The 576,716-nt window shown below is 43.3% G+C and overlaps 4 protein-coding genes and 1 pseudogene across 10 annotated transcripts; 3 read left to right on the top strand and 2 right to left on the bottom strand.

Moving 5' to 3' along the window:
• Positions 1-1,466: 1,466 nt before the first annotated feature.
• REPS2 (RALBP1 associated Eps domain containing 2) lies at positions 1,467-99,733 on the top strand. 3 transcript variants are annotated; one of them, XM_052674041.1, is made up of 18 exons: positions 1,467-1,706; positions 30,995-31,118; positions 32,720-32,868; positions 33,745-33,871; positions 37,180-37,277; positions 38,902-39,040; positions 41,458-41,521; positions 43,781-43,923; positions 46,980-47,074; positions 51,760-51,829; positions 53,907-53,972; positions 58,358-58,400; positions 60,529-60,665; positions 76,400-76,464; positions 89,022-89,105; positions 91,667-91,812; positions 93,849-93,954; positions 94,878-99,733. In XM_052674041.1, exons 1-18 carry the CDS (start codon positions 1,512-1,514, stop codon positions 94,944-94,946), a joined length of 1,920 nt encoding a protein of 639 aa, XP_052530001.1. In that variant the 5' UTR covers positions 1,467-1,511; the 3' UTR covers positions 94,947-99,733. The 3 variants fall into 3 exon arrangements, with proteins under 3 accessions (XP_052530001.1, XP_052530003.1, XP_052530002.1); XM_052674043.1 differs by having other exon boundaries at positions 51,763-51,829; XM_052674042.1 differs by having other exon boundaries at positions 33,748-33,871.
• A 69,064-nt stretch (positions 99,734-168,797) lies between these two features.
• On the top strand, positions 168,798-418,368 carry NHS (NHS actin remodeling regulator). 5 transcript variants are annotated; one of them, XM_052673966.1, is made up of 9 exons: positions 168,798-169,200; positions 390,774-390,926; positions 394,789-394,922; positions 403,085-403,147; positions 405,151-405,343; positions 408,502-408,633; positions 409,867-412,818; positions 413,104-413,230; positions 414,490-418,368. In XM_052673966.1, exons 1-9 carry the CDS (start codon positions 168,813-168,815, stop codon positions 415,112-415,114), a joined length of 4,767 nt encoding a protein of 1,588 aa, XP_052529926.1. In that variant the 5' UTR covers positions 168,798-168,812; the 3' UTR covers positions 415,115-418,368. The 5 variants fall into 5 exon arrangements, with proteins under 5 accessions (XP_052529926.1, XP_052529927.1, XP_052529931.1 ...); XM_052673967.1 differs by lacking the exon at positions 403,085-403,147; XM_052673971.1 differs by lacking the exons at positions 168,798-169,200; positions 390,774-390,926; positions 394,789-394,922; positions 403,085-403,147 and adding an exon at positions 403,179-403,994.
• Positions 418,369-424,893: 6,525 nt separating this feature from the next.
• Positions 424,894-448,979, top strand: BEND2 (BEN domain containing 2). The gene is made up of 11 exons (XM_052674007.1): positions 424,894-425,050; positions 433,614-433,774; positions 434,923-434,994; positions 435,177-435,251; positions 437,444-437,548; positions 439,619-440,123; positions 441,158-441,358; positions 442,337-442,458; positions 443,074-443,287; positions 443,862-444,065; positions 446,293-448,979. The coding sequence occupies exons 1-11, from the start codon at positions 425,038-425,040 to the stop codon at positions 446,427-446,429; spliced, it is 1,809 nt and encodes a 602-aa protein (XP_052529967.1). The 5' UTR covers positions 424,894-425,037; the 3' UTR covers positions 446,430-448,979.
• A 31,842-nt stretch (positions 448,980-480,821) lies between these two features.
• LOC128076405 (maestro heat-like repeat-containing protein family member 2B) lies at positions 480,822-491,463 on the bottom strand (annotated as a pseudogene).
• Positions 491,464-493,496: 2,033 nt separating this feature from the next.
• Positions 493,497-504,056, bottom strand: LOC128076406 (maestro heat-like repeat-containing protein family member 2B). The gene is made up of 31 exons (XM_052674016.1): positions 503,920-504,056; positions 503,510-503,631; positions 503,248-503,370; positions 502,947-503,112; positions 502,694-502,792; positions 502,426-502,577; positions 501,927-502,070; positions 501,304-501,396; positions 500,956-501,025; positions 500,727-500,840; positions 500,551-500,624; positions 500,099-500,218; positions 499,844-499,951; positions 499,495-499,654; positions 499,326-499,366; positions 499,008-499,149; positions 498,541-498,593; positions 498,125-498,232; positions 497,728-497,847; positions 497,434-497,556; positions 497,144-497,299; positions 496,800-496,922; positions 496,425-496,504; positions 495,883-496,018; positions 495,674-495,766; positions 495,191-495,286; positions 494,896-495,019; positions 494,584-494,693; positions 494,045-494,197; positions 493,780-493,934; positions 493,497-493,677 (listed from the first exon to the last, which is right to left on the bottom strand). The coding sequence occupies exons 1-31, from the start codon at positions 503,942-503,944 to the stop codon at positions 493,626-493,628; spliced, it is 3,435 nt and encodes a 1,144-aa protein (XP_052529976.1). The 5' UTR covers positions 503,945-504,056; the 3' UTR covers positions 493,497-493,625.
• Positions 504,057-576,716: the final 72,660 nt, after the last annotated feature.

The following is a 576,716-nucleotide window of genomic DNA, read 5'->3' on the forward strand; positions in this document are numbered from 1 at the left end:
AGCTGTTAGACAGCTGTTTTCCATCAGCTGATGTGAAGATAGGATCTAATTTCACAGGACTGCTGTAATCAGGTAAAGCCCCATGCCATCTCTATAATGCTAGTGCCTTCTCCTCTGACCAGCATCTTGTACCGGACAGAAGCTGGCAGCCCTGATGCAGCCCAGCCTTTGCTCTGCTGCACCTTCTCCTAGGGACTCACGTTGTTATTCTGAGTTTTCTAATTTGGGCTCCAGAGTTCACTTTCTGAGATACAATTGCTCTCTTTCCAAACAGTATGTTTTACAATGACAAAACACCACAGCAAAACATACACTATCCCTAAGGGAACAGAGATTTCCCCATTAACAGTCCCTTAACACTCTTATCATAATCATGAGCTATGCAGCTGGCAATAACTGTGGCAATAACCACAACCATGCAGCATTCTGAGCACTGAGAAGACTGACACATGTATTCATGGCAGAATAAAAGGTTTGCATGTCTTGTGCAGGTTAGGAGGTACAGTTGCATGGTGTGGAAAGGATAAAGTAATTTTCATAGAACAGTTTGAGTTAGAAGGAACTATTAAAGGCCATCTAGTCCAACTTCCCTGCCAATGAACAGGGACACCTACAGCCATACCAGGTGCTCAGAGCCCCATACAGCCTGACCTTGAGTGTCTACACAGACAGGGCATCCACCACCTCTCTGCACAATCTGTGCCATTGCCTCATCACCCTTACTGTAAAAACTTATTCTTTATATCCAATCTAAATATTCCCTCTTTTAGTTTGAAAGCATTTCCCCTTTGTCCCGTTATCACAGACTCTGCTAAAGAGTCTGTCCCCTAAGAAGGGGAGAAGAAAGACCTTACAGCCCCCCTTTAGATACTGAAAGGCTGCTACCAGGTGTCCCCAGGATGCTGAACAGCCCCAGCTCTCTCAGAGTTGTCCTTGTAGGAGACACGTTCCATCCCTTGGATCACTTTTGTGCTCCTCCTCTAGAAATGCTCCAACAGGTCCATATTTCTCCTGTACTGAGGACTCCACATAGGAACGCAGTACTCCAGGTGAGGCCTCATCAGTATAGAGCAGAGCAGCAGGACCACCTCCCTCACACTGCTGGGCACGTTTCTTTTGATGCAGCCCAGGATACGGTTGGCTTTCTGGGCTGCGAGGGCACATTGCTGGCTCACGTCCAGCTTCCAATCCACCAGTACCCCAGGTCCTTTTCGGCAGGGCTGCACATCACACTGCTGGGCTGTGCCCCGGCAGCACCTCCAGCAGCAGCCAGCACTTTACGAGAGACTGCCGGTGCCCTCGCCGCACAAGGAAGCACACAGCTCCCAGCCGACGGCTTTCCGCGGCGGCGCTGCCCCGCGACCCCGCACCGGGCCGGGGGCGGGAGGGGGCGCGGCCTGCACCTTCCCGTCGCGGCGCAGCCCCGCCTCCCTCCCGCCCGCCAGCCAGCCGCTGCCACACCTCCCCCGGCGGCTCGGCACCCGCTGCCCGCCGAGCGGCTCTGCCCCGCCATGGAGCAGGGGCCGGCTGGGGCGCCCGCCGCCGTGGCCGCCGCCGGCGTGCTGGTGCCTCTGAGCGAGAGCGAGCAACAGCGCTACTCGGAGCTCTTCTCGCGGTGCTGCCCGCCCCCCGAGGCGGCCGCCGGGGGCAGCAGCGTGGGGGAATTGTTCCGGGCCTCGCAGCTGCCCCCGGACACGCTGCACCAGGTGGGTCGGGGCGCCGAGGGCGTGAGGAGGGTGAGCGAGGGGCGGCGCGGAGCTCCGCGGCACCGCGGTGCGTCGGCTGCGGCGCCGAGCTCACCGAGAGCCCCGTGCCGGCGGGCTGCGGCGGAGCTCCGGAGGTCCCGCAGGGTTGAGGAGGGAAGCCCCGCTGCCGGACCGGATTTTCACGTGCTGCCGGGGATGTCGTTTCTCGGTGGCCTTTATTTGCCGAGCGGAAAGAAGCGGTGTCGGTGCAGGGTGGGAGCACGGAGGCACCTGGCTGCGGACGGAGGGATCGGAACTCCGCTGTTCTGCCGAGAGCTGTCAGCCCGTCTCTCCGTGACTCCGTGTTACGTAAATCCCTATCGCACAGGTGGAAGCGGGGATGCTTCCTGCGTGTTTTTGTCCTCGCTTCGCTATTTACCAGCCGTGCAAACTGCTGTTGCTTTTCTTTGAGTCGCACCGTGGCCTTCGTCTTCTGTGTAGAGAACAGGGGTTGCCCACAGGGCCAGCTCCAAGAGTCCAATTTCAATTAGCGAGGCTTAGTTATGGAGCGTGCTAAAGCCCTGTTAGCAGATTTGTGTGACTTTGGCGTAGAGTTGTAGAAAAACACTTCTTATTTTTGCTGTGTAGGTCCTTATCCGAACTTTGGAGTAAATCTTGCTGTGTTATCACTGTCTGCTTTGGGGGTTTCTTTGGGGGTTGTTTGGGATTTAATGTGTGACTTAAGCCTGGAAATGCCATTTTTTCAATATTCTGAGTTTTCTTTTATTTTCCCCCCACACTATTTTAGATTATTTCTTGGTATGTTTATGATGTGAAGTGAGTGTTACTGGGAAGCAGGTCTTTAATTGGCTGCAGAAATCGTCAGGGTAATAAGGCCTTTGGGACCTGGGCTGTTTCTCTCCCCTTTCCTGCCTTCCCAGTCTTGTTTGTGTGGCACCAATCGCTCCAGTCTGTGACTGGAGCTCCTGTTCCAAAGCCTGCTGCTGTCAGGTGCTCTTATTAACATTTTCTTGAACTGGAAAAAAAAAAAAAAAAAGAGAGAGAGAGAAAAAAATTAACATAATGGGGGAGAAAAAAGAGTAAAACATGAGCCTTCTGATATGAAAAAAACTTTTTTTTTTTTTTTTTTTCCCCGAAGACATTAGCTGATGTTTTGTCTTTTATTATTCTCCAAAACTGCAATTAAATGGTTTCTGTTTTAAAAAAGCCATATACTGTGCTAACAGTTATGGGTACAAGGCATAGCAGTGCATGGCATCTGTTTTTTCCACTAGCATGGGGAACGTGCATTTTAAGCAGAGGCAGCTCAGCTGGGTTAAGATAACATGATTTCTTTTAAATAATTGTTGACTGTGGAAGTTTTCTTAAAACAGAATGTGCCCTTTTAAAATCCCCATCTGCCACAACTAGTGCTTGGTGACTTGGCATCCTTACCAACCCACTGAGCTACAGTTGTGCGACTCACAGATTTTCATCCTCGTGGTTATTCATTGAGGAGTGGTTGTACTGATCCACATGCTCTCAGCTGGTCAGTGTCACAGCAGTGCTGAGGTGGTGCTGTTGCCTTCAAGGTGTTATGGTTTGGGATAGAGCAGTGAGACATGTTCAGAGAGGTGGTAGATGCCCCGTTCCTGGAGACATTCAAGGCCAGACTGGATGGGGCTCTGAGCACCCTGATGTAGCTGTGGTGTCCCTGTTCATTGCAGGGCAGTTGGACTAAATGGCCTTTAAGGGTCCCTTCCAACTCAAACCGTTCCATGATTCTGTGAAAGAAGGAGCTTATTATTATCAGTCTTGATAGAGATTTCTTGTTGACTGGGAAGGTGTTGAACTAAGTAATGGAAGTCTCCTTCTGCCATCATTAAATGCATCATCAGTTTGTAGTCTAGACACAGATCAGGTGGCTGCAGGAATGTAGCAGTTCCTGTGGAAAAAACAAGGACATGTGCTCCTAAATAGCAGTCAGTGTTCAGTTTGGTTTGAGGTTCGTTGGCATGATACAGGAGGTTATTTAGATGAAACTGGTAAGGTAGCTGAGAGCAGATAGATAATGTGAGGGAATGTGCCAGAAGAGGAAGTGCTCGAATAAATAGGAAACAATCCAAGAGCAGTCAGGTCAGAAGGAGCAGATGGTATGCACCCAAGAGCTGTGAGTCTCGCTAAGAATGAAGTGCTTGAATGTAGATTCATTAAATACAGGCTTGTTAAAATCAGCTCTTCTGCTGGGCTGTACAGTACAGCAGAGGCTGCAGCTATTGAAATGGCTTTAAATAAAAGACCAAGGAGTGAACCTAGCAAGAAATTGTTCAGTTCTAGAGAAATTATTGGAGTTACAGCTGGAATTAAAAATGTAAAGCACTTTGCGTGACTAGGGAGGGCATGGTAGCAACTGTACAGTGTGCTTTCTGCAGGCTGTCACTGCACAGGGTTGTAATGTGACTGGGGCTGGCAGGCATCTTCAGAGGATCCCAGTCCTCCCAGGTCTGTATAGCTATCCCAGCATCACAGGAGGCAACAGTGGCTGTTCTGCCTTGTCCTGTTTTGGGCACTCAAGAGTGACTCCATTTTAAAGCTGGCCTTCAGTGAGTACAGCCTCTGCTTGTTGGCTCCTTGGATTCCAGATGCATTCGTTTTGTATGCCACATGCCAATGGGCAGAGGTTTGTGTAGATTTCAGGTAAAATAGAGCTTTATGTGTAGTTATCATCTGCTGATCAGCAAAGAAGAGATGGCTTGTGCTAGTTCTGTTGTTTGCCTGTTTTACTGTGAGTCTGTGAAGATTCTGGGAAATGAGGGAGCAGGAGGATAGGACTCAAGTTTTACACTGGGCTGCTTATCTTTGTTATTAGTTTTTGACTTAATTAATTTTCATTTGGTTGGTCTGTTGGAATCTTTAATTCTAGTTTTATAAACTGTAGTCTTATTTGTGGGCTTGCAGTATCAGCACAGAGATCCAATTCTATTAAGAAAGCACATTCTTTCCTCCACAAATGAACAAACCGCGTTATTTTGAGCTTTGAGGATGACAAGTACTAATTGTATGACTTTGGAAGCTGCACAGAGATGCATTTTTTAGTTAGACCTCTCCATCCAGTTCTGTGTGAATGGAGAATTCAGACTGGGGGTCTTGCTTTTCCTCCGCACGGTCTGTGTGTTATTTTGTGTTTGTGGTAACCTGTCTCTATAGTTACACTGAATTGTTTGTCTGTCCTGTTGTGTTCAAAAAGCAGAAGTGTGGATAGATTAAAAAAGGGGTTGGGGGGGGGGAGGGGGGAGAAGTTGCTAAGCTGCTATTTGCTGTTTCATTGGAAAAATGCTAGCAAGGGTTCACTTTTCCATCATTTATTTTTCATAGGCATGAATTACTACCTGCGTGATAACTGGGGTGGCATTAACTGTATGCTTAGAATGCTTTCCCTGGGCGGAAGAGAATGGTGACAGTTAAAATAGGAGCTTTTTGAGGGAGAAAAGTCTGGACTAATTGTTACTTGACAAAAAGTAAAATTCATTCTGTTGTGCTCTCATGCGGAATTCAGCATTAAGCTGTTTTCAGCGCTGGAAGTGCGATTGAGCTGACAGAAGAACACCAGCTCTGTCAAAGAGGCGTTAGGTAGGAATGCACGTGGAGAAATTGCATCCAGTTGACATCTTTGAGTCAGAAAGAAACAAAGAGGGGGTGCAATTTTCTGTAAGTGTTACAGCAAAAAGAAGAAAGGAGAACTGACATTGTGGTGTCGGTTCTTCTGGCCGCAGTCCTCCAAACTATCATTGCATTCCTAAGGCCTCAAGCAGACCTGCGTAGGAATGTGTAAATTGGAGATGTATAAGAACATTAAAAAAAAAAAAATATATATATATATATATATATATATTTATATATATATAGTACCGAGGTAGAGGGTAGAACTTCACCTGAAACAACCTTGACCATATATTCCATTAAAAACAATTCAGTGTTCCTAGTGCATCTTAGAACTGTCTACCAGTTTAAACTATCACTTAGCAGTCAGAGGATTAGTAGTTTGGAGTGTCTCTCAGTTGTGATGTAAGAAACTGCAGAGGCTGTTCTTTCTTGTGTGTGCTTCAAGCTGTAAAACCTGAGGCTTCTGAGCCTGTTTGATGTAGACTTCTCATCAGTGGTCAGAAATAGAATCATAGAATGGTTTGGGCTGGAAGGGATCTTTAAGATCATCTATTTCCAACCCCCCTGCTATAGGCAGGGACACCTCCATCTAGACCAGGTTGCTCAGAGGCACATCCAGCCTGGCTTTGAACGCTTCCAGGGAGGTGGCATCTGCAACCTCACTGGGCAACCTGTTCCAGTGTCTCACCACCCTCCTGACCCAACCTGGTCAAGGCCTGCAGACTTTGTTGATTAACCTTCATTGCAACCAGCTATGAATTTAGCAGTTTGTTTTCCAGTAAAACAATGCTTTGCTCTGCCAGTGATTTAAGTAACTGCGCAAGAGGGATTTAGGAAGAAAGTCAATTGGGATGAAAATGAACAAATTTCATTCTTCGTGAGGGAGTGCTGCAGAGTGAAGCAATGATTAAGAATTTATTTTTTTTTTTTTAAGCAAGTGTTTTTGTTGTGGTACTTACACAAGAGCAGTAGGTTCACTGAACAGTCGGTTGCAATCTGCAGCCACGTGCTGTCAGTATTAAAGTCTTTACCTACGGGCTGACTGATGTGGTTTGCAATTTGCGTTGCAATGGAAGGGTTACAAAGAGAACCCACCTGCTTCATGGGCCATTTTAGTGCAGGTGCCTTACAAAGCAGGGTTGGCGTGTGAAATTTGCAGAGCTTAGAAACTTAGCAAAGGCAGATTCGCAAAAGCCAGAACAAGCATTTCTATGACAAGAAATCAGGATAAATAACCTACTTAAATTTAAAATATGATGATTTGGGGAATGTGTTTGATACGCTATTTGTAAAGCACGATTCTTTGATGTATTAACATCTGAACATAGCAGCAGCATAGTAAAATAAAACATTAATAAGCAATACATGCTAGTTCAAATGATTGTCTGCAAAGTTGAGTGTGTGAGTTGTGGATAATTAACTACAAAAGGCTGCTGGAGTAGAAAACCAATCATGGACAATAAAAGCCTCCCTTTCCAGTAAAGGAAATGTTTTCTTTTTTCCAGTGCTCACTGACCACTGCGTATGGTTTGAAAGCTGTTGGGGAAAAACCTGGTTGTCTTCCTGCAACTTGGAGCAATAATGAGGTGGAAGCCTGTGGGAGGATGAGATTTGTTAGTTCTGTAGTCTGTAGGATGCAGTGAGCAGAAGTAATCAGCAGAATCGCTAACTGCAAATTGTGCTTTATTTGTGAAAATATTTTAAACAGAAAGTATGTTTTTGTAAACTCCCAAGTGCTTGTATGTGTAAGAAATGGGCGCTTTTCATCTTCTAGCAGATGAAAATAGTCTGCATATTTTTAAATGAATTTCAATTTTCTTCTAGGTTTCTTTGCATCAATCACAGGTAGATGATACCTACACAGGAAGATATCTCCCATTAAAGGACATAACGCAAATTGCTTGAGAAATAAAAATTAAGACATATTGTATGCTATATAGTTACTTAAATGTCATTAAATATACTATTTGTTAATAAAACTAAAATTGTTGTACTTTATAAATTAAAAATTGTTTTTACGACTGACTGATGAGACAGACCTTTACCAATGTGGCTTGCTCCGAAAGTAATGCCACCTGTTTATTTCTGTTGAAAGTGCAGTAGATACGAAGAGCACAGTAACATTGTTTGTTAGAGCAAATCCTCAGCTGCAATACTCAACACAGTCACTGCCATGAGCTGTGCATTTTTGCCAGTGGTGAACAAGAACTTGCATGCTATGTTCATAAGTCTGCACCAGTGGAAGTGACCCGAGTGGTGTGTCAGGCAGTGAGGAGGCAGGCAGAGATGTGAGGCCCCACCAGCTGCAGTGAGATCTGCTTGGACTAACGCAAGGTTCCATGCTGCATCTTAAATGATCTCTTGTGAGTGAATCATTCACTGGCTATCCTAATGAATGTAAATTACTGAGCATGGCTACAGTTGTGCCCAGTGTGGAGCAAGGTGGCTGGCAATTGTTTTTTAAGAAACAGACTTGAGAAACTGTGAGTAGCCTGGTTACCAGAGTACATTTTCAGCCATTGTTTTCTTCTGCTTCTTTATTTTTGAACTTTTTTTTTTTTTTTTTTTCTATTTTTTCCCCTCCATCCAATGCCCCCAAGCAATCTCCTCCATCTGAAAAAGCTGCAAATGATTCTTTCACTATCTCCTGTTTGTATCTGTATAGTCGTGCAATCTGGACTTGCGTCTCAACCTCCCCTCTTCTGTAACAGGAGATGGCAAAGCACTGCTCTCTTGAACAGGGCCATACCTGAAACACTGGATCCAGAACTCAGAACTGCCATTGGCTTGGTGATGCTGAAAATTTCGAGTGTGCTAATGGCAAGCACTCAGCTGAGCTGAACGTGGCTGTAGAGTCTGTTTGCTCATTACTGTATGAATCATGAAGCTGAATTCCACCTTCAATAGCAAATGTCTGTAGTGTTAGTTTATTATTATTATATATTTCAAGTGGTTTTGGCATCAGCTTTTCAGACTATTATTATTATTTTTCCCTCTTCTTGGATTCTCTTTCTACACCAGCAAACATTAGCTCAGCTTTGGCACAGGTAGCGTTTCACATTTCATGCGTTCTTTACTTATGGCATAATTTATGCACTGATGTCCTATGGAAGCCCATACGTGGTCTTTCAGAATAAAACAATGTGTCTAATCTGCTAAATAGGATGGGAGCTCTGGGCTGACAAATACAGTCAGAATTATTTTGTTACCAATTGTAACAGCAGTGGAGCAGTAAAAGATGAAGCACTCAATAGTTTGGAAGGCCAAAATAAAAGTAAATGGGAAAGGAAGTAACAACAGCTCAGTACTGTCCTTTATATATTTATTTATTTTGCTTTCCTTCCTCTTGGAATGATCGCTGCTCTTATAAGGAACATCTTATTGTTCTAATTTTCACTTCCTTTGTTATCTAGGGAAAGAAAAGTACGAATAATGACATTAGTTGTGCTACAACATGCTTGTCCACCTGGAAAACAGAGATGATGTAATCCTTGGCTATGTCCAGTGCTGATTCTTTAAAGACCTGCATTCTTCAGCAGAAAGAGAGAATGTTTAATTTAGGCACAGACATGTAGGTTCTGACTGACTGAGATGCATTTTGACACTTAAAGTGCAAGTTGGTTGAGATGATGATCATTTTAGTCTTTGGTTTAGTGCTGTGGAACAGAAATTTTAAGCTGCTATTCCTTGTGACTTATTGATCCAAGCTATAGGAAAACGAGGTCAAGAATGGTCGGGAAGCATCCTCTGCACACACACCATATGCAGTGACGTTGTCAGCTAAAATTGAATGCTTTCAGTAAAGAGGTCTTTTGACAAGCCTTCAGTCACACAAAAATAATGCGTACATCTCAGTGAAACAAGATGTAAATTTCTGTGATATTCATTATGTTAAATGTATAACTAAAGAAGGCAATACTTGCATGCTTACTGCGTTGCTTTTAGAACTACCTGCTCAATGTGCTAGGGAAGTGGACTCAGGAAATGTGCCAAATACAATAAAATGTAGGAAATCACACTGCTGTAAATACAGTGTAAAAAGGCTTTCTTTAGGAATAGTAATAAAAAAAAAAAAAGATTACAGTAATGATAGATAACAGACTGCATGTGGTTTGTGTTTGTGACAAAAATACTGCACAGGGTGTCTGTTTTCCTCTGTATTAGCAGAGTCTCCCTTTGTCTCCAAAGCAGAAGAAAACCTGGAATTACATTTTCATAGAAAACATCAGAATTTCTTGCAGCCTCCTGAAGCAAAGTCTAACATGAACAACATTCACAAGAGAAGTTGATTTGGACAGATATAAAACCCCATAATTTATTCAACTAAATCAGAAGATTTTGTTTAGAACTGCTTAGGTGTTCAAGTGCTGGCATTTTAAATAGATAAATTTTGGAAAGGAGATTGGTTGGTTGGTTGTGCACATCATCTCTTGGTCCCGCCTGTTAGTTAGACTACTTTTGCTGTTAGATGTAGCCTTGGTGGTGGCCAGGCAGCTTGTGGTGCCCCGCAGGTGTAACGTGAGGAACTGTGAGAGCAAGGGTGTGAACTGTCAAAACTAGAGCTTCCATAAGATTCTGTGGTACCTTTGTATTAATGTGTCCTGGAGCAAAATATTTCATTTCTTAGCAGAATCTTGAAAAGCTCATTGAAATCTGAATGTTCTTTTGAGAACACTAAGAAACCCAAGATTTTTTGGTTTTTTTTTTTTTTCCCCAGTTAGTTAAGTTCAAGATGACTGGACCTGGTTGTTTCCATCTAGCTGTGGAGGATTTACCTGCTTGTTGTGGAAAATAACTGTCATGATTTTTAGCAACTTGAAGCACTTTGTACTGCTGCCCTCAGAATGTCCCATCTCCTTTCTTGTTTGGCTGGTATTGCCAAATTACCATTCACCTATGAAAGGTGGAGGACTCACAAGCGTGGAATATCAGATCTGCAGTGCAGAGTTGTCAATAACTGATTCTCATTCCCAGCAGTGAGAAGTGAAAAGCATAAACCTCTGAAGAATGAGTTGTTTTTTTTTTTTCTATTGAAGTTTCATCATTGAAGTTATGGAAGACCTGTGTAAATGTAGCTGCCAGAAATGTTCTCCATTTTTGCTGTGAAGACATATCCCATGCAGACAGCAATGTTCCTTGCTATTCTAGTATCCTCTTCTGTAAATTCCAAATTCAGCATGAATGGTAAAAGAAAAAAAAAGAGGTCCTGAACGTTTTTCTTTGGACTCAAAATGCAGTAATTCCATTCTTCAACAAAGTAAGAAAAAACTGAAAGTACTGCATTTCCAGAGCAATTGTATTTTTCTTTAAAATGAAGGTTCCTTTCTGCTGTGGTAGCTGAGATGTCTGTGCCTTCCAACAGCTTTCTGTGCTTCTGATGCTTACCTGGGATCCCTTTCATTTTTGGTAGAAAGCATAGAGAACATGTAAGGCGAAACTAGTTTTCCATTACAAGAACTTCCAAGAAGAGGAGGCGTTAGGTGAGCACGAGGGAGGAGAGGTTTTGAAGGACTGCAGTGAATCCTTCTCAAAGCTGTGGTTTGGCAGGATCAGCCAGGTGTCAGTGTGTGCTGCTGGACAATATCTGGTCTGGGAGATCAGTAGGTAAAAATAAATCCCTACATCACTGATGACTGTTGTTCTCTGTTGTGGAATAATAAAAGGCAGAAGCCAGGAAACTGCTTGTTTCTGGTTTTTATTAGAAGCTGTAAATACCATGGTGATGAGCAGGTTATAAATACAAATGTCTGCTGCAGATAGAACTTGAAACAGGGTGGAACCTGATAACCTTTAAAGAGAGGTAATATGAGATTTAAAATTATGCTCATTACTGAAGCTTCCTGCAGAGTCTTTAGCAGTGCTATGAAAAGCCTATGAATAGTATGGTTGTGGTTGTTTTTTCTTTTTCTTTTTTTTTTTTTTTTAATGCAAAACCAAGAAAGTTGCAGAGCTGAAATCTTGTTTTTAGGTTGTGGTTCTTGTGTGATGGCACCAAAGTCAGAAGTGAAGAGGCCCTTAGCTGTGCTCTACACTTTCTATTATACCACTGTAACAAATAGTATGCTTGGGGTTTTCTGATGCTTGTAACCTGCTGCTAGCCATGCCTAAGTGGGGACTTGTTTTAAAACAAACAAACAAAAAAAAAACAGTATTAAAGTATTATTCTGAATCTATATTTCACTTAGAAAATAATACAGCCATCGAGTCATACCCTTCAAGAAGTTTTTTGAATGTTTCGAGAGGAAGGAACCCAAATGGGAGCCCCTGTGTTATGGTGCTCCAGCACAGGGTACCACACGGTACAACTGCCCAGAGCAAGTGTTGTTTCAGGGAAGAAGGCAGCAGCACCAGGCAACGCTGCTCCCAGCAGGGAAATAATTCTTAATGTTATTTACATTGAGTTATCAGTCACCTGCTCTCTTTCTCTCCCTGTTCTCAGCTGTATCACGGTAATTACACCTCTTATTTGAACTAATCTACATCTGGGTCCTCCTTGAGGAGGATAATCTCCAAAGGACAATTTCTCTTATGGAAGTGCTAATCAGCTGTTTTTAAAAAGCTGCTTTTTTTTTTTTTTTTTTTTTTTTTTAACCATGTACATACTTATTTGTAGGGAATATGTGTGAAAGACTTCTAAATTCAGTCTAGCAAGATGGTTTATTTCCATATAACCCCTGAATTTAAGCCCTGCAACAAAATAGGGCACTCTGGAATTGTGGCGAATGTACTCTCTTCAGATGTTGAAGGACAGATCTTAAATATCTCTTAGTAGGTGAAATATCCAAAAGAGCAAATGTAGAAGATAAGTGTTTACAGCTTTTTTTTTTTCCTTTTTTTTTTTTGATCACTGTACAGTATAAAGTATTTGGTGCTAAGTGCAAATTTCAGTATCAACCGTATTTATACTGACATAGGCATGGTGATATTTGTGTCCTTCTAGTAACCTTCTAGTCACTCAAGTGTAAGTTAAGTTTCAAAAGAGGAGAGAGCCTGCAGTATTTTAATGAAGAGAAAGAGGAGCAGTGTGTCAAGGACTGTAGATGTGGGATGCTTCTAAATAAACGGATTAGAAGAAATTTTCCATGTTCGCGATTCACTCCTATATAGAGAATGCTGGCAAATCAAGTTTTTAAACAGGTAGTTGCAGAACCATCCTATGCTCAAGTTGGCTAAAACAACATTTTTTAGTTTCTATAGCGCTTTCTGGTTGTGTGACATAATAATGATGTGACTTTATATAGCTCAGAGATTCACTAAGTTTGTCTGAAGTGCTCAAGTCATTTGGATCAACTCTAAATATTTGAAATTTTACTTTCTTTTCTGATGTCTGTTGCAAGGCATCAGTTCTTCCCAGAAGCATTGTGCAGCAGTTTTATTTTATTTTGTTGTGAATTAAGCCATGGTCACTGTTTCTGTAAAATGGTAGCAATTTTATACTGAAAGAGCATACCAGAGTTCTGTACTTTCAAGGGAAGGAGGATTCAAATCATTAAGTAACACTCATTACCGTAGAGAACTACTTCCCTGCAGTAAAGCTTAAAGGATTTAAAACTAAAATTGCTTTTCCTTCCCATGAAATGTGAAATATAAAATGTTTATTTAGGCTTACTGCTGATGTTTCTGTTCTTTTAGATATTTGCTGGTCCATGCTGTTTTTACCTTGTTATATGTTTCACTCTTACTGATGCAGCATTTTCTTGTGGTCCACCTGGGAGAACTGCTACAAGAATCACATTGAAAATATTCACCTGCAATAGGAACATTCAGTTAATTTCTCCTGGGGAGAGTAATTCATCTATTACCAAGGTTGCAAGCAGAATAAGAAATCTATTTATATTCCTGTGTGTACATTCATCAGTCTCATTAGATACCAAGGTAGACTGTCAGCATTTCACATCTGCTATTTTTTTGAATGCTTAAATGGCTGATGATATATTTGAGTTTCTGAATGTATAATCTACTCTTTGGGGGAGGCACCTTTCCTCTCATTCTCCCTGGGGAGTTGGCTTAACGTGCCTTCCATCTCTTTATCTAACTTAGACTTTCAGCTCCTGCTAAGAATGACTTAGCAACTAAGTCTTTGGTTACCATTATATGGCTGGCCATGGGCATGTCTTCGTGAAAGATTTTGACATTTCCTACGTAACTGCATGGTTTCAGCTGAAAATTAGCATAAAAATGAGTTATAGTCTCCTTTATTACTGCTGATTCCACTTCATCTTTCTTAATGTAATCTAAAATTTCCCAATTTCCCGTGTCATAGGTTGAGGTTAATATGGCCTGGTTTTGAAATAAATGAGGCTTCTGCAATAATGCTGTTAGTTCAGCCCAGTATTAACTTTTGAATTTGTTCATTGCCAATAAAACTTCACAGAAAATTAAGAGACTTTGACGAGATGTAGTTCCCTAGTTATGTGAAAGACCCAAGAGATTTGGTAAAGGCAAACCCCAGTCATTTTCATTCTGAGGGAAATCTCCCTAGTCTTGTCGAAGAATTAATGAGAATGCCACTTCATGGCAAGAATCTAAAGGAAATTGGGATTCATTGGTTCTGCTGCTCATGGGTGGCTTTTTCTAGGAACCAGTGTTATTATTAAATAGTGGTTTGGCCATGAGGTAAAAGAAAGGTTGTAGAAGAGCACTTTAAAACTCACCATGCTTGAACGTAAGGAGGGGGGCAAAGGGGAGATGGGTCTCGGTGTCATCTCCGGGTTGCTATTTTGGTGCCTCTCTGCCCCCAGCCCTCCCTACGCTGCTCCACCTGCACTGCTCTTTGTTCCCTCGGTTCCAGCTGGCGGCCTCCATGAGCCAAGGGAGCTGCTGCTTCAGCGCTTCTCCGCATCTGCCAGGAAATAAATAAATAGTGGGGAAAGAAACGGAAGGGATGCGTTCTCGTTCTTTATGTCAGCTTTGCTTAGGGCTTTTTTTAATTGTATGTCTCGCAAAAGTGTATCACTGTGAGAAAATTTCCTTGGAACTAGAGCTGAATCCCGTTGCTGCCTTGGTTTCTTTAGTTTTCTGGCATTAAGAAAAATGCAAGGGCTTCAACACTGATGCATCAGAGCTAGATTCTCATCTTTACTGCTATTAAATACACCATTGCTGTTGAGAGGTTTGGTGCAGTGCCCTGAAGGCTTGCCAAGCGTTGTGTTCTGTCTGCATGCACTCTTGCTCATGCAGTGCTTTGTAAGGAGTCTCATGCCTGCGCACCTGCAGGTAGGCAGCCCAAATTGATCCTGGTGTTGCTTTTGCAATTTGACCCATATCCTATAAATTCTCTCTAACTCTTCTTCTGGAAAGATGAAGATTACATGGTGGCTCTATTTCCGCTCCTTTTGTACCCTTGCTTTCTCCTGATGTTTCCAGCCTCTGTGGTTGGGTCCCAGAGAAAACAGTCCCAGTCCTTTTCTTGTTGTTCTCTGGTGCCCCAAGTGATATTTTATCCCATGGATGGAATTCAGAGCAGATTACATTTCTGCTGTCTTTTTTTCCTTACCTTAGAAGGAAAGTTTGCCTTATCTTCCAGTTTCCATTACAGACATGTTTAGGTATAAGCACTGCAGGGAAATACTTCCTTGCACAAAAAATGCACAACTATTTCCAATGGAATTTAAAAAAAAAAACAATGCCATCTTGTTGCTGAAGCATTTCTGCTGATATTATGTCTTGGAAAGGAATATTTAACAAAATTAATTGAGCCGTATTTTGCCTGACTGTATACCTTCTGACTTTGTAAATGTGTTAGAGGTTTTAAAACACAAAGTGTATTTTAGCTTGTGACATTTGAAGGACTATTTGGAATGCAAGATAATTTCTGAAACAGCCTATTATTGGAATAAAAGGAAGGATAACCAGCTAGATAACCAGTGGAAGCACGTCTGAGATTTTATAGATGTTAGATATTGTTTGAAATTAGTGATATTTCAGTAGTTTGTTAATCAAACAGCACCTGAGGTGGAGGTCAGTGGGCACAGCTTTATCTTAACTAGCTCTTAAGAATGTTCCCCCAGTGTGCTTTGTGGAAGCAAGGAAGAAGGCAAGTGCATGAGTGCTGTGTAGCACTTCTCATGGCCCACAGGCAGCATGGTCATGAACTGACTCAGAAGCACACTTGTTCTGGCTAGCGACCTGGCTGCTGCGTCAGCAGGGGAAAGGGTCTGAGCTGTTTTGGCCTTCCCATGGCACTGGCAATCCCAACTGGATGTGTGAAAATCAGAGCCTGGGAAATGCGCTCCCTCTCAGCTCTTCTTTCAAGCCAAATGGAAACCAAAGCTAATGGGTTATGAAAAAAAACTGAGGAGGGGATTTGGTGCAATGTGGTCACACCAGCATCATCTGCATGGGAAGCAGGACAAAATACAGCTGTGGAAAGACCTCAGGTGATCTCTAGATCCCTTTTACAGCAAAAATCCTATTTCTTTATAATTCCTGAGCAATTTGTTAATCCCTAGCAATGAAAACTGTATTGCTTCTGTAGGCAACACGCTCTAGTGCTGCCTTCTCTTTAGTATGAGGATTTTTTTAAATGCCACGTTGTTTATAGCTGATCTATGGAGGATGTGAAGAACAGATTATCCTCTCCCTTTTAAAGCTGACTCTTCCTTTTACTTTAACATTGCAAACTGGTATTGTGCTGGGTTTCTGTGGCAAGGTTTTGGTGGCGAGGTGGCCACAGGAGGAGTCACTTTTGAAAGAGGAGGCTCAGAGCTATCCTCGTTGGATATGGCCTGTGTTAGGGAGCCACTGGTTGGGCAGTTGGCTTCCAGTCAAGGTCAGCCCACTTCAGCAGAAATGATATCATCAGGCAGAAGAGTGGAGACCCCACGGGCATAACTCCTCAGAAGCACCCCCTCACTCAAAGGGGTAATGTGTAAAGAGTTTGTGAAGACTTCATAGAATCTATTGACAGGCCTCAAGATCATTCAGCTCAACTCGCTTCCACATTCCTAAGAGCTTAATTTTACTCAGGCACACCTGATGTTGCAGTTCCTACAGACGAACTGAGACAGTGTATTGAAATTATATTGCATGGTGTGTTTGTCAGTGTTGCTCCCTTTCTCTTCTTTTAATTCTAGTTGTAAAATCAGCATTCCTGGTGCTGTGGCCTTGTCCTGTGGTCACAATTGCTCTTTGTCCCAGCAACCAACTTTGGCTGAGAACCACAAAAGACTGTTCATTTGGGACTTTTATTCTCAAAGTTTCGTTAGGGTCCTAACTTGTTCAATGTGTCTTTTTTTTATGCACTGTGCTCTCATCTGTGTGGGTCATGTTGTAGATTTGGACTTAAATGGAATATCAATAGCTTGTGCAGGAATCCCTTGTCAAGTCCTTTCCAAAGTTTTTGTAGAAAATCAATTTCCTGTGAGGAGAGTGTCAAGATTTTTATGGTTAACGTTTCCATGGAGGAAACGCCTCCAACTTTTTTAGCAAGCTGGAAAAAAATCCCGTATTGTTATGCAATACAAATTAAGTTTGTGCTCTTGAAATGTAATAAGTATAATTACGTACTTGGTTAAAATTTCTTATGTGAAAGTGTGAATGCAGAAGTATTTGTATTTTTTCAGCTTGAATTAAATCCTTTTGACGTTGAAGCGTGAGCCAAAGATTTTCAGTGTTGGGAAAATTACTGTGAAGAAAGAAATTCTGAGGGCTTTAAAAACAATGAGAGGCAATGGTATGGTGCCCAAATGATGTGACATTAAAAAGAAAGGTGAAAAACACAAATATATTGCAATGTAAGTTGTGGGTATTGTGTGACTGAAAAGGACAGGCATGGCTATTTCAAGAATCATGGATATTTTTCTGAATTTCTTTTTCAGTTGTTCAAAATGTTTCGTATTTTTTGATAGCATTTAGTTTCCTTTTTCTGCTTAATGAAGCGTTTGGAATTGTCATAATTTTTCCACAGTCACTTGCCCTGAAAAATAGAAGTAATGAAGTGAATGGATGTATTTCTCACTGTTTATTTGGGAGATAAAAGTAGCACGGTTTGTCTTCATTTGAAATAATTAAATTTATCCTGGTTTTGCGTATACCTCAAGATCTGAATACACAGGCATATGGTTCTTCAAAGTTGTGCTTTATCTGTTAGTAGTAATAAATGCTGTTTGTGTTAATAGGGGACACGCAGTGCAGAGATTCAGAATTGTTTGTGATGTTAATCGTAACTGTAGTTCTGAAATTGTAGAAGATTGTCACCTTTTTTTTAATATACACGAAGAACTTACACTAGCCATAAACTTTTCAGGAAATGAGGAAATTACTCTATTATGTATTGCTCAGTGGTATTTTTAATTTTCTTGTCTCTAGGTGCAGAGATGTTGTTTTAATTCAGGACTAACAAATTTAAAAATGTTAAAAATTTCACTTCAACATTACGTTTTCTATAAAACCTGAGAGTCTTTCAGATTGAAAAAAAACAACAAGGTTTTTAAGTGTACACAACAGTGTTTTGTTTTCAGAAGTCTTTGTGACTAAAAGCTCACAGCTGTTTTCTACTTGAAATGATTGTTCTTTCTGCTGGCTGACAATAGTTTATTTGTGTGTTATAGGACAATTTTGGTTGAAAATGAGTGTGACTAAAAGCTGGGGGAGGAAGCTGCTCCCTTCTGCAGTAATCAGCAGCGAACCCACATCTGTGCTGAGAAGTGTGGCACAGATTGATGGCTTCTTTGGTTTTACTGGGGTGGGTCATGCAGGAGGACAGATGCAAACTGGCATTCCTTCCCTACCCTGTACCAGTCCCTACCAGTGGTAAGGAAATAATAATAATAAATCAACATCTTACCTCCTCTCTCTGTCCTCTCTTTCCTGCCCTCAGCATGTGCAAGAAAACAGTGATGAAATGCATTTTAGATTCATTTTAAGTACTCACACATGTGGAGAAAATACTCCCACTTCTTGACTGAAGACCTAGTTTCAGCAGCAAAATAAAACTAAGCCACAATTGAAAGATTTCTAATGAAGGAATGAAGCAATAACATTGGTGGGTTTTTTTCTTCTTCTATTATTTTTCTGTTTCAAGATCTTTCTATATTTAAACTTACTTTCTGTAAGCTGTTAATAATCAGATTCTCACTGCAAAGTCAAGCTTGGGATGCACCAAGCTTGATTTGCTATAATAACACTTTGGCCAAGCAGTGTATGTCAGGTAGAGCACTACTTGCTAGGTAGGAGCAGAGTGGAAAGGAGTATCAGAAATAGGGCTTTCCGTGTAATCTTGCTTAACAAAGTAGCTGTTGTTAAGTCTGCTAAGCCAACAGATTCCTGTGCAAAAGCGTTGCAGGAATTAAAAGCTTAATCAGCCTGTGTGCTCTCAGGAGTTTAAATGATTTAGGCATAGAAAACAGGGGAAAGAGTATATATTTGTTAGGTACGAATGCTTTTGCTTATGCTCAGTCTGGCTCCAATCTAAGAAAGCAGTTAAGAAACAGGGTTTTCCAGCCCATGAGCATTCCTGTTGAACTCACATGGGGCTATTTCATGTGAATCTCGGAGAGAGAAATCTTTTTAATTGTACGGCTCTTGAGTAAGAAAAGAATTTCTATTCCAACCATGCAAAGAGTGTATGCTTGCTACAATACATATTTATTAATAGTCTTCCGTGGCTTTGCCTTTTTAAAGCTGCTTTGACCCCTTTCATGAATGTGTTTTGGGGGTTTAATTGCATGATAAACCTCTTGCTCCACAGGATTCCTTTCCATTTAGTGCAGAAATTGTACAGAGTAGAAGGCGGAGGTTTACAAGAAGGAAAGGAGACTGCTGCTTTTAAGATGTGGATTGGCACGTAACGCAGTTTTTGGTATCCAGATTCCATATGCTTGAAGCAATAATTCACTTAAAGGTTTCTGCCTGGATGTAAAATTTACCGATATTAAGTAACAGAAAAGAAAATAAAGCAATTGAAAGGGAAAAGTGATTGCTAAATGATATATTCACTGTCCTGGTGCGTATGCTTAATTTTCCATGCTGAAAGAAAGTAATACTAAAAATGAACAGATAGTTGGAAAAGCTGCCTGTGATAAGCTTTTACAAATCCTTTTTTTTTTTTTTTTAATACGTGCTAATGTGTACAGATGTCTTTTTGTTCTTCTAGCTCCAGAAAGTCTTGTGAAAGAGTCATAAAAACCTGACAGCTTTTTTAATACCTTGACTGCTGTGACGCTTTGCTCTAATGATGGGACTATATTAATGTAAGCAGGTTGCTGCATAAAGGACAAAGAAATGACATGCTCTGAACAGTTTAGCATTTCATGTGCATTTGTCTGGCTGGCATGGGGGGCTGGGGATCGTTCTACTGAGATCGTTAGTACCCGAGGAGATCTAAAATCCTCCTTAGAATACCAGCCACAGATCACTCACCACATCATCAGCTCTTCAGAGCTGAATAGATCATCGGTCTTTTCTCTGCCGGATGTATTAAATCCTTCTTTATTAACTTGCTACATTGAGCCACCAATGTTTGCTGAAAGCTATGTGGAGAACGTTGAAATGAAATAGAATTTGTACACCAGTTGAAGATTTTGGGCACTGGGCTTCTCCCCTCACCTGCCCAAGCAAACACAGCTTCTACTGCAGTGCAGCAATGCCTAGTGTGGGGATGGGCTGCCATAAGCTGTTTGATTAGAGTCTGAGAAGTTCAAAGAGATATTTGAAGATCTGTCTTGCAAGCACAAATTGTGCTGTTGCCATCTTTAACTGAATGTGGGAGAGAGGGGGTTGGCAGGAATAGCTGTGATGGTGACGCTTCAGCAATGGAGGATAAATAGACATAACTTAAAGTAGTCCGTAACTTTCTTCCTATACTTTTAATCTACAGAATTTCACTTATTGAGTGGATTAAAAGAAAAAAAAAAAAAAAAAAAAGAAAAAAAAAAAAAAGAGAGATAATTTTTGCTGTACAGTTTCCTGAGTCTTTAAACTCATGTTACTAAAATTCTGCATAATAATCTCTTCATGTACTGCCATGGAAGATTTTGCAATAGAGCTGCAGTTCTTAAGCGGTACGTTGTTTTTGTGGATTGTGATGCTTGGATCCCATGATTGTGCTAGGCCATTAAAGGTTAAGGAGGAAAGCCTGATGGAAATGGGCACGTGTGCATTGCTGAATGTTTAAGTGCTCATTTGTATTGCACTGGCCACAAAATGTTAATGACACAAATTATATGTTAGACATCAGTGTATGAGAAGGGCTTTATTCTTTTTTTTCATTACTGGCGCCAAGACATGCACAAAACAAATAGATTCAAAGAAATTAACTTGAGTTCTGTCCTACAGAAAAATCTTGCTGTGAAGTGAATTGTACATGTGAGATGACATCCTGCTTTGGTTCATGTGCCAGGCTTTCTTCACTGACATCCAGAAACCTGTGGTTAATCACATTACTGCTCTGGTTTTTTAGTTGGCAAACTTACCAGTCTACATATCAGACTACATATTAGTTACCCATGGGACCAGGGTAGTAATATTTCCATGAGCCAGAGTTCACAGCTGCAGAACCCAGCAAGAAGGCTGTACTGGGGGGCTGGGAGGGCACCCATGGATCTTCTGAAGCTAATGGGAACAGTGCTGCTTATCTGTGGGTGCAGAAAATTCACATTCCAGCTTGGTTTTGGGTGGACATTTCTACTTATTATTTGAGATTGCTCCTGTTTCTTTGGGAGGTTGTTGGAGGATGCTTTTTAAAAAAAAGCATTTGTCGCAGATATCATGAGAAAAACAAATCATAGAATCATAGAATGGCCTGGGTTGGAAAGACCTCAAAGATCATCTAGTTTCAACTCTCATGCTTCATGCAGGGTCACCAACCACCAGATCAAGCTGCCCAGGGCCACATCCAGCCTGGCCTTGAATGCCTCCAGGGATGTGGCATCCACAACCTCTCTAGACAACCTGTTCCAGTCATCGCCCTCTGAGTGAAAAATCAATCATTTCTTTTTTAGGAGCAACTATGAACAGCACTTGCTCTATGTCTTTGTCTAAGAATAAAAAAAAAAAGGGCAAAAATAATGTGATAAATCACCACAAAGCCAAAAGAAAAAAAGCAAACAGACTGTCCTAGAGCACTGGAATTTACGCCTGACAGATATATAATCCTCTTTGTTTGAGATGTTCCTGGAGGAAGCCTTCAGGACTGACCAGCATGCTGGAGCAATGCAGCCATGTAGTGGGTGACACTACTGCTGCTTGTGAATAAAAATTGCTTGTCCAAAATCAGGCAAAAACATGGCAGTGGCAGAGGAAGGGTTGCGCGTGCTGCCTTTCACAGAGCTGTGGGTGACTGTGACCTTTTTGTTTTCCCAACCATCTCACAGGTGTCCTGTGGGCCGCCCAATAAGGCCCGTTGTCTCAGGCCAACGCAGAGGGAATGCAGAGTGCATTGTTTTGTTGTTGTCTGAGATTGAGGACTTATTTACCTGATATTCAGCTGGGAGTTGTGCCCTGTGTGCACCAGGATGCACGCAGGTGGAGATGAGTGGTGGAGATGGAGGGCCATGGCCTGTCTGCGAGTAGGAGTGCACTTGCTTTCCAAAAGAAGTTAGGAAATGTTTTTTTGGATTTGGAAACGGATCTGTAGAGATAACAGTAATTGCCATGAGGTTTGCTGTCGGCTGCCCTTGGTACATTTTCAGTTGTGAAAAAAGCATCCAAATGGAACAGATCGTAAAGTTTTTCTGGCACAGCATCTGAGGGTGAAATATTTCCTTGCTTTAGTTGCAGAGAAATGTGGAAATAATAAGGCAGCTGTTGTGGAGGCAGTGTGCTGTGGTGCTGCCTGTGGATGGCTGTGTAGGTCTCTTGGTTGTGACAGCACGTTAAAATTAAGTCAGCTGTGTTTGCCAGGATTTGCCTGTAGTAACACTGTGTGCTCTGCTGGAGGGAAACCTTCAAGCATTGCTACCAAATGAGAAAATAAAGGAAAGTTTAATGGAGAAGGTTGATATTCTGGGTGAAGCATATTTTGGTGGTCTGCATAAAATGTTGTGTATGTCTGTAGAAGACATCTTTGTTTAAGCTCAAAGCTTCTCATTTTTCAGCAGATGCAAGTAGTGTGTGCATTAGAGGAGCTTGGCTGGCTTCTTCACTGGTGGTGCCAAGGTGTTTTCAGAAATCATGGAATCATTAAGGTTGGAAAAGACCACTAAGACCACATACTCCAACCATTAACCCACCACACCATGCCTGCTAACCATGCCCCTCAGTGCCATGTCCACACAGTTCTTGAACACGGGACGGTGACTGTACCATCTCCCTGGGCAGCCTGTGCCACTGCCTCACCATTCTTTCTGAGAAGAAATTGATCCTAACACCCAGCCTGAATCTCACCTGGTGCGACTTGAGGCCATTCCCTCTCATCCTATTGCCGTTACCAGGGAGAAGAGGCCGACCCCTACCTTGCCACAGCCTCCTTTCAGGCAGTTGCAGAGAGCGATAAGGTCTCCCTTGAGCCTCCACTGGACACAACAATCCCAGCTCCCTCAGCAACTGCCCTTATAACTTGTGCTCCAGACCCCTCACAGCTTCAGTGCCTTTCTCTGGACAAGCTCCCAGGTCTCAATTGCTTTCTTGTTTTGAGGGGCCCAAAACTGAACACAGCACTCGAGGTGCAGCGTCACAAGGGCTCAGTACTAATTGTACTGAGATGTTTTGTGGTGATATTTCATCATGACAGCGGAGTGGGTTGTACTGCTGAGCTTTGCAGGTTAGGTTATTTACTGAGAAGTAAATTGCAAAAAAAAAAATTGATTTTAGATTCTTTGGCAAATAAGGTAAATCCTGTATTAAAACACTGTTGGTGAAATGGTAAAGAAAAGGAGTGGATTTTTCACTAATACAAATTTGTATTGTAAGATTAGTACTCATGCATCTGCCTGAGTTTTGACACTAGCAAACAAAATGACTTCAAATCAGTGGGGATTTTTTTTTTTTCTGAAAGCACAATCATTGACTTCTAAGTCTATGGAAAGGTAGAATAAAAGTTGGCAGCATGAATACAGCACTGCAAGATTCAATCATAATTTTTTTTTTTTTTTTGCAAGCTTGAGGGGTCTTGCCTTATAAATGGCTCTATGTGCCGTTACCAAATTTCATTATTTTAATTTTTAAAAATTTTTATTACTTTTTTAAAGCTCAGGGTTTTTTAGGTGCTTTAATCCATATCTGAACTGCAATGATGGAGTGACCACTCTTCCTGTTTAAAAAAAAAAAAAAAAAAGACCTGGACAGCTTGCAGAAATTTATCGTATTAAAGATTTGATGATTGAAGCTGAACTTTAAGTTAAATTCACTTTCAGTTATGTATATATAGGCAGTGCTTTGAGTAGACTTTTTTTTTAGAAGATGTATTGAGATACATTGGTGTTTATAATAAATGTCATTTTACATAATGAATTCAAGCTTACAAATTATTGCTGTATTTTAGATCAGTGAAAATGTACTCTCCAGATGACAATATGCTAATGAAAATTATGTTTCTGCAAAATATCCTTTGCAGAATTAACAACTTGGTTGGTGTAGTTGTCTAAAATAATAAGAACGCAAGGATATCTTGTTACCTGCCCCCAAAAAACAGCCTTGTTGGATATAGGTGCTGTTGCTTAGCTTTCACGTGGTTGTACTGTATTTTAATGTGAAGAAGGCACTGATGCAGCTCATTTGCAAAATGTGACATTTCTACTTCAGCTGAAACACAGCTTCCCCTTCACTCTCATTGCTAGCAAAAGTTGTGTACTGTTTTTGCTTCAGCCTCCAGAAAATGGAAGAAGTTTTAGGGAGTGATTTGTATTTCAGCTGGCCCAGCGCCAGTCCTGACCAAATTCCCATTTGGGGAGTTCCATCTCATCAATGTCAAGTCGTGGTGCATTCCATTACCCTCAGGCAGGAGAGCTCTCTGCTGAGCAAATAAGAGTCAATGGGCCTAGGTTCCCCTCTCTTGTGCCCTGAGCCTTCTTGGTGTTATTTCCATAGATAAGCTCTTGGAAGAGAAGGGGTGAGTGGGAAAATGAGCAGAAGTCCTTGGAATGACTAGTTGTCTTTACACACTGCATAGAATATGAACGTGCTTCCTTAGCATTAAATGTCTGCAGGGTGCAATCTATGAATCTCACATCTTGTGTCCAAGAGAATGAAAAGCTCTTGGCAGCGTCTAGCATCACAAGAAGTTCGGATGAGCTCTATGGAAGCTCCCTGAAGTTAGTTTGTTTGGATGGATGGTGTGACAGCTCTTGTACTGTACACAAAGTGACAGTACTTGTCACTTTGATTGGGATGCTACCTTTACTCCCTTGCTTCTACAGTAAGACTTGAAAAGTGGATAAAATGTCTGTCATCAAATTCTGCATACTCTGCAGATTTCCGTGGGATTTCAAGACTTAATAGTGATGTTGGCAAGGCTATGTGTACTGCATTTTATAGAGTGTCCTGATGACTACGTACATTTCTATGGCCAAATGCTGAGGAGCTGATTGCCAAAAAAGAATGCGAAGGAGCTTAGTGAATAAATGGAATCATACTTCTACAATTGTTGGCAATTGTTGTGCTTATGACAAGTTCTTAAATTCAGAGTAACCTGTTTTCAGGTGTTTTATTTTTGTGTTGCAAGTGTAATAAGCTTATTGAAGTTTCATGTGTCCTATACAAATTTATTGGTACAAGGTGTGTTTACTGACCTGGATAGATGTTTGTAGGATTTGATACAAACTAGTGAATATGAAGCACAGCTAAAACAATTAGATGGATTAATGCAGTTTCTCAGGTACAGCATACAGTTGCCAAATAGAAATAAAAAATGCATGGAGGTTTTGAAAAGTATTTGCTTCGATCTCTTTTGCCCCTGCAGGCTTTCCACACACAAGGAAAGGCATGTGTTTAGTTACAATGACAGCAGGTTTTTCTTTTAAAGAGAAGGTAGGATGGATTATGAGCAAATGAGCATAACAGTGGCTTGATCTTATTCTGTAGGCACAGCTATTGTGACAGTTATTTTCATTATGTTGCATGGAAGCTTTCAGGTATTTCTCAGCAATGTTTGTTATTAAACCTTCTGGTAAAAAGATGGAAGTGTTCACTTTTTCCACATCACACCCTGATAAAGCAAAAAAGATTTATTAGTGTTTGTATGTTAAAGACAAAAGATTGAGTGTAGGAGACTGGATTTCTTTGAGGTGCAGTTCCATGCTTTTAAGTGTTAGGCTGCATCTGCAGCCTTTATTCCCTGGCAGTTTTTCTAGCCCACACTCCTTAATAATTGAAATCTTTTAATGAATTGTGCTGACTCACCTGTCCTGGTAGCTGCCCAGTGTTCAGACCAGTATTTTTTTGTAGCTTATCATATGCTGGCGTTGCCACTTGTCCTTTCTGACAAGAAATGATTTGCATACTCTTAATTTGTCTGGGTATCTGCAGCTGATGTACAATATGAAACAGAGGGCTACACAGACCTTTGCATTAATCAAGTTTTTATGAGACTTGCAGAGTTGTTTGAAAGTATTTTGTGTGTGCCTAAATGTGCTTTGTATCACAAACTTTGCAGTTCTTGGTGCTGGTGTAAAACATTCTGCCTGGAGCTGCTTAGCAAAGCTTCACTGTTGCCAAGGAAAGAGCTTGCCCCAGGAGTGCCCAGGCAAGCACCTGCAAACCAAGTGGTTCTGGGTTGTGTGAGCACAAGGGAGCCTGGTGAGCAATGGCAGGGCTGTCGGCACATTTTGTGTAACGTGTAATGTGGTTTCTTTCTGCTCTTTTTACCACTGTGTTAACTGATTTCTAAGCTGTGGCAGCTGATCAGTAACTTACCTTATCACTTTAGCTTGAAGAACAGAGTAAGTTTAAACTGGAGTCACACAGAGTTTAAAGTGAGGACAAGACATTTTGTGGTTAAGTCTTTAAAAAATGCCCTATGTGTGTGTTGTCTGTGTGCATGAAGTAAGCAATTTCTAATTCCTTTCTTTTTAGGTGTCAGAACCCAGTTGCCAAAATGTTAGTGAGCGTTCCAGGCGATGTTTAAAGAAGTCTGAAACAGATAAAGCATCCTTTTTTAAAAGACTGGGCAGCAGCAGGTAATGGGCTGAGGCAGAGAAGCAGCACTAACAACCTGCCCCACAGCAGAGTCCCTTCCTCTGCGTGCAAAAATGCCCCAGCACTTCCCAGGCTCTGGTCCTTTGGTATCTGGACAAGCTGTTCTGTGCTTCACTTCACTTTAATGAAGAGAGAGGAGCCCTGGGCTCCAGGCAGTGCTACAATGACCCATTCAGAAAGAAATACCTGATTAAGAATGTAGCAAAACTTGTCTGTGACAAGCAGATCTCAGAATCTGTAAACAGAATTTTATTTATTTATTTATTTTTTAAGGAGCAAAGTGGGTCAGACACATGGAACAGTTTTGTGATAAACTGTTGATAAGCTACTGCTGCAAATATGTGGCTGTGGAGCAGTGATTATAGGTCTGTGGGTCTGGAGAGCTGGGTGCAGAGGTGTGTCAGCACAGCTGGTCTTGGGTCTGGGCAGAAGCTCTTCAGCCTGTTCCTTGTACTGTGGAGGAAACAGAGGAAAGGGAAAGATCTTGTAATCACTTCGTATCATGGGTAAGAACAAGCATTAAAAACTGTGTTTTTTGGAGCTGGACTGAGGTAGAAGGTGCAGTGAGAAAATTCCCTTTAATGCGGGAGCAAGCTGTTGCTTGTTTTCTTTTTCTCACAGAGAATTTGCCATTCAGCTTACACACTTTCAGAGTGTAAGACAGAGTGCACAGAGGCTTCCTCTTTCCTGGGCTAGGTTTGCCTGCAAGTGACAGGCGGTGACCGTGACAGATCATGACAAGAGAGAAGAACAGACCCAAACTGAGTGCCAGAGGACAGCACAGCAGAGTTACTGGCTAAGTGAAAAAACAAAAGTCTAAGAATTATAGGTTGGCTTGGTTTGGAAGGGACCTCAAAGATCATCTAGATCCAACCTCCTGCTGCAGTCAGGGTTGCCAGCCATTAAGTTAGGCACCAGCTCGGGCTGCCCAGGGCCCCATCCAACCTGGCCTTGAAAGCCTCCAGGGGTGGGATATGCATAACTTCTTTGGGTAGCCTGTTCCAGTGCCTCACTGCCTTCTCAGTGAAAAATTTCCCAGCTTTACCATTGCTTGCAGCTGAAAACCTTTCCCTTGAGGCTGGAAGATGGCCATCTCAGCCAGCCCATCTGTTCTAGGGTTACCAAATGGCTCTGAGTGTACCTTGCAATCAATGTACAGTAAGTAAACTTCATTCTTAGGTTTTGGCTCCCAAAGTTTAGCTCTTGCAATCTAAATTGGACCTGCCCAGGGTATTTGAGAGGTCAGTGCTCTTGGAGACTGCAGTGGAAACTTGTTTGTAGAGAAACAGGGAGAGCTGGAACAATGTCAGATTGTGCTGGGAAAAGCAGCTTCATTGGGATATCTTCTAGGAGCAATTGCAAAAATAATACTTGCTGCCTGCTAATGGAGCAGAGCGGTGAGTGGATAATAAATAGAAAAACCTGCTTTTTGTTCCAGCATCTCAAGATGTAAGACTTTCCTAGTAGGAGTATGCACGGAGAACGGTAATTTAAAGCAGCCACTCTACAGAACAGCTCATAGATATGTCTTAAATGTTAACGTTGATAAGCCAGAGATCTCTTTTAAAATAAATAAATAAATAAAAATGGGGAGGGGGAACATTTTTTGTTAAAATAATTGTAGAAAATCTTCTGGCCCGTCAGAAGACTATACAGGCAGTCTTCCTCTCTATTTTTCGTGGCTATTTGGTTGGGAGGGCAGTGTGGTTCTTGCACAGAATGTGTTCTAAGGCTTTCTGCTGAAATGCCATTGAAGGTACAGGCATTGTTCCAGGGCTGACTTAGAGCAAGCATGAGGTTAGGCACCGCAGGTCTCCATCCTTCTCTGAAAGATGTTGCTTTTGCATGTTGTGTGAAATGAACTTTCTTTCTCAAGTGGCAGCCGACCCATGTATTTGTTCCATGTATGCAGTTATACCTAGCAGAAATTTAAACTCAGTTTTAGTCCACTCAGCACGGTGCCTCAAGAGCTGTTCAGTAGACCAGTCTTTGAGTAACTCTGTTTATTATCCCGAGGTTAGATTTGGCAAGAGGCAGCAGTAACCTGCCACCATGAAAAATTGTTTCCAACGTGTGCTGCATTAAACTTTTCTTCCATATTCAGCTATCACTAGAGGATTACATTTTTTTTGCTGAAGAATTTAAAAAAAAAAAAAAGTAATGAAATTGACTGTCAATAGTGTTGTGTTAAAATCCCCTGCGGTATCAACGTCTGCGGTTCATTTTATTTTACGTTTGTGTGAGTAGAAAAAAAATCAGTTCTCTCCTTGTATCTCACTGAAAACAAAGTAACCTAAGCTGACAACAGGAAGGGATGAAAAGAGTTTGTTTTTAATATCAGTTGAAGGAAAGCAGTATAGATGTTTCCCTTTTGCAGGGGACCTTTTAATATGTCTTAGTTCCAAAGTAGTGCTCCCTGTTTATTTTCTTAGATAGAGTCTAGTTTTCATCCTGAAAAGATGCAATTTCGCATTCAGGTACAATGCCTTTAATTCAGATGGATCTTGGAGACTACTAATAGCTTTTTGCACAACCTAGCTTAGCTGCAGCAATGCATATCACTAAATGCAATCTGCCCATCAAGAGGCTGCGTGCACTGACCCTGCAAAAGGTAAAATCAGGAAATTAAAAAGAAAAAAAAAAAAGGCAGTATTGAGTTTAAACTGCTATGGGAATTGAAGCGGGCAGCATGTTCTGAGGAACTGGTTTTGGATGAAAGTTGACCTGCCAGCTACCCGTGCTGCTGGAGGAGAAGAGGTGCTCCACCAGCAGCTCTGAGCGGGTCCTGAGGTAGGTGGGGTGAGCTGCTGGCTGCAGGGGACCCACAGCCTTTTCCTTTGGCTGTCGGGGAAACTAATGAGTGTAAATGCCTGTACCTACAATTAATCTATGTAAGTATCTACAGTTCTGTAATAAATTGAGCTTCTGTGGCAGCTTACATCTGTTTCTCCAGGCCATTAACATGAGACCAGGATTTAGTTGTTGTAATAATACAGAGGAGATAGTGCCTACAGGATATTTTGCTGTTGTTGCCGTTGAAGGGCAAAGTCACAAAGAGGTGGTTTTGGGATGGTTGTTTTAAGAGCGCTTGAGAAGCAGCACAGTGTTTCTGAAAGACCACACATCCCTGATTAATTAAATAGTAAAAAAGGGTTTAAGCTGCTTAATCAAAATAAAATGTCTGTGTTTCCGTATCAAGAGCAAGCAGATCATTTACAACATTCAGAACAGAGATGAGGAGAGTCCCTCAGGACATGCATGGCCACAGTCTTGGCTACTTGTACTCTGAGGTGCTGCTGGGAGTGATGACTGATGGACCACCACCTCCAGTCCTGGGACTGACCTTGTCCTTGCTCTTCTCCTGCGATAAATGAGGGTGGGCACCCAGGTCTGGTGTCAGCTTACTGATGCGTGCCTGTTGCCTTCCACTGGCTGTGCCTGCTGCTTCATCCTGGGGCTGACACCAGAGTTTTGTGCACCACAGCAAGGCATGTTTCCCACCCTCAGCACCACGTCCTGGCACAGGATCTGAGCACCCAGCCAGACATAAGGAGAAAAAAAAAAAAAAAAAAAGGAATGGCAGATTCCAGTGGTTAATTGGAGCTCTGCTTGTCCAGAGAATCAATCTCCCTTTTCATCGTGCAGTGAGAAAAAAGAAATCAGCTTGGTGCAGCAAGGAATGAAGCCATGCATCTCAGAAACTTACAGGAAGAGCAAAAAAACAAAGTTCAGTCAGTCAAAGCAGAAGCAGAAGCCACATCCAGAGAAGAAAAGCTTGGAGATATGTTTCATTGATTATTAATAATACTCTGAAATGTCTCAGTTTTCAGGAATTGTTTCACCAATGTTCTGCTACAGTATGCAAGTGTATGTATATATGTATCTATGTAAATAGATATATAATTAGAGAAAAATCGCTATTCATTTCTTCTGTTTGTTTCTATGCATCAGTTGAATAGTTTCTGTCATGCCAGTGTAGCTTGGGAGCACACCACTGTTGGGTGTTACCTAGAGGAGAGCCTACCTGTGGAGAAATGCCAATGAATTTGTTAGGTCAGGATGATACTATTTGCAATCATACAAGAAACAAATTAAAAACAATAGGGTTCAGAGACAACATTGAGGCCTGTAAGACAACATGGAAGCAGCAGAAGGGGGAATTTCTTGTACTGAATTTGTCATTCCAGTTACAGTGGTTGTAAGGTTCTAATTGTATTTCTGTGAACACCACAGCTCCTGCAGTGGGAACATCTGACTAAACAATGTGCAAAATAAGCAATCATTTCACCTGCTGTTAAGATCGTGCATAATATGAAAGCAAATAAATCATTTTAGGATAGCTCTGCTACCCTTCACTGTAGCTGAAAATGATAATAAATAACTACTTGTCTCTGATGTACTAAGGGGAATGTGATCAGACAGCAGTCAGAACAAATACATTTAATAGATAACTTTAAATACAGTTAAGTATTTTGAGCTTCAAAATACATATTTCTTTGCTTGTGTATGCAGAGCTGTTCATGTTCCCTGAAAGAGTGAAATGCATTTTACCAACAGTGTCTCTTCTCTCCTAGATCACAGAAGTTTGTGGAGCCAAACGCGTGGGCTATTTTGGTCCTGCTCAGTTTTACATTGCTTTGAAGTTAATTGCGGCAGCGCAGTCAGGGTTCCCAGTACGGATTGAGAGCATTAAGAATGGTGAGTAGCAAATGTTGCTTGCAGCACTGTGTGCTTGTTTTTCCCTGTCTTTAATCCTTGCAAGCTTCCAGTGGTGGTGAACTTTTCTTCTAATTTGTCTTTGAAACCAGTATATTTTGACGATCTGAGGCTGGGTAGGAGGCGATGTTACTTTCTCTAAGTGGAAAAAAATAGTAGAACATTGCACTGAATGACATGTGTGGCTGAGGTAGGATTGCAGATCTGTCTCCTAAGGGGACTGCTGTGTGACAGCCAGTCAGTGCTGTAGGTATGCTTCCCTGCCACATTTGGACGCTGGTCCCAAAGGCCTCTGAGTGGAAACCAGTACTGCTTCAGATGGAGGATCGTTTGGGAGCCATGATAAAATAACACATTGTATTGGTAGGTATGGCAATGTATGGTAGATGTAATTTAGAAGAGCTGTGTTCTTCACAAAGTAGTGGTAGTAATAGTAGGTGTACCATTTTGATGGAGATACATGTTTCTTAAGAGGCAAATCGAACTCAAGTGGTGAAGAGAGAAAGCAGGTGCCTTTCAGCTGCAGAACTGTCACAGTGACTGCACGGAGGGAGCTGGATCTTCTTGCCCTGGTTGTCCTTGTTCAGCCTTGGCAGGATTCAGGCTGAGGATCAGGAGGGTTTCCACTTATGTAACATTCTCTTGTGCTGTGCTCCTTTCTAAGGATGCAACTGCTGGTCTGAGAAGAAGCAAACTGAGTAAGAAACCTGAACTGAAGTGATATACTGTGTGTGTGTATGTGTTACGAGCACAGCAGCTGCATATCATCTACCAATTTGAGTGAACAAAGGTGCTTGCAGCCTGCCTACTGATATCCTGCTCTTAGAAATGCTTCCAGTGCTAATTGCATTTTCTCTTGAAATGTATTAGTGATTTTAGAGTGGGATGAGTAGCAAGCACCAAACCTACATTGATTTCTTTTTCTTCCTCCTAGCAGTTGTAGGTGTGTAAATGCTTATGGAAGTGATGCATGGTTTGACCTTGAACATTGTGTTCTGTTAATTTTAGTTGTATTGATCTTCAGGTCTGACTGCACAAAACTAATGGTTTCTAATAAGATTCCCCTGAACTAGTTATGAATTGTCTTAAAGATACATTTGCTTAGGTGTCACTCTTCTGCTATGCAGAGCAGAGACGAAATGGTTCCCCCCATCTCCCTCTCTGACCTGGTCACTGAACCCCACCATTTGTAATTTGCTTCCTGTATGATGGGAACACTGAGAATGCTGTCATCCCAACCTAATGAATTGATCAGTCACACAGTCTCTATGGGAAACTATTCTTCTTACTAAAGACAACATTTCAAAGTCAGAAAATGAGTTTGCCTCTTGCTGTAATAATGTGTGTAAGACTTCTTTCTTTCTCTACACGTTAAGAGATAATGCATAAATACGGCAAACGTAGCTTCGTGTAACATTCTATTAAGACAAAGTAATCACAAGAATTGCACATTTATAGACGTTACAAAATACAAGTAGCTTTCTTTTACAGATAAACTTTTCACTGGTTTTACAATATGGTACTGCTTCAAGGACTTTCGTTGTTCTGAAGTCCCAATTGAATGTTTCTCTCTTTTAATGAAGAACTGCCTCTGCCACGGTTCATGGCGCTGAAAAATGACAGCGAAGTACGCTATGGGACTCCAGCAGAGCTCCATGGGGCTAAGTTTCAGTCTCCACACGCAACTCTGGAAAAAAATTCCTTCAAAAGAACAGATGAAGGAGACAAACAGGTAATGGGCTGTCTTCTTCAGGCTAGTGTATCACTGTGCATGCTGCATTTGGGCCTGGTCCTGGAAGCCAAGACACTTGTGTGAATGTATGCAGCTTTGCAGCACTGTACTGAATGAGAGCTCCTTACGTGTTAATAATCACCATCAGGGCTGTGCTCTCGTTTTGATGATCTCTCGTATCAGGTTATCCCTGAGGGAAATTTCTTTATGTGAGCATGTGTAAAACTGTCAGCCCTGTAAGAATTTTGTGTAAGTTCTTCCAGTGTTGTTCTACTGAGTGTAGTGCTATTTCTTGGAGAGATCAAGGGGTGGAGGTGCAAACAGAAATCTCTCTGCTCACGGAGAAATAAACAGGAAAATGAGGAATTTTTCATGGCAGGCATGATCCTTAGTTGCTACAGAAACATTCAGTTGGAGAAGAGGTGGTGAAATGGGGGAGCTGGTTATTAGCCACTCTTTCTGGGTGGGATAAGCCACCGTATTTCCTTCCTTTCTAATCTCCTCCAGGGGAGGTCCAGAAAAAACTCTTTTTCTTTTGTCCTCAGTGAAACACCATCCCAGCTTCTCTTGTCCTAAACTCCAGTTGACTCATGTTAAGCCTTCTGCAGATGTTTCTTTGGGCATGTTTGGAAGTAGGTTGTTCTGAACTGTTTTAAAGCTTTGCTATGCCATTACCATTCTTTATCCTGGAAGGTTCAATACCAAATTCATCTTTTTTTTTTAAGTGAGAGTTTTCTTGGATATAGAGGGTCTGAGGAAATTGAAGTGTTTTCCTCTTCTTTGTCCATCATGCTGTATGTTTTTGGGCTACTGTGCAGAATTACTTGGTTTTGTTGTTGTCTTAGGATTCCTTTCTGTATTGATATGTTTTTGAAGCAGGAACCCAAGTCTCCACCAATGTCTCCGATCTGTTCACCTCCTGCTTCTCCGTCTACCTACCAGAGAATACCCTTAACTTACGGATATGGTAAATCAAGAAGTGGGCTAGAGCAGCAGCATGGAGGTAGGATAAAAGTAGGGATTCGCACACTGTGTTCAGTTATTCTTTTTCCTTTTCTCAGAAGCATCCAAGTTTCAAATGGAACTGACAGCGTAGAGGTTTTAAAATTTAATTATACCCCTGTTTTGGAAAATGATCCAATCATCTCATTTTATTGTGCCTAAAAGCTTTTCTTTGATTGTTCAATCCTGTCTTCTTGTTTACTTTCAGGTAGATTAGTTAGATTTATGTTTCGTAGGTCACAGATGAATGCTCATACCTAGTCCCTGGCAAGACTCCCTGTGATATATCACAGTGGATATGTTTGTAAGTATTTTCAGAGCGTGTGCCCTGGTAACGGACGACACTGAGAAGGAGGAGTTAGTGAACACTCTCCTTGCTTCAGTCTTCATTGCCAAGACTGCCTCCCAGAAATTCCAGATTCTGGAGATAAAAGAGAGGGACTAGGGAGGGGAAAACTTCCCCTTGGTTGAGGAGAATTTGTTCAGAGACTGTCTAGGCAAACTTGACATACACAGATCCATGGGCCCTGACAGGATGTGCCCATGAGTGCTGAGGGAGCTGGCAGAAGTGATTGCCAAGCTGCTCTCTATCATCATACTACTGGGTCTTGTCTTGTTCAGCATCTTTATCAGTGACCTGGATGAATGATAGAGTGCATCCTCAGCAAGTTTGCTGACTATATGAAAGTGGGAGAGCAGCCAATGCACGAGAAGGCTGAGCTGCCATTCAGTGAGACCTGGACAGATGGAGAATTGGGCAGAAAGGAGCCTTATGAAGTTCAATAAAGGGAAGTGCGGAGTCCTACACCTCGGGAGAAATAACTTCATGCATCTGTAGGGGTTAGGAGCTGACCTGCTGGGAAGGAACCACTTAGAGAAGGACCTTGGTGTCTTGGTGGACAACAGGGTGACCATGAGCCAGCAGAGCTCATGATTTCAGTAGCTACTGTATTAATATTCAGATTTACAATGGACCTTCCTTTTCAGGAAATGATAATAATCTGTCTGATTTCATAACGGAAATTACAATGGGACATGAATATAAATACAGCCCAACAGTATAATGTAGACAAAATAGACAAAAACAAGGCACTACAACGTTGTCCTTCCTTTAAACTAATTGGCAAAACTTTCTGGTTTTGGTCAGAGGATAGTGGAGCAGGAGCCAGTCTTTACAAAAGCCTGAGGTGCTCCTGTTAATAGTAGGATGTCTGTGCTCTCCTAATTGCAGCATCTGGTGACCAAGGAGGTGAAGATAGCAGACACTGGTACATAGCATTCCTTTAGTTAGGAGTCCTTCAGCAACTGTTTTTGTTTACAAATGAGTGGGAAAAAACAGAGCTAATACAACATTCAGAAACTCCTTACAGAACATGTTCAACATGTCAAATGGTCTTCACATGAAAATCATATAAGTGCTGAGTTGCAGGCATTCCATTTGTTGGTTAGGTAAACCACCATTCATTCAGAGATGGACTTTTTCCCACCCCACCCTTAGCATAACTGATCAAAACAGTGATGGATGACTTCTGAAATAAGCAGTGTTAGTAAGGTTGCCTTCTGGCAGGACATGTTTTCCACTTTGATGAATGAGACCAGTAGCAGCAGAAACCCTGAAGACCGGAGCACAAGGAAGGGGGATGCCATCAAAGCTGCCCATAGTAGTGCTCTCTGCTGTTTTCTGGGATTTTTTTCAGTCTCTGCCAACAGTATGTTTTTGGGGGAAGATGGGATGGAGTGCCTAGGAATTTGCTTACAGTAGTAACTTCAATGAAACTTCTCATGGAATCAATCAGTATTTGTGCAAAATACATAAAGAAAACAGGATCCAATCCAGGTATATCAACTTCTGAAACTAATCATTCAGCTGCTTGAGTTGGTAAAATCCTGGAGGAGTAGAGCACTAAACGTATTTTTCAGAAAGCATTTGGCATTAAAATAAGGACATAGATGTTTTCAGCTCAGCATTGGGTGCCTTACCAGAAAAAATTCTTCAGCCAAATGCGTTCTCAGTGGAAGTAACTAAATAACATGTTAGGAACTGTGCTGTACCAAAGGGCTGGGCTAGATAACGTACTGATTCCTTCTGGCCTTTTAAATTAAGAACCTTCCAGTTTCCTGTGAGCACACAAGAGGATAGACTTGAAAACAACAGCACTTGTGCATGTGTGTGAGGTAATAGCTTCACAGAAGTGATCTTAATAAATATGTTTTATATGAATGCATGATTCTGAAGTTGGGACAGTGTAACTAATAGTCAGCCTTTGCATTCATTGGTATCCAAATACTAGTGGATTTTACTTTTTTCTGGGTAATTTTGAAGTTTTTCTTGCTTGCAAACACACAGCAGTGACCTTGTGCTTAAATCTCCTCTTGAAGTGCTTCTGTACTTCTGTATATTTCCCAACTTCCTTCCTGTGTTATTTTTCTTTTTTTTTTTTTTCCTGAAGTTAGAACTTAATTGTACAGGAATAAAAATAGATGCCAATACAGGATAAGTCGCTTAGGAAACCGAGGGGGTTTGGAAATGTAGTTTTTAAGGTCTTCCTGAGCTCAAAGCCGTTAAGATTTCTTGGACTCACTTTTCATCAAGACTCTTTTAAATTTTGTCTCCCTAATGCTGACTGTCATTGTAGCGGTGTATTTTAAATGTCCCAGGAGCAAAAGTTTTCACCTCTGTAAGAGTTTGCAAGCGAGTTGCCTTTGCGTTTGCATGCTTGACCTATTTTTAAAACATTGTTCTTAAATGTGCCGTTATGTCACTGCTTACTATATTTACTGCAGTGGAATGCAAGTGACACTTATCTTGACAAAAGAAGGAGCGATTGTTACTTTTCTTGTCTAACTTTACTCCAAATAATGACAAGTGGTGAGTCACATATTTTGATTTTCAAAAGAAATCAGGGATAGGGGGAAGAATAGCACATGGAAGATTATTGTATCAGAACATTAGATTTTTACTGCTTGATAGCATTGTCAAAGCATGTTGTTTTGCACCTCAACTATTTCTTACAACTTGCAATGCTATCTTCTGCTATATAAAGGTGTAAGTAAAGACAATGTATAAATATATAAACAGAATATATAAACATATATTTACACATCATTTATAATGTTTTCTGTTATCTACTAATATATAATGACAATTTCTATCAAAAACATCTAAAAACAAGCATGTAGCTGGCATTTTGTTGTTGAACGCTCAATCTTCTTTGATACTGTGTTGCTAAGGTCACTGATACTTGCAGGATTTAGTGTTTTGCTTTTGGATTGTCCTTTCATTTATGTACTCATTTTAAATGTCTGTAGCTCCCTATGAAGTCAGACACTCTACTCACCAGCAAGATGGATCATCATCAGGGAATTATGGGGCCAAACCTGCTCTCTCATGTTCAACTCTTAGCCGGGTAATGAATTATTTGTCTTTTCTTTAGCAATGTTACTGATAAAGCAATTGAGAAAATTGAAAAAGAAATCTCTCTTTAAAAACTTAAAGTGTTCTCCGTGGTATTTTTAGACAAGAGACTGAAAGGTGCTTTTTAGTGTAAGAAAAAGGAAGTAGAAATTAAAATGAATGATCCAATTAAATTTCTGAAGCTAAGTAAAATGAGAAGCGCCAAATAACGTAGAAAGGAAAACTGGACTGAGAATCTTCAAAAGTTAAAAATAATTGTGAGGTTGTCCTAGCAGAGGCAAAACATTTTAATTTGAAATATATGAGGTTTCACTGAGATTCCTTCTTGAGTTAGGATGTCATCTGTAACACCTGCACAGGGGTCCAATACTGTGTGTGTCCCTTTTTTACCCCAGTTTATGAGATGACAGCTCAAGCAGAACAAACAGATTTATGGTCATTTATTGTTCTTATGAGGTGGGTCCTATGTTTTCCTGCTCGCTGCAAAAGCAGATTTTTCTGATGTTCCAGTAAGCCTGCTGTACATTTCTTATGCAAACAGAGTTTGCCCTGAGGAGGCACAGAGCTCTCCCAAGGGGGAGCTTTTCCTAAATAAGTGCAACTCAGGGACTTTGTAGCTTTTCCATAGTGTTTAGCATTGCATAATAAAATGTCACCAAAGCTTCAGGGAAAGATCTAGAGATAATGGTGTATAATTTGTGCAAACTGGAAATGAAATTGAATGCATTTGTGCAGTACTTTGAAATGAAAATTAATTTACAACTGTATGAAGTTGCCTGTTTCAGGGGATCTTTTGATGTATTTCAGAAACGGTATTTTGCTTTGATTCTTAAATAGAGTGATGTCTGTCAGAGAAAGGGTTTTGGAGGTGATTGGCACCTGGTTGTTCATTTTTACCCCCTCTCTATGAGTGCTGTCATCCAGACCTAAAGCGTCTTGAACCCAAAGTCATTTCAGTTCAACAAATGCCCTAATTATATTGGCAGCTCTCTTCTAGAGTCAATCAGAAAAGCGTGTAAATAAAGGACTACAACATCCTCTAGAATATTCTTTTTCTCCAAGTTGTGGTTTTTACTCAAAGTGTGGGAAATGATAGAAAATTAAGGAGATCCTTGAGGGCTTGCAAATCTGAGTGAAGTGTGTGCTGAATTACATTGGGTGAGCTGTGGATGCAGAGGAAGACCAGCTCTGTAGATATGGCATCTCTCCAAGGCCAAATAGTTTCTTAGAGCTAAAAAGTCAGGCACTGCACTGCACAGGTATAGATGTAGGTCTGTTACTAGCCCCATATTAGATATATGGTGTTCAGATTGTAAGCATGGCTGAAACCCCAAAATGAATTCAGAGGTGGTAAGGGATGACTTAGACTTTATTGTGGTCAGCACTAGTAAGATTTTGTTTTTCTTTTAGCTTTGGTAATGTAAAACTCCCTTTAATTGTCTGAATAAAGTATTAGCCTCAGTGTTAAAAGTAACGAGACAGTAATCAACGTGGCCATTTCTACTTTTCATCTCTCTGAATACCTGTCTGCTGCCAGAACAGCATGAATCCGGTCTGTTGAGGTTCCCAGAGCCCTGTCTGGCCCTCTCAGCTGGTGCCAGTGACCCTTCTCTCAGTCTCTTTCAGTGGAGCGGGAGCAGCCGGACAGCAGTGCGCATTACTCAGATGACCCTTGGAGGATAACCGAGGAGCAGCGAGACTACTATGTCAACCAGTTCAAGTCCCTGCAGCCTGATCTGAACTCTTTTATTTCAGGTAATTTTTACCAAGATATGTCTACTTTGAGTAGGGGAACCAGGTTGAGAGAGGTGAAGTGTTAAGTAGTTGAATTAATTGTTTTCTCTTTAATGAGCTTATGGACAGAAGTTCATTGTGATTTATTTTTAAAGGCAGGCAACTTACAGAACAGCCCAATACTGTGGGCATTATGTTTTTTTCCTAAATATGGATATTAATTCTTTCAGAACTGATTCTGTTCCGAAGGGTAACCGTTTGAAAAGCAGAATGCATCATACCTCCTTCAGTTTTGCAGATACTCCTCAATACTGAAGATCTCTTTCCCCTTCATTTTAGTCTCTGCAAGTTTACTCTTCCATCAGAGAATCAGGCAAGGCGTTTTTTCTTTCCCTTGTGCATCTTCCAAAGAAATCCAAGCGATGCTTTTTAATATAGATCTGCACTCCTTTTGTCCTGTTTCACAGGTGTTATTGCTGGCAGCAGTAATGGTACACATCGTGTTTTTGTCCTTGGTTAAGCTGCTTGCAGAGCTAAGGGAAAAAGACAAAAAATTTGTGACTTCACACGAAAACAAACTAGTTACCTATTTCCAGTGCATGATTTGAAACCTTTGAGAGAATATGCACACTGGCTGCTCAGACTTGAGGCAACACTAAATGTTTGGTCCTGATTTGGAGAAAATACTTCTTAGGAGAAGCGTTGCGGTTTGGCGAAAATTAAGATGAGCTAATATTCTGAGTGTGTGTATTTGTAGATCACACCTGCAGTGTTTATTGAGCTGAAAACTCTGTAGGCTTGGGCTTAACTTTCCCAACAGAAAAGCGACAGCTTCCATATGATGAAAGCTAAGCATGTGTTTAACTGACCTGCGTATCAAGCCTGAGAGTTTATGGCTCTGAGTGACTGAGATTTTGTCTTCGAGGTGGTTACAAGCAAGTGCTGGAGAGCACGTACATGGTATAATTGTAGTAACATAATGAGACTGAGTTTCCATCCTGAGTGGGAGGATCAGGGTGCCTGTGACAGGCTTCCCTGCAGGTACTGACAGTCTGTCAAAAAAGTTGCAGTGTTTACAGTGAGGACATTTTTTGAGTCTAGCTGTACTGCTGTTCTTCAGCATCATCTGGGATTCAGCATCCTTGGATGGAGCCAAAGGTTTGAATGAATAAGTTGTCTGCATGAGGTGCTACAAGATGTGGTTTAGTAGCTTAGTGGGTAGTAATGGTTATAGGAGGACTGTTGGACTAGATGATCTTGTAGGTCCTTTCCAACCTTGTGATTCTGTGATGAATTACCTGATGCTGACAGAAATTAATGCTTCTGCAATACTTTTCCTCAATTAAGTTTCTTTTTTATAATTTACTCGAGGGAGAAAATGGTTGTTCAACTACACTGCATTTCCTCACACACCTATATACATCTGTGACTGTGTGCATGTGTGTATACTCATATAGAGTTTCTCAGGGAGCTCTGCATTTTTATTTATGTTGAGCAAGACTCTCAGACAGTCTTACGCATCCAGACTTACTGCTTATAAGTGATAAATTCGAGCTTCCCACAACGTCTTAAAATAATTAAGCTGTAGAAATCTTTGCTGTGGGGTGATACTGGTGCTAGAAATTTGTTCAGGCTTAGGAATTTATTTAAGAAATCCATCATATGAAAATCCATCAGTAGTTACTGAATATTTCAGTCCTAGCCCTGGTCAGTGCTTGAGGGGATATTTTGGAGCTGTAATATTACATGGCTTTGTCATGGTCTTGTCCTCCTTTCTTGACATCTGGCTCCATAGATGACATGCTGTGCTAGCTGTATCTTGACCTGTCCTAGTTACTTCTTTCTCATGCACTGCAGTGGGTGATCTGACCTGAATGCATGAAGAAAAAAGGGGTATCGACCTAGAAGTTTGTGTTACTTTACATTCTGTAAAATATCAACTTAAGTTTTGTAAGCCTACATACTGGCAGGGCTTCCAGAACACAGGAAACTTGTGCTGCCCCAGTAGCAATATGCCCACGTGCTTATTTCACGTTTGGGCCGTTCAAGGTGACGCTGTGGTTGAAGCAGTGGTTTGGGAGAGTAGCATACATTGCAGCACTGCACTGCCATGCATGTGGCTTCTGAATGAAGCAGAGCTGTTTGTGTCTGTTATTTCATCCTTGGTGACATGGTAGTGTGTTAGTTATAATCACTATCACTGAAGCATTTTTTCTTTTATCCATTTTTCCCATGTGGAGGGAATGGGGAAATGAGGTCAACAGCTCTGTCTGGATTTCTCTGTTACAAATGGTCCAACAGCTACATTAGGATGCGGTTAATCCTGGTGCCTGCTGAACATACACTAACCAGCTGCTTCTGATGCAGCAGCCTGGACCAAATGTAAACAACTGGAGAATTAATTTCTAGCAGTTGATAAGGCCATGGTTTCCCAACAGGTTCTGTGGCAAAGAATTTCTTCACGAAATCAAAGCTGCCCATCCCAGAGCTTTCTCACATCTGGTAAGTACTGTAGTAGCATTTGGGATGTGTATCCTGTTTTTCAAAAGATACCTAATTGAAGAATTCTTTTTGAATTAAAAAAAGTGTCTTCAATTCTAATTATCACTCTTATCTCCAGATTCACTCTCAGGCCCAAGCAGCAGGGTGCTCATTGATCTTCCTGACACGCTTCTTTTCTGCAGGGATGTTTGCTTGCTCAGCGGGATGGGAAAGGCTTGAAGAGCAGTGTAACTGAGAGCTGTTCCTAAGTGTGCTGCAAGGAACATCATTAGCTCAACGAACTGACATTTTTCATAAAACGATGTAGAGGAAGGCACATTTGGAATGTTTTAGATGTGTTGTTGGCTTTATGGTCCTGGCTTTGTTCTGTCAGATGAGGCCTAATTAATGCCTAATTTTTAGTAAGTACAACTACATAATTCATCAATGCTTTTCTAATGAAGTAGCACACTTCCTTTTAATGAGTCTATTTAGAAACAATTGCAGATGGAACTGTACATGATAAAATTTGACAAGAATTCTATAATCTTTTCATAAACAATGTGGTGCTTTGTAGTTCAGTGTCTTCCTTCCATCTAGGTAGGAAAACTGTTTTAAATGTTGTTCAAAAATGCTGATGAGTTTTTACTTTATATATGCTGTTGTGAGAATGGATATGAAGAAAAGCTTGCAAGAGCTGGAACATATATTGGGATCCAAGAATGTGTCTGGAATTTTTTCAAAGCAGATTGTAAGTCAAGAAAATAAAAGGAAAATAGAAAACCAACAACACAACAAAGCTGCTTGGAGAAGAGAAGACTCTGAGGAGGCCTCATTGCAGCCTTCCAATATTTGAAGGGGGCGTATAAACAGGAGGGAGTATGACTGTTTACATAGGTGGATAGTGATGAGACAAGGGGGCATAGTTTTAAACTGAGACAGGGGAAATTTAGGTTAGATATTAGGAGGAAGTTTTACAGTCAGAGGGTGGTGACGCACTGGAACAGGTTGCCCAAGGAGGTTGTGGATGCCCCATCCCTGGAGGCATTCAAGGCCAGGCTGGATGTGGCTCTGGGCAGCCTGGTCTGGTGGTTGGCGACCCTGCACATAGCAGGGGGTTGAAACAGGATGATCTTTGAGGTCCTTTTCAACCCAGGCAATTCCATGATTCTATGACAAAAACAACAGAAACACAACCAGAAAGGCATTCTGTCAGGGCAAGTCAGTAGTTGAATTTGAAGTAAAGATTATATAAGAAGAATGGATTAAACCAATACGTTAATAAAACACATTCTATTCATATTGCTCAAGTAAGTTGTTCTCTGCACAGAATTCAAAGAAAGCATTCCTTTCTAGTAGATAATTATAATTTTGTAGTGATTTATCAAGTATACTATGTGTTAAACGTATGGGGTGTTTATTCTTTGCCACTATGACCTCAGCAGTTTGCAAAAATACTTGCTTGTTATGTGTTGTTATGTGTTTATTTTAGTCACTGTGTTAATAGTAAGATATTACTTCTGGCAGAGGAGTTAATTTATGAAATTGAATTCTTGAATATCTGAAGCCCAGTGTATTGTTTTATAAGCATTCAAGTGTTAAAGATACAAGAGATTTAATGAGCACTTAACAGTGATACTCGGACGTGCCAAGAACTTTAATTTACCTACTTTCTTGAGGCTAGTCAGCGTTACTGATTAAACACTTGCTGAAATCTATTCTTAACTTTGCTTTAACTGGCTTAAGATCCTGCATGGGTTAGTCAAAACTGCTTGCAACCATTAGAAAGTTGATTTCACCCTTAGAAATGCAAGGGCAAGGGTTGCTCCAAAAATAATGCTTCCTATTTTATTTTATTGGCCCATGATGTCAGAGGCAAATGTTGGCTTTAAAATAAATGAGGAGATATTTAGATTGGACATTATGAGGTAATTCTTTACTCAGAGGGTGGTGAGGCGCTGGCACAGCTGCCCAGAGAAGCTGTGGTGCCCCATTCCTGGAGGCACTAAAGGCCAGGTTGGATGGGGCCCTGGGCAGCTGAGCTGATGGGGGCAGCCCTGCCCACAGCAGGGGTTGGGGTGGGTGGGCTTTGAGGTCCCTTCTGATGCCACCTCTTCTGTGGTTCTAGGAGTTTTATAGTTACAGCCAAGTAGAAAAATCAGTGGTTGTCCTCTATCAAAATACCTGTTTTCAAAGCTTAATTTCTCCATCCCCTGTAATTGCATGTGTACACTTGCCTGAGGTGATGGCTTGGTAAACATGTTACTGCTGTACCTACAGGGAGCTCAGCGACGTGGATTGCGATGGGGCGTTGACACTCCCTGAGTTTTGTGCTGCTTTCCATCTGGTGGTTGCAAGGAAGAATGGTTACCAGTTGCCTGAGACACTGCCTGAGACACTGCTGCCGGACTACCTCCAAGCAGGTAACATCCCTGCAGCGGGTAACATCCCAAGCACCTCAGAAACTCACGGTAAACCTTGTAAACAAGGTTTAATTTTCCACGTGGCAGGTAGAGCTGAGTTCATTGCATAGTGGCTCCCCATTTTTTTTTTTTTAAGGCGTGTGTTTTTAATTGGGTTTATGATGCAATTGTTGAAGAGTGAATATATGAAAGCACAAAACAACAGTGTGACATGTAACAGTTACCTGCCTCTGTCTGATTGTTTGCTCCAGTGTGCTTCAAGTGCCATTATAGCTAAAGTGGCAGGTGATTATGTGTAGCTATGACAAACCAACAAAATATATATGGCTTTTAACTCTTAGTTATTTTCTCATGTATCTGTCTTTTGAAGATGTGTTGGAAACAAGACTGGACTGCTTTAGAAATTACTGTGCTAATATATGTTGTTGCATTCAGCCACCAGTTGTAGGAAAGGGTGAATTTTGTTTTAACTTATGTAATCCGCAGCTTCTGTTGTAATTAATTTTCACTAATGATGGGGATTACAACAGCTGAAAAACAAGGATTATTACAACAATGAAAAACAAGGATGAGTTATTTCAATGTATAACATACCTCAGTAACAATATGTAGTGAGAAACGTCCTCTCGTTTGCTCTCTTCAGTTACATCTCTTGTAATTATGAGTGAACATTGAAATATAGTGTTCAATCTGAAAAATGTGCATGGCTTTTTAGGGCAAGGAGGATTAATCACAGATGATAATTACAGTGCTAAGGGATAATATTTGAGACCTAATAAAATCTCCATTAAATTTGATGACACTGAATATATTAAAAGACAGGAAAAGAGCAAATCAACCTTCAGTTACAAAAATAAATCTGATATAGGGTAAACATTTAATAAGTAATTTCTGGTGGAATCGTATTCTACTGTCTTCATGTCCAATGGGAGAAGCTCCTGTGAAACCTGTGCCTCCAAACTTCATCACTTTTAGTCTCTCTAATTACATTCCCTTGTCATAATTACAACTACCGTTTTCCTTCCAGTACCACCACTTTTACTCCTGTTGTCATCATAAAATAGCTTATAGGCTCTGTCTTGCAAGCTGAGGTTGGCAAGTTCATCTGTCAGACAAGGGGAAAACCATTTTTGGCAGCAAGCTTTCCAATTTAATCAGGAGGGTTTTAAACTAGAGTTGCCGGGGGTGGAGATCCTAAGATCATTGCACTTTGAGGCTGACAGTGGTAATGGATGTCATGAACCATGAAGCAGTTGGAGCAGGTCCAGAGGAGGGCTGTGAAGATGATCAGAGGGCTGGAGCACCTCCACTATGAGGACAGGCTGAGAGAGCCGGGGCTCTTTAAGCCTGGAGAAGAGAAAGCTCCAAGGAAACCCTTATAGCTGCCTTCCAACCCTGAAGGGGGCCTCTGGGAAAGCTGGGAGGGGTCTTTTTGTAAGGGCAAGTAGCAACAGGATAAGGGGAAATAGTTTTAAACTGGAAGAGGGTAGATTTAGAGTAGATATTAGGAAGAAATTCTTCACTGTGAGGGTGATAAGACACTGGAACAGGTTGCCCAGTGAGGTTGTGAATGTGCTCTCCCTGGACGCGTTCAAGGCCAGGCTGGATGGGGCTTTGATCAACCTGGTCTAGATGGAGGTGTCCCTGCCTATAGCGGGGGGGTTGGAACAAGGTGATCTTAAAGGTCCCTTCCAACCCAAACCATTCTATGATTCTAAGTCTTCATGTAAATCTACCTACAGTGGTATCAAGTCATCACATCCATGGAAGGAAGGGCATGGTAAGCTGTGGTTGTTCTCTAGGAGTCCTTTTCCATAATTTGTCCCTTTTAGCATTGAGCATTTATCAATTTCATAGATGATTATTTCTTCATGTGTTGAACAGAGCCAAGCATTTCAAGCTGGTCTGTGTAAAAGGGTGACAGGACTAATTGTTCTAGGCACACTACATGGGTAGTGGGTAATAAGCTAATGCTGTTGATTTGAAGATCTGGAAATGTCTTGTTGCCTGGTCAGAATTCTGAAATCTCTAGGCTTGCATAATTAAAAAACACAGCATCTCAGTGCACTGTACTGCTGTGAATGACAAGAAAGAATATGGCCCTGGGGTTGCATCAAGTTCTAAAATAAAGGGTTGATAAGTAAGCAAATGGTCGTATACTTGGCTAAAACTTCAGAAGAGATTTTTAAAATAAACTTTTTAATGTTTTCGTTGTTTGATTTTATTTCTCTGAAATTTAGGTTTTATTTGTCTGATTTGGAACATGATGAATATTTCTGGAAACTGTTTTTCATTGGGTTGTATTAAGTTCAGGATGGAGTAGGTTTTTCAAGGGAAATATTTGTGTCTGATAAGACTATTAAAGCTTCAGATAAAGTGACTCAGAGCATAAGACAGAGCACTTCAGAATGAATTAATCTTGCTAGTTTTATTGCTTGTTCTATAAACTACAAGTGCAGGGCCAAACTCTATCCTGGCATGGATCTGCTGACAATTTGACCCAGCACCTTATTTTCTGAAACTTTTATTAAAACAAATTAACAAAAAATCTGTCAAGCTGTTTGCCCTGTATGTAATCCACTGTATTTTAAATTAAGACAGATTTGCAAGAGCTCAATTTCTCCAGCTGAACTATAGGCTAGCCAGAAACTAGAGACTTGACCTGAAAACTGGTTATTGTGCATTCAGTATACCAATCTTAAAGAAGAAAGATTTTCCAGCTTTTAAGGGAAATTCATGTGAGATTAAGTAATCCTGTAGTGATATCAGCAGAAGAACCTGAGCCTATGGAATAGAAGTGCAGTTCTTGTGAATATTGCCATGAAAAGTTTAGAACTGTTTTTTCTTTTTTTCTGCTCTCAGTGCTGTTTAGTTGAGGAATACTGCAGATGATAGGTACTGCAGCAGTGACTGGGTTTGTTGTCCTTATTTATTTGCTTTCCATTTTAGTGTGTAACTGGTTTTAAGAAGTGCACATTAATCACATAGCTGACATGTAACTTGTTGATTATTTTTTTTTTCTCCATCTTTTTTTATTGTTCTCCTTTCCCCTCTAGCCTCCTTGAAGCCTCTGCGTGAGTGTGCGCTGTTTGATTCTTACTCTGAAGCATTGCCTGGCGGCCAGCCGACTCGGGACTTCAGCCGGATGGAGGTGAGGAAGTGTGGTCAGGATAGTTCCTGCAGAGTGCCAAGCAATAGGACAGTCTCATGCTTTCAGAGCTCCATTTCCCTGCATGCCGATGAGATGAAAACTCTCTTGTCTTTTCCTGGTTTCTTCTACTTTGCTTCTTTGGAGTTGAAAGTATCCCTGTTTTTTTGTGCAGTGTGGATGAACATAATTGAGTTCTAGGTGACTCAGTCCTCAGTTTATTGTTGAGCTTTCTTACAGTCTAAGGAATTAGCACCTAAGGGTCTACTTAGTAATTGTAAGGAGCTGGACAGCTGTTTTGAAGGGGAACAAGGAAGGAATCTTAAGGATCTACTGTGAACAGTATCACAGTGTCAGGTAAAAGTCTGTTGCAAGTAGAAGTAAGTTAAGGAGAAGTCCTTATTACTGAGGTTAAAAAAAAATTAAACTTTAACAGTCTTTAATGCTGAACTAACAACAACCATTGAGTCGTGCTTGGATATTGCAATTCTGAATGAATTCACCGTGGGATTCAAGGCTTTAGCATTTAAGACAGAGAATCAAATGGCAGATAGACTGAAAAAATGGGCTTTCAGGTCAGAATTGTTAAGGCTCTGAAAATTGCTGCAGATTGCTGCTGCAATTGAGTAAAAGGCTCTTCTGATGCTGCTGCCAGGTTAAAAAGCGATGATGTGTCATGCCAGCCCATCAAAGTGTTTTCCTAGTTATTTCAACCCTGTGCCTTGTTCTGGGGTGTTTCTAGCTCAGAACTCAGTTCTTTTATCACCAAATTCAACTCAGGAGGGCCAGACAGACCCTCCTGAGCTACTACTTCTAACACAGCCAAGTGTAACGTTTGCTTTGGGTAATGCTGCAGTCGATGCTTTGAACATCTACTCTGTTTTCTGGAACTTTTAAAATATGTGTGGCCTCCCTAATGCACTTGCTGGGTATTGCTTTGGTACAGCAGCTTAACTAAAGCACAGCATTTCCACTGGGTTTTGAAAGCAGTGCTATTACTCCGGTATTTTGTGGTCTGGGGAGTCCTTGTTTCAGTTAGGATGCTGTCTTCACAAGTGATTGCCCAGATAAACAGAGCAGATTTTTGTTGCTGCAGAGTTGTGATAAAGTTTGTTCTTCAGTAGCACAGCCTTTGGGACTGTGAGACTACAGCATTCGTTATATATATTTCAGAAAGCCTAGAAATCTTGCTTTCTAAGTCATCTTATGTTTCTTGGTCATAAAATGTTATTCCAATAATCTAACCAGTATAATTCCATGACTTTATTAAATGTCTTATTTTTAGGCTCTGCTTGTTTATGGTCCATAAATATAGGTGCGGAGTAAGGATTAATCTAAGCAAAAAAGCTCTCAGGCTCACAAAAACCCCAAGCAGCAAATCCCCCATTTTACATTTATTTTTTCATTTGATTTCCAAAAGTTAAGCTGTTAAACCCCCTCTGCCTGCTCTCTGCTCTCTCCTTAAGATGTTCTCACCATGAAGGCAAAAAACTTACTGTGGTGTGTAATAGTCAACTACCATTCTTGGGGGAATAGCTGGATGCACTGCTACTCCATTCCTAGCTTCTGCAAGGTGGCAGGATGTTCTGTAAAACTGATTTTTTTATGACTATATTGAAAACCAGAAAACTTTTCTAGCATGATTACCTGCTGGCTGAGAAATAGTGAGAGTTACCTGATTTTATCACAATGGTTTCCCTGGCTTTGCATTTTTTCTTCACTGTCTAGGACTTAGACACATTGGGCAGAGCTCTCAATTAGTTTTTTGTAAGGCTGTGTTTTTTTTGTCCTTTGTTATCCAGGATTAATGGAGCACAAAATCTCAAAACTGGTTTGAGAACGATTTTGGCTTGATTTTTCATTGTTGTTGTTCAACTGATGTTTTTATGTTTGGAATTAACGTTCTGAATGAATTTCATTTGGAAATTCAATAATTCATCTCCCATTCATCTCACTGTGTGGGAAGTGCAGTAATTCACTGTTACAATTTAATTTGTATCATGGCTATTTGAGGAAACACAGTTTAGATACTTGGCCTTTCTGTTAGAAATACTGTATTATCAATGCAATCAGTTATGCATCATCTCCATATCTTTTGTCTCTTTCCATCTATCATCAATTCTGTCTGTTTAATTTCAGAAGACCATTTTTACTGTGACTGCTGAACTACAGCGCTACAGTAAATTAGATATGATTCTTTACTGTATTTATAAGGAAGATAATGTCAGCAGACATGTCATTTGGACACGGCTTTGTTAAACTCAAAAAGTGTACCAATACTGGTAACGATATGTTCAAGAAAGAGAAGAGTGTCTGTTTTTGCTAACCACAGTTTTGCCTTTCTTTTTGTTTTCAAGTTTTTGTCTCTTACTCTGATTGTTGTTTTTTTGATTTTTTTTTTTTTTTTTTCTTTCCACTCTTTTGGCTCCTTTCCATAAGCCTTCTCATTGCCAAAAGCTTAAAGATGAGATGAAAGATTTCTCACTGTAGGCACAAAACGACCGGCTGAGGTTGCTCTAAGCTCTCTCATACTCACAATTCATTGAATTTTGTGAGAATCATTCCATCGATTCAAGCATTCACTGAGTTAGGTCTCTAGTCTGACACTCTTAACATCTAAGAGTTGTTAAAAAAACAAGAGAGAGGCTAGCGTCAAGTCTCATCCAGTCCCATGCTATAGCAGCGCCAACAGTTGCTATTTACCATGCACTTGGATTATAAATCCTAACATCAAAAGGTAAATCTCAATCATAATAGGATCTGGCAATGCTGAAGTATTCAACTCTGAATTGCTTCTATGCCTCTTCTTCCCAATGTTGTTTGTTGGTTTGTTTTTTTTTTTATCTGCTTTGAAGCAGTCTGTGAAGATCAAGAACCACTGGTTCTCTTATATGTGACAAGCTCTGTTGCCTAGCCGGCTGGTGACCTTTTTGCTTTACTTTCTTGTAGCACTGACTATAATATTTAGAGTGTCATGGCTAGCTAGGGATGTTAAGTGTTTTGCTCAAATGTTTTCAGAGTCCTCAATCTGTATGTTTGCAGTGCTGCTTCCTCAAAATCATTAGAGAGTCACATGTGCAATTTTATAAAATAGATGGCATGACAGTTTACTCTGGAGGTGCTTCTTGTTGGTTTTTTTTTTTCGTGTCTGCAAGATCTGTGTTTCTTATTATTTTTGCACGATGGATTGTAACCTGATATGTGCTTCCTAAGAAAAAATCAAACCAGCATCATTAACGTAATATTTCGAGAAGTGTGGGATTTCTGACACTTGTTTTATAGTTGTTTTGGCCACAGAATTGTTCTTATAGATACTGGTTGCAGAATTTGTTCCTACATCCTTCTCAGTATACTAACAGCAGAAGTTAGACGAACCGCAAATGCCTACATTGTAAGTTGCTGCTGAAACAGCTAAGGAGCACCCCTTGAGAGCAGCCCTGCAGAGAAGGACCTGGGGGTCCTGGTAGATGAGAAGCTGGACATGAGCCAGCAGTGTGCACTTGCAGCCCAGAAGGCCAACTGTGTTCTGGGCTGCATTAAAAAGGGGTGGCCAGCAGGGACAGGAAGGTGATTGTCCCCCTCTACTCAGCTCTTGTGAGGCTCCATCTGCAGAACTGCGTCCAGGCCTGGGGCCCCCAGCACAGGAAGGACGTGGAGCTCTTGGAGTGGGTCCATAGGAGGACCACTAAGATGATCAGAGGGCTGGAGCACCTCTCCTATGAGGAAAGGTTGAGGAAACTGAGATTGTTTAGCTTGGAAAAGTGGAGGCTCTTAGGAGACCTCATTATGGCGTTTCAGTACTTGAAGGGAGCGTATAAACAGGAGGGGAATGGCTGTTTATGAGAGTGGATGGTGATAGGAAAAAGAGGAATGGATTTAAACTGAAACAGGAGAGGTTTAGGTTAGGTGTGAGGAGGAAGTTTTTCACTCAGAGGGTGGTGACGCACTGGAACAGGTTGCCCAAGGAGGTTGTGGATGCCCCATCCGTGGAGGCATTCAAGGCCAGGCTGGATGTGGCTCTGGGCAGCCTGGTCTGGTGGTTGGCGACCCTGCACATAGCAGGGGGTTGAAACAGGATGATCTTTGAGGTCCTTTTCAACCCAGGCCATTCTCTGATTCTATGATTCCTGTTTTCCCATTAGAGGCTATAGCAGACATGCTAATGAAATCATTTTTCCCTTCTCTGTAAGTGTGTGTTGAAGGATGGAAGTAGTCCAAGAATCAGCCACCTCATTGAGAATGGTTTAGATACAGAACTACTGGACTGTGCTGTCCACCTTGTTTTCACCAAATAGAACGTTCAGGCAGGGACTAACTATTTTGAAAGGGCTGGAAAAGATTTCTTTAGCCCTAGTGCAGGAGTTGTACCCAGAGGAAAAAGGGAAACGCAGAATGACACTGCTCTGTTTTGCGAAGTCTCTCTTTGCATATAATCCTTAGTTCCTTGTGATTCAATCATGATGAATTGCTTTTTTAACTAATTTCGGGTGTGAAACTGGTATACCTTTAAAAGCAGAGTCATAGCTATCTTTTTAAAGATCTTCCCTGCTTCTTTATCATATAAAGCCAATCTTGATGAGAGAGAGAAAATCACCTTTATTCATGTTTGTCTGCGTTCTTAAATATTTGACTGTGGAAATGTGTGTGTCTGCTCTGATTATTATTATAAGTGATCTTCTCTCTTTAAGAAGGCATCAGCTGAAGAGGTACCTGATAATTCTGCCCTGATAAAAGATACGAGCAAAGATGACAAACAAGGTATTCAAATAATATATATATATATATATATTTTTTTTTTTTCCACTTAAGTTCCACATGTTAATTAATAATTCCATGTATATGCTGACAGAAACAGTCGTATGTTTGATTTCCAGGCTGGTTATGTGTTGTTGTAGATGTAAAAAACCAAGTCATTGACAGCAGCTGATGTGAAGAAAAATAAATGAATAGGTTTGCTCCGTAATTAACTATCCCACGTGAACTGTATGGAATACGCCTTTTAGGATAGGTCTAGTCCTAAGGCAAGTAGTGTTGCACTTCTTATTTCAACGAAGTTACAATTGTCATTAACTGAGATTTCATAGAGGCTGGATTGTACCAAGTTTAGGATTTACTTTTTTTGCAGAGAATAGCAACATTTCAAAATCAGTTTTTATTCTGAATGAAACAACAACAATCTAATAAAAAAACCACAACCCTTTATTTTCTTGTAAAGCAAACATTTTAGGCAAACTGGAAAAGATTCATTAATGCCACTTGGAGTCTGGGAGTTAACCAAGTGAAATTGAAGATTTTTTTTACTTTTTACACTCAGCAGCTCAGGACTTTCAGAATCAGCCCTGTATCATAGCATGGTCATTGCCTTTTGTATTCTCTATCCCTGACCTCTCAGGTTCTGACTTGCTGTCCTTGTCCCTCAGCTGTGGAAATGAAACATCTGTGGGTATTTTCTTGCCTGATTCTCAGAGCTGCAGATAATGTATTCATTAAAAAAAAAAAAAAAAGAGAGAGAGAAAAGAGAAAAAAGAAGTAGATCTTGAGTTTGCAGCTGTCCACATCAGAGCTTTGAGACCAGGTTGTCCACATTCCTGAATGACATTCTAAAACAGGCGTGACCAAGTTTGGCAGATTTCTTATATTCCTTGGTTTAAGAGAAGTTGTCAAAATCAATGTATGTTTGTAAAACACTTGGATAAGTCAGTGAATTCCAAGAAACTCATGTTTTGTCGATGAGGTCTGTTACACTGTAAAAATCATAATGCATAAGACCAGGAATTGACCTGTGAAGGTTATTGCTTTCAAACATCTACGGAAGATCTAACTTTTACTTGATGAATTCATTTTCTTCTGTGATAGGAGAAGAAACAAAGAACTTGTTCTTTGTTCTGGGCTGGTGGTGTGTTAGGTCTGATGAGAAGCTACTCCAATTCATGTGGTCCTTTTTGGCTGGGACTTGCTGTATTTATGACAGATTCCTACCTTGTCAGCCAAAGAACAAATGCTCTCTCATTCTACCATTTATTGCTCTTCCAGCAAATGAAAGAACATATTGCTTTCCTGGCTGAGTTGTTGTTCCCACACTAGAAGAATCTGCAGTTCAGGACTGCAGGAGCAAATTTTCCTTCATTTTCAAAATGATACAAGTAGATTATCTCCACTACAGTATCAGGTTTTGATATAGTTAAGTGTGGAAATCGTGCAAATAGAACTTAATCTGAGAACCAGACTGGTCCCATGCTTTCTTTGATAAAGGCAGATGAAGATGAGAGATTTCTTTAAAAGTGGTTGTTTATAATGCAGCGTATTACATGCATTAAAATATGCTAGTGTGTGAGGAACACTTGAGAAAGCTATTAATAAAGGATGCATAGACATTGGTAAGAGAGATACAAGCACAAAAAATTGTGGTTTCTTGAATTTTAATCTTGTCTCTATCAGTGCTATTTGACTTCCCTGGGGCAAGCTGATGAGGCTTCAGTTGCCAAAAGCAGCTGTCTCTGCTGTGCCCTGGGTTTCTGGGTTTCTACCTTCAAAGAGGTGAGTCCCAGATCTGTCAGGTGTTGCTGGTGTCCTTCCTTCATTCAAACATCAAGTCCTCAAATTAGGGATTGTTTGGCAAGTTGAGCATAGGCCTTTCTAATCTTGACTTTTTGGCTCTTATGAATACTGTTAAGATATTTGGTGTTCTGAGACTGATTTGCTATTGTTGGTTTCTCTTCATGTATGTTTGGCTTTATTGAGCATTCCAATGGATACTGTTCTAGTACTGCTTTCTCCGAGCTGATACCTAAAAATATAATCTGTACATATTTAATTTTCTTTCTTTTTTAACAAGCTCTTAAAGTAAGCACTGCTGTCAAAGTGATACCAAAGGAATTTCAGCACTTGACTGTGAAAACAGGTAAGGAGAAAAAAAAAAAAAATTGCAAGTTACTTCTATTGGAATTTCAATCATATATTTTTATATCAGAGCAAACCTAAGTTAATGTAATCTGGCTATTTTTTTTTTAAGATCCCTTTTCTCTATTATTATTATTATTATACTACAGAAACTAGCGTTTACCTCATAATGTCTATTACTTCATGAGTAATGTTGATTAGTACTTCAGGATGTCAAAAGGTTCTTTTTTTTCTTCCCTTGTTTTATAGCATATGCGTGTTCTTTGTGCATCAGAAATATTTTGGACGTAGTATTCTGAAAGGCATGTGAATTCTGTTGTTTTTTTTTATATTACAAATGAAATGTAGCATCTTATTGATAAAAGCTCTTCTCCGGTGTCAAACAAGTATGTGCTGTTTCAGTAACTGTGTAACTATTCTGAAATTGACTATTTTTTTTTGCGATAAAATGCCGTTCACATTTTCCATCAGGAAGTTTAAGGGCAGATAGCCTTTTGGCACTTAGAATATCAACACAAGCTTTTGTTCCTGGGGCTTTTCTCTTGCAAAACCACCTATGATTTTTCTTTCTCCAGCTCTGATATAACCTTCTTGATGTAATGCTGGAAAATTTTAATTTTGGAATGACATAGCGAAAACTGCTTAGCTGCTCCAGAAAGTTTCTGTGCATTCAGTTCAGTTCATCAGGTCTCCCTTGCCCTCCCCTTTGTTAGCCTCTTTCCTGGAGTGGTAAGAATGTTGGACGTTTCCCAGTGAAATTAGAATCTGGACCTACTTTCTTTTTCTTCTGAATAAACATTTTTACTCATGAAGATTTCCTTGATTAAGAAAACCGACTCCAAATGTCTGTCACAGCAGTTCTGTCTCACAGCTCGATTTATTCATGGCTGCTCAACAGCTGCATGCTTCATTTCCCAACTTAACTCTTTCTTTTTATTTTCAGCTTTTTTTTTTTCCCCTGGCTTCTTCCCAAACACTTGGCAGCTACAAGCTGTCCTATCAGCTCTTTTTCTTAGAGTCACAGAATCATTAAGGTTGAAAAAGACCACTAAGGTCACCTAGTCCAACCATCTTGAACAACTGCTTCTCCTCTTATGCAGACAGACATAAGACAGACAGACATAAGCTCCCTTCTGAAGGGAAAAGGAGGTCCATTCAAAAAATCAGTTCTGATCTCCCTTGTCCCTGTCCTCCACATTTTGCCCAGAAGCATCCCAAGAAGAGGAGGCTCAGGGATGATCTTATTTCTCTCTACAGCTATCTGAGGGGAGGTTGTGGTGCAGTGGGGGTCGGCCTCTTCTCCCATGATTCAGGCTGGGCGTTAGGAAATGCTTCTGGTGGTTAGTGGTGCTGGAATGGACTGCAAGGGAGGTGGTGCAGTCACTGTCCTTGAAGGTGCTCAAGAAACATATAGATGTTGTACTGAGGGACATGGCTCAGTGGGAAATATTGGTGGTAGGTGGACAGCTGGACTGGATGATCTTACAGGTTTTTTCCAACCTTGGAGATTCTATGATTCAAGGAGTTTTATTTTCACTTCAGCAATTCCATTTTTGGTATGCTTAGGAAAAATAAAACACTGCCACCTGCACATCACCGTTGTCACCATCATTTTTCCCCCCCACTATCTTGCATCTCCTCCTGCTCCTTTTCCAGTTCTGCAGGTTTTGCTTACCAAGGGAGGCAGTGTAAAAACCATACATGCTCAGCATCTCTGAAAGTCTGTCCATTTTATTTAGACTGCCAAGTGTAAGATCATTGCTGGCCTTGGACTTCTAGAGGATTAAGGGTTCGAATTTGTAAACATTTAAATTTTTGTCTAGGCCACCAATAAGAGATGATAGATGAGTCACTGCAGATGATTTAAACTAAAAAATCTTGGTTTGTTTTCCTTATCAGTGTAGCATGGTTGCACCTTTTATAAGACAATTTTCCACTGAAGTCTCCATCCCATAAAGCATGGAGGCCCCAGTTGTCTGTTAGGTTACAGACAGAAGTTGTAGATTCTGCGTAATTAGAAACATTAAAATGAAGTTGAGTTGGGGGAGGGGCTGGAAGCAGTTAAACAGCCAAAAAGGGAACCTTCATATTTTACTGTGGTTTGAGTGAATAAGTAAGTTTACCATCAGGCACGATTTTAGTTGGTCCAGACCAGGCTGCTCAATTCATTGGGCTCTGGTAATCCAGGAATCATACAAACTTTAAAATAATAAATGTAATCAATTTACTCAACAACTTTGATTTTTGTCTTGGCTTCATGTTAGTTAAGCTTGTTTGTTCATAACAGTAGAAATATGGAAAACTCATGAACCAAGTAAATATTTTTGCATCATCTTGAATGATTGTTGTATATGTGTGCAAGCCTACACCTTACACATGAAATATGCAAAGAGGGAGTGTCCCACGATGCCAGCACACTGCAGAGAAATGCTGCCACATTGTTGTTTGCGTGCCTTAATAACGAACTACCTGTTTTACAAGAGTTTTGTGTATTGTTTTTCACCTTATGAAAGATTCACACTATGGCTAGGTCTGGATGTTGTGTAACTGCAGCCTTGAATTTCCTGATTTTCAGGAGCTTAAAAGAAAATCCTTGGCAGTAGTATTATGTTGCAATATTTTTTTTATTTGCAGTCTTTTCAGGTCTTTCTCTTCCTTTTGCATTTCTCTGTTTACCTCAACAAGATGTCCTCAAGGACAGATAAAACGTCAGTTTTACCTGTCTTTTTTATTTTTCCAGAAGAAAGTCTTTCTAAAAGAAGTATGAACAGAATTACTATCTCCATAAAAGAAAGAAAATTGGATGGTTCTTAAGCATGGCTTAGCTTGGAGAGGATTTACACTTTCTATTTCTAAATGGCATATATTTAATAATTGTGCATGTAATTTAATAATCAGCAATTGCAGTATTTTGAAAAATTGGGTCATATGGCTGTAGACAGGCAGCTTCTCCAGTTGTATTCTCAGGAAGTTTGACAGAGAGCAGGATTATCACACTGCATATTTTAATGGTAATTCTCTCTCTTTTCTTTAATTGCTTTTATAAGAGTTTGTTGCACAGAAACCTGGAATGACTGTGAGCCAGTTTGCTGGTGACGATAATCTGATAGAACTTGGTTTATAAATGTTTTTTTGTATCTCTGCCAGCTGCATTTGGGTTTATTACATCCAAAGCACCAGCTATCACTGTGTGACCCTGAAAGCCATTTTTTTTGTTAAGTAATAGTGTGTGGCTGTACATGTGGCATATGGTATTTGTTGTGCTCTGTATGCCTAAAGCCTCCTGAGTAAGGCCTATGCAGGGACACAATGCGAGCCATTAAAAGGTCTGTATTTGCCAGCTGCTACCACAGGGAGCTCCTGCCCTGTTTGAGGGAATCTGTTGTACTCTCAGGCAGTGCTGTACAGCAGCTGATGATAAATGTCTAACACCTATCTGAGGGAAGCAGAAGCTCTGAGAATTTTTTTCCCTAAACCATGACACCTATCCTCCTTGCTTCTCTGAAGTGTTGTGCCTTGATTAGCAGAACACAGCAGGAAAAAGTGAAGATTCACTTTGTGAATTTGTGGGATCACTCAACCTGTTGCAATACCTGGAGGATTGTTCTGTGGGTTGAATTTGAAAGCAATCACACGGATATATTTTCTCAAGATTGCTTTATGTTAGCGAGGAGAGCAACAGCAGAGTCTTGTAAAGAGTATGTAAACTGAGGAACAGCCTCAAGGAATTTCCCAGAGAAAGTAACTCAGCACTACTGTTTTCCTATTACATAAAATCTGGAGGTGGCAGGATGTTCAGAATTCACACAAATAAAAGAAAGAGATTTTTAATGTTTTTGTCTTAGCCTACAAAACTTTCTACTGTTCCTTAAAATGCCTTTCTTAAAATGCCATGCCTTTGCTGTGTTTAAGTAACTTCAACCTGATGTATTTAAAATTGCTGTGGGTACAAGCACACGGACTTCTATACTAATTAGTTGAAGTGTTTAGGAAGGACCTAAATGTTTGTGCTCTGGAATCTGGGACAACATATAGACATCTGGACCAGGAAAAAGATGTTTTCTGTGGGAAGTTTATATTATTCCTGTGTTGCTTGCCAACTCTCTTTTGTCATGACTGCCTCCAGAATTGCTGGCCAGTGCTGTCAGGCCCATTGCTTCCTCTGCTCTGCAACAGCCAAATCAGAAGATGAAGTTCTGACTATGCTTGGGCTTTTGAATTTTTAAAACATTGACACATTACAGAAACAAAGGAGAAGGAGAAGCAAAAACGTATTGCGTGAGATGAGCAAGCTCTCACATCCACATTTGCTAAAATCAAATGTACACTGATCTAACAGCTCTTATTTAACATATTATGTGCTAGCAGTTCTTTTTTCTCTTTCAGCTGCTCAGGAACCTCATGCACTTAAAGCCAGGCCCAGATCCAGGTACCGCTTTCATTTCTGTTTCAAGATAAGATGTGCACTGCCCTTATGTTAAACGCGAGGTGTGATGATGGGTGTTGCCATGTAAGCTGCAGCCTGGAGCACTGCATTATGCCCTGTGGTCTCTGCTTGTAAGGCCCTGGCAGTTCTACCTGGCCACTTCCTTGGGGTGATGGCTGCCCCCAGCCCTGCCTCTTGGGGCTGTGGCAGGATGGCAGGAGCCCCCTGGCTCCAGGAAAGGCTCAGTGCTGTTCTGCAGTTAAACTCTGCATGGTGGCTGTGCACAGATGCAGCGCCAGTGGCTCAGCTCTCATGTATGAATGAGTGCATCCTTTGGTAGCTATGCTTATGCGTGCCTGTGGCTGGTCAGTGTGTGACTGGTCAGCTCTTAACTGAGCACTAGAAATGGCACCCTGCTGGATTTGGATATTCTAAGGAAATAAGAGATGTGCCAGGAGCTACTGTGTATAAATGGATTATGTATTGGTTTTGGCTCTTCTGGACAGTCAGATCATGCCTTCACCTTAAAACTTCTGTTTTTCAGTTTGTCAGAGGGCTTCAATTCTTTTGTTAGTCAATTAAAATAGTCAGGAGTTCTTTCCTTATAAGCTTGTCAGAGTTTGCTAATAAGAGAAGACCAGCTCTCCACATAGTGAATGGAGATGGAAATTCCCTGTTCTTAGAGATTCCAGCCAGAAAGTTTGAACCACCTTGGGTGCCATTTTTCTGCTGACAGCCATTTTTGCTTTTATGCTGTTTTAAATTCTCTTGCTGTGTTGCTGAATCATAGAATGTAAATAAGAAAACAAAACAAAACAAAAAGCGTAAGGCTATTTTATGCAAAATTCATGTAAAAGTTCTTCAGACATAAAATGCAAATACTTAAATGAGTTTGAAAAATGCTACTTGAACGTGAGTGATGATGTGATGTATGTCTCACATCTGACTTTATGTCACTGCTTCAATGCAGAAGTTGGACTGGACATCATCAGTACATCCTTGCACCCAGCCCAGGAGCCTGGCTTTTTAGCATAAGTTGGTGAGGTCTGCCTACTGGAAGCAGAGATTCGTTGTCACAGGGTTCTGTGTTACAAGGTTTGGGTTAGGTCTTAAATGATAATGACATGGAATTCAAAGCTCTACCAAGGCAAAAACTTCATTATCAGCAGAGGTTTTTGTGTCAGATGTAAATTTTGAAGCAATTACAGCTTTCACTCTTGTATTTATTAAAGTTTACATCAAAAACAGGATCAGCATTGCCAAGTGTCTGTCCAACTAAATAGCTGTGTTCTAACAACAGCCTGTTTGACAAGAAAAGATCTGTTTCCCATTAGTGGGAGTTATTTCTGTTCTACTCAAATGTGGTTTTGGTCTTGCCAGTCATACATAATGTATTACAGTATGTATAACATCTCACATTGTCAATGCTCATTTTGAACAAAGCCCTTGATCATGCAGAAAAACTGGTAACTACAACAACTGAAAAATATTGGATGCTATTCAGCAAAATCAGAGCTCTTACCAAGTGCACTGCATTGGGATTACATGGTATGGACTTATATGGGATGACCTAGAAGGGTGTTCTGAGACGTGCAATTGACCACTCTAGAGTGCTTTGGATCCATTCAGTTTTTCTGGATTTTGTTGAATTTGGTGACTGTTTACTATGAAAAATAATATTCTGGTAGCTAAAGTACTATAAAGTCCTGTATTGCATACAGGAGTTCAGTTGAGGCTACACCTGTATAAATACCACCCTTGTAGTTGGGAAAGCAACAGAAACTGTAATGAGATTATTTTTTTTTTTAAACCCAGATTTATTCAAAATAGTCACTACAGTTATTGTTGTGGCAGTTGAAGTTTCACGAGAGGAGCCAAAAACCCATAGAAAGAATTAGCCCTCTTAGTGTGACAGGTCCATTTCCCCACATGCATAGTTTCTTCCCCCTATTGCCAAATAAATCCGCCTTGTTATAAGGGGAACTGTTAGTCAGCAGGGCAAGGGATTTCCACCATGAACTCAAGTTATTTTTAGGTACTATTCACTGTAATTGTTTAAAATGAATTTTGTAATACAATATTTTCTGCTTTTTTTTTTTTTTTTTTTTTTTTTTTAACTGTTCTTCTGTAGGTCTTATTCTAGCACATCCATAGAAGATGCCATGAAAAAGGGAGAAGAGCCCCCTACTCCACCTCCAAGGCCACAGAAGTCACATTCCAGAGCTTCCTCTTTGGATCTGAACAAAATATTTCAACAAAACACACAAGGTAATGTTTGCTTTCTTCCCTTCTTTTGAGACCATTTTGGTTAGTTGCGTATTTGGCGAATTGATCTGTTTGCACAAACGTTTGACAATATGTGCATATGGTTTTCAGTGCAATAGACAGTAATGTATAACAGAAGAGGTTGAGCTTTATGGCATTACATCACCAGTGAGGGGGGAAAAATCACTCTATTGCCATAATTAAGGTGATTATAATATTTTCTGGCACAATAATGAGAAGCTTAACATATGGTAGTCTGTCATCACTAACTGTTTATAACTAGTCTGGCTGCTTAGACCATTTTCATTAGTAAATACAGTGCATTTGATTTTTATTACTATTCGTTATTTGTAGCTCAAAATCAGGAAGAAAACCTGGAATGTTTAAGGCAGGAGAAAGTGAAATCTGTTATATGCAAATATTTTTGACGTTCAAGTCTTCCTTACATGTAGGGGCCATCAGAAACCATTCATTGGCTAAACAGGAAGGGTAATTTCTTTTGACGTGGATGCACGTTGAGGGGAGAGAAAGACGTATGATTGTGGCTGGAGGGAAATAAAAGCAAAACGTACTCCAGTGCTTTAATGTTGAAGCATTGCTTTTGCACTGCACAGCAAGTGGTGGAAAGAGGAGCTGTTTGTTCAGGAGAGCAGGCACCCAGCTCTGCTGAACTCTGGCAGTGTCCCTGAATTGGGCCAGAGGTTTATGCAGCGCACACCAATCGTCTGCCTCAAAGACTAGGTTAAACATGGTCATGTTTATGCTTCACAGGAAAGCCAAGGTCTGACTGTGTCAAGGAATGTTTTAACTGGGTTCTCTAATGTGGCTGTTGGAGTAGGAAAAAAAGAGTTTTGTCTGTTGCTGTATACGACTTCTTTGTGGAAACATCAGACAGAAATCAAGAGTCCTGTTATGTATGCCTAACCCTGAAACTCAGCAGCAGTAAACAAATTTTGTTTTGTCCTTACACAGTGAAACAATTCCTGATCTGTGACTGCAATTCCTGTTCAGGGGGCTGTTGCCCCTAATTTTGATTTCAGTATGCATAAAATATATATCGTGAGAACAAATAGAGCCAAGTATGCATTTTATAAGGCAGAAAATCTTCTCAGATTCCAGATAAAATGCATAACTGCAAGGGAGTTAACTTGGATTTAAGTTTCTTTTGGAATACAAATGAAAAGAGAATGTAAATTCTCTAAGAAATCGTTTTGTGAATGAAAAGTAACATCTTGCTTTGAAATGGATCTTCTTGAAAGTCACAGTTACTGTGTTACAAGTAAAATAATGATTTCTTCTGGGCAGCTTAACAAACTGGAAGTGTTATAGAATATGACTGAAGGAATGGTTAACTCACTGATAGATTTTTGGATGGCTTCATCACTGGAAATGGGACAAATAGCTAAAGATAGGCAATATTTTGTTTAGAAAAGAAAAAACTAAAAACAAACAAACAAACAGACTCCCCCCAGAACTACATACTTTGGTTATCCAAAAGCAATTCATTATACTTAGTTCAAATTTATAGATAAGTAAAACTGGAAAGAGAATTGGCTTTAGGTTGACAAAACCTGAAATATAGTGCTACCAAATTGCGGAAATGTGAAAGAGGTCTCCCAGAGGTTCAGCTTCCTCCTTTGCCTGCAGGGTCTTGGCCTGTAATTTTTTGCTGTCTTGAATGTGCCCTACTGGTAATGCTAAATGTTTGGGGTGGTTGTCTTTCAGTCCCTTCCAATGGAGCTCTTCTATTTTGTGTCCAAAATGTAAATACTCCCTGAGTGAGGATGTGGAGAAATCTGTAGCCTCTGTGGATTTAAAGAACAATTTGTTAAACAATATATAGCCCTACTAAGGGTTCAATTTCAAATAAATTTGCATTATCAGTAAAGAATTAAATCAAGCCATCTCAATACGCCCAGATACCACAGTGCATGTATCTTGCTTTGCTCTCATTAAAAATGTCTGTATTGGAAGTAGTGTTTTCAGTTCTTTGTTCTGTGAAGAAACGTAAGCATGCATTTTTCTGATAGTAAGCCCTGAATGTTTGTTATTCTGTAGCATCTTATTGAAAATAAGTCTTTATAAAGATGCTTTTTCTTCTCCCACTTCTCTTGTTTTGACCACTGCCCTTTCTTCCTTCTTTCCTTGTTGGATTTGCCATTCATTAGAAATTCTAGTCTCATCATTTTGTGTATTCAGACACCTTTGTCATCTAAAGACAGTTCTTCATGGAGTGGTCAATTTTTAGGAGCCAAATGCTTCAAAAAGAGAGTTTTTAAAAGAAACTGAGAACTGTCACTTTAAACCCAAAAGCTCTTGAAGGGCAAGTGGCATATGCACACAGGTCAGGTAAATTGCAGACACTTGTATAATAACAAGCTGTATTTCTATTTCTGCAGGCAGTATAAATCATGATGTCAGAATAGTTTCCATCTGCAATTGGAAGATACAATTAAAGATTTTCAATATAGATGATATGATGGCAATGTACTATTTAGGTTTCTTGGTGATTGGGATAATACAAGCTGGTATAAATATCAAACCTTATGTGGGTCTACCCGCATGCTAGTTAATTACTTTCCTGGTGTACTCTTGACTGAATGTTTGTTTTGTTTTCTCCTTGTGTTCCTTTCTGGATCTTCAGAAATAGTCTCATTGTGTCCCTCTCTACTCTGCCCTTGTAAGGTGCTGTCAAGAGTACTGTGTCCAGGTCTGGACCCTCCAGTCCAAGAAAGACAGCTGTTGGAGAGGGTCCAGGGGAGAGCCACAAAGATGATCAGGGGACTGGAGCACCTCCGCTATGAAAACAGGCTGAGCTGGGCTTGTTCAGCCTGGAGAAAAGAAGGCTGCAGGTGACCTCATTGCAGCCTTTCAGTACCTAAAGGGAGCCTATAAACAGGAGGGGAATCAACTCTTTGAAGGGGTTGATAACAGCACGACAAGGGGAAATGGTTTTAAGTTGAAGGAAGGTAAATTTAGGTTGGATGTCAGGGGGAAGTTCTTTACAGAGAGAGTGGTGAGGTGCTGGAACAGGCTGCCCGGAGAGGTTGTGGATGCCCCGTCCCTGGAGGTGTTCAAGGCCAGACTGGATGGGGTCCTGGGCAGCCTGGTCTAGTATTAAATGGGGAAGTTGGTGGCTCTGCCTGTGGTGGGGTGGGGGAGGTTGGAGATTCATGATCCTTGAGGTCCCTTCCAACCTGGGCATTCTGTGATTCTGTGGGTCTGTTATAGCTGAGCCACAAAAATTAGCAGCTAGAATTTGAATGGCTGGAAGGCCATCCCTTCTAGATCCATTGTATTGCTAGTGTCAGTGCAGAAAAACAGACACTATAATCGGCCATTTTAATAACATCCCATGTGATTAGAATAATTCCATTCTGGTGCATTAGTTTTTGTCCTACTAATTCTTGTTCAGTGATAATCCTGATTATGCGAGTCTGGTGAATAATCTGCTCCTGTATGAGTGCTCAGTAGCATTAACTTTTATTTTCAGTTCCTCACTGGTCATATTGGTCTATGGATATTGCTTCTTACATTGCAAAGCTATCAGTGGTCAGGAATGTTACTTGGTGTATTTCATTTCCAAAGGGCAGAAAAAGAAAAATCTCTTCAGGTAAATTCAACCAATGGTTATGGCAGATCCCTATTTGGTTTGATTTTCACAAAACCATAGAATGGTTTGAATGGGAAGCGTTTCCCTTATAGAACTTGTAGTCCAACCACCCCACAGTGAACAGGGACACCTATAGCTCCATCAGGGTGCTCAGAATCCCTTCTAGCCTGACACTGAATGTCTCCAGAGACAGGGCATCCATCACCACTCTAGGCAACCTGTTCCTTTATCCTGTATTTTATCATTTACTGAGCTGTTCTTCTCAGTTGTGAGAGGAAAAAAAAAAAAGCATGTGAGAATAATTCATCAGGTTATATGGCATGCTTGAGAAAATATTAATAATAATAATAAGACCATTACCATGTGGTAATATACCATATGCTGAAGAAACCTCACAAAGCTCAATGCTGGGGTTACAAAATACTGGTATTAGAGAAACATTCTGCCTAATGCAGAACTGTTGTTTTCTCTCAAAGCAGTCATAGGATGCCCCTGTTTTTTGCTTTGCTTTACAGGGTGATGTGTTTTCTCAAGCACTGCACAAACAAGTTGCTACAGTCTTAAAGAAGAAGATTTTCAAAACCCCACTGCTCCCTGAGTTTTGCCTACAGTATCTGTGTAAGGCTGTTACTGTATTTAACTAGAGGAAGGTCATTGCCAGCCAGTCAATACTGTGAGTACACATGAGAATTTCTGTTAAGACATGTTAGGAGACAGAAGACTTTTTTTTTTTTTTTTTTTTGGATGGTGAAGCCTTTGTGTTAGCATCTGACAGGAATTTAGCACAGCTAGATTCTCAGTGTATTTCTTCTTCTTGAATGTATAATCTCTGGCATTTGGCCTATGTACATATGAAGAAAATATTTGGCTGGGTTTAATACATTCCTGGAAAGACAACAGCAGGTTTTAGCACACACACACAAAAAGTCAGTTTAAAATATGTGTGACCTGGTTTACATCTTCATTTCTCTGCTAGCCTGCTGTCTAGCCAGATGCAGGCAGGAGATTCTAGCGTAAGCCTTGAGAGCCTGCAGCCAGCAAAGCTTTTCTGCACTTTGCATGGGGGTGTCTGCAGAATCAGCTCCTCTTCAGGCTCCTCATGTCCCAGCACTGGGGTGGGGGGAGCAGGCACTGGGGAGCCCAGCAGAAAGCCAGGGTTTTCCTTGGGCTGGGGAAGGTCCTGTCTTCAGGATTAGAACTGAAAAACACATCTGCTGTCTTCCAGCATTTTGTCTGATCACATTTTCAGCCTCTGAGAGCTACAATTGGGCCATTGTAGGCAGTGAGAGCAGTCAGGGGCTTGTTAGATTGATACTGATGCCTCTGAAATATAATTAAATACATCTAGTGTGGAAAACGTTTTATTTCCCACTTAGTTCCATTTCTGAAGTGCACAACTTCTTTTAATTATCAGTTCTGTAGAACAAAAGATACTTATTTGGAAAAGAGTATTTGCTTTGATGGAACAACATAGTTGTCATAGGCAATGTAGTTTCATGCTGATATGGAAGCAGATTGAATGTCTCTGTAATTCTTCAAAACAGCCCTGTAACTATTTACAAATGAATTTTAGACCGAACATTTTCAGTGCTCATTTGCTTATGAGCCTTCTCTCCTGCTGAGGCTCCCCATGTGGTGAGGAACATGAGGAGTGCAGGTGCCACTTTACTCAGACGTAAGCAAACCCTCAGTGTAACTTGGGGTCACTCTGTGGGGGATGTGGGCTTCAGCCTGTAACACAGTTTTATTTCTTTCTCTTTCAAAATGTGAAGTTTTAATCACCATGCGTAGTTAGGAAGGGAGGAATGGGCTAGTGTTTTACCAGAAGTACTGCGTGGAATATGTTTTCATAAAATCATAGAATGGCTTTAGTTGGAAGGGACCTGTAAAGACCATCTGGTGTAACTCCCCTGCAATGAACAGGGACACCTACAACCACATCAGAGTGCTCAGAGCCCCGTCCAGCCGGACCTTGGGTGTCTCCCAGGAGATGCACTTCCAGGTGGGTTTTCCTACCTACAGCCAGATCTGTAACCTCTAGCTGCATTGGCTGGGCTTGTTATGGCTGCCAAAGAAGAAAATGTCCCATCTGCTCCCAGTCTTGTGGTTACAGAAAGGAGACAAGGGAACTGATTTATTGGTGTGCATCATCATTTTTGTGCATGATCCAGATGTGTCCCCACATCACTTCTGTGCTCCTTCATATCTACCACTCTCACTCAGTGTAAAATGGTACTTTTATTGTATGGCTTGGTTGATAAGTAGTGCCAGAGGACTTGCTATCAGCATCTTTTCTTCATGCCTTTGAAGAGCAAGAATCCTCTTTTGGATGATTCTGCTACTTCCTCAAACACTCCTTACTTCGTTCAACTAGCACAACCTTTCCTCAAATGTATGGGCTTGGGAATGTTTGTTTTCTGAGTGTGGAGATTTCTGAATAGTAGAGGTCTGTTGAGATGTCTTTGTTTTTTATCATATTTGCATATCCACAGCCAAATTTTATGTATTTCTGGTTTTAGTCCAGATATCAAATAAAATACTTGTGTGTTTGTGTAGGAGAGAGGGCTTGGAGAACTGAGTGCTGGTGTCTGTCATACAATAGAAACCAAGCCGAGTAGTTACTCTGTAATACCATTTTCAGCTGTTTTCAGTTACATCGTATTTCTAGCTCAGAGAACAAGCCAGGGTAATTTTCTCCTCTGAGTAGGTGAAACTGGGTGCTAAAACACTTGCCAAAGTTAGCCAAGATATATATGGTTATTGCATTATCTTCTGTATTGTTTAAACTTATTTATATTTCCTAGGAAATACCTGTATCTATTGAGGTTAGCTATCTGCAAGTCTTAGCTACCAAAGATAAGCTTTAAAGGGATCAGGGAGTTATGTTGTTTGTGTTAACATAAATATCAGTTTTTGAATTAACATTTTGGTTCAAAATTGAAATGACAAGATGAATCTAGGATAGCTGTGCCCTTCTTTATGCTGAATTTAGATCACAGTGAGTTTCACAAAGTAATCACTTTAAATGACTCCTTCCTTTTATTGTGATTGTATTTGTCACGATTTAGTAAAATCCATCTACTTCTTGTGTAATAAATAGGGAAGAATTTTACTCGTGCTGTAGAACTGTGCTATCTTGCTTGTTACTGTCTTGTATTTGTTAAAAGATTAAGTTACAAAGGTGACAGTTCTGAGGGATCTTTTTTTTAGAATAGCAGTAATGGCAAATACTATTAGCAAAATATGCTCTTTGCACAATATTGTTTGCACAATATACAAGAGTTCTAATGCTGGCTTGATCAAAGTAGGAGGGCAGCAGTAAGTGAAGTCTTTGTAAGGATTGTAACAACAATAAATAATTTATTTATTTTCACACATAAATCAAAACACAGAGAACATAAAATTCAGCTGACATTCGTGCTACTTTTTCTCAGGCACTGAACCGCTGCAAAGAAAATATTGTGAAATGCTTTCATAACATAAATGTTGCATTTATTTTTTCTTATGGCGGGAGTAGCTTTTTTCTTTTGGGAATCAGCCCCTGATCTGTTTTTGAAGCTGCTGTTTCCTTCTAGTCCTGTTCCCTTTCATAATATATGATCACTGAACTGGGCTTATTCTGAATAAAATATGAGTGTCTTCCCTCTGATTTGCATGGGAGAGTTTTATGCCTTTCAGTCTTCTAGAATTTTTTATGAGGGATGTAAGTGTTTACAGCTATTAAGCTAATTTCTTTGCCCATCTAGAAAAGGGGTTTATTCAAGATTGGATGGACGGGAGGAAATAGTGAGGACATAAATGAATGAATTGTTATTAAATGATAGGAACCTGATGGGGTACCTTGTTTTGCTGTTTCTAGATTTTGAAATTTGTGAATATCTCTAACAGCTGAGTCAAGAGTGTACTTTTGTGTAAACTGGGGCAAATCTTGCCAGCCTTTCAAGTCTGTTTATTGGCAATTTGTCTACATTGAACTTTTAAAATGATTTTCCTCATTTTTCTAATGTTTCTAGGATTGAGGAATATAGTGTGATTTCATTCTGTTGCAAGTTGTTAAAAGTGGGAAGTATTTGGATGAAATTTTAAACACGAAAAGTAAAGTTTTTAAGGCTGAAAAGTTCTTGACTAGCTCTACCAGCCTCACAGACCTTGGCCAAGCTATTTTCAAGGTCCTGTTTGGCTCACTATAGTCTTTGAAAACAAACAAGCAAACAAACAAACCTGATCTATCATAGAATAGCTTACAGTCTAGGTTAAACAGTTTTGCAAGAAAGAATCTCATATTTATTTCTCCTGTGGCAGAAAGGGGGGCAAGTTGTCTCCCTTGTAGGAAAGCCTCAGCAGATGCAGATTTCCTCCAAAGGCTGAGGTGGGGCTCAGGGATGGCGGCCTATTGCTCTTCTCAATTTCCGAAGTTCTGAGGTGATCTCTGCTGGATGTGATCACAGGCAGCAGGAGCATGTGACATCCCTCTGGAAGCCCCCAGCAGGCCCTCTGGGATATCCTTGGGCTGAAGAACTCTGGCAGTATGGATCCGTCAGAGCTCGGTGGAGAGACTCTGCCTCCCTGTGGGTGGAGAACGCAGCTAAATGGGAGGGAAAGAACAAAGTCGTGAATGATACTGTTTGAGGGGCAGGAGGGAGGTGGTCCCCAGACAGAAACACACAGAAAAGGAACAAGTAGAGAAAACAGTAATTTGAAAGTTGAATGGTTTAGAGAAGAGGAGGGGCAGATCATTAGGATGGATCCATGGACAAAAGCAGGTATTTCACAATCACCTTATTGGAGTCCTTCAATAAATTTACTTTACTGGCTACAGCCCTTAAGTTTTTTTTTGTTTTTTTATTGTTGCAACTTTCTGAAGGCGTGTTAGTGAGAATTCATAAATCAAATCTCTTCAGGGAAAAAAACTTATTTCACAATCACTGTACTGGAGTACAGGAAGGTAAATAAGGAAGGGGTGCAGGGAAGGATATCTGTTATGTGATACCCAAGTACTCCAATTTCAATGAAAAAGAGGAAAGTTTTATAAGACATAAGTAAGCACGAACTGGGTTTCAAACTTAGACTCAGAACTTGTTTCTGTGGTCTGCTTTTGGCAACAGAAGCAGGAAAAATACCTCAAACAAGTTTCCAAACTAGCCTCAGAGTGGAAGGGCAAAAATGCCAGCTTTCAAGCTACCAGGCACCAAATCAACTGGTGAGAACTCTTTCAGTATAATAATTCATTCTGTTGGGGTTATTTCTTAGAGCTGTTTCTGTATTGTAGATCTTTCGCTTCCTGGCAAAATTAATTGAATGTTCTCCTGTTAAACCTGATCTGGGAGCTTAGCACCCTGAGGCTGCATAGACTGATGTGAATCTGCAATGCAGCCTCTCTCTTCCTTGATCCAACAAGTGGTGGTCATACTGTGCTGACCTTTGGCTTCCACCTGAAAACTATCAAACACACCAGCCAGAGGAACTCTATCAGATTGTTTTCTTTCAACTTAAGTCCCAGCCCAGCTGTAGAAGGATTGGTCTTACGAGAACAGAACAGAAACAAGAACCTGAACTTATGTCCACTTGAACGAGGGCAGTCCGGATTTAGGATTAATTTAGTTGAAGGACTGCACCATCTGACAAACACAGGGCTTTTCCTTCCTTTGGGAATGGCACCTGAGGTAAGAGGAGCAGCCAACCTATGGTGCCTTTTTATTTGTGGGATGAAGTATATGTGTAGAGCTGGGCCACTAGCAGCTGCAAGGGCCACATCAGGGTGAGCACAGGCTCCTTTGGTAGTAGTAACTAGTTTCATCTTGGCTAGAAATATGCAAAGTGGCCCTTGACTCAGGGAAACCACCCTTCATGAAAAAAAGGGCATTGCTTATGCACGCATTCAGCTCAGATGATTTGGAGTGCATTATTTCACTCGTCAGCTTTAATTTGACTGAGGTGATACCTAGAGTAAAGTGATATAAGACCAGGAAAGAATGCAGCTGCAAAGAATATGAATAAAATTAATATCTGGCATAGATATGTTTCAGGAAATATAGTTTTATATGCTGGTTTTCACTATGATTTTTTTTTTTTTTTTAAAATTTTTTAATAGCATGTGTCCAGCATTACAGTCTATTATGGCAGATTTTTTGTTTGGTTGGAAGAGGTGCAGCCAATTCTCTTACAGGTTGATCTAAGGGATCCCAAGGACCCAATTTTGTCTCACCCTAATCTTGGCATCCTTTCCTGTTGCTATACGTGGTGAGCTGAAGTCCTGTTTGCCATAAGTTTAACAGAGCTGGGATAAATCTGTTTGGACTACTTTCCTTGATCAAGTAACAGTGAAGGAACCGAGGATTTGTCTTTTGTGCTACAGAGGTTGGAGGCAGAGCAGCTTGGCTGGATAGGATGATATGCCCCATTCTCAGAATGTAGAATTACATCCTGGTGTTTGTTTTAAAATGTTAATCTAGCTTCATATTGGAAAACCTGCTTTTTTATCTAGTGTGGTAACCTGTTAGGGCTATTAAAACTTCGCGATTGCTGAAGTCGAGCAGGAAAATGGTCCTGGCTTCTTGCCATGCTGATAGTCCACTGTTATGTGTAAACACACTGAGAGATGTGGTTGTTGCCTGAAAGCCTTAACACCCCCTTTGTGGGAGTAACTAGTGCATGAAAATGCTATCATTTACAGCAACACTTGCGATGCAGACACTTGGATGTACTTAAATGTCTTTACTGGTAACTGAACAGTCCTTCTACTCTGCTATCTTTGAGACTTCATTCGCATTGCTCACTCTGGTATAACCACCACCAAGCTGCACAGCAATGACACATCTGTGGGAGTACTGGGACTGTGAACTCCCTTCCTGCAGTCTTCCTTCAGGGAGGAAATTGTGTGGGTACCTCTTGCTCTCTACACCTGCAAGGAGTGCACTCCTTTGGTGCAGTTCCTTGCTTTTTGTAATTGCTTGTTTTCTTTGATGTGGGGATGCATTTCAAAATCCTGTTAAAATGGGCTAGAAGACAGGTGGGGCCTTTGCATCTGGCTTGCAGCTCCTAGGCCATTGGATCACATCACTACCATTGGAGGTGTAATGGAGGCACAGCTCTGGCTGGGGGCGGGGGGAGAATTGGCGCTTTTAGAGCGGCTTTAGAGCACCACGTTTTTGTGGTGTATCTTGTAGGGAAATATGTAAGGATAATAGCAGACCAAGTGTTAGATAACTGTTTGAAGGGAGGTTATTCCATCTTACCCTGTGGTCCTTTTGTGAGTATCCATGTCCTCTAGTTCTCTCTGTCTTTACGCAGGATATGGAGACTTGTCTCTAAAGAGCAATAGCATACAGCTTTTTCTTTCACCCCCAAGCTCTGGGATGTGCACCTGATAATATGAATTTACCTGATGGCTGCTCTGTCCCATTGCTCTTGCTTTCTCTTTGGGACCAGACTTCTCTCTCCCTGTATTTATGTTTGCTTTCAAAGTTTGAGTGATATCATCTCTAACAGCAAGAACCTATCAGTGTGAGGCTTTCCCCCAACACAGGAGGCATTCTAGAGTAGCCTAGTAGTACAAGTCACCTGCTGATATGCATACAAATCTAGGAGTATCTCTCAATATTGCCCTCTTTTAGAGTAATGGTACTAGAGGAAGCTGAAGGATGTATCATCTGCCATTAAATTTCTTTTTCATTGCCTTCTGTGGAAAATGGTTGTGGTTTTGTTTTTTTTTTTTATAAGTTGTTATTAGTCCTCAAAATTTAACTAACTAGCAATTGTGCTCACATAAGCATGATTTCCCTCTAACAACAGGCCAAAGATGTTCTGCAACAGCAGGAATTTTATGAATATTTCATGAGTAGCTTAAGTTAGAATTTGCAGGATTAAATAGAGGAAACTGGGTCAGATGCACGTGGTGTAAGCATATAACTTCTTTAATGCTAAATTAATGTATGGCCTGTTTTGAAAGCTGAAGAAGTGTTTTGTTCTGCTTTTAATTTGACCATCTTATGGGAAAGAAATGTTTTCCCTTTGAAATTTTTGGTGGGGGCTAATCCTAGTAGTCTTTCAGGGCTTCACAGTGTATGGGGCTTTGCCACCACATCAGGATGTGCTTTTCCAGCCAGATAGTGCCTCGCTGCTTGAAACATTCCCTGCTGCTTTTCTAGGTATATCAGTGAGCTGGAAGAGTTAGAGAGCAGGACAGCAGGTGCTACATCTTTAGAGCAGTGCTCAAGCTGAGGCTGCTTTTCAGTGCTTCCATAGCACTTTTGAGGGCCTGCTGAAGCATAAGCCAGCAGATTTGAAAAGATGGGGCCTGGAGGGGCTGCATACTCTTGGCAGGGCACGAGGAGCAGCTGTGGGTATTGCCTGTAGTTTGCTTCTCAGACCATCGTGGCAGCAGTGCCCAGCATAGTGCCATGCTCATTAAGCAGCTTGCATAGTTCGTGCTCCTTGCCTGAACTGTTTGGCCTGCAGAGTTGATCTCCTCTCGGTGACAAGCAGTAGTAGTGGTGGGAAGGCAAGGTGCACTCATTGAATAACAGCTCCCACAAGATTTTCTGAAAATAAACATTGAATTTGCTGCTGTTGAAGAGTGCAGTGACCTACAGAGCATTTGTGTTTGTGTTGGATTGTGTTCGTATTCAAATATTGTTAGTGTAATAATAATAACTGCTAAAGCTCAGTATCTGCACTGCCAGTGCTCAGATAAAGGAAAGAATAATCTGAATTTGAGACTGAAAGAAGGAAGCCTTCTTACTCTGCTGTTCATTTCTGAAGACTGATTATGTGGAAGAGAGGTGGAAAGTGTGGTGGAGATGACATCATGCTGATATTGCAGTGACCTAATAGATGGAGCTACTTAACACAAGAGAAAGGATTGTAATTGCTTAATTTGTGTTGTTTGTTGTGGTGTTTTTTTGTTTGTTTGTTTGTTTGTTTGTTTGTTTCCAAATCTCTTTCACACCTGTAGGTATGTTAGTGACTCCCTTGGTTAACCTCAGCTGGGTTGTAATTGTCCTATCTCTGCCAATGTCTGCAGTGATATTAGGCTTCATTTTGATTCAAGAGAATGATGATGCAGAGGATGTAAAGGCCCAGAATACTATTCAATCATAGAACCATTGAGACTAGAAAAGACCTCCAAGGTCATCGAGTTCAAGTGTCAACCCATCACCTCCATGCACTCTAAGCCATAAAACTCTTGAGAACTGTTTATAGTCAGTGTGACTGTTCTCAATGATTTCATCTACGCATTTTTACTTTCATGTCACCAGCTTAATGGCTAATACTTTTTATCTTCGTATTTTCAACCACGTAGACATTTTTAGGTCTGGTATATAAAATATGTAAATGGCTGTGCTGTAACAAGGCTTGTAATGGTCTTTGTGGCTTTTTAAAATATACATAGAAATAAAAAGTGTATAAATGTAATTGCTTGTTTTAGCATTATTGTGGTGGGAAGCATTTCTATGTTTAATAATGCATTTTTTTTACTATTCAAGTAACAGTGCAAGATGGACTGTCTTGCCTCTTTACTGGTGCAAGTGCTGAGCACTCAGTGCAACAGGAACCTGGGGAGGGTAAACCACCATCAGTCCTTATGATTTCTCTGGCCTAGTCCTTCTCTGTGCAGCTGACTTTGGAAAACCTCATCTATCCTGCAGTATTTTCCCATGATTGATTTTATGTATTTTAAAGAAACCAAACTGCAGCTGGACCTTTGTTACCTTCCTTTGTGCTAGTTCACAATAAAAGCTGAAATTGTGTTATGCTGAAGAGGCCTAGAACCGACCATCAAGGGTTCATCTTCCTCCCCTTACTTCTCCTTCTCCCTGTAGAATTCCTCCACTGTATGCTGACAACAGCATACAGATGCAATATATTGCAGCTCCCCTCTGCCGTACACCATCATGGTGCCAGCAGTGCGCTATTAAAGGTGTGTCAGCTGAAACCAGGACACGAGGGCACTGCTGTTCAGTGCTGACTCAGGTGAAGGCAACTGGCTCAACACAGGGTTCTGAACAGCAAGGAATATGCAGCCTTGCTTTCTGGTTTGATAAAAGAATTTGAGAATTGGTTTCAAGACTGCAAAAATTTATCAATTTATGTTTGCGACACCATTTTCAGTTGATGTAATACATGAACTGCAGGTTTTCAAATGAAGTCAATGGAGTTGCAATCAGATACTCAACTCAGAAATCTGATCGTGTCTTTTTTCTGGACTCTTTTAATCCCTATCTTAGCAGAGAGAAATACCCCTCACATCACAGTCACACTTCATTCATGTCATCACTTTTTGGCACTACATACATTTGTGAGCAACTGTCTTCTGAGAGTGAAGCATGGGAGGAATAAAATGTCATCAAGAATCTCTGCGGAACCCATTGAGAGCCCATTGAGAATGGCAGCCACTGCCATCCACCCAGACTGATGTGTTTGTTTCTTAGAAACAAGGCCGCGTATCCCACTAGTTTTGTGATTTTGTTCCCTTTTTGTTAACGTTTTAACAAAAATATTAGAAATTAAAATGCTTTGTAACATATATTAACAACATTGTATATTTTACAAGTGTTTCTTCAAAAGTAATGCCTCCTGTTTTATGATGTTGTCCCATTACATCTGAGGCAGATGTTGGTTGTATGGGAGTAGAGGTTGGACGTTCCCACTGATATTTCAATATATGTTGTTGTAGTGTGATAGATGGCAGCAGAGGGGCAGTAAGTAATTAGAAATTAGAAATCACAGAACCTTATGTCTGCATTAGAAATGCGTATGAAGCTCAGGAGTGGAATTGAAGTCCTCCATACAGAAAAAATGGCACCCACTGACATTCAGTGGTGCTTACTGAACATTTCTGGAGACAAACCAGTGGATGTGAGCACAGTGAGGTGGTGGGTGGTGCTTTCCAGCAATGGTGACAGTGACAGTGGGTCACCTATGCTGGTGCAGATTGTTATGAGTGTGGCATGTAGGCTTCTGTTCATAACTGTTGACAGTGTTGAAAATCACGGTCATGTCAATGCTCATCGTGGTGACTGTATTGAAGAACAGTGTTCTGTAGCTGAGAATTTGCTCTGTCAATTAGTGTTATTGTGCTCATATCTGTTGTAGTTTTCATGGGAATAAATGGGAGGCATTACTTTTGGAGTAACTTATGTATTTGTTGCCCAGGATGATTCCTGTTCATTCAGTGTGACCTGGACAGGCCACACTGTTGAACACCTGAGGTTTAGGCTTTTAGTTTTCTAATTCTATGGCAGATGTTTTCGTTATAGGCTGTGCTCCATTGCAAAGTTTGCTCTACGTGAAGGGAACTGAGGATGAAGAAGGTGGTCAGAGGTCTGCAGCACCTCTCCTGTGAAGAAAGACTGAGGGAGATTTGCTTGTTTAGCCTGGAGAAGAGAAGGCTCCAGGGAGATCTTACTGTGGTCTTCCAGTATGCGTAGGGAGCTTTTAAGAAAGATGGGAGAGACTTTTGCTAAGATTTGTAGAATAAGTGATATTGATTTTAAAATAGAAGAGGTTAGATTTAGATCAGATATGAAATTCTTCATAAGGTGGTGGTGAGGCACTGGCACAGACTGCCCAGAGAAACTGAGAGTGCTCCATCCCCTGGAAGTGTTCAAAGCCAGGTTGGATGGGATCCTGGGTGGCCTGGCCTAGTGAAAGGTGTCCCCACTAGGAGCCTACAGTAGCAGGACTGAGCTGGATGGTCTTTAAACTCCCTTCAAACTCAGGCCATTCTATAATTCAATGAACTCTAACCCCACGTTAGATACTAAGCATCACTTTTTTAAAAGGCTGTGATGTTAAGGACAAAGAACAAAGTACCAAGGCTACATATACTCTTTTTCTGGTGTTTTTTAACTGGAATTGGACTTCTTTAGTTAAGACTCTTGTGGCTGACTGTCTTCCATCTCTGCTTTTTATCACAACATTGTGGTTTTTTACAGTAATTAAATCACTGCTCATTTTATAAGCATTGGAGAAAGTTATTTCAAACAGGTTTTCCTCAGTAAAGATCAAGTTTGGTTTCTGTTACTAACAAGTTGAATGCTGCCTCATCACTGTGAATTATGGAAATAAATTTTGGTTTTATTTGTAATTAAGTTGATGTTTGTTTTTCATTTTCTCTGTTCAGCTGTGAGGTCTGGCTGGCTGCCCCCACCACCACCCGCGCTGCCCCCTCGACCTTCTGTATCTCAGGTACGGGCAAGCTTTTAGCAGTTTTTGTTTGCTTGGTTATTTTGCTGTTGCAGTGGTTAGCACAAGTTGGCTTGGACGCTGTAGCCATTCTTGCTTCCAAGTTAATGCAACTTCACAGTTTGCTCTGCAATTCCATACATGTCCTTCTTCATTGGTCTGTGTATCCAGTGTGTTGCAGTCTCAAATTGCAGACGAATTAAATCACTTTGTAGTGGAGCTTACATGTACCCACTAGATAGAACTGTAAATTAAATGCTAGTAAGGCTACCAATAGGAGTCTGGTGCCTGATAGGCGTGGGCTTGATACCAGTTGTTTTCTTCTCAAGCTTCAAATGCTCAGAGGGCATCTGTTAAGGGAGCTGCAGCTTTTAAGAATGTCACCCATTGATTTGAAAAAGAATGCTGAAAGGAAGTAAATCCCATGCCAGTGATGTTATTCAGTTTGAAACTATCAGTAGTGCTTTTCTTTTGTTTTGCTTTTAGATGATTTTTGTGTGTTGATTTGTGTTTAGAGTATTGTGCAACCACAGCATAATGCAAAATTGATGAATTTGTGCATATCTGCATTCAAATGGTCCTTCATATTTTAGGCAGTGTTACATTGTCGGCTCTGGCAAATCTTAGACAGCAGTATGCTTCATACATAGCTCCTTTGGTGAGGTGTTTAACAGATGACATGGCCACAGGAAAGCTAATAGCCCATTACATATAAAAGCTTGGCGAGGTACCTTCATTGGGCCAGAAACTGTTATCACTTAAGTTTTGGATCTGCTCTTTGGATCTGCCTGCCTGTGAGCAACTCCTGTTGCACCTGTTGCACTGGGCTTATGGTGGAAATGATAAGGGCCTCACTGCTACTCACAACTGTACCAGCAGCTCATTCCTCTCTTTCTTGCCCCTTTTAGCTGTATCTGAGTGCAGCTAGTTTTTGCCTTGAGGACTATAGGGTACTCTGGTTTGAAGCTGCGTAATTCCCCCAAGTCACTGTTAGCAGTCCTACTGCTAATGTCCATGCACCTTAGTGTACCCATCATGTTTCTGCTTCATCTGATTCATCAGTCCCTGGAGAGCAGTCTGAACCAACTACTCTCTTCCTACACTGGGTCAGGGGGAATGGGACCTTTCTAATGCCACAAACACAACAAGAGTCCCACGTGAAATTCTCAATCCACTCCTTTCCAATACAAAAGTCTGTTTTCTGGAAAAAAAGAAAAAGAGAAGGCATGGTTTCTATGCCTTTTCAGTATTGAACATATAGCTGATACTTTGTGTACATGCATCACTTACATTTACTTATTTGATTTCTGATTATTTTTAAAAGCATTATATTAAATATCAAAATATTCTTTTGACCTAGCAAAAATATACATAAACCCAGTTCTTGAAAATGTAATAAACATAATGCTTGTCACGTTTTGCTTAATTTATCACCAAATGTGCCCTTCTGTGACAAAGGTAACAGACAGTAGGAAAGCATGTGTGATAGGGTCGTAATTCAGCTTAGCTGACCCTTGCTAATAGCACGAAGGAATAATAAACATATGGATTACATTAGTCCAACGGGGCCCTTTATTTAAAGAGCATGAAGAAAGAGGGAAGGATATCCTTTCAGAACAGAGGGAGGATCAGAATATGAAGAAAAGCCATGATGTTGAAATGATGCATTCAGCTTTTTCCTGTTCCATAATTTACCAATCTCTTCTTAAATTTCCATTTTAACTTAATTTTCAACAATGTTATTGAAAATCTTATTGTATTGCCTTAACATTGTGCTGTATGCCTGCAGGTAAGTACTGCTAATGACAAATATACCTTGGAAATGAAGTGAGCCTCACATATTTCAGGGGCTGTGCACCATGTAAGTACGCTTGTGCGTGCTTGTTTTGGCTCAGGTTGGGAAATCAGCTTATGGAGGAGGAGAGGGAAACAGTTTCTTCTGAGGACTGCATTTTTCTATGGATGGATGAGAACCAGCGTGGACCAGTTGGCTCTTCAGAGTGAGATTAGAGAACTTCTGTGATATAAAGGCTAAAGTGCATAAAAGAGAGCTACCAAGGGATAACTTAATTAATAGCAGTGTAGAAATAGTGTCTTGATCTTGGCTTATGGTTGCTGTTGTTTTTAGTAGAATTTATTTCAACCTTTAGGGAAACATTTTTCCTGACAGATCCTCCAAGGTAATCCTGCTCAGCAAGTTACTGAAATGCTGGTTAGTCACAGCATGCCAAGTATCTCCAGTCATATTGCAGACTTCTTTAATTATTTCCGTATCCAGCTCTGCCACCACAGCACGGCCAGCTGAGTAATGGGGGAGAAGGACTGGATTGCTGGATGAGAGTGGCACAAGCTGAAACTGAGAGCTACTATTGCTGTGGCCTCCACTCTGCAGCTCAGTGCAGTCTTACTGTGAGAGGCTTGGATCTTGAGACATTGAGATGAATTAGCCAGTTTATAGGGAAATAGCAGCAGGGCTGTCTTCTCTGGTGTGGGTCAGTGCTGTCAGCCCTGCCTGAAGGCCATCTAATCAAACTGCCCTGCAATGAACAGGGACACCACAGATACTTCAGGGTGCTCAGAGCTCTATCCAGCCTGACCCTGAATGTTTCCTGGGACTGGGCGGCATCCATCACGCCTCTGGGCAACCTGTTCCAGCGCCTCACCACCCTCACAGTAAAAAACTTTTTCCTTATATCTGATCTAAATCTCTTCAAGCTTGAAACCATTTCCCCTTTTTCTGTCACCACAGACCTTGTTAATGAGTCTGTCCCCTTCTTTCCTATAGCTTCCTTTTAGATATTGAAATGGGGCTGTCGGGTTGCCTCGGTAACTCCATTTCTTTTATATTTTTCTCCATTGAGGAAGTCAGTGTTTTGTCAACTTATATCTCCATCAATCCATAACCTGTACCCAGGTTTTCCTCAGAACTTTCATCAGGCATTTCTTTAATGCAGCAATGCTCTCATCTGAAATAGCTGCAAATGAGTTAAATAAAGATGGACAAAAGGCAAGTTTACGTAGTGTGGTGAGGTACTGCAATTCATTTTTCCATTATCTCTGATTTAAAATCTTTTAGTTCAAATTCCAACTCATATCTCTCTGCTCTGCAAACTGTTTTGAATTGATGTTTCCAGTAAGATGTTGTGCAATGTGCTATGAAATGCTTTATTACAACCCTCAATTCATGTTGCTTGTCTTTTGAAAGAAAAAAAGAAATCGGTTTTTGCCTAACTTCTGTGAAGGGCACTTAGAAAGAGTTTGTATGGAAACAGGCTTATATAAAGACTAGAGTTTTATTTTGGTTAATATGTTTGTTTTGAAGTGTTTTCATTTTACTACTTTGTATATGCTTATGTGCAACTTAACTGATGTCTTCTGTAATCCCAAATAGCACATCTTACACTTAGCAAATCTGTGGTAGCTGCTTGGGTTTAAGAATAATTGTGTTTGTATCAGTTTTCCTTCATCTTGTGACCATAAATGCTTAATATGTTGCAAGCTGTTGCAGTGACTTAGGGTGCTGCCCTTACCTCTTTTGCTCACTTCCCAGGACATTCTAAACCTATGGCTTTTCTGGTCTATTTTTTTTTCTTTAAGGCACAACTTGTTAGGTGTTTTGGACCCCCCCGAGTGATAATACGTAGAACAAGCAACCTACAGCTTGTTGAAATATTCAGCATGGTGTAGGAATCACAATAGGAAGGCAGCAGTGTACACTGCTGATTCTCAGTGGTACAAATTTCAAACAGGAAATAGCTATGGGTGCTGTGAATAACATTCCACTGGAACTGAGCTGGAACGAAACGTGTGTGCACATCTCACATAAGCCTCTGTTATTATTTTTTTTAAATGGAAAACAAAATGAAGTTTATTACTTTTGGCTTTTAAGCATACAGAAGCCATTTACTGCCATTGCTTACAACGAAAGATTTAGTGACATACTTATGTTAATAGGAATTATGGATGAGCACTGAAGAGCAAGTAAAACTTCAGGATTTTTTCCAACATAACTCACTGTCTGCAGCATTGCCCAATTAGATCAACATTCCTTTATTTAAATTACTCTATTTTAGTATCTTTCCGTCCTGCAGTGATGGTATCCTGCTGGTACAGCATAAGGAGATTTGAAAACTGTTGAACTGGAAGAAAACCCTGTATATCTTGGCTGAAAAAAAAACATGTTCTTGGTCTCTTTTCCCAGAGCCTAAATTTTAAGCCTGTTGCAAATTAGCTCTGATTTGTGCTGGACTTTTGTTTTCTTTAGACCTTGGAACCTGCTTTTCCCAGCAGTTCCATGCTTGCAGTTTTGATGAACACTGACAAAAATTACAGACTAAGGCAGTGTTCTAGTGAAGTTGGAGTAGGTAGGCAGTTGTTAACATAAGCAACTTGTGAAGCGTTGCGAGTACCTTGCAGCCCTAAATATTAAAATCTCACTATGTTATATGAGCTCAGAGTTAAGCTGTCAGTTGAGAGGCCATCATTAGCATTAGTTACTATTGATTTGGTGAAATAATGGAAACATAATGCTGTGAGGGATGATAGGTGGGTCACCCTTCCCAGTTACAGGCACCTGGCTGTGTTGGAAAACTAAGATATTCTTAACTTATTGAATGTTCTGCTCTCAGAACGTTACTTAATACTTCTAATTCCTCAAAGCCCTTTGGCCATTCATCATCAGGAATTGCAAGTGAAAACTGGGACCCAGTTCAAGAAATGTCTGTAACAGCAAATTAAGTGTGCCCACGCTGATCTGTGGTGCTGAGTTGAAGAGGTGGAGAAGGGCTCCCATCCATCGTGCTGAGAGCTCCCGGACTCCTGAGTGGAATGGCCACATGCTGGTTCCATGCAGGGAGCTGGTCCTGGGGATCCCATCTGCCAATAACTGCTTTGCCTAGTTAAATTCGGAGGTCCTGACGGACTGATCTTCAGAAGTCTCTTAGGTAATGTAATTTTTTCCTCACTTTGACCAAAATAACCCACACCTGGTCCTCTGGTTGCCTTGTGTAGTCTATGCCTTTGACATCTGGGTAAAGCCTGAGTCACTAAGAGGATGAGAGAGGGTTTGCTGAGTTCCATTATGGGGCTGTTTGGAGAAAATGTGCAACCAACTAAGGTGCCTTCTTACTGTGTAAAATTATGTGAGGAATATGTCCTGCTGGCAAGACATCCGGACCTTTGTGAGAGGACCTTTTTTGTTATGGAAAGAAGAAAAAAAACGATTTTGCTTTTGGCAGTCCACTACTCATATACATGATGGTTCTCTCCCAAGCAGCCATGTTAAACTGAACCAAAAGATACTTGTTCAGTTTGCAATCACTGAGCAAGAAAATGATGGCGGTTTTTGATCATCTCCACTGTTTTGGTTGCAGATTAACGTATTTTGTATAATCAGTGCATTAGGTACTGAAGAAGCCTGTGACTATAATAAAACATGAAAGACTTTGCCATCTGCCACTCTAATATAATACAAATGGATTATCCTCTTCTGTCATGAAAATTATATATTAAATCTGAAATGGCTAGGCAAAATAAATTATGGTTTGAGGAATGGTAGAAGCTAGTGCAGTTAGAATTGAGTTTGGGAAGTAGTTGATGGTTGCCATAAAATCCTTTCTAAAGAGATTTCTGGGAGAGTGGCAGAATAAAAGTGAGTATTTTAATTAAAACATGTTGTAATAACTTCTTGAATTTGGCTTCAGATTTATCATAAAATCAAGAACAAAGCAAGGCAAGAATCCAATGCCTGTATCTCATGTGGAAGGCACATACCTCTTCCTAGTTCTCATTCATCTGGTTTTGTAGAAGTGGAGTACTGAAACAGGTTGTTGTTAATGCTTCCATCTGTGTCCAATTCTTTCCTTGCGAATGGGCTGAATGTTGCAGCAATTTATTTGTATTTGCTGCCTTTTGCCTAAACCTTATCAGCAGCCCTCAGATAGCTCGGGGAAAGAAAAAGCTTATCAAAACTTCAGGGCTGCACAGTGCGGTGAGGAAGCCAACAGCACACTGAGACCCCAGGAGCTTGTTGCATTTGCATCCCTATGGGTTTTCTTTCTGTCTTATCGTTTTTCAGTTTCTGTAACAAGCAATAAAAGAAACTGATGATTCACTGTGGGGTAGACTAGACTCACAGAAACTGGAATTGAGACATCTTGACTTCTTAGAAATTGCCACTAAACACAGAAAAAAAGTGAATGTTTAGAAAGGAGAAAAATACCTCTTAAATGAAGTTACTTAGAGATGATAGAAGATTGCAATGGGCACATACTGAGCGTCAAGCATATTTAGTATCCTACTTTTTCATACAGATAAGCTGTTCTCAATGCTTCTTTTTTTTTTTTTTTTTTTTTTTTTTTTTGCAAAGCTAAGCAGTAATACTGTATAGGTAATGATTACAGACTATTCCAGTGAATGCACAGAGGTAATTTCGTTTCTGCAAGTGGTGCTATTGACTACAGTGGTGCTATTTCCATTAAAGTTAGCCTGAATGTAAGTTTGGGCTGGACTCAATTGTGGAAAAGATCAAATATATATATATTTTACCTCTTGCAAAAAGCTCTCAGTTAACAGAACAGTGAAAACTCCATGAGGACCCTCTGTTGTGGGAGACCAGTTATGAACTGGACCTGTCTTGAGAAACAGGTGTGAAGTCAATATATTATCCAGCATTGCTAAACAAACAAACAAAACAACAACAACAAAAAATACAACTGGAAATGTAAGCAAAGAACTAATTGTAAAGTAACACATTCTTGTACAGCTAAGAAAATTTTTAATCTGAGGCTTTCAAAGCCCTCAGCACTTAACTGAGTGTTGCATGATCTTTTAGAAAGGTACTGTTAAGTATTGTCCTGTGGAGCAGTGAGAAGGTTATGACTGTCTGGTCCAAGATCAGACCATGAGACAGAGAGCATTCACAGTTCCTAACGCTCTTCCTAATGATGAGGAATTGTCTGTCCTAATGCTCAGTATTGGCCATAGGTTGGTCTCAGGCTGTGATCATTTTACAGAGACTTCATTGGCCAATTTTATCTTGTGTCAGGAAGAGTGAGGAGGATAGTGCTCTTCTTAGCAAGAATGGGAGAATATATGAGTAGGGGAAAAGGTGACACCACCTCTTAATAACTGGATGTTGACCTAGGCAAAGGGAAACTCTTCAGGAGACTTGGAAGAACCATAGAATGATTAAGGTTGGAAAAGATCACTAAGAAATCTAGTCCAGATATGTCCAACCCATGGCCCAGCACAGCTCACACTGCAGCCACCACTGCCTCACATAATCATGGTGGTGGATGTGCCCCACTGAGCGGCCAGACCCAGCCCCACAGATGAAACCAGGGCACGGGGCACAGTGCAGTGCTAACTCAAGTGGTGGCAAATAATTGTATGCATTTGGATTCATTGGCTAAGCAAGGTGCTCTAAACAGTGAAAAATATGCAGCCATGCTTTCCATTCTGATACAAGAATTCAAGATCAGGTTTTAAGATTGCCAAAAAATTATCATTTTGGGGGGTAAATCTGTGACTTTGTTTTCAATCAGCATTAAATGCATGACCTGCAAATTTTCAGATGGTATCTTTAGAGTCAGGTATTCAATTCAAAAACCCGATCATATCTCTCTTCTGGACTTTTGTAATCCCTATCTTAGCAGAGAGAAATGCCACTTACTTCATAGTCACCTCCACTGTATCATTGCATTTTGGCACTACATACATTTGTGAACAACTATTTTCAAGGGTGAAGCACACGAAAAATAAAATGTCATCAAAAATCTCTGAGGGAACCCATTGAGAGGTCACTGAGAATGCCAGCCACTGCCATTGAACCAGGCTGATGTATTTGTTTCATAGAAACAAGGCCACATATCCCATTAGTTTTATGAATTTGTTGCTCTCCTTTTTTTATGATGTAGTAAAAAATATTAGAAATTAAAATGTTTTGATGCTTATACACATTAACGATAGTATATATTTTATGAGGGCAGCTCCAAGAGTAATGCCTCCTACTGTATTCTGTTGGCCCATGACATGAGAGGTGGATGTTGGTGTATGGCAGTAGAGGTTGGATGTTCTCACCAGTATTTCAGTACATGTTGTTGCCATGTGACAGATGGCAGCAGGGGGGCAGTCTGACACGATGGTGTCTGACATAGAAATGTGAATAAAGCAAAGGAATGGAAGTCCTCCATACAGAAAAAGATGGCACCTGCTGAAATTCACTGATGCTTGCTGAACATTTCTGGAGATCAACCAGTGGATGTGGGCACAGTGAGGTTGTAGGCGGCACATTTCAGCAGAGGTGGCGCTGACAGTGGGCCATATTCGCTGGTGCAGATTGTTACGAGCACCGATTGTTCATTGGTGGTGACAATGCTCATGGTGATGACTGCTGAAGAACAGTGTTCTGTAGCTGAGAATTTGCTCTATCAATTAGTGTTATTATGCTCTTTGTATCTGTTGTAATTTCCATGGAAACAAATGGGATGCATTACTTTTGGAGTGACCTACATATATGCAGCCCAAGATGATTCCACTTCATTCAGTGTGGCTCAGGCAAGCCAAAGTATTGGACACCCATAATCTAGTCCAACCATCAGCCCTTCACTGAAAGAAGAAATTGATGCTCTTTTCTGTGGTCACTTAGAACTTCTTTCCAAAATCAAGATATTTTCAGTCCTGATCTGCAAAATGTCTTTTGTACTGCTAGTAGAACACGCAAGCAGGATTTTCTTTACCCAGCTACTATAACCCTGCATGTGGAACCAGCCGTATCAGTACTTGCTGTTTCAGAAGCTTGCTCGATTCTGTGGACATGAATGAGACACTTTCATCTGAGCAATTTCACACTATTGTAACTGAATTTTCTTTTGGAAGACTATATTGCATAAGCAGTATAATCTCTCCAGATAGTCAAGACTTTATATTGTTGAGTTTTACAAAGTAAAGTATGATATAACTAAAAGATTTCCAAGATATAGGAAAAGTTTCTTATTGCTATGATGGAGGGAGGCAGTTTATTGTTGTGCATCTTGTAAACGTATTTGTAAAGCCTGTCAAGCCTTGCCTGGGGGACTTGGTAGGGTTAGTTGAATCAGCAAACCTTCTTTGCATTGATGCAAGTTGCAGTTGCACAAAAGGCTTTTGCCAGGGTTAAGTGGTGTCAGGCCCTGGATGCAATCCACTGCAGTAGCATGCAGATTCCAAGTAGCAGCTTGGACACTTGTGTCAGAAGGCCATGACTTTGAGAAGACTTGTTCATAGGTGGGAACTCAGAGCTCTGCTGGCAAGTGATTGATGCATAGACCCAGCTTCTGCATGACCAGCAAATGGCGGACTCTGAAGGGCTGAGGCTTATGGTATCAGCACCTGCTGCCTGCCCAATTTGTGGGGCAGGAGCAGTCTGCAGGTTCCGGATAATGCAGACAGCTATTAATTGTGCTCTCCTCTGAGCCAAACGCTGAGAAATGGCCTGTCCCGCGTGCCACTAGATGGCACTTTAGGGACACGGCAGTCCCTCGGTTTCGTTCATTATGCATGGTTGTGTTGCATCGCCAGAACTAGCTCCGTTTTTGTTTTTTTTTTTTCCTGATCAAATGTGGGGGTTTTATTATGGTTGGTTTTTTTTTTGTGTGTGTGTGTTTTGGTTTTGTTTTTTTGTTTTTTTTTTTTTGTTTTTTTTTTTTTTTTTACTATCCACCTGCTTCAACGAGTCCCTGCCCCAGTGCCTGCTGAGCTTTGCAGGCTGATCTGTGTGCAGCCCCTCTCACTGGCCTTGTAGCCTGGCCTCAGCCTGCAGGTACCACAGCCACACAGCTGCCACAACTGTGGGGCTGACAGCCACAGGACAGCACTAGCTGCTCAAATATATGCATATAGATATATATACATATGATGTATTATTAGGAAATATTTGATCAAACTGTTGGAAATTTGAAAATCTCATGGTTTTGGTGTTAGCCCTGCTATTTGTATTTCCTTCCACCGGGACACGAAGTTTACCTTTTTTTTCTTTTTTCTTTTTTTTTCTTTCTTCTTTTTTTTTTCTTTCCCCTTTTCGATTTTCTTCACTTTAAAATAATGTTCTCCTGCAAGGAAGGCTGTTTCTAAAAATCAGTTTTTCTGCAATTATTAGGGTTTGGGTTTTTAGTTTTATTCTAGTCTCAGTTTTCCTTCTTATTTGTAATTGACATTGTAGAGTTCAAGTCTACTTGGTTATTTCTACATTGCTTCAACACACCACATTTTATCTACACATAAACAAGAAAGAGTTGGTTTCTTTTATCCTCCATTCTGTAGAATAAATTGCTGAATGCTTGCTTGTGGTGCCAAGTTTGATGGAGATTCCAACAAGAGCATGAGCACCAGAAGCAGCCTGCCTGGCCAGATTGCTGGGGGTTCTGGTGCCCCTATCAAAGAAAGGTGTTTCAGAGCTGCCTTTCACACATCCACCATTGCACTGTGTTATGCAGCAAAGCTATACCATGAGGACTTTAGAGAGCATGCATACTACGTGACTCTCTGAAATACTAGATTTACTCTTGATGATGTCCCTAAATGAGCGATTTGTCAAAGTGATGTGATTTGATGCCAACTTTATTGCATGGCTCTGCTGGGGATTTGAGCTTTGCTATCACCAAATCATTTGTGAAAGCCCCGTAGATCTGCCAGACTGCAGCTAGCAGTGCTTTGAGCTTTGATTTCTTTCAAATGTATAAAAAGTGGTTGTAGAAGTCAGGGAGGTTATGGGCTATTCAGATTGCTGATAAAGAGATGTTATGTTGCATTAAATGCAATTTTAAAGGTCTTTGATTTTTGTAGACAGAAAAAAAGATTGCTTTTTCAATTTCACTCCTATTTGCACCAGAAATCAACAGATATAAGTGGAGCTCTTGGATCCATGAGAAAGGTTTCCAGAATTGAAATGTTGCTAACCAGTAGCTCTTTGGAATCCAGATGCTTACGGTACTAATATTCAAATAGTAGTGGAAAGTTACAGTAAGTTTATTTTTATTTTGCCATAGATAACACTACAGATGTGGCACACCTAGAGGAGGGGGGGGGAGCAATCTTGTCAGCCAAGACAAATCTCCCTCTTCTCCAGGGGAATTTCACATGCATTTTAAAAAAAGATCACAAATCTCTCTCCTCTGTGTACATGTTCAACATGTACGGTTGAAGAGCGGCAGTAACCTGACAGAACTGCTTTTCCCCTGCAGCTTTCTGCTGAGCTCTTACTGTTTTTGTTACAACAGAAAGGGAAGTGGAATGAAAAGAGAAAAGTCCTTCATTTTTAAATACACCAAATTCTGCACATTCTGTCATTTTTTTAACCTATGGTTTAACGCTGTGAAACTTCTGACCACTCCAGAACTTGATGGGTCTAAGCAGAAATCTGGCAACAGCAAATTAGGTTCTTCAGCGTGTGACAGGTTATTATTTTTTTGGCTAAAATTCCAGCCCCTTTAAAGTTTGAGGTTCGCCTTGAACTCCTTTTTTTCTAAACACAAGCTTTCACCTGGGTGGAAATGAGTCTTTCTGGAGGAGAGAGCACGATGGCAGGCTGCCTGTCCTGCCTGGGGGCTGCTGTCAGCTTGGCTCCGACTTGACAGGAGCTGGGAAAGAAGAGAAGAGGCAGCCTGCGAGTGCCAAGCGCCCTCAGCCTCCCCACTGCTGCCTGCCTTCCCGTCTTCAAAAGCCAACTGAGGCTTTCTAGACAGAAAACAGGCGTGCCCTGTTTATACCATGTTTGCTGTAGCATGCCCAGGGACAGGCAGCTCCAAATCCCGGTGCCCTCGCGTAGCAGATGTGCCGTGCCACATCCTGCTGGAGTAAATCGAACGGTGCTGGAAGATCTGAGGGCAGGCACCACCAAGGGTTAACCCTCCTTCTGATGTTCGCCTGTGTCAGACGCGCTGCTGGCAGGGAGTTGTGGTTTGCTGAAGTGTAGACCTGTGCTTTGAGGGTTCAGCTTGGTTTCTGTTTGAAACATGAGAAAGGAGGAAGGAAGAAGATTATTTGCCTTTTTCTTTTATGGCTGGTGTTTTCAGTAGCTTTACTGGAATTTTTGGTATAATTCATACTTTCTCACTCCAGCCTTACCATTTAAAGACACAGGCTTATGCCAGTGAACTTTCATCAGTTTCAGGAGATGGTAAGGTGATGGGGTGCAGCCACGATCCTTCTAGCATTTATCCATCCTCATCTTGGTTTTTAATTTGAGTACCTAGGTCTTAGGAAGAGCCCTGGAAGGAATTCTGGGAATGAGGTCATTTATATTTTAAAGATGGATATAGTTCCTAACTTTTCTCAGAAAAAAGAAAAGCCCAAAACAATTTTTCTCTTATTTCCTAGCACAGTGAAACACAAGAAAATGGTTTCATTAGAAGTCAACAAAATACATATGTCATCCATTCAGCTGTCACCCTAGGACTCTATTTCCCCTCCCATTGAATTGTTAAAGTAACTTTTCTTTTGTGTGTGATGTTTCCTTACATTGACATTGTATGTGACTGCTAGTTGTTTTGTGGGTGTAGTAAATGACTGATTTGTTGTTACAGACAGAGCAAGTATCTGAGGTTGAATTACATCCTCAGATGAATAGACCCCCATCCCAGACAGAAGAAAACAGCTCAGCAAAAAAGGTGAGACCTGCATGTTGTACCGTTGTTGAGTGATTTGCCTTCGTCAACAAACGTAGTTGTTTTAAGATTTAAAGCAATTAAACTGAGGGTGAGGGTTACGTTTTCACATGTTTACCTTCTCCGGAGGTCAAGGCGCTAGAGAGAACTGGGATAGTGTGTGACATCAGCTCCGATAAATCATTAAGAAGGCTCTTATACATACACATCAATGCACGTGCTTGAAGAAAGGCAGCTTGCCATTTGTTTCAAATCAATAGGGGGCTTGTGAAGCCTTAGGGAAGACAAAAAAGGATTTGATTCTACTTGACCCCTGTCTCACTGTAATTCTTCCAAATCGTGATGCACTTCTTGCTTCCAGTTATTAAGGATTCAGTTTTGATGTAAACGTACTTCTTTGCTGCAAGTCAGAATTTGCTACTATGTGTACATACAGTGGGGAAGATTTGCTCAAAATATTTGCTTACAGTGTGCGATTTCTAATATGCTTTTGTATGAACATGATTTGTGTGAAGTAATCGCTGAAGTTGTAGTAGCATTCTTCACAGATTCTGGCTTATGAATGGAATGGCCCCATCAGTGTCCATGAGCATTTCCCTGCTCCTGGTCATGTTCCCCGTGCCTCCTTCCATCAGTATCAGACAAAACAGATTTTTGATAGGGGGCAAAGGCAGATCCTCCCTTCTCCATCCCCTTCAGCATCCAAACAGCATCTACAAAACCTTTGCTCATCCCAGTCAAGAACTGCTGTCAGGTGATATGTCTTTTGCCAGGGAGCATCATCACACTTCCTCCCTAATGGGAGGTGCAGAAAAATGCTCTAGTGTCCATTCCTGTACATGATGAAGCTTTCCAGGCAGTGTCCTAGCTCTAACTGTACTCAACACATCCAATTTCTATCCTAGCCCCGTTTGTTTCTTGCTACTTTGCAGCCCTGTTGGGACAATGAAATTCTGGTGGTTCTTCATGCTTATCCTCTTCCCACTGGGCTCCAAAAAATACAGAGCAGCACCTGGCTGTGGGGTGCAGAAAACATGTTGTTGGCACACTGCTGACTCACCTTGTAGGGCTGGTGCAACAACAGCCAAAGAGCCCTTTTGCATTTAGGTATTGGGTATTTCTTCCAGTACTGTGCTTGAAATGGAACATAGATTAATCCTGTGGATTTCGTAGTATGTTGGAGTTTTAAGGTAGACTGCAGTTGCGTGCTTGGAATCCCAGCAGTTCATAGCTGTTGAAGGCATGCACAAGTTCCTTTCCTGCCGTACATCATAAGCTGCATGCAAGCATAGGATTTCAGAGCACAATGTTATCTGAGATCTGTGCAATGCTGATATGCCTATGTCTGGATTAAAAGGTCTCATCATATTCTGAATTGTTTTTAAAGCAATGGCAGAACTGTTTCTTTTTAAATATCTAGACCCCTTCTCTTCTTATAATTCTTCTAATGATTTTAATTACTAATGAGTTTATGTTGGGGTTTCTTTTTGATGTTGTGCCAGTCATAGTAGTCTGTTCTGCTGAGTCAGGCTGTTTACTATAGTTCTTTTTCTTAGAATTGCATTGTCACTGCATGTTTCTTTGTTTAGTTTTATTCCTATATTATTAACAAATGACCAAACCATAGTAAGGAAGATAGCCTGGCCCAGTAGCACAGACTGTGCAAGTGATAGTAAAACTTGATCTCTGCTGTTGATTGTGACACCAAATGAGTAACTTTTGTCAAATCACTTCATTTTTGTTGAGTGTTAGCTTTCTCATTTTTGAAATAGAGCAGTAAAAGTTATATTGCTTGTAGAAGCGATTTAGTAATTAAATGCTCTGAAAGACACATATTTATATTTCAGCATAAAAGCAGCTATAAAGCCACTAAACCCACTTCTCATTGCAAAAAAGAAAGGAAAAAAAAAGAAGGATGACTTAACTTAAAGGTGTGAAAACAGTTCTTACCTTTTACAGGCATAAAAATCTAAAGCTTTTTGTTTTACCTGCAGAGTGGATTTTCTCTACGATTTAATTTATCTAGAGATGTAACTGTACTTCTACACTTCTAACATGTTGATTTTGCATGCATGTGTCTTCCTAAGCTTTTTTCAATGTTATTTCATGTAAGAGAGTAGGGGAGAAGCAGGGAGAGAATGTGTGCCATGGGGTTAAGGACTGAGGTAGGAAACAGGATGGAGATGATTGATGATTGGTTTCTATTGACTGAGCACAATTAGAAATAAATCTTACTGTGGTTATGATGATTTGGGGCCAACTTAGGGCTAGTGTATACGTTCACACCCCTTCTATCCCTTTCCCAAATACAATCCAGTTCTGAAGAGCCTGTCATCCAGATGAAGATGAAACACCAGTGTTGTCATTTCACTCGTTAAAGGGTCATAGGAGTTATTGTTCCTTTGAACTAAGTCAAAAACCCAAGAGGCTATTACTGAATTTAGATTAAGCCCTGTTCCACTTTAAATTACGAAAGCTTAGGCCAGATGTCAGCAATTTCTGTCCCGACCTGGTGACAGGATACATACAACCTGACTTAATTTTGCTGTGCTTCTTCCTTGCAGGAGGTTGTTCTTGCTCAACCGCCCTCCAAACCGGCCCGCAGGAAGCTCCGGACAGAGGTGCAGGGGCTGGAGACCCCTGAACTTTCTCCTACCGTACATGTGACCTCTTCTCAGCCAGCAGCAAAGCCTCACCTTCCAGTCCAAAAGTAAACAAGCTGTACCATGCATGCCTAACTGCGTCATCAGATCTGACGTGGCAGGGTTTGCTTTTTGGGTGATTTTGTGCTTAACGTTTCTGGCTTTCAGAATTCTTCACAAGATACAGGTTTCTGAAATTGTCATCTGGCCACTCCAGTGCAGACTAAGGCTGTAATGACTCTAAGTTGGTAATCCTCTGCAAAAAGTCCTGATTTGTCCTACTTCTGTGCCTGGGAGGCACATCTGAAGAGCAAGCCTTGCCTTACTGTTCAATCAGCATCTCTAACTCAACTCCTTTTAGCTTTGTGAGTGTGTGTTTTCACTTTGCACAAATCTTATGGAATTTTGAGCTTTGCTTGGGCAGATAGAACTAATTCAGTGCCCAAGCATCTACGTTGTTAAATGCTTGATGTGTATCCTTGTGATGTTTCTTCCTCACAAGGAGGGTTAGAAATGAGCTGTAGACCATTTGTGATAATATAGTGCCAAGCCCAGCATGTGTTGTTTTCTCTCATAAAAACAGGTTGAAGCTATTAGCAACAAAACTAAGGGATTTAAATAAGTATGTATTTAATAGCAGTATAAAAGGGGAAGAAGAAATGGTAACTGAAGGCATTTGAAGCCCTTTTGCTTCTATGCATCTCCCTCAATAGGAATTGTCTAGCCTGCCTCCACCTAAGCCTTACAAAGACATCTGATTCTGCGTGAAGCTAAATGGAGCTGCCCCAATCAGTTGAGCAGTTCTTGGCAAGCTGTTTGTCAACATACCACATCTATGTTTCAGAGATGGAGATTAGAAGAAATGATAAGACTCATAGGATGCGCTGCTTTGTCCTTTGGGAGTGCAAATTCCATAGTGGTTTAAAAACAGAGAATAGCATTTGTTAATGTCTCAACTTAACCCTGTCTTGTCAATCACTTTCCTTAAAAATTCAAATAATAATGGGGCTATATCTTCCTGGGTTGGTTTTTTTTTGTTTCTGTGTGTGTGCTACTGTTTGTTTCCTGATGGTTTTACTTTATGGCTTGTGGAGAGCAGTTTGAAGCAAAATAGTGAAGCAATGGTTCACTGGAAGATAATAGCATAAAGACCAGAATGTGCTGCAAAAGAGCCTGTTGTAAAGATCAGTGCCATCAGCTGTGTTAAGAGAGTGAGCTAATGAGGACAGCATACCATTATGGACCTTATTTAAATAGGATATCTGTTTTACATAAAATTTGTCATTAAATAACTTTTGCTGCCTTATGTAAAACCTTAAAGTAACCTATCTGGAACGGGATTTGGATATTCACCTACTATTTTCTATATTTTTTTTTTCCTTTTGCCTCTCATTACCTCCATCTCTTAGAGTGGGTCGATCTTTATATATTGAGCTGTCTCTGTTTATACCTAACTGCCTGACAGCAAATCAGTCCAAATCAGTCACCATGGGTCGTAAAGTCATAATGATAATAGATGAGGAATCTTTCATTCACACAGCCAAAGAGATAAGGCAAGTCTGTAAGTCATCTACCTGTATCTGCTTGTGACATCAGGTGGTTTTGGTAGAAATAACTACTTTGAGGGAGGAGGGGGGAGAAAGATAAATTTTCTAAGTGAAGAAGCTCTAGAATCAGTAGTTCTTCAAAATAATCTGTCAGTATTTTCATGCTGATGTCCTTTTTTTTTCTGAATAGAATGGTTTTTGTGTTTTCTTTTAACCACTCCTGAATCATTAAACTGTGCAAGCGTCTGAAAACGGCTAAAATGCAGACACTGCAGGAAGTACAGCTATGCAAGGGCTTTTCTTAAGCTGAATCAAATTTTAAGATAATTGAGACAGCCTAAAATGTTTCTGTCACTTGAATTAAGGAGTGTGACCGCTTTATTTCAACCCCCATCTCACTTGGGGGTTACATTTTTCTTCATTTAAATATGTAGTTTGTACTTATCTTTGAAGCATATTCCAGTGTGTATAGTGTGTAGACGCACAGAATGGATGGCTGGTCTTCTGGCATTGTTGGGGCTGTTAATTGAAATGTTCTCTATTTATCTGTCTGGCAGACAGACTTCCAAGCAGAAAAGGGCTATTCAGACTGCTATACGAAAAAACAAAGAAGCCAATGCTGTGCTCGCCAGGTTAAACAGTGAGCTCCAGCAGCAGCTGAAGGTAAGGAATGCATTGAAAATCAGTGACAAAGCTCCCTACAATTGGTTGTGTGGCAGGGTCAGCAGAGAATCTACTTCATCCTTTCAGATGAAACCTACTGCATTACTTCCTCACTTTCTGGAGGAGAATAACTGTATTGTATGTGTGCCTAAATTAGACATTCTAGGAAAAGTTACCACCTATCTGCATGCGGCTTCATTGGCAGCTGGAATAAGTCTAAAAGACTTGTCTTTCTGAGAAGTCCAGGTAATGTGATGGTAGCACCCACCACAGGTATAACTATCTTGTCATCTGATCAGTTATGCTCCATCACTGTTTCCTGGAGTCACACATTTGGTGTACATGGACTGGCTAAACAGTGCTCTTTATGGAATCATGTAGTACTGGTTGTTCATGACACCTGTTGGCTTGTCTTTTAACGTGTTCTTAAGGGGCTACTTTCTTATAAATATCAGTTCTGTTTTTTATCGTTACCTCAATCCAAAGATATTACCAAATTCAGCTTTATATCTGCTATGGCTTTTTTTTTACTTGTATATTATGAACACATTTGCCTGGGAAAGGCAAGGGACCCCCAGTTTACATTTGTTCTCTAGTCAAGATGAAAGTCTGATTCCTTGTTCAATATTAACATAACTTCTTAACTCACTTGCTTGAGTTTATCTATAGTCCTTCTTTTCTTCCATTTGCTACCTTCAGTGAGCTTTAATTCACATAATGGGCCTATGCCGTTACCTATTTATTGCCTATATTATCTGTGGTTGAGTGGTAGTGGTGTGGTTTTGGACAGCAAGGAGAATTACTGGAACAGTGGAGCCCCGGGCCTCTTCTCAGCACCAGCAGTTTGCCAGGCTGCTCTTCATGGGTGTGGGGTTATGTGCAAGTGCTGAAAAAGTGACAGCATGTCTCTCTTCATCCTCTAGGAGGTCCATAAGGAACGAATTGCCTTGGAAACGCAGCTGGAGCAGCTACGCCCTGTAACTGTCTTGTGACCTCCAGCACACTGCACAGCAGCAGAGCGTGTGCACCAACGGCCTTGCAGCCACCAAGGTGACATGGTGGGTCCCCGGCTTGCCCTCCACACCCTGCTGCACCTGCTTGCCTCTGTAGATGGGGAAGGTACAGAAAGCAAAATACCAAACTGTCAGATGGCTCTGGGCAGGTGCTTTGCCCTCTTGTCTCCCTCTTCCTAACCTAACGTGTAAATGCAGTTTGCCACTGAAATGAATGAGAGTATTTTATTTATGCCAAGAGCCCCTGATTTATACATATTCTTGCAACGCCTCCTATCCTGAATGTTAAGAGGTACATAATTCCAGAATTGGTGTTTAAATGTAAAACCCGTCCTCTGAGATGGGTTCCTGGATGTTACCAGCTCCTGTAGGATGGTAGAGGACGTGTGGATTGAAAGCACAGCAGGAATCCAACTCATTAGATGAAAAGAGTCTCTATCCACAATCATGTGTCAGATAATTATTTTCTTAGTGCTGTTTATTATTCAATCACAGATGTATTTTAATGTTAGAGAACTTGTATTTTATAAGTTACAATTCATAAGAGAACAGTAAAAATATTAAATTTTTATTATTTTGGAAATTACAAAAAAAAAAAATCTGTTTTTTGAGCTATAACTCTTTCCTATCACCCATATTTGATCACTTGCTTGCAACTGACGGTGTCTCTGCATAAAAAAATTTCTTCAAGCCAACAGTGTATTTCTAACAAGAGGTTAAAAATGCATTCTGGGCATTTTTGTAAAAGCTGTCCTAAGTATATTTGTATTGGTCTGCTTTGTTGTTTTAACAGCTGCTAGTTTGTTTTAAGGACATGTGTAGGAACTGTATTTCCAAAAGAAGAGAGAGATCAAAACTGCTGCACATGAGATTGCAAAGTGAATGATGGAACCAATTGCTTTGTATAGCAGGCTTTCATTCAGGTTCTGTTGCACCTCATTGAAGATACCACTGATAGGATGAAGCTGCTAATGCCCATCTGGTTTTCAAATGAAGAAACAAAGATTATTATTATTGTTGTTGTTGTTTTTACCTGGTCTGCTTCAAGGCCAATTGAACTCCATGGAAAATTTTCATGGATGCAGTGGTCATTGGCTTTAATCTCAGTTCTCATGATGGAAGCTTCTAATTAATGTTGCTTTATCTCTTAAGGGGCCAATATTCTTATACTGAGTGATTTCAGAGATATTATCAACTTTGCTCCTTTCATGGATATGATGTGTGCTGTGCTGCTAGGGTATGTCACCTACTTGTTAGTCATCTTAAACACAATGCTGCTTATGTTTCATATCCAGTTGTTCATTGACTTAATATAAGTATACACTTTGCAAAAACTGTGCACCAGATCGGGGGTTTTTTTTGGACCTTTTTTGGTCTTATACATTCTCCCATTAGCTATATGATGGCTTTGGGGTAGGGAGGAAGGAGGAGCAAATTTGAAATAAGTAGGTGGCCTCCCTTTGGGGTGTGTCATAGCATGGCTGCAGTGAGATATCAGGGGGCATCAGAGCAGCCAAGAGTTTTGTTTAGAGATAAATAAGAATGGCTTCAACAGGAAAGTGTAAAGTGATGAGGAAACACATTATTTTTGCTGCAGTGGTTGCAGATGTGGGATATGGATCCAGAAGTCTAAAGGTGACTTTAGTCTAAACACTTATTGCAGAATTGTTAACAAAAATCTGTTTCTATAACACATTGCTTTTGATTCAACTAAACATCACTGTGTGAATGAGCAACAGCCTTTTCTCTGGATTTGGAACGTTTTTAGTGGGACTATTGCTTAGATGGAGTCAGATGGTCATTTCTGATCAGTGACAAACTGTGAGAGCTGCAGACTCCTGGGAAGCTGCAAAAGAGCTATTGTCCTTGTGCTATCAGTGGTGCTGTTTGAAAACTAACATTGTTTATTTGTAACATTGAATCTTTCCTGAAATTTTATTTAGGTTAAGTGCTCTTCTGTGTTTGCATTTTAGTTCTTGTGTTGCGTTTGGTTAATAAACCCCTGCTATTAAATTGGAAATAACTGTATGGCACCTTTTGTTTTTTCTTTTATATGTGATTTTTGAGAAAAGCTTTTCAATGATTCTGAAGAAAAAATATGCATGTTGCATTTTTAAGATGGTGAGTGACTATTTCATGTTTAATAGAAACTTCCTCTGCTGTCATCCTCCATTTACTTCACTTGAGTTATTCATTGAATAGGTAGTGTTTCAAAGAATCATAGAATCATAGAATAGCCTGGGTTGAAAAGGACCACAATGATCATCTAGTTTCAATCCCCCCTGCTATGTGCAGAGTTGCCAACCACCAGACCAGGCTGCCCAGAGCCACATCCAGCCTGGCCTTGAATGCCTCCAGGGATGGGGCATCCACAGCCTCCTTGGGCAACCTGTTCCAGTGCGTCACCACCCTCTGTGTGAAAAGCTTTCTCCTAATATCTAAAAGTAGAAAAGTCTGTTTTCTGTCTTTTTCCACCTGAAGTACCTGATTACCAACAAAGAAGTTGATACTTAGTTGTTAGTCTACCATGGGACTTAGTAAATTTATAACGTCACTGTCACTGAGGTTAGATTTTGAGAGGTGCAATCAGATGCCATGCTTAGCTTTAAGGCCTATAATATGAGTTTGTTCATATTCTGTATGGTGTGGTATTTGCTGTGATGATGATACAGTAGTTGACATGGAGACCAAAACAGGATATTCAAGGAGAAATGTTGGTGTGTTATGCATATGTTGCCTGAAAACATTCTTCTGTTTCTTAGTCCTTAAATATTTGTGATATCCCATACAAAATAATAAAGCTTCCCTACTTTTGGGAGGCTGTTAACATTTTGAGAGAGACAGGAGAAGGCATAATAAAGCTGTGTTTCTGACAGTTGTTTCATGCAGCTATGCCCATGGCTACTATTAACAGACCCTGACTGGTCAAAATTCACATCTAAATCCAGTACTGCAAATTTCCCGATCACAGGAAAGTGATCAGCTTTAAGCCCCTGGTGTTCCTGGACTAGAACAGAAGTTGGGACCTGCTTGTGCTTAACTGTGGAGCAAGAGCAGCTTCCCATGCACCAAATCTTGCTTTCCTTAATCCACTTTTTCTGTAAGCATTAGTACAAAGTAGAGTATCTCCAGCAAGGTAGGATAACCAAGAAGAGAAGCTAGAACATAGCTTCCTAACATCTGGGAGCATGCACTGACCATGCAAGGTGCCCCTTTTCATGTCTTTGCTTTCTTGTTAGCTATTCCAGTTTGGACAATTAAATAGTTTTGTCCACAAGGCAAGACTGGGCAAGGTCCTAACGAGGCTATTGCACATCCCAGATAAAGATCTTCCTCAGAGTGAGATTGCATGTGTAAGTGTTCACTGACATATCATAGAATCGTAGGTTGGAAGACCTTTAAGATCATCCGGTCCAACAGTCCACCAGTATTTCCCACTAAGCCATGTTCCTCAGTACAACACCTAAACGTTGTATCTAAAATGATTGTGCACTTCTTTATGGATCTGTTTGTGTTTGTTACACCTGATAATTTTCTGTGTTTGTTTCAGTATGTGGTAATTCAGTTTTGAAAGAGAAAGAATGCCGAGCTAAGTACAGTGAATGGTTACCTTCATAGATCAAGCCATCTTTATTTGAGCCTTTAAATATAAACAGTGACTTGATAATTATGCAAGGTAAACAGTTTCCATTTCAAAAGCATTCGTTTGAACAAACTGTCTGAGAAAAAAAAATTAAGTCCTTGCTGATCAATGTCCTTCTCCTATTTATTAAATTAATACTAGATAGAATGCAAAGGAAACTGTATCACCTCTTTCCCGAGTGTTCTCCATTCTCTCTTTCATAGAGTTTTGCTGATGTAGCAAAAATGTTAAAGAATTAGTAGATCAAGTCCTGTTGTTGGTAAGTTGGCAAATATTCTTCTCAACTCACAAGATTGTCTCTGAACTTCTCCTGTGTGTACAGCAGTACTGTTACTGCTAGGAACTCTGTAGCCATGCTGGAGAGAGGAACTTGCCCAGCTTTCATTGATGTGTGAAGAGCTCAGTGCTGTCAGGGCTGACCAGTGCAGGGCAATGATGACTCAGGCTGAAAATAACTCCACTGGAATGGCTGGGGTTGGAAGACTTCACAGGAGCATTCGGGGTGGACATGATAAGGAAATTGCCTTTCACTGGTATGTAAGCTGCCTTCCTCCCTCTGGGGCTCCAGGATAAGAGAAAGACAAGCTGGAAGATTCAAGCCAGGGGTTGAGGGGGTCTCTTTTTTCCAGCACCGTCAGTCCTTTGTCCTTGACAAGAAAATACATGGAGTTATGAAAGTCAGATGGGAAAGAGGCCCTAGTTAAGTCACATATTTTATTGACTGAAGAGTAAAACTATTTTTTTAGGAAAAAGATCTCCAAATGATGTAGTATCTTTGAGAAGAAATTATGTACTTTAAGGCTTTTTCCAGTTATCTTCTTGATAATGTGCTATGAACATATGCATTATGTTTTACTCTGTTACTGATTTTTTAATGCAAAAATGGTATTGCAAGCATTATCGTTATTAATCTAAAAAAATACCCTGAAGCTATTATATATTTGAATTTAAACTTATGAAGTAGATAGCCAGATTTAAGCAATTTGTTTTCACAGCTGCAGAATGTCCATGTGGTAAGCTACGAAATGTATAGCACTCTATACTATGCCCATCTAATTTTGGAAAATGTATGTGATATGGAACTGGGTGCTACATTAAAATAAAAGTGTCCAATAACTTCAAATTTCCTTGCTTTTGTGGTTTATTTAGAATGTTGACTGTGCAGATCTGACAGGAGGGTAGTAACTGTGACTCAGTATGGAAAAAATAGAGGCTTGAGATGGCTGACCTTCAACTATGAAAGATGAAATCACTTAGGCTGGGACTGTGTGGACGTGAGGGAGAGAGAAAGAGAGATTTATTTAAAGTGAAATCATATTTCCTTAGGTTTCTGCTAAGTCAAACCTTCATCTTTCCTTTGTCAGGCCTCACGCTGTCAGAGTTCAGGCTTACCTCCATGACAAGCCTGAAGAGGTATATCTTTCTCTCACCCTGGCAGCACAAACACAGGAAAAGCCCTTCCATGTGCGTCCCACACTCTTGGCCTGAAGGAGGGCAGGGAAAGGGACCAAGCTGTTCCCTGCACCCCAGCGATTGGTATTCTCTCTCCCCTAGGCTGACAGGTAGATCCCAAGGGCAGCCCATCGGCTGTGAGAGTTGAAACTAGAGAGAAGTAAAATGTCTGAAGGGCTGGCCTTTATAGGCAGCTAGCTGGAGGGGATGGTGCACTTCTACTTCAACTAGTGTGATTTTCAAGAATTATGTCCCAGCTATCCAAAGAGCAGGTCTTTAAATAGGAAATAATTAGTGATAAATTAATTCTTACAGCTTTAAGCCACGACAAGGGATGTTTTATTGGCCTGGAAATATGTCTCTAGTGCACGTGAGGCACAAGGCCAAGGTGTTAAAAACTTGTAAATATCCTGTAGGGAGCTGTTCAGCATTGGCAGCAGAATGGATTTAGATGACTTTTCCATTCTTAATTTTTACAGTTGTATGGCACTCCAGGGTGCCTTCATGCAATTCCGGGTTGCCTTTCCATGTTTGGATTCCCGTTATATTTCTTAAGAAATAAATGATGCATCTTCCTGCTCTAGAAAAGTAGTTCTTGGTGGAAAAGAGAAAGAAAAGATATGGAAGCTTCAAAAGCCCTTTCTTTATACTTGAGCAGGAGGCCTTGGGTACGTGAGATCAAATCACAGCACACTAGTGAATCCCCAGTATTCCTGCAGCATGTCTGGAAACAGTGGCATTAGCTGTGTCCCAGCTGCACCAATGCAGTAGTCTGCTAAGTGTCTCATCCGAATTCCCAGTTAGATCCCAAGTTGGTTTACATTTATTGATTGCTAATTTAAATAGTGAGAACCAGGAAAAAGGTCATTCTGAGGACATTTTGAAGATGCTTTGTGCATCAGAAACGTGATGGGCTTGACGTCAAGGATACATATTGCTTTCATGGGAGGGAGAGAGAAAGGGGGTGATTCTTTCCTTAGCTAGGCTGTTTCCGCACATCACAAGAAATGTCACGTTTTACTTCCTGTCCTTGGTTTGTTAAAGGAACTTATCACTGTGCTGTGGTTTTCAATGAAGCATGGACGTAATGGAGGAAATGTGCAGGTAACTTGTCTGCCACAGCCCTTCCTTGTCTGTGGAGAACGTCAGTAGTGGAGCAGTGGCAGTGTCTAGCCCTATGACAGCAGTTATTACGAAGGGGCAGGCAAGGGGAAAAGAGGAAATCAATCCTCTAAGGGTAGGAGCAAGATGAAGAGAAAACATCATTTGGGAGCAGATGAAGTAATCACAGTTCTGAGGTGGCAGAGGAGTTGCTGCCTCTCCACCACTTTGCTCCAGCCCTACACACCAAAGTAATATGCTTAAAAAAGCTCTGCTGAACACCTCGCTATCAGGAGGATTGTATGTAGGGCTGCCACTTGATATACAAGCTATTTCATTCCTAGGTCACTTTATTCTTTAAGTAGTTCATGCTGTCTGTCACAGAGTGAAGGTATGTTAAATAGATGATACTCGCCTTCAGCAGCTGGATACAAAGTGTTCATTGTTCGCTATAGGTTTCATGCTTTTATCTACAAGAGAAAAGCTGGCGTGTGATCTTACCTGCGCCTTGTTTCCCAGACCTGTGCTTTTCCTAAAGGTCACTAAATAGTCAACGAGAAATGATACCTTCCAATTTCATTAAGGAATTCTTGCAGTAACTTCCCTTCATAGAAGCTGCCTCAGGTCAGCGGGGTGTGCACATCCTGAAGCCATGAGCACATGGGGAGCCGTGCTGGCAGGCATTGCTCCCAGCCGGCACAAAGAGGCTCCTTGAGGGTGTCTTACTCTGGGCACTGAAGAAACCGATGCTGCTGAAGTCAGTGTTCATGTTGGACCTTGCTAAGGTGACATGCTGACCCAACCTGCCCAGCAGATCTGCCCACAAACTGACATGCTATGCTCCGTATGTGTCACATTGAGCAACATGATTTAGTGGTATGGTAGTGATGGGCCGGTGGTTAGACTAGATAATCTTAGTGGTCTTTCCAACTTTAATGATTATATGGTTGTATGATTCTGTGATAACCCAGACACCAGAGCCTGAGATATCTCTGGACAAGAAATGGCAAGCAGTGGTGGTGCAGCCAGAAGAGTGATAGCCACTGTTACTGGATCACTGGCTTTTGCGTGAGCTGGAAAGTCCGAGCAGAGCCCAAGCACTGACTGGCTCCCAGCCAGCAGTCTGGGAGGCCTGGCTGCTTTGTTTGGCTGAACTTGCGGCTTTGCTCTGGTTTGGGTGGTTTTGGGAAGCCGCCTGGGCTGCAGGTGATGGAGTAGAGGGCTCTTCACAACATGTTGGTGGGGTGCAGTTTGTTTGGTGACTTCTTGTGGCCTGTCAGCTCTGTGGGCCATTTATTGAAACCATCTGTGGAAACCTGTGCTCTGCTAAGGACATGAGTGCAGACACTCAGGAGCGCTTGACAGAGTTTGGAAGAAGTTACAGAAATAATCTCTGAGACTCAGGCACACTAATGCAGACCATGTGGAGCTGATGCTCCAGATGTCATAGAATCATAGAAATATTTGAGTTGGAAGGGACCCTTAAAAGCCATCTAGTTCAACTCCTCTGCAGTAAACAGGGATGCCTACAGCTAGATCAGGTGCTCAGAGCCCCGTTCAGCCTGACTTTGAGAGTCTCCAGGGACCGGGCATCAACCACATCTCTAGACAACTGAGATTTTTTAAATAGCACTGTACAATCCTGTAAATGGAGGTGTGAATCTCTGTCTGTCACTCTTCTCTCAATGCTTGCATTGAACTTGAGGCATCATTTGACAGCAGTAACATTTTTAAGCACTCAGAAGAGTGTGTGAGCCACCCTGTCCTGTGGAAGGCACGTTCTGTAACCAGGTGTTTTTCAGTGAACTGCATGGAAAAGTTTCTGCATGTGCTGGAAATGAAACATCAGGCCTGGGCTGACTGAGAGCCCGTATCTCTCTGAAAAGCAGTGCTTAAAAATGTGCGTCTTCAGACAGATAAAAATTGTCCTCTGACCTCACCTGTTTTGATTTCCACTTGTTCAGATAACAGCACTTCTTGTGAGCACCGCCTGAGAGGGCAAATCCCAACCTCCGAGCTGCTCTGCAGCTTATGGTAATGGTCGCACTGAGCCTGGGCACTGGAAACTTGCAGACAGAAGGAGAATTCTGCTGGCAGTTTTTACTTCTGGAGGTGTTTCATTAGTATTCTAAACTATTTAGTCTCAAGAAGAAATAGGAGCAGGATCAAAGGCAGGAGAAGATTGAAACATCAAAATTAGTTCTAATCAAATTAATAAATATCTCAATTTTTATTCTCATTAAAGGTGTATTTATTGCTTCTCTTTGAGTTCGCAAAGCCTTCTGAGACCTGCTCTCATTCCTGCACTCAGAAATCGCTATTTAACTTGCCTTACGTTGTTGTCTTGTATCATTAGGGAAGAAATAACAATTCAGGCCTCAAATTCAGCTTTTCTGAAAAGAAATCAAGTCAGTTGTTCATCGACTGCCATACAGTTGGATGGGTGCAAGTTATTTACGTCATTCCTCAGCCTAGATAGGTGTGTAACTGGCTGTTGTTTTTTTGCCAATTGTTTTAGTATGTGTATTCTACAGAATCACAGAACCGTAGGGGCTGGAAGGGACCTCTGGAGATCACCCAGCCCCTGCTAAAGCAGGTTCCCTACAGCAGATTGCGTAGAAAGTGTCCAGATGGGTCTTGAATAGCTCCAAAGGGGGAGACTCCACCACCTCAAAGGGCAGCCTGTTCCAGGGCTCTGTCACTCTCACAGCAAAGAAGTTCTTTTTTGTGGGTGTCAAACTGGGGAATGTGAATTTGTTAGCTGTATGTGTAATTTTGCTCTAAACATGTGCTGAAAGTTTAAAGCAGTAATTCTGCAGGTTGAGCTAGCTGCAGTGCTCAGGAAGACCGGTCTGTTTGCATTGTGCAAGTTGAATGAAATGTAAAAGTAGATTAAATTAGAGAAGCTCTCTGAGGACTTAAGAAACAAGCAGGAAAAACAACTTCACTTTAAAAGTTTGATGTTTACTCGCATCAAGCCATGTTGGACAAGGTGTTGAACTCCTGGTGATTCAAACCTATGAATCCAGCTTTCATATACACAAGGTGGGCTTCTAAAGAGCAAGAACAAAAAATGAAATGGGACACTTGTTTAATGTGAATTCTGGCCCTGAATCTTTACTCCTTATCTAGGGCCCCTTTCTAATGCTTGACAGCCGATTTTTCATAATTAAATCTAAGCTTACTTTTATCTAATCCCTTGCTTCCAGCAGCTGGAGCTTTCATACTGGTCAATACTCTGAGAGAACAGGCATGCAGCTGTAGAGCTCAGCTTTTGATACACATATAACAGCACTACTGCAGTCCTACAGTGTTGTATCTAATGTGTAGGTGATAGCCATATAGAAAACCTCAAATAGGTTCTATCAGTAAACCTCAAATAGGTTCCATCAGTATCACCTTTTTCTTTCCCAAGAATAAATAAGAGTTTCAGGGACTGCTTCATTATTTGGCACAGGTTTTGGTCTAAATCAAAATATTCTAACTGATGTAACTGGAAGTGGAGGCCTATGGATTTGTGTGCATTGATTTTGGCTAAGTGGCATTCTGACCAGATCCTCCTTGACCAACAGGAAGTTTTCCTTTAACCAGACTCTCTCTCTTACCTCCAGGGCTGCAATTCTTGAGGGCTATTAGCAATTAAGACTGAGGCAAAGCAGGCATTCAGAGTCTCTGCCATCTTAGTGTCCCCTGTTACCAAGGCTCTCACCTCATTTAGTAGGGGGCCCACATTTTCCCTAGTCTTCCTTTTACTGTTAGCATACTTAAAAAACCTTTTCTTGTTATCTTTTTACCTTCTTTTCAGGGTTTAATTCCAAGAGGGCCTTAGCCTTCCTCATTGCATTCCTACCGGCCTGATAACATTCCTATATTTTTCCCAGCTGGACAGGCCCTTTTTCCACATTTAGTGGACCTTCTTTTCTTTCAGTTTATCCATGACTTCCTTGCTTATCCCCACAGTCCTCTTGCCACCTTTCCCCAATTTCTTACTCTTAGGGTTTGCTCTCCTGAAGTCCAGGGTAGCATTCCTACTTATTGCTTTGCTTGTTCCACACAAGATCTTGAACTCCACCATCTCCTGCTTGCTGCATTCCAAGCTTTACCCAACCACCATATCTCTGACCAGCCTTTCCATATTAGTAAAAACAAGGTAGCACACCCCTCTTCATCACCTGCGTCAGAAAGTTACTGTCAATGCACTGAAGAAACTGCCTGGACCTTGTGTGCCTGGCCATGTTGCTTATCCAACAAATGTCAGTATGGTTGAAGTCCCCCATGAGAAACATTGCCGAGGATCATGAGGCTACTTCCAGCTGTTTGTAAAAGGCCTCATCCACTTCTTCATCCTGATCAGGTGGCCTGTAGTACACACCCGCTATAGTGTCACCTATGTTAGCCCACCCCTTAACTCTTAACCCACAAGTTCTCCACTTGTTCATCATTCTCCACCAAGTGGAGCTGAATGCATTTTAGTTACTCACTCACATAAAGAGCAACTCCATCCCCTTGTCTAACCAGCCTGTCTTTCCTAAAGAGGACATAGCCATCCAATATCCATCAATATTGTCCCATTAGAAGTGCTTGTGTACTAACCACAATATTCAGATTTGTAAAGATATTAGAAGACATTCTCTGCTGTATTTTGATGATATATTGTAGCGTGTGTGTATTTCAGATTTAGCATCAATTGCTATCCTTTTATCTAGCTTCATGTTCTTATGGGGAAAACTCATAAAGCTGGATTCTTGTTATTGTGTCCTGGGGATACTAGAGAGCAGTGGTCTTTGTTCTGAAAGCACTTTGGGGGGCAGATAAATCACAGTCAAAACCAGCCTGTTTCTTCAACAATTTTTCTTCCATCAAAATGTGCCTAACCCAGCAACACTGACCATTACCACTCGCCTTGAAGCAAACAATTCTGGCCTCAGTACATAACCCACTTCTTGAGTATGGTCATTTCAGAGAGGCTGAATTGTTTGATCAGCAGTGACCCAATAACGTGTATGTGGCAGGTGCAGTAGGGCTCAGTAAACTGATGAAGTATGGACTGCCCTGGTTCAAGAGTCTGAGAGCTGAATTGGAAAGCAAATATAGGATGAGCTAGTCAGAGAGATTATTTTTCCTCATAGGCTATAAGAGTTCCATAAAGCTGTCTGAAATCCTGCCTTGCTAGAAATCCAGTCTTGGGAACTGGATTCTTGTCCCTCCTCCTTCTCTGTAACCATCTGAGAAGAGGATTGGAAGATCTGGACTTGATCCATCGTTTGCATGAAGACAACTGGAAAACTTCCGCCAATGCCAATGGAGGCAGGTGCTGACCCTCGTAAAGCAGTAACCTATGCAGTGCATAATAGTAGAAGCCTATGACAGGCTTATAAATAAATGTATTAATGGAATGTGTTACAGTTGCATTAATAAAATATTATCCAAGGGAAATAATCTGATTAATTCTGAGAGCAAAAAGTGCTTGAGGCTGTCTTTACTTGTCACAGTTTTTGATTATTCACTACTGATGCTGCAGACGAGTCTGGCTCTCAGGCGCCTGCCCCCTGAGAGGAAAGATTGTCCCAGCATCAGGGCACAAGCCAAGGAAATCTGGATTCAAATCCTTCTCTGCCACATTCTTTTCTGTGTCCCTGGGAAGCTGTCAGGGCTGAGATTAATCTTGCTTAATTCCTCCTAAGCAAGAGTTAAAGCTTTGGTGTCATCTGGGTTCCTTCCACACAAAGAGGAAGAGATGAGCACTTCTGGAGGCCAATTTCTGCTGTGCCCTGGTGCTGGTGGGCACAGAGCTGGGTGCAGGAGGCTCTCAGCATCTCCCTATGGCCCCAGCAGCACTGGTGCTTTAAGTCATTTTGAGGCAGTGCTGTTAATCAGCTTGAGAAATAGAAATGCCTTGTCACCAGCCTGGCTAGAATTGGACCTTTTAAATCAAAGCAATCACATCCTTCGGTTTACTGTGATGCTTTTAGTGCTGGCCACCAGAGAGCACCAGATGAGAAATGCATATGGGTGGCAGTCATTTGCGGAGCAGGAGTATCAGAGGTGGAGATTTTGGGTAGCTGCCTGGTTTTTGCCTGGCTGGCAAGGGGAGGTGAACCCCATTGTCAGCTTCTGCCTTGGTTCTAGGCATGCCCCACAGTGCAGCAGTGGATGAGGCCTGAATGAGCCACAGCCTTTGGAGATCCCCTACAAGAGCAGCCCTGGGCCACAGCTGCAGACCACAGAGAGGGGCCCACGGTGGAGCAGGAGGACTGCGGAGGGAGCTGCTGCCTGCAGTGGGGACCTGTGTGGAGCAGTGAAGGAGCAGCTTGATGGAACTGAGCTGCTCAGTGTTATGAACCCACCACAGGGCACGCTGCCACAGGGCCATCCTGCCTCCAGACCCTGGCCCGAAGGGACACTGCAGGTTTTGGGGACTGTATGGTGGGAGAGGCTGCCCCCACCCCTGCCCTGCACTGTCATACTCAGCACAGCTTTAGCACGCAAGACAAGGAGCCCATAGTGTCATCTGTGCCAGGCTCAACAGCCAAATACCTTCTGCAAACAACATCATCGACAAGCCCCAGCTACTACAGGCCCCAGTCATGAAAGGAATTAAGGGCACTTGACCAAATCAGCACAGAGCCAAGCTCTCACCCACCCCCACGGAGGCTTATGGCAGCCCTTTCCTGCCATGTTCCTGCAGAGGCAGAGTACTGTGGTGTGGTGTCACCACCACATAGTCCTCTGACTCACTGCCACAGCCCATCTGGTGTGACCTGGCCTGTTCCTCATGTCGACTTGTTTTGAAAGTTTGGGAAAGTTTGTTTTACTTTTAATTTTTCATTTTCACGCAGTTCATTCCATCTGGGCCTGAAAGTCAAAGCATGCAAAGATGTCGCAATAACAGCTGTGCTTGTGAGCTCTCTGTCCCAACTGATAATTAAATGCAGAATATCTCAAGGAGAACTCATATCTAAAGAAGACAAGACCAGCTGTTTAAAAAAAAAAGAAAAAAAATATTGAAATAAACCCCTGAATCTATCAGGGTCTGTGCAAACTTGAGTCAGTTCTGCTGAAGTAAAGGATCCAGGATCCAGTTGGGTCATAGAGAATATTGCTCACTTTTTAAATCTACTGGTGCTTCACTCTTGCAGGAACTTGAGGCTGCATTAAGCAGCTATTGGCAGTGGCACCAGTGCCTGCAACCCTGGCTGTCATTCCCAGCAAGTATAGTTTGCAAAGACCAGTTCCAGATTCTAGCCACTTGATTATAGATCATGCCTCTTGTGTGTCTCTCTGGTTTGCAGTGTATGGGATGCTGGGTAAAGTGGGAGCAGAGAAGCTGAACCAAATTACTGTTTATTTTTCTTGTTTGATTCCAACTTTTGTTGGTTTTAATTTGCCTACAGGCTGCAGCACAGAGAGCAGCAGTACCTGTTCACCCCAAGTTTAACTAAGTATGGTGCAATTGATCTTGGAGCAGCAGTGAAAGACAGTCCATAGCAGTCACTTTGTTTTGGTGTGTTTCCTTAAAGATGGTACAGTTCTGTTGGATTCATGTCTCGCCTTTGATTTCCTTTGTGTTTCTGGGTTAACTCTGGAGAACCTCCGAAGGTCTCAATTGGGCTGAGACTTGTCTCTTGCAAGACTACCTGGTTTTCCTGTGGGGTACCACCTCTGTCTTTCAGCTGAAGAGCAGTGGCTTGGGTTTGGTGCAGCCATCCTGAGATCCAGGCAAGATATCAGGCTGACAGGGAGACACAGACTCCCCAGGACACGCCACCAGGTAGCAGCCACCAGAATGTCTTCTGGCAGCAGGAGGACACCAAAATGTGTTCAGTTACAGGTCTTTTCTCTCTTTCAGCCTCTCAGATCTTGACCTATTAGAATCATAACATAGTTTGAGTTGGAAAGGACACTTAAAGGCCATCTGCTCTGCAGTGAATGGGAGCACCAACAACTCGATCGGGGTGCACAGATCCCTCTCCAGAATGACCTGGCATGTCTCCAGGGATGGGGTATCCGTCAATAAAAAATTCATTTATTTCTTCAGGTTTATGAAGATGGGAAGAGGATGGGAAAGGGAGGACTGGCAAACACTTGTTGCCAGGGGTCGGGAAGGTCTTTGAAAGGAACACCACACATCAGTGCTTCAGCAGAAGGTGCAGTATTGTACCTGTACTTAAGCTCTTGGAGAAGCGTATTTCATAAATCAAGAAACAGCTTCATTAAAAAGAAAAAGGTTTGGAGGTAATGTGCAAACGTGTAGTTTGTGGCCATTTACCTTAGTATTAAAATGCTTAGCATTAGAAATAAAAGTTCCTGGCCTTTGTACTTGCGAAGCAAATTTTGAAAAATGCAGATCAAGTGTAAACCGCCACTGTGTTTTCTTCCCAGGTCTGCAGAAGTCTTGAAACCACAATTTTGAGAGAGGCAATTAACTCCTTAACCTAAAGATGTGCATTGACATGGAGCACTGTTAACAGTTCCCTTGCTAATTGCTTCTGTGGTCTTAATCAGCTGACACACACATTCCTCTACTCCAGACAGCTTCTCAGACAGCCAGAAGTAACGGCCCTCCCCTAACGCAAGCCCTACAACATGTCCTTAATACTTTCCACGTTGCACGTTTTCTTAATATACAAAGCTGTGGTGTATAGAATTTGTGGGGGCAGTACAAAAGCAATGCAAAAACAAATAATGCTGAATCTACCATGCTTACTTTATTACTCTGGTTTGTATTTTATTCCTTTTTTTTTTTTTTTTTTTTCTTTTTTTTTTGAGTAAGCTGCGGATGAATTCCCCAGCTCTTATGAGAGACCTCTGCAGAACTTAGAGGATTTGATGGAAAATTTAGTTCTAGTTAAGAACCCTCTCAAGATAGAGGGCAAAATTCCCCTTTTGTTTATAAACTGTGGGTGACAGGAGGCTTTCACAAGAGATTCAATCGGGCCTTCATTATCGCCAATAACTTCTCCTCCTCAGCAGGGCTCCATGTGGTCAGGGATCTCTAGACCTGACGTAGTTCCCCTTTCCAATGCTTAGCTTCTGGCTTCCTGGCTTCACTAAGGAAGTAGGTCCCATGGTCACAGATGATATCCTGTACCTGTGTTATCACTCCAGGAAGAAGTTTGCTCCGACAACAAGTTCTCTATGGCTTGGATGTTGCCATTAACCAACCCCTCAGGGTCTTCGCTGCTGAGGCTGGAGGATAATTGGCATTTTTCATGGTGCATAGGGATTTAATAGAGAAGTAGCTGCTGCCACAAATGCTAGCCTAGCTTTCAGCACCAATGCTGATGATTGGTGTGTAATGTCAGCTGAAAAGGAGAGGCCATAACTTTCCAGGGGAAAAAAAAAGGGCAAAGTGGGCATGAGTGAGAAATATACTGCACACTGCTTAATCCTCCTTGATTTAGTGGTGGCTGGAGGATCGGGAAAGCTATTCCCTGTATCTAAATCTAAATAAAAGATCATTGATACTGTTTCTTCTAAAAATGCAAGCCACAACTGTTTAAAAACAGTAGAAAAAAAGCCAGTTGATGAAATTATGAATAATTTCAAAGTACGATTCAAAAAATAATACATACATTTGATCTAATTGTCCCAGAAGTAACCTACAACTCCTTTGTGCTTTCCTTTTGCCTGTTCAAGTATGAGACATCTTAAAAAGACTTGAATTTGAGAGACATTAAACTTCGAAAACGAAAAGTTGAGGTTGTTTTTCTTTTGTTCACGTGGATAGATTTGGAGGTTTAAGGTTAGAAGTCAGGGCTTTCAGCTCTTCAGCAGGCTCATGGCTATTTCCTTTATTTCAGCTATTGGCACATGCCCATCTTAATCCAGCACCTGCCCTCAGCCCCTTGTTGCTCTTGATTTAGATATCCCAAAAGGTCACTAGTGATTTTAAAAAGCTGTCTTTTCCACAGTCATACATATTGAAAGGATAAGACAGGGAAGGTTTAGGTTAGATATTAGGAGGAAGTTTTTCACACAGAGGGTGGTGATGCACTGGAACAGGTTGCCCAAGGAGGTTGTGGATGCCCCATCCCTGGAGGCATTCAAGGCCAGGCTGGATGTGGCTCTGGGCAGCCTGGTCTGGTGGTTGGCGACCCTGCACATAGCAGGGGGATTGAAACTCGATGATCATCATGGTCCTTTTCAACCCAGGCCATTCTATGATTCTATAATATGATTCACTGAAGCTTGGTTGATGGTGTATTTCAGTTATATCACAACTGAGACTAAGAGGAAAAAGGTTTTCAGTAAGCACTCAGATAGCACTGTGTCTGAATTCATAGACTCATACTTGGGCAGTTTGAAATGTCAGACTGCATCCAATTTGCCTTTACTTCTATGTCCCTTGTGTCTGTTCTGCCCGGACAGAAACAAAGCTCACATCTGCATTCCTCTGCCTCCCAGTGCTGCCACACAGACCTGTGCTGCCAGCTGTGCCCTGCAGCAGAATGATGAGCCAGGATGTGTGCACATGCTTGGAGCAACACCAGGCTCTCACAGCAGGGCTGACCTTGCTGCCTATTGTGTTCTAGCAGAGCTCGAGAGAGACAGTGTGCGCAGCTTGCTGTGAGGGCAGGTGTCACCGATGCTGTGTGGTTGTCTACCAAAAGCCATCTCAGGAGCTGAATGGTACCATGGGGACCAGCTGAGTGACCTCTGACAGTGGTGCAGCCCTCTGCATTGCTGTCTTTTTGTTTGACTAACTCTTTGATCTCCCCAATTAACACTGAATTGTCTTGTTTGACTGTTTCACTTCTCACAGGCTTCATTTTTTTCCCCACCTTCCTCAGATTAGCCACCTCCTAGAAAGTTTAACTGTATTTTGGGTGCAAGGCTGGTCTGACTTCTTTCTGTCTATCTTCTTCAATAACTGCCTCTCCCACAGCAGGACGTCATTCCCAAAGAGAGACATGAGCCCTGAGATTGTGGGACCAGGTAACACAACTAACTATGCCAGCAGCAACAGTCCTCTTTAAAAACACACTCGCTTCTACAAATCTTCATTTTGTCAGGAGTCACTCAGCATCTCTGAATTCAAGTTCATGCTCTGAAACCAAGAAATTTGGCAGACTGTGAAGATCTGGGAGGGAAAGAGCAAGGAGGCCACAAGGATTAAACGCAAAGGAGATGGAGAGAGAATGTCTGAGGTAAAATTTCTTACGTGCTTATGATCCCAGTGGGCAGCTCCATTTGTGAAGGAGTATTATAGTTAACACTGTTTTGTGATTCTCTTTGGCAGCCAGGTGCCCACAAAGGGACAAGTGCCTGGGGCTTCCCACTGAGGGGTGAGGATGGTGGCCATGTCACAGGATGAAGGCTCACCAGTTTCACCACCTTGATGCTCTTGTTTCATCTGGGCAAAATGCACTTGTGGCTTTGAAGGAAACGAGAGATATTTATTCCCAGAAACAGTCTTGGCTGCATCATTTCTTGCTGGAAGATGTCATTCAGCAAGATCAACATTACCAAGATAATTGGTTCCCCTTTCTTTAAGCATGCTGCCCTGTACGATGAGAATGATGGAGGCATTCTACTGCCAGGTTGTTGAGTCACAAAGATGCAAGAAACTCAAAACAGATAAATTACAGAGGAGTTTAAGATGTCTAGTTTTGTACCTTTTTAAAACAGACCTTTAATTGGAAGAATATTCCAAACTGGGATTCTGTGGGTATCCTCCATCTCAACATTTGGCACTCAGGTAGAGTTCAGTGTTCAAAGTTCAAGGAATAGCTTTGGACTTGGGTTTATCTGTAGGCATACTGTCAGCAGTGGTTGATTTTTGTGACACCCGTAGCCTCTGCTGTTGTGTGAAGCACATGGGCCTATACTGTCCTTAAGTGAAGCTGGCAGCTCAGGCAGCCAAGTGCTGTTCACAGCGCCAGCTCCAATCAACCTCTCCTGCTTCCCTGAGGGCAGCCCCATTTTCAAAAGCCAACCTCCCCAGTATGCATGGGAGTGCAAGGCACAGACTACTGTTCTGGGGCTGATATTCTCCTCCTCTGCCTTCTGCTTCTTCTCAGCTCCTTTACCAGAGGAGAAACGTGGGGCTGGACTGTCTCAGCCAAACAACTCAGCAGTGCTTGTTGAGTGTTAGTTGAGCAAAACTTGACAGATTTATGAATATCCACAGAGATGCTCAGATTTGACTTTAAATGAGATTTCCACACTTTTACAGAGTCAGAGGTGGGGGGAGGAACTCACATCCAGCCCATCTCTCTGCCATCACTGGTTAGTTTGCACTGCATGTCCTCCAGGAACAACACAGTACAAGTTGTCCTAATTGAGATTCAAGGTGAAACTTCCTAGCGTGCACAAGGAGATGCTGCTGCTTTCACAGTACAATGGCAGTACAGAGCTAGGCTCACCAGCATCTGACATCTCATGTGCTGCACAGCCATGTCCACCTTTTCTGGTGGAAACATCAGGCTGCCCCCGGGCTTATTCCTGGATGAGAAATAGCAGTTCATAAAGTACTGCAAAGATATGGGAAATATATGCAGCCATCCCTACACGCTTGGGCCTGAAAAATGGGAAAGCACCGTGCTCGGAGCAAAGTATGGCAGCTACCTGGGAAACCTTAGCATTTTTAATGAGCGCCATGAAGAGTTTTATTATCATGCAAAGGAATAGAATCATTTTCTCAAAAAAATCTCTTTAGTCAGAAACCAAGACCTAGCACGGAGAGACAGTTCAGCTGTCTCCATCTATCATTTCATGAGACATATAGCAAGAACAAGTACAACCCCACGTTGCCTTTCATATTAGAAGAGCATTCCCATTAATAACAGGTTTGTCTTTATAATGTGTTTGCTGGCATTAAATAATTTGAGCTCAGTGGTTCTTATGAGACATTTTAGAGGCAGCAGTCAGCAGTGATCCCCACTGGCTCCTTTCTTTGCCCTCCCATCCTCAGCTGAAGAATGTTGCTGCCATCAAACTTGTTCCTGTTGCATTTTCTCCTGCGTTTCCATCCATGCTCTGCTTTTGTTTTGAAAGCTTCCTTCCTTATATACTTATTACATTATTAAACCAAGGTGGCCAATGAATGCATATTTTTTTATTTTTCCTTCACTTTTATAGCGTACCCATGAAAACATGAATCCCTTACTGCAGAATTATAATACCAATCACAATACCGGTACAGTTAGTTTTTTTCCATCTTTTTTCCTCCAGAGTTATGAGGCTTCCAAGCCGGCTCCTCTCTTGAGGCTGCTGAGTCCTCGTGATGGTGGTCTGACACAAAATACTTGCCATGAGAGCGCGCAGACACTTTCCCCTGAGAAAGCTGAGAAGCAACTTGGCTGTTGTGACACTGTTGCCATCTGAACTTCTCCTGCTAATGGTTATGAGTGAGCAGAACTAGTAACTACCTCTTCTCCATCACCACAATCTCCCTGTCTCCCTGGCTGTCCTTGCTCCAGCTCTGATTGCAGGATAAGCCAATTTGTCCCAATGAAACAGCAGAGCCAGGATTTATTCATTCTTCTCAAAGTGTTGTGTGAAACCATACCCCAAAGCTAGAAGTACAGCTGTGCAGTAAGCTATATCTGGGCACAATTCTCACTTAGCAGGGCATACACAGCCTTTCATTTCTTAAAATTAGAAGTATAGATTCCAGAGGGTATGAAAAAACATATCAGCAGTGAATCTGGAACCATCTGCATTTGGACAGCTGCTAGCTTGTGTGATCTCTAAGAACCTGTTAAAGCGTGTCCAGAGGAAGGCCTCAAAAATGATCCAAAGGATGGAACACCTCCCCTGGGAAGTCAGGCTGTGAGAGCTGGGGCTGTTCAGCCTGGAGAAGAGAAGGCTCTGAGGTTACCTGATAGCACCATTTCAGTATCTAAAGGGGGGCTATAAGAAAGAGGGGGACAGACTCTTTATCAGGGTCTGTGGTGACAGGACAAGAGGAAGTGGTTTCAAACTAAAAGAGGAGAGATTTAGATTGGATACAAGGAAGAAGTTTTTACAATAAGGGCAGTGATACACCTGCACAGGTTGGAGAGGTGGATGCCCCATCCCTGGAGATACTCAAGGTCAAGCTGGCTGGGCCTCTGAGCACCCTGATGTGGCTGTAGGTGTTCCTGTTCATTTCAGTGGAGTTGCACCAGATGATCTTTAAGGGACCTTTCCAATTCAAACCATTCTACCGTTCTTTGCCTGACTTTTGAGTCATTTCTCACCAGCGCTCTTGTTAGCCTGCATGTTAGTGGGAGAGCCTGGGCAGTTGCACCAAGATGATCATCACCTTGCCAGCTGCCTTGCCGCTCCCCTACTGGTTTGTTGTCCAGTTTTGGATAACTTAGTCCATTCAGGTCTCCTGCATCCACACCTATGAAGCTGCAACCTCCTGTGCACCAGTATGCTCCATGAGATACTTTCTATAGCAGACCGAGCATAGTGCAGATGGACAGTGTTTAAGAGGAAGATATTCCAGCCATTTTTCGGCTTGCTCCTGTTGTCTCTTACATACATCCTTAATTCTCTGCACCTCAACTTACATGGGGACCATCACCCACCGCTTGTCTGTATGGTGGCATGAGACAGCAATCATTAGTGTTCACAAAGTACTCAGACATCTGGATAAAAGAGAGATACAAATGTTCAGTTTCTTTATTTGAAGATCCAGATCAAAGACCCAAGAGCAGCCTTGTTTTACCCCTGTAGGTACACCTGAAAGAAACGTCCAAGTAGAGCTCAAATAGTAAAAACAAATGACGATAAGAACAACAAGGAAGGCATGAAGAAAATGTTCACAGCTGTTCAGCTGGAACACAATGAAACAAGGAAGACCAAAAACAACCACAGTTGGCTTTTTCTGTTGTTGTTTTTTTTTTTTTTTTTGAGAGACAGAGGGAGGCATTTTTTTCTCTGACACCCTTTACCCTCTTGTTACAGAGACTTTTAAAACAAAATAAACACCCCCCAGGATATATAACAAGGAAAGAGAAAAGAAAGCTTTTTTCCTCTCTGCAACAACTACAGCCTTAGGAAGAAGGAGGTTCTGCGTAAGAAGTCAACGACTGAATAATAAATTCCTAATAGATGAGGAAGCGTCCAGGCACAGCTCTCTGCCTCTATCTCTACTACTCTGACAGCCGTCAGAACTTATTAGGCCTAAAGCCACTGAGAAATTTCCTGCTTCCCAGCAGCATACTGTAGTCTTCATGCCACAGTGTCTCAGGTAAGCTCTTTCACATGGTATTACGCACTCACTGACATATTTTATATCTCCCTTCTGGTTAGTATGCACTTATATTCCTGCAAGGTTAAGAAGGGCATTCAGCTATTGAGAACAGAAAGGATTCAGAAAGGTAGGACGTGTTCATCCAGGGATGGGTGAGAGGCAGCATGAGCCCTTCTGGGGGGCCCAGGGTGACAGGTGAGGCTGCACCACAACTTCCGAACATAGGAGACCATCCCTCTGGGCTTGAGATGCAACCCAGACATGGGAGAAGCCCTCATTTTCTTTCTCTGGCACCATCCATCAGTGTGACACGAGTTTCATCATTGGTCTGTCTCAAGACAGATGTGGTGAGCTGCTGCCTTAAACTGGTCACCTAAGGAGAGTGGAGAAGAGATGGCAGCTTCTGGTCATGTGGGATTGGATGGGTAAGTCAGAGCTGGGTGACATAAAAAAGGGGTTTTCCATTAGAACATCAGTGGGATGGCATCTAGCCTTAGAACAAACCTATGTCAGCCTATTCCATTTCTTACAATGGAAACCCCAAAAGGCTTTTTCTGAATGGGTCTGGGAGGATGCATTAAAAAGCTTTACAGTACAGTGAAACATAAAGGCAGGCAGGTAAACAGAAGTGAAAGGGAGAGGTCAGGAAATGTAATTTAATCATTCAGCAAATGCAGAAAACTTGTTTTGATTAAGTTTATGAGGAAAGACATTAAGAAAAGGAAGAAAAGAGACCACCAACATAGAAACACAAGCCGAGCTAATGGAAAGAAATGAATCTTTATTATTTTAGCAAACATTGGTGGAGAAGGGATTGAAGCAACCATCTGAATACAAACTTCCCTGTTTAGGAAACTGATCAAGCTCCAAATTTCCCTGCCAGCCTCCGTTCTTCTGAAGGGCCAACCCAAAACCCCGGAGATTAACACTGGGAACATGAAGAAAATCAGGAGTAGATCCAGCTCTGTGTGGCTTTGGCTTTTTTCCCAGCAGACACAGTGAAAGAGGGGAGAAATCAAACCTATGGAGGCTGGAAAGGCTTGAAACACCAGTGGGGCTCCTCTCATCTGGCCGTAGCCATTTGAAAGGGAGGTGTAGAACTCAGCCTGACTGGCTAGGCTCTCTCTTTTGTGTCTGGAGCTACAAATGCCTCAAAAGGATGATTCACCCTCAACAACTTGGGGCACATTTATGCTATCAAATCACTTTCCAATTTGCTATCTGGCCTCAGTCCACACATCTCCCACACTGTCTGAACAGTAATCCATTCTGAGACCCCCCTCTGTACTATGAGTTTCGTGAGGAATGCTAGCCACGGCTGATAGGACAGTTGGCTCCAGCATCTGCAGAAACAGTCCCCTGTCCTGGTCATGAAAGACCTTAAATACCTCTGCACACTTCCTAGGCCTGCAGTATCTAGCTAGCCTTAGCATTCCATCATAAGAGCCTTGACTTGACAGCACAACATTAATCTCTCCATGTAAAAGGGGTACCTGGGCCAAGATGTCATGTGTTGCCTGGTGCAGAGGTGGCAGACTGCCCCAGAGGATCCTTGCACTGCATGCTGAGTGGCTGCACCACTTTTCCTGGAGGATACAGCTTCTTCCCTGAGCACATATGCTTTCAGCAGTATGAGCATTGCCTATGCATCCTTTATTAGCTTCTCTTGAATTGTCCTTTTACCTGACTATTTTCACAAATGACTGAGAGAGGTTGGATGGCTCCTGTAGAGCAGACCCCCTACCTACTGATGGTGAACATTAGGTGATACCATTCATACCCAAAACAAGTCATAAAACCACAGAATCATGGAATCACAGAATGGCTCAAGTTGGAAGGGACCTCAAAGCCCACCCAGCCCCAACCCCTGCCATGGGCAGGGCTACCCTCCACCAGCTCAGCTGCTCAGGGCCCCATCCAACCTGGCCTTGAATGCCTCCAGGAATGGGGCATCACAGCTTCTCCGGGCAGCTGTGCCAGCTCCTCACTGCCCTCTGGGTGAAGATTTTCCCCTTAATCTCTAATCTAATTTTCTTCTCTTTTGCTTTAAAACCACTCCCCCTTTTCCTATCACTGCGAACAGTCAGATCCCTTGTGTTTAAAAGCTTCTTTTAAATACTAGAAGGCTGCAATGAGACTCCCTGGAATATTCACTTCCCCACACTGAACAAACCCAGCTCCCTCAGCCTGTCTTCTCAGCCAGCCCTCTGATCATCTCTGTGGTCCTCCTCTGGACCTGGTCCAACATCTCCATATCTTTCCTGTGCGGGGGGCCTCAGACCTGGACACAGTACTCCAAGCAGGGCTCATCCATGAGCAGTCACACACCATTGCAGTGCTCTTTAACAATGTATTATTTCAGTAATTCTCTATATACCTTTACCTTTGAAACTAACAGCACCTGTAAGAAGTCTGTTCTTGGTACTGCAATAAGCCCACTGTTTCAACTGCAGAAATTCTCCTATAGAGGAACAAGTACTAGCTGGGATTTCAGACATTGCTGAAAGACAGGTGTGCTTTTTAAGAATTTTACCCAATTAACTCCTTTTGCAAGCAATAGCATCAATATCTACTGATGAAGAAGCATAGGGAATGAACTGGAGGGAGAATGAAAAGAGAGCTGATTGATTTGTCATTCTTCTAATTTAAAGCTGCTTTTTTATTTTTGGAATGCTGGAGTCCTACCAGAGAGTGGTAAATTGCAAGTGTATTGGCAGGAGGGAAAACACCCTCTAAGAGTTTCCTGTGCCATACAAAACTAAATAGGCCATGTCTATAGGAGGGGAAGGGTGTCCCTCGCAATGTGCACTGCTGTTGAGTCACTGAGCACCAGGCCTTGTCATGTGTGGTGCACATCAAAACTCAAGGAACTGCAGTATTTCCATTGGGGATTCCTCATACCCAGTTTGCCTGGATTTTTGAACACAGTTCAGTGGAAAGTAAGAAGAGCTCACTGAGAAAACTGTTGTAATATGAAATAAATTCCAGACACAAATATACATCTCCCCTCCCCCCCAGCAAGCCGATCCCTCTTTGCTACTTCCCCATCCTTCTGTATCAGAAAGAATGTTACATATAATGGAAAATAAGGTAGCATAATTAAGACTGTTCCCATGCTCAGCATACTATTCAAAAAGTTATGTGGGAATAATTTAATGTAAAACATGAAATACAAGTGCTCTCCATAATTACCTACATTTCTACAGTTGTCCCAGAGTAAATCTAGCAAGCATAAGGTAGCTTCCACTTCCCCAGCTGAAAATGAACTTCCTCATTTTAACTATAGGGAAAGAAGTGGGCCCCAAAAGCCATAGTTATGGCACTAATCTCCTTCTGTCATATAGCTCTGCACATAGCTTTGCTGCCATGAACTGAGGGGTGGTAATAGACATGCTCCTTTCCTGGGAGAAAGCAGGACCAGTACCAGCAAAATATTATTGGGGTCATTATCATTTTTAATATCTGTTTTCAAATGAGAGAGTTATTGAAAAAGAGCATGTTATACTAGTTAAAACTAGTTAAAAAAAAAGTAATTTTTTTACTTTAAAAAAAGGCACGTCTTTGAATTGGTATTTTTCACATATTTCTCCACATTTATTTCCCTCTCAACTTCTATGCCCTTCTAGTTGTGGTACCTTTCACTAAGGAGCATGTGAATAGTTTTTGTAGGGCACCTGCTCTATCCTTATAACAGACACCAAAAAGAGCTTACTGCCTATATGCAAGATCAAGAACAATCTCCTCTGGCTTACAAGTCCTGACAGTACTCCAATCAGTTTCTCTGCCATGCTCCCAAACTTCTGTTCTGGGTGGTAGCCAAAGATGGAAGAGACACATTTCTTCTTACACGTTTATTGTTCTCCTTCAAATGAATATGAAGGAAAATGAATAGATCATTCATGAGATCTGATAAGTTGTCTGTAAGCAGGATATAGACGATCTCTGAATGAAAAAAAACCTGATAAAATACAATAACAAATTCTCTTTTATAGTATCAATATGTTCTTCCTACCAACATTGAAGCAGATGGATTTCCTTCCCTTCCCTTCCCTTCCCTTCCCTTCCCTTCCCTTCCCTTCCCTTCCCTTCCCTTCCCTTCCCTTTTTCTTTTTTGTTTTCTTTTCTTTTTGGGAGCCAGAAGAGAGATCTCTAAAATAAAAATAATGTGAAAACACATCTGATAGTCATCACCTGGGGAGCCTTATTGGCAACTCTGGTGGGACAAAACTGAAATCTCTTTTATGGTCTTGGCACTGTTCGGTCTGAGAAAAAAATAAATATGACTGATATACCCAATTATACAGATCACATTTCAAGTAATAGCCAAAGTGTGAATAGTCCCACAGTACCTATCTAACTCATGAATGAGAAAATAACTGAACTGCAAAAATAAAACTAGGGATTTCCAGATTCTTTGCCCAAATCTGTTTGACAGTTCAGAGAAAGTGTTGGGTTCAATTGTTAATTCATGATGCAGTCTTCAAGTGCAGCACTTCTGAGGGTGGCCTGGAGTGCTGATTACTGATTTTCGTGACAGTGTTTTCACTGTTCAGTGATTTGATCTGTTATAATTTTTGGACTAATCTCTCATTCTTTATATCTTCAAGTGGTGTCTCTGAGTTAGGAATTCCTCACATACGAATATCGAAATATCGAAATATAAAAATAGAGATGGCCACGAGATAAGGAGCAGATAAAGGGCTCATGAAGATGTACTGTCAGTGGTATACACCTCTGTGATAGGGATCTAGTTAACATAAGCATCTACTTTGCATTTACCTTTTTGGCATCTAATGAAATACTCTTCTTTGAAGTAACCACCTCATTTCCCTAGCGAGATGTATATGCCTTTGAAGGCTTCCCAATAAGGTACACTCTACAGAACAGAAGAGCTCCTATTTCTCTCCATCAGGTGAATAGGAAACTTCAGCATTGAAGGTGGGAATCACCTATCTTACATTTACTCCTACAACACATCACTGTCTAGTTTGGCTGCAACCTACAGCCAGTGCAAATGGATGGGAAATTCCAGAGAATAATACTCATCTGCTCTCTGAGACGCTTTTATGACAATAGGTGGAGCCTTCCTTGGAGATGTCTCTCAATCCACACTGACCAGGAGCCTAAAACCATTTTAGCAACCACTTGAAAGGAGTCAAAATCAGGCAAAAGTCAAGAGTTTTCATCTACACAGCCTACATTTCTCCCTAGGCATTCACTGAAGTAACGGCGTGTTTGGATATTGCATGAATGTGCAGACATGCAAAACTTTGGTAAATGCAGCATTGGTTTTAAACGTGTTAAAATTCAGATGTAGAAGGGAACATACTGATACCTTAATACTCAAATGCAGTAGGATCTACTTGATTTTCTTTCACAGCCAGGAAGATTAAAATATTCAAAAGCATTAATGGAAATAAAGGGAGTGAGCATCACTGTATTTTATGAATATAGCTGTCTACTTAAATGCTTGTTTATGTATTTATAGGGCAAGGAACAGCAAAATACACACAGACTCTCATACACACTCAGTCATATATACTCATATTGCTGAAGTTACATAGCAAGTCTGGAGATTATACTAGAAATAGAACCCAGATCTCCTGACGCAAAACCTTTTGCTGTAACCATTAGAGAATAGGCGCCCCTAGCCTTAAAGGCTGTCAGATTAAAATGTAAGAGGGAAAGAATCAGAAACTTCAAATCAAAGCATGAAATTGAAAATCTGTCAGGATCCGTAAAATGAAAATTCTCTCCAAAGGAAAATTCTGATGCGGTCACATTTTCTCACAAAATTGGAGCTGGAAACAAGGCCATTCCGAGGGGGGGGGGGGGGGGGGGGGGGGGGGGGTGGAGAAGAAAGACACAGAGAGAGAGAGAAAGGAGAAAAAGGAAGAATAAAAAAACCACACTCAGCATCAGCCACTTCAGTAAGAGAGTCTGAAGGGTTTTGACAAGTACTGTGTCTAAGCCAAAAAACCCCAGGGCTAGATCTTCTGCAAAAATCAGAAATCTTAAAGGGACACTGTCAAAATGAGCAGACCAAACATTTGAGCTACTTTAAACTCAGAGTAATATAAAGTTCTCACTTTTCTTTATTAAAAAGAACAGCTGAAAGATATTTTTGAAGAGTATGGTAACAGAGTTTGCATATTTATTTTGCAGCTAAGGACAACAGGCTTTACATTTTTTTGCTGGATTTTAAACGTTATGCTATAGGTTGAATGATTAATTTCTAATTAAAAAGTATGTATTCTCTTTCCTTTGCTTGTACAAAAAAAGCTGTGGATGAAATCCAGTGGAAAAAAAAAAAAGTGAGTTAAAATGGGACAAAGAGAGGGGGCAGGGGAAAAAGTGTTTATTTTTAAGTGCAGCATGGCATCATTCTGTTATATGAATCTGGCACAAACTGATGTTCTGAAGCTAAGAGAAGATACAGCTTCTTTGAATTCAACAGGATATCTGAGCACTCTGCAAACTCCTTGGGAAATCAGGCCACATAACTTCAGCTTTCCAAAACTTAAGCCTGCAACAGTTTCTTCACAAGACTTGTTTGTCATGGGTGGTTATTCCATCTGGATTAAAAGGATTCTTCATTGTCGTTGAGGTAGCGTATGTGCAGAGATTAGCAGGTAGGTATGTACCTCAGATAGCACAGCTGTAATCCATCTCGCTTAAGATGAAGCCTAAGCCAGTCACACCTGGCTCCACTTAACGGAGAAAACAGGTGTTCTTGGGCACAGTTCATCACTCCCACACTCAGTAAACTGTAAACTAAAGCACAGCAGCTTAGGAGCGTGTGTATGCAGTATAGAGAGTGGTAGGAAGCTGTGGTGGACATCGCTGACTTGCATTAATGGAGGACTGATTCTTGAGCTTTGTCTCACACAGAAACGTTGCTTTCAGCTTTCACATTCAGACTTCTTAGCCTCTTTTCAGAGAAGTGCCCAGAGATCTTTCTACAAAGCTCAAGAAGGGTTCAGGACTTTCTATCGATAGTAGTTTGTTTGCCTGATAGATAGTTTAATCATGAAATGAGCTTATTAAGGGTGTGGGAATCTCTCCTGTGCTGGGGAGATTGGGACATAAAGGTATTATTAGGTCACTCAATGAGAAGGTAGTTCTAACAGAAGATCTCAAGCTGGAAACTGTTTCACTTTGCATGTAATCATTAAGTATTAATGGCTGAGAAAAAGAAAGTGATGAAAAAAATAACCTTCTTGCTATGGAGAGGGTAGAATGTAAAACTTGCAGATGCTTTTGGTAACAAGGCCTGAATCCTGTTTTTTCCGGTTAAATGAGCTTCAAATTTTCTGTGGTGAGAAGAGCTACTTTCCTCTTCATGGTCTATTACAAGGTAGGAATGAGTTCAGATCCTTCAGGCTGTCAGAATGCAGAACTGAATGTAGATTCCAGTATTTTGGGAGTAGTCCTCAAAAGGTGATGCTTTGCTGTAATGCTTAAACTGTGGTGAAAACACTGTCACTTTAAGCAGCACCAAGTGTCTGATCTTGGGGCAGATTGAATCCCACAAATTTTCTTAGGGCGTGTTAAAAGCATGCTTGCTAGGCTAAGGTACTTTGGTAATACAGCATGGGAAGACAGTGTGTGAGATGTTCAGTTCTGACAAGAGATGTAAGGCTGGGCATAAGTGAATGCAGATTTAAACTGAGAGAGGAATGGCAACATGTATATTTCTATAGAGTTATGTTCAAGGACTTAAGGATGTACGTATTTTTTGAGGTAAGCATGTCCCTTTGCTGGTTTGCTCCCTAGTTCCTGTAGGAATTCTTCTTAGGAATCAATTGGTACATAAGAAAGAAGGTCTGACCCAAGGTACTGTGATTCAGTGGGCTGCCTGGCAGGTCCATATGTTATTGTTTTTAATCACAGTAGTGTGGTATGAGTGATGAACAGCAGCTCAGGAAAACAGCGTTCTGCTTGTGCACAAAGACATAAACACTGACAGATCTGACATTTAATTGCATGCATTGTGTAAAACCAGGAGACAGCACTAATCTCTCATTAATCTCCTTTCTTAAAGTATGCATAAAGATCATTGTGTCTCTGCTAGAGGTTGTTTCCCCCTGCAGAACCTAATCCCGTAGCTAGCTGCCCCCATTCAAATGGACCCTCTAGCAGAACCTGAGGTTGAGCCAGCTTTTCAGGCAGCAGAAACAAATTTAGTACTTCTTGATAAGAATAATTTGGTTTCTTACCCAGTGCTGAAGATGCCTCTATCATCCATTTCTACCTCATAACTGGAAGGCAAATGTCCAGATCTCGTGCTCAAAGTAACTGTTCATATTCTTTGCCCACTCACGACCCTCAGTTAAATCTGTGGGGAAGAGCAATTCAGCTATTGTTAGCATTGCTTGCTTTTCTAAAGTCTTTAGGTCAAGAATTCTCACATATCTGTGGTATATGTTTGAACGTACTTTTAACAGCTTGTTTGTGGTGAGGATTTCTTTGCTCTGTGAGTATTTGAGGGCAGAGATGTGTCAGTCTTAGTCCATGCCACAGGTTCACTTCCCCACCTGAGTGACCTCCACATTTAGAGATAACCATGAATTCTACCTTCAGTGACTTGGTTTCCTCTGCGAGCAGTAAATGGCTTGCTATTGACCTGAATTTTCCCACATGTGACCTCATCTGTAGAGACATGGATCAAGACAGCTAGCAATCTGCATAATGTAACACAAAGATGTTTCTGAGGGAACTGGAATTGTTCAGTCTGAAGAAGAGGAGCCTTAGGGGAGATCATATTGTTCTCTACAACTACCTGAAAGGAGGTTGTGGTGAGATGAGTGTTGGCCTCTTTTCCTGGGTAACAGCAATAGGACGAGAGGGAATGGCCTCAAGTCGTACTGAGGATGTTCATATTTAACATTAAGAAAAATTACCTCTCAGAAAGAGTGGCACAGGCTGCCCAGGGAGGTGGTGGGGTCACTGCCCTGGAGGTGTTCAAGAACCGTGTAGATGTGGCAGTGAGGGGCATGGTTTAGTAGTATACTGGTGATGGGTAGGTGGTTGGACTAGGTGATCTTAGCGGTCTTTTCCATTCTTACTGATTCTATGATTTTCTGTGATTCTTTGTGATGAAAAACATCAAAAAAGGACAATAAGTATATAGCTGGGCCTAAAGCTAGTGATTGAAAAGAAACCAGGATTTCCTAAAGCTTGACGTATTAGGATATATTTTGGTTAAATTATGTTATACTTAAATGATGTTTAGAGCAATCCTTCCTATGGCATTAGTTCAGATCCATTTTCGATAAAAAGAGGCAAAATAGGCTGCAAAAGAAGTGTTTGAACTTCAAGAAGGCTTTGAATAAAGTTGATCAAAATAGTGGCCTTTCAGTACCTAAAGGGGGGCTAAGAAGGGACAGATTCTTTAGAGGAGGGTCTGTGATGATAGAACTAGGGAAAATGGTTTCAAACTAGAGCAGGGGAGATTTAGATTGGATATAAGGATGAAGTTTTTGCAGTAATGGGGTGAAGCACTGGAACAGGTTGCCCAGAGAGGTGGAAGATGGCCTGCCCCTGGAAACACTCAAGGTCAGGATGGATGGGGGCTCTGAGCACCCTGATGTAGCTGTAGGTGTTCCTCCTCATTGTAGGGGAGTTGTGCTAGATGGCCTTCAAGGGTCCCTTCCAACTCAAAAAATTCCATAATTCCTCCTCCTCATTTGTCACTGCAAACATCTGCAGGAGAAGAGAATCTCTGCTTCTTGGCAGCCTTTTGCATAGGCAGTGCATAGCCATGGTGTTGGGTGCTGTGTTATCTATGGTGCCATGGCCTCCCTGGGACTTGGCTCATGTTTTGACTCTCAGCTGATGGAATAACAGTGGCAGTGTACGTGATGTCATCCTCTTGTCTGTGAGCAGAAGACATTGTAATTATTTCTTAGTAATTAAGATCAGACCCTGGACACAAAAGAGATGAGCAAACCTATCTTAATAAGATGGCTACTAAAATACACTTAGCTTCTGGAGACTTTAGGGTTTTCGTGTGGAGGTAGTGATCTCTGCATGGGGACTGTAAGTCTGCTGACATTAGCCCTGTTTTTCTTTCAGAGGAGGGACCAAGAACCTATTTATGTGCTTTATGGCTTTGTAATTTGATTGTATTCCATTTCTTAGTAGAAATAAAAAAAATCCTCATGTTGGTTTTCACAGAATCACAGGTGCTGGAAGGGATCTCAGGATCATCCAACACCCTTTCCAGATTTTGACCTCGTAATCAATGATTAGTCTTTAATCAGTGGAGCTACTGATTGTGAATGGGAGCAGAGCTTGTTGATGCTTTAAGGAAAAAATCCTATAGTAATAGATTTACCAAAATTGACAATATAATCTTTTTTAAATGTTATGGAGAAACAGAGAGCACCTGCAAAAAACACAAATTGCTGTTTTCCTCTTGGAGGTGGGGGAGGAGGGGAGGGGAGGAAGGGAATATCTCTTTAAACATTTTCTAGGTTAAAAAGAGGTCTAGCCCGCAGCTTAACAGTAGGGTTCCTCCATCCAAAATCATGCATTGGATACTGAAGGTGAGAGTGGGGGTCCATGGAAAGTGCTTCAAGACCCCTGCTGTGGTCAGCTGACAAAATATGTCATCCAGGGAGTGTGGTTTCATTTTCTCCCTGTCCTAAAAATGTCTGCAGACTGTCAGGTTTGCAGCTACAGAAGATGCATGGCCTCGGAGCTGATCATCCTGTTCAGTACACAGGATCTGCACACAGTTCATTTGCCTATGGAAAAAACTGCAGTTCAAGTAGGAGAGTTACTTGGAACTTTGTCAGTTCCTATAAGTAAGCATGGCTGACCTGAAGAATGATAGGTTAGAATTGTAGATTCATTAACACTGGAAATGACAACATTCTGTCTGCCAATTCACCATATCATGTCCACTAACCACATCCCTTGCTGCCACATCCACTCAATTTCTTGAACACCTCCAGGGACGGTGACTCTACCATCTCCCTGGGCAGCCTGTGCCACTGCCTCACCACTCTTTATGAGCAGATATGTTTCCTAATATCCAGTCTAATCCTCCCCTGACATCTTACATGGTGCCCTCACTCACAACTCACAGCACTCCTAATAGGATGGAGATGGAGAGCTGGCCCAGCAGTTTGCAGAACCACACAGCCCACTACAACCCACGTAGGGGCTGCGTAATTGCTGCATCACCTCTTCGCGAAGACACATGGAAGGGGATGCTGTGGGCAGGAGAGAGCACACAGAGTTTTACTTCCAAGGCATTAATTTCTCTGTCCTTTGAACAGTAATTGCAGTCATTGTGAACAAAGCAAAGGCTGTCTGTGCTCCAAAATGTTAATGAATGTTAACACCATAAGCAGTCAAATGCTCCTTTCATGGACTCGGGAAAAATAAATGTGAAAGCATTTTTGACTTTCCATCTTAAATTGTCACAGATTGAGGCCAAAATTGTGCCATTTGTTTTTGTGTGGGTAGGCTTCTGCAAATGTCAGGCAGTGAGGAGGTTTCTGCACAGATGTAGGGCAGAGCTGGATGAGGCAATATGAGAGATCACAGCCTCCAATCGTACCACAGGACTTCAAGCACGGGCTCAATCTTTCTGTACAGGGAGCGGTTCCTTCAAGTTGAGGAGGTTGTTCACAGTATAGGAATTCAAATATGAGTATAGTTCTCTGCAAGCCCGGGTATGAGTGTTATCTGTGCAAATGTGGCTGGCGCAATGTAATTAGCAATTGCTGAAGAAAGAGTTTGTAGATACAATCACAGCCTTAGCACCAACGATTACGCAAGAAACCAGAGACAACAGGGGGATTCTTTTCCTTTTATTTTCCAGTGCAAGTATTATGAAAGGACTCTACATGTATTTTTTCATCATTTTCCCACAGTCATTTAGAATAATCTTTTGGAAGCATCAAACCGAAACTTCATTCCTTCAGGAAAAAATTGCCCACTCATGCATTTGTTTTGTTCTGTTCAGTTTTCCATGTGAGTGCAGACAGTGTCATGAAATGGAGTTTGTGTCTGACCTTGAAAAAGGCAAAACTTATTTGGGGAAAGCTCATACAAAGCGTTAAACAGGTTGCAGATGCCAAAAGCAAGCAGTGAGATGCCAAGTCTGGCAGCTACATCAAGTCCTCTGCAGCAGACTAAACCTGCAAGATGCATTTTCAGATCACCCAGGGAAAAATAATAATGCTCTTCTAATATGGGTCAGTAACACTAATTAGCTGGAATTGTTTCTCATGATCGGCACCTCAGCAGTTCTCCTCCAGCCTTCTCGCCAGAGAATCTGCATAAAAATAGCAACAAACAACCTCTGAATCCTTCTAAACACATGTTGGGCTTAAATTCATCTCCCATGCTGCTTCTCTGTGACAGTGGCGATGGCAGTGCCGATTAGATAGGGCTGGCACTTTGCACCGCGTGTCACTCCTCATTATCTGACAAGAGCCTCTGTGAGAGGCAGGTGCTGGGAAGCATGAGATTAGGTGCGGTGTGTGTAATCAGGCTAAATCCTTCGCTACCTCTGCAGTGATAAAGAACTGCAGGCATCTTGCTCCTCTCCACAAACTCTTCCCTGATTTTTACCAGGCTCGTCAGCCTGCGGGTTCAGTGGCATCAATGCTGGCTGTAAAACTATACAGCAGAGACCAGAGTTTCCAGGATAAAGTTGGGACTGGTCTACAGTCCTGTATTTAAGATGGTTTCTGTCTGTCTGAGGAGCACATGCAGTCCCAGTTACAAAGCTTTGAAACAACATGCAGAAGCCTCCCTCCCTTCTGTGTAGATGCTAAATCCTTTCTTCCTCAGTTTTAGTAGATCCTCTTAATTTCTCCAAATGTCTCTTACAATCTCTGCAAATAAGCAAATGAATTTAGCAAGTGGATGCACATAATGAAAAAGCAAGGTGTAAGGCTCTGTGGCATGGATTGGACTTTAACAGTTGCCACATTTGTTATAATACTTCTTCGTGTGTCAGCCAGCGCTCAACAACATGGTTGTTAGAAATGGGGCTCTGGTAATGAGATCTGGTGAGCCTCGTGGAAAAAAGACAACCATTTTTTGGTGCTGACTATGAATGGGAACTTAGTTGGACTTTCTGCACACTTTCAGAGACAAATTGCTTCACAGATCTGAAACAAGAGCACTGGTTTGTTGAGAGACACCTGGGCCATGCTGGATGAGAGGCAGACACCTGGTGATATGAAGTGACTCATGTATACTGACTACAATGGTTAAAGGTGGTGAGGGAAGAGTATAGTGGCATATGGGAAAGGCTCTCTACAATGATCTGAAGGGAGGCTGTAGCAAGATGGAGGGTCAGCCTCTTCTCCCAAGTAACATCAATAGGATGAGAGATAATTGCCTCAGGTTGTGACAGGAGAAGTTTGGGTTGGATATTTGAAAAAAATTCTTCTCAGAGAGAATGAAGATGCAGTTGTATAGGCTGACCAGGGAGGTGGTGTAGTCACTGTCTGTGGAGGTGTTCAAGAAATGTGTAGGTGTAGCACTGAGGGACATGATTAGGGGGCATGGTGTGATGGGTTGGTGGTTGTACTAGGTGATCTTAATAGTTTTTTCCAGACTTAATGATTGTATCAAAGGCAGTACTCTAATGGTGCCCATAGACAGCAACTGTGGCCACCCCTGCGCTGTCCTGCGAGCATGATCATTTGGTGCATTCCTACATTCAAAGACAGTGGAACTCTGCTGTGGTGGGATGAAGCATCTGGAGAGAAGACTCTTGCATTGCTGGGAAATGCACTCCAAGTTCTCTTTCTCTTTTGTCATACTAAATGTATATCACTAAGGCTAATATCGTTGCTGATGGATAGACCTATGTAGATTTGCCCCCTTCCCCTTGAAATAAATAAGGATGCTCCTCTCACAAAGATGAGCAATCCTGGGAGTGGCGTAGGGAGAAGGTGTGGATTCCAACCGAGGTTGCAACCTCCTTAATGTTTAAAAAAGCAGGCTTGCATTTTGTACAATCAACTACAACTACTCTCTCTGCATGCTGAATCAGTCCTGCATTTTCATAGAATCAATAAGGTTGGAAAAGACCACCGAGACAATCTAGCCCACCTGCATTCAGTATAAAACTAGGCCTGTGCAATGGTTTAGGAAGAAGAAGGGGTTTCTGCAGAGCTACAACTTGCCTCGTGTCCAATTCTGTGGATTCTGAGGAACATCTCCCCTCCCCTGCAAGAGGTTGTGGCCTTGCGCTACTGGGAGGCAGGCAAAATTTGGCAACAGCTGATGCAAACATTTCCCAGACCCGGGGGGAGAACATTTAGTCACACAAAAATCCCAGTTGGTTGCTTCATGCTTAAATTGCTACTCAGTGCAGCTGAAAAGTTAATTTGGGAAAAATGGCAGGATGACAAAGTAAAGAAAATATGGTTAAATGGCCTTAATTTTATTTTTAACAATTGATGTCTGTGGTGAATGTAGTAATACTGGACATAACTCTTGTCTGGAGCTCTACCATTTGGTCCTTGTAGTTATGGAGCATATATTCCTGCATACTGAAAACAAAGCATAAAATAATTCACTGCTGACTGTCTGCTCAGGAGGGGGGCTTGAACAGGAAGAATGCATCAAGTGAAATGTATGTTTTTATAGGTGGCAGTTTCTTCATTTTCTTTTTATAGGAATTAAATCTGGTCTTTTCTACTTTGTCCAAGTTTGCTTTTCTGTATGAAAATTTCTAACTATGCTGAGTTAACTTCTACTGTGCTAATTGCAACTGACCCACAAAAAGAATATTTCTTCTTTGGCATTTATTAAATGTCACTATTCTACCCATCTTGCAACCTGACCCATGAGCTGAATACCTTTGAGCTCCACTTGAACTCCTGCCAGGAACATTGTCAGTTATTGCATCCTTCTCAGGGTGGGAATCTGCTTCTTCTATGTGTGCAACCATTGTGACACGAAGACAGTCTGAGCTTTTGGAAACTACACTTGAGCCTAGGCTGCTGGGAAGCGAAGTGAAAGAGAAGAGCTGCTTCTGCACTAGGGAATATCTGTTACTGGTCAAGCTGAAATTTGACTGCTAAAACAATCCCCTGGGAGGTATTATTGCTTCATTTTCCTGAAATATCACATGCAAACAGGTAGATTCTTCTGATGACCAGACAAGTAGTCCTGTCTATGAAGAACAGTTCACCATCATTATAGGAAGGCAGATAGGCAGAGCAGGCATATAGGTGCTCTAATGTACCAATTGTCAAGTGAATCCCCTGCTCTACTGTTTAGTGGTGGAAAATACAGATTTTTCACTACTCAGGTGGCATTTCACTGTCATATCACAACTCTTAAGGGTGAATGTTTTTCATGGACATGTGGTAGTGATGTTCAAACGCTAAAATATAGGAAAAATAGTGATAGTTTTTCTACATAGGTAGCAAAGCATATTCACCAGATCTGAAAAATATTTCAGACAAATGTGAGTGTTTGACCATGAACAACTTGAAGTCTTTCTGCAGTTGCAGTTATGGTGTAGGCCCTTCCCTTGGTCTTTGTAGAAGTATAGAAGTGTAGAAGTATAGAAGTGTAGAAGTGTTCAAGTCTTGAAAACAAATCATGCTGTTTTCACATGAGAGTCAGCTTTAGAAGCAGACTGGATACACAAAGCCTCTTCCCACAAACAGATGTTTGGGATCTTACACAATGGACTGTGGTTCAACATTCATTCTCATTAGATGAGCACAGAAATCCCAGAAAAACTGGGATCTGTCTGCCTTCATAAGCTCCTGCTGTGGCCCATGCAAGCAGTGTCTCTGAATTTCTAGTGGCCTCTCACAAAGCTGCAGTAGATGAAAATGTAAATGACACATATGAGAGAGCAGTGGAAAGAGTACTTCTTACGGAAATTTTCTAAAAAGACCCACAAGACTAATTGTGCAAAGTGGTTAGAAAGGCGTGATAGCCATCAAGATGTGCTTACTGCTTCTCAGAGAAGACAGCATGGATTGACTACAGTCATTTTTACCTGTTAGATAAAAATGATTGATAGCACTAACATATCGTGCATCGTACACAGGACTCCTGTGCAAGAAAATGTATGGAACAGGCCTCATTTTATGTACAAAAAGAGTGAAGAGTGAACTGAAATCCAAGAACTGCAAGAACTGATTGAAGAGTTGCACTTGATGTGCTTATTGAATATTTTGGGCAGCTCCACGTGGATCTGTATGGCCCATCGATGGGTAGGATTTGGTGGTTAAACAAAGTAAAGTTCAGTGCATCAGCGAGTCTGAGAACATTTGCATATATCTGGCCTTTTCTTTGTTCTGTCTTTTATTTTAAGGCAAACAAGTGCAGACGTGCTCTGTGCATCCTTTGGAGGACTCTGACACAAGAACCACCTTCAAATCTTCCCCGCTGTCTTCAGGGAGGAAGGGGAGGGAAGAGATGGACAATACAGCATTGTTGTTTGAGTGAAAAAGTAGCTGGAAATTGCTGTCTTCAGGGATGATTCAAAGTGCTGACTCACTGTGCAAAATTACTGTACTGCGTAAGCTGACGACAGCATTGATAAATCCATGCAAAGAGAGAGCTCAAACCCATTTGCTGCAACGTTCTCTGTAACCTACCCAGCTTCCCTTCAGAGGTGGCTAAAAGGACTTCACAGTTACTGGGTGTTAATATACTTTGGGGTTTCCTATTGTTACTATGGAAATACTTTAAATTTGCATCCAGAAACTTACCTTGTTCTAACCTGCTCATTGTCTAGAAAGCCCATGCTGGAGGAGAGGAATTATACATGCTATAGAGGATGCAGCCTGAATTCCAGGCTTTTTTATAGAACCAGGCAAACAGAAAGCACTTGTCCTACTTTCTAGTCAGCAAGCTGAAATTCTGCATCTTTAATTATAAATCAAATAATTGACTACAAAGCTATTGTGGTGTGGCCTTCCATGCTGTTGATGGTTTTAATTGCAAACTGTTACATGACGTGCTTCAGTAACAAAGAATGAGCCCTGAAGTAGTGGAGAAAATGTCCTACTTTGACTCTATTTTTACAGTCGGGATGCAGGAAATTTTCTGGCATTTTTTTCCTCTCCTTTATGGACATAAATAAAGGAACCAGAGGCCACATGAGATGGAAATCAGGACCAGGGCAGTGGTTCCTTTGCCCAGTGTTCCTGGGGACAGCAAGGAACTTTCTTCAGTCCATTTCTGCTGCTCCTTTTTTGGGCCCACCCTGCTGATGGTCATGGTTCCCTCCCAATCCCCAAAGAGGAACTTGAACGGAGCTCACTCTGGTGTTGGGGATGAGGCAGACTTTGGGTGTTTGCATTGAGGGCCTTCCTCTCACCAAGCAGGACTTCTGGCTTGGTGGTCATGGAGAGGAGCAACTAGAGGGTGATGCCAAAGCTCCCAAACTCCTAATTGCTCATCGTGCCCCTCGTTGGATGAAGAGATAGGCAAAACTTTCTCCTCACACTGGTCACAATGGTCCTTTTGACCCCCAACCCCTGTAAAGCACCTTAAAATAACAACCCTGGATGACAGATGCTCTAAGGGGAGCTCCCGAAAAAGACCCTCCAGCAGTGCCAATCCTTGGGCTGGCACATTCTGACTTCTCAAGGAGATGGGGGCACCAGCTTCTGCTGGGTGAGGCCTTTGTTTCTTGTTCTCCTGCTGTGCACCTCACTGAAGTGCACTGTCTCCTCAGTAACCTCTTTGCGGGTACTGGCTATTGAATGGGAGGCTGTGGAGCCATGCTGCTGCCAGAGGAGCACAGGACAAGAGGTAAGGGGCAGGGATTGCTGCAAGAGCCTTGTGTCATCAGATACAAGGAAAAAAATGTCACAGAGAGGGGGGACTGAATTTTGGAACAGGTTTCTAGATAAGTTGTTGCTTTTCCATCCTTGGGTACAAACAAAACTGAACTCGTGAGGCCTCTTTTTATACCAATTTAGGGGGAATTACACAACCTGGAAAATTTTTATAGGGCAGAGTATGAGTGTTTTCAGTGAATGATGTCTCTTTGGTGGTGAGAAAAGAAACAACGTAACAGGCAGCAACCCCTCCATCACTTCTTCCAATGGTCCTTACTGCTCTTTTCCACTCATCCATCTATTTCTGCCCTCCCCATTCAACACTCCACCAAACTGTGAAAGATTACCTAGAGGAGGATTTTGAGAGGATGCTTGTGTGGCATCCAGAGAACACTGAAATGGGAAAGATGAAAGAGATTTTCCCTTAGTAACCTGAACCAGAAAAAATTTTAGCATGATCTGAAGCCAGCATCTACTGTGGGCTCAGAGTGGGAGGATGAGTGTTGATGGGGAAGGGGCATCAGTTCTCTGATGCCCCAGGAGGAAGGGGAGGAAGCAGGGCAGCATGAACTGCCAGAACTGTCTCTGAAGTAAAGGCAGATAAGAGCAGCTACAGCTTCAGCAGGTCAGGAGAAGTGGGGAGGGAGGACAAATCATGGGTTGTGCAGCCAGAGCTGCACAGAGACTTGTTTGCGGGAGAGAGAAACTGCAAATCTCTTAAAGTGATATCTTCTCCCTTCCTGCCCCCAATTCAGCTCATCTCTGTGAATCAGTGTTTGCCTGAAAGGCTCTCTCAGGAGAAGCTGTACGCTTATTTCTTTCTTTTCCTTAGAAAAGGAATCTTGAAACTTACTGCCAAAATGGACTGCAGAAATCTCTCTCCTTCACCCATGGACAGGAAGATCTGGGGCATTTCTTTGTTGAACGCAAAGACTGTGCAGGGCTAATTAGCTGAAGTGACCAAATAGTGCTAAAGAGAGTCTTTGGGGAGAACAAAATTCCCCCCAAATCCTCCAAGTCAGCTATGACATCTTTCAGGCATATTTAGTCATTGAAGCTGAATATCCCCAGCTGTGTTAAACTGTTAAGCTGTTGAGTTTCTGTTTGCAAGCCACTGACAAAAAGTAAGCTAAAATAGTCTTGCTGTGCCTGCTCTTGCCTAGCATTGCTGAGGGAAATGAAACCTTAAAGCCTGGACTGATTTAAGTTTCTCAGAAAAATACCCCTCTCCTTCACTCCAGTGCTGTGTTCCAGTACCTTCATGCTAGAGCAGCTTTTCTTTAGCAGTATACAAAGGCTGTGAATCCATGTACCGAATTCCTTAAACAGGAACAAGTGAGTTTATGCTGCTTTATTGTGCAATGGAACACTTCCTGAACCTTGCAACGTTAATGCTGTGTGCACAATAGCTCACCTTTGTGCGTGGGGAATTGTTCTGGTCTCTTTTAAGTAACGAAATTACTTTTCCTTTCTCAGGTGTAAAACAGCAGTTTCTGGTTAGCATTGGCAAATCATAGAATAATTTGAGTTGGAAGGAGCCTTTCAAGGCCATCTAATCCAACTCCTCTAAAATGAACGGGGACACCTACAGCTACATCAGGGTGCTCAGAGCCCCATCCAGCTTTTCATCTTGAGTATCTCCAGGGATGGGGCGCCTACCACCTCTCTGGGTAATCTGTGCCAGTGCTTCATTACCACTATGATGGCCACTGTGTTATGAGAAGAACCGTTGCTGTGATGTCTATAAACAATTACAGAAATCTTTGTTTGTAAATCTCTGATTATAATCCTAAGTAATTTAGATGCAAATGAACTGCTCCACTTACAAGCATGGCTAACATCCAGGCTGGCCCTCAGCATATCAATAGCCAGCACAGCTATTGTCTTTGGCAGCTTTGGTGCTGTCAGGCCTCCTGTAAACCTGGCACACCTTGCTAAAGATGTTAGCTGAATGATGACCCTCTGTGAGGTGCAGGACCAGTCTACACCAGGCTGGGTGAAACCCCTCCCTGCTCAGTTGGGACCAGGCATTCCTTGTCCCAGCAAAGTTTCCACAAGGGAGCTGTTGCTAGAGGCTGAGGCATACCTGTGCTGCCTGTAGAGCATCATTCCTGCTCTTTCTCACTGCAACAATTCTATTTGCTACTTTGCTATTTGAAGCAATGGCTTTCCTGCTTTTTTTTAATGCTAAATAACTACTTTTTAAATGTATGTATACAAGAAAACAACTTGAAAATGAAAACGTAGACTTCCCTATTGTTATTAAGACTATACTGTCTCTGCATATCTCACCACCAGTGTGATGATCTGCTGTGTGCAGACAAAAAGAACTGAAGACTGCTGAGGCCATGTCCTGTGCAGCTCGCCCTCAGGGGTGCAGCAGCAGAGCCAAAGTACCAAGTACCATTCTGCATTACAGATAGCAATCTCCAACAGTCTAATTCCTAATTACAGATCTATGGTACAGGCATATGAAGGTACTGTAAGTAATAGCCACCCATGAGACCACAAGCCCTGATGAAGCAGCTGCCTAAGCTGCCAACCTTTTGGTGCCTAGTAGGGTGAACCAGGGGATCAAGTGGTACAGGGCATTTGTGGCCACCCAGAGCAAAGCTTTCTTCTTTAGTGTTTAGCATTGCCAGGGTGTCTTTTGAAGCTCTGAGGCAAACCTGACTTCTGTACGGTGTATGGGAACCAGTAGGTCACAGCCTGAACCAGTAACTGAGCAGCTGGTGAAGGAGTGTGGCCAGCCCTGGGAGCACAGGTGGAAGCAATTCCCTGTGCCACCCCTCCTTAACCTCATTTAAAGGCTGGCAGCCATAAGGGAAGCATCTCTACTTGGAGGTTACCTCTTTGGAAGTTTCTAAGGAGCCCTGGCCCTGAAAAATGGGTAAGCTTTCTCTTTTTTTGTTGCTGAATTGTGACAAGTGCCTTTCTTGGGTCACCTGGAAACTGGTTGTCTGTCCTTACACACAATGATCATCATAATGAAAAAACTTCCTAAGCATTGCTGCTGGAAAGGCAGCTCTCATCAGGGCTGGTGTTCCTCAATGTCAAGCTGATACACCAATGGTTGAGGGCACTTTGACAAGTTAGACGTACTTGTTGTGTTTTATCAGAGTGTAGAAAAATAAGAATTCATTAGTTTCCAAGAGCACTGTTCTCTAATCAAAGTCAACAGGAGTTTGCAGTTGGGGCTTTATTGTGCAATGTTTTTAAAGGTCTGAGATACCCAGGGAATTGGAGGATATCACATCTAATATTTTTAGTCTAAGGTAATGTTCATGCAGGTTAAGCTTGAAGCATCAGTCCTCAGCTGGGGACAACTTCTGCTTCAGGCTTGAAGAAGAGAGTTGTGTGGACTTGCCCATTCCTCCGAAGCTGGTCAGTAGCTCTAACAAAACATATTTCTCTGCCCCAAAACTTTATGTCTTTAGAGATAGAGCAACAATCCTGTTAAAGGTTTGGTTGTTTTGCTATTCAGCGTGCAAAATTTTTTTTTTTTTTTTAGAAAATAACTTTTCTCCACTTTTTGTGAAAATGTGATGGTGGGAAGTAGTGATCAGAAACACAGGGTTCCACAAATCACACCACAAAAATCACATTAAGCCTTGTAATAAATGGACTTGACTGTTAGAAATTCTTGCATATATTGGAGCATTTTCCTCAAAGTTCCTTTACTGGCTCTTAAAAGCAAATTTACAGACTTTTAAAGTGTTTGAATTTGATCGAAATTGTGCTATTGAGATATAATGCTCAAAAAAAAAAATTCACGGCTATTTCATCTTACACTGATAATATGATCTAATTTAATATTTTTTTTTTTCCCTTAACTGCATGAAGTGAATTAGCCTGGCTAAAAAAAGGAGTTGAAAATGGATCACTGGAGCCAAGTGAAGCAGGTACCTCTTACCAAAATAAGCTCTTAATTCCCTAGGCAATTGCCAGAGCTGGAAGGAAGCATGGTAACACTTTGTGGAGGTTGAGCCAGTGAACAAAAACATGCTTTTTTTTTTCCACACATGGGTACTGAACTGATGCTTGCTTGAAGTTTGGTCACCAATCTTGGGAGCAGTGCAGAAAGGCTGTTTCCAGGTAGGAATTCCTTGATTTCCCTCTCTTAGCTCAGTGCTGTTCTTGGGAGCTATATGGCAGCTTGGAAATAGTCAAGTTACTCTGAATAAATCTTTCAGAATGCTTTTTGTGGGAATAAATGAGGAAAGGATACCTGCCCTTCTAAAATGTTTTCTTGTGCATTGAACACTTTCCACCGTCTCAGAAGAGGCTGGCAAGCACATAGACCTGTGCACATGGTCTGTCAAAGCCCCGTAAACAATTTAGTGGGTGTTCTCAGTGGCGGTATGGAGATCAGGCCAGCAACCACATTTATGCTTCAAAGTGAAATGACTCAGTCAGTCTTCATGAGAAACCCGACTTTCAGAGTGTTTTCCTCTGAAAATTTCCCTCAAAAAAAAAAAAAATTTCTCCTCTTCTTTTGCCTTCTTTCCAGACAGTCTTGCCTCCCTTGTGCATGTATGCGCTATTAGCACAGTTATCCAGGGCCTCCAGGAGTGTAACACAAAAGTGAGAAGCAGGAGAACACCTGGCAGCAAAGATATTTCCTATCCTATAGGGATTTCTCCTCTCCATTGGGCAGTTGTTGTCCATCGAGTTCTGCATCTCCTGATCAAAAATTAACAAACAAAACTTATGATTTCCTGGATGAAATAAATAAATAGATCCTTTTTGTGAAGGAAGAAAGCTCAAGCACAAAACGCACAGCTTGAAGAAACTATTCATTTTCTTCAGAGGTAGGGCACTGCATTTCTGCAAGTTTTTGGAAGAAAATTCAGACATTGTACGTGTATGTAGAGAAATCTTCTGCCCTCTTCTAATCTACTTGACAGTGTCTGCAGTGCAACTTCTTACACTGCAAGCATGCCTTTGCTTTGGTTGTTGGAAACCTGGTCCCTGTGTGGGTGCACTTTCTGAAAATCTCCCACTGGAGCCTATATTCATGTTTCTGCAGTTATTCTGTCCCTAAAGCTCCACTGGTACTAAACAGAAAGGCAGCATCTTGAAGGGGACAGACTCTTTAGCAGGGTCTGCAGTGACAAGGGGAAATTGTTTCAAAGTGAATGAGGGGAGATTTAGATGAATAGAAGGAAGAAGTGTTTTACAATAAGGATGGTGAGGCACTGTCATAATTTGCCTCAAGAGCTGATGGATGTCCCATCCCTGGAGATGAGTCCCTTTCAAATTATTCTATGATCTTTAGGGAAAGCTCCTGAGTGCATCATCTTCTTGAAGCAGGACGAGTCAGAGATGGGATAGGATTTTTTTCTGTGTTAGTTATTCTCATGGTTTGTTTCTCTGATCAGAAGTGTGTATTATGGAGCAGCATTGTAGTTAAGGGGATGAGGTGCTGGGTGCATCTTCTCCATATGTCCCATTCCCCACTGGGGTCAGCGGGAGGTAAACACTCTTGCCCTCCAAGGCAGCTTGGGCAAATCCTACTAAGTTAGCAGTAGAGGTGTGAAGGCACAAGTCCATTTGTCATGCTAGGGTCACTGAGTTGGTATTTGTGGAAGTGCTGCGTCAATGAGACCATTTAACTGGCTCCATAGCAAGCTGCAGCTGGCAGTAAGAAGGATGGGGCAAGGTCTGATGCAGTTCATGTATCACTACCTTCTGCTGGTCATCTCTTTCCTGTGCTGAGCTATCAGGTGACTGTCTGTCTGTGTCAAATTTTTCTCTCTGAGCATTACAAGGCAGAAAACTGCAAGCTAAATTTGTGCTGCACTAAAAGGGACAGAAGTGGTGTCATAAGGCTTAAATACTAAATCTTACAACATTTCTCTCACACTGTTAATAGCCCAAGTGCACATTTATACCCCAGTAACAGTGAAATAGCTTCTGTCCCATTGGCAGTATAAGCTATGTGCCAGAGACTAAAGCCATAGGCACCTGGGAAATATTCTTTATCTCCTTGTGCCTTCAGTACCCAACATGCCTGTTCCAAAACCATGCAGCAGCACCTATCCCCTCTGAAGCAGCAGGATGCTGTGGCATTCATAGCCTCTCCCTCCTACTCCACTTGAAAGGGATTTTAGATGGGTAAGACCAAAGCACTTACTGCAAATCACTTCTAGGGTTTCATTGGCTGCAGTGTCAGTCTCTCCACTTCCCTCCCTTGTCATTTCAAGCTCTCTGTGATCTGTGTGGTCTAACTCAAATCTCCAAACCACAGGAACAAATCTGGGGAGAGTACAAGTCCCTGGCTGTTCTGAATGACTCCAGAATCTCCTCTCTGTGTGCTTTTACAATTACAATTCTGTGCTGTGCTCAAGTCTCACTGGTTGTACTTCTCATCGATGTATGTAATTCTCATCGATGTATGTAACCATGTTTTCTACTTCTGTTCTCTCTTCAAGCAATCATCCTTTTTTTTTTTTTTTTAAATTTATTTTAATGAGCACTGATTATCCCACAGGTTAGTCTGGAGAAGACTGCAAAGCAGAGATGCCTTTGAATTTTCCAAGATAAGTGATTCTGGATGCCCAAGCAGAACGAGCTTTGAAAGGTCTGAAAGGCTTCCAGAGGATGGGTGCCCAGCATATTCTCAAAAAACTGCAGGAATGCACCAAACTTTGAAGCATTCAGAATTGCTTGTGACTGCTTTAAACCTCAGACCCCTGGCTGTAATACGTGTCACAGGATATATTACACTCTACATGTCATAAATCTTACAAACTAGGTTTGAAGGGACTGTGAGAGATGGTCTTGCCCTGCATTTCTCAGATTTTCTCACTCATGCTTCTGCTCAGCCCCATAGGGTTTTTGTGCCTATCAGGCGAGGGGTGGTAGTGTGATTCAGACCACCCTGATGGTGTCCTGTGGATCTGATCCCTTCCCTGCCCAAGAGCAGGATCAACGTATATCTAAGCCATCCCTAACAGATGTTCGCCTAAGCTGTCCATCAAAAACAAAAAATAATGGCGATATAACAGTCTCCCCAGTCAATCTATCTTGTGCTTAATCATTCTTACTGTTAGATTTTGTTTTCATGCTTATCCTAAATCTCTTTTGTGACCATCTAAGCTCATTATTTCTCATCCTGTCATCAGTGAACATGAAGAACAGAAATATACCTTCGTATTTGCAGATAACTTGGACATATTTAAAGGTTGTTCTTGTCTCCCTTTTGGTGTTGACTTCTGTATGCTAAACAACCTTATTTCTTTCAGTTTTTCTTCTTAAATCACATTTTCTAGATCTCTAATTGGTTTTGCAGCTTTGGTGAGCAGGATTTGGGTACTGCATTTGAAATGAAACAAAGTATTTCAGCTGAGGCCTTAATAGCCCTATGTAGACCAAGTTATGCCAAATGGCTTACAGTTGGTGCTCCTTGTGCTCTACTCCAGAGTGATGCAGCAGGATGTTGTTGGCTTTTTGCACTGCAGTCTCCCCTTTTCTGGATCCTTTTCTCCTTTCTGGCACTCTGTCCTGGTGTTATACATCAATCCACTCTTCATATATAAGCTATTTGCCACATGAGTGACAGCAAAACAAATAGAAAATGAAGGGCATTGCATCTCATCTTCTAACTACTGTAGTGGATTGAGATCACCCCCCAAGCCTGACCCCAATACTGTGATCCAGCTCAAGGATTTCAGAACTTCATGTGAATGCCTCCCTCTTCCAGCACAAAGCTCAGGTCTGTGGTACATGCTTTCATGGTCCCACTCTGCTGATTATACATTGTCTCCTCTCCATGTGCTCCCACATTATGTTGTCTCTTGCCACGGGGCTCAGCTCTTTGAAGCAAGGACCAGCCATATGTTTTCCCCCTGTGCAGTACCTGATCCATCCATTCTTGATCCATGATTAAAGATCTTGAATGTAAGGGCAATAAAAATAACGCTGTCTCTACAACTGGAAGCTCCTGTTTGTAGCAAAATGGGAAAGGAGTGGGTTTTATGGGTGTATTAAACTTTCCTTTTGTAGCTCTAAAAAGCATAAATGAAGGCAGCTTTTAAAATCAAACTGCTATTTTGTTAGGAAAATACTCTAGCTGAAGAGAATGGTGCATTCCTCTATGTAAAAATGTCACATTTTCACCTGGGGCATATTCATGGAAATTAAAACTTTGCTTCTTGTTGTAAATCTTTGTAAATTTTCATGAATTTGCCCTAGGTGAAAATGTGACATTTTTACAGACAAGAATGCTCCAGTTTTGCTGAGAGAAGCAAGAAAACCTTCCTTTTTTTTTTTCTTAAAAAAAAAAAAAAGGCAATGGCAACTTTCTGTTTGTGAAAAATATCTATCTCTTTTATTAGGGAAAAAAACCCACAGAGTTCAGATCTCCCAGGGCTGCATTCCTCACCTTCAGATCTCCTTTATTGCTAACCACTGTGCTCAAAGGTGAAGAGTGAAACTTTGCCATGTGCTGAGTTTACAAATGCACTTCAGGAAAATGACTGCTTTTGTGGTGGGAATGGGTAACTTTACCATTAAAGTGTCAGCTTTGCTGGCAGTAATATTGTTATGTATTCAGTGGTTATTGTGAGCCAGCTACTGCAACCCTAATTCTTTCAAAGTCTCCACTAAAATTGCTTCAAGAAGCAACTTATTCAAGGAAGAATCTATCAAATAAAGTAATTTTGTAATAAAAATAAAATAAAAGGATAGTTCTTTCTGTTAGCTTTTTTTTTCCAATTCAGTCATTGATTTTTCAGCCTGTCCCAGACACGGCGCAAGTTGGACTTGTATTTCCAAAGTGGCAAAAGGAGAAGATTTTCAAGGGTTGCATGGGTTTGGCTATCACTTAGAACAAAGTGTCCTTTGTCACCCCATTTTTATTGACTTGTCTCCCTATGGAAAAGAAGAGGAAAAGAAGATGGTTCCCCTGGTATGCTCTTGGACAGTTCTTCTCTGACATTCTGGTGCCATTAATTAAGACATCCTAACTCTGGGTGGACTCTCAGAGTTTTCATCAGGCTCAGCAAGTCTTTCCCACCTTTAGGAGTTAATGCTTGTAATCTTGTTCCACAGCAGACAATGTGTGGTCAGAGAGAGAGAAAAGATTTCTTCATGCAGACCCTGGAAGAGACCTGGCAGGTCTCTCCATGAGCCAGCAAGTCAAAAGGTATTGATTACTTCCATCTTCTGAGAAGCCTTTCCTGCCCAGTGGAGATGTCAGCTCTCTTTCCTGTTCATATGACTCCAAAAAAACACTTGGTTTTTCTCCAGCCTGGAAGAAGTAGGAGTGTCCCAGTTAAAGGACAGCTGCTTCAGTCCTTTGCTGCTTTTCCACCTTCCTTTCTTCTACCCCTTGGTCAAAAAAGGGAATGTCTCTTTCAGCTGCGTGGCTCCCAGAGGAGCCTGAGCTGTCCTGGGTACTGGCAATTTGGGAAGCCAGTGGATACACACCAATATCCCCCTCCTATTCTCTATGGGCTGCAGCACAGGCATTGTGTGACACTGGATTGGACTGGAAAGAAAAAGTCAAAATGGACATTACTGCTTGTTGGAAATGTCTGTTTTCATCCAGGGACACATCCCGGCAGGGAAGCTTTTACTTTGCTCTTGGATTGTACTGAAGCTGCAATAGCCAATTCTCCCCATTACTTGAGAAGCTGCAGCACCAGTCTGTTACAGATCCTGACTTTCCTAGAGTAGATGGATGAGGTCATGGAAAAAAATGCAAGATTATTTTACTTGAATAGTTTAAATTTCCCAGTACCAAATGCCCTAGGAGTCTTTGCAATTAATCTTACAACACAAGAATAGTGACCACCCAGCAGTAGTACAGATAAATCCATTAGGCTGCGTGCACACTCAGTCTGCCAACAGCAGTAAATAATGCTTGTAAGTGAACTTGTAAGTAAATCAAAGCTACGAAAAGGAACAAAAAACCCAACATCCTCTAAAACCCAACAAACCACCACCAACAAAAGACTTTTCCCCCTTGTTTCTGGAGCATATAATCAACCTTTCTCTAAAAATACTCTGTTGAGTGTCTTCTACGAGTGTTGGTAAGATTATTGAGTTCAAGTTATTTTGGGACAAGGCAGGATTTAGTGAAAGCTGCGTGTCGGCTGGCAGAAACCACAGAATCAGATCCCAAGATCCCAAACCAGCCCATGCACATGGGGAAATCTTGCCTTGAGCATTTTGTGACGCTTGCCCAGACCCATGGAGACAAGCACCAGGGCTTTCTGTCTCCCCCAGCTGCTTTCTCTTTCCACATAGGAGAAAATCATTTAACTTTGGTCTTGGCCTTAGCCTGATCTGGATTGGAAATCTGAATGGGATCCAGTGTTATCACAGTATTGCCTCTGGCAGTCCAGTATTCCCTATAAGGATTGATGGCTCTCCCTGCTGATTTGGCACCAGATCCCTCCTCTCAAGTGTCATCATATTCATCCTCTTGGGGTAAACGGGCTCAGATCCAGCAGTAAATATAAAAGAGAAACATGAGGTATGCTTAACGTTTTATATTGTCACAATTATTTAAAATATATTTATTTATCTGGAAAGGCTTAGCTCATACTCAGCATCTGGTTTTTGGTCAGCTCCTCCTTTTTCTTTTCTGTTTTCAAACCAGTTTTCCAGCTGAGTAGACAGAGGAACAAACCTAGACCAAAAGATTTGCCAAAGGTCACACAGAGAATCAGGAGATTTATAGGGAAATTTGCCCTGGCTTCAGTCAGCGATTCATGTTGTCTCTGTTTGGGTTTGCTCTGACACTAAAGGTTCCTGATTCAGCCTTGCCAGTTCATAAGCCTTTCTCATGAGTCTATTAATATTTGCTGCCTCTCAGAAAGCCAACTAATGGTTTAAGAATTTCAGACTTGTATGAATTAAGCTTCTAGCTGTGGTGACAGCAGAACAAAAATAACTTGGAGCAAAAGAAGATTGGTGTATCTTCTCAAGGCTAAGAAACCAGAGTAAAGTTGCCATTCTTTTTGAAAACACAACTTTGTAGCCTGCTTCCTGATCTTTGGAAACTAGCCTTGTGTTTTGTGACTACTTGGAGCTCTCTTGCTGTTAATTAATACCACTGAGTTTCCTTATATGTTTTATCCTGAGTGTAGTATGTAGCTTTTTTCCCCCTTGTCTTCAACTTTTAATTTAACACTATTGCTCTACTTTTCTTTTTCGAGTTTAATTCAAATTGGGATGGTATTTCTCTTGACATTTTTTCTTTCAATTGAGAAAATGTTTTGATGTTTGTATAGTTTTATTTCTACTCAAAGGGCTCCATGCATCTTCTTTGTTCGCAGATTCCAGAAAACCCTTAACCTATACAAGATGTCACGATCTCCAGGCATACTTGCTAATCCCTTGCCATATATGAGATATACAGCTGCTCAAAACTTCTGAAAGCAAGAGTGAACTTGGTGTCCAGGATCATGCTTTTGGATAATCCAGCAAGCCAGGCAGTTTCAGGTATCAGTATGATGGAGATCCCTATGCAAAGACACAAGTTTTTCACAAAGATAAGGGGATAGAGTTTAAATTCAATCTCCCAGCAACAACTATTTTTGGTTATAGTCAGGGCTGCACCAAGTTAGATATAGATTTCAGCTCAGTGTCTGTGCAAAATACACTGGCACGCTTGAAACTGCCCGTTTGCCCTGTGAACATTGCATAATAACCTTCCATCCCCCTTCCTACGCAGGCACAGACCTTAACATCCCTGCAGTGTTAACTGCCTACTATAGCATGTAATTATATACAGGGAATTATCCCTACACTATGATTAGCCAAATGCATTCATATGCATGTGAATTACTCTTTGTGCTGACACAGTGAAAGGCTGGAGGCCGCGTTTTTCTCGAGGGGATGCAGAGGAATGTGCTTGTGTGGTCCTCCAGGGGTAGGCCACTAATGGGAAACCTTCTCCTTGCATCTTGTCTGCCTGAAGCAGGTAGAGCAGCTGGAGCTAGAGATGTGCTCAGGGTGTGTGCCCTCAGCACCACCAGTTCTCAGAGTTGCACAGGCTGCATGCTACATTGCTGTTAAGGAGACAGTGAATTATTTTCTCTTCTTATGCCCAGGAATGGCCATGTAAGGGTCTTCAGTCTTGGTAATAACATGAAGCACTGATACACATGAGGGTGTCTGAACCTGCAGAGTCTGTTCAGTGGGTGGCACATCAGCTGCTGAAGACAGAAATACCAAATTGGAAAGTCCTAAAATTCACCTGATGGACCCATAAGGCTTTACATGCTGCACTGAAGAAAGATGCTCTATCTACCCCACAGCTTCAGCTTCCTGCTTATCTCTTACAGCATCTTATCCAGAGTAGGAACGGAGAGGCTTTTCCAAAAGCAATTGCATCCTTTTCCTGCCACATAGCTCTTATGGAGACATTGACACAGAGAGCTGTGATGCTGTCTTGCCCAAGAAGTAAAACAGGCTATTCTTTCTGATAGTCCATGGGACCCTAGAAAAATAAAACTCTTTCTACAGAGGGCCCAAAGCTGACTATCAGGACTGGCAGCTGCTGCTTGTGTCTCCTTGTTAGCTTGGTCTCTTTGGGACCATGGAGCTCTGGCTGGATTTCCTGCTAGCTGGCATGTGCAAGGAAGAAGATTTAAGCCTTTCAGGTCTGATCTGGGGTCTTTCTGACAGGGGAGTTAAGGAGCATGCAGCTTTTTCAGAGCACAGTTGATCTCTTTTACTTGGATTTTAAAACCTGAGGAAGGTCATTATTGAGGCAACATTCACTGCAAACTAAAAGATTGTACAGCTCAGGGCCACTGCAAGGATAGAAAGTTGTGGTGGCACTGCAGCATTGTCTTGTGGCAGAGAGGATGCCCCTGGGTGTGCAGCAGTGCTCATTCTGCTGAAGCTTCATAATTCCAGGTGGCTGTGTATGGACAAGTCCAAGGAACCAAGCCTGACTTCATTGTGGTGGTGAAAGTCTGCAATAATTTTAAGTTGCATGGCTGCTATAAATTTCCCCCATAAGTGTTTTTTCCTTGGTCGTTTCCTTAATGTGGTAGTGAGGCCAGGGGTTCACAGTTAAATGTTATTAAAATATTAAGTATAATTTTCTGCTGTATTTAACTCTTTGGAAAGAATGTGCAGGAGATGGCACGCCATGTAAATGCACGTATTCCTGGGCAAGCAGCTTCTCTTAGCATATGGTGTTCCCTGAATAGTGTGCCTGGGGGTTATGTCTTTGATTTAGAAGTGTTTTTTTGTTGCTGTTGTGTGGGGTTTTTTTGTTTCTGGTCCACCCTTACTAATTAGCAGACTAATCACCAGCAGCCAGCTACTACAGGCAGGAGCAGAAAAGAGGAAGTTTTTAAGCTACAGACGTTATCAGCCAGATCTGTGTAACTTTGTTGATCTGGAAAAATCTCAGATGTAAGCAAAGGTGCTGAGCACACAACTGCTGATCTGTATCTATCAATGCAGGCTATAGCATTGCAGGCACGTGAGAGAACTGTGCAGCCAAAGCAAACGAATGCTCACAGAATGAAAGCATTCCTTGTGTGCCTGTGTCCCCTTACGGCACACTCATCCAGCTCTGGCCAAGGACTCTTATCACAACATGGGACACAGGGCACTGGTGTACTGGAGGGTTATTTCCACCACTGATGCTGGTGTGTGACCAGCAGTGCCCACAGCTCTTAGCCACTCTCCCTGGCTACTTCTCCCTCATCCTCGGGACACCTTCTAGCTCAGACTGAAGCTTCTTGACCTTTTCTCCAAAGATAAACTGTCCACAACTTAGTACATGAAGTGCTAAAATAACTGAGCAGTTATTAAGTACTCTGGAAATATGGATAAATTAATTCAGCATGAAAAGCAGTATATTAATATGATTTACATTATTCATACGAACAGTCTTATTTTCATTAAATTTCTCTTTAAAGTGGCATGGTTACCTCTCCAGGACTTTCCAGTATATGTAGTGAGAAAAGAAACAGGTGATGTAGAAATAGTTGATTGCTGTGCTTGTCATGGTTCTTTTCAAAGACTTCACAATTACTTTGAAAATACCAGAAAAATGAGTACTTCTTACAATTTTTGATGAGTCAGTATTTCATCAGGAAGAAGATGCCATTCCTCTCAATTTTGTATGTTAAATACCGGAGGGAAATCACAAAATCACAGTATTGTAGGGGTTGGAAGGGACCTCTAGAGCTCATCTAGTTCAACCCTCCTGGCAAAGGAGGCTCCAGATGAGTGTCTACGTGACAGATACACCATACAAAGAACTTCTCCTGCAATGACAGTTGAAAGAACAAGAACTCTTCCGATCATGCTTTTACTATGAACTCCCATGGGTTCACTCTTGCATACAAAAATACTTTGGTGAGCATCCTCCTTCTGGAGGGCTTCCTGTCATGGACTTAGTTTAGCCTTCTCCTCTCTCAGGGCTTTGGTGAGACCAACATAGAAGAGCATCACAACACAGACTCTTTACCCCACACCCACTTATTTCCTGGATGTCAGAAGGGCTTTTGGAACAGTTCTGGTTTTGCACAGGTTTAATATGGATTACACAGAACTGTGGTTTTCAACATTTTTTGATTTGTAGTCCCTGGATTATGTGATATCCTGATATAAACCCCTATCTGCCAAACAGACATTTATGTAGAAACAGGCTTGTTTTTCTCTCAGTGTTCTCCAAAATCTTTCATAAGTCATGCAGGCTCAACAGAAGTGAAATCTGCTGAAGATATTTCCATTGCTATCATGTAGACAGCATGAAGTGGGCTCTTTGGTTGGGTTTTAACTCCCCTTACATGTGATCAAACACTCAGTGCTGCTACACACATTGTTGTTTGCTGTTGTTTTAATGAAAGCTTTTATTCCAGAAAAGACTGTGGGACTTGTTGTAGGAGTTTTGCTAGTAGCAGAAGTTTGCTTGTTTTTGTGGTCCATGAGAGACAGCTTTTGAGCAAAAGTGGCTCCCAGGGAACCGTTGGAGAAGTGAGCCAAGATACTGCAGGGAAGCTATTGCCTGCCTGTCCCCTGAGCAGCTGTCCTAAAGGAATGGTACTTCTGTGCACAGACAGAAACTCTGCATTACTACAGAGATCGCCAGCAATACCTCAGAGGGTTGCACATCATAGGAGTGATACTGGCACAAGAGTTGAAGCCAAGTGTCAGAGAAAAGGACAGTGACACGTGAACAGGGATCGTTTAGGAATAAGTAAGTATATCAGAAACTCAGAAAATCTGCCTGAGTACTGTTATAAGGCTTTTTCCTCCAGTTTGGTGCAGGTCTTCACCATAGTGCTGAGCTTTCACACTTCCAACAGATTGCTATCCAGGAGCTTCAGTCTGCTGGAAAAGAAGAGCTCACTAATGCCCAGGACAGCAGTTGAAAGTTGATTACCTGCCATCTGAATGTAAAACAGCCTCTAAATTTCAGATCTTAAGTTTTCTATTAGCTTCTGGCCATTTTACTCTTCTCATTAAAATAAACAGGTTGTGTCAATGACCTCAGTTAAACCTACACTGAGGTATAACCTGAGTTTATTCACACATTAAGAAAAAATGATGGCATAAGATTTCATAAGATTTCAACTGCATCTTTTATGTGAGGAAGAAATAGCCACAACATCCACAACATTTTATAAATCAGTCTTCTTGCCAGCATCTTTTCCGCCCTATTACCTCAGACAAACTGGTCAAACTAGTGACAGCAGTTACATAAGCATATGTTAAAGGCAGAAGACTGAGTAGAATGTCCTCTTCAATCCTTAATACACAAACTGTGGATACAGGGAATGTGAAGGAAAATTGGGCAGGCCTGGATGCTCTTCCTGACTGGTAATTCTAAGCATTGCTGTTGAAGATAACACAGGGAGAGGTGTGAAGAGCTAGTCAGAGCCCATTGTTTTTTTTACCTGCACTCTAATTTCTTTCCTTCTGGGATGCTCATGTCCCTAGAATAAATATATAGTTCTTATCTTTCTGTGGGCATTGTGTAGACAATAAACTTACAACTTGACCAAATGTCTGAAAGACTTCCTATGATCAAAATCAGGACAAAACTTCAGAAATAAGGAAGTGCTGCCCTGCAAAAATACAAGAAGTTTTGCGCTCATGACCCTTGTCTAACTTCACCCTGTCTGCAGCCATATTCTTCCTAATATCTTGCTTCTTGAATTGTTCAGTCAGTTCTCAGACAAATCTCTGTCCCACCAGGCCATCTTCAGCATCCTCTGACTTACCTCTCCAACTGATCAGCTGTGCTGGTAGCACTTGCAGAAGCAACAAAAGGTCTAGTTATCCAAGGCAGACTCCTCTGCAGATTAACAACCCAGTGCTGTTCAGCAGCGAGCCAACACTGAGAAATGTGAGCACTTTCATGGCCCCACTCCCCAGTGGGATCTGCTCTTCCCTGTGGATTTTGACCCTTTCTGAAGACCCACTTCCTCTTGTTATTCAATTGCACAAGCAGGCAAAAGAAGCCCCTGCCCACCTACCTAGAAGTTTCCCTTTGTGAACGCAGGTTAAAGAAAACCCTCACTTTCCAATCCTTTCTGGCATAACCCAATACAGAGTGTGACCAAAGTTGGCAGAGTTCCCACTCCTGCAATTCAATCATCATTCAAGAATTAATTAGGCAATAAAGTAGAGGAGATTCAGCTCATTAGATCTAACAGTTTGCCAAGGAATGGTGGCTATGGCTTCGTGTGATATACATACCTTATAACTCAAATAGTGATTCCGTATAGACTCCAAAAATACATTGAAACCATCTGTGAAATACAGTGGTACTATAAACTAAATTGAAGAGAAAACTCTTTTGAAACCTTAGCCTTGAAAAGCATTAAGAGATCATAAAGTCAGCTTTAAATAAGACTATTTATGTGAGTTGTCAGAAGAGTAAGCTGTATGTAATCAGAAGTCAGGAAGCTAGGACATCAGAGATCTCTGAAATGCCCACATCATGACAGGAACAGACGCAGAGATGCCCACTGCTCAGCTGCTAAATAGCTAGTTAAATTGCTAGGAGAGGAATCTTAAAAGAAGTTCAGTCAACTTACTGGAGCAATTTCCTGATCCTACTGTAATAACTTCTTGCAAAGACAACACTGTTGCAGACTAAGGGTGTTCAGAAATGTATTTTCCACTATAATAGGGCACTCTCTTAATAGGGAAAATTGTTGCTCTGTTAACCACAGAAGCTAAAAGGCTCTTTGTCTTTCCAGCACCATCCAGTTCCTTCAGTTCAAAGCCACACTGTGCCCTCCATTACCAGTACAGGAATTTCCACTGACACCAGCAGCACGGAGTCAGACTTACAAGTGTAGGCTGCCAGCCTCTGAGGAACTCTCTCCCTGCATAAGAGATAATGGACCACAATTTGAGGGCTCAGTTACAAGGGCATAATGCTACTTTAGCTCCCCCCAGAATCTCACAGATGCAGAAATGTCTACCCCTCACTGCTTCCCAAACTCCGGGTTAGCGAGCAGCTGCTGTTTCTCCCCTATTTTCTTCCATTTGACATTCCTGCCTGCTAACACTTTCCAAGAGTGGGTTTTATCACACTGTGCTTTTGGAAGGCAGGACTCTGGAGAGGACAGCCAGGCATCTTTCAATCCCTGAGCCAATAGTTTTGCAAATAATACTTCTGCAGACAAGTCAATGCACTTAAAAATCCCTCTGGAATGCAGCAAGAGCTGGGTAGGCTGGAGACTGGTTAATGGAGATGTTGTTCAATGTCGCACATCCCACAACTTCAGCAATTAACCCTGGTTGCACTGTTTTTAAGCTCTGCTTCGGTGACAGAGCTGTGGCATATTTTATTATGTTTGGAAGGACTCCACCATCTCAGTAGTGCATTCTGCATTCAGAAGATGAGACTCTGCTTTAAGATGTATGAAGGTGTTCGGTATAAACAATGGATAACATCTTAGGGTTGATCCGAATCAACAGTGTACGTTTGTTATCTGGTTTATTTTTCCATGTTGTTCAGCTTCTTTGTGAGACTACAGGGAAATGTTAACAAATTAATTGCATCCACTGTTAAAAGGGACTGCAAGAGCTGTTCTCAATCATCTGCTTTATGTAAATACTGTGTGTGGGAGGTTGTGTTGTTTACTACCAGCTATCATCTATATTACCGTAGCACCTAAGAGCCTCAGAAATGTAGAGGGCTCCATTGCAGGGATGCCACGAAGGGAGAGAGAAAAAAGACCATCACAGTCTCAAAATAATCTCTGAGGTGTTAATCCTTTCAAACAACTTAAAGTAAAAAGCCGTGCAACTCAACCATTCTCACCTCCTTAAAACTTTCACCTTTTCTTTCTAGGTGAAAGTAGGTCTTAGAAGCCTTTTGTTACTCATCGTCTGCCCTTTCAAGCCTTAGGTAAAGCTTGAAGACACTAGATAGGGTTAAGCCTAATACTGAATATGTATCTTTTTATTTGAGCTCAAACTGCATTGCTGGCACGGTGATGTTGCCCTGATAACATTGTAACATGGGGTACTTTGCATATATTGGGATCTGTAGCCTTCTAATTATCCAACAACTAGATAATCTTCAAGGGCAGGAATTTTCCAAATGGTCTGGAATGCAGGCAGCAGATAAACAGATAATATCCTAGTGAGGTATAAAGCAAACCAAATATGGTGTTCTGGAATGAGATGCAGCACTGTCAATTTGGAAAACACAGTACAATCTGTATATTAAAAAAGTAAGTTAAGCAATTTTTTCAGTTCCAAGGCAGCCTTATTGCAGATGTCCTGCTCATTTTTTTCAACCAGGTAGTTTGAGTGCAGTTTCCCTTTGTGGGTACGCAGGTTGCTGCTGTTGATAGGACCGGGTCGGTGCTTTATGCCTAGAGAGTGGTTTTCAACCTCGTAATCCATGCACCCTTGAAAGTCCTCAGGCTGCTTCCAGAGGCTCTTGGAAGAGCATTATAAATAGGCTCCTACCAACTCAACAGTGGTCCTCATAATCATTTGAAAAAGTTTTGGGGAGCTTGTTTTTCCCCTTCCCCTAGACAAAGCAAAGCAAAGCTATTCTGCATGACATGTGATTTCAATTTCTTAAGATAGCTTGTGGCTTCAAGTCAGTGTAAAGACGGCTGTATATTTACCCAGGTAGCACACTGACCACCTACAGGACAGATCCAAGTTTCACCCTCCCTGGTAGGAAACATTGTCAGGATTCAGCAAACCGTTTGCCTCGAGTTTTCTGCATCTGCTGGCAAAGGTTCATTATTTCTTTTGCTCATTTTTGTTTATAGCGGAAAAAGAAACGTGAGGCAGCAGTGCTGTCCCTTACAAGGGAAAAACTGAAAATCCAAAGTGATCTCATGACTCCAAACAGAATCAGATGATAAGCCTGGGAAGCTTACCCAGCTATGATGGTGCCTTGTACCAATCAACAGCTCAGGATTAGTAGGATTAAAGTAAATCTTATTTCTGGCCATCCATGTCTGAATTTCAGTTTGGCATTTGGTCAACAAAGCAACCGCCTTTTGCAAGGTAGTGTGACAAATTTCTTTTTCCATAAACATTATGGAAAAAAAAAAAAAAAAAAAAAGGATGTGAAAAGGATGTTCTTGAAAAGTCTCTGAAGTGCTCTGTACTATCTGTTGAGATGGTGCTAAAATTGGAGCAGAACAAAATGTTCAATTTTCATCTTATGAAAGAGCACAGCAGAAGCACATCATGTCGTCTCATGCTTACATCTGTTCAGGTGAGGTAGGAGAAGCACTCCTTATACCACACCCAAGTCCTCCAGATAAAGTATTTGTATTAGTATTCTCTTTTATACCTTGTGAAAGCAATTGTGGATGAGCATTGGCTGACACACTTCAGTTCTTAGCCAGATGAAACGGGGAAGTTCAAGGGCATGAAAAGGACGCGAGTATGCACAAAAGTGAAGGAACTGGTATTTTGCAGTTGCAAAGGTGCTGAGATTGCAAGCTTTAAACAAAGAGTGATGTCCACAGCCACGTGAGAGTGCTTAGGTTTTGAATGATCTTTGCCAGCAGTCTTCCTCTTCAACAGAGACTCCATTTCTAAGAACAACAGCTTTAAATCTGATTCTTCATAGTGTTAACTTCTCAGAACGAGGACATTTCTTAAAGATCGCTCAGTGTTTTCCAGAAACTCTGCTTTCTCTTATGCTTGTGGCTAATAGTTGACTCCTGTTCAGGTACCAGAATAAGGCATGCCCCGTGAGTGAACATGTCCAAACCAGCATGGTGAAGGTGGCAGAGCATAATCCCAGCACAGGAACAAATGAACTCCAGACTCCTCCTCTGGACTATGGAGTTGCTGAGTTTGATAAATACAAATGGCTAAAAAATACACGCAATATTTATAGTAGATAGGAAATGCCAGATCTGCATTCTGAATGTCTCCAATTCCATCCCAACTCAGTGTGGCTATCTGAGGCATCAAGTATCTATTACCTGAAACCAATAGGCCTTTTTAACCTATTCCCAATGAAGCACCACTCAGGATGATTAACAGTGGTAGGGGCTGCTCTTTGAGCATTTAATTGCTGTATTTTGAAATCCCTACAAACAGGGATTTTAATATCTTGACATCAATAACCACTCCTTGAATACCTCCTCAATTCTTTGCTCTCAGTGCTGAGTGAAGAGGGAGCTACCCACTCCGTTTTATAGCCTGAACGTTTCTGAGCTGGGATGTTAGTCATTAAAAATGACAGAGCTTGACCAGTGTCACTCCATTTTACAAGAGCATAACATCTGACCCAGTGTGTATGCTTATTTTGTTCAGTTAAAACCATGCTTTTAGGAATAGGTGACTGTATACAAGGTCTGTCTGTAACTCTATCCACCCCCTGTGGCCTGAGGGCTGCTGCTGCTGCTGTCTTCTGGAAGCAAAGAGGAACAGCAGCTTTTTAATCTGAATACAATCAGGTATAAAGATTATGCTGTCGACAAACAATGTATCGTGTAACAGCCACACTCTTATAAAAGGGGATATTTTCAGTTTTATGGGAGTTTTCAGTCCAGAATGGATGCATTAGTGCAGGTTCAGTAAGAAATATAATACCAGGAGTGAATAGCAGTAAACATCTTTTCAAGGGTGAAACTCCAGGTTTAAGTGATACTTATGAAGATACAGGCCTACATTAATGTTACCAAATAGAATGAATGGGCCAGATGGTCAGATGGTACAAAAGGAGCCTTGCTCTGTAAAAAATGGAGAGTACTGATTTTGTTTATTGTTCATCACAGTTAAACGGCTTGTCCATTACGCCACCAGGGATACATCACTTTCCCTTCAGGCTTCTAATATCAAAGGTTTAATAAGAAGGAGAATATAGGGACCTCAGACAATCGTTGGATACACTGTGCTGGGACACATGGGTGTGTGCTCCTTGTGCCCCACGTGCTCTTCTGTTCACACCAACCCAAGAGCAGGCACTCATTTCACAGCTGCAGCAAGCTCTTGCTTTCGGCAGCAAGATGTTAACCCCAGGAAGGCTGGAGAACAAGGGCAAGTGCATGCATCCAAATGCACAGCCTATTTCCCAAAACTTTCCTTCCTTCCCTTGCCACGCATTTGGGCGTGGGAGCCTCTGGGATGTGTGGAGACCTCGCCAAGCTAAACACTGGAGTTCCTCCACTTTTACATTTCTACTGCAAATGAAGGAAAAGTTGTCTGAAAAGGCTTCACAACCATGACATGTCATCACCAAGACTTGCAGGACTCTCGGCGAGAGGCTGTAGGAATCTAAATGGCATCCTAACGGGAAAAGGGGCTGCTAACTGGTAACTCATTCAATCAGTGACCAAGAGCCTCCCGCCAGTGCTTGGTCTGAGGTCAAATAAAAAAGCTCTTTCACACACCTACCACTTCTTTTTGTTTCACTTCTTTGTTGTGTATATTGAGTGTTAATGACCTGAAAATTTACTTCCTATAGCCCACACACTTTGCCTTTTCACAAGATTCACTTTGACAGCTGATGTGAACTGCTCAAATTTAACTCCAGTGCATTCACAGGAGCCGTATGGATTATTCCTGGCATTTTTAGGATGTATTCGAACGTCCATAGAAGAGAAATCAGAGGCTATTCTTCAACAGTGACCCCCGCTGGAGAGCAAGCCTTAACTTTGTTCTCCTCATCTAAGGTACTAAATTAATTATGGAGAGCAAGATAAGTAGCTCTCAAGAACAATTTGTGCTTTAGTAACTCATTTCATGTAACCTAAGACCTCATGCTTGATCATTGCTGTTGCAGTGAATTTTTAATATGCTCTGCACATGGATTTTTCTGAATTGCCACTTCAGTTTGATTTCACTTTACAATGTTCAGTGTTGTATGCTTGTCAAGGCAGACTTGCAGGAACTGAATTCTGTGTCTAGTTTTGAAATGAAAACAATATTGTTGAGACATTTTGCCTGTGGTAAGATTTTTAGTATTGTGACAAACGTTGAGATAGTAACAAATGTAGGTAAGGCTGTAGGAACAAGGGTAAAAATACTGTTATTTCCTCATGCTTCTCATTTGATTGATTGACTATCAAGGCTTTATTTTATTTTTTAATTAAGAGATTAAAGACAGTTCCAAAAGCAGCATATGTGCACATCTGAATATCCTAGGTCCCACATCACTTGTTTGAACATTATTATCTTGACACATCCTCCAGACAACAGCCTCAGTGCAACATCACTGCCTTGGCATGGAATGGAAATCCCAGTGTGGTTAGCACAGACTGTGTCATAATGAACTAGAGGGAGTGCTCGTGGTTCTTTTTTGGATACTCAGATGCCTGTACAGTTTTGCCTGCTATTAAGATAGGCACAAAATAGTAAATATTCCTAATTTATAGCAATACACACACATCATGTTAAAATTAATATCCATAACAGGTGCAATATCAGCCATGGAGAAATCCACATAAGACTTCTAACCAGTACTTTAAATGCACTGGTCAGGTTGACATCATTCTTACAGGTGGAGCATCCAATAAAACTGCCACTCTAGTTAATGAAAAGGAAGGTGTTTTCTTGTGGAACATAATGGATAATGAACAGATGCTATAGTGACTTCAGAAATAGTTTCCATGCAGCAGAAATCATACATTATGATTCAGTACCATCTCCTGGGCACTGGTTATCTTCCTCGCTCTTCCTATCTTGCTAGATTGATTAAAGACAGTAATGTCCTTTATAAGCACTGTGGCTTTTATAATTCACTATGGCTTCTGGTATAATTCTATTTTTTTTTTCTGATGTTTTCCCCCCTAAAACTTATGTTCCCTCAAAATTTTCCAGGAGTCAGTTTTTATCTGCCATTCAGATGAGAAGAGCAAGAATCTCCAGGAAGTTCGCTGGAAACCCCAATATTGCTCTCTAACACAGAAGGGGTGACAATATTGTGAGGGTATCTTGCTGCAAAAGAGAGTCTGTGTCAGGGGGGTGATTTTGCAATCCTCCCAACAACATCTTAGAGTCAGTTGCAGGGAAATAAATCCATGCAAAAGGAATAAGGGCTGCATTAATTTACACAGTTCCACTCAGCTGCCCTGCTCTCAAGACCTAGCCTTTTTATTTCCAGAAATATTTATTTCACTTACTAACTTCTGGGTTATTTTTCTTTTAGCAATAAATATTCCATAACACCCAAGTTGTTTTAAACCTCTCTTCTGGCAGGAATTTAAATCTCCTGAGCTCTCTTGTTGTCTGAACAGGATTATATTAAACTTTTCGGCAGGTCTTTTGCAACATCTCTGTGAATGTCAATAAAACTAGAGCAATAAGGACCAATGAGAGAAGGTTTTGAAAATCAAAGCACTTACGTAATGCCTCAGTGTAGACTTAGGTGCTTTTCGTGCCTGTGTTTTATTTTATTTTATTTTATTTTATTTTATTTTATTTTATTTTATTTTATTTTATTTTTTGTTTGACATACAGTTGTATAATTTTGATAATACTTGTTTACTAATGATTTTCAATTAAAAATATTTAATTGAAGATATCTAGCTATGTTACATGCTGAAGCAAAACAGACCAGCTACCCTGGCCCCAGTACTTTCTTTCTCTTTTCACCTCTGTATATGTAGTTGGCTTTCATAATGTTCACAAGTATGTTGGGTTTTCTGATATGAGGCCTCATCACTGTCTATCTGATACTGCGTATAGGGAAAAAATGCATTTCAGAGAATGGATTTGTGAGTAATAAGGTAAGCCACCTCTTACAAGCAATTGCAAGTGCCTATATAGCATATTTGAGATCTTAAAAACACTTCAAATTACTTTCTTCAGGACAAGTGCCAAGTATTTATTAAAAGGTTATCCTTCACTCTGTCCTTGTTGTGTCTTATGGGTGTCTATAAATAGTGGCAGGCTTCATGGACTAATCACCCTTGGCTTCTCTTCTACAAGTCACGAATGTTGCAGCAATAAAGGTGTTTTTTTCACAGAATCACAGAATCACAGAATTGTAGGGGTTGGAAGGGACCTCCAGAGATCATCGAGTCCAACCCCCCTGCCAAAGCAGGTTCCCTACAGCAGGTCGCACAGGTAGGCATCCAGGCAGGTCTTGAACATCTCCAGAGAAGGAGACTCCACCACCTCCCTGGGCAGCCTGTTCCAGTGCTCCGTCACCTCACTGTAAAGAAGTTCTTGCGCACATTTGTGCTGAACTTCCTATGCTGCAGTTTCCAGCCGTTTCCCCTTGTCCTGTCTCCACTCACCACTGAAAACAGTCTGGCCTCGCCATTCTGCCCCCCACACCTCAGATATTTATAGACCTGGATCAGGTCCCCTCTCAGTCTTCTTTTCTCAAGGCTGAACAGACCCAGATCACTCAGCCTTTCCTCATAGCAGAGATGCTCCAGGCCCTTCACCATCTTCGTGGCCCTCCGCTGGACTCTTTCCAAGAGATCCTTGTCTTTTTTGTACTGGGGAGCCCAGAACTGGACACAGTACTCCAGATGAGGTCTTACCAGGGCAGAGTAGAGGGGGAGGATCACCTCCTTCGATCTGCTGGACATGCTTTTTTTAATGCACCCAATGTTTCCTTTAAAACAAAAAGTGATTAATTAACGGACGGATTTTCTCAGTAAAGGAGATACTCAGCTTCATGAGGGGTAGAGTCTCCTTGAACACGACTACATTTCAGTGCATGTATGAGGAATCAGAGAGCTCACTCAGGCTGGTTTGAACAGATGGAATCCCAAGTCTAGTTGGGAGGCTTTCTGTGCATTACCAAAACTCTTTTAATAGCCTCTTGTTTCTGCACCTGCAGGAAATAACGTGTCATCTGCCAAAACCCAAATTTCAAGGATTAGCTAATAATATTTTCTTTGAAAAAGAGAACTGATTCTTAACCAGTATCATGAGTCTTTGAAGTCTCTGTAATCTATTTTCCCTGCCTGCTTTAATGAGCCTTTGAATGTTACTCTGCAATTTCTTTTTTTTTTTTTTTAATTTGGTGGGGGAAGGAGATGCACATTCTCTTTTCTCCGAAGAATTTTAAAAATTCATTACTGCAAATAACTTTCACAATGCCAGAACACTAAGTTATGCAGTATCCTCCGAGTGCATCTGCGGTAAATAAATCACGGCTTTGCTGGATTCATCATTTCAGAGGTTAATGAGATGTAGAAGAAAATCCCAATTAACTCAGATCTGAGTTCGGGTCTCTTTTCTTACCATGTAGGCCAGTTATCAGTGGAGTTTCTCAAGGTTCTATTTCCTGCACTAGCCTGTTTTTTAATGGACTGAGAACACGTATGCCCATGCTGTTGTTTCAACAATGTCAATGAAATTAGCGAATTTAACTTAAAACCAGTTAGCCTTGGAATCTGTAGTAGGTAATGAAGGATAGCATGGAGCTTGGAAGAGCCTTTTAGGGTCAGATATTGTGATGGGTTTTACAGATAGCAAGCTCCTTGATCTTATACCATGCTTCACCCCTTTCTGTGAGTGCAGACATAGACTGGACTGTCTTTCATGACCGTCCACTGATATTCCCTTATTTCATGGAATGATGGAATCACAGAATCATTGAGATTGGAAGAGACCACTAAGATGATCCAGTCCAACCACCAACCCATCACACCGTGCCCACTGACCACGTCCCTCAGTGCCACATCCACACGGTTTCTGAACACCTCCAGGGACAGTGACTGCACCACCTCCCTGGGCAGCCTGTGCCACTGCCTCGCTGCTCTTTTGGAGAAGAAAGTTTTTCTAATATCCAATCTGAACCACCCCTGGCACAACTTGAGACCATTCCCTCTTATCTTATTGCTGTTACCTGTGTGAAGAAACTTCTTTCCCCCCCCCCCCCCCCCCTTGCTATAGTCTCCTTTCAGGCAGTTGTAGAGAATGGTAAAATCTCCCCTGTGCCTCCTAATTTACACTGATATGGGTAGTTTGTTTGATTCCAGTGCATTTATTACGGAGTCTCACCCACCACTGACCAGCAGCAGCTCTTTGTCCTGCTTGCCCACCAAGTGTGTGTGCTGGCACGTGCTGTGGTTGCATCAGTGAATACATCTCACCTCCCCATGGCATGGAGGTCTCTCCACAGCCTGGTGTGGCTGCAGATGAGGAGCAGAGCTCCTGAAGCACCTAGCTAGGCTCTGCAGGCTGTTTTGCTTGGCGGCCCAGCTCTACCTCTCTCTGTATCTGCACGACCACAACCACAGACACGCTGCTGATACCTCCAGACATGGGCGAGCAGGCCCTGGCCTGTGCAACTTCTTCGTTAGTGTTGCTTGAAGCCATAATTATATAATATGAGAGGGTTTTCCTCTTGCCAGCAGACAGAGTTAATGTTCAAAATCCAAAGTAATAATTTTAAGTATATTGCAGCTCAGCTGTAAACAGGATAAGGCTGATTTTTTTTTCTATAGACAATGAACAGAGCCCATTAGCAAAGCACAGAAGGAGCAGACATAAAGGTGAGTACCTGTATAATAGCTTTGTTTATCCCTAAAATAAATGTAGACTCTAATGACATTCTATTATTTAACGTGTTTCCGTATCTCTCTCAAGCCCAAAAATGATCTTTTCAGTTCTGCTACCATATTTTTTTCTTGTTTAAGAGCAGATGATTAATTCTGCTTCTATAAACTTTGTTTGCCTTTGAAATGATAATCACCTACTCCATCAGACTTTTCCTAGTATGGTGCATTTTCAGAGCACTTAAAGTATTACTAGTTTGGTAAATGAAACAGGGAGCTGATTTGACTGGCCACAATGAGCCCATGAGTTATCTCAGATTAAAAATGGTTTACATCATCAGAAGGAGCTTCTGTGGAAAAGCCAGGGCAGTGCTGAACATTGCCACGTGCCAGATCTGCCAAAGAGCACAAGCTTGGATCAGAATTGATATTAGGAAAAATTCCTTCTCCAAAAGAGTGGTGAAGCATTGGAACCCAGGGAGGTGATAGAATCACTGTCCCTGGATGTGTTCAAGGAACGTGTGGATGTGGCACTGAGGGATATCATTTAGTGGGCAATATTGGTGGTAGGTGACAGTTGGACTGGAATATCTTAGAAGCTTTTTCCAACCTTAGTGTTTCTATGATTCATGCAGTGCTTTGCTACAGGAGTTAAAACACCAGCGCTTGGGGTGCCTTCCCGCCCAGCTGGTGGAGGGTTGGTGCCAAGCCACTGTGCATAAAGTTTCTCTTTTTGTCTCCATTGTGGACAAAGAGGTGGAAAAAGGAATTAGCCCACCTACTGTGCAATTGCTTATCTTTTGTTATTTTGATTTCTTTGAAAACCAAAGATTTACTTCTGGCACACAAGCATTTATTCGTAATGGAAACCCATGCCGATGGAAAGAATACGTGTAGAGCAGCATGAGTTTTTGCAGTGACCTACCCCAATGGTCTTCAAATCTGATTTGCTCCCTTTTTTGTTATTTTATACTGCTGGAGCATGGACTTTCTGATAAATTAAATTGTCACACAGAGCTGGAATATGGTCTGCAGGATGCAGACCAGGGTTTGTAATACCCAGACAGGCTCTTCCACACTGCTCTCTAAAGTCTAAATTGGCCTGATTCGCGCCCAGCTTTCCTCTGCTGGGATCCAAACAAACGCTTGCCCAAAAACACTGGATGATGACTGGCACAGGGCTTTGTGAGTAAATTTGTGATGTGGGCCTACCTAGCTCAAAAATACAAAGCTAGCTTACTGAGTACAGTACTCAGCACAAGCAGCATCTGGGGCTGGGTGATGTGAGGTTGTGCTACAGCACAGAAACATGCAAGTGAGCTGAACAGCCATCCCAGCAGAACTGGAGTTCCCCATTTGGGGAGAAGCAGTAGGAAGCACAGAGACACCAACACGACCTGGTCTCCTCCTCTTCTCACCTCCTCACTGTGAGCATAAAATCTGTCCTTTTACTGCTCTTGTTTTTGTGACATGAACTGTGAGCTGGTGGATTTTGATTTGGTTGATTCATCTTCTTTTTATTTTGCACATATTCTCCAGAGAAGAATCTGAAACAAGGAAGAAAGGGATAAGCACCAGAGTATAGAAACTTCAAATTACTTCCACATTTAGACTGCATGATAGAATGCTAGAGCACATTCAGCATGCAACTGGCACTTGCCAAATTATTTTGGGAAGTGTGAAAAACGCATGTTGTTAATATTGAACAAATGATCTTCTGTGGATGCTGGGGTTTTCACTTTCTGTTCCCAATAAATCTTCCTTTCTCTTCACCAGTTTTACTCCCACTGTCCCGATACAGGCAAAGTGTCAGATGAGGTCAGCCAAGTCCTGAATCAAGACTACTGCAGCACAAACGGATGTGTACAAACTGCCAGGTGCCAGCAGGAGAAATTAAAGAGAACAGTGAAAATATCCACTGTGTGCTGGTTAAACCCCCACTGCTAACAAATCAAGTGTAATTAAGGAGTCAGAGCAACAAAGAGGTGGATGAATTTCTCACTGAAAGGAAAACATCTTCTTTCTCCCTTACTCTTCCCTTCAGTGAATTACTGGTTTTTTTTTTTGTAACAAATAGATTATTTATGTTTACCACTTTTTTTTTTTTTTCTTTTTAATCATGATTTCATAAAGTAGAACTTCATTTTGATTTGGTCTTGAGATGACTGCACTTTCTTAACCATTATTATGTAGGTTGTTTCAAAGGTGACTTGTGTTTATTTCCACAGAAACAACAACAGAAACAAAGAGCACAATAATACTATTTGATAGAGCAAATTCTCAGCTACAAAAAAACTCTGTTTTTCAACACAGTCACCACCAGGAGCTGTGCATTTTCATCACTAACGAACAAGAGAATCTCATAACAATCTGCACCAGCAGACATGACCCACTGTTGCTGTCACCACTGCTGAAATGCACCAGCCACCCCTCACTGTGCTCACGTCCTCTGGTTGGTCTCCATAAACATTCAGCAGGCACTGATGAATATCAATGGCTGTCATTTTTTCTGCACGGCTGAATTCAGTGATACTCCTTTGCTTCATACACACTTCTGTGTCAGATGCCATTTTGTCAGACTGCCCCTCTGCTCTCACGTGGCAGCATGTAATGGGACACTGGTGGGAAGCTTCAGCCTCTACTGCCATGCCACCAACATCTGCCTCTGATGTCATGAGTCAACATCATAACACAGGAGGCATTTCTTTGGGAGCAGCCCTCATATTTTTAAAGGCCCAAATGATAACAGTATTAAAACACATTTCTTTTTTCCCTCTTTGTCTTATCCTTCTGCTGGAAGTCAATATGTCTTTCTGGGATGAGAAAGAATGCACAACTAATACTGGCATTGAAGGAAATTACAGCGTTTGCTGTTCAGGGGGTGCTCCAGTGAGTTTTTCCTAACTTGCAATGTCAGGTAGTAGTGATGGAAAACATTAAGTTGATATGCACTTAACATGAACTCACTAGAGAGATAAGGAAATTTCCTTATTAAAATAGACATTTCTTAGTAATAAAACTCAATTATCATGTCAGCCTTGACTTAAGGCACATTTTAAAGAAGGTGTCAATTTAATAATCACTCCTCAATTTGAAATGTCATCCCTACTCTGGTTGCAAGTAAACTTTGTAACAACTATAATTAAGAGAAAGGGAGTTAACTTTCAGTTTTTAATTGTTTTGCCTGCGCTACATGATTTGCAGCAGCATGTGGAGCCCAATTATCCATTTTGCTACAGGTACACTGCTGCGAGCCCTGCATTTTTCCTACTTAAAGCAATGACTAAAGCAGTGGGGTCATAGTTTAAGGGTGAAGAGGATTATGATAACACAAACACTAACAAATAGCAGAAAGGGCAGTAGCAGGCTGGGTTGGGATGGGAGCTGGTGACAGCACACATGTGGCAGGAGAAATCCAGAGGGAGAGGAAAGAGAAATTGACACTGAGAAACACCACAGCTTTGATTCTCATACAGCTGCTCACAGGGAAGCGGGAGGAGGGTTGGGAGATAGCTTTGCCGAGGGTCACAGAATTATTTTTCTCAAGGAAGTGTGAGGAACGAGCTGCCCAGGGAGGTGGTGGACTCATGTCCCTGGCGGTGTTTAAGAGGTGTGTGGAGGAGGTGCTACAAGATATAATTTAGTAGCTTAATGGGTAGTGATGGTGATAGGATGGTTGGACTAGATGATTTTGTAGTTCCTTTCCAACCTTGTGATTCTATAATTCTAGGAAGAAGTGTGCCCAGGTCTGGAGGACAAGCGAAAATTCCATCTGCACAGCAGTACTGTGATGGTAAACAGAGAGCAAGAGTGTATCTGTAAGTACTGAGATTGTGAGGGAGAGAATGGACGCCCACACCTAGCAGCTCCTAGAAGAGACTTATGGTCTCTTGCCTTCTTTGAAAACACTTTGGATAGCTATTGTGCTAATAAAGTCATATGGAAGTGGGAGCTAGAATGGAAAAGACGTGTGCCTCAGTACATCAGCTCTGTTGCCATCAAAGACCATATAATATTGAAGGAGGAAATCCCCTTGGTGTCCAGAACAGAAGAGTGTTTTGGCAAACATAAGACATGCTGTGTAAAGCTGAGCTGCCAGCATTTTGCCTGACTAAGCCATTCAGACCCAGCAAGCCTCTTCGGTAAAATTATTTCTCAGCTACAATTCTGTTTTGGACATGATCTTAACATGTTCAAGCTGAAACAAACAGGCAGGGCTGTGAAACCTAAATGAGCAGGTCCCGACTCACACTGGAGTGCCTGGCTGTGCTGCCTTCCTGCCTAATGGGGTTCTATTGTTAATGCGGCCTTGGTGTGATCAATGGATGTCACTCTGGTCTAAGCACAGAATGGCAGCTGAGCCTTGAGGACAGTTTCTGAATGAGGATGCTTTTTGCTAGCCTGAGCGGATACAGGTTTGGTAATGTGCTGCCTGTGACATCTTTGCTGGGAATAAATACATGATATATTAGTGGGGCTAGCATCAGTGATGACAGATACTACATTATGGTCAAAAGGCCACAATTTCATTAATATGATGCCTGAAGGCATCTTCCTGACAGTCGGGCAAACAGGGGGAAATGACAATAGCCTGAAGCACTCATCAGCCTCTCCTCTCTTTTTGGCGCTGTGGAGTGAGGCATACTGCAGCAGGCCAGAGCCAAGCTGGACAAGATTGCCCAGCCTCACCTGCCTGTCTCCTGCACTCACTGCACCAGAGAACCACAGATTCCTTGTGATCTATCAGTGGTCCTGCCGCCACCTCCATTAGCATGGAGCTGCCCTGCTAGTGTCACTGTCAAATCACGTCTCAGTAGGGATGTCAGCAGTAAATGCAAACTGGAGGAGGAGCACAGCTGTAGCATGGGGGTAAAGGCCGAGAAGCTGCACAGCGGCTGCTGCGCTGTATGACCAATGGGTGCAGGACAGCACAACAGAAGGCTTTTCCTGCAATAAATAACCGAAATGAAACATTTTCACAAGTTCATCTCTGTTCATGACTGATACTCTTACTGATGTGTCTGTCACTGGGGTCTGCAAGTGTGTCTTGAAATCTACTGGTGCAGAAGGTTGCCCTGGGCTGATATGTTCACAAAGGAGCACCTTGGGGTACAATCACAGAATTACAAAATAGTTTGGGTTGAAACGGATCTCAAAGCCCACCCAGCCCCAACCCCTGCCATGGGCAGGGCTACCCTCAGCTGCCGAGGGCCCCATCCAACCTGGCCTTGAGTGCCTTCAGGGATAGGGCACCACAGCTTCTCTGGGCAGCTGTGCCAGCTCCTCACTGCTCCCTGAGTAAAAAATTTCCTCTCAACATCTAAACTAAATCTCCCCTCTTTTAGTGTAAAGCCATCCTCCCTGTCCTGTCCCTATCAGACAGTGTAAAAGGTCAGTTACCCTTCCATTTAAAAGATCTCTTTTAGTACCAGAAGGCTACAATGAGGTCTCCAAAGAGCTTTCTCTTTTTCAGGCTGAACAATCCCTGACTTCATCTGAGAGGTGCTCCAGCCCTCTGAGCATCTTTGTGGCCCTGCTCTGGACTCTCTCCAGCAGCTCCTCATCATTCTTGTGCTGGAGCCTCAGGCCTGGAAGTAGTGCTGCAGGTGGGACCTCACAAGGGCAGATTAGAGGGGACAATCCCCTTCCTCTCCCTGCTGGCCACCCCTCTTCTGATGCAGACCAGGATGCAGTTGGCCTTCTGGGCTGCAAGCACATACTGTTAACTGAATTTTAACTTCAGCCCATGGCACTCTGGTGCCCTGCAGTCATGACAGGGGGACAGGCCTGTTGGAGAGGCTCTTCAGAGGGGAGGTAAGTAATGAAAAACTAAAAAAATAATGGCAACAAGTCATAGAGGGCAGGATGGAAATGCTACAGGACCTCCAAAATGAAAATGTACTCAGTACGATGGAGAGTCACAGCATTGGCAGGACCTGTCTTTCATACAAGTGGACCACTGACATTGGCTGTGTTTGACTGTGTGCACTGGCCCAAATCAGTGGCTCATAAGGATGTCTAAGAGAGATGCAGGGTGAGTGCCTGACAGTTGCTTCCCTAAATGCCAGGTTTTATCCTTGATGAGGGTTATTATGTTGCTTCCTGCATGTTTCACTCCCAAGTTTGTGTTTTCTGAGCCCACTCCAATTTGGGTGGCTGCTGTTCCTTCCATAGCATTAAAACTTAGCCTTCTCATTCCCTGCCCCATTAATGAAACTCACGTGAAATATTAAAACACATTTCAGTGGATAATGAATAACACACTTCGACTCTCTTGGGTGGGAAGAGCAGTACAGCTCATGCTCTGTTACTGAGGATAAAAACCACCCTACTGCAGAAGAAGCTCTGGCGTAAGGGATACAGTGACTTTAACAGCTCTGATCAGATCTGTGACGGGCTTAGGGCACACGAAGCCTCTGTGCCAAAAGCTAGCACTGGGTCCAGCCCAGTGGGTCAGCTCTGCAGAAGGAGCTGTGTAGCTGGCTGCGTGCCCCTGGAGCAGCTCCCTGCACTCAAAGAGCCCAATGTGTGCACCTGTGAACTGGCAGTGACCACAGGTCACAGGACAGCCCACATCATCACTCAGAGGCTGGTGACACATTGGAACAGGTTGTCCAAGGAGATTGTGGATGCCCCATCCCTGAGGCATTCAAGGCCAGGCTGCATGTGGCTCTGGGCAACCTGGTCTGGTGGTTGGCGACCCTGCACATAGCAGGGGGGTTGAAACTAGATGAACATTGTGGTCCTTTTCAACCCAGGACGTTCTGTGATTCTATGATTCTATCATCATGGCATGCATGTGCCAGCGTGACAAGTGGACAAGCAGGCAAGCATAATCCAATTTTTCCCAGATGTAGAATGTCAGCCCGGGGAAGGGCTGTCCTTCCACAGTAGCTTTTTCTGTGCTGTCTGCAGCTGCATGCTTACCACCAATAATTTAGAAGTCCAGACTTCATGCCAACTCGCTCCAAGGACTGCAAAGAAGTAAGCTCGGACACTGTGCAAGAAGCAGCACTCCCATCTGACTCCAGCCCACCTTCCCCATTCCTGGAGGCGCTCATGGCCAGGTTGGATGGGGCCTGGGCAGCCTGAGCTGGTGGGCGGCAGCCCTGCCCACGGCAGGAGTAGGATCTCGATGATCTTTCAGGTTCCTTCCAACCTAAGCCATTCTACAATTCTGTAATACCCAAGACAGCTTCCCAGAGGGTGGCTCCACGCGTGGGACCACGGAACACCCCGTCCTGTACGGGACTCCCGAGGATCCCCGAGTCCCATCTCCCCGCAGACCCACCCCAAACCCCAGAATTCCAGACCTGCGAGACGCCCCAGGGCACTTCCCGAGAGTCAGGGCCGCGGTGCTGCGGCCGGCTCCCACGGCTGCCCCCGGCTCCGGATCCCGGGGCGCTGCGGGCCCTCCGGCGCCTCCTGGCGGCGGCCCCGGCCCGCCCCCGCCCCCGCCCCGCCGCCTCGCTCCTCCTCGCGGCCGCGGGATTCCTCTCGCCGGGTTTTCGGGCCGCCCCTTCACACCCGCCGCCGGAGCGGGACGGCGCGGCGTGCGGGCGGGCGAGGGAAGGAGGGAGAGAAGGAGAGAGGGAGGCGGCGCGGATGCTCCCCGGCTCCCCGCGGCGGCAGCGGCGGATGCTCGGCGGCCGGCGGCAACGCAGGAGCTCGGCGCGTAGCCGGAGCCCGGCGATGGGCGGCCGCGCGTGAGGGCGGCGGGGCAAGGGAGCAGCGATCCCCGCGAGCGAGCCGCGCGCCGAGGGCTCGGCCATGCCGTTCGCCAAGCGGACGGTGGAGCCGCAGCGGCTGTGCCGGCGGCAGCCCGCCGCCTCCGTGCTGGAGGAAAGCCGGGGCGCGGAACCGCCGCCGCGGGACCCGCCGCCGGAGGAGCCGGGGGCGGCGGGCGAGGGCGCGCAAGCGGCCGGCGGCGAGAGGGAGGCGGCGGTGCTGATGGTGCTGGACCTGTGCGCCGTCAGCAACGTGGCCCTGTCGCGGATCCTCCGGCAGCTCTCCGACGTGGCTCGGCACGCCTGTACCCTCTTCCAAGAGGTCGAGGCTGACATCCAGGGCACCCACCGCCGCGTCCGGGCGCTGCACGGCCGCATCGCCGGCCTCCAGGGGGCCGTGCGCGGCCTCGACCCCAAGCAGGAGGCAGTGCGTGAGTACCGCGGCTCGGGGCGGGCGGGAGCCGGCGGGGAGCGGAGCCCGTGGGAAGGGGCCGGGGGGCGCGGGTCGGGCCGGTGGGTGCCGCCGAGCGCCGCCGCGCCGCCGGCGGGAGGGATGATGTCAGTGGTTTGCGCCTTACATAAGGAGCGGCTGCCCGGCTCTCCGGGCGCATCTTCTGCAGCCGGGGAGGGGGCCGGAGCCGCTCTGCGGGTGCCCGGGAGGAGTCTGAAGGAGCACGGAGCTCCGTCCCCAGGGTTTTCTCTCTTTGCTGCCGGTCCCCTTCCCGGGCACGTTTGCCTTTCCCTTAGACGTGTCTCTGACTTTCCGATAGAGACATGAAGCTCTGAAGTAGAAATCAAAGCGCCGCGTCTTTATCCAGTTTTCAGAGCCATATAAAATAAGGAAGTTTGGTTTATGACTTCGTTCTGTTTAAAGAGCAGCCCGACGAGCCGGGGAGGCGGGAAAAGGAGGGGAAGGAAAGGATGAGGGCAATACGCGACTTCTGTTCTGAGCAATAAGTGCTTAAATCCTGCTGCCTCTCCACCCGAGCCATAAAAGCGGTGACAGGCTGCGCAGTCCTATCCGCTGCGTTCTGCTGAACATGGCTCGTGTTTACAGCAGCGGAATGATTCTGTGCTCTCACTGACGCATACGCTTCCCAAGTGCTCCCGAGTGTTTTCTCATAGGTAGGGCTGCGGACTGGAGGTGATGAGTAGCAGGGATCGCTGCTGGTCCTGCACTCATCGTATCTGCCTTAGAAACAGCAATGGTTTCGGTGGGGAATTTGGTTCGGGTTTTGCCTACTGCTGCTCCCATCACAATCCCGTGGATCTGGTGAGAACAGGGAGATGAATTTACGCTGGAGTAAGGGAGAGTACGCCTTCCTCTCATCGTTTTCAATGAGTGTGCCATTTAAAAAAAAACGTGCACTGCACTGCCTTTTGGGAGTGGTGTGCAATAGAAGTAACTCCTTTAGGATCAGCGGAGCTGTGCCTATTAACACCGTCGAGCCTTAAGCGTTCAAAGGTATCTAAACTGGATCCTTGGCTGCTGGCACGGTGACTTTGCTGGGGAAGGGTTCCATACACCAACTCCAGCTCAGCCTGACGGAGGCTGCCTGTGGTTTCAGGACAGGGGTGCAGTCAGAGCAGAGTGCCGGACTGTTGATTGGGAACTGTGGGGAGAGGGAGGGCTGGCGGTGTGCTGAGGGAACGGACTGGGAAATGGAATTCCTCGGGTCGCTTTCTCATTTGAGCTGAGTAACTGTGCCCGTACATTTGTGTGAGAGCTGAGCCGAGCCTTTTTAATCCGCACGGCTTTTTTTTCTTTGTGAACTGTGCAAGTGCAGCTTGTTTTCAAATCACGGTGCGAAGCCTTGATATTACAGCGCAGTTATGTCATGTGCTTAATTAGAGAGTTTGGCTTTTCCCCTGTGATGATCTATGCAGGATCTGCCGCTTCATCATTCTTTTTTACTTTGAGCCCTCCTCTCCTTAGGAGGGAAGAGACTTATGGCCATGACCCCCCCCTCGGCTGCCTGCTGATCCTTCTCTCACCCTGCACACAGCATGCGTGGTGCAGTGCCGCCGGCAGGGCTGCAGATGTCCCCGGGTCTGGTGACCAAGAGCTCCGTGCAGCTCTGTCCCAAGCGCTGTTTGCCCTCCAGAGGTGTGCATCCTGCCCGCAGCCCACAGCTACTTGCAGGCACAGCACCCAGCCTTATCCTCTCCGAGCAGCCCTGGGCTGCACGTGCTTTTGACAGGAACGGCTCTGTCCCCATCCAATGGGCATGGTTAGTCTGCTTCTTTGCTTGCTTCTGGATGCTTTTATTCTCAGTCTGGTGCTGAACTGTTTGCATAATGCTACATCTGAACATCTCAGCTGGACCTGGAGCTGAGCTACACTGTTCTACTCATCTGCCTGTCATCCTCCAAATCCATACACACCCGCAGCACCTCCTGCTGGCCCACGGACTGCTCAGCATTCCCAAGGACCAGATACAAAAGCCCTACGGGAAGCTGCCGTCCTTGCTGTAGTGTATAATGCTAGCGTGCATTCTCCTTTCTGGGCTGACACCTCCTCCATTGTTACTTTCAGCAGGACTGTGCTCATGTTTGTTTTAGACATGCTGTGCCTACATAACCAATTCTTGGCAGTGTTTCACTCAAGTCATGGCACCCAGTTATAAAATCATTAAGGTTGGAAAAGCCCTCTAAGACCATCTAGTCCAATCACCAACCCATCACACCACTGACCACGTCCTTCAGTGCCACATCCACTGTCCCCTCCAGGGACAGTGACTCCACCACCTCCCTGGGCAGCCTGTGCCACTGCCTCATCACTCTTTCATAGTATATATTTTTTCCTAATATCCAAACTTAATCTGCCCTGATGAGACTTGTAAGGCCCTTCCCTCTAGTCTAATTACTATTACCTGGGAGAAGAGGCCGACGCCCACCTCACTGCAATCTCCTTTATTCTCATCAAAGCAACGGCAAGCATGGGCGCCCAGGACAACTAGGCTCACAGTCTGGTCATGTGGTCTGCATGCTACATCTAACACTAACTCAAAACCAGCTGGAGATTTGGGCTTTGCAACATGGAATAAGTTGGTGGTAGGTATGCACCTGCTGTACGTGGGATGGTCATGCTGAACTTGCTGTGCACCAGTAGTCAGGGATGCTGGGCTGCTTGATGTGTATGCTGAGGTGCTGTGTGCTGGCATGTGAGCAGAACAGCTGTGTAGCCCAGCCATGCATTTTTAAAATACTGGCTTAAAACGACCAGGCTACTTCGGCACAGCGAGACATTCTTGATGTAACACCAACTGCAGCATGGTGGTTTGAGAATAATGCTACCAGACATGCCCTAGATATGGAGCTATGACATTTGAAGGCCTTTTTCTCCATGCCTTGTGAGCAAGCTGGGTTCTCCCTTGTGATGAAGAGGTGGCCTAGGTGAGGAAAAGGAATGCTGGGCAGCCCCATCAGGGGAGCTCCTGGGGGCAGTGGTTACACCTTAGCCTGCGCCAGTCTTTGGTAGCTGCAGACATAATACCAAGGGAAGAGATCAGGAAGGTGCTCTCTTGCAAACAGTAGCATATTTTACACTGGAAGTTATTTATTGTTACATTCAATTGAGTTCAGGGACTATTAACAGCAAATTGAAATGAATTGATTACAGCATGCTTCTACTAATGCTTATCAGTATGGCTGTCATTTTCATGAGGCCTTTCCATTCTCAGCTTTGTTGCTACTGAAGTAGTGAAGATTTGCAAGCCTGGATATTCTTTGCTTTAAGAGAGCTGCCTGAACTGCTCTGCTGAGCTGATGTTCAAGGTATTTACCTATGTATCTCTTGTTTTAGCCGCTGTTCAGAAAGTGCATTTGGAAGATCTTGTTAGACACAATAAGGGATGGATTGTGGGCAGTCACGGGCAGGTCATCTTCAGAAACACCAGGTCTCTCTCTCCTGCCTTCCCAGATGCTGCTGGTCCTTTCATCTTTCTTACAAGCCTCTGGACAGCTACCACCCTGCAAATAGAAGTCGTTTCCCACCCTCTGATTGGAAGAGAAACTAGAGTGAGAAATGTTTTCCTGCTCAGCTCATGAACAAACTGCTTTGCCCTTCTGCCAGTCTAAATACTTTGTTACTTTTCGTCGCATTCAGCTCCGGGCTCTGCTTCTAAAGCAGAACCATGTGGGAGTGACATGATTGTTGTCAATCTTGCTGTTGCTTAGAGTTTTCTTATTAACAGCAAGAGAAATGAGCAGCGTGATATCAGTTTCATAATCTCGGTGGCACAAGAATGCAGGAGAAGTGCTGGATTTCGGTGTAGACATGGGGCTGAGTGCCTCTTTTTGTATTTAGAATGATGATTTCTCAGTCCAGGGGACTACAGATCTGGTGGTCTAAGTGGAAACTGATGGTGTTAGCCCTCTCATTTTTTGAATAATCAGTGTGACCAGAGAGCAGGTTCTTAAAGCCCTAGTTAACAAGATCCTGTTTGCACCCTTGGCATCCTTGAGAATTCCATGCATTCCTGGCTTTCTTTCTGTAAGCATCAATGTGTTACCAGAAGCAAATATTTCTAAAAGCAGTGGCCTTTCCAGCAGTTGTCTCATAAAGGACTTCATGGCATCACTTTTCTATTCCCAATTTTCCTACATGCTTGCATTTATTGATACAGCTGATTAGGAACATGGACATCCCCTATATTACTCTCGTCATCAGAACCTTTTTCCTCCTTATGGATGTGACGGTATTGAGGTAAAACAGACAACTGTGAACTGCTCCTTTATTATTTTAGACTGTGCATTAATTTATTCTGTTTCATTGAAACTGGTTACTGGAAACATCCTGTATAGTTTCACTTTTGCTTTTGGTCTGTTTCATTGGGCTTTCTAGATGGTTGTTTTCTTGGTGGTGGTGGTTTGGTTTTTCATTTTTTTATTTATACATGGTTATAATGCACTGCTGTTTGGGTTTTGAACACTGCAGGGAAATATTTAATCAATTGTAAGGTTTTCGTGTATCTTCTGCTGCAATTCTACCATTTTCACAAAACATACACTGGATGCAAAGCTCAGCAGCTCCTCTCCTCCTTGGCTTACAGCACTGAAACCTCAGTTGCTGCTGAACCCAGAACCCTGCCCCCCCGTGCTTCTGTTTCAGAACCCGGTTACATAGTGAGGCCATCCTAAAGTACTTGCATGTGATTGTGCTTGCAGAGATCTTCTGGAAGGTATGTAAGACTTGAAGAGAAGGTGCCCTGTTGAGAGAAAAAGCAATCACATGCAAGTTGTGTAGGTAAATGCTGTGCTCTATCCCAGCTTCACACAATCCTGAGGAATCTTTAGTGCAATTTCCATTGCATAGATTTCCTATTGTGTGGAGGCACAATTGTAGACCCCACAGATTAGATACATTTGCACTGAGAGGTCTCTGATACTGCTGGCAACAAATGAGAACGTATTTCTACCATCCCTTAACTCTGCATTATAGAGTTATATGCATATTTATGCATTATAGTGCATAAGTATTTCTGGGTGTAAGGGTGGTTACACTTAAAAATAGACACTAATGTAGTTTGGGAACATGAGGCACAAGAATGTATTCACAGCTCTCTTTGTATATTGAAATCATATTAATTGGTAAATCCTCATAGGGTGCATAACAAAACCTTCAAAAAAAAAAAAGAGTTGTATGTTAGATGCAGTGATCAATCATCTTCAGCACTGTGTCTGAGTTGAATAACACAGCCTCTTCATCTGTCCTGTTGGAAGTGGAGGAAGGCTTTTTTTTTTGTCAGGTGTGGCTTTTTTGGTTTTGTTACTTATTTGTGCTTGTTGTTACTTATTCATTTGTTTTATATAATTCCCTGGTGTACTTAACTGTACTTTTCCCATTAATGCAAGTAAAACAAGTTGTGGGTGTGTGAAAATTGGAAAATTTCCTCAGTGCTTGGCTTCTTCTCAATGCAGAGGGCTGATGTCAAGTTAGCCCAGCCTGCAGGAGCAGGAGGCCAAGCCATTAGTTTTTCTGTTTACCTTTTGCTACTGTTGGAACAACAAAGCAACATAGGAAGAAAAACCCACTCATTTAAGAATCCCATTTGCACCTTGCCCATTACATTAGAAAGAGTGCCACCATCTAGGGAGATTCCTTATCTTTGTTTACAGAGTAGTGATAGAAGGCCTTTTACATGAGAGCACAACCCTAAGGAGCCTGAGGTCAAGAGATTTTTTTTTCACCCGTTTAGTTTGTGATAGTATAGTTGTGATAGAATGTAAGGGGAAGAAGTTTGTTGGGTTGCTTTGCTTTGTTTTGCAGGGTGTTTTCAAAGTGCTGGTTGGCGCTTTCAGTCAAGTTGATTTGTGTAGAGCAGACTCTGGCCTGTTTGCAGATAAAAGCAAAGGATAAAATCTTTTGTCCTATTTAGATCAGCACAACGCTCTGAGAACTCGGTGCTCAGGGAGACTTCACTAACTAACTTAACCTGCATAACCTCGTAACAGCTGAATGGCAAGCAGATGTGGTTTTCCTCTGAAAGCGTTAAACAGATGTAAATCTTTAGGAATTTTTGCTGAATTTCATTACTTGGTCTTCCACTGGTGTAGTACTACCTGTTCTGTAGTTATTTTTCATCCCATAAACAGTACTTAAATTGATGCAACAGGTTTGAAATGATTGCTTAGTTAGAGAGCCTTCTAGACAAAGATCTGATGTCCGAATACTCCCAAAGCTGGACTCCCATCTCACTGCAGCTATATAGCTGTGCAGTATCATAGCCATTAGTGGGACTTTTTGTCTGGCTCACACTCAATAGCCAAACAAGGAGCTCCAGTGAGTTTATTAGAAATTCAGGTAGAAATAACACAACTCCTTTAAGACCCATTAGATCTCCTTTACCCAGGAGTAAGACTGCAGAGAAAATGAAATCAGGCAAGAGACTTACACTTACTGTGGATCTGATGACTGAATATCATGCAACTCTTTTAAAACTCTGTGCTTCTGTTGAAGATCTTTTATAATTCAATGTGTATGTATGGAGATGTGAGATAAGTGTTTGGTGAAACCAATGGTGTCATTCCTACTTCTGGTCAGTTCCCCTGCTGATACCTGAGAGATCTGGAGATTAAGAAATAAGTGGATCCTTACAGCTTCCTGAGGACATGAGAAGGTCATTCACCTGTTTATCCACGTACATAAAAGATAGTAGTTTCCCTTTATGAAAGATGAGGGGCCTGGAGTGTTTCCAAAAAGCTATCACATAATTCTCAAATGTCCTTGGAATGAGGGGAGGATTTGTGGTGAGGAAATACAAATAACCATGCATAACAGTACCAACCCAACTTCTCTTGTGGTTCTGCAGAAGCAGGTTTTGTTGACTTTTCTTCAACGTGTTTGCTTGTTCTCTGGCTTAAATGTCAAGGATCAGATTATGGCAGGTCTGGCACAGATGTGAAAAGGTAGGGAGAAAACATGGCACAGTCCAGCCATAGCCTCTTCTTATCCTGTTAAGAATGGCTGCTGAAAGGCAGATTGGCTCTTCCTCTCTCCAAACTGGATAGTGAAGCAGACCTGGCTGTTTGAAAAGCCCCTAATCTGACACATTTCCTTCACACATACCTAGATGTATTGTACCCAAATCAGAGGCCCACAGGGAACTCATAAAAGCAGTGTGACGATGTCCAAAGTAGAAAAAAATATGACCAGCTCATGAGAATAATGCACACTTGCATTTTGAAAGTATTGCTGCGCAGCTGTGTGGTCTTCTGAGTCAGAGAACTGGGATTTTCAAAAGCTGTTCTTTCCAATCGCTTGGCATCTCCACGTAATCAGAGTCTGACATCAGACTCTCCACTGGAACTGCTTGAGCTATTAGGATGTGAAGAGCAGAAGCCTTCTGTGTTACTGAGTGTGCGTGTGGGGGGAGTTTTTTTCACTTCCTTTGATGTATTAGCATCAAGAGAGGGAGTCTTAGCTTCATTCCTAATTGCTTCTCGTCTTTGAATTTATATACCAATATGTAACTAACTGCAAAGGGAGATAGCAGAATTTATAAAAAGTTCAAAAAGGCAGGGCTTAGAGCATGATTAAAATAAAAGATAGCATACAGTGTGTGCTGTTTTTAGCTGAAGTATCTCCCCAGAATACTTTCCATTTACATTTTCATTATATCTAACCACTTCTAATGTGCTGCTCAGTTTAACAACAGGCATGTTTTTAGGGTAGATTTTATAGTAGATATATACCCACTGTGTTCTGAACTTGAGACTTTAAATTGCAGTATCTGTTTTGGACAATCTTTTCATATACCTTCTTGGCTGAAGGCAGGAAGAAAGCAGTAGTGATGGAACCTAATTAAGCCTGTGGCTTAATTACATCAGGTCTCCTATGCTTGAAATGCTGCTAGATTCAACGGGAGCTGTGTGGCTCTGCCATGTGAAGTCCCAGCAGAGAATGGCTTTTTTTTCTTTTTTTTTAATAGGATCACTGTAATTCTTACAAAACCTCTATGGTTTTCACTTTCTTTACAGCTGGACTTTGAACTACAGCCACTCAGGCTGAGTCCCTGAGAAAGTTTGGAGGAGCTTTCTTGCTTGAGTGTACACGTGATTAAGGAGAATGAGCATAGAGTGGTGTATTTGTGCTATAAATATGTATAGCTTGCTCTGGCCTCTACAGCTTTTCCTCTGCCTTCTCTGACTTTTTTCTTTTTGCTAGCTTACTGGTGTTTGAAAAGGCCCTTAAGTGGGTCTGGAGGGAGGGCATGCTGAAGGGAAAAGGCAGTGATCCTTCAGAGCCACGTGTAATTTTCTGTGGCTGCTGAATCAGGACATTTTGAGGCATGAATTATGTGGGGTACGCTGAAAAATACCTCACTTTGCACAGGCTTTGGATTGCTATGATAAGGTGTGATTTAAGTGAAATGAGAGATTAATTAGAGATGATTAAATACTTATTACGCAAATCAGAGTGGGTCCCAAAAAAGGATATTCCCCAGCTTCATCTCCCCTTACCCTCCTAAGATTTGTTTGCTGACTTGCAGGAAGTTCTTGGCATGGCCCTTTCTTTGCTGAAGAGACCTTTGGTGAAGTGTTGTGTGAGGGAGGATAGTCAAGAGAGATACAGTGATTCCTCAAAAACAGATAAGTATCTCAAGGATTGACCATTGGCTTTCATGTGACCATATCTTACCCTGGAAGCTACTTAGCTCAGCATGGCTCAAGTTTTGAATGCAGGCATCTTCTTTTATTTTTTTTTCTCCTCCTCCACATTCTCCTGGCTTTCCTTTAGCCCAACAGTTGTAACATCATTTTATGGGCTCCTGTCCCAGCATGCTTAAGATAGCTTGTTTTCTCTCTTGGGTTCACTCTTTCCCCTAGGTCAAGTATTGCTGCAGCAATCTGAAGTCTTGGTCAGCACGGCAGATTGCCTGAAGTCTTGCACACAGTTAGCACACCAAAGCTAAACTTTCCCTATGGGATGGATTATTCTGACAACACCATTTTTAACCTGGTTTCCTATTGAAACAATAGCATACTCTGCATGTATAGCAGGGGAGTGGGTAGGCATACCTATATATCTCACACCAACCACTTTAGAAACTTTATATCTGTTATTCAACTACAATCTCAACTGCATTGCCACAGGGTAGGAATCATAAAAGATGCTGACAGGTAAGGGAAAGAACAGGCTATTACTGCTGCATTTGAAGAAAGGGCTTGTTCTTTATTAGACACTAGAAACTCCGCTGGGGAAAGAATCCCATATAAATGCTCCAAACCAATAAAAAAAAAAGCGCTCCAGTTGGAGCTCACATTTTCTTCAATGTGAAAGTCAGTCCTTTGCATGACATAAAAGCTGGAGAAAACCAGGCTTCATTAGTTCCGCTGCTTGCAGAACTGCATGTTCGTGTTTCTTGTTCCCCTCTAGAATTACTGATGATGTCTTTGCAATTTTAGGGTTTTTTTTTTTTTTTTTTTTTTTTTTAACTTATGCCTTGAATGACTTTCCTATTAGGACATCCTATACCTTGTTCCTTTTTTCGTGAGGGATGCACCTATGCCTTTACCTCTGTCTTATCACTGAAGGCAACCTCCTCTCATCGTAAGAATGAACAGTATTAATTTTTATAGCTGTGGTTTATTCTCCATTGATTATCTTTAATGTGGTACTGTCTTGTTCAGTTAATAAACTACTGATAACCTGCTAAGTTTTAATTAACCTCCCTTCCCCCAAACATAACCTGCTTTTAATAGACGTTATAAATGCATTCATTATGGCTGGCTCATTAAAATCACTATTCTAAGTTCCTTTACTTTGAAATTGCACTCTAGCTGAAGTATATTCTATGGCAATCATCTTGTAATTGCTCTCCTAGTAACCTGAAGTATGTACCATAGTTCCTGATTTCAGCAATATTTTTTGGCCTCTGTTATGACTACCACAGCCTTGAATCCACTTCAGTGCCGAGACAGAGGATGGATAAGCTGTGTTCTGGATAGCATCCTCTTAATGAATAGGCACCCACCATAGAACCCACTGAAGATATGCTGTTAGCTCTCTGTCACTGTTAGGACGTGGCTGCCCAGCTGTTATGAATCAGCACATGGAGCCTGTGAGCCATCCCTCTTGTAGCACAAGTGGCCAGAACAACAGTGATTGGGATGCAGATGTCTCCAGTTTCACTCTTGCTCACTGTTGGGCCAGCTGACATGCTGAGGGCAGGGCTGTGGGCTGCATGCGTGGGACTGCCTAAGCACCAGTGCAGATCATATGACATATCATAGAATCATAGAATATCCCAAGTTGGAAAGGTCCACAAGGATCACAGAGTCCAACCCCTGGCTCTGCACAGCATCACCTGAAATCAAACCCAATGTCTGAGAGTGTTGTCCAAATGCTTCCTGAATTCTGGCAGCTCGCGTCCATGCCCACTGACGTGGGGAGCCTCTTCTCTGAGCTGAATAAACTAAGGAACCTCAACTGCTCCGTATTCATCTTCACTTTTAGACCCTTTAGTCTCATTACCATCTTTGTAGCCCTGAACACAGCCCTAATACACCTGCTGTCTGCCAGCAGCGCCACCATCTCCATACAGCAGATCGATAGGGCGGTGATAAGATAGCTGTACTCTATGAACTGGTGTGCAGTTGCATTGCACCAGGCACTTCTTGTGCTGGAGGTGTTCCGTGCTGTGGTGCTCTAGGCCTGATCCATTCAGAGGAAGCCTGCTGCAGTACCTGGGAGGCAAGCCAGGATTGCAGCCCTGACTGGGGGTCAGCTGTGGAGAGGAGAGAGGCCAAAGCTGAGAGGCCTGGCTGAGAGGAGAGTGGGGTGGGCTAGGCATAGCAGGCTCTCATTCAAGATGTGAAACTTCAAAAGGAAGCTGTTCTTCATAGTGTAGGTGGTGGAGTGCTGGCACAGGCTGCCCACAGAGGCTGTGCAGTCTCCTCCTTGGAGATCTCTGACAGCCTTCTGGACGTGATTCTGGCACCTCGCTCTGGGTGTCCCTGCTGGACCCAGGCTACGTACCCAGCTTACACTATAGGCATTTTAAGGACCTCTGTCAATTCATGCAAAATTCACTGGGTAATTCTCTATCAGGTCCAATGATAAAATCATCTGCCTGCAATATAGAGTAGAAATAACCTCTGTTTGAAGAGCGTTGGGTCTGCAAGTGAATGAATGGGTTACAACTATCTTCCATAGCTATAATGTGGCTATTCATTTATGAAATTGTCCAAGTGGAACTTAACAGAAATTATTAATGTAGATTAGAAGAATTTTTCATTTATCTGCTTGTTCCTAAGTGCTGTGCTGAAGAACCCAGCAGAATGGAAATTTGTTAAAGGAAATGAGAGGTAAAGGCAAAATATTGCAGTACAGGGTGATTTTTTTTTTCTTCTCTTTCTGGATTGGACTTCCTGATTGGCTGTAGGTCTGACTTGATAAACAACAGTTTGGACTGCGAGATTAAAGGATTCTGCTGCCATAAAAAAGATGAGTGTGCCCACCTTCATGCAGGCCGTTCTTAACAGTAGTTGGAATAGAAGAGATTTGGACAGTATCTCCTTCCTCAAAATTCTGTGTGCCACTGGAAGAAAAACATTTTTTTTATATATCTATGTACACAGAGGTGAAAAAGAAATAAATATCAGTGAAAATGCTGGGCCAGAAAACATTGGTCATTGAGCCTAGAAAAGCTTAATAGAGGTGAGAAGAAATTCTGCAGCTATATCAGCTGCAATATGCTGAAAACAGAGGGAGATTCCATTAACACAGTTCCTATGGCAAAGTTAGCAGTTGAAGGTAACGGATGTATCTTGTTCTTTCTCCCTTTAACTTTGTGTCTTCATCCAAAGGGAGCCTGTGCTAGAGTTCACTTTCTCCTTGTCCCTCCCTCTCCCACTGGAAGTTTAGTCTTGCTTTGAGGAATTGTGGTGATACTGATAGCAACTCTTCTATTGGATGTAGGGGGTGATCATACCCCAGAAGTGGGGTACATTTTGCTTGAGTCTGTGGGAATTATATTGTTTTATTGTCCGTATTATTCTGACTTGGAGGAGTAAAGGAGTGGCTTTGCTTTTGAATTGCCTCTGCTATATTACAGGGAGGGCTGAAAAATAAAAATATAGAAAACCTTAACCTAGTTCATGAAATTAATCCTTCCAAGAGAACAGATGTGAAAGTGAAAGGTAAAGTGATGTGAGCCTACAATGTAGTTTGCAGATTCACTGAAGGAGTGTTTTATACTCATATTTATTGTTGCACAGAAATCTCTCCACTGTTTCTTTTTCCTTTTTGAAAAAGTCCAACTTTAGGCTTGTTAAATAAGTCTCAGTAGAAGTTGGCACATGCTCACCTTGTTTGCTGCAGCTTCTTGATTCTAGTGGCATGAGCCAGATGGACAGAGCCCTAGAGCTGAATTCTGAATTAAATGCTCTAGCATGGGAGACTGGAGCTGGCTGAGTCAAACTTTGGCCAACACTTCAGTACTTCTTAGTCCAAGATGCATCTGCTGTGTCAAAGTGCTTACTGTTTTTTTTTTCTTTCAGACCGTAGAACTTGGTATATAATTTAGCATTCTCATAGCCAAGAATATTAGGTGGTGGTGTGGCCCTCTCTGGTGCATCTCAGCCACCAAGGGGCTGTGTCAGTGTGGTAGCATGGGAGGGGAACAGTTGTGTGGACCCCAGAAGAGCCACCCTGGGAGGGTGTTCAGGCCAGCATCTCTTTTTTCACTGCCAGGGAAGTTTTCCATCATGGAGCAGTGATGAATTCCTGTGTATGCCTTATGTGGCATGATTACCTCTGCTAGAGCAGGTTCCATAGGCCTGGGTGAAGCTGAAACTTGCTCACAGGCAGCAATGCTTCAACAGGACAGAGCTTCTGAAACATTTTCAATACCACTGCATCCCCCGGAATAAGCCTGCTGCCCCACAGAAAGGCTGACCTCCTGACATTTCAGAAAACCACACTGAAATGACAACATTTTTTTCTACTAATGGCCTCTGTGCCTACTGCTTAATTTATGTGAACACATAGGAGGTGGCTTTTGGGTGGGCTAGTGGCTATCTGTAAGTGGCTGGGAGATGTCAGGAGGAGACCCAACTCCAACGTGGTGCTCAGTCCCTCCCCTGTTGGATTCAGCTCTGCAGGAGCTGAGCAGGAGGGCCCAGCAGCTAAGACACTGGTGCTGAGAAGACCTGGTTTCATCTCCTGGTGACCCATATAGGCTTGGGTGAAGGTTATTAGTGGGATTCAGATCACAAAGCTTTAACAATGCAAACTTGAGGCAATCCATCCCATTGTAAGGTGGGTCTTACTCCTGAACAGAGAAAGTTTCTGGACTGTATGCTTGGAAGAGTCTTTTAACTTCTGTTAAAGGGAGTGGAGTAAGTAATGCTGTCAGGTCTGCAGGCCTCTGTTGCTTGGTTCTGTGGCCTTCTCGGAGGGGATATCACACAAGCAATGAGGATGGGATGGGTTTTTCTGTGTGGTGGTGGATAATCTGCAGGTACCCCAGGCACACAGAGCTGCTTTGTAATGATAAACAATTTGCAGGGCTGAAAACTTCCCACATCAAGAGTGTTTTGGTCCTTAGTGGACAAATACTTCCAGTTTCTGGTGCTGTTCCACCTAATGAAGGTACTATTTCTAAGTGGGATATTCCATTCCTCCCTTGTAAGCAGGATTTCTTGTTGCTGAGAGCCACATTTTTTGCCCCTTGAGTACCAACCCAAAGTTTGCATTTACCAACCTTTCTTTTGAGTTCTGGATTGTAAAGGAGAGTGAGCTTTTCTGTGTTACAGACAACACGTCCTGGTTAATTACAGTCATGTAAGGATGAGGTTGTACCATGGGACTTGGTTTAATTAAAAAAAAAAACGGTGCTGGGAAGTTTAATAAATGTCTGATGTGTTCTGTCTGGATGCCGAGTGCTAATGCTGTAGTTCTCTTCAGGTGCACTCAACTTCACTCGGAAAGAACCAGCTGAGCTTGACATCTGCACTAATGAAAGGGGAGGACAGCTTTTCATTATCTGTCCAACCGGGCTGGTGCCTGGCATTGCACTTTTCACAGCTTGGGCTTTGGAAAAGGGGTTGTGTGGGTAGTGGTGTTGGAGGAAAACTTGCATTGCAGAGTCTAAGGCTTTTTCTGTATAGTGGAAAAATCATGATCGTGCATGTGAAGTGTGGACTTAGAGCAACTTTGTGTGGGTGGTCTTATTTTGATTCTTCTCCCTCCAGCCCCCTTCCCTTCCCACTCACTTATACCGAAGTCTGTCATCTATTTGTCTTGAGCTTTACTAGCAATCACAGATAATATACAACAAAAACAATAATAAAGTGTCTGCGTATGCAGTTGCTCTGAACTGTAGAAGCCACAAGATCTCCTAGACATGCTTTTTGTTAATACTAGCTCGTGAGAGACCTAGCGCTCCATGCTGCCCGTCTGTTAGCAGCATGTTTAAATGTGATTAATGTGAAAGTTGCAAGGATTGCAGATAGCTTTTGCTAGTCTACAACAGAGCCTGTCACTGTTAATCTTTCACAGTATTAAAAGCTTAATATAGTAAATCTAATGTTATGGAAAGCTGTAGCTTTGCTTTGTTACTGTCACCTTACTGTTTTATTAAGCTAATGTTCCCTTTTCCTCCATAGCTCATAAGCACAGTAGAGGCAGTATAGGTACCATTAACCTGTAAAAGAGTATTTAAATGATCATATATATATGAAGTCTCTCAGGAAAGAGATGCTACAGCATAAAAGGATTCAGGGGAACATTAAATTTGATTGGGATTCCTAAGCAGTGCTGGCCAGGGCAGGCTCGCCCTTCCCCAAAACCCTCAGAGACAGGAGTAGTCATAAGTGATGCCTTGCTGTAGTAGTTCTTTGTTGTGACCACTCTGAGATTAGAATTTATTTAGTCTTGCCCAGCCATGAAAGGAGCCCTACCTCATCACAAATGCCGATGGTACTTAATCATAACTGCTGTGTGTTTAACAGAAGTCGCAGGCAGCATAAGCGGTGCTGTGGCAGAAGCTGGGACTGCCTGCTGGAGCAGGTTGATGCTACGGGAAACAAACAGAGAAGGGCCCAGGGAAGCAAAACTGCATTCTCTGTGTGTAGCTGCTTATGTTGGAAAGGATCAAAGAAACCATAATGAGGCAGTATCTTTTTTCTTTTCTTTTTTTTTTTTTTTTTTAAAGAACATTTTAGAAGAATGATTCAGTTAAATAGTCATTTACTCAAGATCTGCAGGTGGCTTGTAAAGTGTAATTAGATCCCCCTTACCTTTTAAACCCGGATCTACAGCTTTGTTCATTTTGGTTGGGATGTGTCCGTGCGGTGTGTGTGAAGATTCCCACTCTTAAATTTACAGTGGGAGATTGGTGGAGGGGAAGGCTTATTATAAAACTTGTCATTTTGTGGCATGATTACAAGGTGCTTTTGGTTCCAACGGGGACAGCAATGGTGCTTTGGTCTGGACATGTCAAAACTGCTTTTAATCTGTAAGGTCATCAGGCACCGTAGGACAAATTGAGACCTGCTTTTTGCTAAAGCACTCCTTCAGTTCCATCACACAGAGCTTCTTCACAGCAGCCAAGTGGCTTGTCCACATCCAGCCACTGCAGAGAGTTGAAATCAGATCAGATAGGATAGTGCTGTCAAAGGGGTAGTTACAAAACGTACAGTCCGAGATCAGACCAGACTCTGTAGGATTTTCTAGTTCTTTTGTGTACCTCTCTATAATCCAGTCTTTGAAGCATTTAAGAGCTCGAGGTGCCATGATTAAAAGCTTCAAGTACTATTCTTTTTCATTGAGCCTCTAAGAGGATAGGCAGCAATTCCAGTGCTCTGAGCTGCTGTGAGGACTTATAAAGAAGACAGACCTCACTCGCCTTTAGTGAGATGTGGTAACACACACATCACTGAAAAGATGAAATTGCTCCGTTGTGATCCCTGGAGGCTCCTGTGGCACTCCCTGGACTTGCAGCTACCATTTTTGCTCCTGCCTTTCCTACAGATTGCAGAATGATGTATACTGAATAACTGACACCAGAGAGGTGGTGGGTGCCCCATCCATGGAGACACTCAAGGTCTGGATGGGGCTCTGATTACCCTGATGTGGCTTTAGGTTTCCCTGTTCATTGGAGGAGAGTTGGATTATATGACCTTTAGGGATCCCTTCTAACTTGAACAGTTCCGTGATTCTATGATCCAGTGTCTTCCCTCCATCTTCAACAGGATGTCATGCACCAAAGACTTTAGGCAGAGAGCTGAGGTGAGGAATCTACAACATAGAGTCGATCTGGGGCTGGCTTTGCTCTGCATCTCCCCTCAGCTCTCTGCAAGTGACAGATTTGGCTCACACTCCACAAGAAATCCCGAGAGTTTCCAGATTGGTGTTTCAGAGCTTTACAAAAGTGTTCATAATAGTGTAGAATATGTTTACAGGAGTCCTCATGTATCAGCTTGATCCTGTACTCGTGATGCTGGAATCTTCTTGGAAAAGAATTCCCAACTTGGGAAATGAGGGAGAAAGGGGAAGGGTCATTTAACTGCACTTTGCATGTTCACTTAGTTTTCAGCTGAATTTTTAGCTGCTGAAAAGTGGAGGAAAGAAGATTCGGTAAACAAGTGTCTATGTTTTGTCTTCAGCGGCTGCCTACTCAGGCAAGGGAAACATGATTTAGCTGTTCCTTAGTGCTGATGTATCAGAATTGGCAAACGCTGAACACTTCTGCTACTGGATCTGCCCCAGTTGCTTGATGTGCAGCGATGAATGGAGGAACATTCACCAACGCTGTTGCACAAACAACCAAGCTAATAAAAAGCAGCTGATTATGTCATTGTAGACTGTAGAAACTCTAGAGCAGCAGTGAGATTATTTGAAAACAGATGTTCTTATCTGGGAGCTCTTAGAAAGGTAGAGCAATAGTGTCTAAAGGGGAAAAAACACAGAAATACACCTGACAAATCCTAGCAGGATAGGCACAAAACAGCGAATCTATCTTGTCCTTATTGGTTCAGTACCAAGGGACATGGTTTAGTAAAGAAGTATTGGCGGTAGGTGGGTGGTTGGACTGGGTGATTTTTGGAGCTCTTTCCAACCTTGGTGCTTCTATGATTCTATGACTTCTGTAAGAATTTGTGCCTTGGATCCTTAGCCTGGGTCTGAGTTTGACTGTGAACTTAGCTTTGAATGCTGCCACTGATAACTGGAGCCATGCTGGCATTCTCCAGCGGGAGATTTAACTTAGAGGGAAAAGTTTTTTTTTTTTAAGGGGACAGTCTAGAAAGAAATAGCAGTTGGAAAAAGAAAAAAAAGAAAACCTCTGTGAGAACTGGAATTATACAAACCATCTGTCTGGCCTCCCATAAAACGATACCGGCCTTTTGTACCTCCGTGCAAGTGGTATTTAACCCTCGCTATCATTACGGCACGCTGCCGAGACAGATGAACTCGCTCAGGCGATGCCAGAGCAGGGCCTGGGAACAAAGCACGGGGTGTGTGAGGGGCTGTGGGGCTGTCAGCAAGGCCAACCGTTAGCTCATTATTCAGGCAGACAAAGCTGCACGCCCTCATGAATCACGGCCGCGCTTTTTTCTGTCTTTCTTCCCCTCTCTGAGGTAGCTCTCAAAGAGAAGTGGGCTTGTAGACAGTCCCAGAAAGCTGGGCTATTGTCTCCATCAACGTTTCTCTGCCCTCTGGAGGCAAAAGCTGTCCTGTCGCATATGGCCCGGCTTGAATCAAGGCTCCCTGCTCCCAGGTGCCAGCATGGGCAGGGTGCAGCACGTCCGCCCATCTCCTCACACAGCCTCTCTGGTAGAGACAGCTCTTGGGGGGTGTAAATGGTATTTTTCCTATGCACCTCACGGCAATCCTACACTGAAATGGGAAAAGTGTACTTGGGAAAGTAGTTTTGATCAGAAAAGCCATAGCGAGTACCAGATGGCTTGAGCAAAAAGTGCAAGAAATACAGTAGTAGAAGTAGTAACAACTGCCCACACATGGAGCTTTATCCCAGAGAAAGCAGGATCGCTTTCATCAGGTTCCCTGAATCATCAGCATTTCTAGCTCTTATGTGTTGTTTTTTTTCCAATCTGTGTGTTATTATTGCACATGCTATTATCAATTGAGCTTGCTTTTTCTGCTTTTTTTTTTTCTTTTTAATTCTTTTAAAATTCTCATAATCAATGATGAGACTTGTCCAGCAGCTCTGCAGGTTACCTGTGCATTGCCTGGGAACGCTATGGAATTGGTCTAATTTCTCTGAATACCCACTTGTTCTTGCATTACAAAGCTGGATAATTAAAGAATCCTGGAGTTCTTTCTCTGTGCTATTCATTACTTTGTGTACCTCTTTCATGTGCCCTTATATCTAAATTAAACACATCAGACCTCTTCAGTCTCTCTCCATCTGTAGATCTTTTCATGCCACTAATTATTTTTATAAGCTGTTTCTGGAACTCTTATTTCTCTACATCTCTCACCACTCAAATAAGGCTGCAGGCAGCAGTGTCGTTATGTGCGTGCATTCTGTGAGCTCATTTCTCTTCAGTTTCTCTCTTTGCCCTCCCTGTTTCTCTGGGTTCAGTGCTTCAGCCTTTCCCAATTGTACCATCTAATCCTGATGACTTCAGCCATTGTAAGTAAAGACTACAGAATCCTTCATTTATACGTATTAATCTGACAAATGACTAAAGCTACAGGCCCGAGTATCTTGGTTAGTTGCCATATTCAGTTGCTAATCGCTAACTCAGTTGAAAGACCTTCTTCTTTATTAAAAAACAAGGATGGTCTTTTAAGAACAGTATTTTGCAAGAAGAGAAAGCTGTGTTTGTTTTGAAAAGAAGATTTATTGGGATGATATAACTCAACTCGCGCTATCTCCTCACCTGTTTTTCCTCAGGGAGGCCATCAATCTTTATTAGCATTTCTAAATCAAAAGATAAAAATGATAGACAAATTCCAAAATGGATGAAAATACTAACAAGAGCTGAAAGAGAAATCCCTTCTCTTTAATACCTGTTGAAATTGAATTCAAAGAGGAGCTAGTTTGCTATAGGTGCGTGGGATCTGAGAGCAGTTTTGTGGCTCCAGTGCTTTGTAACAGGAGAACAGACAGAAAGCACAGTAATGCATGGGTTCCATTTGGAAGGATTTATCATCTGAACTTCTAATGCTGGGCTTCCTGTTGTTTGGCAGCCACATGCCTCACACAAAACAACTATGAGTGGGTCCTGGGCCTAGCAGAGTCTAGTTTCTCTCCTTATTTGACCATTGCCTTTCTTGAGCAACCTGTGCACAGCAGATGCTTACCTTACTCAGGCTATCCTTGCCCCTGGTTTTGGCACTTCTGCCTCCACAACAGCATTAATAAGCATTAATAAGATGTTCATTCTTTGTCTAGGGATGTGTGTTTGTGCTGCAGTCCCCATTCCAGCATTGGTTTGGCAGAGCTTAATTTTCTGTCCCCTCATTTGTGCCATGCTTGCACCCATGGGGGACCATGGAGTTCAATAAGAGTAGGACTCTCACAGGAAAGGATGGATGGTGAGCAAACTTTCATTTTCAGCCAAAATGGGCTGGTAGAAATGCTGCCTGGTGCACTTTGAACAAGGAGAAGAGAAGACCTTGAAATGCTTTCATGAAAAAAATGAAGCTTGCCTAGTGTTTGGAGGATGAAGGTTTCAGAGAGAAGCTGTTATGCAGACCCCCAGCTATCACTGCAGGAACATATGCTGAAAAAGCATCACTTGGACTTGTAGCATTGGAGCTTGCTCTCATTTCGGGAGAACACTGCAGCTGGAGTCATACACTGATGTTTAATAGCACTTCTGTGGCTACCTGAGCTCTCTCCTCACCCTAGAACATAGTTATGATGCCTGCCCTTTGTGGAAGAAAAATACTTCCTGCATGCATTATTGAAGAAAAAGATTATTTTCAGTCAACCATGCACTAGTGCCTCCCTTCATATCTTACAGATAGAAAAGTGGCAAATGGGATTGAAAAAAAAGATTGTTTTCAAAATTCTCCTTCCATTTTTCTTTTTCCTCTTCCATTAAAAAAAAAATAAATAGCCTTGTGACTCCAGCAAGGTGATGAGCAGGGGAGCAAGGGAAGCACTGAGCTTATGCAACCGTGATCTTTAACAGAATTTGAGCAGGGCAATCTTAGCTGAATTTCTAGCATCCATACATATATGTACATGCATATTATGTATCTATTTATCCATATGTTTGAAGTATAATATCTTCATTTATTAGACTTACTCAGGCCTTTTAATTTCATTCAAGACTCTCTGCAGCTGGTGGTATTTTATTGTGTATGGAAAAAAAGGCAAAATGCAAGCCTTTTCTATTTGCAGATAAAATGTACTACAGATCCAGTGATTGATTTTCCTGCTTGACTCACTGGCCATGAATTAGTCCACAGATCTTCAGAACTGAAGAACACTGGGTCAGGGTTGAAACTGTGGACTGTGTCAAACAATCAGGGCAAGAAAACATATTTTCTGATTTATTTTTCCTGTTTCATCTAATGCTGTACATTGTTGGAACTAAACAAAATGAGCTTTGCAACCTAGAGCACAGCATTAATTTATTTTGCAAATAGGCTTTGGTTAGCAAGGTATAGTCAGTGTTGACATTTGGTTGCTGAAAACAATGGTTTTTATAAATTACCTAATCAGTGTTGGTGTCCAACAGTACTTACTTTTAATACAGAAGTCAAAAAGTGTGTGCTCCTAGAGCAAATGAAACTGGGAGCCCTGGAAGGGCCAACCTGTGTGAGGCAATGGCAACACACCTGGAATGTGTGCTGTGTAATGTAACCCTGAGGAGGGTTGCCAGGTGAAAATGCAGCAGACTTGGGCTGCATCTCTCCTACATAAGCAATGCTTGCCTGCTGACTTGAGGGTGGGCACCTCCAAGGTATCAGGGATGTTGTTTCTTCCTGGGTTGAATTTCCAAAATGCCTTTTTTGTTGTTGTTGTCAAGGTCACACAGTATGCTTGGGAGCTTCTCTCAGTGATGTCTTTCTGGCAAAGCTCTTAACCTTACATTTTCTCAGACAGATGAGTACATATGAGAAATCAGCTGTTCTAGCGATAGGAATTTTATCTCAGGGATGTTCACCAATACTGAATTCTGGTCCAACACCTGAAGCTAGGTTGGTGTGTCCGAGTGTTCAAAGCCAAATGAGAAGTAGAGGGAGATTAGAATGGACACAGAAGTCTTCGAGAGGGCAGGTGCCTTGCTTTATCAGAGGATGCATATTTTTACAGAAGCAGTCTTGGTTGAGCCTTTCTTTCAGAGAAGTCTTAACACAGCATTGGTCTTTACATGGCACTAACTTAAAGTTTAATTAGGTTCCCATTCTAGTCTCTGGGTCTGAAGGGAGAGGGAAGGGGTATTCAAAACTCCAAAGGATGTGATTAGAAATTGGACTAGTCTGAGGAGGGAATAAAATCTGCCTTTCTCTCTTTGTCTCTCTCTGGAGTGTAACAGCTGGTTGGGCAAATTTACTTCTCATGATTGAGTGACCTGATTTTGTCTCCCACTTGCACAACGCAGCCTCTTAGAAGAAAACGGCTAGTCTTAAATTCATACATAATTGCACAGCAGGGAGACAGAGTTTAAAAATGCAGATTCCTGGGTATTGAACAGCAGCAATCTGTTTTGAACCCTTGAACTTCCTTTGTTGTTTAAATGGCCACCTACAGAACCAGGCTGTAGAGAGCAGCAGAAACACAGTAGCTTCTTTTATATGGGGAAAAAAGTATCTTCCCCCACCCCTCCTCTTTTCCCTTCCATTCTGAAATGAATGTATACTCCATCCCTATAAGAGAGGGCACTAATTATGGAACTAGACTATGTACATCTAAGCTATACAGTAGCAATAAATGGGGGTATATTCTGCTAATCAGCCCTACAGAACTTGAATACAGCGTTGTCTTTCTATTCTGGACAAACTGGGTTACTTGTTTCATTTCATTGCTTTTCTCTTTGAGTCTTAGGAGCTGGGTATGCACAAGCCTCCTCCTATCTGTATCAAAAGGGCTACTATTTGCATCTTTACCCTCAGACATTCAAAATGCATACTCTTACTACAATTTCTGCAGCTGAATAGAATATAGAATGTATGCACCCTACTGTTGTTGTCCTTCATATTAATTATATTAAGCGCTATAAATGTAAATTTATGCTGTGAATAGGGTTTTATGGAGCCTGCATTTGTATTTTATCATACTTGCCAAAGTCTTAATGTAAAGGGCAATGTTTGGTAAACATACTGTGAGGAACCTACATGAATATCAACAAGAAAATTAAAACAGTGTGAGATACTTTATTTCATGTAAATGACTTTCTAAACTTTCAGTTTTACAATTTGCATTTTTCATATTAAAAACAAAACCAAAACACCTGAGTTCAAGCAAATCACCTTAACTGTGAGTGTAGGGGGGGAGAGGATAAAATTTTGTGGCATGCATGATTTTGAGATAAAAATGCTTTACTCTTCTATATGGGAACTGTTGAGTCATGGCCTGGACCACTGATTGATCATGTGAGGCAAGGACTGAGTTAGCCATGGGAGCACAGGTGAAGGCAATTTGACCCCATTTAAGGGCTGACTGCCACAGGGAAGAACCTCTTTCTGGAGATCTCTCCTTGGTGGAGTTTTCCACTGTGAGCCCAGCTCCTTGGATATGGGCAAGCATTTCTTCTTTGATTGTTTCTTTTTCACCATGACAATCTTTCCAACTATGACACCTGTAAAGTACCATCATAACTTTGCTACTCTTCCAACTGTACACTCCTCAGTCACTTGCCTTAGGGTATACCTGTGCTGCAGTTACCTTCTTTTATCCCACTTAAGCTAAGGTAAGGAGAGGAAAAACAGTCATATTGAGAAGAGAAGCTCTTTCACAATTGTGCCATCATTGTGCAGGCTTATAGCCAGGCTAGAATTTGAGCAGAGCTTCTGTGAGGTTTGGAAGCTCTGCAGCAGCCTTTCAGCATGGGGCTGTACACATTTTTATTCAACTTATTCAAGTTGCTATCATTTTCTGGAGGCTGGCCCTTTTGGATAAGATTGCTTCTAAAAGCCTAACATTGTTACGGTTTTGTATTGGGCTGCCAAGAAAACTAGTGCTAAATTTTGTTTTTTGTGTACTGTGTGCATGGCTAAGGTCCTCTATCTTAAGGGTGAGAATGTCTAACTAATTGGCTCTGTAGCATGCCCCAGTGCTGCAAGGTGATAACACGTTACCATCTCCAAGCCTGGTGAAGGGACTGCCCTAGGGTAGTGCTGCTATATACAGAACTCCTAGCTGTAGAAGTTCTTGAAGAATACTCTGGCTTTGGAATATGTGGTTTGAGAGTGCTGTGATTGCTGCCTAGCTTGGAGCAAAGTGGTACTTATCTTACTGTTGAGACTCATGTTTGACTTTTGCCTGCTTCTGCCTAGCAGCCATGCCAGTGTGTCATATGTACTTCAGTAGCAACCTGTGGTTGACCGTATCTACCAGAAGGAGCTGAGTCTTGTGGAAGAGAGTTGCTGTGATGCAGCTGGGGTTATGCCACGTAACAGCAGATATCTAGTGGGAAGTGGATCTGCTCAATGTGAGGTTGACCAGACAGAGTTAAGGTCTGCAATCCCTCTCCTAACAAGTGATCTGGTCTCAGTGGTGCACATTCTCTTTCATGACATGACCTCTGATTGACCACCTGAGGCGAGCCATGAGTCAGCCATAGGAGCACAGGTGAAGGCAATTCACCTGTGCTGCCAGAAGGGGTGGAGCCTGGCTGCACCTCTCCTAGACCCATTTAAGAGCTGGCTACCAGTGGGGAAGGATCTCTTTTGGGGATCCGCTCTTCTGGAGATTCATAAGCAAGCCCAGGATATGGGTAAGCGTCCTATCTATTCTCTTTTTGATATTATGACTTGCTTTGCCTAACTCTCTTGTTTATTCCATAATTATAACATCTGAGTATTCATTGATTATACAGTTGTTTTCTGACCCTTTATCACTGTGCTATGTGTTGAGGAAGTGTGTAGCCTAGGCTTGAATTGTGGCCTTTGAAAGATGAGAATCAGTGAAATGTTGAAGCTGAAAGTACTCTATAAGGTCTTCATTTTTTAAGTGAAAGCTGTGCATGAGTGAAATGCTGTGCCTTCTGCAAGTCTATTGTGCAGGTGAAGCTAAAACATTTTTGTACTCATCTTATTTGTTATAATGATGTTGTCCTCAAATGCAGTTAACAGTTATTTTATTAACCTTTTTGGTTTTGTGTGTGGAATGTACTGTTTGAGAGAGGCTTTTCTGATAGCTGTTACGAAAAAAAAATGATGGAAGGGGACCTTGTAAAATGACAAATGAACTGTTGCCCTTGGTTCATGGCTTGCTGACGGCATATGGGCAGTGCTGCCAACTTTTTGTGATTTTTATTGACCATCTCAGACTGCCAAAAACTGAAGTCATATGCTCACTTGAGCATCAGCTCTTTCTGTTTATAAAGAAGAGAGTTACTAGCTTCTCTAGTTGTAAACATCAGTATTTTGAACTCTATAAGTCCACAACCTGGATTAAATGAAAAGGATAAAAGTACTCTTTAAAAAAACAACAAACCCAGCCCTTTTATCTGATTGATACGTATGCTGACTTTGTTTTAGGAGCCAAGGATATTTGACTACTAATCTTTGAATACTTGGAGTTGGCAGTAATGGATAGAGATTAGTATATGTTCTCCCTTTTAAGGTGAACTTGGAACGGATCTCAGACCTTAAAGTAAACCAAAAACATAAATAAATGGACTTTCTGATAGGCATATCACAGTGTTTTCTACAAGCACAACAAAGAAGTTTCCCATCCTACTCAAAGGATTATTACTGCTGCATTCACTGTGTATGTCCATATTTTTCCTTTTCTTTTTCTTCAGAGTAGATCTTGAAAGGTTTTTCTGTTTAATCTGGAAGTGATGGTGATAGCTGGCAGTGATGATACCTTCTATTTTTGAGAAGGAAAAAAGTGAAAAATTATAAAGGGAGTAACAGTTAGAATTGGCCAAATTCAGGTAACTTTTGTTCAAAACTGACAAATGAATATGATGGCACTTAGATATTTTTCTCATGGCATTCCTCCTGCTAACTCACTTCTAAATGAGAGGAATCTGAATTTTTTTCTTTATATTCCAAAACACTTGCCAAAATCTTTCAAACTCTTAAGCTGCTACTGAATAGGTTAACTTAAAAACACTCATTTTACTAGTCAGATGTTGATTATTTCATGACCAGCGTTTCCTATCATGTACTATTTACCTTGAAATTCTGCTATAAAGGAAGTGAGGACTATTGCCTAGTTTTGATAGATACAACTTTGCTAGAATACACAGCTCTTGATGGTTAGGTCTCCGTCTTCAGTAAGGATTTTGGGATACCACAACTACCAATACCTTTGTCCACATACAGTCTGAGTAATATAATCAATTCCTTAAGGATAAAGCCTCTCAATAGATATGCTTGGGTATATCCTTAAATCTGTCTGTTTTTGTATAAGCCATTTCCTTTGATCTAATGAATCTTAAGGCTTGTGAGCTTGGCTTCAGGCTTCAAAATACAAAAGGCTTTTAGCATATTGACTGATGGTAAAAGAATAATAACTGCTTTGGATTTAGATGGAGCCCTCTGTTTCTTGTTATTACTATCAAGAAGCTCATGGAGGGAAGGTTGAGACTGGATGTTGAGGAAGTTCTTCACAGAAAGAGTGGTGAGGTGCTGGAACAGGCTGCCCTGAGTGGCTGTGGATGCCTCATCCCTGGAGGTGTTCAAGACAAGGTTGGATGAGGCCCTGGGCAACCTGGTCTAGTACCATCAGATCTGGAGGTTGGCATAGGGGGTTGGAACTTGATGACCCTTTGGGTCCCTTTCGACCCAAGCCATTCTATGTTTAACTTCTACTCTACTTTTGTGACATACATTGTTTTTTTATTTTTTGTCCCCAGTGGAACTGAAGTTTTTAAAATGAAGTCTGTTTTGTCTGCCATCTCAAGAAGAAAGTCATGTGCTCCCTTCTAAAAAAGGGAATATGTCAGGCTTAACTGAAGATCATTAAAACCAGTACAGAAAGGCCCGGTGATTTCCAAAGTTATTGGATCAGGATGAAAGTGGAAGGCAAATAACTGGGGAGATATGAAGGAAAAGAGATCCCACTTGCCCAGGACCTCATATCACCCTGTTGCTGCCAGTGAGGTACAGCAGGGCTGGGCTCCAGCTCCCCACAGTCCCACCCAGCTATGGCCCCTGTCCAGCCATAACGCCCGCATCTTGGCCTGGCCTCAGCCAGTCTCCGTCCCCGTGGAGGTGCTTGGAGCACCAGAGCTGCCCTGTGCCTACAGCTACCTGGCTCAAGGGATCTGTGTGCCACCTGCTCCATCATGTTAAAGGAGCACAGATTTAGGTCTGTTCAGTTTTTGGGGTGTTTTATATTTGGCCTTGTGAGCAGGGGAGGCAGGATGCTATTTCTTACTGTAAGGGGCTTTTTTTTTCTTTTCCAAACTGCTAACTGCAATTGTTTATATTTTTTACAATATCATTACTCCTGTTATGAGCTGCCTAAGGCAGCCACATCAAAGTACTGCAGAGCGTGTGTGGTGCCAGCTCAAATAATAGCAACAAACCCTGGTCTCTCAAACCTTGGTTTGATTTCATTGTTTCGATAGGAAATGAGCTAGTGTGATCCCTCCGTCTGTGAGGTTCTTTGACTGCAGATCATTGTTTTGGCACTCAAATCCCTATTTTAATTAGAGAAGGAGGAAATACTTTGAGCTGACGCTTAGATAAAAACTGTGAATTATATTTATCACTCTCTTAAGGAGTTTTCTTTTAATTGAAGACCTCATAGCAAAATATGCTTTGAGGACTTTCTCTCTTTCTCCTCTATTTCAAATGTTTGTGTCTCTAAGGCAGCTGAAGTGATTGCACTGTTGCCCTGGCTTCCACCAGATGCCCTGAGTGAGGTTCTGGCCTCACAGACATCTGTCTGCCCAGGGTAGCTTTGCTATAGATTTCATTGAGGTCAGATCTGGCCATTGTCTGTGCAGACAGATTTAAGGACTGGCCCCTTAGGGGATGCTTCTGTTACCAGGTGGCTTGGGCCTCTCCTACCAGCTTTGGATGTGGTGGCTGTAGTGCTGGCTAGTGATGTTATCTTCTCTGTCCTGGGACTCCTGCAGCCACCACTAACCAGGGCTGGGAGGAAGGGCTTCAATGCACACCGCCTCCGCTGATGGATCCAACCAAACCCAAGCAATTTGCTTAATGCTTACAATGGCAGGAAGTCCCATATTTAGGTGCTGATGATGTGTAGGTTTTTGAAGTGTAGGTTTTTAAGTCTAATTCTTCATGAAGGCTGTTTGTGTCTTGGCCTGGTTGACTCTGCTGTACAAAGAATGCTTCACGTGAGAGCTGTGATTTGTGGCTTTTCCTTTCTTATTATGTGTTTTTCCCCAGTTTTCTCTTCTGAAAAGATATTTGTTGTCCTATAGCTTGGTGGCTGTCAATGACCTTCAAAACATGCTTGCATGAAAAGGATGAGTTTCTATGACAGTCTTCAATACCTTTCTTTCATAGTCTCAGCCAGCTTGAAGTCTTGAAGTCTGACTCAGCACAGGTAGTCCCAGGAAAGGGTAAACTGGGTGTGTTTTAGAGCAATCGAAGGGATTATTCCGTTTTAGAAACCTATGCTTCCATTAAGGAAAATGGATAATCTGCAACAAGACTTTTTGTCACACTTTAATATGGAAGTCCATCACAGCGTGACTTTAGCTTCTTGTATTTGTTTCAAGTATTGAAGTTTTAAAGTATGGCTTATTTGCAGTCCCCATTAGTAATGAACTGTGTTTGCATGTACTTTACCTCTTTCACTGGCTTCCTTGTTATACTAGCTGTGCCTTATTGCTTTGAAAGCTGTGAAGGCAAGGCATTTAAATAGAGTAAGCTTGAAAAAAATAATTCCCATGTAAGTAAGAAAGCTCTTAGAATGATCTTTCGACCAAACCATCAGGAACAATCAAGCAGTTTTGCATGAATGTGTTATTAAACTAACTGAAGATGATCTGGCTTCTTGCTAAGAGTTTAAGCTGTGCTGATAAGAACTGATCACCGCTCTCCTAGGAAATCCTCCAGGGACCTGTTGCTGGAAGTAGTGTGTTCTCAAGAGAGCTCATGGCACGTTCTTACATGTTCCCTCAGTCAACTGCTGTTACCATTGCTTATTTTACAGGGGATGTGTGTGGAGTGGATGGAGTAAGCTTCTAGGCTGTCTCACAGTCTCATATACTGATGTCCTTCTGATCTAGAAGTCTTATTGTGGTAAGGAATGGGCAGTTCACGTTAAAGCATCTGGAGCCTATGGCTTTGCGCGTGTGTAAGTGTATGCAAGCACGTGTGCAGGATGGGACACTCAGAGGTCCAAGCCAGGTCTGTAGCTGAAGCATGGGCATGATCCTGAAAGAAGGATAACATGGTGTTCTTTCACATCTCATCTCTCCATTCTGAGGCTTCCTCACACTCGTTTTGTTCCAAAGCTAAGTAACAAATGGATGTGTCCTTCCTGGTAAAATGTCTTTTCCATTCTTCTGTTTATCCTTTCTTCATGTCTTACTGAGAGTTTCCAGAGTTCAGTCATGTTGATGGCCTGGGAGTGTGATTAAATCATGATTTACTAAATCCTGCCAAACCTAAAGTAAAATATGTTTAACATACTCCAGCTGTTCATCATACATAATCCTTGATTTTTATTTTTTTTAAATATTGATCTGGTGTCGTGTAAAAACACTCCTGGGAAAGCTGCTCATTTGCTTCTATGCCAGCTAAAGCCTCTTTACTTGCTCAAGAAGCAGCATCATATTGATGCCTTGGTCCTGCCTGGCAAAAGGAAACATCTTTACATAACACAGAGTGCTTTCAGGATGGAATGGCAAAATCAGTCTTACATAGTAAAGCTCACATCACACTTAGAATGAGACCTGTGATGCCACTGTGATGGTGTGCAGGCTGTCTGGCTCCAGAAACAGAGGAAACAAAAGGTGTTCATTAATTGCAGTGCATGTTAGGTCATTTTATCATTTCTTAGAAGTTAGGAAATGTTTTCACTGAGACAAAGCATTAGATTTCTCTGTTATTTTCCATCATCCTCTTCTGTATTTTGAGTTGTGGGAGCTCCAGGAGCTCCAGCAAAAACTCAGGCTTCTGTTTTTCACGTTTAATTATTTACTGCATTTCTTAGCTGTGTGTATCTGGCTGTGTATTTTCAACTTACTGAATGCTAGGTGACTGATTCCTTGCTGCCCTCTAAAATCAGCTGTGCCCATCATGAAGACCACAGGACAAGGGGGCAAATATCCACACTTGTAGTATCAACTTATCACGTGGATTTGACAGAACTATGAGTTGTGATGGTGCATATGAGAGATCGTTGCTGGATTTGGAGCCAGACTCCTTAGATATTTGATGGAAGCACATCCTTGCCATTTGATGAAGGATTTCATGGATTTCCTTAGGGAGACCTTCATGAAGTTCTCCCTTTCGTAATTTTCCTCCTGAGACTGTTGCTGCCAGTAGTCTTTAAAACCAAACTTGCTATCTGTCCACTGGATCTGGATGAGAATAGCACTAACTGAGCAATCAGATGAGCAGGTCAGAGTGTTATCCAGACTCTTTCAATAGTGTGGATGTTGCTGAAAGCTGCTGGATAGACTCTGTTCTACTCTGATTCTGAAGGAGTCCTGATTTTTGTTTCTAAACATAATTTTCACATAAAGACAACCTCTGTGAAGCCAGTCACGTCTAAGGGCAACATCTGAAGAAGCTCTGTCTGGTTATTTGGGATATATGTATTAAAGAAATGAAGCTCATTTTAAAGTTGTATATTTAACATTTGGGAAAGAATCCTGTGTTGTGTGCTTAAGATTTCCAATTGAGCTTAAGTTTAATTGAAATCCCAAAGTTTGAACCAACATACCATCTACCACTGGAGCCTGTTTATGTATACTCAAGTACAGTACCTACCCAAGTGCTGCATATAGAATTCAGGTTTTTTAATAGCTGAGAGTGTGAATGATTAATTTGAGGGAGAATCTGTGCTGGGGTGAAATAAGGACCTGCTTCTTATCATAACGTGCAGTTTTAATGGGAAACAAAACCTGGGATTTGAATGACTTGACAGTCAGCAAGGCAGTTCTGCTTTCAACAGCTGGAGAATTTCAAACAGCAAGGAGAAAAGAACACAACCTGAGCACAGTATGCAAGCCTCTTGCCAGCTGATTTTAGCAACAGCAAGTACCTCATAAAAGAAACACTCTTCTTTAGCTCACGAGTCAGGGGCCTGGTGACGTGTTTCTTCAATACACATCATCAGTGCCCTTTTATGTTCACTGCCATGGGAACATTTTCATTAGATTAACCTGTGCTTAAGCTGTCTCCTCACCAGGTAGCACAAAACCAGAGTATGCCTTCACAGCTCAGCAGTAGCATAGTGTCTCAGGGCTCTGGCAAGTCAGCTTTGCTCACTGGCACTGTTCCTCTGCATCATTGTTGCAGTGCCATTGGCTGTAGGATCTCATGATGAGAGAGTGAGTGGCCCCTCATTTGGCTGTTCACTACAGCCATTGTGACTGTTTTTGCTATTAGAGTAGCAAAGAGACTTTTTTTTTTTTTTTTCCACAGTTACAGTAGAACTAGGCTTTAATGTTCTTGTTGATTACAGCTGACCCAAAAAGTCTGCCTAGCATGACTTTTATATGGAGTATATGTCAGTGAAGCTTAAAGTCTCTTCTCCTCCCTTAGGCTTCACTCTGCAGTCGTGTCTTTCAGGCAGCTGAAATGTCAGAGCTCATTCATTGGGCTTTGTAGTGAAATGCTTGATCTAATCATGTCTGAGTATTTTAAAAGGCTTTCAATAACAGGAGGTGAGAAATGTGTTTTAAAAAGCTCCGCATACCTGAAAAATGTGTGTGTAATTTAAAACTCAGTGCTATCCCAGATTTTTCCCCACCAAAATATTTCCCACTTCTCACTGTAATGATAAAATGCTATCACAGATGTACATGTTTCTGTGTTGACTATTATGACTTTATTTATATTTTTAAATGCGAGTTGCAGCATTTGAAAGCTGTGATGACAAAGACTGTACCAGTCAGTGAAACAAACTGTCCCACCATCACTCCTGCAAATAATTTCCATTAGCTCATGTGGTACAGTAATTTGGAGTGCGTGTTGTGTATCTGTCAGTTATAATGTTACTAAATAACAAGTTTGGGGAGTTTTCTCTAGAGGGCAATATAAATGGAGCTTGTTATGCTTCCGTCCTTTCTGTATTGAGTATATGAAACTAAATATGGTCTTCCTTGTATTAATGGTATACCTTCATGTGGTCTATTATTAAGGCAGACTTTCCCAGGAAAAAAAAATTCCTTATAACAGGCTAATTCCTGAGTGTAAACAGGGTAAGAAATCTAAAACTTACCCCACAGTTATTCAGCAAAACAGATCCTGCCTGAGGGAAAGGTGGGCTGGAGTTGTTCTTGGTGCCTTTTCCCCTATTTGCATATGTGCTTTCATCTATGCAAGTCACTTATGTAATGTTTCAGTAATGGGGAAAAAAACTCTTGGCAACAATAAATGATCATCTAGTTTTGTTCACCTGCATGTGCTATAATATGCAATGAAGCATTACTGCTCTAGATGAAAGGAGCCGCCTATTATTTGAGCTTAGCATGGCATGTCAAATGGCTAGCAAGGAAGAAATTAAAGAATCATTAGGGCTGGAAAAGACTTCTATGATCATCTAGTCCAACGATCCATCTACCACTGATATTTCCTCACTCAACCATGTCCCTAAGTGCTACATCTATCCTTTCCTTAAACGCCTCCAGGGTTGGTGGCTCTACTGCCTTTCTGAGCAGCCTGTTACAATCTGCTCAGATTTCTGAGAATAAATTTTTGCTAACATTCAACCTGAATCTCCTTAGTTCTACTTGAGGCCATTCCCTCTTGTCCTATTGCTGTTAAATGGGAGAAGAGGCTGACACCACGATTCACCACAACCTCTCTTCAGGCAGTTGTAGAGAGTGATAAGGTCTCCCCTGTGCCTCCTCTTCTCTGGACCAAACCTTCCTCAGCTTCTCCCCCTAAGACTTGTGCTCCAGCCCCCTTACAACTTTGTTCTCTGGACACGCTTCAGGGCCATGATATTAACATTCTTGTAGGGAGGGGCCCAAAACTGAACACAGTACTCAAGCTGCAGCCTCGCCAGAACTAAGTACAGGATCTCCCTGTTCCTGGATGTGCTATTTCTCTTTCAAGTCAGAATACTGTTGGCCTTCTTAGCCACTTGGGCACACTGCTGACTCACGTTTAACTGATGATCAATCGACACCTCAGATGCTTTTCTTCCATGCATCTTTCCAGCCACTCTCCCCCAAGCCTGTAGCACTGCTTGGGGATGTTGTAGACAAAGTGCAGGACCTGACACTTGGCCTTGTTGAGCTCCATCCCATTGGCCTCAGCTACCCAGCCTGTCCAGGTCCCTCTGTAGGGCCTTCCTACCCTTGCGCAGATGGACATCTCCAACTCGGTGTCATCTGCAAAGTTACTGAGGGTGTTCTCAGTTCTTTCATTCTAATAATCAATAAATATATTAAACAGGATGGTTCCAAATACCAACTTCTAGGAAACACTACCCATGACTGGTTGCCAGCTGAATGTGACTCCATTTACCTCCACTCTCTGGGCCCGGCCCTCCAGGTAATCCTTTACCCAGCAAAGATGTACCTGCCCAAGCCGCGATCTGCCAGCTTCTCCGGGTGAATACAGTGGGAAACAGTGTCAAAAGCTTTGCTGAAGTCTAGGCAGTCTACAACAACAGCCTTTCCCTCATCTTCCAGGCAGGTCACCCGGAGATCAGGATGGTCAAGCAGGACCATTCAAGCAGGAATTCACGATGGCTGGGCCTGATCCCCTGGTTGTCCTGCATATGCCATGTGATCTCACTCAGGGTGATCTGTGAAAGAGAAGAAGAGTGTAGTGAGGAAAAATATGAAACTTAGAGTATTCTGTGAAGGGAGAAAAAGAGGTAGATTCCTGCGCAGTCATAAATAGCACATGAACCTACAGCTGGAGCTGGGCTTTGGGAGAAATTTCATGGGTGCAGGGAACAGCTGTCCTTCAGGAAGACAGGACATCTAGAGGCCTTCTGAAATGTGCTTAGTAAAAATTAATGTCCTTGACTTTTCTGAGAAGGGCAATGATTACAAGTGTGAAAAAAGGAAACTAGCCATACTACGCACATTAGTGTCTTGGGAAAAGCAGATACTTGCTTTTTAATGCCTTTTCTTGGGAAAGGGAGTGTGTCATTATTATCTTCTTGCTCCCCTGTACAGCAGCAGTTTATGAAGGGAATTTGCAGATATAATCAGAATTAATTTTAAGAGGAAAAAGCCAAATACTTCCTGTCAATACCGTTTTCATTTAGAGAGAGAATACAACAAATAAATATATACATAGGCTGAAATGCTGTAGGCTGAAACAAGCCCTCCTCAAACTTCTATACGCATAGTTTTTCCCCTACTTTCATATCTGTTGCCTAAGCAAATAGGAGGAAGCCCAGGAGATTTTATTTTTATTTTTTGTTTCTGTTTTTTAACTTTTTTTAGTGCAGAGCATATTTTAACAGGGGGATTATTTCCTCACTTCCTTCCCTCTGTCAGAGCCTTCTTGAAGGGATAATGCTCAGTGAGAGGGAGAAGGTAATATTAAGAGAGTATTTAACATCTCTCATATGCAATGGCAGCCCTCATGCAATGAGCCAGCCTCACTGGTCAGCCTGAATCACTAGCAGTATTGGTGAAAGCTATTGCAGAGCTTGCAGCAGTGTAGCAAGATGCCACCACCTGTGTCGAGAGGCAAGATATCTGGATTATGGTCTGTGCCTGGCCAGTAGCTTGCTTTGTGGTGGCAAGCAGGTTTGTTCACCTCTTTCTATTTCTGTTTTTCACTCACATGTAGATTATAATACTGTTAGGGGAGGGATAGTCTTTTCATAGATATTGGCTAATATATAGACCAGTGAGGCCCTGGTGTTAGTGGGCTGTTTGGACGTTTAATATAAATGAAAATAAGGAGGCAGTGAAGGACATTTCAACTGCTTACCCATCAAGGAAGCACTTGTTTGAATCAGTGATGTACCTTTTCATTTTGTCTAGGCGCATTCGTGTTTATAGACAGAAATCGGAGCAGAAGGAACCAAGGATTTTAATCAATAATTGATAATGCATACTTGCTGTGGCCATGTTTTTAAAGGAAAGTGAAGGTGGAGAAAAAACACGTACAGAATATTTGAAAGAGAATAGATGAACCTAGGGTTTAAAATTTCATCTTGTATTCACATTAGTAAAGCTACTAAAACACATATGATGCTCATTTTCCTGAATGCTGGCTCTGCACATTTTCTCCTGAAAATAATAATAATAGAGAAAGGGAGGAAAAAAAGGGAATTTGATATGCTAGTTTCTGATCAAGGTTATATATGAGTTCTCTGGCTTGTTGCCATTGCAGTTCTGTACATTTATCTGGCCTGGGATGATTATGTGTCCTCCCTGGCTTGTTTCCAATGTGGGCACACACTAAAATAGTATATTCATAGAGCCTGATGCCAATGACAGCAGAGATCTGTGTAAGAGCACTCTGCCTTCTCCTCAGGAGTGTTACTTGGTTGAAGTGTTCAGGTGGTGATGACCCCATATACATATCTCATTTTTTCTTTGCACTGTAGCAGGGAGCATAATGGAGACTTAAAGCAATGTTGCAGTTTATGCAAAATCATCTTCTGTGAAAAGGTTAGCTGTGAAATTAATATCTGCAGTTCAAAAACAGGGCAGGAATGGGTTCACCAGAGCTCAGAAAGGTTTTGAACTTTTTGTCTTCTACAGTAATTAACAAAAAATATCTACAGAGAACCTGCTAAGTATTTTTGAAGAGAATAAATACAGGATCTGAGCTATGCTCAGCCTTTTGCTGGTAAAGGCATGATGGCCATGGATGTGACATGCTAAGAGAGGGAAATAGAAATGTGTGGGAGGGGAGTTAAAATCATCAAAATTCCCAGAGCATCTCCAGATGACCTTGCCTTGATAAACCTTAATACAGTTGAGTTTTAAATTGCCTTGCAGCTTCTCTCTTGAAAAAAAAAAACAAACAACTCCCCTCCTTCTCTCCCCCCTCCCCCCCCAAAAAAAACCCAAAGAACAACAACAAATAGAAAAGCACAAAAGTTACATGGAATCCTTTTGAATTATGGTTTCATTATTCATCTCTGGTGGATAAACTTCCTCTGGGCTTAATTTGAAGTGCAAATTTCTACTATGTGGAAGTCAAGGTCCTGACTAGAGTCCCTTTCCCTTCAGTTGGCCTTAAGAATTAATTCTCTTTTCTACTCTCTGGTGTCCTCCTCTGAGTTACTTCTTTCATTTCTTTTGCAAAGCTCTAGAGTCTGTTGTTGTTGTATTTGGTTTCCTGCATCTCATAACACAGATGCCGAGCTCTTCTTCTGAATGTTGAGTTAGTTGCTGTAGGCCCTTTGGTTACCATGCATGTTAATCATGGTCAGGAATGCTTGGCTTCTCTTTCCTTTGGTAACCCCACATCGCTGGCTAAAGGAGAGCAAACAGGGAGTGCGTATGGTCAAGATAGAGGAGAAGGAGCTGAACAGTCAACAGACTGCAGAAAGCAGCTTGCCATCCCCTAACAGTTTGCTAGCCCTGTGTGAGTCAAGATAAAAGAATCAGAGTCAGTGCAGGGTGCTCCAGGATCTCACCTGTGAGTAAGACATCTCTTTGATGCTTTTTATACCCCGTGACTGAAGAAAATTGGTAGTAATAGTGTGCAGGCAGCGGATGCTTATGCACCCCTCAGCCTTCTATTGAAAGATGAAGGATTCATCGTTGAGGAGTGCTGGAGAGCCTTCAGCTGATGTGCTGCCTTTTAATGAGGGATTGTTTGGAGAGCACCATCTGCGAGGACACATCAGCATGCAGTGTGTCCCGCAGCTTGTGTGTACATAAGCATGCTATGCAATATGCAGAAAATTCAAAGTGCCAGACCAATGTAACTTAGGAGTCAGCTTGGAAGATGATTTCTCTACTTTGTGCTGAAGGATGCATGAATGAACTAATAAATAAGTAAGTGCATCTGAGGAAGGAGGAGGAGGAGGGGATACATCCAGTCCACTCCTTCGTGAACTTCAGTGCCACATTTACCAGTTTCACTCCTGCAGTAGACCTACTATACTATCACATGGCTTTAATGTTTAATTCACTTTGATTTGGACTACAGAAGTATCCAATGTTTCTGCAGGCAAACAGAGGCATCTAAGGAGAACTGTTGGGAATAAAACTCTAGAAAGACCTTCAGAGAAATTAGAGAAGGGGCACTTTATTGGTTTTAATTCCAATTCTACAGTTCTGCTCTCTATTTTTCCCCCTCTGTTTAAATGGGTATGTGGGGCAGATTGGTTTTAATATCATGTCCTCATTTCTGCGCATGGCCTTTGGAGGCTGTCTGCAGCCAGACTGGAAAAACAAGCAAATGTTTAATTTTGTGCGGGGGAGGGGAAAGGACTCTAAGGCCCTGCTGCTGTCAGAGGATATAAGACATTGCTGCAAAGCAGAGATTGAAAGCTGCTCGTCAGCAAAAAGAGCCTTGATCAGCCTTTGCTTTCCCGCTTCCTTCAGACACCCACGTTATGTTCATTTCCTAAGGAACCACTAGGGACAATTAACAAACACCAAGCCTTTTATTAACACACTTGACAAATAGGTGGTCAAACAGAAATGAACCGTACAGCAGAGCCACTGCAGGCTCCCTCCAGTGCCGCTTCAGGGAGACTATTGATGGGTCTCGTCCTTTCTGTGTTCCTGTGATAGTGTGAAGGCTTTGAGCATTGCCAGACTGAGACGTCAGGGAGCTCAGCGCAATTAGCTGTGCTGTTGTTGTCCTTTGCACTGCATAAATGCTCAGTTCTCTTCTGAGGGCATGGCATGATTTGAGGGGTGAGGGCCCAGGCTGCCTCAACACCACCTCCCTTAAGGTTTCTGCAGGGGATTCTAAGCACTCTGTATGGAATTGAGAAGTATAAATTGGTATGCTAAGAAGACCATCTTGGAGCAGTCATTAAGCCCAAGATACAACATGTCCAAGAGCTTTGTTTTGTGTTTCACCACCAAAAATGTTCAGTCCACACCTAAGCTTTTGGGCCGCTGCAATGGTAGGTGGAGAGCAAGAGCCAGCAGCATGTGCTGGAAGGGTAAGACAGTGCTGTAGAAGGAACTGAAATCTGTGCCCACTGCCTTGTCACATTGCCTTCATTGTTCTGGAGCCTTCTTTCTGTTCTGCGGGCTGTGGAGAAGCAGCTCTGGGTCTCACATCATAGGGCACAATCCTCTGAAATCCTTAGGCCATGGGAACAAGATCAGAAAATCCCTGTGTGTAGGAAGTGAAATAGAGAACCAATAATGGTTGACAGAATTACTATAATTCACACTACTTTTTTTCCCAGACTCTCTACACGCTTATCGTGGTGGTGCCGGCAGACTGTGGGAGTAGATGTGCAAATAGCTAACTTGTAATTTGCAAGTGCAATTAGCTGGTTTTGTGAGTGCAATCACAGTAATTGCAGGAGCCTAACTTATGTGCTTCACTGTTTTTCATCTTCAGAGCAAAGACTAATTAAACATTAATAATAGCATTAACAGCAAAATTAACATATATATATTTGAGACCATGAATTATTTGCTTTACTGCAAGTCACAAAAATGTGAGGGAGACAAAATGCATACTGTACAAAAAGAGGCTTGCTGCCTTTTTTTTTTTTTTTTTGCTCCCCCCAACACAGCTGTTTCATCGTGATGCTGATGTTGTAGCTGTAGCAAAAAGCGGATTTAGGCATGACTGTGTGCGGATTAGGGCTCTTTGTAATGAATTCTGGAGAGCGTGTGCTGTAAGTTCTCAGATTCCTGTTATGTCCAATCTGCATAAATGAATGCAGCCCTTTACAAACACTGGAGGAAATCTGACCTTCTTCCAGTTGGTTTACCAGAACCAGGACAACAATCTGGCCATGGAATGGCACAAAGATGCTAGGCCAGATCTGGGGAAATGGGTTCTGAAGAGATATAGGTCATTAGGTAAAAAGGAAACAGAAGCTGTTCCAAGTGTAGTAGGTGGTATGAAAAAAAAGAAAGGCACAGGGCTGAGAGTAGGGGAATACTACAGCTGTAATAACTGAACTCAAATGTCTGTTTTTGTTCAGAAGCTGCTTTTACATTTCTTATCTTGCTGTAGATGCCTATAACACAGTATGAGGATATTGGCTGTTTCTGGACGTCCTCTTGCTCTTTGCTTACCTGCACTGCAGCTTTGTCATTCTGTCATTACTTTTAACAGCGTGAGGAATGAACGATTGGCTGGGAATGACATCTTGCTTTCTTCAAAAAAGCAAAGACAAAACTTGTCTCACTAATAGTGTCGGTGGTCTGTTAGCTCTTACCTAAGTCAGACATAAACCAGCTGGTTATTATAAGCTTCCATCTATTTTTTCAAACTCAAAATATAGTCTTCACCTAAGACTAGCTTTGCGGCCTTCAGGTCCTCTGTCCTCTTTAATTGCTCCTTTCTGTCCATGGTTTGTCTGCTAAACAAGTTAAATTTAACATCAACCGTACACATCACTGGGGAATTCAAGAGGTACAAATGATCCATAGTTTTTGTAATGACTTAAGAAAGAAAAGAATAATAAAGCTCTGAGTTTGAAATGTAAAATGAAACTACAAGGAGAAGAGAGAGACTGCAGGAAAACAGAATTCCTTAGTATCATGCTATCATGGTTGAAGAAACCATCATGACTCAATCACAGGCTGAGGTGGCTGCTTTATCAGGCATGAACCTCCACTTACCCTCCTTTCTGTGAAAGTCTATGAAAAATGACTCCTTGTTACTCTAAGGTGGGCTGGTGTGCTGTTGAGATCAAGCACTCTGACTTACCAAATACAGGAGCTGTTCCCTGGCTTTGGCATTTATGAGTTGCTAGAAATACTTGTCCAGATCTTATAGCTGAGCAGTTTAGGTCACCAGTGGGTACAAAGAAAGCAGGGCAGAACAGTGGAGAGAGGGTCAGTGCAGTGAGACAGCATGGGGCAATGGTTAGCTTACATCTGCTCTTATGTTTGCTTAGCCTGGCAAAACTCTGCTTCTAATGAAAAGCTCCTTGTGAGCATGTGTACCTGGTAGGCCTTAGATAAGCCAAACTGGAGAGCAAAGGGAGAAAGATGAAGCATTTTGCAGTTTCTGCAGAAGTAGATAGGGAGACAGGCTACTACCAAGCAAGGCATCACCTTTGAAACCCCTCACAAGCAGGGATTTTGTACTCGTCTTTCTGTAGTTAATTGGCAGACTCTTGCTCCCTTGCTTGGAGACATAAGCTACCAGAGGAAATGCTCTCTCACTAATTGAGCTAAAGGTGAGGTTATTTTTGTTCTGTGTTTTTTTTTTTTTTTTTTTTTTTTTTTCTTTCCTCAAGGAGAGGGGAGAGGTGGAAAGCGAGAGCCTTGTGGCTAATAGCATAACTTGGCTGAGGTCTCTGCATTATGGATAGCTGGCTACTGCAATTATAAGCATTTTGATGATAAGTTTACAGTTACTCTGTAAGTAATCCTTAGCTCTTGTTTAACAAATTCTCCAGCTGAGTTGCAATCTGATATTTGTTGGTAGCTTATGGTAGGCCTAGGGCAAAACAACTGCTAGAGGCAAAGAGGAAATCTCCTACCTTCCTTCCAGTTCTGCAGACAGCAAAGCTTCTGAAAAGGATAAGGAAGGAGCGAGACTCGCCTTGGCTTTTCCATTCTGCACAAATTGTAGCATTTTACATATCTGCATGAGGATGACATGAAAAACTGCTTGGAGAAAGCCCAGAGGGACAGTTAATGAGCTAGACCTACAGACAAGAGAGAACAGGAAAACAAGCCATAAAGCTGTATTTCTCCTTCCTGGCTGTCCCTGAAGTTACTTAGTTATGAAGTTAGTTATGAGCTTGACTGCAGCACTTCGACATTCTTCCTCCACCAATTTCCCTACAAAAATAATAAAAAAAAAAAGCTTGAAACAGCTAATCTGGCAGAGCAGTGACCTTTGTCAGTCAGTGAGTCACCAATCATAGAATGATAGAATCACCAAGGTTGGAAAAGACCTCCAAGATCATCCAGCCCAGCCATGCTGCAGATCCTGCAAATGGCCAGTAGAGGAAGGAGGTTGAGATGACAGGCTTCAGGTAAAAACACCTGAAGTTAAAGCCAAATTCCAGCTATTTCACAGAAGTAATGATTTCAACCACATGTACTTCCATTCCCTAGGGTTAATAAGGTCAATTCTGCATTTCTAAAAAGCTGTTTTTAATATTTGATGACCAGAATGCCTGCTGATCTTGCAGACAGCATTAATTGGGAAAGCTCTTCTTAGCTGCTTCTTCAGGTCAGGCATGTATGCTAATCAGAAAGCTACAATAGCATGAAAGAAAAAGAAAGGCATGAGACCTTCTTCTGGGCTCCCTAAGAGTTCTTAGAGCCAAAAGGGGCTACATGTACAAGTGGGATTTTTTGTTCTCAGTGTAGCAGGTAGATGGAAATGAAGTCAAGGAGAAGGTTCCCCTTGCAGTATAGCTGCTAAGAGGAGGAAGAGCATCTGAGGAAAGGAAGTAAGTTGTCCACAAATGATCTGAAAAACAGAAAAACAATTAGGGAAGGGGAAAGCTATTGCTTTAAGCTTTGGTTTTCATTGAAAGGAAAGCTCTGTAGGCATCTCGGCTTGCTACAGAGATGAAACCAGTGAGTAAATACTGTTGCTACAGTTTAAAGAAGGAAACCAGAAAATTCCACTCCTTTTTTGTGAAATTATTTGCAAAAAATTATTATCCCACAAAGTAACTTGCTTCCAGAAGTTATTTCATATTGTATTGCAGAGTAAAACACGGAGTTTCTAAAATGTAAGTAATTTTAGTTTAATAAACACGTAATGCATGCCATCTTAGAAAGCTCAGGCTGGAGGTAATCTCAAAGGATCTTGCCATCCACCTCCACACTTTGAGGCAGATCAACTATACCAATGTCACTCTCAGAAGGTATTTGTTTAACTTATGTTGAAAAGCCTCTGATACTGAAGACTTCATGGTCAGCCTGCTCTGGTGCTTTTGCTATTTTTAACATTGTGAAGTATCTCCCAGCATCTATCTGCAGTTCTCTTCCTTGTGATGTAAACTTGCTATTTGTTTTCCTGTTCATCGTGAATACAGAAAATGGAATTTTCTTTTTTCTGCCACAGACTTCATATATTTAAACACTGTTGTCCCACAGTCTCTGCTTCATTAGGCTAAACAGTGCTATAGTTCTTTCACTTTGTACTCTTTGGCCATTTTCTGGGCATCCCATCTTTCTTATTTCTTTCCTCTGGACTGTTCAGAAAATGTTTCTTTCAGAGTGGTCCCCTTTGTCTGGGAGTCTGTAGGCAGGGTTGATGGCAGAGCACTGCCTCTTTCCCTTTACATCAGATGGTCCACATATTGAAACTGAAAATTGTTGCAGAGTGCTCAGAAATGTCAAGCTGGAAATAAGTCCAGAGAAAGGTTCATTACCTTTGACTAGATTTGTCCATCTGAAGTGAGTTGTAACATCCAAACAGTCAAAATGTAGTCCTTAAATACTGTAAGATGATTTTTAAAAACAGCTACATGTTAACGTAGCAGTGCATTTGGATTCTGTTTATTTTCTCTACATTTTGGCTGCATCACCGCAATGATGAAGTTTGAATTTTTGATTCCTCTATTCTTTTTCTCCCACTGCGATGATAATCTTAGCTTCCACCTGGCCACCTGCCTCCAGGAACCTTGGGCTGTAAGCAAAGCACCATATGCAATTAGTAATGTTACTGGATGTCATTACTGGCAATTCTTGGAGGGCAGCCAGCCTGATTAGTAACATGGTCTCCACCATTACAAAATCTAAATCTAAACTTTTTTTTTTTTTTTTTTTTTTTTTTAAATATAATGAATATATTGGAAAAATAGTTTCTGATTAAAATCCTTCAGAAACTCCATATTTTGCTGGTCCTTTGTTTCTGTGCCAATAGCTAAAAGGCAAGGTGGAGCTAGTACTAACTGCCAGTATTTGGCCAGTTCACTTCAGCTTCCCTTTCTGTCCTTTGTGGGAAAGCTTAGGGGGTAGCTGTACCTTGAGCAAAGATATTATTCTCCACCCATATTGGAGTGTGGTGTTGCTTTCTGTACCAAGGAGTACTTTATGAAGGTGCCTTGCACTGACTGGTTGTTTTTGTTTTAAAGATTATCTTTTGCAGAAAAGTCCTCCATCCTACGTTTTTGTTTGTTTGTTTGTTTTCGTTTTTTTCCCTGCACTATCAGTCCCTTTGGTGTCTCCATTTTACTGCTGATATTTTAGATTCTTCATGTTGTTTTCTGCCCTGATAAACCTGACTACTTCAGTAGTTTTATTCTTCTTTTCCCCTTTCTGCCTTCCCCCTCATTTCTGTTTTCTGCCTATGAAATATTAGTTTCCAGCACAGTAGGACTGAGGAGGAAGGTAGCACGATTAATCAAGAGAATCTAAATTAAGAACTATAAAATGTAACAGCCAGACTGGATAGCTTAGGGTGCATAACCGTACTTTGAAAGCCACTAACATCAGCTGCAAAGCCTCCAGTGCAACGGATGGGTGGTCTTGTCTGGATAATCAGCAGAAAAATTTGTAATTTGTACGCATTCCCCACAGTCCCATCTGGCAGCTCCGTTCTGGCAGCCTTCATGGAGCTGCCAGGGTTGAGATTGCATATTAGTATCTTCTGACCCTGTTAAATGGTCCCTTCTAAGCAGCTCTTCCCAGCTGAAGCAGTCAAACCATTAGAGATACTTTGGGTGGAACAAGTACTAAAACCCAGAGGGACAGGCTTAGCTTGAATCACCAAGTTATTTAAACTGCCCCAGCTGATTTCTGCCTGGAGCAATTGAGGCAGCTGTTTTTCTTTCATGATGGAGTAGGGAAGAGGAAGAAGCCACAGTAGGGTGACAAGTGGCTGAAGGCAATGGGAGAGAGCCTCTCCCATCAGCAGACATATCCATGGGAAGATGGCTGTTCAAAGATAGAGCCATGTCAACAGGTGCTAAAAGTGAACCAAGCATTTATAGCTTGCCTTTTCTCAAGGGAACCACTGCAGTGTTTGCTGGAGGGTGTAATGCCCTTTCTTTAGCAGAATATGGGAAAATGTTCCTGTACATCATTTGTGGCCCACTCTACACAAATGAAGACCTCTCTTCTGAATCTATGCTATGACCCGAACATATACATTGATAAATAAAACCATGCATGAGCTTCTGTGAGCATTTAGGATTTTAACACAGCGAGAAGTGAATTACAGTGCAGTATATTTGGATCTTTGAAATGAATAAGGTTAGAAAGGATGGAATGCAGCTGAGGAGCATGCTTAAAATTTACATTTGCTTCTCACTCATGGAGGGGAAAAAAAAAAAAAAAAAAATCCATCATCTCTTCACCCTTTTATATTCCTTTTGCATACCAGATAGTATTCCTGATTTATTTTTATTGCTGTAGTACTGTTGTTACTGGGTTAACATCAGTATCGGTTTACGAGTGGGCCATTTCAGGAGCTTTAGTAATCTCATGCTCAGAAATAGAGGAATTGTCTTTGCAGTGTTGCTGTTCATCAGATTATCATTCTGCTCAGTCTTGAGCCAGTTGAGGAATAAGCTTTTTGGAACAAACCATACTTTTACAAGAGCTTTGGCAAGTGTTCACTGGGGTTTTTTTTATTCTGTAATTATTAGCATGGTGGCTTACCTTGATGAAGGCAGCTCCAGGCTGCAGCTGCCGATGGGACACATCCAGCTGCTGGAGTTCTTTCTTCTCCCTCCCTGAAGGTTATACTGCAGAGGATGAAGCATGCACCACCCCATCCTTTCCTCCTGCATGAACTGTGGTGATTCCTCAGCTTTGTGATAGGCAGCTCATGAGCCCGGAAGAAGTATTTCACTGTTAGGGCAAAAATTGCTTATTGAAATAGCAATTTTCCTGCCTTTTTTTTTTTTTTTTTTTTTTTTTTGAGGGGGTGGAGTGGGAGGTGGGAGAGGATGCTGGGTTTGGACTGTGCTGATCTGCGAACACCCTTCTGTAGTTAAAGCTTTATTATCCCAACTGGCAAGATGTCCTTCTTCTCAGGACAGCTGGCCATCTTGGCATAGCCAAATGAGGAGCTTATGAATAAAGAACAGTGTAACTAGAAAGTTGTATGAAAGAAACAAAGAAATTGTTCTTTGCTGATAGGTAGTACAGAGTTGGGTTGACCTGTGACTTCAGTTGCAGGAAGGAGTGAAGACCTGTCTTCTAAACATTACCTTACCTTTTTTCTGAAGACTGACCCTTCTAAATCTACAGGTTCACCTTTTATGTTGTTATGGGCTCCCAGAATAAGGGCATTAGCGTTAATGTTTGACTTAGATCTGTGGGAACGAATATTTATTTCAGAAAGCAAATCAAAGAAGCCCACTCATGTCTATCCATCCTCCCTCAGCTGTGAAACTAATCGGCAGTATCCTGAAAGGAAAACAGCTCTTTGAATATTAAAACCTTCTCCTTGTGACCTTTGAAAGGAAATAGCTGAGAAACCCAAGGCTGTTGAAAAGCAGCAGTTGTTTTTTGGTGTGTTTCTTTGGTGGTTTTTTTTTTTTTTAAATGAAGCCCTTTTGGATACTGGCACATTTTGGCAAAGTTAATGTTTGGTAGTCTGAAAAAGCTGAGTGCTTACTACTTCACCTTCTGACTTGAATGGAGAGGACCATACCACCAGGGCTGTAGAGCTTGCTGGGGTTGCGCTACTTGACTGTACAGCCAGGCTTGTAGCTGTACTGAGTCTCAATAACTGCCTGCCTGTCACAAGCCAAGTTTTGCAGCCTACAAAATGATTTGAATATCCATATACCATTACGATCAACTTCATGCACCTTAAGTACCGTGTTCAGTTTTGGGCTTCTCACTGCAAGAAAGGCATTGAGACCCTGGAGAGTGTCCAGAGAAGGGCAACGAAGTTGTGAAGGGACTGGGGCACAAGTCTTATGGGGAGTGACTGAGGGAACTGGGATTGTTCAGGCTGGAGAAGAGGAGGCACAGAGGTACCTTATCGCTCTCTACAAGTGCCTGAAGGGAAGTTGTAGTGAGGTGGGAGTTGGCCTCCCCTCCTGGGTAACAGTGACAGTACAAGAGGGAAGGGCCTTAAGTTTCCCCAGGGGAGGTTCAAATTGTATATTAGGAAAAATTTCTTCTGAGGAGGAGAGGTGATGCAATGGCACAGGCTGCCTAGGGAGACGGTGGAGTCACAGTCCCTGGAGGTGTTCAAGGAACGTGGACATGGCACTGAGGGATGTGGCCAGTGGGCATGGTGTGATGGGTTGACAGTTGGACCAGATGATCTTAGTAATCTTTCCAACCATTATGATTCTATGATTCCATGATTTTGTGGTGCTATGATTGGAGCTTGTTAGCTCAGTTAGCACAAGTCCTGCAGAGGTGTGGGTGTGAGGGAGCAGTGCCATTCGACTGCACCCACAGAGCAGTGTGTGGGTTGGTTTTCCTCAAGGCTGCAGGTGTTGGGCACAGCAGCTTTTGGTGCCACTCCAGGGAGCAGCTGGGAGCTGTAAAACTGGTACTGACCTGCTCAAGAAAACAGAGCTGCCTGCTTCTTGAGTTTCTTATACATATTCAGCTTAAAACAAGAGTGGCCTTGCTTTTCCTTGTAGCCTTTGCAATTTTAAAGCACTTTGCATGCATATCCGTATTTCTCCTTTGTCCTCCACACAATGTGTGTGCACTTTCTGGCCCTTTCTCTCTTCTTTGACATTCGTATGCACAGAGATGCATTGCTCTCCATCCATCTGTAAGGGCTCAGTTAGCTTTGTCATTGATCTCAGCATGGGATCAGGCCTCATTGGCTTCATTTGTGCTTTTGAGTGTGGAGGAATATGAGCTAGCCTGGGAGCTAATCTGTAAATTTTGCAGAAAGATAATTCAGTTTAATGCAATGCCATCTTAAAGCTGCAGGAGGAACACTGTTGAGGGGCTACATCCTGCATGAGCCAAGACATTTATGGTGCTTGGTGGGTGGAAGGCCTGGCCTGAGACCATCACCAGTTGGAAGCTTCATTCAGCTCCCATTGGACATACAGCCAGTTAGATTAGCTGTGGACAGTGGGGTTTTCTCGTAACAATATTTTGTTGGTTTATCTCAGTTACGCAGTGTCCCTGCTGTGGAAAATATTTTGGTTTAATGGGGGGAGTTGCTTTTTTCTTTTTCTGTTTCTTTTTCAAATAAGTCTCAGTTGCCATCATTTTGGTCTTTGTTTCTGAACAACCTTTTAGTGTTCCCAGCTAGGCAGTGCCATTGAACCAGGACTGTTACAGTCTTGCTCCATTAGCTATTACTATTTGCTGAGGAGTTGATGTAAATGAGGGCAGTCAGGAGGGGAAAAGGGGGAAATCTGCTGTTTCTCCTGTTACAGCTGTGCCTGGCACTGCATGTTTTATTGTAAGTCCAGCACTAAGGGAGATTGATAATATAAGATGAAAGGTCTGTGTGATCTCATGGCTGGTAATAATGACTGAAGGACCGCTTATTTCCTCCTCCTGCGCTCCGAGTTTCAGTCCCATTGTGAATTTTCTTCACTTCAGTGCGTTGTTTAAAGCCCACAGGTCTGGGCTCCTTTACAAGGCTTTTTTTGTGGCGCAATTTTGTCTGATTGAAACCACATTTTTATATGTGCCAAAACCAGTTCAGCAGTTAAAAAGAAATCATAATATCGATTGGATCGTATTTCCAAAGTGGATGTCACCAGCTAATTCTTTTGTTACACCATTTAGCTACACAGGATTAAGCGAGTGTTTACTATTAAGCAGTTACATATGGGTCCTATTAATTCACGCGTTCTGGCAGTTCTTTTGACTAATATCTTGTCAAATAGGTTAGCATTTCAGAATATCTCTAAATCACTGAACTGCAGGGACCCTTCATTTCCAAAGCAAGATCTAGTCCTCATAGGGGTCCAGAGGTTAGAGTGGTGTTGACATCTGAGGGACTTCCTTCTGCTCTTTAACAAAAAAGGTTTGGAAAACCACGTACCGTTTTTTTTCTTTCTTTCATTATTAGGCTTCCTGCAGTGCATGACAAGGAATATATATGGTTGGCAAAAAAAAAGCTGAAGATGAATAAGATGGTTTTTGCATCTCCTGGCACACATTTCCAAGAGTGAAATGCCTACCTTCTCCCCAAACTTTGTTTCACTCCTTCTAGAACAGGCTCCTTGTCTTTTTGTCATTTTAAATTAACATCATTTCACCTTTGGTGGATGCTGGGTTGATCTTTGCAGTTATAGTCTGAAATGAGCCTTTGTTCTCCTCACTCTCCCACCTCCTAAGCTCTGAGGCCTGTTTGAAAGACTGGAGTCAAGCTAGTTGGAAGGTGAGGAAGAGAGGAGATGCTGCAAGGTTTCAGAGCAGATAGGTTTGAATCATAGAATCACAGAGTCATGGAATGGCTTGGATCGGAAGGGATCATCTAGTTCCAACCTCGCTGCCATGGGAAGATTGATGACTGCTAAATCATACACCAGATCAGGCTGCCCAGAACCCTGCCCAACCTGGCCTTGAGTGCCTCTGGGGACGAGGCATCCACAGATTCTCTGGGCAGCCTGTGCCAGAACTGTAACTCCCTTTCAGTGAAAAACCTCCCCATGACATCTAATCTAAATCTCCCCTTTTAGTTTAAAACCATTTCCCTTCCCCCACTCCCTCCCCCACCCCCTTCCCTCACATTTGAAAGACTTATTCTCTCACCCTTACCACTGGGCTGTTTTCACAAACGTGCTTTCAGAGGTGTCTTTTCTTGTAGGACTTCCTGATTGGAGGATGGCGCAGCTTTGGGTAGATGAGAGCTCAGCAGGGATAGGAGCAGCTCAAGCACTACTGTCTTAGAGCTCTGGGACCTGGCATCTCCAAAAGGAGAGTCAAGTAGCCTCTTGGTAGGAACCAGGTGGAGCCATCCTGAGTAGTTTTGGAGGCAACACTCCGGAATAAATCTGGTGGCTGAAGGACTGAACAGTAAGGCACAGGTCACTGCTAGTTTGCTCAGTGGGATCTTGGCTGTAAAATATTAGGAGTCACTGCTGTAAAACCTGACATGATTTTACCAAATTCTTCCACAGAAATATCCATAAAGCCCTGCTTTGTCTGCTGGATGTTGCAACTGTATTCAATCTGGCATAAAGCAAACCAACCAGTAAAATGTGGTCTTCCTCTCACTGCTCCATCTGCCAGGCACTTGCTGACATCTCTAGGGAGAAGTGTTGCCTTCTTTGGTGCCTGTAAAACAATCAGGATGTGGCAGGTACAGCCCAAAATACTGTAGTGACAATGTCCTGCTCATGCTACAGCCTCTTCTTATTCCATCTAAGTTCTGTTGTTTTTGTGGGGCTGAGGTATGAGTGTGCCTTGCGGATACAGGATGGGGCTCATTTTCTGCTTTTGGCTAGTTCTTTAAAGCAGAGTTCACACTGGCAGAGCTGCTTTTGCCTCCTGCCCAGCTCTTCTTCAGAAGGGAGCTTTTCTTTTCTCTCTCTGTATGGATTTTTGGTAAACATGTCATGTTGCAACAGAACGAGCCAATGAAAGTCAAAACTTCCTCTTTTCCAGTCTGTAAACATTTCCTGGAACAATATTCTCAGCTTTGAAATCCTTTCCAAAGAGTATCTTACGACCTCTCTCTCTCTTTCTATGAGTCACTTGATCAGAGAAGCATTCCCTGCTCAAGTCACTTCCAGGCAACCTTGTTAAAGCAGTAAGGATTTAGTGCGCAGAAAGCCACTGCCAGCTTAGCTACCCCCCCGGGACACACAGCTGGTGAGCTGGAGCTTGTTAGCTCGAGCTTCTTGGGAGCCTGTGGGCTCTAGTCCCAAGTTGCAATCTCTTGGAGCAGGAAATTTTTCTTGGAGACTGCAAGCTAGTCAGAAGGATAAAGTTCATGGGCACGATACAGTAGGCTGCACTTTTTTTTTTTTATTGCATACTCCTAAAACAAATAAGTTAGCTATTTGCTCTGTCTGCCCTGTTGGTAATTCATTACATATTAGACCTTACTTCATTGTGTTTCAGTAGAAGATGGAATGAAGCTTAGATTTAGGAAGGAAATAAGCAATTCTTCAAGCTATCTGTTCTCCCTTGCTTGGAGGGTCTGTGGGTTGGCCCTGTGATGGGGTCATGCCAAAGGCAAGGACCTATGGAGCAAGTGGGAAGGCTGTTGTGGAGTCACTCGCTTGGAAGACCATGCAGTAGTGATGCGGCACAACCACGGCAGTGGGTGGGGAGGTCATGGGCCTGGCCACCTGCTCCATGATTGTTGGAACGTTACACATGGGCTCCCTGATGACTGCACCTTCCTACTGCTTATCAGCCTTTTAAAGTTGCCTGTCACACTATGTGACATGATCTAGAGCAGTCATAGGCATGGATTGTCTGGATGAGGAGCTACGAGATATGGTTTAGAGGCTTGTGGTAGCAGTGGTAATGGGAGGACAGTTGGACTAGATGATCTTGCAGGTCGTTTCCAACCTTGCGATTCTACAATTCTATGACTGATGCTTGAACTAGGTGATCCTAGTGGTTTTTCCAACCTTAATGATTCTATGATCCTATGATTCCATGTTTGTGTGTGGTGTTTTATCCCTGAATTATCAGCCTCTATATTTACTCTTCCTCAAGGAGAAAGGATAGTACTTTTTTTCCTCTTCCTTCTCCTTGTTGTCCCGTCAGCCTGACACATTACGTACCAGAGATGGGTGTTGGCAGGATATGCTTCTGTGGGGGCTGCTTGTCTCTGGAATTTATTTCCCTGGTTTGGTCTGAGCCCAGATTTGTGGGTATGGAGCAGAAGACATCCGTTCGAGAGCTCTGTGGCTGTGCTTCCCAGACCAATTAAGGGATAGAAAGGATCTCCTTTTTTTCAAGGTGACTGACTGCAAGATTTCCTTTCTAATGATGATTTGAAGGCTCATGGGCTTTGACTGTATGATTAATTATGTGTTAAGATGCCTAGAGCCTCCAAGAAGCATATGATTATTATTTATTTAAGTCAGAATACTACTAAATATAATGAAGTGGAGCTTTGAATAGGTTGGAGAAAAAAAATGAGGGCGTTTTCTACAGAACATAACTAATTTTGCGTTGTTCTGGGACCACGTGGAGTGAAACTGGAAAGGATGCTTCAAGAGCCCTAATTCTCCCTAGGAAATTGTTGCTCTTTGCACATATCTCTCACGCATACTTTCCTTGTTTCTGGTCTGACATAACTGAACACCTTCCCCTGAGAGCCAACCACCTGTGATGGTGCTTCCAAAAGCATTCTACAAGTAGGCAGATGGAGGAGCAAAATCACAAGGAAGGTGCTTTGGGTTACTTCTGGGGAGCTCTAATGACTACTTTAGGTTTAAAGGTGGGAAAAAAATTACAACACACAACTCATCTCCTGTTTTTGGGCTCTTTTTCTTACCATGTGTCATAATGAAAATCACTCCCTCATTTTTATAGGAATAATGTAAGGGGTGTGACTGAATTGCAACTTTGAGAAAGTAATAACACTTTGTTCTGCTTGACAATCCATCTGATATGGACTTTGCCCTCCACAAGTGTGGCTGGAATCTGTTCCAAAAGCTATAGAGTCGGGAAGGCCTAATGTAAAAACAAATAGTTGAGCTCAGGAAAGGCAGGCTGGTTGCTGTAAATGGCTTTGTCTGCCAAAAAGCTGGTAATAGCATGTTGGCCAGGCATCTTTGCTTTCCTAATTGAAACCACAGGTTTTTGATTACAAATGTTAAGAATAACAGTACCTCATCTAATTTAAACCTCCTTCTAACCTCCATGGTGTGATTTCTTGTGGGAGTACTTGCCAGTGCAGGCTCATGTGTATTTGTCTCCCCTTTCATCTCCATGCTCTCTTCTTTAATACTTCAGACCCCTGCATCCTCTTATCAGCTTTGTTATTCCCAGTAACTGAGTTCTCTATGGACTTAAATTTAGCAAGAGACTTACATTCACATGAGAGAGTTTGTGGAACTTCAGATGTGGAAAGAAGTAATTTACTGAAAAGAGAAATGAGTGAGCAACTAGGCTGGGATTGCTGCTGTTTGGCATTTGATAGCATGTTGAGTTCATGCAGTGCTCTTTTTAATAGTTTTCAAATGCTTATTGTGTCAATATAACCAAGGATGCACCAATATTGTGATGCTTTAGCATTTCTGTCTAGATAAGAGAGCCGTGCCATAAGCACAAAGCTTGGTGCTAGACCTCTGGGTGTAAATGGCTGATATATTGAAATTGGCAGTAGGTTGCAGATTCAGAAGATCACTGAGAAACATGTGGAATAGCAAGGCCTTACAGATAGCCTGCCTCAAGGCACAGTGGACACAGGGGAAATCCTTAATCATTTTATATGCAGGCATGTTAGTTTGCAATATCTTGAATCATAGAATAATATAATTGTTTGAATTGGAAGGAACTTTTAAAGGTTGGGTACTGCAACTCGCCCATGTCACGTTGCTCAGAACCCCGTCCAGCTTGACCTTGAAAGTCTCTATGGACAGGGCATCCACTACCATTCTGGGCAACCTCTTGCAGTGCCTCACCACCCTTATTGCAAGCAACTTTTTTCTTATATCCAGTCTAAATCTCCCCTCTTTTAGTTTGAAACCATTTTCCCTTGTCCTATTGCAACAGGCCCTACTACCAGGAAAGTTTCTGAGAAAATCTTGTCTGCAGTGCAGGACCTGAAACCTTCCTCATTCCCTGCCATCTGCCATAGCCAGGATTAGAAGACACTTGGGTCTGCAGCCTTGGTAGCATAGTCTTGTAGGCACCTGAGCTGTGGCTGTAGTGAGGCTCAGGTGGTAGGGTCTTGAAGCCAGCCACTGAAGATCTAGTTCCCACCTCCCTGAGCACTGTGAGTTCTTCTGCTCCCATCTGCCAGGGCTCCAGGGACCTACAGAAAGATTTTCATGAAATGCTGATACAAAATATGGATATTTCGTACCCATGCCAAGCATAGATTTCACAGACCCATTCTTGTGGCTAGGAGTGGCAAATGTTTTATTTTGGACCTACAAATGTCCATCAACACGTTTGCAGTAGATGATAGCTTTTCATATGGATTAAAATCTATGGTTTCTTATTCATCTGGGCAGTATGGTACAGAGCATGCTGTGCTTGCTTTCTTTCCTTGCCAGTGCTGTGAAAAAATTTTAGTAGTATTTCCACTTAGTAGTACCAGCCTATTGTTCTGAATATGTAGCAGTAGCAGAGTGTATAGGATGAATTCCATCTAAGATAGCAATAGTTAACACTCACATCCCTCCACACAAAAAAGAGCTGGCAGAGTAGCTTAGACAGTGCCTCTTTCAGAAAATGTAGAGGTTTCTGCCTTCAACTGAATTAGCTTTTAACTTTACCAATTCATTTTCCTAGTCTGTTTCATATCAGAGGCTCGGCTTCTTTGAGGTGGTAAATTTTAAACAGGCAAAATGGGAAGGGCAGTACAAATTTCAGATTGTGAGGGCCTTTTAGCTTTCACAGTGCTCTTTGGAAATATGTGATACCCCGAGATTAGGATATGGAAGTCACATTGCTCTGCTTAGTTGAGCCAACGCATATTTAACGAGTTGTAAATGCAGTTTCTCAATGAGTAGGAGTCTGTCAGCTGGATCACCATCCAAGTCATCCATCTGTGCTAACTTCAGTCAGTCTCTGTTCTCTACTTTCATTTCTTTAGTTGTGTGTTTGTCAGCAGAGCCAAAAATGGAATGCCTCTGCCCCAACTAAACCAATGGGAAGGAATAAAACCTCTTTGTTACTCCAGAGGCTTCCTTTCCTCAAGGAAGTCTTGCAGTTGTAGCAAACAACAGCTTTGGACTGCTGGCAGCAGCACCTAGAAGTGATGGTGTGCTGAGGTGGGACTTGACACACCAGCACTTTTTCTGCCATCTGAGCTAAAAAGCTCATTTTAACACTCTAGAACAAATAATATATTTAAATGGCTGTTAATTTTTAGCTGACACCTCTCAGTGCTTCTGACAGCCAGTGTATTTCCTTTGCAGAGTGTCATGCTGTTTCTGTTTAGAAACTAATAATACAATTTTCATACCTGTTACACAGGCTGTCTGACTCTGAGGTTTCCTTAGAATTTAAGTATGCCAGATCTTCTTATATGAAGCTATGACATGCTTTAAAAGAAAAACATTCACCAGTCACTCTGGTGATGAGGGTTGGGTTTGGAAAGAGCGTATAGAATCGCAGAACCATAGAATATCCTAAGTTGGAAGGAACCCATAAGAGTCATTGAGTCCAACTCACAAGACCATCCAAAAATCAAACCATAGGTCTTAGAGCACTGTCCAGACATTTGTAGATGGATAGAACACCTACAGAGGGTTGAGCTTTAATTAAAAATTAAAATCTAAACAGCTCAAGATTCAGTTACAATGAAGCCTTATAGCTATCGTGTGCGATATTTGCAGACGAAGTTATTGGTATCTGGCATATCATTTGATTCACTTTGAATCCAAAAAGTATGTTATAAGCCTTTGTCTGCTCATAACAGTTCCCCTTGGCAAAGGTACTGGATGAAAGATTATTTGGAGAGTGATGGGCCACTATTATTTTTTTATGATGTCTCTTGTCTGACTGACAGAGGGGAGATATACCTTCAATCTCAATAGCAATAAAAACCCAGTGCAGATGCAAGGGCAGAAAATAAATTCAGGTAAAGTTTGCATCCCTGTCTGATATAGGCTGGTTATTGTCATATCAGGGAGAATGTGAATGCCAGCCTTGCTCACATTTGGCTAGAACTAAGCCTTCTGTCCCCCTCATTGATTACCAGAGGAAAATTGAGTAGGATCTCAGAGGCATGCTCTCAAAAGTTAAATGTCCTTGTGTCTCTGCATAGTAGCAAGCTTTAATTACTAGAATAGAAGTAATTATAGCGTGGAAAATTTCAGCTTGTGCACTTTAAAGTTTGGACAGAAAGCCTTTATAAGCAACTGAAGAGCTACAGTGGGAAGGATTGCTTTCTACCTCTAATGACATACTATCGGATCCTGTGACATATTAGACCTTAACATATCTTTGTCTCCTCCATGCATTCACTAATAAAAATGTTCCCATTTCTGCTCAGTTTGTAGACTAGTAAGTTTTGAGGGCAGTTGTGCAACTTGGGCTGTGGCATGAGGATGAAATAATTGCTTTTGTATGATTTTTATATCTGAAACTGTGGGCTTGAGCAAAGGGAGGCTGCTCCTGGTGAAGCAGTACCTGATCCCTCGTACCGCCTGAGAGAAAATTACCAGTTTCACTGCAGAATACAAATGCAAGTTTAAGTCGTGTCTTGATGAAGTTATGATCAAGACCGATCCAGCTTTCATTACCAAAAAAAGTGATCAGCCAAACCTGTGTGCAAACCCAAACTACATTTGACAAAGAGAGGAGACAGCAGATGGAGACTTATCTGTGGATTTTTCCAAACACATATGTCTGATGTTTGCAGTATAGAGAGCAGAGCTGATGCTGTGCCACAGGGTACGAAGAATTCACTTGTCCTTGAGGCTGCCTTAAGGAGCTTTCTGGAATGACTGTCCGTCTCTTTTTCAGGTTTCAAAACATGCAGTCTGAAAGTTTCTAGCCCTTATGAGGCCTGAAGGAAATTGAGTGACCGTGAGCAGATCCCATGCAGCTGCAGAGCAAATGCTGACGAGTGCATCGGCAGCTTCTGCTGCTGCTGCTATTTTGAATTCTGTGGGTGGCAGGGAAACAAGCAGGAATTAGGTCAATTTAGCTCTGCTGCTGCTTGAGAAAGCGAAGAGCAGCTGCTGAGACAGCCACGGGAGCACAGAAGTGGAAGCTGGGGGATGGGTTAGGATGATGGTAAGCGGGATGCGAGGAGCCTGGATCAGCTGCTGGAGTTGCCTGGGCTGGGAGCGGGCACTGCCTCAGGTGGAGCAGGCGTGCATGGGCTGCACGCTGATGTGAATAGGTCTCGGGGTGAAGTAACAGCAACGTCTTGCATTCTGGGAAGGGAAGAGGAGGGAGATGAGTTTAATTTCTTGCCTGCAGCCGCCCTGAAAATGCTTTTTCTTCCCTTACCCACTTGTTTGTATCTGCAGTTTTGAGGCGGGGCTGAAGTCTGTATTTAGAGAGAAACACAAATACTGTGGCTTGGTAAAAGAGAAGATAGAGAGGAGCTGAATTTCCACTAGAGCCTATGCAAAATAACCAGGAGGGCGTCTTCTCTGCAGGGCATTAATTACGTGAAAGCTGCACTGTGGAGGTGAGGGTAGCTCATGGGGAAGAGACAGGTACCCCATCTCATTATTTTATTTTATTTTTCGTACATCCATCTAGATGAGTTCTCTGGGTCTGCAAAGCCATGCCTGCAAACCAGCTCTATCAGCAGGATGCAAGTGGGAGTGGGCAGTGGGCAAGGAGGGCAGAGAGCTCTGCTCTGAAACCACAAATCATAGAATTATAGAATCCCTGTAATGGCTTGGGTTGGAAGGGATCTCCAAGACCATTTGGTTCCAACCCCTGCTGTGGGCAGGGCTGCCCCCCACCAGCTCAGGCTGCCCAGGGCCCCATCCAACGTGGCCTTGAGCACCTCCAGGGATGAGGCACCACAGCTTCCCTGAGCAAATGAGGAGGAAAAGATTGCCTGCAATAGATGGAGAATTTCTCTCACTTGCCTGCTTCAGAGGTAGTGTCTGAAAAAAGATGCTGTCTAGAGCCATGCGAAACACTAACCTTCGCTTTTGTTTGCTGTGTCCATGGTGGTTGGCAAGACTCCAGCCAAGCTGCCACCATATGCACAACCCCAATGGTAGGCCTTAGTGTTCTTGCTAACAGCAGTAGCACAAAAGAAGAGGATTTGCTTTTCTGTTTCATAATCCATTGACTTTCAGACATTGTAGACTGGTTAAACAAAACATTCACATAAAGTCTAGGTTTACAGAAGGTGAAAATCTGCAACCAAGAATAGTAATACTGTTTTAATTATGCCAAGGCTTGAATGAGGGCTGCAGCCAAGCTCTGTGTGGCATTATGCATGGCACTATTATTCTCTTTGTGCATCTTGCCGGTCCCACCAGCTGCCAGGCTGCAATAGAGTTACATCTGAGTCACTGCTTCCCAAAAGGATGACAAGTTGGTTGTGTGTCACTGAATGGGACGATGCTGATCCTGCCAGCTTGGGTCTGGATTCAGGCCATCACTGCACGATAGATGTGAACAAATGCTGCTGGCTGTTTAAGCAGACTGGGAAGGGAGGTGGAGGCAGGCAGGAAGAAAGAGACTTGCATCTGAAAAGAGGACTGTCGTGCCAATGGAAGGGCTACCAGCCTTGTTTTGGCTTTCTGTAAGCAGACAGGATCACTGGAAAGGTGCAGTGGATCCTGTTTTAAGCAGAGGGATGCCTATTTCTGAGGCATAGGCACTCTTGGCAGGCTGGCAGCTGGTTGTTTGAGTCAGTGATCGCCAAGAGCTCTGCCCTGTTGATGCCCTCTTGTTTAGCCTCTGATGTCCCAGAGGGCTTTGTGTGCTGTGAGTCACTCGGTTTCTTGCCAAAATAAGGAGAAGGATAGAGGTCCTTCTCTGCTCAGGAGAGCTAACGTACATGGCAGCTCAAGGTAACTCTATGCCGTATGCAGTGAGAGGAGCCTGTGGTCTGGTTGGGCTCAGTGGCTATTGCTCTTTTGATGATGGCTTTTGACTCTCTCCTCAGCAGATGATGTACCTCACTTATCCTGAGCAGTCCTGACTTCACTCTTCCAGGTGAACTGCATAATCCTTAAGTTGCAGTCTGCTGAGTGATCTGCCTCAAGAGAAGATCAGAAGAAATCTGCCCTTCTTTTTGCTTAATACGTCCCTCTTGGCTTTCTGTTACCAACTTAGACTGAGTGCACACCAAAATATAATAAGGGAGAGTCTCCTGACCTATCTCTTTTTCTCATGGGCTGGGTTTGGTTGCACAGTGCAACTAGCTGTGACATGGCTGCTTTGGTACAGCTTACATTTATATAGAAAATGCATACAACATAAGGTGGTGATTTGTGACAAATATTTGTAGAATATTACTTGGTAATCAGCTCAGCCAACGTCTGGAATAGAATTAAAAAAAAAAAAAAAAAAGCCAGAATTTGCATAAAATGTTTGCTACTTATACATTACAAGATTCATAAGCTTGTAGCTCTGTTTTGAATTTGGCAGAGAAAAGGTGTTTTGGATCTGCAGACAAAAGCTATAGAGTTCAGTCCTGTCTGGTTATTTGTAATGACTGGCCTAGGTTATGGGAACGTGTTCATTTGCTAAGAGTGATAAAGGAGGTGAAAGACAAAGGTCACTCTATCTCTGGGATTAGTTGGGTGAATTAAAGGACATGTGCTACCTTTTACTAATATCCCTCAGCAGACTGATGCCTTGAAATACAACTCCTGCACAAAGCAAGTAAAAGAATTAAAAATGCCATGTCCACTGTGGCTGAGCACCAAGGATCAAAAGGATACAATTAAGTGTTTTTGGGTATTTGTCTCTAACCTAATTTCAAAATTCTGCACTGCAAGGAACATCTTCCTGTTCCCTGAAAGCTTTTTCTCATGTTTTATTTATTCATTTTTTTTAAAATTCCTGAAAGCAGTGTCCTTTTCTTGCTACCTGCAGTTATTAACTCCTGTCAAGTGCAGCTGGCTATGCAGGAAAAGCAAAGGTACCGCTGCAGTAAGTGTCAAGGTTAATTTATATACTGCAAAACTGGAAGCTCTTTTAAATACAGAGTGACAGGCTTACCAGCTTGAATGAATGGGTTTGCTTCAGGAGTGCTGCCAGACAGAGGCATCTCATTTGAAGAGCACCAGGGTGTATGCAGTGCCAAAATGAAGGTGGGTGGTAGGCTGAGAGGATGTCTGGCTAAGTGCGGGACTGGAAGCTGCTGGTTGGTACTAATGGAGGGAGTGAAGCCTGTCCTAGCCCCTTGCTCCTACCATCCTCACCTGATCAATCTGTGCAGCTCCACCACTTCAGCATTTGCAGTGGTAGTAAGGACCTGGATACTGACTAATGGAAGAACTTTTGGCACTCTGCGAAAAAAATCTCTGGAAGGGCCAAGGGAAACATGAGTGATGTAGCACATTTGTGATTTGTCTGCATTTGACTGATTCGTTCAGAGGAGGAATAGATGTGTTTGTTTGGGGCTTAGACTGGCTTTTCCTGGGAAAGAATGCTGCTAATACAGAGTCTATGTGTACATGGTATGTATAGACATACGCACTGTATAGAGCAGAGGACCTGGCCATATGCCTGGGCATACCAGTGTGTAAAAGTATTTCTTTTTAATTAAAAACTAAAGCAAAATGAGGTACGCTTCTGTGTTCTGGCTGCCATCAGCCCCTCCTCATCCACCATAAGATAACAACAATGCTGAGTTGTTAAACCATATGGAAGCAGTTGGGAGCAGATGAGGGTGGTCCCAAAAATCTCAGTTGTTATCAGGTGATAAGGAATATCTAAGAAAGGGGAAATTACAAGGTACTCCCACGTGCAGAGAAATTTAAGCAGTAAAAGCAGATTTGGTATAGAGGAACATAGAAGGAAACTCCCTGAGAGGTTGTGGAGTCTTCTCTGGAGACGTTCAAGGCCCACCTATATGCCTACCTGTGCAACCTGGCCTAGGGAACCTGCTTTGCAGGGGGCTGGACTCAATGATCTCTAGAGATCCCTACAGTTCTGTGAGTCTGTGAATAGAACTAGTAATAATATTGCAGTAAATCACTCTGGTCAGTAGTCTTAGTAACTGGAAAGTCAGTGCTCTGTGATAAGGAAGTGCTGGTTTAGAATGTGGTCTGAAGCAGAACTTGGCAGAATAAACAGCAGCAGAAGTAAATAATCTCAGGATCTTACATTCAAGGAAGGTTAGAAGGAACTTCTGGAGGTTGTCTGCTTAGGATTCCCAGAGGCTCACAGCAGAGCTAGTTTCAAAGTTCTTAGCTTAATAGTTCAAAATATTAGAAGCAACACTGGAAATGATTGCCAGAGCATGTTATTTGAAGAGGCTACAACACAACCAAAACTTGTGGCTGTGGAGAGCACTGTTACAATCTAAATTAAATCAGTGCCCTGACAGTTGTGATTTTTCTCTGTATGAGGCACCAAGAGCTCATACTGGGTTTATACTTCCAATGGTAATGAATTTTTTCCTTATCAAAATCACATGCACAGGTGCATAAAAGCACTGTTGTTGCTCTTGCAGAGGGCGTGTCCTGCAGAAGCTTCTTTTCCAAAGAAACTGTGGAAGAGAACTTCCCAAACATGAAGCCAGATCCATTCCAAATATGTGTCGGTACACCTGGCATTCTGATTTTTGTGCTATGGCATAAAATGAGGATGAATCAAGCCTCCAGCCTTTCCTTTGAACGATGAATGTCAGTGCTAGCCTAGAGAAATACAGTTTTCAAGCTGATGTAGTTTGACACCGCATTCTACAGCAGAGACACTGGACAGCCCCATGACTGTGTTAACTCCCTAGGGACAACGATGAGTGAAGGGTAGGCGGTCTTTTCCTTGCATAGAGGCATTTGCTGTTCAGGCTTAGTAACATGCAGAACTGATTGATCTTCATGAAGAGTTGCAGCTTGGGCTCTGTGCCACAAAAAACCCTCCCTTTGCTCTCTGCATTACTCATCTTCCTGAGGGCCTTTTGCTCTCGGAGTTCCTGCTGCTGTTTCTGGAAAGCATCCTATTGCTGAGCTTGTGAAGAGCGTGCGTCTTCCATCATGCAATGAAAAAGACCAACATGAATTCTTGTTGTCAAGTCCACAAGCAAAACAGTTTGAAAATAGAGACAAATGATACCTTTCCTAAATGCTTTTAGCGTGTTAAGGGTTTCATGTAAACTGAAATGGGTGCAGTGCTTTCGGAAGGAAAAGTGATATTCTAACTTGGCAAATAACTCTGCTCTCCCCACTGAAAGGCCCGAAGGGCTACAACCCCAGCACCTCATGTTAGGGTGTTCATGTCCATCTTAAACTGCAGTGTCTCGAGGGAGAGGTTGGGGACCATTACTTGCTACATGTTGAGTATATACTATATAGAGGGCAGTGATGAACCCTCTGGCCACCACTGCAGGCTCCACTTCAGAAGAGTTGTCCTGGGGGTGACGTTGTCACTTCTCTTGTTTCCCACCTCTCAAAACCCAAGAATGCTGAATCGCATTTTGTCTCATAGGAGCATGCAGAACAATTTCTTTGTATTTGAGCTCCCTGCTGGCTGTGCTGGGTCTAAGGTGTGATGTGGAGATACATGAACATGGCACAGGTACGTGGTACTAGGGGAACAAGCAGAGCTGTTGACTTGTTTCAGACAAGATCCTGCCAAACTTTTAAGTAATATCTTTCAGGTTCTAATGGCCACGATGTGCTATGTATAAGCTATAATGATATAGTACTCAAATTAATGAAGTTCTACTTGCAGAACTCCAGGCTTACTCTAGGCTATTCTAGGTTAGCCTAGAGTAGTGAAAGTAGGACTTAACTCTGTAGAGGTCTACTTTGGGCTTAACTGTTTTCTAGGGTTGTTATGTTTCAGATTATAAAAGCCCCACAATCTCATAGTAATGGAAAACAAAACCACCAAGTGTGATAGAGTAAATTTTTATTATGGATTCAATAATAGTTGGTAAACATTTGTCGGAAAAGCTCATAATTCCAGCCTTTTTAAACACAAGTAACAAACAAATTATAGTAATTTTCAAAAGCATTTAGAAACAACGATTGTTAGACTGTCCGAAGCTAAACAAATCCTAATGAGATTCAGTGCAAGACAGACAGAAAATCTATACAGATAATTAAGAAATTATCCATTTGGGAGAAAAAATAACTATCTTTTACATTCTCATCTGTGGAAGCCAATACACGTAACTTGCTCTTCCTTCTCAAATCTTCCCCACCTCCATTTATTTAGTGATAACACAGGAACTGCTGTAGTGTTAAAGAGGCATCTGGGAATATAGCAGGGAAGTGCAAGGATTGGTTGGTGCACTATCTAGCTGGCTCTTCTGTTGGCAGAGCTAAAGTCCTAGCACAAAATGCTAGCCCCAGGGGTAAACAAACTTAGAAAAAGGCTTTAAGAACGTTTTTCGGAAATAATGCTATGATGTGTATAACGGACAAGAAAAACAGAATAATAAGAGCCAGCAAACTCATGAGTCTTGTTCTGATTTGCTTTGTACTGTGCCTAAAATTGGTTTTACCCACTCTGTCCTTTCATTCTTTCCTGATAGTATGAAAGCCAGTAATTTTGTTATACTACTTTCACAGAGATAAGAAGTAATCAATAAAATCTCAACTACAGCTATCTGTAAAATGGAGGGATCTTCTGGTACATGGAAAAAGGTAAAAATGAAAGGTTAAATGCCCTCCTACAAGTAACAGTTTTGGTAAAACACACAGTGGCCCTTGGAAAAAATACATATGCGAGAGAGCTTCTATTAGTACATAGAATGTAATGCTGCTTCAGTGGGGGCCCATCATTCTTACAAGAAGTGCCTTTGGAACAAAAGTGACCCAAGACAAAGAGGCAATTGAAGCCCAGGAGTTGTTTGGGGCTGCTTAATCTTGAGCAGTGTGGGGACTAAAGAGAAAACAAAGGAATTTCTGACTCTGAATTTGAAAAGAAAAAGATGGAGAATTTTGTGGGAATGCTTGCCATAGTCCCTTGTCAGCCACGATGAGACCATGGTGCTTACATTTCTGAAGTTCATTGTTCCATATTTGCCCTCTGGAAGAAAAATGAAAGACTTTTTTTTTTTTTTTTTGAGGGAGTGAATCTCTTTGGGATCTCTCTTCTGTTCCTTCCACTATTTTCCACCATCTCCCTTTCTCCAGCCTCCCAAAATTAGACACTAGAAGCTGAAAGCAGTAATTTTTATGAAGATAAATTATTACATCACTGTCTTGGTGTTAGATTCCTTATTCATAGCACAGTAGGGAGATCAGAGCTGGTGGTGTGATACATATTGCTAGGATTGCAAAATGATCCTAAATTTTCATTCTAATGCAGATAAAAATATGTGAATGATGTCACTCTTGATGAATGTAAAATGGAGCCAAACAAATATGGAAATGCCAATAAAATGCCGGAGGCCTTTTTCTAGGACAATAAAAACTTGCTAATTTCTCTCCATTTTTAGGAAACAAGAATGAAAAAATACAGTGATGCAAGCATATTTTATCTGAAGTGGCTCTTTATCAAATGTAATTATGCTAAGATGCATTCTTATACAGCGGCATTTTTTAATTTGAAGGCTTTTCATTTGCCAGTGAGAAGGCCAAAGTGAAGAAGGACAGATCCTGCCTGAAATTTCAGAGCTTGAGTCCTTCTCAGATTTGTGGTCAAGTTCCTTGTGAGCAGCTGCATAGGGTTGTTTAGATGCATTCGATCACTTATACTGGGCATCTCTTGATAATAAATGTTTAAAAGAGTGAGTCTGGTATCGATGACCTGGAAAGAGTGAGAACTTTCTGGTCCATCTCTTCAAAGTTTTCTTCAAACTGTGTCAGAGTAATTAGAATAATGAAATGCTGCTGTGGAAAGCTTTTGTTTTCTGACTTTTCCATTTTTTCCTTTTTTGTGGATCATTTAAGGGGTGAGGAAGTGGGATGGTGTGATTATGTTATGCACTGTGCACTGCAGGAGTACCTAACTTTCTCTGCGTAGTGATGAAAAGTAGTGGATATAGGTTGCTGAGAGGGCTAAATTTCTGCTTCTTGTTTAATAAATGTGTTCAATCTAATGCACCTTTTTCTAGACTTATCTTTAAATGGCATGTTTGCTTTTATAATAATCAAGGAAAATTCTATCACATTCGTTTTGTATGTAAAAGCTAGAATGGGGGTGAAAGTTGTTCTTAGAATTCTACTGGACCAGATCTTGCATGCTGCATTTGTCACAACAGTTTTATTTTGAGCAGGTGCTAAGCATTCCTGCTGCTGCCTTGCTCATTGGTAATTACCCTCTCCTTAGTCCAATCGGATTTTCTTCATGTCTGCAAGAGGTCATTCAGATCATCTCAATGTCTTCAGGCCATGTCTGTGTTGTTCCTGACAACTGTTTGTCCGCCTTTGTAAAAACCTCTAGTGACTGTGATTCCAATTTGCCTAGAAAATTTATTCCACTCCTCTCCTACTCTTACTGTTTTTTTTCTCCTTTCATCTAACCTAGATGTCTGCTGCAACAACTTAATTATTCCTTAATCGCTCACATTACTTCTTAAACAATCCTCTGTATTCATGGAGAAAAGTCTCTTTCTCTTTGCAGAGATCTTGTACATACTCTTGGCTTGACATTGTGAAAGTTGCATGAAATATCCTGGCAAATTCCCAACAAATCCTTCAGCAGTATGAGGAGACTGAGCAAGCTTAAGATTTTGGAAAGGACTCTTCTGAAGTTGCAGGATGTGAAAGCCATCTTTAATTTCTGGGAGACTCTCAAGCTCTTCTCTGAATGCCAAGAAGAGGAATGTTTTGGATTAGATTGTGTCCTTGCTTATATTGGTTTTAGACTGCAAATTGTTTAGTGAAGTGTCTTCCATCAGAAGAGAGGTGGCCAGCAGGGACAGGGAGGTGATTGTCCCCCTCTGCTCTGCTCTGGAGCAGTGAGGCCCCATCTGGAGTACTGTGTCCATGTCTGGAGTACAAGAAAGACAGAGAGCTGTTGGAGAGGGTCCAGAGGAGAGCCTGGTCTAGCACTAAATGGGGAAGTTGGTGGCCCTGTCTGTGGCAGGCAGGTTAGAGATTCATGATTCTTGAGGTCCCTTCTAAACCCTGGCCATTCTGTGATTCGTTCTGTGAGGTGACACCTAATGTGAATGAAAGAGTTTAAGATGGTAATAGCCCTTGTTCCCTGCCACACTGGAGAATAAGATGGTGCCTGGGATGCAGATGCATGTCCAGTGCTGAGTAGTAACAGCAATGCTGCAACCTGTCGTGTTTTGGCTGGTGATATAATGCTCAACCTCCTCTTTTGTGATTTTATGTCTGGGGTTCTGCTTTCCAAAGTTTTGTGTTAGACTGTGGCTTTCAAAGAGACCCAGTGTGAAGCAGATGAAAGGCATGATCTCAGGATTCACTGCTCACTGCTGTGTAGTCAGGACCCAGTGTGAGACCCATCCCAAAGTAATGCGTGCTCAGGGGCCAGGGAAGGGGAACGAGAGGAGCAGAGGGGAAGGTGGGAGTCTGAAGCTGCGAGAAAATGGGGCAATTAAGCATGAACCCAAAGCTGACACCCTGCCCTGATTAATTTAACAGTAATTAAAGACTTTCAGTGGAGATCAGCGTCGTGCCAGTTCCCAGCCACTCTAAGAAGGATGAGTTGTGCAACGGTAACCGGGGCCTATTCATCACAGGCAGCACACAAAGCAATTACCACTGCTGCCTATAAACTGAAGCAGACTTTTGCATTAATTGATTTACTGGGACCTCTCATCCCCTTTCTCTTTTGTTTCCTCCCCTTGTCTCTGTTGTTGGTTGAGGCCTCATTTGCTCACAATGCACAGCAGTGCCAGGCCACAGGAGACTTATCCTTGGGATGCAGGGTGGAGCTCCCTGGATCTGAGACACTGTGCTCTGTGGCTGTCCCATCCCTCCCTGGCTGTGTTTCCCAGGGAGCTGCCCGCCAGACAGTTTTTCTTCTGAAATGCACTGTAGTAAGCAAAATGGATCAGACATCCGCCTTCTCCTTCCCTTCCCCACACCTCCTCTTGCACTCCACTGTTTTCAGCAGGGATGTCGTTTGCCTCTCATTTCATGCTGAATATGAGAGAAAAATCTCATTATTTCTGACTCAGGTATTCACATGTGTCTCTCTACAACGTGTCGTGCTAGTTGCCAGCTTGTTACAACATCACAAGAAGAATTCAAAGTGCAGATTTATCTGCTATTGGAAATGTCTCTGGGGAAAAAAGAAGATACGTGAAGGAGGAAGAGGAGAACACAGGGAAGGCAGCACAGGACTGCAACCTTACAGGACAGAACTTCAGTCTTATCTTAGTTGGATTGCTTATTTGTTGCTGCTCTGCTGACTGGACAGGCAGAATGATCAATTTGATGTGAAATAACCAAATATGGAATGGGCAGGAAACTTTTATATCTATGAAGGAAAATGGAGAAAGACTCTACTAAATCTGGTTGGTGGGTAGCTGTTGAGCAAAAAGAAAAGGGAAAAAATAAGAAAGTTAGATACTTAATCCCAATCTTTTGCTAGAGGGTGAACAGTAGTTTTATTTTGGAACTGAAAGACTTCCAAACACAGAGAACATCCATCTGCTCCTCACATACTGTATTGGAATCAGATGTCTCAGTTTGGTCCTCTGTGTTTCATGTGTCTTGCTCCATAACTTCATTGCAGAATGAGTAGTTAATGACATCTCTAGCCATGGGCATGACATTTTGAGCTGTACCTACATTAAAGTAAAAGGCAGTAAAATTCTGTGGTGTCCTCAAATAAGGGTAGTTGTTTTGCATGAGAATGTAGCAACGTAGATGAAGGATCCCAACTCTATTCAACAAAGGCACAGACTGCTGGCAGACTAGAAGGTACCTCTGGAGAGTGTCCCATTGAATTCTGCACAGAGCAGGAATGGCTCCAGCAGCTTGCTTAGTGCCAGGTCCAGTCAACTTGTGTGTATTTCCATGACTGGAGACTCTGCAAGCACTCCAGGCAACCTGTTCTGGTGTATGACCACCCTCACAGGAAAAAAAAAAAAAAAAGCTTATTTTTAGGTTAGAACAATACCCACAATTCTGTATGCTGTTCTGTAATGAGTCATATGGGTCTTAAACCATTCCTGAATAGTGCCTAATAAAATGGTTAAACTACTTAGCTCAGCACTTAAAGGGATGTTGTGAAAACAAGCTGGTATTTATGCAGTGCTTTGAAAGTTTAAAGTGTGCATTATTTATTTACTATTATCATCAGAGAAGTGATTGATAGCCTCTGCTTATGCTGGTATTGACATGAAACTGAATAATATGTATCAGGAGAATGTCAGCTTGTGTGCAAATGGGAAAAACAAATGGAGAGGATCCTTTGAAATGATAAAGAAATAAGACAACAAAGCTATGAAGCAACCTTAAGAACATATTGCAGTGTTAAAACCTGTACTAAATGTGCATTATGTATTATCAGCAGCCTTGCACACTGGCTAGCAGGGTCCAAAATGCTCACTTTTTAATAGTGAAGAGGGAGCATTTTTCATTTTGAAAGAAATTATGCTCCAAAAAAAACCATTAGTATTTTAAAATTAATGGGAGACTGGTAGTAACTCTCTGTGACATCTACTTAATAAGCTATTGAAGTGATTTAGTGATCAATGAGTGCTGACATTTCAAGAAAGAAAAGGCAAACTTTGGCACTTCTTCCCCTGCCTCCTGGCTCTGTGTGAGATAAGGACGGCATCTGTGGGAACTTTGGTCTGCTGCTTGTGCAGAGGGCTGCTGCGACAGAGCTGCTGCTTTCCTGTTGGGGAAAAAAAAAAAGAAAAAAAAGAAAAAAATATATAATCTCTTCAAAGTTGATTGAACAAAGTGTTTAGACTCAAGTACAAACACAGCTCTAATATGGGCAAATGCTTAGATGCCTTGTGTCCGATTGCCTTGTGTCCATTCCTTTTTTACATCCCAAGGACTGTTGCTCTGGGATACCGAAGCAGAGGGATGTTTGAAGTTGTTGATTGTTTTATGTAACTCGGTGGGAGGGAAGCATGTATGAACTGGCTTTCTCTTTCTCCAAGTGAATACGGTTTTGCCTATTCCAAATAATACTGCTTGTGTGATCACTCTGAGCAGGACACATGCTCTCTGGTTGGGGGAGCATGGCGAAACATTGGTGAACTGTGTTTTGTGAAGTGAATGGACTTCTGAGCATGTGCTAAAGCTTGGTTTGTATGGCTGTGAAAGCCATACATCACCAGGAGGCCCCACTGTAACTAGGCTGCCTTGCTTCTCCTCTAACAGATTTAATGACTGGGAAGAAATTCCTCAGGTGATAAACATCACTTTATTTTCAAAACTGCTGGCAGTACACAAATAAATAGTTTGCTAGGCTATCAAAAAGAGGGAGAAGGCACAAAAGAGACATTTTCTGATGTTATTTCTTCATTAGTGGAGCATTTCATCTGGGGTTCAATTCACAGCTTCCTGTGTGCCGCCAGTACCTGCTGCTGCTCATCTTCTGTCATCAGTTCTTGTTCATTTCCATTCTGGAGGGCTGTGCTAGCTGTTGTGTCAGTGGTGGCACCAGCAGCAAGGGTGGCTTGGACAACTTGCACCTGTCCACTAAGAAGCACCTGCCTACTGCATTGGATGCCCTGCTTTTGTTGCCATACTGGGAAAGCCATAAGAGACATGAGAGGGGTGAGACCTACCAGGCCATACTGAAGTAACTCTGAGAATTCATAGTTCAGGCACAGATCCTTGACATTCAGGAGCAAGTTTTTTCTTAAAAACACTGGGCCTATTTCCCATAAACCAGCAAAAGAAATTAAAACCCAAGGACAGTGTTAGCATTTAACAGATCAGATCTTCGGCAGGAATTAATTGGTGTAGCTTGACTAGTATCAATGAAGTTACACTGACCTCCTATGCCTTAGGAGCCCATTTTTTTTGATTGATTGGCCAGTTTTAATGTCCTCAGATAATTCTTACTTTATTATTGGCAGAATATGCTGTTAGGGATGAAATGCTGCTGTCAGATGTGTGTACAAAGTATTCTTCTCTGTAATGGCACATAGCTGTGGGGCATTGGCAGGGTGGTGGAGCAAGGTAAGATGCGCAGCTCAGAGAGAATAGTTTTGCCAACTGAATGTTACTATCCCTTCTGTTAGACTTATAGGTAGATAATAAGGAAAGACCATTCTACTTTGGAGGCACCTGTGTAAATATTTAGTAGGATTAACAGTGCCAATCACAACAAACCTTCATCTAACTTTGTCCACCTCTTCTTCAGGGAGTCATAGAATCATTAAGGATGGAAAAGACCACTAAGATCATCTAGTCCAATTGTCAGCCCATCACACAATGCTCACTGACCACGTCCATCAGTGCCACATGCACATGCTTCTTGAAAACCTCCAGGGACGGTGACTCCACCAGCTCCCTGGGCAGCCTCTGCCACTGCCTCACCACTCCTTCTGAGAAGAAATTTTTCCTAGTATCCAACTTGAACTTGACTTTTTTGGGGTCCCCTCCCCAGCGTCAAATATAGCACAAGTTCAAACACTAAAGCAAATGGTATAAAGGATGTGTTGTAAATTGGTAATTGTAGGTCACTTCAGTCAGCCGAACATTGCAGCAAACCCATCAAAATGTTTCAAATGTGTATAGCTAGCCTTGGAAGATCAGATGGGGCTTGAAATGTATTCTGTAGTTAGCTTTCCTTGTCAAGTTTGATTCCAGGAGATTACAGTGGGACTGGATGAGATCTGACTGGGATTTCCAGACAGCAGAAAATGTTATCGGGCAGGTCACTGTGAGCCTTCCCCATTCTGCTAGCCTCCTATTCGGATGGCTGGAGTGACATGCTGCAAGCTGACAGCCCGGGGATGTGCTAGTGAGATGCTCTCTGGAGTGCAGCTGCTCCAGTGGGCATTGCTAAGGTAAAGTTGGAATCTGCTAAGATGCCACTGGCTCTCTGTGATGCAGTGAAAAGGAACTAATGCTTGGATACTAGTGCTGTAGCTCTTGAGAGGCACCCTGGCATAACACATGCTTGGTTAGCTGCTAAAGAATTTCCATTTCTTCCCTGTCTGTTTCTTCCCTTCCTTCAGACCCTGCTAACAAAGGAGCTTCTGGTCTGCATTTTAGAAGTTGCTGCATGTGCTGCCTTTTTAGAAGATGGAAAGAACAGCGTGTCTCTTCCTTCCCATCTGCTTGAATCCTTTCTATGCTCTCCATTGCAGTCATTTCCTCATCTCCTGTTAGGTAATGTTTGTCTTTAGGAATAAATACTCTACTTTGCTGTCACCTTTGGGTTAAAATGCCACTCTTCTGTCTTTTTTAAAACTAGCCTGTATGTCTACACTTCTTGATTTGTATGTGTGTTTGAGACAAAGGAAAACCTTGTGGAACCTGTGGGACCATGTTAGCCATGCCCCATTTTGCACATGGCTTTGTCTGAAACCACACATTGACCTGATGGATGCTTCAGCCAGCACTGAGTGTTTCTTCTATATCTTGGCATGATAAGCAAGGACACACAGATGCAGAAATTTAACTTTTAGAGCTATGGTCTGCTATACTGGAAGCAATTATCTGGTTTTTTTTTGTTCGTTTGTTTTTGTTTTTCTAAGCCAAGTCAGTACTTTCCTTTAAAAAAGAAGAAAGCAGAAACCTTGTATGCGTGTGCAATGACATCTGGCACCTTGACTTCAGACAATACCACTTGCAGCTCGCAGGCAACAACTTGTGTTTGACATGACAAGGATAAGGCATGTAGAATTTTTAGTCACTAAATATAAACACTGGTCTGCAGAACTCATCACAATATCCACATTTCTTCAAGGCCTCATTGCGACTCTTCTAATGCCTGATTTCCAAGTAACTGGAGTGCTCAAATCAACAAACAAACTAAAAACTCACTGCTCCCACTGAAGCAGAGAAGTTCCCCATCAATCCAGGAGCTGTAGGAGACCCCGCCTACTGTTTGAGAAGATTTAGGTGCGTGTAACAAGTGATTACAATAAGCCATCTCTCTCATTAAAGTTGTTGTACAGAGAACATACAGTAATTAAATACCATTTAGGCCCACTATTTCTGTTTCTTCTTTGGCTCCACAGGCCTTTATTTTGGTTGGCTGCACCTACTTGCTTTGGTTTCAGCCACACTGTTAGAACAGCAGGAGCACACTGCTTTTAAGGTGATCCTAAATGAGTGTACTGGTTCTTCATTTCTCAGAGCTGTGGAGTTTCCTGTGGTCTGTAATATTACAGTGTACTTCTCAAATGACCCAAATAAGGGCTTGACCGTTCCTGCTCCTTTGACCATTCCTGCTTCTTTGGAGTAGCATTCCTATTCCAAAAATCAGTCTGCTAAGTTCAAATTCTTCTGGGCATTACAGTATCTTAGTCTATTAGATGAGATGGGCAGGTCTGAGGACATTTTGTAGACCAGGTGCAGTACCTTTTACGTGACATGGGTATGGTGGAGATGGATGAGTGTATGAATAAATACTTAGGGCACTTGTGGGCCCTTGAAGCCACCAGTGGTACCTGAGATAATGTGTAAGCCTCTCCTCTAACTTCTGAGGATGAGAAGATCGGATCTGCTTTTGTTATGCTTTCTTCATACTGTTGTTGTATTCTCTTCCTGATGTTAGGTGTTTTATTTTTTTGTTTTTTTTTTTTTTTTGGTCAAGAATGTTGATGTTTTTTTCTTCTGGTGGCATGTATTGACAGTAGATTAAGAATCCAATTCACTGATGGCTTTCATGCTGAACAGATTAAGTAAGGTACCTACCAAGCCACAGGGTTCAAGAAGCAGGTCAATGAAGCCATTTGTGTATTGTCTCAATGCAGTCTGTTCTAGGTAGGCCTTCATATTGATCTCTTTTAGACTTTGGCATTCATTGTGCTCTCCTTTATTTGTTTAACTTTTTAAAAGCATAATGGCTATGAAATGAAGCAGAGTACCAATAGCAGACAAACAAAGAAGATGGATTTGGGGTTTCTTCTCATTTTTTTATTCTCCAGCACAAGAAATCGCATGCTTTTAAACTTTATCACTCTAAAGACGAAAGTCTCTCTGGGAGATGGAGTTTGAAGTGGTTTAAGCAGAGTAATCTCCAAATTTTTCACTGTCCCTGTTATACTGCATAAAGCTGCTAATTACCTATAGAGCACTGAGTATCATGAACATCACCAGCTTTACTCAGGGAGAGGAAGTGTGATGTTTAAGAACAAATAAAACAATGCCTTTCTGCCTCCTCGGAAAACCTACAGAATAAACAACAAAAAAAACAATCTTAAGAACTGTACAACTAGCTTTTGTAAAGTAAAATATACTTTGAGTGCAAGCCAGTCATTTCGTTCACTGTGTCCCTTCTGCTGCTTGAACAGCGCCTTGACCCCTGTTACACCAGCCTGCTAATATTCACTGATGGCCTCAGGGGAAGTCGCACTGTTCTCTTCCACCTGATAACTTCACTTTGTGTCATCACTTCTGCCCCATGTCACCACTCCCCAGTGGCCAAGTCAGCTCTGCTCCAGCTAAGCTTTGAACTTTTGCATGGGGTCTGCTTTTTGTAGTGATTCAAAGTGAAGTCTCTGGGGAAGTTTCTGTACTGTTGTTGATGGGTCTGCTGAAAATCAAACTGTTCTCTAGGCTTCTCTGCCTCTCGTGATTTAGGCAGGTGGGATTATCTGGTTATGGGGTAAAAAAAAAAAAGTGCTCCATCAGTTTATTAGACTGACGTTCCTGCCTGGTGTCCATTATTAAATATCTTAAGCGTAAAACCCCCCAAAAAACCTCTGGAAAGCACAAAACTACAAATGCCTTCATTGGAAGGTTCATTGGGGGTTGGACTCAGTGATCTTTAGAGGTCTCTTCCAACCCCTATAATTCTGTGATTCTGTGAGGAATACAATTGATGTTGCAAAAATGTACATATGGGAAATGACTTTGCTTGTGCGTTACTGCCTGGACATGCCCCATGCTGCAGTCTTCCTCCACATGATCAGATGCTGCCTTCTTCAATGCAGGAGCATTAAACATGGCTAAAGGCCTTTATCAGTGGGTATTTTGGAGGAGTGAGCAGAAGTGGCAACAACCCACACAACTCTGTGTCAGGCAGCTGCTGAAAACGTCCTCCTGGATCTCTTATACAGTCATTGGAAAGATGTGGGTGCTTCCAGGTGAAGTGTGCCCTCTCCCTGGTGTTCAGGCATTGGTGTTGGGAAGGCTGGGTCGTTCACTCACTGTTCTCTTTGCTTTCCTCACTCTAAATAAAAGATTGGAGTGGAGGGCTGCAACTTCTCCTGTGCTGAAGCAGCCAAGAGAGATGACCAGCAAGGCCAGCAAATGTAAGAAGGCATTTTAATGAGGAAAGCAAACACAAGGGAAAATCCCATCTCTCCTGCTCCTGGAAGTTTGAAAAGAGAAGTTAAAGCTCTGAGGGATCATTCAGTGCATGAGCCAAACCTCCATCCAAGATTGTAATGCCTTTCAAATAATCCCAGGTTTCAAGACAGTGTCAGACCTGAACAGGGAAATGAAACATGAACATGGCTCTGTGTTAACCCTTCAGTGGGTCTGGCCAAGTTGTGAATTTGCTGGGAAGCCGAGTCACCTTTCTGTGCTTTCTGGGCTCTGTTGTACCCGTTTATATAATCCCAAGTCATACAGCCCTGCATGTTGGGAAGGCTGCTCCCGTGGTGTTGGTGCAATGCCTATCCCAGTGAGTGTGTGCATCGTGTCTGGTTAGTCTAATTGCCAACACTAAACAAACAGCAAACAGTAACAAGCAAGCTGGTTGCAGCAGTGGAGAGAGGAAGAGGGGAACACTGAGCCTTTCTTGTTCTCCAGAGATTTTCATTTTGGCTCATCAGCCTTCTCCATGAATGAATTTAATTACAGCTGAGCCTGAGCTGTACCAGACGTAACTTAACTTGGGACTCCCAGATCAGTTTGGGCTGCAGAATTGGGCTCCAGTTCTCCACATCAGCCTTTCTGTCAGTCACTCAGCAGTAACAGCTTCTGGTCTCCACTAGAGCATGGAGAGGTGAAATAGTACAACAGAAGTGTACTAACAGAGACATCTCCAAGTGGCTTTGTTGTGAAGGCCTGAATTGTGTCCTACTGTTTCTTAACTGTGTCCATGGTTTTAATGCAATTAACATAGTCTGAGGTAGTGTGAATTCATTCAGCTTATTTGCCATCAGGACTAAATTGGTTTCTCGGGTTGATGTGGAAATCCCTTCCCCGCACATGACAGTGCAATATGATATGATGCATATAAAGGGGAGCAAAACAACTGAGCTAAGGAGTGTAGGCTCAGCTACACAAAAATACTTGGATACCCAACTCCCACTAATCAGGTTTTTGTTTCCTGGGATTAAGGTGACACCATCTAGAGAGAGGGAATGGAGAAAACTTCCTTTTTTTTCCTCTTAAAGAAATAAAAGCAGTCGCCATCAGGAAAATCAGTGGGAAGAATGAGTCTGATTTAAAGCAAGGAGTGAGACCAAACAATGTCTTGTTGCAGCTGAAAGTTTATTTTAGATCAAAATGTCATAACAATATCTGTCAGTCTTTCCAAATGGAAATCTTCAATTTTTAGTTCAGAACTGAATTGTGTCATTTTCTGGGTGCCATTATATCTTTGGTGGAATTCTATGAAAATCGAAAATGTCAGCCAAAAGTAGACACGTTAGGATAAAACTCTGTTTTCCATTAAAAAAATGCAGCCTGAATAGGAGGAGAATCTTGTGCTTGTTTCTTGGCATCACAGCATCTGTACAGCACCATTGGAATGTTCATTCCATGTATGATTACAGAAATGTTCATTTTGAAAGGTTCTTTAAAATTACATCTTGGGACATACAGGAGGAGAGGATGTGCCAATGATCTGTAAAATGCTTACTGTGAAGTTGGGAAGTGAATAGCTGCAGTTGTGCTCTCGTTGCATGGGTGTTTATGCTTGTTTTACTGCTGTAGTAAAATTAAACATGCTTTTTCGTTACTCACATTAAGAGTGCTTTTCCACTCTTTTCATGAGGGACTTAGGTGCTAATCTGCTGTAGTAGATCATTCTCATCCCTTGCGACTCCCTGGGCTGCAGGACCATGTCACAGTCAAGCCATAAATAAACACTGAAGGAAGTGGGAAAGGGCAGAGCTTGAATACTGTATTACAGTGGGTTCAGCTGAGCTTCTATCTTGGGCTGCTTGTTTGCTTGTCGTTTTTGACATTTATTTATTTACTTTAATAAGACTGTCCTTAGCCAATCAGCCTGCAGATTCATCAAAGCAAAAATAGGCTTTTCTCTGTGCTTCGTTTTTATTTTCCTTCAAAGGAAGTCAGACCTTTTTATAGACACTTACTGCAAGGAAGCAAAATATTTGGTGCAGATACTTCATTATCGCCATCACTCTTCCCAACTTCTCAGAGCTCTGGTGTTTGCCAGGGTGATATTCATTCACTCAGCCTTAATTTGCTTTATGACAAAGCTGTAGAGGCTGTTTTGGAGGGAAAAAGCATCCTGCAACCTGTTTCATTGTGCTGGAACAGGGTGAAAACAAGAATGGTGGGAAAGGCCTGCCCTTTGGCCAGCTCCTCCTCTGTTCCTATTGCTATCCCAGCCAGTCAGCTCCATGAGCTTTTGCCATGTGGAGTAGATGGTGTTTCTCTGCTCGTTGCCATACCAATAGGAAACAATAAACTATGAACTTTGTTTCCCACTTTTTCAAAGTAGATTCATAGTTTGAAACTACATAAAGTTATATTTATATATATGTTATGTATATGCATTTACACTTTTATATATTTGGAAACAAGCTAAAACTAAAATTACTGCAAGGGCATATCCTAAATAAATCCAGGCTGTAAAGAGAATTTGTTGCAAACAAGGATAAAATTCAGAATACCCATCTTTGCTGGAAAATGCTTACTCCAACAAACCAAACAACATAGGTAAGCAAAAGAATGTATGGCACAGTGCATCATTCAGTTTTGTTAGCAACTGTCTCATGGCCTGAGTAGTGCCAGTTGTCTTCTGTAGAAAATCAAAGTCATATGTATTAATATGATCATCCCAGCAATGTCACTCAGATGTGAACTTTCCAATGAAAAATTGGTAAGTTTGGAAGGGACTTCCCTACATCTCTAAATAAAGTTAGTCTTTGCTGAAGTTTCCATAGTGAGTGCTGGAGCATACATGGAGGAAGCTGGTGGGGTTGGCAACATGCTACAAAAATAAGCCAAATTTTCCCTCTTCCCATAAGTGGCCAAAACTCCACTTATACCTTCAGGGAATGTGGTCTGACATTGCCTGGAATAGCATTAACTGCATTCACACCCTGCCTAATAATACTAGCTTTCCTCAGAGATTTCCATTTGTTACCCCTATTGGTAATGGTGTGAAAACTGGGGCCAACTAAAGGTCTTTTTTGAGAAGTTTGATGTGATCAGGAGGGGGAAAGAATCCTTTGCCTGCGGTCTGCAAACTAGAAGAGTTAGGTGGACTTCCATAAAGCAATTGATATGAATTGTGTGGCAGGTCTCCTGGAGAGAAAGCTTCAGAGAGAACGAGGAAAGCCAGTTGGGAAATAGAGCTCTGGTTGACAGGAGGAAGGACAACTCTGACCAGCCTTTTGGAGAAGTGACTGTGACTGTATGGGGCTGGGAGAGTCTTCAGTATGGCTGTTTGGCAGACAGAGCCACTGTTGTTTTATTGCAAATACAGTTATTGACATGAATTCCACTTCGTGCTTATGCACTTAGCAGTTGCTTCAGAGAGTTTACATCTTCCCAAAGGGGGTGAGAATCTAGTTGTCTCTCTATAAAGCAATGTCTCTATAAACTCAAACTGCAGTCTCTTAAAACAGTATGTTTTTCTCCCCACTTATTTGGCAAAGAACTGGGGCACAGAAGCATAGATAAAAGATTGAAGTTGTGCAGAATGCTTCCTGCAGGCTGGGAGCAGCCTAGCTGTGTGATTTATAGAAGTAAAAGAAAAGTAGCCTCCAGCCCATAAGAGGGCCCTTAAATCAGAGTTTGGGTCAGCATTTGCTGTAGTTGCTGAATATCCATCCAACAAGCCTTTGAAGGCAGCATCACTGGCTAAGCTATGTTTGAAAGAACAACAGTGTGTTTAGTAAAACACACCATTTTCTACCTTGTATCTTCTCAGTCCTTGTTCTGTTACTACAGGTTTGGCAAGATAACGTCTTTATCTGCAGTATTCATTCTCTTGTACACATCTCTAACTGAAATGCAATGAAGAGGCCAGGTGAGCTGACAGCTGGTAGCTGCTGCCTGCCTGCCCTGTGCTTTGCTAACCCAAACACTTACAGCCATCCCAGGGCAAAGGGTTCCTCACATTCCACTGTGAGGATACAGCTGTGGCAATTCAACGTAGGCCTGTACTTGGAAATCTCTTTGTGCACAGTGCAAGTGAGACCACACCTCAAGTATCATCTTTGATGTTGGGCCCCTCACTACGGAAGGTTATGAGTTATGTGAGCTAAAGCATCACAGAATCACAGAATGGCCAGGGTTGAAAAGGACCTCAAGGGTCATGAATCTCCAACCCCCTGCCACATGCAGGGCCACCAACCTCCACATTTAATGCTAGACCAGGCTGCCCAGGGCCCCATCCGATCTGGCCTTGAACACCTCCAGGGACGGGGCATCCACAACCTCTCTGGGCAGCCTGTTCCAGCACCTCACCACTCTCTCTGTAAAGATCTTAAGCATGTGTAGGAAAGAACAATGAAGCTGGTGAAGCTTCCTCTGCACACTTCGCCCCATCCATCTCCTGATCCTCTCTCCTTGCTGAGGTTTCGTGGCAGCTGTTTGCCATGTCCCAGTGATGTGCTCCTCAGAGTTTCAGAGAGGTTGTGTGGCAAATGCAGCAGCAGCTACAGGTTTAGGCCAGTGCTTGAGGAGCTCATTGCTGGTGGGGCTCTGTGACCCCCATCCTGCAGCTCCTTTCTGTCCTTGTTGTAGACTGCAGCGGTGTTTGGGAGAGCTGTTCTTCATTTGAATGGTTTGGCCAAAGCCAGCTGCAGGAGGGAAAGTTCATATGAGGAGCTGTTTCTTTTAACCGTAGCTCCAGGGTGAAGGTGTGATGTCAACACAGGGAATTTTGCCATGAAGTCCATGGCAGTATGCACAATTTTAAGCATCCTGAATTGGCTCAGCGTATCTACCATTATAAAGTATACCTTAATCCCAACATTCTGCTTTCTACAAAAATCCCCGAATTCTTCTCCTTCCCTTGAAACAAGTCCAGGTGTCTTTTGAGCTAATGTACAGTCTTTGTTTCAGATGCCTTTCCTAGTAACTTGTTCCACATGTTTATTGCCCTTCAGCTGAAGTAGTTCTGCCTGACAAGTTCCCTGTTTACTCCCTGTTGTTTTATTTGAAATGTTTGCAGTCTGGTTCAACATTCTTTCTCTTCCTTTCCCCCCATTTCTCCACCCTGCCTGAGTAGAGGTTACTTGATCGCTTTCTTTCATGATTTTGAAAATCCTGTCTTAGGTCACCTCAAGGTATTCTCTTTTCCAGTGAGAATAAGCGTAACATGCTCTCGGTTCATCCACCAAGCCAAGATCTGTTTTCACTTTTTGTTGCCCTGCTCTTGCACCCTACAATGCAATAATATTCTCGCTGTGATATAGCAGCTAATACAGAGCATCTGTTAAGCCTCCATCTCCAGAACAAGCCATTGATTTCTAGTTGTTATTACTGTATCTCTACTAACACAACTTTGTGTCTCATTTCTCTTTTTTGTTCTTTTCTCTGACATTCTGCCATATATTTGTGGCTTTAATTAACTTCTTTTTTTTCCACTATACTCTTAAAATCCTTTGCTTCTGCTGCATATCTTGTCCTTATTGTACTTAGCATATACAACTTCGCCAGAGTCCTTTCTTGGGGACTAATTTATTTTCTGCTTTTTGTATTGAACTACATTTGCTGAGTGAACCAAATTCTTCTATGCTGACAGTGTTCAGCCTGGATTCATTTCCTAAATTGAGAGTTAGAACACTGTGTGGAGATACTCTTTTCAGTATCTCTGTATTGACCTCAGTGTACAAGTACAAACTCAGTACCGTGAACCAAAAGGGACTCTAAAGCCACTGCTCACAGCTGCCATAAAATAGCATCCTCATCAAAGGCAGTGTAGGTCATGAGGACGTTTTTGTCTGAAAGATGCTAACATGGAAGCGTTATTTGTGAGATGGGAAAAGCATTATAAGTCTAACCCCTCCATTCAGTAACCCTTTTCCCAATACAGTTCTCCCACCAATACCTGACTTTGTCTCTTGCTTTGCAGCTACTGTTCTGTCCTTTTACTTAGCAATCCATAACTTTTTGTTTGTCTCCATTAGTCACCTCTGAGGCTGGCCCTTGTCAAAACTTTGTTTGAAAAATCTAATTTCAGAGTGCTTACAGCATCTGTCATGTTTTTCTTATCTGCCATGGCAGTATTATCTTCAAAGATATCCAGCGTGTTAGTTAAGCTTGACCTCCTGTGTCTAAATGTACGCTGGCTGTCCTTAATCAAACTGTCTTTCCAGGTGTTTTCCTGTCACATCCCTTAAAGGTTTCCTGTGCCAGATGTTAATCCTACAACTCTGTAATTTCCTGGTTTGGCTCTTGGCCTTGTTTCTGGAGCAGAAAAAAAGAAGTTAAAGTGCCACTTTAAGCTTTAAAAAATTTCTGCTGAACTCAGGGTAGTTTAATATATCTTCCTTCTCCCCTCTTTTACCACAGTTCTTGCTCTGTCCCATTAATGAGGGTTGACTGTCACTGGGTACTTGGACTACGCTCACCTTCTCAAATTACTTGGTATGACATGTTTTTATAACTGGGAGGATACATCAGTGCTTTGCCAGAAAACCAAAGGCCACAATTAATGTACTCAATATGGAGCAATGTGGTAGCTACCCTCATTCATCAAAGGGGAAAAAGCTTAAAGAAGTGACTCAGATCTCCTACACCAAGATGCAATGCCTTGAGTTTTCTTCAAAGAGGAGTGTTGGTGCATGGCTTATTTTTTTGAACTGTGGTGTTTATCATAGCAGGAACAGTGTTGTAGGTCCTTGATTCCCTTTTTTTGGCCTTGGGGAAGTAATCTCCAGTGCAGAGGCTGTATTTCTTCCTGACAAAGAAGGTAAATTGTCCTCTATGTTATGAGTTTTCCCTCTTCCATACTCCAGATTCTATTTCAGAAAGTCACGTTATTTTTTACTGTTCTCTTCTAATGTGCTTATGATCTATAGCCCACAAAGGGTATTTTTTCCCACTGGTGGAGTTTCAGGCTGATGACCTCTGTGGATGAATTAAACCAAAGATCAGCTGCATCTCCATGAATCTCCATTTCCCTCTTTAAGTAAGCAAAGGATTCCCATTTCTCAGTTTATCTCTTCGGGTGAGACATCAGGGTGGAGAAAAATAATCAGAGTGAGTAGGTGTATAGGGACCTCATTCTTCCTTGTGACTCCACAGAAGTAGAGAAAAGAAGTGAAAGAGTGTAGTGCCAGATGTAGAATAGAATAGAATAAAATGATTGGAAGGGACCTACAAAGATAATCTCATTGATAATATGTGTCATAAAACATGTAAGTAAAGACACATGCCATTCCTTGGTCAACTGGTTCCCAAATTCATGGCTGTTTCTGAAATATGAAGTTAAGCTGGTCTGGTTTTAGCCCCATTAGACAAAAGCATGCTGCTTTGTTTCTGTGCTAAAAGACAAACTCTCAAAGAGGCCGTGATAATAGTTAAGTAAACTGCTTTCCTCTTTTTTTTTTTTTTTTAATTGCCAGAGCAAAGAGTATCATGCCTTTCCAGATCAGAATATCTGTTATTACATTTATGAAGCATCCTCATTTGCTTTTTAATTAACCTTCATACCCTTAATGTTGTCATAATTGAGGGTATTCTTTAAGGTCATGGATAAGAAGAGCACATACTAAGATCAAGTATTTCTTAGGCACTTAGCTAAATCAAGATTGAACTGCAGATTCCCACATTTCAGTCTGAGAGTGAGTATGACACATATGCTGTAATCTTTGTCCACGCAAGAACAAAAGCTTGTGGTAAACTTTAGTACACAAGTAATGGAAGTTTTGCATTTAGTTTCACTGCATGAGCTGGATCTGCTTGAAGAATTTAAGCAAAAGCAAAGATAGGCTTTCTGTGACTGGTGCCATATGTAGAATGAACTTGGTAGTAAATAAACCAGAACTCTTTCCTCCCCTTCACTCCCATCCACTGCTGCTTCAGTTAGAAAGCTACTGCTATGTCTAAAAGTCTGGGAGGACTCTGCCTCCAGGTCAGGCTCTGAAAAGCCCAAGGCTGCCATTTCTAGGAGGTTCCCAAATCTCATTAGCATTTTGTTCTCTGATTTCTGGGAAGTAACTCAGAATTTTTGTTTTTCTCTTATTAGCCTTTGCACACCTTTTCCCCTCAGATTTTGCATTTTGTGTTTTCATGTATTTGTCTCCTTTAAAGATAGTGCCAAAAATAAAGAAATAAATAAGAGCATAAGCATAAGCGTGAATATGCAACTGACAAAACTCTTTCAACAAATACTTTTAACACAAACCTACATACCAGTCTGGTTTCGTTACTATAGCAGCAGCACTAGTGAGGTATGTTCTCAGGCTGTGAGACCATAAATCAAGTGCAAAACCCTTTAGTTTTGTCCGGCAGGATCTTGTCCTGTTCTTTAATTTTCCCCTACCTGGGCTTATTGTGTAGTTCTGGTTTGGGTAATGGAACATCTGAAACATAATTTATAGAGGAAATCACTTTTCTCTCCAGCCACAAGCCAGCACTGGCCAGACTAACTGCAGAAATTCCCAATTTTACATTTCCATCAGAAGAGAAGACTCCTGTGATTTAGCTTCATTCCGATTGTTTAATAGGTATCAACAAATGGAAATGCCTAAATGCATCTAACTCATTCTTTTTAAAAATGAACAAAATATGAAATTATATTCAACTTTTGTTTAAAAACAATCCAGAAGAATTTGGATTATCTTGTTGTTAGACTAACAATTGGGCAAATTGAATACTTAGTTTTGTTAGGGGGACAACTGTGGAATGAAATGACTAGCAAGACACAAACAATTGGTTTGGCCACTGGCCTGATTCAGCTGGTTAGTCAGTTTGTCTGTCTTTGTTTCTTTCTCCAACAAAAATAAATGAGCTTCCCAATTCATCTTTCATTTTCAACAGAGCAAGTCTAGGAAGTCAGTTTTTTCCCTTGACTGATCTAAAGATCCAGGACAGAAATGCAACCAAACCACAGACAGCATTTGAAGGAAAGCTGTCAAATTATTTTTATGAAATTGATTAATTGCAGGAAATTCCAGTTTATGATATATACTATATATACCAATATACTATACCACACGTGCTCTGCAGAGAAAGGGATCTTTACACTCTTTCAACAAAACTACCATATGCTGAATTTCTTTGTTTTTTGTTTTTTTTTTTTTTAATTTTTTTTCCTTTTTTCAGTGTTGATCAATGCAAGTCTGGTCTTTTTATTTTGTATTTCTTTTTACAGTAGTGGAAAATATAGGTGAGTAGAAATGTTTGTTAACATAACTCTCAGACTTGTTTGGCTCATGGGTATTTTAATACGATAAAATGTCATTGGAGCAAACCAAGTCTGTGCAGTATTTGCTGCTGGGCATGCCATATATGCTGGGGAGAACTGCTCATCTAACTGTGCTTTCTCTGTAGAATCTGAAAGTTAAGCATGATAAGAAAGGACAATGAACTTGTTATGTACAGGAAAATACCACTCAGAAAATGTACAGAATGAGCTATGAAACAGTGAAGTAAAATATCCTGTCTGAGTCCACTCCGTCTTCATTTGCTTTGGTTTTGGATAACTGTTGAAGAGTCAATAGAGATAAATGTGGTTTTTTTTTCAGGCTGGCTGCATCCTGTTAAAGCCACTGGATAAAGTAGCTGCTGGTAAATTGTTTGGTTTGTGTATAAAGAGCTGTGTAGTCTAATGCAGTACTGCCCTAGGCAGAGTTGTTGAAGAAGTTGCTCATAGAATCATTAAGGTTGGAAAAAACCTCTAAGATCATCCAGTACAAGTGCACACCAACCACCAATATTGCTCACTTAACCATGTCCCTAGGTACTACATCTACCCTTCCTTTGAACATCTCCAGGGGCAGTGACTCTACCACCTTCCTGGGCAGCCTGTTCCAATGCCTCACCACTCTTTCTGAGAAGAAATTCTTTGTAACATCCAACCTGAACCTTCCTAATGCAACTTGAGACCATTCCTCATGTCTTATCTCTGTTAAATGGGAGAAGAGGCCAACCCCCACCTCACCACAGCCTCCTTTCCAGTAGTTGCTCATACTCACTGTATCTTGCTCATACTATGCTCATTCCCGTCCTCGTTCCCTGCCCCATCTGCATCCCCTCTTTTTTCATTGCACTTCAGCAAACAAAGTTTTTGAAGAGATACCCTTTTTGCATTTTCTGTTGCCTGCACATGTAGCAGACAGAATGAGTGGGGTACCAGCTTGGAGCAGATACCAGCTGGGCGGTGGAAGCTCATCCTTTAACAAGAGTGAGATCAATCTTTTTGCAGAAATGGTTCACCCAGTTTCTGTGCATCCAAACAGCTAAAATTTCTGTTTGGCCTCATAAACTATTTTACCTGGGCAGCTTACAAATGGCTCATCTGCCCCTTTGCATTGGCTCACTGGGACAGGTTGCCCATAGAGGTTGTGGATGCCCTATCTCTAGATGCATTCAAGGCCAGGCTGGATATGGCTCTGGGCAGCCTGGTTTAGTGGTGGGCGACCCTACCCATGGCAGAGGGATTGAAACTAGATGATCTTTGAGGTCCTTTTCAACCTAGGCCATTTTATAATTCTGTGATGATTCAGTGATTCGTTAATCCCCATACCTGTTTATTTCCACTGCACTGCACTATTTCACCTACATGTGCTTGAAGTACCACCTGTTGGTTTTTTTCAAGCTGATCTCTTTCATGGGTATTACCGTGGATTCAAATGAACTTACTTAAGCATCCAAACGCATACATCTTTGAGTGCTTTCATTGTTTCAGTAAATGCTCTGTTTAAGCATATGATGAGTTCAGTCTTTTTAGCCATGTAGTTGTTGCCATCATTTGTGTTGAAACTTACCTGTTACATATGAGAGGAGTAAAAATTTGTATTTTCCAGTGTTTGTTGTCATTAGTGCCTCTCTGTATAGCTCAGGGTTTGTGTGGTGTGATGTACATCTGTGCGTGTGAGATAATTGTATCACACATGTTGATGATTACCTTGCAATACGTTCCTATGTTTCTGTACCAGTGGAATAAATTGCATTTACTTTGCAGTTCTGACCTTCTCACCTGCACTTCTCTCACTATAATCTTACTCTGCAGGAATTGCTTTGAACACCTCAATTCAATAATGCTGTTTTTATACAGCACACTATTTTCTAATAAAAATAACCTACTATAAAAATACTTTTCTTTTTTCCTCTCCACCATCTCTTGCAGCCTCCACTGAGTCACAGCAAGGAATGACTGTTATAGCGATCTAAAACTTAAGCACTACAGGCTTAGGACTGTATGTATTAAGAGCAGATTATCTCATGAATCAGGTAAGCTAGAACAGAAGATGTTTCAGCTAAGTCCTTGTAAGCTTTCTTTTACAACTGGAAGGAATAATGAAATTTTATCACACCTGAAAAAGAAAAGAATGATGTGGTTTAGGATGGAGGATGGAAATGATTTATGCTACTAGGGAAAATGAAACTAAGGCAGACAAGGAGAGTGGGAGTCAAGGAGATGAGCCAGGTTGTTTTGCATCCTTTCTCTTCTGCTTCTTCATTCATTGCTGCAAGGAGAACAGCAGAATTGCTGCTTAGGGCCCCACTCAAACTGTCTCACATCTGTGAGCATCCCCATGTGAGGCACCTACAGCTTTTATTTTCTAGAACTTCATGTTTTCTCCTAATTATCCATCAGAGATCCAATCCAAGAAGTTTGAGTACAATGTAACTGCATCTAGTAAAAAATAACTTGTGCACTGGTTGGTTCAGAAAACTTCTATTTTTACTTTGGTTACAAGCTCATACTGAAATGGTGTGTGTAGATACTGTCACACAGGCCTTAGCAGAACAGTGCATTGCGACATCTGTCTCCACGTGCAGGCTACTTTAAGCACTTGCTTGTTTTCCGTACTTGAGCTAAGTTTATGAGTTGAATTAAAGTTTCACAGTATATGGTGTTTTTAAATGGTTATCTCTGGCATGCTCAGAAAATGTTTTGGGGATATATTTTCAAACAGAGGTAGCAGCTGATGCCGATTGCTTTGGTGCTATAAAATACTAAGTACAGAACAGGAGGTGTTTCATCCCTCATTCTCCTCCCCTCAACACCCTGAATTTACTGTGCGCTGAGTTTGATGGTGTAGAAACTCAACAGTGAAGTTGCAGGTTAGATCACCTGTGTGTCGAGAGATGATCTCCTAGTGCCTTCACAGTTTCTTTTATAATCCTGAAAGCATAAGACCATTTTTTCCCTGAATGCACAAGGTTTGTTAGTGTGACTTTCCTGTGGTGCTGTGGTGCTGGAGAATTGTGGAACATGCCCTAAGGAGATTCAGCAAGGAAAGAGACAAAGCTAAGAAGATGCCACGTGGTTGTTTACACCTAACCTGTGCGGATTTAGGTCCTCCTAACTTTTATGCCAGCTTTGGATTAAGCTCTGGGATGTGATTTGACTAAGACTAAGTCTGATTACCCTGGCTTTGTAATTAAGCCAGACTTAGTCCCTCCACCTCTAAGATTAACCTCATCATAGGGGCTGCAGCCGGTTTGCACACAGGGCTGTTTCCAGGGGAGAGGTGTGGCTCTGCTGGTTCACATTTGTTCCAAAAACAGTACTGGGTTAACTTTGTACTGGCAGGCTTCATGCCGGATCAAGTGTCATCCATCCTCCCGCAGATGGCGGAATGCCAGTATAAACTCTATATCATGTGCTCCAGCTAATTCATCTTAAATGTGATTATGTGCCCTGGGTTGATCCAGATCAAATGTATACTGAGAGCAAAGAGCCAGGATTAATGACTGTGGAGGCACGACCTGAATTCAGCCATGGAGGAGAAAGCCACGCTAGCCTGCTTGCTCGCACCTCCCCTCAGTAGCGCTGAGCTGCTCAGCCTGCACTTCCTGGGAAGTAGGGAAGGACCAGGCCAGCTCACTCTGAGGTTTTTCATGGCCGTGTTGTCACTTGGTTCCTCTCCAAAGACACCTGTGTTTATTCTCTTGCTTTGAAGTGCTTAACTGCACATGTGAAGAGCGATAAGGGAATTGGGATATCCCTCTGTAAAATAAAAGCTTTTGTTTTGTTGTAGTCTCTCTGGATCTGAGGACTAAGTTAGACCATTCCCTTGCCAGGATGGATCTGAGACTCTTAAATTCTTAATTTAAGGGGCTGTGCTCCAGCAAGGCTTCCATGTGCATCTTTTTTTCTGATGGGAGGTGGCAGGCGGGCTGCCAGATGTGCTCCCGGAACAGAATGTTCTCCCTGAACCTCCTGCCCGATTCATGGTTTCTGTATGAAGGCTGCAGCGAAGCTGTCCGGCCACATGGTTCACATTTGTCATGGGCACTGCTGATGGATATGTCTTTGGGCGGGAGGGCTGGCAGGACACTGCTTCTCCTGACAGATCATTGCCAGTAAGGCAGAACGAGGAGGATTCGTAGGCCTGATCTCCATAATCCTTTTGACTGCGGATACGTTGCAAGGCAGGGAAGTTAGAATCAGGATTTCCTGAGGAGAAAGGAAAAGGTCTGGTGTTTTTTTCTAGCTTTGCAAAGGCTACAGTGGTAGGGAGCATACAGCAATGATCTCTGTCTCCTTACAATCCAAATACAGCCACTCATACATCAGCGTCGTAAACTGAAGCTCAGATGGTGTCTGAAGAGAGACCGAGGATGCTTGAGCTCAGTGTGGAAAACTGGATGTACATTTCCTTTGAGGTATCTGTTTAGAAACACAATGCTGTCCTCACCAGCCTGACCCTTATGCTAAAAGCCTCCCTCTATCCACCTTTGTTCCTCCTCCTCTCATCTCAGACCATGTGCTCTAAAAGCTCTGTTCAGTTTCCCACTAAGTCAGGCACCAGCTCAGGCTGCCCAGGGCCCCATCCAACCTGGCCTTGAACACCTTCAGGGACAGGGCATCCACAGCCTCTCTGGGCAACCTGTTCCAGTGCCTCACCACTGTCTCAGTGAAAAATTTCCATCTGATATCTAATCTAAATCTCTCCAGCTGTTTCATCAGTTCCTGTTCAAGCCCACTTGCCCCTGGCTAGTTTACTCCCATAAGTATGCTTCTCTTCCATGCTGTCTTCTGATTCAGTAGCTCCAAGTTGCCCTGCTACTCACTTTACTGGAAAGTTTTCAATTTTTTCAATTGTGTAAGCAAAGTCTTTTCCTGACCCTGAAGACATTCTTTTATCTCTGTTTTCTATGTACATAGAATTACATAGCTGAGAACCACTGGATGAGAAGAGTCAGCACTTTGTAGTAATATTTCAGATATACAAATTGGAAACATTTGCTTTCATGTTTCGTATACCATACCTTTGCATGTTGCTTTGGCAGATGATCCTGTCTGCTTTGTACCTGCTACTGGTGCTATTACCACTTGAGCTTCTCATGATGATAATTGGACCTGGAAACGGAGGGAGTTTTTCCCATACACAGTTTGTGAGTTTTGAATGAAATATTTTTTCTGGCATTTAAATATCTTGATTCTGAAACACTGCCAGGGTACTTCATGAGTTTTATAGCTAATAGATTTGTCAGGCTTCATAGAATCATAGAATTACAGAAGAGCTTGAGTTGAGGCAGGGTTCGTACCAACTAGATATTCCACCCTTCTCTTTAACTTGGTCTAACCAATGTCTTTTGGTGGGAGGGAACGTAGCTAAGCCTGGACAAACACCAAATGTGGGGTTGTGAGGAGTGCAGAATGTGGTTCAGGGTTCGCTGCAACAACCTTTAACACCTACTCTATATGGGATTTAGAATTCTGAGGTTTTTCAGTGGAAAAGAGTTGTTTAGTGGGAAATATTCTGCATAGCTGTTTTCCCATGATAAATTTCTTTCAGTCCTCATAGTAAAGACAGTTGAACTCTGAGCTGCTGTTGTATTTTAAATCTCCGGCATCTCTGTAGCCATGTTGAAGACTGTACATCATTGTACAACGTAGAAGATTGTACATCTACAGTATGTAGTGGGGTTGCAAAGCTATCTCTAGGGAAAGTAAAGGAGGTCAGAGATCCAATCTGCCTCTGTTAATTAGGGACAAAATCAAAAGACGTTTAGAAATTCATTCCATCTTCATATTTCAAACCTGCTTTTATAATGAACTGAGTAACCCCAGTCTAGCACTGTTAGAGGGGGCTGGCACAAACCACCTTTCATTCTTATCTAAAGCTGAAAGATGAGAGATGGTTTCATTTTTGAACAAACATTTAGAAAATACTGAGAATAACTGTATATGCAACTGCCAGTGGCCAGATTTAAAGTAGTTTGCTTTTCAGTATTAATTATGTTAATTTATGGCTAAATATGACTCATTTGATTACTTAGAAAAATTAAAGCTGGGTGATTTTCTTTACTATGTATAGAAAGAGGGGAGTGGAGTGCATGTATGTGCATATGTGCATGCATTATCAAAAGGGGGAGTTACCTTGCTGCCTTTTATCCTGGCAACCCATGAAACAAGAAATAATGCCAAATCACTTTTTGATGCTGTTAAATTCTTTTCTTTATGTTTTTTTTGTGTGTGTTTTTTTGGTTTTTTTTTTTTTTTTTAAAACTTAGGACTGCCTGTCCCAGCAGTTTGCTTCCTTTTTCCTGGGCATTTTTCAACTCAGAACGTCTGACTGAACAGATTCAGTGTTTTGATGATTTCTCATGTTCCATTCTTTATTTTTGGAAATTATCACAAGAATAGCTTGAGCCAGTTTGACCTGTTTGTACATCTCACAGCACAATGGGGCTCTAATTGAGGCATCTCACATTACTGAATGGATGCCATTATTGTTTGAAAGCAAGTAGGTACCTATTAGGAATATTTATTCCCTGTCTTCTATCAAGAAAGCAATTTTCTAAAGAGAGTTGTGTTTTTGTCTTATTTAGGGTATTGATTACCTACTGCTTGAAATAAAAGGAGATTTACACGCTTTGCAGCTGGGTAGTCTGCACAGAACTATTGGGTAAGATTGAGCCCCTAGGCTGGAAGCCAAGAGGAGAGGATGCTTCGCAGCTTGGCTCTACCTTTCTCACATGATTCATAGGATGCTATTTAAACCTGTGCTCAGTTCTCAATTTCACAAAACCCCGTTAAGGACTTGTAATCATTGTAATTTTCAGGATGCTGAGCTCCCTGGCTCAGGGGGCCCTCGGGAACACTTGCCATGATGTGGAGACAATGTGCAGACAGCTCTTCCACTCTGCTGCCAGCCCCAGGTACTCACAATTCATGCCCAAGTCACTTGAGATTCCTTTAAGTTTTTTCTTTTATTTAAATGTTTTTTAAAATTTTGAATAGTTTTAAAATATTTAAAGTCTTTTTATTGATCCACAGTGAAATTAGCTTGAAAAATTCTTAGTCTTCAGTCAAAACTGGGGCTTTTCAGGTCAAGTGATGCCAAGACTTGCACTTCTGGTGAAACACCAGTCATCATAGCTAAATAGCAAGGGTCAATGTACAGCTGTATGCAGTCCTGCAGGTATTGCTCTCCCTTGGGAAAGGAAACATGGAGATGCAGGAGGAGCAGCAAAGGAATCTGCTTGCTTCACAACCACAGTCATGGTTTTGTTAAGCTCCTGGCTGGAGGAAAAGGGGATTTTGATTCAGGGAGACATTTGGTGGAGTGTGTAGGCAGCAAAATGCAACAAAAAAAAGAAAAAAGAAAAAAGAGCAGTTTTTTTAAAAAAAAGTGGGGGAGAGAATTTTCATGCTCTCTAACAGATGCAGAATAAAGGGCTTTAAAGGATGCTGAAGGATTTAAAATTCCTGTCACTGTGTCAGTAGGTGTGTTTTGCTTCACTTAGATTAACTGAATCTGAGGGAAGTACTGAGTAACATGTTTCTGGTGGTAGTATTTGTAGGGAAGGAAACGAAGGAGAACAGATTCCCGAGATGTTCCTGAAGTTGCAATGCCATATTTTGTGTTGGAGTGACTCCAAGCACAGTCTGCGTTCTGCACTCCCCCAAAGATACCTACGTGGTGCTTACAGATCACCTATGCTGAAAAGACAAATCCCCAAGCTAGTGCACGTCCAGTCAGGAATTGCCAGAGAGGGCTGCTGCTGCTGAAGCAGCCTGCTGAGCACCTGTCCTGCACCACTGCATGCAAACTTGGAACTGCTGTGCATTAAAAAGCAAGGTTTGGATTATGCCCAAAGTGAGGCCACAGCAGGAGAGCGTCTCTGCTTGTGAAGGCATCCAAAGGGACCTCGTCCTGTTTCTCCTCTGAAAATTCCTTTTGGGAAATTCAGGTGGCTACACAGGCATGTCAGTAACCCTGACCTTGTTGCCTGCCCATGGTTCACTGCTGCTGATTGTGACTGGAATGTCGCGTGCTGTGGCCAGCATCTTCAGCATTTTCTTCACGAGGGAAATCACCTCTGGGGGATTGCTGGCTCTGCACAAACCTGGTCGGGGTTCTGAGAGTGGTGGGTATTTCAAATGAGATAAATAGTGATGTTGCTCAAGCTCAACCTTTTTCAGAGTTGTCAGAGATTAGTGACTTATTTCAAATTCCTTACATAGTTCTCAGTCTCAGTGCTGGCTGCGTGTGTTAATCCTCCCAGTGGTAAGAAAATGTGGGAAACAGGAGTACTAAAGTTTCAAAAGGCAGGGAGTAAATGAAGATCTCAAGACAATTTTCCAAACTTTTTAAATTGAATTAAGGTTTTAAAATTACTCCTGTCCCTGCTTGAAATGGAAGTCATGGTTTTTGCATTGCCTGGGGCAGGGGGTGCTGCATAGGCTGTGTGTTTTGACATCTCCAATCATTATTTGCTATGTATATGCATAAGTGTGTTAATTAGATTATATTATGAGTGTATAGATACTACACTGTATTTATGGAATACTGATCTAACAAACTCGAATCCCCAGAATACACCAACGTAGGAGAAAGTTGTACATTATGTGCAGCTGATAAGACTGATTTAAATGCTTTGCCCTGAAAGTGATGATAGAGTTGAAACTTGAACTGTTATTATTATCGTTCTTCAAAACCTCCTGCCAACTGGGATTAATCTTTCTCCTCTATGCCTCTTATTATGGTTTGAAGCTCCCATTTGTTTTAACTTCCTTCCTTTCCCTGTCTTCATGTATCTCCTCTTGAAAGAGCTGTCATAATCTGTTGAGTGAAAACTCAATTCTGCATGATAATGCTTATGTATGATTGTTCTTACAGGGTTTGTAATGATTTTCTCAGAATGCTGGGGTGTTTCTTGTCTGGTTTGTTTAGATTTCATGTTTACTATTATACTCAGCATTCAGAATGCACATTTCTTCCCCCCAAGTGTTTTCCAACCTGTGTGTGACCACTGGCCTGCATCGTGTCACTGTGCTTGCTCTCAGCAGATCTACAGTTTCTAAGATTTGTTTCACACCACTACTGTCTAAATAATAACAAAAAGTTACTGCTTAGTTGGGAATGTCTTTGGAGTGGAATGGATGGGGAAGGCTACAGAGGGAACCATGTGTGGCCTTCACTTTGCAAACAGTTTTTCTTTTGGGATTTGACAACACGTGCACAGGAATGCACTGCTGTTACTCTCTGTACTGCGGATTCAACCCGTGGTCATGCTGATGCTGCTTTGAGGGAGGCACCAGCAGCACCTCTAATGTGGACAGTGCATAAAGCAAGTAAAACAGCATACAAAAGTATTCTTCCCCTCCAAATTGTACAGTTCTATTCCCTCCTGAAATTTTCCACTTAGTGACTAGGAGAGTTTGGTAAGGAGAGCAGCTCCTGCGCAGTAGAAATGTTTCCTCTGCCACAGTTGCAACAGCTTAAGTGAGTTCATCATTCCTGGAGCCGTGACCCACAGTGGTCATGCAAAGAAAGAAGCTGTCTGAGGGTGAAAAAGCTTTTGCTTTTTTCAAAATATAATTTCAATTGTGTTTTTGCTTAAAGGACATTTGCCCTTTTTACATCCAGCACATTCATTATATATTTCTGTAGAGCAACTCTATCAGTCGGAATGACCTTTATTTTATGTTTAAATGCAACAGCAAAACAAGGAGGAAAAAAGAATAATGTGAGTTCTTCTTCAGAGTTCATTTGCTTTCTCTCCCTCTGCACATGAATGCAAAATGGCAGCTGCCACAGCGGTGCAGTTGAAGTCCCTGGTTCGAAATGCTGTTCTTACAGAAGAAACCCTAGCAGCTAGAAGCTACAAAACCCAACATCTGACAAATGGAAAAGGACAAAATCGGGTCATGGAGGTAGAGCCAGTACTTTGCATTTGCACTGCATCTTTTTTTGGTGGATTTCGAGTCACGGTGAAGATGTGAAGTCGTGAAGTGGGAAGGGGGCATTGAGCAGCATGAGGCTGGCAGGCTTGGGCAGCTGCCTGTTTGCACGCAGCAACGATTTTAGGAGGGGAACTGAAGGATTTCAGGTCTTGCTGAAGCTGCAAGTAGAATTTCTTTAGGCACAGGTAATTAACTGCACTGGAATTAATGCTCCTCGGTGCTACAGAAAAAGCCCTAGGAATTTAATCAAGGCTATTAGTCAGCACGCAGTTAAAGCCGCCTGGAGTTCTGCAGTCCGCCCTGTGCAGCAGTGTGAGCTGATTAGGAATGCACGGAGAGCCTGCACTTCTGCTGCACCTCCAGAAGCATGGCTGAGGGGAAGTGTCTTGCCCTGCCATGGGGGAGGCTGTGGGGCTGCTCCTGTGTGGGAATGGGAGCCCAGTGAGCCCCTTTACTGTTCCAGGGCAGGCAGCCAAGCAGCCTGTTTGTGTTCTGCCCTGTGAGAGCGAAGCCATTCAAAGAGCACTTCATGAAGCAGGGCAAGCACGTAGCTGAGGAGAAGGAATGTAAAATGGCAAGCTAGCATGCTAGAAAGCCAGCAGACATCTCTGCTGAGGGCTTTTCATCTTCCCTCTGATTTATTTGGTGCAGAAGGGAAAAATGTGCTTGCATTTGTGCAGTGCATGTTCCCAAGCACCTTCATAGATGTGAGCTGCTCATATGAAGATTGAATGGGGGGGGGAGGGGCATCTCTGCTGCAAGTGAAAGCAAACAGTCCCTGCTTGCTGCCCTTCTCGCTGTGTATCCCCACATGAAATCTGGGCGCATGCATACACATGCATATGTGCATGCACACATGCATGTGTACACACGCATGCTGAATTTTACACCAGTTTTCCACCATATATCTGAGGCATCAGCACACCCCTTCTCTTCTATTCTAAATGCTCTGAGCAGTTGGGGAGGCTCGTGCCTACCAAAGGAGAGTGCCCAATTTAAAATGGAAGAACCCCATCAACCCCAAGGTCTATTTTTCAAGCTTAGCAGGTTCCTTGAACAAGATGCAGTGATTCCAGTTGCCGTTGCATAGAATTTTTTATGTGCTTCTATCAAAGTATGTGCCTCATCTGTATGACTGGGTGGGACAGTACCTGCAGGCTTGTCTGCTAGCCAGAGTCTGGTATCAGCCCTGGGAAGGCAGTAACTGGCCTGGGCTAAACATCAATAAATGTTCTTACAGTAAAGTCACTTAATTCCTTTTGTCTCTGAAGCTTCCATTAATCTCCACTCAGATTCTCCCCATTCCTTCTATCACACCTGGCTTTTAAAAGCAAAGCACTTTGGTCCACAAAACATAAAGGAAAGAACATGAAAGAGAATCTCTAATTGCTTTCCCTAGAAGTATTCCTTCTCTCCCAGCCCTCTGCTCACTGTTTGGTCACCTTCCTTCTCTTTCTTTCCCTGAGGTACATCATTTCAGCTGCCAGCAGCACACAGCGAGCTCTCCAGAGCACAGACCTTGGGTCTGGGTTTGATCTCATCTTCCAGGATGTAAATGGAGTTACTCAGTTTCTGTTGACATAACTGAAAGCAGAATCTGACCCTCCTCTTAGGTGTCTGGTCAATACCATCCACTGGTGGCACGCTGTAAGTACTTGGTACTTCGTAGAGAGAATCATAAAACTGCTAAGGTTGGAGAAGACTTCGAAGATCATCTAGTCCAACTGCCAACCCATCACACCATACCCGCTGACCACGTCCCTCAGTGCCACATCCACACGGTTCTTGAACACCTCCAGGGCTGGTGACTCCACCACCTGCCTGGGCAGCCTGTGCCACTGCTTCACCACTCGTTTGGAGAATAAATGTTTCCTAATACCCAACCTGAACCTCCCCTGATGTCACTTGAGGCCATTAACTTTCATCCTAATGGAGCCAGCTAGTGTGTTGGCCAGGAAGCCACAAGTGTCTGCACATGTGCCCACCTTCCTAATTCTCTTTTTATTCCTTTCTTCTCTGTGGCTTTTGGTTTAGGATTAAGTATAATTTACTTTCATCACGTTGCAAACTAATTTCCAGAACCATCCTTTTTTCTAATGCTCTTCCATTCCCCCTCTTGCAGTCCTTTCTCAAGGATACTCCTTGTGGTGTTCTTAAAGGCTATTTATAAGTGTTAAAAAATTCCTGCTGCTTTTTACCTTTGGGGCTTCAATCAGGATGTGAGTGAGCTTCTTAACTGATACTCGCAGTGCTTAATTTTCAGTAGTGACCATGATGGATGCAGAAGCCCCACAGCAGTGTTAAATCATGGCTAAGCGTGCAGCTGCATCAGCACAGAGCTAACTGCGTGCATACCTACCCACTTTGTCAAGCAGGCCTTGCTGTGAGTACTGAGCTCTGGACCTTCCTGCCCCTTCTGCCAGCAGACCCCAAACTTCTGGGTCTGAGATCCCCATGTGCCCATGACTGCTGCATGGTGCTGGCCCTGATACCACTGTTTGTATCCAGCTCTTGGTGAGCCCCGGGGATGCTGCTGCCATGGGAGCATGCCTTCCCCTCACTGTAGCCACACATTCCTGCCCCTATGCTGTAATTCATTCTTGCTGAATTAGTTTCAGCCTGGATTAGTTCCCTGGGTTCAGCTCGCTGCAGTGCTGAGCAAACGCTTGTGCCAGCATGAGGCAGAGCAGCTCTGAAGGCAGGAATGGGGAGGGACAAAAAAAGCCTTGCGTACAAAGCAAGGCCAGGGGAATGCAATGGTGAGATTGTGACGTCTTGCTCTCACTTGCCTCTCCTTGTTTGATGAAGAGATATTGCTACTATGTCTGCTTGTTTGCTTTTAATTTCCTTCCTCAGGCTGATTACAGAAATGAATGAATTGCAATAGGTATTGTCTCTGTAGGCCATGTTACCTCTGGATCAACCCAGCTGCTTTTCATTGCTGCATTCTGCTTCTGGAGCTCTATATAAATTTCTATTGAAAGAGTTCCCCAACTTGGCAGAGTGCATCTCCCATACTCCCCATTCATCCCTGCTGTCCATCACTATGTGTGCACCTCCTCACTGCAGCCCCAGCCCCAGCAGCAGAGCCCGCTCAGGGCTTGGTGCTGGTCCCCATCACTGGAGGCATCCAAGGCGAGGCTGGATGAGGCTTTGAGCACCCTGACCTACCTGAAGATGTCCCTGTTCATTGCAGGGAAGTTGGACTAGATGACCTGTAATGGCCCCTTCCAACTCAAACCGTTCTATAATTCTACGGTGCAGAGCCAGAGTTGGTCTTGGTGGCCATGTGTGAGCTTTGGTGCAGCCTCATCTCACATTTATTTCCAGCCATGCTACTGCCTTGCAGGTGCTCTCAGTGGCAGAGGATAGGCAGGCAGCTCAGCCCTACAGCTTTGGTTTATGGAGTGATTTGGTTGGAGGCTCCCAGGAGGGCTCTATGCCTGTTTGCTCTGCTGCAGAACAAACTGAGGATGAGTTTTATTTTTCTGAGCACATCAGGTCTTGCAGCACTGCGTACTGTCAACTACAAGTAGTATATACTGTCAGCTACTTGGGGCTGCTTGTCAAGGAGGGATGCAATGTAAGCTGAAGTACGGCTCTAATTTTTGCGTTATCATTCCTGTTGCAAATGTCATTATTTAATTAGGCTGTGCCATACTTCCAGAGGAAATATTTAGAAGGGAAAGCATGTGTGTTCTTGCATAGCTATCAGTGCTCTTCTTGTATCTTGGGCTAGCTGAAAACAATGTGGGATAAAAAAGCAGAATCAGTGATGTGGCTCCAAAGAAAGAAATGCCTTCAAAGACTTAGTCCTGGTTCCATATTTGGCTGTGATGAGTGTTTCTTTCTGTGCAGCGCTGCCCATAAAAGTAGAGCTGACCCAAGAAAAAACACACCTTCACCTTTCCTACACTACGTGCACTAATTCCTGTAGGATCCTTATGAAAACAAGTCTAAGGCTTTTTAGTTCACTGAGTGAGTGAGACATCGCAGCATCACACAGATAGCTGCCGCTTTTCCTCCTCTTTTCCTAATGGGGCTTTTGGCAGCATCAGGAAAAGAACTGTAGTTCTTTGTGCTTTTTCAAAAATAACCCATACTTGACTCCTCCTGTTTTCCAGAGGAAAGTCCCAACCACCTGACAGATTGCTGTGGTGTTGCACAAAGGGCTGTCAAAAAATCCCCTCTGCTGCTGGTTCATGCACCAACAACTTCCATTTGTTTTTCTCATGGCCTTTTTTATCTATCAGCAACTTCCTTTGCCAGAGCCTCAGAATTATGTATGTCTTGCTCCAGTGCTGAAGATAGGAAAGCCCAGAATGCTTTGTTGTGTTGGCTTTGTAGTAAAGATTTATTTGTTTTACTTTTTAAAAGGTGACTCTCAAGTCAGTATTTTTTAAAGAATCCTGTCTCTAGTTGTTGTCTGTTTTTTTTTTTTTTTTTCTATTGCCAGACCATTTTCTTGCATTTAAAAGGACCTGTGCTTATTGGTAAAAAGTATATGACATGCAAAGTACTTCCTGGAGAAAGAACTGGGCTGTTTGTATTGGACTGTATTAAAATGACTTTTCACGAACTTGTTCCAGGGGGTAGGCAGTGCAGGGAGATGTTACAATAACCAGAATCCTGTTGTTGCAAACTTTTACGCAAGTCATACCTAATATTTACATAGATAAGATTTAATAACGATGCTCATAGTCGGCCAAGTGCTGCCGCCTTCACTCAGGCTGTGTGCAATACCTACCTGGAGAGAGCCGGTTGCTCTTGTACTTGCTGTCCTTGCCAGGACTGACTGCTCAGGCAGGTCCTTGCAGACTCAGAGCTGGTCTTCATCTGACCTGCCTTGCAATACTTTCATAAAATCGTGGAATCATAGAATGGTTTGAACTGGAAAGGACCCTAACCTTTAGGTTATCTGGTCCAACTTCCCTGCAATGAACAGGGACATCTCCAGCTCTAGCAGGGTGCTCAGAACCCCATCCAGCCTGACATTGAATGTCTCCAGGGACAGGGCATCCACAATCATTCTGGGCAATTTGTGCCAGTGCCTCACCACCCTTACTGTAAAAATCTTCTTTCTTACGTCCAATCTAAATCTCTCGTCTTTTAGTTTGAAACCTTCTTCCCTTGTCCTATCACAATAGAACCTGCTGAATAGTCTGTCCACTTCTTTCTTACAGCTCTCCTTTAGATACTGAAAGGTTGCTATCTAAGTCTCCCTGGAGCCTTTTCTTCTCCAGGCTGAACACCCCAGCTGTTTGCCTTTAGCTTTCTTTTCTTCCACGCTGTAACCCAACTAATGTAACAGTCCACCGAAGAAGTTAATTCGACCCCTTATCTCTTCCCAGGTTAGATGTCACCCTTTTAGAGACTTCCTGAGGAATCTACCTCCCATGGCAGTCAGAGCTGTTATGAGAAGGATGTTTGCAGCTCTGCACAGCCACGCATTGCCAGGGCCCAGTGCTTAACATTCAGGCATCTTACAGAGTGCCAGCTCCAGCTTGCAAATGCTCACCAAAAGGAGAAGTAAAAGGTGTTGCTTGTTGAGAGGGTGACAGTAGGCATCAGCTGTCACTCCACTATGTGACAGCTAAAGGCAGGTGAGTGCTGCAAACCACAGGGTACCAATGATCTGTGCTCAGCTGGCTGGAAAAGGGGAAAAATCATACAATCATAGAATCTTTAAGGTTAGAAAACACCTCTAAGAACTTCAAGTCCAACCAGCAGCCCATCACACCATGCCTATTAACCATGTCCCTCAGTGCCACGTCTATACAGTTCTTGAACACCTCCAGGGACAGTGACTTCACCACCTCCCTGGGCAGCCTGTGCCACTGCCTCACCGCTCTTTCTAATATGAATTTTTCCCTAATATCCAATCTGAAACAGACGAATATTGCAGCAAGAGCAAAGAGTGTCTGGAACATAGGTCTGGAATTGCTACCCAGACACTTAAGCTGCTGCTGTGTGCCCTGCAGACACTGCCTTTTTTCAGTCTGAAAAACTAAAGAGTTGCATTGTGAGAGAATGTGCTTTCCTCCCCTGTTGATTGCCCCTTCTTAGCAGTGATGTGCACATTTGTGAACTGCAGTAGTCTGGAAAGCTGTGACTGGCATCTCTGGCACACGTGTGCTTGTGTGCCAGTGAGAATGTTCTCTACTTGAGTGTAGTAACTGGAATGATTTCTGCAGTGCTCTTAGTAAAAACAGACTGGAGAAGGTCACAGAAAGGACAGTATTACAAGCTCTCATTGAGACTTTACTTTGATTTTTGCTTATAGTGAGAGATTTCTCTCCTCCCTCCAGTCTGCCCTTGTAGCACCTCCTTCCCTTCCCCAGAATCACCCCTTGCCAGTGTCTGGCACTCTTGGGGGATATTGATGTTAATGTAATGACTTGGTTTTGTTTGTCCTGGCAGCCAGAGAGGAATTCCACTCATGGTGGCATGTATTTCAGAGGCACTTAATAATCTTCAGTGCCTTGAGCTTTCAAGCAGGGACACTGTGAAGCACGATGACAGCCTCTGCCCAGTGCAATGCCAGTGTTGCTGAACCTTAGAGAGTTTCCCAGCATCTACGTCTGGGTGCATGCCACAGCCATGTCCAAACTCCACGTTGGGGCATGACTAGAGCATGCACCGTCCTTTCCCACCCTCTGCTGTGCCAGGGAGCCAGGGCACGCGGGCTGGATGGGAGCCATGAATTGCTCCAGCAGATCTCACACTTGTCCCCGGAGGCTTGCTTTGGCATGCCCTGCTGGGCAACTTCCATCGGAGCATTGTGGCACATGGGGAAGTCAGTATCACATTGATTTGTAATTCTATACCCACAGGAGCAGTGCTTTACCCTGGAGTGTAGAGGTAGAAGTCAGAGGAGGAGTAAGGGATGCTCTCACAAGTGGCTGTTTATATCCTAAAGACAGTGCAGGATCTGGGAACAGCATGCGCCGGCTCAAGTGAGTAAGCGGTTTGGCTGTGAGATGAAGAGCTGGGTGAGATGCCAGCATGCCGGTTGTAACTGATCAAGGTAGGAACTGGGAGTTTGAAATGAGGTAGGGCAAAATCCCACAGTTAGATAAAAAATGCTGTGAAACAGAGCAGCATAAATCATAATTGCTAGGAAAAGCCCTGTAGGTAAAGGATGTGGGCACAGTAAAAGTGCTACAGCAGCTAAAAAACACCATAAGGAACAATGGCTTTGAAGCTGTGGTTTCTACAAATATTCAGTAAAGCATGCAGAATGAATGCTGGGCATGACTAGCCAGCTGAATCTCAGTATGATTAGTTAGGAAGATGAGTGAGGATTTGGAGAGGGACATATGTGTTGTGCTAACCTTATCTGCTGGGAGCATCTCTTAAATGAAATAGGTGGAAAAGGCTTGCAAATTTTTTTTTTTTAGAGGAAAGGTTGGAGAATAAAAATCTCTTGCAGCACCCTGTCCATAGCATGTTTTTTTCTCTTGGGGTCTGAACTCCTGTTCTTAGGGTTTATGGTACTAGTAATGTACTACTACTGTCACATAAAAGGTTTGGAGTACAAGGATATTTATTCCTTCTAAGAAGACACTACTGAACTCACAAGCTATGTTTCTGCCTGCCACTAGCCAAACATTCTCTCAAAAGTGTGTGTGAGGTTTTTGTGCATGTCTATATTGTTATTTTCTGGTACAAATAGTTCTGCATGCATAACCACATACAAATGCATTATGATTAATTATTCAGACACCACCACCAAGTTCTGAGAGCTTTGAAAAAAAGAGGGCATGAGCACAAGGTCCTAGTTCTTAAGATTTTCTGCACAGAAAAGGGGAGTGCAGGAGGAAATGTGAAGGCCAGACTCTGATGATGTAGTCTATAAATTCAGTACGGGGAGGCTGTATCCTCCCTATAAATATATTTTGAACTCTTACTTTCTTTAGCTTGTCAAAAGAAAAATGGGATAAATGTTTGTTTTCCCAGAAAGATCTCTGTTTAGGCCCATCCTGACTATAGACTGAAAATCAAAATATAAATCATGAGCCTTTCTTATGCAAATACTCGTTGTTAACATTTGTCAGACACAGAGAGAAAACACTCAAAGTCCTCTCTCATCTTTATGTAGAATGAAAACAAATCACACGAGTAAGTAATGCTGAAAGCACTAATATTCTTTGAAGCATTTGAGCAGCATTAATGTCCCAAGAAACCTGAAGGTGAACTGTCTATAAAAATAAATAAAAAAAAATGCTTGGCATACTAATGACCCGCAGTCACCATTTTGTAGGAAGCTACATACTATGATGGCAAACATAGAGTTGGCAAAAAGATGCCAAGCAAAGCGGGGAGTGGAATCTTGGGATTTCATGTCTGCTGTGAGGCATGGTGCTCTCCAAGGGAAAGAAGACAGAAAATGGGAAAGATTACATTGGCCACATCAGGAGTAGGTCAGAGGAAAGCAAAATTTACTAATTGAGGAAATATTTCACTCTACCCTGGAGTGCTCTAAGTTTCTTTTTTGAAAGCTGTCATTTTGTGAACATGAGATATTTGGAATTCTTGTGCTCTCATTTTCACCAACTTTGAGACACTTTTGTGACTGTTATACTTGTCTGAGAAGGGTTAGTGAGCCCATGGGGGCTTTTGCAATTATTTTTTTTCTTCTAATTTGGAGAATATTACCTACCTCTCCGTTGTAGCTTCAAAAGTGCAACGGAAGTACCAGTGTCTCAATGAATATGGTGGGAGATGATGAGATCTAATGAAGCCAAACCAAGCTGTTTATGAACTTGGTAGTCTTGACCCTCACTTGTTTTGAATGTGTCTGATTTAATGAGTCTTTCTTTCTTTCTGTCTCTTTCCTTCTTTCCTTCTTCCCTTCTTTCTTTCTTTTCTTTCTTTCTTCCTTCTTTTTTCTTTTCTTTCTTTAATCTTCCCTTCCCTCCCCTTCCCTCCCCTCCCCTTCCCTTCCCCCTGTCCCTGTCCCTGTCCCTCACCCTTCCCCTGTCCCTGTCCCTATCCCTCACCCTTCCCCTTTCCCTTTCCCTTCCCCCTGTCCCTCACCCTTCCCCTTCCCCTTCCCCTTCCCCTTTCCCTTTCCCTTTCCCTTTCCCTTTCCCTTTCCCTTTCCCTTTCCCTTTCCCTTTCCCTTTCCCTTTCCCTTTCCCTTTCCCTTTCCCTTTCCCTTTCCCTTTCCCTTTCCCTTTCCCTTTCCCTTTCCCTTTCCCTTTCCCATCCACTTTCAGCAGCAAGGTGGCTATTATATGTTAGCACACAAACTGGCATATCAGGTGCTCTGTAAGTAGGCCCTTCACATCACATCACAGTGGAAATTAATCATAGAATCATGGAATGGCCTGGGTTGAAAAGGACCACAATGATCATCCAGTTTCAACCCCCTGCTATGTGCAGGGTCGCCAACCACCAGACCAGGCTGCCCACAGCCACATCCAGCCTGGCCTTGAATGCCTCCAGGGATGGGGCATCCACAACCTCTCTGGACAACCTGTTCCAGTGCATCACCACCCTCTTGAGTGAAAAACTTCCTCCTAATATCTAACCTAAACCTCCCCTGTCTCAGTTTAAAACCATTCCCCCTTGTCCTATCACTATCAGCTCATGTAAACAGTCGTTCCTCCTCCTGTTTATACACTCCCTTCAAGTACTGAATAGCCACAATGAGGTCTACCTGGAGCCTTATCCAACCAAAACAAGCCCAGTTCCCTCAACCTTTCTTCATAGGAGAGGTGCTCTACCCTTCTGATCATCTTAGTGGCCCTCTTCTGGACCTGTTCCAAGAGCTCTGCATCTTTCTTGTTCTGGGGGCCCCCAATTTAACAGAAATTCTCAGTCAAGGAGTTTTCTCAGAAGGAAAAGGGGATGTCTGTAATACAGAATAAGTCTCCCCTGTGTATGTGTTCAGTGCTTTTCCCTTCCTACTCAAGTGAAAACCAGGTCCCTATGGACAGTCAAAACTTTTAATCTTTCCCACTGCTACTTCTCTTCTCTTTTTATCCTTAAAAAGAACTGTAGTCTGCAATTGAAACCCTTATCTTCCATCACGTTTTCATATTGATTAGGAGAATGAAGGATGAGCATACTGAGGCTGCGCTTTGATCCATCATTGCAGAAAATGCAGAGATGCTGGTGCACGGAGATGCTTTAGATGAGTTATTGACTGCTGCGGCTTAAGAGCTTGCACCCTGATGTGCAGGGCACAGTAGTGAAAGTGCTTGTAAAGATAATGCTGTAGGAGTCTTCCCGCTTGGAGATGGCCTGATGCACTCAGATTGTAGCTTTAGAGAAGGTAGCATTAGAGCCTTGCCAGCATTGTTTGCCTACTTTCAAACTGAGACAGCTCAGATGGGCTCTTTAGGAGCCTCCTGATGCGTCCCCATGTGTATCTGGAGGGCTGTTTAAATGCACATTGGTGGTTCTGTGCTTTTTGACATGAGTTTGGCATTGTTCAATGAGTCCCTAAGTGCAGGCTGTGGAGCAGAGTGGAAGTCCATGTTCAGCTCCATTCACTGCTGGGCTGGTGTCAGAAGGATTTATGCAGCTCTGGGAACTTTTGTGTGGGGACAGTGCCTGGCTTAGGAATACAATAGCTGTGGCGGCATGGGGCAGGAGCAACAGTAACTGGGAATGGAGCATCTGAATGGGTCCAGCCGTGTGCAGATGGTTTGATCAGCCTAGCACACAAAGGCAGAGCTGTGGGCAGCACATTGCTGAAAGGCCAGGGCAGCACAGGGCACTGAGATGGCTGAGTCAGCACGGTTCTGCATCCACACCAGTCCCCCACAGAGGAGGCAGAGGCTTGTCTTGCCCTTGTACCTTCTGAGCTGTGGATTTAGTGTGAGCTGAGCAGGTTTATGCAGGGTACCAGGAAGGTTGTGAGGGTGTCCCCCTGCCAGTTGCACTGAAACAGTTCCTGTGCCTCTTTGGGTGAGCTTTGGCTCACAAGGGTAAAACTGTCTTTGCAAGTGACCAGGATTCACTGGAGGAAGCATCTCTTGCAGGTCAAGTGGCTGGTGTCTTGCTGCTCCAAGCCAGGGCTACTACAGCCAAGAGTTGTGGTTGGAGCTGGGGTATGTGACAGAAGCATGCCAGCAAGGAGCTAGGGCGAGCCCATGCCACCATCCCTGCTTTGCCAAATGATCTTGGAAATCTTCGGTCCTCAAAGCCATCTTCCTTTACACCAGATTGATATGAAACTTTGGAGTTTCTCTGTCTAGTAGCAAATACTTTGTTTGTGGCTGTCAGGCAACAGAGAAGAGTGAAAATGGAGAGGTAAGGCACTTCTGTATGTCCATCAGATGTTACTGTCCTGGAACCTGGAGGAATTCGTAGGTGGGTGGTCCAAGAGGCTGGGTGAGGCAGGGCTGCTCTGCAGAGGCCTGAAGGTGGGTGACTCGATCTGCCCTAGAGCACTGGATCCCTCATAGTGAAGTAGATCCACGAAAATGCCGGCCATTGCAGACACAGAATGAAGACTAATCCTGTCATACAAACCCTATAGATAACTGTCTCAAAAATACCGATCCTTTACTGGCATTAGCATTACAAAATATTTTGCTTTACTTTCCTGTCAATCAGGTTGTTCTGAGGTATTCTCTGTTTTAACATACATTTTGTTTTCTATTAATTTCTACTGAAAATTATTTTCCGTCTTCCTTATGTTAAAATTTGGCAGAGTGAGTGTCTACCATGGTGTCATCGTTGTTATTATCAGAAAACCATGTTTTGTTTTGTTTAAATGAAGGAATGATAGTGTGATGCACTGCAGAAGTGAATGCAGATCTAAAACAAACATGCCTTCCAAAGTTGGTCCTCTAATTAACCTGCCAGGTAAGATTAATTTCTGTTAAAAGTGGTGAGATTTAGGGATTATTTAGATTGGCCAGTCTGCATTCTGCAGCTGAAGGCATTTGAAAGTTCATCCAAGGGTCACCTTGGCCTCCTTGGCACCCAAAAGTCAGAGGCATAATCTCTTTCTTGCCTTTCCTTTTAGTGAGACAGCTTGATCTTGTGGTGGGCATGGCTGCTTACTTGATGCAGAAAGGTAATGAACACAGCCTAGAAAAGCTGTGCTCTCCAACCAACACAGACATTTACAAGTAGGCTTTTTCATCTTGTAACTAAGTTTTTCTCTTTGAAAACATCCAGAGAAATGATTTTGTTATGGCGATAAAATAAGTCCTGCTTGACACTGGGGTATGAACTCTGCCAGAAGAAGGGCTGGCCAGGCTTAGTGAGAGACGGCTGTAAGGAAATAGGAGCAATATAGAAAGAATTATGGAGAAAGACCTTCTGAGCTGCTATGCAGACTCTTCAGACTTTTCAGGACCTCACTGCTCCAAAACACTGTAAGTTTCAAATTCCAGCTTAAATTTATTTTGAGTGGGTTATAAATGTTAATTCTTGAGTGAGCTTCAATAGCCTGTTTTTGCCTTGACTTTTATTTCCATGATGAATTAAGAAGTGGCATCTGCATAATGCTTTACCTTCATTTTGTAAGATGGAGAGTGAAGAGTTCTGGCTTCTTGTAAGGCAGGTTCACACATCCCTGATTCCTACTGATGTTTCTATTCCAGAGCTATAGAGCATTCTTGAAAAGGTTGCCCCCAAAAGACTGGGATTTTACAGTGCTATGACCCTCCAGGTTTTGTCACTCCAACTAGGCTGGAAAATTGCTGTGTACTTATAAATGGAGGTACAAATATGTAGAGTTTATGCACATGTCCATATTTCAGATCTGATGTCTGAGAATTGTTATACGTATCACTCACTATTTGGTACAGATAGGGCCTTGCCTATATTCACTTGAACTGCTTGATTTATTTTTTACTCCTTGCTATATCAAAGAATGCAGATACCTTTGTAATTTCATAGAGGCCCAACTAAAAGTTACATAACAGTTCAGTATAGAAAAGACATCAATTGCAGTGGTGAAAAGACCTCTGATCTCCAGTGTTCATCTCTCACAAAAAAATACTTCTTGAAGTAGTTTTACTGCTGGCAGAGAAGCAAGTGAAGGGAAATGTTTTCAGGAGAGTTGGTATTTCTGAGATACAAAGTTTCAAAGGAAGTAAAGTTGGTATTTTAAAGTAGCTGATGTTGCCAACCAGGAAAACAGGCTATTTTGCCATCTAGTCTTTTAAATTTCCATTGCAAAGAGTATTGCCATCTTGAATGACAGAACATATATGAGAGGGCAGTTTTTTTTTAAAAAGTGATAGAAATTGAGAGCAGATAAAAGATATGTTCATTCTATAAGCTAAGAGTGGCAGCAAGAAAAACACCCCTTTATGCTACCCTTGTTTTGCAAGGTGTATGCTTCCTAACTGATCTACAGTGCTTGAGAGCTCGTGCCATGCAGCTCAGCACGGAAATCCATTTGGTTTGGTTTCTGTGGGTGTTAGGCATGCTCCTTCTTAATAGTTCCTCCATTTAGAAGCTGAATATCATCTCACTGAGCTCCAAAGGCCATTTACTTCCAAAGCTACCAAGTGTCACCAGGGCTACCTAATGTTATTTAGTGTGTAAAAATGCTGCATTTTTTGTCTCTCTTTTTACAATGGAATGTATTGGTGGCAAGAATGCTGAACCCTGTGAGTGGCCCGTAAAGAAATTGGAAATACCTGTGCTGAAAGAATCAGATGGTGCTGTCTGTTCTGTGAGAGCTGGACTGGTGATGCTCCTACAGCGTAGAGGGTGACAGTCGTGTTTGGATATAGAGACAGCATTTGGATGCTGGAGCTAAGTCAGCTTGTCTTTTAAGGGGTTAAAAAAGAGCATTGCAGTCTTACCAAAAAAAGAGTACTAGAAGGTGAGATCCTCCATTGTGGCCGAGCAAGGATCAGTGGGACTATATATGGTCCAAAAGTGAGCTTTAAACTCCTGTTATGTACCTAAACTTAGAGCTGACTGAGACCTGTTTTTTTCTCTTGGCACAGATTAGGTGAACCTCCAGTCTTCTTTGCCATTTGCTAACTACTCATACAAGTGTGAATGGTAGTCATGTAAAGCAGAAGGAGTTGGCCAAATGAAAGGATGCTTGAGCTGTATGCCATTTCCCCAAATATGTTTATGACAGCTTTGCACTGACAGACTCTTATCAGTGACTCTAGTCCTAAATCTTCTTATAATATAATAGCTATTTTGAGATGACTAATCTCAGCAGAAATGCAAGCTAGAGCTACTTTCTAAAGTTGTGCATCATGGGGTAGTTCTTCTGCTTCTATGCAACGTAAGTAAAGGCTTGTAACGTGGCCATAGATTTCCCCCCCGATGATCACACTGAACACGGAGCTCGCATAAGAGCCCTTTCTGCCTGCCTGTGATATGACCCCAAGAGCTCTCCAGAAGGCTTTTGAGTCTCTTCTATCTAATAGCTTTTAGATCAAGAAGTAGAAGGGCGTCACAGCTGACTGGTCCAGTGTGCTCATTTCAACAGAATGAGCCGGGTCCCGAGTCAAAGGTGTTAACATGACCTCGATGCAGGGTGGTGTTTAAGTGGTCAAGTGAGGTTTGAGAGTTGGAGCACAGAAACCTCCTCCTGCTTGGGCATATAGCCAACAATTTCCATTAAACTTTCTCATTTATAAAGAATTCACATTATCACGTAATATTCAGTTTCTGATACTATGTTGTTAATGGTTCAGCTGAAAAGGTGGGGTAGCAGCTGAAAGCATCTGAAAGGTGTTGTATGGCTAGATCTCTTTTTGCTTCTGATCTGCATTCTGTTTTGCTTCAGCTACAGTGATTTGCAAGGAAAACCCAGGCAGAGAACTTTGAATTGGCATTTAGTATGGCATTAAGGACCATCTTTTTGGAAGGCAAGTTCACAGGAGATAAGCTGGAGTAGTTACTGCTGCTTTTTTTGGAAACAGTCTATTCTTGCTGGAAAGATAAGAGAGAAAAAAGGCAAATAGAAATGATACAAAATGCTACTTCCATTTCTGCTGCTGAGTGTCTTGGCAGTCTTGGCATGGGGAAAAGGCTGAGTACAGTCTTATCAGTCACTCAAAGACTTGGTAAATTAGGACAGCATAAAGCTATTTATGTCTGGTTTTAGCTATTTTTTTCAGTTACAAGCTCACTGAAAAGTTGCCAGAGAAATGCTGTTGATGGCTGGCTGGGCTTCTTTAAACAAAACAAAAAAAGGGAGTTAGGAAGAAGTGGAAAAGCTTTTCCTTTCATTTTTGCTCAGAGCTAGGACCAGTATTCATTGCCCTGAGATCCTCTTGCTCCTGAGATGTGAAGTCATGGAATTTCTGGGGCTAATTCAGTTCCTGTGTGGACTTATCCCAATCTTTAGGTTTTACTTTAATTTTTGTTCTTGTAAACAATGGGGTGTAACAGACTCAGTTTCATGGGTTTCCGTACTGTCTGTGTATGTTAACATCAGGGAGGGAACAGGACAAAGTATATTTGGGTCTAGCCTATACACAGAGCAAATACAAGTTTTGGAAGCAACCCCAGATGTGCAATCACTTCGATGCAGGTGCAAACTCATTTACTAACTCTCCATCACTGAAGCAAAGGTCAGGCCTGAACTCAGTGTCAAACTCTGAGGAGGACACTTAGCAAAACCCATCTTGTGCCATCACTGCACAGTCCATCCATTTGTTTGACTTGATAATAGTGCTGGCAAGAGTCTCAGTCTTAGGTACTGAAGCTGAATGAGGCCTCTCATGAGGAGTTTTCTCTTGACATCTTCTGTCCTTCCATAGAATCTGTAGCCAGGAGATACGTTGCAAGATTTAATCCATTAAAGAGATGTTCATCTTAGAGGATATTTAGTCCTGTCCATATGTAGTTGTATTGATCTGACCTGTTGTCTGAAGCTGGCAAGTGAGACTTGCCTACCCAATCTGGATCAAGTGGGTTTCATGAAGGTGGACAGAGAGTTTGTCCCATTGAGCTTCTTCTGGCAGGTGGCTGCCATGTGACAAAGGAAACCTTTCAATAACCATTAGAATAGCTTTTTCCTTAGTTCCCCCTCCCCTGCTTTTATTAAATCACTGCTATTAGGAGTCAATCACCCAACATCCATTGTAATTACAGCCACAAAAATTTGACTTCATGTCCATTTTAAATTTCTGCTAATAGCTGATTTCAGACCCTCTTTGGATTTGTTTGTCTTCAGAAACTGGCTTTTAAATTGTCGTGTGTGAAAGGAAGAGAGATGTAGTTGCACACACACAATTTAATTTTATGTAAACTGTAATTTGTCAAAAGAAGAATGGATATAGACATAAACTTTGTTTAAACTCATAAGAAAAATGGAAGAAAATAAAATTCAATATGTATGCCCAACATTGCATCAGTTTTGCACCTGTACCGTATTTCTGCATATACATTTTCAGGCATAATTTGAATCTCACAGCTTGAGTCTACAAAGTCAGCTTGAATTTTAGGTTTCATTTACATGGGCTTAAGCACAGAAATTACTGTCTATCTGTCTTCTTTCTGTCTCTCACTCCGTTCACACATATTGATGGTGAAATGGATTGCAGAAATTTATGAACAAAAATATCATGAACATTGGAATGGGTTATGCAATAAACTTTTAACTGGATAAATAGAAGTTTATTGTTGCTTCATTGCGTCTTTCAGCACTGAATTTGAGATTATGAAGCATGAATAAACATTGTAATTGTGAAGTTTCTAAACAGAAGCAGTTGAAGATTGATATTGAGGCTTGAGAGAATAGCTCTTTGATTTTGTCATAGAGGTGAATGAGCCTGTCAGGAAAAAATCTAACGGGATATATTCATTTAGGACTGAGTTATTGATCATCAGAAGAAACTGGAATATTACCACATTTAAAGAGATATTTCTCAGTTTAATCTAATTGTCAGTGTACTGACTATCAAAGGAAGAAGAATCCAGATAAAGGACAAAGTGAGCGCATTCCATTTGAGTGTAAGAAGTAGTGTGATTGACTGGAACAGCGAGGTTGATAAGTCTCCATCCATGGAGATGCTCACACCCTGAGTGGACATGGCCCTGAACAGTGTGCTGCAGCTGTCCATGCTCTGAGCAGGGGTGGACTGGATGTTGATGTTCTCCCTAGGTGCCCTCGAGCCTTGGCAGCTCTAGGGGTTTCCTACCATGAGTTTCTCTTAGTGGCTACTCAACCCTGATGGATGCAAAATTAGCAAGCACCTGCAAAAATACCAACCATAAATGTGCTGTGCCTGTCATATTTTCCCATGTTCAAAGCAGGTATAGTGACACTAAGCCGGTTTGTGAAGTATGTCAAGAGCCAAGGACAGAGGAGATTCCCTGGGGCCTTTGTGCCTCAGTCTAGAGCAGCGCTGGGCAGCAGCAAAAAAACAAACAAACAATGGTGAGACATTGGCCCTACATTGTGTATGCTGCAGTGGCTTTCCAGATCTAGCCCCATGGACTAAACGGCCTGACTTGTGCTACATGTATTGCTCAAGCACATAGTGCAATGTAGTGTTTTTCTGAAAGGAATCGAATCCATGTGCTCCCCAAGCATTCTGTGATGTGAATCAAAGCATGGCAATAGGAGATGAGAGGGAGGTTCACATGTAAAGCACAGTTGGGATCATACACAAAAAAGCGGGTGTACCTAATGAACACTAGAGATCATAATTCTTAAAAAACATCAAAAATGGACAAAGTACACTGTTGTTACATTGTTACCGTAACTATCTTAAGAATGATTATACAAGAGGTATTTTTGTCAGTACATGGTTGATTCTGCCTAAAACAATTTCAGCGGCACTGAAATTGTTCCAGAGAGTGGGTTACATTTGATTAGTATGTTTGAGAGAAAAGAGGAGTGTGTGAAGCTTTAGCAAAGTCAAAACATTCCATTGCAGTATTTTTCTGAACATGGAAACATGTCATTTTCAGACTTTCTAAATGAAACTTTTCAACTTTTGATTCTGAAACAGCACGCTCATTTAGATATATGATGTGAATTTTGAAAAACGGTTGAAGAGGAAAGGCTAAGTATACCAAAACAGAAGCAAGGATTTGGTCCACACCACTTAACAATTGCCTGTGTTTGTTCAGTTCTATAAAACACAGAAGCGAGTTCTGTAGGCAAGAACACTGTTTATCTAAGTAAATTTTATCAATCATTTTCTATCTTCATTTCTGAAAAGGAAAGAAATACCAGATATAAGAATACTGCCTACCTTTGTGGCACAGATTTTTGTCCATATGCTTATAGAGGTAATTGTGGCTTCTCTGCTCTTGTGCAGGAGAGGTTTCCAGGAATGTCACTGCATTTAGTTGTGTCTTGTATATATTCTCGTAGCATAGCTTTTACAGTTGCTTTCTGGATGTTGTTTTTTTCTCAGAGGATATGTTACATTGGCAGCTACAGACCTCTCAACCTTGAATTTAGTTCCACTTTCATTTTAAATATGATAAGGCCAATTCCAAATGACGGCTTGTAACAAAACAGGATTCATTCCCTACCATCCCTTTTTCATGTGTTGCTGTTAAGCTGTTCCTGGCTGAAAACTTCACCAGTGAACAAATCCACTTCCTGCACCAGTCTGGATGCTGCATGCTGTGTGGGGCAGCTTTCCTGCAGTTCAAATGTGGCTTTTGGCCATTTTCCCCTTATCCTGTCCTGCCACCTGCTCAAAAGCTGGGTATGAGAGCTGGGTTACGGCCAGTACTGTGCCATGAATCCATCATGCTACACAGGCCCTCCTTGCAGTGAGCTGATGCCGTTACCTTTGCCCATGATGAAACCCAAAATACTCCCTGGCACTGGGTTGGATGGAGGATATGGAGGGAAGATATTTGCAGTTACATCCTTCCTGTGTAGCTACATGGGTTGCATTGCTGCAACCTCTCTTGGGCATGCTTAAGACTTTCAGAAATACATAGAAGAAGAGAGCTCCCTAAAAATGCCAACAAAATGTCAAAGAAATTCATGCCTGCATCTTGCTTATCTCATAGATCACTCAGCTTATCTGGAAATGGAGAGCCTGGGTATCCAAGCGTGGCATGTTTCCTCCTGCCATGGATGAGAAAATACTGCAGTTCACCTGATGCTCTAATATGTCATGCGTATTGCAGCAGAGCTGCTGAGCAGACATGAGCCGAATGGGTCTGGGGATGGTCCTGAGAGAAAAGAAAAAAAGAAAAAAAAAGCAGCTTGCTTTGTTTCTGCTTCCCTGTCTTCCACTTTCTTCATTCCCTACCTCCCTCTCTCCCATATCTCTGTTGCCCTTCCTCCAAATCGAGTGCGGTACAAAACAAATGCCACTGCTGACAAAAATGTACTGGTGCTGGCTCTGATTTCTGTCAACTCCTACTCACTTCAGCGTAAAGCATGTTCAAGTATAGAGTTCAGGCACTTAGAACACGCACAGAGTTCAGGGCTTTTTGTCTGTCAGAATGTGGCTCTTGGAAATGGTTCACTGTTCTGATTTCTGCCTTTCCCCATTTATATACTGGATGTATGTAAGGGGTGAGGGAGGGGGCAAAGGGAAGATTATATGCTGTCTCGGTTTCACTTGGTTCTATGCAAGACTGGGTTTTAGGTCAAAGAACTCTTGGAGCTTGCCCTGTCTGTCACTATTCACATGCGAGTGTCTGTTTGTGTGGGGAAAAGCTTTTTTGTTTGTTTGCTTTATTTTGGGATTTTGGCAGGATTTTAAGTGTGGTCAATCTTGTATCAGAACAGAACCTGAATGGTGCTGTTGCAGAGCTCTGAAAGCCTGGGGAGTCACAAAGGAAGATCTCATTTTCAGGTAGGCATTTAGGAGAAGTTTGCCTTATTGTTTAGTCAATGATATTGTGGCCATGAAGGGGCATGGCAGACAGCTTTTTAATATGCATGTGTTTCAATGACCAAATACTGTGAATTCAGTATAGCTGAATGTGGGACTCTCATGGCAGAAGACCGGGGAGCAAGACATCAGGAGCATAGAGTCATAAAATCATAGAATGGTTTGTGTTGGAAGAGATCCTAAAAGGCCATCTAATCCAACTCCCCTGCAGTTGAACACCAACAGCCCCATCAGGGTCCTCAGATCTCTGTCCAGCCTGACCTTGAATGTCTCCAGGAACGGGGCATCGGCCACCTCCCTGGGCAACCTGTACCAGTGCTTCATTACCCTTGTCTTAAAAAGGAGAAAGACATCAAGAAAAACATATAGATAGTTACAACCCAAATTCCCCATTGATACGCTGTGGGAAATAGTAAAAATGTTCATAGTGAGTGAAACTGACTCAGAAATTCCTTCCTCTGGTTGCTCAGAAGAGGCTGGAAAGATGGCCCCATAATATTATGGTCCTCCTCAGTGCTCAGTGTTGTAAGGATGTGGGAACAACACTGTGGGTCAACCTGTCACCAGGGCTTATCTGCACCGTGCATAGCTACTTCTCCCAGGCTGGAACGTAAGTGCAAGCCAATGCTGATAAGGTGGAAAAGCCCAGAAGTTAGCATCAAGTGTCCTCTTTCATTTCAACTTCTCTCCAGGTTGCCATGCACTGAATTGTCTGTTTATTTGCCCCTGGAGCACTTAGTTCCAGAGTATGTGATTACGCACTATTTTTTTGGCCCTGTTTGGAGACAGAATGTGGGTGTGTTCATTCTGGTAGCTTTAGGGTAAAAAAAAAGCAGAAGAAGTACAGTCTCTCTGTTGCTGGGAGGAAGGTGAATGCTAATTCTGTTATTACAAGAGACTCAGTTCTGGGGTTTGCTGTCTCCATGCATGGGCATGCACAATTAAGGGGAAGAACGGGGAAAGGAGTAAAGGCAAACACAGAAGTACTGAATGTGTTTAAATGTTTAATCTTATTTTTCACGGCAGTCTTCTTCATTTCATGGGAAGATTTAGGTTGAATATCAGGGGGAAGTTCTTTACAGGGAGAGAGGTGAGGTGCTGGAACAGGCTGCCCAGAGAGGTTGTGGATGCCCCGTCCCTGGAGGTGTTCAAGGCCAGATTGGATGGAGCCCTGGGCGGCCTGGTTTAGTATTAAATGTGGCCCTGCCTGTGGGAGGGGGGTTGGAGCTTCACAATCCTTGAGGTCCCTTTCAACCCAATTCATTTTATGATTCTATGATATGATTTCACAGAGGATCTAGCCAATTGTATGTTCAAGGGTAATTCATCCATAAAGAGAGCCTATCTCAGTGGCAGCTGGTAGTAATTTCTGAGCACACCACAGTGTTTTTCAAGTTGTTACATTTTTGGGGTGGAAGGGAAAGTGGTTGTGAGCGTGGTGTTTAAAACTCTCAGAAGTGTACTGACTGCAAGAGGATAATCTCCTGGCATGCAGGTAACAGCAGATGTGACACCCAGTAACGTGGTCATGATGGAACAATTTCCTTTAAAAATGTAAGACCAAAATATTTCCAGATCCTGTTGGAACCAGCATCTAGGTGAGCAGCAAAGAGGAAAGCTTAATTTTCATACTTGGCTGGAGCAGCTCTAAGTATCTGGTAGCAGTTTCCTCACTCCTTACCTCATGACTTATTCCCGTAGGAAGACCTGGAAAGCATGCAGTGGGGAAGGTGTTTATAATTCACTGCTCAGCCCACACGAATATCCATAGATTAGCAGAAGCCATAAAACCAGAGGCGCGGTCATTTTCCTCTCCTGCCTTCTTTTAGCGAAGCTTGAGTCTTTCCAGTTCTGACATCTGAGATCATATCACTTTTTCTGCTGGCTTTCCCTAGAAAGAAAGGGAGCTCTTTTCTCTGCTTTCCCAGAAGCCAAAAGAGAAAGACAAGAAAATGGGATAAATACAGCTTCTCCCTAGTTTTGCTCTCAAGGTTGAGGTAGGCCCCGTCTCCTGGCAAGTTTACAGCCCGTATTACCACTCACTGCCCCTCTCCCTCCAGCTGACTGTGTGTGCCCTGAGGACTGACAGTTTCCTCCACATTCTGTGATCTTATCCGTGGAATGGGGAATGTTTTCTCTTACTGAGTTGGGTTGCTCTGGGTTTTTGGGTTTTTTTTTGCTACCAGAGGACAGTACCTGAGAGGATCAGATTAAGTACCATCACTAATGGCATTTTTGCTTCGTCTTTATTTTCTCTGATTCTCTATTTTCTCCTTTATATACACACTTTAGAGACAGTACTCAGCAACACTGAAAGCAATTTCAGAGTGCTGGGAGAACAAGCACACCACAGGAACCTTCGTGCAAATTAGCAAAGGCTGGGGAAGGAGAGTGGAGAAGAGCAGCTGTTACCAAAACCAGAATAGGTCACAGAACACAGCTGACACTTTCTGTAAAAGAAACAGGACAGTGCACAGATAAGCTTCCATAATCATCAAGAACCAAAAAGGAAGAGATTGTGAATTCACAAGTTAAATTTTGGAGAATTGCATCATTTCCTATTGGCTTAAACCATATTTGGTTTAAGCAAGACTGGGTTGAGGGAGAAAAAATATGTCTTGGAGATATGCTATGATAATTTTCCAGTGTGACCACTTTGCAAGATCTTGAAGATTTTTCCTATCTAAGAGGAAGAGAAATCTTCAGGAGTGGGATAACAGCTACAGAATCATCAAGATGGCTGGCTGTTGTTTCATGACTTTGGCTCTAGAGAGTTCCTACATATCTGCACTTGTCTGGATGTGCATGGTATCCATCAGTATAAACCTCTCAGCCCTGCTTCAAGGTGCGTGGGATCAGCCATGGACACAGAGGTCATTCCAGTGAAATCAGTCAAACTACTAATGTACCTCAAGTTACGCATACTCTTAAATGCTTCATTGAATATGGGCCAGACTGCATATAAGAACAGTCTATTGCTCTCATCTTTTGGCCAGAAAATGCACTGAGGAAAAAAAAAGAAACCTGAAGGACTTTCCTCCATTTTTGGAAAGCAAAGAGGAAAAGCTTCTTCCCCACTCCCCTCCAATAAATATAATGCTACATCATTAGAGGAAATTTGTATTCATATGCAAATACAAGAGGAATAGCTGGAGGGCAGTAACATGCCTGCTAGCATGGTCATATATCTCAGAGAAATTCTGTGGTAAGGAGGTGATTATCCAGGTGCAGAGCAAATTATAGACTAAGATAAAAATTCTACAATTCTTTCTTTGGTGCTACAAATATCACATTTTGTGTTGTATCATAAGTCAGTGAAAAGAAGAAGTTAGGTAGTAAAGCATTCCTGTTTTTTTAATAGTTGTGAGAGATCTTGTGTTTCATATGGAAGAGGTAAGGAGACATGGTTAAGGGTTTTTTTGGTTTTATTTTGAGGTGAAACTTGATGAGCTCAACCTAAGTACTCTTGTATGGCTTTCCATGCTCAGTGGTGCACAGCAGAGACATAACATCCAAAGGGTCTTTTCAGAACTGTGAGCTTCATACATCTTCAGCCCCATTTGTCTGTTGGTAGAATCTCATTTTTCTTTGTTACCTACTCTATGATTCATCTTGAGAGCTTTTATGCTTTTGAGTCTTCATGCCCTTCCTGCTTCCCATAAAACTTCTAAGTAACTTCCATCCCTTCCAAAACTTTTGGGGTTTGTACTAAAATTGTGGGGTTTTTTTCTACTTCTCGTTTCTCAGCTTCTGTTTTGCTGCTTGCTCAGTGATCTACCTATCGGATTGCCCAGAGAGCAACTGTACTTTTAATTTCAGTCTTGAGCTGTCTGTAAATGAAGGACTAGCTTCTTACTTGTTTAATGTCTAAACTGAAGATGAAGGGATGGATATTTTGTTTTTTTGTGCTTCTTTTTTTTTAAATCGATGGAAAAGATCACTTCTTTTTGCTTGCGTTGGTAAAGCAATGCATTTGTTCCTCTCGAGTGAAGATGAGCAACAGGGGGCGTAGCAGCTAGAGGGTTAGTGGGTTACTGTAAACCTCCAGATTTTTATAGTGGAATTATTTATGGATTTATTAGGGAAAGTCTTTGCATTACAGTAGTCTTCATTTCTGAAGTGGCTGCTCCTGTCCATGTTAACACATGTCAGACACTTAATCATAAATCATAAAATGGTGCAGAGCTCTCTCTAAAGTTTTGGTTGCCCATTTTCAGCTGCCACTGCAGAGGTGTCTGCAGCAGCTACTCTGCTATGACATGGCACAGCTGCTTCTTTAAGATTCCTTTTACCTGCTAATTCTCCAGTTCTTCAGTTCAAATACAAACTTCTCACAGAAGCCCTTACTACATCACATTCTTTTCTCCATTTGTTGGTTGCTGTTGTTTTCCTTCTTCACCTTCCCTAACAAGTAAGCCTCAAATCCCTGAATGCATTGATTTGATGAAGTGACTGCCCAGTGATGTCACTAATGATATCACTGATGCAATACAGATATGAAATGCATAAAATATGTTTCTCTGGCAAATGCGAAAACTTGCCCTGAGGAATATGCTATGTTGACACAACTAAAGGATGGAGCACTTAAAGAAGCACTGAACCTAGACAACCCAGAGATAAAGCTGTGGAGTTAATATGCAGCTTGTTTAGTTTGCATTGAGCGTATTGAATTTCTTGTCTGTTTTGTTCATCCATCTTGGAGAGAGAGATGAAAATGCATAGTCTTTTGGGATACGCAATCATGAAAGAACTGAGCAAAGGAAGGACACGGTGCGACACACTGGGCTGAAGAGTTCATCTCGAGTAGGAGTGGTGATGAAGCATCCAGAGTGGAGGGAAAGAGTCAAAAAGGAAGGCAGATAGAGTTGGGAATTATGTTACAACATTGAGCAGAGGTTGTCATCTTTACTTTATTCTCATTTCTTCCCCAGTCTTTTAGTCCATCTTTGGTTGCCATTTGGATTCAAAGTTAGCCACCTCCCCACGCTGGTTTTCTCTTCTTATACTCACTTTCCTGTGTGACCAGTAGAGCATCTCCTTCCCATTTGAAATTTCCCTTCCTGTTTCACCTGTCAGACTGGGGTTAAACCAGGTAACACAAGAGCCCCTCTGTTATTCCACAACCCACAAGTTCTCCTGCTACTGATACAGTGATTTCCCACCATGCCTCAGTGTGGCTGATTCTTCCAGCTTACAGATAGTATCTTTCCCTTACCCAAACTAAATTATGTCATGTTATTTTGGTATATTGATGGACAGTCATCTGAATATAAGCCAGCAGTGTGCCCAGGTGGGCAAGAGGGCCAATGGCATCCTGGTTTGTATCGGGAATGAAGTGATGAGCAGGACTAGGGAAGTCATCCTGTCCCTGTGCTCGGCACTGGTGAGGCCTCAGCTCGAGTACTGTGTTCAGTTATGGGCACCTCAGTACGAAAAGGACATGGAGGTGCTGGAGCAGGTCCAAAGAAGGGCAACAAGGCTTGTGAAGGGCTTGGAGGAGTGACTGAAGGAACTGGGGCTGTTCAGTCTGGGGGAAGGGAGGCTGAGGGGAGACCTTATTGCTCTCTTCCAGTATCTGAAAGGTGCTTACAGCAAGAGAAGGTTGGTCTCTTCTCACTGGTGACAGGTGACAGAACGAGGGGAAATGGCTTCAAGTTGCTCCAGGGTAAGTTTAGGTTGGACATCAGGAAAAAATTCTTTACAGAAAGGGTTGTTAAGCAGTGGAATAGGCTCTCCAGGGAGGTGGTTGAGTCACCATCCCTGGATGTGTTTAAAAAACCATTTGGATGTGGTGCTCAGGGACGTGATTTAGCAGAGGGTATTTACTTAGGGTAGGATGGTTAGGTTGTGATTGGACCCGATGATCTTTAAGGTCTTTTCCAACCTGAGCAATTCTATGATTCTATGACTTTATGATTCTATGATTTTCAGACTCTTTTTCTAATAAGAACAGTAATCCTGGAGTGCAGACAGCCTTTTCCAGCATGGTGTTATGAGGAGTTCCCTTGTACCTCCTTCCATCCCTATGTGATAAGAGCATGAACAAGAATTAGGACCCATCCTTCCTGGCGTGGGACATGGACACAGGGTAATGCAGGGGTAGATTTCTAACAAGCCTTTCAGCTGGTTTTTCTCTGTGATGCAGACTGTTGATTGTTTGTTGGGCTTCCCCAACCCCTGCATGTCGTAGCCCTGCACCTTACTAAAGGACCAGGCACTTCAGTGTGCACCCCGTTTCCCTTTTTACATTGTTAGCTTTCTCCTTGGAGGAGAGAGCAGACAGAAGGCAGCTCACATCCCACTAACTGAGGTATGATCTGCCCCACAGACTGTTTATTCAGGTGGTGCCGGGTTATTATTATCAGACCTCACACTCCAACAAAACATTTCTATGCTTTGAATTAAAGGAGCAGTGACACGACAGATTAGCTTTTTCCTACTTCTCCCCCTGCGTGTACCTATGGTCTTTTCTGTAACGCCTATCTAATACCAATAATAATAATAGCAGAAAACAAAGGAAATCCAAAGCCCATACAGGAAACTGCTCAGAAGTAGCATTTGTGACTTGGTGTTATTTTTTATGTCCTGCTTGCCAAAAACAACAGGAGCCTGCCTCAGGGATGTGAAACTATCTCAGATTTAATAGAAATGACTATTTTTCATGACTCCTCCCTTTTCTTCCTCTACAGTTTTGAAGAACATCCAGCTCGTAAAATCTTTCCTTTAAACTTCACTCTGAGGGAATAAAATGCAGCAACTTTGGTTTTGCACAGAAAGGCAAAGGGGTGCCTTGGAAGCTATTGGTGATGAGTTGAGTGGCTTCTCAGGAAGAGCCTTCATGAGTGCAAACACACAAACCAGACAGTGTGCTTTCTGTGGTGGTTGTTTCCCAGCTAACTAAAATATGTGCATGTGTATATGTGTGTACGTGTGTATGTATGTGTGTATGTGTGTATGTGCCTGCCTGTCATACTTGTTTGGTTCAGGTTTGACAATTCCCAGTATTCACAATGGCAACCACTAAGTATGAAGCATGTAGAAAACCACAAAGTTTCAGTCTGCTGTACTTCTTGCTCTCTTCATCTGGGGCTTGTACATATGAAAGAATGCATTTAGTCCATGTGACAACAAATATGGCGTTGGCTTGGCACAGACAATGGAAGCACAAAGCATTGGAGCTGGCCATTGTGTTTTTTACCTGCTTGCTTGGGTTTGAGGCTGAGAGCATGGCTGGCATGTGGGTCCCCTTCTCATCTGTACCCTTCACAGACACTCTGGAATGTTTCATGAAGGTCGTCGAAATCAGAATTCTTGCCAACAAGTAGGTTGCATTGGTTTTGTCAGTACCAGTCATTAATGGATGAGAAATTTGCCATGGGCATTATGCATGTATAAGCTATTCCATGCATCTAGAGAAGTTTAAAATGTTTTATTGTCCTTCAAATAAAACACTGAATCTCACTTAATCACCTGGCTTCAGGAACTGCTGCTTTTAGAAAATCATCAGAGTTCAAGTAGGCAAGTGTTCATACTTGCAGTATACATATTTAATAGTCAAAGCCCAGAGTGTTTGGCACTTGCATGTCCATTCATCATCATGCATACAGCCAAACTAGCTGTCTGATACAGAATTAAGTGTGGCAATTAATCAAATTAAATCTCTAGGATACACATGCGCAGAGTCCTAATCCTGGCCTTTTTCATTTTACCACATCTGAGTGCAAAACAGCTGAGTGTGTTTACTTTCAGTGAGCTTTATTTAACCCCCAATTTCCTTTAGCATGATGGTTATCAAAGATTTCTTCTAACTTTTTAGACATCTAGAGATGCAAGAGAGCTATTAGAAAATACGTTCCCTGGTGCCTAAAAAAAAATGGAAGCTAAATAAAAAAAATACCCCAATGTATTATGAATTGCTCGGACCAGTCTTGTGAATGCTTGGAGTTTGATTTTTTAAATGTAAAATATCTTTTTAAAAAGTATTTAATAGAATTTCCTGTCCATTGCATTGAGATGATTAGTGAAACTAACTTGACTTTAGAAATGGATTAGTTTCAGGGTCTGAATTTATCTTAAGAGAAAGAAACAGTAGACCTAACATGATTTATTAACATGGTGGTCATCTTTTATCTAGAAAGAGAAGCAGTTGGCAAACTGTAAAAATGTGAGGTTTGCCCTTTGTCATTTATCTTTAAAATCACATTATTCGGAATAGTTTTGTCTTCCTGCTTTCCTCTTCATGGCAATCTGAGTACAGTTGCCACTCTTGAGACCCAGGAATGTGCCATGTCGTTCTGAACATTGTGGACTCAAACTGCAGAAGCATTTGTGTATATCTCTGTCAGCTTCCATTATGTGGGAATCGAAGTGGGGTGTGCAGCTGAAAGAGCTTTTCAGAGAAGCCGTCTCATCTGCCTCAGGGTCCTGATAGCGTGAAGAATCAGTCCAGTGCTCCCAGATCAGCCAGTTTTTCTAAGATCATCTTGAACTGGTGGCCAGACAAAATATGGGAGTCACCTTTAGTGACAGGCAGAATGAGCTTCAACTCAATATTTAGGAGGATACAAAGGTTAAGTGCTTACACTCTTAGTTACAGATACTTTCGGAATAACCATGTGTGTGGTGATCATCTTGACTGTAGACGTGATCTGTTTCATCTTACCACTTTTACAATGAGTAGACATTTCTGGGGAGCCATAGTCAGAACAGGTTGATGTTTTTTGCAGCCTGTGCAGGTTGGAACTGGAAAATAAAAAACCTTTTTTGTGATCACAGAATCGAGTAGATTTCTGTTACAATGATGATGCAAGCCATAGGCTCCTATAGGTCTGTGAGAGAAAGGATGAGGTGGGTTTCTGTGAAACGTGCCTCATTCCTTTGGGGCTTCAGAAAGCAGATCTCAACCATCTGAGTTTGGCCAATTGCAGTTGTGTCTACCTTAGTTGGGCGCTCTCCACTTTAGTAATGCTACCCTTGACAATTCCTCATTACTTCTAAAACACGTCTGTCTGAAACACACTCTCGGCTAACCCAATCTCAGAGATTTGGCTTTATAGGCAAAAGAGAGCCTGCTGTTTGCTAATATTAACATACTGTCCCATTCTGCAAATGGAGACAATTCCTTGACTCAGTGAGCAGACCATTGTGACTGCCAGGCCGGCTCTTTGAAGAGCTGTGGAGCCATGTGGACAAGAAGAGCTCGCCTTCCCTCTGAGCTTCTGTGTTTAGTTCCTGTGCACAACATGAAGAAATGGGTTGTAATGAGTGTCAGATGGAGATTTATGTTTAAACAAAGACACATTCTGGAGAATCAGAAACAACTGAGTGGCTGTTTGTACATTAATCCCCAACTTAGCAACAGTGCTTACTTGCTAACCTAGAAGAAACACAGTGGAGGGCTCTTTGTGTAGTCCTAACCAAATTATTACTTCTTGTCCCTGCTTCTGTGGGCTGGGTTACGTATGGAGAGGGTACGTGTAGCAGGCTCACAGATTGTGGAGAGCCTTCCTTGCCATAGGATGTGACAGTCATCTAAGCCTCAATGTCAGCTGCCCTTGTCATGCTCCTGTATTCATTTCCCCTTAGGCTGCAAGGGGGAGTTTTGTACATTTGTTCCCAGAATATAGGTGTGTATTAAACCAAACCCTTGGCAGCATGCAAATGGTTGATATACCTCCTGTCATAGAAAATAGCACGCGTTTGGTTACATCTAAGTGTCATTCCTCTCTGTTTGGGTAAATGAAGCTGACTGAAGGAAGGGAAGATCTGCTCTGTGCTACTGGGTAAATGTCTGTTGAATACAAAAATGAAACTGTCATCATCTCCAGAAGCCACAATTCTTTTGTGTATAGTGAGCATCTTGTTTGACTGTGTGTACTGATATGCTTTACAGTTTGACACATTGCATAAATTAAAAAATCATGGTAAATTCCTAAGCTTTCTGTCTTAAAAACAAAACAAGAGCGTTTAACCTTAATTCTGTCTGTTTGGATTATAGTAAAATAAACTTCCTTGCATGTTATTCTCAAATAATATTCTCAAATAATATGTTATTCTCAAATAATATGACCTGTAAGCACATGTATCAGCAAACACAGAATATTGTTTAAAAAGCCCATTCTGTCCATAGAAATTGAATGTACACATCACTTTGCAGGAGTATGTCTTCTGCTTTCACATGTGGAAGATAGTTTTTGTCTCCCCAAATGCCAAAAAAATGCCTTCCCATTACTGAAGGTGAAGTCCAAAGGAGAACAGAGTGACCCTCCCTGACATGCTGAAGGCTTGTTGAGCCCCAAGAGGAGCAAACAGCACTGGGTAGGAAGCTCCCAGCTCCTCCATGATTCCCCTTCAGCAGAGCAGTTCCCTCCAGACTAAAAGGGGCATTCCGACCCTCCAGCAGTCTGTGTTTTATTTTTGTGCATATAGCTGTGCAATGAAAATGTTTTTGCCAGCGTTGACTGTAACAGCATCCCACAGTGATCTGTTTCTTCTGCCTAACCTCACCTCTTCAGTAACTTTTTGTGTTTGTGTCAGTGGAGAGATGAACAGGCCTCCTTGATGGCACACACAACGGATGTTAACATCTGTCTTGACTGCGTTAAGTGCAGAGGTTTCTCTGTTTTCTTGGGATTACCAAGAAATGGAGGGAAGGGTGCTCCTGTGGGAGCTGCGGTCCCCAAGCAGCAGGACTCTGCATCTGCACAGCCCAGGCCAGAGGAACACGAGGGCATTCCTGTGAAATCAGCCCACTCCAAGGGAAGGAAGAGGAAAATCCTACTCATTCTGTATCCGCTAACTGCATGGGGTGAGCTATAAATAGAGAGTGGTGGTAATTAACAATGTGCTATTGTGTGCCAGGGACGGGCAAAGCAGAGAAAATATTGCAGCAGAGCTGTTAGTAGGATAATGTTCCTACAGCTAAGTTACTCAGTAAGCATGCCCCAGTAAACAGCACACTGCCATAGTGTGTCACCAAGGTGTCAGCATCTCCTGGCTGAGACTGTTCTGATTATTAAGAAAACATGTGTGTGGCTGATCCCTCCACTCCTTCTATCTGCTTGCGCATAAAGGCAATGTGCCTCAGCACCAAATGCAAAAGTTGTGCATTGCTTTGAGAGAGACACGACTGTGATACTGCTGGTTCAGCTGGAAGCAGGAGGCCTTTGTTTTCCCCTTTCCTCAACAATGGAAAGGGTTTCCGCTTTGCTTTCTCACGTGGCCTCTTGCCACCTTTTTTTTTTTTTTTTTTTTTTTGCCTGAATTATTCTCTCACTTAAGTAATTCTTCTGTAGTTACCTACTAATGAGCTAGAAATCCCATTTCTGGCATGGACTGACATCCTGGTGAGCTCAGTATTTTCAATTATGATACTGTTGCAAATCTTGCAGTATTTAATAGATTTCCTAATGCTCCAGCTGTTGCATTCATGGGATAAGGTGAGACTTTCAGCTTTTGGTGCAGAAACATGGCCCAGGTATGTTGCCACTCATCTGCATACAGATGAGACAAAGAACCTGTGGTGTTTCTTAATGCCAGGTTTTAGAGCAACTGAGTTGGAATATCAATAGGACTGCCATCCCTGCTCGCTGCTCCGTTTGCTGTCTTCATTTCATAGTCTCTTGAATGGGTGTTGACTTTGGGGGATTGCCCAGTGTGATCACTCGCTTTACTTGTCTTGAATCCATAGCAGCTGTTGGCGGTGAGCAGACTAATTTCCCGAATGCTCACCTGTCTGTGGGTCCAGAAACATGCACAAACTGCCCCAGTTATCACCGTCCTCTGTCTTATCAAGACCCTTAGACATCAGCTAATTTCCTGCATCCATGGTGTTGTTGCAGTACCGGGAGAGGAGCTTGGAACTGAACTTGAACCTGGTTCCTAGTGGTATTGCTTTTACAGCCAGTGGTAGTGCTTATAAAAGCCCCAGACCTCCCCCTGCCATTTCCGGTCCTCTGAGGACTGGATAATCAAGTGCTGAGTTTGACACTTTCCTGAAGTGGGTGGTAATCCAAGTGAGATTTTGCATGAGGCAGATAATAGGTTTGAGGGGTTGTTTCCTAACTAATCTGCCTTACTTACAGGAAACCCTTGTGATCCCAGAGCTGAAACATGGGCTATGAGCAGCCCCACGCCTTTCTCATCTTTCATATCGGCACTTGTGGCGAAACACACGAAACTGGTCCCAGCCAGGGGAAGTCTGTCTGAAACAAAATGAGACAACTTTTCAGATCGCGTATGAATTAGGATCATGTGAAAGGGGGCACTGTAATAACAGGGTAGAACGACTTGTCAGCTCTGCAATTAACATCAATACATGCTATTCAGCTCTCTTTAGAGACATACAAACACACTTCAAACAGCCATCTCATTAGGAAAATCATGACTCCTATACATACAGCATAAAGATTGCAGGCTGTTGAATGCCACTTACAATTATTTTTAGTTTACAAAAACAAAAGTCTTAATTATGTTTTCAATGACAACAGCATTGTTAGCAGCCAGATGTTTTTCACTCAAAAATAAATAAATAAATAAATAAATAAATAAATAATAAGAGGTGGGGGAGGGAAGGGAAAGATATTTGGGAGGCATATCTGAAACAAAGGTCGATGGAGTTGGCATGAAACTGTCAGGCTCTCTACAGGTCAGAGTGACATTATGAAGCCTTTGAAGAACTCTGCAAACTCCTTATCCTGACCACGTGCTGTCCATAGCTGTTTCTCAGCCTTACTTGGAATAACAGTCACAGAGTCATCTGAAAGAGAAAAATCTTTTGCAGTCTCCCACTGTACATCCACAGCAGCCAAATAGGGCCATGGCACAGGTCTGATGACTTTCACGCACTCAGTAGCGTACAGCCATGGTGGTATACTGTTGTTGGATCATCCAGATAAACACTGCTCCGCTGAACAACATCTGGCTGCAGTTCAGGTCCAGGAGCCACTCCCAGTGCCCCATATGGTCACATTGTGTTGAGATGGGCCACGATTTAACTACCCGTGAGCTGAGCTATGCCACTGTCCCAAGGCAAGGAACTGGCACTGTGCACATTTCACTTATAAGAAGACAGGGAGTGTCTTACAGCACTGGGAAAGATAAAGCAGTTCATCAGTTATGTGCGTTAAACCAGAGAAGACTTTTCGGATGGATTAAGCTCTTTACTCTGTACTTCCATTATTCCTATAGCAGCCAGCACTGTGGTGTCTTGCTCTGGCGCTGAACTGCTACACACTATTCTGGACCTCAGGGAAAAACAGTCTTGAGCAGGTGTCTGTAGCATTTCTGATTATCAGGAAATCCTAGAAAATGTCCACTGCACACACAGGAGATGCTGAGGTGATTGTGACCGTGCCTCCACATACAGGACTATTTTCACCTGGCTTTTCCAAATCTACCAGTACTGATAAGAGGATGATAGAGTCCAGAGCTACTTCCCTCTGCAGATCTGTCAGCTGAGATGCCAGAATGTGGCTTATGAACCCCAAGGAGTGCCCTATGTTGACAGGATGCTGATGCTAAGAAGATAGCTCACAGGGCTGATTTGCTGTAGAGGAGCTCTGCAGAAGAGAACTTGGGTGTCTCAGTGGACAACAGGGTGATCATGAGTCAATAGTGTGCCCTTGTGGCCAAGAAGGCCAATAGTATCTTGGGGTGCATTAAAAAGAGTGTGGCCAGCAGGTCAAAGTAAGTGATCCTTCCCCTCTACTCTGCCCTGGTGATGCCATACCTGGAGTGCTGTGTCCAGTTCTGGGCTCCTCAGTTCAAGAAAAACAGTGAACTTCTGAAGAGAGCCCAGCAGAGGGTCACAGAAATGATGAGGGGCCTGGAGCATCTCCTATATAAGGAAAGGCTGAGAGAACTGGGGCTGTTCAGCCTGGAGAAGAGAAGGCTGAGAAGGGGTCCCATAACAGTTTGTAAATATCTAAAGAGTGGGAGTCAACTCAATGAAGGTGGACTCTTGGACTCTTTTTGGTGCTAAGCAATGATAGAACAAGGGTCAGTGGGCACAAACTGCACACACGAAGATCCATACTTACAGAAGGAAGAAATTCTTTACTGTGAGGGTGACAGAGCCCTGAGAAAGGCTGCCTAGAGAGGCTGTGGAGTCTCCTTCTCTGGAGATATTCACAACCTCTCCGGATGCCTACTTGTGTGACTTGCTGCAGGGGCCTGCTTTAGCAGAGGACTAGATGGACCAGATGATTCCCAGGGTTCCCTTCCAACCCCTACGGTTCTGTGATTCTGTGAATGCAGCCTGTGCTTCACCTCCCCCATCTGATTTATCTCTGCTGGCAGAGTGGTCACAGTTGCCACGTTTTAGGAACAGATATGCTGATTAACAGAGTAGGCAAGAAGCCAAGGACAGTCCCCTGCTGCCCCTTCCCATCCCAGCTGCTTTTGATCTCTTGGAAGATTAGGGACAGTCGCACCCTCCAGCTGTGCCCTCCAGCTGTGCTCTGGGAGCCAGCACTGTCTGCTGCCTTGCTGCAAGGAGTTCCCCAGGGCAGGAGCACAGTGCTGAGTGGAGGTCATTGTGTGCCCCAGGCAGGGGTCTGTTGCCCACACTGGGCCCAATTGCACATTGCTGAGGGAACGTGAGGCAGAAACCAGATCTCATACTGTAAGTGGATGAAGATCAGAGAATTTCCAGGGGAAGGCAGGAAAGACTGATAGCCAAGTAGCCAGCTAGAGCAGACATGGACATGGGTTGAGGTGCTGGGGAAGGGATAAGGTTTGGTCCCGCACTGAGCAGCCTTCTGCTAGCTTTGATTTTCAGTAGTTTCAGGCCATAACACTCAGGCTGGCTTCACAGCAGTGCCCAGATGTCCGAACATCAAATCACTATGAAGTGGTGCCAGCCATAAAAAACACCCATGGTCATCTCAGTCCTCAGGACAACATTTTTGCGAGGCTACGCAGCACGAAGTGTTTGCTGTACTGAAGAAGAACAAGGAAGAGAAATAGGACTGGGCAAATCCAAGGGGAAAGAAAAAGCACATTGAGAAGGTAGAGCATGTCAGCTATGTGCACTGACTTTGTTCCCTCTCAGCATTTTGGTTCAGAAGCACTTCTGAGCAGTTTTCTCGTCTCCACTGGCTTCTTCTTGGCCAAAACTCTTTAAACTAAGGCTGTGAAGAGTAATCTTGTTTTGTTTCATTTTTGTAAGATCATTGTGAAATGTAAGAAATGTACAGCCATTTCTTGCTTGTCCTTAACAGCACTCTCAATTTGAAGGTTTATCTCCTTATCATTTCTGCACAAGAAGTGGAGCTCTCCCATTCTTCTCACTTAAGCCGTTTCCTAGCCCTAGCTTGTTAGACCATTTCCCACATTTCTTCTATTTTGACAGTATTTTTCTAATGTGAAAATTGTAAGTACAGCAAGAGCATCCCTTTCTGCTTCATGCTATGATGTCTTAATGCTAAGCCTCCTTTTTCATGCTGCTCTATCAAAATATTTACAACCCATCCTTTGCCATCATCAGACTGTATGCTTTTAAATTCAACTTCAAAATTAAGGGCAGGGAAAATTATGATCATTTCCACATTAGTCACTGCATCCAGTTTCTTTGGAGTGATGAGTGAATCAACTCCCATTCTGACTTACTGTAGGGGTAAATATGTGTAATTTGAGCAAATTTGGGTTGCTTGATATAATTGTTTGCTGCTGTGCTACAGTGCAAAATGCGGGGATCTGTGAGGAAGTGCTTGCATCAGGCGCAAGCTTCTTGCCTTTGGTCCCTGCCAGTTTCTATTTTGCAATGCCAAGTTTGATGACAGCCTGCCTTAGGATGCAAATGGGCTTAGGAAAAAGACCCGTCAGGCAGTTTCCAGTGCACCGTCTCTGCATCACGTATGCTGGGAGGGCTGCGTGCTGCAGACCAGGTTTGCCTTGCTCTTCCCTGTGCTGTTTGCTGAGGTGTGGCTGAGTGAGTGAGGTCAGCAGCAAATGCCACATTCATTTCTGTGGAGGAAGTGATCCTCTCCTGCATGCAGGGCAGCTGCATGTGTGCTGGCTGCTCTTGATGCAGCTGTGTCTGTGTGGCATAGTGGCACCCCCGAGATGGGTGTTTCCACCACTGTTATGCCAAGTCTGTTCAGGGTAGGCCTAGGAATGCAAAAATACTGAGTCTTGGCATACCTTAGCGCTTGTATGGCAACATGAGATAAGCTTGCTGGAGAAGATGGGCCAAAAATGAAAACAAATTTCCCTGGGTGTTGCTACGCTGTCAGGTTGGTTCACTCCCTGTTCTGCCCTGGGGCAATGCTCCACTCCTCACCCATGCTGTAGGCAGGAAGGAGCCAAGTGTTTCTCTTGGCAGGCAAGTCTGGGTTGTGCAGGACCCCACAGTGAGAGCAGTGGTGAACTAGAACTCATCATTAGGTTATCCAGAGAGGTGATGGGTGCCCATCCCTGGAGACATTCAAGGTCAGGCTGTACGGGACTCTGAGCACCTGAGCTGCAGGTGTTCCTGTTCATTGCAGGGGATTTGGACCAGATGACTTTTAAAGGTCCCTCCCAACTCAAATGATTCTCTGATTCTGTGATTTGGCTGTGCCAGAGGGACTGGTTTTGGCATGGGGAGTTGGCTAGGACTGAACCTCCTGCTGATCACAAAGGCTTCTGTGCAAGGCCGGTGCATACAGCAGCACCTCTGGGGACATTAAACACTGAGCATGACTTTGTGATTTGCAGAAGCAACTGGTTCCTTGTGCAGCCACCAGCAAAGAAGCTGTGAATTCTGCCCTGCCTGCTCATCTGCTTTCCCATAGGAAGCATATTTCAGGAGATATGGGTGCAGTCAAACAAAGCAGATGATTTTACATTTGTGTTTCAGGTAGACCAAGAGGGTGAAATCATGCCAAAGTGTCAGTCCTGTCTTTTGTGCGAGACTGCAAAAGAGATGGACTTTCATATCTGAGGGCTTTTCTAATGACTTCTTAACTAATTGACTTGACTTTGGCAGGGAGACAGCCAGCGGCTGAAAAAGGATTAAAACTGTTAGAAACGAACAGCTTTGAAGTGGCTGAAACCCTATTAAAATTTGGATGACAGATTTCTTTGAAATAGTATTTCTTAACCACTACAACCTGGTACAGTGAGCTCTTCTGCAAAACTTGAAGGGGGAAAGGGAAAGTTTGTGCAATGGAATGGACTCAGCTTGCTGCTGCCATTCAGTAATTTGAAAACTGTAGGATACATTGTGTAACTCATGTAAACTGCCTATTTCATTTCTAAGAGTGAATATTTTGTGTTAGAGGAATATTTTCCTCTTATCATTCAGATCCAACATAGCAAGCACCACGATGAAGCTAAATAATATATCTTTTTCAGTGGCCAAATGAATCTTGCTCTGAGAAACAATCTGGCACAGAAATTACCCCAATTAGGGCTTTCTGCAGGGAGCACACGGAGATCCATTTCTGTGAGGCTGAAAGTGAGATTGTATTGGATGATAGTCATTCAAATGGAGGTGATGGATTTTTTCCAAAAGAACTTTTTTAACTTAGGATGTGCTCATTTTTTCAGATGTAAAACATCATATGGAAGCGTGATCATTTCTGCTGAATTTCTGTCAATCACCCCCTTTCCCCCATGCTCCAGTGGGACCTCTCCTGTCTGATAGGCTTCAAAACTTTCCAGCCAGACAAATTTTCTCAAAAACCTTGAAGACTTTCTGCTGGCTTACCTGCCAGCAGCTTAGAAATCTGCCTGAAACACAGCATCAGAGTGGGAAGTGCAGAAGCTTTTGGGGTCTGTAGCTGCTGGACTACCTTACTAGATACAAGGAGGAAGGATGTAAGGAAGAAGTTTTTTACGATAAGGGTGGTGAGGCATTGGCACAGGTTGACAGAGACGGGTGTTGGATGCCCCATCCCTGGAGACATTCAAGATCAGGCTGGACAGGGCTCTGAGCACCTTAATCTAGCTCTAGGTGTCCCTGCTCATTGCAGGGGGTTAGTCTAGATGGCCATTAAGGGTCCTTTCCAACTCAAGCAATTCTATGATACCCCATCCCAAGGAGATGCCCCTCATGGCTTCCAGCCTCACAGCCAGCTGGCTCCTCATCTTTGCAGAGAGAGCCTTCCTGTCAGACCCAGCCCTCCACCCCAGTCTCCACCGGCTTGAAGCTTTCTGCTTGGTTTGAGTCCTCCACCCCATTCATGGTCCAGGAGTCCTGTGTTCATGGTGCTGGTGAGGTTTCTACCATGGTGCTGCCAGGGAGCTTTGACTTCCTGGGGTCCAAGCAGCTAGCTCGGCTGATTAGGGAAATCTGGAAAACACATTGTGACCTAAGGATGAAATAATTTTGGATTTTAGTCCCTTGAAAATGTCTATTACATGTCTTTTGTCCCAAATTAAAATTAAAAAATAAAACGAAGCCATTGGACATCAGAAAGTGATCCAGAATATGTCTGGTTTCTCAGTCTGATCTGCTGTTAGCTCTGTGTTTAGCAAGCATGTGCATTGAGTTTGTGAGTGGTTCTGCTGAGACAGGTCAGGGTATCCACCATGTTAACACCAGGCTCATGCTACATGCTGCCCTGAAACTGTGCCTGTGGGAGTAAAGTGTGTTTCTACAGATCATCGAGTAGGTCAGAGTTTCCTCAGGGGCATTTCAAACAAAAGCTTGATGGCTAATGAAAGGCAAAATGTAGCAGTCTAATTTACATCAGCACTCAGCTGCAAACCTATGACACCAAGTTCAAGGAGATCATGACTGGAACTACTTTTAATCAATCCTAATTCCTCTGGTGTGGATCTGTGAGATGAACAATTTAATTCAGGACAAATGAGCTTTATGGCAACCATGTAATGAGAACAGACATTATATAACTATTATATAGCTATTCTCTATAAAGCTGTTTAGCTGTTCATGTAAAAGCATTCTCATACCTACATAATGCACTAGACTCTTGTGTACAATCATAATTTCAGTCTACCAGAAAATGACAGTGTTATGGTCTATGCTTTGTGTGTGTACCTTGTTATAACATCTGCTTATTTTGCCATTTATGTCATTCTTCATCAAAGTCATAGATTAAAACCTCTTCTTATTCTAGTGCAGAAGTAGAAATTGCTCCCATAAATAACATTGTTCTTGTGGTTTCTAATCTTCTTTCACAACTCAGTGTGCTGTCAGTGTGAAAGAAGCTCGTGCAGAACTATGGAAGCCTCCTTAGGTAAGAATCTACTATTGCTACTTAGATAGGTGGAAGAGGGAGGGAGGGAGGAAGGGAGAGAGGGAGATAAGCTTGAAAAAAACAGTATAGTATGAAAATTTTGGCTGAAACTCAAAAATACCAAGATGGTAGATGGGAAACTCTTACATTTCCCTGCTGTTTGCATATGTGGGTGGGATTGGTGCTGACCAAGTTGCTTCCTGCAGTTCCCCTGCCATTAACTAACTCAGCAGGATAGAAGGGGTTAATGTAGCTTTGCTGGCAGTATCCTGCACTGATTTCTAATCTTGCTCTGTATCATCATGGTAGTAAATTTTCTCTTATGTTCCTCTTGCCTTTAGTCATAGTGCTATGAGAAGAGTCCTCCTGAACACTGGCAAAGCCATTCCTGAGTGGATCAGAACCCTCTAGTGCAAAAGCAGAGCTGCTGCCTTCTGCAATGTGGGCAAGGCAATATTCAGTTCAAACAGACAAGGAAAACAAAGGGCTGCTGCAGACCTATTCTTGTAAACCATTTCTCATGAAGAGACTCCATGCTGAAGCGTGCAGAGTGTTTGTGCTAGTAAGGGCTCCTGGCAGATTTGGCAGTGTTCTACAGGCTCCTGGTAATTACAGACACATCATTCAGTGTTCAGAACATCGTGTTAGCCCTCAGCTGTAGGAGTCTCCTTGATTTCAGGAAGTAAAACCCCATGAAAATGACTTTCAGGGTGTGTTCCAAGCATAAGGAGGGGTCCATGCTTTTCTGTGATTAATTGCCTGTTTACAGTTTTACTGAACAAAACCTGGCTTAACTTTGTGACATGAAATATGTCTAGTGAAGAGAAGCATCAAATTAATACCGCCCAATTAAAACTTTAAAAGCAATAATCTTCAGTTAACAAACACCAGATGCTCTTGTCAGGGTTATCTCACTGCTGTTATATTAATCACTTTTAAGCTCTGTTCATTTGAGCACTTACTTGGTACAGACTACTATTGCAAGATCATCTTTTTGAATATTATGCCAAAAATTATCACTTCCCTGATCCTGCAACTGTTAAGACATCAGATTAAAAAAGTGGGAGTAACTGGGAAGCAAAGCATTCTTGGTTATTTTTTAAATACAAAATGACCACTCAACCTATTAAACGGGTTGAATAAGAGACTTTTTTATTGCTTTAAAAAAAATCACTCCATAGCATGTTACTGCTTTTCAGGGAAAATTAAGTTATTAATATGTTAAAGCAGCACATGTGCAACAAGTGTAAAACTGATCTGCCAACAGAGAGGTGGAGGAATTTTCCACTAAGAAATGTAGACCATAGCCAAGAGGAATAAACTAAGAAACAACATGAGTCAGAGATAGACTGTAGACTTTTCCGCATCCTGGACATATGTGGTTTGAGTGTTGCTGCTTTACACTCCAGGACCTCCCAGTCCCTGAGCTCAAATTGAGTATTAGGAAAAATTTCTTCTCAGAAGCAGCGGAGAGGCAATAGCCAGGGAGATGGTGGAGTCACAATCCCTGAAAGTGAAGGAAACATGTAGATGTGTCACTGAAGGACGTGGTTAGTGAGCACGGTGGTGATGCCTTGATGGTTGGACGAGGTGATCTTAGAGATCTTCTCCAGCCCTAATGATTCTATGATTCTAAAGGTTCTGCTAGACAACGAGGCTTGTTTGTTAAGAACTGGACTCATCCAGCCTGACATAAAGTTCCAAAGGAGCAGTGTTGTCACCTTGTAATAATACCTGAGTTGCTTTCTGAAAATGCCTCATTCCAGCTGTAGGAGAGACCAAAGAGACTCTGCTTCTCACTGGACAGTGCTGGTAGGGTAATGGATCAAGAATGGTTAGCCAGAGAGGAGAGGAACCTTTAAAACACTATATTATGTATATGGATGTGAATGCCTTCAAAACCACAACTTGGGAGGGATAATCCTCGTGAAAACATAAGGGGCTTGAAAGGACAAAATTCTCTGGGAAGCAGGAAATTATGTGGAAAAAATGAAGATTCAAGCCTGAGTGAGGATGAGTAATTTTTTCTGGAGTGCCATTAAGAAATGAAATCTGTGGGATTTCTGTGGTCAGAGAAGACACATTCTTGTTATTCCTTATCTTCTGCCATGACAGCTTGACTGTACAAATTCAGAGCGGGTCTCTGTGTGTAATGCATCCTCATGCTTTTAGTTTGGGCTCCATGCCATTTCTAACAGTTTCTCTTGACCACCCATCAGCCTGAAATCTTCTTCGGAGATGATAAATAACAGATTATCTCACCTTCTCAGGAAATTGTTGTAAGAACAACCGAAAAAAAAAAAAAAAAAAAAAAAAAAAAAAGCTACATCAGCAACAGTCATGATTTAAAAACATAAAATAGTGAAAAACAACTCCAGTGAAGTGGGTTGTTTTTCCTGTGTATTGTCTCAGTTCCTGCCGGGTGACCCTGCCCCATTGCACCATTTCATATCCCCTTTATCCTGCTTTGCTCTGTTCCCTGCTGCCCCACCTTACTGAAATCCATACCCACCCAGTGGGGGAACAACAGCAAGTTTAGATAGGGTCAGGACAGAGATTTTTCAGCTGCAGCAGTCAGGCAGTCACTTCTGTGAGAAATGCAACACACTCTGTGTCATGTGCCTGAAAATGGAATTGTGTACTCCCAGCTCCAAAGGGTTTTGTGAAGAAACTCCACATTACGTGTCCTGGTGAGAGACACAGAAAGGTGGAAAACACAGGCAACAAATGAAAAAAGGTAATGCAATTGAAAGAGAGCATCTTCCCATTTTGTGCAGCACTTTCAGATTGCGCGTGCTGTTTTCCTCACCTCTCTCTCTCTCTTTAATTCCTTTGCCCCCCACAGTATATAGAGCACTATTTTACCTGTAAGGATATGTGCATGTGTGCCCTATAAGGGGAAGGTGTCAAGTTGCTTTTCATTATTCTGCATTTTTAAATCATGACTGTTCTTGATGCAGCAGTGTGTTTTGGGGCATTCATGCCATAATCAATTCTTTTCCCAACATCCAAAATGACATTCTCTCAAGTGGACATTTTTCTCAAGGAGAAAAGTATGTTAGCCTTTTGTATTAGTATTAATATTTGTATTGCAGTATGTATTTGTATTAATAGTCCCCAAAGGATGAGGACATCTTTCCAGGAGGCTAAAAGTACCTTGGATAACTCTTATTCTTGCATTAACCACAATGCCTTACTCAAAGGACTTAGCATTTTGAACAGTTGTCTGAATTTCGTAATTGCTTTCTGACTTTGGCAGAAATGCAGGTGCTGGAAATTTTGGTGATCTTATGGAGTAAGTTGAGAGCAAAACCTGATACAGAATCCTAGACCAAAATCAGAACCTTGGAGCTGCTGAGTGGTTGCTGAACAGAGATGGGATTTCATAGTGGGCACCCAGCTTGCCCTCATCCCAGTCCTTCCCCACTCTTGTGTATTTTGTGCTTGTGTGAAAGTACTTTTCTTGTACAAGCAGCTTATGATAATTTAACTTATTACATTATTAATTAATTGTAGCCTGTCAGTTTAAATGGCTGGTGGACTGCTTTAAGTTCATAGCGAAGAATGCTGGTCTTTACTCTCAATACTACTTATTCAAAGATTCATGGAAAAATATTGTTCCTGTTATTCCCTCCCCTCTCTCTTTTTTAATATTTGTAATTGTTTTGCTTTAACTGATTTTTTAGTAACCCGTGGCAGCAGTAGAAAGCACTTCTGCACGCATTATGGCACAGATAGAAATACATTCTTTTTCTCACTGAACTCATGCCAGTTTTAATGGAATTCATACATATGGAGACAAGGGCTTGGCAGAGGTGTGTGCAAGAGCTTTGTTGAATCTGTGGGAGTGTTTGTGTATGTAGCTGTGTGCAAAAAAAAGAGAGAGGATGTTGAAACCTGGCAACTGTATCATCTGACAGCTCTGTAGTGACACATATAGTCCTGATTTAAGAATTTGCTATAAAAAGCTCCATGGAATCCTGGTTTGGGATCCTGTGGGACCTCCAAATAAGTACCATGCAGTTTTCTATTTTCTGTCTTTTCTAATAAGCTGTAACATGCCAAAGATAGTGGTACCTGTGCTGTTGGTTTTCATATTAATTTTGAAATGAATGTAGTGTTCATACAAATTATGAAATTGACAGCCCTGAAGCTTAAGTCTTCTGTTTTTTTGGTGCAGTAGCACTGGATGTGATAGCACATACTGCCTTCTTTGCCTAAATATTGTAAGCTTATCTGGAGAAGCCACCTTTAAGTTGCTGTCATGAGCCATGAGTTAATTGACAGTATTGGAAGTCCTTCATGTATCTCACACAGCACCTGTATGGCCTGTTCCTTTGATTTGCTCACGTATTTGCTGTGCTTGAGCTGGACAAAGGCTGGTTATACCTTGTGAAACAGCTCTTGTAGGCTTCCTACAGGTGGAAGCAGACAGCTACTCTTTGAATATTTAGAAATATTTCCCTTACAACTTTGCAGGCTAGGAATACAGATTTTTTTTTTTTTTTTTTTTTTCAAAATAAAGATTAAGAAGATTCAGCAGGTGAAGAAGCTGAGACCTTTGTCATGTTCCTATGATTACCATGGCTAACACAGCATTGGTTGTCATATTCTGTTTGCTCTTCTCTTCGGAGTCCTACCAGGACAGAATTGCTAGGCATTATCTGCCCAGGGAGGTGGTGCTGTCTCTGTGCCTGGAGGTGTTCCAAGAACCATGTGGCACTTTGGAACATGGTCAGTGGGCACTGTGGGATGGGTTGGTGGTTGAACTAGGTGATCCTAGGTGGTCTTTTCTACTCTTTATGATTCTATGATTCTATGATTCTATTCTGCTGTTATGAAGGCCTATTGGAAAGTCTTGTTTTGAGAATCTATTTGGTGTAAAAGAGAGAAAGTACTTCATAGACATAATTGCTCTGTGAAAACCAAGATATAGCCAATTCCAGGGCACGTATTCTACCTCAGTACCTTCTGTTTGTTTTACAACATCCTTGCTATTTGGGAAGAAATTGAGTCTCTTGATTGACACAGAAATGAGAATAGATCTATGTACTCGTAGATACTCATTTATCATTTTTTCTCTGTTTGCTGTAACACTGCTGAGCATGAGTATTGCAGGAACATGTGTTTCAGCAGTGCCCTAGAAATCTAAAGTGTGTCTCACTAATCAAAGAGCAACAGAAAAATGGCAGGCAATATGATAAGCCGGAGCCTCGGCAAGAATGTGAAGAGTATGAAAAAAAAGTCAGCTGCTAAGCTATCCTGAACCCAAATGTAAATTTGTTTTTTCTTTTTACAGATAGTGTTTCCATAGGTTAAATGCTTTGGGTTATTACAACAGGACTTATTCAGCCCTAAGCAATAAGACAACATTAAGAAGACAAGCGAAACTAGTGAGAGACCCAACCACAGTTAGACTTCTGAAGGACAATGAAAATGCACTCCTTCTGGATAGGCATTGCAGAAGAAATTTCCAATATGATACCAGCAGATTAAAAACTTTTGGGATGATAAGGACAGTGAGAATGAGTAGTGCGTGTGATCTGCTTCCCTGCTTCTGACAACAGCTGGCACCACTGAGTTTTGAGCAGAGCACAAATCGTGAGACTGTGTGTGTTTTCATATGGTAGCAACAGCAAAGTCAGTGTCGAATCCGCATTCTGACATTAGTTTGTCTGGTTTTAATCTTGAAGTTGTACCCACTATTTTACTTCTTGTAGCGCCTATTTATTTTCTTTCTTCCCAAACCAGAAAGCCTTCCTATTCTGCAGTTGTAAAAAATCATATTGACTGCATAAAGTAAAGGAAAGCCTCTCGTAATAAAAAAAAAATATATATACACATTTTATGGAGAAATAAAATTCACACATGAAACCAATTTAAGCAGCAGAATGCTGTGTTGTGACTGTACCTCCAGTATTGCTGGTTCATGTATCTGTAAGTAACAGATTCCTTTTATTTCCCATTATAACCATAATTGTTCTGATCAGCAGAACAACTTTAACTTAAAACTAGAAAGATAAAAGGTAAAAATAAACCTTTTAATTGTGCACATAGTGAGTTATTCAAAAGACCTTTTAAAACAACTTTATATCCTGCTGTATAGCAAGAATAACAGTAAAATTGTTCATACACTTATATATACCTTTTTATAATTTCCTTTTCCCCTTTAAGTATCTTGAAAGCACAAGGCTCCTTCCTGCTCACATTTTGTTTTTCATTTGCTAAGATTGTGTTTCATTTTCTTCCTTCTCTTGGTAATGTAGTTTCTGAAGGTCGGTGCTGTTTCCACATGCTTCTAAACTTGTAATTGACTTTTCAGACAAATGGATCCAAAGGCATCTAGAAGCAAAAACAAAGGTTGGGTGTGCATTATATCAAAGAATAATCCTTAAGAAGAGTAGCCAGAGTGGGAAATATGGGTCTGTTCTGGCTCTGGCCAGATGTTATCTGTTCCCTTCATTTATTTTTCCCTTCCCACACGTAACTCCTTGATATTATACCTTATTATTCTATAGATGTGAGGGGTGAGCAGGAGGCTGCTATCTTCGGAAACCTTTCAACCTTCCTAAGAGAAGCTGTGAATGCCCCATTCCTGGAAGTGTCCATGGCCAGGCTTCATGGAGCTTTGGGTAGCCTGCTCTAGTGAGAGGTGACCTTGCCTATGGCAGAGGTTTGGAACTAGATGGGCTTTAATGCTCCGTCCATCCCAAACCACCCTGTGATTCTATGAAAATCAGACTTCACAGCAACAGTATTGCTGTCCCAGCAGAAAGTGGCTATATCAACTTGCTCCTTTTAAGTTCTCATTTTTCTTTACCATTTTAAGAGCTAGAAGCTGTTTTCTTCCTTCCTTGCTCTTAGCTTGGTTTTGTGAGAATGTTAGGATTTTAGAGGGAGTTTTCATGGCATTATAGCAGCACGGCATGATCACATTGCTGCACAATAGCATCAGGATCATTGTCTATCCATCTTGGATAATGTGAAACCAGTTTTTGAAAGGAGGATCACTATATCAAAATGATGGGAGGTTCTCTTGGATTGCAGCACGTTTCCCCAGAGGCAGGCGTGCATCCAATCTGTTGCTGCAGTCTTCTATCAACTGACAGCAGTGCTTTGTTGCACTGCACTATTAAACTTCTCCTGGCAGTGGACACGGATAGCTGCAGATTTCCCTTGAAGTCCTTCCAAGCCCCCTTTGGAGCAGGCACTGGGAAGGCAGGCTCGTGAACAACATGTGCTGGGAGTCTCTGGATTCCTTGGAAACAGAGTAAGCTTGGGGCATTCCTCCCAGATTTATTAAGTTTTTCTACAACTTCACATTTCTGTAGCAGCTTGGCCCTTGTGGATTTCATACTGTTATCTTTATTGACTATGGAGAACCTTTCTAGTTTTGTGGTTAACATTAGTAACAGAACATAAAAATATCTGCTTCATGTTTGTGGTCTATGAGTAAATCAAGACAGCACCCACAGACACTCGCCCTCCTGTATCAGCACGTTTGGCTGTTGGGGGCTCTCACCTCTCTCCCCACCTGGCCCCAACATCTTGCTGCAGACAGATGCTTCAGTGCATGCCCAACTCCAGGCCCACAGACCTTAAACATACTGTGAACTGGGAATGCTGTGAGACACATTTTCATCAGAAGCAATCAGTTTATCAGGGAATGTATCTGGCCAAATCCTTGGAGTCCAGATGATAAGAAAGTGCATAGAAATATCTCACCTCCGCATTTTCCACATCCCTGTGTTTCCCACAGCAACCCTTTTATCAGTTGATGTTCACATGAATGGTATAGGAATTACAAAGAGTGCTCTTTAGTTAGTAAAGAACCTCAGTCTTGAAATTGTTCAGCATAACTCAGATTTATGAAAATTGCAATTATAGCATTACATTCTGCCATTATAGTCCTATAGTAACTCTTCAGGATAAAAAAGGATTCTGGTCAACCTATATGAAACTGATGCAAAACTGTTCATCTCCAGTCATTTCAAAAGTAGCAGTCTGTGCTTGTATCCCATCCTGAAGAATCTCTGGTTTCTGTCATAGTTTCTCCCCATATTGATGAACCTTAATAGCACTGCTCTTTTTTTTTTTCGAATAGAGAAACAAAATTCCAACTTGGGATATTCTGTGGTTCTATGATTCTTTGCAAGAAGCTCAGGGCAAGTTGGTATTGAGTCATATATATCATGTATATGCTAAAACCACGTTTGAATCTGTCTTGTACTCCAGCTTTTGTGAACCACTCTTCTCCCCAAAATGCAATGTTTTCTTTTAATTGCTAACCAACAAGCTGAAAAGGGCAAAGGGTTCCTTGATGCCTGTGAGATAAATGAGAAGCAGCGTGCTTCAAGGGAGGTCCAGCAGTGATTTACAGTGGACAGCAATTGTTAATAGGCCAACATTATCTTTCTACTTCTCCAATAAATGTGTCAGATTGGAATGCAAGTGTGCAGTCTCCGTGTCAGCTTTATGGCCTAAGAAGCATAATCTATTGAAAGCACAACTGATCTCTTGATCCACTTGTTTTGACTGTGTAACTTTCTTGATTGATCTTTTGATGACCCTGTGGAAGTTTATTTTCTTCTGTGCCCTCTTCATCCTGATGTCCATTTATTGATGCTCACACAAGTGGGTTTGCACAGAGGGAAATATTCATAGAGGAGCCATAAACAGCTTTCACATCTGCAAGCAACTGTCAGGGATAACCACAGCTTGGATCTTTCCTCAAGTGGCTTGTGTTTGTGCAAATGCCACTGTGTGCTTAATTGAAATAAGAAATTACTAGAACTGTTTATGAAATTTTTGCCAAGCAGGCAGCATACATTATGCTGATAGCCAAACTCCTTGTTTTTCTATAATTCTCTTGAGAAGGGGGTGAGACCGTTTAAATCTTTCAGCATTGTTCTCTTCCTCATGATCAGGTGACCTGTGATGCTGTTTGCTGTAGTGTGGTATTGCTTTCAGATGGAGGATGTGAATTTGGTCTGCGTACCTAAGCCCTGGCAATGGCTGGGAGCAGGGAGTGTAGCAGGAGAGGAGAACAAGAGCAGCAGAAGTTAGCCTACGCAAAATAAACACTGAAGAAAAACTGGCCAGCAAATCAAAGTGCTGTGAAACATCAACCATTACTAATCTAAGGTTGTGGGCTGTTCCCAAGAACAATGTCACATTAGCTTTCTGGGCTGATTACTGCGTGCTGCTGCCCTTTCTACCTGCCTGTCCAAGTTCCACCCAGATGTGCTCAGGAAGCCTGTCTTGGTGTAGGGGTTGGAAACCTGGAGCAAAACCCTACTAAAACAACTGTATGCACAGCTCTATACTCTGGGAGCAGAGGGGAGGAAGGATGAAGCACACACAGCAGATGGCAGATGCATTGCTTGGTGCATTGGAGGGAGTTCAGAGATTCTGCCAGTGCAGTGGAACTGGAAGGGAGGGAATGTAGCAGAAGAGAAAGATGGCCAGTACTTTTGATGGTGGATGTTTGTCCTTCCAGTGCCAGTTATAGCTCTGTATTTGACTGTATTTAGGGTTTTGATATTTTAGGAAAGAGAGGCTTTCCTGTGGAGGAGGAGAAGCAGATTAATTATCTGCTTTAACTGCAGCATGCATTAATCTTTAAAATGTTTTATAATTTATTATTTTTAGTCTATTAAAAAAAAAAATGTGCCCACAGATATATTAGTGTAGTTGAGTTGACTGCAAATGGAGAACTAACAGAAGAATACAGTGTTTAGTATCTCTCATTTCCTGAATCACACTAATACTTGTGTCACTGGAAGTGAGGCTGGGAGAAGGGAAGGGAAAAAGGTATTAAAACATCTTCAACTTGTTAGTGAGACAGGATTTTCTGATGGGGAAAATGCATGGGGTATGGAGGATGGAAATCAAGTTTCCTTTTTACACCCCTTACCTATTCACTACATTCAATTGTTTGTAAGAAGTTAGTTTTGACAGTACAGACCTTTTCTTATACTCTTTACTGCCACGTCTCCCACTGCATTGCCACACTGTGAGCATTGTGTTCCCTTGTAGCATTCTTGAGCATTCTTGTTGCTCTCATTTTGTCATAGCCACAAAGGAGACCAGGTTTTCCCATCAGAAGAGAAACAGAGGGTCCCTACCACATGTACCCCGGAACTCAGCTCCTTCACCAGGAGCAGCCATGTCCATGTGACAGATTGCCTGTGTAGGCACGATTCATTCAGAAAGAGCATTCCAAACCCAGTTTTTTAGAAAGTTCTCACTTCTATTCTTGCTGCAGATCAGCAATGGTTACTGCTTGCAGCAGAGAAACTTGATTACACAGATCTCTTGGAAGAGGACTAATAATTGAGAAAGAGAGGGAGCCTCTCCTTTCTTCATGAGCAGGTTTCTAGGTTTCCATGTGTGCCTGCTAGCACTGGAATGCCCTGAGGACAAGCAGTATTGAGGAGTTAACGTGGAGTTGTATGGATTTAATAACTGTTCTGTTTTCTAATGTGACAATGTAGAAAAAAAACACCCAAAAAACACCACCACCTTAATGGAGATTATTGTCTTGGTTGTATAAATATGTAGTTAGCAACACTTAAAATGCACGTTATCAGCCTCTTTGGAATCATCGCATTCTCTCATGTAAATATGTATCTAGGGCATTTTTAAAATGCAGGTTTTTGCCCTGATTATGTAAATATGCTTGTACACTGAAAATGCCAATTTCTTCCTCACCCCCTACCCTTTGCTTTTTTCTTTTTTGAATACATAAGTGGATTTCATGCTTAAGAAAGTGAGGAAGTACTAGCACAGAATGACTAAGAATATTTAGGGCAGGCCTTACACAGTTATTCTTAAACAGCCTGTCATTCCATCTAATACAGTTATCTCCGTATTCCAGTCCTTGTTTTTTGCTGAGCAAATAGCCTGTTCATTAAGACTGTCAAAACTACTAGACTGGAAATTACTAGGCTGGCAGTTTGGGCACAACCAACACATGTTCTGTATTTCATGAACTGGAATACAAAGCTTTCTCTACTAAAATACAATGTTCTCCTAATGACAGGGCAGACAGGAACTATAAATTTCACTCCTTCACATCGGCGGAAAGCTTGGATTCCTTTGTCTTGTCTTGAGTCCTCTAAGTCCCTGATCTTCAAGATTGTCCTGAGTCAGTTCACTCCCCTGATTAATCTTATTAGTCAAATTGCAAGAGTGGAAGGAACCAGTTTTAATGAGTGAGAGTAATTCAATTTTTCTAGCTTTAAAAAAGTATCTAAGATGCCCTCTGGAGATAATGGAGAAAGGCAAGTACCACTGAAGACAGGTCCAGCCCATCCTAAAGGAGGTGGGAAGAGCCCTGCTGGGGAGATCTCTCTTGTCTATGGAAAGAACTTAGACCTAACTTTTTGGTAGGTAAAATGCTTCTGCTCACTCAGTTTTACAGCACCCAAACCCAGTTTAAGAGAGAGAACTCTTCATGCATCAGAAATGGTGTGGCCAGCAGGAGCAGGGAGGTGATCATCCCCTGCACTCAGCACTGGTGAGGCCGCACCTCGAGTATTGTGTTCAGTTTTGGGCCCCTCACTACAGGAAAGATGTTGAGATCCTGGAGTGTGTTCAGAGAAGGGCAACAAAACTGGTGAGGGGTCTGGAGCACAAACCTTATGAGGAGCGGCTGAGGGAGCTGGGATTGTTCAGTCTGGAGAAGAGGAGGCTCAGGGGAGACCTCATTGCACTCTACAACCTCCTGAAGGGAGATTGTGGTGAAGAGGGATCTGGCCTCTTCTCCCAGGCAACGAGCAGGACACGGGGCAATGGCCGCAAGTTGTATCCGAGGAGGTTCAGGTTGGACATAAGGAAGAACTTCTCTCAGAGAGTGGTCAGGCACTGGAATGGCTGCCCAGGTGGTGAGTCGCCATCCCAGGCAGTGTTCAAGAGGCGTCTGGATGACGTGCTGCGTGATATGGTTTAGTGCTTGTGGTGGCAATGGTGATGAGGAGACGGTTGGACTGGATGATCTTATAGGTCGTTTCCAACCTTGTGATTCTTGTGATTCTTGTGATTCTTGTGATTCTTGTGATTCTTGTGATTCTTGTGATGGCTGTTACTTAGGAAGATACCCAAAGGTCCCAGTCTTTTGGCAGACCAGACTTGGAAGGGCTCCATGTTGCAGAGTTTTCTCTGGTGTATGATGCCTACATACACTTGGGTTTCCATCCTACCCTTCAGTGAGAGAGATTTCCAAACAGCTCATCAGCTCTGTTTTGATGCTAACCAGATGATCCTCGAAGAAAAAAAATTACTCTCTGCTCTCAATTGTCCTGTAGCCTGCTTTGTGCACCTGCATACTTCTTCAATTGTACTTGGCCTGGTTGTTTTTGTGATGTCTCCCTTTTGAATGTACTGACTGGAGAGGGAGGAGAGAAATTTATGGAGAGAAGAGAAAAAGCAGAATACAGAAGAAAATGTTTATATAGAAAACATGCAACAACTATAAATTCTAGTTGTGCGGTTTTTTGTTTTTGCTTTTTTTTTTTTTTTTTTTTTTTTAAAGAAAACCTGCAATAATATGTTATTTAGAGGCAGGCTTTTTGCTGGCATGTTTATTCACTGGGGTTTTCCATCATCATTTCCATGTGATGCATGCGGATCGCTCACAGTTTTGTGGGTTTCTGTCCAAGCCTTGAATAGCAAATGTTTAATATAGGGAACTCCCCTCCTCTTCCCTCCTCTCCTCTTCCTTGTAGCATGGAGTGAATTACCATAGAAGAGATACAAAAATTTGCTTATGTGGTGAAGGGAGAAGAGGGACAACAATTGCCTGCATTTCAAGCCCTGCAGGCAGCTCTTAAATTGTCATAGCTTCAGTGTCTTCGGAAGAGAAAGCACTAACTGTATCCAGTGGCTAAGGATCTAACCCCAGATTTTGGCTTCTTCTGTTGAAGGCCTGCTGGGAAGCCCAAATTAACAGCCGAACGAAGGAGTGAAAGAGCAAGAGCAATGGCACAAAGCCTTTTTTTTTTTTTTTTTTTTTTTTTTGGGCCATTTTTAACTGAAGAGCATTGAATGTTCCCTCATTGTGGAACATCTAATTTTTCATCACAGCTGTTGCCACTAAATCAAGGTTTTATGCAAAATGGACGTACCTCATTCTGGGTGGGAAGTACTTTAACTACACACACAGGCAAGATTTCGTTAAAGATAAAAGAATGATGGCTAAAAAGAATGACGGGTAATGAAGACTTTGCCTTTTAATTTGTGTTGTTTCTGATACGATGTAGACTGGCAACTGCTTCCACAAAGTTATGAGCATTGTTTTTCATAAATGAATGCATATTTGAAAAACCCTAGAAAGAAGAAACCAGTTGGCTGACAGATGATGCTTTCTGTTGGCTTTGGTCGGCTTTGGATAAAGTTAGAAGAATATTTGTCAAGTGAAAACATTCAGGATAATGACTTCCTTGCTTTGAAGAACAAAAACTGAGGTTTCCATGGGAGCATGGACTGTTCCATTTAAGTATCAGCTCTACTAATGCCCTTGGAAATGCGCCCTTCATTCGGTACAAATCTTTGCTTTAATGCATTGATGGTCTTATTTTGGTAGCTCAAGTTAAGATTGAACCTACTTTGGAATTCAGTCATATTTCTTAGGAAAATTTGTATCTAACTACCAAAGAGATTTTCTTATCTTGAAAAAGCCCCCTATTAAAACCTTTACTGCCCAAAATAAGGAATGTAGTATCTAGTCTGGTTGGTACCTCAACTAGTTATGGGTTGGTAAATCTTGCAATTTACAACCTCAACGGTCATATCACCAACATCCACTTCTGATGTTGTGGGCCAGCATAATAAAGTAGGAGGCATTGCTTTCAGAGCAGCCCTTGTGATAATAGTCTGTGTATAGATTTAATATGTTACATTTAGATGCACTTTTTGAAATGTAGAACACTTCATTATGGGAATATGGGAATCCTTAGTTAATTTATCAGAAGATAAATTAGTAGTGTTGAGTTGAACAGAAGATCTAGACTATCTTCAGCTTTATTCTTATAAATCTTAATTAAAATGTACATCCCAACATCCATAATTCTTGGTCTGCAATAACTGTGGATGCCCTAAATCTCTAGAACCGAGGATAATAGAACCTCACTTCTTTTTTTCCAATTGGAAAAGAAAGTGTTTTATGGACAGGGAGCATCAAGACAACCTAGAGAAGAGGTTAAAATGAGTTGAATAAGTCTGTGTGTGGCAGTAGTCATTGCTCAGATTCAGGAGACATCTTGATTATCAAAAGCCTCTATTTCGTATTTGATGCCTTTATGAGGATACTTGCTGCAGTTTATAGAAATGCAAGCTGCTAGCAAATTGCCTTGCAGACATTCGTTGAAAGGGTCTGCAAACATTTGCCTGAAGAGAACTGACTTATTATTAAAGACAGTCAAAGCAAATGCAACACAACAGCCGTCATCTCACACCTTTGCTGAAGACCTTGTGGTATCAGCTTCTGGCAGGTCCCATCAAGAGACAAAGAGTGGCAACCATATGACATAGGAGTTCTCCATAGCCATAGCTTTTCTACTCCTGATTCAGATAATTACTATTCAGTCCTTACCTGTTTCTAGTGATACCTTGAATTGTATAAGAGACCATAGATACCAGTGTCCTGGTTTCTAAAAGATGGATTTGTAAAAGTCTCTGCTCTTTGTCATGTGCCTGAACATCACAGAAACCTTCTGTTACTAATGAGAATAGAGCTTTGACAGTCATAATTGATAATGTCAAGAGTATTGGCTCCATTAGGTTCAGTGGGATATTACTGGTGACTTCCAGGATGGGTAGAGAGGGGAAAAGGAATGTCAGGACTTTTCCCTGCTGCCTTTCTTGGGTGTTAAGCCCGAAAGTAATTAGTATTATTATTTATTCTTCTGACCCTTGTGTGACTCAAGTTTACAGTTTTTTTTAGGGAAATGAATATCACAGCATTTGGTGTGATTCAAAATCAGAATTCTTAGATTTTACTTGAAATTCTGCCTGTGACCCACTGCTACTCAGCTAGCAGTTACCTATGCCTCAGTCTAGGCATCTGCAAAATGGGCATCCAGCCAACGTCAGAGGTGTGGGGGTGTGGCTTACTGAACATCTGTAGAGCAGTATCAGATTGAAGAAATATTTTACACAAGTAGATAAAGTTGTTTTGTCTAGTTCCTGTATGTCATTTGATATCAACAGGATCTCAAGCTTGAGGGGATCTAGGTTTCACTGTGCTTCTGTTTACTAAGGCTACTCCAAACTCTGCATAATACCACAAAAAATGGGATTTAAGAGGACTTTAAGTCCTCTGCTTAATTCTGCTAAGACTGAAGAGCCCTGAGCACTCTTGTGTCCCTTTTATGGCTGGGATTGCAGATACTGCTCAGAGACCAGGAGGGCAGTGAGAAATGCAAGTTTTCTGCAGAAGTTTGGAGAACATTGTGTTACCTCCTCAGTGTCTAGGTGACATTCAGTTATCACCTAGATCTGGAAAGGGTTTTCTGCCATTTGAGTATCCCTGCTGTAAACAGCTCTGGTGCAGGAAATGTTAGCTGAGTGTCAGATTAACTAAATTGATATGTCAGCGAGAATATCATGTCAGATAAACATGATGAATCTTCATTTTAGCTGTTATCACACACAGTATTCACACTGATCTGGTTGGTAGGTGCTGATTGCCCATCTGTGATACCTGCTGGATAATTTTTTTATTTTTTTATTTTTTGGAATAAAGCCATTGTATTAGAAGCAAAACCCAAAGATGTGGCTAATGACTGCTAACAGGTGTCTGTAAAATCTAGGAATGGAGCCAGCCTTTACAAAATCCAGTGCCAACCTAATTTGCAGCAAACTGTTACAAGTCTTTCCTTGGACTTGAGCTGGATTATTTAATTTTTGGATTCAAGCATTGTTTTTATGATCGATCACTGCTCAATAATTTTAGCTAGAACTGAGGGAGAAGATCATCACATATTCCACAAATGTATTTCTCATTTTGATATAAAATAGCAATCCTGGGAGTACACTAGAAGGAAGCAATTCCCATGAAACCTTCAAGGATATCATGTGCTTGCAGGTGAAGAGGAGAGTGCCAGAAGGCATTAAGCAACAGCCAGAAATCTCAGGAGCTGACAGAGACTTGAACAAGAGAACTCAAAATGTTTGATCTCATTTGGACAGACTCCAAATCCCAGTGCTTACCTGAACTGATCCTCACGATTTTCCCTCATTCTTAATAGAAAATTAATTGTAAAAACCAGTTTCAAGGAGGAGCCTGTTATGAGAAATCTGGGTGTTTGTAGGCTCAGTTCCAGCCAGGCTAAGTGTAGCTGGGGCCCCAAAGCCTGGAGCCTCCAGTCAGCTAGATCCAAGCCATAGAAAATACTAACGGAATGAAAACATGGAATGCAAATTCAGAGACTACCCAGTAGTGAGATGGGAAGGAAGCACATAATTGAAAGCTGTTGAAGGCCTCTTCTCTCCAGCTTTGATAGAGGAAATAGCCCAAGGTAACACCAGAGGAGATTCAGGTTGGATATTAGGAAACATTTACCTTCTGGAAGAGTGGTTATGCTCTGGAACAGGCTGCTCAGGGAGGTGGTGCAGTCACCGTCCCAGAGGATGCTTAAGAAATGTGTAGGTGTGGCAGTGAAGGAGATGATTAGTGGATAATATTGGAGGTGAACAGTTGTACTAGATGTTCTTAGAGATCTTTTCCAATTTTGATGATTCTATGATTCTATGAAGTCCAGTCAGAGAGGGAGAGCATTTTCACTCCTGCACAAACTCAGTGAAAAAAAAAAGAAGTTTGTTTTGCAGAAACTGCGGACATTTGGCTTTCTTTAGGCCTTAGAACAATTGACAGAGCAAATGTCGTGTGTGCAGTTGGTATCTGACCAGGAATGACAAGCTTTCTCTTTCAAATTATAGCCATGAGGGTGATTGCATGCTATAATAAGGCTTGCAAACATGCTGGGTCAGACTTTGTGGCTTCCCAAATGCAGAAATAAAGATACAAACATGAAAGGCAATGTTCTCCATTGGAATTTTTTTTCCAGAAACAAAGATGTGGTTCTTTGCCAATATCCTAAAACCAATCTCATAGATGCACAACGTTTTTAGAACAGGCTGCCTAGGGAAGTGATGGAGTCACCATCCCTGGAGGTGTTCAAGAAACATGTAGATATGGCACTGAGAGACATGGGTTAATGGGCATATTGGCGGTAGATGGACAGTTGGACTAGATGATCTTAGAGGTCTTTTCCAGCCTTAATGGTTCTATGATTCTGTGACTCAGTTCTGGGCAGCATTATCTTAAATCCCATTTGAGATGTTTTGCTGATTGTTTCTTTTTCTGCGTTGCCCCAGAAAATTAACTTGTATTTGGGTCCTCAAAGATGCTTTTGTAAAGCTGCTGATTGAGGAGCTGAGGAAGATGGGTCACATGATACACTTAGCCCTTCACTAATTGATACCAAACAGTGTGCACTTGCATTGTACTGGCTGTGAGTTTGGCTCTGGCTGGCTAAGCACCAATGACAGCACCTACTGTAATAAACAGATATTAGTAGAGAAAGCGAAACAGCCTGTAAAAATCCCAAATGGGTGATGAAAGTTCTACATCACACAGACCTCTTCCTGTAATTATGTAGTGGCACAGGCCGGCACTCAGCCTACCATCCTCTAGTGAGTGAATAAAACACTCTGAAGGCCTTGGCTGTACCATGGCACACTTCTGAGTACAGCTGAAAGTTCTTGACTGTGCTCAATAAGCCTAACCAAAACTTTGTGGCTGATGGCAGCAACCATCACATGAAAACACGTGGTATGACATGCTTTACATTTGTATTTCTTCTATACGTGATTTGCTGGGTTTTTTGTTTTTTGTTTTTTTTTCATATATGTAAATTTTTACGAGACTGCTTTTGATTCATTTTGTTTTGTAACATCCACATATCAGCGTGTGACTGATAAGGAGATCTCCTTGGGCAGCTGTGCTGTTCCATAGGTCATGCAGTCCCCAAAAGAGAGCTTCTGCTGAAGGCACTGTAAAGGGGGGCCATCTGAAATGCTTCTTATGATGAGTACTGACAAAGAGAGTTGGCTGGAGGATATTTCCAGCCCCACACTTGTTACTGTGACTAGTCAAAATGATGGTTTTTCTGCAATGTTTTAGCCTGAGATTTCTTTTTGTCTTTAAAAAATGTATTTGACCTCTGTAAAATTCCTATTATGAATTCAGAAGATACTTACCCTCAAACATGGTTTTACATTGTGTTCTCCTGAACCATAGCAAAACTGTTCTGTTTTCCCATCCTCAAAAAAGCTGACCCTGAGAAAATAGATTACCATTCTTTTCTGTCTGTGATCTAATTAATCTGCATTTTTCCCTCAATCCCCCATCGTTCCTGTACTTTTGCAATACCATTTCCTGCTACGGTTCCTGTAGCTTTGGTTATAGGGAAGGTCAGTGTGTCCATCCCTGCCAGCATCCTCCCAGGCAGTGTGGTGAGAGACTTCACCCTACTCCAGACAAGGATGTAGCCCACTTGCTGTTGCCTACAGTACTTGATTCTACAATTCTGTGATTCTATCCTGTGTGAGCTGTACAGTTCAGATGTTATGATATAGTTTGAAGGAGTGGTTGTCACGAAATCACCAAATGGTTGAAGTTGGAAGAGACCTCTCAAGGTTATCTGCTCCAATTCTCTTGTTCAAGGAGAACCATCTACAACAGACTGACTAGGACCATGTCCAGATGGCTTTTGAATCTTTCCAAGGATGGAGACCGCACACACTCTCTTTCCATTAAGTCATATTTAAGGGTTATTATTTAAGAGGAAGATTCAGTATGAGGAAAGGAAGGAAGGGCCTCCTTTCAGCCTTTCATTCACACACTGGCTGCTTTGCCCCCTGCACCAGCAAAGATTGCTGCCCAACAGTAGACTAGTAGGCAGTCAGCAGGAAGTCACTAGAGAGAGTCAGAAACTTGTTACAGAGGCTGTGGCTAAGCTAGCAATTAGCACGCTGCCTCAGGAGAGGAGCAGATGGTGCTGAGGACCGATGTTCACACTATGTACATTGTGGGGTTTTACTGCAGACTAATGCTAATCTGGTAACAGGTAGCTGAATGTCCACTAGGGGCTAGAGAGCACTGAGTGAACTGTTAGACGTCTTCTAATTTTATTGCAAGGTAAAAAAAAATAATAATAATCCAGTTCAAAATCTCCAGGATCTAAACTGAAATCTGACAAGTGAGAATGATTTGTATGTTTGCTTCTAATGCTTAAGCTTGATGTGAGCTAAAACAGTACCATACAGGCCCACCACAGACATAGGACAACATCTCTTTTGAAAGTGTTAATGGTGGGATACAAGCATAGAGAGAGTAGCCACAGACATTGCCTAAGTTTTGTCTTCTGCAGATGATCATCTTTGTGGTGTGGTTTTTTTTTTTTTTTTTTTTTTGTTTTGTTTTGTTTTGTTTTTTAATTATTTTTATTGTTGTTGTTGTTCCTAAGAGGTTCTGATCATCAGAAAGAGCAGAGGTCAAAATGCTGGTTGCTTGGGAGCAATGTTCCTTGGAGTCTGACTGTAGTAAATTATAACTTTGACACCAGTGTAGAGCAAGGAATTCTCAAATAGGCTATAAAAATAGACTCAGTGAGTTAGTAAAACAACCATGAATTGAGGCCATGCTGTTGGTAGCATGCACCCTCAGATTCACCATTGTGGTGCACAGGACTTCAAGAATTGCGCTGTTAGGTAACTGCCACACACTGTGCATTGTATAGAACTGAAGTGGAAAGAAAAGGAGAGAGGCACACCCTATGTGACTTTCATCTCTTAAAAACTGTATTTTTTTAGAACTCTTGGGAATAAAAGGTCAGAAGGCTGAGATTTGGATCTCATCATTGCAGGGTTGCAGGCTTATTTTTTTTAAGAACATGTAAATAGTTTCATATGTGTATACTGTACAGTATGTATCCTTTCTATAACGTGTATGCTGCATATGTTCTTAGGGAGACAGATAGATACCAATATACTATAGAAAGGATTGGTAAAGTGGTTAATAGAAGTCAAACTGCCTCAGCTTCCCTTTGCTGACAAAGCATTTCTCAAATTTCCTCTTCTGTCTAGCTTAGATCCTTCAGTCTTCGACTCCATGATATGCAGTCAAGTAGTAGACTACATGTTATTGCTCCTTGTGACTGCTGTAAACAAGTTAGGGAAGGATCTGTCCAAATAGAATGGAACCTGGATATCCAGTCCTTCCAATGCTGAATCAATGCTTATCTTCTGGCTGAAAAAAATTGGGGGTTTAGCTTTAGCCATGAAGATAGACCCTTAATTGCTGTTTTGTGGAAGCTGATCTTCATTGCAGAGCTGAGAATGAGACAAGGGCAATATTTTTGCTTTTGAGAATTCCCATAGACTGCCCACAGACCAGGGAAAGCTCAGCTGCCTTTGTTGCCCTGCTCTTCGTTCAGGCACTTGCTTACAGGTTATCTACTTCTTCAGCTCTTCCCAAGAGAGCTGATATACCATTCCTAATAATAATCTGGCACCTTTGGTGTAGATGATTCCTCACATGAGAGAAACAGAATCTGCAAAAGCAAGAGCCCAGGAGAATAGATGCAAGGAAGAATGAACGATGAGACTTGGACACAGATTGTTAGCACTGAAGTTTGTATTGATTTAATGTCTTTAATTTTTAATTTGTCAGCGATTGCACTAACATGTGAGCTAAGAGAGGAGGAAGAAGGCAGACTGAGAAAGCAAGAGAAGCAGGAAGGACGCGGCAGCAAAGGGAAAGCTGTGTTTGTTGGTCTGTGAGAGCCTTCCTCTTGCTGCCATAGGGCAAGGATGTCAGCCACAGCATTTAGGGGAGTGCAGGAACAATGACAAAGGTTGACACAGTTTGAAGAGTCAGGCTTTTTATGTTTGTTTCTGGTTACTTTTTGTTGTTGTTGGCTTTTTTTGCAAGCTGTTTTACACTATTACAAGACACATTGGGAATATGCTTACTCAAGAGTTGACACTTCAGTATTTTAACTTGCAGGAAAAGAGCAGTTTCTTGACTATTGAATCCTATGGTACAGCAAATTGGCTCAAAATTAATTAATTAAATATGTATTTCACCATTTACATGGCAAGCTACCATTTAAAAATTGTTATTGAAGCTATCTGTCTTTAATCTTTAAGACTTCTGAGGCTTAGTGGCTGTCTTGTGATGCTGAGTGGTCTTTTCTTGGTGCTGAGTCCCTCACAGAGCATGGCACATCTTGCTGACTTCATGAATGACTAATGCCAGGGCAGGCCTCTTCTGTGGGGAGGTATGACTATTGCCCAGGGTAGCAGAATTGAAGAGATAACCTACTTAGCCGTGAGGATATATTATTCTATATAGCACTTGTATCACAGAATAAAATAAAATTTAATTCAAGAACATTTCTGCCTACTTTTAGATACTTTGCAGCACTAATGGATGCTGATTACTAACTGTGGCTTTGTTAGTGGAATCACAGAATCATAGAATGGTTTGAGTTGGAAGGGACCCTTAAAGATCATCTAGTCCAACTCCTATGTAGTGAACATCTACAGCTCAATCAGCATGATCAAAGCCCCATCCAGCCTCACCTTGAATGTCTCCAGGGACAGAGGAAAACAGGACAAATTTCACCATTGCTTTTAATAAGCAATAGGCAAATCAAGAGAAATGAAAGTGCAGCTGAGCTGAAGTGCTGTGATCAACTTAGATTGTTTTTGTATCCCTGCTCCAGTCCAGTAGTGTGTTGCCAGAACTGGTATATTATTTCAAAACTCACCAGAGTTGCTGTTTTAGGAAGAAATGCCTTTCTCAGGACTTTGAGATACCCTTAACTAAAGCAAAATCATTGCTGAATTACAGGGCTGATTCTCATGCTTGCAGCACTGTATCTCATAGTAGCATCACTAAGTGACATATATGGAACCAGAGGGGGATTCAGCCCTGTGTTGCTTTAAAGTAATTTTGCAGTTTGCTTGTCAATCTGATGGTACAGCAGTCTGCGTGTAGGGCACTCAGTTTTCTCCAGTACTTTCACAGAGCTGCACTAATTATAATAGGATCCTCTTGGGTGTGTATTAGCATTAATTAAGGGATTGCAACTTTTACCTGAATAATCTGTCTTCAGCAGACCTTGAGCAGAATGATCAGGTACGTAGAAGGTAAGAAGCAAAGGAAAAATCAGGAGATGTGGACTTTTTTTTTAATGGAGAGGGTTGCTGACCTTGTTGTTTTTTTGCTACTGTCAAATTAATAGATGACGGAAGGTGAATTACATCAACTTCATTTTTAGTATCAGATTCATATCTTTGCTTTAAAAGCTGTCAATCCTAGAAATAGTCAATTAGCCCTGCTGAAAAAGTGCACTTCTGAACAGATGTTGTTGGCAGTAATGCTCATCAGTTAAACCTGATTATTTCATCCCTGCTGATGGGTGGCAGCAGGGAGGAGGAGAAGGATGTTGAAGGGTGAAGGAGATTTTGGCATAAGGAGGACATCAAGATATGCCAAGATCTCCTGAGTCTGTCTCCTTTCACTGTGCTTCTTCTAGTATTATACCTAACAGTAAAGAACTGGGATCATTTAGTGTACCTGGCACCTAATGGTTTCACGGAGCTGGAAAATCCTGCCTGTAACTCCGTGAGAAAAGGCTGCTGCCTTCTACTGTGTCGCTTGTGAGTATCTAGGTCATCGCATCCATGCAGCAAACCTTAGTGGGATTGTTTCTAGGCATGGAGTGTGGAGTACAGCATGATTAGTGTACTCTTGGAGATCTCGGTATGTGCTTGGTACATCTGTTTAACTTGCCCAGTGGAGTCTGGGCTCAGATTCTGCCTTGGGGAAATTCTTTGACAACCTTGCCAGCTGGATGCATCGCATTTATCTTACCTTCAACCTCGGAAAAATAAAAGCTTCTTGCTTGGCCAATAGTACTGTGGTTATGAACAGGGCCTCTTCTCCTTCGTGTCATCCTTGAAGAGTATCAACCATGTCTTGAGTTCTGACCTTTCCATTTGTGTAGCAAGCTGTGTACTATATGCAATAAAAAGTGAGCTGTTTTTTGTTTCACTGGGGGTGTCTGTGTATGCTTACCCTGGTTTAACCAATGCTGACCTTGCAAAAACAGCCTCTGAAACATTGTTTATACTTTAACCATTGTATATCCTTTAGGTAGCTCTTCAGCAATGCTGCCCATGTTTTGCAACAGGGATGCAATAGCTTGTTGGGTGGTTGGTGTAAGCTGTAAGACCAGGCTGACTTTGAGATCCAACTTCAGCTTTCACCACTGATAATGTAAACCCTTTTAAAATTCAGATCTTTGAATTTCACTAGTGATTCTGACTGAATTTAAAGCTGGTGAAGAGCGTTTTAGGACATAGCGTTCAGTTCAGTGTGGACAAGATCAAATAAAAATCACAAGGTAGAATCATAAATGCTTTTCATAGTGCTCTTAATTTGTGTCAGAGGAGGTTTATATTGGATACTAGGATAAATTTATTAATAGAAAGAGATGTCAAGCATTGGAACAGGCTGTCCAGTGCAGTGGTGTAGTCCTCATCCGTAGAGATATTTAAGAGATGTGAAGAGATGGCAGGAAGGGACATGATTTAGAGATGGGGTGCAGTAGGTCAGGTTGATGGCTGAACTTGATGATCTTGAAAGTCTTTTCCAACCTGGATAATTCTATGATTCTGTTCTATGAATACTGACTTGCTGGGAACCCACTGGACAACCGTACTTCACTCTGTCCATATTATATCTTAAATTAGTATCAAATTGTGCTTTTACCGAGTGCTGAGAACATGTAAGAACAGCCATTGCTTTTGGCTGTATCACTCCTCCCACACCAAGAAGCACTCCAAATGCCTCTCATTTTCTGCAGGACATTTTTTCAGTTCTACAATTTATTGCTTTACCTTATCTCCCTTTCCTCATCCTATCCTTTCTGATCCTGTCAGTTAATTGGATTTGTTGCCAATAAAGAGTATTGCATTATTTGAATGTGTTCTGCTTACAGATAGTAGCTTCATCAATTAAGAAGCACTTGAGTGCATAAAGCTTGTCCATTTTCTTAACTCTGGTCTGTGGGAATAATTAACATTGCTGGTTCAAGCTGCTCAGCAGACAGGCAAAAATGATTTTTACTTCCTCAAATGTCAAGGCTTGTGGTGAGAAGAGGGCCAATACCAGGTGAAGAGTTGAGATGGAGGGATCTACAGATCTGGTTCTCTCATGGAGCCTGGAGGGCTGGAGGCAGCAGCTCCATTGGCAGATGCTTCCTGCTCCCTTCCTTGGACATATTTTACCTGCTTGCCCATTGCATCCTCTGAAGCAGTGGCACTCTGCTGTGCCAGAGCTGTGGCTCCAGCAAGATCAGCAGTAGGACCCGGGCCATTTCACTGCTGTGAGCAGCGTGTTGCCCTAGGACACTGTGCACTTTACCTCCACTACATATCTATGGAGAGAAAATAATCCCCGTGTTATATCTCAGCTAACTTGTAGCTGAGCTGCTACAGAAAAGAGACTGTAGAGAGCAGTTGTCAAACACAATTGATCTTACAGAAAAGCAAGAAGATTATGATTGGTACTTTAGGATTATTTGAGGCAAATTCTTTAGGTAAGTGGTTATGCCAAAGAGTTGGTTGTTCTGTCAGTGCCCTGTGTCTTGGATATACGCTGAGGACAGAAGGTTAATATTCAGGGCATAGTATAAATCACAAAACAAGACAGTTCGTTATTTTCTTGGTTTTGGAGAGATTTTTGTCTCTGGTAAAAAGAAAAGAGGAATGTCTGTGTGAGGGGGTGTATTACATGTGCTGGATGGCATGCATTCAGCGTTGTAATGATGGTTAACAATTCCTTGGCCTTAGAAAACAGCCTGAGGGATGCCATGTTCAACTTCTTACCGAACTGCAGCTTCCACATGAATGGAGTGTCTGTGTCTTGACTGCGTTATTGATTTTCTCTGGATTACTTCAGTGAGGCAAGTGAGCAAACTTAGCTGTTTTATTAGATGCTCAGCAGCAGGCAGTTCACAGAATACCACGTTTTGAAGTAGTTTGTTTATCTTAGCAATTTCTAATATGCACTGAAACAAAAGAAGAGATGGCAGTACATGCTAAACCACTCAAATCATGAGCCCTGGGCCGTGGATGAATGTCACAGGCCTTTGGAGTGGCATCTGGGGAGAGTTAGACTTAATCAGTGCTGCCCAGTACTGGCACGCCAACTGATTCAAGAGACACAATGATAAAAATGCTCTCAACTTTTAGCAGCGGAATGTTCATCCTAGCTTGATATCCTGGCAGAATTTCATCAAATTTTTAACCATAGAGCTTTTAGAAGCAGGTGAAAGATGCTCTGCACTTGGAAACCTGTCTTCTTGTCACTGACATTTTAGACTCATCTAACTCACCTAAATCTGGAGAAACTCAAAAGAGGCCCAGGGCAAGGAGGTGAAATTCAAGTGAATCTTCATTTGCAAACGCATCATGTGTCTGTAATGGTATGTTACTGTTGATCTTCTCATGGTGTTTGGGAAATATGCTTACTATGGTGCTTCATGTTCTACTTTGTTTTTCAAAGGGCTGAATACAGTAATGTTTTAGAGCTTTTTTTTTTTTTTTTTTTTCATTTCTCTCTTCTTTAGGCAGTGTGAACAAAAGTGAGAGACAAAAAGGCTCGATCTGCTGTAAACTGTGAACTGCAAACTGAGGGGGATGTGGGGATGGCTGTTGGCAGCGTGTTATAAATGTCATCTCTGGGCTGGAGCTCTTCCAGGAGTGAGGATGCTGTTTGTGCCATGCCGCTGTTAGCCAATACCCATCAGTGTTGTGTGCTAAAAAAAAACACACATGGTATCATAAGTGGGGTTCAGGACACAAGAATTAGTAAGGAGAGCTACAGCATTTAAAAGGCAATCATTTTATCTGGGTCTTGTTCCCATTTACTTCAGTTTTTATGTAAAAAAAAAAGAAAAGAAAAAGAAAAAAAAAGAAAAAAAAAAAGATGCACTTGGCCTACTTAAATGCAGGTACCAAAATGAAGTGCTCGAATATAGGGCCTCACATTAACCATGCATGTTAATGAACATGCAGTCCCTTATTTCTCCATATTATCTATTATCTTATCAGTCTGGTGCCTGGTTGCCATGTAGTTCTTCCCAGAATGATACTGCAGCACTGGTGAGACAACAGACGTTGTGAAAGGCTGAGAAACACAGAAGAGAACTTCCTCATGTTACAAAACCTGCTCTTTACAATGTGTGTATATTTTGCCTTCATCATTGCTGTCAAATCTGTTCATTGAGGAGAAAAAAGAGTATTCATGACAAGCACATTTCTCTTTCCCTCCTCAGGTTGGCCAGGCATTCAGTGGTTTCCTTAAAATTCCCTTCCAACCCAAGCCATTCTATGATTCTATGAAATAATTAGTAGATCAGAAATTAGATGAGCAAGAGAATGGGATCCATAACTATGGGATGAAGCTGGCACATCCTCAGAAATTTCCAAGTACTATTTTTTTCCACTTTAAAGTGCTGATTTGTTAAAAAACATGAAGTCTCCCCCAAATGTGTTAATTGCAGTGTAATTTTATTCTATTGAATCACTTCTGAAGAGTTCCAGTAAGAGTTTCGGGTTCACTCAGATATAAATATCCCAATTGTCCTCCTATTGGAATTTTAAGGCAACTTGTTTTCTTACAAAAAAGGAGCCTGTTCTCCTTCAACCTGGAAACAGCAGAGTCATAGACAAAATCATATTGATCTTGGGGGAGATCAACGATGAAATGCTTGCATGAGGAATTGATGTCAAAGAGCACCGAGCACATCGCATCATTCAGTCACAGAAGTTTGAGATTCCTGCTGGGATCAAGGGAAGGAAAACTTGACACCTACTGAAAGAGATTTCAGTCATTTTGAACTGCATGTAGCCTACGCCCTGTAAGCATCAGGGTAGAGGTGAGGGATGCAGTTACATCCACTGCATCATCCCCTCTGAGACCTCTTAACACCAACCTGACATTTCCCACTGGATTGCCACTGGAACCAAAGCCTCCCCCCCTTTTTCTTTTCTCCACTCTCCAATCAGATTCTACACCGGTGATGGCAAATTTTTAAATAAATAAATAAATGAAGCAGCCCAACTTTTTCAGGCTGTTCCCTCCCCGTCTGTGTGCAGAGGACTGCAGATCTGTGTGCGATATAATGAAGGCCTGGGGGAGAATATTAGCACTTCTGAAAAGAGCTCAGGGAATTCTGGTTTTTGCTCTGACAACTGAAGGCAGAGGAGAGTTTTCCCTTTCATGTTTGTTTTCAGTACATAAAGTGATTGAAAGCAGTTTCCCAAAGAGGAGGGTGGGGGGGAGAGTGATGAAAATTTTTAGCGTTTCTAATCTGCTGCATTAATTTTGCTGCAGCTGCACTCTCGCGTGTGTTGGTTAATGCTACTGGGGGGAAGCAAGGAGTCAAAGACAGGGACACATGTCTTTTGGGCTCAAGTCCCTGCAGTGCAAGTGAAACCACTGTCATAAGGATGGAAGAGGGAGAAAAGAGTGCATATTCATCAGCACAGATAGAAAGGGTAACAGAAGATTAGCTGTAGCTCCTATGGCACATCAAAACTCCCTACAGCACAATTCTTTTTCTATAATGGCTGCAAACCAACTTAATCTTGCATTTGTGTCACACACTCTTGGATGGAATAGAATCATAGAATGGCTTGGGTCGGAAGGGACCTCAAAGATCATCTAGCTCCAATCCTCCCCTGTGGGCAAGGTTTACAGTCACTAAATCAGGCACACAATCTGGCTGCCCAGGGCCCCATCCAACCTGGCCTAGAGCAGCTCCAGGAATGGAGCATCCACAGCTTCTCCGGGCAAATCATTAAAGAGGAAGGCAAGGCAGGTTTCTGCAGCTTCACTCTTCAGCTGGTAGTGGGAAGGCAACAAAAACAAAAGTGGGCTCTGCAGAGCCTGCCCAGATGCTGTTCCCATCTATAATAGCGTGCTATCTTTCACCCCTTAAGATGGCCAGCAATGCTCGCAGTATTTATTGTATAAAATGATGTTTTTTATTATTGATGTTTTTAGGATGAAGTTAACTTGAGCTGTAGGCATTCACTGCAAGAAAATGAGACCCTGGTCTGGGCACTGGCTAACTCCAGACTTCATCAAATCCTAATCCAAACAATTTTATTGGGCCAGGTTATGAAATGATTTCACAGAATCACAGAATGGCCAGAGTTGGAAGGGACCTCAAGGATCCACAACCTCTCTGGGCAGCCTGTTCCAGCATCTCACCACTCTCTCTATAAAGAACTTCCCCCCTGACATCCAACCTAAATCTTCCCTCCTTCAACTTAAAACCATTTCCCCTTGTCCTGCTGCTATCTACCCTTTCAAAGAGTTGATTCCCCTCCCCTCTGTAGGCTCCCTTTAGGTACTGAAAGGCTGCAATGAGGTCACCCCGCTGCCTTCTTTTCTCCAGGCTGAACAAGCCCAGCTCCCTCAGCCTGTATTCATAGGAGAGGTTCTCCAGCCCCCTGATCAAGTCCCTCAAGAGACCAAGCTGGATTAAGCTAGGACCTAACTCAAAAGTAATTCTGGGTAATTATGAACCTTGCATTGAGTCTTAGCTGGATGTGCATGGGGCTGTCTGCCCAGTCCAGCTGCAGAGAGGAGCTCAGTTTCCAAGGCTGCCCATCTGACACCATCCTCAACATAAACTAAGACAAGGTTGCCAAGAGACCAGAGCCATGTACCTCCTGCTCATTTTGAGCTCTGAATTGATCCACTCACTTTCCTTGATGCTGCATGGTTGCAGACTCAGAGCTGCTGTTGGAAATCCATTCTGCAAGCCTGGAACAGAAAGTTCTGCCCTGCATACTGCCTCCTGCTTTATCAAGCTCTCAACGCAGAGCACCTGGGACTGTGTGCGATAACATACACGGTGTATGTGCCTCTGTCTGCCTTGAAAACTTGGTGCACAGTGCAGTGGAAATGTATGGTGGTAGCTGTGTTTGGTAGAAGAAGGGAACAAAGTCACAGTTAGCTCACTTTTCAAATCAGGTTACTTGCTGAATATTAATTCAGAAGCAAAAATGTAGCATACTGAAATGCCTCACTGCCTCTACTTCGTTCTTAATGAAAAAGGAGGAAAGACCAGGAGTGTTGACATATATATGGCACAGAGAGGACTAACAGCAGCCAGTTAATAATCTTTGTCTCCCTTGCTGCTGGCACAGGTTTAGAACAAATGCTCAAAAATTGTCCCAGGCACGTGTGCTCACAGATGTCTATGTATGCAGGCATGGTTTAGCATGAAGAATCACATAAATTAGCAGGATTATAATTACTCCTTTTAATCCTTTGGCTTTGAACAAACAGGCTTTAATCAGCATACGGGAAGCCCGTTTAAAACTTGAAACGTAATACAGGGTCAGAAGGTATGGGTCACCGCCCTCAACTGTGGACCAAACAACCAGGTGTGAGCAAGGACTGTAGCAACAAGGGCACCTCAGCCCTGGGGAGATGAGGACTTGGACTGGAGAAGCCTTGGGGCTTTGGGGACACATCAATGCCATGCCCCTATGGAGAGGAAGAGCAGGAAGAGGGCAGGAAGCTAATAAGAGCGGGTCCCTTCTCCAGGGATAATTGCAGAGGGGTTAGAGGTAATTAGTTTATACGGGAGCAGAGGTTAATAGGGTTCTTGTTTGGGTTTTTCTCTTCTTTTGATGGAGCGTGTCAGTTGTTTAAAGCTAACAAGCTGATGAGATAAAAAGCAAATCAAGTATGTGATCCAGGTGTTGCCAAAAGTTGAGACAAAAGTGTTAAAAGGAGAAATTTTCAGAGTTAGGTACAAAAAAAAAAAAGAAAGTTTTATGTATAAATGTCAACCAAGCCAAAGTGAACCAACTCATGCCTTGCATTATTTGTACTATTTGTTAAAAAACAAAACAAAACAAAACAAAACATTGCAAAAATGAACAGTGTAGTTATTAAGAACAGCCACTCTGCTGCCCTAATGCATACTTCCTACTGACTTATCCTGAAATGCTGCCATAAGGCTTTCTGCCATTCCTCTTCGATAAGCAGGAAGAGGCTGAGAATGAACTGGCTTATTTCATGACCATACAGTCACTTATTCTGTCCAGGCAGAGTAATCCACTCCCTGATGTCCCCAGACTCCTTCACATACCTTGCAGCTGTGTTTCTGCTTGAGCAAGAACTTTCCAAGACATTGGGCAAGTACTCAAAGCCCTCGTCATCTGAATGGCACCATGGGGTTGTGAAAAGAAGCCAACATTTCCTAACCATTACAATGCTGCACTCATATAAAAAATCAGTAGGAAAAGTTAAAACATCCATGAGAATCTATTCCAGCAGGTCTGTCTTGCTGAATTGTGCAAGTATCCCCAGATCCCAGTGCCACCAACTTTTCAGAGAATATTCTTACAACATCTGTTCTTCCTATTTACCCTTCTATCTCTATTTTTATGTTTATTGACTCCTGTTTTCTGCTCCTTCAGTCAACACCTGTTTAAACTGGAAATAGGTGTGAAGATGACCAACTTTCAAGACTTTCTCCTCACAGACTTACTTATAAGGTCTCTGTGTAGGATCACCAGTTTACCTTTCAGTGCTAATGTTATCACGTGAGTATAGAAGGGAAATGTCCTTGTTAGAAAATGTTTAATAGAAAAAGAGATTCCAAACTGCATGGCTTGATTTATAGATGTAACCAGCATCCTTCCTAAGGATGCTGCAGTTCCAAGAACAGAAATTATCCTAATGAAATGTATTTCATAGCCCTGCCACTAGTGGAAGAACTGCACCCCAAGTGTTGAAGGGAAACACACCCAGTTGGCCAGGCAAAATGTCATGAAGGTGTTCTTTTCTTTGTATTGTCAGGTTCTGAGTTATTCAAGGATGCCCTGCTGGAGCTTGAAAAATGAAGGGGAGAGTGGCAACACAAAGGAACCAAAGTTACTGAAAGATATTTATAGCCATACAAAAGCACTGAGAACTGATAACAACACTGTAGGGAAACTTGCTAGAAAAATAATTCTTTCCTAAGCTACTCATACTGTTGGGTGTTTCTAGTTCCAGAATATTTTGTAGACAAGCTATTTGGATGATTTACAGGATTCATTAAGTTGGAGTTCAGCATGATCTGCTGCCACTTCTGCTTCTGCCTGGAATATAATTTCAAAATATCTCAGCCCCCTACAAAGAGCAAATGGAAGAGCATTAGTATATAGAAGGTTATTAGCAGATCTGTGTGGTTGCTTCTGCTGTAGTCACTCTGTAACTTTCTTTTACCCCATGTTCATGGGGGAACAGTCTGGCAGGTATACTCCAGAACAGAAGTAGCTGTGAGTTCAAATATCTAGACATGGGATATCCCTTGAAAATGTAGGAGGAGTGTGTTTGTCATGAAGGATAGAGGAGAATAGGTGGAGATACAATGGATAATTTGTTGCCGCCAACCTCTTACTTTTTGTGAATTATAAAGAAATTTCTGATTGCAAAAGAGCAGCAACCTAGAAAAGGAAGGAGCCAAATGTGTTAAAAAAAAAAAAAAAAAAAAAAAAAAAAGCATTGCACTGCCCTGGCAAAAAAAAAAAAAAAGAAAAAAGGGGTATTTAGTACATGTTTATGGAGCTTGTCTTGGATGCTCTAAAAATAACCTTGCTGGAGCAAGTCTTTAAGTCCCTGCAGGAAACCCTACACATTCCTCACATAGAACAGCAGCTTAATCCCAGTTTTCACAACAAGAAGAATTATTATTTTCAGCACTTTTAAAAATGGACTTCAGCTGCCTAATGCCTAGTCATCATATTCAGATGTGGAAGGTGTGTCTCTTCTTGGGAGCATGGCACAAGTTGCCAAATGCTGGATGAGCAGAACACCTGACAATAATGTGGTGGTTCAGATGTGTTAAGGAGTGTTATGATAAAGACTCCAGGCCAGGCTTACAGGAAAAGGATAAGACCAAAATAGAAGGCCTAAGGAACACCCTGACAATGACGGAGCATAAGAGAGAGGAATGGGAGCAATGTTGAGCAGGACCTTCTTGTGGCTGACACTCCAGGATGTAAACTTCTACAGGACAAGAGAAGTGGAAGTTCAGGGGACATCTTACCAATGTCTATAAATGCCTGAAGGGGAGATGATAGAGCAAGGCTCTTTTCAGCAATGCGCTGTGCCAGGACAAGAGGCAGTGGCACAAACTGAGCACAGGAGGTTCCCTCTGAACACCAGGCAGCACTTCTGTACTGTGCAGGTGACATAGCACTGGCACAGGCTGCCCAGAGGCTGTGCAGTCTCCTCCTTGGAGATCTCCAAGAGCCACCTGGCCATGGGCCTGGCATCTTCTCTGGCTGTACTGCTGGGGCAGGGGCTGCGCCTGATGGACACAAAGGTGCCTGCCAGCATCAGACATCCTATGAATCTTCAAAGGCAAATGTTGCACAGCCAGTTGAAAAGTTATAAGGAACACTGGTTAGGCCTAAGAGAAGCACAGTTAAAACCTAGTCCCAGTGAAATCAAAAGTCAACTTCATGAACTTAAATTATGCACAGTACTGTCATCTGGACTGTGACTGACAACATTCTCTTGTCGTTTGTAGATAGGTCTTGGAGCCTGCAGATTTTGTAGGCATTCTTCTTTTAAACTCTATAAATGTCCCATCTTTTCCTTCCATTTGCCACATATTGAGCAGAACTGAAGATGCCGAAGTTCTTAGAAGGATGTAAGGAGCACTGTAATGCAGTGGCACAGGCTGCCCAGGGAGGTGGTGGAGTCACCGTCCCTGGAGGTGTTCAAGAACCGTGTGGATGTGGCGTTGAGAGACGTGGGCAGTGGGCATGGTGTGATGGGTTGGAGGTTGGACTAGGTGATTTTAGAGGTCTTTTCCAACCTTAATGATTCTGTGATTCTGTGAAAACTTGGGTCAGAATGGACTTGTGTGGAATGCCTGACAGATACAACACCAGTTCCTCTGCAGAGACCCACCACAAAAATCAGTATTTGACTTTCAGAAGTCAGTAGCCCAGCAGAGAACAGCTTTAGGACATGCTCCTCCCCTGCTCCTCACCTGGAGGCATATTGCTTATTACTACTCTATTTTAACTGTCTCTCACTCAGACTCCGAGTGCAGGCTGATTCTATGGGCACTCTCTGGGCAGTGGGAAACACAGCATTACCAGAGGCTGACTTGCCTGTGTGAGATGTCAAAAAGCCAAATGCAAGCTGTTGAGAGCATGGGGGAAGAAAAGGGACAGCAAGATCTTCCTAATCTGGCTTTAATGAGACAGAAAATACAGTGTGTACTGCAATGACAGTCCAACTCTTATTTAGGTGATCTTATCATATACTTGTGGTTAGTTTTTCCTAAATATAAGTATCTATAAATACTCTTCAGACAGATACCTTACTAACATGTACTTCCTACACACCATTTTACTGATCTGCTCCAAAGAGTGCAGCTGGAAGATTTCTCTTTGTCCAATATGACTTGAAACTGATGGGTTAGTACTCATCTGTCAAACAAAGCTGGGAGAGAGAAGAGATGCTTATCTCTTACAGACAAAACACCTGGCTGTCTGGGTTTGGGAATGCTAATTTTGCAAGCGAAAGAAAGAAAGAAAGAAAGAAAGAAAGAAAGAAAGAAAGAAAGAAAGAAAGAAAGAAAGAAAGAAAGAAAGAAAGAAAGAAAGAAAGAAAGAAAGAAAGAAAGAAAGAAAGAAAGAAAGAAAGAAAGAAAGGAAGAAAGAAACTGAAATAAAATATTTATAGTACATTTCCATCAGCCTGTATTTCAATTACGTGCAATACAACCTAAAATCCATAAAAGAAGTGATGACAAATTACCTTCTTTTTCAATGCTTCTAAACATGTTTACTTAGTATTCACCTGTGGGCTTCCCTCCCTCTGCCCCCCTCCCCCAACGTTTTTAGAGCATTTGTAGTCACATCATTTAAACTAGTCTGGGTACCTAAAATCCCCTTTAATAATTTAAGTTGTCAAAGCTAAGAGCATTTTGTGAAATTCTAGAGGGGCTTTGAATTGAATAACAATGAAAATATTTAGGTTTATTTGGACTGTTGTTGCAAACATGTCTTGCATGTGACTCAGCAAATGTAAGCTTTGTTTCTCTTCCCTTCTGTTTTTCATGCCATCCTTTTCTTGGGCTTCCAAAGAAGATGAATTTTGATATGAAGTATCTGAAGTACTGTGCCTTGTAAAATTAGGAATTACTGAACTACAGTTATATGTGGATAAACAGAGCTTATGAGGGAAGCAGATCTTATGGGGAACAAATCCACCAGCTTTTAGAAATGGGACGTTGTCGTAGACCAGTTCTTTCATATTTTACCCGGTCTTCACTTAGCACGCAGAGCTGAATTCATAAGAGGAGTGATTTTTGTAGCGCTCAGTTTCATACTAGCTGATCCCTCCTTAACATCTTTGCTGGGTGCACAGAACCCAGCTGCGCTCTCCTGCCAGCTCCCTGCTCGATGCTGCAAGGCACCAGATGCCTCTTGGCACTGTGTGATGGACGAGCCCTGGCTGTAACCTGGAACTGGGACCGTGCTCTTCAAACACGACTGTTTCCTCGCATCTTCCCAAAGCAGCGCATAAACAATTACTGCCTGTGTTTTGGAGCTCAATATCAGATGTTCGTGGGTTTCAGAGCAGGCTGGAGGAGGAGGGCAGGAGGAGCATGCCAGGGTGCTCTAACAAGAGTCATTGTCAAACCCTCCGGCTTTGAAAAGGAACATTAAGGTATCATTTACTCTCTGCCCTGGCTTCCTATAGAGCGCGCTAATGAAAGACCTCTTTGTGTGTGCAGTCGCTAACTACAAGGACCAGTCAAAGCCTTTGTGGACACAACCATAAAAAAGAGCCTCTAGGCCAGAACTGATCCTACAATTAGCTCCTGTCTGTGTGAGTGGAAGCACCTGCTCCAGCAGCAGTGCCTTTCAAAAACATACTTTTAAGTTTTGCTCTGCTCCAAGGAGCCCATTTTCCCTTGAACTGCCCCGTGTGCAGGCACGTGCACTTGTTATACACCAAGAACAGTGGAAAACACAAGGACAAAATTGGACTCAGGAACAGGCATCGTATCTTTGTGTAAATATTACCCACTCACAGTGGGTGATACTTTGCAGTGGCCCTGCAAGCTTTGAATGTCATAGAATCATAGAATGGCTTGAGTTGGAAGGGACACTGAAAGGCCATCTGGTCCAGTTTCCCTACAATGAACAGGGACACATACAGCCACATCAGGCGCTCAGAGCCCCATCCAGCCTGACCTTCAGTGTCTGCAGAGACAGGGCATCCCCCACCTCTGTGGGCAACCTGTGTCAGTGCCTCATCATCCTTATTGTAAAAAAACTCAGGGAGGGGAAATCCTACAAATCCATGATCATACCTCATGAGTTTTTAAACATCTCCCCAATCTTTTCACCTACCATAGGCCGTTTGTCGCAGCATATCAGGGCTGTGCTCTCAGGCACACGACTCTGCATGGATAAGTCACAGCTTTTCGAAGATACCCTTCCCTTGGGATCCCAAGCACAGATCGTGCTGATGCTCTGCACCTCCAGGCAGCCCTGGTAGCAGTGCTTGTGCTGTGGGATAGGGGGTTGTCAACCCTCCATTATACACATAGCCTAACACACATGGGAAAATGTCTAAACAAACTCTTGTGGTTAGAGATTATACATACATTAAACGTAAGTAAAATACACAAGCCTATTTTATAATGTCCGTGTAATACAGAGAAAGGCGCGTTAAGAGAAATTATATCAAATTTGCAAAAGTTTTAGACTTTTCAGCTTTATATATTTACTTCGATATGTCTGTGTTCAGCTGAATAAGTCAGTATCATGACACACTTTTCTCATGTATCTGATTTTATTCCACTTGTTTCAGCAGTATTCCCTGGATTTTCAAATCTCTGATACTGCTCACCGAATAGCGAGCTGCGTGTTTTAAAAAGTCAACTTGGTAGGAAAATCAGACTTGCTGAAAGATATCTCCTCTGAAAATCAGAATTAATTTTGAATGTGTCATCAGCTTATGAGTTATTTCGCCGTAGACTGCCAGGAGAATTTAATTTTCCAGTTTCAAGTGAAATTCCTCTAATCAAATCAGGTCTGGGCTTTATCATCAGATAATGCTATTCATGGAAGAGATCTACCCATATTCACAAGTCAAATTGCTGCAAATGCAGCAGACAGGCTAAGTTTCAAAGTCTACATGTCTGAGGGCTCATTGCCACCAGGAATGGAATTTATGTCAGAAACCTGTTCAGGTGCATTCAGGCTCCACAGACCAGAGGTTCCCTTTTTTCAGGTTCCTGCTGAACTGGCAGGATGCCTGTGCTGGTCAAGTCCCCAAATCAGGTGTTGCAGTAGTAATGGAGCATTTCTGCTTGTTCCCTCGAAAGAAAATAGCACAGACCAATTTAATAAAAACAGTGTTTCAACACAAGCAAAAGTAGGCAGAATGCCCACTTGCTTGTGCTTCATGGCAGATCTTTTGTTTGCCACAGAGGATGCCTACGCTTGCAAAAAGCTCCACGGAGTTCAAAGCGTGAACCTGAGGGCTGCTGCTGTCAGCTGGGAGGGAGGAAGGACAAACAGCGACCACAGTGGGTGCCTGGCACCAATGGGAACAGGAGCTACATCTGCCACGTGTCTTCTGGCTGTATCCTAGCACACAGACCAGCACAGAGGTTAATACTCCAGAAAGCTCTAAAGGTTAGAAGAAGCCAAGTCATGCAGGAGATGGAATTTTAAACAGTCCCGTGGAGCCTGGGAACATGTATAATCAGCACCACGAAAGAGAAACACATCTGAACACCTTCTAAAACCATATGACAGCACAGATCTCATCATCAGCCACACTATTCTGTATTTTTGTAGTCTTCTGTCTATTTTCCCTTTGCCAGTTTACATTCTTCTAAATTGTAGGGCTGTATTTTCCTGAGGTTGGGCTTTGGTTTCTTTGTGCTGGAGAGTGGGGAAGGGAGATAGGGATACTCTGTGCTGAATTAAAAAGTCCTGAGTTGGTGTGCCTTCTGCCAAAAGTTTACATCCCCTTAAAAGCCCACCTGGTGCAGAAGTGTGAACTCCTTGAGAAATAGCATCATGCAGACAAGTGCTGATGGGATCACCATTTCTGAAAGTGTCTTTGTCTATGAGATAACATGGTGGATGCTCCACCTCTGGAGACACTCAAGGTTAGGCTGGACAAGGCTCTGAACACCCTGATGGAGCTGTAGGTGTTCTGGTACACTGAGGGGGAGTTGGACTAGATCTTCTTTAAGGGTCCCTTCGAACTCAAACCATTTCATGATTCTATGATAACTGCATCAGTTGGCATTCTAGAGTGGTGAGCAGCCATGCTGAGCACAAGACAGGCAGACCAAAATACTCACAGGTCAAGAGCAGGCTGTTTTGTTTCCCATCCTCTCTGCAGTGGGTTGTCCAACCACACCTCATTGTTTCAGCTCATTCTCAACCACAACTCATTGATCTGCTGAAGAGAAGCAGCAAACATTTCCAGAAAGGAGCATGTCAACTGCTACTGTTTGGTGAAAAGCATCCCTCTGTTCTAGAGGGAATTACAGCTTCCATCTGCTCCATAATATGAAAAACATGGGCAGGTCCCCATGTTGCAGAGCTGCCGTGTTACCAAGCTGCGTAACCTCCTGCAGATTCATGACTGTTGACATTTGATTTGAGGAAATCAGGCCGCCACTCTGCAATTACTTCATTAGGCCCACAAATAATCATACGAAGGGTGGTCTGAGATGTGAAAAGCCAGGCTGTTGAGACTCTGAAATAGATCCAATTCTTCACATTCTCTTTTGGCTTTGTTTAGATTAAGCACAGCATGTGTTTGAAGTTAAAAACTGTAGAGTTCCAGTGGGGAAATGTTTTTAATGTACATTCAAATAGGATGTATGTTATCCACATGGAAAGAGGTCTCCATGTCCTTCATCTTGTGCATACAGTGCATGGTGGAAACCCAAGCATGTGTCTGCACAGACTTTGGGAGGGAGCAGATTCCAGCCAGTTCATTGGTGGGGTGTCAGGCTTGCTTTGCTGGAGGGGAGTGTTCAGCTTCACGGTGCTCTGCAGCGCATGTTGGGCATTGACACTCCAAGACTGCAAGCTTTGCGTACCTGTGAGACCCAGCCTGATGCTGTGTCAAAGCACTGGAGAAGATAACCAGTGCCTGGAGTGCAGTCTGTCCGATGAGACCAGCCCCTTTTGGCACTGAAAACCACTTTGTTGCACAGCATCTTTGGAGCTGGATGTGACTTCTCAAAGTCTATGATTCTACAGTGATGGAACAAGGGGGAACAGATTTAAGCTAAAACAGGGGAAATTTAGGTTAGATGTTAGGCAGAAATGCTTTACTCAGAGCATAGTTAGGCACTTGGCACAGCTGCCCAGAGAAGCTGTGGTGCCCCATCTCTGGAGGCGCTCAAGGCCAGGTTGTATGAGACCCTGGGCAGCCTGAGCTGGTGGGGGGCAGCCCTGCCCATGGCAGGGGTTGGGGCTGGGTGGGCTTTGAGGTCCCCTCCAACCCCAGCCATTCTCTGATACTGTGATTCCATAAGTCCATGGGTAGTGACACTATCCAGCTCTTGGCCTCCGTGGCTCCCATCTCTGTGAAGGTGCAATCCTGGGAAAAAGACCATGTATGTCTCTGCAAAAGCTGTGTGCAAGTGCCTTCTGTGCATCCACGTCCCTCACTGTAAGGGCTTGTAAATGGGATGTATTTATTTTGCCTCATGTGCCTCTCCTTCCCCACTGGCCATATTTGCTCTGTCTCCTCTGAGCAACCTTCCTTCTTGTCATTGCGTTGACTTGTCTCCACATAGGACTGAGTGCCCACACTGCTTCAAGATTCCAGCCTGGATGTTATTTTGGTTTAGGGGTGATTTTCTGGCCAAGAAAGAAGACACTTGGAGTGAAGAGTTACAAAGAGCTGCTTCAAGCTCCATGTTCCCTCCATTCACATTTCTCCATCACTGTCACTTCCAAGTACCCCCTCCACCTCTGTCAAGTTATTCATGGCATGAGTCAGTTTTTTACTGTCTGGGGCTTTAAAACAAGAGCACTCCACAGCAAATAAAGGAATTTGTAATAATGAGGAAAGCTGCTGTTTGGCCTAATAACTGTACAATTAGTAATACTAAGACACAGATGAGAGCAAACCTCTTGTTTGGCTGTAATCTTTTGGCATATCGTATTTTAATTACAGACTGTTCAACCATCTGGAATATTAATAATCTCTTACTGTCACTCTTCTTGATTATTCTGTCCAAAGGGAGCACAGTCCATCTTTCTGTGTAGGTTTATTATTTTTTTTTTAACAGGTTACATTATTTTGAAATACACTTATTATTAATAAGTATTAAGTACTCCTTATGAGAGATTTTCCTTAAGTCAAACCCTAGTAACCTGAACTAAATGATTTGCTCTTAGTTCCGAAGCAAAAAGAAATGATTTTTTTTAAATTACATTCAACACCCATTCCTTTTTTCTAGCTTTGCTTTCACCTTCTTTGCAGTTAATCGTTTCATTACTCTCAGATAGAGCCAACTGTAAACAGGTAATTTTTAGAAAATATGTCAATGAAGCAATTTCTCTAGCAATCTGAGAAGGAAGAATGATCATAATTTTTGGTTTTGTTAATTAAGCATTTGCTAAGAACTCAGTACCAAGAGGGGGATTGTGTAACTGGAGAGCGATTAGGAAAAGAAATGAAATAGGCTGAAATAAGATGAGACACAGCAAGTGAAATCTTGTCTGTGAAACTAAACTGAGTCTGACTGTGTTTTTTCTATTACTGCTGTCATATGGGTACTAATTCTATCTGAACGTTTAGCTGAAATTCATCACACTGTAGTGCACTCTGGAGAACACTGGTTGCAGAATCTAGAATCAAACTGTATGTATCTATATATCAGATGTGGGTTTACTTTTACAGAACAAAAATCAGGACGTATCTGTGTGAATTTTTTTTCCTGTGCTGACTTGGGGAAATCCCTTTAAATCTCCATGTCTTAATTTCTCTGAAAGATCAGCGAATAATGCCAGCTATTGAGAAGAGCAGAGACATTACCTTTTTTTTTTTTTTTGAGATCTTTTACTTAATTTTTCTCTAGGCAAAAAATAATCCCTTTGTATTCATACTATTGTGTATCTGGTTGGTGCACACACAGATGGCAAGGTCTGCTACTTCAGGCTGGCTCTGCAACTTGCTTTGCTGGCTTACTTCATCTAATATTCCTCCCTTCCCTTCCCTTCCCTTCCCTTCCCTTCCCTTCCCTTCCCTTCCCTTCCCTTCCCTTCCCTTCCCTTCCCTTCCCTTCCCTTCCCTTCCCTTCCCTTCCCTTCCCTTCCCTTCCCTTCCCTTCCCTTCCCTTCCCTTCCCTTCCTTCCCTTCCCTTCCCTTCCCTTCCCTTCCCTTTCCCTTCCCTTCCCTTCCCTTCCCTTCCCTTCCCTTCCCTTCCCTTCCCTTCCCTTCCCTTCCCTTCCCTTCCCTTCCCTTCCCTTCCCTTCCCTTCCCATTTTATTTATTATGAAGACACCTCCTTTCTCAAAGCCCAGTTGTAGAATGTGAAGATGGTACTATTTTAGGAAACACCAGTGAGACCTGTGAACGACAGTGAATAAGGAGGAAGGCAGACCTTGCCAGTTTGGAATAAAGAAAAAGAGCAGAAAATAACAAAGTGAGATTTGACTTGTTAAAATACAAGTCTAAGCTCTAGGGAAAAACATGAAACATAGTTTTGATGTTTTGAAGTGAAGCACAGCTGTGCTGAAGGAGCATGTGGGAAGGTGGGCAGTGCTTCAGTGGATGGATTCAAAGTATGCTTAAAACATACGTTATTACAGAGAGGCTTCAGATCCCTGGAAGAGAGGTGATAATTCCTGTCTCCAGCATACTCAATCTGTAACTGGAATTTTGGGATTGGTCCTGGTCACTAGGTTGCTGGAAAAATTCAGATAATCTGGCTCGAACTCAAGAAAGAGCAGCAATGACAGTGCTGAAAAGATGCTAAGTTGTCTGCTGTGCTTTGCATGAAATAAATCTGATTATTTGGCTGTGCCACCTCCAAGGAGGAGGTAATTGTCTGCAGCTGCAGGATGTGTAATGACCAAGACAAGAGAAGAACTGTTCAGTAGAGCCAGTAATTCAGTAAGTGTCTGAATATCAAGAACAATATCTTAATTCTTCTTGTCCTCTGCACTAAGTTCTGAAAGAAATGGTGAACATAGGATTGCCAGAGAAGTTATGATGAAGCTGAAGGGAACCAGTGTGCAATGAGCCTCTTAAGCCATCTCTTTTTCACTCAACTGAAAATCTTAGAGCTGCTTGAGAATCAGTGGGCAGAACCTCATGTGTGCATATGTGTGTGAGTCACAGCTTGACCCATTTTCTCTGCTATTTATGGAAAAACACCCTCTCACACCTGCCATAGTCTGTGCTATTTGTGGCCACATTTTGGACAGCAGCAGCATCCATTTGTACACAACTACATTTCATGGTGAAATTTGGGAAGTAGTAGGAGCCATTTGCCTGTGAGGAGGAAGTGGTGGTGCTGCAAGAGAGATCTGTCCAGGAGGGCCAGTCCAGGAGGGTGCTCCCCAAGGCATCTTGGGTTTTGCTTCACATGGTGGAGCTGATCCTGACACAATTGGTCACGCTCAGGGTGAACCAGACTAGAAGACATGGCCCCGAAGGACACCCAGAGAATTTCTGCTGGCAAGCACCCAGTCCACAAGATATAGGGGGGCAAAAAACCCCAAATGGCAGCTCCTAGGGGTATGTTGGAACATCTCAGAGGTGTTTTGCTCTGTAGATTGACGCTGATTGACCTGCATCATCTGTTAACATGGAAGATCTCTGAGGGGTCACTTTCCCAAAGGTTGATAACCACTGCCTCACCCAGAAGTGAGGTGGGAGGGGGCACTTCTGTTATGCCTGGCCACTCAGTGATGCTTCTAAGTCATGCTGCAATAGTGCCTGTGCTGAAATAGGTGCATGGTTTTTGAGAGTTCCTGGCATTTCAGGAGTTCTGCAAGGCAACCAGAGCAAGTTATAATGATGGCCAGGCACTGCCGGCTTTGCATTTGACCTAGTGATTTAGAGGGAAAGCTTGACAGTATGCTACAATCAGCCAGGGCACCCAGCCTGCTTCCACTCCTCTTCCTTTGGGCAGCTGGGCCAGATAATGGAATGCCACAATAGGAACACTATAAATACTCCTAAATTTTTTGCTGCTTGTTTGTGTATCTGTCAGGTTATCATAACGCAGACACGGACAGCGCTGTTAGGCAAAGAGCTAATATAACAGAGAGAAGACAAAGTCAGACATACAAATTATTTCAAATAACACAGGAGCAACTCCTGTTGTAGAAAGAACATTGTAGCCTTAGGCTTGCATTTCAGCACGCTTGGCGCATATAACTCATAATAACATATGTGGGATAGCGGCAGTGATTTCTGGGGCCAGGAATAAATTTGGGATTAAAGTGAGATAAGCATTCTAGGCCAAGTCAGTTGAGCAGCCTGCCTGTTTCTTCTTGTAGACAGATACGCCAGCCAGCATCCTGAGACCTTTACAGCACTCAGTCCTTAAGTCTTTGGGAAGGGGCACACATGGGATAGCCCCCACAGTGGCTCCTCGTCTCTTTTTGGAACAGGACTTAGGTTTGGTGGTGTGTTGAGGTTGTTTTTTTTTTTGGTTGGTTTTCTTTTCTTTCTTTCTGGAAGCTGATCTGGCAGCTTCCTTTGGATTATGTTTATAGCACCCTAGCGTGCTATAGCTGATGAAATATAAATGACGGAGTTGATTCTAAGGGTTGTAAAATAGGTCTGGTGTTGGAAGTGCAAAGGCGAGCTTATTTCTGCTTGGTGAAATATTTGTTACTTTTCTAAAGGGGTCACTGTTTCAGTTTTCATCACTTAATGGCACATATTTTGCACATTTGCACAGCTTTTGAGGTAAGTGCTGGAACGTAATACTGAAATAGTTTCCTCAGTTAGTCCTGCTGGTGAGCAGCACTGCCAACCTTGCTCGCTCAGGCAAACATCGGGCCCCACCAAACAGGGAGGGAAGCAAGGATTTACAGTAACAGGGGGACTTAGAATTTCAGAAATTGCTAGTTTCTTGCACTGCTCTGAGTCTAGGTCTCTTGGAGCTTGGGGACTCACGTTTGTTTGGATTTAATGATCTGGATGATCACCTGGGGCTGGCTTTCTTGCCAAGGCTGGATGCAGGTCTCCTGGCTGTGACACGCAAGTGGGATGGCTGCAGAGAGAGCAGGTGATTCTCCCATACATCCCACCAGCATCACAGAGATGCTGGCAAGAACACAGAGCAGTAGCCAATGAGGCAAAATTACGTTTTTTTCAAGGCAAACTGCCATCAGAAGGGGAAAGCTTCTCTTTACATCCAGTTTCAGTAGCTTAGCCTGGACTTTAATTTAAGGGTAGATCATATTTGAAGGATTTACCAGCTTACACCAAACCCAGCATGGGTTAATTCCCCGAGCTGCTGATTAGAAAGCCCAAGTCAATCTTTTCCTGAGACACATGCTATATTTAGTCAGGAAATGATAAATAATGCTATTTGAAGTGCGTTCTGCTTCTTCCCTTTTCCTCCCCCCAACCCCTCTCCTCCAAAATAGACTACAAAGTATAAATAATTTGTATATTTAACCTGAATATTCCTTGTCTACTCAGGTGTACCTGTTTTCTGTCCCTACACAAAAAGTCACTAAGTGGGTTGAAAGTTCTTATTTTATTTATGTGTGGTATAAATAAGTCACACTACATGAGATGATTTGTAGTTAGCTCAAGCGTGCCTCATTCTGTGTCCTCTGCTTTCTTATCCAGCATGCCTCTATCACTTGAACTATTCACCTTAAGAAGTGAATTCACTTTCTGGTATCTGAAGGGAAACATTTGCACTGCTGGTGGAGAAAACACCGGCTGCTGTTGTGTTGTGTTTCTTGCGTTTCTTTTGCGTTACTTGTTGAAATGCATGTGGTTTCTGGTCCAACGTATGTAGATTGCTGTCTTTCTGGCAAAGAAAGGTCATTTACTTAATTAAACACTGGGTAACGATAGCATAAAAGATTTTAAAATAATTCTCATCCATGGATATTTTTAAGCAAAACCAAATGCCTCAGCTAGTAAGATTTTTTTTTTTCTCTGTGAAAGCAAAACACTTTCCCTTTTGTTTACCTACAAAGTGATAGTATTGATTTGGAAATGACATGAAAATCTTTATTCCTTTCAAAAAACATCTTTTGCTGAAGGAAGTTTTCAACAGGCTCCCATAGGCACAAACATCTTGCTCACCATCCTTTGAGAAAGCTGGGTAAAACCTAGGATTTATGATCTATGAAAATCTTTTAGGCTAGGTGTTTTTGATGGAAATCACAGGAGATAGATTGTACGAGTTATTCAGTAAGGTTGGGCTGCAGGATGTCTGCATCAGATCAGCGTAAGGAGGTTGTAAATCAAGTGAAAGCTGGGCTGTGTGTCAGCAACAAGTTAGCTGTTCTCCAAGAGCCTCACTCAAGGACCACAGCTTGAGTGGCACTGGAACTTCTGCTAAGCGCTGCTTGGATGTCAAGCAGAGGTTCATCTCGTGGAAGGAAAAAAAAACAGGCAAAGCTCCACATTTCAATTTCGTTTTTTCGGCAGATTGCCTGGCCAGTTTATTTCCTAATGCTTTTATTCGTTGTGAGGCCAAGACAAAAAAAGTCTGATGTTTATCTACATACCTTCATTATCCAGGTACTTGTTTTGGTGCTGAATTTATATGTCTGTGTGGAATTAAATGTATTTGATGGGAGGAGGTGGCTCAGAGCTAATGGTGTAGAACTGGTTATGTACTTCTAAGGCAGCTTGATTTGAAGAAAAAAGACCAGTGGTCATTTTGTGAGACGTATCATCAATATCTTTAATCATCACCATCTTCAGTGGTCACTACTGGTTTGGACATCTGCATTTACAGCACAGCACTTCTACTGAAGAAAGGCTGAATCCAGAATCATTAATTTCAATTCAACATCCCCGTCACAACCAGTAATTTAAATTAGGTATCTGGGCACGTAGTGGCAGTCACAGAAATATATTCTCCTTTACATCCAAGTCAGAGAAGGAGCTGAATGTTCACAACTCCTGTTGTAGAAAATGGAAGCTAAGAGGATTAACAGCACGTACCATATGTGTGGTATTTAGGGTAATTTCCAAAGTCGTGAGGGTTACTGTGGATTAGGACCACCTTAATGAAACAAGTGGGACTCATTTCATGTATCTGTGTGGATATGTATGTCCATAGACAGAAGATACAGTGATCCTGAATGTGCACACATGCACATGTGAGTATAGTATTTGTAAATTCCTAACACTGTCAAAACAGTGATTTCTGAAAAGGCAGCTGTGATCAGCATGTCAAGTAATAATTAATAGCCTTCAGCATGCAAAAATAATAGTAACAATAATAATAATGCAATTTTTGGTCACTTCTACTTTATTTGCACTCTTTATTGCACTTGGATTTTCATGTGCTGTTAAGGGAAAAAAACAATAAACCACCACCAACAAAAAACTGTTCTGGCACTGCAGTGCTCTCCTCATAACATCTCATGGCTCCAGTAGCTCTTTGTTCTCAGGACAAGTACTGGTGGATAGCAGGAGGCTTCAGCTTTGCATTGCACATGACGTGGCTGCATAAGCTCCTGGCTGAGCAGCACAGCGAGGTGCAGTCAGCTGCAGGAGAGCTGTGAGTTGGATATTTCTTCCCTGTTTTCCAAAACTCTTTCCGTCTCTGAAGAGATGTGAAGAAGAGTGTTAATACCAAAAGGATACAGTTAATCCCCTTGTTTTTCTCCAGTGCTGCTGAGATTGCTGTGGAATATTACCTGACTAGCAGCCAGCAAGTTTGTGCAGGAGTGTGGCAATGGAACAAGGAAGTAGCAGTGGCTCTGAATAAATCATTCATGTGTGCACTGCAGACTGTGCTTCGGGGACTGGCAGTAATGGTGACACTCTCAGACAAACAGAGGGAAAGGCTTTCACCCAACTTCTTGCTGAAACCTCATAGGAATAGAATAGGTCAGTGGTGAATATTAATTTAACTTCTGGCCATCATAAAAAGCGGTTTGGCCTAGTTAGGAAACATCAAGAAGGAAGAAAGCTTTGCTTCTTCACATTGTGATTTCTCCAGGGAGGGGAGAGAAGGAGATCTGTGCACAGCATTACAAAGGCAACCTGATTTTGTAAGTCAACACTTCCTTCATACGCACACACAGACAGCCCCATGCAGATCTGCATTACACGTGCAGGCACCTTTCCTGCAGTGCTGCAGCAGTCTTTAACTTCAATGTGTACAGTCTGATAAAGATGACTGGATCACAGGCTACGTGTTCAGTTTTGCAAGAGCAGTGTTTTATTGTTATCACATGGGGGATAATATGCCAGTCCAGCCCTTGCCTCCCTGGTGAATGGGATGGGACAGGTCCCTCACTGCACAGTGTGCACCTCCTTATCTCAGACACATGAGAGCCTAGCACGGCTGACTCCAGTGGGAGCTACTTAGCAGCCACAGACATGCTGAATGGAACCACCTCCATATTCTGCATTTTGGATGTCTGTCCAAAACACATAATTACTTTTGCAAAGTTATTTTTTGGGGGGGTATATTATCTGTACTCAGAAAAAGAGCTATGAGAAGAGGGGGTGGGAGACAGGCAAGCCCATGATGGCTCCTTTACTAAATTTGCAGTCAGTGATCCCATTCTGAGGTACTGAAAGAGAGAAATCATCAGTTAGAGCCTGGTGCATCCCCAGCACCGCCCAGGTGATGCCTGCAGGCTGCTTCAAAAGGGCACACGCTTACCATGGAACCAAAGCTAGTATGCCTGAAGAGGAATAACAACTAGCTCAGCTGGGTCTCATGCAGTAAGCAGGGCAGCTAAAGTGAGGTGCTAATGAGTCTGCACTGCCACCTTCTTTTCCCATTGCTTGGGTGCTTGCTTTCTTCCAGACAGCTTGTTCTCACTGTACTTTCTCCAAATCAGTGGCAGCAAGCTGCTGGGATTACCAAGGTGTGAGGACAGTGGCCATGTAATGCCAGCACCTTCTGTGTGGAGCAGGACTGAGGGAAACCACTCTTGTTTATTAGTATTTTTGTAGTGAGCACCGCTGTTGCTATTTCTCATAGCTTTTGATTATCTTTCTCATTTCATCTCTTCCTCATGCCCCAGGTCTGGGCAAACATTCAGCCTGATGCAGCCCCATATGTCCAGCAGCCTTTGCTGCTCAGGTAAAGGTAAGAAATGACCTTTCTGTCCAAGTGTGTAGAGGGTAAAAATGCTAAGCAAGGAATCTATGGTGGTGCCTCCTTCTTTGGAGATCTTATAAAGACATTTGGACATGATCCTGCTCTGATTGTCCCTGCTTGCATAGTGGGTTGGACCACATGACTTCGAGAGGTCCCTTCAAACCTCAGCCATGCTGTGATTCTACAAAAAAAGTGCTGGAGAATATGGGATGAGAGAAACATTGCCAGGTTTTCATTCCAGTCAGGCATCCAGCTGAGCTCAGGCCCCTTGTGCACTTGCTCTATGGTTGACACCGCAGATATTTATTGAGATGGGCTGGAAATAAATAGGGAAAGAGCTTCGAGAGTGCAGCATCCTTGTGGTTCAGTGGTCAAAAATGTGTTTAAAAGTATTTAATAGAGCTGGTCAGAAAACACGGAGGGATGGTTTTATGGTCTTCCTGCAAAATCCTACAACACAAACACAAAAGCCACAACATAAAAGTTTTCTGACACAGATCTTGTGCTAAAATTCAGAAACACCACTGTGAGGCTGTGTGGGAGTTTTATTCCTTGTGCTTTGTGAGTCAATGCCTGCCCAGGGGTTGGACTTGTGGGCACTTGCACATGTGCCCCTCAGTTGTTCACAACTGCATGGCAGTGTCAAGTTCAGGCAGCTCGGCTGAGAGGCCCAGCTCCCATGGCAGTGGCACGCATCCTGCTGGAGCCACTGCAGCATCAACATCTTCACACTGCCCAGGTGTCCAGCCATGCTGATCTGGTAAGACAAAATTTGATTGGATCAAACACAGTGTTTTCTCTTGGATGACAATTGCAGAAGTTTTTTTTTAAGGTTTCTCTGAGAAGGATACAGATGTTCCAGGACACCCAGCTCTCCCTCTAGGGCACTATCAGGGGTGTCTGTTTCAGCTCCCTTAGCCACCCTTGGTAACTGTGTGGGGCACTGATGGCCAAGGCAGCAATCAGGGGCTGACGGTGACCTTGACCAGGTTTTGCTGGTGGGCTTCCTCCCCGAGGATGAAGGGCGAGCTGCAGAGCCACCAAACCCACAGTTATTTTCCACATCTGGTTTGATTCTCTGTGTATAAACAGCAGTCTTGCCATTAACAACAAAAACTTAATTCACTGAGGTTTATTCAAGCACTGAGAGCAAATATTTTTCCTGTGCAGCTTGGGGTCATTTTTAGGGAAAAACAGGGCTGGAGGTATATCGACCCTTTAAAAATTATTATTACTTCCTAGAGAAAATAAAATGTAAAGCACCTTTTCCTTCCATTTGTGAGGTTATTTTTATGGAATAAAAAAATACTGGCTTGGGAAGGAAATGTTGTTTTGTGCCTGACTTGGCATCAGAGCAGGAGACTTGAATAAATGTATGGATTAATTTACCTTCTTTTATTTTAAAATGAAAACAATCATTTGTAAGTCATACCTCGATAAAATCCTCTGGAAATGTTCGGTTGCTTTTCTGTCTACTCCATCTCAGTGCCAGGGCTTACACACAGAGGTGGGGGGACAGAGCCGTCTGCAATGAGTACTGCAATTACAAGTACTGTCAGGGAAGTCTGTGGCTGTGTGAGCTGTTCATGCCATGCAGGGCAGGGTGGAAGGCTGCAGCCCCTATGTAGGTCACATTCTCCAAGGCTGCTGCCTCCCTAGCTCATGCTGGTGGCTTGGGCTGTCTCAGTCCATCATTGTGCCTCTGCTCTGCTTCAGTTCCTGTCGCAAACAAGATCTGCATCATTCAGTTTTTCTGGTGATCACTGAGGTGGACACCCTGACCAGGAAGCCCAGGCGCTGCTCAGTGCCTTTCTAGTTCGCTGGGAGGCAAAGAAAATCTCTCATCTTATAATCACTGTTTTATTTTATTTAAATCTCTCCCCAAGTCTCATATCCTGATGCCTTTTTCTTTTTTTCTTGTGTTTATATGTTGTAATCCAGTTACTGTTATCAGTGGTAATAGGGGCGAACCATACAGTAATGATTTTTTTTAATTTATTTTAAAAATTCTGTTAAATGAACAAATCAAATCCAACAGAAAATGAGAATAGCAGTGCTACATGAGGACATTGCTGCTGCATAGTGGTAGTAAAACTGTAGGTGCCATTATATGATGGAGAAGCTAGTGCGTTTGGAGCAGGAAATGACGGTTAGCTGAAAGTGACTGTTCCACCTTGCTCTTCTGCACAGCATCATATCTTTGTACGGGGATCAGAAATTAAGAGGCTGAAAGTATAGTGTTGGCATTTATCAGAAAGCTGAAGGAAGTACTGCAGAGAGACACTGCTCATGTATCCCTCTGTGCTGCAGTTTCTGGGCTTGGCATTTCAAGACCAGGCCTGGTGCTCAGCTTCAGCACTGCTCAACGAGGATCTGCTTCTGCCAGTCCTGATCCAAGCAGTGCCCAGGGAAATGTGCAGCACTGCACCCCCTGGAGGTGCATCTGGGGGTCAGAGAGGGGCTGCTGGGCCTCTTCCTGCCCCCCGCCCCCAGCAGCCTCTGGTTTTAGGGATGCTTCCTCCCTTACATTTTTTTTTTTCCATTTCCAGAGCCAAAGAATGCAGTAAAACTTTCAGTAACAGGTACTTCTTATCAGACCTGATTTACAGAGTGCTCAGGCTTTTCTGTGTTTGCCCTTGCTTTTTAGCAAGCTGGCAAGCCTTCCTGAGTTATTTCATTTTTATGATTTTATTTTTCCTTTGCACATGGCCGAGAGGGGTTCATGAAGTACCAGCCCAGCCCAGCAGATCACAGATGGGCTCCTTTCCTTTCTCTTTCTCTCCCTGCATGCTATCAGAGGGAGTGGGGTGGGGGTCTTTGTTGCTTTTTTAAAATCAAGGCACTGATATCACCCGATTGCTTCAGTGATAAAAATCAGTAGAGCAAGGCTGTAAAAACACTTTCTGATTTGTTCACTTCTGCTACCATGGAGAAATAGCTCCATTTGCCTGCTCCCTGAAGAAAAAAAATATATGCAGACGGGGCAGGATTTTTTGTTGTCGTCGAATGAAAGATAAAATTAAATAAAGAAATGAAGGAGACCCCAAGCAAAATGCAGATTGAGTCAAGCATTTTTGCATCAGATGCATGATCAGTTTAATAAGGGAGATCCAGCTAAATGCTTGGAGGAAGGAAGAGTGTAGGAGAGCAGGAGAGAGTGAGGGGAGCAGAACAAGGCATGATTTGTTGAACTGCACATTCAGCTCATTCAGCAGTTTTTCCCATAACTTGACGGATCGGAAGGATAGGGTTTTGTTTTGTTGTTAAACCTCGTTAGTGTCAAATCTATCGATGCCTGGTAAAGATTACACTAATGTGGAAGCCTCTGGGATTTGCCTGCGAGTGCACGCACACGTGCATGTGCAAATATATTAGTGGCAAAGCTGATCCTAACGGGATTAAAGAGAAGGTCAGTAATATATTGCTTAACACAGTGGCCAGAGTTGGTAATATTAAAATAATGTCAGTGGATGGCATCTGAGGACAAAAATGTCAGGCATCCAAGTGTTAATGACTTAATCATCTGCTTCCCCCCTTTTTATAGTCCTCCTAGAAATCATGCATGTGTTCTCTCTCGTATTCCACACAGCAACTCCGCCAGCTTCCTTCTTTGGCCTGATGCTGTTGCTATATAGTAACACCTCCCAGTGGCACTGCAGAACATTTCACTGAAATGAATGCAGAGCTCCTCTTAGACAGGTTTATGAAACCAAGTGCGAATGAAGCCTTTTAAAACATCCTTTCGGTTTATGAGTAAGTTCTTCATAGAGATTGTCCTGTTCCCTCCAGCCTCTGATTTTCTGGGCTCCCTGTTAAGTAATAGTTAGACACAAGTAGGAACTTTCTATATGGGTTCCTGAAGACTTAGCATCAATATGCATTAAAAGTTCCCCAAATATAACTATGCCTTGTGGCTCAAGAAAGTGATTTACTGTTCCAGGTCTAGTTGCTTGTAATATAGTGTGCAATGCCTGCTACCAATGTCCAGGGCCTCCACAGGTTTTGAAGTTATAACTTAAATATGTCTCAGACTTGTAAATTGGGTAAAAACAGGATTGGGGAAATTCAAGTTTTCAATCATCAATAGAGCTAACTCCCCACATCTCTGTGTTCAGTGGTCCCCATCTACCTCAGCTTAAAACTTTCCTATTTTACTGTCTTTCCCCAAGTTAGAAGTAACACTGCTTGCAGCGTGCATGAGTAGATTTTTGTGGTTTTATATGGAGCCTCTCTGCAGATAGCAATTACTGAGCCAGTTGTGTATGTGTGGATGTGCCCCTAGCTAGAAACCATCTGTGAAGCCATTTTTATTTCTTTGAATAGGGACTTTTTTGATTCAGCTGAGCCCAATTCTAATTCTCTGTGTGTATGAGAAATATATTCCAGACTAAATAAAGGTGAGAGTAAAACAATTAAATTGAAGGGATGCAAACTCTGGGATGGGCATGCAGGGCTATTTTTCTTGAGCAGCTCATTTTTGAATCAGCATGAGTTGGGTATGTTCTGTCCTCCTGGGGTATGGGGGCTGGTGTATCACAAATGTAGACATGCTGTAACAACAGCTACTCTGGAGCAGCTCTCATTGTGGACTGTCTTCCAGAATAAATAGGGATTTTAGAATTTATTAATATTCTGCTTCTTGGATAAACCTACTTTTGCTTTGGAATACGGAGTCCTCATGAGAAATTACACAAAATGGTCAGAGAGAAATACCATGTGGTGCTCAAATCCCAGGTATTAAAAATGGCCTTCGAAATCAGTTCACTCCAAGCCAAGCAAGAACTGCATCTTGATTTAACATGAAGAGTTTGTATGATAGCTACCTACAAATTAATAATTAGTTGGTGCAATTTTCAGTTAGTTGGTGCAATTTGATCTTGCCAACCCTTAATCATAACAAGGGATACCTTACTCTTCCAGTGGCGGTGCTGAAGTCATCCCCTAGGCAAAAACAATGGGACCAGTCTGGAGAAAGATAAGATAAGGAGTAAGAGAGATGTTAGAATTTGAAAAATGAAATTAGAGAAAAAGGCAGAATATGAAACACAAGGCTGCAGGCTCCTCTGTCTGGCTCAAGCCAGTGAGCGCAAAGAAATTCAGACTTGCCATCAGCTAATGCTTCAGTACAGCCCTTTGACATGTAATGCAGCAAATCTGTTTCTCGTCATCTAACGCTCCACCAAAACCTCTCACTATGCTTAGCTGAGAGCTTTGAACGTCCTTGCTTTTGTTGGCTTGTTATGAAGTCCCTCAGAACATGGTTGATTTAATATTTTGCACTGCTATTGCCAGCTATCCGGGTTGCTTTTGGATAGCAGAGTCAGTAGCAGCTGGTGTAAGAGTGAATTTTGCATTTATTTCATCATGGTAGTGGGGCAGCAGTTGTGCATCTGCTGGCGGGGCACTGGCGGGGTACAGTTAGAGCCCTTTTACTCCACTGGTGTAGCCCAGAAGTGTTCTTTAATCTAGAGCAGTTCTCCCCCACAATTATTATTAGAACCCTCTAATCCAATTATGGCACAAGTTTTCTTCTCCTTAAAATGCAGCCCCAAGATGGAGTGGGTGCAGGAGTCGTCCTGGCTTTGGGATAGACTCAGGCACAGTCCCAGTTTCTTAACAGAACAGACAGTATTAATGGCAGATGTTGATAAGGTAGAGGAAAAAAATACAGAAAATTCTGAAAAGGGGTAACTGCATGAAATGCTTCATTCCCCTTCTCATGGGATTGTATCCAAAAGTGTCAGGAGGAAGTCATGACTTACTTTTATGCATGTGGTAAATTGCTGCTACAATGCTCTGTGCTGTACATAACACTAATGGCCTCTGGTCACTGACAGCCCCAACTGCTGAAGTTTTACTTCCCGAAAGTAAAGAAGTACTCTGCCAATTTGGACTTGGGTAGTCAATTTAGAAACACGACTGTGTTTTAAAGTCTGCTGGGAATGGACTGATGCCACTAAAGCAACGAGGGCATGTTTTTTGGAAGGAGGTTGTGTGCCCAACTCTGTAAAGACACACATGGACAGACTTCACTGAACATGTTGTAGAGTTTGGATGGGAAACGGTTGCTTCGCAGTCTAACCAAGATGCAGTAAATTACTGGAATAATAGTAATTATGAAGACTGTGGGCATTCACATGTTACATCTATGGCATGGGTGTTGTTCAGAGTGGCTGCAGGAGCCCTGCCTCACAAAGCAGCAAAACTGACCAGCACATATATAGAGCATCACACTATACTTGGGCTATTTCTCCATGTAGCAACTGATCAACCTGTAGCACTGGATATATCGAGAGACTGTAATGTCACAGTTCATTGCAAACGCTGCAGAATGTCACACATCTTAGTGAAATCAGCATACAAGGTTTTCTGGTTAAAGCCTGACACTTAACAATAAAGCCTAATGTATGATGGCAGTGATAAATACAAAAAAATGGACCGTTTTGCTGCTTGAGGTGACAGCAGCATTTCATGGTCAACACAGGGGCTGTAACACTAAGCCCACAAGCCAGGTGTTAGTGGGCTAGCTGGGTGGCATAACCTGGTTGCACCGACGCTACTAAAGCAGATCCAGCTTTAAACTCTTCACTTGGAGCAAAAAAAAACCAACGAAAACAACAGACTATTGCAGACAGAGAGGAATGCAAATATTCTTTTTCAAAGTCATCTGTGTGGGCAACCTGCTTGAGCAGGGTGTTGCACCAGATGACCTTCAGAGGTCCCTTCCAAGCTCAGTCATCTTGTGGCTGTGATTCCATGACTGCTGTAGCTTATGGTTGGCAATACAAGACACCAGGGTTCAGGAAAGGTGAGTAACCAGGAGCACGAACCTAGCAGTTGCAAGGCTGGTAAAAGCTACAGGAAGATCTCCAGCACACATGCAGAAAGCAGTACAAGATGCAGTACAGGTGTCTAAATCCTTCCTTGCCTCCAGCTGCTGCCCCAGGGTCCTATTTTGGATCGGCCAGCCCTGTACAGATGTGTTGGATACCTTAAGGCATCTCAAACAGTACCATAAACCTTTATTTAAGCAACTGAGTCCTCCTCTAAGTGCTTTTCTCAAGATCATATATAAAGCCTCTGTGAAAGCTGGGACCCAAGCCCAGATCTCTTCACATGCTATCCAGCATTTTGATCACTGGAACGTGCCCTCTCACTGAAATGTATGTATCCATATGGTGGTTTTGGTTGGATTTATTTTTGCTTTTGTCATTTTGAAATAATTCACCTAGCCAGGGGCCATTAAAGGAAATTTTACAGTGGATGACAAATGCTTCTCCACACTGTATTCACGTACTGGAAAGGGGTGAAAGTCCTTTCCCTTGGTTCTGCTGTGTTTTCTGTTTTATTATATCAGTCTTCTATGTTATTACATCTTCTGTTCTGGTTTTTGGAGGGAAAAGCACATGCTATTTTAATATCTCTGTGCAAAGCCTTACGCTAACTGTGGAGATCTTTGTTCCACTGTTCAAGAAAACGTGTGTGCCTAAGGTACAAAAATCCCACCAGACAGAACAAGATAGAGAGATGCCTCAGGTTGAATGAAAATGCACATAGAAGTGGGGTTTTGGCCAGAAGCTTCACGCATGACAGAGAGCCAAATGGAAACATCAAGGAGACAGTCCAAAAGTTTACCTGGCATAGAGGACACAGGAAGGTTTTCCAAACAGCTTTTTAGTGCAGTGCATTCTAGGGTAAAAAAAAGGTGACCCTGATGCTGGATCAAGTATTGGAACAAAACTTGATGGTGGGAAAGCCTGGGGTCTCAGCTGTCCACTGGAGAACTTATTGGGCTGCTAAGAGAAGCAAGAAAATGAGAGGCCTGGGTTGGGAAGAGATGGATAAATGGAATTTGCAAACATGAGATCAGTAATTTGTAATACCTCTCTGGCTGAGGCTTATGTCAAATAAGAAAATTGCTGAAAATAATTATCCAGATTTCTGCTTCCTTAGTGCCTCTGCTGATTTAACGCTCCTCCCTGCCCATTCTGTGGTGTCCATGTCCAGTCAGACAAGGTCCCCTTCATTCTGCTGCCATGCCCACTCCTTTCCAGAAGGGCTGGACCTAGCAGGTCCTCAGGGGCTGGGGGCAGACAAATACACAGTACAGAGGAGCGGAGGCTGCTTGGGAGAGCTGATGAGAGGAAATCATCTCATTTATGGAAGTTTTCAACTGCAGACCTCACAGAAGGGTGTGAGGGGTGGAGAGCCTAGCTAGGCATGCCAGACTCACCCAGGATGGGCTCCTCTGGAAGACATTCCAGCTTGTGACAAAAAGCAAACCCAGAGCTGCATGCCCACTGTCTGTGCGGATGGCAGTGTGCTCTGCATCCCAGCTCTGGCTCATGACTTGGGCTGGCCGAGCTCAGCAGTCTGACCGTCCCCAGCAGCTTGAAGGCAGCCCAAGGGCACGAGATGGGGTTGATCCCCTCTCTCTGTGACGGGTTTTGCAGAGGGCTGAGGTGCTGATAGGCTGAAAGAGCTTCACAGCTCACCCACCACTCAGCATCCCGCGCTTCACTTAATTCCCTTGCCTTTCTCACATCAGAAATTTAAAAAGAAAGCAGTAAGCAGTCAAAAATGTATATAACTAACATGTAGTTTTTCCCAGTTTCCCAGTCTTCCTCTGAACAGCATCCCCCTCCTGTACCCCCTTCTCTTTGATCCCTAAAAAGCCAGCTGTGGCTCTAACTAAACAATAAGTGGGTACATGACTCTGCTTGATGTTTGGCCTGCAATGGAAGCAAAGTGTCATTTCTAATTTTGTGCGGGTGCAGAACAAAGCTGCCTGTGACCAATCCACTACACAGCGCACCAGGTTTGTTCAACGGGGAGCTTCGGTGAGAAGCATATTTCAAAGGGCTGGGGAAGCAGATTTCAAACACTGTCAAAGAGAAGTGATTTTGCCTTCTTTAATTCCCCTTCTTAGTATCTTGTGTGTCTGCCTCTTGGGCACTGTGCAGCGCAGCAATGCAGCAGGTGGCTGGAGCTCTGCAGCCAGAGCTAGCTCAGCTCAGCACGTATCCATGGCAGGGCAGGTATTGACCCATGTTAAATGAACCAAAGCAGCATTTGCAAATGGAGGATGGGCAGAAACAGAAAAACCATCTGGAGTGCTGCTGATTTGCAAACAGAAAAGCCTAACCAAATTTGTCTAACCAACTTCAATCACTGTTGTCAATACCAATTCAGGGAATTAGGTCTGTATGAGCTAATACTCTTGTTGGCATCATATTTTTCAAGAAGGGTGCAAGACCAAGAAAGGGCTATAATAAAATTAGCCCCAGATATACTGTGAACAAAAGTTTAGCCAGGTCTCTAAGATGCTTATGAGGAGAAAGTATTTTCTTATCAAATAGCAACGTAGTTGAGTAAGGAATTGAAATAAATTGTTGGGATGACTTCCAATTGCAACTGTAGTGACTAAGTGACAAGGTCACTCCTCCCCAGCAGCCTTGGGTTTGGCTTCACATCAGGCTCTTCCATATCTGTCTGTCTCTTCCGCACCGTTTGCTTTACGCACTCCACATACGTCCTCCCTTCTCTCCTCATAGCTTCCACCCTCCCTTGTAAATATTTAATCACAAAACCTCTCTACCTTTTTGCTTTCACGTTGCATGCGTTATCCTGGGTTCCGCTTTTGGGTACTGGTCCTTGAAGATGAAAAACGGGTCAATCAGACCATGAGGCTGTCATGCTCAGTACAAGGCATTATTATTGCCTCCTGTCAAAATTAAGTGGCATTTAGGTTTTTTCTTTGGCCTGTCAGTGTTTCCACAAAATTCAGGGCTGTCTAATGAAACTTGGGGAAAGTATTTGCACTCTGACATTCCACTGCATGTTGTCATGGTGTCATATGACTGACTGGAAACATGTTGTCTTTTGCTCTTTAAAGTTTGATCCACAAAGAAAATTACCACCAGTGCTTACTGCAGCCTTGCCACTGCTGTCACATACTTCTACCTCAGCCACCTGCCTTCCCACAGAACCCTGCATCTTCCAAGCTAAGCATTTTTAGCAGAGATTCAAACATTCAGTATATTAGAAAGTAAATGAAGTAAGAGCCCTTGCAAAATCTTTGGCCTCCCAGTCTCTGCCTAACAGTGGGCATGACACCACTGAAAGAATGAGTGAACAGCAGCTCCCAAACATTTGGGCCAGGTGGGTCGTGTTGAGGTCAATAACGAAGTCCTCTTATCAGCAGCCTCAGAAGGTGCCCTAGGGCTGCTGCTGGGACAGGATTTCACTGCTGAACTGGGTCCATCAATCTGGGAGTGACTGCAGTGGCTTCTTATGAAGAATGTTTTCCACAGGCTGTCTCCATTTCCCATGACATGTACAGCTTAAATCATATAGTCTCTAAAAAAGATGAGCTTTTATTTCCAGGGCATAAAGGCTCAAGCCTTCTTCCTTATTTTCCCTGCCCTTAACTTCTTGTGTTATGGGCTGCATATAGAATCAATTGAATTGATCTGTCCCTCCCATTTCATTATGCATGTCGCTGTCTTCATTTTCCTCATGCAGTAATGAAGAGGAGGATGAAACACAACTTTTCTCTCCTTGCAGTGTCACCAAGGCAAGTGCAGATACCTGGCTTTTAAGCTGTTTTTTTTTTTTTAGCTGAAAGCAACAGCTGTTCAAAGCTTGACAGGAGAGATACCTTGCTTGTCCCTCAATCAAAGACACGCCTTGGATGCTTTCTTCCCTTTGCTTTCAATCTGAAAGGGCAATTTTGTAATAAGTGAGTTTTCTCTAGTTTTTGGCATTCAGCTGGAATTCCACCGCACACTGTTCCCCAGATGTAATAACCAAAGGATTAAGTGTTTTAAAATAGAAGAGACTGAAATATGCAGGGTTGTATGCATCAGAGTTCACTTTTACATCCCACACTGCCTCTTGAGTCTGGGAGGTTTCATCATGTCCTGCCTCAAGTTCACTGCCCATACCTGGGAACAGCACATTTGCCATTTTTTTCCAGCAACACAACTTCTGCAGAGATATAGTTTATGAAAAGACACAGCCAACTGCAATAAATTGAGAAACTTCGGACTGTGCAAATCTTTTCTGGGCTGTTGTCCTTCTGACCATGGCCATGGCCAACATCAGTCATTCCCCCCCCCCCTTCCTGAGCTGCTGTCTGGGCAAACTCCAGATGGACAGCGCTAAGCCCCACAGTTACAGGCTGGTGTTTTCCTGATCCTACCACCAAACAGCATGCCCAGCTTGCAGATATAGTCAGGGAGAATGATAAGCAATCCCTTTTAAGCAAGCTGATGAAGAAAACGCATGTGGAGGGATAAATAAAGCATTCCCACGACCGTTTTACATTCTGTGCATGTTGACAGGAATTGGGGTGGTTCTCTTGGGGCAACAGATGGCAAACTCACTGGGGGATAATTCCGCTTCGAGTCTTGTTTTTGTGGTCACTTCTTATAGAGGTCACTAATCACGTGACTTGGCTTCTCCCTGGGGGTCATTAAACGCCTTGTTTTGAATTTTGGGAAATCAAGCACAACATGCAAGTGTGGCATGTGCTAAATGTGTTAAAAGGAAAATTGAATATCACCCTTTAATATGTTTCTCACATCTCATGCTCTGACAGAACAAGCATGTAGATGATGAATGTAATTTGTCCCTAAAATTCAGCAGAAAAATCTTCAGGGTTTAACCCTACATCAAAGCAGGAAAGCAGTGTTGAAAACATAGCACTGAACATCAGACTACTGCATCCTTTTCAATCAAACAATATTAATTATTATGTAAGTAATAGTGACACGAACCAAGGCAGTCAGTACAGAGGGATAGCTCACTACGTTGTTGTTGGGGTTTGTGGGTAGAGCATTGCTCCAAAGGGCACGATAAATAGTAAGAGATTACTGCCATTCTACCTTGCTTTAGCAGGTCAGGAGAGGGCAGTTATCCCTAGATGGTTTGCAGGCTTTTCAGATGTAAGTTGTTAGGACAACGACATGGTTACTATTTTAGGCAGTAGGTTACTTGAATGTGACTTGGATTTCCATTCATCTTAAATTTCCAGTCCTTCCAAGCTTATTAATCTGTACTAGAATGATTATATTTCTCACTATTTGAAGAGGCCCTGACAAGCAGAAACAGTCACCATGCTGGAAGAAAAATACATTAAAACAAACAATATTTATGAGAAAGTCAGTAGTTCTCTCAAAACAAACAAGAAGAAAATCTTGTGAAAAGGAATGGGCAAGGCTGGAAATACTAGTGAAAAACAGTAGATGTAATAGAATTGCAGTATGAAACTCACATTACTCAGGACTCTATTCTACAAAACCTGGCACAGTCACCTATTGCTAAGCAAAGGCTTCAGACAAACAAGGCCAGTGCTTAGGTATATGCTGGTGAGGAGGAGTGAGAGGATCTTCTTCTTCAATCCTTATTTTGTAGCTGGTACACAGATTGCCTGGGAGCTGAGATGTTGCTGGGTTATGTAGAAATCATAGAAACATAGAAACATAGAATCATTAAAGTTGAAAAATACCTCTAAGATCAACTGCCAGCCCATCACACCATGCCCACTAACCATGTCCCTCAGTGCCACATCCACACAGTTTTTGAACACCTCAAGAGACACTGACTCCATCGCCTCTCTAGGCAGCCTGTGCCACTACAGGTTCCATTTCAGATTACTTTACATACTAATTTAAAAAAAAAAGAGAGAGAGAGAGGGAAATGATCTTAACACCCTTGTGACTAAAACTTTTGCTTCTTCTTACTATTTCTTTTAAAGTCTAACACAAGACAGCACCAGTATTTCGCTCAGTCCTGTACTGCTCTCATGGACAGGAGGCACAGCATCGCAGCCCTTTGAGGAGAGAAGAGTTTGCCTCTGTGTATCTTCTGTCCCCACAGCTTGCTACAGTCTTGCACCCCTCCCAGTGTCATCTACCCTCCCACCTAGGCTGACTAGCAGGATTGAGGTGTCTGGGGAGAAGGGCAAGGCAGATGACATGATCCCATCCCACTTGTTTTTACAGGGTATGAGGCTAAAAGCCGCGTATGCAGTGTGCATTTGTGGGTGAACTGCACCCTGCCATCACAGAAGGAAGCAGAAGTACCTCCATAACACATAGCTGCCACTGCATATGGCTTATCTAGGACTCAAACTTTTCTCAACAAGGTGTGTGGTGATCTCTGCTGTGCACTGAGTACCCCTCCCTGTCCAGGTAGCCCCCGGGGAGAGAGGCTAGGCTCCTACTCTCATTTTAACATGCACTTATATATATACATATATATGTGACATTTGAAATACTGCACCTTGAAGTGATTGCATGGGTCCCCAAAATACACTGAGCAGATAAATTAATTCTAAAAACTGGGGGGCCGGAGAAGAAGAATAACCTTATGTCCTCCTGATATTTATAAATACTGTTCCAATTTTAAAAATTGTCTGCATTGGAAATAGAACAAACGGACCAAAGGAGCACAGAGCACTTTGTAAATCATTTGGTGCAGCTGTAGAAGCTTTTACCTTGTTAGCTCCAGCCTGCTTGGTTGCTACAGCTGCAGAAAAACCAATACTAGCAGCATGGGCTAACGAGAATGGTAGCTGCTGGTTCAAAGCAGCTTGCTCTGTGCTCGCTGCATGTGGGTTGTGTTTCTTACTCTTGTTTGCTTGCCAGAGACAGGACTCGCTTGTTCTACGTTTTGGGCTGCAGTGTATTCTTTCATCTAGGAGGAAGTGATGTTTGGGGATGCTTGGAGGTCTGATGACCAAGGCTGCAGGGTATATGTGCCAAGGCTCTGGGTCTGGGAGGGATACTGCAGGGCGAGAAGAGGAGCAGACAGAGAGATGTATGGCTGGGGTAGTGTTAGTGAGGCTCACACTGTTCCTGCAGGTGCTTCATCCAAAATCCAAGTTACCATCACAGTGCTCATCTGCAATGACACGCACATGTCCAGACTCATGGAGGAGCAGTGCTCATCTTTTACCAGATGCTCATTAATTTGCATTTTAGAAATTACAGCCTGAAGAACATACAATTGAATATAACAAAGCTTTGGCTTGCAGCAAGCAGAGGAGCTGTGCTTCATGAGTTGCTGTTATAAAAGGGCTCTCAGTCCGTGACCTTGTAGCCTTGAGAAATGATTTTTTATGATGTGTAAGAAAAATGCATGCTATTCTGTACAGCGTTTTAAGAAACAGAACTGTAGTGTGTGAGGAGGTGATCAACCTGATGCTGTCTGGATTTATCACAGTGTACAGTGAGGGTGAGAACAGGGGTCTGTGGCCACATGAGGGTACCCATGTATGAAGACAGCCATGGGGAATGGTTGAAAAGAAAACCTGAGAGTGGAATTTAGTTCACTAGGTGGTGATATCCTCCCAATGCCATCCTCACATGCTTTCATTTATGTCTTCATTGTATTGCATTGTTTCCTAGGTCTTAATTATTTTAATAATACAAGAGCTTTTTTGTCTCATCAAAATAATATTTGCTTGCCTCCTAAATGCCAAGCTACCGTAATGTAGTATGATGGGAGTTAAGATTTTCAAAGCAAAGCATTTTTTTTGTTCTTGATGGACATCTTGATGGGTGTAGATCAGGATGTGCAGTAACAAATGCAAAGGGCTTGTATTAAGCAGATCTGGTACGCAGAAGATAGTCCCTGTTACGACCTTCTCTTCATTACCTTCATTACTGGGGTGCAGTGAGATGCAGAGGGGTCCCTCTGGTCTGAATGTCAAGGTTGAGGTGGGGATGGGCCAGTGATGCAACAGACAGGTATGAACATAAAAAAAAGGCAGGGAATAACTAGACTAGGGCAATGCCCCTGAACGTTGTAAAAGCTTAAAATAGGAATGTTAAAATCAATATTGGGCTTTACAAGGAATCTAGTGTGAAGATTTTGAGAGAGAAATAAAGTGTATGCCTGTCATTGCGGCCACTGCCTTCTGAGGAAATGAAACTCACAGTAGTGAATAAAATGCAGCAAAGGTGACGTGATGAGCATGTGAGCTGTATCCTACCTCATAGCCTGCAATTGTGCCAGAAGAGGTTTAGATTGGAAATTAGGAAGAATTTCTTCACAGAGAGAATGATCAAGCACCGGAATGGCTTGCCCAGGGAAGTGGTGGAGTTCCCATTCCTGGAGGTATTTTAAGAGATTTGTGCACGTGACACTAAGGACATGGTTTAGCAATGGCACTCTGTAGTGTTAGGTAATGGCTAGACTTGATCTTAAAGGCCTTGTCCAACCTGAATGGTTCTCTGATTCTGTGGATCTATGTCCAGTGCATGCTTGCCATTCAACTTATGTGGCATATACACAGAAACTGGAAAATAGCTTCCCCATCCCTTTTTTATGTTTCTCCCTTCCAGATTTCTCCTTCTTCCCTCTTCCACATTTTGCCTCCATTTCTCACTTTACATCTGCACCTCACTGGGCTGTGTCTGATTACAAGGGCCTGACTAATAAGAAGCACAACTTGAGTAAGGCTCTCCAAGGAATTCAACTGCCATCGTTTGCCAGATGATGATATGATGCTCAGAGCTGCCCCTGCTGAGGACAGCCAGCTTCACTAAAAGGGGAGCAGCAAGCTCAGTGGCCTGTTTGTGGGGTACTACAGTCAAGTGGATTGTAAAGGAAACAGAAAAAACAGAATTGAGATTTTGTTTTAGAGACATGGCGCGCTATTCTGCCTCTTCATCATGCCTCAGGTCAGTGGGTCTTATTTTCTTCCCTCTTTCCTCGAGAAGGTAAAATAGAGGGGTGGGAAGAATATCCATACTACTTTTGCTTGAAAGTTAACTTTTATGTATTCTATATCAACTCTGAAATTTGAACCTCCCTGAAATAATGAAACAGGAGAGGCTGAGTTCCTATTAAGGCGGCTATTATTTGGCTGAGGAAAACCTTTACTCGAGTAATCTGGAAAAGTGACAGACAGCCATGACCTTGATTTATTTTGTAACAACTTGGGTTGAAATCGAAGAGTATTGAAATTTATATTTTTACAGAAAATTGCAGGGATGTCATTAAAGAAGAGGACGTTTCATTCTTCCTTTCAGTGCATTTTGTAGCTTTAAAAGTAGAGGAGGATTCAGACGCGTGACATTCGTCTGCTAACTCCGTGTTTGTTACCAAATTTGATTGCATTTAAAGACCAGTCAAAAAAAAAAAAGAAAAAAGGTCCTGGACTCTCAGCTCATCTCTGAATGATTCTTAAAACAGGAAACACCCATTTAAACGATACAATACATTTGCTAAACTGTGCTCGTGGGAGGCATAGTACTAGATTAAAGAGGCTATTGGAAATCCTGAATGAGTGCATTTGCTAAGGCAAGTGGAGAATTCATGCAATATGGAGTATATTCTACCCCATTTACTTTGGAGAAACCCCAAGATACACTGAAATGTATACATTAAGGCAATGCTTCTATTTGATGCTCATTTATTTGGGCACCGATCTTCAACTCAGTCACCCAAATACTTGAAGCAATCTGCATTTGCCAAGTGAAGTTGTTTGTTAATATCATTACAGTAGAATAGCAAATTATAGGAGAGATGGGCAAGCTCTACTTTCTCCTGGCTGAAAGGATTTCTTCCTCTTCGATTGGGAGTTTTGGGAGCTCTGGATATAGTTTCAGTTCTCACTTATTTATGTTGGATTTGTTCCACCCACAGTCCTGCACCTTGTTTGCCTGTATCCACTCAGGAGAATGGTTTTGTTTGCTTTCCTACAAAAATATCTCATGGTCAGGGCAAGCATGGATCTGGTTGGATCTGAGAGCCATTGTAACCAGTTGGCAGCCTGCTAACACTCCTGGCTGCAGGTTAAAAAAATATCATCTCTCAGAAGAACCAAAGTGCAGTGAGCATGGCAAGAAAGTACTTATGCAATTGAACTTCAAAGAGCTGATAAATCTGTGAGAAACCAAAATACTAAACTAATTGTCCCAGTAAACAAAGAAAGTCAAGAAGTAAGGACTGCCTGTGGATGTATCTATTTATCCTTCAGTCTATGAGATGCTTAGTGCTTTTCAGAAGAGTCATAGGATCCCCTTTCAAATCCAAGGGCAAGTAGGTTGCCACTAGCCCAGGTCCACCAAGCCGGTTTCAAGTGGAAAGTGCAATGGTTGAATTTTACCTGGTTGTCCTCAGGAGGATGGCACTAATTTCCTTTTTTTTTTTTCTTTTCTTTTTTTTCCCCACTTGAAATTTGTAGGATCTTAACTATAAATAAGTAAAATAATAAATTATTCTGGCAAATTTGGGCAGGGAGCTCAAAAATTAAGGACATGGGATGCAGGAGACAGGCAGCAGGTTTATTTTTTTCCTCAAGAAGATGAGCTAAACATTTTCTTCATTTAGAATGGGAAACAGATATATCTGATGAATTGGCACATTTTCTGCCTTTTTTTTCTTTTGATCTAGTATATGATGTATAATCGATGTTACTCCAGAGATGTTATTGATGCCGCTACATGTAAATAGCATCCCCCTTTGCTAATGACTGTGATATACCTATCACAGCAGTGAGAAAACTGAGGGTTGATTAATGAGCAGTGGCAGAGGACTCACTCTTCTGTGTTTACGTGAAATTTCATACTCAAGGAGCTTCAAAGATGGTTTCACATCCCTGTTCACCAAAACCATCTTTCCTAAGCCTGCAGCTTTTTGCAGCCTGTGCCAGAGGCCCATGCCTGCATTCCTAGAGGAGATGAGTGCAGCCTGAGCAAGCCATTTCAGGAGGGGACCTGTAGGGCCACACACTCTCTGGAAGATGGAGAGGGAGACTCTTTCCAGTGGAAATCCTGTCCCAGGGCCACAACAGTTGGTGTTCTCTGAATATGTATGCACCTTCAGTGAGTTTGCAGATGACACCAAGCTGGAAGGAAATATTTATCCTCCTGAGGCTAGGAAGGCCCTACAGAGGGATTTGGATAGGCTGGATCACTGAGCTGAAGCCAGTTATATGAGCTTTAACAAGACCAAGTGTCCAGTCCTGCCTTTGATCACAACAACCCCATGCAATGCTACAGACCTGAGGCAGTGTGGCTAGCAAGCTGCATAGGCAAAAATCTGGGAGTGTTACCTGATAGCTGTCTGAACACGAGCCATTAGTGTGCCCAGGTGGCCAAGGCCAATGGCATCCTGTCTTGTATCAGAAATAGTGCAGCCAGCAGGAGTAGTCACCCTGTACTCAGACCTGGTGAGGTCACACCTTGAGTGCTGTGTTCAGTTTTGGGCCCCTCACTACAAGAAAGATTTTGAGGCCCTGGAATGTGTCCAGAGAGCACTGAAGCTATGAGGGGTCTGGAGCACAAGTCTTACGGGGAGCGGCTGAGGGAACTGGGATTGTTCAGTCTGGAGGAGGCTCAGGGAAGACCTTATTGCTCTACAACTGCCTGAAAGGAGATTGTGACAAGGCAGGGGTCAGCCTCTTCTCCCTTACAGCGATAGGACAGGATGGAATGTCCTCAAGTTGCGCTAGGGGAGGTTCAGGTTGGGTATTAGAAAAAAGTTTGTCTCGGAAAGGGCAATGAGGTATTGGCACAGGCTGTGCAGGGGAGTGGTGGAGTCACCATGTGGCACTGAGGGGTATGGTTTAGTGGGCAATATTGGCAGTAGGTGGGTGGTTGGAGTAGATGATCTTAGTGGTCTGAATGATTTGTAATTCAAATGCTCACCTGTAATCAACATGGCAGCGAGGGTATGTTTGTGTACAGCCCACTGTGGGTGTTGATAGCACACTGATGTGTCTGAGTGTGTTTGCACAGACAGCATTACCCCCATGGTGCTGCTACTTGTTGCAGTGTTTGGTACAGCTGCAGCGCTGCTGGTATGGCAGGAGATCCAGAACACATGCCTGCATTTTTATCAGATGTACGCCTATGGCAGGTACACGAAGGCACATGCTGAACACACACACACACACACAGATGGAGTGGGGAGGTCCCTCTCTCCCCGGTTTTGACAGAAGGCAGCAGGGAGGCTGCTGCGCCAGCAGCCACCCAGGCAGCCCCGGCACAGCGCCGCGACACTCGGGCGAGGAGGAGCAGTCCCCGACCGCTCCACCTGGAGGCCGCGGTCGGAGCCTTTAGGACGGGGTCGCGCAGGCGCGGGCTGAGCCCCGGGGTCGGGGCAGCGGTGTGGGGGAGCCGGTCGTGGCGCCGGGCAGGGGGCGGCCGCGGGGGCGTTGAGTTGAGCTGAGATGGCGTCGTGCAGGGGGGGCAGCGGTGCGGTCGGGATGCTACTACGAGTGGGCTCGTCCCAGGTAGCGTTGCTCGGGGTGCTGGTTTTCGACAGAAGTAGTTGGTGTCTGATGATGTCACGTTCGGAGGGGGGAGGGAAAAAAAAAAAAAAAAAAAAAAAAAAAAAAGGAGAGATTGCAGTCCTAACGCAAGGAGGATAGAGCAAAGCAGAGCAAGGGTCCTCGATTTGAAGGAAGACGAGGCACAAGGCAGAACCCTCCGGAGGGCCTTTCTGCTCCCTTCTGCCTCACACGGGAGCCTTCCGAGAGGGGAGCCGACCGTGCTCAGCGCTGCGCCCTGCCAGGTGAGAGCCGCTCCGTGCCCGGGAGACAGGAGCCGGGCACTCCGGGGGGGCTGCAGCGCGGCCCCGTCCCGCACCGGGAGCACCGCAGGCCGAGGGTGCGGGGCTAGCAGCGGCCGCGGCTGCTTCGGTAGCGGGAGGCGGGCAGCACCAGCAGTGATGTCATTGTTAACCAGTTCCTCCCGCAGCGGTGAGGGAAGTTGGAGGAAAAACCTGCAGTCCCAGAATGGCTCTCAGCTTTGACTGGAGGGTCCTCACGACGGTAATGCGTTTTTTTTCCTTTGCAAAACTGTTCTGGTAGACTTTTGGTTTGGGTTGTGCAGAGGGCTCCTCTCTCTAAATAGATGCTCTGACTTCAGCTTTCGGCTCTGGTTTGTGAAATACCTTGCAGGTATTTGAAGTTTTGCCTGGTTAGTTTGAGGATTTTTATCCGTTGTGCAGATCCATGTCATGACAGCAGAGTTTAGCATGCAGCATTCTGCGACTCGCCTGGAAGGGGGATGCAGAGGTTGCCAAGCGCACAGCCTTCCACACGGGAAATATACTTTGAGCCTCGCAGGTGGATGGAAAAGGAATCAGTTGGCATTTGTGTCTGTAGTAGGTGGCATTTAGCGTTGCTTATAGGAGGCAGAAAGTCTTCTAGCCAACTGTAGAGATAGAAATGAATCATGCTTTCATGGCAATTTCTTCTTCTTTCATTGCCAGGTTTTTTATTACGAGCATTTTAATTCTAATGGAACTGAATAGTAAATGTCAACATGAGATGTTTGGACTGTTACAGACAGCATATGCATACATATTTCTTAATGGCAGGCATTAACCAGTTGTGTGCTGCAACCTTCGTTGCACTTGCCCTGTTGCTGTTTTTGATAGAAATTGGTGCACTGCTAGGCTGCTCTGCGGATGGTCAGCAGCACAGAGACTTATTCTGCTCACTGGATCCTGAAATGATCTGCAGCAAGCAAGCCATTTTTAGGTGCGTAAGGTTATTATGACAGGTCCATTGAGGGTGATCACCAAAATTGCGGGCAGGAAAGAGTATCTCAAGTCAGTATTTTCAGGTATTAGCTATCATTGTCACTGGTACAGTTTGTGCTTGTTATTGGTGCTGCTTGGTCCAAAGGCAGAAGCTGTGGTGCTGAGGGTCCATTTGGCTATGAAAGTAACATAATATTTCTTTCTGGGCTCCCACTTGCCCATAATAAGTCTTGCTTGTCTTCTTATCAAAGAGAGTGTGAGTGATACCTGAGGAGACCTTATTTTTGCTTATGTATGTATGTGATAACCACATACCTTCTGCTGTAGTCTGTGACAGCATTTGTGAATTTAAGGCTGGGAAATCTGGGCTTGAGAATGAGTAGGAGAAAAATGGGAACATCATGGTATCAAACCAATACAGAATGTTCCTTCAGGGGGTTCCTGCCGATGATTAAGGCTTGGGAAATCAGTTATTGTCCTTGAGAATGCTCTCAGTGAAGACCATCGAGGAACAAGGCTTTCTCCTACCAGCTGTCATGAAGATGCTGGCAGCTGATGTAGGGTTGTTTTGAGCTCCTCCCCTTTCAACATGCCTTGATGGGAGATCTGGTAATCTCTCCCTTCTGTGGGTCCTTCCAGTGTGATCCTTAGTGTTGGAACATGTAACTCAGGCCAGGCTTTCTATTTGTATCAGCCTGGTTTTCATCCAGATGTATGCTTGCCTGTCACTGATAGTGCTCATGTGGGGGCTGTGTGCCTGGCAGGTGCAGGGAATGGATATCAATACTGAAGTAGTCACCACAGCACATGGAGGCTTTCCATCTCTCCAGTGCTAAGCTGAATCTATTGCTGTAAATAGGCAACTTTATTTTCTTTGGATTTTAGTGTAGCACCCTTGGCCACAAGGAAAATAACATGTTTGAAAAGGAGAACAAAGAACTGTGCTTTTGAAGTAAGCGTCTCTTCGTCCTCCTCATTTGGAGGCTCTAGCAGTCCCCCTGCCCCTTGTCTGGAGTACGTGAGGGCACAAGATTTGGCTTGTCTGTCTCAACTCAGTTCATCTGAGGTGAGAAATTGTGAATTCCTGGCACTAGAGATGAAGCCTGCTACCCAGAGAAGAGGGGAGCTGCACATGACTGCAGCCACTGAGCCCGCTTCTGCAGCCTCTTCCCCCTTAGGAACCAGTTGACTTTGCAGCAGAGAAGATTAGTAAGACCTTTACAAGTGCAAACAGAAATAAAGCGCTGGGACAGACAGCCTGCAGAGCTTGTGTGATGCCCTTTGATGCTTTTTAAGACTGAGTGAGAATAAAGTTGGGGTGGTCTAGAAATGCTTGCTCCACTTTAGAGCAGGAAAACTACAAGTAGGATTGCATTTTGACCTTTTTAGAACAAGGTCAGCCACACTTGAGTCAAAATTCAGTTCAGGAAGTGTCCTCTGCGTCTGGGGGTGGGCGCTTCGTTTGCTATTCTTGGCAGTTTATCTGTGTTTCAGGACTCTGAAAGTGAACTTGATAGTTCTCTCATGGTTCCTTCCTGCCCTGCATTTCTGCTGCAGTACAGCATAACCACACTGAAGTCCTACCGCCAAGGGAGTGAGAATGTTTCAGTCTCTGAGCCCATTTAGCTGTAAAACTCTGCTGATATCGTCTGCAAAAGCATCACTGCCATGAGTGGACTTGATACAGGAAATGGGAACCAGTGCACAAAGTGAATGTAAAGGTTGCAGTAACCTGGATTTTGGTGAGCCTTGGGTCTTATTGGTTGGCAGCTATGTTTGCTTATGCCAGACTCTGGTTTGAACTGGTGTCTTGGGGAGCACTGAGGCAGTGGGGTATGAAAGAAGGAAATTTTGCTTGTGTGACCACTGCCCATGGGGAAGAACATTTTTTCTATCACAATTGTGACACAGTATGACTTTCTATCTGCAGGATAATCTTTCTATATGCTTGTGTGATAGAATTTATATACTGTTCCAGTTGTTCTTACCTTGTATGGTCTGCCCGAGAGAGGACAGTATAAGCTCTGTGGGAGCTCAGGTTGCCACGAATTCAAGGTAACAGGTGTATTAGGGTATTTTTTGGGAATGCAATGGTGATCAAAGCTATAAAGCTACAAAGAGGACCCAAGGCCGAGTACCCGAAGGTACCACAGGAGGTGAGGAAATCAGCTTCAAGGGATGGGATGACATTGTCCTAGGAAGAGATTTGTATCAGTACTGCAGAGAAAGTACAAATAACTGAGGCCCTGAGACTATGTGTGGGGGAGGAGGAAAGGAAGAACTTCCCAGTTCCAATTTTAATAATGAGTTCAACTCTGTGCATGTGACCAAGAAACACTGAGGTCAGGTGTCTAATTGCATTTATGCTATTGCCATCCAAGTAATTATCTTCTCCCCCCTTGGCATTTCATTAGGGTAAAACTGAAGTGATTTTGGACTGCTGTAGTCTGCTAAGTCAGAAACTAGGTAACCTCAATGGCTTGCCTGATGGGCTGTCTCTTTTGGGCTGTATGGGTAGAGCTGGCAGTGGCTACATTCCTCTGGGAGATTTTTTTCTAGGCTGAGTGTTTGATTTGGGAAAAATCTTTGTAATCACGTCAGTTCTTGATGTTACTAGAGTTACTCCCATTCAGAAGTGTATCTTTGGTAATAGTACTTAAAGTGATGGGAATTTCCAACTACATCTTCACACTGTACGCAGAGATTGATTCTGCATCTGTTGCAGATGGGAGTGGGATCAAATATAATACATCACTGTAACAGCACGTAGTAAAGATGGATGATTCTGGTCCATTGTGATACATGCATTAATCTTAATGTCTTCTGTCATTGTGAGGAATAAAGGGTGCTGGCACACACGAATGAGGAACAGCTATTTTGTGCCCTACAAAGCATGCAGACATGAGGTGTTTAGCTGGTGGCAGCCTATATGTGTAGAACTCTACCATCATTGGAAAGCAGCCCCCCTTTTCTTCAGCCTTATAGCAGCCAAGCTTTTGATGCCAGAAGATCTTGCTGGAATGAATCAGCCACAGAGGCTGTTCTTAAGAGTGCTTTTAAAAGCTGTCACTTAGGCTTGAGATGAACACTAGAACAATTTGCTGAAATCTGAAGCCATTTTGTGACCCCTGCATTTTGAGAACCCTCTGGAAATAACTGTAAAACACTGTGCTGGTTTCTGCCTCTATTTGAAGGAGGGGAAAAAGCAGTAGGAGAAAAGGCTAGTTCTGTCCAATCTCCCTATCTTTCAAGAAAGACCAGTGTTTTCTACCAGGTTTACAACAGTGCTGCATTCACCTGATAATGATAATAGTAGATAATCTTCATAATAGTGATAATCTTCATATTCAGCTACAGATTCCACCCTCCCCCCCAAGCCTCTTATAGCACAAAGTTCATTTGATGGCATCAGGCATCTTGTTTTTCATGTTTCTGCCAGTTTAGCCCTGCATAACTTCACTGCCAGCTGTTGGAGCTAACTTCTGCTCAGAGGAAAGGTGATGCACCAATGTCAGAATATGCAGATTCACATTTACCAGTTGTACCTCAACTCTCCTGTACCTGACTTTTTTTTTTTTTTTTGGCACAGCACAGGCAATCAAAATTTATCTTCCAAATTAAGACTGTAATTATATTTTGATAAAGATCTGGCAATTCAGTGAGAATGAAATTTTAAGGGTTGCCGGGATACAGATGACTCTGGGTTATGGGGAAGTGTTTGCATGAGGAATACTAATCAGCCCAGGTTGTTCGGCATCCTTATCTAGACTTATTCAATAGTGTCTGATAACACAGGCAATCAAGTGCTTGTTTCTTTGCTATTATTCTGGCAAAGTGATTAAAGATACAGGCTGTGTTTTATGAATGAAAAGGTGACATGCTCAACATGGACTGACACAGATACGTCCCTCTGTTTGACATGCAAGAAAAGTGAGGGAACGGCGTTCTGACCATGCCAACATTTCAGAGCCAGCAAAAACAAGTCTCTGCTTGCTTATCCTAAAAGAGCTAGAGGATGTACCAAGGATTAGCCCTGGCTGGATAGCTGCAGAAGGAGCAGCATTGTAGAGCAGGAGGAGGTGACAAGCTGCATGATTTGACAGAGCGCTGTGAAGGAAAGTTCCCTGCTCGCATGCAGAGACTTGCTTGTGCCAGCCCAGCAGATGCATAAAGCTCAGCCTCAGTGCTGCAATCTGACAACAGAAGAGCTATAGCGCTTTCTATCTTTAAGCTTCTGTATGTGACACTAATTAGTTATTATTGAAAGTTATTGCTATTCAATACTGGGACCTGCTGACAGGTATTATATGCTGGCTGTGCTGCAGGAGCACTTGCGGACCTCAGAGTGACTTCTATCAGGCGTTCTTTGCTGGGCAGTCAGCTTCAAAAGCCAGCACAGGAGGGGAGGCCAGTTAGGGAAAGATATACTTTCCCTTGCGCTTGGTCTGCCCCTGTTTTCTCCTGGCACCAACTCTACCAACACTCTATTCACTGGTGTTTTAGGGATTTAATTGTAGCGCATGGTTGTATTTTTACTACAGATGAGAACAATTCCGTCACTTTATAGTTTTTTCAGTTAAGCAGTGAACGTGGTAACAATAAAAAATGTGTTCTGGTGGGATGTCGGTTTCACCAAAATGGATGGATCTGAATTTCTCTGATATTTGTGGTGACTAGCTTTTATTCTCAGTTTGTTCTTTGAGGAGCCATCAGGAAAGGACTAGACTCTTGCAGCTTCAGCAGCATGGAGGGGTGGCTGGGGGTCAGGGTAAGGGTCTGCACCACAGGGCGGTGGGTGCGGAACGGGATGCACAGGGCTGTGGGCACGGCCCTGAGTGCCAGAGTTCAACACTATCAGACACTGGGATTGGTTTTGGGTGGTTCTGTATGAAGCCAGAGGTTGGACTCCATGATCCTTGTGGGTCCCTTCTCACTTGGGATATTTGATCGTTCTAGGACTTTAAGCACTGCTGCTGGAATGGCAGGGGGAATGGGTGTGATCCAGAAGTCTGGGGTTAATAAACATTTTGGGAAGACAGGATATGTTTGAGATGCTGCAGCTCTAATGAGACAAACTAGTGAACTCCTATAAAATGTTGGAAAGCCTTTGTAGCATGAGGTGTGTGCTGCTCCCATGACAGTCTCTCCAGTTCAACCTGTGCAGGTGCTGGTCACCTATCTCAGACAGCTCCAAAGCTGCAGGGCCGTTCCTCAGCCTAAATCATAGAGTTTGCTGTAAGCTTTGAGAGACGCCAGAGTGTTTATCTGAATGTATGACTGACTGGTGTTCTTTCTGTCTTGGCAGTGCTGGAAGCCTGCTCACATAAGGCAAAAATAAAGAAGAAATAAATCTCTAAGTTGTACATCACCGCATAAATGTATCAAGAAGTGTTTAGCCAATTTGGATGCATTTCCCTATTCAGTGGCTGACTGATGCGTCAAACTGTTTTACTGCAGCTCCGTGCTCTGAGCTCTCTTTGGGTCTCTACCAACTGTGCTTCTCTGTTTTCCCACAATGCAGATTTTACATTTCATTCAGTTTTTCTTCTGCTTGCTCTGTGATGCCTCTTCATCACACCTACATCTTCTTAGGAAAGCAAGCTGGGAAGGCGAATGAGAGCAAAGGAAGCCAGGCTTTCACTGCAACCTTAGCAGAAGCAGAGATACAAGCAGAAGCACTGCAGCTCTGTTATATCAAGTAGTAAGTATGGGTAGGAATAACAAAATCAGCAAGGCCAGAGCACAGTAACTATTTTATTCTGATGGTCTCTTTTGGTACATCAGGTGGCCATACAGTATCTTCTTAGCTGAACAGTGGAGGAAGGAAATTGGTGTTTCCATGGCCATGTAAGTTCACAGGTCCCTGATGTTTTCTGATGTCAGCATCACGGTGAACCTCTCTGGGATTCTTGGAAACTTTTTGGAGGCAGGCAGAGCCATCATCTTCTGGCAACTGCTGCTTTATATATCTGGGCACTATACTGTTGTCAATACTCCCAAGAGGTGCAGTAAACTTTATGTTATGAATTGTGGTCTGCAGGCTACAAGAGTAGGATTTGGTACTGTAAAAAGCCCGGGCTAGGCATGAGAAGTATTTACTGAGTATGTCAAGTGAGGAAAGATCAAGGGGAAAAATTACAATCAATGACTGGGAACAGGGGCCTAAAACCTGTAGTGCAGCATCATCCCACACTGTTCAGTCCCTTTCATATGGAACCTAAGGGGTTACTTCCCCTCACCAAGTCCATTCTCATTACTCATTTCTGCTTGCACAAATGTATTGGACAAAGCAACGTGATCCTGCACTCTCTGAATGTCCACAAGTAAACAGGCACTGAAAGAGGAGCAATATAAGTGTCTTCTAGCCAGCACTTGTCCAAATTAGTCTAAAGACAGTCTCAAGTTGACATGATATGACCACAAACTTCAGCAGACACAAAACTGGAATTTCTTGAAAACTCAGAAATTATCCCACTGTGCTGTAGAAGTATGTGCAAAATAAATTGTTCTAGCCAGTAAAGATTAGAAGGTTTCTTCTGACAGACTGGATGAAGTTTTGCTGTAACAGGTTCCATCCTAAAAGTACACATAGGAAAATAGAAAGAGTTGTATTTATTGACAGATGGCTCCGTCCCTTTGCAAAATGACGAAACAATTGTAAAATGTTACTGTTGGAAAAAATACTACGAAGAGAAAAGAGTCAGGATGCTAATAGAAGGCACAAAGGAGAACCATACAAAGAATATTGGAATGAATCTCTCTCCAACTGCCATTTTCATAGCTACCTTTTAGAAATATTTTCTTCTCTGCTGCTACATAGAATTCAATTTCTGGGATAAAATCAAAGTGTGTTAAGTATGCCAAAAACCCAAACTTCAGATGTAACTCTGCTTAACAAAGACACTGCCAAGCAGTGACCTCACCCTTGCTTCACTGAGAAGATTTACTGCATCCCACAGGAAATTGATACTTGCTAATATGAACAAACATGAAGATGGGATTACCAAACTGGCAGGTCAAGGAAATAGTCTTGATTTTCCAGAATTAGCTGTGATTTAAGTAGAGTAGTTATAAAAGCCTTGAGTGATTCTAAACCTGGCAGTTGATTAGTGAATTCGTGCATTTTCCCTATGCCATGTGTGTTTGGGTTATGGTGGAAATCAGACAGGGAGCCAGGCTGGCTCTTTTCTCTTTACTGAACATGTCAGATTAATTCTAAATAATGAACAACTTGGTATTTACCCAGGCCAGCATTTTGGAGCTGCTTGAAAATGGCAGAGATTGTTCTGCTGGGGCATCCAATAGGTTCAAAACCATGGGATAGGGAACACAAACCATAGCTTTTCTGACCAGGTTTGGAGTATGCCTTAGCAGGGAACAGTCAGACCTACTTTTGTGTGGAGAAATAAAGCACTAAAAAAAGGCCCAACAATAAAATATAATTTTAGAATGGGATCACAGAATCCTTAAGGTTGGAAAAGTCTACTAAGGTCATCTAATCCATCCATCAACCCATCATCACGGTACCCACTAACCATATAATCATTAAGGTTGTAAAAGACCTCTAAGATCATCTGGTCCAACTATCCAACCAATGTTGCTCACTAAACCATGTTCCTTAGTACCACATCAGTATAGTTCTTGAACATCTCCAGGGACAGTGACTCCTCTGCCTCCCTGGGCAGCCTGTGCCAATGCATTACATATAGCACGTGAAATGAGGAGCCTGTTATTGTATGTGTGAATTCTTGGTGCAAAGGGTGATTTCTTCCTTTAAGACACATAGTAGAAACAGGAGGTAAGGGTAGAAGATCCTGAGAATGCACAATGGTTGAGAAAGGCAGAAGGGATGTGCCCAAGATCAGAGCTGGGATCTGCCTGCACAATAAGAAGGGGGAATGGCTGTTTATGAGGGTGTTTATGAGGGTGAATAGTGATAGTACAAGGGGAAATGGTCTTAAACTGAGACAGGAGGTTTAGGTTAGATATTAGGAGGAAGTTTTACACTCAGAGGGTGGTGATACACTGGAACAGGTTGCCCAAAGAGGTTGTGGGATGCCTCATCCTTGGAGGCATTCAGGGCTACGCTGGATGTGGCTCTGGGCAGCCTGGTCTGGTGGTTGGTGACCCTGCACATAGCAGGGGGTTGAAACTGGATGATCATTGTGGTCCTTTTCAACCCAGGCCATTCTATGATTCTGTGATTAACCTGCTGAGCCAGGCTGCATCTCCAAACCACTACAGCTCAGGACACCACCATTTGAAAGTGCTGCCTCAGTTCTTTGCTTTTTACTGCTTCACAGTTCCTATATATTTTCTTCCTCTCTTCTTGTTTTTTTTTATTGTTTTGTTTGTTTTTTGTTTTTGACTTTAAGCGCAGGCAGGGATAAGAGCTTGTTTTCGTGTTCTAACACCCTAACAATACTTGAGATGCTACATACAAAATAAGCAGATGGCTGCGAACTGATCTGTATTTGTATATAAAATGTCTCCGACTTAACAAAAAATATCCACAGTATATATTCAAAAAAAAAAAAAAAAAGTTGGCTGAGGTAGCCTCCCCCTCTCTGTTAACAGATGCTCTGGGATTTTATGTGAAGCCTTATTGCCACCTCCCCCAGACAGCATCCTGCTGGATCTGGGCTGGGCTGTCTTCGTGGGTGTTGTCTGCCTTTTGCTGCTCAATGCCTAGAGCATTTCAGCCTGGGGCACAGTCTAGCACCTCTTCCAATACTTCATTTTTTTAGTGCTGCTCAGAAAATGTGCACTGAAAGAAGAATGGCAAAGAGGAGAAGGTGGTAAGGTTGGAGGGGAACAGCAAAGGCCAGATTTCATGTCCTCAGGTAGCCAGAGCATCCAGAGGCTACCTGAAAGAGGACATGAGAGAGAGAGGACATGGCAAAGACAGCAATATTTGGCAGTCGGTCAGGCTTACTGTCTCACATTTCTGAGCATGGTTTCTCCCTTCTTCACAAAATTGAGTTTATTTGTTGAGTTTCTTGGTCAGTGCTTACTGTTTGAAGTTAAGTCCCTTAATTCCTTACTAACTTGCCTGTCTGAGGCCTTTGCACCATGACAGCAATGGGAATATCCTGATAAAATCTGCAGGCTCATCATCACAGTCTATGAAAACAGCCAAGTTCTGACATGGCAATGGCATTGGTCAGTTTGTGTTGGAAGGAAGGCTGTTTGGTTCCTCATGTCTGTGTACACGGTGGTGTCTGATTGCTGACTGGATGTCACCAGGAAGCCGAGGACTGCAGGATGGCTTTTCAGCCCTGCAAGGGCTCTCTACAGGGACCTGTGGGATCCAAACACCTGAATCCAGCACTGAGCCTTGGACTGACAGCTGTCCGTCTTCTCATAGTTCTCCCTGAGTGACCAGAGCAGCACTGGCTCCTCCATAAGATTATTTGGAGCTCACCAAGGCTCACTCATACTCAGGATCAGAGGGGAGCATATCTGCAAGCTATAGAAATACTGAAGGGAGACACATCTCCCTTGGGGAAAGCTAGTTTTGTTTGTACGTTCTGTTGTCTGCTGCTTTATGCTTGGGAATGTTGTCAGCTCTGCTGTGAAAAAATCTTCACTTCCCTGGGGTGCTTTCTCCCGTGATTCACCATTCTACTCAACACGTGATACATTAAGATCAAACACAGTTTTCTACTTGACGGCCACATTTTTACTTACGCTTCCTGCATGATAATTTCAGTGACGGTGCTCTCCTTCTCCTCTCCTTACTGCCATTCCTTTTTTTTTTCTGGAAAGTATATCCTAGTTTAATTTATTTTCCTGTGGCTTCTAGAGCAAGTTATTTCTTGCAGTTTATTTTAGTTTGTCATCGCTGCTTCCAGTTTAGAGTTCAAAGGCTTCCTGTCCACTGTTGCAGGCCGATATCATTCCTCAGTAATGTAATTTATAGTTATCACTGGACATGGACCTGATGCTTCTGCACTTTTCTGGTGGCATGTATCCATGTAATTGCATTTTCTGTTTTCATTCTTCATGTGTAGTGCTCAGTACATGATCATAATAATGTGTACGACCAGGTGATGATTTTATATGTGCATTAAACAACCACTCATTTGCCACTTGGCATATTCTTTATGCTGAAACTGTAGTGTTGAAAGCTGCATTATGCTTGGTCCAGCACATACACAAACACTGATGAGGTATAAATGTGCAAGAATTTGCTGTTCGCTGTTATGCTCTGACGGGAAGCTCTTGACAGAGAATGGCCCACAGCCCTGCAGCATTTGACAAATCCTGGAGCTCTTCAGAAATTGTGGCTGTTCATAAATAAAAACATTAGAACTCAATTAGTTTTTCCTGTGTAACTATGCAGCTTAGCAATATATATGTGAGTACAGACAGTAGAGTATGGTTTTGCTCAGAAAACGGTACTAGCTATAACAGTAAAGGATGGCATATGTTATAATCTTTATTAACACTTTTTGACACTTTACAAGAAGTAAATGAAATTTGTTTTAGGCTGAATGTTCTCAAGCTGCATTTTATGTGCTATTTGCTGTCGGCTGTGACGTCTCAATTCAAGCAGGGGATTAGTAGGTTACTCTGAGCTGTAGGAGCTCCGTAGCTGGCATGGTAACAGGTCTGCATCCCCTGCAGGGTTGTGCAAGGGGTTGCAGCTGACAGTGTTCACCAGTCAGCTATCTGCAAGCTAGCATTTACCATTTGGTGCTTGTTTACCATTTTAAGTATGCAGGGACCTGAAATGCAGTAGAAAAATAGAGTAACACTACAGAAAAATATTAGTGCCTAAGGTGAGCAAGCTGAGAACATGTTACTCAAACAATAACAACAGCAGGAGAATAGCTTATCTCGATGTAAGTTACTCACTTTGAAGTCTATAGGTACAGTATCGTGACAAAATTTCCAAACGGTATCTGAACGGGCTCCTTCTGTAAAGTAATCCAGTATGTCACAGTGGCTTTGTGCATTTGTATATAGAAAATACAGTAAGTACTACAGTCCATTCCATATATCATTACGTTTGTTTTTTTCCCAGTTAAGGGCCAATTTCTAGCCTTTAAGCCTGTTGAAAAATGCTGCAGTGTTTGGGTATGATCTGGTGCCTGGGTGGTGATTTTGGGCTGTGTCTGGTGGTGCAGCTGGCCCTGATGGAAGGGGGCTAGCCACAGCCCTGGTTTTCCTGCTGTGCCTTTTGTAACTTGAGGTGCTGCTGCCTGCACAGGCGTTTGTGTATGCAGCAGCATGGTGTACCATGGATTGGAGTAAGTTTTTGATAGGAAACAAAGAGCTTGAGGAAGGAAAAGTTACTATACTCTCTCCCCATCTTGCAAGGCTAACAAGAATCCCTCTGTAAGCAGGTTTCTTGGTTAAAATCTATTGCTTTGAGAAAACATAGAAGGGGCAGAGGAAAATGTATATTTTTAGGCAGTTCTCCTTATATAATAAAGACTACATTCAGTATTATTTCAACAAGTGAAACTCTGTGAGTTAGCTGGCCATATTATTTCTTCTCGTCTGTGCTCAGAGTGGCTTTCTGAACTCTTATGGCCCTGCTTGCTGTAATGTTTTACAGAAACGTCACATCAGAAGTGGGTCTGAAGAAGGATGTTGCCAGACAGTATTGAAATCAGACCTCCCCTTCTGGCCCAGAGCTCCTTTGTGCTAGGTGCTCTGCACGCCCAGTTCAAAGTTGGTTGTACAGAACTGTACGCTCACATAAATCACTTGCGAGGTTGAGGCCAAAAGGAACATCTGAGAGGAGCAGTGATGAATGACTTAGGTATTTGCTGAGTTGAGGAAGAGTTTCATTGAACGAACACTGGAAGAGCTGCCTCATAAATTATTTGTATCTTCAGCTGCGCCTCTGTGCTAGGTCTGACCAGGACTATCATCAGGGTGGCATGAGAGTCACCTTGTAGCATTGTGTATGTGGATTGTGTTGCCTGAGCAAAGGTACAAGTTGCCTTGCTTTCCTGGGGAAGAAGCTGCATGGTGTAGTCATGACCCCAGGAACAGAGACCTGGAAGCAAGCCATGTATCTCAGTGCCACTGTAGGAAAAAAGTGATGGAACTGCAGGAGCTGTAAGGATATTTCCCTGGGGAAGAGAAAAGAGTTGCCCTCAGTCCCTTGGAGATGATTGACTTTCTGTCTTCCCCCAGATCCCTGTGAGTAATTCAGAGGAACACTATAGTAGCCTATTATTTACTATATATAATTGGAAGACACTGATGCTGCTTACCTCAGCTTGCAGTTAAGCATTGCTCAGGGCATCTAGCCAAGCATACTGAAAAAGACTGATGGAGAGGAAAAAGTGTGAAATACTAGCCATCATTTCTGCTCTTAACACATGCCTTGTTGTTCCTGACTTTTGGGAGCTTGATTTCTCAGCCTACCTGCTGTGTCAGTGGATGAGAACCAGGGCTGTGCTTGTTCATTTTCTGTGTGAAATTAGAATCAAAGAATAATAGAATACTTAGAATTGGAAGGGACCTCCAAAGATAATCTAGCCCAACTCTCCTGCAATGAACAGAGATATCCACAGCTAGATCAGGTCGTCTTCCGGCCTTACCTTGAAAGTCTCCAAGGATGGGGCATCTACCACATCGCTGGGCAACCTGTTCCAGTGTCTCACCACCCTCATTGTAAAAGACTTCTTCTGTATATCTAGCCTAAATCTACCCTCTTTAAGCTTGAAACCATTTCTCCTTGTTCTGTCACCATAGACTCTTTAACAGAGTCTGTCCCCTTCTTTCCTATAGCTCCCCTTTAGATACTGAAAGGCTGCTACTGGGTCACCTTCAGCCTTCTCTTCTCCAGGCTGAACAGCCCCAGCTCTTTCAGCCTGTCCTCATAGGAGAGGTGCTCCATCCCTTGGATCATTTTTGTAGCCCTCCTCTGGATGTGCTCCAGCAGGTCCATGTCTCTCCCCTACTTAGGACTCCACATCTGAACGCAGTACTCCAGGTGAGGTCTCATCAGCACAGAGTAGAGGGGCAGGATCCCTCCCTCACCGTGCTGGCCACACTTCTTTTGATGCAGCACAGGATGTGGTTGGCTTTCTGGGATGTGAGAGCACATTGCTGACTCACGTCCAGCTTTCCATCCACCAGTGTCCCCAGGCCTTTTTTGGCAGGGCTGCAGTCAATGCTTTCATCCCTCATCTTGTATTGGTAGTGGATGTTGACTCGACCCAGCTGCTAGATCTTGCACTTGGATACATTGAACTTCATGAGATTCACTTGGGCCCACTGCTCATGCCTGTCGAGTTCCTTTGAATGGCATCCCGTCTCTGATGTGTTGATTGCACCCTGGGCAGCTTGGTGTCATCTGCAAGCTTGTTGAGAGTGCACTCAACTCCACTGTCAGTGTCACTGATGAAGAAATTAAAGAGTATCGGTCCCAGCTCTGACTGTGGGGCATGCCGCTCATCACTGTTCTCCATCCAGACATTGAGCCATTGACCACCGCTCTCTAGACTTGATCCCACAGACAGTTCTTCATCCATTGAACAGTTTACCCTTCAAATCCATGTCTTTCCAATTTGGAGAGAAGGATGTTGTGGGGTACCGTGTAAAAGGCCTTACTGAATTCCAGATAGATGACATCAGTGGGTCTTCCCTTGTCCACTGAGACAGTGACACCATAATAAAAGGTCATTATGGTGGCCAAGCAGGATTTGCCCTTGGTGACACCTTGCTGATTCTCCCTTATCAACTCCATGTCTTCCATGTACCTTAGCATAGCTTTCAGAAGGATCTGCTCCTTTATCTTTCCTGGCACAGAGGTGAGACTGACAGGACAGTAGTTCCTAGGGCCATCACCTGCTTGCCATGACTTTTCAGATATCATTGAGAGTGCCTTGGTGACTACATCAGCTAATTCCCTCAGGACTCCGGGATGCATCTCATCCAGACCCAGAGACTTGATGAGCCTGATCTTCACTTAAAGTGGGAGAGACATTGCTTCCCCAATCCCCTCCTACCAAACCGAACATTTGAAGGCTGTGTGGTGAGCAGTTATCAGAGAAGAGCAAAGCAAAAAAATACTTCAGCCATCTCCTTGTCAGCTGATACCAGTCTTCAGTCTTAGTTTTTGCTTGGGAACAGCTTCTCGTCTTGGTTACTGGCTTCCCCATGCTATTGGCCATGAGGAAAATCTGCTCTCGTCCCTTTCAGACAAACCTTTACAGGGCAGCCCCTCTCACCTCCAACATGTGCTCAGGTATTTGTCACCCAGGGATGACCTTGTTTTCTAATTCCTTATCATAATGACCTTGCTAATGACAGTTAGCATTATTCACAAATAATAAGGGCACTTTGCTTTTGTTTTTTTACCATTATTCACAAATAATAAGGACGCTTGGTTTTGTTTTTTTCCTGGAGGACAGATAGTGAATGTTGTGAGTTCACATACAATAAATGAGGTCTCAGGAACCTTTAAAAATAGTAATAGGGAAAAACATTCACAGAAAAAATAATCCCCAGTACTTTTACAGTAGATACAAAATGTAACTCATGACAACATTCATAGAATCTTAAAAGTTGGAAGTGACTTTTATAGGCCATCTAGTCCAACTGCCCTGCAATGAACAGGTACGCTTACAGCCACATCAAGGTGCTCAGAACCCCATCCAGTCTGATTTTGAGTGTCTCCAGGAATAGGGCTCCTACCACCTCTCTGGATGACTTGTGCCAGTGCTTCACAACCCTTACTGGGGGAGTTCTTGTATAAGAGGTAAAAAAACCTCTTCCTTACATCCAGTCTAAATCTCCCCTCTTTCCATTTTAAAACTTTTCTCCTTGTCCTTTTCACAACAGGACACACATCTTCTGCTGAAGTCTTCCCCCTTCTTTCTTACAACCCCCCTTTAGATATTGAAAGGCCACTATCAGGTCTCTCCAGAGCCTTTTCTTCTCCAGGCTGAACTTGTCTTGGGTTTGGTTTTGTTGTTCGCATTTCTTTGTGTTTTTCTTCTATAGTGAGTATGTTGCCCTTCCAGACAGGTGACTTGATCATGACCTATAGGAAAGCACATCAGGAACTAGGAATATGAAACAGTGGGGCCATAGGGCTCTTTTCCTTCTAGGTTATCATCTTGAATGAAGTGTATGTCAGTAGTAAACAAAATGCTGTCAGCTGCTGATGGCCTTTTGATGCCCTGTGTAGAATAAGTTGATGTCCTTAATTGACTGTCCAAGAGACAGGTGTGTGTATCATTGCACTGTTGGTGTAATTGATGCTATATTACACTCCTGAGCCAAATGGAGAAGAGTAATGGAGACTAACTCATAGAGCTTTGATGGAGGACTGTAGTTTATGAAGATTTCAAGGAAAATGGAAATATATTTGCTGTTCTTCAAATAAGTCACCTGAATCTTATCTTCCAATATGCTGAACACAGCATATTCTATGTCAAGTGTCATCTTCCCCTGTGCTTTTTTAAGGCCCCAGTGTTTTACAGCAGGATTTGTGTTGTGGATGCTGACATGGAGACAGGAGCTCTTATGCACAAGCCTCTGCCCTCGGAAGGAGAATTCTTGGTGGGGACACAAAAGGCTAGCACGGGAAAGCTTTCTTCTTCTGATAGAAATATTCAGATAGAAGTATGCATGGGGATTGAATGTTTTGAATAGGAGAAATAGGCAAAATGCATTAAAATGACTCTGAAACGCTGTCCTATGACAAAAATGTGTGTGCAGTACCTCAGATAAAAATGTCTGGGTAGCATGAGTGTGTTTTTTCACAAGATCTTGAAGGTAAATATTAACCAAGGAAGATAGGATAATAAATGAATTTTGTAAAGCTTTGTTCTTGAGTGCATGTGGAGTCCAGGTGGCTGATCTGAGAGCAACATCACAGTGAGCTGCACTCTTCTGTGTTTTAAAGAGGAGAGCAAGATGGTGACCTGCTGGAGCAACTAGGGCAAACCTAGTAGTGATCTGAGGATGAGTCAGTGTAGGAGAAAAATAGCAGAGCTGTGAGAGAATTGGAAAGGATGTTTAAATACACTTGCTGAGCGTATTGTAGAGAACATGCGCTGCACTGCTGGAGACAAGAGACTATCTTACTGCATGTCATTGAGAGTGGGAGTAATGAGAAGGTCAGTGTGAAGAAATCTGTGTTGAAACGTGCTGAAAGAGCTCCAGACTGAAAGAAGTGCTTTCAGCTAATGAAGAATGTGGGATTGAGAGAGGTCTGGAGATGTTAGTTACATGCTGTGATGTGTGTGTACATAAACACATACATGTGTGCATGCGCATGTCTGATGTATCACCCCTACTGCCAGCATGCCAGCCTCACCATTAGATCCAGCAACCTCAAACTAGCAGGACTCAGGTGCTGTCTGCCTTATGTACCATTCTCCTGCAGGCAGCTCTGATGCTGCCTTTTGTATCATTTCAACCTTCAGCCCTCTGGTAGAACCACTAAGCTGTGGTATGAGTGACCAGCTGGGTCATGGTCTCTGAAGAAGTAGAACTCAGTTAAATGTTTAATTTCATGCATACAAGTGCACAGCTGAGAAAACTTTTATCTAGTCATAAGTCTTTAGCTGCCCTGGGAATAGAGCCAGGGCAGATTAGTAGTTTTGTTTCTCACTTACTAACCTGCTTTCCCTGATGGACTTTCTGCTGCTGTGGCAGAACAAGGACCATGGCTACGCATACATTATTGAACATTTCAGTTGTTTATTAATAGATAAGTGTGTTGCACTCCCTCCAGTGCTTGCTGTCACTCTGCATTAGATGGGATGTGCACTGGGGAGATTTTATTGGTGCAGAATCTGGTGTGAATGGGGTAGGGGCATATGCACAATTGCACATATTCATGGAGATGTCTAATAAGGAGACACGCGCACCTAGAATAAAAATGCCATTCATCTCTCCAGTCTGGCTTATGGGTGAGAAGGGCAATTCTATTAACAAAACCCCCAACAGAAACCTTCTGTCTGTGACTACATTTGCTCCTGTTTGTAGCTGAGAGCACAAAGCTGTTTCTCTCCCAGCCACTCTTGGAGGCAGTGGAAAGCACAGACTAGAGAACAGGAATAAAAAGAGAAGAAGAAACCACTGGCTAGAGAAGCTACACAGGAATTAAGCCTTAAACATAAAAAATACTGTGCATTTCTGTGAGGTTACTGTCTATCCTGCAGTGACAGCTTTGAAAGACTTTGAAATAACAAGCCCCGGTCTCTCCACTGTAACTTATTTGACAGTTAGTGAAAGCAGTTAAAAATATGTTCAAACACCGCCAACAGTGATTGAAGGCAGCAAAGCCAAGAATGGGATTAGCATGTGGCATTCTGCACATAAGTGCATATTGCTGAACAGTATAATCTTCTTACTTGTATAAGAATCGCAGACTTCCCAACCCTCTTGAATTGTGTCTGTTTGTTGTGCCAGTTAACAGAATACCAGGTAAATGCAAAATTCAGGGATCTGCACATGAAAATGACATCTAAATCATACGCTTTCCAGTGTTTTCATCTTCCCAGATAACTGAATGCTGAAGATGGATGGGGTTTTGTCCATTTGTCCTTTTTTTCCTCCTGAATAGTTGTCATTTCCATATGTATGGAATAATTGGAGGCAGAGAAATGTCACAGTGATGCACTAAGAAATTGTGGTCGAAACGTGTGGTGTTTCAAAGTACTGGCAAGAAGCAAAACAAAGAGTGTAAAAGATCATGGTCCTTCTCAGCAGTTTCTGCTGTCAGTGCCTTTCTGCCTGAGTTTGAAAAATTTGCAAACTGTCCATCCATGAGTGTAGAGCAGAATAATAATTGTGCTCCTGTTGTTGCCTGCTTGTAGCCAAAGGCTTATCTTGCGTTGTTGTGTCTCCCCTCTCTCATGGGCAGGTATGGCCCACGTAGATACAGCTGTGCCAGCTTTGAGAAGTAGTCTAGAAGCAGACTCTCTAAAAATGGGGGTCAGTCCAGTAGGTAGTGGGCACTGGGAAGACTGGAAAGGAAACACCTGCACTGAATAGTGCCCCCGGCAATGTCAGGGCACACACACCAGGAAGGCAAGAATGATGTAAGAGAGGATGAGGGGACCCTATCCTGACACTGAACAAATCCCAGAGATGCACAGGAGTCGTAAAGAAGAGGAGGCAGGGGCTCTGGCACGCGGCTTTTTGTTTCCGCGAGTTGGTTGTCTCTGATCTTCTGAGAGAAGTGTGTTTAAGAAGCCCTGTCCACGCTCTGGTGCAACCTGCCTTGGCTCCACTATGCCTTGGTGTTGCTGAACCATGCACCAGTCTGTTTGGGGACAGAAGAATAGGGCAGGGTCCTACACAGTCCCCATGGTGCCAAGCATCTGCCTCATTGCCATCACCTCATGTCACTCGCAGGACGAGGACTTCAGAAGAAAAAGCCATCACTGTCAAGCACTGCTTCACACCAACATGGACAGAAATCATTGCTTCCTTCTGGCAGGGAAAGAGGATGGCATCCTGTTCTCACTGGGGTGCACTAAGCCAAAGCTGTCAGGATACATTTCTGACTCCCGAGGTGTGAGAGGCATTGTGTGCATGCACATGCTTGTGCGTATAGATCCTGGAGTTACAGTAAGGTGGTTGCTCAGCTGGGAGGCTGAAATGCTGAAGAGTCAGGAGCCTTATCTGCAAGGAGCAGAAGCCCCTTTGCACAGGCGTTTCTGAATCCTTAATAAAGACGTGATGAGAAGGGGGCTGATCCAAATAGCTATCTGCAGCTCCATAGGATGAGGTCTGAGTTAGCAAGTAGGTGAAGACCAAGGGAGATATTTGGGTGCATGCATGGGTGTAGAAAACAGATTATCCCACTTCAGAAGTGCTCCGGTCTCTGTCCTTCCAGGCACTGGTCCCTGCCGGTAAGCCCAGGCACCCACTGCACTTCTCTACTGGTGCAGTAGACAAAGAGGGAGCCACTTGGAAAGTGCTGAGCTTGCTGGTATATCGCACGGAATGTGGGACATGTGCAGCAAAGAAGTGGTTGTAGGTTCTTGTCAGCCTTACAGGCGTAAACCCCCTGGATTTTACAGCAGAGACACATTAGTACTTAGGGGAATATGCATTCGAGACATGCAGAGCTATAAATAAAATTCACATCAGACTCAGCACTTGCCTCAATGAAACATTTATGCACTAATATGCATGATGGAGTTGGATGTGTTGCTAGATTATCTAGTATTTGAGATGAACCAGTCTTGTTCAGAATTCATTTTCTTACATGCTTTGCACACAGACTCAGAAGGCAGCAGCTCACTGACAACCTATGCAGCCAGTGTGGAAGAGTTTGATTGGGTGAACCCTACTGCCACTGCTGCAACTGTCTTAGGCCTGTTTATGCAAAGTTTTCTTCTTATAATGAATGAAAAAAACTAGTCACCTTTTTTTACCTGAAGTGGCTGGAAATTGTAGTGTTTCTAACATGGCAGGTGAACCACCTCTGTGCTGGAGAAGGGCTTCCTATCTAGCACCTGGCAAGGTGCAGCTGCCCACCTTCGAGAGCATCCTGCTGCTACTCTACTACTACTTATTCCTTGATTTGATTCGTTTTGATTGTGTTTTTTTCCTTCTGGACCTAAGGCACTTTGTTGAGAATGTGACAACCACTGGTTTGTCTTTACTTGTGTGGGGATTTGTGGTGTGGTGGCTCTGGGCAGTCTGTCCCAGAGCACATAGGACATGTCCTCATTCTCTACTGAAACCCCCTTCAGGCTCTTCCTTTTTTCACACCTATCACCAAATTGTGTTTTCTTTGAATCAGGAAATTCTCTCTCTCTTTTTTTTTTTTAATCCCCTGGCACTTAATGGCAATTATAATAAAGAAATAGTAAGTTGAGAAGCAGAAGGAGTTGAGGAGGGGGGAAGGTGGGCGTCTAGAGAAGCAGACGGAGTTGGGAGGGGAACCCCTGAATCTATGAAATAAATGGAGCAGAAATCTTTCTTGCTTGGCCTTTGTGGTGTTATTATTAGAACAACCACGCCTGAGTGCACTGAAGCTGTGCAACCTTCAAGCATTCACATGCAGTTCTGCTGCAGCAGGATTCTCTGTTTGCTTAGCTAGAAGAGGGAGGGAGAGCAAACAAGAGGATGCAAAGACAAGAAGAGTTTAAAACTGATAAATATGATCATCATTGATAAACCAGCTATTTGGGAATCGGTGAAAATCTTCTCATGAGAGCAGCCATTAGTGTATGTCTGTTTGACATTGCTTGTCAGGAAACCAGCCAACATTAATGGATCCACAAAATGTAATGGAGAATCCATTTAAACGGTCTCTTGTCGTTTTGCCATCCCACAAGACAAAAAAACAATTACTTTAGCTCAAGAATGAAATGAACGTGATGGTTTATATGATTCACTTGTATATTCTAAATTGATCAAAGCGCACACTAAAAATATATTAGCAATTTTCATTTGATGCCTGAAATGCTGCTTTTCCTGTGTATTTCTGCAGGATTCTTTGCTCATTCACTCTGGTGTCCAGCTGTTAACAATTTAAAGGCTGTGGTTTTACACTTTCTGTGTTACTTTATTTACTATGCCTATTGTGATGATGCTCATGGGCTAGAGGTGCACGCAAGCTAGGCCTGTATAAATAGGCCTACTACTACTACTACTACTACTACTATAAATAGGCCTGTCTGTATAAACAGACAGACTACAGTGTAAATCACCAGGAGAGAGGAAGTGCTTGCTGAAGGAGATACCTTCTCCCTGTTTTACAGAACAGAGACAAGAAACCTAGCCCTGTGCCCTGAGCAAGATGTCTTGTGGCCCTGGAAGCCCACAGCTCCATCACCTGGCAGCAATGTCTGGGCCCTATGCCCTGGCAGCAGAGCCAGGCTGAGTACCTCTGTAGGAGCACAGAAATAACAGTCAGAAAGGGTGAAGAGGAAGCTGGCCCGCTTTTGGAGTTGGTCACATCTAGCCTCCCTCAGTAGTGATGTGGACCTATCACTTGCTGGGAGGCTTTTCCCTCTCCTGCCCCTTGCTGAGAGGTGGTTGTGGAGCTTCACTGCACTGAGGCTGGGATGGTCCTCCAGCATCCAGCCTGACTGTGTTTGTATGGGTTTATTCTTGTTTGTCCCAAGACCAGCATTGTCCCCTGTACTACCCAGCATTTCTCTCTGCCTCTGCACTGCAGTCAGAGGTCATTCATCTCCTCACAGCATCTTTGCAAGCTCTTTTTGCCAGCTCTCTTTTTTACGTTTCTGTTCTGATCTGCCTAGAAAATCCACTCCAGCTTTTCAGTATTTTAAAGGGCCATTCAGTTCAGTGCATATTATACAATATTTCTGCTGTCTTGGTGTCAGTGGGGCATATTCCCTGGCAGAGTGAGTCAGAGTTCCTGCAAGAGAAGGAGACACACAGATGTATGGACTCTGAGGCTGTGGCACAGGGTGCTGTACATTACTGACTGCCCTTTTCAGATTGGATATTAGGAAAAAACAACTTCACCAAAAGAATGGTCAGGCACTAGAATGGGCTGCCCAGGGAGGTGGTGGTGTCACCATCTCTGAGGTGAAACATGTAGATGTGATACTTAGGGACATGGGTTAGTCGGCAGTATTGGTAGACAGTTGGACTAGATGATCTTAGAGGTTTTTTCCCAACCTTAACAATTCTATGATTTGGAAACAAGCAATGTATTTGCTCGTCATTTTCATTCTGGTACAGCTCTGCCAGATTTGTCTGCTTGCAAAGACTCAGGTGGCCAGGAGGTCACGCTGCTTTTTCTGTAAACAGCAGTGCCTGTCTACCACAGTGAGCGTGTAGTGGGATTGTGTTAGCTTGGTTTCATCTTTGAGTCTCACACAAAGTATGTTAATCCAACTCCCACTCAATCTTACTTGTAAAACATTGCTGCCGAAACCAGAAGAGCCTTTCTGCAAGTTAAATATTGCAGTGACATCTATTCTATTCTAATGAAATGTCTGAACAGCTCTTAAGTAGGTAAAACTTTCTGCTCACTTATTTAGCTCTGTCACAGACAACTACGAGAGCTGTCGTCTAGACAGACTTTTTCTGGAGATAGGAAGGAACTGCTTATGTCTGCTGTTTCATTAGTCTTCAGGGTGCAATTTGTGATCATGAATATCACATACCCTGAGTGATAGATGGAATGGGTGCAGTACTACTACTTGTACTTACCAGTTCTTGTCCCAAGATGAATTTCCCATGGAGGTCCTGTGGTTCCTCAGTGGGTTAGGAGCAAGTCCCTTTGTGTCTCAGTACCTTGTCTGTAAAATAGGAATAGTGCTTCCTCACCCTCAAGGGGCAAAGGAAATGTAAAATCAGCTAGTGACAGTGAAACACTCACCTACTCACTCCCCAAGAGAAGTGCGGTGGCCAGGCAGGGCATCCCTCAAATCTCTCCTTATCTGTCCCTTGGGATGCTGGATGCACAGGAGTTAGGCACATCTCCTCCAAGTTCTGTCACTCTTGAGGAAGCCTCTCAAACCTGAAGTATTTTCATGTAACTTTCAGAGACAGAAGATTTTGCTAGACGAACTGAAGTTTTCCTGTCCCTCAGAAGTCCATGTGCATTATAGGAACCCTTTCTGATAGGTGACAGCTACCGGCACTCAGCAGGATGGGCAGTTAATCTTGGACGTTATGCATGGGAAGGCAATGAGCTAGCAACCTGTGTCAGGAGTTAGCCGTGTGTAACATGATGGAGTAGCACAGTACAGGCAGGAGGAGAAGGTAGACTGGAAATGCAGGCTTCTTGCTGCCTTTGCTCTAAGTGTCACTGTGGGAATATTGTATGGCCTCTTTGCATTTTCATTTTGGCATCCATAGAATTATTGGTCAATTAGTGCGTACATTCAGCATCTATGTTATATCATCACACCTGCTTGCCTCCTTTACAGTCATCTGCGATCTGGTAAAAAGTCATTATCTAAATGCTAAGTGGCATAATGTGGTATAGCAACATGGAGAAGATAAGAATCGCTGCTACTTGGTGGGATAAGGGCTGTCATAACATCCTCAGTGCTCATTCTTGGCACTGCTGTTCCAAGTGAAACTGCTTTTCAGCTAGACTGATGCATTCAGTGCTGTGAGTCTTACCTGGAGCTCTTCTCTTTTACTACAGCCGTCTCCAACCTGGATGCAGAGAGCAAACTGAGTGTCTACTACCGGGCACCTTGGCATCAGCAAAGAAATATCTTCCTCCCTTCCACCAGACCTCCGTGTGTGGAGGAGCTGCACCACCACGCCAAGCAGCACCTGCGAGCCCTGCGCAGAGGTCAGTATTGCTGCATGCATGCATGGAGGGGCTCAAGCACCATGCCTCCTTGGGAATACAGCACTGGGTTTCAGAACTAGGGTGAAGAAGTTTTGGCACTTACAGAAGGCTCATGTCCTCTTTGCCTTGTTTATGATTACCAGAGGAGTTCTGAAATGACTCTTTACTCTTCCATTTTACATTCTTGCATTCTGTTAAAATAAATATTTCTGCATTGCAAGTATGAATTATTTAGTTCACTGACAAAGAATGGAGGAACTGAGTGTTTTAACAGGGCTACGTATCTCCTCCTAACCACATGCTAAACAGTGTCCCAGGACAGAGAAGATTTATAAATATCTAAGGTGTGGGGGCAGAATGGCGAGGCCGGACTGTTTTCAGTGGTGAGTGGAGACAGGACAAGGGGAAACGGCTGGAAACTGCAGCATAGGAAGTTCTGCACAAATGTGTGCAAGAACTTCTTTACAGTGAGGTGACGGAGCACTGGAACAGGCTGCCCAGGGAGGTGGTGGAGTCTCCTTCTCTGGAGATGTTCAAGACCTGCCTGGATGCCTACCTGTGCGACCTGCTGTAGGGAACCTGCTTTGGCAGGGGGGTTGGACTCGATGATTCTGGAGGTCCCTTCCAACCCCTACAATTCTGTGATTCTGTGATTCTGTGATTCTGTGATTTAACTTTCCAGGGGCTAAACCTGGAGTCCAGTGATATTAGAGAGGCTCCACAGAATATGAGATGCCTGCCTGGGGCTTGTAAGCCTGGAGGAGGGCTGCATCCTTTCTGGGTGGAAGCTAAGTGCCTAGAGGGAGGGAGGAGAGTCCCTGCCATACAGGGGTTTTGCTGAGTGAAACCAGTGGAAGGCAAAAGATAGGCAAAGGCTGGCTTTCTCCTGCTGTCTAACTGAGGGAAGATTCCCAACTGGAGGCAGACATCTGTACCTTTCTTCTGTGGCTTAAGAAAGGAGAAAATCCATGCAGGTCACTTTTAAAATGTTCTTCTGCAGATTCCCTAGTTGGAAATGTTTTGCACCAGCAGCTATCATTGCCTTGCCTGTATATTGTTGTTATTGGGTTATAATAATACTTACCGGGATCTATGGAGCATCTGTTAGCTGGATGAAATGTTCCAATTAATTCTCACACATGAGCCTTTCTACAGAGTTTTGCTCAGGACCATCTTGGAGGTGCAGCATATCTTCAGAGCACTGCAAAGAGCAACAAAGCAGGACTGCAGTGCTCAAATAGAACACAAGTGAGCTTTTCTTTCTGCAGCAGCTCAGCTTTGCAGTCGTCCCAGCAGCAGGCTGATCTCTGCCTGCCATCTGGTGGGCAGCAGAAAGCTTGACATTGGTGGGAAGGCAGTGACCAAAAATGCCTCTTTGCTTTTAAGCAGCACTTTGAGCAGCTGCCCATCCTGCATGTCTAAGGCAGATGTGCATGTTTAGCAGGCAGCTTGTCATATGCTGCTTGATTTTATTTTCTAAATAATTACACTTACCAGAATGAAATTGTGATCTGAAATTTAACTTAAATATGTTTATTGTCTCTGCTCTATTTCTTCTGTTAGAGTTTCATAATCTCTTTATTTAAGGAGTAATTCTAACTAAACGTTAGATCAGGAAACCAGCTATGGTTGGCTGGACCATAGTATATGCATGAGATGAATACATCATCCCCTTCCAGCAGCACTCTATGCAAACACTAATTACCTTTCACCTAGCTTTCACCTAAAATTAGAGGTAGGAAATCCATGAGCATTCTCCCATTCACATGGAAAATCTCAGAGACTTGGAACTGATATGGAAGAAAGATGGATATTGTAAGCCCATGATGGAAGAAGACTTCTCTGGGCTGGGATTAGAGTGATTGTGACTTTTTCAGGATGGACTCCTCCATACTGGGCCATAGAACTGCTGCATGATGTCAAGACAGGGAAGGAAGAACTACCTGAGGCTATGTTTCTTTCTTTCCCCTCAGAAAGGTACATTTTCTAGGGTTAGAATGCAGATGTCCATGTGTCTTGATATTTCAAGGCAACAGGAGCTGCAAGTTCTCATTGGGAATCAGGCATTGTATCCCAAGCACTTAGAAGTCAGCTCATTTATCACTTGAAATTAAAGGTATAAAGTTCTTTTCAGGGTGAGTTCAGCTTCCAAGCTCAAGACGGGTGCATCCCTAAGAGTAAGAAATCAGGCAGTGATGGTAGGAGGTGCACATGAATGAGCAAGGAGCTCATGGATAATCCCAAATGGAAAAAGAAAATCTACAGAATATGGAAATGGCATCTGGCCACGTGGGAGGAGTATAGGAAAATTGTCAGGGCATGCAAGGATGCAACGAGGAAGACTTAAGACAAGGAAGGTCAAGCACAACAAGAAAGGATTCTTTAAGTACGTCAGTAGCAAAAGGAAGAAAGACTACAGAAAACTTGGACCCACTGCTGAATGAGGAAGGAGCCCTGGTAATAGAGGACACCGAGAAGGCAGTTACAGAACACCTTCTTTACTTCAGTATTTACTGCTAAGGCTGCTCCTTGGGAAACCCAGACCCAGGAGGTGAGAGTCTGGGGAAAGAAGGACTTGTCCTTGGTCAAAGAGAGTCTGGTCAGAGATGGACTAGGCAAACTCGACACACACAAGTTCATGGGCCCCACATGGAATACCATGTGTGATAGCCATGTGTGCTGAGGGAGCTTACAGAAGTGATTGCCAGGCTGCTCTCTTTTCATCTTTGAAAGATTATGGAGAATGGCAGAGGTTCCTGAGGACTAGAGGAAAGGCAGTGTCACTGCAGCCTTCAAAAAGAGCAAGAAGGACAAGCCAGGAAACTACAGGCCAGTCATCCTCACCTCTATTCCTGAAAAGATGATGGAACAACTTATTCAGTGTGATCAGTGGCACAGAGTCTAGTTGGAGGCTTGGTGTTCCCCAGGGATTGGTACAGGGCCTGATCTTGTCCAACATCTTGGAACTCTGCAGAGAAGGACCTGGGTATGTGGTGGACAACGGGGTGACCACAAGCAAGCAGTGTGCCCTCTTGACAATGAAAACCAGTGGTGTCCTGGGTGCATTAAATAGAGAGTGCCCTGCAGGTCAAGGGACATGATCCTCCTCCTCTACTCTGCTCTGGTGAGGCTACGTCTGGAGTACTGTGTCCTGTTCTGTGCTCTCAGTTCAAGAAAGACAGGGAACTTTTGGAGAGAGTCCAGCAGAGGCCACAAAGATGATGAGGGTCCTGAAGCATCTCCCTTGTGAGGAAGGGCTGAGAGACCTAGGGTTGTTCTGCCTGGAGAAGACTGAGGGGGAATCTTATCCATGCTTATAAATATCTAAAGGGTGGGAGTCAAGTGTATGGAGCCAGGCTTTCAGAAGTGCCCAGCAACAGAATGAAGGGCAATAGGCACAAATTGGAATGTAGGAAGTTCCATACAAGAAATGAGGAAGAACTTCTTTACTGTGAGAGTGACAGACATCTGAAACAGGCTGCTCAGAGAGGTTGTGGAGTCTCCTTCTCTGGAGTTATTCCAAACCTGCCTGGATACTTTTCTTTGCAACCTACTGTGGGGAACCTGCTTTAGCGTGGAGTTGGATTAGATGATCTCAGGGGTCCTTTCCAATCCCTGTGATTCTGCCATTCTGTGTGATTCTGTAATGCTGGGTGTATAGGCACTGCTCTTTGAGGGGCTGGGAGTCCAGTAAGTGCTTCTCTCCTTCATCTTCATTGAGGATCATCAGTAGTGTTCACTGGAGAAGAGGAAGAACTTCAGCTCCATGTCCTTTCCATAGCTCCGTTGCGCAGTTAGTAGAAATGTTTATGTTTTTAATGCTCTGAAAAACTCATGTTCTCTGTGTTCTCCTCCAAAACAGAACATCGAAGCCGAGTTGATAACAGAGAGCAAAAAGTCCAAGGGCCCATCTCTGTGGTGGCTCCTCCCTTTCCTCCCTTCCCTGCAGTCTGCAGTCAAAAGAGGCAAGCGATAAAGGACCGGCACTTTCTACCAGTAAGTCTTTCTTCTGTGCTACAAGTATCCCACATGAACACTTTAATAGGGTTGTGGGACCTAGATATGACACTGCTTAAGAAGTGCTCTCCAGGCACAACATTGCTGGTCTTAGCAATTCACCCGTAAGATGGCTCAGGTAGCAGCTTCCAGCAGCCAGTCACAGGGTGAAAGTTTCCACAGAGAAACCTGATATTTCACATAAAGCCAGCACATGGACACACTCGTTCAGATGCTTCTCCACAGCTCTTTTTGTTCTCTGCTCCTGCCTTGGGCAGCACTTCCAGAACTCTCCTGTCATTTCAGTAAGTGCTGTAATTTCAGCCCTGAAATTGTCATTGCCAGTAGCCAAGAGCTCATGGGTTTTGAGGACAGTCAGGAGGCTTGTATAGGTGCAGAGAGGCTTAGCAGCACTTCTCTAAAGGAACTAGTTTTTGTGCTTGTGTGGACAGTAGTACTTCTGTGTGTCTCGGTGCTTGACCTACAGAAGTGCCATACTGGCTACATTCTATGCTAGGCTAAGAGATCGTGCGTTCCTCAAACCTAATAAAATTCAGTGGGTCATACCTGGGTTTGTCTTGTAATTGATACATCTGCCCAATGCCAGCCTTCATAGTAGGGACAGATCTATGTGTGCAGGCACAGGAACAATGGCATCTACAGAGATACTGCAGCCATGAGCACATTATAAATGAACACTGGTTTATCACCCCCTGAGCTTAGAAATCCAAGTACATTCACCCTAATCCATTATATTAAACATATGGAAATACCATAATGTTAAAGGAGTTACAGTGTAAAGCACCTGCCCAGGAACCTTAACTTGAGCTAATCAGTCCACAGAGTTTTGTTTCTCAATTTAAAGCATGAAATGCATAATAAGGTTTCAATTAATTTGACTATTCTGACTTTTTTACTGCTTACCTGGATAATTTCAAGGACAGCATCACTATCACTACAGGCTTTGAACGGGCTAAATTTGCAGGCCCTGTGAGTCAAATGAAAGCAGATATTCTGATGCTAATGGACAGAATAGGAAAGGAAGACTTAAAGGAGAAACAGGCTTACATTCTTTTGCTTTGTAAGTCATCATCAAAGCTAGTGCTGTTATAGGGTCATTGAAAGGTAAGGGAGAGCTGACCCTACATTATGGATTGGAATTAGTTACAGATAATTGTTTGGACAATATACTGAACATAAAGCTCTGTTAGTTAGTATCAGATGGAGAACAAGTCATATCTTTTGAAATTGCATACTCGGTGTTGAAAGGCATGAATCTTTTCTGTGTTTGGAACCAGTGCATTTTAGACATCACTTCCATCTGTGTAACACAAAATAATAATAAATAGTGAGCAATTCTCTGAGTCCTGTATTAGATGGCAGAATTAAGTCATGCTGAATACAGATGTCTTGGCTTCATCAGCAAGGCCACCTTTTTTCTTTTTGAGAGGGAAACATTAAGCTTTGTGCCCACCCATACTGGGGCTTATTTTGGAAGCCAACCAGATCTGGTGGTCCCTGAAGGAGGAACAAACAAGTGCTGACTCGGAGGTTGTAGTCCTATGGATTTCAAGGCATCTGGAAATATTCTACTTTGAGAAGTGCAAATATTCCAAAACCAGAATATTTCAGAGTGCCTTGACCCACTTTTTAGAGAACTCCTTGTTCATGGGGCAACTCTGGACAGAATAAGGCAAGATGAAACTGCACATGAATGCTCTGTCTGGGAGAAGGTTGAGCAGAGATTTTTACAAGATACTGCAACAATGAATAACTAATTGATATTGTGCCAACCCTTATGACTTAATGATATCATTACAAGAGAAAATTAAGGGTGCTGTTCTTGGCTAACTTGCCCTTTTCAGCATAAACTTTTTGGCATCTGCGAATGTGTATGTGCTTCAGGGGCTGCTGGAAGTGTTTGATATCTGATGCAAGTTGATTGTATCATCTGTTCATCAATGAAATAAAGATGTTTGAGTCCTACAGGAATTTTTACATGTGGCTCTGCAGTCTATTCTATATTCCACTTTTCTAATGCATTGGAAGGTGCTGGTAAGAGAATTGCTAAATGAGAGGAGAGTAGACACCCTTTTCTGTTTCTTAGAAATCAGAAAAGTGGTCAACAAGAAGCTGGGAAATTTTTAAGCTACACAGTTTGACTTTTCCAAACTGTGCATTTGCGTTAAATATGTTCACTGAAGCACTGAAGTAAGTGGCTTGACTTTGAGTAACATTCGAGTACTGTGAGAACTGTGAGATCTATCAGTACTAAAAGCTACCAAGACACAGACTGCCCATGTATGTGACCAGCTGAGGTTTCCAAATCGGTATATTTTGTCTGCTCTTTTTATTGCTGCCAATTAAGTAGCAGTGTGCTTTTCCAAAGATGTTGCATATTGCTTAGTAAAGTTAGAGAATATTAACTTTACCTGGTGGAGATTCACTTTTAAGCATGGCTAGCTGTTTTTGTTTGTAGGAAGATGCCAAAGTCAGTCCCACGTATTCCAAGAAAGACCAATGAATTAAAGTCCAAAGTGACTGATACCAGTGTAAATGCATCTGGAAGGCCATTTTGAACTATTCCATCATAAGATGATGTTGTCCTGAAGCAGCAGAGAAGTAGAAACAGTGGTGTTCTAGGATTTTTTGTGTCCCAGGATTTTTTGTGTTCCTGGCAGGATGTGTTTACAGTTGTTTTGTTGTAGCCTATTCTTGTAAGGGAAACTGCCCTGATTTGTCTGATAAAAGGTTCGCTTAGGCCAGACACCAAAAGGGGATCCTTCAGAAAGGTGTGTAAGAAGGGGGCATGATTTATGCCACTTCTTGTCCCATGATATATCCTTGCAGTTTCATGCAGAAATTGGTTATGGAGCTGCTGAGCCAGAGATGAAATAGACAATAAGAACCACCAAGGAACAACAAGTCTGCATTGATTTTGAGACTTGTTTAATCCCTCCTCAAATTTACACCTTTGGCCTCAACAGCATGTGACAGTGACTTTAATAATCGGTATGAAAATATATCTTTTGTTTGTTTCAAACTCAATGCCTCATAATTCCATTGCATCCCTGCTAATTTTTAGAGTATGAGAAACAGTAAGCACTGTCTCCCTTCTTACTTTTTCCATGCCCCTCTTGTTTTTTTCAGGCATGATTTTAGTTCCCTATTTATCCCAGACATTCATTTTTCAAGCTAAAAACCCCTGACTTGCTTAATCTCACTCCACACAGAGCAGCTGTACAAGCAGACAGATTTGTAAGCATCATTCTTTCAGGCATTTTTGCCAATGGGGGGGAGGCAAAAAAAGAGGAAATTACAAGGAAGGTACAGAGCTAGGAAAATGAGGGAAATATTCATTACACACGTTCCCATGACAACCCTCTCTGTAGTGCTGCAGAGTGTGAAGATGCTGTGTCATTCCAGCTGCATTTCAGACTCTCTTTCATATTCTCCACATTTTTTTTCTTTCTGTTTTCACTAAGCGTGTCCAGCAAGTCTCCAGAATCTCAGTGCTGCAGATCAGAGTGCAGATGCTATGGAACCACAGTTTCTCCAGCCCCTCATAGCACAGCTGAAAATAAGGGAGATCAAGCAAGGAATAGCATTTGGGAATTCACACTCACAGGTGCACAATATGCAGTGTCATTTTGTTCATAATTACACTGAGCAGAAATCTGAAGACAAGAAGCAGGAGGTTGCTTTCTAGTCAAGTTTGGCCTCTCCCTGAGGCATCAGCTAGATCAAATATGAAAAGAAAATAATGCATAGGATAATTGATTCCATAGCTTTGCCATTTAAAAATGTTTCTTGTGGTCTGTCTTAGGATGCTCTGTACAGCACACAACTGCATGCACAAACTTTCACACACTGTGCTGAAGTTCTGCAAAGCCTCAATAAAAAAATAACAGATAAGAGCCAGGCACAAGTTGCGCCACATACTTTCAGTGTGCAAATCCTGCCTGTAGCTGTTACAAATGAAAACCACCTGACCCCTCTACCCAGCTCTTGTGAGACCCCATCTGGAGTACTGTGTCCAGGCCTGTGGATGCCCCATCCCTGGAGGTATTCAGAGCCAGGCTGGATGTGGCTCTGGACAGCCTGGTCTGGTGGTTGGCGACCCTGCACATAGCAGGGGGTTGAAATTGGATGATTATTGTGGTCCTTTTCTAACCCAGGCCATTCTGTGATACTATGATTCTATGACCTTATTCATCAGAATGAACTTGCATAGCACTGTTTGTGCCATGAACGTAATACCTCCTACTGTGTATGGTAAGATTATTATTTTGTACGTACATCTGCTGGGATGCCATGTGTGGCATGACTTCTGTCAGAAAGCACATCTTATTTTTGTCATTACCTTGTCAAAACATTGGTGCAGCAAATTAATCATTAATGGATTGTCAGTGACAGATCGGATTTGTGATGCTCCAAAATAAAATGAAACACCCACAAGCAGATAAAACAAAACCTGAGGAAAATGAATCACAGGGAAATGTCGAGAGCAGGCAGGTGAGCGGAGTTGTGTTTTGCAGCAAAAATAGCACAGTCAGAAGTATTTCTTGTTTTCAGCTGACTGCCTGACAAAGATGCTCTGTAGGTACGAATGTTATTTTCTAATTGAGCAGCTGGCTTTGCTCCAAAAGCAATGGAAAGCTGCTAATCTTTTATTAGTATTTCTTCTCCTTTTACCAGGCCTTTAATTTTTCCAACATATGAATCAGCACCATTTGATTGAGTTCCTTTGAGTTACTGAAGCAGCAGGCTTTCTTTCCTACAGGAGAGAAAGGGAGAAAGGGAGGGAGGGAGCTTGCACTAAGGTCCACAGAAGGAGTCGGGAGCAGCCTCAAGTGAATGTGAGACTGAATACCAGTTCCCAATTGCTCTCTCCTTGTCAGTATGGGAATGGCTGCTTTCAGCTGTGAAGTCGGGATGTACTGTTAATGAGTGCATCTGATTTCTATGCTCACCTAGCTTGTATAAGCATCCTACGTGTGTTTTGTCCACTGCCGGAAGTGGGCCATATATGAAGATCAGCAGCACTGAAGCTGTATGCTAGTACATTGCCCACTTTTTTCAGTGGGAAGGCAGTGTGCACTACTATAGAAGCTGGAAGTCATAAGTAATATTGATCCCTTATGCTTGTTGTTAGCTGTAACTTATGGGAAGCAGGAGTAAGAAATTATCTTCAGAGGAACAGGGAAATGCTGCCAGCCACCTCCTGCCCTCACCCAGGTTTTGCTGGACTTCCAGCACCAGGCACTGCTGCTGCATGGGCTGCCAGCATTTCCTAAAGAGTACACACTGCCTACACAGTCACAGCAGTGCAGGGGGTGGGGAAGGAATTACCTCAGCCACAACTGAATTAGAGAAGCCTGTTGAGGATAAATGTGTACGGCTCTTGACAAGACTTTAGCATTTAGCAACAACTTTATTATCTGAACAGAAATTAGCCTTTTTTTTCTCGGTTTTACACTTTTCACTCCACCACTGCACAGTGCCCAAAATGTCCTGTGCACTAGCTTTGAAATTCCAGTAGCTCCATTAACATTGTCACTATCAGGCAGGCAGGCCAGGTACATGATGACGCTTTGAAGATCCTGAACAGCAGGCTTTTCAAAGCGGCATCTCAAAGCTTTGGAAGATACAGAACGAGTGGAATTAAATGGCATTTTTGTGTGGCATTGGCCCATTCTTTTCCTCCTGATCCCAGCTGTGGAGCAAGAAATAGGACAGACCCATAAATTACCAGGCTGGCATGTTTGTGACTGCCAAATTGCTTCTTTGCCACTGCACTGATGGAATGTAAGGTTTTCATTAGCTAAAAAGGTGATTCATGTGTCCCAACTTAGGTATCTGCAAGTAAAGCTAGACTCCTCTTAAAATTGGTGGGACAAATGTTTGAGAGTTATGCATCTCATCCCAAGTGCTGAGGGAAGTTTAAGCTGAACTGCTCTGCAGCAACGCTGGTTTCTGTTTCCCTTTAGGGAAACATAACAATGATCTCAGGCCTGGACATCTTCATGATTTTGTTGCAGTCCACAGAAACCAAAAACTTCCACACTGAAGAGATGAAGAGCAATGAGAAATCAGATCATGTGCATATGCAACCAAGATTTTTACTGCAAAGCAGTTTCAGGAGCACACCATCACCTCTGCAACTGCATGATGGGATAGCGCAGAAAATAGAGATGCTCACATTTGTCAGTGACTGCAGAATAAATCCCTGTTCAAGCAATTACACACCAGTTTGGTTTCAAAGCAATCTTAGCTCATTAAAGAAAAAAATGCCTATTTAAAGTATTCTGGCTTTGTGTTTAACAGATTGATTATCACCATTGCTGTTTGCCAAGCACACCCACACAAAAGAAATTCACTTTGAAAACTGCCGAATGGCAGATTTGCCCATCAGACCAGAACAGCTTTGGATATATAATAATAATTTCTTGCTTGATTATGTGTTCACCCAAGACATTTAGAGATATTCTGGTCTTGTGAGTGAATGAGAACATTTGAGGAGAAGCAGTTTGCTCCCTCCCCGAGCACAGAGGCATTGAAACACTAAGGCTGCTGCATGGCACTGTGCTCAGCTGTCCGGTAGTGGGCACCATGCAGGGTCAGTCAGTAGGTAGGTGACCTTAGGACCACTTGGTCAGATCACAGTGGAAGGTTACATTGCTGTGATAGCAGGAGCTGGAAATTTTGCTGCCCACCTCAGCCCCTTGTGATATTTCTCCTGTTCCTTTGGATGGAAGAAGAGACACTCGTAAGTCAGCCTTTGCCTTTCCCATTTTTGGTGTTTCTCCATGTTAAGTCTCCATCCCAGAAGTTTGTCCTGCTGAGACCTGGGGCTTCAGCACATCAAGGCAAGTCTGTGGATATGCATAACCAGGGCGTGTTTTCATGGAGGAGTCAGGAAGGCAGAGGAACACACAGGGAGGTAGAAAAGCTCTGCATCAACAGGACACAGATTGTCAGCCACTGTTTTGTCTGCTGTAGCCTGTAGCTCTCTAAGGCCAGCTACCCTCTCCTGCTGCTTCTCTCGTAGATGCTTGCCCTTAGCAGCCGGTGGAGCAGGAAGTCCCTATTCATTTTCCTCCTCCCAGTGAGCTCACTGGGACCCTCTAGGCCTTTGTGGTAGTTCTGTAAGATGTAAAAGATTTTCATACTCTGACCTCTTGCCACTTCAGCAGCGCTGATCTCCATTCATCTCAGCTCTCCCCAGGGAGCTCTGACACCCTCCAAGGGGAAGAAGGTGAATTTCAGAACCTGACCCTTTCAGCTGTGGTAAATCTGCTCAAAGCAGGTGACTGGAAACGCAGCTGAAAGATCAAGGAAAAAAATCTTGCAAATCTGAAGAGCAAACTTAGCTAGTTGACATACTCAATATCTTCGCACCTTTTCTTGCTCAAGCAAAAGTGTTCATCCCACAATAAGGACTTTTTCCCAGCCTAGGAGAAATGGTTTTGCAGAGGTCTGAGGGACCTGCTGGAAACATTTGCTGGAAACAGTGCTCTTTTGATTTTCTCTTTCTGCTCTGCTAGAGGACTTTCTCATTTGAAAGCTTCAGGCTTTAGTCACACACATAGGACTGGGGTAAAGCGACAGGTGTTGGAATCTAGCAAGAAAACAGGACGAGTCACACAGTTTACAGAAGACCTTAGTGAACAATATATTTGTTAAATCATCCTCAGCACCAGCATTATTTATATCCATAGCTTATAAATACCTCAGGCAAAAAAATTCCTTATATTACAAAGTAGATCATTTATAGTGTAATTGGAAAAGCACTTTGCACTGCTCCAGCTTCAGGCAGTACACAGTTTGAGTTCCCCAAATCAATACAAGGCATTCTTAGTCCAATTTAAGTCTGTCTGTGCAAGGAGTTTGAACCAATTTCACTACAGTTTTGTCTGATCTGAGTAAGTGAAATCAGTGTAGACTTCACATGGATCCAAGCAACTCTGTAGGCATACCTGAATGAGGTGGGGCTCATTTGTGGAGTAGCATGAGCTAGAAATCGAGATGGAAATTTCAGGGTGTTTTTGCCTCTGACACTAGTTTATCCAGACAAAAATAATGTGCTTTTACCAGAAACTCATTGTGCATGTTTTTAATTTGATTTTTTTTTTTTTCTTTTTTACATTTCACACTTATAGTTTAACAGCACCCGTTCGCCCTCCCCAGTTGAGTGTTGCCACATGACCCCATGGAGTAGAAAGGTACTGGAAAAACAAGCAATCCTCTGCTGACAGCCCTGTCTCACTCACTCTTCTCCCTTCCAGATCCTCACCCTGCCTCTTGCTTGCTTTTCATTTGCTAGCTCTACTGCTCTAAGAGACTCCTCTTCTGTTTCTCCTGTCAATAGACACAATAACAACAACTTTTTCCCTCCTTCATTCTTCACTTCAGAACAGTTTCAGGACCTCGTGGCCCCAAAGCCACCTCTTGGATCCAATTGCCCCATTGAAGGCCTGGACCAAGGCAGAGCCCATAGCATTAGTGACTGCATTTCCTTTTCCCTGCAGTGTTATTGCCCAACTGCCCTTTTTTTTTTTTTTTTTTTTTTTCCCCAATAGTGAGGGATTGCTGGGGCAGCACCAGGGCATTTGCTCCCTGGGTACCCTGCGATGCTGCCCTGTGCTGAGGAGGAGCTCTGGCAGTGGGAGCTGGCGGTGGGGTCACCTCACCCGCTTTGTCCCCATTCCATTGTTATCCTGGCAGAGCCGGCAGCCAGTGCAGCCTCCGTGTCTGCTGTGTGTGGGCAGCCTTTGGAGTTTTGTGGGCTTTTTTTTTCTTCTTTTTTTTCTCTTTTCTTTTTTTTTCTTTTTTTTTTTTTTTTTTTTTTTTTTGCATGCATCAAACTTTTGGGGAGGGGGGAGTTACCTAGGAAACAAAGTCCTTTGTGCTGGAAGTTTATATGAGCCATTCACGTCTGCCGGGGATCAGCACAAAAGCTGCAGAGAGAAAGAAGGCTGCGATGTTTTCCTAAAACCCAACGTGGGAAAGCAGGGCTTCCCGCGGGCGGGAGGAGGACCTGGGGGTGCTGCGGGGGGCAAGGTTGGCCAGGTAAGTGATTGTCCCCCTGCACCCTGCCTTAGGGTCTGGAACGCTTTTGGGGCTGCTGCCTGGAGCCAGAGGCAGCTCGTTCCCTGGGATGTATGTGGAGCCGGGGAGGGATGGCAGCACTACAAAGGCAGTGTCATCCCGCTGCCTGCCGGACCTTGCCAGGCTGGGGAATGCAGCGTTTTGTCTTCAACAAAAATCACCACAAACTGGAGAGTGAAGCATAAACAGAAGTCATAAGGGAGAAGCTGGGTAGGCAGCAGCTGGGGATTCAGGAGAAGGGCAGCTGAGGAGGCTTTGCTCTTCATGCGGGAAGAAGAGGCAGAGTCACTTCCCAGGCTGGGGGAAGAGTTGTCTGCTCTTGGAAGTGTTCTCATGGAGAAAGGGGGGGAATTGGGCAGAAAAAGGTGAGTGCTTCTCCCATGTATTCCTCCAAAACAACGTATTTTTTTACTATTATTATTTTTACAAGGAAAATCCAAAACGGGTTTGTAGCTAGTGCCACATAACAATGTGATTAATCTATCTGTTATAGGCAGCATTACAGCAGCTTTGCAGGACAAGGTGCTGCTGGGGGACCTTTATTGCTTCAGAAAGAGAACAAAGCATCTGTGTTGCTTCCATACAGTTTACTTTTCTCTCTGTTACTTTACCTTCTGTATCTAGTGCTTCTCTTAACACGCTGTAAAAATGTGCATGGTTTCCAAACAACACTTTGAATTTCTTCTGGTGGCAGCCCATCTCCTTTGGCCAGTGTCCTCCTGACCCTGGCACTGCTAACACCTGCCACTTTCCACTGGATTTCTGTAACTTGTTTTCTGCTCGTGTCCATAGTTTGTAAAAATGAAATGCAAATGGTTTCCTGGAGCACGGAGGGCTCTTTTTTAAGGCATTGGGCCTTCCGGTGCCTGTCCTCAAACAAATGTGTACAAGGGGCCGGTCCTCACGGGCAGCCAGCAGAGCAGTGCGTTCAAAAGGATGCACGAGGTATCTGTCTTCTGTGAACGGTGTGTGATTTCAGCCTGTACTGTGTGACTTGCTGAGAGCAGCTTGCCATTGCAGCCTGTAACTGATTGCTGAGCTGTGTGCCTGCTTTGTTTCAACAGTAGCCTCACGTGCCTGAATGGTAGACACTGATTTTGAATGTATTCATTTGCAGTCCCATCCACCAGAGGACGAAGATACAGATGTCATGTTAGGGCAGAGGCCGAAAAATCCAATACATAATATCCCTTCTACACTGGATAAACAAACCAATTGGAGTAAAGCACTACCTCTCCCAACTCCAGAGGAGAAAATGAAACAAGATGCCCAAGTGATTTCTTCTTGCATTATCCCCATCAATGTCACTGGTACAAATCTCTTCTATTTCTTTTTGTATTTATTGCATGGTTCGAGGGAGGTCAAGTACTTATTCTGTTTAATTTGTTTGAAGTCACTGGATTTTATAGTCTGTGGGCAAAGACCCTAGCCTGAGGGTCAGCTGCTGGAGGACAGTGGGCTAAATTCATCCTTCATGCATGTCTGCTGAAGTCTCTGAAGCTGCACCTAGGATTAATTTGGCCCATACTTTGTGAGTCATGCTGTACAGCGTAACACTGGTTCCCTGCATAAACAGTGTACTTTTGTTGTGTATATAACCTGCAGCCTGTATTCACAAAGACCTCAAATAGCTTTTTGAATGTGGCTGACTGAAATAATGCAGAAAGCCACAGAAACTAATCATATGATTGTCATGTGTAGCAGGAGAAGAGAAACTAGAGAATGTAGGCTACTATTTGCAGTGCTTTAAATATGCAAGTCATGACTGTGTAGCATGTAAACCATCACTCTGAGATCTCTTTACATGCAGCTATGCTGAAGGTATAGTAATGGCATTTTCTTTTATTTACGTAACATTTGGATGCATTTTACTAGATTTATTTAAAGAAGAATCTGTTTATGTAAGGATCAGCTTTATCACTGACTAAATGTGATAGACGACTTGTTTCCAGAATCAAAAATCAGGTTGTTTTTCTTTTTCTCTCTTTCTCTTTCTCTCCTTCCAGAAGGCTATGGTAAAAACAAGGTTTATGTTTCCTCAATTATATTTTGCACCAAGTTTTGAGCATAAAGTGGACTAACTTTTCCCCACTTACAGACTTTAAAATAAGCAATCAGGAAGAAAAGCAGGGAACTTACAGCTAACCTCAGACAGCATACTGATATTTCGTAGTGTTTTTCCAGAAGCTGGGGGACAGCAGGGAAGTTACATCACATTGCTCCCGCTTGTGTCTGTCTGTAGTGCCCAGCCTTCCTGCAGGACAGGCTGCCCAGTCACCTACGGTGCCAGGAGGGTTGCACACCCCAGCATGGCCTCAGTCCCAGCCAGGGAGCTTGGGGCTTTGGGTCTGGCTGCTTGCTGTACAGCGGCATCCTTAAGGCGGCATCCCTCCTGCTCCGCCATGTGCCAGGTGATTCCTCTCAGTGTTGGCGATGCACTCCTGGTGCCCCTCTGCTCTGGGCAGTAAAGGTGTCCATGAATTCTGCTGCCCAGGGAGTTGGCAGTCAGGAGCCACAGCGGGAAGCTGTGGGGACAGCGTGGGGTCAGGCCACCCGCCAGCAGAGCAGCCTGAATGGGCTGCGTGGTATAGGCTGGGCACTCTCAATGGACATCCCTGAAGAAGGAAGTAAGCAGAGTGGCACACTTCCACAATGCATTAGAGTGACGCTCCTCATATGTAGCACATAGGATCCTCAGTATGAAGGCTTTTCAACATCACTAATGTCACACAGTGCAGTGCATAGGAGAAATACAGCAGTAGACCAATGGGACCAATGTTAACTTTTCCAGTAATAGAAATTTTTGCCTAGACTCCACCTGCCATACATTGGAACCAAATTTCCCGATCAGTTTTACAGATCAAGAATGGTATGTAATCTTCTGGATGTTTATGTGTATCATTCTCATTAGCACTAATGGGAATAATTTGTATGCGTCACGGGGAGGATGTACCCTCTTTCACTTTCCTCTTGGAGATGACCCATGCATCTGGCACACAGAGCATGTTCAGCTAACTCACAATTGCTGGAAGCCCAGCAATGGTTCTGATTGATTTTCATTTCAAAGAGTTTGCTTTCATTCCTCTGTTTTGTTCTTTAAGCTTCTCCCAACCCCAAGAAATGTTCACTTTTAAAAAATGACTGTTGTTGGAGTTTACAGCACTTTCCTTCCATATTAAAGAAAGTTCTTCCTCTCCTTATTTCAGGGGCATTGGTGGTTACAGGACATCTGTCTGAAGCCTCTATTTCACTGTAGTAGATTTCAAGAAGAACTTTTACAAGAAAGTTACTTTTTAACATTTTACATTGTTATGTAGTGTAATATGTATGTGTACGTCTGTGTATAATTATGTTTTATATAATTATACGCTATTGAAATGGTTTTTATCAGATTTTTTTTTTATTTGTTTTCTTCAATTCGTTTGTTTTTCCTAAGATTACAAACCACTTTACCAGTGATCCTAATGTTAGAGTTTTTATGGACCTGGCATATTTTTTCTTTCCCATCCCCCATCAACTTCAGAGATCAGGAGCATACAGCTATGCAAAGAGCCAGTACAGGCAGGTGCAGGCCTTTCGGCCAGCCTCCTTTTAACTTTACGTTGGCCACAGTGTACAAAGCAAAGTGAAAGAGACTTTTCTGTGGAAATGCCATGGAAACATAAAGCAAATGAGGAATTCTTGCCTGTTCTGCGTGACCATGGTTATAAATAGATGTGCATGTGAACCTAGGCTCCTAAATCTACATTTAGGACCTTGAATGTGTGAGCTGATTCCCTGAGCAGACTCCCACATGTCCTGCTGAGTGTAGAGCACTTGGGAAAGTCAGACCATGTAGTGGTACACAACAATATCTACTCCCCATTTCTTTTATTATTGGCCGTGTGGAAAAAAGAAAAGAGTGTTTTCTGAACTTGTACGTGGAGTTGGCCCTCTTTTAGCTGTCTTCTTCCTTTCCAAAATGTTAGCCCCTTTGGCATATCAGTCTCCTAAGAAGCCCTCAGCTACTACAATATGACATTAAAATCTAAATTGTTTTCTTATGCTTAGTTGCTTAAAGTAAATCAGGCTTTAGTTACATAGATTACTCCTTTCTGACAAGTTACCACCACTGTCCTTATGACAGATGGATAAATAGTTGTAAGAAAGATGTCCTGCTACCAAGAGCTCTCAAATCTACTTTTCTTTCTGATTTTCTTTTCTTTTCTTTTTTTTTTTTTTTTTTTTTTTTTTTTTTTTTTTTGCTTCACTCCTTCTGTTACTTCTGGCAGACCAGGCTGCTGAGGGGGAGCTGGAATTAGATGTAAAACTGTGATACACTGTAATATAATTTATGTAAGAGCTACATAAGGGCTCCCTTATGTTTATTCACAGGCTTAATCCAAGCTCACATACTTCCACTGTGTTCCAGCCATGAAATTTTGTTTACTATTTCTAAAGGCTAATGAGACCTATTTATGGGTTGCAGGAGTTGGTTTTGACAGAGAGGCTAGTATACGCTGCTCTCTTGTTCACTCACAATCTGTACTACAGCGGAGACGAAAGTTGAGGAGGAGGAAAACCATCTCTGGCATCCCCAGAAGAGTGCAACAAGAAATAGGTGTAGTATAAATACAACTCTTCCATAGATAGCTTTCTAACCAACTTAATTGCAGACTTATTGAGCTGGTAGCGGGCATTCCAAAGAAGCAAAACCCTGAAAGCGTAACTGGTTGTGGAGTTCGGAAATGGTGTGTTTTGTTTTTTTGAGTTACTGCAGTCAGCAAAGCTATATTACTCCATATGGCCCCGATATACTGGGGGCCTTACCGAGTAATATAGATGTACGTGTTCAACTCTTATTGTGTAAATGTTAATCAGTTGTTGTTTTTTTTCCATTTAATTTTTGTTATAAACCCATAGTTGCGTGCATAAAAAGTAACTAGATTAAGTGAAAGTTTTTTCTTGTCTGAGGGGATCTTAAGGTAAAGAAATGACAGATGTTGCTCAGCAAAGTGATGAGCTGCCACAGCTCACTCCGCTATCAGTTGGATATCCGCATTAGAGACAGCTGCTGGTACCCCCACAGAAAGCTTTGCTAAAAGTTTCTCTTCCTTGTCACGCTTGTCCTCAATTCTTTCCCTGCATTCTTTATTACCAAGAATAATTGAAATCAAGTAGCTTACCTCACCTTTTTCTCCAGGTGAATTAGGAGCAACTCTGTTGAAGGCAAATCAAGTGTAAAATTGATCTTAACCCAAAAAAAAATGAACAGGATCATTATTACTTAATGTTTACTGCACCTGAAGGTGGCTCTGATACCTTGGTTCGTCGCTCACTGTGAAATTTAATCGGAAGCATAAAGAATGTGTTTATCATAGGGAATAAGCAACCAGAGAACCTATGAAACAAAGATCCCGTTACTGTGCAAATATTCTTGGTAGGAAAGAAGCAGATAATGGAAATTCTGAAAAGATATGTAGTTAAAATGAAATTATTTTTAGAAGTTTATGGAGTGCTTTGTCAGGCAGCTACTCCTGAAAACTGCCTGCAGCTACTTGCACTACAGTGACAAAAAACAAGAAGTTAATATTCATCTTAATATTTACCACAGTAAGATCAGCTCTACATGAGATCACATTGCAGAAATAGGAGAACTGATATCACATTGCGGTACTGGGAGAATTTCCCACCTCATTGGCATGAGGTCTGCCTTATGTACATGTTACAGCAGTTAGGTTTGGTACAACACTCAACAAGATTAAATGCAGATATGCTTCTTGGGTTGCTTTGTGGGTCGTCTCATGTCAGGACATCCAAAGCGGTCTCTCACCCAGCTTTACGTGTACCCTAGATTCGGATGAGTCACCGGTGGCAAGGGAGCGCAATGTGATTGTGCATGCCAACCCGGACTTCTCCAGTGCCAGCAGCCGACGGTCAGGGACCAGGGACTCGGAGTGCCAGACAGAAGAAATCCTTATTGCCGCTCCCTCCCGGCGCCGCATTCGCGCACAAAGGGGGCAGAGTGTGGTCACCTCCCTCTCACACTCTGCTGGCAACATTTTGGTGCTGGCAGACAACGGGGATGCCGTCTTCGCTGCTGCTGTCAGCAACCGCATCCGCTCACGGAGCCTCCCTCGTGAGGGAGCAAGAGCCAGCGAGGGCGACACAGCTGCTACCGCCAAGAGTTCAGCATATGAAGCGGAGTGCTTCCTAGCCAGCCCGGAGAGGCATCCGAAAAAAGGGAAGGAGGTCCTGAGCAAACAGGGTTCACAAGAGCATCAGCCCCTGGGTTTGACTTGTCCTCAGCACCTGCACAGCCCCGAACACAGCATCGGTGAGAGAGGGAGGTCTCGACTGTCAAGGATGGCAGATTCAGGAAGCTGCGAGATTTCATCCAACTCAGACACTTTTGGGAGCCCCATTCACTCCATCTCCACAGCAGGAGTCCTGCTTAGCAGCCACATGGATCAGAAGGAAGATCACCAGTCCTCCAGTGGCAACTGGAGTGGGAGCAGCTCCACATGTCCCTCTCAGACATCCGAAACCATTCCTCCTGCCGCCTCTCCACCACTGACTGGCTCCTCGCACTGTGACTCCGAGCTGTCCCTCAACACCGCTCCCAATGCCAACGAGGACTCAAGTGTCTTCATCACAGAGCAGTATGGTGACCACGTGGACAAGGTCAGAGGCCACAGGGCGAGCTCCTTCACCTCCACTGTGGCAGATCTACTCGATGACCCCAACAACAGCAACACGAGTGACAGTGAGTGGAACTATCTGCACCACCACCATGATGCATCCTGTCGCCAGGACTTCAGCCCTGAGCGCACAAAGGCTGACAGCCTGGGATGCCCAAGCTTCACAAGCATGGGCACATACGACAGCTTCCTAGAGAAGAGCCCCTCTGACAAGGCAGACACTAGCTCACACTTCTCCGTGGATACTGAAGGATACTATACCTCCATGCACTTTGACTGTGGTCTCAAAGGCAACAAGAGCTATATTTGCAACTATGCAGCTGCAGGCTCCGAGAGCGGCCAGGTGGCAAGTGTGACCTCCAGCCTGGCCGACTGCACCTGGCAGGAATGCATCAGTCACAGGAGGCAGGGACGGCAGGGCATCTCTCTGAAGAAACCAAAGGCAAAGCCAGCTCCACCAAAACGCAGCTCATCTTTAAGGAAATCTGAGAGCAGCATGGATCTTCCCGAGAAGAAAGAACCAAAGATTAGCGGTGGGCAGCACACGTTGCACACTGCCAGGGAAATGAAACTGCCACTTGAGTTTTCCAACACACCTTCCAGAGCAGAGGCCTCTAGCCTGCCACCCAAACCTGAGCTGCCCTGGGTGAGCCAGAGTGATGGCAGCATGAAGGACGCTCAGTTCGATACGGCTGACATGCCGTCCTTCAAAGATGAAGGTGCTGAACAACCTCACTATGCAGACCTCTGGCTCCTGAATGACTTGAAATCTGGTGATCCTTACAGGTCTTTGTCTAATTCGAGCACTGCTACGGGTACCACAGTCATAGAGTGCATCAAGTCACCAGAAAGCTCAGAGTCCCAGACATCCCAGTCCGGGTCACGGGCCACCACCCCATCCCTGCCTTCCGTTGACAGCGAGTACAAACTGGCATCCCCAGAGAAGCTGGCGGGGCTGGCCTCACCTTCCAGCGGGTACTCCAGCCAGTCAGAGACACCGACCTCTTCCTTCCCAACCGCTTTCTTCTCTGGACCGCTGTCCCCAGGGGGCAGCAAGAGGAAGCCAAAAGTACCCGAGAGGAAGTCCTCACTCCAACAGCCGCTCTCTAAGGATGGCACCATGTCTGCAAGCAAAGACCTCGAACTCCCAATTATACCTCCAACCCATCTCGACCTAAGTGCTCTTCACAGCGTCTTGAATAAACCGTTTGCTCACCGGCACCAGCTGCACGCCTTCAATCCCAGCAAGCAAAGCGCAGTGGGGGAAGCCCTTAGCCCCAGCCATCCCTCTGCCCTTGCCATCACTCCCTCCGTCCTCAAGTCCGTGCACCTCAGGGCCATCAACAGGCCTGAAGAAGTGAAGCAGAAGGGCAGTATCCCCGACCTGCTCTGCATCCAAGAGCCCACACTGGTGGCTGGTGATGTTTCGCCAGGGAAAATGAGGCCACTCCTAGCCAAGAAGACAGTATCACGGCAGTACTCCACTGAGGAAGCCATCGTGTCATATATCGACTCCTCCCCAACAGAAACAGGCCCTGGGAAGCCATCTTTAGAAAAAAGCTCCTCTTTCAGTGGACAGAGTAATTGTGAGCAGGAAATTGTACCTTCAGCAAGTGTGGCTGTGGTTGAAATGAAAACTGTGAAGGACCAAATAACCCCAGCCGCTGAGCATTTGCCGGACAGTGCTCTAAGTCAGACTTCTGCAGTTTCTACAGAAGGATTTCAGAAAGGCTCAGCTCTCCTCACAGATGAATATGAAGCAGAGAATGCAAACAGGGGAGCAGAACCGGAGAGCCGCCTTGAGCATGTGCAGGTCCAGCCTGAGCTCTGTGGCAGTGGGCAGCAGCTGGAGCTCGGCATGGCGAGTGACGGCCCTGCTCAGGCAGAGGGAGCAGATGTCAGTGATCAGCTTAAGCACCAACTCGATTTAAGCCACCACGTGCCTGGGAATATCAGCTACGAATCAGAGACAGCAGCAGTAAACTTGCTCAGTGAAGCCAGTTGCAAGCAGGAGAACGTCACATCAGGTATTCCTACCAGAAGTGCCTCTGGTATCAGCAGGGCAGACGAGACAGCAGGTGGAACAGAAGAGCCATCGCTGAAAGGTCAGTTGAGTCCTCTTTTCTGTGCTGCAGTTCGTTCTGCATGGGGGGGTGTCACTGACATCAGGATGAAGGACCAGGGCCCTGGAGGTGTCACACAGCATGGCATGCCTCAGTTAGCCCTCCTGGGCTGACAGCACAGCAACCACTCAAGAGATTACAGGGTGAAGTCTGTATGGCCAGCATTGGCCACTTGTTTACACATCAAGCTTATGCCTTGCACTAGCAGTGCTCTTTCAAAATATAGCAGTGGTCTGACTCTAACCATGGTTTCTGTACTTACCTCAGAGTCTTCTCCAAGCGACGACTCCATCATGTCCCCTCTGAGTGAAGACTCTCAGGCTGAAGCTGAGGATGTTTTTGTGTCTCCCAACAAACCTCGTACTACTGAGGACCTGTTTGCAGTCATTCATAGGTAAGCTAACCTTGCAACTATGAACCATAAAAGCCAGCCATCCTTTCCCCAGCTGCATGTCATCCACTGCAGAATAATTATCTGATGGTTGAGCCCTATCTTGACCCCATTCATAGCTGTTGTGGTGGTATGACAAAGGCATGCAGAAATATCCCAGCCAGCACTGATGCTGGATGTCATGAAGTCTCACTGGTGCCTGGCCTTGCAAGTATGGGGATGAGTTAACTCTCCTCAGATTGGATCAAATTTGTAATAATTGGCAGATGGTACAATAATTATAATCTAGACTTCACTTAGAAGTTCAGTCACTCAGGCCTTTGGAGAAAGCAGATAATGGTGGAGGTGTACCTCGCCACCCAAGCTTTGCCACCCAGTTGTGTTTCTGGACTGAGTCCCACTTAGAGCTTGCTGCTCCTTGATTTTATAGGCAGTTATTTCACATGCCATTCTGCTTCCGTGTTCTGTAATGTCATCACATTCTGGCAACCCAGTGCCTGGGCACTGATGAGTCTGCTGGGCAAATGTTCATTTCATAGTGCTGAAAAGGGGGAGTGATACTTCTTACATATTATGGCTGTTTACATATTACGGCTGTTTGCCTTATAAAATGATGTTTGTGGTGCTAACCATATTAGCAGGGGTCAGGAGTAGCAGGTGCTGGTCACATGTGTGCATTATGAGTATTGTTATGGCATATATAGGATGCTTTACAAATAAGATCAGGCTGCTAACAAACGTCTAACAAATGTCTGCTATCAGACGTCTAGCAAACACGTCTCCAAAGAAAACTCCCCACACTGGTTTCTGCATGCTGCCCACCAGTTCTATTCTTATAAGTGAGTTGCCATACCAAGAATGAAGAGGAGGTATTTCTTCAAATTTAGAGTATTTTGCATTCAGTTTAAATTTTCAATCACAGCTGAAATTAAAAATTTCTAATAATGAACAGATTATGGTGATTATTTGGCTAACCTGGGACTCTGTAGACATCACTGTCTTTATAAATAGCAGGTTGTACGTGAATTGTTTTAAAAGAGCCAGGTAAGATTCTGAGAGACTGTGCCACAGTGCCTCATTCCTTGCACGAGAGCTATTATGCTTTTAAGTGCTGCCAGTCACTGACAGCCTCTGATATTTGTCAGAGGGATTAAGAGAGACCACGTTCATTTGAAAGCACAGTGGATCTGTGTAACTCCAGACTAGTGGGAAACGTTCTACAAAGATAGCATATGAAAGAGTGTTTCTTTGTATTTTTACAGATCAAAAAGGAAAGTTCTTGGGAGAAAGGACTCCGGAGATCTGTCTGTAAGGAACAGACTGAGAGCTTCCTCTGGAACTAGCAGCCAGCTTCCCACCAGCAGTACGCTGCCCACCAGCAGCACATCATCCGCCAGCAGCGCAGGTGCTCCCATGAGCAGTCAGAGGTCCCCTGGGCTGATATACAGGAATGCCAAAAAGTCCAACACATCTAACGAGGAGTTTAAACTACTGCTCCTTAAAAAAGGCAGTCGGTCTGATTCTAGCTACAGGATGTCCGCCACAGAAATCTTGAAAAGCCCTATTCTGCCCAAGTCTCCTGGAGAGCTGACAGCGGATGTTTCCCAAAGCCAGGACGAGTGTCCCTCAGTGACAAGCCCCGATGCATCATCCCCACTGTCCCCCTGCTCACCGAGGGTCAACGCAGAAGGTTTCTCCCCCAAGAGCTTTCCCATGTCAGCATCTTCACGAGTGGGGCGCTCACGGGCGCCGCCAGCTGCCAGCAGCAGCAGGTACAGCGTGCGCTGCCGGCTGTATAACACGCCGATGCAGGCCATCTCAGAGGGGGAGACCGAGAACTCAGACGGCAGCCCGCATGATGACCGCTCTTCTCAGAGCTCAACGTAGGCTCCAGGGACTGCGACACCGTGTGAGCTGAGTGAGGACGTGAATAGAAGAGGCCAATGCTGTAGCAGTCAAAATAATAATTGCAGGGCAATATCAATGCTTAAATGTGCTTGTGTTCATAGGACGCTGGGGAAACAGAGGACTACAGCTGTAGCTATTTATGACCTTATTTTCTGAAAGTGGAAAGATAGGCTATGTCTGTTCTGTTTTCCTTTAGCTTCATTTGGCTTATCCTACTCATTTCTGTTGTCACTGTATATTTCATGGCTATACACTTTTCGTAGAGTTCAAAGTGACTTTTTGTGTTGTTTTTTTTTCCCAGAAGCTGCCCATCTAGAAACAAATCCCTCACTGTAGTGCTTCCCTAGGAAGAAAAATAAAAAAGCAAATGCTCTCGAGGATTGGTATTTTTCTACACAAAAATGAGCTGAAACAAAATTTAGAAGAAATTAACAGAACACATGTAAATACCATATTTTTGATAAAAATTTGTAAATAGAACTATCAAAGAGTGGACATGTGGCAAACAATTTCCTGCATAACGGCTTTGTTTATAGAAGACAAAAGGAATCAAATGTAATAACTGTATTCTGTGAATACCATTTTCATATCAAACATAAGTTCACGTGGCCATCAGTAACCACTTTCGGTGCCATAAGCCTCAAAGAAGACATTTAGCAGTCAAAAGGAATTCTCCACTTCAGCTACGAATTACCAGCTGACCGAGATCACATTGAAGTAACCATTTGTCTTTCTAGCATAGCCCCAACAAGCTAACTGAGAAGTGCAGCTGTGAGTTTTAGCGCAACCATTGGTTGGAAAGACAGTGTGCTTCTGACAGAACAAAGTCATTCCTAACACAAAGCCCCAAATGGTCGCATCTGAGGGTGCCCGCGGGTCTTCATGTTAACACGGATTGATTCAGCAAGAATCAGGAGGAAATAATACTTGGTTTCATATTCCTATTAGGCTATTGGGATACATAACACAGTCATAACCTGGTAACGATAATCTTTAAACATGGTTAGTTTCTGGTTCTTAAGGGAAACAAGTAAATGATAAGCATGCAACAAGCGCTTTCAATTTATCAGTAAATATCTGCAATGAGTTTTCAGTGAAGCTTTCTCTTTGTGCTGATGAGATTCATGCTACCTAAATATTTACCAAAATGACACTGTGAAAATGTAGCTGGGAAATAGGTATGTGTATGCATTATTTATATTCACTGCGAAACTGCAGAGGGGACAGCTCTGGTTTCTTGTGCCGGCCACAGACGTTTGGATTTCGTCTGGGTTCACCAGAAGCATGCAGCAGGATGGGGGATTGGGACGGGCTGGGAGAGGAGACAAATCAAAGCAACTGCTTTGATATATATGAAGGCAGGGAAATAAAAGCTTAATTACTTGAAGTTACTTGAATTTTCTTGTCTTAAAACTGAAAGGATTCATACTTTTAAGCTCAGCCCACACGTTGCTTTATACTTTTAATTTTTAAATGAAATACAACCAGTTGTTGGTCTGATTCTCCTTTGGGCCACCACTGTTTTCACGGCATAGTCCAAAAGGCCCTCTTTGTCCAAGATTCGTGCAGTTGGTGTCGACTGCTGTAGGATATGCTTTGGAGTAGAGGAATAGAAGGGATGTTAGTGCAGAGAAATAGTGCAAGAAGAAAGGTGGTACGCAGTAGGACAGATTGAATGGGACAGCAGAAAGAGCATTCTTAGATCCTAAAGAAATCAACTCAAAGCTGGCTTTAAGCATAAGTAAATGATAGGGAAGTGGGATGTGTGAAATGGGTTTTTCCTTTTTTTTTTGCTTTTAATCATGTAATGAATAAAGCCGAAGAGTTTTAAAAGCGGGCAGATTGTGTTTTGAAGAGGAAGGTTCTTATGATTTTAAGAGTTTGAGCAAGTCAGAGGGGTTTAACAAATCCTCAGAGGTATTTCCAGTAAGGTTTTCCAATAAGTGTATTTCCAATACACTGCAAAATATGTAATTCAGGGTATCCTACCGTCTTCCTGTGTCGTCTGCTTGTGTGCAGTATGTGAGGTGGAATTACTATGCATGTGGTATGTGTCAACACACATAGAGTGGTGTAAATCAGAGTATATCAGCTAAAAGGCTTCAAAATCAGGAAGTCTGAAACAGTTTTAAAAAGGGCAGGTGGAGCAAGGTTTTGAAAATAAATGGCAGTCTTATTTGTCGCTTAGTTAAGAAAAGGAGCCAAAACACAAGTGAATGAGTGAATGTTCTATGGAATTGCTTAGTGTATAACAAAACACTTTCTGGAAGACACGAGGAAGCTTAGATATTAGGAGAAAATACTTAGTTTGTCATCTTGAGTCATTTTCCATAGAAGTTTTACCCGGAGCAATTTTATAAACGTTTGTCACAAAAGGCATTACATATGTTTAAAGAATCGTTCAAAACTGTCAAGAGAGTACAGCTGAATTGGCATTGGTGACAGCACTTTTTATTACCAATGAACAATTTCATAGATGCCATTTATCAATATATAGACACTAAAAGCAACTTGAATTGTGAGGCAGTACTTCACACAGAGAATGGTCAGAGAAAATAACACCAGAGGACAAGCTGTCGAAGGGAACGTCGTTTATCTTGAAACAGAGTACAGCACATGCATTAGGCAACCAGTGAAGCATCATTCCAACCTAGTTCTGTTGTTTGCACTGATGTTAAGGAAATTACACAGCTGTAAGTTCTGAAAAGTAACATTTCCCCCTTCTTTTTTTTCTTGTGGCAGCATAGAGGAGATGGAATAGTTGTAGCAAATAAAGCATATATGTGCTTTTGCCAAAGGTCAGTGATGGAGTGCATTTGCTGCAGTGGTGGCAGATATAGAGAAATACTGTAGGTTATGACTTAAAGAATTTAAAAAAAAAAATTAAGAAGGTTACAGTGTAACTATTTTGGTACTAGCACCAGTTCATGCTGGCAGAAAAGACAATGGTTTATGGACTTGCATCCATTTTGTATTTTTGTAATATTTGTAAATATGAACTTTTTAAATTGTTGCAAAGATGGTTTCTTTTGTAAAATGTTTTCAAAGTTTACATTAAATCCAAGCCTTTGTATATTTTAGAGCTGTGCAACACTTTAAGTCTTGTATTTATTTTTAGTAAAAACGGTGACAGTTTCATTGTGAACCCCTCTCAAAAAATGTGTTGGAAAAGTTTGATTACCTAGAAAGTGTGTATAGAAACTGCAAATAAACGTGACTGCAATTAAATCACACCTTCCCTTCGCTTGTCATGAAATCTGAACTCTAATATACTTAACAAGAAGTACCGTATTTCCAAAAGTAAGTCTCAGAGCATCAAATATTGCAAACTATTTAATCTTTGTTTTCCCCTAAACTTAACTCCCTTGGTTCCTTGGAGATTGAGAAGACTGAGCTAGGTGCACTAAATGTTCTAAAATTGCATGCCTGCAGGTGAAGGGGAAGGGAAGAAGCTTTTGTTCCATCTGTCATTCTGTCAGTAGCTTTTCAACCCTGTACATGAGTTCTTAAAAAAATGCATGTGGAAAGAAAAGCTGAAAGACAGAGTTCTAGTGCTTTAGTGTAGAAAAAAAAAATCAGCCTTGGGGAATGCAGCTGAGTTATCTGAAATCTTGCCATGCAAAGATAGGAAGATTTCCCCATGAGTGTGGTACTAGAGTAGTCTCCAAGTGGGAATCAGTTTACGTAACATCTGCTTTAACCAGATGGTCAAGTATTAAACGGTTACGTAGATCATCAGCTGATGTATTATACACCTCTTGCAATCCAGAAATACAGATAAGCAAGAACTGTAGGAAGAGGTTAGCCCACAGAGGCAGACACAATCTGCTTCTTATCTGTTTGCTGCATACTATTTTTTTATGCTCAGTGAGAAGAAAATTAAACACTAGATTTCATAAAATATACCCCTTTTTTTTTTTTTTTTTTTTTTTTAATGTATGTGAAGTCTGTGACTTGTCTTTGCAAAATCCAGGCTTCGACATGTACCGTTGGTTATGTGTACATAGCATACCACAGTCAAACCCATCCAGTGATAACACAAACAAGATACTATAAGCACTATCACTGCATACACAAGTTCTTCTCAGGTTGCACTGTCTGGCTCAGCAAAGCTTCCTATCATGCTATCCAGAGAATGTGCATGGGAAGACTAAGGAGTGTGAAAGGGTTGGGTTTTTGTTTAGAAGATAAAAAGGACATGGGTGTTGTTAACATATATGCTGCATCAAAAATATTGGTACTTTCTTTGTAGGGTGCAATTCAAATACACACATATGTACCCCCACAACAAAGCTACCTCCAGGCTTTACTTGTGGTATTTACAGAGGCTTGGTAATTCAGCCCAGACACTGAGTCAAATGGCGTTCTCCTTGAACTAGCAAACATGAAGAATGTCTTCATTTCCACAACCACCACACAAGTCTTGTTTCAGAAAAGGGACAAATTTAAGAATTCTTTTCAAGTAGTTATGTTAGTGCCTGCTCTTGGGAGTACTTCTGCTGCTTTCATCTGCTGCTCTATGTAACGCTTACACATCTGGGAAATAAAGTACTTCCCCAAAGGTCTGGTCACTGGATTACAGCCATCCATCTTCTCATTTTGCCTCTTCCTGGCACCAGGCTCTTCACTGTATCCAGAGAAGCACTGTATGTGGAATGTATGAAGGCAGCATAGGAGGAGCGCTGGGGTGGTGCCAGGCGGTTTTTCCCATCCCTGCAGTGTGTGGGGCTGAATTCCCACTACCCACACAGGCTTCTCACCACTGTGCTATTCTAGGAAAGGGAAGCAATAGCCACAACTGCTGTTCTAGTACCAGTTTCAAATTCAGCCTGTGAGAGTGCATCCTGGCAAGGAGGAAGACTCCTATTACCATATCTCCAAGACCATCCCTTTCCAAGAGCCCATTGCACAAAAGCTGGATGACAACCATTCAGACCCACAGATATGTACACAATGCACACCTGCACTGGGGCAGTAGTAGCACCATGGGTGGAGACACTGAAAAAGATGACAGCACAGTCAGGACTGGGCAGCCACCCACACAGGTGTTTTGGAGCTTTTATGTGGCTACCAATAATCAGATACTTTCTGGATCATGGGTATGTCAGGCATCCCCAATTAGCAGTTTACACTCACTTAGATTTATAAATTTGATCTTCTAACTGCTCCGCTGTTAGTTCTGCCACCTATTGGAGCTGGAGCCTTCCTTCGACTTGATCCCCCTAGCTAGGTAGCTCCCGGGGAACAGGGCAGCGAAGAGCTGGCAGGAAGCTTAGCACTGATTTCCATTAAGCTATTTGAATTGCATTAATTACATTTCTCTCCTTTAATTCTTTACTTGGTGACAGACGCATGTATTAGGTGTTCCAATTTCCAGATTAAAGTGAGGCTGACCAATTGTCCACCCAGCTTGTCCCCGTTGTGTTTTTAACTGCCAACTTGACAGCATTCCCCTGAAACTTTTCTAGTGCTCAGCATTATTGGTCAAAAGAATTCCTCAGTGCTTCTCTTAATTTCTGAAATGCACGTTATCCAGCTCGACTGACTGAAGACATTTGCCTTTAATTACCTCATTATGAATGGATAAAGTTTCACAATGTATCATCTGGAGAGACTCCTGAAAGAGTAAATAGAGGAAATGAATCCACATCCTCCAACATACACTCAAGGTCGGGATAACAAAACAGGTAAACAGCTAAACACAATCTTTCCCACTCAAGTATTTGCACTGCCATTTAAACTTAACCAGAGTTGGAAAATCAGAAGACCGCTGTGAGCGTTAACGTAAATGTATCCTATAAAAGGTACAGGAAAGAAAGCTTTCTGATTTTTTCCAAGATGAACAAAAAGGATATGAGAAACAGCACTGAAAACATTATGAGTAGGTAGCTTTCGTTCATTCTTACTCTAGATGCTTTTATTTTATTTTTTTTTTTAAATGAGAACTTTATCCAGCCAGTACACCATTACTTCTCACTATTGCTATTTCACAGTACAGTTACAAATCATAAACCATTCCTGTCAGGAAACAACTGCTTCTACAGCTCCCTTTATATTCACTGTGGGGTCAGAGGAGAGGCAGGAATTGCTACCTCAGTCCTGAGAGGAGATTAACAAAGCCCATGGAAATACCATATCTCAGCAAGGTACTTAATGAAACACAAAAACTGGCTTGCTTGGCAAAGGCAACTAAACAATTAAGAGAAGCCTTGTTTCATAGTAATGGTTTTGCAATATTTAGTGCGAGATTATTTCTATTTTTCTCAAATAAACACGATGTCTACAAAAAAACAATCACCCAATGAGTTTCCTGTGAAAATTCACACTGAGAGAGAAAATTACGCAAGTAACGTGACTGAACCTGTGGCTTGGCCACTTTGTTAACCAGTCACAGTGAATCTAGGGCAGGTGGCTTAGATCTATTATAAGCCCTCAGTGCCAGAAAAAGAAATCATCAGATAAAAGCACTTTCATAAGCAAATGACATTCAAAATCTGTAGGAGCATAGCATTCAGTTACTGAATGATCAAGTTTATTAATATATTTAAAAGGCTGGCACAGGACTATGATGTTATTATTTGTATTTAGCGTTCATCCTTTAATGTCTTCCTTTTATAAGTAACTCCTTTAGGTGTTCTTTAAAAGCTTACTGGGCAGCTGATGGACATCCCTTACATAAATTCCTCACTTGAAAATAATGAAAACAAATGGTTTTATTACCACGTAAGAATGTTGCATCCTCAAGAAAGGATCATCTAGAATCTTTTCTTGGGCTTCAAGCTTCCACTGTTTTATTGCTTCTGGCAGATAATTTAAAAGGCAGATCCAAAGCAAAGTGAATGAAATATAGACCATACCATATAAGCACTGATGCCAAACCACAATATCCTAATTCTATGATCTGTTTCTGTACATTTCACTTTGCCAAGGCAGCTGAACCATCAAACAAATCCTGATCACGCAAATTTAGGCTGTAATTCCTGTTACTTTTGTAAACTCAAAGCACAAAACAAGTTCTGGGATCTATAAAGACAAGTGTGTAATCAGACCTAGTTCTTGCTCATCATCTGAAATATCCAACAATAAAAAATACCAAGTTTCAAACCTGAAAAGAGGATCTTTCACAAACAAATAAAAAAAGATAAATTTAAGAGTTACTGGATTCAATAAAATCAAAATCTAAGTAACAGAAAATATGGCCAACAAATTAATTCCAGTAAAGATCTTATGGAAACAGATCCAGGAAAAATAAATGCTTTGTAGATCAAGTTTTCTCACTCAAATGTATTATCAGCTGTGTCCTTTCCCTGTAGCAACACCCTGACTACCTCCACTTCCTTGAGTTTTCTTTTCAAATCTATCCTTCCTTCCACCTGACCAGTAGGCCACTGAAACGATATTTGTAGATATATAGAGGAATGTCTATCACTTTATAACATCAAGACAAAACTTTCTGAAACAGCATGGTGTAACTCAAAACTGAAATTTCATGGCCTCTAGCGTACTGGATAATTCCTTTTAATACAGCTTCACTTCCTAAAGATTGGACTCCCCTTGCCCCTTTCTCAAATATCTCTCTTGAAAGCTCTTCCAAATACCACTGCCCCACAAGAGTACAGAAATCAGATATCTGTACAAACTTTTTCAGTCTTTATCTTCAATCTCAACATTTCTTTATCCTTTTCCTGACTACTTCATCTCCACAGCAGTATCCCCTATTCTTGACTCTGGTTCCTTTACTTCTTGGTCTGCGTTTCTGTTCCCCATTCAGCTGCTGTGGTCTTCCAAGATCTACTTATTCTAAAATCATTACTTTCAGGGCTGATTCCTGGGCAAATTCTTGCCCTATCACAAAAAAAAAAAAAAAAAGTTTCTGTAGAAAAAAAACATAGAGAAAATAAAAAACTATTTTGAAAACAGATGGGTTCCCTGTTAGTAATGCATTCTACCCTCACTTCAAGTTTCTTGGGATAATGAAGCTCTTAGCTTAATCAGTGCACTTCCAGACCTGCAGTTTAAGTGAAAAGAAGCAGCAGCAAACACCAACATGTTCTGATGAAGAGTCAGTTGCATAAGAAACTGGATGTACCACACTGATGTCATTCAAGATGGAGCTTGTAGATGCTTGTCTTCCACACTGCTATCAGTGTCAAAGAGAGAAAAGCTTTTTGATTAATCCTTCAGTTCTCTCCAAGCGCTTATGAAGAAATAAGACAAAGTCTATAAACATTCCTTCTACACATATGTAATTCTTTCTCACAGATCAGCTGTCTGATACACATAAAGGTCGCTCAAAAGTAATGCCTCCCATTTATTTCCATGGAAACTACAACAGATACAAAGTCCACAATAACACTATTTGATTGAGCAAATTCTCAGCTATGAAATGCTCATTGTCACCACAATCACCTATGCATTTTTGCCAGCAATGAACAAGAGTCTGCATGCCAGCAAAGGTTACCCACTGTCACCACTACTGAAATGCACCACCCACACTTCATTGTGCTCACATCCACTGGTTGGATCTCCATCAACATTCAGCAAGCATTGATGAATGTCAATGGGTGCCATTTTTTCCAAATGGAAGAATTCAGTTACTCACTTGTGCTTCACTGGCACTTTCATGTCCATCCCAGGCTCCCCAGCTGCTGCCACTTACACATATGTGCCCACAAGGCTACAGCCCTATGTAGCTGCTGTCAGAATCTATTCCCCCTTCCACTAATGCTTCAGACAGAACTGGATGGAACTTCCCACCATAGTCTCATCCTTACAGAAACTCTTGGTTTCATCTACTGTCTGGGTAACCTGCCTGACCATCACTAATGCTCCAGTGATGCTGTAAGCTCCACTTTCACTACCATCCACAAAAACTCTGCCCTTCACTGCACAGAAAAATTTATTATGAAGGTTTACTTGTTCCTCTCCAATTTAGTTACATCCATCCCTTTTCTTACTGTTGATTCCTCCTCTAAGGATAAATCACCTTGCATCATCTGAAATGCCCTTCCCCCATATCAAACCATATGTTCCATAGCTCCAGGCACCCACCCCTTAGCCTCCCCTGCTGTTGCTTCATAGAGACAAGTTTAATACCCGCAGCTGGGCCTGAAGCTCTGACAGCACAGCCTTCATGGACCTGAGCAGGGTTCTCCTTTGCCAGGTTCCTGTCTGCCTTTCAAAGAATGGCTTGGGTTGGAAGAGACACTAAAACGTCTCAGGCAGGGCTGCCCTCCACCAGCTCAGGCTACTCAGGGCTCCATCCAACCTGGCCTTGAGCGCCTCCAGGGATGGGGCACCTCAGCTTCTCCTGGGCAGCTGTGCCAGCGCCTCACCAACCTCTGGATGAAGAATTTTCCCACAATCTCCAATCTAAATCTCCTCCCTTTTATTTTATTTTGCCCTTTCACTTGTCTTTGTGCCGTTACGCTCCAGACTGGTCCTTAGCACTACATCCCACGAGAGGAGATGCCCATAGCTCCGCCGTACACACCAACAACTGGTCTACACAGATGCCATCTACACATTTAAACTCTTCGCAGCTCAACTGACAAATCCAATTCCAAACAATCAAGAGCTACTGACACACAGAGATGAAGGAGACAGGCAGGAACTGGACAAAAAGCACACAATCTCACAGCTCCTCGCACCTTCCAGCCCAGCCTCTGGCCTCCCGGCTCGCAGAGCGGCAGCCCCGCCTTCGTCCCCGCCCTCCCGCCTCCCGTTTGCCGGGCCCGGCCCCGTGCCCAGCGCGCAGCCGCGCTGCTCCGAAACAGTTGGGCGCTCACGTCGGAGAAGCCGCTTCCGTTTCCAACGCCGTATTCCGTCCGCACCTGCCTGTACCGCCGCTCTCCCCCCAACCCGGGCCGATCGGGGCCCCGCGCCCCGCCGCCTCCTCCGCCATGTCCGCCGCAGGTAAGGCTGCCGGCGGCCGCCGCCCCCGAAGGAGGAAACGAGCGGGGGAGGCGCCGGAGCGCGCAGTGCGCTCCCTCATCGTTCGCAACGGCCGCAACGCTCTCCGCCGAGCCACGCCCACCGCGCGCGTCTCTATTGGTTGACGCCGGCGCGGCGGGACTCGCTCATTGGCTCTCGGCGCTGCCCGTCGGCGGTGCGTTACGGGCGGTGCGGGGTGGAGCCGGTGGGGGCCCGGGTTGGGCTCTGTGCTGGGGCGGGAGGGTGGCTGCAGCGCCATGCGCCGGGCTGGGGCCAGCGCAGTGTCGGTGGTGTTACCGCTGAGTGGTCGGAAGGTAACGTGGTGACAGCGGCAGTAAGGAAAGGATTAACCTTCGTGCTGTCTCGCACACATTAAAGCTCATTCAGCTGGTCACTGCTTTCACGGACTTCAGTCTGCCCAAGAGATTCCAGCCCCGTGTCCCCGTGTGACTGAATGACTCAGTGAGATGGGCAAAAACTGAGTTCTGGTTTGGTTTGGCTTAAACCGAAGCCCTATCACTGTGTAGTATGGAGCAGAGGGGTGAGATTTGGCTGTAGGATGGTAAGGAAGCACAGCAATCCTGGTGTAGTCATTAGGGAAATGCAATGAGGTGTTTGTCCAGTCCACCTCCTTATCCTCAGTGTTGTGCTCTCCTGACTGGCTTCTGCTCTTACTCAGCGATCGCAAGTACAAAAACTGCCTAGTGGTAGGAAAGAGCTCCTGTTAATATAATTCCTCGCTCATATGGATTGTATGATGGCTATCGCAGACCCACAGAATACCCCAAGTTGGAAGGGACCCACGAGGATCATGGAGTCCAACCCCTGGCTCCACACAACACCACCCAAAATCAAACCCAGTGTCTGAGAGCGCCGTCCAGACGCTCCTTGAACTCCGGCACTGGTGGCCGTGCCCACAGCCCTGTGCATCCCGTTCCCCGCCCACCGCGCTGTGGTGCAGCCCCTTTCCCTGACCCCCAGCCGCCCTCCCCTGACGCAGCTCCACGCCGTTCCCTCGGGCCCTGTCGCTGTCACACAGAGCAGAGCTCAGCGCTGCCCCTCCGCTCCCTGTGAGGAGCTGCAGCCGCCGTCAGGCCTCCCCTCAGCTCCTCTGCTCTGCGCTGAGCAAACTGACAGCCTCAGCTGCTCCTCTTATCAAACATCAGAGGCCTCACACTGAGGCTTGCTGCACCTTGAGTTTTGACCTCACTAGCACCTTGGCAATCTGAATACGAAAGTTAAATACACAGGAAATATGGTTTCATTACTTTTCTCGCTGTAGCAATTAGTGTTTGCTTAGAATAGAATCACGTTGCCTTAATCTTGCAAGTTTCAGTCATGCAGATTCTGACAACAGCATCCTAAATTAACTGTTCCTCATCGTCTTCTGCAGGTGAGTAACCATTCAGATCAAGGACAATATTATTAGAAGTATATTGACTTAATGGAATCAACATGAGGTGGATGGTACCCAGTTTTTCTGAGTGCAATATTTAAGCTTCTTTATGAAATCTACTTTTCTGTGAAAATTTGGATTTAGTTCTAGTGACTAAACTAGAGTAAACTTTGTTACTGAGGCTAGGATATACTTTGTTAGTATTCACTGCTTTCAGCCTCCTCAGCCTTAGGTCACTCACCTACACTTCTGTTTGTGAGGGAAATGTGAGCATTCAGTAAGTAATATTTGACTCAGTAGAAGCCCTTCCTTATTTCAATAGTATATGTAGTGAATTTAATTAGTGATGTGCTTGGGGAGGTTGAAAGCAGTAGTAGGGGAGTAGTCTGTCAATTCTTCTCCAGACTTCAGCTGATGTTCTGGTTGCACTTCTGTGCTCACAGCTTTCAAGATGTAAGTATGCAGAAATGTTAAAAATCTCATGTCTGCAATGAGACTGAGTTAATACGCAAGTAATTGCTGAAAGCTTGGATAAGTTGATGCTGCCACAGGAAGACATGGCTGGCACAGTCATCCTTTGTGTTAGCACACTTCTTTTTGTATTGGCATAAGTATCGGGCCATAGGCACGAGAGGATCTGCATGTGGTCCTTGTTAATGCCAGCTGGCTCTTTTGCGACTTAGGATACATATAAAATAACTCTTCTGGATGTAGACTTTTTTCTTTGAGTAGGGTTGCAGGTTAGGTTCATCTTTTCTGTTGTGTTCTCACTACTTGAGAGGTTCTCACTACTACTTCTGTTTGGGTTCTTGTCAAATGTTTTCTTCTGGACATGGAGAAGATTACAGGGTAGGAATCGTTTCCAGTTTGTATTGAAAGATGCCTGGCAGACTGGAGAAGCCAAAACAGAGGCCATCTAACTGTATGCACTAGAACATTTGCAGATCTTACTAAATACGTGTAAAAGTGTGTTTATTGGTCATTTGCATGCTTTGTTTTTTTTGTTTTTTTTTAAACCTAATAGTTTTATAATGTTACTTTTTTTTTCTTCTTCTTCTTCTTTTTTCTTTAATATGCATAATCAAATTGGAGATTAGGAAAATATTCCTTCTCTAAAATAGTGATCAGGCACTGGAACGGGAACTGGAACACAATGGAACTTCTAACTGGTTGTTAGTCACTATCCCTTGGAGGTGTTCAAGAAACGTTTAAATGTTGTACTAAGGGACATGATTTAGTAGGAAATATTGGTAGTAGGTGGATGATCTTGGAGGTCTTTTTCCAACGTTGGTGATTCTATGATTCTAACTTAACTAGTTATTCTAGGTTAGCAGTTCTCAGAAGCTTTCAGGGACTATTTATTTATTTATTTATTTATTTTCAAGTAAGGAGTTGTACCATATGACTGACATCAATACATTTGCTTATCCTTCAGTTTCTGTTGAGAAATGACTGGGCTACATTGGCAAAATAGATTCATTGAGAAAACTGAGAAGTCTAGGAGAATAGGTGTTCTGTTCACAGCCATTTCACTACCAATGCACTTATCGTGACTCTCGGTTAACTCTCAAAGTATGTAGAATACCAAATGATGGTCAACAATAACAACAAAAAAAAGAGTCACTTGTAAGTAAATACCTGGAGCAAAGGGAAGGGAGCAGGATTTGGAATGACTTGTTTGTGTAAGAGTAAGGAAGGAGGAAGGAGGGCACTGTTAAAACTGTGTAGCTCTGATTCATCCCTGGAGCTCAGTGCATCTTGTACAACGAATGGGGCAGAGATCCTGTGTTAAATATGACATATGTTTATATCACTAAAGAGTGTCATTATGTGTGTGCTGGCTGAATTTAAGTAGTGTTTCCTAGCATAGTTCAGTGCTTCACAATGTGATTCCTTCCATGAATTTGTTTTTTCTGCTGTCTTGCTCTCCTCCAAATGCCAAGTCTAGCTGTGATATAGTTACTCTGAAACAAGGACAGTTTTTCTTGACATGATATGGTTAATCAGTGGGTCTACCATTCTATGTTTCTGCACAGTATCTCACTGGGAGATGATGTTTTGTTTGACCTGAATGCCAAATGTGCAGTTACAATTAGCATACTGATTTCTTTGGAGTGTATTAGTGTGTCTTTCTCTACTGGATACTTAAATGTAAATGGTGGGGTTTTCAAAAGTGCTTGTTAGTTTTGAAGGAGGATTCTGTAGGAGGAGTTAGGAGCTAATACTTCTAGAAATCCTGCCTAGAAATCTAGAAAACAGTAAGCCATTCCCTTTCTAGTGTGCATTAAAACCTCAATACATATGTTTGTAAGTGACCTCATACTTAAATGCTAAAGTGAAACTGTTTTCAATATTGCTTTTGGTAGAACTGAGATAATGTTAGGCGGGATATGAGTTGTCATCTGATAAGCAGAATAGTGTCTAGTCTCAATCTGTTTGTCTTTCTGCACTTGCTAGTAGATTACAAACCTGTATATGTTGAGGATTATGTTGAAGCAGTGATTATTGACAGTTCTGAAATACAAGATGGAGAAAACGGTCTGTCTACACAAAGCTGCATGCCAGTGAAATGAAATTTTGAAGTAAGCAGTAATGTTAACCATGTGGCTCAACTTACATATGGTAGTTGCACTTCATTTTTCTTTGGTGATCTCATAGTTAGTAGGGAATTTTAATGCTGTATTTTCAGTGCTTCTGTCTTTAATGTGTCGTTGTTGTGTAACCTGTCTTTCAAACATGTTTTATTTGAAAGCTACTTCATAGAAATCGTTCGGCAGTGCATTTAAAAATAAGAGGCCATTAAGTTGTTACTTTAGAGATCCTTATTAATAGCTATCCCACTGAAATACTATTTTGTTTGAAGAAAGGCTTTCTTGTGTATACCAAGGGATGAGTTAGCTAATTATTAGCACTTAGGAAAAGGATTTGGAAAGCAAATGACATGAAAAAACATAATGTAGAAGATGTGGCTTCTAGGTTAACAGCCAAGAGGAGCATTGCTGATAGCAAATGTGCAGTAGTAGTAAGATGACTATTCAGAGTGGTAAAATACTAGCTCTGAGTAGCCTTTGATTTTATTTTATTTTTTTAATTAACTGTTGTTATTTTAGCATCTAAGATCAAAGGCTCTCGGAAACCTTGTCCAATTTTCCATTGGCTCAGATAAAAATAAATCATAGCTCTTCAGATTGTGTCTTGAGTCTGGTAGCAGTATTTCTAAATTAGCAAAGAATATAACTGTAGTTAAGTAATGTTATTTATTACTTCTTTTTTTCCCAGCCTGTTGAGTTAATAGGGGTTCTTATTACTATTTCTCTTCAGCAGTGTCCCACACATCTTAGTTTCTCAGTGTTATCAGGTGCATTTGCAAAGTTTTAATTTCCTTAGTCTTCTATTTGACAATAGAGTTTATTATAATTTTTATTACATCTATGATGAGGAACACATTTCACCTTGGTTTCAGGAAATCAAGAAGTATTTGATTATCAGCAAAGCAATCGTGATGAGTTGGTATGATTGTCTTTAAAAGGCTATTTATTTATCTATTTATTTGTCTATCTATTTCTTTATTTTGTAATCCTTAGGCTTAGAGCTTCTGTTGTTGTTGTTGATCGCTAGCACTGTGTAGATGAAATAGAGCATAATGACATGCGGCCAAAGCACCAAAACATGACCTAAGCTTATCTTAGCTGTTGAACTTAACACTTTGAACTAAAATCTCTCTGATTGTTTTTATTCAATCACCGTCTTAGGTTGGTGTGTTTTAGAGCAGTGCCTTTTCTCCAGGTCTGGTTCTATCTGTTTAAACTTGTTTCTCTTATTTTTTGTCTCATATCTTCTTGCCTACAGATATTTAGCTGGCAAAGCAAGCTCACTTGAGATACAGATCTAGGTCATTATTCCTCCCAACAGTAGTGCCTCAGAACACTACTGTTATGCTTTCTACTTATTCCTTTATGTCTAAAAGCTCAGTATCGCCTTTACTATCACTTGTTTTTTTGTCATATTTGTACTTAAATCTAAATTTGGGGAGTCAATCAAGAAGCTGATTAGTTTAACATCGCTGCAAATAGTTCAAAAGGTACCTGTCTCAGCTAGCTAATGTTTCTTCAGGTGAAGCTGGCATTCTCCTATGTCTGCAGAAAGTATCTACTGTTTGAGGGCATACACTGTGCTAGAGCATTTATCCTGGCACCCTATGCTCCCACCTCCAGCATGTCTTCATACCTGCATTGGTGTATGTCCCACAGTACTGTCAGGTCCCAGGGTCTCAGTTCTGGGGATGCTTAGTTTTAGGAGATGAATGCTGGCTTGGTCTGCATGGTAGAGACAGAGAGATGGAGTGGTTTGAGTAAGGAAGTAAACACTGGAGCTGAGTAGGTAGGTCTGTTGCATTAAGGGCATGAGTCTGAAGCATGGACAGTTGGGGAAGCCCTCCTGTTGAGTCATGAGGTTAAAAAACAACCCCCTTGCTTTCTAGCTAGGCCCAGTCTTAGTCCCATACTTGGTCACCAGTTTATGTCTAGAGGATTATGTGTATGGCCACTTAAAGTCAACGTTTGCCTCTCAGAGCCTTCTCAAGGACTCCCACTGAGACGGTTTTGCGAAGTCAAAAATAGTTTAATGAGGCAGTAGATAACAGATTTGGAATTGACAGTGAGAAATGAATGCACTAGCTGTATTAATATTAAATATGTTAGGTAATTAATCAACAATTCACTCAGATATCATCCACAAAATAAGGATGGTGCAATGTCTTACCAAAAGAGGTGTCCCCAGTAACTGCCAATGCACCCAGGCCCATAGAGTGCACCCAGACTCCTCAATAGAGTACTGGCAGAGGGCTATATTTATATTCTTGATGAGGTCGTGAGCTGATAAGCTTTTTAACAGGGCTTGTTATGCTGCTAATTAAAGGCAGAGGGTGTTGAGGTCAAAGTATGTTTAGAGGCGAAGCTGTACTTCCAGCTTTACTGAGACAACATTGCACTCACTGCAAGAAACATCGCTCTGAGGCCTCCACACCACTGTAGGCATCACTCAGGTCCTAGGTGTGATGTTAAACTTCTTATCTCCATGTCTGTCAGGTGCTTTGCCCACATAAGCAAGTTGTTCACCTCCTGCCTGTGTTCAAGCCCAACAAGATAACTATGGTTATTAAATTGCATTCTTGCTTAGCCTGGTTTCACCAATACTCTGCCAGTTTATGTTTGCTCTGTAGGTTAATACAGCAAGCCTGATAATTTCCTACAAGGTCTTAATGCTCATGTGAAAGAATAAGTATAAAGCAATTATTTATTTTTATAATTCACTTCCTGGTTATGATTCCATGTTATGCTACCTGCAGTAGTCTAGCTATCACTGATCTCATATATGTAGATTCACAGTACCATTAAGATAAGAAAAGACTACTATGATCATCTAGTCCAACTGTCAGCCCATCACATCATGCCCACTAACCATGTCCCTCAGTGCCATATCTACACAGTCCTTGGACACGTCCAGGAATGGTGACTCCACCACCTCTCTGGGCCGCCTGTGCCACTGCCTTACCACTCTTTCTGAGAATAATTTTTTCCTGATACCCAACCTGATCCTCCCCTGGCACAATTTGAGACCATTATCTCTTTATCTCTCACCTTCTACCAGTTTTGCTCCATTTGTATTTGTCTGAGCTCTTCTTGTAATTTTTTTAAAATGAGACTGAACATATTACTAGTTACTGAACATATTACTAGCCATATCATCTGTCCTTGCCCTTTCTATTCTAGTGCATAAAAGCCAAGCAGTTTCCTTTGCTTTTTGATGTTTTTAACTTGTTCTCATTCAGTATGAAATGGTTTTCTTCCCCTTCATTTCTGTGATCATAGAATGTTTTAGGTTGGGAGAGACCTTTAAGATCATCTAGTTCCCCTGCTATAGGTAGGGACACCTCCCACTAGACCAGGTTGCTCGGAGCCCCATCCACCCTGGCCTTGAATGCTTCCAGGAAAGGAGTATACACAGCCTCACTGGGCAACCTGTTCCAGTGTCTCACCACTCTCACAGTAAAGAATTTCTTCCTAATATCTAGTTTGAATCTACCCTCTTCCAGTTTGAAGCCAGTTTGCCTCATTCTGTCGCTAGATGCCCTTATGGAAAGTCCCACCTAAGCTTTCCTGTAAGTCCCCTTCAGGTACTGGAAAGCAGCTATAAGGTCTGCCTGGAGCTTTCTCTTCTCCAGGCTGAAGAACCCCAGCTCTCTCTGCCTGTCCCCATAGGGGAGGTGCTCCAGCCCTCTGATCATCTCTGTGGCCTTCCACTAGACTCGAGTGTTGAGGACCCCAAATGTTAGTTCTTCCTTCAGGCCAGGTGTAAAATCAATCAATTTGGTTATTTTGCAAGAGTAGTAAAAACTATCCTAGTAACTTTTCTCATGTATACCCTTTTAGTTGGGAGGAATGTGCTGTAGGTATTCACAGAAATTCTCCACCGTACTTCTTCAGCTTTCCAAATGCTCATTCACAGCAGATAGAAATGTAGAGACTTAGTTTTGCCTTTTTATGCCCGGTCTTGTTCTTCACAAGGTCCTGTATAGCTTCTTGAGCTTTTCTCATTTCTTCTCCCATTGCTTTGTTAACATTGCACAGGTTGTACAGTGCGTAAGTCAGGTTTGGTATTTGCAGTTGCTTGGCAGGGAACAGGCCAGCAGAGGAGAGGAACACTCATTTTAGGGTGTTGGAAAACAGTATCATTTTCAGTTGCTTGAATGTTGGATGCAATACTGTTGGAGCAGTATTGGTTTTTTGGTATTTTTTTTTACTGTGTGCCAGGCCCACATATTGAGATAGAGCTATTTTGTGAACCGCGTGTAGCTGGTTTGTGTTTGGGAATCCCTGTCCTACACTGGCACACAAGAATACCTGGAGCTGATCTTTTTCTTTGTACAGTGTTACAGTGGCAGAAATAGGGAGAGGAGACCCTGTAAGTGTGGGGAAGGAGTAGCTGAGGATTAAACATTTCAAATAAGCAAGCAGTTGAAAGTGATGGTTATTTTTCGTGTTTGTTGTTGTAGTTGTGTTTAAGTGACTGTGCATGTGTTCATAATCAAATGCATATTTCAAAGGGAAAAAGCCACTGATGTTCTTTGCTTCTTCTCCTCTTTTCCAGGAAGTGAAGGCTTATTGGTCCTGGCTGAACAAGTGGAATCACAAAAGAACCATTCTGCAAGTACACAGAGAGGAAATGGCCACATCCCTGAAAAAATGGATTTTGTGTCTTTGTGTAATAAAAGAAAGCGACTCGCCTCTACTACGGAGGGACAGAATGTGGTAGGTGTAGCCAGAGAGCAGCCCCTTCAGTGTTACTGGAAACATCTTTTGTCCTTCCATTTTTTGTGAAAATGGAGAATTCACGATGAATAGGGGTTGCCTCTCATGGACAGTTCTGATCAAAGACCAATTAGGTATATTTTTACCTTGAGGCAGGCCTGAAACATTGTGTCAACATACAAAAGTTAATTCCTTAAATTGTAGAGGTTGGGGCATATAATGTTCAGCAGTGAACTTGCTTAATATAAAGTTTGGGGGGCAGGAGGTACAAAAACCATCATGTATAATGAATCACAGAATCACCAAGGTTGGAAAAGACTTACAAGATCATCCAATCCAACCACCCACCCGTCACCAATACTTTTCACTAAACCATGTTCCTCATCACGACGTCCAAATGTTCCTTGAACACCTCCAGGGTCGATGACTCCACCACCTCCCTGGGCAGCCCATTCCAGGTTTTGCTGGTGGCTTTTTTGGCTCAGATTTTGGTGTGGTTTTGTTTATGTGTTTGGAGGGGGAGAAGAGACACAAAACCCATAGTGTGTAATGGATGGGAACTGCATCTGTCCAGTAAAAAAAGAAACATCAGCATTGTCCAGGTGGTGGCACTATTGATCCCCATGTAAAAGGAGTTCATGCAATGCCTTTCAAACATGAAACCACTTCTTTCAGTTTGCAAAGTGACATTTCTGCAGTATCTGTGTGCACAGTTAGAAACAGGGAAATAAATGACTGGATTTTTTTCCCCATAGGTTTATTTAAATCGGTATAAAAGTCTGTGTGGAGTCTCATAATTACATAAGCCTGGACAAATAGTGCATTATGAACTGTATAACTATGTAACAGTAGCTGCACAACAGTAGATGAGAAAATTCTGACCTTAGCCTAATCAATTAAAAATGCATGCATTTTATTATTAATAGGCAAGAGGTTGATTTTAAAGAGAAATACAGTATTCTTAAACTAAAGATGAGCTGAGTATTCTTATGTCTTAACTATAGGCATGTGAATAAGATGTCTGTGTTAAATCTGACTGCCTCGGGCCCTTTTGTAGCCATGGGGAGAACATAGCTACAATGGAAAGTGTCCAGGTTGGATCTCTCTGTTGTTTTTTACATTTCAAGTTTATTTCTGTCATTTCCCAGATAAGAACCAGCGAAGGAGAATATGAAAACTGTGAGAGTGTGATTTATGAGTATGAACCAGATTACGAATGTGTAAGTTAACTTTCTTTTGTTTGATTGACTTTGAAAAGCTGTCTTGGGGATGCATGATTTGGGACAGACTAAAATAATACATGATGTTTGAAGTTGGGGTTTGTTGACTTTATGTGATAACCTGAGATTGTGTATATATTGCTAACTTAAACTTTTTTTTTCATATTATTTTAATGAAAAAGGGGAGTGTTGTATCTGAAGCTTCCTGCATTGGAGATCAGCAGAAAACTCTCATGGAAGTTCTAAGTTATTGCCAGGTATCTCTCTCTTTTTTGTTCTTGTTTGTTTATTTGTTTGTTTGTTTTTCTTCTGTCCTCTCTTTAATGACATTTAAACAATTTTAGTTACATTTAAGGAAGACTTGAAACCTATTTGGTAACCTGAGACTTCAGACTTTCCAGCTGTCCACTGAGATTGTTAAGCTTTCACTTACTCACTTTTTCAGTGAGACAACAGTGTGTTTCTTTGTACTCTGAGCTCTTCATACAACTGGCATGAATATTTTTCAAATCTTAAGCAAAATGATTTATTGTGAGGAGCTTTAGAGTAATGAGAAAGATCTGACTTTTGCCCATGCCCAGCTTTTGTAGGTACCAGGCTTGCCAGTAATGTCCCAGAATCTTGGTAGTTTTGTTTTGGCAAGTTTTTTTGATATTAACTACTGAAGCAGTAGCTGATAAATTTAAATATCACTGTACTGAAAGTTAAGGCCATCCCTTATTCAGGTGAGCACTTCCCTGACTCAAGTCAAAGTACTCCATAGAGTGAAAGAGATTCACATGACAGGCCACGCTTTAGAGAGGATAATTATGAATGACTTGGAACTAAGTATCAATGTCCAGTAAATTTCCTTAGGTATATACATAATTAACAACGCTCTGAATCTGCTGTTGACCTTTGTGGTCTCCAATTTGACTTTGAACCACAGGTCACTCTACCTCTAGATCTGACTGTTCAGTTGATTTCCACTCTGCCTCACTGCCCATGCAAGAGCTTGTTTATGATGAACTTAGGAGGAACAGAAGCCTTACTGAGTACCAGGCAGCCAGTAATCTCCCCTCACCCATCAGGCTGGTCATTTCATTGCAGAACTTGGCCAAGCATGGTGAAACAGTGGTGACTGATTAGTCCTGGTTATCTTCTTGTCCTTTGTGTGCCTGGAAATGTTTTCCAGGATTAGCTACTCCTTTACCTTCCCAGGGACTGGTGTGTGGAGTGATGTTTACTTTCCTCCAGTCATTGGGCACTTCTTATTGTTGCCATGATTGTCAGCGTTCTCAAGAGTGATCTTGCAGTGACATCCGTGAGCTTTCTTTGCACTCAAAGGTACATCCCATCAGGGTCTATGAACTTACAAACGTCCAATTTGCTTAAGTGTTCCCTGAACTGATCCTCTTCCACCAAGAAGATGTCTTATTTCCATCATCTTTTTCCGATCTCTGGAACTGGGGATTACTAAAGGCTGAGGCAAAGAAGGCATCCAGTGCTTCCATCTTTTCCCCTCCCCATGTAACAAGTTCTTCTGTCTCATTTAGCAGTGGACTCACATTTTCCCTAGTCTTCCTTCTGTCATATGTGTGCTTCTACAAGCCCTTTTTGTTGTCTTTGACATTCTTGTCCAGATTTAATTCCATTTAGGAATTTAACTTTACAGACAGTATTGTTCTAAATGTATTTTCCATTACTGATGTAAGAATCAGTATTTCCGTGACTGCCTGTGAACTGTGACCGCCTTTGAACTGTGTACTTACAAATTTATTATGAATTTAAATAGTGTGTCATGACACCTAGCTTACTTTTGAGATTGTCTGTAGTTTTTTTTGGGCTTCTCACTACAAGAAAGACATTGAAGTCCTGGAGCAAGTCCGAAGAAGGGCAGTGAAGATGGTGAAGGGTCTGGAACATAAGAATTATTATGGGGAATGGCTAAGGGAACTTTTCAGTCTGGAGATGAGGAGGCTCAAGGCAGACCTTGTTATTCTCTACAGCTCCTGAAAGGAGGTTGTGATGAGGTGGGAGTTGGCCTCCTCTCCCAGGTAACAGTGCTAGGACAAGAGGGAATGGCCTCTGGTTGCACCTGTGGGGGTTCAGGTTGGACATGAGGAACAATTTCTTCTCTGAAAGAGTGGTGAGGTATTGATTCCATGGAATGTTAGATAAAATAAAACATATGACAGAAGCAGGAAGAACAACTTGTAAGTGCCAACCATGTTAGCGTAGCTGGAGTGGGCTTCTCTGAAAACTCTTTTTACTATGATGTTTACCATTACTATTTACATTTTGTGCTCAAATTGCTCTTTAATTTACTTACAGAGGGTATTTATTGTTTGCTAATCTTGCCCCATTACAAGGAGAGAATTTTGCCTTTAATGGAACTCTCTTGCTTTCTTCAGATGTGAGTTGGGTTCTTGAGAAGCAATCTTGTTTTCACCTCTCCTTTTGTTATCAGGCCATGTACGAATCCATTCAGAAACTGGATAAAAAACTTGACCTGCTTCATCGAAAGGTCTCAGAAATGCAGCATACTTGTGCTAGGCCACTGTTACTCAAACCTGTGAGTATTACAGAACTGAGAAACTCAGATTTGCCTTTAATTTTCTTGTTTCTTCCGATGCTTATATAAAAAAAAAATTATCTTCTGTCACTAAGAAGAAAATCAGTAGCAAACTAGTAGGTGTGGATTCCATTTCAATTAATTTGACTTAGATTTCTTATTCTATGTCATTAATAATCTTCTGTGTTGTTACTGACCTCTGGTCACAGAACTGCCAGTGTCCTTCAAACTCAGGATAACGCCACAGGCACTTTAAAATTCTGTTGTATTGTAAAGAACAGGAAGGAATTCTCTAGATTATCTTATACTTGTGTATATTGATGTTCCTGCTTTACCAAATAGTTACTGCCTTGTTGGTTTCTGGAATTAGAGGAGAGCTTATGCCTCACAGAATCCAGACAGGTTGGTCGTATTAGCTAATGACTTTTGGTCTCAACAGTGTGTTGTCATCTCCACTACATAATACAGAAGTATATTTTTGTAATAAAATGCCTTTCTTCAAAATTTTTAACAAGACACACTACTGGGTGCATTATTCACTTTGTTCTTACATGGTTAATCCTCTGGTAACTTAAGAGACAGAATATTAGTACTTCTGGCTAAGTACATATACTCTTTGAAGGGAAAAACAGGTAATTTTTGAAGAACGTCAGAATTCTCTAGTAATCTTTTTTGTCAACATTATTGCAAAGCTTTTAATGTGACAGAGTGATGCTGGTGTCAAAAAATGACAAGAGATCAGTAAGGTTATTTGCACCAAGGGTGAATAAAAGTGAAGCCGGTCTTGTGCATGTTTGTAATTAATAAAGTACTGCATTTTATTTGGGAAAGCGTTGTTGTCCAAGCTTGTACTGTGCAGTCATCCAAACAGGGAGTTTCATGGAATAAACTGTTGTTTCCAGCCACAACAAGCTGTCATGCATTTGCTCTTTAAAATTATCATGAATGCTTTCATTTTTTTATAGCTATATAATGTTACATCTGCCATGTCTTAAGGATATAACTCAGGAGTTTCGTGGTAAAGATACTATGATTTATTAGTTGGAGAAATGGACAAACTTTCAGCAAAGTCTTTATTCAGGTGATAGATTTTTAAAAGTTGCAAGGACAGAATATGTTCAGACCTGTGATCTAACAGTAAAAAAAAAACCCAACACATCTGTATTTGTTAACTCCTACTGATTGACTGATTTTTGAAATAGAATGGATGTCTTAGGGTGCATGTTTTCCATAATGGAAGGACTCTGGGTAACAGAAAGCTCAACCCATCTCTGTCTTTACTGTGGAGTCTACCACTGCAAACAGGGTCTGGATGTTGAACGCCTTCAGCCAACAAACAAATGATGAAGAGACAGCTTGGACAGAAGATGGCTGACAAGATAAATGTTTAGTGTCTGACTTAAAAATGAGAATAGAAGAGAGAAGAAGAGTGTTGGTTTCATGACAAATATGAATTATTTTAGTGAAGAATACTGGACTACTGTGACCAGTTTGGGTCTCCCCCAATACAACACGTATGTGGACATGCTAGGAAAAGTCCAACACTGTGCCATAAAAATGATGAAGGGAGCAGACACCACTCCTATGAGGAAAGGCTGAGAGAGCTGGGGATCTTCACCCTGGAAAAGAGAAGACACAGAGGAGAGCTCATCTATGTGTATAAACTCCTGAAAGCAGGATGCAAAGGTGATGGAGCCAGGCTCTTTTCAGTGGTGCACAGTGACAGGACAAGAAGCAGTGAGCACGAATCAAAATACCAGAGGGATTCTCTACTGTGTGTGGATGCTGACTCAGCCTGCCCAGAAAGACTGTAGGGTCTCCTCCTTGGAGATCTTCAAAAGATGTCTGGATGTGTTCCTGGACAACCTGCTCTGGCTGTCTCTGTTTGAGCACGTTGGACCAGATGGACACAGATGTCCCTTCCAGCCTCATCCATTTTGTGATTCCATCCATTCCATAGTGACAGACTATTGCCAATAGCACAATTATTAAGCTGTATTCTTCTTGGTTTGTGAAAGACCAGATGTATCTAATTTAACCTTTTTATTGTTTTCTGAATCAAATTTACAGAAACCAGTTGCATTCAGAAGTTCCAGTCATTTGCCCAAGGGAAAAATAAGAGTACAAAAATCTATGGAAAGGACTTCAAGTCTTCATCTCTCTTCACCAGGCCGAGGAAGGCATAACCCAGTCATAAGGGCTGCTTTACAAAATAGCCATGTTCAGGTGAATTCCACAACAAATAGCGTTCAACACACTGTTGAACTTGAATCGCAGCAGCCTGTTCTTAGGCAGAGCCCTCCACTCCCTACCATCGTTTCTACACATTCCTTGCATTCAGAGTTTACAGCAGCTGACAGCATCCCTGACCTTCTTCCACAACCAAATCTTTCAGCTATTGTTGAAAGTACTGTCAATATTGCATCATCTTCAGCAGCATCATCAGTGATGCCAGCGCCATCTGAAACAGGTTTGGGAAATGAAGCAGTGGTGGTGAACTACAGAAGTGCATCTGGGAATATAAACATTAGTAAAGAAGTGCCAGCTTCATCAGTCTCCATCCATCCAAGCTTTGGTGAGTTGCTTTGTAATTAATTTGCAGGCTCATGGGCTAAAAAATTGCTTCCTCAAGAAATCTGTTTATCTTTAAGAAAAAGTAAAGGAGTAAAACCAGCTGCTCTTCAAGCTCTTTTATAATAGAATAGGGTTTAGAATTCTTGAATGTCTTAGGAATGTTTAATATGCTGGGGATCAATTAAAAACCTCTGTGCAGTGTATATGCTGTATATATGTAGACTAAGACAAGCCTTTGTGTTATTTATAAGATTAAGTCCTTTTATTCTCTCTTAGTATTCTTGAAGTGAACTATCTCTGACCTGTGTGTATTATGAGTAATACATCCATACTATGCATGTTTCAGAAAACACAAAAGAGACTGCCTGTACAGTTGAGGCATATGCCTGCAAAGAAATCAACATACCTGATTTGTGTGAAGGAAAAACTAGTTCTCTTCTTAGAGAACGTTTTTTTATTTGTGGAAAATCTGTTTTTTTCTTCAGTGTTTGGCTTCTTTCAAAACAATATATTCCACAGAAAATGATGAGTTCTTTACACTATTGCATTATTATAAGCAATATATTTTTAAAGATATTTTTAAGTGCATATATATAGAGAGAGGAAGCTCAGGGGAGAGCTTATAGGAGGCTCAAGGGAGACGTTATTGCTCTCTACAAGTGCCTGAAAGGGGATTGTGGTGAGGTGTCTCCCAAGTAAACAGTGATGGGATGAGAGGAAATGGCCTCAAGTTGTATCACAGGAGATTCAGGTGAGGTATTAGGAAGAATTTCTTCTCAGAAACAGTGGTGAGGCATTGGAACCTGCTGCTCAGGAAGGTGGTGGAGTCACCATCCCTGGAGGTGTTAAAGGAAAGGGTGCATGGGTACAAGTATACTCAGGGATGTGGTTTAGTGGACAATATTGGTGGGAGGTGGATGGCTGGACCAGCCGATCAGAGGTTTTTTCCAACCTTAGTGGTTCTGTGATACGTATATATAAAAGTATACATATATACTTTTTAAAAATAATTTCTTTGGTTTTGTTTTACAAAAGAATATGTTGGTGACCCAGTGAGAAATGTGAAAGTTCTTGGAAACTATTTGATGAGAGCTCGTCAAAAGACTAAACCAAAGTATGCAGCGCGCTACTTAGTTCGTGTCTTGTTCCCCAAGGAAGCTTTGCTGGGTAGCGTGATAGGAGTGAGTACACAAGGGTGGTGTTCACTGGATCCTAATAAAATGACTGCAATAAGAGGTATGATACCTTTCAAAATGCACAGATTTATGTTCTACTTGGTACTTAGAGTTTTTCACTTTTTCCTACTTCTACTACAAACTACTTAACAGTAAAAGAATGTGTTCTTTTCTCTAGGATAGTCGTAACTGTTGTCCAGCAACTTCTCAGCTGCTGAACACTGTTGTGAATGTGCTGAACTCTGCTGTGTCTTTTGGTTTTATGAAAATCCTGCCTTGTGATTCTCAATGTTGATTTTTTTTTTTTCAGTACAGATAAAACAGTTCTGCTTTTTTCTAGTTTCATTTATTTCATATTCATCAGTTATGCCAAGTTTTCTAAAAATTTTTTGTTACTAATTTTGCCTGTGTGACATTGATTTTGTGGGTGGGTTTGTTTGGTTGGTTGATTTGTTTGTAGTCGTGGTGTACTTAAGACAAAAATTACGTCATTATTCTCATACATTCCTTTCCTGCTCTTAATTTCACTTTTCTTGTTTGTTTGAGAAGTCGTGAAGGTGGGAGGACTTTTAATTTTTAATTTTTTTTTTTTAATATTGGCAGGCCATTTCCCCAATTTCCTGTAGCACATATGTGTGAACCCATGCATTTCCTCATTTCCTACTTAAAGCTGGCAAGTTGCATAGACCATGTTATGTAGTTGAAGCATCAGAATTAGTCAGTCTTTTTTTAAAATAAGTTTGTACAATAAATTGCATCTTTTTCCTACTTCTACCACAAAATACTTAATAGTGAAAGCATTATTGAAACACATCAGAGAGATATCAGTGTTCCTCTTCTGTTTTGAAGATAATCAGCACTACGAAATTGATCTTCCCATCTCTTTTAATAAAAGGCAGAAATACAAAGCTCCTAAATGGAGAAGAGTAAACATCAAGCAGTCCTAAGCCTTCTCTTCTTTCTGAACAAGTAGACTTTTAAATACTTGTCATGTTTTTTTGTCATTAATCTTAACAAATTTTGTATGTTTTATATGCAGAATTTCTTGCAGCTAACTTTCCGAACTATGATTTGAGTGAATATGGAAAAGACTGGAAAACTTGTATCACACATGTCAATGCTATGATCCGCTGTTTGCACTCTGAAACAAAAATAAACCAAGTAAGTTGTCTGAAGGTGATAATTTATTAAGTACTAAGGTGTTTCCTTGTAAAATTAATTATTTGTCTCATCAGATGAGTGCTCTAAATGGAAATTCCTTGCGTTCTGTCTTTTGCATTGTTCAGCGTGTCTCTGCTGATGGCAGCAGTAGCTCCATATGGGGAGTACTGGAAGCATATTCTTCACATGGCCTTCCTGCTCCATATCCAGACTTCAGTCAACAAGAGATGTGTAGGACATAGGGTACTAAAAGGAAAGTACTATAAACATTGCCCAGGAGTAGCATCAGTTTTAATTGTGAGCTTGAGCATGTAACTGATAATGCTGTTTTCACTGGCTTGCCATGAAGTATATCCAGTCATACATTTCAACTTTATATTGACTGAAACATCACTCCCAAAACACCCGTAACTCCATTCACTTCTTCTTCTAAAAAGCTTTGTGCAGATCTATGAATATTTTTTTTCCTGTTTCACTTGTGCCTTTGATGGCTGAGATTCAGGACTAACTTACTGTATATATGTGGAATCTGATCTATTCCAAATGCAAAAGACTGATTAGAAGACTGGTTGGCTTTTTCCTGTACATGTGTTAACCTCATCTAATGTCTTTCAGGAGATAGCTAATGAGAAAGACAAATTGGCTTACAGTCCAGATGCATCTCTTAGTGTAGATTTAAATTGTAGTGAAGACAGTAAAGGGAGTTCTCAAAACTCTCAGAAGATGACCATTTCTACAAGTGACAGTCTGCAAAATCCAGGATGGAATAAGTTCCCAGAATCTCTCCATACACCTTCGGTGAAGAAACTGCAGTCCCTGGAACCTATGGGTAAATGGAGGAATTTGCATCCTGTGAATTTATGTGTGTTATCTTTTTAATAGTCAGTAAAAAGCAGAAAATGCTACTGTAGGTGAAATAGTTGAGCAGGTATCTTTATTGTACAACAAAACTCTCCCTTTTAAGGCGTTCTCTTGGTTTGTATATAGTATGGCAAAAATATTCACTGTTTCCAGTTCCCACTTAGAGGATCTGAGCACCATTGTAATAGTGGAAATTTATTTCTGTAATTGAAATAGCATGTTTTTTTCACATGAGAGGAAGACAATTTAGAAAGCAGTCATTAATAATGCAGACTACATCGCTAGCACTGCTGAAATTGTATCACAAGTGCTGTTACACTACTGTAAAACTGGCACATTTTTTGACTGCTTGGACATCTGTCTACAATCTGTTATATTTCAGAATTAGCTGTGATGTTACAGTCTTGCTGTGGTCTTTCCAAGCCGGTACAGTAGTTTCAGGGGAGAATATTTTTCTGTTCTAGCTTTAGTATGACACAGCCGCTTTGCAGGACAGTAAATATGGGGCGGGTAAAATACTTCTCTCCCTGTACCCTTTTCAGAACTCCTTGGAAGTCCGTGGCGCAATGTGCAGCTGCCTGTCTCAGTCCTTTATGTAGCAAAGGGGAAGTCTCGGCCAGAGCTGTCAGCTCGCTACCTGATTCGCCATCTGTTCACCGAAGATGTGCTGGTGAAAAGCAATGTCTACGGTAATATTGAACGTGGTATGAGTCCGTTGGACTGCAACAGAATTAATGCTCTCAGAGGTAAGAGCAAAAATCTCGATAACAGTGGGGGAAATATTAGTGCAAGCAGGGGAAACAGTTGAGAGGAAGTTGACGAATTCATATTTGGGCACCTCAAGGAAGTCTCCAGAAGACAAAGCTGGTTCTTATGGGGGAATTCTATCTCAACGTCTGCCTGAAAGGGCAGCGTGCTGGAAGATGGGAGCAGTTGTAGGGGATTCTGATAGACATGGGGGCAACTTGTTGATGCAGGTGCTGGATAGGCCAAGCTGAAGTGAAGCACATCAGGTTCTGGTGCTCTTTACGAGCGAGGTTGGGGTGTGAAATTCTGTGGTGGCATTTCTTATAGAGAGTATGAAATAGCAAACCTCAGGATCCTGGGGAGATTGAAAAGGTTTGAGAAGTACACAGCCTGTAGCTTAGGAGAACAGACTTTGGCTTATTCTGGAGGCTCTGAAGAACTCTGGCTTCTTCTCAAGTCCAGTCTCCATCTCTCGTTTCTATTTAAGCCGTTTATCAATCATCCTCCCACGTTCAATTCAGTGTTGTTAAGTGTTAGTCTCTGTCTTCTTAATAAAATCCTTTTAGGTACTGGCAGACCACTAGTACTTGCCCATGGTGCCTTCTTTTCTAGACCAAGTAAGTCCAGATGCCTCAATGGACATGAGTTCCAGTCCGCTGTCCTGTCTGATGGCCCAAGAGCTCCCAGCTACAAGCCAGCAGAATAAGCCAGTCTGCTCTGATACAAAGAATACAATAACACTGTTTAATAGAGCAAATTCTCAGCTACAAAGCACAGTTATTCAGTCATCACCATTAGATCTGCATTTTTCTGGTGGCTTGTAGCTGGGAGCTCTTGGGCCATCAGACAGGACAGTGGACTGGAACTCATGTCCATTGAGATAACTGGACTTATTTGCTCTAAGAGAGAAGACACCACAGGCATGTACTTGTGGTCTGCCAGTTCCTAAAAGTATTTTATTAAGAAGACAGAGCCCAGCTCTCGACAGCACTGAATTGAATGTGGGAGATGATTGATAAATAGCTTAAATAGAAATGAGAGATGGAGACTGGACTTGAGAAGAAACATTTTCTTCCTGAGGGCAGTCAAACAGTGGAGCAGGTTGCTATGTGACTTCTCTGTCCTTTTTCCACACCTTAGTGTGCCAAATCCAGAGCAACCTGATCTGACCACAGAGCTGGCTCTGCTTTGGTAAAGTAATTAAAGTAGAAGCCTCCCAGGATCCCTCGTAGCCTAACAAATTACATATGTTTCTCTGAAAGCAATGCCTCCTATTTATTCCCACAGAAACTAGTACAGATACAAATAGCATAATAAGACTGTTTGATAGAGGTATTACTTTAGGAACGGCCAGTGTACTTCATTGTAGCAATATAGACAGTTCTGCCATTTCTTCAGCTCATATGAATCCATGATGTCTTCAGGAAATTACCATTATTTATTGTGTTTGCAAATCCTATTCCAGAATCAGAGTGGGTGTGTTCTGGCTGGAGTTGTAGCAGGTGCTTTTTGTGTTCTGCAAGACATTCTTCTCTAGTTCAGTGTAGACTCACTGCATGGTTCATGAAGAAGAAAATTTCTTATCAGAAATCAAAAATAAATAAATAATCTGATCTTAAAACAAATCATTTTACATGTTGAAAGGCAGAAAGGTGCTGCAGTCTTACCTTATTTACTCCTTTGCTACCTCAGTCAAGTATTTGTTTACTGTACTGTAACAAGATAGGTAAGGAAGAAATTCTTGCTGCTTTTCTGTCACTGTTGTTTCTCTACAGTTGTGTTGTGTTAAATTGCTGTGTTTTAGTTTAGTGACTTTAGGTTGGAAAAGACCCTCATGATCTACCTTCATCCCCATGTTTCTAAAGAATGGAACAAAGTCAGCTCTGGTACTGTCTACCAGAAACAAGAGGATTCCTGTAAATTCTTTAATTGTCAGAGATCCTATGAAGGAGGGTGTAGTCTTGCCAAAAGCATTCTGAAATGGAGGCTGAGACTTTATGCTTTAGCAAAAGAACATCAACATCAAGAATGCTTAGATCTTTTTTGTCACTGTCAAGTATCTCAAACAGAGAGGAAAAATATTTGCTCTCTAATTATGCTGTTCAATGCTCATACTGGACCTAAGCTGTTCTGTTTTGGATGCTCTTGTTTTGGTTGGATTACATCCAAAAGAGAATGTAACTTGCATAAATAATTGATAATTTACTCTGATATGTTTATTTTTAGATTTTCTTCAAGAGAATTACCCATCCTTTGATCTGAAGGAAACTGGATATGATTGGAAGGCGTGTGTGGCTGCCATAAACAGTACAATCCGCAGTCTCAGACATGACCACAAAAAGGCTACAGCTGGAATCCTTTAAGGTGTCCTCCAACCTGAGGCATTCTAAGAATATACCTATGATCAAGGTAGCAGAAGCAGGTAGAAATGCAGAGAGGAAAAAAAGGACCTCCATGAAGGACGATTAAAAGTCAATGAAACTATTTCACTGTGTGTAAGGAGGTAAATTAGCTTCATTCTGATTTAGTACAGGAGCAAGAAAAAAATATCCAGAACAAACAGCCCAAGGTTTATGTTTTATCATGATGAAAACTGATGACAGTACTTCTTTGGGGGCATAGTCAGCTGCACAGTGGCACACATCTAATCAGGTCTGATGTCCACAAGGTGCAAATTCACTGCACCTTTCATCTAGACGTCTAGAGGATTTGGATCCTGGTTCAGATTTAAGAAAGAATAATTTCCATTATCTTCTAGTGCTTGGACCTGTAGTTAACACTGTTAGGACATGTGCTGCATACTGTTCACATGCAGTCAGTACCTTAAAGTGTAAAGGTACACTTTATCAAGCTCACAGTCATAGCTTTTAATATTCAGGTCTGTGGCTGCTGGTCCACAGGGCTACACAGTTTGCTTTGCTGTCTGGTTGCACTGCTGTTCTGTAGGCTTTTTGTTCTGTTGTTGTTAACTTAAATAGTGAAAGATGTGCAGTGATTATTCCTGCCATTGCTTGCTCTTCCACCGAGCGCTGAGATTTATTAGTGGACTGAAAAAATAAAATCTCATTTTGAAAATTATTAGGATATGGGAACCTAAAAAATACATATATAGAAATAAATGGCTTCATATATATTAAATTTCATATGTGGTAGTTTAACATAAGCTGGCTGCCAGGTAATCTCCAAGCTGCTGTTTCACTCCCCATGCTTAACAGGACTGGGAGAGAAAATAAAATGAATAGTCAAGATACAGATGTGGAGATCACACAACAATAACCATCATAGACAAGGAGACTTGATTGGTGAAGATGCATTATTTATTGCTGATTAAAAACAAGAGTAGAATAGTGACAAATCAAGACAAAACCAAAACCATATTTCTCCTTCCCTCTTATCCCCTTTTCCTAGGTTTAACCTAAGTCTTGATTCTCCCACCTCTCCTTGAGTGGCACGGAGAAATGGGGGTTCTGATCAGTCCCTAGCACTTTGTCTCTTCCTCTCCTTAATGGTCACTCTCTGCTCCTGCTTCAACTTAGGGTCCCTCGCATAGGTATGCTGTCCTTCATGGACTGCTCCGGAGTGGGTCCCCCATAGGCTGTAGCCTCCATCAGTCCATATCCAGCTGCTCCACCATGGGCCTCTCCAGGTATTAACAGGGAACTTATGCTCCACACCTGGAGCACCTGCCATCCTCCCGCACTGACATTGGTGTCTGTAGGGCTGCTTCTCACATTTTCTAACTCCTTTCTCATGGCAGCAACACAAGATTCCTCACTCTTTCTTAACTATGTTATCATGGACTTAGCACTGGCCACTGATGGGTCCCTTTTGGAGATGATTGGAACTGGCCGTGTCAGACATGAGGCATCTGCTGTCCTTTCACAAAAGCCACAACTGCAGTCACTCCGCTACCAAAACTTTGTCTCAGAAATCCTATATAATTCCTGTTGCTTTCCTTTCCAGTACTGGCTAACTGGTACATGTGTTTGCCTTTCCAGTTGCATTATCTCTGAGCTTAGCCTCAAGCATTCAACTTGTTCATAGAAAATAGCTCCTCGTAAAGCTGGCACAAGGAACCAGATTCACTTCTAACGGTTGAAGCAACTTTGGCTTAAGGCTGCATATATGACAGAAAAAGATTTAACTAAATCCATCCCCTTCGAGGCAAAGGTTCCGTGGTTTGGTGCTGTGCTTTTTTGTTTCTTTCTGTTTATAGCTAAGGAAAAAGTTAGCAAGGATACTGGTACATGCTTTGACTTCTGTTGGTAACAAAAAGGCAGTTTATTATACACAGCATATAATCAGTTTTCTTATTGTAAGTTAGAATATGCAATGGCCTTATCCAATAGAAAATTACTAAGTTTCCCTAACAAGCTCCATGCTGACATCTTCTGTAGGATTTAAGAAATAGGCTAATAAGTTGATAAGAAATAAGTTGATATATAGGTATTTTTTCAATTAAAGACAATGTACTGGTGTTGGATGATAACACAAGAACATTTGTTCTTCTGGGTTACTTCTGACATTCACCTGTTACTGTTCTATATAATGTTATTTGCAAATGCAAAGAACTTTATTTTGTGTATAGATATTAGTAGTTCCAAAACTGAGGGGGAAAAAAAGCCAAAAATGCTTACATATTTTCAGTAGCTATATGAAACCTTTTCACTGTCACTCATAGATTGGAACAGTAGAATGATGTATCTATTGAATGACCTGACTGGCACTGAAATCTGTAGGTGTGGTGCATACCTCTAGCTTCCATATTGAGAAGAATAATTGAATAAAAGTAGAAATAGTTTTCTTGGTTCTGTTAGAAATGCATCACTTTTTGCTAACTTTTATAAAATAAAGTATTTTGCACTTAAGAAAAGTATTTTATGAATAAAACTAGCATGTAGCTCCTTGCCTAAGTATTTGTGTGCTGAGTATTTCTTGTGTTGTGGACCTGCAGTTCAGGTGCAGTTGCATCTGGCAAGATTCTTGTGATCTGCTTTTGGGAATCAGAGCTTTGAGGAGATCTGGCTGAGGTGAGGTGACTACAAAATTTAGACTGCCTTAACTGATTTAGTGAACCAAAGAAAGGCATTTTGGACTTACCTGTCAGTTACAGCTTTGTTGGAGTTATCTGAAGAAGATTTCCACCAAAAAAAAAAAAAAGGAGTTGAATAAAATTGTTATTAAATTCCTTTAAACTGGTGCATTTTTAGTAGAGTAGGCCTTATACACACAGTGGCCTTATTCACATCCGTTTCTGTATTGCTCCCTTTTTAAGGACTAAAACAGAGGAGGAGGGTAATCTGTTCACTTGAAACACCAATAATTCATCTTCTGTCCTTTTTTGTTTGCTTTGAAAACAAAGATCTTTCCAATAGGTATGGCAGAGACTGATAGCCTCTCTGGACCAGGTCATCCTCTGCTCTTGGGTGTCAATGCAGGTAGGAGGCAAAGTGGGGAGCTGGGTCTGGAGTCCAACGGCAGCAACCGTGCTGTGAAATGGGTCTGAAGCCCATGCAGGAGATGGGGCCAGGCACAGCTGGAGAGTATGACCAGTGGGTGAGGGAAGCCTGTGGGACAAGGCAGGGACAGGAACAGGGACAGAGCAGACGTAAGTTCACAGGGAACAGTAAAGCCCTGTGGGACCCCCAGAGCATCTATGGAAACAATCTCCTGAAGGTGTTCACTTCAACAGCCACAACTTGTCCCTTAGAAAAGTATGAATAGAGGCTTGTTTTCAAGCACTGCATAAATATGGCACTACGCGTACTATAGGGACCATATCTCCCTCTACTGTCTGTAAGGAGCTGGGTTGGGTAGGACTATCTCCACTGATAAATCCTTAAGTATTGGCCAACCAGGTGGTTTTTGCCAAATGCTTCTTATAGTGCTTAAATGTTCCACCACCCATTGTTTTCAACATGGCTTTTACAACCCATTGCATCATTCAGTTTTACCAGAAGCTGTTGCATGACAGGGGATGTGATACATGCCCTCGATGCCATGATCTTTGGCCCAAGTATTTTCAGGAGAATTTTTGAAATGATCTGACTCGATTCTTTCTGGAGTGCCATGTCACCATGTCACTTGTTCTTGAGATCAAATACAGTGTTTTGGGTGGTAGCACAGAATACAGAATATGTTTCAAGGCACCCAGTTGTTGCTTCCACCTTGATAAGTACATAATGCTTATCATCATTGCAAGGTGATATAATCAACCTGCCATGCTTCCTCATATTTATATTTTTGCTATTACCCTTCCCCCCAGAGTGGTTTCATCCTCTTGGCTTGTTTAATTGTGGCACAAATTTCACAGTCATGAATAACCTGTTCAATAGCATCCATAGTTAAGTCCACCCCTAAATCACTAGCCCACGTATATGTTGCATCTCTTCCCTGATGGCCCGAGGTCTCATGGGCCCACTGAGCTAGAAGTAGTTTACCCTTGTGTTGCCAGTCCAAGTCATCTCAATTGAGTCATCTCAATTTTGGCATTCTATCTACCTCTTGGTTATTTTGTGGTTCTTCAGTAGCCCGACTCTTGGACACATAGGCATCTATATGATGCACCTTTATAACCATATTTTTTATTTGGGCAGCAATGTCTTTCCACAGTTCAGCTGCCCAAACAGGTTTACCTTGAGCAGAAAGATGTCTGCCTTTAATAGCTGAGATGATGATGACACAGGTGGGGAGCAGGGTTCATTACCTTTAATCAGTTTGGTCAGCTCCTTCAGTAGATGGTTCTGATCATCCTGATCTTTATCAGGTGATTCTGATACCTCCACCAGTTCATCACTATTAATTAGCTGAAACAGTTCTTTCAGTTCACAGTCCTTATTCATTTTATCTAGTCTTTCTGTTACTTTTGAGATGGCTGAAATATAAGTGAGACGGAGGTAACTTTGTTCAAAGTTCTGAGGTGTAATGATCAGTTCAAATGCTAGGGGTCTTTGTTTTTCCTCATATATTTCAAACATTGCTGCTAGTGTACCAGTGTACTTTTCTGGTGCTGTTCTTGTGAGTTTCCACCATATACTTGACATGCTCCTAAGTCTTTCAGGATCCCAGTCTTGATGTGGATTGTTAGGAACGTTCATGGGGTCATATAACATCTACACCACGGCTATTTCCCCCAAATACTGAATAATCTTTTCAATAGCAGTCCATTTTTTCATCTCAGACTCCAGATAATCTTTGAAGGGATGCTCTTCCTTTACAGTTAATAACACTTGTTCCCAGCGGGTGATTAACTCCATCCAGACATCTACTAATGCCTCTGTCAGCAGCTGAGTCTTCAGCAGTGCTTCCTAGTTGGCGAGCTTTGTTACCATCTAGAAACTGGCTGTTGGCCCCAGTGTCCCAGCACTGAAGTAACCAGGTGACAAAGCGCCCATGCAAGCACCATGCAGACTCCTTTCCTGAAGCTTGTATTTCAGTAATTTTCAGAGGTTGATGAACAGTGGTAACAGTGACCTCCTCATTGCTCTCCCCTCCTTGTCTTTTGGATTTTTCTGTTGCCTTTCTCAATATTGGTGGTTTTGTGGAGAGCCTCTCACCTGGGTCTTCCTCTATGTCCTCCACTGCTTCTTCTTCTTTCCATTCTAGTTGCAATGACACTCATTTCCATTTCTGTCCTTCCACAAGGGGAGCTGACAGAGATACTGGTGCCACCTGCGTTTGATCAGGTTGTGCAGTTTTGGTGCTCTTTCTCTCTAGCTCAACTTGGACACTTCCCTTTTGGCTTGCATCTCAGCTTAGAAACTCTCTCCAAAACAGTGTCATATAAAGCTTGGTAAGCACAACCCAAGTCCCAAGTAATTCATGCCTCCTAAGATCTAGCTAAGCCACAAGTCATCCCAGGCTTAAATACTTGCTTAGATTCTCGAGGCTCCACTGGTGTCCAAGAGTGAAATTCCATGACACCAGGGGTCCCTGGTGCCACTTGGCACTTTCTGGCTCTAGGAATGGGGAAGACTTTCTCCAGATTCTATGAACAAAAGAACTAATACCAATGCCCGTGATTCTAAGAAACACAATCAAGGCAACCATCAATTTTTGGATATACCATGAATTTGCAGAAGGCCCAGACAGTTCAGGCATCACACGTTCTATTGAATTATTAACACCCAAGTACCACCTAAGCATACTCCATAAATGCTTGAATATACCTTTACCTCTATAGCACATATTTGCTGCTTGTATGAAAAAAAAAAAAAAAAAAAAAAAAAAAGGGCAAGTTCTCATGAAGATGGTCTGATAGACAATTTTATGGATTATCTTAGACCACCTTCTAAAAACAGAGTACACCATCTCTGCCTCTGTTCTGGTTGACACAGTGCCAACAACAAAAAAACTTTGCAGTGTCCAGAGTTGGTGAAATGCCCAGCAGGACCTACTACAACACATCTTTCTAATCCCTCTGTGAAGGTTACAGCTCTCTAACAAAGTGCTACGGCTCTCTAATTAATCTCTCTGTCATTAGCATTTGGTTAAAAACTTCAGTTCAGTTTCCTGGGCATCGCACCAAAAAATGTCAACATGAGATGTAATCATGTGACAGGAGGGCAACTGGACCACACTAGTCCACACCCCGAGGGGCGAGAAAGGGAGAAGGGAAATAACCAGCAGCAATAAGCTGAGGGACAAAAAAAAAAAAACAAACAACACCTCAGTTTACTAACTATAGTAGTGAAATACAAGATAATTGAAATTGAAGCTAATAAATCAAATAAATGAGAGGGGGGACAGAGTTTCTAATACCTTATGCTGATATAACAGCCAGAGAGCAAACAGAGATCACGTAACCTCACAGCTCTTTTATCTTTTTTTTCTTCCCCCTGGAAGACAGAAATAATAAAGCAAAATCTTCTGGGAGTATCACGTCTTTTGGCAGTTGTAGTTCATTCTTCTCTTCCGAAAATAGAGCTGCTGCATTAACTAATTAATAATTCCATGATGCTATGAATGTGGAACACTGATGCAAAAATTGTAAAACCATGACAACTGAAAAGCAGCAGCAGTGAAGTCTGATGTTCTGATGAAGAATCTGAAGTCGCATAAGAAACTGGATGTACCACACTGATGTGATTCAAGATGGAGCTTGTAGATACTTGTCTTCTTCCTTGCTATCAGTGTGTCATGATTTTATAGTTTTTGTGTCTGTACTCCACATTCATAGCATCATGTCATGGTGGGAGTTGAAGCATTAACATGGCAGCTCCATTTTCAGAAGAAAATAAACTGTAGCTTCCAGGGGCCAGGAAAAGACCCAGCACTACTAAAGACTTCATTTCTGTTATTTTCTGTCTTCTGAAGGGAGGGAAAAAGTGAAAGAGCAGGGAGGTCACGGGAGATCTCCTTTTGGCTCCTTGGCAGTCAACACAGCATTGGAGAATTGGTATTGAAACTCTCATTTAATAGATCTATTAGCTTCAATCCCAATTAACGTGTATTTTACTACTGTAATTAGTAAACTAAGGTGCTTTTTTTTCATTCTCGGAACGTTGCCGCTGGGTTTTTTTCCTCCTTTCTTTCCTTGCCCATCTTTCCTGGGTGTAGGACCCATGAGATGGTCCTGACCTGTCACCCTCCTGTCACTGTGAGATTTATATCTCACCGCTTACAAAATGTCAAAGAGAGAAAAGCTTTTAAATCCTACTAAGATTAAAAAGAAACAAAAGAAGTGTTGACTAATCCTTCAGGTTCTCTCAGAATGCTTATGAGGAAATAAATAGTTCTCTATAAACAGTTCTCTTATACATATGTAAATCTTACATTTTCTCACAGAAAAGCTATTAGCTGCATGATAGAGATCACTCCAGAAGTAATGCCTCCCATTTATTTCCATAGAAACTGCAACAGATGCAAAACCACAATAACACCATTTGATTGAGCAAATTTTCAGCTACAAAACAGTATTTTTCAACACAGTCACTACCATCACATGCAGTTTCACCAGCAACGAACAAGAGCCAGCATACTGTGCTCATAACAATCTGCACCTGCAGAGGTGACCACTGCTGCTGTCACCACAGCCGAAATGCACCACTCACCGCCTGACTGTGCGCACATCCACAGGTTGGTATCCATCAACATTCAGCAAGTGTTGATGAATTAAACCCTCATTTTTCAGTACCGAGGAATTCAGTTACACAAACTGTGCTTTATAGAATCATAGAATCATGGAATGGCCTGGATCAAAAAGGACCACAATGATCATCCAGTTTCAACTCCCCTGCTATGTGCAGGGTCGCCAACCACCAGACCAGGCTGCTCAGAGCCACATCCAGCCTGGCCTTGAATGCCTCCAGGGATGGGGCATCCACAGCCTCCTTGGGCAACCTGTTCCAGTGCGTTGCCACCCTCCGAGTGTAAAACTTCCTGCTAATATCTAACCTAAACCTCCCCTGTCTTAATTTAAAACCATTCCCTCTTGTCCTATCAACCCTCATAAACAGGTGTCCCCCTTCCTGTTGATATGCTCTGTTCAAGTACTGGAAGGCTGCAATGAGGTCTCCCCGGAGCTTTCTCTTCTTCAAGCTAAATAAGCCCAGTTCCCTCAACCTTTCCTCATAGGAGAGGTGCTCCAGCCCTCTGATCAACTTAGTGCCCTCCACTGGACCCACTCCAGGAACTCCACATCCTTCTTGTGCTGGGGGCCCCGGTCTGGATGCAGTACTCCAGATGGGGCCTCACAAGAGCTGAGCAGAGGGGCACAATCGCCTCCCTCCCCTGCTGACCACCTCTTTTTTAATGCAGCCCAGAAAACAGTTGGCCTCCTTAGCTGCAGACACACACTGCCGGCTCATGTCCAGCTTCTTGTCCACCAGTACCCCCCATGTCCAGTTCTCCACCCATGAAGACTGAGGCAGTGGCAGAAATAGGGAGGGGAGACCCTGTAAGTGTGGGGAAGGAATAGCTGAGGACTAAACATTTCAAATAAGCAAGCAGTTGAAAGTAATGGTTAGGTTTTTTTTGTTTGTTGATGTTGAAGTGACTATGCATGCTTTCATAATAGAATGCATATTTCAAAGGGAAAAAGCCACTGATGTTCTTTGCTTCTTCTCCTCTTTTCCAGGAAGTGAAGGCTTATTGGTCCTGGCTGAACAAGTGGAATCACAAAAGAACCATTCTGCAAGTACACAGAGAGGAAATGGCCACATCCCTGAAAAAATGGATTTTGTGTCTTTGTGTGATAAAAGAAAGCGACTCGCCTCTACTACGGAGGGACAGAATGTGGTAGGTGTAGCCAGAGAGCAGCCCCTTCAGTGTTACTGGAAACATCTTTTGTCCTTCCATTTTTTGTGTTTGTTTGATTATGATATTTGTGCTGTATCTCCTAGCAAGGGTAAAACCTTGTGCTGGATGCTGTACTTTGTATAGAAACTTGTCTACACAGGAAAGCAACTTCTGATTTTTCACGTAGATGCTCGTATTTTGAAGTAAAAATGTATTTGTGCAGTTTAAGATAATGAAGTTGGATCATCATGATGAGTAGGGGTTGATTCTCATGGTCAGTTCTGATCAAAGACCAATTAGGTACATTTTTATCTTGAGGCAGATTTGTTTGTTTCAACATACAGAAATTAATTTCTTAAATTTTAGAGTTTGAGCGTATAATGTTAAATAGAGGACTTCCTTACTATGAAGTTATAAAGTTTGAAGGAGAAGAGACACAACAACCATAGTGTGTAATGGATGGGAACTGCATCTGTCCAGTAAAAAAGAAACATCAGCATTGTCCAGGTGGTGGCACTATTGATCCCCATGTAAAAGGAGTTCATGCAATGCCTTTCAAACATGAAACCACTTCTTTCAGTTTGCAAAGTGACATTTCTGCAGTCTCTGTGTGCACAGTTAGAAACAGGGAAATAAATGTCTGGATTTTTTTCCCCATAGGTTTATTTAAATCGGTATAAAAGTCTGTGTGGAGTCTCATAATTACATAAGCCTGGGCAAATAGTGCATTACGAACTGTATAACTATGTAACAGTAGCTGCACAACAGTAGATGAGAAAATTCTGACCTTAGCCTAATCAATTAAAAATGCATACATATTGTTATTAATAGGCAAGAGGTTGATTTTAAAGAGAAATACAGTATTCTTAAACTAAAGACGAGCTGAGTATTCTTATGACTTAACTATAGGCATGTGAATAAGATGTCTGTGTTAAATCTGACTGCCTCGGGCCCTTTTGTAGCCATGGGGAGAACATAGCTACAATGGAAAGTGTCCAGGTTGGATCTCTCTGTTGTTTTTTACACTTCAAGTTTATTTCTGTCATTTCCCAGATAAGAACCAGCGAAGGAGAATATGAAAACTGTGAGAGTGTGATTTATGAGTATGAACCAGATTACGAATGCGTAAGTTAACTTTCTTTTGTTTGACTGACTTTGAAAAGCTGTCTTGGGGATGCATGATTTGGGACAGACTAAAATAATACATGATGTTTGAAGTTGGGGTTTGTTGACTTCATGTCGATGTCAATGACGCTTGCAATATAATGACACTGTATGCAATGTGGTATGGTTTGAGTATTGAAAATTACTCCCCAGAGGGAGTATCTGATTTTACAGACAACATGATTTGTAAACAGGCTTCCAGGTTCTACTCTCAGTTTCTTATACATTTTTTGAGTGGTCCATCAATTATATTCATGTTGATTATTTTATCAATCTCCCTGAATGCATTCTTCCTCATTTATATTATCTGGAGGAAGCCTTCCCCAAACCCAGACAATACTGAGTGACAGGAAGTGTGGAGCGATTGAAAAAGAATCTTAAGGGGATGGGGACCCCCAGTATCATAAATTTTCACTCTTTAAAACTGTGGAACCCCGAGAGGCTGAGCAAATATTTAAGTCAGGGATGTTGCAGCTTAGGTAGGTCTGAGGAGGCATAAATTATTTGGGATTTGTCTTATGCTTACCAAGCCCTATATCATGCAATTTTGGAGAGAGTTTCCAAGATGAGATCCAAGCCAAAAAAGGGGAGTCTCCAAGTTGAACTGGAGAGAAAGAATATTGGAACTGTGCAGCCTAATCAGTCACAGGTGGCACCAGTGACTCCTGTGGAAGGACAGAAATGGAAATGGGTGTCGTCTTGTCTAGAACAGAAAGGAGAAGCAGAGGAAGACCCAGGTGAGGGGCCATCTACAGAACCACCAAAAACAACTCCTACACTGCAACTGGAGAGAGAGGTCCCACTTGAAGTATGTGGCAAAGGATCTCAGGAGCAACCCCAGGCCAAACCCTTGTATTCTGGAATTGAGCATACATGGAGTCCAAAGAGTGGACTTCACTGATTACACAATGATCTTCGATGGGAAACCTCTGTCATCCACAAATCCTGGAGGTAATTATGGACATGCCTGATGGTAAGAAGTTTGAAGCATCACTGGAAGAAGAGGTATGATGTGCTAAAGAGGCCCCACCATACAGTGAACTACTAGAAAGCACAAAGAACTATACCCTGTTCACTGATGGATCATGTCATGCTATGGGGAAGCATCAAAGATAGAAAGCTGCTGTATGGAGCACTACAAGTTGCAGAGACATTGAAGGAAAAAGTGTATCAGGCCAATTTGCAGAAGTAAAGGTTTTCCAACTGGCCTTAGATATTGCCGAATGGGAGAGGTGGCCAATGTTTTATACCGGATCATGGATGGTACCAAATGCCTATGGGAGGGGTGATTACAGCAGTAGGAACAAAACAACTGGCAAAGTAAACCTATTTGGGCTGCTGAACTGTGGGAAGACATTGCTGCTCAAATAAAGAATATGGTTGTAAAGGTGCGTCATGTAGATGCTCATATGCCTAAGAGTAGGGCTACTGAATAACAGTGAAATAACCAGCAGATAGATCAAGCTGCCTAAATTGAAGTAAGTCAAATAGATTTGGACTTGCAGTACAAGGGTGAATTATTTCTAGCTCGGTGAGGCCATGAGACTTTGGGCCTTAAAGGAAGAGATGCAATATATATGTGGGCTAGAGACCGAGGGGTGAACTTAACTGTGGACACTATTTCACAAGTTATTCATGACTGTGAAACTTGTGCTGCAGTTAACCAAGCTAAGAGGATGAGAACTCTCTGGGGGGGAAGGGTGATGGCAAAATAGGGGGCAGGTTGATTACACTTAGCACCATAGGTTCATGGCAAAGTGATATGTGCTTACCACGATGGAGGCAACCACAGGGTCGCTTGAAAAAGCACCATATTAGGTCTCAAGAAAAAGTCCCACTTTGACTTGGCAGTCTGGAAAGAATTGAGTCATACAATGGCACTCATCTCAAAAATTCTCTTGTAAACTCCTGGGCCAAAGATCATGGTGTTGAGTGGGTTTATTATATTCCATGTCATGCACCAGCTTCTGGTAAAATCGAGTGATACAGTAGACTGTTAAAAAAGGGGTTGTGGAACATTTAGGCATTGGGATAGACATCTGGGAGAAGCCAGCTGGTTGGTTAACACTCATGCATCTATCAATCGAGATGGTCCTCCCCAGTCCAGCTCACTACATACTGCGGAGGGAGATGAAGTCCCTGTAGTACACGTAAGGAACACATTAGGAAAAGCAGTTTTGGTTTTCCCAGCCTTGGACTGGGGCAAATGTCTCCATGGAACTGTTTTTGCTCAAGGATCTTGGTCCACTTGGTGGGTAATGCAGAAAAATGAGGATGTTCAATGTGTACCAGAAGGGAATTTGAAATTGTGGGAGTGCAGTCAGTAATTTCATGTGTGTACATATATATTTACGTTGTTTGTTTCTTTGTATATATTAAGCATGATGTAGTGATGTGGAATAAGGAATGGAATGTCATGATTTTATGATTTTTTGCATCAGTATTTCACATTCATAGCATCATGCCACGGTGGGAGTTGAAGAGTTAATGTGGCAGCTCTGTTTTCTGAAGAGAAGAATGAACTACAGCTCCCAGGAAAAGACATGACACTCCCAGAAGACTTCATTTTGTTATTTTCTGTCTTCCAGGGGGAGGGAAAAGATAAAAGAGTGGAGAGGTCATGGGATCACTCTCTTTTCTACTCCCCGACTGTCAATACAGCAGCAGGTCAGCATAGGACCTGGTATCAGAAAACTCTCTCTCTCTCTCTCTCTCTCATTTATTTGATTTATTGGCTTCAATCTCAATTGAGTTATATTTCACTACTATCATTAGTAAGCTAATTTTTTTTTCCTCTGATCATTGTCACTGTTTTTCTTTCATCTAGGCCTGTCTTTCCCCATCCCCAACCTTTTCCTGGGTTGGGCCCGTGGATCTGCTACCTTCCTGTCACGGATGCAGATTAGATCTAGACTGTTTAGATCTAACTGTTATGCTTGGAAACACGGATGAGGGAGCTTTAATACGTGTACTCTGCTGCAGAATTAATGATGGACTTTGCTTAAGTTTACCTGGCTTTTTGTCTGAGAATGTAGGACTTTACAGCAGTGCATAGGTTGCTCCATAATTAATGCCTACTATTTATTTCCATTTGTGGAAACAACAACAGCTACAAAGAGCACAAAAACACTGTGATTAAGCAAATTTTGTCTGACTGCCCCTCTGCTGCTATGTGTCACATGGCAGCAAAGTGTAACGGAATATTGACGGGAAGGTTTAACTTCTGCTGTCATATCACCAACATCCACCTCTGGCATCCTGGGTGAACATAATAAAATAGGAAGTATTACTTTCAGAGACCTCATACTTTTTAAAAGTTTGCACCTAGTTGCTTAAGTAAGGCAACGTAAATTTTTATCATCTAAGGAAAATGTGTTAACCAAAGGTCCGCATTTTATTCTGTGATAATTAGAAACATGGATACAATTGATTTCATTGCCAGGTTCGGAAAGGTCTGGCTGAGTTGATTTATCAATATGCCAGTTATGTATGCTCCCACACTCATCCTCTTCCTAGAATCACATAATGGTTGAGGTTGGAAGCGACCTCTGGAGGTCATCTGGTCCATTCTCCCTGCTCAAGTAGGACCACCCAGATAAAACTGACTGGAAAACATTAGAACACTATGGGGATGGGGACTGCAGAACCCCTCTGGACATCCTAGTGCTAATGCTCTGCCATCTGTCCAGTAAATAAATATTTCCTGATTTCAAAATGAACCTCTTGTGTTCCAGTTTGTACCCATTTCCTCTTGTCCTTACTCTGGGCACCAATGAAAAAAAGCCCATCTCAACTCTCTTTGCAGTTATCCTTCAAATATTTATATGCACTGATAAAATCATCCTGAGCTGCCTCTTCTTCAGACAGAAGAATACTATCTCCCTTGACCTCTCCTCACTGGAGAAATGCTCCAGTTCCTTAACCATTTTCATGGTCCAGTACTCCAGGTGTGGCCTCAGCCTGCTGGTATCACTCCTACTAATGCAGCCCAAGATACCCTTCACCTTCTCTGCAACAAAACAGCCATGCTTTTGCTTCTACTTGGTGTCCACCTGGACCTCTTAGTGTTTATCTACAAAGCTGCTTTCCAGCTATGTGGCTTTCAACTTGTACTATACTGGTACCTGTAGTTGTTCCTCCCGTTACAGGATTTTGTGCTTCTCCCTGTTGAACTTGATGTTAATGTCAGCATATTTTTGCAGTCTTTCCAGGTCCCTCTGGGTGGCAGCATGACCCTTTGGTGTATCAGCCATTCCTCCAAACTTATTGTAGATACATTCTGCTCCATCATCCACACTGTTAATGAGGATGTTAAGCAGGATGGACCTGCTATCAATGTTTGGGAGTACACTGAAACTTACTGGTCTCCAATTAGACTTTGAACTACAGATCACTACCTCTAGGCCTGATTGTTTAGCTGATTTTCAATCTGCCCATCCAACAACAACTTGTATAGGACAACCTTATGAGGAACAGTGTCAAAGGCCTTACTGAAGACCAAGCAGCAAATAATCTCCCCTCAACCATTAGGCTGGTCATTTCATGGCAGAATTTTATCTAGTTGCCCAAGCATGGTGAAACCATGGTGATATGTCCTGGTTATTTTCTTGTTCTTCGTGTGCCTGGAAATGGCTTCCAGGATTAGCTGCTCCATCACCTTTCCCAGGGACTGATGTGTGGCTTGTTGGCCTGTAGTTCCCTGGGTCCTTCTTCCTGCCCCTCCTGAAGATAGGAGTGATATTTATTTTCCTCCGGTCATTTGGCACTTCTACTGGTTGCCATGATTGATCAGAGATTGTGTTTCCATCTTTTCCCTTCCCTGTGTAACAAGTTCTTCTGTCTCATTTGGCAGTGGATTCACATTTTCCCTAGTCTTCCTTTTGTCACATGTGCGCATCTAGAAGCTCTTCTTGTTGTCTTTGACATTCTTGTTCAGATTCAATCCCACTTAGGAATTTAACTTTACAGACAGTGTTGTTCTAAATATATTTTCCCATTGATGTAAAAATCAGTATTTCAGTGACTGCCTATGAGCCTTTTACCTGTGGAAACTTATTATGATTTTAGAGAGTATAATATTGGAGAAACACTGGTGAGACATTGGAAGAGGTTGCACAGTGAGATTGTGAATGCCACCTCCCTGGAAACATTCTAGGCCAGGCTAGATGGGGTTTTGAGTAACCTCATCCCTGCCTATGCAGGGGGGTTGGAACTACATGATCTTAAATGTCCTTCCAACACAAGCCATTCTGTGACTCTCTAATAACACCTAGCTTACTTTTGAGGTTGTCAGTAGTTTTGGGGCTTATCACTACAAGAAAGACATGGAGACCCTGAAGCATGTCCAAAGAAGGGCTATGAAGTTAGTGAAGGACCTGGAGTGTAAGTCTTATTATGAGGAATGATTGAGGAAACTGGGACTGTTGTCTGAAAGTGATAATTTATTAAGTACTAAGTTTGTATTTCCTCTCATACAATGAGCTAGCTCAGAATATCTGAAAAATGATATTGTAATTTCAGAAGAAAAACACATCATTCTGTAAAACCAAAATTTAGGACAATAAAAGTCTTAGGGAAACCTTTATACTTTTTTTTTTTAACAATAAGGATAATACACATCAGATGGAAAAGAATATCCATGTGTAGCGTATGATACCTGTAGAGAAGTTCAAGAAAAAATGAGCTGAGGTTCCTTGCCTTTGGAAATAATTTATTTGATTAGATTTGTTGTGGGGCTCTAGCAGATCTGTACCTGCACCCATGATTTGTTAGGTGAGTTTGACCACACAAACTACTGAATTATATCTCTACAATTTTTAATATATATACCTGCTTTATATATATAGTTACATTTTACATGTGTATATACATATATATAGCAATAATATTTTTATGTATGATATCAATGCTTGCAGCAAAGTCAGTTCGAATTGCTGCAAAAATATTCTCTGTTTCCAGTTCAAACTTAGAAGAAGTGGAAACTCCAGTTTCCATTCTGAGCACCATTGTAATAGTGGAAATTTATTTCTGTAATTGAAATAGCATCTTCTTTTCACATGAGAGGAAAACAATTTAGAAAGCAGTCATTAATAATGCAGACTACATCGCTAGCACTGCTGAAATTGTATCACAAGTGCTGTTACACTACTGTAAAACTGGCACATTTTTTGACTGCTTGGACATCTGTCTACAATCTGTTATATTTCAGAATTAGCTGTGATGTTACAGTCTTGCTGTGGTCTTTCCAAGCCGGTACAGTAGTTTCAGGGGAGAATATTTTTCTGTTCTAGCTTTAGTATGACACAGCCGCTTTGCAGGACAGTAAATATGGGGCAGGTAAAATACTTCTCTCCCTGCACCCTTTTCAGAAGTCCTTGGAAGTCCGTGGCGCAATGTGCAGCTGCCTGTCTCAGTCCTTTATGTAGCAAAGGGGAAGTCTCGGCCAGAGCTGTCAGCTCGCTACCTGATTCGCCATCTGTTCACCGAAGATGTGCTGGTGAAAAGCAATGTCTACGGTAATATTGAACGTGGTATGAGTCCGTTGGACTGCAACAGAATTAATGCTCTCAGAGGTAAGAGCAAAAATCTCGATAACAGTGGGGGAAATATCAGTGCAAGCAGGGGAACAGTTGAGAGGAAGTTGACGAATTCATATTTGGGCACCTCAAGGAAGTCTCCAGAAGACAAAGCTGGTTCTTATGGGGGAATTCTATCTCAACATCTGCCTGAAAGGGCAGCGTGCTGGAAGATGGGAGCAGTTGTAGGGGATTCTGATAGACATGGGGGCAACTTGATGCAGGTGCTGGATAGGCCAAGCTGAAGTGAAGCACATCAGGTTCTGGTGCTCTTTACGAGCGAGGTTGGGGTGTGAAATTCTGTGGTGGTATTTCTTATAGAGAGTATGAAATAGCAAACCTCAGGATCCTGGGGAGATTGAAAAGTTTGAGAAGTACACAGCCTGTAGCTTAGGAGAACAGACTTTGGCTTATTCTGGAGGCTCTGAAGAACTCTGGCTTCTTCTCAAGTCCAGTCTCCATCTCTTGTTTCTATTTAAGCCGTTTATCAATCATCCTTCCACATTCAATTCAGTGTTGCTAAGTGTTAGTCTCTGTCTTCTTAATAAAATCCTTTTAGGTACTGGCAGACCACTAGTACTTGCCCATGGTGCCTTCTTTTCTAGACCAAGTAAGTCCAGATGCCTCAATGGACATGAGTTCCAGTCCGCTGTCCTGTCTGATGGCCCAAGAGCTCCCAGCTACAAGCCAGCAGAATAAGCCAGTCTGCTCTGATACAAAGAATACAATAACACTGTTTAATAGAGCAAATTCTCAGCTACAAAGCACAGTTATTCACCATTAGCTCTGCATTTTCTCCAGTGATGAAGAAGAGCCTGCATGCTGCAGTTGTAAAAATCTGCACCAGTGGTTGTGACCCACTGTCATCCACTCCTCACTGTGCCCACGTCCTCTCATTGGTCTCCATAAACATTCATCAGGCGTGAATGAACATCAGTGAGTGCTGCTGTTTTTTCCACATGGAGGAGTTCAATTACACACCTGTGCTTCATACACACTTCCATATCAGACATGATTTTGTCAGACTGCCCCTCTTACTGCCATCTGTCACATGGCAACAGCATGTAAAGGGATACTGGCTGGTGGGCAGGTTCAATCTCTTCTGCCATACTGTCAGCATCTGCCTCTGACATCATAGCCTAATATGGTAAAATCGGAGATGTTACTTACAGAACAGCCCTCATACTTCATTGTAGTGATATAGACAGTTCTGCCATTTCTTCAGCTCATATGAATCCATGATGTCTTTAGGAAATCAGCATTATTTATTTTGTTTGCAAATCCTATTCCAGAATCAGAGTGGGTATGTTGTGGCTGGAGTTGTAGCAGGTGCTTTTTGCATTCTGCAAGATATTCTTCTCTAGCCCAGCATTAAGAGTTCTGGAAGAGACTCACAGCATGGTTCTTGAAGAAGAAAACTTCTTATCAGAAATTAAAAGAAAAAACCAACAAAATCTGATCTTAAAACAAATCATTTTACATGTTGAAAGGCAGAAAGGTGCTGCAGTCTTACCTTATTTACTCCTTTGCTACCTCGGTCAAGTATTTGTTTACTGTACTGTAACAAGATAGGTAAGGAAGAAATTCTTGCTGCTTTTCTGTCACTGTTGTTTCTCTACAGTTGTGTTGTGTTAAATTACTGTCTTTAGTTTAGTGACTTTAGGTTGGAAAAGACCCTTATGATCTACCTTCATCCCCATGTTTCTAATGGATCATAGAATCATAGAATCATAAGTTTGGAAAGGGCCTACAGTATCATCTAATCCAATTGTCCTCCCATCACCATTACAACCACAAGCCTCTAAACTATATGTCATAGCTCCTCATCCAGACACCTCTTGCCAGAAATACAACTCCCCACCACCCTGGGCAGGCAATTCCAGTGCCTGACATGATGGAGCAAAGTCAGCTCTGGTACTGTCTACCAGAAACAAGAGGATTCCTGTAAATTCTTTAATTGTCAGAGATCCTCTGAAGGAGGGTGTAGTCTTGCCAAAAGCATTCTGAAATGGAGGCTGAGACTTTCTCCTTTAGCAAAAGAACATCAACATTTATAAGGGATCAAGCCCATGTAAATGGCTCCTTGTTTTCTTTGCATATTTGTTTTAATGCATTTTGTCACTGTCCAATATCTCAAACAGAGGGGAAAAATATTTTCTCTCTAATTATGCTGTTCAATGCTCATACTGTACCTAAGCTGTTCTGTTTTGGATGCGCTTGTTTTGATTGAATTACATCCAAAAGAGAATGTAACTTGCATAAATAATTGATAATTTACTCTGATATGTTTATTTTTAGACTTTCTTCAAGAGAATTACCCATCCTTTGATCTGAAGGAAACTGGATATGATTGGAAGGCGTGTGTGGATGCCATGAACAGCACAGTCAGCAATCTCAGATGTGATTGTAAAAAGGCTACAGCTGAAATCCAACATCGAATCTTGGCAGTGCATCCAAACGAAAGCTCCCCAGAGAGTCCCTCTTCTGTAAAGCCATGTGGAAGTGACACTATCAATCTCACAGACTGAAACTATCTTAGCAGCTTTATTTAGCAGGTTCCTCTAAATCCTACATCATTAGCAGCACAAAATAGTATATTTCATGAGATCAAGGTTAGCAGAAAATTAGGGAAGCCTAACTCTTTGTTGAAATAGTTTCCGTGCTATTGGGAGATGAATTATACCGTTTCCCACGGCATTGGTGATAAGTTCTCTCCTGAAAGAACCTCCCTTTCATAATTCATTGATGGTGAAAAATTAATTTGATTACAAAAGATGCATTGCAGATCATGCTCTTCAACATCTTAGTTGACATAGTGACATAGACAGTGAGATCAAGTGTACCCTCAGCAAGTTTGCTCATGACACCAAGCTGAGCAGTAGAAGGAAGGAAAGCCATCCAGAGGGACCTGGACAGGCTTGAACAGTGGTTCCACATGAACTTAGTGTGGTTCAACAAGGCCAAATGCACTGAGATCAGGGCAATCCCAGATACAGAACTCATTGAGAGCAGTTCTGCAGTGGACTTGGAGGTCCTAGTGGACAAAAAGCTGGATATGAGTCAGCAATGTGTGCTTGTAGCCCAGAGGGACAACTGTATCCTAGGCTTCATCAAAAGAGGACTGACCAGCAGGGTGAGGGAAGTGATTGTCCCCCTCTGTTCTGTCCTCATGAGGCCCCATCTGGATGGACTACTGCATCCAGGCCTAGGCCCCTCAGCATAAGAAAGATGTGAAGCTTTTGGAGTGGGTCCAAAGGAGGGCCCTTAGAATGACCAGATGGCTGGAGCACCTCTCTTATCAAGGAAAATTGAGGGAACTGGGCTTGTTCAGCCTGGAGATGAGAAGATTCCAGGGAGATATCACTGAGGCCTTGCAGAATTTGAAGGGAACTTAAAAACAGGAGGAAAACTGACTTTTTACATTGTCTAATACTGACAGGACAAGGGGGAATGGTTTTAAACTAAAAGAAGGGACATGTAGGTTCGATGTTAGGAGGGATTTCTTTACTCAGAGGGCAGTGAGGCACTGACACAGCTGCCTAGAGAAGATATGATGCCCCATTCCTGGAGGCACTCAAGGCCAGGTTGGATGGGCCCTGGGCAGCTGAGCTGGTGGGGGGCAGCCCTGCCCATGGCAGGGTGATGGGGCAGCGTGAGCTATGAGGTCTCCTCCAACCCAAGACATTCTATGAATATATCTACAATCAAGGCAACAGAAGCAGGTGGAAATGTGGAGAGAAAAAGATGGACCTCTGTGAATGAAGATTAATAATCAACTAAAATATTTCATTGTGTGTGAGGAAGCAAATTAGCTTCATTCTGATTCAATGCTACATAAAAACAAACAACAACAATAACAACAACAACAAAAATCCCCAAAGCATTCAGAACAAACAGCCCAAGGTTTATGTTTTATCATGATGAAAATTGATGACAGTACTTCTTTGGGGGCATAGTCAGCTGCACAGTGGCACATCTAATCAGGTCTGATGTCCACAAGGTGCAAATTCACTGCACCTTTCATCTAGACATTTAGAGGATTTGGACCCAGCTTCAGATTTAAGAAAGAATAATTTCCATTATCTTTTAGTGCTTGGACCTGTAGTTAACACTGTTAGGACATGTGCTGCATACTGTTCACATGCAGTCAGTACCTTAAAGTGTAAAGGTACACGTTATCAAGCTCACAGTCATAGCTTTTAATATTCAGGTCTGTGGCTGCTGGTCCACAGGGCTACACAGTTTGCTTTGCTGTCTGGTTACGCTGCTGTTCTGAAGGTTTTTTGCCCTGTTGTTGTTAACTTAAATAGTGAAAGATGTGCAGTGATTATTCCTGCCCTTGCTTGCTCTTCTACACAACTTTGAGATTTTTTAGAATTTATTTAGAATTTTGTTCGTAGAGATTACTAGTTCCAAACCGGAGAAAAAGAGCCAAAAATGCTTACATATTTTCAGTAGCTATATGGAACTTTTTCACTGTCACTCATAGATTGGAACAGTAGAATGATGTATCTATTGAATGACCTGACTGGCACTGAAATCTGTAGCTGTGGTGCATACCTCTAGCTTCCATATTGAGAAGAATAATTGAATAAAAGTAGAAATAGTTTTCTTGGTTCTGTTAGAAATGCATCACTTTTTGCTAACTTTTATAAAATAAAGTATTTTGCACTTAAGAAAAGTATTTTATGAATAAAACTAGCATGTAGCTCCTTGCCTAAGTATTTGTGTGCTGAGTATTTCTTGTGTTGTGGACCTGCAGTTCAGGTGCAGTTGCATCTGGCAAGATTCTTGTGATCTGCTTTTGGGAACCAGAGCTTTGAGGAGATCTGGCTGAGATGAGGTGACTACAAAATTTAGACTGCCTTAACTGATTTAGTGAACCAAAGAAAGGCATTTTGGACTTACCTGTCAGTTACAGCTTTGTTGGAGTTATCTGAAGAAGATTTCCACAAAAAAAAAAAAAAAGGAGTTGAATAAAATTGTTATTAAATTCCTTTAAACTGGTGCATTTTTAGTAGAGTAGGCCTTACTCACACGGTGGCATCAGTTTTTGTATTGCTTCCTTTTCAAGGTCTAAAACAGAGTGGGAGGGTAATCTATTTGTTTGAAAGACCGAGAATTCATCTTCAGTCCTTTGTATCTTACCACAGAGCTGTACTCTCCTGCACAAGTTCCCATCCTTTATGCATTAGAGCTGAGCCATTCGATTTGTGCATGTTTCAAATCTATGAGTTTGTTACCTGCCGCTTGTTACAGCTGGTCAAGATTATCTTAGTGGTCTTTTCCAGACGTAATGATTCTATCATTCCATTGTACTTCTAGCATCAGACTCGACAGCCCTCCTCTCCATACTTCTTATGTCTGAGTTACGATGCAAATTACGTGATACCTCTGAAATGCTGCTCACCATGACGCATTTTTGTAGGCTGGTGCATACAGTATTTTAGTACAGTGTATTAATAGCAAATTAAATGTATAGCCATGGTATGCTACGTTTTTTAAAACGTGTGTAAGATATATAAAACTCTCAGTGTGACTTTTCAGTAATTGACCCTAGACATCAACACTGATATGAAAATAATTGCCATAGGAAAATTCCTCCATGACCCTCCAGTTCTGACATACAACTCCTGTGGTTATCAACAGAGGTTCTTTGTGAGTCAGACCCGCAGAACTGGGATCTGCAGAAACAGTGCTAAGATCATCATTCCCCTGAAAAAAACTGCAGCAAGAACAGCACCTCAGTGATTCGTTTTATAATACAGCACTTCCACGGGAGGAAAAAATTGGGACTGCTATGCCTTCTACAATCAAAAGAGGATAAGGTTTTGATTTTGTTTGGTTTGGGTTTGGGATTGGGTAGGAGGTTTTGATGTTCTTGTTGTTGTTTTGTTTGTTTTGAAAACAAAGATCTTTCCAATAGGTATGGCAGAGACTGATAGCCTCTCTGGACCAGATCATCCTCTGCTCTTGGGTGTCAATGCAGGTAGGAAGCAAAGTGGGGAGTCGGGTCTGGAGTCCAGTGGCAGCAACCATGCTGTGAAATAGGTCTGCATGGGAAGCCCATGCAGGAGATGGGGCCAGGCACAGCTGGAGAGTATGACCAGTGGGTGAGGGAACCCTGTGGGACAAGGCAGGGGGAAGCCTGTGGGACAAGACAGGGACAGCAACAGGGACAGAGCAGACGTAAGTTCACAGGGAACAGTAAAGCCCTGTGGGACCCCCAGAGCATCTATGGAAACAATCTCCTGAAGGTGTTCACTTCAACAGCCACAACTTGTCCCTTAGAACAGCATAATAGAACCATTTTTCAAGAAGGTTTTCAAGAACTGCATAAATGTGGCACTGAGGGACACAGTTAGTGGCCATGGTAGGGATGGGTTGTTGGTAAGGCCAGAGGATCGTAGTAGTCTTTTCCAACTAAAATGATTCTATGATGCTATGATTTTATGTTGTTTTTTTTTCCAAGTGTTTATTTGGATTGTTCAGTGGGAGCATTCACAGGATTTTAGAATATAATGTAGGATGGATTAAATATTTGTGAGGTTCTTTGCTCCTAACTTACTTGTAGGTTTGGCTAAGCGATTATTTTGTAGTTCACTTGTACAGTCAGATTTCTTCAGATGTAGGTACCTGTATGAAAGGACATGGGAGATGCTAACTTTAAATGCCATCCAAACTATGCAGATATTTAGCACTGTTTCTTTCTTTGTTGTTCATAATTTTCTTTTGCTGAGCAGTGAGGTGACATCATAACACTACTCACTCAATGCCAGCACTGGCTGCTCCCCGGTAGACTGAAGGGCTCTAGCTCCATCTACTGAGGGCCAAAAGCTTTCCTAGAAATGGAAGAAGCTCTCTGATTGAAAGAACTACTAGCTACTCAGGAAGAAAGCTGCTCTTGGTGCTGAACAGTTGAAGTTTCTCTTTCAGCCAAGCTTCATTTTGTTAATACACATATTTTCATTTTAAAATGATCTAATTTGGAATTTTACTTGCTTGGTGAGATACAATTTTTGTTTTTCAAGATGTATACAGATATTGTTATCTGTAACAACCATTCACGTACACTTTTGTATGAGCAGCAGTATGCAGGAGCTGAGGGAATACAGGCATCAGTGTTCTCTGATTTTTTGGCATTTAATTTGCTGGCATGAACTTCTCAGTAGAGAGGCACTGGCACAGCTGCCCAGAGAAGATATGATGCCCCATTCCTGGAGGCACTCAAGGCCAGGTTGGATGGGGCCCTGGGCAGCCTGAGCTGGTGGGGGGCAGCCCTGCCCATGGCAGGGGTTGGGGCTGGGTGGGCTGTGAGGCCCCTTTCAACCACAGAAATATCCTGAGTTGGATGGGATCCACAGAGATCGAATCCAACACCTGGCTCCAGACAAGACCACCCAAAATCAAACCTTATGTCTGAGAATGTTATCTTAATATTTCTTGAGCTCCTCTGATTTTATGATGTCCTGCTGCAGCCCCATCAAGGCGGAGATTTCCAGCACCATCAGCAGACAGGTCCATGCATGAGGCTTTGGGAAATTGGGTGAGGGGCCAGTAGCTGTCCAGGACATGTCTTTCTATGATATTGTAGGCCAGGAGACAAAAAAACTATCACTGACTGCTAGTTTGAGATAAGGTTGCAGTTGCTGCCACAGAGTAACAAGCTCATCCAATTGGGGATGTTCAGCTCTGTGAGGTGGACACAGAACATCATCATCTGCAGCAGACTCCCAGTTGCCAACCAAGCATCCCATTTGCTTGGCTGTGTGAAATGCCCACTTCTGTATAACATTGAGTGATTTACCTTATTCTCTTAGTTTATCCAGTCCCTGTCTTCACTCACTTCTGTGTACTGTGGAGGCTGAAGAAGAAAGACGTGCATCCATGATTAGGCATCAGTTTGCTTTTTGAGATCTGCATCACCAGTGGGCAATGCTCAGAGTTCTCGTCAGCTGAGAAATATAGGAAAACATTTGCTTAGATCGTTCTCCAATCTGTGAAGAGTCTGCATGAGGCTGCAATTTGAAAAAAAATGGAGCAACAAAGGCAAGGAGGTGATTTATTCCTTCTAAAACTGGCTGGGTAGGCTGGGTCTTGGGAGCTGTTTTTTATTACATCCTACTTGGATTGACGGAGCTCAGAGCATCCATCTCTACTCAGATTTCACAATAAATATTATGCTCAAAGAGGACTGACTTAGTTTTCTGATTCACAGGATAATTCCTTTCCCTTACCAGTGACACAAGCAGGAAACGTCATTTAAAAAGGGAAAGCTATTTATTTTGACACAGAAAATAAACCATCAACTGAATTTATGTTTTAAGCTCTTAAGTGTTGGATGTTACTGGTATTGGTTTAGTGACTATAGGAAAGGAGTGAGTGGATGCATGAGACATGAAAATGAAGTATGTAGGCACAGTTTTTCCCCCAAACTGTGACAGAAATATGAAAACACCAATAAATTAATGGTACTGCATTAGTGCCATGACATTTTTTTTCTATTTAAATGTTTTTACAGTAAAATTATTGACCCCACACTGAAAAAAGTCAGAAAAATACAGAAAATTGTTTTGTTTTGTTTTTAATCATAATACACTAACAAAAAAAAAGGCTTGCAATATCCTGCCACTTCTTCTAGGAGATCACAGGTAGCCTTGTAGTATAGTCATTTCCAATTCCCCTTTGGCCATTGCTCTGACTGAAGAGTTAGTTTTGCACGTTATGATCATGATGTTATAGGAAAGACATGCAGTCATTTAAAGCAGCAAGCCATGAAAAACTATTTGTTGTCCACACACAGGAAATCTTAAATTCCAGTAAGACAGCTTTCCATAAAACATGTTTTCCATTCTTTCACATACCTGGATTGTAAATGAGGATTATTTTGCTGCTTGTGTGATCTCATGGAGGTGCTAGCTGAGCACATTTCATCCTTTTTTTTTTTTTTAAGACTTTTGTTTTATAGATCTACACTTCCAGCGCTCAGCAGAGATGAACAAAAGCAAATATCTGTCAAGTTCTTCACTTCTTCTTTGCATTTCTACCAGTGAGATCTTTTACATGGAGATATTCCTGTGGGTTGTAATTCCTGTTTTCCTTTTTAACTGTAGCAACAGTAGCAGATACATATAATAGCAGCAAGGTTATATACTCTTTTTAAAGGAAAAATATTTAAATATAGAAATGCTTTGTATTATTGTGGCTTTTCCTGACTTTGTTATAAATACACAACTGTCTTAAGAAAGCCTTTACTCAGAAGCTGCAGTCCAGATTGACTCTTGTTTAATTTGGAAGCAAATCCATACAAGCTTTTGCATGGCTTTGAACTTATTAACCTGATAACTAAGCCTGTGGCCTGATTCTGAAAACAGCATCTGAGTGTGCAACAATTTTTTGTCCATTATATTTATGACTACTAAAGGTAGGAACAATTAACTTGCGGGAACACAGCTGGAGGATCAGGGCCTAGGTTAGCAAACCGTAGAATCACAGAATATCCCAGTTTGGAAAGAAACCCACAAGGATCATGGAGTCCAACCCCTGGCTCCACACAACACCACCCAAAATCAAACCCAGTGCCTGAGAGTGTTGAACTCCGGCACTGGCGGCCGTGCCCACAGCGCTGTGCATCCCGTTCCCCGCCCACCGCGCTGTGGTGCAGCCCCTTTCCCTGACCCCCAGCCGCCCTCCCCTGACGCAGCTCCACGCCGTTCCCTCGGGCCCTGTCGCTGTCACACAGAGCAGAGCTCAGCGCTGCCCCTCCGCTCCCTGTGAGGAGCTGCAGCCGCCGTCAGGCCTCCCCTCAGCTCCTCTGCTCTGCGCTGAGCAAACACAGGGGCCTCAGGCACTTCTCAAGTCTTGCCTTCTACACCTTTCACCATTTTTTGTAGCCCTCCTATGGAAGTTCTCTAACAGTTTTATGCCGTTTTTGTACTGTGGTGCCCAACAGTGCAGACATTTCAAAGTGAGGTTGCCCAGCACACAGCAGAGTGGGACAACCCCTCCACCTACCCAATGGGCAGTGCTGGGCCTGGTGCGCCCCAGGGTACAGGTGGCAATATACAAGCTTCATTCAAGTAATACTAATAAAAAAAGCATAATACCCCATCAAACAGTGACAGGGAACAGATGTGGGCAGTGGGTGCTGTGGGCTCTCAGACACCTTTGTGAATTCAGCCATCCCACCCTCCTGCTGGGAGTTACTGCCTCCTTCCAGCGCTGTGTGTGCTATTCAACCACTCCAGTGTGTCTCTTGGCATGAGAACTTGCCCTTCACTGGAAATTGGGTTTGCTCAAGTACCTGGGCTCTGGGCAGCGGTGGCTGAGACGTGTGTTCAAGCATGAAGGCAGGAAAAGTGGCCTAGAAGAACTATAATGCCTTACACTGCCACAAAAATCTGCTTAGCGAATCCCTGCATATGGTTACAATAGCTATCAGTAAATCTAAACTGGTGTCCAACATGCTGAAATGTAATTATCAGTGCTTTGGACTACAAAGATGTTTCCTGTGTCTGTCTTAATTTCTCCAAAGAAAGTCCATTCAAAGAAAGGTCAGGGAAATGACAGTGACCATAAACACCAGCTGTTCATTTGCAGAATAGTGGGATGCTGAAACTATGACAGGAAAGCTTTCTGGGCCCATTTGTTTATTTGTGTTTCTGTTTACAGCACTTGGTGCAAAGGAGTTCCTCAGCACAGAGCCCTTCAACACTGCAATAATAATGTGAATTCTGGCCTTTTCTGATGGCCTGACTCAAACCCAAATAGAGCCAAAGGGAGTTTCCACAGATCTTTCTGGAGGTAGGTCAAGATTGTTTGATGCTTAGCTACATTTTTCATTTTATTTGGGTAATGTGTGAATAGCTTGTTGGCTCCCCTTCCCTTCCCTTCCCTTCCCTTCCCTTCCCTTCCCTTCCCTTCCCTTCCCTTCCCTTCCCTTCCCTTCCCTTCCCTTCCCTTCCCTTCCCTTCCCTTCCCTTCCCTTCCCTTCCCTTCCCTTCCCTTCCCTTCCCTTCCCTTCCCTTCCCTTCCCTTCCCTTCCCTTCCCTTCCCTTCCCTTCCCTTCCCTTCCCTTCCCTTCCCTTCCCTTCCCTTCCCTTCCCTTCCCTTCCCTCTTTTCCCAGATAGAAATATTTTGAAATAGCTTTTGTAATGAATATGAAGTCTTCTGCCAGGGAAGTGAATGCAAATGCATCTGATCTCCAGCTGCAGATCAGCTGAAATGTGGAGTCCCTAACCCTATGTGCACACTTTGAACACTTTTTTTTCCTTTCTGCTGACAGCCTTTTAGCCGAATCCCCTCTGGAGGCTTATATTAGAATGTGTAATATATCTTCTGTTTGGTGAATTCTAGGATGTTTAAAGAAAAAGTGCTGAAAGAAGCAGATTGCTGCTGTACACCTTGTCCTGAATCAATTTCTGATCTCTTTCACTAGTGAAGCGCTGCCTGTCCTTGTATCAGGACTGACTTAAGTGTCCTCTGTGCTGTATTATAAGCATTTCCCCTATTTTCCTAGTGCCTCCTTGCCTTCTCCTCTGTCTGCCTTATGCTGTAGGCAGGTCCCCAATTTCCCACAGAATAAGCCCATTCCAAGACAGTTCCAGCCCAAGTAGTTCCCCACATCAGCCTGATTTACCTCTTGCACAGCATACCCAGCTAGACAAAAGCATTTCTGTTTTTGAACAGAGAGCTTTTTTTGTCTTTACATGGTTTATTCCTACTCGAGAGGATCAGCTGGGAGAGCTGTTGTTTAAGCAAATGCAGCTTGGTGCGGGATGACTTAGTAATTTGTATTGTCTGGTATCTCCTGTCTTACATCAGAAATTAAAGAACAATAGTAGAGTCTTCTCTTCCCTGGGGATGTTGCAGGATTGTTTTTTGTTCTGTTTTTAACAAAACCAAGAATGTTTTTGGTGATGTGAATGTCATACGATGATACACTGAGATCATATATTGTAGCTGAGCTTTTGTGGGCCTTCCAACAACAAATGAATAGTTCTTTGCAAAAAGAGGAGTGTTTATGTCTGCAAAAGGCATTGCATTTTGCATGGGATCTCATGTTCTGAAGTGCATTGTGAATGCAACTGAAAATATACTGCAAAGGACTGTGTAGAAAGATACAATCTCAGAGCTCATATCAGCTGTGTAAGAGAGTTTTCTTTAAGAGAGAACATTTTGTGAACAGGACAACAAAATACCTGCAAGTCTCTCTGGAAGGCAACTCTGACATTACACTGCATTTCATTTCTGTATGTTCCGCTCACCTACTCCACTAAAAAGAAAAAATGTTCCAAACCTGTTCTGCAATTAAAGACAGCATTTCAAATGTTTGTAATAGGTACTCTCTTCACTTCAGCCTTTATGAGCCAAAGTCTACTTCCTGATGTATTATAGAAATGAACTTATTTCTTCACAGGTTTTTCTTTTCCCTTTTTTCTTCCTCCATTCATATAACATTTCCTGTGAGATTGTGAATCTCCAATCTGTGTGCCCCATAAAACAAATATTGGAACTGGAGGTCATTTGAAAGAAAGCCTTTCAAAGAAAGTGCTTTAATTAACATTTACTTTTATTTGCAAAGGAACCTTGAAGATCCTTTATATCGGAATATAGGTCACAGCTCACAAAGAATACCAATGATGTACTGTAAACTATGCTATTGATAAATTAGTGTCAGACTCCCAGGCGTATTAAATCTGCACAATTGTGGAGCGCTAATTATTTCTATTAATATCTATTACAGTAATGTGTAGTGACTACGGCGGAGGTCTGAGCCTGCTGTGGTGGGTGGGGGACACACAGCAGAGACAGTCCTTGCTAGGCAGTATTACCCTGAGAAGGTAAGCAGAGGGAGGCAGGGAGCATCACTTCTCTGTTCATAGAGGGGGGGAGGTGAGGAACAGGTATTGTGCCTTGCCCAAGGTCGCCTGTTCCAAGGCTTAGTGTGGAAACCCTGCAGACTCCATCCGCTGTAATGGGAGAAAAACACAGCAGCTTGGTTGCTTTTGGGGTGATGATAACAGAGAGCTTATTCCTAAGCACAAAGCACAGATCCCGCAGAGGCTACACAGAGGGAACTCAGGATCCCTCCCTCCTTGCCCACACAAACACAGAGGAATGCTAAGGGGTTTTCTGAGTGCTTGCATTAGAGACATAAAGCTGCAGGGGTTTTGTTCCTTGCAGGTAGGAAGGGTAAAAGTAATGAAAATCTGCTCAAGACTGAGAATAATTGAATTCCTTGTGCTCTTCCCATCTTCTCTAACTCCCAGAGCATATGAATTCATTGGCAAGATAAGCCAGAGACTTTATCCACTTGGCCACACTGTCTTGGTTTGTATCCAGGGGACTTTACAGGTGTAAAATTAACCACAGGAGAGCTCTTGTATTGTTCTGACTGCAGTGCAAACATATGGAGAGCTACAACTGAAAAATAATTAGTACAATATTTGAGTACATGCCTGTTCCCTCCTTTTATATGTACAACATATGTAAATCACTCTTCCTTTTGTTTCAGTATCTGAATAAGGAAAAGTAAAACTTCCTTGTTTAAAATATGGCTATCTCTGTCAATAGAACCTTGTGAAGATAATCTGCTCGTAAGGAGAGATCAGCTTTGTCCAGAAAAGCACACAAAAAGAAAGGTTTTATCGCTTGGCATGAGCTGGAGAGTACCTTGGACTGATCCTGAAAAAATTCTATGGCAGACTTCTCTAACTTGGCTCAAACAAACTTCAAATAGCATATCTCCTAGAAAATAAATCTGGATTTGACTGATACTAAGAGGTCATGGTCCATCAACTGCACTAAAATGTTTTTAAAGCTGTCCCAATGTGCGCCCATACAATGAACCAGGGAGACTCCCTCCAAGGTTTTTTTCTATCTGGTACAGAAAATGTATTTATAAGTTCACTTAGATACACACTTATTCAGCAGGCTGGAGTGATTCCAAATTAAGTGGGTTTTTAATTAAAAAAAAATCTACCTAATTATATCTTTTTCCTCATGAGACAGAAACAGATACAAAGGTGCCATTCTGATTTCTCTAATAAATAGCTTGCATTTTATTTACTTATTAAGACCATTTAGCGCTCCAGAATAGTCCCAGTTCAAGGGCTGTAAAATGCCCATTTTTTATTATTTTTCAGTGGCCATTTTCCCCACTCTGCCTGTTGATCTCATCGAAGAGCTGAGGCTCCCAGATTTCTCATGTGCCAAGTGTAGCAGAGCGGCTGGATGGCATCACAGGGGGAAGGAAATGAGGGGGAAAAGGAACAGCAAGAGGAAAGAGGGGAGGAGGGCACAAACGGACAAATAGATAAAGTGGAGCATGAACGCACACTGCAGGGATGCACTTTTAGGAATAGGAAGAGGTCTGTACAGCAGCAAGATGCATACCTGGAGATGACAGATGTGTTCCCCTAAAGCACTAATCTGTTGTTTCAGTTATTGTTCTGGGTCTTTTTCTCCCCTTCTGCAAATACATGCTTTCATTTCTGACAACAAACACTATGCTTTTTGATTGAGGATCTAGAATACTGTTGCTATTAAAATAAATTAATATGCATATATAGCACTTTGTTGTGTATGCACACAAGTTGTGTGTATAGTCACTATGGATTACTGCCCCAGAATGTGCCATCATAAATTAGAGTGCAACTGCTCCAGTCTATTAGTAACCCACTACTGGCAATTGCCTGGGGGACTATTTCATGGCAGTTTCCATGTGCAAATATGGTATTTGTTATAGAATCGCAGAATCCTTAGAGTTGGAAGAGACCTTTAAAGGCCATCTAGTCCAAGTCCCCTTCAATGAACAGGGGCACCACAGCTACATCAGGTTGCCCAGGGCCTGATCCAGCCTCGCCTTAAAAGTCTCCAGGGACCACATCTCTGGGCAACCTGTTCCAGTGCCTCCCCACCCTCACTGTTAAAGATCTTTTCCTTATATCCAGTATCCCAGTATTTCCTGTTTTTCTCTTGCAGCAAACAAAAAGAAACTCACAATACTAACCACTGCCTAGTTACAAATATGAAATCCATTAGGTCAATTAGCAGCAGAAGAAACACTTGGGTCCATATTTAGGGTCATTATCAAATCTGCTTCAATCGTAGATGCAGTCAGCTTAATGCAATGCCTCTCCTCCCGTCAGTGTGTATGTATGCACGTGCATACACAAGCACAGAAAACACGCATACCGATTATTTGCATGTGGAAATGCAGCCAGGTGAGCTCCGCAATGGCATGAAGGCACACAAATAGGCATGTGTGAAAATGAGTGTAAAAAAAGCTCCCTTTAAACATTGGATTTGGAGGCTGACCTCCCTGTGCTGTTCCCTTGGCCTAATTCCCTATGGCGAACACCAGCAGGAGCAGATTTCCAGCCCAGCTGCAGCAGCTGACAGCTCTGCCTGTGGCCTGGATTTAAATTGCTCTGCTGTTAGTGGTAGTGGGGGACAGGGTTGGCTTGTGGGAGCAAAGCTTGGGGGTAAGTAGGGCTACCCCCAAGGCTATGGTGGAGCATAGGTCTGTGTCCAGATGTATGCACACTGCTGGTGGAGCATAGGTCTGTGTCCAGATGTATGCATGTTACAGACAGCAGAAACCTGGTGTTAAACTCTCTCTTCATCATCTACACCCGGTGGAGATAACCTGGTTATCTAACCAGGTTCTAACCTGGTTATCTGGCTTTTGCTCAGTCAGGGGATGAAACTGCCTTCTTGCCAGGCCCCTTGATCTGGATGGGGACAGGACTCCCCAGGTCTCTGCGTGGGCCCCCTTCCTCTGCTTCAGACAACAGACAACTTCTGGAGGGAGCCATTTGGCTGGCTGCTGCCAATTGCTTCATTTTCCTCTTCCATTGTCTGCGGTGGGGGAGATGGCCAAGTATCTCATAAACAGCAGTGTTAAAGATGCTCTCAGAGTGCCAACTGTGAGTGGAAAAAAGGCAGCAGCAGGCAGCTGGAGGAGGAGGGCTGGGCAGCCCCATCCCAGCCTGGGGGCAGGAGCAGCCCATCAGGATGAGTAGGCAGCAGGGTAGGTCCTGGCCATCCTTTTCTGGCTTGAAGGGCCTGTGCAAAGTTCAAGGGCTCTTCACAATGAAGCAGCTGGGCAACACCTGCAAGCAGTTTACTTAAGTCCTTACTGGCTTATTTTGGGAATCTGACTGGGTGCCAGGCTGGAGGCTTCTGAGGAAGTAAATACTTCAAGACAAAATACTCAAGTGTTTTGCCTAAGCCGTGCCTGTCGGCAGGGGCAGAAAATAAAACAAAGCAAAGTGTGCATTCAGTGAGAGCCTGGCAAGATGGAACGTGGAGCTAAGAGACGCATCCTGAGGCCAGGATGGAGGTGGCTGGGCGCCAGCAGGGCAGCTTCAGCCAGGCTTGTTGCTACTTGCAAGGCCAAAGCCCAGGTCTAACAGAACTCAGAAACTCTACGGTAAAATAAGGAGTCCAAGAAAGACCATGTAAGACCAAAGTGCTCCTGTATTTATCACAGATACACACGCAGAGTGAGCTAATAAGGCACTACAATACTCATGATAAATACTAAATGCTAAACTGAGGAAGCGTGATCTTGACAACTGAGTAGTGACGTGGACTTGAACCAGCTGAAGGAAACAAGCCAGAGAGTTGTGGTCAGTGGAACAGAGTGAGACAAGTTGGAGGCCTGTATCTTGTGGAGTCCCTCAAGGATCAGTACTGGGACCCGTACTATTCAACATACACATCAGTGTCTTGGATGAGGCAGTAAAGCACACTGTGAGCAGGCTTGCTGATGCCACAGAACTGGGAGGAGTGGCTGACATGCCTGAAGGCTGTGCTGCCACCCAGCGAGACCTAGACAGGCGGAGAGTTGGGCGGGGAGAACTTTAATGAAATATAACAAGGGCAAGCGTAGGGACTTGTATCTGGGCAAGAACGACCCCACATACCAGCATAGGTTAGGGACTGACCTGTTGGAGAGCCACGTAGGGGAAAGGGACCTGCGGGTCCTGGTGGACAGCAGGGTGACCATGAGCCAGCAACCTGCCCCTGTGGCCAAGAAGGCCAGTGGCACCCTGGGACATAGTAGAAGGGGCATGGTTAGGAGGTCAAAAGAGGTTATCCTGCTTCTCTGCTCTGCCCTGCTGAGACCGCATCTGGAGTATTGTGTCCAGTTCTGGTCCCCTCTGTTCAAGAAGGACAGGGAACTGCTTGAGAGAGTCCAGCACAGAGCCACAAAGATGAGGAAGGGACCAGAGCATCTCCCTTACGAGGAAAGTCTGAGGAAGCTTTGGCTTGGAGGAGACTGAGAGGTGACCTAATGAACGCTTCTAAATATGTCAAGGATGTCTGTCAGGAGGATGGAGCCAGGCTTTTCTCAGTGACATCCAGTGACAGGATAAGGGCAATGGGTACAAGCTGGAACATGAGAGGTTCCACATTAATGCTAGAAAAAAAAACGTCATGGTGGTGGTAACAGAATATTGGAACGGGCTGTCCTGAGAGGTTGTGGGGTCTTCCTCTGTGGAGACATTCAAAACCTGCCTGGACACATTCCTGTGCGACCTAATCTAGGTGTTCCCAGCAGGGGGATTAGATTACATGAGCTTTTGAGGTTTCTTCCAATCCCTGACATTTGGTGACTGTGATTCTGTAACTGGTATGGAGAAGAGACAGCAGCTATTGAAATAAAGACTTGGTTAAAAAAAAAAAAAAAAAAAAAAAAAAAAAGTACTATTTTTATATATATATATATATTTATTTATAATAAATAAAACAATTTTTAAGCTCATCTTCTCTTTTCTCGTTCTCTTCTTTTCTCCTTTTCTGCTTTTCTCCTTTCAAATTTCCCTTTTCATTCCCTTTTTCCTTCCCTGCTCCTTTCCTCTCCTCTCTTCCTTTCTTATCCTTTCTTCTTTTTTCTATTGGCTCCATCGCTGAAGACAAAATTCTCTTATTCTCCTCCACGTCTCACTAGAAAAAGCAGAGTCGCAACTTGAGGCTATTCACAAAAAAGAAAAGCTGCCTCCTCCCTACATCCCTCTGCAGCAACAGCAAAGGCGGGAGTGCCAGTACCTGTCCGTTGGCCCAAGCGGCCGGGAGAAGTTGCTCATCACGGCCTCAGTGTGACGGCGGGTGAGGATGACCACCGCCTGGCACAGGAAGGGCAGGAACGTGCTCTGCTGCGCAAACGAGGTGATGCTGCGCAGGATGTAGAGGATCGGAGGCACCTGAGAGAAGAAGGGGAGAAAGAATGACTTGCTGCATCCTGCACTCTGCAGGGCCCAACCATGGACATTCAGCGCATGAGCAGTGCCTGCTCCCTTGACGTGCTGCCAAGTCCTAAGCCTGAATTTCATGCCAGCTACCCTGGTCTCCGTGCCCTGAGCACAAGGGGCAAACGGCACAAGTCATAGCGCAACAGCCAGAACAAGTCCAAGACACGTGGCAGAAAGTCTCTTACGTTCCAACTGAGGTCCTTCCCGTGCATCTGCAGGAAGGTGGTCATCCACTTCCCACACGCACGCACACGCACTCCGTTGGCTTTCCGGATGGTCTCCTTGATGGCAGTCATGAAGTCAACGGTGCGTTCTAGGGGGAAGTTCCTGCACACGATCTGCAGAGAAATGAGAAGCGGGAGAGATCCCATCACTGCTCTGCTGCAGCTGTCTGTACCCTGCTGTTGATACGGAAGGCGGTTGAGCCTTCTCTCAGCTTCTGCACCCATGGTGTTTGCTTACATGCAAAGCCGACCTCCCAGCAGCCACAATCACACATGCATGCAAGTGCACTCACACACACAAACGCACATCATGGAGTCAGAGCCTTGCACTGGGTGCCTGAAGGCCAGACGTAGCTCAGAGCCTCCTGCTACTTGCACTGGGAAAAGAGCACTCAGGGTAACAGCTCATTTTGGAAACAGTGTCAGAGGCTGGGAGCTGCACAGGGTCGTGCAGAAGCCTACCCACAGAGATCACACCACCCCTTCTTGGGTCCACTTACCATGGCCATTTTGGATGTGGTCTGGAGCTGAGAGGCGATGCTGCAGGCGTGCAGCCCCTCGCACAGGCTCCCGATGTCACCCGTCTCGATGTCCGTGTTGGTCGCTTTGGCTGGAAAGAGCACAGAGAGAAAAGGGAAGTCATGCTTCTGGAAATGAAACTGCTTTCCACGGGGGAAAGACAGAGGACAGGGTGGGGACAAGAAGAGAGCTGTGCACGGTGCCTCTCCCTCCTGTAAACAGGGCCCAGCCCGTGGGGCTCTGGTAGTGCTACGGAGGAGGGCAGAGGGCTGGAGCACGCCTGCTCCACTCACCTTGGATTCGCAGAAGGGAGCTCAGACAGGTGACGGCCAGCTGGCGGGATGTGGGCATGGGGTCACACGTCAGAGGCGCCAGCAATCCCACCAAGGAGCCAAAGTGTTCACAGACATCTCCTCTCTGCAGGGGTGAGAGGCAGGAACAAAGCTGTAGACGGCCCCAGCTCTCCCCAGCTTCTCCCATCTGTGCCTTCCCACCATGACACAGCATGCACAGCTGGGCAGAGCTCGCCTTCAAGCTCTGGGGCGCTGGGGAGGGAGCAGGGGGCATGCGGTGGGGCTCTTTACTCACTTGAAGCTCTTCACAAACAGACAGCAGCTGGGAGCAGGTCTGCAGGGCCCTCTCGCGCTCCCACACGTTGCTCGATACCATGCATTTCTGCAGGACCTGGGGTAGAGCACCTGTCTCACTGAGGATGTCTTTTCTTTCCGTTCCTGCCACCCCTCTCCCAGCACTTTCCCTCAAGGCCTGCCCTGTTGCTCCATGTGGCCTCCTGCCTCACTGAGCACCGGCACTGCCGCCCCGCTCTCTGCAGACACTCCTGCCTCCCATCCCAGGAGCTTTTCCTCGGCTGTGGCCTCCAGGGGCTGGCTCCTGCTTTCCCCCTGCAGGGCCCATTTCTCTGCCCATTTCAGCTCGCAGTGAGCTGGCACGTCAGCAGGAGATTTCTCCCCCTCTGATCCTCCTCTCAGTCCCCAGATCTCTGCCCCCGCTATTGACAGGCACCATGCTTTCTCCCTTGCCCCACACATACTCACATGGACTATGTTTTGGAAGAAGCCGCCGCTGGGCTCTGTCTCCAGCAGGACCACCATGAGCCGGCCCAGAGCTTTCAGTGCTGTTTGCTGAAGCTGAAGGCAGAAGAGGGGAGTGACGTGTAGCATCACGGCTGCTGCCAGAGCAGAGGTTGTGTGTGCTGAGGTAGGGCTCCGACCGAGAGGTGGCCGGGAAAGTTACGGCAGGTTACCTGCAGGTACTGTGCTGCTTGCTGTGACTTCCTGATCTTCAGCAGCATCTCTGCTGAAGGGTGTGTCACGATGTTCTTGCAGCACAGGACCAACATCTCACGCAGGTCCTTGCTTTCAGAAGAGGGCTTCAGCTTGCTGAGAGGAGGAAAACAGGAAGAGAAATCAGAAAGGCTCTTTACCTCTCCAGACTGGTTCAGACAACATCTGAGTTTCTCCTAATTGACAGCTACAAAGCCAATACCCCCACCCAGCTCATGCTGCTGAGCACTGCCTTCAGTTCCAGCAGCGCCCACCTCCTCCCCGGCAGCAGTGAACCACCTCCCGCTCTGGAGGGAAGGAGACCCCAGCTCTCCCTCTCTTTCCTGCCAGGGGACAGGAGCACCAGGGCCTTTCTCCCTGCCCAGAACCTCAGCTTTGCTGGGCACAACAGCCCAGCCGTCTCTCCTGCTGTAGATGTAGCTCCTCCCCCCCGACCCCTCCAGGCCCTCAGGAGCTACCCAAAATGGGGATCACCATGCTGACTTGCAACCTCAGCCCTTACCTCAGCTGCTCCAGGGCCAGAACCACCTTGAGAGGCACCGGGGAGACAGGGATGCCCGAGTAATACTTCTTCATCAGGTCCTGCAAGTCCCAGAGAGACAGTGTCAAAGTGGGCAAGGGGCACACATGAGCTGTTCCACCCGGCCCCAAGACAGGCACAGCTGCCACACACCAGCCCCATCACTTTCCCATGGAAGCGCTGCAGGATGCAGCAGCTGGTGCACCCAGCCCGCTGTCCAGCCGCTGCCTGCCAGCACCCAAAGTCCCCACCAGCTGGAGACGTGTGGCTGCTGGACACCTGCATGCCCCCAGGGAAGCGAGCCTTGTGGCACAGCCCAGAGCTCCTCTGCAGACAGCCCTGTCTCTAGGCACTCACCATCAGGATTTCCAGAAGCTTTCCCTTCAGGGAGGGGTTAAAGCTTGCAGAACCACCCACAGCTTGGTAGGCAGAGCTGCAGTCGGTGATGCTCTGCACCAGCGCGAGGTTGTTCTGCAAGTCCTGAGGAGCAAGAGACAAGAACATTCTTTGAACTGCGGGAAGGGACAAGGGCTGCAAGGGACAAACGGGGAGACAACGCTAAGGGAAGGGCTTGGATCTTTATCTGGGCACAAACAGTTCCCCGAGGGACCTTTGGAAAGGGAAGGCCCATCTCAGCATCTCCCCGTGTGGAGGGGCTGCAGCGGGGTGCTCTGACACCCTGGCACGCTTTGAGCTCTCACCCGGCAGCTGCAGCTGTAGAGCATCAGGACGTTGCCCACGATGTCTCCCTCCAGGTGGGCGAGCAGCTGTTCTTTGGAGGCACGCAGTGCCACGCTGCCGTGGGCCAGCATGAGAGCGCTGCGTGTGGCATGAGCTCTCGTGCTGTCCAGCTCCATCTGTGTGGGAAGAAATGCCTTGAGACACTCGCTAACGGCCCCCAGTGCCCCGCGATGCACCTGGGCTCCCAAGGCAGGAGCTGCAGGGAAAACAAGGCCGAAGAATGCCAAGATGGAAACCCGTAACGCTTTACCTTCTTGCGCCTGGAAATCCTGGCATTGCGGCCTTTGCACAGCCTGGACGCAAACATGGTGAGCGTGGCCAGGACTGTGTGGAAGTTGTTCTCAGCAGCATGGCTGAGAAGAGAGACGATTCCCTGCACAAAAGAACAAGGGGCCGTTGGCACAGGCCTGAATCTGCAGGTCCTCTCCTGAGCAAAATGGCAGCAGTGCGGAGGTTGAAAGGCCCGGAGCAGGGCCAGGAGAAGGCCTCTGCCCCAGGGCCAGAGCGGGGATGCTCACAGGAGCTGGAGGAGAGGAGAGCTCACCTGGGCCTCACGTGGCTCCTCTGCATTTGCCTCCTCCAGGTGCTGCAGCAGCTTCTCCTGCACGTGGAGGACTCCCTGACAGGATCCCAGCACCGTGCCCAGAGCCTTGTACAGGAACGACTGCATGGGAAGGGCAGGAAGAAGCTGAGATGTGGCAGCAGCTTAACCTGCTGGTGGAGGGCCAGGTGGGAAGGAGCCAAGCTCCCTGGCGGTTGCTGAGAGCAGCTGCGGGGCCGAGCTTTAGCCATCCCTGGGCAGATTGCAGGGAAAGGCCCTCTGAGGGGCACAGACTGGGGAAGCAGCATCAGCATCCCGCGTGGGCAGAGCACCAGCCGCAGCCCCAGCCCCAGCTGGACACCTGCAGCTGCACCGCTGGGTAGAGCCGGGGGGAACTCACCTTTTCTGCAGAGCTGCTGGCAGAGCTGCTCAGCCGCTGGCTCAGCTCACAGCTCAGGGCCTCGATCCATGCCTTCTCCTCTATGGTGTCCAGCGATGCCTTCAGGAACTGTTGGAGAACAGGAGAAGACAATGTTCCCTTGCCCTTTGCCTCTTCCCTCACTCCCAAGTTGCTGCAGCCCTCTGGGGAGAGGTGCCTGGAAGAACAGTGCCTCTCCCAGCTCCCGCAGCGTTCCCTCCATTGAAGCCACCCGCCCTCTTCTCCTAAGACCCCCCTGGGCTTGGGACAGAGCGGAAGAGGCAGCGCCACAAAGGCGCTTGAGAGGCTGCTCCTGCCCCACAGTGGCTCACGTGGGAGCGGGGCTACTTGGGGCAGGCAAGCACTTCTCTGCACCGCGCCTCCCGGCAATGCTGTACCTTTAGCAGACGGCGCTCAAACTCGGCAGTGTCCGGGAAGCTCTCATTTCTCCCTGCACAGCAATAGGAAGAAAAAGACCCTTACTTGGGATCAAGGCACAGAAGAAGAGCTGCTGCAAACCTGGCTTGGCCTGGGCACTTGACACTGCCAAGCTGGGACCCGCGCCTCCTCCACAATGACCTGTCCCTCCCCACAAGCACTGCCTCCACAGGAACACGGAACTAAGTGCTCCAAGGCTGCTGTCTGAGGGGACATGAAGGGCCCATCCCTGTCCTGGAATGGGCAGATCTCTGGTGGGATAGGTCCCTGGGCCTCAGAGCTGACTCCCAGGAATGGGAGCAGCAGCAGAGCAAGAATTGGGCTGCAGGCAGTGCTTCCCCTCTGCCATGCTACAGAGCTGCATTTTCACTCCCCCCCTTCCCTTCCCTTCCCTGCCTCTGCCTCTTCTTCCCCTCCAGTGCTTTACCTTCAAGACACTGCAGCAGCAGGGGGATCTCAGTAGCCCACATGGCCCCCACAGCCCTGTGGAACCTGCCGTGGAGGTTCTTCATCAGCAGTAAGGCAGCAGCTTGGAGTTTGCTGCCTGCAACAGGGCTGCCTGCCACCACCTGAGTGAGAGCAAGAAAAAGCAGGGTCACTTCTGCAGCAAGAGCAACGGCTTCCCCCCAGGATGGAAGCAGCTCGGCTCTGCTCTGGCAGGCAAGGAACAGCCAACAGCTCTGCCCATGGCCATGCTGCTTCCTCCTGGGTGCTCGTAGAACCGGCCTCTGGAGCATCTACTCACCAGCAGTCGTGCCAGCAGTGTCTGGGGCGTCAGCAGTGGGCCTGCAAAGAGAAAAGAAGTGCTGAGTTAGACTCCAAGACACTGCGTGCCCAGCCATGCACACCTCCGCTGTCCCTTCTGGGAGCTACCACAGGTCAGCAGAGCTCACTGGGGGAGTTTTTGCTCCTACCTTGAAACATGGAGCTGACAAAATGGGGATCCAGGTGTTCTATCGGCCGTCCTGTCAGCTCCTCTCTCTCAGCCAGGGCACAGACACAGCGGGAGACTGGGATCAGCATGCCTGTGTACTGCGCTGGCACCACAAACAACAGCAGCCGCGGCCACAGGAGCTGTAGGGAACGAGGCAGTGGAGCAGGTCAGCATTCCTGCTTCTGCTCAGAGATGAAGAGGACTCTGTGAATTTCCCCGAGTCCCGTGTGCTTCAGAGCACGTTGGAGGAGAGACCTGGGGTCTTGGAATGGGACGAGGAAGACGTGGTGCAAAGGCAGGGAGCAGCAGCAGGGCAGAGCGTGACTTACTTTGGACATCCCTCTCACAGAGACGTCCAGTGATCCCAGGATGTCCATGCACAGCTCCTGGAGAGCTCCTTCTTCCTGGGCTTCCCGGGCAGAAAGGTCTCCGGCTGCCTGCACGACAGTGGTGTTGAAACACTGGTTATGCTCAGCTCTCAGGAGCCTCTCAGGAGGCTCAGGTGTGGCCCCAGCGGTGCTTCTGTATAGCAGCCTCTGAGCAGCACGGGTCTTCCAAAGGAAGATGCTGCCCACTGCCCTTACCCTTCTTCCCGTGGCGCGGCTGAACTCCCTGAAGATGTGCCCCACCACATCCCAGGCTGAGCAGCTCCGGGTGTTCGAACTGAGCAGATCCTTGATGAAATACAGAATAGCCGTCCTCACCTGCAAGGGGTCAATTATGGGTGTGATTTTCCTGGTCAGAAGGCAAAGGGAAGCCACCTGCTCATCGGGGCAGCCCTTTGGGCATGAGCAGAGACACCAAGAGCAGTGGAGAGGCTTTAGCTACTGAGGTGAGGGCCAGGCCTTAGCACCAGGCTGTGCACTTTCCATGCACAGCACAGGGACCTGCCCGCTCCACTCTGCCTGCTCTCCCCACAGGAGCCATCATGACCGTGTGGCCAATGCCCCAGCACCTCTCTAGTCACCCCAGCCGTGCCCGTGCTGGCAGCAGCATCACCACCCCGACAGCGCTTTCCCTTCCCAAACCAGCTCACCCGGATGCTGGGGTCGCTGCACAGACGCTGCACAGCCTCGACGACCTGGGGCAGCATCTCCGTCATCATGGGCTCTGCAAGAGATGCACAGAAGCATGAGCGGAGCCACAGCGCAGATGGCAGAAGGGAGCCCTGGCAGTGCCAAGGCGTGGTACTGACCAACCCGTGGTACTGACCATCAGAGCGAGCCAGAGCACCCAGCAGACCCAGGGCTGCCACGCATCCAGGCTCCCAGTCATCGCCCAGCTGCGACTGCAGAAACAGGATGGTTTCCTCTGGGCAGATCCGGGCTGCAGGGAGGAAATCCCACGCTATGTTAGCAAGAACCTCACGCCCATGCCTGAGGTTTGTGAGAGAGGTTTTGGCCAGGGCAGCGCCAAGCATGGCCAAAGCTCCTCTCCTTACCCTGCAGCATGATGCAGTGGGTCAGCTGTGCACGACCAGCCTCGCTGTGCTGCTTGCTGTCGTCATAGAGCTGTGGGAACAAGGTCCATTTGATACAATCACATCAGCACTGAGGACGGAAAAGACACTGTGCTGCCCGCTCTCGTCTCCCTGGGCACTCTCGGGAAGAGGACAGGCAGACAAAACCCAGCCCTCCCCACGGCATCCCCGAGAGTGCATGCATGGCTCTGGAACTGCCTTGAGCATGCAGGAGCTAAGGCTGAGCCGCCTTATTCAGGGGCTCGGAGCTTTGCAGTCAACTTAGCCAAGAGGGAAACTGCTGTGGGCGCAAGGATAGGCTCCCCTTACCTGGTAAAACACGGCACTGGTGACGTCCAGAAACTTGTCCCCTGCGATTACAGACTGAATGCCCCCTAAGGCCTCCAGGAAGATAGTGAGGCTCTGCAAGAGAGCAGGAGAGGAAGAAAGGGATGAAGCCACATCTAGCCACTCGGGAGTGGAGAAACTGTTTCCCAATTGTTTCTCTGCAGGGAGAAGCTCCTGCACAGGCGTTCTTGTTTATCCCCCACCTCCCAGCAGCACCAAGAGGGTCTCTCTGCTCTCAATCGAGCCGTGTTTGGGCACCATTTGCAGGCATTTCCCACCCAGCAGCCCACTTCTCCCCCATCAGATGCAACTGGACGTGGTCCCCCCAGTTGTTAGCATAGAGCTCCTCAGGCACTCAGAGCCCCACAGTGATGGTGAAGCTTCCCATCCCCAGGAGATGAGCCCCAGTGATTCTTGGTTCCCTCCTGGCTCCTGTCTGGGTTGTTCCTATTCTGACTGAAGAGCTCAGGAAGCCTCAGACCTCCCTTGAACACCCATTCCTTCTTTCTCCAAGGGCTCCCCACCTCCTCCCTGCATCCCCCTGACCCCTCGTGGCATTTGCACGGGCCCCACGTCCACCCTGAGCCCTGCGCAATGTCTCTCACCTTGGCCACCCTGCAGGTGTCTTGGATCTCCTGACACGGGTGAACGAGCCAGAGGAGCTGCTCCCAGACGTGCTCTTGGTGCCGCTCCTCTTGCAGGAGAACCTCCAACATGGCAGCCACAGCCCCAAGGACGGCCTGTTTGTCCTGGAGAGGATGGCAGAGGCCCGGCATCAAAGACTGAAGGTCTGCCCTTCCTACACAGAGGGCTTTCCCTTCCCCTTCCCCTTCCCCTTCCCCTTCCCCACACCCCCAAGCCCAGCGGGAGATGGGCTCGCTCTGGAGGGCAGGCAGCTTTTCCCCGTACCCTCATCCCCAGCTCTTCCTGCCACAGTGCTGTGACATGCAACTGCTCCCTGGCACAGAGCCACTTCAGGGCCCTTTGCAGAGCCAGCCCACTCCCTCTCATCACCCCTCAGCTCTCAGCCCACTGGGCACAGACAGAGCTGCCGACATGGGTGCCCCTGCTGCCATCCTGGGCTGGGGATGCAGCAGTGCTCACCTGTTCCTCCTGGCAGTCTTGCCAGTTCCACACCACAGAGAAGAGCAGCTCGTGAAGGTTTTCATAGATCTGCTCTTTCTCCATGGCAGTCCAGGGGCATTGCATTCCTGAGGACAAGTAATTCTTGACTCCATCCAGCCACTGTTTCAAAACTGAAAAAACAAAAGAATAAAAAAAATAAATTATTACTATTATTTTTTTTAAGAGAGTGAGAGAAAACGGAGTCTGTGAGAGTCTGCAGCAGGGCTGCTCTGGGGCCGGCACTCACCAGCACAAGCGACGCGCAGGATCTGGCCACTCTTCACCTGGCCCACCACACTGCGCAGGCCTGCCAGCATCAGCCACACAAAGGGGATGCACTGCGGAGCTGCAGAGAGGAAGGAGAGGGCCACAGTCAGAGTCCTGGCAGCAAGGTAGGTGGACAGCAGCCCTGCAGCCCCCAGCTCAGTGCAGATCACACTCAGAGGACAGAGACCCCTTTCCCGGTTGTTACAGATGTCAGGAGGTTGAGGGTACTCTACCATAGGTGCTGAAGAGTTTGCTCAGGGTGATGAGCACCAACTCCTTGCACATGTCCCCCGCGGCCTTCAGGTGGCTCTGGAGCTCAGCCATCACCAAGGTGAAGTGCGTCCGAGCCAGAGCCACCAGGACATTGCTGGCAGCTGTCTTGACATTGCTGGTGACGCCCTGGAAGAGAGTCACTGGTGACGCGCGGCCCAGGAGACTGCCTGAGGCCCTTGGAAGAGCAAAGCCACCACCATCCGCCAGCAGAACACCAGCGTGGGCAGGCGGTTCCCTTTGCCCTTGGCAGTGAGCCCTCACCTGGGCTGCCGTCAGGTCCCGGGACACCTCTGCCAGCAGCCGGTTCACCACTCCGCACGGCGGGCGGCTGCTGTCTTGGCACAGGGCGCTCTCCAGCTCACAGTACGCCTGCGCTCGGTCACCCTGGGGACAAGGATCAGTCACGCTCGCTTTGCCCGCTGCCACCCATCGCTCGGTGGATGTGCTGCCGGGCCTGGCACCCACGGCACCGTGGCCCTGGGCCAGGAGGGCAAGGGTTGGTGGCTGGATGTGCCCAACTCACCTCCTGATCTTGCAGGCGCCGAAGCAGTAAGGTCGCGGCGCAGGTAGGGACAGGGCTTGACACCCTGCTTCTCTCCCTGCGACGCGTACGCCTGGGCACGCAGCCCACACAAGCAAAGAGACCTGGAAGGAAAGAGCAGAGCAGCTGCTGCAGGTGTTGCTTGGAGCCAGGGCCGAGCACCCGGCCAGCTGTGGGGGGAAAACGCTCCTCCAGCTCCACAGCGCGAGGCTGCGTGTGGTTGGCGGGGGCAGGGGAGGGAGCTTTCCCCTTGCTGGGGTGCTGGGGAAACCACGGTGAGCAGCTGCACTCGGCAGAGCAAGGACAGCGCTGCTGGCACGTCCTAAACAGACACTGGAGGCACACGTGTGCCCGGGCAGCATCGTGGTGTCCAGAGAGGTGGAGGGACTCACCTCGAAGGGCTCTCAGCCTCTCCATGATAGCAGGATGCCTCCAGGTAGACGCAAAGCTCTCTCTGGTTCCACTTCCTGCGGGTCCCACAAGCGGACTGAGCCACCGCTCCCACCGCTCCACAAGGGTGGATGAGGCGGCCACTGTGACACCGCACTGCAGTGTCACCTCACAGAGAATGAATGACACGCCCCGGGCTGGGGAGCAGGCAGGTCCCCAGGGCAACCCTGCAGGCCCTCAAACACAGCACGTTTGTGTGATGCAATCGGCTCTGGGGTTCCGGTTCCATGCTGACGCAGGGAATGACCTCAGCGGGTGATGGAGAGCCCCTGCCAGGGAGCAGCTGCTGGGCACCGTTGCCCGGCGTTGTCTTAGTGACTGGGGGCTCCACGTCGGGAGGCACTGAGGCCCCCATCTGCTGCCCGACAACCTCTCCACAGAGCTCTGCTGTCCACTGGGGGCACGTGTCAGAGATGTTAAGGAGACTCCACTGCATCTGACCAAAAATGAATACATTAATACTAGAAAAAAAAACTTCTTTATGGTGAATGTCACAGAACAGCGGAACGGGCTGCCCGGAGAGGCTGTGGGGTCTCCTTCTCTGGAGACACGCAGAACCTGCCTGGACACATTCGTGTGTGACCTAATCTAGGTGTTCCTGCTAAGGCAGGGGGATTGGACTGGATGATCTTTCAAGTTCCCTTCCAATCCCTGACATTTAGTGAAACTGTGAATACACAGGGTGTATGTTGGTCCTGTCAGGAATTTGGTGTAAATCGGACAGACAAAGTATTGTGTAAGGGGCTGCAGCTGAGTGAGTAAGGAGAGGGGCATTATCAAACTTGAGGATTCCTTGGCATTTTGTGGTGACAAATACCGCAAATACAAATATGAAATCCATTAGGTCAGTTAGCAGCAGAAGAAACACTTGGGTCCATATTTAGGGTCATTATCAAATCTGCTTCAATCGTAGATGCAGTCAGCTTAATGCAATGCCTCTCCTCCCGTCAGTGTGTATGTATGCACATGCATACACAAGCACAGAAAACACGCATACCGATTATTTGCATGTGGAAATGCAGCCAGGTGAGCTCCGCAATGGCATGAAGGCACACAAATAGGCATGTGTGAAAATGAGTGTAAAAAAAGCTCCCTTTAAACATTGGATTTGGAGGCTGACCTCCCAGTGCTGTTCCCTTGGCCTAATTCCCTATGGCGAACACCAGCAGGAGCAGATTTCCAGCCCAGCTGCAGCAGCTGACAGCTCTGCCTGTGGCCTGGATTTGAATTGCTCTGAACGACCCCACATACCAGCATAGGTTAGGGACTGACCTGTTGGAGAGCAGCGTAGGGGAAAGGGACCTGCGGGTCCTGGTGGACAGCAGGGTGACCATGAGCCAGCAACCTGCCCCTGTGGCCAAGAAGGCCAATGGCACCCTGGGACATAGTAGAAGGGGCATGGTTAGGAGGTCAAAAGAGGTTATCCTGCTTCTCTGCTCTGCCCTGCTGAGACCGCATCTGGAGTATTGTGTCCAGTTCTGGTCCCCTCTGTTCAAGAAGGACAGGGAACTGCTTGAGAGAGTCCAGCACAGAGCCACAAAGATGAGGAAGGGACCAGAGCATCTCCCTTACGAGGAAAGTCTGAGGAAGCTTTGGCTTGGAGGAGACTGAGAGGTGACCTAATGAACGCTTCTAAATATGTCAAGGATGTCTGTCAGGAGGATGGAGCCAGGCTTTTCTCAGTGACATCCAGTGACAGGATAAGGGCAATGGGTACAAGCTGGAACATGAGAGGTTCCACATTAATGCTAGAAAAAAAAACGTCATGGTGGTGGTAACAGAATATTGGAACGGGCTGTCCAGAGAGGTTGTGGGGTCTTCCTCTGTGGAGACATTCAAAACCTGCCTGGACACATTCCTGTGCGACCTAATCTAGGTGTTCCCAGCAGGGGGATTAGATTACATGAGCTTTTGAGGTTTCTTCCAATCCCTGACATTTGGTGACTGTGATTCTGTAACTGGTATGGAGAAGAGACAGCAGCTATTGAAATAAAGACTTGGTTAAAAAAAAAAAAAAAAAAAAAAGTACTATTTTTATATATATATATATATTTATTTATAATAAATAAAACAATTTTTAAGCTCATCTTCTCTTTTCTCGTTCTCTTCTTTTCTCCTTTTCTGCTTTTCTCCTTTCAAATTTCCCTTTTCATTCCCTTTTTCCTTCCCTGCTCCTTTCCTCTCCTCTCTTCCTTTCTTATCCTTTCTTCTTTTTTCTATTGGCTCCATCGCTGAAGACAAAATTCTCTTATTCTCCTCCACGTCTCACTAGAAAAAGCAGAGTCGCAACTTGAGGCTATTCACAAAAAAGAAAAGCTGCCTCCTCCCTACATCCCTCTGCAGCAACAGCAAAGGCGGGAGTGCCAGTACCTGTCCGTTGGCCCAAGCGGCCGGGAGAAGTTGCTCATCACGGCCTCAGTGTGACGGCGGGTGAGGATGACCACCGCCTGGCACAGGAAGGGCAGGAACGTGCTCTGCTGCGCAAACGAGGTGATGCTGCGCAGGATGTAGAGGATCGGAGGCACCTGAGAGAAGAAGGGGAGAAAGAATGACTTGCTGCATCCTGCACTCTGCAGGGCCTAGCCACGTGCAATGGCCAGAACAAGTCCAAGACACGTGGCAGAAAGTCTCTTACGTTCCAACTGATGTCCTTCCCGTGCATCTGCAGGAAGGTGGTCATCCACTTCCCAGCAGCACGCACACGCACTCCGTTGGCTTTCCGGATGGTCTCCTTGATGGCAGTCATGAAGTCAACGGTGCGTTCTAGGGGGAAGTTCCTGCACACGATCTGCAGAGAAATGAGAAGCGGGAGAGATCCCATCACTGCTCTGCTGCAGCTGTCTGTACCCTGCTGTTGATACGGAAGGCGGTTGAGCCTTCTCTCAGCTTCTGCACCCATGGTGTTTGCTTACATGCAAAGCCGACCTCCCAGCAGCCACAATCACACATGCATGCAAGTGCACTCACACACACAAACGCACATCATGGAGTCAGAGCCTTGCACTGGGTGCCTGAAGGCCAGACGTAGCTCAGAGCCTCCTGCTACTTGCACTGGGAAAAGAGCACTCAGGGTAACAGCTCATTTTGGAAACAGTGTCAGAGGCTGGGAGCTGCACAGGGTCGTGCAGAAGCCTACCCACAGAGATCACACCACCCCTTCTTGGGTCCACTTACCATGGCCATTTTGGATGTGGTCTGGAGCTGAGAGGCGATGCTGCAGGCGTGCAGCCCCTCGCACAGGCTCCCGATGTCACCCGTCTCGATGTCTGTGTTGGTCGCTTTGGCTGGAAAGAGCACAGAGAGAAAAGGGAAGTCATGCTTCTGGAAATGAAACTGCTTTCCACGGGGGAAAGACAGAGGACAGGGTGGGGACAAGAAGAGAGCTGTGCACGGTGCCTCTCCCTCCTGTAAACAGGGCCCAGCCCGTGGGGCTCTGGTAGTGCTACGGAGGAGGGCAGAGGGCTGGAGCACGCCTGCTCCACTCACCTTGGATTCGCAGAAGGGAGCTCAGACAGGTGACGGCCAGCTGGCGGGATGCGGGCAGGGGGTCACACGTCAGAGGCGCCAGCAATCCCACCAAGGAGCCAAAGTGTTCACAGACATCTCCTCTCTGCAGGGGTGAGAGGCAGGAACAAAGCTGTAGATGGCCCCAGCTCTCCCCAGCTTCTCCCATCTGTGCCTTCCCACCGTGACGCAGCATGCACAGCTGGGCAGAGCTCGCCTTCAAGCTCTGGGGCGCTGGGGAGGGAGCAGGGGGCATGCGGTGGGGCTCTTTACTCACTTGAAGCTCTTCACAAACAGACAGCAGCTGGGAGCAGGTCTGCAGGGCCCTCTCGCGCTCCCACACGTTGCTCGATACCATGCATTTCTGCAGGACCTGGGGTAGAGCACCTGTCTCACTGAGGATGTCTTTTCTTTCCGTTCCTGCCACCCCTCTCCCTGTCCCTCCTTTCCCAGCACTTTCCCTCAAGGCCTGCCCTGTTGCTCCATGTGGCCTCCTGCCTCACTGAGCACCGGCACTGCCGCCCCGCTCTCTGCAGACACTCCTGCCTCCCATCCCAGGAGCTTTTCCTCGGCTGTGGCCTGCCATGGGCTGGCTCCTGCTTTCCCCCTGCAGGGCCCATTTCTCTGCCAATTTCAGCTCGCAGTGAGCTGGCACGTCAGCAGGAGATTTCTCCCCCTCTGATCCTCCTCTCAGTCCCCAGATCTCTGCCCCCGCTATTGACAGGCACCATGCTTTCTCCCTTGCCCCACACATACTCACATGGACTATGTTTTGGAAGAAGCCGCCGCTGGGCTCTGTCTCCAGCAGGACCACCATGAGCCGGCCCAGAGCTTTCAGTGCTGTTTGCTGAAGCTGAAGGCAGAAGAGGGGAGTGACGTGTAGCATCACGGCTGCTGCCAGAGCAGAGGTTGTGTGTGCTGAGGTAGGGCTCCGACCGAGAGGTGGCCGGGAAAGTTACGGCAGGTTACCTGCAGGTACTGTGCTGCTTGCTGTGACTTCCTGATCTTCAGCAGCATCTCTGCTGAAGGGTGTGTCACGATGTTCTTGCAGCACAGGACCAACATCTCACGCAGGTCCTTGCTTTCAGAAGAGGGCTTCAGCTTGCTGAGAGGAGGAAAACAGGAAGAGAAATCAGAAAGGGTCTTTACCTCTCCAGACTGGTTCAGACAACATCTGAGTTTCTCCTAATTGACAGCTACAAAGCCAATACCCCCACCCAGCTCATGCTGCTGAGCACTGCCTTCAGTTCCAGCAGCGCCCACCTCCTCCCCGGCAGCAGTGAACCACCTCCCGCTCTGGAGGGAAGGAGACCCCAGCTCTCCCTCTCTTTCCTGCCAGGGGACAGGAGCACCAGGGCCTTTCTCCCTGCCCAGAACCTCAGCTTTGCTGGGCACAACAGCCCAGCCGTCTCTCCTGCTGTAGATGTAGCTCCTCCCCCCCGACCCCTCCAGGCCCTCAGGAGCTACCCAAAATGGGGATCACCATGCTGACTTGCAACCTCAGCCCTTACCTCAGCTGCTCCAGGGCCAGAACCACCTTGAGAGGCACCGGGGAGACAGGGATGCCCGAGTAATACTTCTTCATCAGGTCCTGCAAGTCCCAGAGAGACAGTGTCAAAGTGGGCAAGGGGCACACATGAGCTGTTCCACCCGGCCCCAAGACAGGCACAGCTGCCACACACCAGCCCCATCACTTTCCCATGGAAGCGCTGCAGGATGCAGCAGCTGGTGCACCCAGCCCGCTGTCCAGCCGCTGCCTGCCAGCACCCAAAGTCCCCACCAGCTGGAGACGTGTGGCTGCTGGACACCTGCATGCCCCCAGGGAAGCGAGCCTTGTGGCACAGCCCAGAGCTCCTCTGCAGACAGCCCTGTCTCTAGGCACTCACCATCAGGATTTCCAGAAGCTTTCCCTTCAGGGAGGGGTTAAAGCTTGCAGAACCACCCACAGCTTGGTAGGCAGAGCTGCAGTCGGTGATGCTCTGCACCAGCGCGAGGTTGTTCTGCAAGTCCTGAGGAGCAAGAGACAAGAACATTCTTTGAACTGCGGGAAGGGACAAGGGCTGCAAGGGACAAACGGGGGGACAACGCTAAGGGAAGGGCTTGGATCTTTATCTGGGCACAAACAGTTCCCCGAGGGACCTTTGGAAAGGGAAGGCCCATCTCAGCATCTCCCCGTGTGGAGGGGCTGCAGCGGGGTGCTCTGACACCCTGGCACGCTTTGAGCTCTCACCCGGCAGCTGCAGCTGTAGAGCATCAGGACGTTGCCCACGATGTCTCCCTCCAGGTGGGCGAGCAGCTGTTCTTTGGAGGCACGCAGTGCCACGCTGCCGTGGGCCAGCATGAGAGCGCTGCGTGTGGCATGAGCTCTCGTGCTGTCCAGCTCCATCTGTGTGGGAAGAAATGCCTTGAGACACTCGCTAACGGCCCCCAGTGCCCCGCGATGCACCTGGGCTCCCAAGGCAGGAGCTGCAGGGAAAACAAGGCCGAAGAATGCCAAGATGGAAACCCGTAACGCTTTACCTTCTTGCGCCTGGAAATCCTGGCATTGCGGCCTTTGCACAGCCTGGACGCAAACATGGTGAGCGTGGCCAGGACTGTGTGGAAGTTGTTCTCAGCAGCATGGCTGAGAAGAGAGACGATTCCCTGCACAAAAGAACAAGGGGCCGTTGGCACAGGCCTGAATCTGCAGGTCCTCTCCTGAGCAAAATGGCAGCAGTGCGGAGGTTGAAAGGCCCGGAGCAGGGCCAGGAGAAGGCCTCTGCCCCAGGGCCAGAGCGGGGATGCTCACAGGAGCTGGAGGAGAGGAGAGCTCACCTGGGCCTCACGTGGCTCCTCTGCATTTGCCTCCTCCAGGTGCTGCAGCAGCTTCTCCTGCACGTGGAGGACTCCCTGACAGGATCCCAGCACCGTGCCCAGAGCCTTGTACAGGAACGACTGCATGGGAAGGGCAGGAAGAAGCTGAGATGTGGCAGCAGCTTAACCTGCTGGTGGAGGGCCAGGTGGGAAGGAGCCAAGCTCCCTGGCGGTTGCTGAGAGCAGCTGCGGGGCCGAGCTTTAGCCATCCCTGGGCAGATTGCAGGGAAAGGCCCTCTGAGGGGCACAGACTGGGGAAGCAGCATCAGCATCCCGCGTGGGCAGAGCACCAGCCGCAGCCCCAGCCCCAGCTGGACACCTGCAGCTGCACCGCTGGGTAGAGCCGGGGGGAACTCACCTTTTCTGCAGAGCTGCTGGCAGAGCTGCTCAGCCGCTGGCTCAGCTCACAGCTCAGGGCCTCGATCCATGCCTTCTCCTCTATGGTGTCCAGCGATGCCTTCAGGAACTGTTGGAGAACAGGAGAAGACAATGTTCCCTTGCCCTTTGCCTCTTCCCTCACTCCCAAGTTGCTGCAGCCCTCTGGGGAGAGGTGCCTGGAAGAACAGTGCCTCTCCCAGCTCCCGCAGCGTTCCCTCCATTGAAGCCACCCGCCCTCTTCTCCTAAGACCCCCCTGGGCTTGGGACAGAGCGGAAGAGGCAGCGCCACAAAGGCGCTTGAGAGGCTGCTCCTGCCCCACAGTGGCTCACGTGGGAGCGGGGCTACTTGGGGCAGGCAAGCACTTCTCTGCACCGCGCCTCCCGGCAATGCTGTACCTTTAGCAGACGGCGCTCAAACTCGGCAGTGTCCGGGAAGCTCTCATTTCTCCCTGCACAGCAATAGGAAGAAAAAGACCCTTACTTGGGATCAAGGCACAGAAGAAGAGCTGCTGCAAACCTGGCTTGGCCTGGGCACTTGACACTGCCAAGCTGGGACCCGCGCCTCCTCCACAATGACCTGTCCCTCCCCACAAGCACTGCCTCCACAGGAACACGGAACTAAGTGCTCCAAGGCTGCTGTCTGAGGGGACATGAAGGGCCCATCCCTGTCCTGGAATGGGCAGATCTCTGGTGGGATAGGTCCCTGGGCCTCAGAGCTGACTCCCAGGAATGGGAGCAGCAGCAGAGCAAGAATTGGGCTGCAGGCAGTGCTTCCCCTCTGCCATGCTACAGAGCTGCATTTTCACTCCCCCCCTTCCCTTCCCTTCCCTGCCTCTGCCTCTTCTTCCCCTCCAGTGCTTTACCTTCAAGACACTGCAGCAGCAGGGGGATCTCAGTAGCCCACATGGCCCCCACAGCCCTGTGGAACCTGCCGTGGAGGTTCTTCATCAGCAGTAAGGCAGCAGCTTGGAGTTTGCTGCCTGCAACAGGGCTGCCTGCCACCACCTGAGTGAGAGCAAGAAAAAGCAGGGTCACTTCTGCAGCAAGAGCAACGGCTTCCCCCCAGGATGGAAGCAGCTCGGCTCTGCTCTGGCAGGCAAGGAACAGCCAACAGCTCTGCCCATGGCCATGCTGCTTCCTCCTGGGTGCTCGTAGAACCGGCCTCTGGAGCATCTACTCACCAGCAGTCGTGCCAGCAGTGTCTGGGGCGTCAGCAGTGGGCCTGCAAAGAGAAAAGAAGTGCTGAGTTAGACTCCAAGACACTGCGTGCCCAGCCATGCACACCTCCGCTGTCCCTTCTGGGAGCTACCACAGGTCAGCAGAGCTCACTGGGGGAGTTTTTGCTCCTACCTTGAAACATGGAGCTGACAAAATGGGGATCCAGGTGTTCTATCGGCCGTCCTGTCAGCTCCTCTCTCTCAGCCAGGGCACAGACACAGCGGGAGACTGGGATCAGCATGCCTGTGTACTGCGCTGGCACCACAAACAACAGCAGCCGCGGCCACAGGAGCTGTAGGGAACGAGGCAGTGGAGCAGGTCAGCATTCCTGCTTCTGCTCAGAGATGAAGAGGACTCTGTGAATTTCCCCGAGTCCCGTGTGCTTCAGAGCACGTTGGAGGAGAGACCTGGGGTCTTGGAATGGGACGAGGAAGACGTGGTGCAAAGGCAGGGAGCAGCAGCAGGGCAGAGCGTGACTTACTTTGGACATCCCTCTCACAGAGACGTCCAGTGATCCCAGGATGTCCATGCACAGCTCCTGGAGAGCTCCTTCTTCCTGGGCTTCCCGGGCAGAAAGGTCTCCGGCTGCCTGCACGACAGTGGTGTTGAAACACTGGTTATGCTCAGTTCTCAGGAGCCTCTCAGGAGGCTCAGGTGTGGCCCCAGCGGTGCTTCTGTATAGCAGCCTCTGAGCAGCACGGGTCTTCCAAAGGAAGATGCTGCCCACTGCCCTTACCCTTCTTCCCGTGGCGCGGCTGAACTCCCTGAAGATGTGCCCCACCACATCCCAGGCTGAGCAGCTCCGGGTGTTCGAACTGAGCAGATCCTTGATGAAATACAGAATAGCCGTCCTCACCTGCAAGGGGTCAATTATGGGTGTGATTTTCCTGGTCAGAAGGCAAAGGGAAGCCACCTGCTCATCGGGGCAGCCCTTTGGGCATGAGCAGAGACACCAAGAGCAGTGGAGAGGCTTTAGCTACTGAGGTGAGGGCCAGGCCTTAGCACCAGGCTGTGCACTTTCCATGCACAGCACAGGGACCTGCCCGCTCCACTCTGCCTGCTCTCCCCACAGGAGCCATCATGACCGTGTGGCCAATGCCCCAGCACCTCTCTAGTCACCCCAGCCGTGCCCATGCCGGCAGCAGCATCACCACCCCGACAGCGCTTTCCTTTCCCAAACCAGCTCACCCGGATGCTGGGGTCGCTGCACAGACGCTGCACAGCCTCGACGACCTGGGGCAGCATCTCCGTCATCATGGGCTCTGCAAGAGATGCACAGAAGCATGAGCGGAGCCACAGCGCAGATGGCAGAAGGGAGCCCTGGCAGTGCCAAGGCGTGGTACTGACCAACCCGTGGTACTGACCATCAGAGCGAGCCAGAGCACCCAGCAGACCCAGGGCTGCCACGCATCCAGGCTCCCAGTCATCGCCCAGCTGCGACTGCAGAAACAGGATGGTTTCCTCTGGGCAGATCCGGGCTGCAGGGAGGAAATCCCACGCTATGTTAGCAAGAACCTCACGCCCATGCCTGAGGTTTGTGAGAGAGGTTTTGGCCAGGGCAGCGCCAAGCATGGCCAAAGCTCCTCTCCTTACCCTGCAGCATGATGCAGTGGGTCAGCTGTGCACGACCAGCCTCGCTGTGCTGCTTGCTGTCGTCATAGAGCTGTGGGAACAAGGTCCATTTGATACAATCACATCAGCACTGAGGACGGAAAAGACACTGTGCTGCCCGCTCTCGTCTCCCTGGGCACTCTCGGGAAGAGGACAGGCAGACAAAACCCAGCCCTCCCCACGGCATCCCCGAGAGTGCATGCATGGCTCTGGAACTGCCTTGAGCATGCAGGAGCTAAGGCTGAGCCGCCTTATTCAGGGGCTCGGAGCTTTGCAGTCAACTTAGCCAAGAGGGAAACTGCTGTGGGCGCAAGGATAGGCTCCCCTTACCTGGTAAAACACGGCACTGGTGACGTCCAGAAACTTGTCCCCTGCGATTACAGACTGAATGCCCCCTAAGGCCTCCAGGAAGATAGTGAGGCTCTGCAAGAGAGCAGGAGAGGAAGAAAGGGATGAAGCCACATCTAGCCACTCGGGAGTGGAGAAACTGTTTCCCAATTGTTTCTCTGCAGGGAGAAGCTCCTGCACAGGCGTTCTTGTTTATCCCCCACCTCCCAGCAGCACCAAGAGGGTCTCTCTGCTCTCAATCGAGCCGTGTTTGGGCACCATTTGCAGGCATTTCCCACCCAGCAGCCCACTTCTCCCCCATCAGATGCAACTGGACGTGGTCCCCCCAGATGTTAGCATAGAGCTCCTCAGGCACTCAGAGCCCCACAGTGATGGTGAAGCTTCCCATCCCCAGGAGATGAGCCCCAGTGATTCTTGGTTCCCTCCTGGCTCCTGTCTGGGTTGTTCCTTCTCTGACTGAAGAGCTCAGGAAGCCTCAGACCTCCCTTGAACACCCATTCCTTCTTTCTCCAAGGGCTCCCCACCTCCTCCCTGCATCCCCCTGACCCCTCGTGGCATTTGCACGGGCCCCACGTCCACCCTGAGCCCTGCGCAATGTCTCTCACCTTGGCCACCCTGCAGGTGTCTTGGATCTCCTGACACGGGTGAACGAGCCAGAGGAGCTGCTCCCAGACCTGCTCTTGGTGCCGCTCCTCTTGCAGGAGAACCTCCAACATGGCAGCCACAGCCCCAAGGACGGCCTGTTTGTCCTGGAGAGGATGGCAGAGGCCCGGCATCAAAGACTGAAGGTCTGCCCTTGCTACGCAGAGGGCTTTCCCTTCCCCTTCCCCTTCCCCTTCCCCTTCCCCACACCCCCAAGCCCAGCGGGAGATGGGCTCGCTCTGGAGGGCAGGCAGCTTTTCCCCGTACCCTCATCCCCAGCTCTTCCTGCCACAGTGCTGTGACATGCAGCTGCTCCCTGGCACAGAGCCACTTCAGGGCCCTTTGCAGAGCCAGCCCACTCCCTCTCATCACCCCTCAGCTCTCAGCCCACTGGGCACAGACAGAGCTGCCGACATGGGTGCCCCTGCTGCCATCCTGGGCTGGGGATGCAGCAGTGCTCACCTGTTCCTCCTGGCAGTCTTGCCAGTTCCACACCACAGAGAAGAGCAGCTCGTGAAGGTTTTCATAGATCTGCTCTTTCTCCATGGCAGTCCAGGGGCATTGCATTCCTGAGGACAAGTAATTCTTGACTCCATCCAGCCACTGTTTCAAAACTGAAAAAACAAAAGAATAAAAAAAATAAATTATTACTATTATTTTTTTTAAGAGAGTGAGAGAAAACGGAGTCTGTGAGAGTCTGCAGCAGGGCTGCTCTGGGGCCGGCACTCACCAGCACAAGCGATGCGCAGGATCTGGCCACTCTTCACCTGGCCCACCACACTGCGCAGGCCTGCCAGCATCAGCCACACAAAGGGGATGCACTGCGGAGCTGCAGAGAGGAAGGAGAGGGCCACAGTCAGAGTCCTGGCAGCAAGGTAGGTGGACAGCAGCCCTGCAGCCCCCAGCTCAGTGCAGATCACACTCAGAGGACAGAGAACCCTTTCCCGGTTGTTACAGATGTCAGGAGGTTGAGGGTACTCTACCATAGGTGCTGAAGAGTTTGCTCAGGGTGATGAGCACCGACTCCTTGCACATGTCCCCCGCGGCCTTCAGGTGGCTCTGGAGCTCAGCCATCACCAAGGTGAAGTGCGTCCGAGCCAGAGCCACCAGGACATTGCTGGCAGCTGTCTTGACATTGCCGGTCACGCCCTGGAAGAGAGTCACTGGTGACACGCGGCCCAGGAGACTGCCTGAGGCCCTTGGAAGAGCAAAGCCACCACCATCCGCCAGCAGAACACCAGCGTGGGCAGGCGGTTCCCTTTGCCCTTGGCAGTGAGCCCTCACCTGGGCTGCCGTCAGGTCCCGGGACACCTCTGCCAGCAGCCGGTTCACCACTCCGCACGGCGGGCGGCTGCTGTCTTGGCACAGGGCGCTCTCCAGCTCACAGTACGCCTGCGCTCGGTCACCCTGGGGACAAGGATCAGTCACGCTCGCTTTGCCCGCTGCCACCCATCGCTCGGTGGATGTGCTGCCGGGCCTGGCACCCACGGCACCGTGGCCCTGGGCCAGGAGGGCAAGGGTTGGTGGCTGGATGTGCCCAACTCACCTCCTGATCTTGCAGGCGCCGAAGCAGTAAGGTCGCGGCGCAGGTAGGGACAGGGCTTGACACCCTGCTTCTCTCCCTGCGACGCGTACGCCTGGGCACGCAGCCCACACAAGCAAAGAGACCTGGAAGGAAAGAGCAGAGCAGCTGCTGCAGGTGTTGCTTGGAGCCAGGGCCGAGCACCCGGCCAGCTGTGGGGGGAAAACGCTCCTCCAGCTCCACAGCGCGAGGCTGCGTGTGGTTGGCGGGGGCAGGGGAGGCAGCTTTCCCCTTGCTGGGGTGCTGGGGAAACCACGGTGAGCAGCTGCACTCGGCAGAGCAAGGACAGCGCTGCTGGCATGTCCTAAACAGACACGGGAGGCACACGTGTGCCCGGGCAGCGTCGTGGTGTCCAGAGAGGTGGAGGGACTCACCTCGAAGGGCTCTCAGCCTCTCCATGATAGCAGGATGCCTCCAGGTAGACGCAAAGCTCTCTCTGGTTCCACTTCCTGCGGGTCCCACAAGCGGACTGAGCCACCGCTCCCACCGCTCCACAAGGGTGGATGAGGCGGCCACTGTGACACCGCACTGCAGTGTCACCTCACAGAGAATGAATGACACGCCCCGGGCTGGGGAGCAGGCAGGTCCCCAGGGCAACCCTGCAGGCCCTCAAACACAGCACGTTTGTGTGATGCAATCGGCTCTGGGGTTCCGGTTCCATGCTGACGCAGGGAATGACCTCAGCGGGTGATGGAGAGCCCCTGCCAGGGAGCAGCTGCTGGGCACCGTTGCCCGGCGTTGTCTTAGTGACTGGGGGCTCCACGCCGGGAGGCACTGAGGCCCCCATCTGCTGCCCGACAACCTCTCCACAGAGCTCTGCTGTCTACTGGGGGCACGTGTCAGAGATGTTAAGGAGACTCCACCGCATCTGACCAAAAATGAATACATTAATACTAGAAAATAAAACTTCTTTATGGTGAATGTCACAGAACAGCGGAACGGGCTGCCCGGAGAGGTTGTGGGGTCTCCTTCTCTGGAGACACACAGAACCTGCCTGGACACATTCGTGTGTGACCTGATCTAGGTGTTCCTGCTAAGGCAGGGGGATTGGACTGGATGATCTTTCAAGTTCCCTTCCAATCCCTGACATTTAGTGAAACACATCCCTCTCACAGAGACGTCCAGTGATCCCAGGATGTCCATGCACAGCTCCTGGACAGCTTCTTCTTCCTGTATGGTATCTTGTTCATGATGCTGCCACCTTGCTCAAAGCAAAGGTGGGAGGTTCCTTTTCCCCCCTTGTCTGTTAGTTTCTAAGCCTTTTGCACACTTTTCCAGCCATGAGTCAAGGCTGTTAAGGCAGTCTTCCCTCTTCGGTGTTTTTTGGACAATAAATATGTGTTGTTAAAATGGAAGGTTAAATCACGAAGGACGGATTGCCTGCACTATTGAAAGCATTTGTGTTATTTGCTCAGATGCCCCCCTGGGAGCTGAGATCTTGGAGAAAAATCTCATTTGATCCATAGGTGCTATACACTTGAAAATGTGGCCCCTCAGTGCTATCTTGGTAAATCTCCTTCAACGTGCTTGAATTGGACGCAGAATGTGCAGTCACCTTTCTTGATCAAAGGAGGGGTTTCCCTAAAGCTTACTCTTGAAATCCGCGGTTACGAGTTTGCTTCAGTCACCCATGCTTTGTGCAATGGTCAGCAAAAAGTGTTCAGATTTAATGTCAACAGCTCTTGGTATAACACTCCTTCACAGTAAAGCTGAGCAATGAGAAGAAGAGGCAAAATCTGCTCAGTCGTGATGAGTTGTGTCTTGTCCTTTACCAGTTCAGTAGAGCACAAAATACCCATCTCTTCAATGAGGAAAGGGGGTAATGAAGCAGATGCAGGAGCAGGAAACCAAGCTGGAATGGGGACTTAAGACCAGGTGATAGTGCCCTTTGCAAATGAAACAATTCACTAGAAAGTGATTTCCACGTCTCTGTCCCCGAAATGTCCTTTGACTTAAACCAAAGGCACATTTTTCCCTTCCAAAATTAGTACATCGGTAACTGGGCAAGATTTTATCTCCTGATTCCACAGTGTCCTTCTCTCTTTCAAATTTGTATTTCTATTGCACCATTCCAAATACCTGGATCGCTACGCTGCTGCAACATTAATAAAATGCTCTACAATATAAACAAATTACTGTGTTTTGAGTGCTGTTAAAAAAAAAAAAACCAGCAACAAAAAAAAAAAACAAAAACAAAAACAACCAACACTGGCTGCTGACAGCTTTCCTGAGAGAAATGAGGATAATAGAAAGCGCCTAGAATGATTATGTCCTTCTGAGGTCCGACTGCATGGAAAGGTAGCAGAAGACCTTTTAAGTCCCCTGTAGGCTGACACTTGGGCAGCTGTCAGTGACATCAAGTTCCTTGTCCATCTCATCATAGTTTGTGACTACAGCATGCTTATTTAGTTGCTCTTGAGCTGTATAAACTCAGTTTTTCCATCACACTGGCAAGGAGCTGGCATGCCTTGCCTTTTTCCTCCATCTTAAGACTAGACAATGAAGCCACAGAGCATACAATAGTGGTTATTTTCCTGTGGGGACACATTGTTTCTGGAGGAACTAGTGTTTTGTTTAAGAGTAGCTTTATTAAAGAAGAGAAGTTTGTGAGGATTAACCCCAATCTACTACCATTTCTTGGGACAGCATGTCTGGGGTCACACAGTAGGGGAAGTGGAGGTAGGATTATTTTTCAACTATGATGTATATGAGAAGATAACTTCTATCCCCTCCTCAAAGTACAAATCAGACAAAAGATTTACCTAGTTCATAACCTGATCTTCTGCAGTGGTCAGAAGCAGAATCTAAGAAAGGAATATGTTAAATTAAAAAAAAAAAGAAAAAAAGCAATATGACCCTTGTCTGCTATACATTTTCAGTCTCCACCAGGCAGCCATTGAGATTCAGTTTAATAAACTACCAATAGCCTCTTCCCAGTTTTACAATCCCACTTTTTTTTCAGTTGCCTTGATTTGTAATGGTGAGATATGCACACTAGGAAACCAGATTATTTATGTTGGTTTTCAAGTCTGCTGCCTGATTATTTCATGGTGTGCTTCCTGACTCTTGTAGTAAGAGAATAATGCTCCTTGCCCACCTTCCCCATGCCATCTGTGGTTGTATCTGTTACCAGTATAGAGGAACGAAAGGATCATTGTCACTTCTTCGTCTGTAAGAGGTCCCCTGCTTCTTATCACCCTCTTCATCCTTTTCTCTGTCTTCTTTAATGCCTTTCTACCCCTTTGGAAGAGACTGACCAGAACTGCATACAATAACCCTGTGTCCTCCATTTGGTTTCTGCACTGACATTTCTTTCTTTTTTCCCCCCAAAATGTCCAACACAATATGCAAAGTATTCCACCCTGCCATGTATGTGTATGTCTCAGGCTGAGGCAAGTTTATCTTCTACTACTAGTGGATAAGTATTCTGCTCTCCAGTGCCCATTCACTCACTGGAGTCGTTCACAAAGTGGTTGTAGAGGAAGAAGTCACAAGTCTGTGATGTAAGCACATACTCCCAGGAGATTTGACTTGTTCTGATAAATCACCAGTAGAGTGATTAGATGGAACTGATTCCACAAGTTACAATTCAGACTGGCTTCAAAAGCTTAATTAAAAATATTTGAAAAGGATTTTTTCTCCATCCACAGCCCAGAGAATCTCCAAGATTTGCAGTTTTCAAGAGCAAAAAACCTCTGTCCTTTCTCAGGAAGCTGCTTGAAATTTCCTGACCCATTTTGAATGTAGCCTGGATCGAGATCAGTAAAACACTATGCATTAAGCACCTGCTTAACACGAAGAACTAGTAAGAAGGTTAAAAATGAGTAAGCCTACTCTTATTTAGGTCTTTATTCATTGCAGCAATTAAATACGTGCATTAGTGCTCTGCTGCATCAGGATCTAAGTACTTGCACACAATTAAACACTATGCTGAACTGAGTCCCAAAGCCAACATTGCTGTACAGGATTTTAACCTATATTTCTGTCTACTGTGCACTTTACTTTAATGCAGAGAATATTTATTACTTTAACAGATATTCTACCTTGAAGTGGGATTTACTCTATAACATATGTCACAGAGTGCTATTTTAATGATTCCAACTTGCGGAAATATTTTGTGATAGGAATAATTTATCTCTTGATTAACCACTTCAAGGCAGTTCTAAGCATTAGCGCATTTGCTGCTTTGATGTCAAAACATTCTAAAGCTACATATACAATAAACTAATTCAGAGTTCCCTGTTGTTTTATATATGTACATGTACATGATTTATTTATATGTATAGGGAAAAAATGCTTGCAAGAAAGGTGGAATGAGTTTTAAATCTTGTCTCATTGGAGTTGGAGCTATAAGATTGTATGACCATGAAGATCTACAACAATGCAAAGGCTTCAACTGACTACACAAATGCTGCTGTTCACACTGGTGCCTCCAGCTATCCCTGATTCCTTTTGGTTTTGCATTGTGAGCTTATTTAGCCAGGAATGCTTCTTTCAGCAGAGGCATCTGCAGCATATTGAATACTGGAGCATACTGTGATCCATTCTGCTTTCATCCAATAGAGCTGCTGGGGTGACTAAGATGCAAAGAAGTCCCAGGACTTGCCCAAGCCCACACAGTGAGTCAGTGGCCCAGCTGTTTTCAGAAAGAATAATTTTCCCATCTTTTTGCTCTAAAAATTTTACTGCATAGCATCCTACATGCACATTAGACTAAAGTTCACTGGCTTATTAGGATGCAGTTTTTTGGGTTTTTTTTTCATCTTTACTGAGTAGATTTTGACAGAATTAATCAAATACCACTGGGACTCCAGCTGCCTGACCTGTACACGGAATTGTGATCTAACCCATCTAGGGTTGCTTGTTTGCAGTACCATCCCTCCTCACTATCATTTCTTCCAGTAAGAGGCAGGAACACATATTCTGTCATTGGTTTTGTTTCCTCACTGACTTGGAATAATAGAATTGTTTGAGATGGAAGGGATCACTGAAGGCCATCTAGTCCAACTCCCCTGCAATGAACAGGGACACCCCCAGCTTTGTCAGGGTGCTCAGAGTCCTATCCAGCCTCACCTTGAGTATCTCCAGGGATGGAGCACCCACTGCCTCTCTGGGCAATCTGTGCCAGTGCTTCACTACCCTAGTTGTAAAAATCTTCCTTCTATCCAATGTAAATCTCTCATCTTTTAGTTTGAAACCATTTTCCTTCATCATATCACCACAGACCCTGCTAAAGAATCTGATCCCTTCTTTCTTATAGCCCTCCTTTTGATACTGAAAGGCTGTTCTCGGGTCTCATCAACTTATCTATCCCAGAGACAGAAACAGAAAGACATTTAAATTAGAATTTTCACTTGAAAGATTCCAGTGAAAAAGTATTAGCTTACTCTTAGCTATTTGGTCGTTGCTGGTTTTGGTTACCATGAGTGAACCCTGTCAATACTGGTAGTGTTGCTTGCCACACAAGCCGGCAGAAATGGAGTCACACAATGTGCTTTGTCTCACATGGTATTTCACATTTCTAGGCTCTCAGTGGCTTCCATGGGAATATATGAATAAATCCAATAAAAAGAAATTATATTCCTTTTTACTCCCACTCTGTTCACCAGATGTGCAAGCTCACCCTGGGTTTCAGTTGCCAGCATGGCTTCCTTTTTTGGTTTATTGACTCCCTTCCCCCCTGCCAGTAATATGGGTTCCCTCAGGGCCAGATCCTGGGCTCACTTACAGGCCTACATCCTGTGGTCCTCAGCTGGTGTTGCATTCGCCACAGTGTGCAGGCGTAGAGTGGGGAACACAGCCTTACCCATGGGACTTAGTCAGCAGTACACCAGTAGCGCACAAAGTGGACCAGAGGAAGTCACCCTTCCTGACAGTTGGGAGCACTTGGCATAGCAAGGAAAAATTAGCACCACTGAGATCATATACATTTTCATTAATCATTGTGAGCCTTAAATAAAAGCAGCACTGCTGGCAGCTCTGATTAAGAGCTTTCCATTGATCATAAAAGCTGAAAGCTAAAATGAATTGTTTAATGTTGAAGGATTGAGATAACAGCCAAATAATTTGATTTATTGCGAAACCAAGACATAAAAAAAGAAAGAAAATATTTCAAAATAAAAAAGCTACGGTCTCTGTGGTAGGCACAGAGATAATTTGAGGCATGCCAAGTCTGCACCACAGTGTGGGGTTGTCACAACCCCCAAAACACAGTGCTGGAGTTGTGACAGAGCACAAGATGGGCACCTTACCCAGCACTAATGTGCAGGGAGAAGACTTGGTATGCCTCAGCTTTGCACAACAATTCCATTCCTCTCTCTGTATACATATGCTTTCCAACACATTCACTATAATAAAAATATAGATTTTTTTTATACATACAAAGCAAGGAAATGGGTAGAAATAACATATATGTGAGAGAAATTAACCTTATCTGACCATTTTAGCCATGTGAAAGTAGAGCACCTAGGGTGGTTATTTATATTTAATATCCTCTATTGTTACTGGAAGGAGAGAAAGCAGCTCCTTAGCGATTTGAAGGCACTTGAATCACCTTCTGTAGGTATCTGTCTCTTTTCACTGTCTAGGGAGGGAAACAGGGCTCTTAAGTTACACTGGACATGTAGTTTTTCAATTAAGCTGGATACAGATACCCCTGCACAGGGTAATAGAAAGTGTGAACAAGTAACACCATATCTCATCTTTAGACCCTGCTGAGCTCCCAGAACTTGTTCAGACAAAGCAGTCTCCCATTCTGGTATGTACTGAAGGCACTCACAATGTTTACCAGGCATAAAAAGTGCTTGCAAATTTCCTTACCACACTCACAATAATGGATAAAAACAGAGCCCCTATTCTGATCCCCATTCTGACTGTGTTCATGCTGCTCAGAAATGTGATTTTCTTTCAGAATGGCAGACTCTTTGGAAGGCTTTTGGCCATTCATCAGCAGCCCTGTAATCTCTGGGAATAAGGGACAAGGGAGGAGGTGGACGAGTCGTTTGGTAGAAATGAGACATAATCCAGACTGCTTAACTACTGAAATGGCTGCTCTGGCTCTGTTCACAGCTAAGCATCTGTCAGGTTGCTCTGTTGTAGCCAGATCTTACTCTCTGGCCAACCAAATGCAGGCTGGGAAGTGGAACTTTACCAGGGCTTAGGATAGAGCTTGCCTGTGAACTGTCTGAGCTGTGCAGAAAGAAACGCAAATAGCCCAAAAACTCCCTTACCTGTCCATCAGAAGACAATATTTGCCTCTGGCTGTGTATCTGGAAGTGTGAGATCTAAATTCATGCACCAAGCATGAGGAAGTTTGTGTTCACCATGAGACACGGTCAGGATAAGCGTCCATAATGCCAGAGTCTTTAGTGCAGGAAAATCACCTGAAGTGTGTATGTGAGTAGCCTATCATTCTAACCTTCACTAGATTAGTTCTTTCAGAAGTTCTTTCAGTTTGCCTTTTTCAAATGTGTTTCAAAGATATGTGGGCACATGTGTCTGTCTGCTTGTGAGAATGTGTCTTAAAAAAAAGTGTATATACTACTGAAGTCTGCCACCCAAGTCATCCTCCCTGTCTACACCTGGTTTATTCTGGACTTCTCTTGCTTTAATTTGCCTTTTAATAGTTGCATTCTTTTTGCTTTTTCCACGTGCACGCGTGTGTCCCTGGATCTCACTGTCCTCTTGCATTGTGGTTGCTGAGAGTCAAAACTGAATCTTTTCCTTCAAATAATTGTTTTCCAAACGCTGTCCCTTTAAACTTCCTGACATTGAACCACTCTCCTGCCTTTGTTCTCCTTCCCCAGTAGACATTGACTCTTACAGCATAACTATGGTTATGGCTTTGCTTTTGTTTATGGCTCTTTGATATTTTAAAAGGTCTGAATCGCAGGCGAGGGAGAGTGGGGGAAAATCCTGCTTGGTGTCGGTCCCCTTGGTTTGGTGTCTGTGCCTCCTTGGGGCATCTCACTATGGATGGAGTTGCATTTGCTAGTAAAATAAGTGGATATTAAAGCTCTGCTTCTTCTACACTGATGTTTTCTCTTTATTTCTGCATTTGTTTTGAAGTTTATTCTGAATTCTAGTATGATATGCCCATGTGGGTAGAGACATTACAGGCACTATCTGATTGCTGTGATTCCAATAAACAGTGAATGCCACTAATAGAGTCCCTAGCACGTTTTTGGAAGAGGAATATAGGTGGCATATGGCACAGAAGAATAATTTCATAGTAATAGGCAAAAGCCAGTTATTAGTGAGACACTACTTTGCAGCTAATGGTGTTATGGATAATGAGGGCGATGAGGGAAAATCTGTTCTGAGTGCTGGGAAACATCAGATCACCACACTCAGCAGAAACAATACCACCCTTTAAAACCACCGATCCCATGATAGACTTTGAGGGAAGGTGTCACAGCACTGAAACATGAGCTGCAGCACTGCACTGGGACTGGGTTGTGCTGCAGTTGGCGAGAGAGCTGGCTGGCAGCTTTACGACAAAGTTATGCCAACCTGGAAGGCAGCACAACAAACCCCACAAGAGGCACTGACACACAGCCATGGCCAAGAGTTGTGCTGCCATCACCACATGTTCACGAGCAGTAACATTTGGGATTCTGTGAAGAGCAATGATAGCTTGATTAGAAGTAAGAGGCTGAATTACTTTCTGGTTGTTTGGGGGGAGGCTTGTTGGTTTATTAAAAAGCAGTACAGGGAGGATTTTTTTATAGCCATTTAAAGAAGATCAGCAATTATAGGAGTGTTCATGGTTTATTCTTCTCCTCATACAACTTTGTGAGTGTATTGCTCTTTTGCCTTGCAGATAGGTCTTCATATCCCCTGAAGAGGATCCCACTTTGACAGAAAATGGAAAAGAGGAGATAAAAGAAGAAAGAGTGGGGGGGATGGGAGGGGGAGAAGGAAACAGAGAGAGAGGAGGGGAAAGGAAAGAAGGGAGAAATTGAGGAAGGAAGAAAGGTAAGGAAGAAAGGAAGAGAGAAAAATGGGGGCCAACTCCAGCTGAAAAAATCTACCGTTTGTGACCTAGACAGTAAGGACTGACACTTGAGGATATGTTGATACTATTTTTTCTCTGTGCACGTGATGGCCTATCTTCTCAAAAGTGAGGAATGATTTTGGGTGCCTCTGTCTCTAGCAACTGAAATGATCCAGCTGCACAGAGAGCTCCATGCTCAGTTACAATGATGAGTTACAATCATGCAAGTGTCCCACACATGACCATTGCTTGCCTCTGGACATCCTTGGTGCACAGAGGTGTGATGATGGACCTCCTCAGCAGCTGTGGTTGGTTCATTCCTTCCCATAGCCGCTCACTAAGCAGCTACTGGTCTGAACCTCTGTTGCTGGTGACACACAGGTAGCTTCAGAGCACTGGTGTATTAATTTTTACACTGCTTAATACCTTTCTGCATGACATATTCATCCACAGAGACTGAAATCAATTATCTTCTGAACAGGAAGTTACAGAAATGAGAGAAGATGAGAAAAAAATCATCTACCTGCACGGTACCTACTCCCCAGCTAGTGGCGGCATCTGCCCAAATCACCGAGGGCCACATGAAAATATTATCAATAACATTAATAATGACAGCATATCTTTTAGTGAAGAGCGGCATCACTCAAAAATTTCTTCAGAAGGCAAGGTTTCCAGATGCAAGAGTGACAATAGCCATGACACCCAGCACTGCTTGCCCTTTCTGCTCATATCCCATGCCTTTCTGGGCCTGCCAGTGAGCCTTGTTCATGCTGGATAGCTAAAATGTGACAGAGGATTTAGCTCACCTCTTCCAGAAAACGCAGGCCAGCCAGCAAGCGTCAGTAAACACCACTCAGAAAAAAAACTACCCCTTAGATATCCTCCATCTCCTCGTGACGGATGAGCTGCAGCTTGGGCAAAAGGTGAGGAGGCTGAGCCATAGCTGTACCTCATGAATCTCAGCAAAATGAGTGGTAAAACCTGTGAAATACGCTTCGTTTTTCATTCTGTTCTTTTTATTCTTGGTTTTGGGCTCCCTGCCTTGTGCCAGGGTGTGCAGCCCATGCCTAAGTGGCTATGGGCCACAAGGGCTGTGCTTTGACAGGGCCATGGAGAACAGCAGGGCTTAGCAGGGAAAAGAAGGGCCAATGTGGAGCTGAATTGTTCAAATGAATTCTGTACTTTTCCGAGTGTGATGTCAGGCTGCCTTTTCTTCTGAATTGCAGTAAAAATAAATACAGCTAGAATGTGGGCATGGTTTGGAAAGAGATTAAGGAGAAGTTTTAACATTGGTTTCACTGAAGTGGAAATGATTTCTGATAGCCAGCTGGAACCTGGTAGAGGCACTCGGTCTAAGCTGAGAGCTCGTGCAGCTGGAGTTTCATAATACAAAATTGCTAGTCTTTCATTTATTAGTTCAGAGCCAGATCCTAAAATCTTATTTATATGACTAGTCCCTCTGGGCCATATCCTTATTTCTCTTACACCAGACTGACTCAGGAACAAAAGAAGGGATGCCTATGAGGCAAACCTTCCTCATTAAAAGGTCCCTCCAGAATGGAAAAATAAAACACAGTTGTAGTCATGTCCCCCAGCCTGCAGCTCGGAGGCATGGTCCAGTACAGAAATAAGCTACACACCAGGCAGCTTTCTTCAGCAGAACTAGCACGGCCCTCTAGAGCCCTCCATTAGCTCCTTCTTCAAATAAGGGTTTAGTTGAAGTACCTGGTATTAATCATACAGGTCATAAATTTTGGGGGTCCAGTTTACCTTAAAACCTGCTCCCCCCTGTACACTAACCAACACAGCAGTTGTTACTATGGAAACATTCAGCACAGAGATGGTTGGCTCAATAGCCTGAGCCCTTCATTTGGACCTGAAGCCAGGTGCCTTGAATTCTTGGTAGTTTGCTGTCTGACACTCATTCGATGTGAACCAACTCTGCATTTTCTGGGATAAAATATAGGAAAAATGCCATAGCAAAAAAGGCTGTGTGGATCCAGACCATAACAAGTTTGACCTCGCTGCAGAGTCATCCAGTACTGGCACGAGGGGAGGCACCTTTCTGCCCTCTCACACTTATCACATGCCTTTGGAGCCAGGAAATAAAGCAGCAGTTCTAGAGGGCCACAACACAACCCTCTCATTGTTTTGTGTACTTCAGGCTACTCCAACCTCCCAGTAATACCAGTTATAATGATGGACAGGCCAATTTGTTGCATAATGTAGGGTTAGTTTCTGTGCTGCAGACAGATCCAACCCAGAGCAGTACAGGCAAAAGATGCTGCCTGATGCTTGTCTTGGAGACAGGATAGTGCAGTATCAACTTAACTACTAGGGCCTGTAGAAAGGATGCACCAGATGGGAGCTGAGGCATGGGAGATCCTGCCAAGAGCAGAATGGTTGGCAGAGTGTGGAAGTCATATCCACACCAGATATCAGTTTGGTACAGCAATGTCTAAGGTCACAGAGACCTATATTAGTTATCCATATGGCGGCACACAGGTTTGCCAGCTCCAGATCCAGATCCAGATGACATCTGGGCCACTGAGCCCACTAGGAAGGATTTATTAACATGAGGACAGTGGGAAGGCTAGGCCTCCAACCTTGCTTCTAGAGCTAGGGGGAAGTTCTTCTTGGCCAGCATGAGTGCCCCCCTTGCACATCTTTCCTGCCTATCTAAACTTTCATCAGCAGCTTCCTGAAATGTCAGCTGGAGAATGCAAAGGAGGGGGAGAAAAGGCAGGAGGAGGAAGATGAAGGAAATGGCCAAGGTCTTAGGCACACATGAAATGCTAGGACTCAAATGAAGTCAGCCTGCTACCTGACGCACGTTCATGCTGTACAAATACCCCAACAAACCAGAAAGCTGGGAAGAGATTCTGAGGCAAGAGCCTGCAGAATTGAGACAGTGGGGGCATGCCTTGCACATACCCAGAACCAAGAGACTTCACAAATCAAGAAAGAAATTCCATAGGAGAAACATTGTAGTGGGTGGAATCCATCAATTACTCTTGTTAGCACCTGCAAGCATGCTTTTTAACAAAGCAGGATTTTCTCATCCTGCGGAAATGCACTGCACATCCTGCCAGGCTAATTAAATAGCAGTCCATCCCTCACCAATTTGGGTACTGCAGTGGGTGTGTGTGAGCTCAGCCTTTGCACACAAAGGACAACCATCCCCAGGTTGGTTTCCAACAGGGAAATGAAATCTTCCAGCAGCAGGAATCTGCTCTGTGCCTGATGCCAGGGCTGAACTTGCTCTGCAATGCAAGCCCCCACCCACCTCCCACTCAACCAGAGCAGCTGTGCAGGGCTCTGCCCCCACTGAGCCTGCATCTGCCTGCTGAGGCTTCATGGGAGTGAGCAAGATTTGGCTCACCTTCCCAGCCCTGCCTAACCCACAGCCAAGTTACGGGTAATGCTATGTGCTGCAGAGCAGTTCTGTTTGTCAACTGGAGGGCTTTGTGAAAGCCCTATAAAACACAGGCACAGCATAGGCAGTTCAGCGTGGTTTGGTGTGCAGCAGTGATGTTGTCTGCACCTGGACACCTCTGGGACCTGTTACCATTACCAAGGGCAGAATAAAAAGTCCTTTGCTTCTTGACTGCATTTTTGAAAGCTGAGAGGACTGCTCAGGGATTTCTGAAGCTTGAGTTGATTAGCAGTTAATGATGTGCGTCCTGAAGAAAAATTAAGATTAAATATTGTGCTCATTTTGGAGCAGGGCATTTTCATATTGAGATTTACAGCTACTTTGTTGGTATTTGGGGAAGTGTTTTGGTCTGCCCAGTTCTTGGTTACACAGCCGCTCACTCATTTTATACAGATATAAATTAAACAATTGAAAACATATTAAAGCACAGAAGTGTGTCTGTTGTAACTGCATGCTAACTTTCAGGGAATGCTATTGGAAAACAGACATCAGTCACTTCTTCAGCAATCAGGTGATGCATGCTCAAGAGCTGCACACTTACCCAGGGCCATGTTGTCCCTGCACTGACTTCCCTGCAGTTTGCACATTGCCCCTTCCAGCCTGACTAAGGTGCTTCAACAAAGCTCACCTTGCTGGTTGCCTCAGCACTCACCATCCTCCATTGGCATCTCTCAGCTGTGTTTTGCCTTATACTCATTTTGAAGTTCTGTACAGCCCTGCCCTTTCCTTCATATAGTATTTCTGAACTGTGGTGCTCATTGGCGCCCTCCACCCTGGTGGCATGTCCAAACTCAGCTACAGGAGTGTCATCCCCTCATCATTTCTGCCCGCAGTCATAGAATAGAATCATAGAATCACAGAATCGCCTGGGTTGAAAAAAACTACAATGATCATCCAGTTTGCTATGTGCAGGGTCGCCAACCACCAGACCAGGCTGCCCAGAGCCACATCCAGCCTGGTCTTGAATGCCTCCAGGGATGGGGCATCCACAACCTCCTTGGGCAACCTGTTCCAGTGCGTCACCACCCTCTGAGTGTAAAACTTCCTCCTAATATCTAACCTTAACCTCCCTGTCTCAGTTTAAAATCATTCCCCCTAGTCCTTGGGATGCAGTGCATCTTTCCTGAGGGAAAAGGAAACTCTTAATATTTATGTATTTTTATGCCTTCCTTCCTGAAGATCTCCTCCTCTCCTGTTGTCTCCAGGAAATGCAGTTGGCACAAATATTGATTTAAAAGAAAAGAGAAGGAGGAGGTGGTGTTTCCTAATGTGTTAAGAGAGAAACAAATCATGCCTTCTCTCCCTTTCTAGGGGTTTGTCTGCATAACAAGATGAAAGCATGCTTATAAAGATGTACAAGAGCAGCAGAGATGTGGTGGAACAGGCTACAGGTGTCACTGACACCTCTCTCCAGAGGGCAACTGGGTTGCTGAGCTATTCTGCATCCCATATACCCTCCTTTCACTCCTCTTGTTACTCAGGGTAAGAAGGTTCAGTGAGGCATAGATACGCCCAGCCGTGCTACATTCATGACTTTATTTTGCTGCAGAGACATGGTAGAAGATCAGCACCTAACACTTCATGTGTAGCAAAGAGTGACAGTGCAGTGTGTAAAATGAGGACACTAATCACACAGAATCACAGAATCACAGAATCACCTGGGTTGGAAGGGACCTCAAGGATCATGTAGTTCCAACCCCCCTGCCTAGCAGGGCCACCAAACATCCACATTCAGATCAGGTTGCCCAGGACCCCGTCCAACCTGGCCTTGAACACGTCCAAGGACGGGGCATCCACAACCTCCCTGGGCAGCCCGTTCCAGGGCTAATGCTCTAATGCTCTTCTTCTTCAATGACTATTAGAATAGTTATACCATTTGTTCAAAGGAGTAACATAAGTGCAGCCAGATAGGCTAAGCTGGACAAAAGCTTCTGGTCCCGTGTGGCTATTAAGCGTTTCCAATTAATTAAACTCTCAGTTGATAAATACATACAGCCACAATGGGATAGGTATCTCTTTAAAAGCAACTCTACTACCCTAGGGAACCCCCAGGGAAATAATTTGTAGAGCAGGTCTGTGATTGGTACTTTGTGATATATGAAACATAGAAAAAAGGAAAAAAGAGGCTAAATCTAGAACAAGCTGAAGGAAACATACAAGATACCTCAAAAGTTCTGATTCAGTATGTTCAAAGTCTCTAGTCTTTAATACGTATGAATTGTTAAAATTTGAGCATCCAGTCTCATGACAGAAAAAGCAGAGTTACTGTAATTGCTCTGTAGATGTCCTGAATTATTACTATTACCACTGAGCTCGTATAAATTTTGTTACTAGCATGGCTGTGACGCCTTGTGCCTTTTTCTCTCTCCCTCTCTCACTTTTCAAACACTAAGCTGAATTTCTAGGTTGCAGGAGGCACTGTGGTTCACACTAGATTGGTTCTGCTTCCCAGCATGGCTGAGCCCACTATGTGTGGCCAGGAGGATTAGCAGGAGTCAGCTCAAGGCATGTTTTAGAGGAAGCAGGATGCATTGTAAGTGAGCCTGCCAAGGCAGTTTAGAGGAAGAACAGCAGCACTGCTGACAGAGATAATAGCCCTGCTAATAGATATGCCACATCTTCCAAACATGTTCAAAATACAGATGCATGCATCTCTCTTTCTTCAGTTGGTGAAAATAATAATAAAATATTTTATTTTCAATAACATCCTGTTAAAGGAAATGTGGCTTAGCCTAGAGTTATCTGCTAATTTCAGGGAGAAAGGTTGTTTTAATGCATTGTAAAGCAATCATTTGTATTATGTTTTAGTATTGGTTTTCTGTAAAAGCCTAAAGGTCGTGTTCCTACTTACTGTAGAATTATCTGGTGTATATCCAGAATAAAGGAAAGAAGAATAAAAATTCTTTCCTTGGCAGCTGGAACAAAACGTCTTAAGCAAAATCATGTGTTTGAATCTACATCCAGACACAGCTCTTACTACTACAGGTCTGAAAATTTCTCCCATAGTCAGACGTACGTTGCAAGTCCTGTGTTTTAAACACTGCTTTGGGCTTCATTTGGATTGCTCTGACCATGTAGGAAGATTTTTAGATACTCTTGAACATGACTCTTGGATCATTCTGACAATAAACTTTGCATTTTAAGAACAAACTCACAGGGTTAATTCAATTTGGCTTTCTTGGATCCCTGTTATTTCAGGGGAGCTTCCTACCTCTCGACCTGGGGATGGGACACCTCGTCAAACACCAAGCTCATACAGATCTGAACTTAGAAAGCATTTCAAAAGAAAAAGTGGAATCACTTGAAATGTTATCACTCTCTTCTTTTCTCTTCTTTTTGGATTTAAAACTGGTTTGTGACCTACTGGTTTCCTGTGAATATGTTAATTGGCTGAAAGTTTTACCCAGTATTTTGATGGAATATCAAAACTGTGAGTTCTTCTACCTGATGAATCTTTGCTTTGCACAGATTTAATGGGTCATATGGTAAGACGCATTTTTTTCTGATTGGATGGATAAAACATCTTAAATAAGAAAAAAACAAACACCACTAATGAAAGAGGTGCTTCTGGCACAAACACTTGGAGGACTACTCATTCATTCTTAAAATTCATGCCATTTTCCCACACAAGAGTTGTCACATACTTGGCAGCAATCCAGGTCCTCGTAAATAACATAGAACATAATCTAGGAATAAAAGCAACTGAACACAGGTCTTTTAGCTGCAAAACCTCTACAGATCAGATTCTGAAAATGTATGTATATGTTTTCAGCTATTTCTGTTAACAGCGCTTGCTGTAAAACAAAACCTACTTACACAGATGGCTGCATGTTAGTCTTTCTGGGATTTTTTTTTTTTACCCCTTAATTCCTGCGTTTTCTTCTCATTTGTGGATTTGAGTCAGACTGTCCATGTTATTTTCATAGAGCCATTTGTGTTCTAATTAAGGAATAAGGAGCAGAGCCCGTCCTGGGGATTAGGAGTGACTTGGAGTGTTGACGCAAAGCTGAGAGCCATTAGCAACACCTGGCCTTTAATTCCCCAGGAGATGCCAGTGCCAAACTCATCATGGCTGTTTCTAACAGTCCATGCTGGTTGTGGGTTTTGTTTTGTTTTGTTTTCCAGTGGGGAAAATATATATATTTTTTACTTTTGAAAAGTACCAAAGGGCAGGTAAAATTTCTGTGGCTCACCATCCAGGAGACAATAGGAATAAAAAGAATGTAGATGGCTACAACAGCATCTATAAGATATAATATTTTTTATTTACCAGCCCACTCATGTGTCTACATAGCAAGTAGCAAGGTGTGATGTATTTTCAGATATACCAGCTTCCGGAAAAACAGATTTCATTAGAAGAACCCAATTCCAAAAGAATTATAAAATGAACAAAACTTGCTATATATATTTTTTTTTAATAAATCCCATTAGTGTTTATTGTTAACCATACAGAATAATGACACGATAATGTTATCTAATTAACATATTTGTGCTTTAGTTGATTGAGAGGGAATGGGGTCTATACCTATCTAAGCAGCTCTGCATTCCTGCTGGAATACATTAGGTGTTCCTATCCTTCCCCATGTTACTACAGTATCTTTGTCCAGCACGGGCTTGCATCACTTCTGGGAGAACACCTTCACTAAGTTCTTACACAACATTAATGAACATTCATGCATAGTATAGCTATATGTATGTTTCAATGACCCAGATAAATGTGCTTAATTTCCTTTATGTGTAGTGGGCATGAGTGTTTAATTATAACGAGTTGTGACTTTTGTAGTTTATCTCAGCCCCCCAGGGAGCCCTTGAAAATGAAATTTCCTATTCTCTGGTATGCAAGCAGTACAATTTTACCATAACCCTACACTAGGATATCATAATCCATGCTTCTTCTCTGCTTTTCTTCCTCTTAATGTATACAGAGAAGCATGGACACTGAAGCTGGAGTTTGTGAGACAGTGAGTTTGTACAGAAAGCAGAAGGTTGCAAATTAAAAGAAAGATTTAATGAGAAATGGGCTGCATGACAGCAATCAGGACTTTTTTTTATAAGTCACTTAAATTACTGGCCACATATTAATTCAGAGGTTAATTCCTCTGGTTAAACTAATCACTATTAATCAATGAAGCTGTTAATCACATTGCTGAGAGCACAGGAGCGAGCAAATTGGACACTCAGATAATTTCTTGGTCTTACCAAAGCTGCAGAAAAGTTTGTGTTTCCCTCAGAAAAATGAGCAAAGGGTTAACTGACTTGCAAAAAAGGTCTGTTTGCAGCAGCATTAAACCCTTCTCTGTTGAAAGTGTTTTTGAGGTCTTTTCACTCACCCCCTGCATTTCTTCCAAATGTGTGCTTTAGCCCAACACTTGCACCCTCTCTCTTTACATAAATGCATGCAAGCAAGGATGGAAAAGGCTTGCAAGGGAGAAATTTCAAGTGGAAGATTGATGGCCAGCGATTGTGAAGCCAAATCACTCACTATACTTGCTTTGCACTACATGATTTCCTGCTGTTGTTTCTAGTTACAGTAGATAATAAAAATTGTTACAAAACCCTCTTAACAAGAAAACAAAACACAGATGGCATGTTGAATGTAAAGCATCTGGGGATGGCAATCAACTGCGGCCTCAAAAGCTATTTTGTTCCATCCCAATTTTCTTGAGAAGCGGGAAAGGGGCGGCCGGAAATGCTGCGCGAGCTGCTGGAGGAGTGAGCTCTGCCAGCGACCGAGAGACTCGGCCTGTGCTGGGAAGTGACTGGATCTTGGAGGGGACAGTGGCTTCCAGGATTGCTTAGGGCTAATGCACAGTGTTATTATCCTCTTATCTCTCGGGGCCCGGCTGGGAGAGCAGTCCCTAAGACATTTGTTCCTGGGATTGAGCACCAACTATTTACAAACCTGCCCGGATACTTGTAAAGAAAAGAAAATGTGGTTATTATTTGTGCTGTAAATTCTGAAAATGGAGGAATAGTCAAGGCTTAAAGAGCAGATGAAACCTTACCGAAAACTTTTAAAAACATCCCATTGAGAAATATTTATGCCTTGCATCATATTTTAAGTCTTTCTCCTCCTTTGTTCTTTGGTAATACAGATAGTGAACCAAATCTGGAAATCAATTACACAGCGTATGTTTGGCATAACTTCACTGACCCCTTTTGTGTTAGCTGGCCTGCCTTTACAGCCCAGTGCCACAGAGATCACCGAGTTCAGCTTCAATACAAAGGTTCCTGTAATGAATGCATTCATCTGCTCCCGTGGGCCAGGCTCAGAGAATGCTACCTGCTTGGGGAATATTACCCATTTGCTTGTGAGAACATGAAAACAGATAATGACAGATAACAAAGCTGCTATCCCCTCGTCCTTGTTGGCAAGTGAAAAGCAATGGAGCGTATCTGGGAGGAGATTTACACCAAGATGCTCTGGCCTTATTCCCTGGTGTAAGCTGTTAGGGCTGCACAGGCTGCTACAATTTATGCTGGCTGCTGAGGCCTCCTTTTTCTAGCAGACATGAATTTCACTGAGCAAGAGAGCAGTTCCTACGTTTGCTGTGTGTGGTGTCTCCAGGCCTTCAGTGTTTGGACAGAAACAATTTACAGATAATAGGTATCAGCATCTGCTTTTGGCTACGGATTTAGGTGGCTCTTTCTAGCATTGTTTCTCTCTGGAGGCTGCCTCTATGGACATCAGATGGTCGTGAGTCTAACCAGCAAAAGCAATATGAAGCAGAGCCGTCTGAAATCTGTGGGATGAACAACAGGCTTGATGTTGAGTATTTCTTTGTTCCTACTGACAGAGGTTACTCCCTGCTCACCAGACACATTCTGAATGCCCTGCCACATCTAGGAGTGGCTTGCCATGCTTCAGGGGACAACTTGATGACTGACAGGCTGTATGCAAATCACAAGGATGGCTTTGCATCTGGCATGGATTTTTCTTGACTAGTTTGCACATGAAGAATTCATGGCATGTGTATGGCAATGCTCTGGGCACAGCAGAAGGATGAGCGAGTTTCACGATTCGTTGAGGACAACTGAAACTTGCCTAGATTGTACATGTGCAATAGCATTGGCCTAGAGCTAACAAATATGTTGGCAGCACAGTTATTTTGCAGATGAGGTTAATCAGCCATTTTACTCACTGTGTGCCCATTCACATCAGCCATGCGTGGTTGAACAGGTGGTAAGATGTTTCTGATGTCAGACCTGCTGTATGCTGGTGCAAGGCCATTACAGCACAGAAGTCCAAGGAACTGGCCCTCTTGGCACAGCCCTTTTACACTTGATATCAAGAGTGTGTCAAGGCTTCCTCACTGGTGGGTAAGGCCAAGAAAACTACTAGGAGGTTAGCAAGAAAGACGGGGTAGCTCCCAGGCCCCGGGAGGATGCCTGCAGGTACGTCACCACAGCCATGCGAAGGACCATGATTGGACCTGAGACTCACATGTGCTATTGCCTAATCTCTGCGTTGGAGGTTTGTTTTCTTTCTCTCCTTCAGTCTGTAATTCTGGGCCTTTTCTCACCGTCAATGCCACCTTGTATCAAAAATGTTTCAGGTACAGCTCCAATGAAGCTGCGTATACGATTTGTGCCTCTTCAGAAACATCAGTTGGGTGTAAGAACATTTCACATTCATTCTTCATGAAGCCAGCCAGTGGCTGACAGTCATACTATCTCTCAGAAAGTAGGTATTACCTTTTTCTCCTCCTCACCTGTGTTTTCAGGTTTCTGAGCACCTGCTCTGCTCTAAGGAATTACTCGGTGCCATTAGATGCAATGCCAGTTCTATTCTTCTATGTACCCTTCTCACAGACCCAGATCATAAAACTGTAATACTTACATGAAAAACACAAAGGCTGACACGATGACAAAGCACTACATTTAGTATTACAGACTATGTATATGTAAACAGTAGCAGACCTCGTGCTTTGTGGTGTGTATTTTCAGCACTCTGCTCACAACAGCAGAGATGGCACATGGTTGGCCTCTCAGTAGAATAAGAAATTGGATTATTTGGGTGCCTTACCTGTTCACTGATGAGTACTGAGTTCAGTTTAATACTAATTTTGGTAACTTTTAAAACCTTCAATCTGACTACAGGGTTAAGTCTTGACTTTGACTTTAAAGGCTTCACCTGCACATGTGTGTGTTGATGTTTGATGAGGATAGCAGCATCGGCTGAGGAAGAAAACGATAGTGTGTGAACATGCCTTGCCCTCCTGGCAGGGATATGACTTGCCCTGGAGGGTTGCACTGGCCTTAGGCATTTGGAGAGTGAGATACCTGGAAATGTTGCCTTGGAGGCAGAAGGAGAAGCAAACAGATGGGGACTGGCATCACAGATCTGTCTGCTACATTGAGGGGAGCATGTGAGGGACCCCTCCTCCATCCTCAGGCTGTGACTGCAGCTGTAAGGAGTTATCAGCCTGAACACTCTGACTATTTCATTGGGGACTACATTTTACTTAATTGGGCGGAAAATAAAAATGGCATGCATGTGGAGGGTTAATACCAGTGCAGAGATGAGGGAACACATACTTTTTAAAAAATAAAAGCCAGCAGTCCCACTGCTACATCCAATACTCAGGGTGGAAAATACTGGCATATATTGCAATGGCAATGCAGCTAGACATAATTTGAAGGTCTGTTTGATTCTCTTATAAAGGACTTAAGCCAATTCTGGCTTGCAGCTAATTCCTTTTCCCTTAATAGCTGCTCAGATAATAGGAAGCAAAAAATAAAAGGCAAAGAACAGCACAGCAGACTGTGCAGTAAAGATGCAGAATCTTTACCCCAGAGATGTCTGGGCTCAGCATCTGAAATGCCTCCCTAACGTGGGCATTGTGGTGTTTGGACAGCAAAGTTGTAGGACCTATTTGGCAGCAAGACTGCATACAGCTTCACAGAATCACACAATAGTTGAGGTTGGATGACACCTCTGGGGATTGTCTAGACATACCCGCTTATTCAACTCTTATTTGATGCTAGTTGTGTATTTCTCACCTAGCAAGATTTCACACTCCAGCAATACATGAGCTGAGAGGGAGAAAAGAAAGATAACATCTCTGATTTGCAAAACACATTAATTTTTCTTTCTTTCTACCAGGAGGATGAGAAGTGGACACAGACCATTTATAATCTGAAAAACATATTATGTCTCAGAGATTCCTCTAAGGGTGAAAATCCAGCTATTCCTTAACATATTGTAAACTGCACATATTCCTAGCAAAATGTGTGCAGTGAATTGTGTTCTGTGAATGAAAGAGCAAAGCAAAGCAGTGCAGCACTGAAGACAGGAGGCAGAATGGGCTCTGTGCTCAAGAGCCTTTTGTGTAGACCCTGCCTCTTTCTTTCAGTTCTCCCCTGGATAATAATGTCCTACATAAGTGGCTCCTTAAGGTGCTGCTGCAATTACCCTCAAGCAATAACCACGCATTGTAGCATTGTACGTGGTCTGTCTGAGAGCCAGCATTAAGGAAGGCCATCCCGACCATGGGGGCTGTGGCTCTGCATGCAGGCTGAATTAGCATTGCTGGGGGGCTAACAGTGCTTGAATACTCTGATTGCTGTAGTATTAAACTAAAAGAGCCAGCATGTTGGAGCAGCGTTAATAAGGCTCTGGATTTTTTACATTTCATCCACCTTATCTGTTTGAACACAAAGTATGCCTTTCATCACATCCTTGTGCACTTGGGCTGTTGTGATCTGTTTTCCACTATGTGCACCTAGATGACTTTTGCAGGTGAAGTTTCTCCCACTCTTCTTTTTTCAATACAGAAATGTCACTGTTTATTTTAGGAACTAACAGTGCATAACTGGAATATTATTTTCTGCTGCAAGTTTTGCTTCCCTAACTATGTGCATGCCTTCCACACACATCCTTGGCTGTTGAATCATGGCTCAGCAGCTCAGTGGTTGCCTCAGTCTTTTTGAAATTTGCAGCCTGCTGTGGATGCTCCTGGAGAGTTCGTGGCCCTCAAGGATGTCAACGAGCCCAAACCTCTCCCTATCTGAATCAATGTGGCCATCAAATGATAGCCTCTCTTGGTGCTCAGCTCTGGCTCCTCTCTACGTAATTCTCTGTACCAAAGGATCTGACGACTGCTATCTCACATTCATGCATTGAAACATGAGGGGTTGGGGAGCATGGGAAGCACGGTTCTACGGCCCTGTAAGGCTGAAACTCAGAGGGGAGAGTGTCTGAGACAGACAGGGTATTTGCTCTAGTGGTGTCCTTGTGTTCCATTAAGTAGTTACTGAAATGCATGGTGCATTTAGCTTTTCTCGTATTGCACTCTATAAATGTATTAATAAAAGGTATTTACCCTTCATTATTCTCATTCTCCAGAGAATTACCGAAGACAGCATATAATTAATCCAGATGCTTATAGGAATCCAGTGAGGTTGTGCGCAACAACCACTGTCCTTACTAAAGGTAATTGCACACATTCACCACAGTTCAACCTCTGTGGCATTTTAAGAGAAGCATATCTAATTCATGAAAGGGAAGAACTGGTTATTATCTGTATTATCCTTAGCACTCTGGCTTAATTAAGAGTGTTAAAGAAAGATAAAAGGTAAGAGAGAAATGCAGGAAGATGAAATGATTTGCCCAAGGTCACAGAATGGAGATTAGCACCTGGGTCTTTATAGTCCCTATCTAGTGCCCACCCCATTAGATCAGATGGCTTCTCAAATCACCCTTTCCAAAGATCAAATGCCTTGAATGTCCACGGAAGCCTCTTAAGGAGAAAAACAAAAATGGCTCAGTGTAGTCTGATGACGCTACAGCGAGTCAGGAATCATTGAAATGCATTAAAAAGAATATTGATTGGGAAGCAATGTTAAAAAGGAAACATTTATGCTTTAAAGAGTCAAGGCAAAGAAAAACTACACCTTGCTTCAGTTTGGCTCTTATACTTTGTAAAACGAATCAATTAGATCTTGCTCTTAATTTAGAGTACTGATGCTTTCAGCTGCAGTTCTGAGCTAGGCACAGGCATACTAGGTGTCACAGCTTCAGAAATAAAAATAATTGGTTTCGGAGGAATCTAAAGTGCTAAGGAAGTAACCACTTGCTGACCTATTTATCTGGAAGCAGTTTAAGGAGCAATTTTACATCTGTGGGCATCTACAAGATAAAAGAAGATACAGTTTATTAGCAAACAACAAGATTACAGCTAAAGGAGAAAGCAGCTTCTTGAGTGTTTCAGCAAGAAAGGCAGGATGAGCATGACCCCTTTTACTCTTATTCAAACAAGACCCTCAGCTATGCCCTCTGACCAGCACAGCCCCAGTCCTTCAGGGCTGGAGCAGTTGGTAACTGTTTCTTCTTCCTACCACCCCCCTGGGGTGCTGAGGGGTTGTTGGAAAGATGAGACCCAGCTCTGCGACTGGCTCCTGTGTGACTCTGAAACAACATGAAGGGAACAGGTGAGGGATGGAGCACCAGTTCTGATGGTAATCTCAATATGGGCTAGTTAAAAAACAAGCCTATACCTCCCAAATTTAAAAAAAAAAAAAAAAAAAAAAAAAACCACCTCAAAAGGAAACAGCTAAATTAGTGCCTGCATTAAGAGAAAAGCTCTCTCACATGGTTCCAAGGAAATCCAGGTGGTTGTTTTCCAGTATAAAAGCTTTTTCCTAGAAAACTGTTGTGGTTTAAGCCAGCAGGTACGATGGAGAAGAGAACTGGAAAAAAAGCAGAACTCACGAGTTGAGATAAAACTACTTACTCAGAGAAAAGAAAAAGGACAATAATTATGAAAATATTTATATAAATATATATGAATATATATAACAAGTGATGCACAAGCAATTGCTCACCATGCCCTGACTGATGTCCAGCTAGTCCCCGAGCAGCAGAAGAGAGTGAGATGAACTCCCATCCCCATCAAAACTCCATCCGCATGATGTCACATCATATGGAAATCCCTTTGGCCAATTTAAGTCAACTGTCCTAATTCTGTTCCCTCCTAGCTCCTTGGGCTCTTTGCTGAGAGTGGCCTTGACTCTGTACAACACTGCAAAGCAGCACTTATAAGCATCAGTGTGTTATCAACATTTTTTTCTCCTAGAAGCAAAATGTAGCATCATACCAGATGCTATACAACTCCATCACAGCTGAAACTAAGAAAAAAATATCATTTCACTGGAACAAAAGTTCTTGAGGTGCAATCTGGCATTTCTGGGGTAGAATTACAGGCCAAAACCATAGAGGAGCTGGAGAATATTCAAAAGGTTCTTTAGGGCAATTGTCTGCAAGACTAATGTCACTGCTTGGTGGTATGATATAGCAAGCCACAGGGGTAGCTGTATAATTCAGATACGTGTAGATACAGTAGGTGTGTTTTGGTTAGAAATTGTTACATAAATCTTCATGAGATGGATGTTTAAGCTTGCATTTGTAATCAGTGGTTATCTATGGCCTTGTTCAGCTAAGCATGCAATCACGGAATAATTAAGATTGGAAAAGACCTATAAGATCATCCAGTCCAACTATTCAAAAATACTGCCCACTAACCATGTCCCTCAATGCCACATCTACACTTTCCTTGAACGCCACTAGAGGTGGTGACTCCACCACTTCCCTGAGCAGCCTTTTCCAAGGCCTCACCACTCCTGAGCAGTTTTTCTGAATATCCAACCTCAATGGCTATAGCCATCTGCAATATTGTAGGTTGTCTGAGACTTCCACGTGAGACTGGTTGTGTTGTGACATGTGTCCTTCTGGACCATCAGCCGAGGTTTTGCTGTCTCTGTGGCACCTCAGCTGATAATAAAGACATGTTTAGATAAAAGTGCGGAGCCTTTTGCTGACTTCTGGGTGATGACACTTAAGGTCAGACTATCTCGGTGGGAAAGACTAGACTGTCTGGGGCCTGCATCAAGCCTTTGGAGTCATTAAAATTCAACAGGCTGTGGAATTCCTTTGGGTTTTTAACTGACAGAAATCACGTATGATATCATATGATATGATTCACGTCACCTGATTTTAGTGGATATCTAGTGTAATGTGACTGCCATGGCATTTTATACCATGTGGGGAGGTAAGTGCCTCCAGGGGTTATATCATAATATTTCTCTCTTTCTTACAATATTTTTTTAATGCCTAAATGGCTATCTATTTCAGGAGAGGAGAAGAAGGCAGGTGATGGAAAAGTTCATTTGAAACAGACATCTCGTATCTAATGGGCTGGGTAAGCTAATTCCCTGCCCTGCTATAGCAGCAAGCCCATAGCTTTTCCATCTAATGCTTCACTGCTGCAGTGCAAGCAAAAACTACCCTTGAGACTGCCAAAGCCAAACAGCTCAGCTACAATGAAAAGCCTTCACTTCACGATCCTTATTTTTGTAACCTATATGCAATCCTCATCAAACTCACAGCTTTCTTGACTTTAACGGAAGTCAGATTTGGGTCCTAAAGGGTTGCCATACAAAACAGAACCTTTGAGCTTGCCTCTGCTTTTGACTGCTTGGTGGATGTCATCTTCCTAAAGGAGTGGATTTTAAAGTTCACAAGAAAGAAAGATCAATTTGAAATTAAATGGGTTGAGTGAAACTCTGGGGATTACTCTGGCCTTGAGAACGTGATAAAAGAATTACACTTTTCCTTTGGCATTTTCTTGCTCTGATGACTCATTTTGCTACTTCTGCTCTTCTTAGAAAACAAATTCCTGATGTTCATAGTGACTCCCATCTCACATCCACATGCACACAACTTTTGACACTGTCATAAAGAACTCTAGGATTTCTTAACTCTGCAGAAACTGGCCTAGTAAGCCAGTAGGATCTCCTCAAGAATCAATTTTTAATTTTTTTCTTAAAGAAAAATCCATCTGAGTCAAAAAATTCTGAATTATTAAAGTGGCAGTAGATACACAGTGCACAAACATGGATCTTGCCTAGGATTTTGCTCTTCTCCACATATACTTACGTGATTCTGTGACAAAGGGTTGTTGTATTCCCATGTCTCCAGATTGTTTGTCATGCTTCCGTTTCCAGTACCAATTTCCTTAAGATGTTTGAAAAGGGATTTGAAGTTGGTCTGACAAGACTGCCAAAGGATTGTTTGTGCTTTTCAGAGCCCTGTGGTATCATAAGGTGCCTATGGCATCTAGAGATCGGCCAGTAAGGCACTAATGGCATTCATCAGCCACAACCCCAGTATCAGACTTCCTGCAAGGCATATGAGGAGTAAAGGATTCTGAAAAGAAACCCTTCAGAGCTATTGAATGGACAGGAAGATATGCACCAATCCTAAAGAAAAAATTGAAGCTACATGTTTCTTCCAGCCACAACGTGTTTGTAGCTGACCAGGGAGACAATGGCTGATGTCTCTTCTGGTTCCTCAGCCGTAGCCTTTCTGCTTGCATGGAATTAGACGTACACAAACTAGATCAGACCTCCTGCTTCTGAAATGCCAGAATCTCACATCCAAAATAGCCAAGAGTCTCAGAGTGGGAGCATCTATCTTGCGCTTAGGAAAGTATTGTTGAGATCCTCAATTTTCCTGATCTGGAACAAGACATTAATGTACCCGGTTCTTTGTCATAATTCTTAAGCACCTATAAAGCCAGCACAGAGTTTTCCTCTGGAGCACATGACCTAGCTTAAGCCATATTCAGATTGGTGCTAAAATGGAGGAAAAGTAGGGAATGAAAGGCCTCAAAATGAAAAACTCACTCAGCAAACCTATTTGGCTGCATGATGGGCAGAGTGGGTGCAAAACAGCTATGATAGGCATGGATTTTATAGTTTTTCACATTTTTCTTCATGTTGCACTCATAAAAGTACTAGGGATGCTAGGGAGATACAGACTAATTGTGCCCTTGAAAATGGGATACAAACCTGCTTAGCAAAATTTAAATCTATAGATAGCATTGAAGCAAGACAATGAAAATACCACACCTACTGGAGAGATCTGCAGATTCTGCATGAGATGATAAAAACAAACAAAATTATTGGTAAGTGATCTGCTCAAAAATGTTGGGAAGGAAGGGAGGGAGGGAGGAAGAGAGGAAGGAAGAGTGGAAGAGATAACGGGAGGAAGGGAGGAAGGAAGAATGGATTGAGTTTGTTTGTTTCTCAGAAGGGAATTCTGAAAGGAAGATAGGGATCTCCAGAGCATCTTAAAATGTGTCTAAACTTGCTACAGGTAGGTTGTTTGTTATTTCTTCATCATGACTAAAGGCAAGACAAGAAATTATCAGCTTAAATAACACTGTGAGAGAATCAGGTTAAATGCAATAATTGTTAAGAATTGGCATGGGGTACTAAGGCTGGATGTGGAGGTTTTTAGGGCTATACTAGACAAACATCTACCTGTAAGTATGTGTACTCCTGCCTGAGGACAGGAGGATGGATTAAAATTAGCTGACCTCCTGAGGTATAAACTAATACTACATTTATGCTGAGTCTACAAAGCCAGAAGCAGGTGGTTTTCAAAAGAGATGTCATCTCAAACCAGCATCTCTGAGGATGCTTGTTATTACACTGCTGCTATTGGTTGGTAATACTTTAGGCTAGTTGCATCTGCAGTTGTTTACATAAGCTAAGCAGACACAGAAAGCAGCACATGACAGGGATTTTTTTTCAGGGCAGCCTTTGTTTTAATCCAATCAATTAATTTGGCATCTAATCTATGTTCTCCTTCTTTCCTGGAATTAGTTTAAATATTTGTAAATGTTAATAAAGAATCTGAAATAAAAGCTTGAACACACATTTCATTGTAAATCTTTTTGTTTTGCCGAAATGTACTTTGACATTCTGTCAGTTATTAAACAGCTTTTCCCAGGCACTTTATCTACTGCAATATTAAAGGTGAGGTCTCACTGAAATAAGACCCCTGAAATTTACACAGAAGTATCCACTGCCTTTCAGGAAAATTCCTGCCTCAGTATGGAATTTGGAATTTTATTTCAGGAAAATGTGCTGTTCTTCCTGGAACAATAAAACTTGATTCTTTTGTAGCTTTCAGAGTGTGCAGGGATTTTTGCAGAAGGGTTTATAGAAATGTTTTCAGAGAATACAATTTTTAACATAATTTTTAACATTTTGCTTTTGTTTAATTTTTGAAGGGGTGGATTTTTCAGGTTTAAAAGCTCTGCAGCTCAGACTATGAAAAGTAATGAAATCATAACCTGTGATTTGATAACCACAATGCCATAACCTCTAGGAAAAGCAAAAATGCATTTGATATGTGTTCTCACATGACTGTTCCTGCAGCGTTACTGATCCAAGATCAGCATTCTTGCTAAAGAAAAAAGAGTCATCTGCAACCCCTGTGAGATTCAGTGAGATATTGACATTAAATTCACTGGAAAATATAAGATAATAGAATGACTGAAAGCTTTCTACAGGAATTGCAGAGGCCATTTGCAAAACTAGCATCATTTTCAGTAACTGCTGTTTCCATTTCCTTGGTGCCTCTGACCCTGGGAACCACGTGTGCAAGTGTCAAACCATCACGACCATGAGCAAACAGGAACATTTGTGGTTCCGATGATCCTTGCCCTGTCCTGATGGTAGGGCCTTTCATCTGAAACCCTCTGAGCTCCTCCTGTCCCTCACTGCGTCAGCTCTGAGTGCAGCCAGAGCTCACAGCATCCAGGACTGGTGACTGCACCTTGTGGGGATGCAGCATCACCCAGCTTCCAGCTCCCACTCCATGTCTGTCAGCTCCATATGAACACTCCAGAAACCCCAAGGAGCCCCAAATGTCACAAGGTATCCCAGTTTGGACCTTAGCTTATAGTCTGTAGAGATATTCAGCTGAACTGTTCATCTGTGCCTACTTTGAAATGAGGCACATTAGAATCATAGAATCACTGAGGTTGGAAGAGACCACTGAGATGATCCAGTCCACCAACCCATCACTCCATGCCCACTAACCACGTCCCTCAGGGACACATCCACATGGTTCTTGAACATCTCCAGGGACAGTGACTGCACCACCTCCCTGGGCAGCCTGTGCCTCTGCATCACCACTCTTTCTGAGAAGAAATTTTTCTTAATATCCAATCTTAAATTGTCTTCGTTGACTGGCTCTCTATTGATGAAGACAGGAATCTAGCCACCCTGTATGGAGAGTTACTGTCAGAAATGTTAACCTAGACTGGAGTCCCAGCTGTGACCCTAACATTTGTCTGCTCCTGTGCAAATGCTCACAGATAGATTCTCTTGCTGTTGAGATCACTGTGACAACACCCTCGTGTGCCCGCAGCAGCACCCGTCAGCCCCTGCTGCTCCGTTGGCTCAGGGACATTGAAAAGATCTAAACATTCTTCAGCACTTTTTTTAAATAAAAGCAGAAATTGCTTTGCTGTTTGCCTTCCAGAGAAGCAGAAGCCTGGTTGTGCCCAGCACACAAGTAACAAAAGGAAGCCTTTGGAAATGAAAATAAAAAACAAAGCAGTTACAAATCCACAGCTTTCTTTCAACTTAATTCTAGCTAAGCTTCCAGGGTGTCTTTCCACACTCCTCCAGCCATTTGTTTTTGCTTCCTAAAAAGATCTGTGCTATTCCTCCTCATTATTCAGCAGCCGCTGTGTTCCAGCACAGAATGGTTGTACTTCAGCTTTTGGCAGGGAAGGGCCCTTTGCTACACTTCATGCTGTTTGTGAAACGCTTTGGGAAGCTTTCCACCGAGAAGCATTGTCAAAAGGCGAGCCTATTATTCTTGCAGTGGGGGATAACAGGTTCGGCCGTCGGCTCGCTGTGTGAGCAGGTGCCAAAATCCTGCTGGGAAATACTGATGGAGGCTGCTGGCTCGCTGCAGCAGCTGGGAGGTGCCGGGATCTGTGTCCGCAGGGCTGCTGCACAGTGCCTCCTCCGCTCCACAGCAGGGCCGACGTCTTGACCTGTGAGTAGAAGGTCAGCGAGACTGGGACTGACGTTACAGCAGTTTTAAAAGCCCAGCTCCCAAGAAAGTTGATGAGTTCTGGCCTTCTTCTGCACTTTGTATCCCAGCTTCGATGCAAGCTGAGCAAACCATCTGCTTGCTGACTGCCACAGAGCAGAGCAGAGCTTCTCTTGCCCACACCTGCCCATAATTGTTTACGGCATGCTGGGCTCATCCTGCTGCTCTGCAAGGACTTGAGGCTAGAGTGTAAAGCAAGGCCACTGGCTGCCCAGTGCCTGGCCATAGGGCTGGTGGCTCACCTTGTGGGGTGCACAGTATGTTATATGCTTAGCAGCACATCTAAAGTGAGAGCCTTGCACCAGGCCTTGGTGCAAGGCCATCTCTACAAAGGCAGGACTGCTACCACACAAGTAGCTGGTGGCCCCAGCTGCTAACTTGGAGGGCTTTTTTGTGCCGCCACCCCCTCCTGGGCTGGATGGAATATGGTCAGCAAGCTATGGAGATGTGAACAACAGACTAAGGCAACAGCAAGCAGCTATACCCTGTCCTTTGTACAGGCCAAACCAGCCATTTGCAGGAATGCGGTTGCTTTATAAACCCCCCACGCAGAGATGTCCTATTCATGAGCATGAGGAGAAAACAAGGCCCAGTGTAGTTACTCTATGCTTGGGCCCATGACCTGAGATAGCTGAGCCAGGGATACACAGAGTGGGGTTGACTGGGATGAAGACTCCTCTCTCTGTCCTGTGTGGGAAGGCTAAGGCTGCTTTTGCCTCTCCTTTTCTCCCGCTTTAAGATTTTCTGATCCTCCATTTCCTGTGAACAGCCCTCCAGCCTCACATGGGGAGACTGTAGGCCTTGCTTGTCTTGCTGACTGCCATGGCCATGCCATGCAGCTCTCTTTCTTTCACCAGGGTCTCCTGTCTAGGAACAAGCCGTGCTGCAGATATTCTGTACAGAGACAGCAGTGGTGCCAAACTTCCTGGTCCCTGTGGAAGTAACCCTGAGAGTTCAGGTGACTGCTGGGTAGCAGACCTGAGAATGTCAGTGTTGCCCCAGCCTCCTGTGAAGAGCTGCTAGTACTTCTCCTAAGGAGTGAGGAAGGCAGAAGCCAGGTCATGCTTTCTCCTCCTGCCTCATTTAATGGCTAGCAAAGCTGGTGAGTTCCTCCTAGGCTGTGTCATCCCTGCCTGTCCTCAGCAGGACATGTCATGGAGCCTGCAGGACAGGCAGGAGGCAGTGTGCGGCCAGCAGTATCAGTGAGGGACATGCTGCCATGAGCAGTCACATCCCAGTCTCTTAGGCAGCACTGCTGATATGCTTTAACAAGGAATGTGGAAAGAAGGAAAAAGATGCAGAAAGGAGTTTTAAGAGGTGGACTTCAGTGTGATAACGCTGGACTCAAGGCTCTCTTTCCAAGGTAGGCAGAAAGGTCATTAACTCCATCTCTCAATTCATTATTCAGAGAGAATCTGCATTACCAATGTTAATGCTCCAGCCAGAAGAAAACCTAGCAAAGGTAATAGATGTTCATTGGCCAGAAAGAGAAAATCCCACAAGATGCTTTTTTCTTGTATTAGCTGAGACATGCTGCTTTTTCAAAGGAAAAACTGTACTGCAGAATCACCTAGCAACCCCCACAGAATGACTTGACCATGCCCTCACTCCTTCGGTCTCCTTCACCTGGTGGTTTGCTTTCCTCTGACCCTCCCTCCCATTTGTTCATGCAGATGGAGGAGCAGCATCTCCACATCCTTGGCCATTTCATTTCAAGCAGCTATTTCCTCTATTTTCTTCATGAGGAAGCACTTTTCCTCATCTGTACTTCCATTAAGAAAATGTACAAGCCTAATAGTTACTAAAAAGAAAGTGACTAAAGCTACTGTAATGTTTTTTTATGGACTCATTAAAGGTCATATTAATTTTTCTCCGTATTGGAAAAAATCTAATTTTTTACTCGTGACATAATCAGGAGCGGTACCTGGGCTTTTAGGGTTGAAGCGTTATCCCGTTAACCTTTTGTTCCACTTGGAACAATTGCTCCCATGAACTTGCTGAACCACAAATCAACCCAGGGCTTTTAGAGGGGACCCATCTCCTTCCAGGAGCTGCTTTATTTCCCCTTGCACACCACCCTCTGTGCTCACAGTATGTGTCCACTTTGCAACTGAGCTTGAGTCAAGGAACTGTGTGGGAAACTGGACTGAGGATGCTCCTGTGAGGATGTCCTTCTGCTAAAATGGGTCATGGGCAGGTCCCCTCCCAGAGAAGAGCCCCAGGTACCCATGCATCCCCTACCTGAGGGCAACATGTGCTAAGTAAACTTCTAATTGATTCGGTTATGACAGCCAGCAGCTAAAGTAAAGCCATAAAACTGCAAAAGCATAAAAGCAAGAACACAGTGAGTGATTGATGGCATGCTGTATCTGCTCTGCACTTGTCAGTGATCCTGTGTGAGCAGGCGATGTTCAGTGACAAGGCAGTGGTATGAATGTTAAGTGTGGTTATTTCACAAAGGACCCAAGTTCTCCTGACAGCCAGGAGTGAGTTATTTCCAAAACGTGTGGCGTGTCTGTCTAATCCTGATGCATCTCTTAACAATACTTCATAAAACCTCAGTTTGTAAATTCACTACCAGTGGAGGAACGAAGTGTCAGTCTATAATCTGTTGTCATGGAAATAGTTGGGAAGTTCAATGTACAATGGAGGTTACTGGGATGTGAAAAGACAAGAGTGTGCTTCTTAATTCTGCCTCTTCTGATCTGGAAATAAAGGCAGAGGCTACACTGAAGGCTAAGGCAAGTGTGTTTACTTTCTAGACAGGTGCATTCCACTATCTGAGTAAACCACACCTAACCAAACAGCACTGTGTTTGCTCTTGGATGACATCTCTCAGCTGCTCATCTTTACAGCCCTGAGCTTGCTGCCCTGGGGATACAATGGAATTTCTACAGAAATCCACATAAGATGGAAAGTGAGACAAGGACCGGAAAAGATAAAATGAAGAATGAATGTTAGAGGAGGTGAGTGCAGAGAAGAACATTCCACTTACGGTATTATGGAGGTTTTTAATTTCCTGAAAACATTTTATTTGGGCCAGGCAGATACATGAGTAGAAGGCAATTCCATTACCAGGCCTATTACTAACCTTGATTTTCCTTGGTCTTATCTGAATGGATTATTTTGTCAACAGTTCAGTAATTAAATTTAAAAAAGGAAAAAGAGCATGCTTTGGTTCAGGATTATCTACACACAGCCCTTGAGCATATGGTTCGGAAGGTAGGAACTGGAGCAGCATTCCCTTCTTGCGGTAAGTGAAGATCAGGTTCAAGACTGCCTGAGGAACCTGAGCATCCATACGTCTATGGTCCATAGGTCCCAGTATGGTGCATTCCAGTGTCCTGAGGGAATTAACTTATGTAGTTGCTGAGTCTCTCTTGATTATATCTGAAAAGTCATGGCAGTAATGTGAAGTACTTGGTGAATGGAAAAAAGGCAACATCACACCTGTTTTTAAGAAGAGTAAAAAGGATGACTCTGGGGACTATTGACTTGTCAGCCTCACCTTTGCGCTAGGGAGGATCACGGAACAGATCCTCCTGGAAGCTATGCTACAGCATAAGGAAGATAGAGAAGTGATTTGGGAGAAACAGCACGGCTTTACCAAGGGCAGGTCCTGCCTGCCTGACCTTGTTGCCTTTTATGAGGCCATAACTGTCATTTGCAAAGAAAGAGTCAGTGATGTCATCTATCTGGACATTAGGAAGGCCTGTGTGACATGGTCACTCATAGCATCCTTATCTCTGAATTGGAAAGATATGGATTTGATAGTTGGATTGTTCAATGGATGAGGAACTGGTTATGTTTATGATGTGAAGAGAATATTACTGAGAAACAGATCTGTAATTGGTTTCAGGAATCATCAGGACAATAAAGCCTTTGGGACTTGGACTGCTTCTTTCCTCTTTCCTGCCCTCCCCTTCTTGTTTATATGGCACCAATCTGAAGCTCCTGTTCCAAAGCCTGCTGCTATTAACATTTGCTGGAACTGAAAAAACTGAATTACCATAACAAGGGGAAAAAAAAGGTAAATGTGAACCTTCTGATATGGGAAACACTACTTTTTTTTTTTTTTTTTTTTTTTTTTTTTAGATATGTGCTGCTATTTTTTCTTTTGGTATCCTCCAAAAATGCAATCTAATGGTATCTATTTTTAAAAAACTGCATACTTGGTGTAGCAGTGCACAGTATCTGTTTTCTACTAGTATGGGGAACACACATTTTAGGTAGAGACAATTCACTTGGATTAAGATAACGTGTTTTCTCTCAAGCAATTAGCAATCATAAAAGTTTTCTTAAGAAAGAACATACTCTATTAAAATCCCCATCTGCCACAACTAGTGCTTGGTGACTTGGCATCCTTACCAACCCATTGAGCTACATTTGTGTGACTTACAGATTTTCATCTTCATGGTTATTCATTGAGGAGTGGTTGTACTGATCCACATGCTCTCAGCTGGTCAGTGTCACAGCAGTGCAGAGGTGGTGCTGTTGCTTTCAAGGTGTTGTAGTTGGGTAGTAATGGGATAGAACAGTGAGACATGTTTACAGAGGTGGTAGATGCCCCATTCCTGGAGCCCCCTGGATGGGGCTCTGAGTACCTTGATGTAGCTGTAGGTGTCCCTGTTTACTGCAGGGGCATTGGACTGGGTGGCCTTTCAAGGTTCCTTCCAGCTCAAACCATTCTGTGATTGTATCCAGAGAGTTGTGGACAGTGGTTCAATGTCCAGATGGAGACTGACAACAAGTGATGTCTCCCAGGAGTCAGTACTGGGACCAGTGTTCTTTAATATCTTCATCAATTACATTGACAGCAGGATTGAGTGTATCCTCATCAAGTTTGCGGATGACACCACAGTGTGTGGTGCAGTCAACACACCCATAGGGATGGGATGTCATCCAGAGAGACCTAGACAGGCTCAAGCATTACGCTCAGGTGAACTTCATGAGGTTCAAAAATCCAAGTGCAGAATCTAGCACCAGCATCATGGCAACTCCCAGTATAAATACAAGCTCAGGAATGTAAGATGGAATACAGCTCTGCTAAAAAGGAACTGGAGGTACTGGTGGATGACAGATTGGACAAGCAATGTGTCCTTGTCCTCACAGCCAGAAATCCAACTGTATCATGGGCTGCATTCAAAGAAATGTGGCCAGCAGGTCAATGGAGGTGATCCTGCTCCTCTGCTCAGAGCTGGAGAAAGCTCTCTGAAAGTACTGCAATCAGATGTGGAGCCCTCAGTACTGGAGATATGTGGACCTATTTGAGTGTGACCAGAAAAACAACCCAAGAGATGGAACACTTCTACAAGGACAGGCTGAGAGAGCTGGGGCTGTTCAGCCTGGAGAGGAGAAGGCTCTGGGGAGGCCTTTCAGTATCTGAAGGGGAGGCTGTAAGAAAGAAGGGGACAGACTCTTTAGCAGAGTCTGCTGTGATAGGACTAAGAAAAATGGTTTCGAACTAAGAGGGGCAATTTAGATTGGACATAAGGAAGAAATTTTTTACAATAAGAGTGGTGAGGCACTGGCACAGGTTGCCCAGGGGGGTAATAGAAGCCCCATCCTTAAAGACACTTAAGGTCAGTCAGGCTGGACAGGGCTTTGAGCACCCTGATCGAGCTGTGGGTGTCCTTGTCCATTGCAGGGGAATTGGACTAGATGGCCTTTTAGAGTTATTTCCAACTAATAAGATTCTATGATAAAAGCAGATAGAAATCTGAGCTATATCTCCTGGAAGCCTCATCTCTTCCCTGGTGAGCTATGGGCACAAGTGTAAGAGGAAGAAAATTGCTCTCTGGCCTCTCTTTACAAGGTTTCCAGCCATTTTCCATCTGAGTGCCAAGATCACCAGACCCAGCACAACCTTCTGGATATGGCTGCTGGAGACATGCAGCGATACCCACATTCCCTCACCTCCATCCCCTCACTGAGGCTTAGTGCTGACACAACCTTGGGCAGCGTGGCTTTCCCTCCAGTTAAGTTTCTTTGAGCCCTTCAGCTTTATTACTAAAAGCTTTTTCCACTGAAATTCACCCCAATTTCTTTGCAGTCAAATCTTCTGTACAAGATTTAAATAATTCATAGACAGTTTTCATCAACACTTCTTTTTCACACGCTGCTTTTTTTCCTACTTGTTCTCTGTTGCACCATAATCAAATAACAGCCTAACTGATTGCACTCCCTCCCTTGGTGATTTATGTCGAGGAGCAAATAAGGAAAGAGAATCGCTCTTGAAAAGCTGTCCTTGAAGTCCTGTTCTACAATAGGTTTTTTTGTTGTTTTTTTTTGTTGTTTTTTTGGTTTTTTTTTTTAGCTGGGATCAGAAAAACATAAATGGAAGTATATCTTCAAAGTGCTCTGGGGGTTGTTTGCCACATGACTCATATTGACTTTAATGGGAGTCACATGCTAGACTCCCATGCAACACTTTGAAATTTTTAAAGTGCCACTACTCAGCAGAAGGGTCCCAAATAAATCGCTGCTCTTGGTGTGCTGCAGCAGAGCAGGGAGATGCAGGAGATGCAGGAGCAGGCTGGGACAGGTCTGGGTTGAGTTATGTGTGTCCTTTGCCACGACAAACCGCAGTGGCCTTCCCTCTGCTTTGTGGAGTTGCATGTGCCTTCAGAGTTGCACTCTGGTATTTCCCACCAGAGCTTCTTATTGTGGAGTCCTAAAATCATTGTCGTTATCTTGGCATCCTAAGATATTCCCAGGCTTGTCCATGGGAAAAAAAGTGAGCAATCACACTGAAAATTCACATGCAATAATAAATAAGTAAGCAAGTAAGTGTTACTCTCCCAAACGCAAGCAGGTTTTTCTTTTTTTCAAGAAGGAAACAGCAAAATCCCCTGCTCTTCCATATCCTCTACCCCCGAAACAGGTTGTGTGTCAGACTGCTGTCAGGTCAAATGGCTGAACATGATTTAGAAGGATAAAAACCATGTTAAAGCAAACTAAGAGCAGATTGTTCCCAGTGCACACATGGCTAATCCTTGCCTGGGACTAGGCAGCCTGGGCGCTGAAGATAGCAGAAGCTCTCTGCGTTTCTTTGTAGTATGGGCAAGTATATTAAAGTGGGAGGAAAGCACTGCCTGCTTCAGGTGGTGATTTGTGTTTACTGGCTGTGATTTTTATGAGTTGGGGAAAGAGGCAGAGACACCAGTGTATGGTAATTGAAACATACGGGGCTGCTGTAAGAGGCTGTTTCACCATCAAAGGATGGTGACAAAGCCCTTTCAGAGGAGTGTTTTTTGGCTTTTGCTAACACTGCTGAATAAAGGATCTTGGCACTAATGTTACATTTCACGGTGCAAGCGCGAAGCTGTGAATCATCTGCAGAAGGGTTACAAATAGCAATACTTCCTCAGCTGCTTGGAGCTGGGACCCTACGGTATTTGGACATGCTCACTCCAAAAAGCCTTCCTGTGCTAGGGGCAGGATGATGGAGCTGCACGGCAGGATGAAGAAGCAGAAGGGCTGGTTGCTGCTGTCCGTCAGGTCGGTACCCGGGGTTCTTGTCTCACCCCAATTAGGAAGGGAAGCAGAGGCCCTACTGAATAACAGCTGGCCAATGGCTGTTTCTTCCGTCTGCTGCTGTCAGGCCATGTTTGCAAATGAGTTATGCATGCCTTGAGAAAAAACACATGGGATGTAAATTATGCAGCCAGTGACTTCAGTTAGAGTCTTCGGTGGCTCCAGCAAGACATTTATGCAAGGAGAAGCTGCTGGACCTGCAGTACACTCTGAGCACAAAGGCAACTTTGGTGCTGCAGGGCTTTCCCTGGACATCGCTGTTTTTCCATTTCCAAATATGTCTATTTGGAATGGAGGCCTTTGGGCATTTTTCTGGCAGCCCAGCCAGCATTATGCCTCTGCCGGGCACCCTGAAAGACTGGACAAAGGGCCACCGCCTGCACATAAATCATCTTCACAGCACCTGAGCAGGGAACCCAGCTTGGCCAGGATGTTCACCACGGTCTCTGCCCTTCCCTGCAGATGGCCTGTGCAGAGGTGGTAAATCAGGCCCAGCTCTGCATGCCTGATGCAGCACCTCTGTGTGGTGCATGCAGGGAAGCCCAGCCCACAAATGCCCTCACTCCACACCCATGAAGACCTACAGTGCTGGTGTCCTCACCTGCCCCACTGTTCAGGGTACAGGGAAGCTAACATGAGGCTGGAAATCTCATCCTTTTTCTTGTTTTCTATGGATTGTAGAATCATAGAATTACTGAAGCTGAAAAATCCTGTGAGGTCATCTTGTTCAACCTCCAACTACCACCACTATTTTCCCATCTAAACACTTCTTGAACACTTCCAAGGATGGTGACTACACCTCTTCCCTGGGCAGCCCATTCCACTGCCTCATCACTCTTTCTGGAAAGAACTTTTTCCTAATATCCAACCTGAGCCTCTCCTGGCACAACCTGAAGCCATTCTCTTTAGTCCAGTACCTCAGGGCCACAGGATTCCTCACTGGATCCCTTCCTCCTAATGCCAAGGGACATCAGCACCTCTTCCCTGAAGATTCAGGGCTGGTAGAAGTATCTTATCACATGGACATCTCATGAATTTGGTGCTTCTGCAATTTGTGTCCTAAAGCAGAAAAAAAAAAAAGCAAGCTGTCTGAGTTAGAGTGAGAGTTGATTCCCAGCAGGGCAACCCTCAGCCAGCATTTGTAGCACTTGCTGGAGTGGGTTTCTGGTCTGAAAAAGGGCCCTTAGGGTGTTGATGCTCGCACATGACGTATTAAGTCCTTCACTTGGTCATGGCCAAACTGGGAGCAGTGTATGCTAAAAATACTGTGGAGAATGAAGGAGGTGTGAAGCAAGTAAGGCTGTGTTTCTTTCATGAGATAGTTCACAGAATCATCAAGTCATGGAATATCCCAAATTGGAAGGGCCCACAAGGATCATGGAGTCCAGCTCCTGGCTCCACACAGCACCACCCAAAATCAAACCCAATGTCTGAGAGCGCTGTCCAGATGCTCCTTGGACTTTGGCACTCGGGGCTGGCCATGGGCAGCCTATTCCATGCCCAGCGCCCTGTGGTGCAGCCCCTTTCCCTGACCCCCACCTGCCCCTCCCTTGATGCAGCTCCATGCCGTTCCCTCGGGCCCTGTCGCTGTCACACAGAGCAGAGCTCAGTGCCAGTATAAAAAACAGCTGGTTGGGGATAGGTCAAATTCAAGATGGAGGTGTGCACTACACTTTATGCACAACTGTGGTAAGATAAAAACAGAGGCAGGAGCAGTGATCTGGGCAACAAAAAGCCGAGGTAAGAAGGATGCCTGGTTCCCTCCAGACAAAGACCCATGTGGTGGTTAAGCAGAGCAGGTTACTAGCTGCTTTTCCTCCATACGATGGCACAAATTACAGTAGCTCTTGAATTTTTTCAGCATGTTCGAGTGGGCCAGTGAGCCCTTAGCTGCAGCAGAAGCTCAGACAGAGCATAAGGAGGTCTCTTCAGTCCTGTGACTCAGCCTCCTGAAGGTACAGACCAATATGGGCACCATTTGTTTGTACGCTTGTTTTTTAATTTCTTCCTCCACATAGTTTGCTGGGAAATAGTCTGCCTGACCTTGACAGCTGGCTGAAAAATTGAATTGCATGGTTTCTTGGCACATCGTGCAGATTTTGTCTAAGGCAGAATGTTTCATAGGAAACATTGACTCTTTTCATTATTTTTTTTTCTTTTTTTTTTGTCAGAGAAATGTAAAGGCACAAAATTGTGAAAAATTGTAACCATGATCAGTGGTCAGTCCTTGAGCCCTGCTAAGCCCTCTAAATACACGGTGGTTATTTTTACTGCAACGTGATTTTTTTTAATACTAAAATATGCAAAGTACTTCAGTAGTCAAAACAGAATCATCAGTGTTCTCCAAGGAAAATGATTTGAATATTTTTTAAAACAATCTATAGGAAATTTCATAATTTAATCTGTTCATTATGCTTTGAAGTTAAAATGTTACCCTGTCATAATTTTGATTCAATGAAAAATTTCAGTATAGCAGCACAGTGAGGTCAAACAAAAATGCAGCATTGCCAGATGGTAGGGTGCCTTCCATTTGCCTGCTCACGTTCTTTCTAAAGCCTGAATTCAGAGCATCCAGTGTATCACTGCTGAAGTGTGAGAAGAATTTGGACATAGCTGGGGATGGAAGTTATCTCAGCAGACACAGACACATTTAGGAAATGCGTTTGTGAAAGGGACCTCAGCTCAGCAATGGGAAGCACATCATACTGCTCTTTTTTGTTGAATAATTGAAACAAGTAATCATATTGAGTAAGATGGGGAAAGTCAGTAATACTGCCATCAGTAGATAGATAATTATTAATGGAGGACCTGATTCCTAGCCAAAATACTGAGATATTTCCTTCTCAGAGGAGCGTAACCAATGAGTTACAAAGTTCTTGGCTTTCTGGATTAATGAATGTTTATGTCAACAATGAGAAATGACTGTAGCAGAAAAGGCTGAGCTCATCCTGGAGCACTCTGGAGCTCTGTGTTGGTTGTGGTTCTAGAGAATGGGTTGCATTCTCTCAAGCAGATGTTGGATTTCAAGCTACATTTATAACATATATTAGCAACTCCCTGAGTTGTACTGGGTGAAAGAAATTTTACATGCACACTGAATCCTACCTTTCACCTCCTTGGCTTTTGTGGCATGAGCCAAAATTGGAATAATGTATTTTAGGCTGCTTGGCCAAAATGGGAAATTGCCTTTCTTGATTTTCCTTTGGTGAATCAAAAGAAGTAAAAACTATTTAGGTTGATCTGACCCTGATTTCTTCAGGTCACCTCAGGAAACAAAAGGCAATTACTCATTTAGCACTACCATAATCCCAAAGTTTTAGCAACATCCTCCCCTTGGAAGATGCTACCTGCTTTCTGCTCCCACTCAAAATCTATCCTGGTGTTCAACTATGTGCAGGGAATCCATCATATCCAAGCCCATATTTGATGACCAGTTAGTTTGTTAACACTGAATAACTGGGAAAAGAAGTCATTACTCTTCTGTTGGTCATACCTAGTATCCTCCAAGGAGGTATTTACGTGTGAGACAAGAAGTTCATTGGCTTAGTTGGGATGTTTATTACTGTCCCTTGTATAATAAAGCCATCAGTCAGGAGGGAAAGGAGCGAGGGAGAAAGGAGAGGCAAATTTCTGTGAGAGAATTTATGTGTAGATAGCTGTGTATAGCTTTTCTTTTATTTTTTAATGTTGATTGGAGAATGATGTCCAATAAGATATACAACCCTGTAGCTGTACACATGTGCTGTTATAATACAGCCATTCATTCAAAAAGGCTGGCAATGGTTAGGGTGGCAGATTTATTGTGTGTACCACAGGTTAAGGATCATAGGTCATTTTGCAAATATCCTTTTCAGGTGTCTGTAAATTCCTGTAAAAACACACACAAAGTACAAGAACACTCAGAAGAGTTATTTTTTATTACCTTCCTGACTCAGCCTAAATGAAAACAAGATAACTGTGTCTTACTGGGAACACTGGGAGAGCTAAGCACTCAGGGCAGAAGCCCTCTGCTAGCCCAGCAGCCACGACACCTGGAGTTATCTCTTCCTGGCACTTAGACCTCTATTTCACTTCACAAAATGCCGCAGCAGATCATAAACTTCCTCGCGGTTGAGCAAAGTCTGCTTTTAGCTCCTGTTCAGAAGATGGATCTCCACAGAGGGATAAGCGTAACCAACCCAAGCACCTTTTAAAAGGCCGCCCTGACCCCACTTCCCATGCATACAGTACTTAATGAGAGGCTTAACTGTATCCTGCCTTAATTTCAAATGATTTGTTATCGCTTATGCAGATTATCAGACAGCGGCTGAAAGGAAGTGTTGTGTTTGATTTCACCAACTTTCCGATTCCATCAGTGCAGGACCAAAGCTGCTTCAAGAAACCACATGTCCTCTCCCCCCTCTTTCCCCCATTCCCTGAAAAGATAAAGACTCGCACCACACGGAATTTTACGGGCTCTCCAGAGGTTCCTGAAGAAGGATTAAACCATCCTATCCTCTCAACCCATTACCCAGACAAAATGCGATTCCTTTGCAGTCCCAGTTGCAATTCGCAGTTTAATTCTCAGCACAGTGCCCACTGTGGTTCCCACTGCAACCCCCACCAAGACCTCAGGGCTTGACTTGGTGGCTCCTCACACACAGGGGTTATCTCATCCTCATAGCAGCAACCAGTCCTGAGAAATGAAAGGGACCCAAATGACTTTTTCTTTTTTCTTTTTTTTCTTTTTTCCTTTCTTTTTTTTTTTTTTAACGTGAGATTTGGCAGACAGACTAGCCAGGGGCACTAGTAGCATAACATGAATAATAGTTTCTGACAGAAGGAGGTCACACAGCCCATTTCAGCCCGTCCACCTACGTGGAGGAAAGAAACATGACGAAGCAGGAACACTAAGTTCTTGTCTAAGTTTTCTGACTGTTCACTGTGCTACTGTAGATGCTTTGGCAGCCTTTTGAGCTTCATTGCATGTTAATTAGTGTAACTAGTACGACTTTTTTTTTAACTGGAAAAAAAAAGAGAATTTTTCTGACAAGATGCCTCAACTCCCTTCTAATATAGTTTTTGGCAGTAATTGTGGAAATTCTCCTTTTTCTGTGAAAACAATGTAATCTGAACATTTCAGTTGAACTCATTGGTGTGGCTCTGCATTCCCCAGAAAGAATGCTTTGGTTCAATTAGTTGCTCTGGCAATCAGTTTGATAAATTAATTCACACACACTGAAAAACAGTCAGGTCTCTCTTGAGAACTTTGGAACCAGGTGATGTATTTCGAAAATGAATGGGCTTTTGTTTCTTAGCCACTCCTTGTAATTAGTTTATATAACTTTTCTTTTTTCACCCTAGATGTTCATATCGTAAGTAAAGTTCATCAAACTCCGTGGAGAAACGTTGCCTAACCTGAGAAGGTACAAAGGCTGCTGTGGAAGTAATGCCTCCTGTTTTATAATGGCTTATGACATCAGAGGCAGATGTCGGTGGTTTGGCAGTAGAGGATGAAGCTTCCTGCCACGATCCCACTCCATGTTGCTGCTGTGTGACAGGCAGCAGCAGAGGTGCACGCTGACACAATGCTGTCTTGATATGGAAGTGTGAATGAAGCAAAGGGGGGTCACTGAGCTCCTCAATGTAGAAGAAATGGTACTCATTGACATTCATCATTGCTGAACGTTTGTGGAGACCAACCAGTGGATGTGAGCACGGTGATGGGTGGGTGGTGCATTTCTGCCAGGACAATAGCAACAGCATATCACCTGCACTGGTGTAGATATTTATAAGCGTGGCATGCAGGCTTTTGTTCACTGGTGGTGAAAATATGTAGCTCATGGTGCTGGCTATGTTGAAAAAGAGTTTCTGTAGCTGTGAATTTACTCTATCATATATTGCTATGGTGCTTTTTCTATTTCTTGTAGTTTCTATGGAAATAAATAGCAGGCATTACTTTTGGAGCAACATAAGTAATTATTTTATCCTGATGAAGTAGATCCCAAGGTGCTCTCAGGAGGTGTATTTATATTTGCACTCTGCAATGACATTGGAAAATAATATTTTGATTAGCAGAACGTATGACTTAAATTCATCCTTACTAAGTTGGACAGCTGCAAACACGATCTGTGGCTCCTTAGTCCAAGCATGTATCAGGAGAGGTGGGGGAGACACCTAGCCAGATGAAGGTGTTGCAGTCATTTTTCACATTACCTCAGCTACTTGTAAAGGGTTAAAATCTAATGGAAAAGCCCTCCCTCAGTTCTCCTGTTTGGGATGCTGGAAAGGCTATGTGCATCTCACCCTCCTTAATGCTCTCATCCCCAGCACCCCACGCTTGGGCAACAGGGGGAGGCTGCAAAGCAGCAGTTTCGTGCCACACACAAGAGCACGGGCATCTTCCCCACTGCCCTAAGACATAGCCTTTTTGCTATGCTAGACAGTAAGTTTGGAGCTTTTGTGGAAGTATTTTGTCTTTGTAATAATGGGCACACAATATGGAGAGGAGTGGAAAAACATGTTGGTGGAGAGACCCATTTCAATCTTCATCTTTTAGTACTGTATTTTTCAGTGTACTGGTAACACTAGTATTGGAATTATTACACATCATTCAAAATGAATCATTATTTTTAAAGGAAAATCCATTTTGAGGCCAAGTTTTGAGATGTCAGCCTTTGTAGCCATTCCCACTTCCACCACGGTTGAGGGAATGTGTTACAAGGAAGTTTTTGAACGAGCTGTGGTGAGGTTCCTGGAGTCTCACCGCAATTCAGAATCTCCTGGCTCTTCTGGAAATCACCCTTTATTCGCTGTCCCAGTTTTTTTTCAGTCAAACAAAAACGTGTTTCCTTCGTTTCTTTGCAAGTGCTCCGTGTTTAATTTGGCAACGAGGAAAGCACGAATCAGTCCCACTTGTTCACAAGTGATGCAGCAGTTTTTCAGCGCTGAGCTGCGTCCTTGAATTCACTTTGTCTGATCAGCAGCCATTTTTCAGCCCAACTGTATTTCTGGCGCAGCCAAGTCAGACTGCGAATGAGCAAAGCCAACAGAAGATCATGCCTCTGTCGAGAAGAATACCTGGTTCCTTAGCTACAAATAAGGATGTGCCAGAAAACCCAGCTTAAGTAAGAATTTTTTTGCTAAGCAGTGAGGTCACTGTGACCTTCAGAAAGATTACTTCATGCATTTTTGTTTCAATAGGTGTCAACAACCATGCTGAGATAGCTGGGGTTGTGCCGCAGCCCAAAAAGGGCAAGAGAAATTAGACACTTTGATCTGCTTGGAATTTTAAATGGAACAGCTCTGCTTGCTTTTTTATTTGCTCAGCCAAATACAAACCTGCTTCTGCTTTTATCTTTATGGTCCTGATATGAAATTCAAATTCAGAAGCACAGCACAGGAGCTCAGGAGGGCAGCATGAAAACCCCCATTTGCAGCCTAGCAAAACTGCTTCTCTGCTACTTCTCTTTTCTGTCCAGTGTGAACTGAGCCCAACCAGGAGCACGCTGCAGCACCACCAGACCTGGCTTTGGCCCTGCACTGGGCACTGCAGAACAGTGAGGCACTCCTGTCCCACCGGTGAGCATCTCCTTCCCACTGCCCCCCATGAGTTCCCCAGCACTCCTCTACCCCACAGGTCAGGAGCATTGCCACACAGCTGCAATGCAGTGCAACAGTGCACAAAAACAATCAAAGTATTTTAATAAGAAATGTAGTGCAAATTATTTCTAGGAATAGCACTATGAATGCTTCAAACAGAATCATACGAGTCATGGTTTCTTTTGTGTCTGTACTGTTGCATATTCATACAGCAGAATATTTCTGGCATGGACATTTTTATGAAGTAAGTTTCAAAAATGTGCCTGAATAGTAGCAAGAATGAAAGTCAAGTTTTCAGGCATGATCATTCACATTGGAATATTACAGTGGCTGTGATCAGGGTTTCAGAAGCAGTGTCACAAAATCACAGAATGGTTTAGGTTGGTGGGGACCTCAAAGCCCACGCAGTGCCAACCCCTGCCATGGACAGGGCTGCTCCCCCCAGCTCAGGCTGCCCGGAACCCCATCCAACCTGGCTTTGAGTGTCTACAGGGATGGGGCACTACAGCTTCTCTGGGCAGCTGTGCCAGCACCTCACTGCCCTCTGGGTAAAGAATTTCTCCCCAGCATCTAACTCAAATCTCCCTTCTTTTAGTTTGAAATCCTTCTCCCTTCCCTGTCACTATCAGATTGTACAAAAAGTCTGTCCCATTTGTGTTTGCACAATCCCCTCAAGTACTGGAAGGCTGCAGTGAACTCTCCCGAAAGCCTTCTCTTCCTATGATCTCTTCCTGACCATGATCAGCTTGCAAATATTGAACAGCTGCAGAACAGTGTTTGGAATCAACCAAGCTTCTGAACTGTAGATTTTCAATACAATTTGGGTAATCTCTATCCACAGATTAACAGGAGACTTAACCCATCAGACAAACACTTCATCGTCAAGCAGCCACACTTCTCAAATTCGAAGACTCTCTTTTGGCTGAAAATGTTCCCTCTGATTGCCTCCTCTCCTAATAGGCAGCTGCATTTACCTACTGCAGAACCATTTTCTTTAATACTAAACATGCATTAATTCCCCTGTATCTTCTGACTGACTTTTGGTACTGTAATCACACTGGGGGCATCGCGTGCAGGTGTTCACAAAGCAAAAAAAAATGTACTCCCAGGCTTTAAAATATAACAACAGCCTAAATTCAAGTAATTTAATACACAGCAGAGATATGCATCCAGGTATCAAAGCTAAAATGTAGGATTTTCCAGACCCTCTGTCACAAGCACAGATCCAACTTGCAGTTATTGAAAAGTGGCTGGTCTGTGAAATAGCTCCCTTGTATCAGCTCAGTTTTCCTAGGTTATTGACCTCAGTCCTAGTTCTAATAAGGTGCAATTTGATTTCTTTAGGAACAAGATTGTCTAGGTTGTCAGTTTTGGGAAGTTCCAAGGTTCTGTGTTTCTGACCAGGAAAATGTAACTAATTCATTATTTCCACTTGTTTGGTGAGAAATGAGAACTTTGGCTTGCACTATCTATGTATCAGCAATATTTCTAAGACAAAATATATGTAATGATTCTCTGTACTTACTCTCTTTATCATCCTTAAAAGAAAAAACAAAAATCTGGTTCTTTGCAAACCTCCATGCAGAGAAACACTTACAAGAATAGCATTCAACACAAGGAATCTGGAGTCATGGTGAAGACTAAGACAGACTTAGGACAGGTGTTGTGTCCTGAGGAGAAGATAATACTTTTCATTTCTCATTTCTCTTTTTCTTTTTTTGCAGAAGCTGTCTGCTGTGTTTCTGAAGTGCCTGTAACTCAACTGTGCCTATATTGCCCCTTGTGATACAGGTAGCGTAGATAATGTTCTTCCATTTCACCAGGCCAATTCAAATAGAAGGATATTGTTTCTCTAACCCCTCATCTTAGCTCTACACAATTGGTGCGCAGGACTGATGCATACTAGAAAAGAAAATATTCCTTTCCAAATATCCCCTGTTATCCTTTTGACTTCCTTACGCTGAGATAACCAAAATAAAATCAGATTCCTTTTCCTAAAATTAACCCCAGTGACTCTTCTTTCACATGGGCTTCTCAGTTGCTAATACCTGTCTCCCTTTCTCCCTATACATCTGTCCCACAGGTCTTTTAACCCTTGTGCTGGGCTTCCTCAAGACATGCGCCTGGGCAAAAGTTGAGGCTGTCTCCCTGTGTGGATCATGGTGATGCTACATAATAGTAAAATGAACCAAAGGCCTCTCTGCCTCCTAATGCTCCTGTGCAGAGCATATTGCCCTGGAGTGCTTTCCTTTGTTCTGTCTTAACTCAGAAAACTTCTGATTTTGTTGCTCTTCATGATTTCTTAACCATTTGGCCAGACTTTGTCATAGCAAAAAGTGCCAGTGTCATCCATGATATTGGTTCCTGTGGGAGGAAGGAGAAGAGAGGTGCTGTGCAGAAATGGATTGAATGGATTTGATGGATTTCATGGACTTTTTGCTGTCCTGTGCACTGTGGTGGTATGGGAAAGCCAACTCTTCTGCATGGCCAGAATAATACTGCATAGCCTGTGCCCTTCTACTTCTACACCTTCCTGAAGTTCTTTGCTTTGACAGTACTTGGCCTGTCGCCATGAAGTAGACAAAGAAAACAAGGAAACCTCAGAGCTGTCCTTCATGATCTTTTTTGTAACCATCAATGGCTGTGTTGTCTCTCACAGCCTGCCTGAGGGATCAGTGATGTTCCTCAGAGTACTCCCAGTGTGTTCCTCAGCTGGAAGGAACATGCCATGTCTTAGTGCTCCTTAGCAGTACATTTTAGGATCCCCAAGTTCCTGACTCCAGTCATTCTCCACCCATGACCTGCCCACCTGAAGCGCTGCTGATATGCTGGTAGGCTAATGGAATGGCACACATCTTCCAAATTGCCACCACAGGAACGGAGAAGGAAGGCTAGGAGATTCGATGCAGCTGTGGAGTAGAACAACCCAAGGAAGGTGAGGTGAAGGGGATAGGGTTGGGCCGCTGGACATGCTGCTGTTCACCCTTTGTGACTCCCTCTACCACAGGTCTATCTGCAGTGGAAAGATGTTTTTTCAGAGCCTTGGACCATTCTCCTGGTCTGTTAAGACCTGCAGGGTTTTCCTTGCCTTCCTTGCGCTTTAAGGGCTGGTTGGAAGAAAACTTTTATCTTCAGCAACCTACAGTACGTGTACTAGCGGGTGAACGTGCAAGAGATACTAGGAGAAAATGCCCAAAGTTCACAGCTTAAATCCCCAGGAAGAGCAGCAGGGAAACAAATGAACACAGACACACACAGCTTGCCAACAAAGCATGGGATGGTCCTTGTCACCTCCATCACCTCGTATGTTCCCCTTTGAAATTACATCCTTGCTCCCCGCACCCAACAGCAGTCTAATTTCTTTGACACTAGCACTGTATTGCTTTACATTTAGAACACCGAGGTCACAGAAAGTGCTTTATACCATGAAGAAGTTACTTCCACTTGAATGAAAGCTTTCTGTAACTGCATATTGCTTTCAGTGTTTGTGGCTGCTGATCCATTATTTGCAACGGGGACAAATCTCATGCTTTGCTTTTCAGCTGACTGAAGATTTAACCTCCCTTCACTAAAAGAAAATGTGATGGTATGAAAGATTTCCAACTATTCTCTCATTGTTGTTTTTTTTTTTTTAAATTGTTATTATTGTTGTTGTTTGTTGCTACCTATTTGCTATAGTTGTGACATGGAAAGCAGTGGAAGTGTTATTTTTTGTAGTAATGCTGTGGGAAGGAGAAGCATCTATTATATTCATTCTGCTTCATTAAAAGGCAGAGGATTTTATGGCTTCTCTGCTCTAGCCACAATGACATGGTGCCAGGTGCTGTAGCTTACATCCCTCTCTTCCCTTTGCCTGCAGAAGCAAAATAGTCCAGATCTGCAGAAGTCACATGTAAGACATTAATCAAAACTCCAGCAGGGATCCAAAAGAAGTTCCTGAAGCAGAAAACTGTTAGAACAGCACACACGACCATTATTTTACCTAGGAATTCAGCAAACCTACCTGTGGGTGAGAACTTAAGAAAGATGAGAAAAGCATTATGAAATCAAAACCCAATGTTAACAGCATTAGTCTATAAGAACATATGTTCATTTGTGTTCAGATCCTGACTGTTCCTGTGCAAAGGCTAGGTGTTAAGTGAATGAAAAACATCGCTAATGTAAATATGTTAATATGTGTGGACATGTTGCATTTAATTGTGCTCTGCATATGCACATTCACAAAGCAGAGACCTTTTATAAACATGTCTTTTCTATGACTACTAAATGCATTGGTGTGAGATGAAGTATTTCCTTTAGATGATCATAAAATACGTCCCTAAAATGTCACCACTTATTTTATTTTCCCAGCTTGCCCCACAGTTCACTTTCGACTGAAACTAATTTAAATTACTTTGTAGCTCCCAGCAATAAAGGGAATTTAGTAATTTGCAGTTCATTTGCCCTTACTATTCCTGGAAACGGTATCTGAGGTTGTCCAATTCTTTGCATCAGGAAACGCGCGGAGCCCAAGTAGCAGTCATGTCATGCCTGGCAGATTTTGCCAAGGAAACTATTGGTTTTTGCAGCTTTGAAATTCTGGGATAATTGACATGTGCTCCATTCCCACAGAATAGCTGCGATCCTCATCACTGCCTGGCTGTGGATGAGTTTAGCGAACATTGTATTTCCTGAGCGGCGGTGAAGCTAACTTAATTAGGGAAGTGCCTTTATCCACCCTGGACAAAGGCTGCCCTTGATGGAGTGCTGTTGAGAAAACAGCTCTGAGGCAAAGGGGCTATGAACTGGATGTGCAGAGGTGTCTCCTCCTTGGCCTGGAGCTTCTGGAATCGAATGGCAGGGATGACATCCTGCAGGGAAAAAAGGGGTGGGGGTTGGAAGATAAAAGATAAAAGAGAGGAGAAAGCTTTGGCTTACAAACCCAACTTCGGTGCTGATGGAAAGGAGGAGATAAAAGCGTCGTACAAATGAGATCTGAACACTGATGGCTGAACACAAACAACTAGCATTGTACATGGAGCAGTGACAGAAAGACGGCATTTATCTGGGTACATTAACTGCTTCTGTGTATGCCGTAGGGTTCTTCTTGTCATCTCCTGATTATTCAGTGCAAATACACAGGAGGAAAATCTGTACGTGTAAAGAAGCACTGTGATATAGGGATTTGTTTCTAAACCAAAGTTGTCTCACTCAAACTGTCAAGAGCTTTGTATTCCCTCAAGATTCCCTAATTTTGTCGGGAAATAAAAGGCTAATTCTGACAGCATCTACAAAACAAATAAACATGTTTTCCCTCCCTTTGCTTTAAACGTCTTTTGATATATTAGCTGTTTTATGTGCTAGTTCTCAGCAAAGTACTGAGTGTGCACATCTCTCATCTGTGCCAAATTCAGCAGAGAGGGATGGAGCCTGCTGACAGCAAAGGTGCAGGGCACTTTGGACATCTCATCCACACCATTACTCACAGTGACAAGCACCTCAGAGCCCTCTTTGATTTCTTATTATGAAGAGAGACAAGTTTATCCATGAATTTTTTGATCTGTGCTTTCAATTAGATCCCTAATCTGACAGCTTTCTGTCCCACTGTAATGATAATCTGCACATTAGGATTTCTGAGGGTAAGGCTTAGTCTTGTAAATTGAACATTACCATATCATGATGATAACCACACTGTTGGAGAAAGCATGAGGGAAGGAGTAAAAACATATGCAGAATGAAGTTATCTGCTGGCTTGAGGATGGTTTTTCTGGAGAAAGAGAAGGCCTACAGTAGTGAATTGTATTGAAATTTTTGCTTTTAAGTTGAATGTCGAAGCTAGCAAAATTTCTGTTCTTCCTGAACATTTCTGCCTTGTTCTGATTTCAGTCCTGAGAGCTTGCATGGGACTAGGAATTTCTGTACTGCCTGCAGGCAGCAATTCCTGAGTGTCAAGGATGTCCCTCAATTTAATGGAAACCATACACTTATAACTTCCCATGTTGTAATGGTAACTGGGGACCAAGATTTCAAATAAACAAGAAATGTCACAAAAACAACTGTTGTGGATTATTTTAATGTAATTTTTCCGCAAACAACCCAGCAGTAACATATGTCTCTCAGCGATACCATGCTATTACACAGCTTGGCAACGGGGTTCACCGACACACGAGAAGGTCGAGAGCTTTGTAAAGCATACAGCATGTCAGCATCTTGGTTTGGGGCAGAAAAGCCAAACCCTAGACACTGCACTCTTCCTGTATTGCTCTTGGCTCCCAGGGCTTAGCCCTTGGGATGGATCCCAGATAGAGAAACTACAGATATGATTTCGCTATGGATAGATGAAGGCTTCAGATGCCAAAGCTAGTGCATTTTATGAGCACTGCTATTTCCATAATAAGCAATAAATGTAGCAGCTCACAACATGCCTGTGATAAGGATTTTGTGGTATGCTTTCCAGTGTGGGACAAAAGGTTTGAAGGACTGAAGACTCTCTGTATGTTTACAGCTATTGCACTCCCAGAATTTACATCAAATTGGAAAAACCTGGTGAGGGCAAAGACAAGAAACAAAGGGCATCCTGTGCCAATGTACCTCAAGTCTCACAGCAATTCAAAAGGACAGCCTGGTGGCCATGCACCCCAAGTGAAGCTTGAAGATCCAGCAGCCTCAGGCAGTAGCTACAGATGCAGAGCTAGTTCTAGTGTCAGTCTACTCCTGTATCTCTTGTCTGATTCATCCTACACCCATGAAGGAGGTTCCTAGGCCTGCTGTACCTGGGCACAGCCACAGTTACCTCAGCCCAGTGATGTTTGGCAGAAATCCAAGAAGAAATAGCATTTTTGGGATATGCTTTGAAAATAAACAGAAGGGATCACAAATGACATGGGGCATTTCTGTACTATCTGACTCATGTGCCTTCACATGAGTGCAGCCAGTTAACAAGTACTAGCAGGGTCATCTACTTAGATCACTTCTCAGCTTAACCCAGTAATGTGCCTTGGCAGATAAATATGTGATCTTTATCTGGATGGTTTCTAGTTGCATCTTACTAAGTGTCCTTTATACAATCCTGACACATCCTTCACTAGTAAACTTAATTTGCAGTAACATTCCTCTTTGCTGCCCAGAGCACATCCAACTCTTTGATTCCCACTGCAAGTGAAACACTGGGTACGTGATGAAAAACTAGTGCTGAAAATTAGTGCAGGTATCAGAGATTAAAGGAAGCAGCTGGGCAGAAACAGTATCAGGGACCTTCAGAGCAGCATTCATCCCCTGTTGCTCTCTGTGCAGCCTCATGGAAATATAACTTAAAAACTGAATTTTCCTCTTCTGCAGATAGCGGACAGTGCACGTGTTTCAGTATCCTCAAGGAGCACTGGCAGAGCCTTCTCTACATTTGTGGTGATTTTTGCAGCTCTTCATGGAATCATACAATCACAGAACCACAGAACAGCTTAGGTTGGAAAGAACCTCAAAGCCTACCCAGCACCAACCCCTGCCATGGGCAGGGCTGCCCCCCACCATCTCAGGCTGCCCATCCAACCTGGCCTTGAGTGCCTCCAGGAATGGGGCACCACAGCTTCTCTGGGCAGCTTCTAAAATAGATATATTTATGCACAAGCCTCTGGAGTCCTTTATGGCCTGCTACTATATATAAGCATTTGGAGTAGTTGTATGTGCGGCAACATATCCCAACAAGTGGATGTGGGGGTATAGGCCTGTGGCATACCTTCCAGCAACATCTCTGACAGCCCTACAGGTTTTGGGGCAGCCACCACCCCATAGCCTGCATCCCAGCTGGTGTAGCTGGTATAGCTGGTGTCCACTCTGGGAATACAGTGACAGCCACAATGTTAGATTTCACAAGTCTAGCAAGCTACTGCCCACAGATTGCCACCCGATCTCCATAAAAGAATTCCTGTATCCATAATTTACTTGCAATGTGGATTTCTTCTAAATTGTCAACAAAGTGTGACCACTATTAGCTGCCTGTATAATGTCTGCATTTATCTCAGCTTGGGCAATGAGGATAAATGAGGGCTGCTTGTTTTTCCTGCCCCAAATAATTCCAGATGTTAATGAGATAGTGCTTGAGCTCAATCAGTGCAAGGTTATGAGGATTAAAAGACTTGGAATGTGGTCTCGATTGTTGGTGCTGACATTTTAAATCTTGTTTTGCCTTAGGAAAAGGCTACGCTTGCACTCTATTTTGGCTGAGAAGGGGTGGGGAAATGGTGCTGCCTCCAGTCAAATTCACGTACATTTTCTCTTTCTTGTGGTTTCCCTTGCACTGTGCTGAAATGCAGCATTTTGTTACCTATTAAAGTGTCACTCTCAGCGATATTGTGCAGCTATTAAATTCTGCCAGATCATCCTTTGTGTGCAAGAGGATGTTGACAGAGCCGCAGCCCCATCTTTCAGCTATTATATGGTATTCAATGTCCTCCAATTAGTATGCACAATAAATCTAGCCTGAGACCCCCCACTGCTTTATGTCATTTCTGTATTAACCTCACTGCTTCCCAATGTGTTCCTATTATTAAGCCATTTAAAGGCTTCCCTCTGTTCGGTTACCAGCGCACTGTCTCATTTTCCTCCTTTCATATATTTGCATACATTTCCAAGGTTCAATTGACATGACTTCAGTTGTTGTTATTTTTTTAATTAAAGATTATTGCCAATATACTTTCTTTACTCCATCCTTCTTATGTGCGTTATCCTCCTGATCTCCATGAGATTATATAATGACTCGGTTAAGAATAGACTGATTATCATTTCATGTGTTCAAGAAGCCAGCCATTTAAGGCTGCCTGTGTAATTTCCAGGCTAAAATTGAGTTTTGAGACACTTTCGGTCAATGAAAAATGTAAAATTGTTAATGCATTGCATTATGTGGTTCATCTGTGATTCTTAGTGCTGTGGCAGACTACAGAGCCAGGAGCGAGCTCCCCTTGCTGTGCAGCTACAAAGGCAGGCAAGGTTTTAGCTGAGTGGGAGAGTTGGAGGGGGAGGGTGCAGAGTTGGAGTACAGCATCTCAGGATGAAGAAGGCTGAAAATCACTTGTTTAACTATATCTGCAACTGGCATTTTAGAAAACTACCAATGGAGATGACAGAGGGTAATGGAGGGCAAGAAGGATAGAGCCAGTGGTGCGCTGCACAAGAGGCAGGGGCACAAAATGAACACAGGAGGTTCATTCTGAACAACAGGCAGCACTTCTGTGATGTGCAAGTGACAATGCACTGGCACAGGCTGCCCAGAGGTTGTGCAGTCTCCTCCTTGGAGGTCTCCAAGAGCCACCTGGCCATGGGCCTGGCACCCTGCTCTGCATGTGCTGCTGGGGCAGGGGTCGCACCTGATGGACACTGAGCTGCCTGCCAGCATCAGCCATCCCGTGGTTGTGTGATTCCGGGATTCTATAGTGCTTAGCGGTGGGCAAGAAGGATCTTCTTGTTCCCTCAGCCAAGTTTCCATCAGATTATGCACCCTTTCAAAGTAGTGCACTTTCTGTAAAAGCTGCGAATAACCACAAAAAGAGAGAAAATAATCAGAAAGTAAGCTCTGCAGCAAATGTCACCCCAACTTCTGAGCATACGAGTGCAAAAATCTCGAAAATATCAAGCTAAGAAACTCCAAGGAAAGGAATATAATGTGTAAGTTCTCTATCTGCTTCTTTTATGTACATACATAGTTTTTGACAGGGGATCCAGGAATATTTATAAAATCCTCCACATATTTGCAGAGTAGTTTGGGTACTACCCCACTGTTATATACCAAATGTGCCAAACCAGTGTGTCAGCCTGTCTGGAACTCAATAAGTACCTTTTGTTCCCCTTATCAGCAAAAATGCTGATTTTAATATCAAATAAAATATTCCTAGGGTAGGAAGCACAGTAAAAGTATATAGGAAAGCCTTTTATGTGGACTTCTACATCCTAATCTGAATGCTGACTTCAGAGGTCAGCTGAATTCCTGGATGGAAAGTGCAAAGGTCTGGCTCTGTATGTGCTCCCAGTTCTCAAGCACAACAAATGCTTTGTTTTCGATTTGAAGAGCCTGGCATTGGTTTCCCAAGGCTTTCCTGCAGACTGATGGTGCATGTGGCCACTTAATTGGCAGGGCTGGAGGTGCTTCATTTGCCACCCCAGCTCCTACACCTTGGTGGGGGCTCTTCCATATAATTGCTGAGAAAAATAAAGGGCAGTACTGAAATGTTCTGTTTTTCATCAGCCCCCTCCTTATGCATGGGGCCATGAAGACTCATAGCCTCTACAGTAACATCATGTTTGTCCAGCTGGCCAACTTGTACATCCACAAAAATGGAAATCAACTAAACCTCAGTTTTCTGGTGACTTTTCTGGCCTGGAAATTGGAGGAGCAACACAGCTCATACATAGCGTCTGTATTGCCAACTGGAACAAAAGTGATCTCAGCTTCTGGGAGACGAGGAGGTGTTCTGCATCAGCCAACTGTCAGTGGAAATAATCTGCGCTCAAGGCAGACACTATTGCTGGTTTCTCTCCATCTGCCTGCCTGCAGTGCGAACCGTGCTCTCGTCAGCTATTAGCCGGCAATTCAGGCGAGCACAGGTGAGCAATGTCTGATGTGATGGAGAAGAAAAAAAGGAGGAAACAGGCGATTGTAAGGGATTAAAATAACTCTCCACTGGAAAGTCTTGCTGCTCCCAAGTGGCTTCAACCACTCTGGCCTTTGGGGGAGCTGTGCCGCAGACTTTCTTCCAATGGATCAAATCCCTGTTCAAAAAAGCTGACTGCTGAGCCCTGCCCGGCCCTAGCTTTGGTGTATTTCACACTGAGCAGGGGAAAAGCGAGGTTCCACACCTCCCTTCTCCCCCCTCCCCCCCAGCATATCATGTTTCTTTTTTCTTTCTAGAAGATTAAAATAAAATAGCATTTCCACTGGCTGTGGTAATCTGTTTGAGAAGCAGATGTTTCTTAAAGGAGATGGAAGCAGCTTAACCACCTATGATGGGCTGATTCTTAATTCGTTGGCTGAGAGCTGAAATTATCTTCACGTAACTTTGAAGAGGACGTGGTATTTGTCTCCCCAGGCAGACAGCGCTCTGCAGTAAGCTTCTGAGTATGGCTGAGTCTTTGGGAGAATTTATATCCCCTGAGGGACTGTACCTCTGGTTTATCTACTTAAAAAAAAAAAAAAATCATTTCACAGAATAATTGATTATGGAAATTGTTCAAAATATCGCACACATTAGGTTTGGTGACCAATGGGATCTCAATGCAAATATTGCAAGTCAACTTCTGTGACCTGCTTCCCTTCATTTTGCCACTGGCTTCAAAGAGTGTTTGACCAGTGTGGACATGTAATTGTAAATAAAAGTGATGTGTTACAATCTCATTACAATAAATATACATTTCAAGCTTACACTTTAAAAATGAATAAATAAATTGCATAGGTGCATGGAAATTCTAGCAGTGTCAGAAGACCGTTTTTGTGATTTATATACTATTAATTTATTGTGCCTCTGCTGAGGAAGGGGGACTGCTCTTTGTTGATGGGATACCTACTCCAGTTCTGGGCATGCTTGGTGGCGCAGGGAGACGGGATAGGTCCCAGTCTCTTGCAGCAGCCTCAGTCTATGTCTCTGGACTCTGGGAGAGGTGGTGGGAAGACATTTTATTTCATATTTCTTTCACTGGATTTCTTATTTTGTTTTGCTTTTCTCTCTCTGGGGCTGTCCAGTTCATATTGATTCCAGCTTGACATAGAAATGTGTCACAAGAAGCCTTCACAACGGAGAGGGCATCAGCAAAGCATTGGCCCTGAAAGCAACATGTTGCAAGCCTAGCAAGCCCTCACCACTACCATGGGCAGGGCTGCCCCCCACCAGCTCAGGCTGCCCAGGGCCCCATACAACCTGGCATTGAGCGCCTCCAGGGATGGGGCACCACAGCTTCTCTGGGCAGCTGTGCTTACTACCCTCCCACTCATATCTCCAGGGCCATGGATTCATGTGGGCAAAGCACCACTGTGGTTGTGTGTTGCTGTCCAAAATTATGCACTCCCCAGAGCTGAGCAAGCTCTCTCTTCTGAAGTCTGCTGGGCTGAAGATGTTCCTCCACCCCTTTTTTTGTCTGAGATGGCAGTACCAAATCCCACAAGGGATGAAAAATCTTCCTTTCGTCATGCGCACACGATATTTCTGTGGCCTGAACTTTTCTCATTGAGACAGATAGTGGTGTGTACATGAAAAGGCAAAAAGAAGCCCAATGCAAAATATTCTCCTGCACAGAACACAGTGCATCCCCGGGGAACAGATGAGAGAAAGAGCAAACCAGATGTGACAGATGTTAGTCACATCACTGTGTGCACTACTGTCAGGCAGGGAGGAGTTATGCTAAAGGGGCAGTCAGGAGCCCACACAATAGTATGGCATTAATCGTTTCTGATTCCGGGCAAAGATGTAAATGCAAATTTTTAAAATATATGCAACTCATGATTGTTTTTCCTTTCGTTACTGGTGTCGGGGGAAATTGATTTTTACAGATTATTAAGATCCTATTTATTTGCAGAAAGCCTCTTTTTAAGTAGTAATTAGTCATTTTATTGAGCAATCTGTGGCCATTTACTTGTTTTGCTTGTACATTTTGCTTGTTTACGTTGTGCAACACAGGGCCAGCATTTTGCAGTTCTCCAACTTGCACATTATTCCTTGCGAGGGTGCATTTTGGTTTCTGCTGCTGTGTCAGGCGAGTGCCACCGTTGCTATGGCGATGGCGATGTTTTAGTCCGCTTTGTCACCTTTGTCCTGCTATTTTTTTATATGCACATTCCAGCTGCAGAGGCCTAAGAAGCAGGCGGTGGGTTCTCTGGGGGAGCTCAACCCCATCCCTTGTTTATTTATTCATAATATCTTATAAAGCAGAGTGGCAATTTCATAGATGAATAAAGTCAAAAGCCAGCAGAGCTCATCCGATCTTCTGAAGCCAACCTCCCATATAAATGTCACATAGTTACCCCTGCATGGCAGTCCATAAATCCCAGCTGCTACATCCTGAAAGGCATCCCATCTCAGTCAAAAGCCAGAAACTACCCATCGTCCTATGCAGATTGATCCCATGTTTCCAAAATTCTTTGTGGTTTAGGAAAAGTCTGCCAGATTTTTCTTTGAAATCAGAAATGTATTTAAAATTACCCCTGGCTAAAGGTCTTCTGGCTCCATCTCTTTGCCCTCAGCTTTTGCAGACAGAAGCCCTCTGCCTCCAGCCTATGCATCCCTCCCTGGCAGCTGCCCCAGCCACTAAGCTGAGGTCTCTCAAGGTCTGCAGTGCTTTTTCATGGTGACTGCATTTCCTGACACATTCCCTTGTCTCTAGGTGCTGCACTCAGGAGACTGTTTTTCCTTCTCTCTTGCCTGCAGTAAAACGCATTGAGCTTGTTTGGGTGCAGCTTCCTGTGTGACCCAGCAAGCCTTTCAGCTTTATTTACCCTTCTGCCTTTCTTTGGGTAAGTGGCATGCTTTAACCGTCGTGGTTTTGTGTTTGCTTCCACATCACTAATGAAAATGGTGGGCAGTGAGTGCACACGTGTGGATCTCCAGGAAACGCCAACAGCAGGGGATGGAAAATATATACTTTGCTTTCACTGCTTGAGCCTACCACTGGGAAATCAGGCCAGGCTCTTTGTATGGTATCTGTAGAAAAACAGGGAGAAATGCTCACTGTTTACAGGGTGGGTCATCTTCCCCAGCCAGTAGTGAAGGGAGCACACCAGAACACAGATCGTGCCGAAGGTCTACAGCACATCCGCTGCATGCCTGCCAAAAACCTCCTGAACTGACATGCTGGAAAGCAAACAAACAAAACAAAAAAAATAAGTACAGCAGCAATCAGTATCAGTGGCACTGCCCCTGAGCTAGGGCTACAGGTCATGAAGCTACAACTTGCTTTAAGCCATGTTTTCACTTGGAATTGCAAACATTTCCTGCTGAGCTGTGGGGACTCCTGACAAGGAGGCTTTCCCATTGCTGCTGTGAGCACAGCCTGATGCTCCCGGCTGGCTATGGGGCCTGGTCACTGTATCTTTGGTCCTGTGGCCTGCAGTTGGGTGTGTGGAGGCATTTAATAGACTTCCTGCTCCCTGTCACAGCATTATAGAGCCACAAGGGGCTGGAAGGGACCTATGAAGATCACTCAGCCCAAGCACCTGTTAAAGCACATTCCTACAGCAGGTCACACAGGAAAGTGTCTAGACAGGTCTTCGAGTATCTCCAGAGAAGGAGGCTCCACCACCTCTCTGTGCAGCCTGTTCCAGGCTCTGTGACCCTCTTGCAAACAGCAGAAGGGGAGACACATTTTGACAGGCTGTAAGGACACAGGGCCTCCCACCTGCACCCGTGGGCCTGTGGTACCGAACTGAATTTCAGAGACATTTGGACACATTTGTTTTAGGGAAAATGAACAAAATGGCAATTAGTGTCAAGATGTCTGGGGACCATCCTCTCCCTTGTGTGCACGTGGTGCAATGAAAAACTGTTTCTGAAAGCAAAAAAGCAGGTATTCCTATCTCTCGCTATCTGCAGGCAGTGCTTTGGAGCTCTTTGATGTTGACTATGCACACAGTGGAGGCCCTGCTGGCGCTAGGTTTTATAGCACCAATACAATATTAACTGCAGTAATTTAAGGTAGCCTGTAAAGAAATCTTGTGCAACTGTTTAAGTCTAGAGATATGGTTACAGCCGCCATCTGACACCTTCTCCTAATGGGATCAAGGCCATGGTCCACAGTTCTCCCTGCCGCTTTCTAAAATGTGGTTGGCAACTTGTAAGCAGTATTTGGAGATATAAAATCACTTTCGAAGATAGGGAAGAAGAGAAATCATCTTGGAGTTCTGTGTATTCTGCATTTTTAAAGCGTTCCGAAAATCCCAAGAATTGAAGGAAAGCTACGGTTCCAGAAAATAAAAAGCAAAGAGCGATGAAAAATAAAACCCGCCTCTCTAAACCATTACTGATATCACTGCACAAATGCCAAATACATCAACTATGTTTTGCCTTCACTGTCATTTCTGGATAAATGCCAGGATCATGAATATCTGAGCCATTAACACAGCCACAGTTTGGCTAGGCACAGGCATGCCTCCATCTGAAAGCGAACAGCAAAATACAAAAAATATCTCCTAAGACCCATCAAAAAACCTTTCTTCCACTCTGGCTACAGCTGCTGCAGGAGGACTGACTTCTCGGGGCATAGAGCTGGTGGGTGCTGCTGGGATCTCCTTTAGGCCACAACGCAACGTTCTGCTCTTCAGGCTGCCTTTGTGCTGATTTTTCATCTCCAGGAAGGAGAAAGTCACATGTTTGTTTTTTATTTCAGCCATTCCTCCTATACAAATCAAACGGAAAAGGTCAACAGTATTATTTCACCCCAGCCGCTTCCTTAATGGCGAAGTCATCCTAGCCGCAGCTCTTGGCCTGAAGCAGTTGGCTGTATGTAGAGCAGCAGCTACGAGGCTCTCCTAGAGGTTAGATGCGACACTGCCTCCCTCCCTCTGCTTTTAGTCAGTGGTATTTTATTTTATTCTTTTTCCAGGAGGGTGGAGACTATTTTGCTCTGTTCTCTTCTGCTCCAAAGATCAGCTGCAACTTGACCTCCTGAATGTTCATCCTCAATGCTCTCAGAAAGGTTCTGAGTGGTAAATGAGGTTCCAAATGCAGGAAGAGATTACTGTATTTTTCTTTTCCTTTTTAAAACCTTGAATAGATGAAAATAGATGGTAATCAACAAACCTGTGGCTAGAGGAAAAATCCCTTTAACTCACATTTTGCTTGAATTACATGCAGGACAAAGAAACACATTGCACCATGTGCATGAATAGACGCTTTATTATTCAAAACAAGCTTCAAAGAGCATTACGTCCCCTATAGAAAATATGCAATCAGTGTTTAATTCAATGGTAGGATGCAAATTTAAATTCCCATAAGGGGAAGACTGTTAATGCCATTTAAATTGGTTGTAAATTACAGATAATACGCTTGAGACCCGAATACAGATTAGCATAGTGTTGCCTTATGAATCCAGCCCTACTTTGAACTTATTGTGTATTTATCTATGGACAGTAAGACAATGAAGGCTTGCTTACACCTGTATTTTATCATTTGTCTCAACTCATATGCAGAAAAATATCTTGCTTTTAAAATGCAGATGTTAGCTCCAGTTTGATGGGGATTGGTTGTGTGGAGATGATCTTTGGTTGCAACCATGTCTGTTCTGCTCTTTGCCTGGTCTTGTTACATGTTTCCACAGCTTTCAAATCACACAGAAATTAGCCTGGAGGAGTCATCATTTTTCGATTTTATTGACAGCTAAGGGAAACCCCTGGCTGCTTGGATGAACTCACCAACTGGCATATGCTTGGGACACGCGTCTCTTGCAGAACCCAGGGCTGCCACTGACTTTGCTGTGTTTGGTACCCTAGATGTTTAGCTAAGGCAACCCTCTCGCCATGGCCACAGCTGCAGAGTGAGGAGTCCAGGCTCCCAGCGTGACATTTTTTCAGAGAAAACAGAGCTCTGTGGCTTCATCCTTCGTGTGTCAGAATAGTTAATGGAAATAACTAATGCACTTCAAGGCTAGGCTGTTCAAAATGAACTGCGAGCATCCCATGGCAGAACGTCTGTTTGCTGTTACTTTCTGTGGTGTTTTTCTACCCATTCTTCTATTGTATTTGTATGAAACAATAACTTGTAGAACCAAGATTTTTTGTTTTTTAAAAAGAAACTAACCAGTTACTGCAGAACAGTTCAATAAACCACCGATGGCTTGAATGAGCCTTACTGGTATGGATCCCATTAATGCCATGCTAGCAACATTTTCCTGGGCTGCATCATGAGAAATTTTGGAGCATGTTTCTGCACACTATGCAGGTCCAGAAAACATTTTGTACATCCCCAGATTACCAAGCATTACTTCAGTGTGTTACAAATGGAGAAACAATAGTTTGTGTGGCAAACGTATCAGTCTCGGTGGTGAATTTCTTTCAAGGCAGTACAGATTACCTAATGAATGTCAAGGAAATGTGGCCAATAATTTCAAACCCCATTTTATGGAACAACTGTTTACTGTGAATATACATGAGGATGAGCATGTGAGAGGCTGGAGGGTGAGGACTTTTTCAGAGCCTTTCAAATCCACTGTGGAAAATGTTTATGGCCACTGAACCAGGCCATCCGCTACAGGTTGCACCCAGTCAGTGTGGATTTTGGTCCCCATCCTGACCACTGTTTTGCCAGGAGCACAACTCGCCTCTATTGTAGATGTGTCCAGACTTGACTTCCAAGCACCAGACCTTGTTGCATTCTTCTGTTGTCTTGAGGAGCTAACTAGCTCACATTCTCACATTCCCAGCCTGTGCTGGGAGAGAGTATGGATCATCACCGCATCTTTCTGACTCCTCCTGACCTTTGCTGAGCTCTGGATGCCAGAGCTGGATGCAGTCTTTATGGTAATGCCCTCACTCAAAGATAATTTCACTGTATGCAGGGATGATTCCATTTCTCTATTTCTACTTGTTTAAATGCTGTTGAAACTTTTTCATTCCTCTGGCTGAATCATTACACTGGAAGCAACATATTCAGTAATGTGTCTCATATCATTTCCAGGCTCATTTTAGCATCACTGATTTCCAGAACATAGCCCCTCCATCTTACACTCCTGATCCATCTATTTCTAAATTCATAATTACGCCTATGCTATATAAAAATGCTTGTGGTTTATGTCAGCCCTCCTCACCAGAAATGAGGATTTTCTCTTCAGGGTATAAAGCTATAAGAAATAGCACAAACAGACTCCCACAGGACTCCACTGCAACCACTTTATATGGGTTCGCCCTTCCCTACTTTCAGTATTTTTCAATCAATTAGTTAACTAGTTTATCACTATTTGACTGGGAGCTGCTTCAAGTTTTGTTTATTGATACCCCCCCCCCCCAAACACAAAGATTTAGGTACTTTATGGCAATTATCCTCTGAATCCTATCAACTTGTCACCCCATGAAAGATATGCTGTCATCAAGCATATTTGACAAAACATGTTTTCTATAAAGCGTCGTTGATTGGCATTACTTTATGCTCTCATCTTTTTTGTTTTCACTGATTGTGTCCCCTATCAGCCTTTCCCATGACTATGCCTGGGATCAGTGCCAAGATAACTGGTTTAGAGTCTTCTGCATCATTCCATTTGCTTTCTAAAATATTGGCCAACATTTTCTTCGAGGCCCCGCCTGGCCTTCTTCTCAATTGTTTTTTGTTCCCCTCTCTTGCTCCCATCTTTTCAGGATTTTCCCAGAACTTAGAAGACTTCATTCATTGGACTCCTCTGCTGGTTCTTATGTTTCTCTTGAGTACAAGGTACTTAGGCCTACAGATTTAAAATAGTTAGAGTTTACATATAACCTCAGGCTAGGATTCCATCTGTAGACAAAAATCATTATCTTCCCGCTGAAGTTCAGACATGGATCTAGGTTTCATCTGGGATTTTGCAACATTTTTTGGTGTGATTAGCACAAAGCATTTACATTTATTGGGCCAGTCCAGACTTTACTTCATCCTTTTCCCAGCCACCAGCTCAACATGGGCATAAACACATTACCAAATCAGCATGACATTTATCACTGCTCTATCAGCACTGCCATTTCAAACCTGATTGTGCTACGACTGAAGTAATTTTGTTTTGAAATGGGCATCATTAGCACTATAAATGGGTGTTGGTTTTAGAACACAGGTTATGAAATGTACTGCTTTATCTCAACGACAGATTTCCTAGGCGCCTCTGAAGTGTAAGTTAAACTGAAATGCTTTCATTAATGAGGAATGACTGTGTGAGTTTTCATTTCAGTCCCCTCACGATGGTCACTGTCACTGCACAGTTAGATAGCAGTCACGTCCAGCATGTACCTGACCTTTACACACAGGGAGCATGATCCTGCTCTGAGAGTCATTGATTTCCATTGCAGGAGATATCCAGCACTTTACAGTCTTGCGGTCCCAGGAGCATCTTCCTCAAAAATTTGGCAACTTGAATACCATAATTACTTAACTGTCTTATTTAATTATAGCCACATGGAAGAGAGGCTGATAGACAGTACTTCAATAGAACAGAGCCACATGGGCCAGAGAAGGGTTAAATCACAGTTGAAAACCTCCCTGGATGCACCACGTGGTAGCCTGCTTGACTGTGCACAAGGCTGTCTAGTGTTTATGGCTTTGAACAGAAAGCCAAGTTTGCTCTTCGAGTTTCTGTATGAAATAGTGTGATAACATATCAGGCAGCTAATGTCAAGAGACTTTGGGCTATATTCATAAATGCTTCAGTGAATCAGTAAAGACACAATAAATTATTGCTTCAGAAGTTTCTTCATTCACCTGCTCCAGGCAAATGGGAAAAGGACAATCAATATTTCTTTTTGAAATGCCAGAAATCTGAAGCATATGAAATTTCTTGACAGTCCCTACATTTGCACTGGGATTTTATGAGGTTGCATCAGTTGACCTTCCCCCTCTCAGACTGTATGCAAGTTGAAAAATAAGGAATTGTAATAAATATAGCCACAGATGGATTTAAGCACACTACCACAAACCAAAGCATATTCAGTAATCCAGAAAATGGGCCATGTTGTAAAGGCAGTTCCTTCTGAATTTCCAGTAAATAAATTGATAACGTTTCCCTTTGAAATGGAAATGAAGTGCAGTTCCATGGGACAAAGTTTTGCTCAGTAAAAATCTCTGACTCTGAGCCAGCATTTCAACAAGGCTTTGTACATGAGAGAACAGGAAGCTCTTGTTTGTTTGTTTTCTAATGAGAGCAGGGATTGAATGAAGAAGGAGGCAAGGAGGTGGTGGTGGTGCTGCCCTAGCTACAAGGCCAGTCATCCCTCATTTGCAGCACAGCAGCCAGATGCAGCTCAGAGTGGGCAATATGGCCAACCCCCTTACAAAACATGGACTTCAATGGCTTTTACCTCTTGAAGCCATCAACCTTCTTCCTTTCTGCCTATGGTCTCCCTTTGTCCTGCTATTCCTATTTCCCCCCTAGCTGCTTCCACATATCCCTTCACAAGTAGGAAAAACATCCAGGTTTCCTAAAGCACCTGCCTTTCATTTTTGTTTGAATTTCTCTTTAAAACATTCTCAGCTATGATAACTACAGATCTCTCCCATCTCGAGATAGTTTCTAAGATGCACATTGCAACTTCTGCTCTTCTGCAAACACCCTCCCTCTTATTGTTCCCCCATTTTGCAGCCCAGCTCTGTGCCCATTTTGCCCCTCACACCCTGCTGACTCATGGATTTTGTGGAAGGTGCTCTCCATTTCATAGCTCACCTCAGCAAGCAAGAAGTTGAAAAGAGAACAGCTTTTTGCTAAGTTCAGTCCCTCTTACACTGCTCACAAACACTGCTTTGCCCTTTGAGCATTATTTGCACAATGCTGGGTGCTTCATGAAAAGCTTAAATTTGTGAAATAAAGCAAGCCCAATTTGTTTACTGGGCATTTCAAACATTCTGATGTAGGTATGACTTCTGCAGCCTACCCCTATTTTAAGGAAAATCTATGGGTCAGAACACTTTTAGGCATCTCTGACAGAAATACTGTGCATCAGTAAATAAATCCTGGTTTATGAAATGGACTGGTCTATACAAAGCACAGGAAAGTCATTTTCCACTTCTTCTCATCCCTGTCTGTAAATACTCAACACACCCCAAGTATGTGGAGGTGAGACCTCTGTGATAAATTGCAGAGCAATATGCTAAATTAATCTGTATTGCACCCCCATTAGTTTCTACACCATTTGATTTCTACACTTCTCTGGATTTGTTTTAACATTCCTCTGAACAATCACTGTTTAAAAACAGAAAACTAAGCCAGAAAGCCCACCATCACCAATGAAATCCCCAGCCACCTAGACAAGATGTATATTCACATTTGCTCATTTCTTACTATGATCTGTGCAGCATCACCATCATCTGGAGCATACACATTTTATTTACATTTATGTAGTATAATGCATGTAATTCACTTAGACAAAGTCAAATTTGGAGCTAATTCCTTTTACCTCACGCATTAAGATCCATTGCTCCCAGGATCGCAAAGGCCATGATGTACCATTTAGTGATGGCCATAAAGAATTCAGTAGTAGCAAGTTTGTAGCAATATATATAAATATCATAGTATTTAAGTATCAACCATTATTAGCTCAAAGAACCTGCAATGAGCTGTAATGTGAATCGTGTGCTCTCAAACTTGTTGCAGATGACATCATCCATTACTAGTGACCATTCACACATCAGCTGTTGCCAATTATTTCTATCCACATAACATATAAACCTAGTCCAGAAGAATTTCTGATTGTCACATCCAAAGTATGCTTTGTAATGTGACAGATAGGACTATTAGCTGCTCTGTCTCCTGCATGGAGTGGACTCAGATGTTGGTGACAATATGATGATGGCCATAACCTGGAGCTATGGAGGCTGGGCAGATGCAGAAGTGTGGCTGGTCTCTGCTGAGTTGTCCTCTCTGGTACAAACCAAGGAGGACTGGATCCATGTGATTGCCTTGATACTGGGGACTTTAATGTCCTTGGAAAATGAGTGAGATCTACTTTAACTATCTCTAATAAAAGAAAATGACAATAAACCATTCTCCAGGCAAGAGCTGTAAATACCACTGTGTATATTGGCTTTTACAATTGAGGCATTAGCCAGATTATCTCAGACTGTGTAATTTAGGGTCTTTCATCATTTCAATTTCCAGTTATGGTAGGAAAAAAAGCAACGTCTGGAAGATAAGTATCACATAAGGAAGAAAATCCCAGGCTTAAAATGTATTTAATAATTGAATGGTCTAATAAAAAAAAAAAGCTAGTCTTAATATTTTTCCAAAGTGGACTTAAAAACCCAGTACCTCCTTTTATGAAATTCAGAGCTTTCTCTTCTTCAACATCAGGGAAACTGAAATTATCACAGTCTAATAATTCCAGCAAATTTTCCATGACACAGTGGTGGACAGCAATAAGTTAAGTAGGAAGCTATTAAATATAAACTACAACAATGCCTAATTCCCAGTTGAAATGAGGATGCAGACACTGCAAGTTTCTGAACTTCAGTTGTAACAACAATTTTGACTGGTCTTCAAGTCCAATGCCTTGCACTGAAGCAGATGTTTGTACTTTACCTCCGCGTGTAATTTAGCTATTGAGCAAAATGGAATGGCAGAGCAGATGCACTTGCTATGTGATCTATGTGATTCAGTGACCTTACAGAATCAGAGAGGAAATCAGACTTCATAAATGTTCATAGTTTGCTTGCTGTTTGTGGAAGGTCCAGACAAGTAGGTGAAGAAGACTGGGAGGTTATGAAAGAAACTTGTCATCCCTGACATTCAATCTCGTATAATGAGTAACTATCAACATGGAAACCTGCTTTTCATAAGGCATGTGGGAAAACAGGCAGAACAGCAGTTTTGCACTCCTCTTTCACCTAAGTAAAACACATACCCTAGCAGAAAAGTGCATGGCAAATGTGCCATTTCTGAGAGACAGGAAGATTTGTCACAGGGGCTGCTGACCTCAGCCACTCCTGTCTGTCCTCAAGATGTCCTCAAGCCATCCATGAGGCTCAGTGGGCTGAAATAAGGCCAGCCAGCAGGACTCTGGTCATCCTGTGCTGGTGCGACCAGCAAAGGAGGTTGTTGAAGCACTGAAAACTCTTCACCTTATGAAATAACTTCATGACATGCAAGTGAGTAAATCATCATCCCATGAGCAATATGTCCCTCCGCTCTGCCACGCAAATCACAGCAAAGTGGCAGAAGCGTGGTGCTTATTTGGCTGCAGAGCATGAAGGGGACTCAGACCTCCAGGGCCCCAGCATGGCAGGCCAGGACCCTTTCCTTCCACCACTCACTGCTTAGGTGCCAAGGCTGAAGGCAGCAACTGCCTTTGCTCCCAAAGCCAGTCTCTATACTTTCAACAGGACCAGAGCAGTCCTGACCAGCCTTCTGCTGGCATCTGCCCTCCCTCTTTGCTTGGTCTTGACCTGCTTGGCCACATCTGTGCCATAGGGGATCTACGAGTATCTGAAGAGAGGTTATAAGATGGATGATGGGACAGCTGACTAAAACCCCATTCTATTCCCAGATAAGGTGAAATGCATGTTGTAGGTTTTAGCAGGGTTCATTTTCTTCCACGTCTTCCAAAATAACATTAACTGATAGATGACAGAGCACCTCTCCCTGTGTACTCGCATGTGTGGAGGCTGAGCTCCTTGCTCACAGAGACATTTCAAGGGTTTGTGTGTGAGAATGCCAGTGGTTTGGTCAGCCACCCTTAACAAATGTGTAAAAATCCTGATTGAAGCTTCATTATGGCAAAGTAATTATTTCTGAGTCATGATGGCAGGCGGTCCCAATTAGCACTAAATAGGATATAAGTAGCAGGAGCAGAAAACCTTCTGCTGGGAGGATCTAAATTAGATGAGGCTGAAGATACTCCAGACAACAGCAAAGTAAATAGGAGGCTAGGTAGTGTTATTGCTTTCCGGTTTCCAGGAACTGCCAATCCTGGGAAGAAGGCAGGCAAAGGCTGGATTTTCTCTGCCACGCCACAGAAGGGCTGTGCCATGGTTACTGCCTCCTCTTTATGGAGTAATTCTCACATATACAGTTCTACCTCTGTTACCAGCATCCCTGCCCTGGTGGCTGCACCCTCAGGGGCTGGAGTTGCACAGGGGAATCCGAGCAGGCCACCAGCCACCAACTTTCCTTCACAGGGCTGAAGGAGATCCTGCTCCATCACTGCATTGTTTACTTGGTCGACATTTTGCATTTTGGGGCTTCCTCCCCACTGACAGGCAGGGCTGCTGGGCAGCTGCATCTGCAAGGCTGAATGTAAAGATATGCAAGGAGATTTCAGATTCCTTATTAATGTTTTACAGTGTTATCTCAAAAAAATATTTACAGCTTTCCTTAAACATTACAACTAACTTTGTGATTTTAATATACATTTGTCCCTTGGGTTTTTCACCCATTAAGATAGATTAAGTGACTATTCTAATGTACAATAGCAGATTTTGCCCTGTGGTTTAGCGGCTGGCTGTGGTTGACTGATACCCAGCCCTCTGAATCCCCGCTGAGCATCTAAGCTCTATGAGCTGCAGTGAATGCATTTAATCTACATAAAAAGAACACAAATTGCATGTTAGCCTTTTTGAGCCTTGTAATCAGTTTTACAGTTTGCTCGGTACGTTTCTCTGCAGTCCTGGTGGCTCCAAGGAGGTTCCAAGGATTCTTCTTTTTTCTCCTGCCTCACATGAAAAAAAAAAGTGTTTGCATTTTGATTGTGCCTATTCCATGACCTCCATAATTTAACTGTTGTTCATATTTAGTGCCGACTAGAGTCCTGGGGGTGGCTGATAACAATAATTTGTAATAAAGCATATGCAAGCTTGATTATTTTTATTCTTGTTTTCCCTAATAATGCAAAATTAAATTTGTTAATTAAAACAGATGAAATTGAATAGGATTCTGGGGCTGCAAAAACACTTGGATTATCCTGGCCTCGCATTTAGGATGATTATATTGTTTGACACGTATACAGTGCTTCCAAGCAGTGTAGAGGTTAATCTTCACCCTCCCATCCCTCGGACATGTGCTGTTATTCCTCAATTTGCAGCTGAGGATGCCTAAGCAGAGAGGTTAATGCCAGAATTATCCAATTCCCACACAAGCACAAGCAGCCTTCTGCAGGCTCACGCAGGAGCGGGATTTTGGAAAGTCAGGAGATGCTGATGGAAGGCTGCGGGTGCCTGAGCGTATTTATGGCAGAAGATCTGGGAGAAGGATTTGGGGCAATGGGCACACCCTGTCGTGGTCCAAATTCAGTTGCACATCTTCCAGCTGCTGCCCTGCACAGCATGCAGATGAGAGGCTTCTCCCAAAATTATTGTAATCCCTGATGCATACGTGCTCTTTAGGACTCAAAAGAAACAAAGCCAAACTAAAGACTAGGGCAAAATCTACCCTTTAGACCAAAGAGTTCCCTGACAGAATGCGGCTTCAGCTGCATATTTTGTGGGGAAGTGTTAGTATTGGTGTTGGCAGATGAGGAACTATTTTAACCCTCTATCTCAACTCAATTCCAGCTCTGGTCTGTTGGATGCTTTTGTAATACCTCTCTCATACACAAATGTACTTTGGTGCACAAGTGAAAACATAAAGGAAATTAAGCACACTGAAATATGATGCCTTGGCAGCTTTAACATTTATTTTGGAGGAGAGTTTCATTTTCTGGGGCACTGCAGCACGCCAGGCTCCATGCTTTCACTTAGTGCCACTTCCCCACTGTGCCACAGAGCCTTGACCTGCACAGCCCCAGTTCCTGACCAGATCTGGTGGGGATAACTTCTTAACTTCTGTGATTACATTAGCTGCACAAGCTGCAGTTTATATTGAAATCTCCACCTTCTTCCAACTTGCTAGTGGATCGGCAGCAGTGACTGGGCCCGACTCCTCGACATGTGGCCCTGCATTGTGGCAGGGGCGTTGGAGATTCATGATCCAACCCTGGCCATTCTGTGATTCTGTGATATTGGCTGCAACCAGTTTTCTGGCATGGTTCACGCAGTGTGAACGTCCTCTTCTGCACCATGCCAGCGGAGATGCAGATCAGCTGCTGCTGTGGCCAGCAGGAAGCAGAGAACAGCAAGCAGGCTGCAAGCTGGGAGAGCTTGCATGTGGTGAGCAGCCAGCTCAGACAGTGAAACTTACTCTCAGAGAATCATAGAACTGTTTGAACTGGGAGGGACTCTAAAGGCCATCTAGACCACCTCCCCTGCAACAAACAGGGACATGCACAGCTAGATCAGGGTGCTCAGAGCCCCATCCAGCCCGACCTTGAGTGTTTCCAAATCAAGATCTACCACTTCTGTGGGCAATCTGTGCCAGTGTCTCACTGCCATTATCATTAAAAAAAACTTTCTCCTTGTTCCAATCTAAATCTCTCTCATTTTCCCTTTGTTCTATCACAACTGACCCCTTCTTTCCTACAGCCCCCCTTCAGATTCTGCAAGGCCACTATCAGGTCTCCCCAGAGCCTTCTCTTTTCCAGGCTGAACAGCCCCAGCTCTCTCAGCATGTCCTCAAAGGGGTGGTGTTCCATTTTTATGACCCCCCTCTGGACATGCTCCAACAGCCCCATGCCTCTCCTGTACTGAGGACTCTGCACCTGGATGCAGTACTCCAGGTGAGATCTCACCAGTGCAGAGTAGAGTGCAGGAGAAGAATCACCTTCCTCACCCTGCTGGCCATGCTTTTTTTTATGAAGCCCAGGATACAGTTGGCATTCTGGCCTGTGAGGGCACATTGCTGGCTCATGTCCATCTTTCCCTGCAACAGAACCCCCAGGTCCTTTTTGGCAGAACTGTGCTCCACCTTTGCATCCCCCAGCTTGTACTGATAGAGGGAGTTGTCACAACCCAGGTGCAAGACCCTGTAGTTGGTTTCATTGAACCTCATGAGGTTCACCTCACAGAATCACAGAATCACAGAATTGTAGGGGTTGGAAGGGACCTCCAGAGATCATTGACCCCCCTGCCAAAGCAGGTTCCCTACAGCAGGTCGCACAGGTAGGCATCCAGACCTCAGCCCACTGATTGAGCCTGTCCAGGTGTCTCTGAGGTATCTCATCCCTGTGGTGTGTCAACAGAACCCTGCACTTTGGTGACATCTACAAAAATGCTGAGGGTGCATTAGATACCACCTTCAATGTCATTGATGAAGATATTAAACATCAGTCCCAGTATTGACCCCTGAGGGACACCACTCATCACTGTCTCAGCCTTATAAGGGAATAAAAGCCCTGGAAAGTGGAGTTTTGACACCTCAGCTGGAGATACAGGATGGTGACATACAACGTTGCCTTCCCAAAGGGTCCAGGTTGACAGTTCCCTTTGCACCACTTCCTATCCATCAGGGCTGAGATGTGGGACATCCTCACTGAAGGGAAGGCAATTATCAGCCTGCAACATGAGTTGATGAGGAGCTCCATGAGGGGCTGGCTGCTGAGGACTGCTGGTAACAAACAGAGTCAGTGGGGCTGGACATATCTCAGGCATCCCCAGGAAGTGGCTTATAGCCTCTGCTGGCCATAAAAGAAAAGACTGCAGTTATCTACAAATTCTCCCTAAAAAGTAAAAAGACAGTAAATTCTGCCAGTTCCAAAGGGTGAATGTTGCAGAAAGCCATGAGGATGCTGAGAACAGATTACCTCCTTTTTCCTCAGAGAAACTCTTTGGGACATCTGGCAGACAGCTATAAAATTCTCCTATTTTATGTTTTAATTACATTTTGAGATGGTTAGGCTAAGCATCCGTGCTTTAAAAAGAGCAAACTCTGTGCTCTGAGTACATGGAAAATGAGAAGATCTACCAAGAAGTGTAGCTGTGTTTTGGTTAGTTGTCACTTGTAACTCAGTATGTTATAAATAATGGAAGAGGGAACACTGAAACACGAGCTCCAACAATTTTCACCAAGAGTCCAACAAAGGAAAAGACTATCAGTGTTGACAAGAATTGTTTGGTGGAGAATGATATTGCATATTGCCGAGCCTGTGAACATCAGATTTACATAAACTCCTTCCATATGAGATGTTAATCAGGAAGGAGAGCTGAAGAATCTGAAAACAATCATC

The sequence above is a fragment of the Tympanuchus pallidicinctus genome, unplaced genomic scaffold (assembly GCF_026119805.1).
Source record: "Tympanuchus pallidicinctus isolate F22 unplaced genomic scaffold, pur_lepc_1.0 scaffold14, whole genome shotgun sequence".
In the NCBI taxonomy this organism is placed as follows: Eukaryota; Metazoa; Chordata; class Aves; order Galliformes; family Phasianidae; genus Tympanuchus; species Tympanuchus pallidicinctus.

What these genes read in the sequence shown, in the direction of transcription:
- BEND2 (XM_052674007.1), top strand. An exon ending in GCAGTCCCTGGAACCTATGG is followed by an intron (nt 443,288 to 443,861) that starts GTAAATGGAGGA and finishes TACCCTTTTCAG; the next exon opens with AACTCCTTGGAAGTCCGTGG. An exon ending in CAGAATTAATGCTCTCAGAG is followed by an intron (nt 444,066 to 446,292) that starts GTAAGAGCAAAA and finishes GTTTATTTTTAG; the next exon opens with ATTTTCTTCAAGAGAATTAC.
- LOC128076406 (XM_052674016.1), bottom strand. Translation starts at nt 503,944, where the DNA reads ATGGAGAGGCTGAGAGCCCTTCGAG. An exon ending in GCAGCGACCCCAGCATCCGG is followed by an intron (nt 500,219 to 500,550) that starts GTGAGCTGGTTT and finishes GACCCCTTGCAG; the next exon opens with GTGAGGACGGCTATTCTGTA. An exon ending in CTGTGAGAGGGATGTCCAAA is followed by an intron (nt 499,655 to 499,843) that starts GTAAGTCACGCT and finishes CGTTCCCTACAG; the next exon opens with CTCCTGTGGCCGCGGCTGCT.
- REPS2 (XM_052674041.1), top strand. Translation starts at nt 1,512, where the DNA reads ATGGAGCAGGGGCCGGCTGGGGCGCCCGCCGCCGTGGCCGCCGCCGGC. An exon ending in GGGACTTCAGCCGGATGGAG is followed by an intron (nt 47,075 to 51,759) that starts GTGAGGAAGTGT and finishes TCTCTCTTTAAG; the next exon opens with AAGGCATCAGCTGAAGAGGT. An exon ending in CTCGACCTTCTGTATCTCAG is followed by an intron (nt 76,465 to 89,021) that starts GTACGGGCAAGC and finishes TTGTTGTTACAG; the next exon opens with ACAGAGCAAGTATCTGAGGT.
- NHS (XM_052673966.1), top strand. Translation starts at nt 168,813, where the DNA reads ATGCCGTTCGCCAAGCGGACGGTGGAGCCGCAGCGGCTGTGCCGGCGG. An exon ending in TGACCCCATGGAGTAGAAAG is followed by an intron (nt 403,148 to 405,150) that starts GTACTGGAAAAA and finishes ATTCATTTGCAG; the next exon opens with TCCCATCCACCAGAGGACGA. An exon ending in AAGAGTGCAACAAGAAATAG is followed by an intron (nt 408,634 to 409,866) that starts GTGTAGTATAAA and finishes CGTGTACCCTAG; the next exon opens with ATTCGGATGAGTCACCGGTG.